The following is a 418679-nucleotide window of genomic DNA, read 5'->3' on the forward strand; positions in this document are numbered from 1 at the left end:
CAACTTTCTTAATGGAGTACTTTTTTTGTGTGCATTTGTGCGATCTGAAAATTTTGCAGCTTAAAATTTGAACGATGTCCTAACTTGTCTCCAAATTTCAAAGTGCACTTATGTGCACTTTTTGAGTTATGCCATTTTGAACATTTTGATTCATGCAAGGAAATTAATGATTTCGCGTATACGCTTGGTTAAAATCACATTATTTACCTGCGGAGGCAGAAATGACGTACCTGCTATGTATGTTTTGAAATTGATTTGATATTCATGACTTTGTTGGCACTTAGGTACGTTTAATAAAATTAGAAATTCCTATTCTAAGTATTTTACAGAAACGATTCGTCGAATATTTCGTATCAGTTCGTTGTTGTGTTCTTTTGAAAGTATGGATAATAATACCGTAGTGTCCCTGTACGATATAACGAAGCACTATTCTGAAAACGTGAGAACTGCTTTCGAGTATATTTGTAAGAATTACAACATTGCAGAACCATCACATGATCAACTCAGGGAAAACCACAACCAAAAACGTGGACGAGAATCCATACAATGTTCCATAAAATAAACCGTCTAAAATTCTAAAACACCGCAAAAATCAAATTTTAATTGGAGGGGGAGGGGGGGGGGAGGTGTCTTCAAAGAGAGGTGGATTTTAACTCAAGAAAAAGGGGAGGGAGATTGAACGTAAATAAGAAACTTTAACATAGCATAAACCGCCATTCCGTGCATCAAATAGACAGAGCAAGAATATTAAAATTCACCACTTTAATGCATGTGGCCTCAAATATATATATATGAAAAAATCGAAAATTAAATTTTTTTTTGGAAAAATATCAAATTTCATTTGTTTTCATTATACTAAGTACAAACAACACAAAAAAGTCACAAAAAAGCAAAAAAAAATATTTTTGGCCGCTCGCTTATATGGAAATACCCCATAGTGCGCTCTAGGTGAGCGGGGTGGAGAAGGGGTATGATTTTCAGTGTGCAAATATTTTGTGTGCAGTTATGATTTGCACACTCAAAAAAATGAGTTCGCGTAAACGTGAACAGCGTTCATGCCAACGGGAACCAGGAAGAAAACTGTTCAACTTTTATAGTGCATTGCACCATAAAAGTGAACAGTTTTCTTCCTGGTTCCCGTTGGCATGAACGCTGTTCACGTTTACGCGAACTCATTTTTTTGAGTGCACAGGGGGAGAATTTGATGCAAAGTGTGCAATAAAGATACTAAAATATCTGTTACATACAGAAATCTCAGTGCAAAAACTCTGGTTGATGTACTCCGTCAAAAGCATTTTTTTTACTTTTGTCTTCTTTGTGAAAAGTTTGGTTGAAATTTAGTTTTTTTTAAATATTTTGTTCATATCCAGCTTTTTAAGCGAAGATGGCGTTACAAATGGTGCACGCCCGAAATGTCAAAATCACACAGTGATACCAACATTACAAAAAAGTGTGCCATGACATGACAGCCACTTGTTTTTCTAATGTTGGTACAACTGCGCGATTTTGACATTTCGGGCGTGCACCATTTGTAACGCCATCTTCGCTTAAAAACCTGGATAATTTGACAGTTTAGATAGGGAAGGAGACTCTGAAAACATTTCAATGTGGAGTAACCTTAGGAAAAAAGGTAAGATTACTCCGGATTTAAATGAAAATTACGGTTATTTGAAGTATTTTTTTAATATTTGGCGAGACTGACAGGGTTTCCCGCTTAGCCTGGGCCTATACGAATAAGTGCATCAGCCAATCCTTCCTCATTCTACACAGGCTGGATATGTCTTCTTCCCAGGACGGAGATGCACTGATCTGCCCATCATCAGCACGCGGGTCGATATATCGGTAGCATCAAACTGCCACACAGAAGAGGAGAGGTCGGTCGGGATAATGGCACGATCTCGGCACGATATCTGGCTCCGGGGTCAAGTCGAGAGGTTTGAACTTTCGTTCTTCTTTGCGTTTGCGGGGAAAGGACATCCCACTATACTGCACACCATATGGAGACAATTAGACGCGTGATAATAATGCACTTTTTCAGCAAAGGGGAGAGAGCGAAAGGAGACTCCAATCAGAGGGAGACGTTTTCTCCAGCAAGTGTGGAGCTGCATGGTCGTTTGTCACTCGTCGACGAGGAGGTGTATTTTTAGAGGCATCAATATATTTTCTTCTCATTTTTTTTATCCCATTTCTAAACCGTTAACATTTTTTTTTCATACATCGCGTGATCGCCTCTCACAACTAGTCTGTCATTTTTCCTCTCCGTCTGTTGACAGGCCTGCGGTGGAGGCTTCTTCTACTTCTGCGTTTTTTTCTTTGTCACGCGAGTTTTCTTTTTTTCTTCACTGGTGGTAATTATAAATCGAGGAAAATGAGTTTCTCGCGCAGAGATCCTTCACTTGTTCCAATGTGCCTGTTGTGTTGTTATGTGTGTTCTACGCGAGTGGGGATATTTTTTTATGTATACTTGTGATGTTTTGTCATTCTTCACTAACTTTATGAGGTTTGAACTAATGGGCGAGTAAGTTACAGGTTTGAGACCCACGGACAGGTTTTTTTTGTTTTGGTTTATCGAAGGTTCAAACAAAGAGTTATTAGCCTGACAGCAAACCAGTTTGGGTTGTGCCTCCTGGAAATTTATTTTGGGAAATTTATGTTTGTATCCATTGCACTCATTTTACAGCCAAAAATTTAAATTTTCTCAAATATTCAAACACCTGATTGAAATGTAACATTTTGCTCAATACCACTTTTGAAAACGATTTTTCAATAAACTCAAATACCAACCAAAAAAAAAAAGTTTTACTGGTCAAATTTATTCAAAAATGCCGAAGTCAATTCAAGAATATTGATACAAAATTATTGATCATCCACAATCCCAAATATTCAAACTTCAAAAGAAACCTCCCTCAAAAAGTGCAGCCCAAACAAAGCCGGAAGTTCGCTGGTGTTGGCACACGACGGCCGGCTCGCGTGATACGACTGGCTGCCAAAAATCTGTCATGATTTTAAACAACACAAAAAACATCTAAATCATCGCATTTTCGAACACGCTTCTGTTGTGACACACACACACGCCACACACTTTTAGGCTGTTTTGGCATATTGAGCCATAAACAACAACTGCACCACAGTAGGCGGCGACGGGAAGGGGGAAAAAGAATTGAACAATAACAACAAGAAAGTCGCATCCAAGTGCCCCTGCACTTGTGAGATGCACTTTTTGCTAGTGCCTTTCACTTTTCTTTTTGTCTTCTTCTTCGCGGTTTTGGAATGTTTGCGCAAAGATGCACTCTTGTGACATGTGCGTAAATGTCTGTTTACAGTAAATATGGTTTCAGTGTGCTTTTTTTGCTGGTTGTTTTTTTAAGTTCATAAGCAAAAAATGCGTTTTTTCTGTTAATTTAAGTCAATCACATGCAGAAAATACTGCACAGATGGCGATCCTTGCAATCATGAGCATGGAGTGAGATCTGGCTCGTATCATTACACATTTAAGAACAGGAAAATATTTAAAAATTAAAGGATAAAAATCATATGGGGAAAATCATGTTTTTCCATCTGTAATCATTTGTTGACCCATCAGCACGTTGATGTTCAATTACATCCTCTAAACTGAAAACAGCAATAACTTAGATGAAAGAAATTTTCTGTCAAAAGCATTCGAAAAATATGTGAAGCTAGATATCCTTAATCTTCACCTTAGATATGAGCATAACTACTAGTAAGGCTATCAACTCTTGCTGAGCAAAAATCCGTATACTTGACCAATACGACACCGTTGTATAACAAAAAATGTCAAGGAATTATTTAGATAAATTTGGAATTTGGTAATTAAGAATATTTTTGAAAAGCGTTTAAAAGTTTACGAAATGTCAAGTTTGCTTTTACGAATAACATCGTTGTCAGTGTTTTCACGAAAATATTTCTACAGTTTTTATTGAAAAGGTCCTATAAATAAAAGCACAACATAAGGTTTTCACAAGATTTAGAAAGCTTTTGGATCTTTTATTTGATAAATATGTTTTGTAAGGAAAACCCGGAAAATTGTGCAAGTTATCCCTCTATAATCAAACTGACAGTTAAATAAAAATGTCTAATGAGCAAAACCTTTGGCCCAATCAAAAAAGGAATTAATTTTTTTTAAAGAATTTAAAATTCCGTGCAAATCCGTATTATGCGAAAAATTCCGTACGAAAATTCCGGCCTGTGTAAAAACCGGGGAGAGGGTCGAAAATCCGTACGGTAAGGAAAAAATCCGTACAGTTGTGTAGCCTTAACTACTAGTAATAAATAGTAAGCTAGTTGTATGGAGAACTAAGACGCATACAATCGCACTAATTTTCCATTAAAACCTAATCTGATGCCTGCATTAATTTTGCTGAAATTTCAGCCACCGTTTTATTATAAGTAGAATGTATGGAATTTCCAAATTGATTTCCAAAACATTGTAAGAGTTTTAATATGATTAAATGTTGCATACTTTTTAAACAATTTTTATTTAGGTTTGAAATTTTATTTCATGAGGAAGATGAATTCTTACAGCAAAATAAATACATAAATCGCACTTGTTTTTGATACTTTTCTATAATGATTTATATTACATTTCATTCGAATTTAACTTAGTCAAGAGTATTGTTTTAGATTCAGGCAAAAGAATAAAATAAGAATTTTGATTATCAATGTTTCAAATTTAGATTTTTTCAGTAACCAGCTATTTCAAGAAAATGCTGTTTTGATACTTGTGCTACATTCAGGACATCTCACTCTTTCTCTCTCACTCTCCTTCTCTAAGCATAACATATTTCACTCTAGCAAACAATTCTTTCATATCGGCAATTTTCCTCTCGGCTTTTCCACGTCCAAAGCATGGAGCAGGGAAAATCAACAGTAGCAACTCCATGCTCACTACACAGAGAGGAGTGAGTGAGAGAGAGTGTCAACCGCGACCGTCGAGATTCAAACTAAGCAAGATGCCGCACATGTGCGTTCTAATAAAGCAAAAAGATCTTCAAACCCCGTCACACGACACGATCCTTCCCGCCGGCACAAGCGATCTTGTTGGTTTTATTTGGTGTCACTCGTTACGCGACGCCCGGCCCGACAGGACGTGCTTCCCGCTTAGTCATCCGAATCTCTGCGAAGAAGTCTTGGGAGCAGCAGAGGTGCTTAGCTAGATTTTCTCGAGCGCGCGCGATCAGTTTCGTTTCAAGTGTTTCACGTGGGTGATGTTCTAGTGTGTGCGGTTTTTGAAGATGTTCGTTGGTCAAGTGGTTAACGGTAGCCAAGGTGTCGAACAGTTTGATTTGGGTGTGCCGATCGTGAACTTTAGCAACATGTCCTTGCTGACCCCGACGACGCCGGGCATGGTGAAGGATCCGGTGTATTACGGGGAGAGTTGTCCCAGTGCAAAGATGTTCTACGGGGAAGCTCCGAAGATTGAGTGCGCCTTTTCGCCGGGTTCGACCTCGAGTCAGTCGTCGTACGAAGATAACAACGCGATGGTGACGGGAGTCGCGCCGTCTTGTGAAATATACTCCGGCGGTGCTGGATACCAACAGCAGCAACAGCATCCACCGTCTTGCATGATGATGCAGCAAAAGTCGGAAGATCTTTACTTCAAGTTCGATCCGGAGTACATCGAAAGGATGCAGTCATCGGTGTGTCTTTCGCCAGCCACCACGATCGCGACTCCGTTGACGTGCAACAGCGTGGTGACCTGTCAGTCCGACTACTTCAACTTCAACGAGGTCAACTGCCAGTCCAAGAACCAAAGTCCCTGCTCGTCACCACCACTCGACCCGTGGATCACCTCATCCCTCGCGATGAACTTCCCAAACATGCCACCAACGACGGTCGTCGCACCCCCATCCGACTCCCCAAAACACGACAACGTCGATCAGCAGCAGGTCGTCCAACCGCTGCCCTCGATCAAGTCCGCGTTCGGCAACTCGATCCAATTCGACGACGGCACCAAAACTGGCTGCTACTCCCAGACCAGCAACTATCTGATCGACTACTTCGACACGAGCTTTCTGGACCAGTTCAACCAGAACGTCGACATCGGTTCCAACTCAAACACCAGCAACGCCGACGCCTACCAACATCCCGAGGTCAACTACAACACCGCCGAAGCCGCGGTAGAAAAGCCCAACCGCGAGTTCAAGGACATCTGGCAGCAGAACCCAGAAACCACCCCCATGCCCATCATCAAGCAAGAATCGATCGAGGATGAAAACGAGGAAGTGTCGGGTGATGAAGATCCGGACGAAGAGATGCTCGAATGTCTGTGGACGGATTGTAATCTGCGGTTTCCGAGCCAGGGCACGCTGGTGGCGCACATTGAAAAGTATCACGTCGAGGTGAAGAAGGGCGAGGAGTTTGCGTGCCACTGGTTGGAGTGTCCGCGGCGGTACCGGCCGTTCAATGCGCGGTACAAGCTGTTGATTCATATGAGGGTGCACTCGGGCGAGAAGCCGAATAAGTGTCCGGTGAGTAGATGGGTTGGGATGTTATCTAACTATTTTTAATTTTGCCCTTCTAAAGGGTTGATAAATTGGATTCTTATCATCATAGAGCTGCTTTTTGCAGGTTTGAATATCAAATTAATAATTTTATAACCAAAAAATAAATTTAGGTCGCTTGATCTTATTTTTTAAATCAAATTAAAGATGTCTCTGCAAATTCATTTATTTGTAAAGTTGAACACAACAGATAATTATTCAAAACATACCAGTAAAAATCTCATACTATATATTCGTAATCAAACATATGACGAAGGCTCATGAAGTCACCATTAAAACGTAAATTTGGTAGTTTCAATATGGCCATTTTCTGCTTTTAATGATTTGAAAAATTGAGACACTTTGTTTAAATATAGAAAAAATAACTTTTATGATTTGGCATCAGAAACAACAATCTGACTTTTCGATACAGCTCAAAGATTCTTTATTACTCAAAATCAATTCAATGCAGTAATTTTGTAACTCTGTTCCAAAAATTAATGTTTTATTTCATAAAATGTTATATTTGAGTAATACTTTGCAGAGTTGGAGAAATATTAAAACTGTTTGATAAAATTTTGTTACAGTTTTCTGGATCAAACTTTAAAAAAGTCTTGAAATATTTAATTCTTAGTTTATACATTATGTTCATAACTAGAAAAAATACACATCTTCAATTCCAAGAAATCTGTCTAAAATATAGGGTTTAGAGGTGGGCAAAGCCGCTCTTTATCAGGAGCCACTCATTTTCGTTCGGTCATTAGAAAGAGCCGCTCTTATGAACGGCTCTTTCGCTCTTTTTCAAAATTTGGATGAAAAGCTTTTTTTAAGAATCGTGTGATTTTATAATTTATTTTACACTGGACTTTTATAAATTATTTGATAAAAAAAATAAAACTGAAAACGAGAAGATGCCCTTGAAAACCATAGGTCTTGGTGGCTCTATGTCAAGATTTCTACTCGAACCTAAACATCTAAACATCCTAAACATCATCTAGGATGCTGGACAAATTGATATTAATTTTAAAAATGCGTTTATTTCTGCAAGAATTGAACTAATGCTAATATTTATTTGGAGAAAGTATGATGTGAACTCTTTTCTAAATTCTGATTTAATCGATAAAGTCTATAAACGCTTAAGTTTAATCGGACAAATGGATTTTTTTTCCAAAATCTCTAAACTGTTCAGTAGATTTTTGGTAGTTTTTTTTTTAAATTATGCAATTTGAAATGCTGAAATTTGTGTTCCGGGTATACACCAGGAATTATTTGGGATTATTTTTTATAAGGATTGAAATATTTCAAACTGCATTTTCAATTCTCAAAACCAAATTCAAGACTACAATTTTTTTGAAGTTCGATAAATTATATTTATAACAAAAATCATGCCATCTTGAAACGGTTCTTTCAAAAAACCAGAGTTTAAAAAAGAACCACGGTTCTTTTTTTGTGAGCCACGGTTCGTTCGCTCTTTTCAGTGAACCGGCTCTTTGAGCAGCTCGCTCTTTTTTTGCTCACCTCTAAAGGGTTTCAAACACAATTTGTGACTTTTGATTATTTCGGGATTCTGGAAAATAAGCTTAAAATGTATATTTCTCTGAATGCATATTTATTTTTTTATCAAAGACTCATGGCTTATCTACAGTCACTTAGCTTAGAATAGCTAAGTAAAATAAAAAAAAAGTTATTTAGAAAAAGTACACAACTCACGACCGTCATCTACAATCAACTTAGAAAACTGGCTTGCTGGGCCGATATACATTGCTATATGGTTGTTTGTTTACCTTTGATATGGAAACATCAACTTAACATAGATTTTGAAATTTTCCAAACCATACGTCAAATTTCTAATTTAATTACTGAAATTTTCCAAACCATACGTCAAGTTTCTATTTTTTTTTTTTGAAAAACTTCTGATGATAATGGTATATAATATGCTAAAGCATTCTATTTTATAATGCAGCGAAATACCTTTTTCAAATGTTTTCAGTTAACTGAAAATATGTAGGAGAGAGTGATAGGCAAAACAAACTAAAAATGTCAAATGTCAAACCCAATTTTTATTTTTTGAGCAAAATTGTTTTATACATTGTATCAGTCAGGTTACCGTTCGAATCTTTCAAAATAACAATAAATTAATCAAGATATTGTTTGCCTAAAGTGATACGTCTATTTTGATGAGCTGTTTCAAAATTTAAAATTTAAATATTTAGCAATTTTTTGTTGATCTCTGATTTTTCGGGAAATTTTTAAATTTTACAAATTGTGGATTTTGATATGTGATTTTTTTTTGAAAATTAAATTCAGGATAGCATTGACATTTGGGAAAAGTAAAAAAGGAAAAAAATCAATCAAAATTTTGAACTTAAAAACATCTGATACCGGATTGTTTTGAAATCTAGTTTGAAGTGGTTTAAAACATGTCTCAAATCATGTTTTCAGATTTCCGCAACATTTGTAAATTTCCGGATAGTTGCTTCCTTGACTTGATATATAGTTCACACTGACAAGTTGCCGTATCCAATAAAACAACAAATTACAAATTACAAATTACAAATCTTATCAAAGAATTGATAAAAGCTTAAAAGGTTTGAGGCAACATAAATTAGAAACAAAATTTAACAAGAGTAATAAATTATTAATGATTTTTTGTTATTTGAAAAATTTAACACTCTAGCAAAAAAATAATCAAATCGAATCGGCAAATTCATCATAATGCTTCGAAGAAGCAAATTTATCATATTTTTTATACACTTTTTGCTTATTTCCAGGATTTGAAATCAAGCCGGAAGTTGAACCTTGAATATGTTTAAAACATTTCGTATTTCAAAAGGGCTTCAGAGTCTGGAGCTCAAACTTAAAAGCCAATCAAGCCAACATGTGTTCACGATAACTTTGCGCTCAATTTACGACCAATGTCCCCACCAAATGCTAATGACCCGCGCTCATGTTTTCTTCCTCATTCTAGTTCTCCGGCTGCGAGAAAGCATTCTCCCGACTGGAAAACCTCAAGATTCACCAGCGTTCCCACACGGGCGAGCGGCCCTACAATTGCACGTACCTCGGCTGCACGAAGGCCTTCAGCAACAGCTCGGACCGGGCCAAGCATCAGCGAACCCATTACGATACGGTAAGTTGTTAATCGCCTTTCAATTTTGAGTTTTTTAAATTAGTCTTTAATTTCTTTCCAGAAACCGTACGCCTGTCAACTGCCGGGATGCAACAAGCGCTACACGGATCCGTCCAGCTTGCGGAAGCACGTAAAGAACCACGCCTGTAGGACGGAGGGAGGCCAAGGAAGTGGTCGTCGCAAGTCGCACAAGGAAGCGGCGACCAACATCCTCGCGAATCCACTGGCGTCCATTCGACGGCACTCGGAATCGTCTGTTCTGAGCCAACAGGAGGTCGTGTTGACGCAGCAGGATTCTGCGATTCCGGTTGGTGGCACCGGGGATGGGGACAGTGTCGAGTTTGAGTTTGACGAGGTGTTTGAGGATGTTCCACAGGCGACCAACGGAGTCGTAACCGTCGTGGATTACAACGGATCAAGCTTGAACGAAGTGAACTCCTGCTTTGGACGGATGATGCAGCCGGAGGACAGTTCGATGGCGACAGCCGAGGGAAAGACCTGCCAGGACGAGTACATTTCGTACGAGTGTGTGAAGAACTTTTTGTCCGCCGAGGAGACCGGCTACCTGGGGGAGTACGCAATGGAACAGTCTTCCGCAACGGATCACACTCCGAAGGAGATTCCCCCGTTCGAGTACGATTTCTTCAACGGAGTAGTTTAGTTAAAATCCATCATTTTCAACCACTTTTATCTTAGCTAAATGTTAGTCGATTGTAAGATATAGAGAGAGCCACGTGCGAGACAAACCCCGTACTTAAGGTAGCTTTAAAATTAATTGTCGTATCGAATCTTCCAAACAAACTGAAAGTTTACAAATTTTGCTTTATTTAGTGCGTAAGTTAAACGAAAAATACCAAATATTTTTCTCACTCTCTCTGCAACCAGTGCCAATCCAAAGGACATTGCCAGTGTTTTAGCGTGTAAAGTTTACTTTCTAGAAAGGATATCAATGTATACCAAAGCGTTTCTTTTTAATTATTTTGTGTAAACACTGTTATGAGATTATGAAGATTTTTATGAAAAAACAAACACGGAAAAATTATATACCAAACAAAAACCAAAGAAAGACACCAAAACTTCTGTTACATGAGTTACGAAAGTTCAAAAAGCGTTTGTGATTATGGTTGATTGACTTTTTTTAGTCTTCCAAAGTTGGAAAACGTCAAAAGTTTTATTTTGAACAGTTTCAAGAAAAAATAGTAGATACTGATGCTAGTAGTTTATATGTATATATTTTTGAAGCTCATTCTATTTTCGCCCCAATTTAGGTTGGATCTCGTTAGGTTAAGACTAGTGTAAGTAATGATTACAGTTCGGTAAATAAAATAATCGAAATTCAATTAAAGATGTCTTTTATTTTGATTACAGAGTCCAGCTTTGTTTCTGCCGTTCTACGCATAGTTGTCCCATGTTATATTTTTTATGATTTTTTTTTTCACTAAATGTTTTGGTTTGGTGTTTATTTTCAGAAAACCATGTGGAGGAAGATCTGGAAAGTGTTTGAGAGCCTCAGTAGAGTTGGATAGCAGCAGCCCAGGACCAGGTTCGTTGACAGCTCATGACCTGAGGGTTGTCGAGCAGTAAATGTAAAGTAAGTAGCTCGGCTAAGACCACCCAAATCGCCAAACAAAACAATACGAATCATATTATTTTAGCCAAGCAACTTCCATGCCAAATTTGAGCCGAATCGGAGCACTTTTGTTTTGGATCATGCTGGTTTAACGTGGAATCGCTGTATTACAAGGATTTGTAATTTACTGTAATTTAGGATTACGTAATCCTCAATAACATCTTCGATTGAAATTGGTTACTACATCTGTGTAACTCTACCGAGTTGCGGCTGAGGACAAAACGCAAAGGCCAGAAGAGCCAACCAAGACCCCTACACAATCCCCCTTCCCTTCCCACGCCTTGTCTTTAACATCAATCCCTTCCCTACTAACCCCGAGTAGGCCGCGGGTAATCGGCTCCCCTCCCACTAACATTTACACACAAGATCCTCTGTAATTATTAAGTTTTTTGTAATTACAAAAGCCGACTCGGTCCTAACCAGGTCCCAGTACCGAAAAGGACCTAATAAAAATAATTTTATTAAAAAAAAAAAATCTGTGTAACTCTGAATGGAGCACCGGATTCGAGTGGTAGAAATGACAGTTCTCCCATAAGGAATACATTGTAGAAAAAAGCAAAAACTGCTCGAATGGAAATGCTCCATTAAAAATTGTAAATCTTTAAAATTTGCGATTCCGTCTCCAAACAATTGTTGCACTGCCATATTTCCTTGTAACGATTTTCAAGCACACTCGAATTACTGAATTATTTTGAGCCATATTTATTTTGAGTGAGCTTCTTATTTTTCTTGCGTTTTTCACTTACTCACGCAAAACAAAACAATAAATTTTTAAATTAGAAGTCTTTACCAAAAATTTCTGCCGATTTGGTCTAGATTTGGTCTCGTCTGGTCTAGTCTCGTGATATCGGGGCACCTTTAAGTAGTGTTTTCCGAAAAAAAGTGTTGCCATTTTGACAGTCGGCATTCGCGTGGCAGATTTTCAAACTTTGATCAAGTTATGCCCAAGATATAAAACAATGGAGCACCGGATTCGAGCATTAGAAAAGACAGTTCTCCCATAAGAAATACATACTAGAAAAAAGCAAAAACTGCTCGAATGGAAGTGCACACAACTTTTGTAAACAATGGTGTATCCCTCTCACACAGCAATGGAATAATCATCATCAAAAGAAAATCATTGGACGTTCATCAAGAGAAAAAAATCAAAAGGGAACATGGCTCTCTTCTCTCGCGTACGAAAGATCGGTAAAAGAAATCTAAAAAATAATCATCTTGATTATTCGGCAGAACATCTTTTTCACTACTAAACTTGCAAGTGGAACGTCACACGTCAAAAAACGACCTGTCACATTTTGTAGATGGGCAATGTGTGTAAACAAAGTGAAATAAATACTTTTAAGTGGTGCTGATAGGGAAATTCACAAAAAATCATCAGCAGATTGATTTTCTTGAAGAATTTCGGGAGCGATTTTCTTTTGCGTGATTTGCCTCCTCTCTCTTTCGCGGGTGAAGAAAGTTCGCTAGCGAAATTGATTTTTTTCGATTATTCCATCCCTGACACCTTATGCAAACTGTCATTTGAGTGAAAGGGATACACTATTGTTTACAAAAGTTTCGTGCCCTTTTGAAATGTTAGGCTCCAATTGGGTACTAAAGCCCTATGTCAATTTTTATGTACAACGGTAAAAAACAAGATTAAAAACAATTTCTGATCACTTTTTTTCATTTTAATGCAAAAAAAAAAATTGACAAGACAAATTTTTTTTTGATGGATCAACTATGGTCCCCTTGGAACGAGCTGTCAAGTAGGAACTTTTCTGTCAAGAAGAACCGCGAGGTTAATTTTTTCAAATTGATTTAAAAATCCATTTTAAACTCTTTGTGGTCGTATAAGGGTCATTGTACTCAGAAAAATAAGCTTTATCGCTGTAAACAGTAATATCAGCAATCTAAGCTTCTTTTTAGGACCCAATTAATCATATGAGCCGGAATGGAGCACCGGATTCGAGTGGCAGAAATGCAAGTTCTCCCAAAAGAAATTCATTGTAGAAATAAGCAAAAACTGATCGAATGGAAATGCTCCATTAATCAGTTTTATTTAAAAAAATATCTGGATAAGAAATTAAAAATTAAAAAAATAATTTTGATCAAATGTGATATTCTTCTAAAAAAATTTAAACAGTTAAATAAGTTACTCTTTTGTTTTTATTAGAATCGAAAAATTATTCTATTTTTAATTCAATTAGCTAATCAAAACTTACATGCTATCGGTTTTTAATAAAATGAACGAAAATGTATTTAAAAATGCAACAATGTTAAGTAAAATCACTCGAACGACTTCTCATCCTCTGTGCGCCCACGTGTCGTCCCGTACAGCTCAAAATAAAGTCAGTTCATTTTAAAAGATCAACACGCATTTTTTAAAATTTTAAAATTTAATTTAATTCTACTGTTAAAGATCCACAATCCCGGTAATCACAGTCCGCACAGTCCGTCCATCCGTCACATCGCCAACAATCTCCGACTCGACGATAACCTTCGACTGCCGGTTGCGGCGCTTCATTCGCTCGAGAATTTCGTACATTTCCCGGAGGGCCGGATTCTGGGCGGCCAGTTGGCCGTAATTTGGCGGCTGTTGACTCTGTCGACTGCCCGTGGACGATTTCGTGGAACTGGCGGCACTCTCCAACTCGCTTAGCACGTTCGGTTTTCGGCGGCGCAACGTTACGCGGCCACTCTTGATGTCGGCTATGACCGAGTCTAGACCTGAGGGGGAGAGAGAAGTTTGAGAGTTTGTTTTTGTGAGTTGTTGCAGCAGGGTTTGTGGTTTGTGTCTCGGCTAAAGAGAAAGGAAGAAAAATGTTGCAATACATGCTGGAAAGAGCTTTTCCCAAGTCAAACAAAAAATGGCTAAGTATTAGTGAGAAGAGAATCATTTTGAGAGTGTGTGGAAAACTTGTTGACATGCTTTTTGAAGAGCGGGAAAAGAATCTTCCTCATTTACGCTTCCTTTTGACCGGCACTTTCACTTCCCTTGAAAGGGGGATGATAATGAAAATAGATTGATGTAAATATAACTCAACCGGCAGGGGGCTAATTTAAAGGTGTTGGTCTCTACTTTTGTCTATCAAGAAATGATTTCAGAATGTTTGAACAATTTAATAACCATACGTCTCCATCAAATAGTTTTAGACAGAGCAGAGCAGAGCAGTCCAGTGGAGACTCGTGGTTCTTTTTACAGAATTTTGATTAAATTTGCACGATAATAGTTACCGTTCAAATTTATCATCTTCTCCAGTTTCAAACTCCCTCAGTCCCGATTATTCCGTCTGGCACCCCCGACTACAATTTCCCCCCACTTTAGATCAGATTGCTGAAGAAAACACACTCACAATTGCTCCCCCGTCGAAAGCAAAAGGACGACGATACAAACGGCGTGTAATTGACAGCAAATGACCACACAGCAATAGCCTATAACTTTTGCGCTGTTCAGCTGTGGAAAGGCCAACGTTGCTGGTCGGGACCTAAAGTGTGGCGAAAGATACCTACAGGATGGCTTCTGGTCGAATCTTCCCACTTTTACAGTTGCGTTTTCGTGATGTACGGTTTTGAAAAGAATTATCAACTTTTCATTTATCCTTCTAATGCCCAATTTTATTTTGATTTTTTTTGTGTTCTGGTAACTCTGAGCAACTTTTTGTCTACAACATTTTTACTTCTCTTGATTTACGTTTTTCTTGTTTCATTTTAAGAATTTTAATTTGCATTTATTTTGTTGTCTCTGATAGTATTTGGCTTATCCTTACACCTCCTATTAAAATAAACATAAGTGTGCAGTGTTTTTATGCCCCAGACTATGCCGCTACGTATTTTCTAGTAAAATAATAAAAAAAAAAAATATATAAAACATTGACTGTAAAAATATGAAAAAAGGCATAGAGGCATAGTCTGGGACATACAAAGTTTTCAAAAAGCCGTAAGAGCCACCGTGACCTACGACACTAATTTTCGTTTTTCTCCAAATTGATACAATATACAATATTCATTTATTTTTAGATTAGGGCACTTGAAGGATGTGTAGATGAACAATCTGAAGCATTTCTGAAATTGGTTTTTCGAAGGTATAGGTCTAATACCGATGAAAAAAGGGCTTTGTTTACCAATGGCTCTTACGTCCTTTAGAAAACTAATCCGATAATGCATTTTTTTAAACTACTCTAAAATGACTCAGAAATTTTAAATCCAAGATGGCGATGATAACATATTGAAACAATGCATTTTTTAATTTAAAATGCATATTGCGCAATTCTCACTAACTTCGACTTCGCACTAAATTGAATTGAATTTGAACTTATTTACTTTTTTTAAGGCAGGAAAAGCCACCAAAGCAGTGGCACCAAAAACCTACTTCTTTTTGTAAACACATAATACAAAACATAAATACATGAGTATTGATCGCACTATTGCTATTTGTCAAACTGGCTTGGAAAATTAAAAATTTCTTCAAAAATGATCGATGAGAGCCGAGGTTTATCGCTTGTTTTTAGCTGTCACTCGCAATTTCGAAGTGCGAAAGTTCAGTTTGGTGGAAACTGCGACTGGAAATGTAAATAAACAACAAGTGGTTGCCTAGATTTTTGAATTTTTGCTGTCAAAAGTGCGAGAGAAAAGTGCGGGCAAAATCCAAGTTACAGTGCAAATATTCAAATTTGACTAAAATGGGGTCGCAGCACTCAAATTTCATGTTAAAAGCAAGAAAATACAAAAAACGGGAAAAAAAATTTGGTTGTGATTCAATTAACCGAAGTCCCACACAAACCTTCGAATTAGCGAATTTCGAATAATCGAAACTTCGGATAATCGAGTCTTGACTGTACTAAAGACACAGCTGAAATGATTCTCCAAAATTCTTTAATGAATTTAGAAAAACAATTTGTAGTCGATAAACTTATGAAATAAACCGATTTAAATTAAATCTAACGTTTCCAATTAACAGTTATAAAAAGAAGAAAAATTGTCTGCTTCCCTGCCGTTATACGGCGATATGATGTATACGCCATTTTGGACATTTTCAATTTTTTTAATACTGTTAGAATGTTGATTTGAGGTTTTGGGACCAAATCAAGACTGGGCAATATTTTATTACATTAATTCGATTTAATTCTTAAGGGGACGTACATTAGGCGTCATCCATAAAGTACGTCACGTTCTGAGGGAAGAGGGGGGTTTTGAGCGAGCGTGACATTGCGTGTTAAAAGCATAGGGAAATCGTGACAAAGGGGGGTGGAGTAAATTTTGGCTGATTTTAATGTGACGTACTTAATGGATGACACCTTATCCACATCCACGTAGACACATTTTTGAAAATTCAAGACCCACCCACCTCCCTTGCGGACAATTGTTCATGCGAAAAATGTGTTTGTGGAGCGTAGACAATCGCTAAGGGAGCGTTCTTTTATTACGTAACGCAAAAAATCGGATTTTTATACCCTCCACGGCCTCCGACCCCCCTTCCCCCAACTGCGTTACGTAATAAAATAAAGCTCCTTTAATACCCTCCCCCCCCCTCCTCTTAAAGTGTCCACGTGGACAATACATTAAGGGATCCGCTCAGCTGTCAAAATAGCTGGCACAAAAAATATAGCCTGCTTTGATCGAGCAATGTATACAGACATCATTGGGAAGGAAAAGTAGTGATTTTTTATTGCAATTTTTTCGGCCAAATGATGTTTGTGGTTTAAAATCGTAGAGAATAGGAAAAAACAAGAAATTCTGTAGGGGCCACATTTTTATTGTACTTTTTAACAGTTTCTACAGAGCAGACCTTAAATTAGTCATTTTAAATTGAAAAAATGAACAAAAACAGAAAATCGTGTCTACAGCAAAATCACTTAAATGGCGTATACATCATATCGCCGTAAAACGGCAGTTCCGTCCTGCGGTATGAAATTAAAAAAATGTGGATCAAGTTGTTACAAGATTGAATGATAAATTTAATAAAATAATTTTATGCAAGTTTTAATTGATTTTACAATGTTTTTCAACGAAATATTTTTTTTTAATAAATTTTAAAATTTGGAAATAAATTTCAATTGGGTACTAAAGCCCTATGTAAATTTTTATGTACAACGGTTAAAAACACGATTAAAAACCATTTCTGATCACTTTTTTTCATTTTAATGCAAAATTATTTTTTGACAAGACAACATTTTTTCGATGGATCAACTATGGTCCCCTTGGAACGAGCTGTCAAGTAGGAGCTTTTCTGTCAAGAAGGATCGCGAGGTTAATTTTTCAAAATTGATTTAAAAATCCATTTTAAACTCTTTGTGGTCGTACAAAGGGTCATTGTACTCAGAAAAATAAGCTTTATCGCTGTAAACAATAATATTAGCAATCTAAGCTTCATTTTAGGACCCAATTGAAACCATTTGGAAATATTGAAATACAGCCATCACTTCGTCGCTTGACTGTGCTCGACCAGCCTTTACCCTCAAAACCCTGAACCCGGAAACTCTCGGTGGTTGTTGTTCCGCGCTGTTTGGTTCCAGATACAACCAGCTCAGTAGTGGTCCAGCCGTGGCGCGATGCAGACGCGTCGTTCTTCTTTCCGTTCAATTCCGTTTAATATTTACGCGCGCACACAATCGGGTGTTTATTTCGAAATTTCGTTAAAGCCAAAGGTTAAGTGCAGCAATTTGAGTGTTTTAAAGTGATTTTGTATGCGACCTTCACTTTTTTTGGGGTGAGAAAATCAAATTTTCCTCCAACGGGAGTGACCGACACGAGCCTGGACGAGGGGTCAGTGTGCGGAGAGGAAAATGGGACAAAAATGAAAGTCAAACTCGATTAGTGTGGCTCCCTGCGTGTTTCGCAGCAGCATCCTCGGTTAGTGCCGGGACACCGGAAGGGGGTGGGAAACCTTGGCTTGATGGGTGGTGGTGGGGGTAGTGCAATCTGCTGACAAATATACAATGGCAGGTGATTTACATGATTATTTATGATTTTGCTTGAACGCTGTTGGTGGATGAGGAGGGGTGGTGAAGGAAAATTCGAAAATTCGAAGCAACTAGCAAAATGTGATTCAGAGCTGAAATTCAATTCTCCGATAAAATTAAAGTGTTCGTAGAGTGTTGTGTTTGGAAGGAATCAACAGGTGGATCCATAAAAGATACCATAAATGTGTGTGTTGTGACATCGCGTGATGCAGTTTTAATTAGCAAATGTTGGTCATCTAAAGCCATTCGAGTTCTAATTATATCTTCTACCCGACCCAATAGGGGCAATGGTAGCGGAAAACTCTCATTACATGTGTCCACTACATTCCAGGATAATAACCATAACCGCAACGTTGCTCCAACCAGTGACCTCACATTTATGGATGTTTAATTGGTAAATAGAAGGCATTCTTGGAAGCAACACAATGCAGACGGTTGAATTCAACAATTTTACCACAATTTGATTTTTATTCACCAATTTCATTGGATTTTACAGAACAAGCAATAGTAATGCACCCGAAGGAGAATGATGAGAGAAATGGAGTGAAATTGATGCAAATACAATTGAAAATGTCTGCATCGTCGATGTTGCTCTGTCTCAGAGGAAAATCAAATTAGGAGGCTTTCCATTTCTTTGCAATTAAATTTGAGACTTATGCCTGTCAGAGATGGGGTTGGGCAGTTGGTTGACAATAAAAAAAATCGGCATTAGACATATCCTCTGACTTGATTCCTTAGGCAAAAATAAGCATCTGTGCCAATTTTGAGCCAAATCGGTTAAGGTTTAAGGGCAGTGGAGTTAGTTTAATAATGCTTATAGAACGAGAAAAATGCAAATTGAAAAAAATACACTTACGTTTTCTGATGAGAAAACATATAAAAAAATTATGTCTTCTAGCAGAATGCATTAATTTGAATACAAAGAGACGTTGATCCTTTTAATTCCGCTAAATATTTTAATATCTTGACAGATACGTTTTGATTTCGTATTTACAAACAAGTTTAGATAGGTACGTATCACTGTTCTCACGCCGGTAATCATGATTATTTTGTTTTTTGATTAAGTTTTTCTTTTCGGCGATTTTGATTCAACTTAACAAGTAAAAATACGCTCTATTGAAAAGTTAATTGCAAAAATGTTTGTTCATGTACAACAGATTTTCAAATTGATTTATGTATTATCAAGCATGAATTCTTTTGAAGGATAACACAATAAAAAATCCACCTGGAGTCCAGATTTGTTCAAATTATTATAATGCCAGAACTAATTATTGCCTGACTCTTTTGAACGTTTTATTAACAATATTAAGTAATGTTTATAAGCCTGTCGTTTTAGAGTAAATGCTTGAAAATTTTAACAAATTCTTAAAAGAAATTTTCTTTCTTTTCCAATAATTAAAATTTTATAAGATTAAAAGGCTAATGTTTAAGTTTAACTGATGAACTGATACTTTATATAATCCATAGCATTATGCAAATGTGTTTTATCTGATGAAATGTGATTTTGGAAAAAAATATCTAAAAATTATTTTTTATGTCCGATCTGTGTCCAAAATTTAATCTTAGGGACAGTACGCAGCTCCAAAAAAAAGGGTCAAGAAAAAGCATTACGAACAGCAGAACAAGAGTGAGAGGGATTGATTTCTTGAGGGTTTACTTCACCCTCTCTGGCTTGCTTTCTCTACCGCTGCGACTGATTTGTTTCTTGAGCAGTATCTTATCAAGTGCATACCCTACATTAGCAAAAAAACACCTTAAAGTTTCTCGTTTGGTTAAAAATACAAAAAAATACTTTTATAATTTACAATTTATTCTAAATAATTTAAAGTTAATCAAACAAGTTTTTTCAATGAGTTTTTTCAGCAATAAATTTTTTGGGAAATTTTGGAAAATTTGCATTGGGTTGTTGTTACAAATGATTATTTTGAATAAATATATTGGGAACGCTTAAAAAAAATTAAATCTCATGAAATCATGATATCCAGCTTTTTAAGCGAAAATAGCGTTCGAATGGTGAACGCCCGAAATGTCAAAATCACGCAGTGGTACCAACATTACGAAAAAAGTGTGCCATGGCATGACAGCCGCATTTTTTTTTCTAATGTTGGTGCTCTTGCGCGATTTTGACATTTCGGACGTTCAACATTCGAACGCCATCTTCGCTTAAAAACCTGGATTGATGTGATAAAATTCTAAGCATATTGTGAAATTTGCGAATTATGAATTTGGGAAAATTTGCATTGGTCTTGTTTTTACAAATAATAATTTTGAATATACATATATTGGAAACGCTTAAAAAAAATAAATCTCATGAAATCATAATATTGTTGTGATAAAATTCTAAGCATATTGTGAAAATTTTCGCTTAAAATTAATCAATCTTATGAAATTAAGGTAGATTAAACGATTCAAAATTTTAAGCGAAAAAAAAGCTTTAATATAATTTTTGGAAATTTTTAGAAGTATTAAAAATTGGATTTGGTTTGGAACTGTTTGAAATTTAGTAATTTAAACTGATTGAAGGCTTAGTCCATCCAATTATGCGGAAATTTGAATTACAGCAGAATTTTAGTGAAAGCAATTTTAAATTCTGCAAAGCTTTCAACGTAAAATTCGGTAAAATGTTTTCCCCGAATCCATTTCGTCCACTAAATGGACCCGTTTTAAAGTGATCCCTTAGCCCGATCCATGAAGAGAAAACTAAATTAGCTCGCTACAACGTTAAAACTAGTTCAAAAGGCTACAAGTGCCATCCTTTTGCCAGAGTCTAGCCTCCCGAATGTATAGACATATATGTGCCGTAGATAAACTAGCACCAAGTTCAACCCTCTCCAGCTCCCAGCTTGATTGTTGCTAGTAACCTCTACTCTACGTGCGTGTTAGTGTGTGTGCCTCACTTCCGGTCGCAGAAGCTGCTCACACGTGTTTTTTGTTGTTGTGTTTGTTAGAAGCCCCGCAAACCGATCGATAAAATCTCCCGCGGTCCTACCTGTTGCTTGCTGCTTGCTATTTACAGTGTTGATTCCGACGTGATTTAATTTTTGCGTCGAAATGGCCTCGCTCAAGCCGAGTGACGTCGACGATCCTGCAGCAAGCGCCGGCGGTGGGGGTGGCGGAGGTGGTGGAGGTGGGAGTGGAGGAGGAGGAGGAGGTGCGGCGGCAGAAGCTGTGTTACTGATGCCGGACGTTAGCGAATCGTTGTCCCCGCCAAGCTCGTGCAGGCTCAATTTGTCCAGATCTAGTTGGGAGTAGAATTGCTGGTTTTGGTGCAGCTGGCTGGCACGGAGCAGGGTTCGCAACTCCCGGGCTTCCTCCTCGGCACGTTCGGCCCGGTCCAGCGTTTCGGCCAGATCTTGCTTTAACCGGTCCACCTCGAGCTGCAGCGACACGACCCGTTCGTCCGTTTGGCGCAAAAGCTCCTGCTCCATTTGTTGTTTCTAAAGCACGCGCGTGTCGTTTTTTTATGGGGTTGTGATTTACGTTAGACATTTAGTGGGAACTCTTGTTTTGTTTGTTAAATGTGCGCAACCAAACTAAAACCGCATAAACCATGCTTGATTTTGTACACAAAAATTGAGGTTATGTCACACTCCAAATCCAAAAAAGCTACGCAATTTAGTCCAAAAATTAGTTCGGTTATACGATTTGTGTTTGTTAGCAATTTTTTTTAAAAGTGTTTGAAAATTTAATAAATAAATCCTACTCACATATTCGATAAACTGCGCTTCGAACGTTTTGCGCTTCAGCTCCATCTCGGAGCGTATCTTCTGGATCTCTTCGGTGGGGTCGGTCCGCGAGTCGACCGAGTCGCGGTTCTGGCGCGCGAGGTTGTCTCGCTCGCGTCGTACCTGGATGTACGAGGTTTCGAGGCTGAAAGGTAAAGCAAACCAGTTTAAAGTATTATGAAAGGTATTTACAATATCAAATCTCTATTTCATTATTTTATATTCTTTTGTCAAACTTGAAGTTCTAGATAAAATCTAGATAAATTTAAATTAATAAATAAAATGTTAGAGAATTTTGTGAAAAACAATCGAAAATATTCAAATTAGCAATGAACTACTGAAATTTAATTTTTTCTTTCATTAATTTTTACGATTAAAAAGACTTTATTTGGAATTTAAAAGATTTCCGCTTCGCTTCGCTAGGAGACGGTGATTTTAGCGGATTGCAGACTGGATTTTTGCCATGTGATGTGATGAACAATGAATTTTACAAAAAATTTCAATAAAAGTTTCAATTATAGTCAATACTTATTTTTATTGCCCTCTGATTTTTGGGGAAATATTGAAAGAGGGGCAAAAACTTGAAATTAATATTGGAAATGGCCTTATTTGTAAAAATACAAATCTTCTTCTTCTATATATATAAATAATTTCAACGGTTTTGTTCGAACGCGAATCAGTACAATACGGAGCGTCGGATCGAGGTGCTTTTTGTTGTGTTGGGTTCGTGTAAGCCCAAGGAAGGTTCTTACGCTAACTAATTGACAATTTGGCCACTCTGGAACCGATTCTTGAAAATCTTCAGATTGTATGGGAAAAGTTACGTAAAATCAAATTTTGATCACAGGAGGCTGAATAAGCAAAACAGTTAAAAACGTCAACAAACGAAAAAAGGCAGAACGAAGTTTGTCGGGTGAGGCTTGTTTAAAATAAATAAATTTGTACAATCATTTGTAGACTTTTAAGAATTCTTGGCATAATTTTTATGTAAAATGAAATTGGATAGCCTTTAATATTTACATTTTTTTTATTTTGGGAGCGCATCGAAAAAAAAAACATAAAACTTACAACAGTTTGTGATATTTTTTGCTTAAAAATATTGAAAATGTTATTTGAAATGTAAATTTTCTTTTCCCCCTCCCTCCTTGAAAATTTTTTAATAGCCAAATTATAACAACATTAGCAAAATTTTACAGAAGGTTTGATTATAAATCATTTTTAGATGCTCCCAAGTGGCGAAATTGCACGATTGGTTTGCCAAATTTTCAAAGTTTATGACCCAAGTTCTTTCGAATCACAATCTATCGATGCACAGAAAGAAAATTTCTTCGAAATTCAAGACATACAATTAGAGCGTCCAATTTCCCAGGGCTACAACATTCCCGAAAAACGGGAAATTTCCCGGAAATTCCACTCAAAGTATTCAAATATTTGAAACGAGTTTTTGAAATATGTTTGAATTTTTTTTGGACCATTTTTATAATACGAAGTAGTGTTTTAATTATTTTTTAGTGATTTAATTTAATTGTGAATGCTTCAAAAATTAATACCATCTGAAATAAACCTTGACATGACATTTTAAGACAATAAATAAAGAAATAGGGGAAGGTGGGGCAAGACGACCATATGGGGCAAGAGGAACAATAGCTCGTACGGCCGTAATTTTTACAATTTTGATTATTTCCAGTATGAGGAATTGTTGCTAGCAATGCAATTAGCTGATTCTACTACCACATAACCGCCAAAACGACGTAAACGCCACGGGACATAAGATTTAATGAAGTTTTTTTCAAAACCTTTGTTTTCTTATAATATTTGGAAAGTACAAAATAAAGCTTAGGGTTCTTTTTAAGGCTCATTTTATCAAAATGCTATTTTTCCTAGATCAGTAGTGTCCCTACCAATGACATGCACCTATTACAAAGTATGATTTAACTTTTGGTTATTTTTGTAGAGAGCTTTTAAAAAATCTTGTTCATGTGGATTTTTAGTATGGAAAAAAATACGAATTGCTGCAACAACATATTTTATTGGGAAATAAATACATGAAAGTACTTAAAAACTGATAAACAATTGTTTAAAAAAGTTGTCCATACAAAATATAGTAATATTATGAAAATTTACTATTTATCATCTAAGTAATATTTTTTTTCGTAAAAAAGATATTTTTTTTAGTAAAATATTATTATTTAATCTAAAAATGGAAGCAACCTTTCAAATACATTCTAATCTGATGTATCTAAGTGATAACAGTTCAATTGTTAGCAAATTAACATGTTTTTTCATGCATTGTTCCTCTTGCCCCAACGGGTTGTTCGTCTTGCCCTAATAGTTGAGTAGAACGTACGGAAAATCAAACAAATTAAAATCATTAAAAACAGGATTTTTTAAAAACTTGTTCTAACAAAGTCTTAGTCAAGACCTAGAATAAGATGATTATAATAACATCCGACAGATTTTTTTGCTTTTTAATGGGTTATAAAGAGCTTTTCCTTAGCTTGTTACACTTGCCCCACTTTCTCCTAAACCTTGACATGACATTTTTAGCACATAGGTGGAACTCCATACAACCTGATAGCTCAAAAAGTGGGACGATTGTTAAGTTCTGTCACTGGTATAGTGGAAATTCGTCCACGCTTGTCACAGCCTACTCAGCATCAACAACTGTAAAATTTGAATCTATTATACCTCTTGCAAATTGACAGAACAAAATATGTATACCACTTGTATGTTGACAGAAGCTTCAAGCATTCGTTCGTTAAATGAAGGAGTTTATGTTGCTTTGGTAACGCGATTTCTTTGCTAATGATTCAATTTTTATGCTCTTCCTCAACAATTAAAGCTCTCCCTCGTGATTTCTTGATGGACGATGGGTTAATGACGTCGTTGATTTGAAAATTGAGAGGAACAGATTTAAGAGCTGCGAATCTCCTCCTCTATCCATATTTTTGTTCGATGTCAAAGAATTCAAGCCATGTACTACCTAAATACCTGTTTGCAATCGAATAAAATGATGAGCCATGATCTGAAAGTGCAGTTTTAAATGCATAGTTTTTTCCGGCATTTTGGAGCAGGAAAAGAAAAAGAATCGCAAAAACAACGGCCACACGAGAGTCGCACGAGAGGCAAAACGAAAAATCAAATCATGGAGTGCTGCGATGTTGTTTACTTGAGGCAACTTTTCAGTATACCAGTTTTGATTGGACGAAGGGTCAATGCATATTTCATGTAGCCGGTGCATGTTTACGATTTAATTAAATTATCAACTACGATTTATCTTTGCTTCTAATCATTATTTTAAAAAAATGATCGAAAAAGGATAAAAATTGGAATATAAGAAAACTTGCTAGAAATTTGAAATTTGGTTGTGAGTGATACAAATACATATGACACATTCCGGCGTTGCAACGTCATGAAATTTTCCACTTTTTGCGAAATATGTCTCGTATGATATTAAAACCTGTTCCAAATATAAATATTATTATAGATTCGGATTGACAATTGAATTTTCTACAAGTAGTGACTATGGAAGACTTATTTTAAGTCGAACTTTTCGATCACTCTGTGGCGTTGCAACGGATACAAATTGATAAGGCATGTTTTAGTTATTTTAAACATTTATAATTGTTATTCCAGCTGCCATTGAAGATTGAACCAATAAAACAACGAACAAATAATTAAAATGATAGGCTGATAGGTCTTGAGCCAAAACGGGTCGTTTTGTCGCTAGAGAATGTGCCATATGCATGTACCATAATATTATGAAAAACATCTCGAACAATATTATGAAAAACAATCGAACAAATGCTATTTTGCGCTACTATAAGCGTTCTTAAGAGATTTGGCACAGATGAAAAAGAAAATAGAATTAGAATAAAATTGTGATCAACAAATGGGACTAGATTTAATTAAAATAAGGATTACTCACTAGCTACATCTACTGACAATAATTATTAGAATGTATAGAACAACGACAACATCAAGGGATGTGTGACAAATTGTCCAAGGCATTGTGCACATTAAAATTAATCATCGTAATCGGCTATGAAATTATTTGGCTGGCCTGAAACATTGTTTTCGAATGAGGCAAGTTTTGTAAAAAGAGTTCTGTTGAAAAAGCTGTTTAAGTTTAATTACACGCCGAAGTACTACTAAGCCAACATTATGTTCTCGATGGCAATAAATGTTGTTATCAATAATGTTCCACTTTTTTATAATTTTATGAAATTTAAAATATTCTAATTACATGCACTATGGACGACCCATCGATGCAAAACTGCCATAAAAACTTGTCGAAAAGTTGGAGCTCTCCACCGCTAGAGGCAGCACCGTGCATATCCTCGTTTTTGAACCTCAAGTTCCACGGATGTGTTTTTAGACAAACTGATAAGTTCAATAAAAACAGTATTATTAAAATAAAATTGAATTCTCTCATTATTTTTTTTGTAAATTAAAAAAATGAATACTTTTGCTTGAATTTTGGGAAATCCCAGGAAATCTCAGAAAACATTATTTTCAGGAATTCCCAGGATTTTTTCCCGTGAAGGGAAATTGGACGTTCTACAATACTATGATAATTTTACACAAGTACTCATTACTTTAGATAGGGTTGTCAGATCTTCGTTTCTTTTGATTATTATTTTTAGAGGAAAAAAATAATTATATTTTAGGGTTTTCTTGTTTTCACATCTATTGCGAAATAAGTGAATAAAAATTTATAACTTTCCGAGCAATTTATCACACATTCTTATTTTCAATAGAGTTTTTACAACGATAAAAAAAACATGCTTAAAACAATTTCTGATATTTTTTTTAAATGTAAATGATTTTATAATTAAGAGTCGAATTTTGCAATGAAAATATTGACATTAAAAATACAATATTTAACTAATTGAGGTTTAAAAATTTCAATGATTGCCACAATAGATTTCCAATTCGTTCAACACTGTAAAAGCTTTGCTTTAGCCAAGACACTCACCGTTTGCTGGTGTCGATCGACTCGAGTATGTTGGCCGACATGAGCCGCGCGATTTTGCTCAACTCGGCATTCTCCGCTCGCAGCTTCTCGCTCGTCTCTTCGTATTGTTGCTTCTACAAAGGGAATGTATGTTACAATATGTGTGGAAAATTATGTTGCATTCATGTTTTCGAGAGAGAGAGAGGGCGACTCTCCCATTTTTCTCTGTTATGCTACATCAGCCTCAACTTACGCTCTCTTGCAGCTCGGAAATCTTCTCGTTCGCTTCGTACAGTTGCAACTCGACGTTGTTCAAGTATGATTTGAGCTTTTCCATCTCGTTGAGCAGCGAGTCCAGCTCCGATTCTTTCTTGGTGGCTTCGACGGAATCCGCGGATTTTTCCTTCTTGTGCTCCTCCAAGGATTTTTCCGCCCCATCATCGTCATCACTGCAGCTGCTGACGGTCCCCGAAGGAACAATTTCCGCTAGCTTTTTCTTGAGCTTACGATTCTTGTCGACAAATTCGGACCGTTCCTTGCGCAGAGCGGCCACGTCGTTCTGGAGGGCTGTCACACTTTTCTTCAACAGCTGGTTTGTACTTTCGAGATTTTGATTGCGACGAGTTACTGGAAAGGGTTGAAATATTTATTTCAGATTACTCATTGCCTGATGATGATTTTACTATTAAACTATTTTTCTTATCTACTAAAAAGATTCAAGTGTTCAATTGAGGTTTGCCACTCAACACACATAACGATAAAGCATTCCAAACAATTTAGCATAAACTCGTCAACCCCAAAAATATCAATAAACCCAAATCACATCAGCCCGTTGATTCATGCCAACAATCAACACACTGATCTAAGTCGGTTAACACTTTAATATGGCCGTTGGCCGTCGACGAATCCACAGCCTGCTAAACGCGCCCGGGGCATAATTCCCACGTGGTGGTCGTTAAAGCTTCCATTCATTGATGAGTGCTCGCGCGTGTTTGGTCATCGAAAGCGGGACGTTTGCTTCCCTCATCTTGTAAGTTTAGTCATAAACCTGTTGGCGAAGAAAGGTTCGGATTATGATTGTTCGCCGGTATGCATCCAATTTGCGTGGTTTGATAATAAACTTTATTTTGAAGTTTGATTTTACATAATTTTTAATGTTCAATTGAGTTTTTACGTCACAAAAAAAATATTATTAAAATTATCACCACCAAAAGTTATCCTTTGTTCTATTTTAATTTTTATTTTTATGTATTTTTTGTGGAATCTTTAAAACTATGGGAACTGTCGATACGATATTGTTTTAGATTCAGCTCAAGAATTATTGTCTACAAAGGGATTTACTCTAAATTATAATTAATTATATTAAAAAAATGGGTTTACAGAGGAAAGGTGAATAACTCAACTTACCCTCCTCACACTTGTTGATCAACCGGTTGTGGTTCTCCCTCAGCTGCAGATAATCGCTAGAACTGACCCCTTCCACATTCGCACTCATCGCCGCCGCCGTCCTTCCTGGCACAAACATCGAGCTGTGCATGCCCATGGCCGTTGCCGACCGCGACGAGGAAGCCGAATGTGGATCCTCGTGGACGGATGACGCCGACGACGGTGACGGCGAAGACTGGGAGTTGTTTCCGAAGCTGTTGGCAATGTACAGGTGCAGGGAACTCTTGCGCTTTGGGATTGGGATGCTGCTTCGGCTGTTCCGGGAGGGTGACGTCGATTCCGGGGACCCCTGGGACACGTCCATTGTGATTGTTGATGTTCAGCTGCGACGGCGAGATCGGGACATTAGGGTCAGCAGCTGAGCAGCTGGGAGGGCCTGAGGGGAGAAATTACAATGCGATAATGGGGCGACCGTTAGCTTGGTTTGTGTAAATAAAAACTTCCAAACAGCTTGCAATAATTATAATCTGATTAGTCAGCACTCTGTTACTTGTACATGGAAAGTGTGCGGTTTTGTGGCGTGGTTGTGGATGGCGTATAAGATCGACACCATTTCGTCAAGATCTCTCAAGATCTTTGACATTCACAATCAAACTGTAACCATGGAATGGCGTCACTTGGCTTTAAACAATAAGCCAATTTAGCAAACGCTCGTTTAGCTCCGGACCAAAAAGCTCTCAATTATCGCTCTTGACCGTGCCAGCGAAAACGGCCGTGTGACGATCGTGGTTTAAGCTGGCCAACAACTCCGTCGACGACGACGACGGTGGCGGTGACGACTCCCACTCATTCCAATGACCATAGTTGGTTGGAGTCGCATTCTTCTCATTGCCGTGCACGGTCCAGTGTGGCACGGAACTTGAAACGGAGTTTTTGCTGATGGGAGGCCGTAGCCAAAACGATTTCAGTGGATACAAATTTCTTTGCAGCAGAAATAGATTGACTGCTGCGAAATGCCTTTCGATATTTCACGAAAGTCTAATGTCCAAATTCGGTGAAGGGGTTTGTTGTGGTCAGAAAGTAAACGAAAAAGTTGCCAACAATTAAAGGACGCCCGCGTGAAAATGTAATGCTTGCGAAGGCAAACATTATACATTTGTATGACGTCTATGAGTTTATCACGCCAAAAGCTTCGATTTATCGAACCATGGCTCACAAAAAAAGAACCGCGGTTCTTTTTCAACTTCAGGTCTTTTGAAAGAAACGTTCAAAGATGGAATAATTTTTAAACTTGTTATAAATATAGTTTATTAAATTTCCAACAAATTGTAGTGTTTAATTTGCTGTTGAGAATTTAAAATACAATTTCAGATATTTCAATGCTAGTTAAAAAAAATAATCCCAGCATTGTCTTTTGGTGTACTTTCTCATCATTATATCGTCGCCGTCGTGCTAACTTGTCGTACGTGCATTTTGGGCCAAATTGAGTTAAGAACGCCATTTTATGCAGCTCACAATGCTTCACCTTTGACCTTCACAGATCCCCAAAATTCGATTTCAATCCTGAGATATTCAATAAAAGCCAAAAAAGCTCCGCGGATTTTTGTCACTTTTCATATGAAAGAAGTTTCAATCTTGTCGTGCTATCTTGTCACTCCCTAAAAATTGATGTAAGTGCGACAATTGGCCAAAGGGATTTCAGGTCAGGATGCGTTTGACGCACGTACAAGTTAGACTACATGTAATTATAACTCGGGACTCCAGCAACCAAATACAACCAAACTTCGGGACAATGCACAGAATGGTCAACCAAACAAAACGTGTTTTTCATTGTTTACATTGCGTGCTCTCGTTTTTATTTATTCAAGGTCAAACATTAAAACGCGTTTTTCTCGGAACGTCACACCATTCCAAAAAATCCTTTTCATCTGTAATAAAGACATCATCCATATTTTGAAAAAGAGCGAATGAGCCGTTCAAAAGAGCGGCTGATTTTAATGAGCAACCGAAAATAAGCGGCTCCTAAAAAAGAGCGGTTTTGCCCACCTCTAACCAAGACATCATCGATTGAAAATTAAAAGCCGAATGGGAAACTATTTTTTCGTATTTTTTAGACATTATTTGAAAAAATAAATAACATTTTATTTCCTGAAATTTTAACCTAAAAATGTCTTTAACTCGAAAACGGTGCATTTTATTTAAAAAAAAATAAACAAGTACTTTTTGATACCAAGTTTCATTTTATATCCAAAAATGGGTATTAGAATTTTTCGGGAAAATTTTCAATACTTTTAAAAACCACTTTAAAAAAAACTATAACTTGGCGAAAAACAAAACATCCGTCATACCCTATTGCTCAAAAGTTTGCACTTTTTGTCCACTCAAACATATAAAAAATAAACAATCGATGGGAGGTAGGTTTGTCAAAATTGATTTTATGCGATAAAAGGTGAATGGTTTTTTTTGTGTGTCTATTTTTCCGAATAGTCCTAATCATAACCTACAACTTTGCCAAAGATACCAAATCGATCAAAAAATTCCTTCTCAAGATACAGATTTTGATTATTTGCATAGCACTTTTCTTGGACAGCTCCAAAATTTGTATTAAGACTTTAATCGAGAAATCAATTATTCGAAATGGCTTATTTGGACCTAAGGAATCGATAAACAATGTTTTATCTAAATAAAACAATATAATGTAAAGTCGATTTTCGAAAACGTCATTAATTGCTCACCTGGTTAACTTGGTTATTTCAAAAGTGAAAAAATCACTAATAACGCACGGGTCCCCCACAGACCGTTATTATCCAAAAAAAATTTCCACCCAAACCAATGATTGGACATGGTTCCTTTCCTGGGACCATTCTGCACCTCTGGGCCGAGTTTCAAAATATTTGCCGGCAGAAATTTCGAATACGGTCAGTTTTAGTGTTTTGAGTAGAAATTAAGGGGAAATCGCATGTAAAATACGTAGGAAAAGTTCAAAGCTTTGATGTTTTAACTCTGAAACGTTACTGGTCATAATTTTAAGTTGTTCTTACACGTAGCAGAATGATATAAAACGATTTACCGGACTGACTTAGCCGGATTAAGCCTAAGTTAAGTGACTTAAGTCTATAATTTACAAGTTTATACATGAATATCTAATAAAAACTCCTATATTAGGCAATTTCAAGTCAAGGAAAGCTAGATTGCACAAAACTAACATAAAATGGGGTGACTTTGAGCCAAGGGGTGACTTTGTAGCAACAAACGACTAAAGATTGTTTTGATAAACTTGAATTTTATGTTAATTAATATATACAAATTTAGTAGATGGATTAATTTGGTCTATTTATGTTCCCACATAAACAATTTGATGATATTGCTACACAAATCTGCTAATTCGATTTAAATAAGGCCTGTTGATTTAAAGTCACCTCGATTGAAGTGACAAATCTGAAAATCATGCGCAAATTTTTCTGAATCAATTCATACTGAATCTAAATAAAACAATCAAAATATTAGGGCAACAACTTTTGTAACGTAGCAAATTTGTGGTATTGCAAAATAAATTGTCCTTTTTTGTTTTGAAACTTTTACAAATTTGAAGCATACGAATGAAATCCAGAGAGTACTTCAGCTATCATTTAGCCCATACTTTTTTGTTGTCCTGTGTAATGATTATTATTAGAAAAAGTTCTATGTCACAGCTTCCTACAGGATTAATATTTCCAACCAATTATGAATTTCAAACATGTATATCATAATAAAATATTTTATCCTATAATTGAATAAAGTGTTGTTGATAAATTTTGATCATCGTTACAATTCATTGAAACATGTTATTGATCAGCAAGTACGTTTGCTGATAATATATTCAGCAAAACAAAACTTATTCTTTCTCCACGTGAAAACACAATCACTCATCTACTCTTTTAACAAGCTTGGCATATATTATGAAAATTTGAAAATAGTATAGTCAAATATATGTAAACTATTGGGCTTACAAATACTTACATACGATGGCCGATGCATGAATTGTATGTAAGTAGCTGTAGTTGTAGTTTGTGTTTTAAAACTCTTGTCGGGTTCAGGGTAAGGCTAATAACACTAAAGCGTTATCTTTTTTTATGTTTTTCGTGATTATCTAACTTTTTACGGCATTTTTGAAAATGTTGGGAGAGTGCAACATAAACTATGAACAATATTTGCAACGATTAAACCTTACAATTCAAGCCTATTGAGCTTGTAGTTAAGCTATATAGCTATTACGCAATCGTAAAGTTGGTAGAAAGTCACCCTTTTGGCTCAAAGTCACCCCATTTTATGTTAGTTTTGTGCAATCTAGCTTTCCTTGACTTGAAATTGCCTAATATAGGAGTTTTTATTAGATATTTATATATAAACTTGTAAATTATAGACTTAAGTCACTTAACTTAGGCTTAATCCGGCTATGTCAGTCCGGTAAATCGTTTTATATCATTCTGCTACGTGTAAGAACAACTTAAAACTATGACCAGTAACGTTTTAGAGTTAAAACATCGAAGCTTTGAACTTTTCCTACGTATTTTACATGCGATTTCCCCTTAATTTCTACTCAAAACACTAAAACTGACCGTATTCGAAATTTCTGCCGGCAAATATTTTGAAACTCGGCCCAGAGGTGCAGAATGGTCCCAGGAAAGGAACCATGTCCAATCATTGGTTTGGGTGGAAATTTTTTTTGGATAATAACGGTCTGTGGGGGACCCGTGAACGCTTATTCAAAATTTCAGAGCAAAAAATCGAGTAGGGGATATATAAAAAAAATCGACAAGCATATTGGGACCCGTATATATTTAAGAACTAAGAATAAAGTTTTTATAAGAAATAAAGTCAACATTTATATGAAAACTTGGACCAATTTGCAATGTTTTGCTTGATTTGCAATTTGGTCTGGTACTTTTTGGGATAATAATGTTATGCCTGCAAACTTTACCCACGAGAAGTTCAATTAACATTCCTTCACTCAAGGCCCAAACAAAGTCGGAATGGTAACTTCAACTCGCTGGAAGATTCTAGAATTTTGCAGAACTCGATTTGTTCAAATCTGTATTTTCTGCAATCAAAAACATCGTTCCAACGTTTTTGAGCGCATAAAATAAAATTAAATTAAAAAAATTACACAGGTGAAAATCATAGTTGTCCAATTAACCTTTGCTATTAAATAAAACATAAGTAATTTTGAAATGAAAAAAAAATACCTAATTGTTTTCTAAATTATCTCGATACATTAAGTACTGACCATATGGTCACCTCTTAGTCAGCCAGCCCTGTTAAATAAGAAACTATCTTACGTTGACATCACATTACTTAACGTCATCCGGAGAACGATAAAACTTAAAGCAAGATTCAAGCCACCGTTCCAAGTCGAGTTGCGCTGCCGACAACGCGCAAAATAAAGCACATCAACCTACGCAGCTGATCTGAATAGAAGTGCTGCGCTCCAACGTGGCAGGCTGGCGTCCAGTCAGAGTTCGAATCAGAGTCATGTAACTCATGCCTTTTGGTCGCCGCACTCTGCGATCGTGACTCAAAATGGAATTTTGTTCTGCGATCGGCGGCGTTCAACTAATTGTGTTGGAAGCAATTTTTTGGCAATGTTCGACGTTGACATTGAACAGTACCAGATTGTTACACGAGATAATGGACTTCCTATGTAATTAGATGTAGGCAACTTGTTTGGTTCTGTGTAGTTTTTGGTCTTCTAGTTGTGATTCATAACTTTTTTTCTCTCTGAGTCTCATGTCTTAAAATGGGTCAACCATCCTGAACAATGTAGTGTACAAAAGTAGAAATATGTGCAAGTGCAATTCGCCGACGCCGCCGATGCAGGTCATCAGTAAAAGCAGCATAACCTGTTGCTACCCATCACCGGAGTAGTTCCACTAGTCCAGTGCAAAAATTTCACTGCACCGGAACAACTTGCCAGCCAGCCAGTAAAATTGCATTGCATTGACCAAGTTCAGGTTCAGGTTTTCCCTTTTATCCCTTTTCGCTACATGTCCTCTCCTGTACATAGGGGCGCGGGACCCTTAGTGCCAATCACCGCCAGCGATATTGTTTCAACGCTGTACGAGTATACGGAAACCGAGGAAAGTTGAGTTGGGCCCGTAATTTCGTCGTGACCGGGCTTGGGGTTCGCCCGAGCTTTTCCTCTCACTTGGGCTTGATTTATGTATGAGCGGCGTGTGTTTAGCCGCCGGCCATGTGCCGTTCAAGGAATGGCGGTGGTCTCTTGGTCTTGGCCGTGTGAACAAGCCGTCCCAACGGAGTTCAGTGTTCAGGATTGTTTTTGTTTCCCCCTCCTCATGTCTGCCATCATAAGCTCACACGCAGCATCATTTCACTTTCGGATCGTAGAGCTATGCCAAGTTACTGAGGCGCTGGGTTGTTTTATGGTAGATCGGGGTGGCAAGGGTTGGCCATTTTTGGGTCAAGTGTTCCTGCTTGCGGCACGGTTAGGCGGCATAATTGCTTGACGAACGGATCAGGTACTGCAGGTAGGACCGCGTTGGACACATGGTTAACCACATGAATGTCGGTGTTTACGGGTTGATTATAGGTACATAGGTGTAATGGGTTAGGCTAACTTGACTTTTGGCCGAAAAACGCCTTAACAGTTTTAAATTAGCATTTATTGTCTTTAAAGACAAATGCTTTTTTTTCAAGTTGTTGTCTCCCTTCCTTTTTTCAGGGGACAAAAAATAGTTATTGCTTCAACATTTAAATTTTTATTGATAAAAATACTCGTAAAATTTATTAACTACCAAAAAAAAGTGAAACGTATATTAATGCATTCTTTACGAATTAAAGGATTTTTAATCTTTTTACAAATTTTGAATTTTGGGAACACAGATCGAACATGACGGTAAACCTTAAGAAATATTTTTTAAATAAATTCGCTGATATTTTGTAAATTTGGATTATATTTTATAATTTGTTCGACCCCACGGCAGTGATCAGAGCTGAGGACAAAAACTTCAAACTAAACTGATAATGCAATCAATATTTTTTTTATAAGAAAGATATGTTTTATTTATAAAACCACATAGAAAATTTAAAAAAAATGGAGGAGCTTCTATAAGAAACGATCTCTGAACAAAATTACAAGCCATAAGCAAATTCTGCAAACAATTCACCCCAAATGACGGTGTATTTTTTTCTGGGATGCTCCTAGCCTACAAATTTGCTAAACCCACCAAATCGATGCAAAAAATCTTTCTCGGCAAAGAAAATGTTTATACTCAACCTTCAAAATAGTTAAGAGGAATCCAAAGGAATAAACAAACAAATTGTATTGAAAGTTTAAAAAACTGAACTTAAAGCTTCTAGCATAATTAAAAAAATAAACAAAGAGCACCTTGAAAGATAAGCTTTTCTGTAGTGCGTCCATCCCGGGAATTTCCAAATCCGGGAATTCCCGAATCCCGGAAATTTTCAAAAATTTGTCCCGGGAATTCCCGAAATTATAAAAAAAAATCATTTTGGACTGGAAATTCAGATTTGGTTGTTGAAATAGATAAACAGTTGTATACAAAGTAATTGATACGAATTTTAAAGCATTAAAAATAGTATTCGGCATATATCAGCTTTAATTTCGGTTATTAGGAAAAATTAGTTCACAGATGCCTGACGCTTTAAATATTTTCTATGTTATTTTATTTATTTTTGAAAGCACTGGGTATTAAATTTATATTTAGGATCTTAAATTTGAAAAAATATCATCTTAAATTATTTTTCATCAAACACTGGAATCTGGGGCCAATCACGACAAATGTAACGAATAAAGACAGCTATTTAAGTCAATTTTTTACATCGTGTTTTGAATAACTTCGGTTAAAACAGGTACAGAACAAAACAAAACAATTAGTACACCGATTTCCAAATTTATTGCTCTGAAATCTCCTGTACCTTTTCAGGTTGTAGTACTGATTTTCCCCAGTTGCCGGTAGTAATTTAAAAATAATTAGTAAAATATTTTTTTATATGAAATAAGAACTTCAAAATCTACCTAAAATTTTAAATTGACTGGTATCATTTTATTTCTAGAGTTTTTTCATAACATTCATATGAAAAACAATAGCTTATAGGACCTTTTTTTTTAAAAAAAAAACTCTGGTTTTGTTGTCGCATATCGTTTTGTTGACATTTTTAAAGAAATTTTTCAAGCTTTTCTAGTTATAGCATATAAAAAAACATATAAAAGAAATATATTTATAAAACGCTTATTTAATTTGAATCACATTGAAATTGAAATTTGATATCCAAGGCATAGCAAAGAACACAAAAAAAAACATTTTTAATTTCTTTTCAGTTATTTAAAAACTGTCGTCCTTATTTAGATTGAAATGTAGATTGTCACCAATTATTATTATTGAGCTAATTATATGACTATAAGCTGGAAAGCATATCAATTAATATGAAAACGTAGATTTTATGACTGCTTCAAAAATTTCCCGGGATCCCGGGAATTCCCGGGATTACAAAAATATTTTCGTGTTTCCCGGGAAATTCACAACCCGGGAAAATTAGACGCCCTACTTTTCTGTAATGTCACAGGATATCGAATTTTCATCGTTTAATTCAGCAATGAATAGTTTTACTTCTGTTTTTTTATAGTTCAAAGAATGTGAAAAAAACTTATACAATTCATGGGTTCAAGAGTCTAAAATCTTAGTGACTTTGGAAGTATTTTCATGAACAATTTATCAAATTGATTTTCAGTAACTTTTATCATAAAATATTCAAATAAAAAAATCAAACTACTTGCAATGTCTGGCAAAACTACTTTATTTTGTAAAGTCAATTTTAATTCAAATATACAATGATTTTGGATAGACATTATAATCCTATTTGACTTTTTTTTTATTCATAATTTATTTCTATAAGGTCCTATAAGGTCGTGCGACAAGGTTAGGACCGAGATATTCCTATTTGACTTTATTTCTAAAACAAAATTTATTTTTCTTTTGAAAAAGGTATTTGATCAACAATAAAATAATTGTTTAATTATGCAGAAATTCCTTCCATGAATCAAAAATAATGTTATATTTAATTTGCCCAAATAAATATTGATCGTTCAGCAATTGGCAATAGGTCAATTTCTTCGCAGACCTTCTCAGTATTCGATTACGTGTGTCTCGTTTAGATATGAGCCAAGCCAAGTGGTCTACCAGCGCGTGTGTGACTGCAACTGGCCTGTTTGTGTTGTTGAGGTTGCTGTCTCTTATCGCGACTGACTATAGTGACTACACAGCGCGCATTCTAAGTAATATTTGCCAACACGCCAACGTCACACGCAAATTCGGTCATCAGCCACCATCCAAAACAAGAGAGCCCCGTTACAAGGTGTGAGTATGATTTAATCGGTGGTAACACCCCAGGTGGTGTGGTGCGTTGAACTTACGTCGTTAGAGCAAACTTCCGCCAAGAACTGCTGCACTCACTCAAGCTCTCGATCCGTGGAAGCGGCCAGAGTGGCTTAATCCCAATCCTCGGATGACTCACACTCAACCTCTCTTCGAACCACTTGTTTTGCCTGCCTTCTTGCCCTGTCTTGCTTCGTAATACAGGTAATAGCTGGATAGACCAAACACAAAGCATACACTCTGAACCACCACCAGCACCAGCACTTGCAGGAAATTCTGCTCCAACACTGCTGGCTTGTAACTTTTCACACACACCCTATTCTCCGCGAAATCTCTGGACAAACTCCAAACCCACCAGTGCACTGGAGACCCAACCAAATCCAACCCCTGACGAACACTGCTCGCGAAATCCACGACCGACCGGTTCAACGTATGCGACTCAACTAAAGCCGGAGAGTTGGTTAAAAGTGAATTAAGCCTCACGGACTCTACACAAGTGTGTGCACGGAAGAATCAACGCATACAAGTACAACAGGCTGGACAGAGTCGTCGTCGTCGTCGTCTGGTGTGTTGAGTTGAGTTGAGATGTTTGGGAAATAAAGCTGGCAGAAGTTCGTTCAGAGTTCAGCCAGCGAGTGAGAGTGCAAATTGGTATGGGTTTTGAACTTACTTTACTTGATATGCTTTTGGGCTCGTTTGGCTGGAGCAACAGAAGCAGTAGAAACAGCGACTTGTTGAGCCGTTGTTTACACTTTGCAGGGTGTTATTCATCCGGTATATGTAGATTCGGAGAAATTATTGAATCATAGGTTGCTCCATTGTTATCGGATTGATAAAAAGCTTTGTTGTAAACAATTAAAAATTGCAGCGATGTATCTGCTAGATAACTTTAAAAACATAACCAACAAAATGACTCATAAAAAATGCAAAAAACAAATAGACAGACATTTATAAATCACATTAAAACATCTAAGAGAAAAACTATTGTTTTCAAGGGTTATCACTTGACGGTTCTTATCTCGATATTCTTCTTAGCTCGATGATTTTTTCCCTCATTGGCCTTTTACATTTGATCCACCTTGATATCTACAAATACTCTCCGGTTGTCAATATTGTCTAATTCGCACGGCTTGCATAAAAAATTTTCTTTGTGAAATGAAGCTTTGAAGGGAGTTTGACATCCATTTATTTTCATCACAGACTCTCTCGTTGTCGACAGGGTTGCCAGGTTGCCTGATAAATCTGGGAATGCCAGATTTTTCAAGTGTCAGCCAGAAGAAAGATTCATCCTTCTCAGTGCCAGATATTGACAGATTTTGCCAGATTTTTCACTTTATGGCCATTTTGAACAACTTTTTGATTAAAATGAATGAATTTAAATGAAAATCGAAAAATTAAAAATGTGTTTTTCTAAAAGAAAATGGCAATTCACCAATTTTGTAGCCAAAAAATCAGTCAAACCATCTAAATTCTTCAAACTTTTTAATTAATCCATATATTCCTTTCCCTTTACCATTCAAAACTGTTAAATTTTCGTCTGCCAGATATTTTCCAGATTTTTTATCGATACTGCGCCAGATTTTTAAAATTTTGACCTGGTAACCCTGGTTGTCGATATTGAAAGGACCGTCGAGAGCGGGAGTTATCAAATTGTAGAACGAAAAATCAAAGCAATCTTTTCGAAGGGACTTAAAAAAAATATAGAAGATCGACAGCCAGAGAGTCCACTGTAGTTCGACGTTGCAGTTTTGACAGTTGTGGCGGTGTGGTTTTGCTGTGGGCAAATAAATGGATTGCTACACCGCCACTACTGTCAAAAATGGCAAATATTATGATCGAATTACTAGACGGATTACAATTCTTCATTTTGCATCGTTTCATATTGGCAACCAGAGAGTCGACTAAGAGTCGACAGTAGTCAATGTTAATTATGGCAAAAAGATTGAGAGAACCATATAGAAATTAAAATTTATTTTTTTAAATTTTCGTTATTGGGTCGTATACCTTAAGGGGAAACAAAGACATTTTTCCCGAAATTTCAAGATGTGCATGAAATTCACCATATCAACTTTTGCGTTTTGCTCAGATACATGTAAATTTGGAATTAGATTAAATTATTCTATTCTTTATTAACAAAACATATTCTTATTGCTTAATTTATTCATGAAGATTACAATTTAAAATGATTTTGAAGTTTAAAAAAAAATGAAAATGAAATTTACAAATAAAAAAATACATATTATAACTATGGTATTACATTATATATAACATTATTATATTAAAAACAACTATCTAAGTCTAACACACTTTAAATTTGTTCAGCTACAACCCTATCTGGAACTGCACTAATGCTGCCAATTTTACAAGCCCGCATGACACATAAAATAACCGTTTCAATGAGTTTTGCAGAGCATATTAAGGCTAGCTACCAATTTTCCAGTCCTTCCCTCTCGCTCTCTCTCAACGCTCGTCTAACGCTTGAGAGTCCAAACCAAAACCAATCCCATAAAAAGGTATTTAAAGTCACCAATTTTCATTGCGAAACCACTGGTCCCACTGTTGTTGACCCACAAACAAAAAAAAACAACATTCAACGTACTTTCAAAAAAAGAAAGGTTCAAAAAGCGTTTGAAATGCTCAGAGCTAATAGTACAAGTTGTGAGTGTTGTGTTCAAGTCACAAATCATTGCAAAGCCCAAGCTTGATGGGGAAGGGGGATTTGGTGGTCGCCTTCGCTGGCTGCGCAAGTTGAGATGACGAGGCTGTGGTCGTTGTCTGCCGGCAAACAGTTGGTGACAGATGACATTCAGGCTTTCAGTAGCTGTTTGAGGATCGGTGCTAATGATTGAAAATGACTTATAAAAGGTATAAAAAATCAATTCAATCTTAAAATGTTGAGAAAAAAATATAAATATTAAAAATACGATTGAAATTAATAAATTTACAGCATTTTCAAAATAATAAACAACTGCAAACTGAACATAAACAAACAAATCGACGACAATAACAAAATGCTTTACCGCAAACAGATCGCTGCATGCTTTGATGATTCAATCACAAACATGTGCACAAATAGAAGGAATAAGTTTAAAGTAGCAATCTGGCTTCAAGATAATTTTGTTCTTCAGGAATGTTCTTTGTTCGCAATTGATTACCAATAAATGTCTAGTTTTGATGTTCCTCTTGATGATCATTTGATCTAGTTCAAACTAAGAAACAATCTCAATTTCCTAAAATTGAAACGATCCCACTTTCAAGATTGAGAATGCACATTCCAAACTTGGCGGAATTGCAGTTCATGCTTCGTGATGCGTGAAGCACAACCACCCATTGGAGGTGCACTAAAATATGTACCATTTCGAAACAATCGGTTTTGCAGCCTCCAAATCCGATGCAAATGAGCATAGATTTGTGAAGAGCAAAACAAAACACAAAAAAAGAAGAAAAATACATGAATGAAAGAGAGACACCATGCGGGTAGAGAAACAACACATACACTGGAGAAGGCCACCAAACAAGTGAATACAAGCTACAGCATAAATGAGAGGGGTTTTGCTGTTCATTTATTCATTCAGCGGCTGTTCATTCAACTGTTTTGATTCTGCGTTCAACCGTCGGAGGTCGCTTGGTTGGTTCGTGTCTGGACTCGTAAATAACGTCTACTTGATCTACTGGAATGAATGTAACATTCAGATATACAGAGAAACCTCTTTTTACGCGGTGGCGTTACGCTTTTTATTTATTCGATTTCTCTAAAACCATACAATATTTTGCAAGCTTCAAAAAGCGTTTTGTAGATCTGAACAAAACCTACAAATTGCTTTTAAAAGATTGCAAAAATATTGCGTCGTTCCAGAGAAATCGAATATTACCTCTTTTTTTGAGTAATATTACATAAAAAATGTGAACCTGATGGATATTCATCAAAAACTGATGAAAATTCATCATTTTCTGGGGTAAAATTAATCATTTTTTTTTTTGGACACAAAATCTGTCACCATTTTCTGATGAATATTACCATCATTTTTTTTCTGTGATTTCTTACATTTAAACATGAAAAGTATTTTGTTGAAACTGTACATAGGGGAACTATACCCTTTTTCAGCCTATTTCTATTATCGGCCTATCAGCACTTTGATCATAAATTACAGCTTTCTTAAAGTGTTTTTGGCTGTTCCAAAGTAATAAATAGCTCAAGTAAAAGTGAGCAAGCAACTTTCCATTGTTGGTACATCTGAAAATATTGATTTAATAGCGGAAAACGGCAAAAGTGATTAGAATTGGTCGAACGGCTTAGAGTGATTAAAATGAGTATATTTCCCCTACTTATATAATCACAAGCCCTGAGGCATCGTGAAAGAAAATTTTATGAGCTTTTAAAAAATCTAATTAATTTTTAAAAATCTAAATAAAAAAAAAAGATAGCTGAATCAGTTGGCGAAAAATCTGTGAAATTTCATAAAACCGAGTTTGTTTTTGTACAATGAATAGAGCGTTCAATTTCCCGTCCCGGGAAAAAATTTCCCGAGATTTCCCAAAAAAAAATATTTCCCGTTTCCTGGGAAATTTGTAAATTTTCCGGGAATTCCTGAAATTCAAGCGGAAGTATACATTTGAAAATGAAAAATCTGGCAAAATCTGTCAATATCTGGCACAGATCATGATTCATCTTTATTCTGGCTGCCACTTGAAAAATCTGGCATTCCCTGGTTTATCTGGCAACCTGGCAACCCTGGTAAGAGGGTTAAATGTGTAAAAATAGAAGACTTTTTGTGGAATGATGTTAATTTATCGTATAATTTAAATTATGTTGCATAATAATACCAAAAAAAATCATTCAAAAATTACTTTCTATTGTTTAGTTTCAAAAAATGCAAAAATATTTTCAAAGCTTGCATCAAATATTTGAAAACATTCGGTTGTTTGGAGTAAAACCAACACTAAAAAGCTTCACCATTTGTTCAAGAGCTGAAACCAGTATATGTCATGAAAAACATAATTTCTGCATGTTTTTTTCTCATTTCAATAAACTGGTCACAGAGCCAAGTTTAAAATTTCTCATCAAAAAATACCAAAATACATTTTCTTGTAGTTTTATGATTTTTTACATGCAGTCAAGCTGTTAATTGATCTTCACACTTATTTAAACCATTAATGTTGGTATCCTATACAATTTTGTTGCATAATAATAATTAAAACCAAGATCATAACAATTTTCAATAAATTAAAAATTTCCTGGGAATTCCCGGGATTTCCTGGGAATTCCCGGGATTTCCCGGGAAATTAACTAAAAATTTCCCGTTTCCCGGGAAATTGGACGCTCTAACAATGAATATTTTTTTCAGGGTTTATATTTCGTATCTTGATTCTTGAACTACTGATAACGTTTTAATTTACTTACTTATACACAATTACTCAAAAAATGCAAATTGTTGTATTGTAGATTAATGCCTTAAAATTGCCGAGAAATTTATTTTTTTAAACCGTGAATTTTTTTGCTGGCCTAGACTATGTAACAGCCAATCAGCCACTAGAATATGATTAATTTGGGTAGCTGTACTCAATTTTGATATCAGAAGTAAGAAAACTAAATAAAAAACTATGTTCTTGATTTCCATTTTCATTAACACTTGTAAACGATTTATTGGAACTCATTTTCTTCCGTGTAGGTAGGTGTGAATTGAAATAATTTAAACAATGTAGATTGAGTCATTGTTGATTTTTATGTTTTAAAAATCATTAGTTTTTGTAAACATGCTAAATTGATTTGGAATTCAGATTTAAAGTATTGGTCAGATTATAATAAAATTTCTCAAGAAAACTAAGCGATGTTGAAGGGAAATCATTTAAAAGTCATTAATATAAACATAGTTTGCGAGAATCCAGCGAAGAACTTTAAATTCACTTTAACCAAGTCCCTTTCCCTTTTTTACCACCTGTCGTCACACGCATCCGCTCAATTCATAAAGTGCACTGGACTGCACAAGCCTGCAGCTCGATGACCTTTCCCTAGAAGAAAAATGTATTCGTCACCTACACAGAAGGTGGGTGGTCGTGTCACGTGTTCACCATCAACTGTGCAGAGGTGTTCTCTTTTATATGTGTATTCCCTCCTACACAACGAAAACAACCTACGAACCAGATTTTGATCGACAGGAAAAAGGGTTAATTAACTTTTCATTTCATTCTACACCTTTCCAAAAATGCCTATTGATTTTTTTTGCTGGATTCATTTTTGGTTGAATTTTAAGAATTCATCGAGAATAAACAATAATTCAAAATTTTCACTTCTTGACTTATACAAATTGATTCTGAATTGACCCGCATTTTTATTAAATTCAATATTTTTTTAAATTTTATACAACAATAGCTTTAAGAACCCTACTCCGTCATTGTTGATTGTAGGAGTTGTCTGTATTGTCATTGTCATTTCAAACGAACTCTTACTTTCATTTGTTTCGATTAAGCTGTACGAGCTTTACACTCTACATGCGTCTGTATTGGAACGGCGCAAAACGTGGTTTTGCACCTTTCAAATTAAATCTATAAGGAAAACCGTGTTGTGTGATGGCATTTGAGTGAGCCGAATCAAAGATGATATTGTTTTGAAATGTTGAAACTTACAATAATTTAAGCAATTTTTAACCAATATATCTCCTTCATGATTGAAATAAAAATAATTTTACAAGTTTGGGGAAAACATAAATATTTTCTAATAATTTTCAATTTGTAAAAAAATAGCTCAAGAATATCAAACTTCTATTTTAGATGAGCATGGAAATGCAGTAATTTATAAGATTGATTTTAAAGTAAATTTTCCCTCAAACAATCCCAAGTCTCCTAAGTAGGTCTCTATTGCTCGGTATAGCTGTTGGTAGAGCTTAATGTTCACGTGTGCAATCAACCTTCCCATTTTCATACACAAACAGCCCACGACGAACGACGATGCACACATGGCTGCTGCCGGTTCACGACCTATTAGCTGTGAAAACACAACAACTGCGACATAATTGCTACAAGCAAAAAAGAAAAAGAACAATAAAAACACACACACAGAGAAAAAAAACCCATTCCCATTCTGAAAGGCATGCGTGTTGCGTTGAATTGAGCAACACCCTTCCCCCCTCCCATTTCCACCCCTTTCCAACTCATTTGCATCACCAACTGTTATCTGTCCCCTACTACATTCCCCCCTTCTACGTGGTCATCCTTTTCCTTTGCTGGCGACGAAAAAGCTTTTTTGAATGAAACCATTTTCCTCCACGATTCTACGGAGAGAGCAAGAAAAGCAACAATGATAACGAACACACACACGCACACCGCAATCAGCCCCAACAAGTATGGCCAACATCAAAGGGGGGAGAAGATTGCTCGGGTTGGGTGTACAAAAGAGTGAGCGGGACAGCCGACTTATCACCAAAGGAAGAGGAAAAAGGCCTTTGTCGATGGTGGTGGCTGGGGAGGGAAATTTTTTGAGCTTTTCCCAAGGGGGAACTCAAACTCCTGGAATTATCTCACGAGAGAGTCGTTTGAATCTCTCTCACGCATTTTATCCTGGAGAAAATTTGCTCCTGTTGATGTAATGTTGATGGGACTGCTTCTCCCCTTCTTAATTATGATGGCAACACGTGCGCGAGGTGGAGATTTTTGTTAGACTTGTTGTTTGTTTGTTTGTTTGTTTAGAATAAACTAAATTTAAGGGTGAAATGATTTATTTGCCTCACTCCATTGAAAGAGAAAAGTATTTCATTCACACTTTTTTCATAAATGACACTTAAAATATGATAATTGGGTATTAATTAAAAAAAATCAATCTTCTAGCAAAGTCTAAGAAAGTAGTACAGTCGACTCTCTGGTTGTCAATATCCAAGGGACCGTCGAGGAAGAGAATCATCAGTCTACAGAACGATGCAAAATGAAGACTCGATTGAAAATATTTTTTTCCTGATTCCCAGCTATGGGAGAGAACCTGGGTGATGAATAGAGAGAATGCGTAACGTGATTTTCGAATGATCCCACTTTGTTTACATCTACAAACTAGGAGGCTGTTCAAGCACAATCATGACTTTATTCTTATTGGTAGATGCGCTGTTATATAATCAGTGGTATGCGTTTTATTTTGTCTAGTTTTCTACATTATTTTGCTGGAAAATTGTGTGTGTTTTCAAGTTTCGTTCGGTCAGAAAAGGTTTTTCTTTTTATACGGGTGACGAAGAACTGCGACGAGAGTGTCATTCTGCGATGTCGAAGATAAATACCTTGGCTTATTTTGGAATTCTGCAGCTCTTCCTGTCCAGCGAAAAATCATCACTAATTCTAGCAAAGCTGATCCAACAAACAGAAAAGATTTTCACTAAATCAGTAGGTTTGAAAACGGAATCAAACAATTAAGACAGCTTCTGGATGGTACAACCGCATCAACTCTATAAACAACTTCCATTCATAATTATAAAAAAAATTACGATCTCGCCTTCAATGTTCTTAAGAAATTACTTAACTTCAACTTCAGGTCCTCAAAAGCCAAAAAAAATCATTCTTGCAAAAAAAAAAACACAATTTTTGATCGATAACAAAGCTCTCCACTTTGGCGAACAGTAAATTGGTTCCACTTTGACAGTTCAAAATTGAGGCCGTTTTGCGAACCACTATTCAGCACCCAGGAGAGAACGATGGCAACGTAACTGAACAAAAACAAACAAATGTCAAACATTGAGGGGCTTCGATTCTCAAAGAAAAATGTCTATGCAAGCCATGAGAAAGTGAAATTATTGACAACTAGAAAGATTTTTAGAGTAAAATTAATTGAAGGGACCTTCAAGCAAGAGAAAATATCGAGGAATGAAGAGAATCGTAGTATGCAGTTTGAAGGGACTGAAAATTTCATCGGTAGATGGAGCAATAATGAAATCGGGAAGATCGACAGCCAGAGAGTCGACTGTATTATGATTTGAAACCAAATCTAAGATAAGTTCAATCAAAGCAAGCATCCTTATTTTATTCTTTCGATTTTAATTTACTTGGACACATTTCATCTTTAACAGCCTTTCAAATAATTTATGTTCTTATAATAAAAAGTTTTACAAACAAATGCAAGGCATACTAATTACCCTAAGACAGCTAAAATCAGTTGAAATAGCGTGGAGTTATGATTTTTTTTTTAAAGTGAATTATGCGATAATTGTCGAAAATTGCAATTTTTGGGACGACCAATAGCCAACCAAAAAATACGGCTCCAATTATTTTGGCCAAAAAAAACGGCAGATAAATTTTGAGTTCGCATTTTTCCAAAAAAAAAGCTCTGATAATGTCTATCTAATAATTGTGAAATGTAAGTATTTAAAAAAGGCATTTGGTGTTAATTTTAGGATTAAAAAAAACAACTCTAATAAAGTGAAAAAGTATACAACAATTCGCTTTGTTTGATATTCATATTGCATATTTTGAAAATTTGAGTATTTTCATAAAAAATCGGTATTTTGTGAAAATTTTATTTAATAACAAAAACACAGAAATGCATACAAAATATCGCTTCTTTTGATACCCATACTGCAAATTTTGAACATTTGATTTTTTCTATGTCGTGAAAATTAGTATTTTCTAAAAGAAACTATTAAAAGTGCAAAAGCATACAAAATTTCGCTTCTTTTGATACCCATATTGCAAAATATGAAAATTTGAGCACTTTCGAAAAATACGATATTTTGTGAACAATTTTGAGTATTTATAATTTGAAACTCATTTTCAAAAAATATATACTTAGTGAAAGCATTGAAAATTTAACATGATATGGTTGAATGAATTTGATTTAAGAAGGATTTTAAAAATGAGTTATCGTCCATTATCGGCGATATAATTTATCGAACTAACAAAAACGATAACCATTATCGTTATCGTTAGACGCTAATATTATCGACGATAATTTTATCGATTAACAACCTTGGTAAAAGTCTTTATTTGATTTTGAATGTATGAACAAGCTTATAAAGTATTCGGAATAGTTTTACAATGAAAATGTGTCCAGTAAGAAACTGAACGTACAATATCGAATCATGAACAATCATGAACTGTGATTCCATTTGAGTTCCTATTGAATTACCAAATGCATTTCCTCAATATTTCATCACCGCCATTTTGGCCGCCAACTTGAACTTAAAAGTTCTTTTTTTTTTTTTTAAGTGATTAAAATCACTTCCGAGCAGTTTATCAGGAGTTTTAGGACAATAAAAAATAAGACATCAAAATTTCTGTTCTCTTGATTTGACTATCTGATGCTATTTGTTTTTTTTTTTCCTGCGGATAATTGAGTCTGAACTGTACTGACAGGCTGCATTCATTTGTTTTGTATTTTGGGATTTTTTAGAAATAGTATTTTCATCGAAATGTTAAAGCTGAATCCGGATCAAACTTTCTACAAAATTAAGTCTGTATTTTACTATGCAATTAAAAAAAAACAAATATTTTTTCATCTAAAAAACATTAATTTTTTTCATAAAAAATCATCAAAATTCCACCGTTTCCCACCAATTTACAAGAATGCATCTTTTTACCAACACCAACACACCCACAAAACAACCCAAACTAAAACAGCAAAAGCATTCCAACACACAAGACTCCCTCATTACAACTCCCTCGTTGAGGCTTTGCGGTGGCCACCCCATACACTAGGGGGTGTTTTGAGAGAGCTTCTCTTCTCTGAGCGACTTCTCTCTCTCTCCCTCTCTCCGCTCTGGTGGGGAATCCTGGTGGAGCTTCGCTGGCACGCACGCACAACTCCACGGCCGCTGATCGCTTTCAAAGTTTCAGTCCGAGACGAGAATCCCTGGCGATAAGCAGCAGCAGCAGCAGACAGAAGCAGCAGGCAGGCCAGCAGCAGCTCCTTCGCGCAGAGCCGCCGGCAACTCTGCTTCTTTTTTTGCCCTGTTTGTGAGGCAAATATACTTGAAACGCAACAGTCGGTAGTGCAACTATTTCAAACAATTTTGGAAACATTTAAGGAGTTTTTTTTTTGCTGGAGGAGGCAGCTCATATTTGCAGCAAAGTCTGGGGGCGCCTAAATTGGGCAGCTTCATCATCGCAACGCTAATTGTACCAGTTTTGGATCTACTGGAATCTATTTTGGGCCTAGTCGGCCCCTTGGATGTTAGCGAGTTTGGGCACGGTGCAAAAATGGTTTAAAATTTGCGGAAACGTGTAAATTTTGGTGGTTTGGAGCGCACCATGGTCAACTCCCTCCTACAGTTTGACAACGATCTGATGGATTAACCCCAGTTGAGATGTGAACGAGTGACGAAGAAATTGCTGTTTTATTTTTAGTTTGATTATGATTTCCGTGAAAACCCTAGGATCCACCCTAGTGCAGTACTTAACCCAACTATAATAAATCTAGCTGTAGTGAAAAGAGAAAAAAATAGTAAAAATCTGTGATACGTCTATGAAATCATATGACAATAATTACGTGTGCAGTAGAGTGAATCAAAAAGTGTGTTTAGTGTGTAAAAGTTAGCTAGCCAAGAAGCCAAATAAAAGAAAAGAAGAAAAAAGTTCAATTATCAAAACCCCATTAGCGCAAGAAAGGAAAATTTTCCGCGCGCTCATCCAGCCCCAAACGTGATTCTGTCCGCCATTTTGAAAACGTAAGGATTTTTCACGGAACCAGTCAGCCAGCAAGCAGAACCTCGCGCTCTCCTGTTCTCTCTCGTGGTGGCGTTCTACCATCACCACCCCGTGGGGTTCGGAATTCCGAGCATAGAAAGAAGAAAACCCAAAAGTTTTGCCACAATGCACGGCAGGACCTCAAACCACCGCCACCAGGATGGTGGCCACGATGGCCGCAGCCCGAACCGGCCCCAGCTATGGCGCCCCCAGACAACGACGACACCGACGACGACGATTACTAATGTTGCACAAACCAGAGCCAGGGATATCGTCCTAGTGGGATTAGCGATGGCACTCCTACTAGCCGCGAACGGTGAGTAGAATTTGGGGGTTGTTTTTTTGGGGCATTTTTGTTAAAACATTGAGGGTGCTAAATTTGGCAAATTATGATTATTTTAAAATCAGTTAATTATATGGATTTCTTTCAAGTCTTAAAAAAGTGTACATATAGAACTCGATTTACAATTATTACTAACAAGTTATCGTACCCAATAAATCAACAAATTACAAATTACAAAAAAAAAATATTTGTGGTTTGATTTCAGTTAATAAAACACAAGATTTACAAAACGTTACTGAATAAAATTATTACCTTGTTTTTTATGATTGAAACTTCCTATACAAAAATTAAGTTATTTCTCAGAGTCTTGGTATTGTTTAAAATCCCATGTTACCTCAATAAAATTTCGTCGTCTGTTAATTTCCATTTCATTCAAGATTATAAAACCTATCTCGCAACTATAGGGGCAACTTTGGCTGTGTTTTTACTAACATTTCCTATATTTTAAGTAAAAATAAGTATGCAGTATTTTTTGTAGTGTCTTAGACTATGCCTCTACGCATTTTTTAACAATTTAAATGATAATAATGCCATAATTTAGCAAAAAGCAAAGTAGGGGAAGGTGGGGCAAGACGACCATATGGGGCAAGAGGAACAATCGCTCGTACGGCCGTAATTTTTACAATTTTGATTATTTCCAGTATGAGGAATTGTTGCTAGCAGTGCAATTAGCTGATTCTACTACCACATAACCGCCAAAACGACGTACACGCCACGGGGCTTAAGATTTAATGAAGTTTTTTTCAAAACCTTTGTTTTCTTATAATATTTGGAAAGTACAAAATAAAGCTTAGGGTTCGTTTTAAGGCTCATTTTATCAAGCTGCTCTTTTTCCTAGATCAGTAGTGTCCCTACCAATGACTTGCACCTATCATAAAGTATGATTTAACTTTTGGTTATTTTTTTGAGAGCTTTTAAAAAATCATGTTCAGGTGGGGCAAGTGTACCATATGGATTTTTAGTATGGAAAAAGTTACGAATTGCTGCAACAACATATTTTATTGGGAAATAAATACGTAAAAGTTCTTAAAAACTGATAAACAATTATTTAAAAAAAAATTCCATGCAAAATTAAGTGATATTATGAAAATTTACTATTAATCATCTAAGTAAATTTTTTTTTTCGTAAAAACGATCAAATTTTTAGTAAAATATTATTATTTAATCTAAAAATTAAAAAACATTTCAAATACATTCTAATCTGATGTTTCACAGTGATAGCAGTTCAATTGTTAGCAAATTAACATGTTGTTTCATGCATTGTTCCTCTTGCCCCAACGGGTTGTTCGTCTTGCCCCACTAGTTGAGTAGAACGTACGGAAAATGAAAATTTTTAAAATCAATTTTTAACATTAAAAAACAGGTTTTTTTTCAAAATTTGTTCTATCAAAGTCTTAGTCAAGACCTGAAATAAGATGATTATGAAAAAATCCGACAGATGTTTTAACGTTTTTAATGGGTTTTAACGAGCATTTCCTTAGCTTGTTACACTTGCCCCACTTTCCCCTAATCCACTTTAACGACCCCCGGGTCTTTTGTGGTCTCTGTTGCAAGTTTCTGCTCATTTCTAGGCGTCTTAAGGTTATGTGTGGTGAGTCACTCAAAACCACTTTTACGCTAATTTGAAAATTTCCCGGGAATTCCCGAAATTTAAGCGGAAGTATACATTTTCTTAAATTTTTGGACTATTTTTTGAAAATGCTCTGAAAAAATAATAAATGAACAAACTCAACATGATTTTGTTCAATTAAATGTATTGCTTGGTTTATATATAATTAATCTGATTATCAGAAATTATGATATCAGAATTATTTCTGATAATATAAATTTTTGAAGCAACTGGGAATAGATCTTGCTTAATGAGTTTTAAATTATTACAATTAGGTAACCTTTTAACAGATTGATGTTATTTCATCAAAACAATATTAACTCCTTACTTCCAAATTAAAATTGAGATTTTTTTACGTTTTTGTTTACCATGATCAAATGAGATGAAAATCGAATTTGTGCAAAAAGAATTAATTTAATTGGTTGAATACCTAGTACTAAAGAAATTACAATTTGAAATAAAAGAATTATGGAGCACTGGTGCAACTACAGGTGTTAGAGGGTTAAATGTGAAAAAATAGAAGACTTTCTGTGGAATGATGTTAATTTATCGTATAATTTAAATCATGTTGCATAATAATACAAAAAAAAACATTGAAAAATTACTTTCTACTGTTTGTTTTTTTTTCTCATTTCAATAAACTGGTCACAGAGGCAAGTTTAAAAATATTTCTCATCAAAAAATACCAAAATAAATTTTATTGTAGTTGAATGATTTTTTACATGCAGTCAAGCTGTTAATTGATCTTTACACTTATTTAAACCATAAATGTTGATGTCCTATACAATTTTGGTGCATATTATTAATTAAAACCAAATCATAATAATTTTCAATTAATTTAAAATTTCCCGGGAATTACCGGGATTTCCCGGGAAATTGGCTGAAAATTTCCCGTTTCCCGGGAAATTTGTAACCCCGGGAAATTTGACGCTCTAACTATGCCTCTACTCATTTTTTTACAGGTCAATTAATAATGCTAAAATTCAATAGAGAATATAAAAAGGCAAAAGGTAACGATAGGAGGTGGAAGAAAAACAAAAATACTATCAGAAACAAATATAAACTAAACAAGATTAATGCAAGAAAAAATTAAAATGGAACAAGAAAAACATAAACCAAGAGAAATAAAGTTTTTCTCAGAATGAATCTTGATGAAAAATGACCTCCTGAACACGAAAAAAAAATTTAAAAAAAATAAAAAAAGGTGGACCCTGGCTAATATGAGTTGAAGATAAATCAAGTACAAAACATGTCTAGAAACATTAGACTGGCTTGTCGTTAAATGGAAAATTTTAAAAATGATCACAACAAAAACCAAAAGAATTTGTTTTGGTGCCTTTTAGGCCTCAAAACAACCCCCAAAATTTTTAACCTATTGGTTGCGGCCACAATTAGTGCACTTCTTTTAAAATTTTGTATGGAAAATTGTATGCGAAATACAAAATTTTTTGAATCTGGATTTTTTTAAATTTTGGATTGAATTTTAAACCAACATTAAGCGTTAAAATTGAGAAAATTCCTAACAACTTTTCCGAAAAGAGTATGGTGCTATCTTGCTCCTATCAAAAGATACAGCGTCCTCCAAACTGGTCTAAACTTGTTTTTTTTTTGCTAGATATGGGTTTTAGACCAGTTTAAAGCACGCTGCATCTTTTGACAGGAGCAAGATCGCACAACATTTTCCTCGAGAAAGTTTTAGAGAATTTTCTCAGTTTTAATGCTGTGTTGATTGGAAAAAAATGTGTACAATAAAAATAATACAGAATGAAAACGAAATGGTCAAAGTGTGGACGCAACTAATCGCTCCCAAATTTTGTTTAGGAGCCTAAACTGCCCCATTCGCATAAATGTCCCATTTGCGTTTTCATCACTTTGGAGTTACTGGTGCAGCTTGGTTAAAAAACGTGTACTCTTTCAGAAAAACCCAATAATATTCAGTACTTTATTTGACAAATCAGGAGGGAATCCAGTTGTGCGCTATTTTTTTCTAATCCATGTACCTGCACAACAAGCTCAACTGACGTTTAGATCATTAAAAATATGACTCAGTTTACCTACACTGTAAGTTCTTTAGCTAATTCTATAATAAGGTGCAAAATCATTTAAGCACAGTCACGTGTTCAATCAACAAGCCCAACTCCTAACCGGATCTGTTCCGTGTTTTATTTTTTATTCTTTGATCATCACAACGTGCGGCGCGACGAGGTACAGAAGATCTTCTCGACATCTCGTCATGCCGATGATCCGGCGATCGGGTAATCGTGTCAAGGACACGGAACCGACCTGTGCAAAGAGAACTTGACGAAGGCAATTTATTCTTCAAGACTGCGTTGAGTCGGTGTTGTCAGTGCAAACTGTGCCGTTGAGGTGATCTGGACTGCTGCGATGACGAGCCACTTATACTGCCAGGGTTGCACTTTGAAGGCTGTTCGCGCTCGTGCACAAAGTGTTGTCGCTCAGCCAGATTGGACGCCGTCCAGGAAGAACCTCGCATTCTCTGCGGTTTAATTCGCGATTCTTGCGTTTGGCGACTTTATGATTACATAAAAATGCATAAAATTCCGGCAAGCCGGTTCGGGTCGGCGCGAGTGACAGGCTAATTTGCATAAATTTCCAATTTAAACGCAGAGATCTATAATAACCAATCTCTCACTGCTGGCTGGCACTGTGGCCAAAGTCGGTTCGCAGCCGGCTGTAGCTGGTAGAGCGAGATTCAATCTCGTCCCGAAGTTGTAAACCTTTGAAATGGTACAAAACTTTACGCGCCGCAAAAGTTCTGCGCACCCAAGCCAATCCCAACTGGTTTGCTGCGTGGAGCTCAGCGACCTGATTACGCAACTTACGGCCTGCTTGGCTTCGCGAGACCCCAACCCGGTATGACCGCATCGAGTTTTTCGCTTTCTTTCTTGCCATAGCCATTTTTTTACCGTCTCTAGACTTGGAGTGCAAGTAGGCGAGGTGGGTCCCCGGGTAAAAAGTGACAGTCAACGCGCGGTTCATGTCGCACACACTTTCTTTGGAGTTTGGAGCGCTTTTTTTGCGTCTTTTTAGGGCAGAAAAAAGGGCGCGGAATGAAGCATTTTGCGTCATATCTCTCTCTCCCTCGATGGGGGGTGTGACCAAGTGAATGGAGAAGCAATTTTAATTAAACTTTTGCTGCTGGAATGATACTTTTTTTTCGTTTTCACTCAAAGTTGAAATAAGATTACGAATTTCAAATGAAGAAGTGAGTTTTATGTTTTTTTTTTTCGTGGTAATTATTAAACCGAGTTTTTTTTAGAAAATGAAAAATATGAATTAAATAGTAAAATTGATTTAAAAATTGCACAAACAGCTAAAGCATTTACTCAATTCAACTGACAAAATCAGCTGATTTTCTCGGCTAAGAAACAGTATACCAATTGTAAGCAAAACATGTTTTACACAATTCCTCTTGTTTTACACAACCATCCGCTGTGGTGTTGGATGGCATGACAGGTGTCAAACTTACACACTGATGAAGTTGGTTGGCGGGAAAAAAGTGAAACCACCAGAAGAAATGAATAAAACAAAACAGAAGAGGGCAAGCGCGATTACCGTGAGAACTTCAAACCGATATCAAAATGTGTGATGTGGCCACAATTGTTTTCGCACAAGACGAAGGTATGCAATTTATGTCTTCGGAGTGAATAAAAAAAAGGGCTTCCAGCGATTATGTTGGTTACACAAGAGGAATGGGGACGTTGTAACTTATAATTTGCAACCTTGAAAGTTAATCGTGATGGTTGATTGTGTAACTTTTATGCGTAGAACGGGCTTTGTATGCTAATTTGTTTGCTATTGTACAGATTAGCTATTGTACAGATTAGATTCTTGAATTGCGAGTTAATTCTTTAGTTCTTGGTTCTAGGCAAACTTAAGAAGAAAGAAGATTTTTTTTCTGATGATATTTTGCGCTATTAATTAGCATTAGCATTTGGAGGACGCCCCACCACCGGAAGGCTCCACAACGCTTATCCCACTGTTTGGTGTGGTTGTATTAGACCCTCATCCGGAACAATAATCCAACACAGGAGATACCATGTCTTCATCTTTTGATGAGTGTGTAATACAACCCAGGGCATAAGGGGTCCAGGCCGGGTCCAAGCTATCCTCAGGGATGGGGAGGATCGTTAGTAAACACCTATCTAAAGTGCGCAAGGACCCCTACGTCACTTTAGTGGTATAGATGTTTGTAGGGAGGTTTTGGACTCAATGTTAGTGGGAGAGGTAGAACCCTAGGATACACCTCGAAAGGCATTGCGGGTTGGTTGCAACAGTATTCCTAATTCCAGTCTAGACTCACCAAGTCGCCATGGCCTAGTGGTTAGCATTTTTGCTTACCAATCCAAAGGACGGGGGTTCGAACCCCGCCTCCAGCAACTTTGATTTTTCGTTCATATTCAGCATTTCAAGTATTTCTATGTCCTTAACTTTCTCGATGGGAGCAGATGGGAATCGAACCCAGAACCATTCGCTTGCTAAGCGAACACCGTAACCAGTCAGCCACGGCCGCTCCTATATTTTGCGCTATTAAATAGAATTAATGCGTGTAATTAAAAAAAAACTCTGTGACCAGAGATTGTAATTCTAATTATAGATATCAAGTTATCAAGGAGGTATTAGACTATGACAAACAAACAAACTCGCACTTTTTCGTGTTTGACAGTTTGCCAAACACGCAAACTTGTTTGTAGCAAACTCGCAAAACAAGCAAAATTTATGCACGCTGACGTTTCTGCAAACAAATACAGGCGAACGAGGCAAACAATCAAAGCAGGCAAACAGTCAAACTCTCAAACTGTCAAAAAGTGCGAGTTTGTTTGTTTGTATGTCATAGTCTAATACAGGGGTGCCCAAAGTATGGCCCGCGGGCCAAACGTGGCCCGCGAGGTCAGTTTTTGTGGCCCGCGAACTCAATTTAAATGATTATGAAAAATGTCCCTTTGTCCATTTGTAAAGTGATCTTATGTTTTTTTTAAATGAGGGTTTATTTTTAATTTTTTTATGTTAATCTTTTTTATTTTTTTTTTTTGTTAACATAAAGCCATTGATTTATCCATATAATAATCCCATTATACGACACAAATATGTTGTTCCAATTTTTTTTCTAATTATTCGCTTTTTTATATAGATCTTGCATTTTTTTGAAATATTTTTTTACAAATTTGTACGGGTGTATAATGCATTTCCAACAATGTTTACATTGAAAGGTTTCAGAATTTCAATTCTGGCTTTTGATTACAGTTTTTATATTTTTTAAAATTTGTTTTCCCTCTCGACCATGCCCAGAATCAAAGGACAATAACTTTTTTTATGTTTGCAATGGCCTAGCTTTGAAAATTATTTTGCAACGACTTTTCATTTATAACACTTAATTTATAGATAGAATTACGCCGTTATATATTTTTTCAGAGTTCATGTCACCATTTTCAAAATATAAAAAATATCAAAGATAACACAAGTATATTCAACACAATACCATTTTATCAAATACTTTAAACAATAAAATCAACACTACTTTAAACTAATGAAAACTGAAATTTTCTGTTCTGAAAATGTTCAAAAAATATTACAAAATTTGCAGAAATCTCAAAAAACTTAAGGCGAAAGATGTTTTTTTTGTCTTTGAAATTAAAATAACGTAATTTATTTTCTTAATGAACGATTTTGTACATTTGGCCCGCAAGTTCATTTGAGCTTCAAATTTGGCCCGGCATCCAAAAACTTTGAGCACCCCTGTTCTAATACCTCCTTCAGCCACGTTTGGTTGCAATTTTCTCTTTTCTCTATAGCAAAATGATTTTTATATTGTTTAAGAGTTGAGAACTAATGAAGGTAAGAAGGATATTCAGATGAACAATTTTCAATATTGATAGTTGTGAAATTAAATAGAAAATGTTTCGCAAGAAGTTGGCCAACACACTGTTTATGCTGAAATCAAGCAAAAAATTAGCAGTAACATAAAAAGTGAATTCCCCATACCAAATCATATGAAATTGAAATGCTCGAGTTTTCGTCCAATTGAACTCATAATCGGGATTTAGGCCATATGCTTCAGCCCTGTTATGGACGGCGGAAAGTCAAATTTGAAACACCCTAAATCCAGATTAAGAGTTCAAGTGTCGTACGAAGCCAACGCACTATACCCAGCTATTAAAGTGCGCCTAAACGAAACGCCCCACCATCGATTGAAAGCTTTGTGTTGTTTGGGGACGCTTTTGCTGCCACACAACTCACTAGACATACGCTTTACTTTCACTTTTTACCGCCACTCCAATCAAAGTCTTTGCCAGTCTTCTCGCGCTAAAGCGCTGAGTAAGAGGTTGGCGCGAACCAAGCTCTGGAGCGATTTTGGAGCAACAGACTTAGACGCTTACGTAACACACGGTGAATTAGTGGCAGCAGCGATCTTGGCGGTATCGCGTGTTTGCGATCGAGATCGCAGCCATGTCGTTTCTTCGTGATCTTCGACACGTTGATTAGTACACGCCAATCTTAAGAGAAGGTGTTGAGAGCTGTCTGATCGACATCTGATCGCCTCGGGGGTGATGAGTTTGCATTATCTAGTTGGTTTAACTGATGTTTTGTAATTGAATTCAATGATCATTCGGAGATTTCCATTAGGGTGATACAATGATAGCGAAAAATTGCATAATTCAATACTCACCAACTCCACCTCGTAGGTCCAGTCAAAATTCAAAGCTCTGTGACCAACGGGATCAAACCCCATAAATAGCGAAATCCTGTCGGTTTCACGGCCCAATTTCTGACGGTGACCACTTACGTGCGGGGTTGCACCGAGACCGGTATCCAGAGGCGATGATGCGTGAACTTTATACATATACTTCCTGGCGGGGGAAGGGCTGGAAGAAAAACTCTATTAGGCCACGATGACGACGATGATTACGGCGATAAAGTATATCGTCCTTACTGCTTGGGTTTCAGAAGGGGAAAAGGAAAAAATCGTGCCTGGTCGGACGACAAGGGGATGATAACAAGCAAGGCCGAATCGATACACGCCGAGAGGGGAGTAATGTTTAATAACTAGATCTATAAATGATATTGCTGCTTCTTTAACTTTCCCCCTGCTCTGGGAGCAGCAGCGTTTTGTGCTGAGTCTTTTGTTGCTTTTTGATAAGGATTTGAAGAAAAAATGAGCCAAAATAGGGGAGGAAAGGATAAGCCGGCAAACAATAACAACAATGTTCAGGGAAAAGTGGGAAACACGGTTGGAGACGGTATTTATTCCATGTGAGTGAGGGTGGATTTTGCTTTACTACCTGATATCGGAGAACAGAGTTGAAGTAATGATACCACAAAATATTAAGTTTAAAATTTTCCAATGTATAAGTAATCTTCAAAATACTAAAATACTGGCAACACTGCTACTTTTGAAGCTAATAATAACTTTTATCTCCATCACAGTATCAACATCACAACACATCTAGCCAAATAGCCCGAAGGAAGATCGTCCAAATTTACGCCCAATTTTCAAGGGGTGAATCTCGACTCCACGTTGAGCGGAGATTTTTATTTATGGCTTAATTTGAATACGAACATGATTATTGGCAAACACGTGCCGTTCCGGAGGAGCTATCAGTTATTAACTATTTGCCATGTTTCACTTTGTACCGGCATGGCGAGGGAGTTCATAAAAAGTTATGAAAAATGAGGAATCACATAATAAAAACCGATGTTCCGGGGGAGATAGCAGCGACATTATTGTTTATTACCGTTTCTGTCTGGTCCTCTCTGTGTGTTTGTGTTTTATGTGCTGCCGAAGAGTTGATTCAACTTATCTGCTGTTTTTGGCACAGTGAAAAAGATTATTTTTAAATATTTCGTAACAAAATCATGTTAAAAACATTGTATTGCACTAAAGTTGATTATTTGAACAGTTTATAATAAAAAAAACATCAAATTCAAATTATTTCACAGTGCATTTTTCAACGCTACTGGTTGATGATTGTTATGGCGATTAAATTGTGCTGCGACCGACGACGGCGGAAAGCAAATTGATGAGCATGTAATGTACAGACACACCATCACTGCACTGATGGTAAAGTTGGTGCTCCGAAGAAGGTCCCTAAAGCGGGAGGAGTTTTGATTTATGGCGGGAGGGTATTGTTTAGAGAAGTGATTGGGGATGTAACAATTAGCGTAAGTAAAATATGGGCCCGGTGGGTGGGCCATGTTGAGAGAAGTGATGAAAATGTTATTTTGTGTGCTTTAAATTTAGTATTAGTTTTTTTTTTGCTTATAATTGATATTAAAATTGCAGTCCTATATTTCATTTTGTGTATTTTCTGTGAATTTATCTACAGTTATCTTTTTTAAATCAAGATTTTTCATACAAAAGGGAGCAAAAAAAACGCATTTAAAAAATCAGAATTCAGTTTTTAACTAGAGTTTATCACATTTCTTCAGAATCATTGAAAAGCAATGTTTTGCTCATGAGATAGTTTGTATGTTTTCAAATACTAAGCTTCGTACAGTGGACTCTCTCGTTGTCGATATTGAAGGGACCGTCGAGAGCGGGAGTTATCAAATCATAGAGCGAAAAATCAAAGCAATCTTCTTGAAGGGACTGAAAAAACAGCTGGAGCAATAGGGGAAGGTGGGGCAAGACGACCATATGGGGCAAGAGGAACAATCGCTCGTACGGCCGTAATTTTTACAATTTTGATTATTTCCAGTATGAGGAATTGTTGCTAGCAATGCAATTAGCATATTCTACTACCACATAACTGCCAAAACGACGTAAACGCCACGGGGCATGAGATTTAATGAAGTTTTTTTCAAAACCTTTGTTTTCTTATAATATTTGGAAAGTACAAAATAAGGCTTAGGGTTCGATTTAAGGCTCATTTTATCAAAATGCTTTTTTTCCTAGATCAGTAGTGTCCCTACCAATGACTTGCACCTATTATAAAGTATGATTTAACTTTTGGCTATTTTTGTTGAGAGCTTTTAAAAAACCTTGTCCAGGTGGGGCAAGTGTACCATATAGATTTTTATTATGGAAAAAATACGAATTGCTGCAACATCATATTTTATTGGGAAATAAATACATAAAAGTACTTAAAAACTGATAAACAACTGATAAAAAAAAAATTCGTACAAAATATAGTGATATTATGAAAATTTCCTTTTTTTCATCTAAGTAATAATTTATTTTTGTATAAACGATCAATTTTTTAGTAAAATATTATTAATTAATCTAAAAATTAAAGAAACGTTTCAAATACATTCTAATCTGATGTACCTAAGTGATAACAGTTCAATTGTTAGCAAATTAACATGTTATTTCATGCATTGTTCCTCTTGCCCCAACGGGTTGTTCGTCTTGCCCCACTAGTTGAGAAGAACGTACGGAAAATCAATTTTTTTAAAATCAATTTTTTACATTAAAAAACAGGATTTTTTAAAAACTTCTTCTATCAAAGTCTTAGTCAAGACCTGGAATAAGATGATTATAAAAAAATCCGACAGATTTTTAACGTTTTTGATGGGTTATAACGAGCATTTCCTTAGCTTGTTACACTTGCCCCACTTTCCCCTATTGATATCAAGAAGATCGCAGCCAGAGAGTCGACTGTATTATACTTTAAACATATTCGAATACGAAATTCAATTTTGCTGATGATTTTACCAGGACATTTTTTTGACACTTGCTGATAGACGACACATCGAAGTAAGCGAAAGAGGGTTATTATTTTCATTACTGCGGGTTTTTCGAAATTTAATTAGGCCAATTAATTTTGTTTTCTCTTCAATTATTTTCCTAAAAAATAAATAGTCGTTAGGCCGTTGCAAATATTTTTTGAAGTTTATGTCCCTCGACTCTGATCAAAGTCGAGGGAGGGGCAAAAAAATAAAAAATAAAGTTAAAAATTGAAATTACATGCCACGGAGTCAACATTTGCATGAAAAAAGTGTTTTAAAATGCATAATACACCTGTCCAGTTGTTTTGCAATCATTGATTTCCAAAATTTCTAAGTACTGACGAAAATTTTATTTTGACGAGAGAAAAAGTTTTTGCGGTGCTGTAGGTACATTGTAATTTCATAAAAGTTCAAAATATTTTTAAACGAGTCCAAACATGTTAAATATGATTATCAATGCAGAAAAATGCATTTTAGATTGTTCTCAGTTAATTAGACTTCTATTTCCATTGAATTTAGGTATTTTTTTTTTTTTTGAAAAAAATATTTGTTTGCCCCCTGATTTTTCGGACTCATTTTGAAGGGGGTGGGGGACATAAACTTTGAAAAATATTTGCAACGGCCTTATTATAAAAAAAAATCATAAAAAGAATCTTGTTAAATGCATATATGCATTATAAATTAAATAAAATCGTCGCTTGTGTGCTATTTGGTGACACGCCCTATCTTTTAACAGTAGACGTGTCACAAGGTAGCACACAAGTGACGAAATTTTGAATTGACCACCAGCGGTCGGAAATAGTCATTAAAATTTAGCAAACCATATTTTCACAAATTCATTGATTTTTTTGTTGTTGTAAATTTAAGACAGAAGCATTACTTTAAATAAAATTTGTATTAGCCTGATTAAAAGAAATCTACAGTATTTTTTCAAAAAAAAAACCTTGAGTGCTACTTCTTTATGCAGATAGGACCTTTTGAAAATGTATTCGAGAATTGATTCGACTCAAAACAATTTTATCTGAAAGACTGTTCTTCCGTCCCAAAGAAGGTACTCTTTAGTTTTATCATTGATGTTTGCGAAATTGATTTATGAAATCATTCATACCGTTTTTTTCTGGCTAATGCCGTTTTTTCCAACTTCTTTAAAGTTAAAATTATTTGGGACGCACAATCCACTCTTTGTTTTTTTTTAATCGACTTCTTCGTCGTATACGTCGAATAGTCGTCTAGCGGCAGAGACCTACTTTGATTGAAATTCATTAAATCATTAATTTTAATTTATCTCCAAAAACATAACCGTGTTTTTCTTTGCCAAAATTTTCACAACTTTTTTTGTAAAGTAATTCATTTTTGTAAATTTTTCCTTTTTTTAATTAATTGTTGATTTTATGACAATAATACTTTTTTTTTGGGAGCAGTTTCAACACGCAGAAAAATAAGGCATGTTGGAATCAACAAAACATTTTTATGATAAAAAAATCATCATTTTTGTTGAATCAACGCTTAACGTCAAAGCAACTTTTTTTAAACAATAAAAGACTGTTGTGGAATTGAGAAAATCAAGGTTTGCTTAAACGCAAAATTTGTGTTGATTATATTCAACAGAAAAAAATGTTAAAATAAACCTCGTACATTTTTCTAGATGAAAACCTAAAAATAAATATTTTCGCTCCAAAAATAGTAATTTTGATTGATGTATCAGAAATGAAATTAAATCTGTGTATATTACCTTAAAAATATGATTGGAAACTTCATATTTTGTAAGGCAGTTCCAATACACATAACAACAGAACCCACCTTAGTAATCAAGATAATTTTAAATTTCTCATTAGCTTTATTATGCTTTTTTGATTGAAATTTAAAATTAAAGACTGCACGGAACTCGTTTAAAAAGGTTGTGCAAACTAATCCAAACATTCTTGAAAAGGACATGTCCTACATTCTACCATTTAAAGCTCGGTACACAAACAAGCCCGATATCGACATCCGACACTTGACCAGCAGCACTTCTCTCCCCTCCCCGGTGACCGAAAAAAAACCCGGTGAAGAATCCCGTGACCCGATCAAATGTCTATAAATATTTGCCAAAGATCTTTCAACGTCATCACCATCGCGCTCTGTCTCTCCCCCGGGGTTGGGACCGGCTCGGCAACTGGTCCCAGTCAATGGCCTATACGCCGCCAAAGTCAACGCCGACGTGGAATTTCCGGGAAAATCAGGACCGACCCAGAGAGAAACTGCGTGTGGAAAGCAATATAAGCTGCACTTGGAGACTCTCTATCTCTCTCTCTCTCTGGAGGGTTGTTGATATTTGATCGATTGCTTTTTCATTTGATTTGGGACCATCCATAAACCACGTGGACACTTTAGGGGGTTTGGCGATTGTCCACGATCCATACAAATAAGTTTTTTTGTATGGACAATTGTCCACGATGGGGGTAAAAATTCCCAAAAAGTGTCCACGTGGTTTATGGATGGTCCCTTTGGCAGCAGATTTGAGGCGAATTTCGGAAGGGTGTGTGGGTGGGGAAAACGTACTACATTGAGGCTGGAAAAAAAGATGCAGGTTAAGAAGTCTGAGTCGATGCTTTTTGAAAGAGGAGATTCAAGCCAGTCTGTCAGTAGATCTGGAACGGATTATTGCTGGCCTGTGCAATTGTACTGATTGGTTTTCACGAGTCGGGACAAAAAGGATTTCCCAAATCAAGGAAAGGCAGCAGCAGCAACAAAAAAAAAGAGTGCAAAAATATTCCCCACAAAACCCGCCCAACCATGAACCATTAGTATACGTATGTGACAGTTTTTCTTCTCGTCCTTTGCCCAAAAAAAACGAATGTATTGCACAATCAACTTTTGCTTCACGGGATATTTATTACTTTCTGCTTCCTTGCAATCGGAGCTAGGGGGGTGGCTTTGGTTTGGCCTCGCCGGTCGTCGAGGGTCGTGACTTTTTACATCCCTAAGCCATTATTCCTGCCTTGCTGCTGCTGCAAGCGTCGAAAATATGACGTGCCACCAAACTAATAACTTTTAATGAAGTGTTTTCCGCAACAGGAAAATAGAGGTTCCGGTGATTTCTCTTCTTTACTCTCTCTCACTTTTTTTTTCGTTGAGAGATTCCCTCCTTTTTGGGGTTAGTAAACCACCAGTTCACGCCCTTTTCCGAGCAAGGGTCTTGTGTGCAGCACGATTCGAAGGGGAAGTGATTTTTGCTTTTAATGATCGTCGACACGAGCAGTGTCACTGGCTAATTGTATCGCATGGGAGTATGGTAAATTGAACCGGAAGTGTTATCTTGGTGAGAGAATCGGCGACACCTTTCACTGCTACTACTTTTTTACACAAATTTATGCAAAATAATATCTTAAACTTTCCGATTTCGATATTACTTTCTCGATTTTCTAGTCTATGCAAAATACAAATTATTGCTAAATAATTACCTCTTACGAAAAAAAAGTAGTATAGCAAGATAATTAAATTTTTAAAATATATGGAACCAGCTAAAACCATTAAAGTGGTCACATTTTCATCAAATTTGATGAAATTCATCATGTTTTGCTTGAAAAGTTATCTATGCAATGTAGGGGAAATTCTCGTATGTTTGGCAGGTTAAGCACTCGCTCCTAACTCCATCCAATTTGCTGATTTTTACTATTTAAACAACTAATTTTGCAAAACTTTTGATAGAAACTTGCTTGCTCACTTCCATTTGAGCTATTTTTCACTCGATTTCAGTTGAAAACGCTTTTAATGAGTTGTAATTGAATGTCAAAGTGCAGATAGAGCAACATTAGAGGCCTGCTGGAATTAGATGCTATTCCCCTAATGGGGGAATTTGGGTTAATATGGACAGTGGGGGTAATTTGGACACCCCTTTCAAAATCACCTTTTCTTCGGATATAAAGTGAAACGGCAATTTAAGTGATAGTGCTAATACTAGTAATGGCCTAGGAGTATGGACAAACCAAAAAAGTTGGAATAGGTTAAGTAGTTTTGGTATAATATATAAAAGTTTCCAAAGGCCGGTTGGCACTGCCTTAAGTTCTAATTTTTGAGGGTTGGGAAATAAGGTTTCGCAGGGATTATATGGCAAAAAAGTGGACAATTTTTGTTTAAGAGGGTTGTTTGGACGATGCCTGAGGTATGTACGTATAAATATTGTGCATTTTATACATTTTTATCATCAAAAATTGCCATTTTTGATAAAACATGCTACGGGGGTAATTTGGACATAGCTTGTGGGGTAATTTTGACATACCTGAAAGTCTACCTGTCAGGTAAACAAAAAGTATCTTTCATGGTTGGTTGAGTTTTTAAAGGGATTCAGATAAATTCAGAGGGATTTAAAATGTCAAAACACGGAAAAAGGAATGTGAGCAATGAGAACATTCACAAAACCCCTATTTTTTTCAATTTAGATAAATTTATTTCAATATTTGAATTGATGAAAATCTGATCACTGCACATTTGGGGTCCAACTAGACTCTAATGTTGATTGTTTTTAATTAATTTCTTTAACATTTCTAATTTCTGTATGCTGGTTTACAATAATATTTAAATTTGTAGGGCTACGGAATGTAAAATTAAAAAAATTATAGTTTCAGGTTAATTAGTTATAAAATTAGTAAAGATTGGTTTGGATAAGTCTATACGATACCTTAATCACTAAAAACTATACTTGTGCCTAGTCCAGAATCAATGTTTAAATCATTTCAGAATGATTGATTAAATTATGTATACTACACTCAACTATTTGTTATCTTCCTTTTGAATTATAGTTCTATCACAAAATCATTGTTTAAACCATTGATGAAATATTGTGAGCAAAAAAACACTTAAAAATATAAAGCAATTACAAAACCAGGTTGAAGGATAAAAAAAATGCTCAAAAAATGTTAAACTTATTCTTCAACATGTGTCCAAATTACCCAACAAGAGGTGTCCATATTACCCCACAAGGCATGTCCAAAATACCCCATAGGGGTGTTCATATTACCCCACACAACAATGTGGGGGTAATTTGGACACCTTTTAATTTTTGCGATAAAAATGGGTTTTTCATCAAAATTTATCGAAATAAATGACATTTTTCTATAAAATATGGTCTCTATTATCCTCTGGTGTCATCCACATCCCTTTAAAATATCCATACAGCCCGTGGCAGAGCAATTTCCTTAGGGTGTCCAAATTACCCCACACTCCCGTATGTGTGAAATATTCTTTGATTTATTTCACTTTTTTTTTGCAACTGTGAAAAATAATATTACAAAAAGTTTGCTTTAAGTCTAAAGTATGCCTTGGCGTTCAGATTTGTCAAAATATTCACAATTTGCTGGAACATTATTTTGAGATATTGATATTTCGAATATTGAGTATGTTTAAAAGAAGAGTGGATCTCCCTTAACTCTGAACAAAGTGGAAAGAGGGAGCAGAAAAAAAATATTTCACAAAAAAATCAAAATATTTTTTATCTATTCCATACATGCTAAATATTATTTAGAACGCAGGAAAATTCATTTTAAAATTGTTTTCAATTGATTACACACTAGGATGCCCAGAATATGGAACTTTTTTTCAAAACCTTGCTCCACAAGCTGAATATTGTTCCTTGACCTATTTTAGGACTCTGGGCCAAATATGAGCCAAATCGGTCATCATTTACCCATTGATACTCGGAGGTGAAGTTTGTATGGGAAAAATCGAAAAAATGTATGGAAAACCCAAGTTTCTTACGGTTTGGTCTGCACGGTGCGCAACTTCCATCCAAATATTCCAAAAAGTGAGATTCTTATTGAAAATTTTATGCTCTACAACTTTGTAGAACATACCAAAGCTGTAAAACTCGATCCTGAAAAGTTATTAGCAGTGTTGGTATTATCGCGCTCTCGCGAGAAAATTTTCTCTCTCTCGAGTTCTCGCCGCGAGTTTCGAGCTGCCGAGAGAAACTCACCGATTGCCCGTGCTCTCCTCCGCTCGCGAACGGGCTTTCTCGCGAGCCAGAATTGCCCGTTCGCGAGAAGTTGAACGTGTTAGAAATGAACAAAAAACAACACAGCGATTGAAGTTACATCTCTATACCATCGCCTTGCTAGCTTGGGACGAACGGCTAGCACGAGGCGCTCGCGAGCGCTCGCGATGAGAGCGAGAACGCGAACGAAAATGCGAGCGCGAGCGAGAAGAGAAAAGTACTACAAGTTCTCTCCCTCGTTCGCGAGCGCGAAATGCTTTCCTTCTTCTCGCTCGAATTCCAACAATGGTTATTAGCGATTTAAAAAAGTCATTTTTGTATAAAAAACATTTTTTTCACAAACTTTAGGCTCGCAATGTCGCTCAAAATTTACACAGATGCTTAAAATAACCCAAAAAACCGTTTTCCGCTTGTGGAGCAGGGGGTCATTTTTTCTGGGCACCCTATTACACACTTAGCTTTTTTACCGAATTCGTATTTTTTTATTTATTTGGTAAACTGAAAACTACCGAATTTGGAAAAATTTTATCATAATTCGGTAATGGAGTACATTATTGTTGCTACTGATTTTTGGTAAATTTTTGTACGTTTTGACAGACGGTTATCCGATTAAAACATTACTAATTTTTCATTTACCAAATTTGCTAAAGAATTTAAAGTGTGTAGACTCTTATTTCTATTGAAATTTTTAATTATTGAATCGATTTTGAAGGCAGAGGAGAGGTGACATAAGGTTTGAAACATATTTTCATCGACCTAATGCAATTTAAACAGCATTCTCTAGATTTGTACCTGGTGAAAATAATATCCAATCAACAGAATTAAAACGATACCAATAATCCATCAGAATTTTAAAAAAACACTTGGCGCCACTTACTACCACTTCTTACTTTTTAAAATCACCATGTAAATTGAGCCCCACATTTTTTCTATCGCTTCCCGTTAAAGCACTTGCCTGGAAATCCTCCTGTTGTTGAAAATATCACGACTCTGCAGGCACAGTTTCGATTGGTTCTTGAACCAAAGTGTCGATTTCAGCTCTCCAGTACGAATCGATCGATTTTCGCGCGTTCATATTTTTTTCTCTTCCTCTCTCGATTTCCATCAATCTGAAACCCGCCGATGTTGACATAATACCATACCGTATCTCGTCTGTGTTTGTAAGACTCGGGGGGGTTGGATTTTTCACCTGGGAAAATGTGGTCCGACCTTTGCGTGTATTTGCCTACGCGCCCGTCCTCTGTTTGTATTTGTTTGGCGTGAATCCTCTCCTCGTGCGAGCACTTTTCACCAAAAACCCAGCGTCGCGACGCTCGGCGAAATTTTTGTTTGTAAGTTGAGAGTTTCTCGGTTGGTTTTATTTATCTTTTTTTTTGCCTTCTTTTTGGGTGAAGAAAACTCGATAACAGCACGAAGTGAAAAGCCTTAAAGCGAGAGGACACAAAACGGGGACATCTTTTTTTCGAAGGGGGATTTCCCAAAAATAAGACCCCCAAAGACGACGACGACGACGCAAGATGATTTTAATGACGACGGTCTGATAACGATGATAATGGAAATGAGACGAAAATGGGTTCACGGGCGGCCGGATAAAATCCGATTACGTTGTCGGTTGGCGGAGGCAAAATTAGATCCGGGAACACGTGGTGAAAGCGAGCGGAAAGCAAAACGGAAGCGATCACGACGATGAGGTTTTATGGCTGTTTCCTTATCGTTTTTTTTTATGTCCGGACGAGGGATCTGAGAGGGACGGTTCAGTAGATTTTCTCAGGGGTTTCTTTTGAAAATCGGCTTAGAATCACGGGATCACTATTTAAATAAATGTTTTTCTTTGTACACATTGGTTTAACAAATTCATCTTACCAAAATTCGAATTAGCAAGTTCGCTCTGTATTTTTATTTATCATGTTTTGACTATGCACTAAATTTAACTATAAATTTGTTACTACTAAATGTTTAAAGCCAACATTAAAATTCATACGAAAAATACTTCTAAAATAACATACTAAATAAAAACAAAACCCATCATAAAAGCAACGTGCCACTAATTGACGCACATCAGAAACGTTTTTAGTCAGGACATTTCTTGATGCAACGTGAAACAGGCCCTTTGTGTGTTCTTTTCATTTCTAGGAACAGGAAGAGAAAACACTAAAACAATGCCAAATGAACGTAGTGTGGACGTCATAACGCGTCCATTCTAATCTATTTTGTTTCTTTCTTTTTCTACCCCGACATGCAGTTTTTCCCGCTTCCTCGTAATCGTTATAGTTGGAAAGCATTTTCAATCAAAGTCAATCATTTGAGTTGGTGAGAAAATGTGATGAAAAGGATATTTTATAGCTTAGCTTGTGTTTCATTTAGATTAATTTCAATTGAAAATTAGACAAAATGGTTTTAACTTTGAGAATAAACCTAGAATCCATTACCGTAACGTGATTATTAAAGCCATAGTTTTCTTCGAACCAAAGTTTTCAATTTCACAACGAGCACTGTGCAGTCGTGTATAAACCAGATAAAAAGTAAATTGTACTTGGAAAACTACAGACTAGTGCCCCTGAAAAGTTTCGGTAAACTAAATCGATGCACTTATTAACGTGTTTCTTCTTCTCTTTTCTCCTTTTTTCAGTGGAATCCAAAGCACCGGACCATTACTACGGACGCGAAATCGGACGAATCAACAGTTTTGGCCACGGGGTTCAGGTGAGTTAGTCAATATCGGAAATGATTTTCAAAGCCTTGAAAAAAGCGTTTTTACTATTAAGATTTACATAATCAAACGAAAATTTCGAATATTGTTCGCTAATTCGAATCATGTTAAGATTACATTCAGCTTTCAATCGACTGACAACTGTCAAACTAAAGCAGGTATTAGACTATGACAAACAAACAAACAAACTTTTTGACAGTTGACCGGTTTGTCTGCATTTGTTTGCAGAAACGCAACCAATCCATTTTGCCAAGGCTACTCGCCATCTTGCTTTGCATGAGTGTGAGTGCATGACTCCGTGCCACTAAAACCAAAACAATAACAAAAGAACCATGTACCGTGCCAGGAAAACCAAAACATAACCAAAGCCAGTGTCAGTGGAGTAAGAGTGTCAGAGATAGCGATTTTGACAACCGCACTACTACACACTCAATCGCGAGTACCTTAGGTAGAAAGTCATGCCATTTTGCCTTGTTTGCGAGTTATCCGCAAACAAGTTTTCGAATTTGACAAACTGTCAAACACGAAAAAAGCGAATTGTTGTTGTCATAGTCTAATACCTCCTTAAGGCAAGTTAAGAGAATTAAATATAGGTTAGCGTGGTTCACGTTTCTATGAAAAAGACAAAAGTTGTTATTTTGTCTTGCATCAACCGAAATTTCGTTCTTTTATGTCCCCAGAAGCACTCCTGAAAATTTGAGCCCATTTGGTAAGGTCTAGGAGCTCCAGTTTTAATTTGAAATTTATATGGGATTTTGATTTATTTTCCATGGGAAACTATCTTTTTTTACATTGTATTAGGATTTTTTTTTATAAATCGATGAAATGACTTGATTCTTATAGTAGGAGATAGGTTTTAAACTGGGGAACAACTTTGTAGAACATACCACCATGCTAGAAAGTGACCCTTTAAAGATACAGATACTTTTAGATGGTGGCTTTTGAAGTAAAGCCCCTTCAAAAGCCACCATCTAAAAGTATCTGTATTTTTAAAGGGTCACTTCCTAGCATGTTGGTATGTTCTACAAAGTTGTTCCCCAGTTCAATACCTATCTCCTACTATAAGAATCAAGTCATTTTATCGATTTATAAAAAAAAATCCTAATACAATGTAAAAAAAGATAGTTTCCCATGGAAAATAAATCAAAATCCCATATAAATTTCAAATTAAAACTGGAGCTCCTAGACCTTACCAAATGGGCTCAAATTTTCAGGAGTGCTTCTGGGGACATAAAAGAACGAAATACCGGTTGATGCAAGACAAAATAACAACTTTTGTCTTTTTCATAGAAACGTGAACCACGCTAATATAGGTGTTCAAAATTATTATTATTTATCTTTATTAATAAGAAAAAAGCAAGTTTAAATTATGTTATATTCAAAATCATTTCAAATAGCAAAAACATTCGAAATTGTTTATTATTTTAATATTTGCTTATACTTAAAATAATTTAAAAAAACATTTTTTATTCGCAGGGCCGGGTGTACGCCGTGGACGAGTCAACGCTGTTCGTGAAGGGCTTCGCGTACGACGGAAGCGCCCCGGACGCGTTCTTCTGGGTCGGTAACTCGCCCCGGCCGAGCCCCGAGGGCTACATCATCCCCTACCCGGAGGAGTACACCGGACGGTAAGTTTTCATTTAGGATTACAAGGCTCATGCAAAAAAAAAGCAAAGAAAAGCGACTCTTCAAGGGTTCGGATGACAGCGACGAGAACCTGTCAAAGATAATTTATTTATTTTGTTGGGAGTTCAATGAACAGGGGGGTGAAACACAGGGAGATGAATCTCTTAAGCTGACTTTATGTAAATAACCGTAGAGTTACGGCTACATCGTTGTCAACTGCTTTGGTGATCTCAATTAGAAAGTAAGGGGTAAAATAGGGTGCTTCGGTGTTGCCAACCATAACATAATTTTGAAAATATAGCCAAAAAACATATTGAGAATAATGTGGAGCAATTTTGACTAAAAACACAAATTTTCGAACTATCAAAAGATTTGTATTTATTGCTTTTCACTGCTCTGCTTTCCTTTGATTAGAGAAAAAAACAGATTAAAAATTAAGAATTAAGAAGATTTTTAAAGTTTCTGGCAACACTGTCTTCCCTCACCTTATTCGATCCGACTCTGTCTGAACTCGTTTGAAGTACGCATAAATTTCCCATAAATTTTCATTTTCACACCGCGTCCACCTCCGACGACTCCCACGTGTCCGTTCGGGGAAATCCCTTCGAGGAGGATTTCTGCAATATTTCCTACGCAGGGATGGAATAATCGCAAAAAAAATCAATTTCGCTAGCGAACTTTTTTCACCCGCGAAAAAGAGAGGAGGCAAATCACGCAAAAGAAAATCGCTCCCGAAATTCTTCAAAAAAATCAATCTGCGGATGATTTTTTGTGAATTTCCTTGTCAGCACCACTTAAAAATATTTATTTCACTTTGTTAACACACATTGCCCATCTACAAAATGTGACAGGTCATTTTTCGACGTGTGACGTTACACTTGCAAGTGTAGTAGCGAAAAAGATGTTCCGCCGAATAATCAAGATGATGATTTCTTTAGATTCCTTTTACCGATCTTTCGTGCGCGAGAGAGGAGAGCCAAGCTCCCTTCGGATTTTTTCTCTTGATGAACGTCCAATGATTTTCTTTTGATGATGATTATTCCATCGCTGTTCCTACGTTTTCCCCCTTTTCCGCCAGCCCGTGGCGACTCTCCGTCTGGCGTGGGCTTCGAGCAAAGATCCCCTCTCAGACAGTGCGGAGGAGGAAAACGACAATAAGAGAGCGAACTCCTGCGATGATTGCTCTACATCCGATCTAATCTATTTCATTTAAGGCTTTACTTCCTGCTGCTGCTTCTGGAACTACTTCTACTGTTGCTTGCTGAGCTGCTGATTACGAATTCGTAGGAAAAGTAATCGGTAAAAGGTCCTATGAGACATAATTTAAGCAAAAATCTCATAAATTCATAAAGGTTTTGATTCTTTTATCCGTTAGTTCTTTAAATTTAATTTCTTTAATTTTTTAGTTGAGTTTTTTTTTTTTGGTTTTATAAATTTTTCACTTAGGACATTTTTGCCACTTCCACCAAACAAAACTCCCTTCGCACTCGCAGCAAAACTGTTCCTCGCAGTCATTTACGGGGATTAGAGGCCCCTAATGTTACCACACTTACATTTTGTCACGTTTTTCCACCAGCCCCGGGGGAAAGCGCGCCCCGATGTCGTCGTGGAGGAATTAGACACCCTCGCCTCGGGTTTTTGCTCAACAGGGATATTTGCTGGTGATGATCATTACGATTTTTATAAGTTAATTAAATTGGACGAGGCAGGAGGGACCGAGCACTACGTACCTACACAGAAAAAAAAAATCCGGTAAATTTACATCATTTATGATGTACCAAAAGTGCACGTCATTAATGATGTGAATTTACATCAACTTCATTGTAAATTTAAATGCCTTCCGATGTAATCGTGCGGAACAAAATCGCCATGAAAACATGTAAATTTCCGATGAAATCTACGTAAATTTACCCAAGCCAAAAAATTTTTTTTTGCTCCGCCGAATTTGGAATCCGATGTAATTTTCATGGTTTTAGGTTTTCATGCTGTGCTTAAATGCTTAATAAATAGAAATGCTGTTTTGTTTTACTAATAAACAAAAAAACATTTCATCGAATAGCATTGAATAACAGAAGAAAATCAAATATTTTGAAAACAACACCAAACCCAAATCCAACAGAGCGTTATAGAGAAAAATTTCACACTAAACAAGAACCAAACTGAATAAATCGCTTTGAAAATAAAGATTCCAAACTTACTCGATCAAGAATTCAATGAATGTTGTCATCAGCAGACGTGACGCGTGGCCGTGAGGTTACCTTCCTAGTTGAATGTGCCCGACACCGTAGTTTGGTGGTCTTTGTGGGTCCTTTTGGCGTAGGTTACTTCCATTGGCATTCAGCAGCGTCGATCAGCTGTTTCTTCCCGTCGACGCCCTGCACCAGCATCATCTGGCTTGACTGATTGTCGCCCGAGCCATGCATTAGAAGCTGGTTGACATTGGCGCCCGTCGTTGAGATGTGATTGTCCAGCAGCATGATGGCCGTTCTCGTCCATACCCTTCTGCGAATATTGGCCATCGTCTTTCAATCCATCCTCTGCTGCTCCTCCTTCCTAAGCCACTTTTGTAGTTGGGTTTAACTTTTTCCGGGCGTAAGTATATTTAATATTCTGGAAAATGAAAGGAGAGATTGCAATCAAACATGAGTAATTCTGCAGCCACTCACTATCGTGCTAAAACTTACCACTTTATTGTCAACGCCTGCTGTTGTCTGCGTTAAGTCCTTGTCCTGCGCCAGCGTTGTTTCCGGCAACCAGGGTTCTGGTTCTCCGCCGTTGCCGCCACCTTTGTTCACCGATAAGTCAACCACAATCCTCCGGTGAATCCGGTAGTAGACACGTCCCGCGCAGCCTGATGGCAAGATTGTCAAATTGTATGTATGGGCCGCGATACTCACATTGGTTGGACCGTGGACCCCGCTATTTGGTCGCTTTACCCCTCTGACGCTAAATATAGGGTAAAAGAGCCAGCAAATGTGCAATTGAAAAAGTTTTTTTTTTTGTGAAAAAATATTTCAAATTGTGTTTTTGATGAATAATTTTAAATATGTTTTGTCGAAAAATAAATAACTAGAAAAAATAAAATATTATCCAGCCTTTTGAGGACGAAATCAATCGTTCACATTTTTTAATGCTAACTTTATAAACATATTTTAGTGTTAAATGAGATTAAATGTCAATATTCCAAGAAGATAATGTACAGCTTGTGACGATAAACTACCTTTCTTTTACTTAGAAATCGTATCCAGAAGGAAAACGATCACCAGCTATGTTGGTCCGCACCGGGTTCTGAACTCCCATTTGCGAGGCGGAAGCCTTACCGCATGGCTCGGTCTTAACAAAAAAAAATTAACTAGACAATAAATAACAATTTCAAATTACAAACCTAAATATTAAATAAACTTATTTTCAAATTTACTTATAAATGGCCTGTATACCCTATTTTGTGCAACCAGTTTATGGAGCATTCACCCTATATGGACTGTCAAAAGTGAGGTTCACTTTTTGACAAGCTTGCCACCAGTCTGGTCCCGCGCTATTTCTTCCGCCTCTAAATTACACTCCGATGCAGATCGATTTCGGTTCAAGATTTACCTCCTGCTGCTGGACAGCTGACAGCAGAACCCTCCGCAATCGTCAGATCGGTTGTTCCTCGTGGTTCTCCCGTTACCGTTTGTCCGGACATATTCGACAAAGTCGACGAAAATTAAATTTCAATCACTAAACCCGACCACAGGCGGTTCGCAGCGATCGCAGCAGGCGACACAGATGCGGTGCCCAAATGTTTATAAACAAAGGTTGACGTTTTGGCAGTCAATGAGGTTCGATATTAATAGACCGGTAAAACAAAATGCTGATTTTTTGTCGGAGTTCGATTTACCCAATTTGGGGTAACTCTAGATCCAAAACGTAATATTTCATGTCTAAAGGGATCAATAATTGTTCTCTATGTATCTATGTTGTATTGTTATTCTATGTTACTTCGTCATGCAATTTTTCTAAAAGTTTTATTTTGCAATAATGAAATTCAACTTTATGATTAAGCTGATAATTCAATAAATAAGCTGTTCCAGAATGTGTCACGTTTCCTAGGACTTAATCTTCAAAATGATTTTTGTTCATAAAAAATCTTAGTTCAGTCTCCTCGGCAAAAAAAAAAGAAAAAATGAGATTTTCTTTTAAGTTTACATTAACCAAATTTAAACCTTCGCTTTTCGGGTGTTTTTGATTACCCTGATTCACAAACAACCAAAAAGCAAAAAATAGAAATTGATTTCATGAATCTTTCGAAAAGAATTAATTTGATTATTTTACACAAATACATACATCTTCAGTTTTTTTCCAGGTTTCCATTCTAAAATATCATAGAATTTTCTAAAAAGATTGTTTGGTATTGCTGAAGAAAAAATAATGGGAAATACTTAAGAAATGAAGAATGAATTAAGCAAAAATTTTCTTTTAATCTCAAGCTCTCAAGTTGTACAATAAGTAAAGCAAATATCTAAGAATTTTGCCCTCTTTGCTAAATGTAGGGGAAGTTGAATAAACGGCTCTGGAACGACCCCGGGTTTGTGTATCCCGCTATGGGTGGCTAAAGCCAGTCAGATAGACCCCAGCGGAGATGTCATTGTCAGTTCGTCCTGTTAAATTTTTGTTAATCAAAAATTTTCTCAAGAATTCGCTCTATTTAGCAAAATGAAATATTTTTTTCCATTTTTATATAATATTCTAAGGATTATTTATGCAATGTTATACATGTATTTTTTATATTATAAAGGAAAAATAAAATAAAATTAAAGTTATAATAAATTATATATTACATAACATTAATACATAATTCGAGACATAATTACACACACAAAAAATCAAACCATCCACATTCACGACCCCCAGGCTTTTGTGGTCTTCTATTGCAAGTTTCTGCTCGAACCTAGGAGTCCGGAGGCTTGAATGGGGAGGGCACCCAAACCTCTTTCTACTCCAAGGAACCTTCCACCCCAGGGTTCGAACTGACGACCTTTGGATTGCGAGTCCAACCGCCGCCAGCCGTGCCACCAGAGCAGGTTTGGTTTGGTGTGTTGTTTGTACTTATATCAGGGAGACGACTCCCAAACCTGGAATGACTTAACGGCCTAATAACAACCAATGCCGGGACCGACGTTTTACTTCCCCATCCGATGCTCCGAGGCTGGAGCAGATGGGAATCGAACCCATGATCATCCGCTTACAAAGCGGACAGCTTAACCATTCGGCCAAGCCTGCTGCCCCATAATTACATATTTTTTAAAGAATCTTGTATACAAGATTGTAAATCAAACATAACCATGTTGTCGAAAATCCCTTGCAGAATATAGAAGAACATAAACTAAAATCTGGAGCACCATGTGAAACAGTTGGTAAGACATTGCTCTTACGGCCTTTCTTTCCATTTAAACGCGTTTAATGAAAGGCCGTAAGAGCAATGTCGTACCGCTTCTTTCAGAACTCTAGATCTAGAGCTATTGTCTTTCATATGTTTATAGGGTCTTTTTTTGAATAAAAATCTAAAATGAAAATAGCAGCACGGAATGTCTTTTACTCACATTTGAGTAGAGCTAAGTTCTGCAAATTAGAGTGAACGTTTTGTCGGAGTTGAATGTTTCTAAATTATCGGTATGCTAGAATAACCGTGTTTGTAACTCCGACAACTTTGACAATCAATTTTTTTTCAAAATATTGAGTTATCATTGAAAATTTCAGAAGACAGTTTGTAAATTGTGAATGCGCTTGAAAGTGTGAAATTTAGTTTTTTAATTGAAATTCGTGACAAAAATTAGGAAAACATGGTTTTAGAGAAAAACCAGTGTGAAAACCAGAAAAACCAGCTGACGCAGTGATCCGCCGGAAAAGGTTTCGCGCAAGCAGTTGGCAGAAAATTGCTGCCCTTAAAAGTGCCCCGTCGACCCGCTACCGGTGCCGTGAAGAAGTCCCTTCGACCCGGAATCCGTCGGTACCAGAATTCAAAGGAGTTCCTGATCGCAAGTTGTCGTTCCAGTCGAATACGCCCAGAACTTTCGCGCTCGTTAGCTATTAGGAAACTTACCTGTTCGGTCTATTTGAAGTTGCTAAATGTAGGGGAGGACATTCTAGCTAGTCTGTTGTAGAAAAGACAAAGCGTATGGTGGTTCCATGTTCCAGATTCTGTTCGCCCTTTTTGTCTTCCGGCTTCAATTTTGAACATTATTTCCTCCACAATTTTGCAGCGGAACCAGCCACAAGCGGTTTGACGATGAATGACTAAATGTTAGTGTCCTGAATAAGTTAATTACAATTTATTACCATGCTAGCGAACCAATTTTAAATACTTACACAATTTTTAAATGTTGAACCATCTCAACACTAAAACAACAAACATATGCCTCCCACGATTTATTCCAAGGTAACTCTAATCGGCTTCCATTGTTTTCCAATAGCCTCGCATTACTTGCATCCAGCATAACGTTTGTCACGGATTACAAATCCGTAAAATCGAGCACCGAATCCAAAATAGCGTTAAATTGATGCGCGCAAAACATTCAAAACAATGGACTGATTTTCGTCACTCGCTTGAGCTGTCATTTGATTTGATTTGAAAGGTTTGAATTAAATTTAAATGCTCTTTAAGTTTACATTGACGAAATTTTACATCAAAAACAACTTTACAAGCTTTTCAATGTTTCAAATTTAGGATTTCTCAGAATGAAAATTTCCATTTCAGTGAGATTCATGCATTACATTGAATCTCAATTTACGATAAGGTTGTTTAAGTGCAATACAACTTTTTACAACGAATTTCAAAATTACATTGAGCTTGTTTACGTTGAAAACACGGTTTCAGTGTTAGGTAAATTTACATTTTTTTTTCTGTGTAGCGGGTGTAAATTTGTCTGGATGAAGTTATGATCGTAAATCTAATTTGCATCTGAAGGTATCTTTTACAATTTCTTGATTTTTTTTCTCAATTTTAGAAAATTAAATTCAAGAATTGACAAAAATAGAAATCTATCAAAATGAGACTCCTTCCCCTTAAGGTTTCTTCTTCTCCGGCGTCCGAGTGTATTTCCGGTGCGGCTTAACGGATATCAGCCACGTTAGACGTTCACGCCAGCAATTCTATGCCCGTTCCGTCGATGGCACGTCTTCCTGCTAAACCATGAAGACCGGAAAATGAAACGCTCCCCCGCCTTCTAACTCTCCCTCGCCGAGGTGATAATAATTTTAAACGAATTTCCCTGCCGGCGACGACGTGCGACACGTGGCATCAACAATGAAGTGCATTAGGCGCAAATTCCTGGCTCAATTTTCCGAGTTTTCCTTCGGGGGGCCCGAAAAAAAACGAGGCGAATCTAGATCACCGTAGTAGGCGCCGCCGAGCAGTGACCATGGCAACAACGACGGTTCAAGCCAGCAGTCGGCATGGGCGCCGGTTTTCCTATTGCTTCACAGTCTGATGACAAAGTCTTTTTGATAGATATTGCGTGTTGGCCGCCCGGAAGAGGATTTGGCCGGGGTAGCCGACGACGCCGGTGAGTCTGGAAGTGTTGGGCAGGGTGATGACCCGGTAAAAATGTTTCAAAAATTGAAGTTTCTGCAAAAAAAAACTAAAGCAGATTTTCTTCAAATAAATTTTACACTTATTCAAAATAGTTGATGAAAAGGCAACCCTGAAGTGTACATCTCAGAAAAGGTCGTACCAACGCGTGGTCTGACGCACGATTGTCGCCTTTGATTCACAAATTTTAGTGAAGCGTATTCCATGAATGAATCATGGCCTGCTGCGAACCTGCTTTACGCTCCTGCTGCATTTCGGAACGTTTGTCGTATTTATCATATCGCAGCAAACGAACGATTTTGGCCATCATGGGGCTACGACAGAAGACAATAATGTCACAAAGTAGGCTGCTGTCGGTTGCGTTGGCAGCCATTCAACGTCACGGAACGGCAGCGCGCACACACGTGTCCATTATCAGGAATTGCCAGGTTGGACAGGGCGCTTTGAGCAAAGGGTGCTGGCGTTGGAACGTGAAGATCCATTTCCGGTGAATGGTGATTTCCTCGTGTTGCTTGGATGGGGGTTCTTTTGTTTGACACGTTCAATGAATTTTATGCGTTCATTCATGATTTGAGATACGTGACACGTTTATGATTATAAACTTGTTTTAAAATGTGACGGAAAACGGCAAAAATATATTTTTCAACGTCAAAATTTAAATTTCAAATCCATAACCGTCAGTTTCATCTCAATTGAATCGCCATCACGGTGATCAATTATAATTAACGGCATCATCGTTCAAATAAGCTCTGACAGGACTCTCCCTTCCTTCCTGTAACAATCTGCCCATGATCCACTTCATAACGACTCCCCCCCTCAGCAAAACCTTTAAAACCGTGTAATTATATTCATAAAATATATTCCGCCGCTCACACAAAAAGTCTGTTACGCAATGAATGCATTTACAAAACGATTCCCCTCCCCCGAAATTTTCCCACCACCCACTCAAATGAAAATTTCCATTCGTTTTCGGGTGGATACGCCTTTCAACCGCTCTCTCTCTCTCTCTCTCTCTCTCTCTCTCTCTCTCTCACACCCACCACCAAACTTTTCACGAGTTTTCCCCCCCCGAACTCTCCAACTCGTCAGCAGCAGCAGCAGCGTCCTCATCACCGTCATCATCTCGTAACGCTCGTTAACAAAATTAGATCAAAAAGTGCTAAATCCGGAAAAACGCACCCCTCTGTGCAATATCGATGCTACTGCTGCTACTGTTGTTGTTTTCGCATTTGTAAAAGGGAAAATTTATGAAAGAGAGTTGTTAGGGTAAGTTGACATAGCATTGGTTTTGGTGCTGAATTTGAGCAGCATCGCCTCAGTTCATCAAAACCGGTAGAGGTCGGAGTAAAAATCGCAAAATGCTAAAACACTTTTTAATTTTTTTTTTTTGCATTTTTTCAGTAAGAAAGCCTTCAACTATCCAAAATTACATCAAGGTTGACTTTTTGGCTGAAAAACTGCTGCTGTTTAATCAACTTACGATATGAAAAAAATATCCCCGAGTGTTAACAATTATTTTTATTTGAAATTTATTTTTCAGAACATAGTCCAGCCAATGAACGAGCTTCTGCAATAATTTGGCATTGATCGGATATGCCATGCAATTTTCGGACTGTTTCACTTTTTACCTTTCTTACTAGAGAATGGTATGGATCATTCAACGTGAACCAAGTACACTGGAGAAGAGAAAAGGGAAATCCCAAGTTTGATGCAATTTGTACAGAAAAAAAATGATGGTAATATTCATCTGGAAATGGTGACATATTTCGTGTAAAAAAAAATAATTTTACCCCAGAAAATGATGAATTTTCATCAGTTTTTGATGAATATTCTCAAGTTCACATTTTACACATTTTTGATGTAATATTACTCAAAAAAAGAGGTAATATTCAACCTACCAAATTTTCAACATTCCAAAATTCAACTTTTTTTCTGTGTGGACCATTCCTTCATTTTGAACCCCTTTTTTCCTTTTTTCAATCCAAGGGTTGCATTTTGTAGAGAATTGGTCAAAAAATTCGATAAAAATATGTTTCTAACTCTCAGATGAAACCGAGAATACTGACCAGAAAATCACAGTCGTTCTCCCTAGATCTTGATTACTTTGGGAAAAATCAAATAAAATTGATTCTTTGAATTGATTTTGCCTCCAAACAAGACAGAATTCATGGTTTAGTATAAATATTTCAAGTCATAAACATATCAAAAACTGGCCGAAAAGATTGATAAAAATTGTACTCACCCCGTATTCCCCGAATAATTTTAAATAAGAATCACTGCAAAAAAAACATCTAAAATGTTCCAAACTTCTAAAATGTATTTTGCGCTAGTTGCAAAAGCAAAGAATGCTAATCTCAGAAAGTAGGCTTTGAAAGCGATCTAGTATGGAAGGCTCAATCCCACCCAAGGAGAATCATTAATTTTTCTTACAAACTTGCAAGCATAAAAGAATTTCAGAATATGAGATGTTTCTATGCGAGTGTATAAAATCTTGAAAAAAAAATTATTTCTGGAAAGGTGAGCCAATTTCCTACAAGATTATGACATTTCTAAAACATCTCATTTTTTTTTTTTTTTTTTTTTGAAAAAAAGATAAGCTTTTCAAAAAATCTCACACGCAGAAAAATAAGGCATATTTGAATCAACAAAACATTTCGTTGATTTAAAAATCAAGATTTTTGTTAAATCAACGCTAAACGTCAAAGCAACTTTTTCAAAACAACAATAGACTTTTGTGGAATTGAGAAAATCAAGGTTTGTTTCAACGCAAAATTGGCGTTGATTATATTCATCAACATTTTTGTTGAATCAAACCTCGTACAGGCTGATCGTACAAAATATTTTTCTGCGTGCAAATACGTATGAATCAATAATTGAAAAGCTCAGCTCATTTTTAAAATTAGTTAAATTAAGGGGTTACATACATGTAGAAAATCAAAAAATGTCATATTACAGAAAATTTATGAAATCGGCAAAAAAATATGATTTTCAATCGCTCCTGAAAGTTTCATGAAGATATTTCATGATTGAACTGTGTTGCGTATAAACGCAGAGTGACGCGCCCCTCGGACACTGCTGCTGAAGATCTTTGTGTTCCGTTCTATTGTGTGCAGCCATGCCAGATATACAGATAAATCTGTATTTGACAGATTTTTCGATCTCAAAAATAACAAAAATCTGTATATACAGATTTTTAAAAAATGATCATATTTAAAAATTTCAACAATTTAGTAATTGAATTATACTTTAATTTGATTAAAAAGCTTAAACTCGCTGTTAAAAAATTAAAAAATTCTTCTATGGCTTTGAATTCGACATGATACAGATAAAATACAGATTTATTTTTAAGAAAATACAGATCCCTCATAAAATAATCTGGCATCGTTGATTGTGTGTGCTTGCAACTCTCGGTGCCCGTGCTACTGCTCAAAGTAGAATCAAATAAAAACAACAATTCGAAGCGAGCGGTAGTGCGGGCGCAGCTGATGGATTAATTATCCTGGCCTCAGCTGCGTAAAACACCGAAGTTGTAAGTAATTGTAATTTTGTGAATATATGTGTATTTTAATTGTAATAAATTTTACAGTTTCAACGTGCCTAAATTAAGGACTTTTTCTTTGGACCGTTTGAGAACCCGGTGCCCGGTTCTCCCGACTTTCGCCGTTCGCAACAAACTGAGTTACAGACGATTCATGCTCAAAACTTTGCCATGCGCAACGCGCACTGTCAAACTTTCTGAGCGTTTTTCTCGAAACACCGAGTTGATTTACGGGTGCCACGATATCTCGAGATAGGATGAACCAAATTGGCTGAAATTTGGGATGAAGACTCTCTAGACATATCCCGTGTGCATGACGAAGCCCGATTTTTAAATTTTGCTTTTTTTTAAGTACAAAAATCAAAAACTGTCGATTTTTTCTATGAAAAACACAAAAATATTTTTATCTTTTTTTTAAATAAACTTTTTGAAAATCGGCCTTCGTCATGCACACGGGATCGATTCAACGAGTATTCACCAAAATTTTGAGCCGATTTGGTTGAAGCAGTGTTAAGATATCGTGGCACCCGTTTTTGGTACCTGCTAACTTCATATAGCTATATCTTGGCAATGATACATTAGGGTGTAATATGGTTGTATGGAAAAAAATAAAGTTGTCCAAATTTAGCGAGCACAGCAATTTTTCAGTTCCTTTTGGGGTCCTAAACAACTCCCCAAAGTTTGGGAACGATTGGTTTAGTCCTCACTTTGCGCAAAGTGATTCAATTTTCCATATAAATTTGTATGAGAAAAACTATTTTTTTGGATTGTGATATTTATAAAATCCACGTTTCACGCTGTACTAAAACCGGATTCATATTCGGATGCTCTGGAAGGTGCTCTACAACTTTCCCGAAGAGAGTATGGTGCTAACTTGCTCCTAAAAAAAGATACAGCGTGTTCAAAACTCGTCTAAAACGTGTTTTTTGCTCGAAAATCACGTATTAGACGAGTTTTGAGGACGCTGTATCTTCTTTCAGGGACAAACTAGCACCATACTCTCTTCAGTTTATGAAATATCCGAAAATCCAAAAAATGGTTTTTCCCTCACAAATTTATATGGAAAAATGAATCGCTTTGCGCAAAGTGAGGACTAAACCAATCGTTCCCAAACTTTGGGGAGTTGTTTAGGACCCCAAAAGGAACTGAAAAATTGCTGTGTTGGAAAATCGATTTTGATATTACACCCTAATGATACATCCAAATGTCTTTAAATTTGTTTTGTTAATTGATGCAAATGTATATTTTTATGCCCTGAAAACAGATTTGAAGTGTGTGCTCATACCAACCTCTGACTTTTTCGCCGATTTACATGTATGTAACCCCTTAACCAAGCTAATAAGAACTAAAAATATTGATAATTAAAATTTTAGTACAACCAAGAACACCCGAAAATGTATTACAAAAATTAAACCGGCCAGCCATACTGCGTAGTGTTTACCGCAGAGAAGATTCTGAGAACGGATTAATTTTCACAAAATCTACAGGGGAAAAAGGATGCGTGGACATACCGTACCAACAACAAACACACACGCACACAAAAATGAAAAATAGGGGGGAAAACAAATAACGACGGCGAAACCTGCGGGGTGGTTTAGCCAAAAAATTAAATTTCGCTTGAATTTAAAATTCTGATAATGTCAACTATGTATCAAACTTCCCCTTTCCTAGTGAAGTTGCACGAATCCCAGTGGCTTTTCAGCTTTTCGTATGAGCTACAATCTATACAGAGGGGGGAAAAGCAGTTTTGCCATATCGTTTGAAGTAGTATGTTTTCCCGGCAGCTTCATTAAATTGATTTTATGTGATTTGATAAATTTAATAGAAATGCGATACGCTATGGGATAATAATTTGGCATTATTAGAAGCATATATTTGCCATTTTTGCGTATCGATTCGAGCGGCAAAAAAAAATCCCTTTGACTCCCAGTCCAAGGTATAATTATCGCTGATTCACAACACGTCCCGTTTCAATTATCCGGAGACATCGCGTGAAGACGCAAGAAGGACATCGATAAATACCGGGGCACGTTCGACCGATGAAAAAGGATAATAGCGTGATTATGCAATAATGATAATTGTTAATGACAGTGATAAAATAATGAGCTATTCCTGTTCTTTGGAGGAACTTCTATGCAACGGGGTGGCCTCGGATTGGCATCCTGCCCATAGTTGTCAACAATAATAGCCTGGCATGTCATGAATATTAATGGCGATTGTGCCGCTTGCTCGCTGGTGTTTGCTCTCCCCACCCGGAAAACTGCCCGAGAATGAGATCAACTTTTCTGAATGCGTTGGTAGATTCAGGAAAAAGCTCAGGTGGAAATAATTATGAAATTGCTATGAGCTTTCTACTTATTTGCGGTGCTTTTGATGTTGTGTTTACCAATCAATTTTGTGGAATTGTTTCCACAAATAGAAACCCCTTTCAAAGCGTTTTGCAATGAATTAAACTACATCATTCAAAATCAATACCGTCGAAGGCCATCGAACCTTCAATGATGGCAGCAGCTTGAACTGATTCACCATGTCAACGCACGTGTGCGGGTGTCGTCACCGTCGTTATGGCACCCAAATCGTTTCATCTTCAATCAGCTCATTCATTACGGGCGGTTTCGATGGCGATGAATGGAAGCGACCTCCATTCATCAACAGTTTTGCTTTTTCCATGGTAATTTTGGAATAGGTCAGAGTTCAGCAGTGATTTTATTCATGAAGTTGAAGCAATTTTTTTTCCAAATTGAAAAATGTTTCCAAAAAATCACTTTACAAGACTGCACTCAAATTTGTATCTGCGATCTTTCAGCTCGAATTGAAAATCCTTAGACATTCAGACAAACAAACAAACAAACTTTGATAACATCAAAAAGGTGGAACCTCCTGGAAAGCAAAACTTTTCCGCACCGTCCCGCGCCAAAGCCAATCTATCAACAGGTCCTCCCCCTCGTCTTCTTGGTCCATCACGTTAATCCGACTCCCAGTACTTATCGTTCCCCGAAGCTTCCAACCCCACTCGTGGCGGTGATTCCAACGAGCAGAACGGATCAATCTCTATAATGAACAGATTGTCGAGTATTACCGCTACTGCCGCCAAAGTAGTTCAGCCCCTCGGCCCTTTTGTACAGTGTTTTGAAGGATAGATCTCCCTTGTTCTCGCGAGGATGAAACTGCCAAATAATACAGAGGGGTTGATTGTGGAAGTGTTTTAGGGATCAAATAAAACTGACTAAATCCTCGTTTTCGTTGACAACTAAGAATTTCTTAGATTTTTAAAAAGGAGTTTGAATTTTTTTTAATCCTTTTTTTGATATAATACAAAATATACTAACTTCAAAAAAGTCTCCTAAAAATCAGTGCCTTTACCCTACTATCACTGTGCAACCAAATGGATTCGACACCCTTGTCAAGTTTTAAAATACTCGAATTTCCCCTTCGAAAACTGGAAACCATTGATAGCCATATGATAGCCACCGCCACCCTCGTGTGTTCTAGGCCATAGGGTAACCAACCTCATTGTGGCCAAAATACCAGCCAGCTTGCTGTGTTTTCCCCCGAACGACTCATGCCACATACCGTGACGGAACGCGGGAAGAATGTTTGCGGTGGTGTAGCGATTTTGATACACTCTCGAGAATTACTGAAACATTTTTGTTTGTTGCATTTGAGTGAAGGGTGTGATACAATCACGAATGAATTGACGAAATTGCATATTTTTATAAGTTGGTTTAAGTCAAATGACATATAAAACTGCTATTTTGAACTCAAACATAAAACAAAAGATACAACACAACCTTCCCCCTCAACTAAAAAAAAACCTCCCACCAAACTCACTTTCCCTGTTCCAAACATGCTGGTGGGGGTGGGGTGGTGTTTCGGTAATCTGTGCGGGAAAACAACCGGAACGAAGCTCCGAAATATCTATATCGGAGATTACACTTCATTAAATAATGATCGATTAGACCGACGTGCGAACGAAACAGGACAGAGGGCACGAAGCCTTGCGCCAAGGACAAATGTCACCGAGTTCAGAGGATGACACGGAATCGAGGTTAACTTTTGAAAATGACGTATTTGAATTTATTATTTTACTATTATGGTTTTGAATACAGATGCGAAGAATAATTTAAATTTATTATTAGAAAAAAATTGATTTCTTTCTGAAAGTTTTATATTCTTAAAATCATTGTTTGAAAATGTCTACATAACCATATCAGAAAAAAATTGAACATCCTCAGATCTTCAGGAGGGTCATAAAACGTTGAAGTTCGCAGCGGCGGTGATAATATTTATTGTGTAATCATCATAAACCTGCTGCTACAACAGAAAAAACTTCTATGCTATCAAATGTACACTTTCTGTTTTACTGATTCTGGGATTTCATCGATGACTCTTCTCAAGAAATGCTCATACGCATAAAAGTTTATTTCATCTTGGAAAGGAGGTATTAGACTTTGTAAAACAATCAAACAAACTCGCACTTTTTCGTGTTTGACAGTTTGCCAAAGTTTGACGTTTCTGCTAACAAATGCAGGCAAACAAACAAAGCAGGCAAACTGTCAAAAACTCGTCTCAGTCCAAAACTTCAAACACGATAAAAATTTTTACAAAAAGTAAATTTTTCAGTTCGTCCTCAAACAATCTCATGTTGGTAAACAATCGACGCCATATTAACTCTCGTGTGAGTTTTCAAAAAGCCGTAAGAGCCACCTTGACCTCTGACACTAATTTTCGTTTTTTTGGAAAATGAGACAAAATTTCATTTATTTTTAGTTTAAGGGAACTTGAAGGACGTGTAAATGAACAATCTCGAGCGTTTTTGATATTAGTTTTTCATAAGTAGGTCGAATACCGATGTAAAAAGGACTTTGTTTACCAATGGCTCTTACGGCTTTTTGAAAACTAATCCAAGAACTGTTGTTCGGCAGCTCATATCAGGCCATCACCGGGGCCCTGAACAAAAAGTGCGAGTTCGTTTGTTTGTTTGTCATAGTCGTATACCTTCCTAAGGAGCATCTGGAATTGGGGAAAACAATAACTTTATCCCAATTCTGGTTTTCCTGAATTTATTTCATATCGACGTCGTCATGCTATCTTGTCGCACCCGCCATTTTGACGTTCCGAGAAAAACGCGTTTTAATGTTTAACCTTGAATAAACAAAAACGATAGCATGCAATGTAAACAATAACAAACACGTTTTGTTTGGCTGACCATTCTGTGCATTGTCCCAAAGTTTGGTTGAAGTTGGTTGCTGGAGTCGAGTTATAATTACAAATGTTTACGGTAGTCTAGCTTGTACGTGCGACAAACGCATCCTGACTTTCCTGGCCTGAAATCCTTTGGCCTTTTGTCGCACTTACATCAATTTTCATGGAGTGACAAGATAGCACGACAAGATTGAAACTACTTTCATATGTAAAGTGACAAAAATGCACGGAGTTTTTTCGGTTTTTGTTGAATATCTCAGGATTGAAATCGAATTTTGGGGATCTGTGAAGGTCAAAAGGTGAGGCATTGTGAGCTGCACAAAATGGCGTTCTTAACTCAATTTGGCCCAAAATGCACGTACGACAAGTTAGCACGATGGCGACGATATAGAAACGTCAACACAACGTAGGTTTTGAAATATTCCAAATCTCGCGTCAGATAGTAATTTTCTATGTAGAAGATCAGATTCCTTTGGGACCATCCATAAACCACGTGGACACTTTAAGAGGGGGTAAGCGATTGTCCACGCTCCATACAAAAAGATTTTTGTATGGGCAATTGTCCACGAAAGGGGGGGGGGGTTGAGATTCCCAAAAAAGTGTCCACGTGGTTTATGGATAGTCCCTTTCGGGGGATTCAAATTTCTACGTTAAGAACAATTTTCTAAGTTATGTGATTGTAGACAGGCCATTAGACACACATTCACGCATCACAACATTCTCTATTTATCTTTAAAATCTAACTTCTAGTGTTTATTACTAGAAACATATTCTTTTAATAAAATCACAAAAATTAACATGAATTGCAATTTAAAAACTTGAGAAGACATTTTTAAAAATGCTGGCTAGTTCAATTAGAATGGTAAAGTCAATTAAATCAAAGTTCTTTTATTTTATCATTTTTTCAATTCATTTTCAAATCATTGCTGCCAAAAAGTGCCGCTAGAATTTCGAGCATCCCCGGGAAATGTTTGATTTTTTTCCGGAAACGGAAAACTTTGCAATTATATCTCAAACAAATTAAAAAAAAGTAATTCACATGGAACAAATCTGCAGAGAGAAGTGGAATCTACCTGAACTTGAATCACTAAACCCGAAAAACTCATCCAAATCGATTCACTCTTCAAATATAATCCCAAGATTACCCCAGAGGAATATAACCCACTTTAATGCTTCTGCTTCTTCTTATTCTTCTTCTATCCCTATCACTCTCAATCCCTCGGCGGGTGTCCTGGAAAATGCATTCACCTTAACATCTATAAAAACAGCACAGAGCCACAGCAGCAAAGAACCACACACAAGTAACCCACAAACATAATGCTGAATCTGAATCGGGCTGCACAGCACACATCACATCAAGCACTAAAATGCCCATGAATATAAACAGTTCCCAGTACTGTGGGTGGAACAAGAGGAGGAAAAAATGAAAAAAAAAGAATCATCCCTAATAGGGCGCAAAAAAGGGGTAAAAACCAATTGTCTAAAAAGCATATTCTCGGTCGTGTGGGTTTTTTCTTCTTCTTCTCTCTTCACTTCTCCTCAATTCACCACATATACACACACACTTGATGATGGAGCGTAACGGGTGGAAAATCAGACGGGAAAACCATTCGAGAGGAAAAACGAAGAGATGCTTAAAAAGCAAATGACGAACATTAAATTTTGCTTACTTTTTAAATGGTACCGAAAGGCCCTCCGGGCAGCACTTTACCGCTCCTTTTTTCCCCCTTTTAGCTTTCCTCTTGTGCAGAGTTGCCAACTAAACTAAGCTGATTTGTCTTCTTCCTTTTTCCCCGTTTTTGTGCTGCGCCTTTTGTTTCAACAAGTCACCGCGTCATCGATTTTGACATTTCCAAGTAATGGAACGGGATATTTAATGCGATAAATGTTGGTTTTTCATCAGTCAGTATTTTCACTGTTGTATCATTTCGAGATGTCTTTTCTGTAAAATTGATTTAAAAAAAATAATATTAGATTAAAAGTAAAAAAACGTTGAGAAATATTCATAAAATATCACATTTTCAACTCCAATCAGCAAGAAGTCCCAGCTGTCTCTCCAATCTTCTTAATAGATTTGGTCCCACGTGGTGGCACACAAAGTAAGACACCGCCACCCCCAACGCTGTGTCCAAATAAGTGACCAAGAAAAAAGCCACTGGGTGTTTAATTTTCCTTATTGCCACAAACGTCCCGCTGCCATTAGTACGATTTGGTCATTCTCATACTTTGCGATTTTTTTTGTGTCATTTCAGGGAACCACCAGCACTGGGAGCGCACGAGAACTCGGACATTATACTGAAATTGCCGATGGGCAAACGAATCCGGGACATCCGCTGGCTGTCGGTGTGGTGCAGGCGATTCACGGTGAGTTATTGGGGTTTGAAAGCGTTTTTTAAACTCATTATATTGCCATGATAAATTGAGATGGAAACTCAAATTTGCTTTAGCTAGTTTTAAATTTCTACATCGTCTATTCTTCATAACAAGACAGTAAAATTGTGTAAATTTCAAAGGTGTAATTTTGGAAGGTTGAATATTATGTTTTTCGCAATTCCGTCGTGAAACTACTTACTTTTCCTGTCATTCTTGAACGACGAAATAGCCTACTTTTCTGTACCAAAAATAAAAGAATCGAATAGCAACACTTTTCAAAATAAATGCTGAAAAGTTCTACTTTTCAGCGCTGAAATGGGTGCTGAAAAGTTAAACTTTTCAGCACTTGTTTCGAAAAGTAACACTTTTCAACATTTTTTTGATTTAAACGATTTATTGACAAAATACAAGAAAAATTGACTTAAAATTACACTCAATGGGTGTTTTTCGGAATTGCAAAAAATGTTGTATGGAACTCGTTGCAAAACTTGATTTTTTCAGCACTCGACGTATTTATCCAACTCGATTAACCCCGTTGAATAAATGTACGACTCGTGCTGAAAAAATCCTCTTTTTGCAACTTGTTGCATAAACTACTATTTCAAAACAAATGCTGAAAAGTTCTACTTTTTAGCACTTTTCAGCACTTGTTACGAAAAGTTATACTTTTCAACATTTTTTTTTTTGATTTAAACGAATCATTGACTCAATGCATGGATATTGGTCCTATAATTCTGTTCAAAGGGTGTTTTTCGGATTTGCAAAAAACGTTGTATAGAACTCGTAGCAAAACTTGATTTTTTCATTTTTTCTTTTTGCAACTTGTTACATAAACTACTACTTTATTATGTAATTTTACCCCAATTTAGACTGTGGTAGTGGTAAAATTATACATTTACATCAGAGGTAAAATTACACTTTTTTCTGACATAAAAGATTTACTCCTTCTCAGATGTAATATTACCATGATTTTTTTTAATGTGAAGCAACTAATTCATACTAAAATCATATTTGAAAAAAATAAACCAAATAATGTGTTGTTAAATAATTTAGATGTTGTTGAATCGACCTCTCAGCAATTATGCAATTACAGTGGACTCTCTCGTTGTCGATATTGAAGGGACCGTCGAGAGAGGGAGTTATCAAACCATAGAACGGAAAATCAAAGCAATCTTCTTGAAGGGACTGAAAATTTTATTGACAGCTGGAGCAATATTGTTATCGAGAAGATCGACAGCCAGAGAGTCCACTGTAATTCATTACAGCAAAAGCTCATTTTTTAATCGCAAAAAAATCTGTTTGTACTTTTTCCAGAACTCGCAAATATTGTTCAACTTAAAGTCTGGATCGAAATATATTTTATAAAAGATTTACTTTTGATATTGCTTAAAAAAATACTTTTATTAGTTTTCCCGGGGTTTTCGTCGCCATAAAAAAAATAAAAATTGAAAATACACGTCACTACCAAAAAAATACAAGCTATGGTTCCAACATTTGTTATAAAATTAATTTGACACCAGTCCAGATGTTTTGCAATCATTATCATTCAAAATATCCAAGTGTTGTCAAAAATTATTTTTTCTTAAAAAAAAACTTTTTCCAGTGGCGTCATCCATAAAACAAAAAAAAACGGCCAAAATTAACCCCCCCTCCCCCCTATGTCACACTTTGTCACACAAGATTGAACCCCCCTTTAAAAAGTACGTCACATTTTACATACCCCCCCCCCCCTTGTTTTCGATGGGATTTTTTATAGTTTTTATGTCTAAACTCTCATAATTTTGGTATTTTTGCCAATTTTCATATGAAAAAAAAAAATTGTCTAAGTATACATTTTGTACAATAAACATTATGAAACAAAAAACAGTTTTGTATCTTTTAAAAATTAGAAGACCTGGTATAAAATTCAAGACTTAAAAAATCTTGAAAAATGTTTTTCACAGCTTTGTATCTAATAAGTTCAAACCATTTATAGCAGTTTTCTTATGAACACCCTGCTTTCAAAGCATTTATTTTTATCAAGCAAGAATTTGCAAAATGTTGAAGTTCCAGCTGAAAAAAATGTGACTATATAATAAATTATAATGTGATACCGTCATCAGGGGTGACATTGGGTCTGGGGGTGAGGTTGGGTCATATAAAAATGCAGAAATTTGCAAACAAGCAAACAATTTTAGAAACGAGGATTTAATTTAATTGTGTACATTTCGAATTAATATTATGCAATCATAAAAAACAACCTAGCGTAACGTCACAGTCTCGCAAACCCCCCCCCTCCCCCCTTGGTCACATCTTGTCACACCTACGGTAACCAACCCCCCCTCCCCCCCTAAGAGCGTACGTACTTTATGGATGACGCCTATTGTAAATAGGAATTTTACAAAAAATATATATATTTTTGAACGAATCCAAAAATGCTAATATGATTATCAAAGTGAAAAAAGCCATTTCAAGTTGTTTTTAGTTGATTAGACTTCTATTGACATAGAAATTTGAAGCTTCTCGAAAAAATATTTTTATTATCACTTTTCCTGTCATTCTCGAGCGACGAAACAGCCTACTTTTCTCTCAAAAAAAAACCAAGTAGAAAATTAGTACTATCAATACTAATGCTGAAAAGATTAACTTTTCAGCACTGCAATGCTGAAAACTAGAACTTTTCAGCACTGGTATCGAAAAGTAACATTTTTCAATCATTTTCAGAGCCGTTCACGCAGAAATGATAATTTTTGGAAGGTGTTTTGGGATTTTTTCCCCAAATTTAATAAAGATCTTAGTTCCGAGAATTGGGAAGAAATTGATAGTCATTGCGCCTTCTACAGATAAAAACTGAAACATTTGCTTTTCTCGATACATTTTGGCGTTTTTCCCATACAAACTTCAAGGACTTAGGGGGAGGGCTTTAAATTTAATTTGAAATTTTATTTATTTCATTTAGCTTAAAAAAATAATGCAGAACTTCAATAAAGTTTCAGCTCTGTTTATACAATTCCAAATCTCAATGAAAATGTTTGTAAAAATTAACTTTTCTAAAAAATTCAACATCCCAACTTGAGGATTGCTAGCAGTTAAAATACATTTCAAAGGGGCCTAGCCAAGAAAATGGTTAATTCAAACGCAACCTTTTATATTTTATTCGCCTAAATGTAAGAAAGAAAACGGTATCTATAGAAAAGCTCCTGATAAAAAAAGTTTTGCTTGACTGAAAGTAGATCCTACATCAGAATATGTTAAGAATTTTTTTTATTTGAGTGAAGTGGTTTTTTACTGCTACTGTCCAGACTCGATTATCCGAAGGGAGAAATTTCATTTCGGATAATCAAATCTTTGAATAATTGAATCATGATTTTTTTTTCCTTGCAAAGGCAATAAAGATTTTGACCCCTAAAACTACTATACAAAATTGTTAAATCCAAGATGGCGGTGATGAAATATTGAAATAGTAGTTTATGCAACAAGTTGCAAAAAGAGGATTTTTTCAGCACGACTCGTACCTTTATCCAACGAGGTTCACCGAGTTGGATAAATACGACGAGTGCTGAAAAAATCAAGTTTTGCAACGAGTTCCATACAACATTTTTGCAATTTCAAAAAACACCCATTGAATGAAATTTTAAGTCGAATTTTCATGTATTTTGTCAATAAATCGTTTAAATCAATAAAATGTTGAAAAGTGTTACTTTTCGAAACAAGTGCTGAAAAGTTCAACTTTTCAGCACCCGAAAAAAAAACGAAGTTGACGTTATAGCTGTCGGCCACCATTGCTAGTACCAACCACTAGTGTCTTCCTTTTTATCTACAAGGACTTCGCCGCCCTGGGCTCCTAAGTGTATGAAAGTATGGCACGGAGCGACGGCGCCGAATACCCATATTTACACAAAGAATTTTAGAGCGCCCGCCGCGGGATTCGAACCGGCGACCTCTGGATTGTGAGTCCAGTGCGCGGTCCGATTGATCCACACGGGCGGGACTTCGACTTTTCAGCACCCATTTCAGTTTTTATTTTGAAAAGTGCTGCTATTCGATTCTGTTATTTTTGGTACAGAAAAGTAGGCTATTTCGTCGTTCAAGAATGACAGGAAAAGTAAGAAGTTTCACGACGGAATCGCAAAAAATGCATTTTGTTATTTAATAGGCTAGGCAATCAACCATTCAAATTCGACTGATATGCGGTCAAAGAACTGAATGATAAAAACAAGAAAATGAAAAAAATACGAAAAATATTTTTTTCATGATTCGATAATTTGATGTCCCATACAAACCTTCGGATAATCGAACTTCGGATAATCGTGTCTAGACTGTAGTCGAATTATACTTTAAGTTTTAATCCCCCGCAATATTTTTTTCTGCCCCCTAATTTTTGCAGATATTTTGAAGCAGGGAGAAAACGGGCGGTGTGGGAGACAAAAAATTTACATTTTACATTGGCCTCAATTGATATCAGGAAAACATTATATTGAACTTGATTGATTTTTATTAGTTTCACGCAAGTTAAAACTAATACCAAACATTGTTAAATCATTTCTTGGAAAAACTTTCACGTTCCAGCTAGCAGCTAGCAGTGCTCTTTTATTTTCGACACAAATCCACTGTTCCATTTTCATGTCCTCAAACTAAACCCAGGCAAACAAAGAACATGAGATTTTCCAGTCCTTTTACCCAACTTTCACCCCACAACCCCCCTCAAATCCCCAAAGTTCCTCCACAATATGGCACAGAAGATCTTTGTCCCCATAGCAGCAGCATCAGCAGCAGCAGCAAACTAGCAGCTCGACATAAAACGGAGAGCTTTATCAAAATTCCTGACGGCGAAATTTTCGGAGGGACAAAAAAAATCTGCACGGATTTTCGTCTCAGCGTGGTTTCTGCGGTCGTCCTTTTGGGGCCGCTCAAACAAACATAATCCTTCGTTGACCACCGACCGGCCATCCCTCCGCCCTCGCGCCATCCCAACCGTATTTTGGCCACAAAGGACACACAACACAACACGACAAAAAAAACAGGATAAAACACACGAATGGTGGAAAAACAGTGATAAACCTGGCTAATGTTTTGTAAGGGTCAAAAGCGCAAAAAAAAAGTTGGGTGCGGAAAAAAAACTTTTAGAAAGATGGTAAATTTTATATTATTAAATTTTATGTTACTTTAATGACCCTTGAATGTAAATTTTCACTTTAAGTCACCACCTGAAGATCTCTCACACTCGAAACAAAAATGCAACCAGATTATTAAAGCAGCTTCCAACGACGACGACGACGTCCTTCTTGGCGCGAGTGCCAACCTTGTTTTCCCACCTACCTTCAAAGAACCCACCCTTAAATAAACCCTCCAAAGCAAGGACACGGCCACCACAAGCAGCAGACAGCAACCAGAGCCAGTCCAGGTTGGTGGGTGTTGAAGTGAGTGAGAGCGCATGCGTCCAAAGGGGGGGGAGAGAAATGGTCCAAACCTATAGGGTTGTCCCTTTCACACCTCCCCCACACTCCCCCCACAAAGGAAAAGTGGAAATCAGCGAGAGAAAGAGAGTGAATTGTGTTATCACAAAGCGCCCTTTGCTTTTGGGGGGCTTTTTCTCCCCTCTCTCAAAAGAATGATAAAATTATCACATTTTCTCTCAGCAGTTTCATAAAAGGACGAAAAAGGGAACCAAATAATCGGAGAATGTTCTCTATTTTCTCTCAATTTATCAGTTGGGGGGGTACTCCCCCCCCCTCCCCATCCAGATTACACCGCATTCTGGAATGGACACTTAGGAATGAAACTAAAACACACGCACACACTAACAGCAACAAAACAAATGTGTACAAAATGGTTACAATCAAAAACTGTCTAAATTAAATAGGGAAAATGGATGGGTATTTTCGATGTTGGTGAGGTTAGATTAAATTAAATAAGATTGCTTGCTTGCTACATTAAACAATTTTTTTTATGAATATGATGTTTCCTAAATCCGTTTTTATCATTCCAATACTTTATCAACTTTCGGAAAGTTTAAAAACTAACTCGAGAAAATGAATATTAGAGTGTAACAAAAATTAGTTTTTGTCGGGCATTGAGTGGCTTGTTCCGGTGGAGGTACTGAGTACAAATCCTAAATATGTGCTTGATAATACGGGGTGACTTTGATAGCCGGGGTTGATAGGTTTGCGATTTTTCCGCAACATGAAGAGTACAATTAAAATACGTAAGGAATGGTTTAGAAACATACTGACCATGGTAGAGAAGTGTTCAAAGTAGCTCAAGAAGAACTTTTTATAAAATTTGAACAAGTTTAAAAAGTTAGTTAACTACAGTTAAGAAAATGTTGATGAAAGTCATTATTTTAAACTTCTCAAAGTGTCATGATTTTCTCAATGAACATGATTTTTAATCGGAAAACGGAATACATTTTCGGATTCTTAGGTCAATTTTCCACTAAGAGAGGTTAAAAAAGTTTGTAAATAATAAATAATATGTGTTTTTGAAACACAATTAAAAAAACATCTTCAAATTTATAGGCAATTTCAATTTAACAAATTCCAAGTAAAATGTCAAAAATTTGTGATTCGTGCATCGAATTCAGTATAAAATGCAATATAAATCGATAATTTTATAAACAAAAATAGTTTTAACAAATTTCAGGCAAAATTCCGACTTTTTTACAATTTTATCTAAAATTTATATGTATTTTGCTAAAAAGCTTATACACTTAGTTAACAAAATATAAACATTGATTTTTTTTTCTTAAAAACTATATCAGCTACTATAGTGATGGTACATTTAGCGTACAAATAAAGTTTGAACATCTTAAATATGATTTTAACTAGAAAAAATATGACTATCAAAGTCACCCCGGAATTCAAACTAAGAATTTTTAACGCAACTATTTTTCTAAACATTATTGAAAAAACTTTTTTTTCGAAATAGTGCATGAACTTTGTGTGGCCTACCCCAGTACATGTTTTAAAAATCATAATCTTGAGAAAAACCTTACCTGTTGGAAAATATTCTAAAAACAAATTGAAATCCTATCAAAGTCACCCTGGTTTACGGTACCAGGATTTGGCGCTTTGCATCTGAATTTAATATTAAAATTAACCCGTAACAATACATTTTTTCTAATATTTCAATTTTTGAGGCACTTTGGCCACTGAAGCGTTTACTTGACATCACTAGCGTATAATCCTGATCCTTGCGCAACTTTTGGTATATATAACATTTTTGTTTTTAGAACTCTGGAGCTCGGTACAAGCCTTTAAAGTTAGGATTTCTTTTCTTTTTTTTTTTTTTTTGAAAAATCGGCTCCAGCAAAAACGACATTTGAGTTTGCAACAAGCCCCAGAATGCCCGCCAGAATCTTAATTTTGTTACATCCTTATCAATTCCTGCGAAAACCTTTTAATTTATATTTATACGTGAAAACATATATTTTAAAGTACCATAAATCAAGGTGATATTGATAGGGGTGACTTTCAGAGTTTTGTAATTAAAAATACAAACGAGAGGTTTTTTGAAAAGGTCCTATAAGTTATTGTGTTTGTAATGTTTATAGAATCTTTTCAAATTAAATACGTAAAGAATAGTATGGAATCTAACTGACCGTGGTAGTTCAAAGTACATACTTCCAGAAGAAGTTTTCATAACATTTTAAAAGGTTTAAAAAGTTAGTTGAATATAATCAAGAAAATGTTGGTGAATAGTAATATTTCAACATTCGCCAAATGTCATGATTTTCTCAATAAAAAGTTCGTTCGAATCCGAAAACCGGATTTGGGAAATGTCCCACTAGGAGAAGATAAAATAAGTTTGTAAATATTGAATTGTGTGTCTTTTTGAAACACAGTTCGAAAACATCTTAAAATTTATAGGCATTTTCAGTAGAATAAATTTGTTACAAAATATGAAAACATTTGATTTGTGCTTAATATTCAGTTTAAAATGCAATATAAATCGATATTTTTTTAAACAAAACTTTTTTTAATTAGACAAAATTCTGACTATTTAACAATTTTGCCAAAAAATTCTATGACTGTAATTCTTTCACCTTGGAATTCAAAATACATAACAATTGAAGAATTGAACTAATGAAGAATTGAGAACTAATGAAAAATTTAGTTAATAGATTTGAAATAATACACAACCCTAATCACAATTTGTAAAAATATCTTAAAGCACTAGACAATACTGTTTAAATTTCAGACTTTTTGAAGAAAAAAACAAAAAAAAGACTTTTCCTTATATGTTGAGGATTTGGACGAATTCTAGATTTTTTTCCAAATGAGGGATTCCCTATTTCCGTTTTTTTCTGGGTGAGGGATTCCCTATTTCCGTCCAACTTGCAGATTGAAACATACTATTTTTTAAATGTGTTTCCCCACTTCAAAATTGAACCAAAAAACTTCAAAATTTTCATAAAATTCATAATTTTTGATAATTTTTGCATTTCTAATTGAATGCAACTCCGGCAACGCAAGAGTTTAAAATCATGTTTAAATTTTGGCATGTTTGGGCTCGTTTGGACATATTTTGATTTTTTGTGAAATTCCAATGTACAGTACCGTCTTCAGGGGTGACATTGGTTCTGGGGAGTGAGATTGGTTCATACAAATTTACAGAAATTAGTATGACCCAACTTCACCCCCAGACCCAATGTCATCCCTGAAGACGGTACCGCAACAAAATGTTTTACTTAGTTAGGCCGCTGCAAATATTTTTTGAAGTTTATGTCCCTCGACTCTGGCCAAAGTCGAGGGGGGCAAAAAATAAAAAAAGAACATATAAATTGCAAAGCATGGTATTAACATTTGCATGGAATTTTTATTTTAAATGCAGTTACACCTGCCCAGTTGTTTTGCAATCATTAGTTTTTAAAATATTCAAATATTGAAGAGATGTTTTTTTCGCTGAAAAAAAATCCTTTTGCGGTGATGTACTTTGGAATTACACAAAAATTGAAAATATTTTTGATCGATCCCACACATGCAATCCCAGGAAAATGCATTTCATATTGCTTTCAGTTGGTTAGACTTCTATTTTCTTTAAAAAAATAATATTCAATATTTAAAAAAAATCTTTAATGTTATCTGCAATAGGAAAAATACCAACAAAGCCCACCAAAACCGATACCATCACCCTATAAGCTGCATCGGTTCTGTTCGGTTCGGTTGCACAGTTTTCTCCGCTGGCTGGAGAGGCAAACTTTTCTTTTATGTTTACGCTTCATAATTACTCACAAAAGTTGCTCCTTGATGTGGAATATCTTTTCTCTTCATTGAAGTAGCCTGAACTCCGGGGCTTCCCGGGAAACATTTTTCTATGCCACTATTTATTCTAGCCGGTCATCATGGCCCGCCGGAAAAGATGTCGAGCAGCACCACTACTTGAATGGCATTATTGCAGAGCAAATTAGTCGTCCACTTTGTCGGAGGGGGGATTCTTCAAAAGATTTTTGCTTTTTACCCTGAAAAATACGATAGTGGGGTTTTCCAGAAAATGGCATCTGACGGCATAACTTTGATATTTAAAAAAACAGCTATTTTCTTTGAAATTATTTCAAAATTTAATTATGAGAGTCAACTCAAATTAGGTCTTTCAATTCGTTCGTTAAACGCCCTCAACGACCGTGTCACCCACAATTATCGCACAATGGCGTGCGACGCGCTGCGGCGTGCCACAAGAAAAATCTCAATGAATGTCAACCGCAGACTTTTACGTCACTTCTTATTGCAGGGAAGGGTTTTCCCGGCGCGAGCGTTTTCCCCTCTAAATTATAACTGTTGACCGGGGTCGATTTTTATTGTGCTGCTGTAAATAGGCCATGAATGACAACATAATTGGAAAAGTGTCAATTGCAGGTTTGAATAAGTTTTGAATTTTAGGAAGGTTTTTGAGAAGCTATAGTTATTCATTAAGAGTTCATGAGAAGAACCCCTTGTAATAATTGTTAGGATTATTTATACTACGAACCCAGAAGGTCCCGGTGGCAAATTTTGAGTCGAGATTTGTCTGATCACGCCTTCCGTCGGACGGGAAGTAAATGTTGGCCCCGGACTAACCTAAAAAAGGTTAGGTCGTTAGCTCAGTCCAGGTGCCGGAGTCGTCTCCCTGGGTCCTGCCTCGGTGGAGTCGCTGGTAGGCAGTTGGACTCACAATCCAAAGGTCGCCAGTTCGAATCCCGGGGTGGATGGAAGCTAAGGTGTAAAAAGAGGTTTGCAATTGCCTCAACAATCAAGCCTTCGGACACTTAGTTTCGAGTAGGAATCTCGCAATCGAGAACGCCAAGGCAAAGCTGTAGAGCGAATAATTTGATTTTGATTTATACTACACCCAAACGAAAAACCTGTGACATTCAATGCGACTACGGAATCATGACACTGATTTGTTGCCAAACTGACGTTTAGCATGTTCACGAGTATGACGCATGAAACAAGAATAATTTGGATCTACACGGAAAAAAATCAGTGCCCGAAATCATGAGAATGCGTTCATGAAATTGAGAACCACAAAAAAAGTGTTCAAATTTCATGATACGTTTTTCAAAAATCATCCGCGGAAAAAATACGCTTTTCGTATTTTTTATTTGTTTACAGCTTATCACTCGAAAATGGTTCCCAAAATCTAGCTTATTCATCGTTCGCCAAAAAGAGGACATTCTAGGGAAAAAACGGTTTCTCGAAAACATTGGAACTCCTTTCAAAATCCGACATACTCTGAAATTTATTTCCCTTTTCCTCCCATTTCAGGTCGACTTTGGCGAAATCTTCATTCCGCCAGGTCTAGAGGTTCCCAAGCCCCGAGTCCTACCAGAGTTCAAACGGCTTGCCCACGGGCTCCGCTCCAGCAACATCAGCATCTTGGACGCCAAGACGTTCTACATCCCGAACCTACACTACGACGGTGCCGGACCGGACGCGTACTTCTGGGTCGGCAACGGGTCCGAGCCGAACATCATGGGTATCAAAGTTCCTAACGAGATTGGCTCGCTGGAACCGCTGCGGGGCTACCAGGGCGAGGACATCGAGATCCAGCTGCCCGGGAACTTGACCATGTACGACATTGACTGGCTGGCGGTGTGGTGCGTCGAGTACCGGCACAACTTTGGCCACGTCTACATCCCGAAGGATCTGGATATTCCGCCGGCGCTTGGACAGACCAAGATCGCGGTAAGTAGGGGTGGGTTGTGGGTAGACACCCTAAGTATAGCTCTATCATGATCCTTTATGCCTTTCGCAAGCCGCCATGGTGGTACAAACCGGTAAGTGCTACTTGGAACGCTATGCTTGATGTTTGCTAACCCGTTGATTCTCTTTCCGTAGACCACATCGTCGACGGTGCCGACCGTCATAGCGCATGGGACGACGTCCAAACCCAAGGACGTCAACTGTCGGGAGTTGCTGCCGGGCAAGATGAACGTCAAGTGGGCCATCGTCGGCGAGTACGTGGAGATCGAGCTGAACGGTCGCATCTCGGAGGATCAGTACATGGCGTTCGGGATATCGGGCAAGAACGGTCAGCCCATGATGATCGGGTCGGACGTGGTGGTGGCGTTCTACGACAAGAAGCAGCGTCGGTTCCGCGCCGAGGATTATTACATTTCGGCGCTGTCCCAGTGCGACGGAAAGCACGGTGTTTGTCCGGACGAGCGGATAGGTGGCAAGAACGATGTGGAGTTTGGTAAGTTTGTGTGGTTTGGGTGCGATCATGGGTCTTTGAACTACAAGGAATGTTTTAACTTGCAGTTTTTGGTGATCGCAGTCACGGTGTGACCACCGTCAAGTATCGTCGTCTGCTGCAAACGAACGAACCGATCAACGATCAGGCCTACCCGTCGGATCGACAGATCTCGGTGATTGCGGCCGTTGGACCGCTGAACTCACAGGAGGAGGCCAACGCCCACAACTTCCGGGACGTGACCGCGGACGACATTCAGATCAACTTCTCCTCGAAGGACGATCATACCTGCAAGGACGCCCTGGACAGCATCCGCCAGGAGGGAGGGCCGGACGTTTGGCCAACGCGGGTCATCAACGGGGAACGCAACATTACGGCCAAAATTGGACCGACGGGTGGCAAGCGAGGCTACACTCCGCTGACCGGCCATCCGTCGTGGGGTATCGCGTGGTACCTGAACGACATGTTGATCCCCGAGGTTTACGTAGAGCGAGGCCAGACGTACACGTTCCTGATCGAAGGCGGAGATGACTCGACGCAACCGGCCAAGTAGAACTTGCGCGATGCTTGAAAGAGATGGAGTTGTACAGTTTTGTCCTCTTTTAGGTACCATCCGTTCTACATTACGGACTCCAGCGAAGGTGGATACGGTCAACTGACCGATGGGCAGCGAAGACGTGAGACGGTCTACGCCGGGGTCGATTTCGACAAGGACGGCTACCCCTTGCCAACGGCTGGTAAGTACTTCCCATAACTTGTCTACAACTCGAATACATGGTCCAAACTTTACAGCTGGTCGCTACTGCGAGTGGAAGCACCGCTCCGTGGACAGGTCGGACGAGATTGCCAAGTTCGAGGACTACATGAAGACGCTGTACCTGGCGTGTGACGAGACGGACTCGCCGCCCGTCTACCTGAACTGGACCGTCGCGGACGACACGCCAGACATGGTGTACTACCAGGTAAGACTTGACGACTCCAAGATATCCAACCCTGACTGATCTCCCCCATCAACAGTGCTACACCCACCGAAACCTGGGCTGGAAGATCCACGTGGTGAACCCGGGCATGACCGGCAAGTTCAACGGGTCGCATGGTTTGTTCGCCGTGAGTTCGCACAGTATAGCTCTGCTGGTGGCGGCCGTCGTCACCAGTCTGCTCATGGTCGCCTCCGGACGGCGCCAGTTCTGATAGTAACTACTGTCCATTTCGGGAAAGTTCCGAGCCTCGAACTCGGCAGTGCCAGCGCAAACGCCAACGGCGGCGGCGCCGGTGTAGGCTTAGTAGCGTAGCTAAAATTTAAACCAATTTCCGACGGACAGATGGCGCTCGCGTAACGCGTGCTCTGTGGCGGTTTGAGTCTTGGGAGCGATCGGTTACTATATATCAGGGGTGCCCAACCTTTTGGCCCTGCGGGCCAGATCTGATTTTTCTGAAGCAGTGGCGGGCCGGAACTAATATTTGATAAAAGTTGATAAATTAAACTCATTTTTTTCATTTTTTTATGATTAGGTTCTTTTTAAGTAAATAAATAAAAGAATAAGTGTTGCAAATAAGATTTATATATCTTGATTTTTAAATGAAAAACAAAAATAAATTTTAAAAAATGTGTTTATTTGACTTATTATAATTTTTGTTTGTTTAAAATTGTATAGTTATTGTTTTTGACGATTGCAATTAAATACCTTGATATAATTCTGTTATGAAAAAAAAAGTCAAATTTCAATGCTCTTCACTTTTTTTTTAGTTTGATTTCCTCAACACTACAAAAGAAAAAAAAACTATGAGACATGATAAAACTTATTCGAACAAAATATTTGCACCTTTATTCAAATATTTTAAAATGATTGTAAACACACACAAAATTTAAAATGTGTAAAAAATATATATTTAATCATTCTCAATTCGTTATTCTTCAAAATTTAAAATTAATGGAAAAAAATATTTTGCTCCACAATTTCTTGATTTACTTTTGAAATTTTTTATTGAAGTATTTGCAGCGATCTTTTCAGTATGAATAATTTGCTTTTTTAAGCTTTAAAAAAAACACTTTATCAGTGAAAAGTTGTTCTGGAAAAAAAACATTAGTTTTTGCTTACCTATTTATTTAAAAAATAGAAAAAAAAAACTTCAGTTTAAAGTAAAGACATTAAAAATGAAAGAAATTTAAATTTAGTGTCTTTTTGTACATATTTAGAAAACAATCAAAGCTTTTTCATAAATTTCATAATTTTACGAAATGGATAATTTTGTTTTCTTGCACCATTTTCAGTTTAAAAATATCAATATAGAAATTATAAGAATTAAACTCAAACATGAAGAATGTTTTTATAATATGTTAAAATTTGGTTTCAAGCTTATTTTTTTTTCAATTCAGACAATCAATTTATTTATTTAATACAAGCTCTTCCCGGCAAACTTCGTTCTGCCCTTGTTTGGTTTCCTGACGTTTCTTGCTTGTTTGCTAATTCAGCCTCCTGTGATCTATGTTTGAGTTTACGTAACTTTTCCCATACAATTCACAGATTTTCCGGAATCGGTTCCAGAGTGGCCAAAGTTGTAACTTTTTGGCGAAAGAACCTTCCTTGGGCTTATACGAACTCAACGCAACAAAAAGCGCCTCGATGCGACGTTCCGTGTTCAACTAATTCGCGTTCGAACAAAACCATCGAAATTTTTTATATATATAGATTTCATGAACAGCCTTAAGGGCCGGTCATAGAACTATTTCGAAAAGCCGTCGCGGGCCGGATAAAATGGCTTCACGGGCCGGATCCGGCCCGCGGGCCGGACGTTGGGCAGGCCTGCTATATATTGTTAACTGTTGTTTTTGATCAAGTTGAAGCTTTCAAATTTGTTTTAAACTCTGGAGAAATTGATTGTTGTTTGATCAAGTTGAATTGTTAATTTTGAAATTGTTTTCAACTAGCAAAACCACAAACAAAAAAAACCTATTTTTAAAGAATCAAATCTATATCCGTCCACTGTACGCTAGCACAGCGCAAGACAAGACTCGAACAATACAGTGTTGTGTTCCGTTAGCCGAGCTCGTCGCAGTCACAAACCGTCATGGAGGCGCACGCGGTACACGGCCAAACCGCGGAGCTATACTAGAGCGAACAAATTTACATTAAATTTAAAAACAAATCACACCGAACACAACCATGCGATATCGCTTGAAAAAACATATCTTCAGTGTATGAGTGAGAACGAGAGATGGATGCGAGAACAAGGCAGCGGGCAGAGCCACAGGATCGTGCAAATATCATTGCCAGGCATCGCACACGATCTGGATTTTACGGTATGATTGGGATAAAATTGGAGGAAAGCTAGGTGAAATTAGTTAAGCATTGTTTAGCGTTGTACTATTCACACACAAAAACAAAACATTCTACTAAGCGTTAATTTTCAGAGCCAAATTCAAAGTAGATCAGCTAAATTCATTGCAACCACAAACAATCAGATGTGAAAAAAACAAACTTGCAACGCCATCTGAGCTACATGAGTTGAATGCACCCACCACTAGATGGCGACACCGCCAGCAAGGAGACTTCACATCTGGCTGTTTGTGTCGAAAACTAAACAATACAAGAGACTATACACACAAAAAAAACTTAAGGTCTTAAGGTACATTTGAAGCAAACATCGAACGGTTATTGTTTATTTTTATATACAACATTGTTTTTACTTTACACAATGCACTCACACAATAACGGGTGAGTGTATAAGAGTGACAATAAACGAGCAAGTGTCAGAAACTGTGGTACATTTTGTTACGTTCTCGTATATGAAGGCAACTGTAAAATTTTGCAACTGTAAACTATTGTAGTAAAACTTGTGACAATAAGCAGAATGAAGAGAAAACTTAACATACCTGTAAAGGGCTTAGTTTACTGTGGAAAAGTTAAGCTAACCATAAAAGTAATTATCCTAAATGAGAACTAGATATAAACAATAGTTAAACTAAGTGACAATAAAAACAAACAAACTGTTTAAAATACAATATTCGTATTTTCGCGACAATAACAAGCAGAAAACATAACGACAATAAAATCACGTTTCAAATTTAAGTGTTTTTGGAATTTCTCAACTTAGATAGATTAAGAAATATTAAAACTAAGCGCCCATTTTGAACTGAAGTCCTACGAAACGAATTATTTTAGGGTATAGTTTCAAAACTCCGCACAATTAAAAAAAACTTGTTTAGTTTGAAACTTTGCAACATTTTAATTTTACTCTACACATCAAACACACTTTGTTAAAAGTGAGCAAGTTTAAGCTAATGAGAAAAATCACAAAAAAAGCAAAACCTGTAAATTTAATAAACGAAACTCAAACATAGGCTGGCGTAATGCAATTCATTCAATTTTACAAAAACTGAGAAAAAAAATGGAAACAAAAAACAAACTTCTTTGTACGCAGTGACAAACAAAATGCTGTAAATATTAATCATAATTATGTGTAAATGTAAATCCGTTGCGAAAGCTCTGCAGCAAAACAAAAAACTTAAAAAAATGCGGAGCTTGAAATCTTTTCCGAGGTTGACAATACCATAAAATAAACGTGACAATAACTAAAAAGCGAACACACAAAAGAAAACTTTGGCACACAAATCGTATTAAAAAACACACAGAAATTATTTGGTCAAAATGTGACGATAACTGTCAATTACTGACAAATAGGTGGCATTCCACCATAGTGAACACAACTGTCTATAGAGCTAGACAAAATCAAAACACAAGATAAACTGTGTCTAATTAAGGAAAACTAATAAAAAAAGCATTTTGTCAAAAAACAGCGTTGCAAATGGAAACAGATTTACAATTATTTACAGACATGGTGATCGAAAGAAGCTACTTTGAGGAAAGATTGAATGAGTTCAAGTCGTTCAAACTTCTCTCAAAGTTCGTACACATACAAGCAACCCTACTCTAAACAAATAAATTGAAGGAAAAAAACGAGACAATAACTCTGTAACATAAGCTTAAATCGAGCTGCTTGAGCAAGTTTTTTAAGTACCATCTTTAAACGTGATCATTTTAGACAGGCAACATGTGCAATGTACCACGAGAAAGCTGAATGTTGAATGATATATATATGCAGAAAATTACAAAAAAAATAAGCAGAAGTAAAGGTGTGGAACGACAATATCGCATTTACAAGTAAGCACTTTTGGTCACATCTTTAAAGCAACACATACTACTACACGTACTATCCTATTCATACTAGTTTAAACATTCAAATTATCAGTGAAAAAAATACTGCATTTAAATCACAAAATCAACCAACGTTTCTTTGGTTCACTTTTGGTTACCACCATATAGGATAACATTTCCAAAGTTTCGTACCAACCTAACACATAAAAGTAAATCATACCCTCTCAAAGAAGAATAAAATTGCACCTTACAAACTAATTAAACTTGCACCTAAACGACAATAACATGCACCCCAGTCTGATATGACGAAAATCGCAAACTGCACACAGCACGCACCCACAAACATCTTAAAAGGACAATAATATTGAAGGAAACGGGGCTCTCGGAGAGCAGGAGGAGAGGAACGAAACGACTTGATAAAAAGCATATATAGAAATAAACATAATGGTACAATCTAAGGTGGAGCAGTTTCCGATTACTTGTGATGACATAATCCAACTTTATTTCATGTTTTTTGATAAAATGAGTATTGAATTCTGATCATTCACTCAGTGTCGATTCAATCATCTGAATCACCTACCCAAATCGAATCGCTAGCGAATACGATTCCGAAAATTTAAAAGTGAGCACAAAAACAAAGTTTTTGTCACAACGGACACAACATATTATGGGATTTTTTTTAACAAATCGAAACAGGTTATTCCAGATTCAATCACATGTATTTAAATGAATTATGCAAATATTTAAACTAAATTTTGAATCCTGAAAAATGCATAGTGGAAAGTCGCCATTCCATCATAGTAGACAAAGACATTCAAGAGGACGGCACAAACACGTTGTGTCAACTTGAAGCCCGAAAAAAATGTGGAAATTTTCTTCCCGATCTGTGCAGCTTCTACGGTAACTCTAAAGTAACTGTTATTAAAGAAACAATCATATAACGAACTTCCCCCTAAAAACAGCTCACCCATCAGCCGCACCAAGCACACCCTTCCGGAACTCCCCTACGAATATGCCGCCCTAGAACCCACAATCTGCCGGGAAATCATGGAACTTCACCACCAGAAGCACCACGCCGGATACGTCAGCAATTTAAACACCGCCGAAGAACAACTCACAGAGGCCCTTGCCTCGAACCGCGTGACCGACGTGATCAAACTGGGCCCTTCTTTGAAATTCAACGGCGGTGGTCACCTCAACCATTCCCTCTTCTGGGAGAACCTAACCCCACTTTGTACGGCCCCCTCGAAGGCGCTGGAAGCCTCGTTGAAGCACAATTTCTACTCGATGGAGGACTTTAAGGCGTTGGTTCGCGGCGCGGCGTTGAACGTTCAGGGCTCCGGATGGGTTTGGCTCGGGTGGGACAAGGACCGGAAGCTACTGCGGATTGCCGCGTGCGCGAATCAAGACCCACTGGAGGCCACAACCGGGCTGATGCCCCTGTTGGGGATAGACGTGTGGGAACACGCGTACTATTTGCAGTATAAAAATGATCGAGCGCAGTACTTTGATGCCCTGTGGGAGATTATCAACTGGAAGGAGGTGTCGAAGCGGTACGAGAAACTGCGCTGTACGGTGAACAAGTGACGAGACAAATTGTATCGGAAACATAAATTGGGCAACGGAAATTAAAATTCTTTTGTTTATCAGCCTTTGCCGATTCTGAATAAAATATGTTTTAATAATAAATGTTTATTGAGAAATTATCCCAAAATCTAGAAAGAATCCTTTATTGTATACACCAGCGATTCTCAACGGGGGTACCGGGCCTACTTGATTTACATGGTAGGGGGTACCAGCCTAGAAGAAGGTTGAGAATCGCTGGTATACACTAAACCCCCGGTGGTTGGTCACTTTTTCGTTTGAAACTTTTTTAATTTGTACCCCGTTGGTTGGTCAAAGTCAAACTAAAAGTGACGAACTGTCACTTTTTACAAGGCGCTCACGCAAACTATCAAAACAAACGTTTGGTAGTGTGTGTGAACTCTGTGTAAAAAGGGTGTCAAACTAAAAAGTGACCCCGTTCGTTTGACAATAGTTAGTGTCAAACCATCGGGGTTTGAGTGTACAGAGAACAACATGGCTTACCTCTAAGATAAAAATCAATGGTACTTGCAGACACTTGAAAAGATCTTAAAAAAAAAATTCGTTGCACATGTATGCTTAAATTTACATAGGGCTTTATGACCCGAAAACGCTGATGAAATTGTAGGAGGGTACAAGATTGCCGTTGGCAGTGTTTACAAAATCGGAACGACACTGTAGGTTGATTTGTTTACAAACCGCCACCCGAAATCTTGCACGCTGAAGACAGACAAAACAAAATTAATGAAAAATTATTTAACGTGCACAAAACTGCTCGAATTCTTATGGTACGTTCGTTTGATGGCTAGTTCGGCACTGAGTGCCGCACTCAGAGCTGTCAAAGTGTTTTTTTGAAGAAACTCGCTCGAGTTCGGCACGAGTTTCACCGCCATCTTGGAACTGAAAGTGCGAGTGCCGCACTCGATTTATTTCTAGTTTCGTGCGAGTTTCTCGCACACCAACAAATGATGTTTGTAAACATTGAAATCAGCTGTTCATTCAAAACAAGCTGATTTCGTTTCTGTCATACGACTGCTGAGAAAGCTGATTTTGGTGAAGTGTTCGATTCCTTTGCAAGTGATTGGTGGACAAAAAAATGATTTTGGTAAGTTTTACACTACACCAGAACAATTCTGAGTTGTTTTATAATTTTAATTATTACTTTCAGGTGGCTAAGCGGAAATCATCCCGTAGAAGCAGCTGATCCCGTAGATTTTGCTGATTTACGTCACGAAGGAGTACCAGCGATGCCGTTTCCGGTAACGATTTCATCTGAACGGACGACGACCGGTCAAGATTAGCAGGAAGGACAGCTAAGCACTGCGATCGGTCGGCACTGCAACACTCCGAACTGGAACTTGGAGAACATGTGGATGCTGAACGGGACCCAGAACCAGCAGGGACTGCCGCTGAATTTGATGCTGGTACCAAAGTGGCACACTCCGACCTGGAACCTGATGGCGAACATGCTGCCAAGCTGGCCGATACGGAAACACGAGCTACGACGCACTCCAGACAGGATTGAAGAATAATTACGGACATTCTCGGCGATCCTAACGAACAGGTGAACCACCAGAAAAAGTGCACTTTGTTTATTTTTGTGAACTGTATTGTGTGATGTTAAATAAATAGAGAAATTAAGAAAATAAAATATTCTAATAGATACTTGAAATACTTTGCGATAATAAAGTCGACTTTCCCGCCGTGGACACAGTCGGGATGTACCAGCAAATTATGGTCCCGGGACAAAGCAGTATTATGTCTTAACTCGATTGAGCGAAGTATTCAAGTCAGTCTACCGTAGTAGTTCATAGCAAAACCATGCGCCGGGTCAAATAAATCTATAAAATTTGAGCAAAAATGCAGAAAATTACAAATATAAAAAAATATCCAAGCATAATCCAAAATTCCAATAGATTCAAAAATTCCGTAAATTTTTGAAAATCCCTAGGAAAATCTAAACATTTAAAAATTTCTGAAAAATCTAAATTCCAACATATTCCAGAAATTCTAAAATCCTAATTTACTATCAAAAATTACCTGCTAAAGCAATACTAAACATTCCTAAAATTCCGAATCCTCTTAAAAGTAAAAAGCGTACAAAATTTTAAAATTCTCAAATTTCTGTTTTTTTTTTATTTCAGATATTTATAAAATCTTTGAAATTCTTAATATTTCTCTGAATCCAAAAATATTCTGAAACTTATAAAAATGGCAGAAAAAAAGTCCTAAAATTTTTCGAATTCTTAACATTTCAAAGTTTTCCTAAAATCTCAATGAAATTATGTAACTTTAAAGATTTTTTTTAAACTTCCAATAAATTCAACAATTCTATAAATTTACGAAACTCCAAGAATAAAAAAAAAACTAAATTCCAGCATAATCCACAATTTTAAAAACGTAATTTATCATCAAAAATTACGTACTAAAACAAAAAAAAACTAAACATTCTAAAAATTCCTAATCCTCTAATAAAATTTCGGAATTAAATTTATAAAAAAAAATCTTCATAGTTCAAAATTCCAAAAATATCCTGAAACTTATAAAAAATGGTAAAAAAAATCCTAAACTTCTGCGAATTCCTAACATTCTAAAATATTCCAGAAATCAAAAAGAACTTATAAAACTCTTAAATTTTAAAAAATCCAAAAAAATTTGGAAAATTTTATAATTTCACGAAAGTTCTTATGATTGCTTAAACTGATATAATTCCGAAAATTGTAGAAATTTCAAAACAACAGAAATTCCTTAAATTGCCTTAAGTTTTAAACATTTTTTTTTTTTAATTTTGTAAATTAAAAAAATCATAAAATTCTTTTAACTCTCAAAACATCTCAAAATTCTTAACCTCTAAAACTCCTAAAATTCAAAGAATACCTTAAATTTCTAAATTAAAAAAAAATCTTATATTTTGTAAATTAAAAAAATCATAAAATTCTTTTAATTCTCAAAATATCTCAAAATCCTTAATCTCTGAAAACTCCTAAATTCAAAGAAAACCTTAAATTTCTTATTTAAAAAAAATCTTGAATTTCTAAATTTTCCAAAATTTATGATTTTTCTTAAAAAAAATATTTTCTAAAATAAAGAAAAACTTATTTTTTTTAAATACTCTAAACTTCCTAAAACTTTTAAAACTTCTAATTTAAGAAACAATCAAAACTCTCAATTTCTTTTCATTCTATAAATTTCCAAATTTCTAAAGATTGAAAAATCCAGGAATTTAAAAATTCTAAGATATTAGAATTGCAAAAAAAAATCACATATTCTTCAAATTTCCTAAATATTTTTAAAAAATTCGCTAAGTTCCTTGCTAAGTTCTTTATATTTCTTGAATTAAAAAAAACTAAAATCTTTGAAGTTCCTTAGCTCTTATTATTCCTTAAATTTCAGAAATAATAAAAGTTCTAAAATCCACAAATATCTATAAAAAAAATTTCGATGGTTTTGTTCGAACGCGAATCAGTTCAATACGGAGCGTCGGATCAAGGTGCTTTTTGTTGCGTTGGGTTCGTATAAGCCCAAGGAAGGTTTTCACGCTAATAAGTTGACACTTTGGCCACTCTGGAACCGATTCCGGAGCATCGGCAAATTGTATGGAAAAAGTTACGTAAAATCAAATTTTGATCACAGGATGCTGAATAGGCAAAAAGGAAAAAAACGTCAACAAACAAAAAAAAATGCAGAACGAAGTTTGTCGGGTAAGGCTTGTTTAATATAATTAAATTCTTTATTACAGAAATTAATAAAATTACAGAAAGATTTAAATTCATCAATTTTATAAATGTTGAAAGAAATTTATATAATTTTATATAATATTTATTATTCTTTAAAAAACATAATTTTATACTTTTTTAATTTTTTTATTAAAAAAAACTATAATAATTCTAAAAATTTCCAGAATTCAGAAGTTTTTGGTTTTTTTCGGAATTAGGAATTCTAGGAATTTATGGAAATTCAGGGATTCTAGGATATTCAGCAATTTGTGACGATAAGTAATGACAGTTTTTTTTTATTTCAGAATTTAAAGAAGATTAAGAATTTAAAAGATTTAAAGAATTTTATAAAAAAAAATAAAATTTCTGAAATATTATAATTTTCAATAATTTAGATTTATAAATATGGATTTTCTAAAATCTCAAATATCAAAAAAAAATTAATTTGAAGAGCTCTTGAAAACATAGTTTCAGAAATTTCTGGGTTTTTTTTTGGCTTTTAAAATATTTCAGGAATTCAAGAAAAACTGGACAATTCAAGGTTTTTTTCAATTATGGAATTTTAACTTCTGTATTAATTGGTGTTATAAGTGTTTTAGGAATTTCAGAGAATTTGTTGGAATTCATAAAATTTAAGAATTTTAAAATTTCTGTTTTTTTGTTGGAATTTTAAGTATCTTTAAAATTTCAGTAATTTTAGAAATTTCAGGAATTTGTGAAAAATTATAATCTAGAATTAATCCAGATTTTTTGGTATCTAAAATATTTTAAGAATTTTAAAAATAGGAAATTCAAGTTTTTAGATTTTTGAAACATCTTTCTATGTTTTTTTTTTTGAAATTCATGGAATTCTAGTTATCAGGGTGACCACTCAAATTCCATTTTCAAATTCCCGACTTTTTCTTGACTTTTTTCCAGACTTTTTCCAGAATGCTCAAATAATTGGCATTTCTTATCTAAAGAATGATTTCAAGCAAAAAACTTTCTAGAAGAAAAGTCAATATTAACCACCGAAAAAAAATCTCAATGAATTTAAAAAAAATCCAAATATAGGCATTTTTTGTAAATACAGAAACTAAACAACAAATAAAACAAAACTTCAAAAATGGAATTTCATTATTATGATTCAGAGTAGAAACACAAACTTCTTTGAAAAAATAATCGAAAGTTCAACAAAACTTATAACTTCCATGTTAATTTTTAAATTGGCAAACGTATAGTTTTTGATACTTCGTTTTAACTGGAAATGACAAAAAGTTAAAGATAACTGAACTTAAAATATCGTTTCTATTTTTTTTTTAAACTTCATCATCATTTTAATTCAAAGAATGATTAAAACATAATTGTTGATATTATTTATTCAAAGGATTTAGAAAAATGTCAAGGAATTCATAAAAAATGCTTTTGCCATGTTCCCTTTTTAATTTTGTAATTTTTGATATTGAATTTTATAATCAATGGTAATTTATTTAGTGGTCAGTGTTTAACTTTTTTTTCAATGAAAATTCAGTTTGATATGATTTTATGTTTTCCCACTTATTTTAAGCAAAATGTTTGAAAAGACAATTTTTTTAAACAATTTTGCAATAACTCAAAATTTCTTGGATTTTTTTTTTGCTATTTCAATATTTTCTTTATATTTTCAAAACGTAAAAAAGTTTTTCAATTTTGAATTTTAATATTTAAGTTTTAACATGAATTCGATATTTAAGTTTTAACAATTAAACCAACAAAAAAAAACATTGCCAAACTCAAGTTGGAATCTGTTTTCAAATATTCAATTGTGTGACAAAATGAAATAGAATTATAATTCTAAGCTGGCCATTAGGCTCTATTTTTATATTAGTTTTTCTTGTTTGATGAACACAAATTAATAGCAATCATTTGATTCATAAATTTTTTTATGAAAAACTGTGTCAAAGACTCCAATATTCGTTTGGATTTTGAATGTCTTAAATAGCTTCTTCATAGTCAAATATATTGACATAGTGAAAAGAACCTTAAAATTTAAGTAAGTTACTTAAGCATAAATTGTACAAAATATTACAAAATTATTCAAGAGTTAAAAAATAATTTTAAAACCAGTTTGCTCAGAATACCCGACTTTTCCCGACTTTTTGACAAAAAATCATAAATTCCCGACTTTTTCCCGATTTTTGGCGGATTTTGGCGAATTCCCGACTTTTTCCCGACTTTCCCGATTTCCAGACTTGAGTGGCCACCCTGCAGTTATATTAAGAATTTTAAGGAATTTAGATTTTTTTTCTATTCAGCGAAATCAGTTTGGCAAAAAGAAATGGTAATATTTATAAAAGCACTTGTGAAATTTTGGTAACATGTTATCAGGATTTTTAGTAGTACATTACGTATTTTACGCTTAATTTCTTCTCCTATTGTTGAAATGCATTTTTCACATTTTAAGTTTATTTACATGTAAATATTTTTCTTGAAGAGTAAAAAAAGTTTTGGAACATCCGAGCTGATTGATGGTCAGTCTTGAGGGAGTGGTTTGTTGGTGCGTCGTTGCCGACCAGGTACACCGTCAGATACACGTCGTTGAGTTAAGCCGGTCCAATCGGTTCCAAAAGAGGGGCGCGTCGTCCTAGGGGGTACTTGTTGACGAGGGATTTTTCACACGGTTGGTGCATGTTTCCCGCAACGAGCAGCCACCAATAATCGCCTCCGCGTGTGGCCCATATCGGCCTGATAGGTTGACCGTGATCGACTCCGGCGAAGACTAGACGACAGAACGTTGGCCACTGAAGGGGAAATCGCTGTTTTTGGAACCAACGGCGCCGGATCTCGTGGCCCAGAATTTGAAGGACGGTGGATTGCTTATTCCGACCTAGCCTGAGTTAAAGAAAAGCTAAATTTTAATCGGGTGAAAGTATTATTGCTTTTGATACTTACCTCTAGCTCGATGTTCAATTCACAACGATTCAATTTAAACTGACGTTTTAAGAACAAAAACAAAACACCACGCACGCACACAAGCATAAAAACTGAGAGCAAAACTAGACCGTTCGTTTGAACCAAAACTGGCACTCGACGAGTGCGGCACTCAGTGCCGCACTGGCTCTTCAAACGAACGTACCATTAGATTTATGAGTATTTTGACATTTCAAGTTTGGATCGATTTTCAACTTTTCTTGTTTTGTAAACTTTTCTCAGATATTGAACTAAAGTGAAGCAAATTCTGCAGTATTTCTCCAAAATCTTTACAATATTCAGTGAAAATGTATTCAATGCGATTCCATTCGTTTATCGCAATCAATTTTGAGTGATAGTTTTGGATAATCAGTAAAAGCCATCATTTTTAGTGGATTAAAAGAAGCTGCCCCTTAAAAGCACTGAAATTCGTACAAAAAAACTTATGCAAACATTAAACACCATGTCCACCTCAACAACGGACATGACGGCCTACTGCCGAGTCTGTATGGCCACACCGGAAGCTGGCTTCAGCAGTCTGTACGAATCGTCATCCTCATCCTCTGGCCAACCCAGTCTGCACGGCATGTTGAGCGTCATATGCGCGCCGATTTTCGCTAAACCAGCGCCGGAAGAGTCAACTCCCAAGTGGCCGGCCAATGCTTGCGAAACGTGCAAAAATGCCATCGTAGCCGCATTCAAACTGCACCAGCAGTGCATCGAAACGGACCGGCAACTGAATAAGATCTTTGCCGTGAAGCTGGAAGTCGAGGAAGAAGTGGTTGAGGAAGCGAAAGACAACATTGACGATCCGTTGGAAGAGATTAAGGTGGAACCGCTGGAAGTGATGATGGTCGAGCTGGACGAAAATGACGCCGCCGATGATGATAAGTCGGACGACGGAGGTGACAATAGCAGCGATTCTGACTGGGAGGAGGACGACACCGAAAAGAGAACCTGTAAAGTATGTTCCAAAGTGGTGGACAAGGTTTCACAGCTGGGCAAACACATGAAAAAGGAACATCCGGATCGACCACACGTGTGCCGGATTTGCAGCGAATCGTTCAAGTCGTACTCAGGATTGCAATACCACAAAGTGACGCATAAAGGGCCGGCAACATGCGATGAATGCGGAAAGACCTTTGTGACCAAGGGCAGCTTGAATAACCACCAGAAGTTGGGACATTGCCACGGTAAAAAGTATCCTTTCGCCGCCGAGGCAGGCAAGAAAAAGTCTTCAGCGCAGAGTGATCAATCGAAGACCTGTAAAGTATGTGGTGAAGTTCAGAAAAATGCTTACGCGCTGAACGTCCATGTCAAGAAACTGCACGCGGACTGTGTGCTCCACTGTGACCAGTGCAATTTGGTGTTCTTCAAACCGTACGGTCTCGAAAAGCACAAAAAGAGTCACGCTTCCGGCCAGTTTAGCGTTTGCAAAATTTGTAAAGAGGAGTTCCCGACGAGAGATGCAATGCGCTACCATATGCGAAATCACGACGGACCGTTCAACTGTACCGTGTGCGATAAATTGATTCACACTAAAACGGCCCTCACAACCCACATGAAGCGTCACTCTGGTCATAAACCATTCTCTTGCGAGATGTGCCCGATGAAGTTCTTCTCGCGGATGGAAAAGATTCAGCACATGGTCACGCACACAAAGGTTCGCGATCACGTTTGCGACCTCTGCGGATCCGGCTTTACCAAGTCGGACTCTTTGATCAAGCACAAGATTCGCGTTCATGAAAGTAAGCAAAGACGATGTGAGCATCTTTCTGTTTATTGTGAAGCATCTTCTCTTTTCCAGAACTTCGCCCATTCCCATGTACACTGTGCACGTTGAAGTTTGCCAACTCTCACCAGCTGCAGCGCCATATGCGTACCCACACAGGAGAAAAGCCATACAAATGCCATTACTGCGATCGCGCGTACTCGCAGAGCAACGATTTGGTCAAACATACGAAGATCCACGTGGGAGCTCATCCCTATGCCTGCGATCGCTGCGACGAAAGCTTCCGACTGCTGACCGAACTGCGCCAGCACTACCAGGTCCACGTGCAAGCCGGCGACGATCCAAAGCTGCCGGACGAGCTCTCGTTCACCAGTGTGGCCACGCTGAACCGACGATTCGACAAGGAACGGCAGCAGCAGAAAGTGGGGGAAGCGGCGAATGAGTCGTCGGCTTGAAATGATATTTTATACTCGGATTAACTTAATAAATTATCTATTCAGCAGTAGTGATGCATTGTGAGTGGTTTATGTTGTCCTAGAATGTATGAAAAATGAGCACTTCCATTCGAGCAGTTTTTGCTTTTTTCTACAATGTATTCCTTATGGGAGAACTGTCATTTCAAAACTCGAGTCGGGTACTGCATTGTTAATGTCCCACTGTTTTAAGAAGACAAGGGAAATTCTCCACGGTATCCTCAATTAAGAATCGGTTTTTTGGTAAGGTTAATGGCCAAGTTTAGCTTTTATTTCTTTTGTACAGGAAATTAAATTGATTTTATTTTTCTTTTACAACTCAACATTAAAATGAAACAGTTCCGGGTTTCTGTTAAAATTTGAGAACAAAAAAACTTGATCAAATCGACGAAGCAATTACAATATAACAATTAGGGGGAGAGGGGGTATTATGCACCCCCGGGGCAAAATGCACCCCCTGCTTTTCTCGGTATTTGGAAGAATTTTCCGGGGAAAAATCATAGAAATTGGAAGCTTAACATTGTAAAACCATGCTGGAAAAATTTGAGCATCGCAGTATAAAAACAGCTCAAGTTATTTGCAAAACCTTAAAATGTTGTGTTTTCATCTAATTTTCTTTGCACTTTCATTATGATTTTTGGACAATATAAAAAGCATTTATTGATATTGTAAGTGTTGAGGTAAATAGCTTTTGCCATAATCTTCATTATTCTGTAGATAGATGAGTCCAAAAACATCAGAAATGCATTTTTTATTAAATTTTCTGCAAAAAGCGTGGTCGGGGTAAAATGCACTGCTGTGAAGCTCCTTAGTAAAAACAGCGGTGTCATCTAGTGGTGACTAGTGAAAACTGATTTTACCCGGTGCATTTTGCCCCATGTTGTGGTGCATTTTGCCCCGTTGTTGTAGTGCATTTTGCCCCAATGTTGCGGTGCATATTGCCCCGCATGGTTGTTTGAAATGAATCAAAAATGTTTTTACAAATTTGATATTTTCGAACAATTTTGAGGTTTTTTAAGACTTTTTTCAAATGGATAACGAAGAATAATAGTTGTTTTAGTACATCGAAAAAAATTCTTCCACAGTAATGCTGTAATGGTTGAGAAATCGCAGTTTTCCCTTAGGGGGTGCATATTACCCCCTCTCCCTAATTTTACCTTTTCCACACCTACTCCATATCTGCACCTGCTTCTTCCGCTCGTTGCTTCTCGTCGCTGACTTCGCTCGAGTGGGTTCGCATGTGTTTTTGCTTGCCAGCAACCGTCCTGAATCGCATCGGGCACAGTTCACAGGCGTGCGGGTTTTCACCCGTATGTGTGTGTGACATGTGCACCTTGAGATGATATTTGCTGCTAAAGGCCCGCCCGCAAACGACGCATTTTACAGGTTTCATGTGCGTAAACTTATGCCTTTTCAGGGCTGCCAGCGTGGGGAAGCTAGTGTTGCAGGTTTGGCAAATATTGACCAATTTTTGGGCGTGCTTCTCCGTGTGTGCATCGAACTTTTGTTGGGTGGGGAAGTGAAGTTGGCAGGCGGCGCAATGGAAGATCTTGCCCAAATGTTTCGCTTTCATGTGCAGTTTAAGCTGTGGAATGGATGCTTGCACTTCTCCGCAGATTTTGCACTTTCCTCCCTTGGCGGATCGATTTTTTATGTTCTTGCAATATCTTTCCCTTACGTGAACATAAAAGGAATGAAAGTTTCTTAGCGTTCGACCACAATCCGTGCAATCGATGGGTCCCTGATGAGCCTCTCGACGATGTTTTCTGTATTCCACCATCGTTTCGAAGAGTTTCTTGCAAACCAAGCAGGTCCTCGCCATATCACCCAAACATATTCCCCTTGCGATGTGCGTCTCTAGATCAGCCTTGGATTTAAACAATTTTCTGCATTTGTCGCAATAGCCTCGATCGACGTGTTTGTTTTTGTGGTGCACCAAACCAACGACTGAAGTAAACGATTTCTCACACAGGTCACACGCAAATGGCTTTGGCGATTGTTCCGATTCTTGCAGACATCTTCCATCCTTCTTGTGCCCCTCCTCAGGGACAGCAATTTGCTCCGCTAGGATTTTGCTCTCCAATTCCGTCTCTGCGTCTTCGATTTCCGGTTCTTCAACTTTGATTTCGCTGGCCAACAGTGGATCTTCGCTCGTATCGTGTTCTTCCGGCTCCTGACTGGTGTCCACGTCCTGGGAGATGCTCGCTTTCATAACTTTACAACTTTTATTAGCGAGATGCCTCCGCAGATGAGTTTTGTATCGGAACGTTTGCACACACCTCGGGCAGGGGAAGCGCTCTCTGTGGGTGTACAAGTGGTACTGCATTCTGCTCAGTTTGTCGAAGGTCTTGCCACAAATTGTACACGGAAAGGTTGGCCTTTGCTGGCAATTTCCCTCTTGAATGTGCGTTCTTTGCGCTTTGCTCGACGTAAACGAAACGCCACACTCCTTGCATTGCATGTCGATTGCGGCATCTTCGTCCTGTTCTTGCACTTCCGCGCTGCTTGTCGGTTCCTCCTGGGACTTTTTACCCGGGCAGCGTTTACGGTTGATATGCACCAACAGACCACCTCGGTTGCGGAACGTTTCGTCACACCACTCGCAAGCCACGCGCTCCTTGTGGCTGTACATGTGGTACTGCAGTCTGGTTTGCTTGTCAAAGACCTTTCCACAAATTCTGCACGGATAAGTGTGCGTTCGACGACAATTTCCCTCTTGGGTGTGCTTCCGGTGAGCTATAAATGACGAGAACGATATGCCGCACTCACTGCATTTTTCGTCTCGGTTAAGCACTTCTTCCATCAGCAAGGAATCTGAATCGACCATTTCCTCTTTCTGAGTTTGTTCTTTTGACGTAGCCGGAAGTTCCGGTGCAGCACACGGTTCATCATACTTTGCTTGCTCGACACAATCGTCACCAATCTCATCACCTCCGGGACCCTGAAGTTCCCACATCAAAGCTATCAGCTCGCCTAGCCGACGGTCAGCTTCGATGCACTGCTGGTGCAGGTCGTAGGCCGCTACCGTTGCATTCCGGCACTCCAAGCACACCTTCGTCGGCATCATCTGCGGCATGACGACGACGTCTTCGGCTTCGGGCTTTGCAAACACCGGAGCGCAAATCGTCCGCAGCATCCCGTGCAAACTGGGCAGACCGAACGAGGCAGCATCGTACAGGTCCACAAAGTGTTCGTTCGCGCCCGCCATGCAAATCCGGCACAGCCTTTTCGGGTCCGCTGCAATATCTAGCTGCATTCTCGAAGTTTTTTTTTTTGTGTTTAGACTCTACATGATTCAAGGGTTAAGAAAAAAGATTTTTATAAAAACTGAGTTAACTAAAAAATGAGATTTAAAAACAAAACAGGAATATTTACCGTAGACTGTCTAAACTCTTTATAAACAAAATTTCAGGATTTTTTGCGTGAATAAAAAACAAATTCGGGTGGGGAATGACAGTTTGATCAATGCACGTTTAACAGAAAATAAACTTTGCCAAGTTGTATTTACCCTTTTTTCGAATGCTTTGTTCCACATATACGTGTAAAACTGCTCGATTTTCTCAGCGATGACCCGATAAAAAACTCGCGATCTCTGTTTTCAGTACTCGTTCAAACACCAGCACCGCCCAGTTCTAGCAGGATTCTAGCAGAGTTCTTACCGAGCTGGATATTCTTATAATATTTTAGTACAAATGTCCCACCGTTCCCGCAGGAATCTGGCAGAGCCAGCTCAAACAAAAACTGACAGGTCAAATCGCGAATAAGTTCTAAAGGTTCTAACAAAAAGCCTATGTTTTAGCCATTCTCTTACTTTCCTACATTGTTCTAAAAAAAAGCCTAAATTTTAGGCTTAATTCTGACATCCATGACATAACTTCAAAAAGAACTAAAAATAAGTCTTTTAAAACTAATGCTGGCTTTCCGTGTAGGGTTTTCGTCCTTCAAAATAAATAATGTAAACAATAAAAATATATTGACCGGGTAATAATAACCAGAGACAGACTATTCCTTACTGAAGCGTGTACTTGGTTTTTGACAGCGCATGAAAAGAGGCGCGTGTTTATGTTAACGCTGTGGACAGTTGAGAGTGAACGTTTGGCGCGGAAGTGTGAGTGTGATTGAATTGTGCTGGAACCGGTTGGCGGAATCCGGAGCAGGACACGACGGAAGCGGACATGAAGTCAGTGGGTGGTTGGGAGGTTAATGATCGGCAACGATGGTGCTGCTTCTGGAACGTCGTGTCTCAAAGAGTCCCGGTTGCGACTCTACACCTCGACTCGAGTTAGAGCTTAAATTTTCGGTGGGTTTGAATGCGACTGGAAGTTACAAACTCATCAATAATTTTGTATTCGTTTTAATAAACTAAGACAAAAACAGTTCCCTCACGCTCACTCTGCTGTGGCATTATTTTAATTTTTATTATGTTTAAATGTGAAAAAAAATGTGTAACAACTTATTCGAGATAGACAGCTTTTACTTATTTCATCTACAATCTGTAATTGAAAAATGCAAAAATTTATCATTCGATTTTTGAAAACACATTCAAAATACTGAATTACCTTCTGCAAATCTTGAACTTCCTACGTTCATTGCTGCTGCTTAACAATTTTTTATTGCATGTGTAGTTTGACGCAAATTTACTCTTTACATTTATTTTGTATCTTTTGGGTTTTGCTGAAAATAATAAACAAAATAATTTGATTTATTAAACACAGAAAAAAACTAATTAACCTCCTCCGAATATCCACCTTCTTTAACTCGTTGCTGCTGCTACTTTTGGGTGTGCATTCAGTATTCAAGTGTCCATGATTTGAGGTTCCTCCACTTTGATAATTTCCAACGCTTCTTCGTTCACCACGGTCTGGGAACTGCTTGCGCTATCGATTAAGCATCGTCTTGCTCTGATATGCGCATGCAGAATGTTTTTGTTTCTGAACAACTGATCGCAGTGCGGACAAGACACGCGCTTCTGGTGGTTGCGCCTGTGGTACAACATTCTTGTGTATGAATGGAAAATCTGACCACAAATTTTGCATGGAAACGTTGGCGTTTGCTGTCCTGCTTGGTTTTCACTTTGTTCCTGCGTCTGATTTTGTGAACATCGGGATTTCTTCAGGTGCCTCACCAGTGCTGATCTGTAACCAAACGTGGTACCACACTTTGAGCAAGCCTCGCGCTCCTTGTGGCTGTACATGTGGTAATGCATTCTGGTAAGTTTGTCAAAGACCATTCCACACTTTTTGCATGGATAAGTTATCTTCCGCTGGCAATTCCCGTCTTTGATGTGATTTTGATGTGCTCTGTTTGATGTGAACGCCACGCCACAATTGGCACATTGTATGTCACGTTCTACGTTCATCTTTGCGGTATTTTTTAGCGATGGTTGTATTTCTACCAGCAACGATTCGTTGGATTTTCCTTCAGCGATATTTACTTCTCCCTGCATTTGGTGCTGTTCCTCTGACTGTTCCTGCTCTTCAGCACTATTTTCTTCTTGGCGAATGGCTAGCGAAGTGTTGGTTTTATTCCCTGAACATCGATTACGTTTGTGATGTAACCGCAAACACATTCGGTTTTTGAACGTTAAATCGCACTTCGAGCAAGCCACACGCGCCTTATGATTACGCAGGTGGTACTTCAATCTTGTTGCATTATCGAATGTTTTTCCACATATTGAGCATGGAAATAGTTGTTTTCCCTGGCAATTACCTTCGAGCGTGTGCTTTCGATACGATGCGGTTGACGAGTACGATATGCCGCAATCGGTACATTTGAAGACACGCACTTCGTTGACCGCTTCTTCGTTTTCATCCGTCAGGTCTAGAGCTTCGACCTTTATCACATCCACTTGCTCGGTATTCAGCAACGGGATCTCCTCTCCTGCTGGAAGCTCCGCCTTGTCGGACTCTGCTTGCTCGGTGCCGTCGGTGCCCGCATGGATTTGACGATGTTTTCTCAACAACTTAACCGTCTTAAAAACTTGACAGCAGATCACACAGGTGCGCGCCATGGAGACATTCGGACCCTCACACCTGCCTTCATTTTTGTGTCTTTTCAAAGTCCACCCGGTTGCAAATGTTTTGCCACAACGCAAACAAGTTTTGTTTACATTGACTACTGGTTCGTCTTTTCGCACCTGGCCTTGTTCTCCTTGGCACGCGGCCTCGGAGGTGCTTGTCTCGATCCCCAAACAAAGTTTACGCGTGTGATGTATCCGCAGACAGTCTCTATTCTTGAATGTTTGATTACACAAATTACAAGCAAGCCGTTCCTTATGGTTACGTCTGTGGTACTGCATTCTTGTAAGTTTGTCGAAGGTTTTTCCACATTTTGTGCACGGAAATAGTTGTTTTTGCTGGCAACTTTTTTCCAGCATGTGATTTCGATACGATAGGTTTGAGGAGAATGATATACCGCAATTGGTGCATTTCATGCCACGCGCATCGACGACCTCTTCTTCGTTGTGACTTTGGCTTTCATCCATCATGTCTAACGCTTCGTCCTTTACCGAATCCACTTGCTCATTATTCAACACCGAACTCTCCTCGGCGGGCCTATCTCCTTCCGGAGTGTGTTCTTGAGTTGAAGCTGGAAGTTCCGGAGGACACGGTCTGCTATCATGCATTTGACGATGTCTTTTCAGCAATTGCACGGTCTTTAAAACCTTATTGCAGATATCACACGTGCGCATCATGGGGTCGTTCGTCTTATCACACCAACCTTCCCGTTTATGCCTGACCAAGGTCCATCGGCTTGAAAACGTCTTCCCACATTCCACACAAGTTTTGTCGTCAGCGTTTCCTCGCTGTGAACAACTTGGCTGCGCAGACTGATCCTTGATCTCAACGCTCTCAACCATTGTTTCCTTCGACATTGGTACCTCCTTGATACTGCTCTTGGGAGGATCTTCGGAAACCTCACCAATCTCATCGCTGCCGGGACCTTGGAGTTCCCACATCAAAGCTACCAACTCACCCAGCCGTCGATCGGTCTCGATGCACTGCTGGTGCAGGTTGTAGGCCGCCACGATTGCGTTCCGACACACCAGACAAACAATGGTCGGCATGTTCGGCACGATGGCTTCCGCTTCGGGTTTCGCAAACACCGGAGCGCAAATCGTCCGCAGCATGTCGTGCAAACTGGGCAGACCGAACGGGGACGCGTCATCGTACAGGTTCGCCGGATGTTCCACGACGGGTACCATGCAAATCCGGCACAGCATCTTCGTGTCCGCTACAATGCCGAGCTGCATTCTCGAAGTTTTTGTTTGTTTTTATTCCTACAACGAGCAGATGCATCAACTAATTACAACTAAGATGATTCTAGCTTATTCTTTGTTTTTCATATGCCAACAGAGCTGGAATATTTACCTTAAACTGCAAATCGAACTTCTTTTATACAATATAAGCAAATAACTTGGAAAATCGTCAAAATTTCTTGATATTTTGCGTGAAAACAGTTTTTATTTACGCACACAAATTCGAGTGGCAAAGTGACATTTCGTTTTATACACCCTAATCAAAAATCAAGATTTTCTGAGTTCAGTGTCCCTCTTTGAAGACGAATTTTTCAGTTCAACCCATATAACCATTTTTATGGTTTTGGTTACCTGAGCTCAAAAAAAGGTGCAGGTGGTTAAGGCTAGTATGCAGATCGGAAGGAAAGGGGTCAAGAAACAGCTTTACGAACGGCAAAACAAAGGAGAGGGAGCGATTTCTTGGGGCTTTTCTTCACCCTCTCTGACTTGCTTGCGCTGCCGCTGCTGTCCATTTGATTTTTTTCTTGACCGGTGCCTTCCGAAGTGCGTAAACCGCTTTATGTTCTACATGACCGATATGACAAAGAAAAAAAAATCATTCTATTTTTATTCATATTTTTTGATTCTTTGCCAATTTATTTAATCCTGAATAATTAATTCTAATTTGATGTTTTCAATCATTGCACCTCTGTGGAAATAAATTGCCAAAACAAGTAAGACTGGTTGCAACGCGGCTCTACTTTGTTCTAGCTGTTTCATTTTTCAAATAGAACTGAAACAGACCACCCGCAACGCGGAGTTGCAGTTTTATTTTTCGAGCAGTATTTTGAAACCGGAATAAAACTGCTCGACTAGTTTGTTTCAAACGTGAGACGATTTGGAACTGGAATAGAACTCAGTTTCAAAAAAAAATCAGATATATAGAGATATTCACGTATTCTTACACACACACTATGATGCTGTGTTGATAATCATACGCACACAATTAAAAGCATTTTTTTGAAACAACATTTAGATCAGCGCGTTGCGAGCACCGTGTTCTAGTTTCATTTCCGCCAGTTCTAAAAATTTAAAACTGCTCGCAATTTGAAACAATTGGAGCCAAACATTTCAAAAGGGCACAAAACTTTTGTAAACAATAGTGTATCACTCAAATGACAGTTTGCATAAGGTGTGAGAGGGATACACTCTTGTTTACAAAAGTTTTGTGCCCTAATGAAATGGAAAGCACGAATGGAGCATTTCCATTCGAGCAGTTTTTGCTTTTTTCTACAATGTATTCCTTATGGGAGAACTGTCATTTCTACCACTCGAATCGGGTGCTCCATTATAAAACTTCGCGCTGCAGACAGTCTAAGGTTCGGAAAATGTCAGTTTTATTTTTCGAGCAGTATTTTGAACCCGAAATGAAACTGCTCGACGATTTTGTTTCAAACGTGAGACGATTTGGAACTGGAATAGAACTCAGTTTCAAAAAAAAATGATATATAGAGATATCCATGTTTTCTTACACACACACTATGATGCTGTGTTGATAATCATACGCACACAATTAAAAGCATTTTTTTGAAACAACATTTAGATCAGCGCGTTGCGAGCATCGTGTTCTAGTTTTATTTCCGCCAGTTCTAAAAATTTAAAGCTGCTCGCAATTTGAAACAATTGGGTCCTAAAATGAAGCTTAGATTGTTGATATTATTGTTTATAGCGATAAAGCTGCTTTTTCTGAGTACAATGACCCTTTGTACGACCACAAAGAGTTTAAAATGGATTTTTAAATCAATTTTGAAAAATTATCCTCGCGGTCCTTCTTGACAGAAAAGCTCCTACTTGACAGCTCGTTGCAAGGGGACCATAGTTGATCCATCGAAAAAATGTTGTCTTGTAATTTTTTTTTTTTGCATAAAAATGAAAAAAAGTGATCAGAAATGGTTTTTAATCGTGTTTTTTACCGTTGTACATAAAAATTGACATAGGGCTTTAGTACCCAATTATAAAACTTCGCGCTGCAAATAGACTTACCCTAAGACTTACCGCAGACTTTTGCATGAATAAAACACAAATTCGAGTGGGGAATGACAGTTTGATCAATCGCGTTTTACGAAAAATTAACTTTGCCGAGTTGGATTTACCCTTTTTCGAATGCTTTGTTCCACATACACGTGTAAAACTGCTCAATTTTCCCAGGTGTTTTTTTCTCAGCGATGACCCGATAAAAAAATACGCGTTCTCTGTTTTCAGTACTCGATCCAAGTACAAAAGGCGGAGAGGCAGTGTTCTATCAACTTGATTCATTATTCATACCATCAGATTGGGTAGTCAGATCTTCATAATTCAGGACACTTGTGTGCTTATAACTTTTGATAGGGTTGTCAGATCTTCAATCTTTAGAACTCGTTGAAAAGGTCTTTTTATTACCTATTCAACGACAGGTCGCATGATAGATCCGGACAACGTTTTTGTCAAATTATTTGAGATTCGGCCTCTAAAAAGTTCATAAATAACACTTAAGTGCGTATAACTTTTGATAAGGTTGTCAGATCTTCAATCTCTTGAATTCGTTGAAAAAGTCTTTTGAATACCTTTCTAAACATGTATAACATGGCGGGGTTTCTTACAAAAACCACCATTTTTACAATCTTCCGAACTTTTTGTTAAAATCGTTTTTTAGCATAACTTTTGAAGTACTTAACTAAACTTTATAATTTTCAATAGCGATTTATGGGACCCCAAGAAGGATCGAATGAGAATCGGTTCAGCCAGTGACGAAATATTCCATTTTTTTTTTTTGATCAACATCCCACCACACACAAAGACATTTGCTCAGAATTTGATTCTGAGTCGATATGTATACATGAAGGTGGGTCTAGGAAGTTAAGAATATCGTTTTTCGAGTGATTTTATAGCCTTTCCTCAGTAAGGTGAGGAAGGCAAAAAATACTAGGTTTCAGGTAGAATTTGAAAATCTAGAACATAAGTTCAAAAAATACTAAAAATTAGGAATTTATACCTAATGTCCGTTTTGCGAGTAGGGTTTTCGTCCTTCAAAATAATGTAAACAATATAAATATATTGACCGGGTAATAATAACCAGAGACAGACTATTCCTTACTGAAGCGTGTACTAGGTTATGACAGCGCGTGTTTATGTTAACGCTGTGGACAGTTGAGAGTGAACGTTTGGCTCGGAAGTGTGATTGAATTGTGCTGGAACAGGTTGCCGGAATCCGGAGCAGGAAACGACGGAAGCGGACATGAAGTCAGTGGGTGGTTGGGAGGTTAATGATCGGCAGCGATGGTGCTGCGTCCGGAACGTCGTGTCTCAAGGAGTCCCGGTTGCAACTCTACACCTCGACTCGATTTGGCTCGAGTTAGAGCCAAAATCGACTCGAGGCTCGAGCCAAAATTTTCAGTGGGTTTGAATGCGACTGGAAATTACAAACTTATGAATAATTTTGTATTTGTTTTAATAAACCAAGACAAAAACAGTTCCCTCACGCTCACTCTGCTGTGGCATTATTTAATTTTAATTATGTTTAAATGTGAAAAAAATGTGTAACAACTTTATCGAGATAGACAGCTTTTACTTATCTACAAGCTGAAAAATAAAAAATTAATCATTCGATTTTTGAAAACACATTCAAAATACTGAATTACCTTCTCCAAATCTTGAACTTCCTGCGTTCATTGCTGCTGCTTAACAATTTTTTATTGCATGTGTAGTTTGACGCAAATTTACTCTTTACATTTATTTTGTATCTTTTGGGTTTTGCTGAAAGTAATAAACAAAATTAATTCGAATTACTAAACACAGAAAAAAAGGTAATTTACCTCCTTCCAATATCCACCTTCTTTAACTCGTTGCTGCTGCTTCCTTTGGGGTGTGCATTCTGTATTCAAGTGTCCATGATTTGAGGCTCCTCTACTTTGATAATTTCCAATGCTTCTTCCTTCACCACGGTCTGGGAACTACTTGCGCTGTCCATTAAGCATCGTCTTGCTCTGATATGCGCATGCAGAATGTTTTTGTTTCTGAACAACTGACCGCAGTGCGGACAAGACACGCGTTTCTGGTGGTTGCGCCTGTGGTACAACATTCTTGTGTATGAATGGAAAATCTGGCCACAAATTTTGCATGGAAACGTTGGCGTTTGCTGTCCTGCTTGGTTTTCCTGCATCTGATTTTTTGGACATCGGTTTTTCTTGAGGTGCCTCACCAGTCCAGATCTGTAACTGAACGTGACACCACACTTCGAGCAAGCCACGCGCTCCTTGTGGCTGAACATGTGGTAATTCAGTCTGGCAAGTTTGTCAAAGACTTTTCCACACTCTTTGCATGGATAAATTTTCATGCGCTGACAATTCCCGTCTTTGGTGTGATTTTGATGTGCTCTGTTTGAAGTGAGTTGCGATTCGTTCAATTCTTCTCTCTGCACCTGGTGTTGTTTCTCTGATTGTTCCTGCCCTTCAGCACTATTTTCTTCTTGGCGAATGGCTAGCGAAGTGTTGTTTTTATTCCCTGAACATCGATTACGTTTGTGATGTAACTGCAAACACATTCGGTTTTTGAACGTTAGATCACAGCCCGAGCAAGCAAAACGCGCTCTATGATTACGCAGGTGGTACTTCAAACATGTTTCTTTACCGAAGGTTTGTCCACATAATGAGCACGAAAATAGTTGTTTTCCCTGGCAATTGCCTTCGAGCGTGTGCTTTCGATACGATGCGATGGACGGGAACGATATTCCGCAATCGGTGCAGTTTAAGACACCCACTTCGTTGGCCGCTTCTTCATTTTCATTCACTTGCTCGGTATTCAGCAACGGGATCTTTTCTCCTGCTGGAAGCTCCACATCGTCGGACTCTGCTTGCTCAATGCCGTAGGTGCCCTCATGGATTTGACGATGTTTTCTCATCAACTTAACCGTATTAAAAACTTGACAGCAGATCACACAAGTGCGCGCCAAAGAGCCATTCGGACCATCACACCTGCCTTCATTTTTGTGTCTTTTCAAAGTCCAACCGGTTGCAAATGTTTTGCCACAACGCATACATGTTTTGTTTACATTGACTACTGGTTCGTCTTTTCGCACCTGACCTTGTTCTCCTTGGCACACCACCCCGGAGGTGCTTGTCTCGATCCCCAAACAAAATGTACGCTCTTGAGTTGAAGCTGGAAGTTCCGGATAATACAGTGGAGGACACGGTCTGCTATGCATTTGACGATGTCTTTTCAGCAATTGAACGGTCTTTAAAACCTTATTGCAGATATCACACGTGCGCATCATGGGGTCGTTCGTCTTATCACACCAACCTTCCCGTTTATGCCTAATCAAGGACCACCGGCTTGAAAACGTCTTCCCACATTCCACACAAGTTTTGTCGTCAGCGTTTCCTCGCTGTGAACAACCTTGCCTCGCAGACTGATCCTCGATCTCAACGCTCTCAACCGTTGTTTCCTTCGAGATTGGTACCTCCTTGATACTGCTCTTGGGAGGATCTTCGGAAACCTCACCAATCTCATCGCTGCCGGGACCTTGGAGTTCCCACATCAAAGCTACCAACTCACCCAGCCGTCGATCGGTCTCGATGCACTGCTGATGCAGGTTGTACGCCGCCACGATCGCGTTGCGACATACCAGACACACAATGGTCGGCATGTTCGGCACGATCGCTTCCGCTTCGGGTTTCGCAAACACCGGAGCGCAAATCGTCCGCAGCATGTCGTGCAAACTGGGCAGTCCGAACGGGGACGCGTCATCGTACAGGTTCGCCGGATGTTCCTCGACGGGTACCATGCAAACCCGGCACAGCATCTTCGTGTCCGCTACAATGCCGAGCTGCATTCTCGAAGTTTTTGTTTGTTTTTATTCCAACAACGGGCAGATGCATCAACTAACTACAACTAAGATAATTCTAGCTTATTCTTTGTATTTCATATGCCAACAGAGCTGGAATATTTACCTTAAACTGCAAATCGAACTTCTCTTTTACAATGCAATCAAAAAACTCCGAAAGTCTTAAAAATTTCTTGATATTTTGCATGAAAACAGTTTCTATTTATAAAAAAAACATATATGCCATCAAGTGACAGTTCGATTCGTACACCCTAAACAAAATTCGAGATTTTCTGAGTTCAATGTCCCTCTTTTAACACGAATTTTTCAGTTCAACCCATATAACCATTTTTATGGGTTTGGTTACCTGAACTCAAAAAAAGGTGCAGGTGGTTATGTTCTACTTGACCAATATGACAAAGAACTTTGTACAAAACTCTAATAAATCATTCTATTTTTATTTATATTTTTTAATTCTTTGCCAATTTATTTATACCTGAAAAATTAATTATAATTAAATGTGAGTGCAATGTGTTGACAAAGGCATAGTGATTTTTTTGTGATTTTCAAAGCCCTTCCTATATCATCGTTGATCAGAAGGCACGGCGTCGGGTGGATTGTGTTTAAATTTTTCGAATAAGGTTTTATTTTTTTTTTTTGCAGTGAAAAAGCCATTTCTATATAATGATCGAAAGACGCACTGACAATTTGAATCGTCGATTTAATAGTGGAGCAAAATAACTGTGAGTGAGTGATTTTGTGTGTTAACCAGAAAGACCTTCCAATAGCATCGTTGGTCGGAAGGCTCGCCGACGGGTCTGTTATGAAAGTCCTCCCCATAGCGTCGTAGCTCGGGAGGCATCGAAAAGCCAATACCTTATCCTACTTACCCAAAAAAATATTAATCACGCGATGCTTGAAGGGGATGCTGTGGATTCAACGGTCTGAAGCGGTATCAACAAGTATATAGCGAAAAACTATGTGCTTGATGAGTCTGCAACTTCAACTATCGGACTAACATTCCTCCCTTTCGTTGAACTGCAGGCTTCTTGGGAGGGCGCCGGCATTGACTAATAAAATAGGGATCTTCAGAGGTTAAACAGTGAACGGATGGTTGGCTCCCACTGATCATTTTTGATTCATTGTTTAACTTCAGCTGATCTGTCAATAACGGAGTAGCAGCTCATTGGCAGTCATCCATGCTCATGCTTAATAATTAATTCTAATTAAATGTTTTCAATCATTGGCACCTCTGCGGAAATAAATTGCCGAAATACGAAAATATTGCCAATACAAGTAAGGTTCGGAAAATGTCCCCCCTCCACCCAGAAAAAAAACGGCATCTGGAAATCATGGACCTTACACACCAAATTCCTTGCCAAATTCTGATGTTCGTTTTCAGTTAATATTTAGTGAAAACTGCACTACTGAAATTTTCAGTTAGTTTTTCGCTGAACTTCAGTTAAAATTTGTATGGAGCTGTCAAAGTTTGCTGAAATTTCAGTAAATTTTCATTTACTGAAATTTTCAGTAGTGCAGATTTCAGTAAATTTAACTGAATTCAGTAATGCGGTAACTGAACTATCGAAACGCCAATTTTCATGTCCAGTCTCAAAAACCATATTGCCCCAAATCGTATGGTTCGATAAATGTAGAACCTTCCCTCAGGGTAATGGCCACTCCGGGTGTGGCCAATCCTGTCAAAATTGCCAGTTTCATTATCAGTATCAAAAACAATCCTGTCATAAGCCATATAAATACCTAAATTTGAAATATTTTCAGAAAAAAAAAGTGAGGGATCCAAAATTACTAATATTTAGGTATAATCAAAGAGTAAAAAAAAATATGAATTCAAAAAAATATATATAAATATATTGACCGGGTAATAATAACCAGAGACAGACTTTTCCTTACCGAAGCGTGTACTTGGTTTTTGACAGCGCATAAAAAGAGGCGCGTGTTTATGTTAACGCTGTGGACAGTTGAGAGTGAACGTTTGGCGCGGAAGTGTGAGTGTGATTGAATTGTGCTGGAACCGGTTGGCGGAATCCGGAGCAGGACACGACGGAAGCGGACATGAAGTCAGTGGGTGGCTGGGAGGTTAATGATCGGCAGCGATGGTGCTGCGTCCGGAACGTCGTGTCTCAAGGAGTCCCGGTTGCAACTCTACAACTCGACTCGATTTGGCTCGAGCCAAAATTTTCTGTGGGTTTCAATGCGCCTGGAGATTACAAACTTATGAACAATTTTGTATTCGATATAATAATATTGATAATTCCGAATCTCACATCGAAAAATCTTTTAATTAAAAGGACGGATTTAGTTTTTTGCTCAAAATTAAGAAAACCACCCAGTCAGGAAATATTCTAGCAGAGCTGGTTCTGCCAGAATCCTGCTAGAATGGTGGAACACTTCTGCTAGAATGCTGTAAGAATATTCAGTCCTGTTAGAACACTGCTAGAATCCTGAGTCCTTCGAAAACTTAATGTTTTAAAATTTATGAAATTTCAGAATTTTTGTTTCCGGAATTTATTTGAAATTTCTCAACTCCTACAGTATTTAACTCTTTAATTTTTAAATAGATTAATTTCTTTATCAAAACATTTTGAGTTTTAATACTTTTTTTTTGTTTTTTTTTCTCCCAAGAACCTCCCAAGACCGCCTTCCTTCCTATCTCCGTTCTTAGCTTAAACCTAGACAAAAACAGTTCCCTCACGCTCACTCTGCTGTGCCATTATTTTATTTTTAATCATGTTTCAATGTGCAAAAAAAATGTGTAACAACTTATTCGAGATAGACAGCTGTTACTTATTTCATCTACAATCTGTAATTGAAAAATGCAAAAATTATTCATTCGATTTTTGAAAACACATTCAAAATACTGAATTACCTTCTCCAAATCTTGAACTTGCTGCAATCATTTTTATCGCATTTTGACGCAAATATTCTCTTTACATTTATTTTGTATCTTTTGAGTTTTGCTGAAAGTAATAAACAAAATTAATTCGATTTATTAAACACAGAAAAAAAAAATACTAATTTATCTCCTCCCAATATTCACCTTCTTTAACTCGTTGCTGCTGCTACTTTTGGGTGTGCGATTCTGTATTCAAGTGTCCATGATTTGAGGCTCCTCTACTTTGATAATTTCCAACGCTTCTTCGTTCACCACGGTCTGGGAACTGCTTGCGCTGTCGATTAGGCATCGTCTTGCTCTGATATGCGCATGCAGAATGGTTTTGTTCCTCAACAACTGACCGCAGTGCGGACAAGACACGCGTTTCTGGTGGTTGCGCCTGTGGTACAACATTCTTGTGTATGAATGGAAAATCTGACCACAAATGATGCATGGAAACGTTGGCGTTTGCTGTCCTGCTTGGTTTTCACTCTGTTCCTGCATCTGATATTTTCGACATCGATTTTTCCTCAGATGCCTCACCATTGCAGATTTGTTACTGAACGTGGCACCACACTTTGAACAAGCCGCGCGCTCCTTGTGGCTGAACATGTGGTAATTCAGTCTGGCAAGTTTGTCAAAGACTTTTCCACACTCTTCGCATGGATAAATTTTCATGCGCTGACAATTCCCGTCTTTGGTGTGATTTTGATGTGCTCTGTTTGACGTAAATTTCACACCGCAGTTAGCGCACTGTATGTCACGTTCTCCCTGCATCTGGTGTTGTTTCTCTGTCTGACTATTTTCTTCCTGGCGCATGGCTTGCAAAGTGCCCATCTTAATCCCAGAACATCGATTACTTTTCTGATGTGACCGCAAACACTTTCTGTTTTTGAACTCTAGATTACAGTTCGAGCAAGCTACACGCGCTCTATGTTTACGCATGTGACACTTCAAAAATATTTCTTTGTTGAAGGTTTGTCCACATAATGAGCATGAAAATAGTTGTTTTCCCTGGAAATCGACTTCTAACGTGTGCTTTTGATACGATGCGGTGGACGGGAACGATATGCCGTAATCGGTGCATTTGAAGACACCTACTTCGTTGGCCGCTTCTTCGTTTTCATCCGCTTCGACCTTTATCACATCCACTCGCAACTCTCCTGCTGGAAGCTCCGCGTCGATGGACTCTGCTTGCTCGGTGCCGTCGGTGCCCTCATGGATTTGACGATGTTTTCTCAACAACTTAACCGTCTTAAAAACTTGACAGCAGATCACACAGGTGCGCGCCATGGAGACATTCGGACCCTCACACCTGCCTTCATTTTTGTGTCGTTTCAAAGACCCCCCGGTTGTAAATGTTTTGCCACAATCCAAACAAGATTTTTTTACATTGATTATTGGTTTGTTTTCTCGCACTTGACCTTGTTCTTCTTGGCACACGGCCTCGGAGACGCCGCCGGGTCCTTGGAGTTCCCACATCAAAGCTACCAACTCACCCAGCCGTCGATCGGTCTCGATGCACTGCTGATGCAGGTTGTACGCCGCCACGATAGCGTTCCGACACACCAGACAAACAATGGTCGGCATGTTCGGCACGATCGCTTCCGCTTCGGGTTTCGCAAACACCGGAGCGCAAATTGTCCGCAGCATGTTGTGCAAACTGGGCAGACCGAACGGGGACGCGTCATCGTACAGGTTCGCCGGATGTTCCTCGACGGGTACCATGCAAACCCGGCACAGCATCTTCGTGTCCGCTACAATGCCGAGCTGCATTCTCGAAGTTTTTGTTTGTTTTTATTCCTACAACGAGCAGATGCATCAACTAATTACAACTAAGATGATTCTAGCTTATTCTTTGTTTTTCATATGCCAACAGAGCTGGAATATTTACCTTAAACTGCAAATAGAACTTCTCTTTTACAATGCAATCAAAAAACTCCGAAAATCTTCAAAATTTCTTGATATTTTGCGTGAAACAGTTTTTATTTATTTATGCCAAGTGACAGTTCGTTTCATACACGTTTACCAAATATTAAACTTTTCGCAAAAACAATATTTCTTTGACATAGCCGTGTAAAACTGCTCGATTTTTTTCCAGCTGTCGATGACCCGATAAAAAATTACGATGTATGTCAAAAGAGTCAAAACAAACAAACATCCCTGAGTTTAAGATGTTATGCAAAAATTAGGAACCCAAATAGATACTTCCACTCGAGACGTTGTACATTGCATTTCCAGAGTTTTTTTGATAAGGTCCTATAAACATATGAAAGACAATAGCTTATAGGTCCTTTTCAAAAAAAAAAACTCTAGATTTCATATACAGTAGTTGTTCGGTAACTGGGCGTTGTTTAGCTGGGCTGCTTTTTAACTGGGCGCTCGATAACTGGGCCGTAGCCCAGTTAAAAAGCAGACAAACGTCAAAAAACCGAAACAAACCGAAATCACCGCGGGGTTAATGGATGCAAAAATCATGGTCAACAAATAAAAAAACTTTGTTCAAACTTTTATGTAATTTCAAGTCACAATTAAAGAAATATGGAAAGTAATCATTGTAAACAAATTTGAGTAACTTTTATTTCTATATTTCATCAAATAAATATTATGCATCGGTAGTCCCCTCGTTAGTTTTCGTTCAGCCCAGTTACCGAACAATTACTGTATCTCATACATAGCAAGATGGGGTGAAGAAAAGCCTGAGCCATGTAGCCTGGTGGTAACGCTCCGCCTCGTAAGCGGTAGATTAGGGTTACATTACCGGATCGGATCGGAACACGAACTGGTGGTCGTTTCCCTTCTAGATTCGATTACTTCGTAAAGGGAAGATAGTGTATCATCACAGGCTGGACGTTATCGCGACACTTTAGGGAAGACGACCTATGGATTGGTCATGCTTTTTTCGAATGTACAAATAATGTGAAACTCAATAGAGATAAACAGATTTCATTTATTTCAGTTCATTTTTATGTCGGTTTTTTTCTGAAAATGTAAAACGAAGGTAATTAAATTCACTAAAATTAAAATGATTTATGCTTTACCTTCTTCGAATCGCCAACATTCTCAACTCGTATCTTGAAACTTTAATTTGATCCAGTTCGCCATAGTAAATTAAATGTGCATCTTCTGGGTTTTGCTGAAACTGTTAAACAACAAAATTAATTCGACTAATTAAACACCGTAAAATTACAGATTTACCTTCTCCTTCTTCTCCGCCTCCCAAACTCGTTGCTCTAGCTACTTCATAATTTCAGGCTCTTCTACTTTGATCGTGTCCAACGCATCGCCGCTCAACGGTGAGTTTTCAAGCATATTAGGGCAAGAACCACGCTTGATATGCATCCGCAGAGATGCCTTGTTTCTGAACAATAGACCACACTCCGAACAACTCACGCGCTGCCTATGATTGCGCCTGTGGTATCGCATTCTCGAGAGCTTGTCAAAGCTCTTTCCGCAGATCGTACACGGGTAAACTGGCCTGCGGTGACAGTTGCCTTCTTGGGTGTGCGCATCAAGTTTTCGGCTAGACAGGAATGTTGCACCGCAAACGGTACACTGGTTGTCAAGTCCTTCGGTCATCTCCGTATACGTTTCTGTAGCGGGGTCCTTAGGCCTCACCAGGCAAGAACCTTCACGTTTCAGATGCATCCGAAGACAAGCCTTGTTTCTGAACGTTTGACCACACTTTGAACAATTGACGCGCTGTATATGATTGCGTCTGTGGTACCGCATTCTTGTAAGCGTGTCAAACTTCTTTTCACAGATCGTGCACGGATAGACTGGCTTGCGTTGACAATTTCCTTTTTGGATGTGCGCTTCAAGCTTTCGGTCAGTATAAAATGCAACACGGCAAACAGGACATTCTTTGGTCACCTCCGTGTTCATTTGCTCCTGGGAAACACTCGCGAATCTGCCTAAACATCGTTTTAGTTTTATATGCACATGCAGAATGCCTCTGTTTCTGAACGACTGACCACACTGCGGGCAAACTACGCGCTCCTGATGGTTGCGCCTGTGGTACATCATTTTTGGGAATGTGTCGAAAATCTTACCACATACTTTGCACGGATAATTTGGTTTTTGCTGGAGATTTTCCGTTTGGGTCGCACCAGAATCGCCATCCGATGATGGCTTTTCAACGGCCAACGAGTCGTTCGTTTCTTCTTCCGTGTAGATTCCTTCTTTCTGCATCTGGGTTTTCCTCTCGTAATTTTCTGAACATCGGGTATATCTTATATGCTTCAACAGTGCAGCACTGTTGCCGAGCGTTTGACCACACTTCAAGCAAGCCACGCGCTCCTTGTGACTGTACAGATGGTATTGCAGTCTGGTAAGTTTGTCAAAGACTTTTCCACACTTTTTGCATGGATAAGTTATCTTTAGCTGACAGTTCCCGTCTTTGATGTGATTGTGATGTGCTCTGTTTGACGTAAATGTCACACCGCAGTTAGCGCACTGTATGTCGCGTTCAACAACCAACGGTTCTTCTTGCCCTTTGCCTAGATCTACTTCACTCTGCGGAACGCTTGTCTTGTTACCTGAACAACGCTTACGTTTGTGATGTAACTTCAGGCATGCTCGGTTCTTGAACGTTAGATCACACATTGGGCAAGCCACGCGCGCCCTGTGATTACGAGTGTGGTACTGCATTCTTGTAAGTTTGTCGAAAGTTTTTCCACATATGTAGCACGGAAATAGTTGTTTGCTCTGACAGTTTCCTTGCGACGTGTGATCTCGATACGCTCTGTTCGAGGAGAACGATATGTCGCAATTGGTGCATTTCAAGTGATCTGCTTCGTTGTCACTTAGGTTGTCATCCATCAGGTCTAATTCTTCGACCTTTATCACATCCACTTGGTCGATATTCAACGGAATCATCTCTGAGAGTCCACCTGCCGCGTCGTGTTCATGAGTTGAAGCTGGAAGTCCCGGAAGTGCCGATTCGTTAGACTCCGCTCCGTTGGTGCTCTCATGCATTTGACGATGTCTTTTCATCAATAGAGCCGTCCTAAAATATTTATTGCAGATTTCGCAGGTGCGCTGCGTGGGATCAATCGATGGATCACACCTGCCACTTTGTTTATGTCTTTTCAAAGACCACCCGGTTGAAAATGCTTTGCCACAATCCATGCAAGTTGTACTCCATTTGCCGTTTTGCTTTCCAATGTTGTTCTGCGAAGCTTTTTCCTTCATTCCCGAACAACTAGAACGTTTTTGATGTAACCGCAGACAGTCTCTGTTCTTGAACGTTTGATCACACATTGAGCAAGCCAATCGCTCTTTATGATTCCGAAGGTGGTACTGCATTCTTGTTTCTTTGTCAAAAATTTTCCCGCATACTGAACACGGAAACGTTTCTTGTCGCTCACAATTCCCTTCTTGTTTGTGATCTCGGTACGCTCTGTTCGACGAGAACGATATGCCGCAGTTGGTGCATTGCAAATCACGCTCTTCGTTGACCTCTTCTTCGTTATTGCTTTGGGTTTCATCCATCAGGTCTAGTGCTTCGACCTTTATCACATCCACTAGCTCGGTATTCAGCAACGGGATCTCCTCTCCTGCCGATGCGTGTTGTTGAGTTGTAGCTGGAGGTTCCGGATGTGCCGATGCTGCTTCATCTGATTTGGCTTGCTTTTTCCTGTCGATGTCATCATGCATATCACGATGTCTTTTAAGCAACTGAACCGTCTTTAAAACTTTGTTGCAGATATCACAAGTGCGCACCTTGGGGTCGGTCGTCAGAATACACCAGCCTTCTCGTTTATGTCTGACCAAGGTGTAACGGGTTGAAAATGTCTTCCCACAGTCCGTACAAGTGTTATCTTCAGTCTTTCCTGTAAACTGTAAACCACTTTGCTTTGGATGCTGTTCTTCGTTCTCGACGCCCCCAACCAATGTTTCCTCCGAAATTGGTACCTCCTTGATACTGCTCTTGGGAGGATCTTCGGAAACCTCACCAATCTCATCGCTACCGGGACCTTGGAGTTCCCACATCAAAGCTACCAACTCACCCAGCCGTCGATCGGTCTCGATGCACTGCTGGTGCAGATTGTACGCCGCCACGATTGCGTTCCGACACACCAGACAAACAATGGTCGGCATGTTCGGCACGATGGCTTCTGCTTCGGGTTTCGCAAATACCGGAGCACAAATCGTCCGCAGCATGTTGTGCAAACTTGGCAGTCCGAACGGGGATGCGTCGTCGTACAGGTTCGCCGGATGTTCCACGACGGGTACCATGCAAACCCGGCACAGCACCTTTGTATCCGCTACAATACCGAGCTGCATTCTCTTTGATTTGAAGCGGAGAGTTGGGTCTGAAATGGTTGAAAGTCGATCTACGTAAGACTGGTTGTCGGCCTGATGTAGGGCAATGTCGAGCCGAAAATTTGTTGGATTCGATTCCGACAACGGGCTGACAACATTGACCATGGAAGTTTCAACTTCTAGCAAAACAATGTTAAATGAGTGAAATATGATGGTATATAAAAGGTGCATCCCGCTCATAAATGGTTGTAAATAGCTGCAAAGCCTCACTTTCAGACCCGAAGATGTATTTAAAACCGATCTATAAAGTTAGCTCTTCGGTCATGTTTTATTGTTTTGCTAGACTTTGGTGTTTGAAGCACTTGAAAAACAATTTTGTATGCTGAGATGGAATATTTACCTCTGAATGCTGGATTTTCGCCTTTTTCTGGAGATTGGGAAGAGAACAAACCAAAATTTTAACGAAATCGCTGAGTTTTTCACAAAAAGATCTTTTTTGGTAAACAAAACGGCAACTTTTCACGATGTCAACACAGATTCGAGCAGATTTTACACTTTTAAAAGTTTGAATCAAATTGAGGACAAATTTGTTTCAGAGGGTGAGATACCTATTTTTGATTTGATTTGTAATCTTATTAGTAGAGATTTTCGTAATGTTTTTCCTAATTTCATCCCATTTACCTATATTTAATTAATTTTTCTTACAAAACTCGTTGTCTATAAAATATTTTCTGTTGTAAACGGTTTGTTCAAATATTACGTCCAGAGATTTTCGAGATTTCAGACCCCCCCCCCTCCCCCCTGTCACGCACTTTTCCTATACCTTTTAAATGGGCTGTCACAAACCTAAGACCCCCCTCCCCCTATTCATGGACGTAATTTTTTGACGAACCCTAAGCTGCTACTGAGCATCAATATGCTAGTGAGTTTTCTTCTAACATACATTATTTGAAAGGTACCGGTATTTAATGCTCTTTTCAACAAACCATTATTTGTGATATTAAAAATCAAATTCGTTGTACCTATTTCCTAGCCTGTGGAGGTATTTTTTTATTAGTTTCGCAAGTTCTAGGAATTTTTAACATTGGTTCACCTTCTTGCCCTCCTTTCTCATTTTCTCCGCCAGCCGTTCCAACGCCGCGAGGCTCGTCCACAGCAGCTCATCAACTTGCTCGCCGGAGGCCACGTGGGCAGGGCCGTAGTGGTCACGCAGCTCGCGCATCAATCGGAACGATTCGTCGCACCGATCGCATCCAAACGGACCCTGCACGTGGTTTTTGGCATGCTTCACAAGGTCGTTGGTCTGGTTGAAGCCCCGCTGGCAAAACGGACACTTGTAGGGCTTTTCGCCTGTGTGTGTCAGCCCGTGGCGCTTCAGCCGACCGGGGCAATTGAACCTAGGAAGGAAATATTCGTGATTTGTTTGAATCAACTTGTGGTACTAGTAGGTAGTTGAATGTACTCACTTCATTTCACACACCGTACAACCATAGCGTCGTTCTGATGTATGAACACGTTCGACATGCCGTGTTAACGTATCCGACTTGCCAAACTGAGATCCGCAGGTTTCGCAAACATAATTGCCTGGAAGAAGAAGGACATTGTATCATTTGTCCCCAAAACTATTTAAGAAGAACATATTACGCTGCTTAGTGTGAGTAATCCTGTGCTGGATGAGCTCGCCCTTGGTGATGAAACGATTTGAGCACAACGAACAAGCGAATCGCTTGATTCCGGCGTGTCTTGCCATATGAAGCTTGAAGCTTGAGAGAATGCTAAACGTTTTGCCACACGTTGGGCAGGGATACGGCCCGAAATGAGTGGTCCTGTGGCTCTTGGCTGTTTGACTATGGCGAAAGCGTTTATGACATATGTCGCATTCGTACTTTTTCCCTGTTATGTGCATTTCTTTGTGGCTCTCCAATTCAGCTTCACTCAAAAATATTATCTTACACGACTGGCAGACGAAGGCCACTCCTGGATGAGCACTCTTGCTATGCGCTACAAGGCCATCGCGGGTTCTGAATGCATCCGAACATAGCTTACAACGGTGTTTTCCCTTACATTTCCGGTTCGGCATGTTGAACAGTCTTGGTCCCGGTATTTTCTCACATTTCACATTTGGGTGGAACTTTTTCATGTGGTCCAGCATATCTCGTATTGTAGGGAAATCACCTGAACAAACCTTGCAGGTTCGCTTGGCATAGTAGTCCTCTTTCTGCCTTTTCTCGGGCTCCGCCGGTTTCTCCTCAACATTATCTTCCTCGGAGATTTCCTCATCGGACCGATCGAACGGGTCATCCAGCTTGGTCTGTTCCACAACCACTTCCTCTTTCACCTCGACAACGGCTTCTTCCGATTCTTCCTGTACAACCAACATTTCCGCCAGTTTCCGGTCGGACTCTATGCACAGTTTGTGAAGCTTGTAAGCCGCGATGGTGGCGTTTCGGCAAACGGCGCACACGTTGGTCGGCATTCCCGGGGAGTCCGGTTTGTCAAAAACCGGCGCGCAAACGGCCCGCAGCATGGTATGCAAGTTGGGTTGACCTCGGACGAACGTCGATGCGTCGTACAGGTTGGTGAGATGCCCCTCCTTGGCCAGGGAGCACACGCGGCAGAGGGGTCTAGAGTTCGGATTTAACAGTGTGTGATTGGTCTGAAACGAGGTTTAGGAACTTTTTTTTAGCTTTTAGTTTTACCTAAAACTTTGAGGGCAATGTATTTTTATTATCGTCAACATATTTATAGATCCGAGTTCCATTGTTCTTATTCTTGAGGATTGTTGATGATCTTCGGGAGGTCTGTTTTAAGGTCTTCCTTCCTTCACGCATTGTGATGTAGTTTGGTTGATTATTTTCCAGTCGATCTCTGAATGACTAAATATTTACCATTTTCTGAGAATTTCGGCATTTAGTTCTGCTGTGGATTTGATAAAATCTGCTTGTTTAATCAACAACTGGTTGTCATTTTACTAAAACTTTTAAAGAATATTCATGATATAAGATTATCAGCAATTTATTGTTTACGTTTCTATCAAAATCTGATGAGGCTGAAAAAAGAATCAAAACAAACATACTCTTATCGAGAGAAGCACAGAATAATCAAAAAGGACCAAAAACCCTGGGTGCTGAAAAGACAGAATGCGTAACGTGATTTTCGAATGCTCCCCACTACTCCTCACTAATACAACTGCACTACAGCTGTAAACATACACAAAGTAGAAGGCTATGTTCAAGCTCTAGCGTGACTTTTTTTTTGCTGCTGAAGTGACTTGTTTTGAAACATTTTGGATCTGTTGATGTTAGACTTTTCGCTGACAAAATTAAGTACTTCGCTCGTGTTTTGTTCATAGACTAAACGATGGGCGGTCAAAAGAGGCCTTTTTTGTTTTCCACGTGACGAAAAATTGCGTCAGAAGTGGGTGGAATTTAGTGAATCGTAAGAGCATCCAAATGGCACTTTTGAATGTATCAAAAGTTCGACGCCATCAACTTTTTTTTATTTCTGACAAAATAAATTATTGATCGATTACAATACTTGCTATTGTGAATACAGACAAAAATCAAATTTCGAGCGCATCTGCGAAGGCCACCACTTATCACTCGCGAAACAATTTAATGGGATCCCTTTTTGAGTGTAGAATTTTTGTGCTGTCATCTGTCACAAAAAAAGCAGCCGCAACAAAAACAAACGTGATTCTTGAAACAACATTTGGAATCTTTTTTTTTCAACAAAGGGTACGTTTCACAGTATTTTTGATAATTCGAGCTTAAATTTGTTACTAATACCATCAGTTTTTGTTCATTTCCAGAATATACAGTGCCGAGGAACAGCAGGAGATGGAGTACGACGATTATGAGGAGAAGGAATACCTCCGAGATCCCGTTGACATAGATTATGATCCGTTTGCAGACGAACGCGTCGATACCGAATCGACAGACTGCGGCAAAGACGGAAACGGAAGCGAAGATGACCGAGGAAAGGAAGTTCATGAAAAAGAAAAACCGTCGCAAAATCGATCCCAATTCTTAAGTTCTGAAAATCACCAGACCAGGCATCAAGGACCTTTCATTTGAACGCGTTTTTGCCAGCGTAATTAAAGAACCAGCGTTGGAAACAGCAGTCCAGTTGCAAGAGAACGATTTCAGTCAGCACCTGGCAACCCAGATTACGGACAGACGGAACGAACCACGAATGAATGCATCATTGTGATTTTATCACTCTTATTCTCGAAATAAACTTTGTTTAGTCGTATGTTTTATTTATCGCATCAATTATGGCAAAACAATCAAGCCGAACTTCTTCAGGTTCTTTCCCAAGCCCTTTTCCGATCACAGAAATTCTTGGCCCGGTCCAAGATTCAGACGGAATGAAATCCTCATTGATCTAATTGCTGCTCCAAATGTCTTGTACACCTGGTCCCGTTTCTTGCGATTAACACCGGCGGTTGAGTTGACAATTTTGAGCCATTCCCAGATCGCAGATTTAAGCCAGCCTGCGATGAACATTCTGCATTGTCTGATCCTAGTTAATAAAATGTTTTATTTGAGATTTCAACTAATTTTGAGTAAAAAACTTAACAACGTAGCGAAAATCCGAAGTCGAACAACCAAAACATTGCCGAGAAAAGTCAAATCTGATCGGCTACACGCTAACAGGGAAATACTCAAATTAAGTTTGACATTTCGACAGAGAAACTGCGCAACAGATTTTTTTGCGGAACAGATCTGTTGCGCACTTCGGTTTGGTGGAATAAAGACAATATTTCTTGGGAGCATTTTGCGAACAGTAAATTGGTTCCGCTTTGACAGTTCTAAATTGAGGCCGCTTTGCGAACGACTATTCAGCACCCAGCAAAAACCGAATAAATTTGGCAGCTACTCATAATCGTGTACAAAACTGCTCGACTTCTTGCACTTCTTGAAAACGGCTTGTTGTTTTGACATTTCTCTTGTTTTCATTTGCAAATAACAGTAAAATTAGATTTTGTTTCACGGTCTCGAAAAAGTGACCAATATTATCCGGTAGATTTTTTAATGGACCGTCCTCTTGGTTCTAGCTGATTCCGCAAGAATCCTGCTAGAATCGATTGCTGTGAGAATCTGGTAACGAATGACCCCGTTTCGGTTAAAGTCACCTTAATTAAATAAACAACAACAATCCGGGCTGGACTTGAATCCAACTCTTGCGTGTTTCTAAGGGCCCGCCATGAACCCTCCCGTACCGGACACGTCGACCATCTGCCGGGTGTGCATGACGATGGCCAAGGGCGACGGCCACGCGGTCGAGCTGGTCAACTTGTACACGCTATCGCCCTCGGTTCCGGAGCAGATCAGCCTGCACGAGATGCTGAAGGCGATCTGCGCTCCGGTGTTTGACAAACCGGCGTCCCCGGAAACGATGCCGGAGAATGCCTGTACGGGCTGTCGGAACGACATCATAGCGGCCTTCCGGTTGCACCAGCAGTGCGTCGAGACTGATCGGCTGCTCGGGGAGTTGCTGGCGATGAAGCAGGATTGTGGCGAAGAGGAGGAAGAAGATATGAAGGTGGATGGCGGGGATCCGCTGATGAGCTACGAGCGGCGCGAAGTTATCAAGGTTGAGATGCTGGACTTGCTCGAGAAGATGGATGAGGGAGAGAGTTCGGAGGAATCGGACTGCGAAACGCAGAAAGGTGCTAAGGGCAGTAAGAAGTGTAAGATTTGTTCAAAGATTTTCAACGACGTCTCCGAGTTGAGCTCGCACATGAAGGATGAACACCGCTTATATCTTTGCAAGGAGTGCGGTGAGATTTGCAAATCGGAACATTCTCTGGCCTATCACATTGTTAAGCACAAAGAGAAGGACATTTCCAGCTGCTCCGGTTGTGGGAAACAATTCGCGACCTCACATACCATGCAAAGGCACAAGAAAGGTGGTTTCTGTCCGGGAGAGGGCGAGAGGACGGAAAAGGTAGCCAAGCCTGAGCCGACGTTTAGGTGTGACCCGTGTAACGAAACGTTTCAAACGATAGGGTCATTTAATTACCACAAAACGAAGCATTGTGGTCCGACCGCTTGTGCGGGTTGCCACAAAAGCTTCGCGTCGCCGACAACGTTGAAGATCCACATCAGATCTGGTGTTTGCAGTGCAGTACAGGACGAACAACCTTCGACGTCCGGGGCTGGTTTGATGATAAAGTGCAACATTTGCGATTTACTGTTCAAAACGGAAAAGGCATTGAAAGACCACCGAATTAAGCATGCAACTCCAACGGTTTGCCCTGGATGCGACAAGACCTTTGCGTCAAAAATAAGTCTGGCTGCACACATACGAAAGGGATTATGTCCAACGGGGAAGGAAAAAATGGAACTGTTGAAGATAAAGGAAGGGCCGGTGTTTTGCGACAAGTGCGGCAAGCAGTTTTCGAAGCAATCGAAATTGCAGCTTCACATTAATCATGGCTTCTGTGAAAAAAGTGAGGCATCAGCCCAGGCTCGAACGTGTAAAATCTGCAAAGAGGAACAACAATCCATGTACAAGCTCGGCATCCACATGAAGGAGAAGCATCCAGAAAAGCTGTTTTCGTGCGACATTTGTGGAGCAGGTTCGACGACAGAACAAGGCCTGGAAAGGCACAAGAAAATCCACATCGAAGGCAAGTTGGCTTTTTGCTGTCCTGTCTGCCAAGAGGACTTTCCGACGAAACGAATGTTGCGCTCACATCGAATCGCACATGCCGGCCCGCAGAAATGTAACGTTTGCGATAAAGTCGTAACGTCCAAGGGCGCCATGAGGTCCCACATGCTGCGGCATACCGGCGAGAGGAAATTTTTCTGCGACCACTGCCCGATGCGGTTCTTCACAGCGGTCGAAAAAGCACAGCACCTTGTCACGCACACCAGAGAACAGAACTGGATTTGTGACACGTGCGGTTCCAGATTCACCAAGAAGACGTCGCTGCAAATCCACATCAAAGAGATTCACGAACGTTTGTACCTTAGACTTTAAACTTCCAAATCCTGCTTCTAATCAACCTCCCCAAATCTTTCAGGGCGGCGCGACCATGCCTGCACGCTGTGCAATTACGTCTGCGCGAAAACTTCCCAGCTAAAGCGTCACATGCTCACACACACGGGAGAAAAACCCTTCAAATGTACGCACTGCGAGCAGGCTTACGCGCAAAGCAACGATCTGACCAAGCACGTGGCTCGGGTCCACTCGGACGGGAAGGCTTACCCGTGCGATCGGTGCAACGAGTCGTTCCGGCTGTTGCTGGAGCTTAGGCAGCACTACCGGGTGCACGTGAAGGAAGGAGAGGATGACCCACAGGGTGGGACGGTCAGGTTTACCACCATGGCGGTGCTGAGCCGGCGGCTGGACGTGGAACGGCAACAGCAGCAGCAGCAGATGGAGGAGGGCGGTTCGAATTAATTTTTGGTTGGTTGAAGTTTTGTTAAAAACGTGCTTTTTATAATAAAAAAGCTTAACCCGACAAACTTCGTCTTGCCTTTTTCGTTTCTTGACGTTTTTAGCTTGTTTTCTTATTCAGCCTCCTGTGATCAAAATTTGATTTTACGTAACTTTTCCCATACAATCTGCAGATTTTCCGGAATCGGTTCCAGAGTGGCCAAATTTGTCACTTTTTGTCGTAAGAACCTTCCTTCAACTTATATTACTGCGGGCGTTAATAATTAGAGTTCACGCGCGGTGATACGACCGCAAGATAATGGTCGCATGACAGCCGCATGACAACCGCAGAGCAAATTTTTGGCTGTTGTCAAAGGTTGCCTTGAGTTTTCAGCTGACTTTTTGGAAAATATTCAAAACAAACCAAGTTGACAGCCAAATCAACGCAGAATTTCAGTTCAACTTGCTGATTTTTACACTGCGGTAGTTAGGCGGCAATAATCTCCTGTCACTCACAGCGATGGAGAAACGTGATTTTATCTTGCAATAAGCAATACGAACCCAACGCAACAAAGAGCTCCTCGATCCGACGCTCCGTATTGAATTGATTCGCGTTCGAACAAAACTGTCGATTTTTTTATATATCTGGAGTTTTTTTTTTAAAAAAAGGTCCAATAACCAAATTTTCAGTTTTGCTTTTTGGGTGTTTTTAATACCCCTGACTCAAAGCGGTTTCAAAATCACCCAAAAAGCAAAAACTGAAAAATTTGTTTATTGGACCTTTAAAAAAAAAACGTTACTTAATCCACCTTAAGGTGGTTGGTGCCTTCCTCGCATTCATGTTGTATTTTAGGTTGTATTTACAAATTAATTTAAGAGTTTTTTTTTTCATTTATTTTTTATTTACTTTTTACTTGAACAGCAATTTTCAATTCTTTTTTTTACCAACTCTCCAAAATAAAGGAGAAAAGTCTCATGAGTTATATATTCCAGTAAAAAGTTCGTGTAAATCTTTGTCGAGACAAAATGATGCAGCAACATAATTAATACAGATTTTTTCCAGAAGAGACGCAGACACTGCTTAAGCAATGTGGCAACCGGGCGATACGCATGCAAGGGGGTGTGGCTGCCAATCCCCCGCATGGTCAAACCAAAATTCCTACGCATGCTGCGCGACTCTCGCGCGTAAGCAAAAAGATCCGGCCTTTGAGGTTATGCAAAAATCACCCTTTTTTGTAGCTACAAAAAAACTTTTTCATGGCATAACTTTAAAAGTACTTCACTAAACAGAATAAAATTTAATAGGGTCTTAGGGGACCCCAAAACGAACAGAATAAGGCGGATCCGGCCAAAATCGGTTCAGCCAGTTCTGAGATAATCGTGTGGAAAAAAATCATGTCTACACACATCCCCACAGACATTTGTTCAGAATTTGATTCTGAATCGATAGGTATACGTGAAGGTATATCTAGGAGTTGTATTTAAGAAGTTCATTTTTCGAGTGATTTTATAGCCTTGCCTCAGTGAGGTGAGGAAGGCAAAAACTCCAGATAAAATAAGCCTGCGATAATTTTTGTAGTAATAACTTGTTAATCTATATGATTAACAAGTTATTACTACAAAAATTATCGCAGGCTTATTTTTTTCTATTTTGGCAAGAAATCACTTTATTATTGCACTATTCTGGGTTGCGAACAGTATTTTTTTAAGTTTTTTAGTCTCTTGAAAATATTACGGAAAATTTCTGTAGTTTTTTTTTTTAAAAAGGTCCTGTATAAATACTGTTGTCTTTCATATGTTTATAGGACCTATTAAAAAACTCTAGATTTCACTTGTTCAGGTTTAAAAATGTGATTTTTTCTTTGCCTTACTGAAAAATCTTATTCAAAAAGTGTTTTTTGAAATTTAAAAGTTCAACTTATTCAAAATTTGAAAAATGTTTTTTTTTCTTTCGTAAAATGCAAGGGGAAAACCACTCTGATCAAAGAGCCCTGGGCACCATCGGGCACGTTCTCGGCACCTTCAGGCACAAGCTCGGGCACCTTTCACTCTGACTTTGATATTTGAAAAAATCTTTTCAAAATATCAAAGTAATCAGGATTCAAACATTACAAATTATCCGAAGAACTGTCACTGGTTCAAGTGCATTTTGTTCAATTAAACTGATTTGTGAGCAATCAAATTTGAGTTTGTTGTGAAATCCTGTGTAGTGAAAATTAGTATTCTTCGAAAGAAGAAAATTCCATACAGATTTAAGATAAATTGCTAATGTGGACATTCTGTTTATAGGCCAAAGGAAAGTAATTTCTTAACCATGACTTTACACTTGTTAAACCCACCTTTGTTTTTTAGATGCAGGAAGAAAAACTCGTGCCTAAGGATGAGTTCGATTGAAGCAAAACTTCAAAATTCAAAATCCGGCTGCGGAAGAGCTTAATTTTTAATATTTTATAATGTATTTAAATTGTACAAAAATAAATATATCAATGGCAAGCTTCAGGTGTACCATTAACGAAAACTGAAAAAGAGTCAGACAAGGAGTCAGAACGAGGTTTATGGTTTTGAAACTGGCTTTGTCTGTGCGAATCGTTTCATAGTCCAGCAAATGATCATATCAAATCAAATTATTCGCTCTACAGCATTGCCTTGGCTATCTCGATTGCGAGATTCCTACTCTAAACTTGGCGTCCGATGGTTTGATTATTGAGGCAATTGCAAACCTCTTTTTACACCTAAGCTTCCATCCTCACCGGGATTTTAACTGACGATCTTTGGATTGTAAGTCAGACTGCCTACCAGCGATTCCATCGAGACGACTCCTACCTAGACTCCTACACCTGGACTGAGCTAAAATCATCTAACTTCCAGGTTAGACCGGGGCCAACATTTACTTCCCCGTCCGAAGGAAGGCGTGATCAGACAAATCTCGTCTCGAAATTTACCACCGGGACCTTCTGCGATCGAACCCAGACCGACTGGTTAAGAGGCAACCACGCTTACCCCTACACCACGGGTTTCAGTCAAAATGATCTTATATCGACTTCAAATTTTAAATTTGGGGATCGTCGATTTAATTACATTGTGTTGAATATGTTGAAATAGATGTAACCTTGTTGATCATTGGAATATTGCCATATATTGTAAAATCAGCCCTTTGATTCAAGTAAAATTTCAATATTCTTGTTGTTTCTAATAAACACGAGTTTTTTCTTAAAATTTTATTGATATGGTATCGATGATGGAGATTTTGTTTTTTTTTTCTTGGCACGTGTTCCAGGCCCAGCAGCCGTATCGTGGACACGTTGTCAATGTGGAACCAGGTGCAGACTCCGAATTCGGCGCAGTTCCTCGGTGATTTTCCACTTGTACACGATCACGGGTTTGATGAAGGCTGAGATTTTCTCGCTTTTAAAGTCCTGCAGGCTTTTGTACTGCTTGATGCCGAACTCGACCATGTCCAGGATCTGTCCAGGGCTTTTCGGCCACGTGGAACAGATCTGAAACCAGCTTTTGGTCATCACCGATATATTTAGTAAAAGGGTGAGCTGGCTGTGATCAGTTCTTAATAGTAGTAGAATGACTTGCTTCATTTTTTTTTCTGGAAAGACAAAGTTTCTGATCAAATAAATTCTTTAGCTTACATAATGCTTCTTACCAATAAAGAAATAAGAAATCTTTGCAATACTAGAATTATTCCAGTGAATTAAAACTGGAAATTAATTTAATCTAAGCCAAACCAATAACTCGAACACTGACAGGATTGACAAATTGTACAAACAAACATTTTAACACGGTTGCTAAGCTATGTTTTTTTTTATCTTGGCTTCATCGCTCAATCGGGCACCCTCGGGCACGTTTGGGCAATTTTTGGGCACAGCCTACCGGCGGGCAATGAGCAGAGTGGTTTTCCCCTTGGTAAAATGAGTAAAATCTAGTTAGACCTGTATAAAGAGCAGTTACCCACACGTTCAAACACAACTACTCGTTTTTTGCTCAAAAAACTTTTTTCGAGCACTTCGTTTGTTTTGCCTTCAAACGTCACAAAGCCGCACATCAACAAAGTTCATCACTTCAAAACAGAGTGCGCGTCTTTTTCGCCGGCAAAAGGTCAATAATTTCCCCGCAAATTTACTCCGCCACACGATGGTCTCGCCGAAGACGCAGGTCGAGGAGCTGCAGGAGTACTTCAAGACGCACAACAAAACGCGCGAAGCCACCAAAGCACACAGCGCCAAGGTTCACTCCGTCGGCTGGAACTGCGACGGGAAACGGCTTGCGTCCGGTTCCTTTGACAAGTCGGTGGTCATTTTCACGCTGGACCGGGAGCGGTTGGTAAGTTTTCGGCTTAGGTCGGTTGAAGGGTGTCTGCTAAACGATGTCTTTTCATTAGAACAAGGAGAGCACGTACCGTGGCCACACCGGTTCCGTGGATCAGCTGTGCTGGCACGCGTCCATGCCGGACCTGCTGAGTACGGCCAGCGGGGACAAGACGGTGCGGATATGGGACGCCCGCGTGGGCAAATGTGCCACCATCATCAACACCAAGGGGGAGAACATTAACATAACTTGGTCTCCGGACGGGAACACGATTGCCGTGGGCAACAAGGAAGATCTGGTGACGTTCATCGACGCCCGGATGCACAAGATTCTGGCCGAGGAGCAGTTTTCGTTCGAGGTGAATGAGATCGCCTGGAGCAACGGTAGCGACCTGTTCTTCCTGACGAATGGCCAAGGTTGCGTGCACATCTTGAACTACCCGGATCTGAACCTGCAACAGGTGCTAAAGGCCCATCCGAGCACGTGCATCTGCATTGAGTTCGACCCAACGGGGAAGTACTTTGCCACGGGTTCGGCTGACGCCTTGGTGTCCCTCTGGGACGCCGAAGAGTTGGCCTGCCTGCGAGTGTTCTCCAGACTGGATTGGCCCGTGCGAACCATTTCATTCAGCCATGACGGAAAGCTGCTTGCATCGGCCAGCGAAGATCTGATCATCGACATTGGAGACACCGAGACGGGCGAAAAAGTGGCGGACATTTCCGTTGACGCGGCCACCTTCACCGTCGCCTGGCACCCGAAGCAGTACATCTTGGCGTACGCTTGTGACGACAAAGACGCCAACGACCGACGCCGGGACGCGGGCAGCTTGAAAGTGTGGGGCTTCACCGAGTAAAGAAAAGCCTTTTGTATTACAATTAGTCTAAATAAAAAGCTCTTTCTATTGCCAAGTCTCTTCCTGATATCGCTCGCTCTTTTTCATTTCCTCAACATAAGCCGAATCTCCCAACGCTTCACCCAGTGCTTCGCAAACGGCTTCCGGCATGTTCTTGGAACTGCCCGACAGCAAAAACACTCCATTCCGCTCGACAAGCAGCTTTTTGAGCAGATCTCCCTGCTTCCGAATCAAGTGTTGTACGTACACTTTGTCCTCCTGGTCTCGCGAAAACGCACAAAATAGCGTCAACAGACCGGACCGTTCCATGCGTCGCAGATCTTCCTCGCAGTGAAAATCCGAATGGGCGTTACGGCAGCCGAAGAAAAGCACCAACGGACCGGTGGCGTCCACCGACAGCTCACGTTCCTCTAGAACCGCCCGGAAGGGCGCGAGTCCCGTGCCGGGACCGACCATAACGATTGGGGTGGTCTGAAAAAAATAAATTTTGAGTTATCTCATGCAAGCGTGTATATTTGACACTCAAGCTGTCATTCATACACGTTGATCGAAGATCAATAAAACTCACCACATCCTTCGGCAGCTGGAACGTGCCTTTCCTCGTCCACATCCTCAGCTTCGTCCCCACTTCGAGTCGCTTTAGCCAGTTCGAGCACAGCCCCCGCCGCGGTTCCTTCAGCTTCGTCCGGTACTCGATAACCGCCACCAAAATGCGCAACTTTCCGCTCGCGGCCGCCGAGGCGATCGAGAACGCCCGCGGTTTGATCGGCTGGAACAGCTCAAAGAGGGCGGCCAGCGTGAGCGAATCGCACGCATGGGGAAAGTCACGCAGCACCTCGAGAATGGTGCGTCGGGGCCGGTTCGCGTACGAGTACAGCTCTTCCTGGCCCTCGTAGCTGGCAAACTCGAGCAGCTTTTCGCGCTCCAGTTCGTTGGGGCAGGTTCGCGCCAGGACGGCGAAGGCACGTGCCCGGGGAATGGCGGTGAGGTCCCAGTACTGGGCGGCGAGGCGGCCCAGGGGGAGGGGTTTGGATAGGATGGGAGGGACGGGGAGTTCTGGAAGAAGAGGAATAAAAATTGCTTGAATTAGTCATAATATTGTATAAAGCCGTACAACGACGCTTGCTACAGAATCGATCGCTGAACAACACTATATTTTACACTAAACACATGCTACATACAAAATATAAAAATGTAATTAAGAGCGTTTGGTACGGTATGTCCACGTATCCTTCCTCCCCTGTAGATTCTGTGAAATGTGATCCGTTCTCAGAATCCTCTCTGCGGTAAACACAACGTAGTAGGGCTGGCCGATTTAATTTTTGCATTACATTTTCGGGTGTTCTCGGATGTACTGCAATTATTAATATTGACAAGAAAAGTGCTTGGGGCGTAATCTAATCACAAGACTTTCCAGCATGCTTTCATCGGACTGGCTGCGTTTGTGTAAGATAAGATTAGATTAGACAACGACGCTTGCTACAGAATCATTTTTGGTCAGTTTTCTGATTTTAATGCCAAATTCAAGAATTGATAAGAGGAAAAAGTATCGTTTCGCTTTGTTCTATTATTGCGTTTTGAAAATCACCATTTTAAACAAAATTCAATATGACCAACATTGCGATATAGTTAAAAACTGTTAAAATGCCTAACTGCATAAAATATGAATTGTTAATTTAGAGTAAAAACTAGTTTACGTGAGTTTACGCGCTTTCGTCAAAACGTTTCAGCGTGTACCTGCTCGAAACAAAATCTGCTCGATATCTACCGACTTGACAGCTCTCGCCAAATCAAAACACGTTTGTCAACAAAAGCATGCTGAAATTTTTGTGATCGCGCGTGTTCGTACGTAGTTAAATTTTCCAGTTTTTTGTAAAGTTTTCCACAAATAAAAGGCAAAATGCTGCGTCGCCAAGCGCGTCTCCGCCGGGAGTACCTGTTCCGGAAGGCGACCGAGGGCAAACACAAGGCGCTGCAGGACAAAAAGTCCAAAATCAAGAAAGCCCTCGAGGACCACACGCCGATCCACGGAGACCTGAAACGGGACGCGTTGAAGCTTCAGGACAAGCTCAAGTGGGACGATGCGGGACCGCAGCGAGCGGCCGAGATTGGAGGGATTAGCGGTGGGGCTAATACGGCCAATTCGCAGGACGACGAGTATCGGTTCGCGGGTTGCGAGGATCCAAAAATTATGATTACGACCTCGCGCGATCCGTCGGCCAAGTTGAAGCAGTTTGTGAAGGAGATCAGGTTGATCTTTCCGAACGCACAGCGCATGAACCGCGGTAACTTTGAGATGAAGCAGCTGATTCACGCCTGCCGGGCGAACAACGTGACGGATTTCATCGTGATTCACGAGCACCGGGGCGTTCCGGACAATCTGATCATTTGCCACCTGCCGTACGGGCCGACGGCGTGCTTCAACCTTTCGGGGGTGGTGATGCGTCACGACATTCCGGACATAGGGCCGATGAGCGAGCAGAAGCCGCACCTGATCTTCCACAACTTTAAAACGAAACTGGCCGAACGGACTATGTCGATCCTGAAGTACCTGTTTCCGGTGCCCAAGGAAGAGTCGAAGCGGGTGATGACCTTCGCCAACCACGACGACTACATCAGCTTCCGGCATCACACGTTCAAGACGGTTGAACGCGAGCTGGTCATGACCGAGGTGGGACCGCGCTTCCAGCTGAAGCTGTACCAGATCAAGCTGGGCACGCTGGACGAGCTGGAGGCGGCCGACACGGAGTGGGTCTACCGGCCGTACATGAACACCGCCGGCAAGAGACGGTTTTTGTCCGACGAAGACGGGTGGCAACAGGATGATGATGTTTGATGAATAAAGATTAACGTTAAATGCTTACCCGAATCGATCGCTTCCACCGTGATGACCGTGTCCTTGTGCAGATTTAGTCCATGTTCCTCGAACAACTCAAACAGTCGATCTACGTCCTCCGGTGAGTTGTGCGGCCTAACGTAGACCACGTCACCCGCAGTCCAATTCGCGTCTCTCCTCGGAAACGTAATCAATCGCACGTCCTGGAAGTGATCCTCCGGCGTGGTTCGTCGATTCTTCTCCACCTCCGAAACGAACACGTTGTCCACTTTGACGTCGGCGTACATGTCCACTTCTTCCTGTTCCACAACAGGTTCTTCCGACCGTCGTACCGTCCACCGGTACTCGCGAGGACTCTCATCCAACTTTTTCAACCCATCCGGAATCGGACTCAACTCCTCCAGTCGCTTCCAAAAGTCGTTGATCCACGGCATAAAGACGGCCCCATATCCGAGGTCATGCTGTTCATCGCACAGCCCTACCGGAAGCATAGCTTGCCCCCCGAGCTGGAGCAGCCTCTTGTGAAGTCGCTTCGCCACGTAGTTAAACTTGGGATAGCGCGAATCGCCCAACCCGAGCACTCCGAACCACATTCCACGCAGCGAATCCAGCGGCAAACTCTTCCGCAAAAGGAACCGCCAAAAACGCTTCATGTTGTCCGGTTCCTCGCCCTGGCCGTACGTCGAACAGACCAGCACCACGAACCGTTCCTCGATCAGCTGGCCGATGTCGTACTCATCCATGGCGGCCACGGAACCACGCAGGTGGTACAGCTTCGAGTCGCGCCAGATCTGCTCCGCGAGGTCCTGGGCCGTGCCGGACTGGCTGCCGTACAGGATGGTCAGCTTGCGAGGGGAGGACATTTCCGGGGGCCTAGCGGATTAGTGCGATTAGAAAGTTTGATGTTGCAAGCGAATTTTGTTACCTTTCGCGTTACAAATTGCCTCAAAAACGGTGTAGTTCTTCAGACACTAAAAACTGATAATAAGCCACTTTGAAACGGGGACAATAAACTGTCTTATCACGGTTTATCAGTCGCACAATGAGCGATGCAATCGCTTTGTTTTGCAATTTTGTTGCAAATCATAAAACAACAACACCAACAGCTGATCGAATCGAACTCAAATTAAGGTGTGCGTTTTGCGAGATGGACCAACTATGGTCTTAGCAGTCGTATGACAGAAACAAAAAAAAAAAAAAAAGGTGTGCGTTTTACAGCCAGAGTGTATCAATGAGAAAATTTCTCGCAGTTTTGGTAGACCAGTCACGACCAACTTGCATGCAACAAGCTGAAATCAATTTTCAAATGAACAAGTTTCATTTAACGTGTAGACGAACTGTGACAGTTTGAAGATCGGAAAGTGCGCGGGTAAAATCAAAACAGAAGTTAAACTTGCTAAACTAAACTTTTGTTCCGTGTTCCGTTCAAGTCTTTCAAAGAATGGCCCAGCAAGCGCAGAAACCGGCGAAGGAAAAGACCGCGGCCGCTGCGGCCCCAACGGTCGAGGAGGAGGAGGACGACTACGGTCCGATTCTGATCGGTAAACTAGAGGTTTGTGTTGACAGTTGACGAATCCAAAACAGGTTCTTTCATGATTTCTGTCCACTACTCACAGGGCAACGGAATCACCAGCGGTGACCTCAAGAAGCTCGGCGAGGCCGGATTTCACACGGTGGAGTCGGTGGCCTTCGCACCGAAAAAGCAACTCATCGCCATCAAGGGAATCTCCGAGGCGAAGGCGGACAAAATCATCCTCGAAGCGTCCAAGCTGGTTCCGCTGGGCTTCACGACTGCCACCGAGTACCACCAGAAGCGCTCGGAGATCATCCAACTGACCACCGGCTCGAAGGAGCTGGACAAGCTGCTTGGGGGAGGAATCGAAACCGGAAGCATCACCGAGCTGTTCGGAGAGTTCCGAACGGGTAAAACCCAGCTCTGTCACACGTTGGCCGTGACCTGCCAGCTGCCGGTCAGTCAAAACGGCGGAGAAGGCAAGTGTCTGTACATCGACACGGAAGGAACCTTCCGGCCGGAGCGACTGCTAGCCGTTGCCGACCGCTACAAACTGGTCGGTTCCGACGTCCTGGACAACGTGGCCTATGCCCGAGCTTACAACTCCGACCACCAGATGCAACTGCTCGTGCAGGCCTCCGCAATGATGGCCGAATCCCGTTACGCCCTGCTCATCGTGGACAGCGCAACCGCCCTCTTCCGAACCGATTACGCCGGCCGCGGAGAACTCAACGCGCGTCAAGTCAACCTCGGTAAATTTCTCCGGATGCTGCTCCGTCTCGCGGATGAATTCGGTGTGGCCGTCATCATCACGAACCAAGTTGTGGCCCAGGTGGACGCGTCCGCCATGTTTACGCCGGATCCGAAGAAGCCCATCGGAGGTCACATAATCGCGCACGCTTCGACGACGCGGCTTTACCTGCGCAAGGGTCGGGGTGAGACGCGAGTGTGCAAGATTTACGATTCGCCGTGCCTTCCGGAGAGTGAAGCCATGTACGCGATCAACGCGGACGGGATTGGCGATGCCAAGGAGTGACGAGGGAGGGAGGGTGATATTGTTATTAAGGGTTTCTTTTGCTTAGACTGTTTTTTCTTCTCTTATACTGCGATTTTGTTATATAAGCTAGTTTTATACTCAACTGAGAATTTCATTTGTTGTTCTATCACAGCCTGAATTTTACTGAATTCAAACTAAAAAAAAAATCTTTTCTTAAAACAAAACTTAATTCAATTAATTGTTAGATAAATGACACATCGAATCTGTCTGTATTTATTTCTGTTCGAATAAAATCATCGAAAAACTCAACTTTTTTTTTATCATTTCATTTACAAATTTAGTTTTTGTAGAAGGTCCTACATACATATAAATTTTTAAGTTAATTAGATTTCCAAATTTAAAAATTAGCTTCATTTAAAAATTTAAAAATTCATTACATTAAAATTTTCTAGGATTTTTTAATTATGGATTTATCTAAAAGTATTTTATTTGATTTTGTAATTTTGGAATTTTTGGAATCATAGGAATACATATTACAATTTTGGAATTTAGGAGTTTTCGAATTACTAATTAGGGTTTTTTTTGAAAATGCATTTTCCCTCATAGAGCACTCACCTAAACGTAGAAATATGTACCTCCGCTGCAATGGTTTCAGATCCTCAGATCCTGCAGCAGAACTGTTAAATTCTAATAAAACACTAAGGTTGGTACACATATTTTTAAATGTTTTTGTTATTAAATTTTTTATATTCCCCTCCGTGTACGCACGAGTACAAGCAGCAGTCAAGTGCTAAGTGCTCCATCGTTTTTCCGATTTTTTTTGCCGTAATTTACCGTGATTCGCCGCGAGTTTGCTCCACCAGCATGCCAAGGGCCGGCCGTGGCCGTGGCAGTTCGAGTGCGGCCTCGAAAAACCCGCGAAGTTCGTCTACCGGCCGTGTGCAAAAAGGTAAACAAACCAACGCCGCGTCGACCGCCATCGCGCCGGGGAGTGTGAGCGCCAAAGGATTCGACCCGAAGTTATTACACGCTAATTACCGCGTCCAGGATCGCAGCCCTATAAGGCTCCGTTCAGCTACTTCCGGCAATCCGTCGACCGATGGCGCTTCAACATCCGCCAACATTCCCACCAGTAACAAGTTCGCGAGGCTGAGTGACGATGAAAGCAGCTACAACAACACCGACGGTAGCACTACCGACGACGACGACGACGATGGTCGTGCACGGAAAAAAGTGCCGACGCCAAAAAAAGTAATTACTCCAAAGGAAAGACGACCACCACCAATTTTTGTTTAGGACACGTTGGCGGACGATGTTGACGAGCAGCTGGAAGGCCTCGTGTACTGCCTCAAAATAGGTAAAGCGTCAGTGCAAGTGTTCACATTTGACCAAAAGAACTTCGACCTGGTTGTGGAGAAATTGAAGCGTAAAACTTCAAGTTCTACACATTCGACCCCGTGCAGAAGACCGCTGTTAAGATCGTCTTGCAGGGTACCAAGACCGCCCGACCTCCGTCCTCAAGGAGCACCTCTCGGGTGTCGGAATAACGCCGCGAGACATAAAAGTCCTCTCGCGGAAGACAACCGTGACAGGTACACACACTGTACCTGTTGTACTTCGACCGCGGCACCGTTAAAATTCAAGACCTGCGGCGGACTAAGGCGTTGGACGGTTTTTGGTAAACTGGCGGTTTTACTCCAAAAATCCGACGGACGCAGCGCAATGTCACCGTTGCCAGAAATTCGGCCACGGCTCGCGGAACTGCAACCTCCCGCCCCGCTGCGTGAAGTGCGGTGAAACACATCTCTCGGAGGTGTGTGCACTGCCACGAAAAGCGGATCTTGGAGATGATGCAGAACAAACCAAGCCGCGTAAAGTGCGCGAACTGCGGCGGTAACCATACCGGTAATTACCGCGGATGCGTTGCGCGCAAGTCCTACCTCGAGGAGCAGGAAAAGAGGAAGAAGAAAGCAGCAGCGTCCCACCCTCCTCAGCGAAGTACGAGTGCAGCCGTTCCTGCAGCTGGCCAGCGTACGGTTCCAGCGGACAACCCAGCGGTCCCTCCTGGATGGGGGCGGTCGTTTGCAAGCGTGGTCGCTGCCGGAAGCGGCGATGCGGCCCAGCAAGGAGTCACCGGGGAAGATCTCTTCACCCTGCCGGAGTTCTTTGCTCTCGCGGGGGAGATGATGACGCGGTTTCGGACCTGCCGTAACAAGGCGGAGCAATTTCTGGCCCTCGGGGAGCTGATGATTAAGCACATCTACAAAGGATAAAATACTGTGATTTAGTTATAAGCTTTTTCTCTTTCTTTCCCCTTTCCTTTGCAATTTTAGCAAGTTTTTTTATTTTTTCTTGCTCTTGTTAGTGCCTTAGTTATAGAAATAATTGTTCCAAAATGGATTATGATTCAACACACAGCTGAAAGGAACTCCAAAACTCTGTTATGAATTGCAAAAGAACTTATTGTATCATGATTATTCACCAATAAAACCGAATTGAAATTGAAAATTGAAAATTTTTTATATTTATTTATGTTTTAGCTCCCATCGACCCCGTCCAGGGTCGAGGGACAAAAACTTTGAAAAATATTTGCATTGGCCTAATTGAATCAAAAGAATTGTAAAGCCTTAGAATTTTAGATATAGAAATTTAGAATTTAGGCATCTTAAAATTTTAGAATTACCTTTCATATCTTAAAATTTCAGTGTTTTGAATTTTTGAACAATAAAAAATTCTAAAATTTAAAAAATCAAAAATTTAAAAAATCAGACATTTTAAATTCTAAAATAAAAAATTTAAAAATTCTAAAATTTTATAAATCATAATAACAGTTAAAATTTCAGTATTTTTACATTTTAACAATTTCATTTCGAGTTGTATTTTTTTTTATTTTTGAACAATAAAAAAAATTTAGAATTAAAAATCCTTTAATTTCATAAATCATAATAAACAATTTAAAAAAAAAAATTTTTAAACATTTTAAAAGGGCGTAATATTGAAAGTTTGACCTTTTTGAAATGTTAGTCTTGATTTGAAAATTTTGGAAATATTGTTTTCGAAAAGATCGGAAAATTTCACAAATGTTTCATATTTTAACATTGAAAATCGGACCATTAGTTGCTGAGATATCGACATTGAAAAATGGAGGGCTGTTTGTGTGAGACTTAGAAAACATCAATTTTCCTGTTTTTAAACCTTTGCATTGCAATATCTCAGCAACTAAAGGTCGTATCATCAAAGTCCGAAGAAACAAAATAAAGAGAATTTTCTCAGCCTTTCAAAAATATTTTTTTCAAAAGTGGGCAAACATGTGCACTAATTTAAAAAAATGAAAAACTGCGACTATTTTCAAAAAAGTCACTTAAATATGGATTTAACTTGAAAACGGTAAACTTTATCAAAATTTCACTAAAGTACTTATTGATTGCAAATTTGATTTTACATCAAAAAATGAAGTTGAAAAATTTTTGCGACCAAAATTTCGATTTTTTGAAAAAATCAATGTTGATTAAAAAATTCATAACTCGGTCAATGATTTTTTGCACAACCTGGAAATTTCTGAAAAGTTGGCATTTTATGTCCTCTAAAACATATCAAAAAATAAAAAAAATTAAAAATAGTGTTTTTTGGCAAATCAAGTTTTAGTGATAAAAAGTTAAATAAAAAAATCAACAATTTTTTTTTACTGTGTATCATTTTTTTTCAGTGTAGTCCATATCCATACCTACAACTTTGCCGAAGACACCAAATCGATCAAAAAATTCCTTCAAAAGATACAGATTTTTGAATTTTCCACGGAATTTTCACATATCATTTTTGTATGGACAGCTGCCAAATTTGCATGGAAAATTATATGGACAAACTAATGATGCAAAATGGCTTCTTTGGGCATACCGAAGGCACCAAAAAAGTTTCAGTGGGATTAAAAAATACAAAAAAATCGAATGACCGAAATCCTAGAGAACTGCTCAACTGTAAACAATTTTGGATCATGTAATTTTATGGGAATTTTAATGTACTTTTCGATTCTTAATCGAAAAATTAAATATTTTGTTTTAAATGAAAAATGACCCTTCTGGGTTAATGCATATAAGGCCGTTGCAAATATTTTTTGAAGTTTATGTCCCTCGACTATGATAAAAAATAAATAAAAAAGCAATAAAAATTAAATTGCAGACCACGGTATCAACATTTGAATGAAAAAATTGTTTTAAAAAGCATTATTCCTGTCCAGTTGTTTTGCAACAATTAATTTCCAAGATTTCTAAGTATTGACGAAAATTTTATTTTTCCTAGAAAAAAAAGTTTTTGCGGTGCTGTACATTGTAATTCCACAAAAGTTCAAAATATTTTTAAACAAGCCCAAACTTGCTAAATATGATATTATCAATGCAGAAAAAGACATTTTAGATTGTTCTCAGTAGACTCCCCTGATTTTTCGGACCCATTTTTGTGGGGTGGGGGAGGGGGCGGACGGACATACACTTTGAAAAATATTTGTGCTTTAAATTAAATTTCCCTTAAAATGGCATGCCCCAAAAAGTTTACAGTTAAATTTTCAAGTGTTTTGAGATTCGGCCTTCTTGCAGATTGGCACTTCTGAGTTATCAATATTATTTTATTGTTTAAAAATTATTAAGTGTTTGTAATTTTCAGCCTTAGTAAAATAAGCAAATCCATTTTTTCTACAGTATGTAAAAAAAGTATTTACACCCCTTGGGCACTATGCACATTTTGTGATGAAACATGTAAACAATTTAATGTTGACATAAACCTAGTACTACGTTTTGTTTAGAAACTCATGCCGAACATTTTGCTGCAAAAAGCTCATGAAAAGATGTTTTCTTTAAAAAGTTATATAACAAATACTATTACAAAAATAAGAGAGGTGCAAAAAAAGTTTTTACACCTTTCGAAAAATTAACATAAATAAAGTTATTTGTTGACAAATCACCATTAATCCAGTCTCCCATCTCCAAATAGGCATCCTTGACTGATTAAAAAATAATTTGGATTGAATATATAGTTTACTAATTACTTAGTATAAAAGTTTATATAACTCTGGAAATTCTATATAAAACTTATCTAAACTTAATTTTGCAAACTTTCAATTTAACTAAATGTGAATATATTACCATAAAATTGCTAAATAAACATTCTGGAGTGGGTATAACTCCGTATCATCACCGAATTAAGAAACGTTTCTGTTCCTTTTCAGATGCGTACCGCTTAAGGAAATTTAGCGAGTTTATAGTTTGCAGTGATATCTCAATAATAAAACAAAGATGCATTTATGTTTATAACTAATGATTATATAAATTCTCTTTATTTCCTCTTTTGTATACGATAACCAAATTCTACACACTACTGATACATGCATTTGTAAATGTTTTTTTTTTCATTTTATTTTTTTCATCCTTTTTTATGCCTCTTACTAAAATGTTTGCTTATAAGGTAGATATTGATAGATTTCAATTTTCTTCTTCCAATGGCAATTGGGATCCGTACAGGGTACATTTGAGGTGTTTTAAAAGACTTAATAGTTTCTCAACGTAAAATGCTAATACAAATTTAAACAAAATGTGGTGGAAATGTACTTGATAGTTAGTTCTACAAAAAAATAAAATTTCTATTTTCTTACGCACCGCTATGGACAAGCTGAAATTACCACAACTTATTGGTTTGATGCATGAAGAACAAATATATGTCTAAAAAAAATCAAGCGAGACAGATTCTAATCGTTTGTACACATTTCGTTGGCTGATTTCATCTAAAAAAGAGGAAAGCTGTGTAGTAAATGCGCACCGGGTTTCACTCCACCTGATTTTCTTTTTCTCTCTTCAAATTGTGCACGTTTGTACAGCTGACCGGCCGTGAATGAGATTTTTTGGCCATACCTTCGCGTTATATTGTATATCTCTAATTTTCTTTCAGTTTTTTTTGTTATTACGTTACAAAAGAGAAATTTTGTAGAATTGAACCGACACCCAAATTAAACAAATGTGAAACTATTGCTGTAAACTTGTGGAACGCACTAAACTAAGCACAAACACACAAATTAATCGCTAAAATCTACTCTGGAGTTCCATAAACAACACAAATTAAATTATCTTGAAAAAACAATATGATTTAACAGTTACTTAACCACTAAAAGACTCTACTCGACCATTCTTTATTATCACGCGTACGCTTTTTGTGTTGTTTTTTTGTATTAGAAAGAAAAGTATACTTTTTGTATCAAGTTTCTGAGCATTTGATCAACTTCTTATTTTTCGCTGTGAAGATGTGATTTTCGCCTTTCAGAAATGATCGAGAAATGTGTTAAAAATTTACTAAAAAATAAATCAATCATTTACTCATCGCTGTGTTTGTTGGTTTCGAGAAATTTCGCTTAAATTATGTCAAAGTTTTATATGTGTTGCTTGAAAAATATATTTAGTTGTTTCGTAATGATTAAAAAAATAAAAGAAGAAATCATCTTAAAACGTGTCACACAATCAAATGAGATTATTCTGCAATATCTCATTGACCGGTATGGTCATCTCAAAGTCCTGCTCGTCCTCGTCGTCCACGTTGCGCAGCCGGCTGATGGCCATGGCCGGATCCAGCACGGCCAGCAGGTTGCTTGCCGCCGAATCGCCCGGACTCACCGGAGGACGAATCGCTTTCGGATCCAGCCCGTGCTGCTGGATGGCACGCCACAGCTCCAGATCGGACGCCGTCAGCAGACTCGGCGATACGGTCATCAGGAAGTCATCCCCTTGGGACGACGGTGGTGATGAAAGGCTCTGGCTGAGGGGTGGCGAGTCCGTGCGGACGGTCAAGGGGACGTCGGCGGCCAGCATAGGATTTGCTTGAAGGATTGAAACGTGGTCTCCGTTCTCCTCGTCGGTTACTGGGTAAGAAAATAATAAGAGAAAACATAAATTGGGTTAAAATCTTTATCTTGACTTAACTTCAAAGAATCGTGCAGTTTAACGACCACCTGTCAATTGTGCACGCATATCTGAGATGGTTCAAACATGAAACCATTCTCAGTTCTTCATACACGTTTATCCATAACTAAACATTTCGAAGTTCTTTTCAATCAGTCAAATGCAAACCTACGCGCTAAATTAAAATAACTCAATTTTCGTCAAAAGCCTCTTAGTTCAAAACCGAACCTACTCAGTAATGAGTTACTGGGGTCAGATTTGAGTGAATTTCACTATGAATGAAAAAAATTAAGAAAAATAGTGATTTAAATTGAGTGTGTATTCAGGAATGAATTAAAAAAAAAGATTATAAAAAAAGGAACTGAACTCTCCGAAAAGCAGCCCAAAATTGAAAAAAATCTTGCAAAGTACCGAACAAAATCAGGAAAAATCTGGCGGACGAAAGTTTACAATAATGATTAACACTGAAGGTGAGGGAGAATATAAATTAGTTCAAAATTTTTCAACAGATTTCGAATTCAGAAATTAATTGATTTTTCGACCTCAACAAGTTTGAAATTTTTAATAAAATAAATATTTTCACAAAAAAAGAAACAAAAAATTGTCCGAAATTGGTCGAAAATGGAAAATTTGGCAAGATCTGTGAAAATCTGGCACAGATAATAAATCATTTTCAATCCGGCTGTCACTTGAAAAATCTGACATTCCTAGATTTATCTGGCAACCCTGCTGAAAAGAGCCATTTTGACAGTATGTAAACGCGTTGCACGTTACTAGGAATATAGAAAGTGTGTAACTAAATGTCAATAAAATACTTACGCTCATCACGTTTCAGCATGATTTCTTGGCACGAGTTGTCATCTGCGATCAGAATTTCCGGCGGCGATTTGGGAATGTTTGTCTGTGAATGGACGAAAAAACGGTTAGTTGAAGGTTAAAATTATTTCAAATATTTCAATGATAAAAATCTATAAAAATGTTCGATGGTCCGAGCGAAGCTTCATCTGTTATTAGAATTCGACTTAAAAAATACTTGAATTAAATCTAATAATTAACCTTAGTCATAAAAAATTGTTATTTAAATATTTTGTTTTCTGATGCTATCATGATTTAGAGATTTGACTGATGAACCAAGACACCTTAAGTTTTAGTTTCATTTTCTTTCCAGCAAAACTTAATTTTGTGTACATTTTGAACTGGTAAATTTGTTTTTACCGTGCGTCTCCATTTTTATACGAAAAAAAAAGAAAATCAACAAGCGAAATCATTGACTCATTTTTATTATTGGATATAATCTACATATTTAAAAATTTGAGTGTATTTTTGACAGGTTATTACACGTTTCAAAAAGGTTACTTAAATTATAATCAAACTAGTCAATCATCAAATTTAGGGCAAACTGAATAATTTGTAAATCTTTTATGATTGATCTAAATTCAACAATGTTAGAACCCAATAATGTTTTAGGGAGCGTTTTTTTATTACGTAACGCGAAATTTTGGATTCTCAGACACCCTTTCCACCTCGTAGCAAATTTTCCATAAATAATAAAGAAACACATAAAGAAAATCAAAATATCTACAAACTGTTAAAAATTTTAAAAGATGCTCTTGAAAGTTTGACATGTTTTTACACGTTTGTGAGGAATGGCCTGAATTTGAATAAAATCAACTGTTTGTTCCAGATATGGTAAAATCCAGTTTTTGAAACTCGAACGATTCTTAAATATTTTAAAAATAATTGGGTTTTGTCATGCATCTTTGATCGATATTTCGACAACATTTCGTTGTTTACTTCCAATGCATTCTTTCGCTGTGTTCACACGGCAACAAAAGCCCCAACACTCGCCAAAATTTTCATTCTGAATTTCGCATCACGCGCTGATTTTTCCTTCGAAAATTTCCACGATTCCGCCCGCACCGCACCTTTCGGCGTCTGTTCGACCGACTGCAAAAAAAAAATCAAGCGTATTTTGGCGCTCATATTTCACGCGGGTATATTTTTTCTTTGCATAATCGCCGAAATAAATTTTCAAACAAAAACCCCGAATGACCACGCACTAGTGCCCCGCTTTTCGGCGGCATTTCTTCGCGAATAAAAACAATACGAAATTATTCTGCCAACGAACCGGGGGAGGACGGTTGACAGAACACGGTGTGTTTTTTAGAACAAGCTAATGATAAAAAATTCGGTATGTCTGATATTTGGCACCGTGAAAGAAGGGCTCTTTCCCGACATTTTGCGGGGTATACCGAAATATTTCGTCGGGGGGTCTAGTGCAACTTTTTTTTTTTGAAGATTATTTTTCGATTTTATGGGATATTTATTCGAAAAAGTCACAGAAATCGGTGCATTCATGTTGATATCACTTAAACTTCTTATGAATATGCCTTGGAGACTCTAACCAACTATATGTGACCAATATTTGACCTCCAAATAAAAAAAATCGAACCAAATTTACCAGATTTCTAGCTTTCTTTGAAATTACCCCAAAATCCAAGCTGGAAACCCCGATACGGCCGAAAGTAAATCTTTTCTTTGTACAATTTGTTATGAAATAACAGCAACACATTGCCCGGATACAAATTTGAGCATTAAACAATGCAAAACATAGATTATTTATTTAATAAGCTGTTTACTACCCAATAGATTCCGAAAATTATTTTTTCAATCCTCTACCACATAACACCATTACTTTTTAAAACATTTTAGAATCAATCACATTGTAGAAAACAGTTTTCTGAACAAGTTCCATAAAAAAGTATCACTTTTGGTTCAATATAAGCAGAGATATGCCCAATTTCCTGAAATAAATAGTGCCTTTCTTCAAAATTTTCTTAATTTAATTATCTTTCACACGATGGGCACTGCCTACTGAGTTTGTATTGAATGCTATAAATTTATTTTTCATAAATTTCGTCAAAACTTGTTGCATAATTTTTATGTTTTAATAACATATTATCTCATAAAAATATCTTGGTAGTGCCCATGTTGAAAGATAATTAAATGCTTAAGAACAGTCTAAGCATCCCAAAATGATAATTTCAGTAGATGGCATTAAATATGTTTGCATTTAATACTGTTGTACAGACTCGGTCATGTAATTTTGGAATAACTGATCAGTGGTTTCAGTCGTGGATTAAGTGAAGTTGATGCACCTCGTTTGTCAATGATCGTCTGCAATGAAAGAAATTTCCCCCGTGCTGAAATGTGCAATAAAAAGAAAGCTACCTTCAGAAACGATGGGAGATTTGTTCAAGTCACATGATGCGGCGAGGCAGAAGAAGATGGATGCTGCGTTACATAACACCCACGCTACTAACACACTGAATTAATTCTGATCAGATTTTGTGAGTGTGTGCTAGTTACCAATACCACCATCAGGGAATGCATGCAGCAAGAGATAAAGTGGAGTAAAATTTTACTCTCCTCCGCGGTTACTCCACTCGACACGGGAGGGCGTCGTCGGCGGGGAAGGGGAGAAAGTCGTGGGGATTGTTTTTCATCGCGTGCGCACTCACACTGAAACATATTTTGCTCTAATTTGAACGTTATTATTGAATTAAGACAACCATGTTTCTCCATGCTAAAATTGTTCATAGAAAAGCATGGTATCTTATTTTAAAATACACTTCAGTTTGGGCAAGCCATGGTTTTAACATTTCTATGTTTAAAAAATCAAATTTATTTATAGTTTTAAAAATATTTGAAACGGTCTAACTAACTGTTTCTAACACAATGTGTTGTATAGATACCATTTATATTTTTAAAAATGGTTCAATTGTTATAATTTGCAAAATGTATAGAATGGATTTTCTGCATTACGGTTTTCAACATCACCGTAATTTTCGAAAATACTTAATATTTCGTAATTTCGAACAAACATTGGATTTTCTTCACAATACATTCTTTTTGGAAAGTACTCAAAACATTTACGAAATACCATATTTTTCGAAAATACTAAAAAAATATAACTTGCAATATATGTTTCGAAAGACGCAACAAATTTAATGGATATTAATGCAGTTTTTGAGTAAAATACTGAAATATTCCGTATTTAATGAAAACAATAAAGAACCACAATAAAAATTTGCAATATGAATGTCGAAAGGAGAAAAATTTTGAATTAATTTTTATAACAATATTGTTTGAGTGTAAAATACTCCAATTTTTCGAAAATGATCAAATTTTAAAAATTTGCAATTTGGTTATCCAAAAAAATGCATGGATGAATGAAAAATACTCAAATTTCCATAATTTGCCATATTGATTTCGAAAATCCGCAAAATTTTGAATGGATTTGCATAAAATTATAGTTTTTGTTTGAAATATTAAATTTTGCATAAAGTACCGTATTTTTTTTAAATATTTAAATTATCATGCTTTGCAGTATGGGTGTCGAACGAAGCAAAATTTAGAGTAGATTTTCATAACATTGCAGTTTTTGTGTAAATTACTAAAATATTCACAAAATACAGGATTTTTCTAAAATACCTAAGTTTCCATAATTTGCAGTATGGGTGTAAGACGTACATTGTAGAAATATGTAAAATACTCAAATATTCACAAAACACCGTATTTATGAAAAAAAAAAACCTGAAATTTTCATAAATGCTTTATGGGTGTAAATTTTAAATGGAAATTCATAACATTGCAGTTTTTGTAAAAAAAACACTTTTAACGAAATACCGTATTTTTCAAACATACTCCAACTTTCACAATTAGGTTTTACAGCGTGACGTCACGAGCGCACACGCACACACATTTTCGCTGAGACACGCGTGCAAAAATTGTAAACAGTGCAGCCCAACTGTCAAATTTCTAACCTAAAAATCGGGTCGACACGATTTAGAGGTTAGAAAGGAGTGCACTGTTTACATGGACTTAGCACAGTTCAACGAGCTCGTCGATTTTGTTCGGGGAAAATCATCGACAATCGACGAAGACCATGTAAACAGTGCACACGAGCTGTCAAATGACGTCACGGTGTAAAACCTAATTTGCAATAATTGTGAATGGATTTTCATAACACTATAGTTTTTGGTGTAAAATAAATGTTCACAATGTATCGTACATTTGAAAAAAAAAAAAAACTCTCAGATCTTCAAAATTTGCAAAAAGGGTGTTGAACAAGCCAAAATTTGGTGTGGATTTTCATAACATTGCAGTTTTTGTGTAAAATTCTCAAATATTCACATTTAAAAAAAGCTCAAATTTACATAATTTGCATAACCCATGTTGGGTGTCGAAAAATATTTAAGTAATTTTTAATAACACTGCATTTTTTTTAATACTTTGAATTCACAAAAACCGTATTTTTCCAAAATACACAAATTTTCATAATTTGCAAAATGGTTGTCGAACGGAACAAGATTTTGAATGGATTTTCATAAAAATATAGTTTTTGTGTAAAATACAAAAAAATCACAAATATCGTATTTTTATAAACATTTTCATATGATGAAATACTCGATTTTGAAGAGTTTTCGTGAAAAAAAAACTATCATAATTTGCAATCTATCACCGAAGAAAAAAAGAATCGAATTTATCAGAAATTTGAATTTCCATTTAATGTTAAGCGTCGAAAACTATTTTGTGAACCACCCTAGTAAGGTTGATAAAAATCGAAAAAAAATAATAATAATATAGAATTGTAATTATTTGACAGTATTTGACATAATCCAAGAACAACCTTGAAATATCATACTTTTTTTTTGCAAGTAGGTCAAACAAAACATACCCAACCCTACTAAATCAGACAAAATTACAGAATTACACTGGTAGTAGTTAGTCGTGCAAAGCAATCACGTGAGACTTTGTCTACGGTGGAACCAATGACGTCACGTGGAAAATATCGATTACTGGACTCTCGCACCACATGTGACGCACAGCATCCCAACACAATTTTTTGCTCTCATAATGGACCAACAAATGGTGCGCTCCCAACGCTCAACTTGTTTGATCAAGCGACATCACGGGAGGGATGATGAATGGGCTTTGAACTGGGCCGGCAGATTTACGTTTTGTTTGTTTTATTGCTTTGGAGATGTTTTTTGTTTCTGCGGGGAGGTGGAGACGCATGGTATTTAATTGCAAAAGTTATGATTTTTTTGTGATATTTTCGTTTATCCTCAAAGTGTCTTGGTTCATCCTGTAAAGAAAACCTTGATTAGCATAGAAATACCGATTTGTTTTGTTTTCAACATTTTGGAGACTTTATTTTTCCGTTTAAGATATTCTTATTATCGATTTCTTTTTGTTCTGCTTCTCTGCTTTTGTGAGGATTTACACTCTAATTGTAGATAGAACTGCGTTTACCCTTTCTTTGACTGCTCATTCATGTCACACCTTTTTTCTCGTTTACATTACTTCCCTTCATTTATTGTATCATCATTATTTCCGCTTCGGTTTTTTTTTTCTAAAAGTTTAACAGTTCATTCGCAACTAATTGCATCGCTTTGCTTTCTCTGGTAGTGTTTATTTACTTCATATTAATTGTTTTGTTATGTTTTTTTGTTTGTATTTGCTTTGCTGACATTTCATAATTTCGATTCGTTTTGTTTAATCATTCGCCTCACTCCTCTTCTTTAAGATATTATTATTTTGCTGCACATTGAAATCTGTGTACTAAAGTTATGTATATATTTTAACTGTCTCTTTCTTTGTCTCATATTTTGTTTCTTATTTTGCTTTATTTGGTTTAAGGTTTCTTAACTGTGCTTTTCCTTCATATTTTGCTTTTTTTTCGCTTAAAATCTATCAGTAAAAGTCAAAAAACAACCGCGCACGGCTAGTCTTGTAACGTTCTCGTTCATTATTTTGCGTGTTTTAAATGCATTTTGCTGAACTTTTTCAACAAGTTCGAGTAATTTACTGATTTTCGAAAAGGGAGATGCAACGCGCCATTTGGGGAAAAAATATAATTCAAAAGCCGTTAAAAAAACAAAAAACTTGCTAAACTCTAGTCGATATATTCGCTTTTCTTCCACTTTCGATTAGTACCCATACGAAAACGTTTCTAGAGTTTTAGTACATAGTGTTGTTTGTTCGCTACAGGGGACGGCAAATTGATGTGTTTTTTTCTGTGTGTGTATTCAATATAATTGTCACTTAACAGGGGGAACATTATTAATAAATAGGGCACTGAAACAATTTCCGAAAGGGGTTTGTTTAAATTTTGATTGTTTTAGGTTTGCTTCCGATTAAGGGCATAATTTAACATTTCCGAAGGATCATTTTTGTTATTAAGGTAAAAACATTGTGCATGGTTTTTTTTTTGCACAATGCTTCTACTTAGTTCGGTGGTTTTATTTTTTATAGTTGAAGGATTTTTGCGCGAAAATAATATACTAATTAGATAAGCTTGATTTGGAACAAAAGAAAAAAAATACCTACAGTTTAAATTTGAATAAAAAATTTGAATCGAAATCGAATGCCTCCAAAAAATAAGTAAATAAAAAAACCAAGTTAATTTTACACCCTCATCCAAAAATAATCAAATTTACTCATAATTCAGTAACAAAATCGATTTTGAATCAGTAATTTTTTTAGAAAATGTGACTAGTTTTCATTTTAGATGGTGTATGAAATAAATAAAGCAAGAGCACACTCAATTTTGGATAAGAACTGATTTCGTCCAAAATTTGGGATATGTCAAGCCTAAACTGGGTAACCCCCAACTGTCAATCTGCGTAATTCCGATTTTTTTTCTGCGTCACGTTTCAAATAATCCTTCTTCGCTTGATTCTTTTCGCCACCTTCTGCCCAACAACTTACATATATGCACATATAAAACAACCTTAATATTTAATAATCAGTTCTTTGTTTTATTGATTTTCAACTCTCGTTCGCCACACCTTTCGTTTAGCGTTTTTCCCTTTTCTTCTTACTTTCATTTTTCGTGTATAACATTCAAATACGTAACTTCTTTTCTTAATTCTTTCAGCTTTTCCCTCTCAAAGCGTTGCTTTTTGACTTTCAGAATTTTCCAAGCTTGCCTCAGATATAACGAAGTGCACGTAGAGGTTCATTTTCGTTAGTGTGTGAGAGTTTTCGGTGTGTTTTAAACGTTCAATATCTCTTAGGTGTGTTGGCGTTAGTTTAGAGTAATGTCACCGTACACTCTCACTCAAAGTTAACCAGAATCGGGTGAAGTTTTCGCAAAATAAAAAAAAAACTCAGTTTTAAAACCGAACCTACTCAGAAATGAGTAGTTTGCCACATTAACTCATTTTCGAGTAGAATCGGTTTTGATGAAAACTGAGTAATCTAAATCTACTTTGAATTAGAGTGTACGCATTGTTTGTACACAAAATCTTCCATTAAACCAAAATTCAACCAAATTTAGGGTTAAAAAGTTAACAGCTCTTATTGTTGGTAAACATCTAGTCAACGAATTAAAGTAACTTGGAGCTAACAGCCTTTCTATGCTACGCGTTGTGGGGTTACGTTACTATTAAGTCGGCTCAGTCAATTATTAAACTTTCTTCGTTAAGATTTGGTTCAAACTATATGGTTTCGGGGGAAATATATTGACTCTGCTTTGTTGTACACGTTCGTTTCGATATTTCGTACTTTGTAACTATTTTCATGTTTTGTTTTGTGTTTATTTACTTTGTAAACATATACCTGGATGTCCCTTTTTGTGATTTTGTTTTACTGGTTCCATTTGTTTGTTTCGTTTTCGAGTAAAGTTTGAGGTTAGTTGTGGTAACAGAAAATGAGTACTTTTTAACCAAAATACACTCTCTGCGCTCAGCTTTATTTTATTCTTACTTTGTATCTTTCTACTTTTTGATTATGGTGTAAATAACATCAACGTTGGTGTATTTTTAATTATTCGTGTATTGTTAAGTGGGGGAGGACCTTACACGCTAATCTAATTCTAAACGACTAAAATTTTGATATTCATTTCTCATGTCTCTGGGCTTCCCTTAACTAGCTGTGTTTGTATATGTATATATTTTTTTCTGGGAGAAATAGGGAAGCGGCCGTGGCTGACTGGTTACGGTGTTCGCTTTGTAAGCGAATGGTTCTGGGTTCGATTCCCATCTGCTCCCAACGAGAAAGTTACGAACACAGAAATTTGAACTGATGAATATGAACGAAAAATCAAAGTCGCTCGAGGCGGGGTTCGATCCCCCGTCCTTTGGATTGGTAAGCAAAAATGCTAACCACTAGGCCATGACGACTTGGTGAGCGTGGACTGGAATTAGGAATACTATTACAGAGAGCGAGTTGTGGCGCTATAACCACGGCAAATAGTGTCCAGGGCATTCGTGGAAATACAATGTCCCATCCCAGAGGGTCCCGGAGTACCAAACCTTCTTAGCATGGTGCTCCCAACGAATACAACCAAATCTCGGAGCGTATGGTGGTGTGTCCCCACGCTTCTTCCTCCCTGTCGATTCAGGATTGTGTTGTTGTTCGAACACTCTGTGCTCAAACTCAACCCAATTACGAGTCATCTCTGCGATACGGCTTTACGCAGTAGGCCTGGCCGCTTTAACGCTTGTGATGTTTCAATGCATTCTAATGCAATGGCGCACTACAAATGTTAATAAATGACAAGAAGAGTGCTAGGCGTCATCTAACCTAAGGCACTCTCCAGGATCCCTTCGAAAGATTGGCTGCGCTAGGGTCTGATTAGATTAGATTAGATTAGATTAGTATATATTTTTTTCTGGGAGAAAGGGCCTTAACCACTACCTGGGATCTAAGAGAGAGATGAATAGAGAGAGAGGAAATGCTTCCAAAAAATATTCCATAAATTACGCAACGCAAATACTCTGAACTTACACGACTAGGAAAGGAGCGACTATTCAATTTGAATAACGGTTCCGTTCGATATTTCGACGAACTATTTACAAAACTTTGCTTGCAACAAACAATCGCACACTTTTGCTGTCCATTTTGCGAACATCGGTTTCCGCGCGTTTATGGTGTGAGTTTTTCAGTCCCTCTTTCGGTTTTATTTTGGTTTCATAAGCGAATCATTTTCCTCAATCTTTTTCGTTTTTCAATCTCTTGCTCGGTATCTTAGTCGCTAGTACACATAAGTATTTTTTTTGCCGCGTCCATTTTGACTTAAAGCTAGTTGGTTTTTTTTCGAGTGTTTTTTATTTTATTTTTCGACATTTAAACATGTTTTTTGAACACACAGCCAGGCAAACTTTTTTTTCGAAAGAAAATTTTAAAATGAAAACTTTTTCGTTAAAACGAGTTAACTGCAATATGCGTGCACAAGTGACAGATTGAACTGCCAGCAGGCGCGCTGATCATACACGCGTCTGATAAGTTTAATGTTTAGAACCTTCAAATAAATCGCGATCAGTTGATTTCGAAAACAATTTGAAAAAATATCAGCAACAAAAATCAAAGTCTGGCACTCTGCCCATTGATCTTGAACCGCACTTTTCCCCACCATCGTCGTTAATACACGTAGCTCAGCGCGCCTCCCTTCAAGGCCGTTGTTTAGGTCAGAACGTCAATAAACAGTTGCGAAATTTCGCCCGAAAACTATAAACAAAATGCTTTTTTTTTGCAAATAGCATCTGGAATGCGCTGCTGTGCGCGCACTGCCGGCATCGGAGTGAAAAACCGGTTCGCGAAAAACGAAACGACGCCATTCACGTGTTTTCATCGTTTGTGTATACACAACAACGATAAATCTATATCTCTAACGTGGTATAGGGTAGTGTGTTTGTGCCATTAGGAGTGATGTGCTTGAAAAATTGAAATTTGAACTTGAACTGAGTCACATTTGTGGCGGAAACTTGGCTCAAGTCACAAAAAAGGGTGTGTCACATCCTCAGCTTTTTACTACACTCTGAGTGAATTTGTTGCATTCACACTATTCTGACAAGTTGACACTATCGCACAAATCACATCGTCAGCGTGGTGCTGTAAATCACGTAACGTGATTTGAACACTCACCACTAGATGTCGCTAGTAGCAAGAAAAGCGAAACTATTGTTTCGTGATGCCTAACTTTAGGCGATTAAAGACTTTCAGCGCCATCTTTTAACTAAAAATATAAAAAAAAATCGCAATTTCAACAACATCCCTCAACTAGAACGTTGGTACAAGTATTTGTGCCGCCCTTCCACATGCAAATCAGCCCAACTTCCACTCGCACTCGCAAATTTAGCGTGCAAGTGATGATGAATTACTTGCAGTCCAGTCGACGCGACGCGACAGCGGAGCAATAAAACTAATAAAACACTATATATTCGAAAAGAAAAGAAAAAAAAAAAACGTTTGCCTGGCCTGCATTCACGTGTGCGCGATTTCCATATGATGATGTTTGTTGACATTCGCGCGTTTCTGGATGTGGGTGTGAGTTGTTCTGTCTGGCTGTGTAGGCGCGCGCGGTTGTCTTCCCTGAATATTTTTTGAATTATTTGAACGTCGCAAATGCTGTCTTCTAAAACGACTTTACTTGTTCAATTTCGGCTTGCTTTTTTTTTGTTTCGATTGCAACTTTTCCCTTTACTCCTTTCCTTAATTAGCGTGCACCTTTTAGGTATCTTAACCACTTTTCGGCAAACGAAGTCATCGTAATTGATTCTTTTATCTTATTTGTTTGAGGTAAATATAAACCTTAAATATGTGTACGATATCTTTTTCTCTCTTCACATGTAAGAATGAATGATGACGATAAAACGCGCACGCGATGACGATGTCGAATTCACGCTATCGATGAGTAGTTTTTGTAGCTTATTTGTTTTGATTATATGCCTTTGTTAGGAGAGTTTTGTCTACGTAGGTGTCTTGCAGGAAGGGTCGTATTTCATTGGATTTGAAAGGAGGTGAGCAGGTTCATTGTTAATGGTTTTACTGGAAATGTTCAAATTCAAAAAATTTACGCAAAATAAAAAAAAAGAAATGTTAATCCGATCGGTGTAATAAATCGAATTAAAAAAATGCATAAAATATGAATCTTGAGAAGAAAAACTAATATTTTTATATAACTCAGAAATGAGTTATTTTTATAGTGCTCAACTAGCTTCATTTCCAAATTTAAAAACGTCAAATTGACAAAACTGTCAGATGTGAAAATATTGGTCAAAATGAATTTGGCAGTGTTGCCAATCTTTTGAAGCCTGTGTGAAAAAGGCCATAGATCAATAACAAAATTTGTAATCGAAAAGTTCTTTCGAGATTTTTTTTCAAATTCAAGTAAATAGTGCAAGTAGCCCCTGAAAAAAAGTTTGTTTATTTTCAAGAAGTCATAAACAAGTTTCACCATTCCAGAAAATTGCTGTGCATGTATTTTTAGAGGCATTTACTTGGAAACGGCGCACAAAATTTAATTTAACATTTAAAAGGTTTTTTTTCACAATATTCTAAAATTATGTTTTTTAAATTGGCATCACTGCCAAATGAATTTTAACCAAATGTGGCACACCTCGGAAGATGGCAGTCTTATCATCTTAAACATGTCCAAAAATGAGAACTTTCGAAATTAATGTTATTGTGTGAGAAGGCGATAAAAAAAATATTTTTTTAGAATGTAACTTGCATTGCCCTCAACAATGCAGAATGGATTCGCAAATTCGTATGTAAGTGCATTCGAATGAGTGAATCCGAATTCGCTCATTAGAACGACTGACAGCTGTCAAAAGCTCAAAACTAAGTGTTCGGATATCGTCAAACAATGAGGTTAAAATGTCAACATCAGGTTGACAGCTGGTTTTGACGTTTGAGTGCTTTTAAATTCGAATACGTTGGAATTAGCGGATAATCAATTCGCTATAGAAGGTGTTCATGTTCCTCTTTTTAAATAAACAAGGGAAATTGGGTCCTAAAATATTGTTGATATTATTGTTTACAGCAATAAAGCTTATTTTTCTGAGTACAATGACCCTTTGTACGACCACAAATAGTTTAAAATGGATTTTTAAATCAATTTAGAAAAATTAACCTCGCGTTCCTTCTTGACAGAACAGTTCCTACTTGACAGCTCGTTCCAAGGAGACCATAGTTGACCCATCAAAAAAATGTTGTCTTGAAAATATTTTTTTTTTGCGTTAAAATGAAAAAAAGTGATCAGAAATGGTTTTTAATCGTGTTTTTTACCGTTGTACATAAAAATTGACATAGGGCTTTAGTACCCAATTCTCTACAGTTTTTGTTTGATACATTTTATGTAACACCAAATTTGAAACAAATGAGCATTCCTCCCAAGAATTAGCAAACTTTTCTAGATAGGACCTTTTGAAAATTTAATCAAGATTTCATCATTTGGATAAAACTTTGTGTGTACTATTTCTGTTATTTGTTCATAGCAAAATTAAACACAATGTTTCTTTCAATTAACTATATAAAAAGTCTTGGGAGAAATGCTGATTTGTTTCTTCTTTCTAGTTACATAACATCTAGAGCAACATTTGAAAGGGACGGTACGACATGGCCCTTACGTTCTTTCGTCCCATTTAAACGCGGGTAATGAAAGTCCGTAAGAGCAATGTCGTAGCGCCCCTTTCAAATGTTACTCCAGAGATGTGTCAAACAGAGACTGTGGAGAATTTCCCTTTATCCACTTTAAAAAATGAATATAAAAACTTTCTATAGCGAATTGATTTTGGAAATTGAAATTGATATTCTTTTTTTTAAACATATTAGTATTTTGAATTATTTAGAGATTAGATTTTAAACAGAAATGCTTGAGAAATGCCAATTTTGGATGAAATATCATTCTTCAGCGTCCACAACAAAGGGTTACATTCGTATATGGGTCGTTTTGAACTTTAAACTTTGTAAAAATGTCTCCAATTCAGTTTGTGACCACTTTTGTTTGTTTCAAATTGAAGTTTAGAAAGTATTCGATCAGTTTAATTAAAGTAACATTTCAGGAATCCCATTGGGCGACATTTCAAACTTCGTGAGGGACTGGATATCCTGAGACATCAAGAAAAAGAGTAAATAAACATTAACTGTTCTTTTTTAGTTTTAAGTATCTAGCGACTCCATGTCATATCAACAAGAAGATGGAGACGCCTGGTTTTTTATTCAATCGAAACATTATTTTTTCAGTAAATTTCCAGCACCCAAACAATAAACCTTCCCGCGCAGAAGCTCGAAATATGAACGCAAGCTCGAAAACTTGTCATCGTTTAGATTAGCAATTAAGGGGAGAGGGTCAAATAACGCAGCCAGCTCATCGAGTCGGTCTTAATCATCCCGAAGAGGTGAAACTTGAGAAGGGTTGAAAGTTTGTTCATCGCGACTACGAGTAGCTTTGGTGATAGTTAGTACCAGTACCTAGTAGTTTGTCAGTAGTAGTAGCAGGTTGTTAGAAGTTACTTTTTATTTTTAACCACTTTAACTTCGTCACCTTAACTTTTTTTACGACTCGATTTTGTACAAATCATCGCGCGAATGATGTTTCAATAATAATTTAGTATTTTTTGTTCTCTTACTTTGCATGTTAATAAGTTTTGCTTTGTACCTTCGGGGGGCTCAACGGCCAGCAAGTGCCACGTGGTCGCGTAACGCACGCTTAGCTGCTGTCCGTTTTGTTTTTTTTGTTTGTTCTTACACAATGACGAGATGTTTTAAGTTTGCTTGTTTTTTTAGTCGTCGTTTAGTTCTTTCTAGAATTTAATTTTGTACACCAGATTCTCGCGCCGTGAGGCGCCAACCGAAAGCAAAAGAATGCAATTTTTGTGTTTTTTTTGAGTCGTGTTGTTTTTCTCCAGAAGTTTAGAAATAATGATCAAAGAAGGCGTTTTTTTTTGGTTGTTTGAGGGAAAAATAAATAAAAACGATACGAGTGCAGTGCGAGCTGCTTTGTTTTTTTTATACGTCAACAATGTTTATTTTTGAGAAAAAAGTGTGTGATTTCGCAGTTTTTTTGTTTGTTTGTTTCGCAGTTTGCCCAATAATAATAATTGTCTCGCTCTCTCGATACTTACACACGTACTAAAATAAGAGGTTCAGCTTTAACGAGTTTAAAACAAAACATAACATACTTAATAGTGTGTGAGTGTGTCTGTGTGTGATTGTGTTTGTGTGTGTGAGTGGCTAAAATAATTTGCTTAACGACACTAACAATATAATGATGATGATGACTTTTTGCTTCAACGAGTTAAAACTATAATTATAACAACTATCACAGTAATGGTTTTGTCTCTCTCTTTACACCTAATTAGACATGATGGTACTCTTCTTAGCTCTCTGCCTGCTCCGTCTACACGCGAATCTACGAATATTGTGACCTTAACATTGGGGAAAGCTGACCGGTCTTCCTCCCTTGCGGATGCTGATGGTGATGATTGACGACGCGCACGAGATGAAGCTTCGCCGGGACCAACGTTTGCTGCTGCTAGGCCTTGGCCGCTTTGCTGTGCCGGGGAAAGCACCGGTAACCTGCACTTACGTCACATCCGCTCACGAGCAGGTTCATCAGAACCGAGTTGGACACCTGGTCGGCCTGCTTGCCCGCACCCACTCCCGCTGCTCCGGTGGGCCACCGATCCGACTGGTCCAGCTTGGACTTGGCTTTGGCCTTGGCCGGCACCGGCGACGGCGCCATCAGCTGCTGCAACAGCTGCGGCGAGGACGTCGTCGACGAGGAGTGCTGAACCGCGCCGGAACCACTAGATTTGACCCGTTTACTGGTGCCATCGGTCTCGGAAGACGCCAACGAACGCTTTGTAGAACTGCTACCGCTACTGCTTCCGCTGGCACTCTTCTTCGACACGATCACGTTCAGCTTGCTTCCGGTTGAGGTTGAGTTGGACGAGGTGCTCGTCGTTGACGCTGTCGTCGTTGATGAGTTGTTCTGGCTCACGCCATTCAGCAGCAGCTCATTTCCCATCGCCCATGCCTCGATCGTGTTGGGAGTTGCTGCATGTGAACCTAAAAGTGAGTCAAGAGGAGTTCATAAATAAATGCGATCATGGGTTTCGTTTCGGTTTCGTTCAATCACCCGACGGGTGTCGGGGACTTTGGGGGACTGTGGGAGGGAAAAATGCGTGGAACAGAGCTACACACACGTGAAATGGATGCTTCAGCTGAGATGCATGGAGCTCTAAAAATATACGGGATGATGGCTGCGGACAGGGATGGTGAAACTAGCCGCTCAAATCAAGCCTAAGGTGCGTAAATTGCAGAGGCAATCGTATGGCAAATATTCGTGGCTCTGCCACGATCAAATTATGGATCGCGGTATTAACAGACCCTATTTTTTATTGATAAGATTAATATAGAAATAAATAAGGAGCGGCCGTGGCTTTGTAAGCGAATGGTTCTGGGTTCGATGCCCATCTGCTCCCAACGAGAAAGTTAAGAACACATTAAATTCGAAATGATGAATGTGAACGAAAAATCAAAGTCGCTCGAGGCGGGGTTCGATCCTCCGTCCTTTGGATTGGTAAGCAAAAATGATAACCACTAGACCATGACGACTTTGTGAGCTTGGACTGGAATTAGGAATACTGTTACAGAGAGCGAGTTGTGGCGCTATAACCACGGCAATTAGTGTCCCGGGCATTCGTGGAAATACAATGTCCCATCCCAGAGGGCCCCGGAGTACCAAACCTTCTTAGCATAGGGACGTGGCGTTACATCGTGCTGCCACCTGGTTTTTTTAAGCGCAAGAGTGTAAAAGTGCTGAGTCATCGTCTAAAAATAGACGGCGTCCTATCTCGCCCAGCAAAATGAAGTCGATAAAGTAGTCGGTTTCGATGAGCAAAAGTGGAAAATGTGGTCTAAAAATAGCGACGCCATCCCCCTATGGTGCTCTCAACGAATACAACCAAATCTCGGATCGTATGGTGGTGTGTCCCCACGCTTCTTCCTCCCCTGTCGATTCAGAATTGTGTAGTTGTTCGAACACTCAGTGCTCAAACTCAACCCAATTACGAGTCATCTCTGCGATACGGCTTTACGCAGTAGGCCTGGCCGCTTTAACGCTTGTGATGTTTCAATGCATTCTAATGCAATGGCGCACTACAAATGTTAATAAATGACAAGAAGAGTGCTAGGCGTCATCTAACCTAAGGCACTCTCCAGGATCCCTTCGAAAGATTGGCTGCGCTAGGGTCTGATTAGATTAGGTTAGATTAGATAAGATTAATATAGAAATAACTAAAAAAACTTATTTTTATAGTTTGCAGAACGGTTGCCACATAAAATTTCAAATTTATTTTCACAAATATATAGTTTTGGAAAAGTATACTAAATAACTCAATTTACAAAGTACACAAACTTTTACAAAAAATCGCCATTTTCAAACAGTCTTCTGCACAAAATATTGAATTTCATACAAGATTTTTTGACTGGCCTGTTACATAGCCAAATAATAATGTTTAAAAACATTCAACGACGCCCATATTGGCCGCCATCTTGGATCTGGTAAAATTAAAAAAAAACAGACACAAATTTTCACAGCTTGAGCAAGAGGTAAAATGTAATGATTTTTTTAAAGTTATGGAATTGGTGAAATATACTCAAATAAAATTTAAGAAATATATGAGATTCTCAAAAATTCACAAAATACCGCAATTTTTATAATAAAAACAGAAGATTTTAAATTCTCAAATTTTTATAAGGTTCTGCATCTTGATCTTTGACGTTCTTCAAAAAACTACGGATAATCGAATCACGAATCTTCTTTTTTTTATATTTTTATATTTTTGAAGTCAAATTCGAGCTCAGCGATCCAAAAAAGGTGAATTGTTACATTACCAATATTGGCTGCTATCTTCAATCATTTATTTGAAGGCAAAAATAAGTTTTTTTTTTGAAAAAAAAAAAAATTATGTTCAGCTAATACTTATATTTTGCGTAGTTTGACATCAATTTATAAATCAATCATCAAATATTAAAATTTGAGTATTGAATAAAACAACGCTATGTGAATGTCTGAATATTCAGTATTTTATATCAAACCAAATTAACTTTGAGAAAATCCATTCAAATTTTCGTGTTGATTGCCAACAACGTGTATTTAAAATGTATGGAATTTCAACACACATTTCAAGCAACATTTTTGTAGCTCTCTTGGTAGCACAAGTCGCGTGTAAAGTGTGCAAATTGCAGAGGAAACCAAACGTCCAATTCCCAAATGTAAAATTTAAAATTTCTAACGCACTGTGCAACTCCATTCTGATCACAAATTAGGAGGTGCAAAAAAAAAAAAAGCAAACAAGAAATATCTCATCACTCGTGGTTCAAATTTCAACGGAAAACTCCCATCACTGTTTTTTTTTGCCGGGACAGTGTTGAGGAGGCCAGAATCACGTGGACGCATCGTCGCTCTCCTCTTCAGAGCTCAGAACATTTCTCGTTTGGATCGAACATTTTGGGCATCGGGCGACTATTTTTAGCCAATACATATTAAAACATAAAACGCTCGCTTTCGTTTTCACGTTTTTTTTTCTGTGTGTGAGATGAATTCTGGTCGCGCTAGCTGACAATAATAATCATTCGGTTCACCGACGACGGCGACGATCTTTTATCTGAAAAGTTGACTAGCAGGAGCAAGAAGGGTGTTGTTTTTAATTCTCGCGCCTCCTCGTGGGTGGTTTCGGCACAGATCACGAGGTTGCTTATTTCCCCTTTCCCGCAGTCAAAAACTGTTGTTTCGAGCGAGCGAGAATTCCTGGTGGGTTTGTCACATCGAGCGTTGCTGGGGCGGGAAAAACTTGGTAATCAATTGGCGACTGAAGATGAGAGTAGAGCAGGAGATGATTAATTTTGCGTCGGCTCTTGGGTAATTTGTGCTAATTTATTAAGGAGCCGAAAGTTTTTTGTTTCCTGATACTTGACGCGCTCGTTTTGGAGCAACAAAGGTTGGAGTGGATGGTTTCAACGGGAGTCGAAAAGTTGGTTAGAAAGGAAATTAGGTCTGCCGCAAGTAATAAATCTCGACACGAGATCAATTAATTTGCTGAGAGGAGCGCGGTGTGTGTATGTTTATTCTCAGCGGAATGAAGTATGTAATTACTGAGTTTTATGAAATGTTTCAAAGATGTTCTGGGTAGTGCGCAAATTGCGATGGCAATCCAACAGCGAATTTTCTTGACATTCTTTCTGAGTGTAATTAAAAAATGCAATCTTTCCTACACTGCATGGGCAAACGAACAGCAAAAGCCGCGCGTGAAGTGCGCAAATTGCGGTGGCAAACCAACAGCGAATTACCGTGGCTCCAAACGATAAAAATCTGACGTGTGAATTTGGTTTTCGGGGTAGGGATTTAGAATGTTCCACGCATTTCACCTCGCAAGTCTCCTTTTAAACTTACTGTTTTTATAACCATTCGAAATGACCACCATCGGGTGGTGCACCAAACTGATCTTTTTGTCGCCCAAAATTTCCCGCTGCTGCTGTTGCAGTTGTTGCTGCACGTCTGCGGCAATGATCGAATCTTGGGTCTGCTGGATCAGTATCTGTTGTCGGCTACAATTTTGCTGCTGCTGTTGTTGTTGCTGTTGGTGTGACGCCGGCTGCAGCTGGATCGTCGAGGTCTGTATGTTGATAACGTTGCCGCACAGCAGTGCTGCCAGACTGCAGTCGATGATTTTGTTGCCGATATTGCAGTTGTTTTCGATATTGTGGTTATTGCTTGTATTGCTATTGGTGGTCTGTTGCTGTTGGTCTGCCCGATGGGCTATGACATTGACCGTCGTGACCTGTGACTTGGCCGTCGTCGTGTCCTGTTGCTGCTGATGGACGAATTCGTCCTTGAGGTGATACTTGACCGAGGAGCCTTCGACGATCGAAACGGGGGCGGCTCCCCACATCAGGTCGTCGGACGTGAGCAGTGGCAGGTCGTCCACTTCGCTCATCGATATGTACGGGGCGCGCATCGACAGGTCCAAATCGTCGTCCATGTTGAGGGTCATAAATGCAAGCTCATCCTCCGGACAACCACCGGAACCGTTTGGACTGCACAGCGATGGTATACTGCTTCCCTCGGGGCTCTGCAAAAGGGAGAAGACCAGACGATGATGATTAATGATCTTTTAATCATGAATTATTATTGACACGAGACGGAAAGTTAAACAGTCAGCGAGATGTGAACGAAGAAGGGCTATAATTTGGTGGGCATTAAATAATCAAGATCGAAAGACACGCAATCAACGTCCCTGTCCGGTCCCCGGTCTTGTCTAGAACGGAGAAAGTTGCCCACTATCCTACATTCCGTGAGCGGAATATTCAATTCCGGCGGGCAGACTTTATTGGCATCATTTGTGATGAGTTTTCACTTTTTTCCCTCCAAGTTTTTCCTTATCGAGTTGGCAGCCACAACTCGGTTGAAAGGGAAAACTTTGGGCAGACCAGACCAGGTGGAAGAACATCGTAAAAATAGCTCTCTCTCTCTGGCAGTGGCACACGGAAAAGCAAAAGTGATATGGCTGTGGGGGGAACCATTAACATACAATCAGCTTGAATGGGCTCGGGACCCCCTCTGAAGACTCCCAGCTGGGAAAAATTGGGGAAGTTGGGGTGGGTCCGGAGTTGAGCAGTGTTGGCAGTTTTTAGTTATTCTAGCTTTTCGATAAAACTGATGGTGAGTCTGGATTTTTTTTTTTGACTGATTCCGAAAGTACCAACTTGGTCTCTCGAAGCTGTTTATTTACAGAATTAAATTTACTTGATTTTGTCGGAAATACATCAATTTAAAAATTTATATTAAGGGTGCATAGCAACCGTTGTTGTTTTCTTTTACCAAAATTCTCAAACTTACTAAAGAGTACTTTAGGGGTTGAATAAAAAATTATATCGATAGTCCCTCTAATCAATTTCTAAGCAGCCGGAGCTAGACAATTATCACACATACATGACGAAATCCAGTCTGCAACCCGCTAAGATCATTTTTTATTCACGCATCTCCATGCGTGAATAAAAAATTATATCGATAGTTCCCGTAGTTTTGAAGATACTAAAATGTTTGCATCCAAAATCCTGGTGCAAAAAGCTCTGTTGATGTGCACCGTTAAGGGTCCAGAAACGCAAGCAACACAGCTTCCAAATTGACACCATAACATCTTTCTCTTCAGCTATTTGTAAACAACCTGTTGAATCGCCGCCGAAACTTCCGATGATTAATTATTCACGACGCGGCCAATTCTCACTCGGCAACCAAAGCAACCGCGCACGATTTGACACCTTCAAGGTCCGGTGGCCCTCGGGGTCGGACAACCGGATCCACAAATCGAGGCCCTCCCCCATCAATTTGCATAATCAAGCGCGGCGACCACGCGACCGACCGCCATTTTGTACCACAAACGTCAAATGTTATCAAAGAACGAAGGGGGCGCTGCAGTGCTGCCAGCAACAACCGTGTTTGTGATAGATGCGATAATTATCTCTAATTTTTATGGCCACATCAATTAAAATTGATGGAGACATAACCACCGGAGCGATCCAGATCGGGGTCGAGAACCGGTAGCTTGGACACGCAAAACCGAAATTGTCACCCAACTTCAGTTAGGTTTCGTTGTGTTTCTCCTCTTACGATAATATATTCATTTTCATAATTAAATAAATGTAATTAGAGTAAATTGGCGGCTAATGGTCGCGCATGAAGTGCGCCAACCCCCGCGGGTTTGGCGAGCTGGTTCTGGTAAGATTGACGAATTTGCAGCTCTCGAAGGTTTCGCCACTCTCCGACAATTCTTGAGGGCGCTGTTATCATTAATCACGCTGACAAGATAATTGGCCGGGTCGTGCGCTAATGGGGTCCAGACACAGGTCACTGCGTTTGGATCGCAACACTGCTGTCAAACTGACGGGGTTGTTTGGCTTGTGTTCCCAAGCAACACCAAACACGACAAATCCGATTGTTTTGATCAATGAAGTTGCTCCGTTATCTTAAGGTCATTAAATTGTAAACAAACACTGTCTTATCTTATCCCAACCAAATATTCCAGGTCAGTGTGCGTTGGTCGTATCACCCTGCTGATAAGACAGCTGTCAAATCGCGACCGGCGGCGTCCGCCAGTCTATGATCGTAAATCTTAAATTGGGCTGTCGTTGGGCCGCGACGACGCTTTGTGTCCAAAATTAGCAAACGTGAGCATGTTTTTCGCCTTATCGGATGAGTGAATTATGGCACACGCGGCCGCAGAGTGACCGATACGGGAGGAAATCCTGGTATAATCCGGGTGAGCCACTTCAGGTTTCTCTGGTGGGGATTTATGAATGAAAGGTTTTTGCACTTTTGGTTAAAGCTGGTTCAATCTGTCAAATTTCTGACATTTGTGTTGTCAAAATTGTTAGCTGTCAAGTTACACGCTAAATTGAAGTATGGCATGTTGGGTTAGATTTTAGTTTGTGCAAATGTTTTGATTGAGAAAGAAATTGAACGCAATTTTAAGGCGATATTTCGATACATCCGATATCAAGTCAAGTGCCCGTAGTGACAACAAACTCACGTGTCGTTGCGTCCCGTGGCCACGCGAGCGAACCTTGACAGTTCTAATCAGCGGTGCAGTTTGCATCTAGCCGCGAGAGCAAAAAAAAACAGAGTAAATAAAGAAAACTGGGCTGCAATTAAGTCCGACACGAGGATATCTCGCTTATCGGGTGCAGGTTTGCACGCTGCTGTCAGTGCGAACAAAAACAATCACTTTGCGGTGTGTTTAGCTTGGTATTAGAGGCGTTAATTGTAGTACGAGCCGACCTCGTGTACCTCTGGGCGATGCTACAGTTGAACTTCAAACGTCGTTTAGAAAGCCAATTACGTAATGGCAAAAACTAAAACAAATTATCCTGGTTAAACTAGGTTAAGCTAATTTCTATTGACACTCCCCATAGTGTAAAACAAATTATCTCAGTATGGACACACCCTCGCAACCCTTAAAATTAAGGTACCAAAAGGGTTGTACTAGTTGCTCGCAGTAGCGCTGTTAGCGACGTATTGCAAATTGGAGCAAATTACTTCAAGGGGAAGTCAAAAGAAGGTGTCCTCCCTTTCCATGCGGTTGAACGGAAGCAGCTCAACGAGGGCAAATCACACAGGTAGCGCCCGATGATAGAACTCCGGTATCAAATTAGAACTTAAATAATGGCAAAACACCCAAAATGCGTGTCGAAAGGACATTATGCGAGTTCTGAAGGGTTCACTCAAATCGACTCAACAAGCTGGAATTGATTGAACCTGGAAGTGTGACTTCAAGAAGGTTATTGAGGTTTTGCAGCGCGCCTGTGTTTCAAATGTAGGTGGCGCCAAAATGAGGTTATTTGCCAAAAATCGTATTCCTTTCTGCTGGATTGAAGAACAAAATCGCTTATTTCTCATGGTTCCCTGCATCAATCTTAATGAAACTGGTTGCAAAAGACGAGAAAAATTGTTTGCTTTAAAATAATGAACATCAACTTTTGGGCGCGCAAAAATTTGTGACTTTTTTCTTTAAAAAACATGTTTTGGAACACGATAAAATGAGTTTCCCGTATATATCAATGAAATAAACAATTATATAGTTGATAACAGATTTGTTAACGTATATTCAACTTTTTTTTTGATTTTTGACAGACTTTCTTGCCAAATAGTCCAAATTACTATCTTTTTCTAAATTTACAGTTTTCACATAGACAAATCAAACAAATAATGGAAAGTTGTACACCAAATTGTTGGAAATAATTTTTCTCATCCGAATCCGGCATATAAAAATGTTGATTATGAAGGAAAAAACACATTTTTTCATAAAATCATAGGTTTACGCTATTTGTTCACAGGTGGCGACATGTGTCTTTTAGCTTTGCTGCAAATTTTTTATTCGCGATCAAAAGCTCAAAAATTCCGACAGATGGCGCAAAGCATCGAAGAATGACGATTCAGATTTTCGCTGTTCGGTTACATAGGAATGCAAACTTAAAATTGAATTTACAGCTCATAGAACAACTTTTGAGAAAAAATTCAGGTAGTACGATTGTTAACTCTTTGCCCTCTTTAAATTAACGCAATAAAACATAATTTAAAAAAAAAATAATTTTGAAAAAATAATATTGATTAAAATGATAGAGCATCAAAAGTTAACAAAGTATCAGCTCAAATTTTTGCTCAAAAGTTGTTTTGAACGCTGGAATTTAACAAAACAGAATTCGAATACATAACCTCAAAGGGCGGAAATTTCAATCGACATTCTTCGCTCTGTTCTGCTACTCAACACTAGGTGTCGCATGTCGTTTGGCTCTTGAACGGCAATTAGAGTAGGAAATTTGAATTTGAGACACAAAGAACTAAGGCGCCATCTGTTGACACCGATTTGATAATGACGCATCTGTTGATAACTAGCGTAAGCTTTTGACAATTTTGCAAGAGAAAGGTGCGCCACCTATTGACGACTAGCAAAACACCTCGCTGACTAGCACAAATCAAAGAAAATGCCTACCTTTGACAGTCCGGGTGACAGTAAATGCGGTGAGTGGCTGATTTCGCTGATCTCGTCGCGGTAGTTGATGAACGGATCATTGCTGCTGGCACCACTGGACTGACTGTTGTTGTTGTGATTGGAGCTGTTGGACGTCGTCGAGGATGTGCCGATGCCCGAACTGCTGGTTCCGGAGGAGGTCCCATTGGTCGCGGTCGACGACGAGGATAGTGACGAGGGGCTTGCCACGGAGCAGGACGACGGCGAGCAGGACGTGATCGACGAGGCGGATGACGACGAGAGGGAGCTATGGCTGGCGGTTTGATGGCTGATCGTACTGATCGTGGTTCCGTTGATCGTGATCGGAGAGGCTACCGAGGACACGGATATACTGAGCCGCTGGTCGGCACTGTCCAGCGAGTTTAGTTCGTCCTGAAGCAGTGAGGTGTAGCTCTCGGGGATCATAAAGTCGTCGAAGACGTCGTTGAAAAAGGGACCCGTTTCTTCCAGCGGGATGCACGCGTCGCCTGCCGTGGGAGCCAGATGAGTCAGGTCGTCCGGTTCATCCTTTAGCACTGTAACAATGTAGAGAAGGGATGGTTAGTTGTTTGAAGTTTGGCAAGGTGAGAGAAGAGCAAATGGCAGAAACTTGACTTGTACGACATCTATGAGGGACTAGCTCAAAATCCGACATCTCTTGGTGAATAACTTAAACTTAAAGCTTAGCAGCGACATCTGTTGGTGAGTAGCTAATGTTGCTTTCTCATCTGTACAAAACAGATTTCAATGATCGATAATGGTTGGGTTCGACCCAACTTCATCTTTTATTGCCTGCAATAACCCAAACAAAAGGACCGTCATTTCACCACTGACCCAAACAGATACCCAGAAAAAAAGCTATCCCGGATCCCACACGGGTAATTACGAACCTCCCAGAACCATTCCGGGGGTGAAATATGCGCCCAACCATCTTGACTACTAATGGCGCAAGCAGACGACGACGTCCTGAATTGCGTATATCCTGATGGGACTACGGGATGCAACCCCTTCTTCACATGTCTCGCGCACAAAAAGCGATGGGAAAAAGAAAACTCTCTCTTCCTGGAACCATTGAAGAGGATAAAGAAAAGAAGAAGCCGTCATGTGAGGCTTGTGTGTCGTTAGGTCCGGCCGACGTCTTTGTTCCCATCCCAGCAGTTCAAGTGTTGCCAGTAAGTTGATTTTGATGGGGTGTCAACTTCTTTTTTTCTCAACAATGATTGAGAAATTTTGACGGGATCCAATTAGCAAATTGCACAAGCAAAACTTTGCTTTTTCTTTTCTGTAAAACAAACCCCCCCCAAACTTCCTAATCTACTTTATTACAGTACATAAACTTTTGCCACCAACTTCGGCCCAAACCCACACACACATTCCGTCCCTAAATCCTAATCTACTCAAAAAGGATGAGCCTTCACTTGGCCGGAACGGCCGACGGCGAGGCCGCCGCCGGGGATGATGGCCGTCATGATGCCTGATGTTGACCACCACCACCAGCGTCGTCGACGACGACGACTACTGGGAGCCGAGTTTTATTGGGCAATCACACCCGGACCAGGCTCTGTACTCTCGAGCCTCAATTGGATAAGACTCGTCATTATTTCGGGCCTGTCGGTTACAGTCCCGCTGTGATCCGTCATTTGGAGATTTTACTTTACTGGGGTAGTGAAGCTCAAGTTGGACGCAGTTAGGACTGGACACGGTGGGTTTAAAAAACATTTTTGAAACAAAAAACCAAAATTTAAAAAAAATGGGCAACTTTGTCTAATCAGGTATGCCAGGAATGCTATGTTATTTATTTGGTGCTAGCGACGCCACGTGGACAATAGTTCAACTCTTGTATCAGCCTACTAGGTATTGACCGCCAGGTTCGCTGCAATCACAATGAGGTGTGATAAAAAATAAAGTAAACAGCATATTTCAAAACCCACCTTGACCGACACCATTTGAAATTTAGTGGAAAGATAAAACGATTCCGGGACCCACCCCTCTTGTAGGCTTTCCCCGTAGTAAACGTCTCATGTCGGTTGATTTTCCTTTTTCTTCCCTCCGTGTTGCGTGCGTTGAAGCGTTAACGCAAGGGGCATCACGATTGAAATTCCTACGCACAGGAAGTGTGATAAGGATTTCTGTTTTCCCAGGGTAAAGAAAATGGCAAAATGAATAAATTTCGGGAGAGGGTGCGGAAAATTTTCGTTCTCTGTGGAGACTAAATCTGGGCCAGTTCTTGGGTTTCATTTTTTTTTTCTACTTGCAGGAGAAAATCAATGAAAGTGAATTGAAAAGCTCTTGGAAATGTTTGGTATTCCGATCGGTGTGCGACGATTGAACGCAAATGAAAACTTTGCCAATTTGCCCAGGAGGTGTTGCGAATTTGTAGATTGTTTTTCGCAGATTAGATCATTTGATTTGGACGGTTGGGAATTCGTTTCCCGCATGGATTTCGTTGAACTGCCAGAACTGAGAAAATTCTGTAGATTGAGTTGGGATTTATAATCAGATATTCGATTACGAATTCTTGCTAGAATTAAGATTCGAATCGCTCAAATAGTTTCGTTACATTCAGCAACTGTCCAATTATCCATCATTAGGATAGACATCTGCGTCAGCTCGTGAAGCTCACCAGACCGGATGATGAGCGGTTCTCGGTCTAATGTATGCGCCTCCTAGTTTTGCGTGAGTTTTTGGTGGTGCCACAAAGTCTGCGATAACACATCAACCGTCGCGAAGACATCGTCGACGACGTTGGCAGACATAAACATCGTCAACATATATCGGCGAAAAGCTGACCGAAAACAGCACTAAAATTGTTGTTGTTGTTAAGGGTTAGCTGGAAACTATTGGAAGCAGATAACGGCTCTTATTCTTCTTCTTCAAAGCACTAAACAAAGTCACTAAATCTGCCTATCGGATTAATGTAGGGTAGGAGTTGGTAATTTGTACCTACTAAGATTACTTGAAATAATTTATTTAGATTTTTATAAAAAAATCTTAAAATTGAGGTTTTGCAGCGCGACTGCGTTTCAAATGTAGGTGGCACCAAAATGAGGTTACTTGCCTAAAGTCGTATGCCTTTCTGTCGATTAAAGAACAAAATCGCTTATTTCTCATGATTCCCTGCATCAATCTTCATGAAACTGGTTGCAAAAGACGAGAAAAATTTTTGCTTTAAAATAATGAACATCAACTTTTGGGCGCGCAAAAATTTGTGACCTTTTTCTTTAAAAACATGTTTTGGAACACGAAAAATGAGTTTCCCGTATATATCAATGAAATAAACAGTTATATAGTTGATAACAGATGTGTTAACGTATATTCAACAATTTGTATTGATTTTTGACAGACTTTCTTGCCAAATAGTCCAAATTACTATCTTTTCTAAATCTACAGTTTTCTCATAGAAAAATCAAACAAATATTGGAAAGTTATACACCAAATTGTTGGAAATAATTTTTCTCATCCGAATCCGGCATAAGTTTTATAAAAATGTTGATTAGGAAGGAAAAAACACATTTTTTCTAAAATTCATAGGTTTACGCTATTTGTTCATAGGTGGCGACACGCGTCTTTTAGCTTTGCTGCAAATTCTCTATTGAGGTTTTGCAGCGCGACTGTGTTTCAAATGTAGGTGGCGCCAAAATGAGGTTATTTGCCAAAAATCGTATTGAGGTTTTGCAGCACGACTGTGTTTCAAATGAAGGTGGCGCCAAAATGAGGTTACTTGCCAAAAATCGTATTCCTTTCTGCTGGATTTAAGGACAAAATCGCTTATTTCTCATGATTCCCTGCATCAATCTTAATGAAACTGGTTGCAAAAGACGAGAAAAAAATTTTGCTTTAAAATATTGCGCAATTCTCACTAACTTGGACTTTGCACTAAATTATTGCTATCGATCTCACTATTGCGACTTGTCAAACTGGCTTGGAAAATTTTAAATTTCCTCAAAATGATCAAAGAGAGCCAAGGTTTATCGCTTGTTTTACAGCTGTCACTCGCAATTTTGAATTGCGAAAGTTCAGTTTGGTGGAAACTGCGACTGGAAATGTAAATAAACAACGAATGGTTGCCTAGATTTTTGAGTTTTTGCTGTCAAAAGTGCGTGAGAAAAGTGCGGGCAGAATCCAAGTTACAGTGCAAGGATCAATAATGAACATCAATTTTTCGGCGCGCAAAAATTTGTGAACTTTTTCTTTAAAAACATGTTTTGGAACACGAAAAAATGAGTTTCCCCGTATATATCAATGAAATAACCAGTTATACAGTTGATAACAGATGTGTTAACGTATATTCAACAATTTCTATTGATTTTTGACAGACTTTCTTGCCAAATACTCCAAATTACTATCATTTTCTAAATTTACAGTTTTCTCATAGAAAAATCAAACAAATTTTGGAAAGTTGTACACCAAATTGTTGGAAATAATTTTTCTCATTTGAATCCGGCATAAGTTTTATAAAAATGTTGATTATGAAGGAAAATACACATTTTTTCAAAAAAATCATAGGTTTACGTTATTTGTTCATAGGTGGCGACATGTGTCTTTTAGCTTTGCTGCAAATCCTCTATTCCTTTCTGCTAGATAGAAGAACAAAATCGCTTATTTCTCATGATTTCCTGCATCAATCTTAATGAAACTGGTTGCAAAAGACGAGAAAAATTGTTTGCTTTAAAATAATGAACATCAATTTTTGGGCGCGCAAAAATTTGTGAACTTTTTCTTTAAAAAACATGTTTTGGAACACGAAAAAATTAGTTTCCCGATATATATCAATGAAATAAATAGTTATATAGTTGATAACAAATGTGTTAACGTATATTCAACAATTTTTATTGATTTTTGACAGACTTTCTTGCCAAATAGTTCAAATTACTATCTTTTACTAAATTTACAATTTTCTCATGGTAAAATCAAACAAATATTGGAAAGTTATACGCCAAACTGCTGGAAATTATTTTTCTCATCCGAATCCGGCATAAGTTTTGTAAAAATGTTGTATCTAAAGGAAAAAACACATTTTTTCTAAAAATCATAGGTTTACGCTATTTGTTCATAGGTGGCGACATGTGTCTTTTAGCTTTGCTGCAAATTCTCTATCGCACAAAAACGTAACCGTCCAGTAAAGTTCTCCTACTCCAATATAGACGGCACATCGAGCTTTCAGTTTTGCTTTTAACGCCAATGTGGGGCTCAGGGGTAAAACTTACCACTACACTACATTGAGGAAAACTGAACCTACTTAAGGCAGTTTTCACTAGTTCCCAAAAGAGGCGCTTCTGCTTATAAAGAGTTTTGTAAAATAGGTAATTTGGCTAAGTTTGATATTTTAAACTATTTTTTTTTAAATTTGAGGATTTGATACAAAAGTATAATTTTCAGAAAAATTTTATAAAGTTACAAGAACAGTCCTTTTCTCCTACCCAAAAGAAGGCTGTCAAGCCAGGTTGGTCAAATCAACAAAAAAGGAGACAAGAGAAGATGAACGACTCGGTAAATAAAAACGTCCGAACAAAAAAAAAAAAAAAAAAAACAGTCGACATTGGGGCAGACGAAACACGAAAATGTTTAATTCAATTAAAATGGTAATTTGGGGGGGTTGCTTCTGCTGCCTTTACTATGTGGAGGAGCCAAGATTAATCGAGTGCGACTTGGGCGGATTTGACGATGATTTGGACCTTAAATTCGAGGCCAGGTAAGATGGTGGGGAATCCTTTTGAGACATTAAGAAAGGGAAACGCAAGCATTGATGGGGATGGTTTTGAGGTTAGAATTAAAGTTGTGGAAGAAGATAAAATTGTGATCGAAGTCCCTAAACCATATGGATTAGAAATTTGAGTAGAGTCGTCCTAATCAGTCACTTTTGAGTAAACCACCGACTCAATCAGAACAAATTTATAAAATAATTAAAATTAGATTGAAAAACAACTAAATAACAATGAATCGTCCTAACTCAAATGAATAAGGACGATACAATATTTGTGCAGTCTGAGACGCATAGTTTCAACCTAACAAAAAATGTTTGATGCTTCATAAATGTGATGCAAATAAAATTTAAAAATTTGTTGAATTTGACCATCAAATGGCACGGTCCTTTGAGTCGTCCTAAGTCAACCAAATCCAAAGCTTTCCAAATCCTCTCCAGGGACCATTCAATAAGCATCGAAAAGCTTCCCGGAAGAAAGCACGAACCAATAAAAAATAATGAGATAATACAGAATAAACCTCCGACGCCAGAGTCGAACCAGAAAGCGAAAGTGCCGAAAACATGCCACTGGGTCGACTCACTAACGAGGGGTCTGGCAATATGGTGGAAATTTGCGTTTTGAAGTGCGGATCCGCGGAACCCTCTTGAAATTCGCGCAGCTTCTAATGGATTGTGCGGTGCTCTAGAGAGGAGGGAGATTCCAGGTCAAACCGCTTCGTCTTCATTAAATTTCAATAACCGCGCTCGCTGGGACGACACCGACATCGTAAATTGAGCGATGGCTCAAGTGTATTGATCTACTTTCGCTGGGACGGGAACGAAATTCGGTGGAAACTAGTAGTAGACTTTCACTTACTACCACTACAAGACCGGATTCCGTCTCGTCTGGGGTATCCTTTTTCAACCTTTTTTTTGTGTTCGAGTTTGAGCAAACATCGTCGTCGTCGCAGGATCAGATTCAACTCCATCCTTCTTCGGAGATTGCGTCACGGTGTGAGTGTAGTGTACATAGTTTGTTCCTCTTCTTTCTTTTCTGCTTGCTCCTTTATTTGTCCACGGAGAAACAAGAAGGATTACGACGGCGAAGAAGCTTCAGGGAATCACGTGCAAAAGGATTTGAGACGCTAGCGTTTGTAGACTGGCGAATTGAAGAATTTCGTGTTCAACTTGGGTTTCAAGTCTGCCAGACTGCAACCTAGTTGGTCACACTCGAGACAGCTTTCAGAATCGCACCGTGTGGAGCAAAATGTGGCCAACAAGAGGAATTTGTCGGTGTGTCGTTCTAACCAGACAATACTCCCCTACACGGAGAAAAATGAGTTCCGAAAATCGTGAACAAGCGTTCATGAAAATGAGAACCACGAACAAAGTGTTATGAAAAACGTACCTTGAAATTTGAACACTTTGTTCATTGTTTTCGATTTCGTGAACGCTTGTTCACGATTTTCGGAACTCTTTTTTCTCCGTGTAGCTCTGTCAATGTATGAACGCCGACGACGAAAAGGACGACAACGCGCTGGAATGAGGTGAGGTGTGACTTGGAATAAGGAGCGCTGGGGTTGGCATGTTGACGGAATGTCACACACATCGACCGACACTCGGAAGTGGCAAACGACAAATGAGTGGGATAAATCAGGTTGGGATTGCGAAGGGGTGGTTGTGGTCGCGAGGATCTACGAGGTGTTGTCCCACCAGTGTTATCGCAGGTTGATACCCTTGTTGGCCTATGGAGTTGGATTGAGGATTTAGGGTTTATTAAAGACGTATTGAAGATTCGGACTTCGATCATCTTGACTTGAAACTGCGTTGAGATGACTAATTAGGACGACAAGAGAAGGTTTCAAACATAAGTAAAGCCTAAACAATTCGGGATGATTCTGTAAATAGGACGACTCTAATCATACACAGAAAAAAATATGTGAATTTACTCGACACGGAAAAAATTAATCCCATGTAAACTCAGTTGATGTAAACTTGAGATTCGACGTAAACGGTTGAATCACACGTAAAATCATGTTTTTACGTATAATTTGTTGCAAATTTACATCAAATTACATTTAAATTTAAATGTTTAATGACGTGCAAAAGTGTTACATCATAAATGATGTAACATACAGAAATATAACTAGAAAGACGAACAATTGGCATTCATAAGCTAAACGACATGCGACATCTAGTGTTGAGTAGCAGAACAGAGCGGAGGATGTCGATTAAAATTTCCGCCCTTTGAGGTTATGTATGCGAATTCTGTTTTGTTAAATTCCAGCGTTCAAAACAACTTTTGAGCAAAAATTTGAGCTGATACTTTGTTAACTTTTGATGCTCTATCATTTTAAACAATATTATTTTTTCAAAATTATTTTTTTTTTCAATTTTTTTATTGTGTTAATTTTAAGAGGGCAAAAAGTTTACACTCGTACTACTTGAATTTTTTCTCAAAAGTTGTTCTAAGAGCTTTAAATTCAATTTTAAGTTTACATTCCTATGTAACCGAACAGCGAAAATTTGAATCGTCATTCTTCGATGCTTTGCGCCATCTGCCGGAATTATGGAGCTTTTAATCGCGAATTAGAACGGCAAAAAAACTTTTTGAACTGAGCTTTGGCGTAGTTGAGGTACGACACATTTTAAAACTAAGAATACGGATTAGGACGACTCCGATCAAGGAACTATAGTGAGGAAACTAGTTAGGACGACAAGGGAAAAAAGGCAATTAACACTACCAATTACTCTCTACTTTATTGGGTTAAAATACTGGATAGCGGTAGAGTATAAGGACTACCCATTTATAGTTGTCCTGTTACTGATTGGGGCGACCATTTTGATAACTGAAGAGTCGAGCAGTAAGACAACATTTGCATCGCTTCACTAGAAGACGGTGATTTTAGCGGGTTGCACACTGTATTTCACCATGTGATGTGATCATTATCTAAGCCTAAGATGCTCCACGTTTTTAAGGGGATTAGGGGAAATCTCCACGGCATCCTCAATTAAATGATTCCATTCAGTCAAATTTTTAGAATGTTCAATTAGTTGGTACATTCTTGCTTGAGCTGTCAAACTTCCCGAGTCGCCTCAAATCGTCGTATTGTGCCCCTTTAATAGCCGCAATTCATCAGAATATTGGCTTTTTTTTTGGCGAAACAACCAACAATACATCTCTTCGATGTCTTCTTATTCGCTGATGAAGCACTCCTTCGCGTTCGGTTCGCGAAGCACAGAGAGAAGGATGAAAAATCGATGAACTACTTTCATTCCCCAGAACCGCAGCCACTGTCTGACGGCTGGAGAAGGCAGCAGAATGCTTGGAATCCTCCTCCACCACTTCTTCGGCGCGAGGATCTTTTTCAACACGCAGTCTCTTGCCTCTCTTCTGATGATGTTTGACGATGATAAATAAAGCGCACTGCGGCCCGGAATATTCTCTCGAGGGCATTGTTTTGCATCATCGGAAAAGCTACCTCCGCCGAAACGACATTCCATGGACCATATTGGGAGTAGGTTCAGGTACTTTCACTGACTTCCTTCGGTCCTACTAATAAAAAATGAATGCGAACTACCTTTTGGCTTGTACGCCACTTTGACGTTCATCAACCCGGCAAGTAACAGATGATGAGAGTGCAAAATTTCCAACCTGGCTCGCACACGCGATGGCCGATGATTGAGTGCAAAGTGAAGTATTTTTCGAGGTCCCCGCAGAATTTCGTGGGAAAGCTTTAGATTGTGATAACGTCGAAAAGTTCTCGGAAAGACACCATGCGTCTCCATAAAGTGAGATAACTTTTGCCGACGAAAGCGCCATCACATCGGAAAAGGTTTAATAAATTTTATGGAGTTGCGAATTTCTGTTCCTACAGGTCGCAACCATAAACTTGGGGTAGCAACTTCAAACATTGTCACTTTCGGGTATAATCCCACCACCGGGAGCGGGAAATCTCATTAGGGTGGCGGCTTATTTTGGCGATAAATTACGGGCTTTGCTGCGAGCTGAGGAAAAAAACTCTTGAGAATGTGAGTTTTTCTTTCTTTGCCGTCTTCAACGAGCCTGCCCAAAGTCAACTTATTTTGGGACAGGACCCATTTTCTTTGGTGGTGCTGCCGGAGTTCCAGAAGTTTAATCTACCTCGACGAAAAGCGTCGTCGTTTGGGAAGCAAGCAGGCAAGTGTGTAGGTTGGAAATGTTGGAATTCGAATTTCTGGGAGTAAGGAAAATCGTTACATGTCGTTTTCTGTGGGGGGGTGGTTATAGCCATGTGGGAGGACCACCTATGGTTTGGTGGTGGAAGCAGTGGATAATCTGAATATTCAGATTTAATGGGTAGTGTTTTGCATGTAGAATGGCAGTTTCTGATCATGTTTGGTGAGTTAAGTGGGATTTTTAACAAGAAAATTAAGATTTCAGAAGCCTTAAGGCGGTATCACTTAACGAGTGTGTTTTAGGAGGTAATTCTAAAACGTTTACATTCGATTTTAATGAGCCTTCTTTAAAACCAAAAATGTCGGCCGATTTCGACAATATTTATTTTTTGTATTTTTTTTATTTGGTTTAAACATTGTTTGGTTCTTCTCTATGACCAAAGAAACCATTTTGTATCATTGGTTACCCATACAAGGCTTCATACTATTTTGGCAACTGTCCATACACAAATGGTACGTAAATATTCGAAAATCTGTAACTTATGGAGGAATTTTCTGATCGATTTGGTGCCTTGGGCAAAGTTGTAGGTTTTGATGAGGACGAATCAGAAAAAAAATTATAAGTCAAGATATCTTGAAAAAATTGCGTTTTTTGGAAAAAAATAAATTTAGTCAATTATTTTTTTACTTCAGTTTTTAATATAAAATAAAGTTCGAAATCAAAAAGTGCTTTTTTTGATAAAGTGCATCGTTTCAAGATATAGCCACTTAGAGTTTAATTTTAACCCAAATTTTTCGTTTTTCCAAAATAGTGTCCATGGTTGTCCATTCCTGAAAATATGTTGTTCGAAAAGTTCAGAAAATTTCCAATAAAATTGCCTAAAACCTAAGAGAAATTTAAGATTGGACCTCTGGTTCAAGTTTTTTAAGGGGTTACATACATGTATATCGGCAAAAAAAGTCAGAGGTTAGTATGAGCACTAGAGTGTAACAAAAATGACTTTTTGGCGGGCATTCAGGGGTTTGTTCCGGTGGGCATACTGAGCCCAAATCCCAAATATGAGCTCGATTGGACGTAACAGGAGCTGGCGCTCCGCCCTTCAATTTTAAATGGGATTTAACCCGTAAAAAAAGATTTTTCCAAAAATGACAATTTTTGAGGCATTTTGGCCACTGAAGCGTTTACCAAAAACATCACTGGCATGTAGGCCAGATCCTTGCGCATCTTTTGGTATATATAACATTGAAGTTTGGAGCACCCTGAAGCTCGGTACAGACCTTCAAAGTTTGGCATTTTTTCGAAAAATCGGTCCCAGCAAAATCAAATGGCGTCTCGGGCGTCGCGAGACGCGACGCATATCTTTTTTGCCGGGGCCGGTTTTTCGAAAAAATGCCAAACTTTGAAGGTCTGTACCGAGCTCCAGCGTGCTCCAAACTTCAATGTTATATGTACCAAAAGATGCGCAAGGATCTGGCCTACATGCCAGTGATGTTTTTGGTAAACGCTTCAGTGGCCAAAATGCCTCAAAAATTGACATTTTTGAAAAAAATCTTTTTTTACGGGTTAAATCCCATTTAAAATTGAAGGGCGGAGCGCCAGCTCCTGTTACGTCCAATCAAGCTCATATTTGGGATTTGGGCTCAGTATGCCCACCGGAACAAACCCCTGAATGCCCGCCAAAAAGTCATTTTTGTTACATCCTAATGAGCACACACTTCAACTTTTTTTAATTCTTTTTTCTGGGCATTAACATATATATTTTCACCTACTAACAAAACAAATTTGAAAATATTTGGTTGCATCATTGCCGAGATATAACAATTTCAAGTTAGCAGTTAAAAAAAACGGGTGCCACGATATCTCAACACTGTCTTGACCAAATCGGCTCAAAATGTTGGTGAAGACTACTCAAACCGATCGCGTGTGCATGACGAAGCCCGATTTTCAAAAAGTTTATTAAAAAAAAAAGAAAAAAAATATTTTTGTGGTTTTCATATAAAAAACCGTTGGTTTTAGATTTTTGTATTTTTTTAAAAAGCAAATTTTAAAAATTGGGCTTCGTCATGCACACGGGATACATCTTGAGAGTCTTCACCTCAAATTTCAGCCAATTTGGTCCATCCCATCTTGAGATATCGTGGCACCCGTAAATCAACTCGGGGTTTAGAGAAAAACGCCAACAAAGTTTGACAGCCCGCTTTTCGCATGGCAAAATTTTGAGCTTAAATCGTCTCTTACTCAGTTTAATCATGCAATATCTTCATGAAACTTTCAGGATTGATTGGAAATCATCTCTTAAAAGGACTTAAAAAATATTCGGAAATATGAAATTTTGAGATTTTTTACATGTATGTAACCACTTAAGACTCTTCCAAACTTTTCCACATTTTCTGATGTCAACATCTCAGCAACTAATGTCAAACTTTCAACGTTTGAAAATTTGTGGAATTTTATGATCTTCTCGAAAAAAATATTTTGAAATTTTTGGAATCAAGACTAACATTCAAATGGGCGTAATATTGAATGTTTGGCCCTTTAATTGAATTTCGAATAAAATTGCCTAAGAGACATTGAATGTTGGACCTCCCAAACAGCCCTCCATTTTTTAATGCCAATATCTCAGCAACTCATGAATGTTAAAAATGAAACATTTGTGAAATTTTCTGACCTTTTCGTAGAAATGTTTTGAAAATTTAAAAACAGGCATCATTTCAAAATATCGAATATTTGGCTCTTTTGAAATGTTGATTCCAAAATATTCAAAACATTTTTTTTCGAATAGATTAGAAAATTTCACAAAAGTTAAATTTTTTAACATTGAAAATTTGACCTTTAGTTGCTGATATATTGGCATTAAAAATAATCAGAAATTGTGAGGATTTTACAAGTATTATGAGTTGTTGATTTTTTTTAACTAGAATTTTCACAGAATTTCAACGAATTAAAAAAATATGTGGCTCAATTTTGGTTTGGAGAATTATTTTCTAATAATATTGATTTTTTTCTGGAAGGTTTAGGCCAAATGAAGGTGGTTCAGGAAATGCTTTGTTTAAAAAAAAAATGCAAAATATTTTTCTTGTATATTTTTGTGTATAAAATATTGAAATAAATCGATTAAGATATTATAATGCTCGATATTTTCAATTCAACCTGGCGTCTCCATCATATATAACCTAAGAATTTTTAGAATTTCAGATACTTCCCCACGTAAAAAGTATCAATTGTACATTAAAATTGTTATTTAAGGAACAAAAACATCTGTACTACACGGAGAAAAACCAGCTCCCAAAATCGTGAACAAGCGTTCATATTTTTTTTTTATTATAGAGACTTTACACTTACAGTATGTAAAAAAAGTATTTACACCCCTTGGGCACTATGCACATTTTGTGATGAAACATGTAAAAAATTTAAAGTTTGACAGGAACCTAGTACTACGTTTTGTTCAGAAACTCATGCCAAACATTTTGCTACAAAAAGCTCATGAAAGATGATTTCTATAAAAGTTATATAACAAATACTATTACGAAAATAAAGGTGCAAAAAGTTTGTACACCTTTCGAAAAATTAACATAAATAATGTTATTTGTTGACAAATCACCATAAATCCAGTCTCCCAACTCCAAATAGGCATCCTTGACTGATTAAAAATAATTTGGATTGAATATAAAGTTTACTAACTACTTAGTATAAAAGTTTATATAACTCTGAAATTCTATATAAAACTTATCTAAACTTAATTTTGCAAACTTTTAATTCAAATAAATGTCAATTAATTACCATAGAATTGCTAAATAAACATTTTGGAGTGGGTATAACACCGTTTTGGGGTATTTGTATCGATAGAATATATTTTCGTTGAATTTCGTACCAACCCGGAATTACGTCGTAGGAAAATCCGCCGGCATCGAACCGGTCCACGATTCACAAGTCAACCTATGTGGAATCGGAAAGGGCATAAAATTTCCGATCTTTGATACCCAAACATCTAGGTTTTCTTTAAAACCTACGTTTTTAAATACCTAAGCAAAAACGTTGTTATGGTTTCGTTTGAGCAACCTGCCAAAAATGTATGGAATTTCGTAATTTTTGTTCTCGTGGATCAAACTTACTTTTTGCCCAGGTATTTAAAAACGTAGGTTTTAAAGAAAACCTAGATGTATGGGTATCAAAAGATCGGAAATTTTATGCCCTTTCTGATTCCACATAGGTTGACTTGTGAATCGTGGACCGGTTCGGATGCCGGCGGATTTTCCTACGACGTAATTCCGGGTTGGTACGAAATTCCAACGAAAAATCTATTCTATCGATACAAATACCCCCAAAACGGTGTTATACCCACTCCAAAATGTTTATTTAGCAATTCTATGGTAATTAATTGACATTTATTTGAATTAAAAGTTTGCAAAATTAAGTTTAGATAAGTTTTATATAGAATTTCCAGAGTTATATAAACTTTTATACTAAGTAGTTAGTAAACTTTATATTCAATCCAAATTATTTTTTTAATCAGTCAAGGATGCCTATTTGGAGTTGGGAGACTGGATTTATGGTGATTTGTCAACAAATAACATTATTTATGTTAATTTTTCGAAAGGTGTACAAACTTTTTTTGCACCTTTTTTATTTTCGTAATAGTATTTGTTATATAACTTTTTATAGAAATCATCTTTTCATGAGCTTTTTGTAGCAAAATGTTTGGCATGAGTTTCTGAACAAAACGTAGTACTAGGTTCCTGTCAAACTTTAAATTTTTTACATGTTTCATCACAAAATGTGCATAGTGCCCAAGGGGTGTAAATACTTTTTTTACATACTGTACGTGCATTCGTCTCTTCATGAACGAGCGTTCGTGAATTTCGGAACCACGAACAAAGCTTTCAAACTGCTTGATACGTGACCGTTTTGTTCGCTTGTTGGTGATTTTTGGGAACTGTTTTTTTCCGTGTAAACTGGGATCAGCTGAATAAACTGAATTGAAAACAAAAATTCCAAAAAACCCTTTGAAAATTGTAAAATTTAAAAATTATGTCAATATTTCTGCCATTTGGTAATAATATTCAAAGAGAAAAAAAAAGTCGATCCCACTTACTTGTCAATCCGGGCTCCTCTTCCGAGAACATCAGGAATCCCTTGTTCATATCTTCCGTCCGGGGGGCGAAGATCTTTTCGGTGGCGTGTTTCGGTTTATTACAACCCCCGCCGGCTGCAGCAGCTGTCGGTTGCTGCGTAGGGTTAAGGGTCACAAACAGCTTCGCTGTGACCGATTGCGGTCCAACCACCGGCTTCGGCGAATCTTTCTTGGCCGCTGCACTGCTGAAGATCGAAGCCGTCACAGACACCGGACGTGACACTTTGTTGGTCGATGGCTTGTTTGCACTAGCAATAACCGAATTCGACAAGGGTTGAGGTGGTGGTGGTCCTTGTACTTTAACAACTTCCGGTTCTGGTTTTGGATTTTCCTTGCCAACTGGGACAATAACAACAACCGCTTCGGGTTTGGCTTCCGGAGGTTGGTCTCCGCCGCTGCTACAGCGGATGACGTTTTCTGCGAGCACTTTTGTAACACTGCAAGTCTTCTTAACTGGTTCAGCTACTGATGGTTCTGCTGCTGATGAAGCTGGTTCCGTAGCTGAACGTGCTTCCAGTTGAGCACACGAGTAAATTTCATCTTTGTTCTCCACACCACTGTAAAAAGATGGGCAAATTTCCCCGTTCAAAAACTGTCCACACGCGGCGCGGTCGCGATTCCCGAAAAAAAAACACGCGGGTTTTCCTCCGGATTTTCCGACCATCTTTTTCCATCCGCTTTCCACTGGGTCGGAAAATCAAAGGAAAACTAAATGGCCCGAATCGATGCACTTTGGCTTGGTCTTCTTCTTCGACAACAACGTCTTCCCTTTAATAATAATGTCCTGGGTTCTGGGGAGGCAAACAAGAAAGCGAATTATGCTCGGTTAACTTATGGTGGTGGTGGTTAATTTATTTCAGGCAGCTTTAACAATGTTTGTCATTCGCTGCCTTGGTTAACTTATGAGCCGTGCGAGTTTTAATAGGTTTTTAAGTAACTTTTGATCGATTTCCAGAGCGACTTGGAGGGTGGTCTGAGATCGTGCGGTGCGTTGAGGGTCTTCGACAAGTTGTTTGTGATGTCGAAATGAATGGGAAATAAAAAGGAGGAAAATATTTGCTGCTTGGGAGGGCAAAAAGAAACGCGCTGAGTTTTTAACTTCTACACCAGTTCGGGAAAAGGGGTAAATTTGGTTTAATTTGCTGTGCGATAAGATCGCGTAAAAGTAGAAAATTGTGTATGCTTTTTGAGTGATCGACGACGAAAGCAAAACTCTTTTTTATTCGAACCGTATATTTATGTAACTCTGATCGCGTTTTAGCATAATTCATTAACTTGAGCATGCCGTGCATTAAACTAGTATCAATACATGAATACCAAAAAAGTTTTCTAATCCGCCATAATGTGTTTATATACGAGTTTGTATTGAGAAATTTCCAAATTTGTTGGGCAGTGTTCCCAGATTATCAGATTATTTTGTCAGATTCATATATATCAATAAAAATATAAATAAATAAGACCATCTTTTGAGTGAATCCATGAACCAAACCTAAATAGAGATATCTCACGACAGGGTTGCCAGAATTGCAAAGTTTGTGATGACCCTAAAAAACATTACTTTTTAACAATTGGATAAGCTATATCTTGAGAAGACATTTTATGATCATTTTCGTTTTATGGACTAAGTTGAAGTTACACAGCAAAAATTGGTTATATTTTCAATTTCACTTTTATTAACAAAAACAAGATTTTTGAGCTATTTTTTCGGCTAGGTTATGTTTTTTAAAGTCCAAAACAGTGAAATATTTTTTAAATAACTAGGTTTCTTGAAATTATAACACTCGCTGCAATAAAAAATCAAAACACTCGAAAAAAATCAAACTTTATTTTTAAATAAAATTTATGACTGGCAATTCAAAAGGGACAAAAAACACATTTTTAGTCTAATAATTTTCTCTCTTCTAAAATTAATTATTTAAAATAATCTTTTTTGTAAAAATGAGCTTAACTAAAAAATCAAAACACTCAAATAAATCCACCCGGTATTTTTTTTATGTAAATATCACGAATAACAATTTTAAAGGGACAAATAACACGTTTTAAACTTTTTTGAAATGTTACTCGTAGTTTTGAAATCACCAACTTTTTTTTCAAATTCGGAATAACTTATTTCAAGGTTTGTTTTATAAAAGTTCCTATAAGCTTTAAAAACTGATGGACAAAGCTTTTCCCCAAATAAAAAAAAATAATGAAAAGTCAATTTGAAAAAACGTAGAGAATTGCTCGTTTACCTTGAAAATATTCGAAAATTCGTGTTTGTCTAATCAATTTGGTTTCTTCAAGAAAAAAATATTTCTTGATCAGGAAATCTTGATCACTCTTGATTCGATTTTCGTTTGAAACAATCCAATTTTTGGTGAAATTTTGTCAACAATTCAAATATTTTCTTTTAAATTCATTTCTTTTGACATGTTAGTAGTGACTAGTGATTGCACAGACTTTATCAAGTCAGTGATGAAAGTAATCCATTCATTGTGGAAAACTTTCGGCTTCCTTTGAAGCCCTGAAGGTGAAATTCGAAAGGTGGAAAAGCATGCTGATTGGATGCTGACAGGAGATTATGTTTGGCCAACATGCAACCCACTTGAGTAATCGCACTAATTGGAAACCAAAAAAAAAAAAAAAAAACAGTCGAGCATTGTGTTACTAAACAATCCAGATGTTCTTCGAAAATCTAATTGAATAAAACACATTTTTCTCTGGTTGCATTGTTGGGCCTTTCAAGAGGAGCTTCGTGGAATTTTTCAAACAGGCAACCCGATATTCAGAACACTTTTCCGAGTTTTTCCCTCCCACAGAGGCGAAACCCATCAACTGTAGCTCTCCACTTCCGTGGCATTACGATGTTTTTCCTCCCGTGGATTATTTTTAGCCCGCGATCGCTCTTCTATATTTCAATTTTATTTCCAACCACCACCATCGCACTAAAAAGAACCAAAAACCGCACGAAACATTCACGTTTCTGAGGTATTTTTCGTTGATTTACTCACGAACGATCGAGACGAGCCTCAACCGCGGTTATCAGGAGTGGTTCAAGTGCTCGTCAACAGATGGCAGCGCGAGCGAGCGGCGGTCATTAGAACGATCGGTAAACGACCGCGTGATAACCACCGGAACAGCTGCTGCTGCTGGTGATTACCCCCGAGCGAGCGCACGCCTCGAGATCGTGAACGCATTTTTTTGAATTTTGAGTTATGAGTGACACTGTAAAAAAGAAGCGCTCCGCGCTGGATTCGGACCCAGGTGCGATGATTGCGGCTGCGCGCGTATGCCTCCTCGGCCACGAGCGTGCTTTGTTGGATTAGGGTTAATTCCCTCCAGGTAGTTAAATTCGTTGCGTTCATTCAGAATTGAAATTTTTTTTTAACAGTGCCGCAGACACTTGTCACCGCGGAAAAGAAGAAGCTGCCCCCGCGTGCGCATCAATCCCAGGGGTTGTCACTCTCGGGACAGCAAACATTCCACGGTGGGTGAAATTTGGCCGAACAAAAAGAAACTCCGCGCAATCGTTCCTTAACTTTGTGTCTTTTTTTAAAACACGCTGTGTTTTATTTTTAATCAGCGCTGCCCGAGAGTGTTGCGAGACAAACAAAAAAGAAAATAAACCACGCTCTGTAAATGATCGTGTTTTTCTCTGCTTGAGACGAGACTGACATTTTTTTAATTGAACTGAGTTGAACCGCGACGGATTTGGGGTTTGTTCGTACGTTTGTACGGTTTCTGGATCCGTGACGTCCTAATTACGGTTCGTTTTTTATGTTGAGGTTGACCCCGGTGTGAGGTTATCGATCAGCGATGTTGTCTATTTCGTCAAGCGCCATGTTTGAAAACATGACACCCATTACACTATCAGTGAGGAGAGTGTTTTGGGTTAGATAGTAGCTAAAACTTCAACAAAGATCCTCTTAACAGGATTGTTATTTCCAGATGAACTTTTTTTTTCTTCTGAAAACAAACAAATCATCGCATTAGATCTATTCTGGAGGCTCGTGATACAATTCAGAATGGATTCTACAACGACAACGCGACACACAGCCACCGCCGATGACGGCAAAGCTCGCTAAATGAAGTAAATTGAAAACAATTAAGTTCATTATGTAACTGAGACACGCAGACAGACACAGAGCCAAGAGGCATACAGTGCTGCAGCGGCCACGAATCGCTGACAGTTTGAACGCTCACAGCAGAATCGTGGCATTTAGGGTAAAGTGGTGTTATTTTGACGATTTTTTGGCCAAAAATTAAATGGGTCCAAAATAGGTACATATAGGTCGAGAATAGGTGCAAATAGGTCGAAAGTCTATCCAACTGCTAAAAAATTGCTTGATTTTTCTTAAGTCCAACTAAGGTACCTTTCCACCAATAGAAAAATTCTTGCCACGCGAATTCGCAGCGCAAAGTGATGGCTGCAGGCAAACAAAAAATGAAAGCAACAAAAAAATCGCCCCAAGTTCGACGTAAACAAGCGATAAAATCCGCAAAATATTAAATACTCGCGCTATAACTTGATTCTAGAACAGGTGGAGGAGCAGCAGCGGTGAGGTTTAGCCAGTAATCGTGACTTGGATTGCTCACAGAGACCTTACACACTAATCAAATCAGCGGCGAATACCGGTTCGAACGGACGGATATCGAATGTCTAGCGCACGAGACACGACTACGGCAACCTGGTTTTGTTTACAGGAGCCGGTTCTAGGTGGTGGTGTTGGCCAGCGGAGGCAGCTTACCGTGAAATTGGCACCGCCATAAATCAAATTTGGCAGATTTGCGCGACACGATTACGATGCTGCTACCGTTTTTGGAGGTTGGGCCATTTCACCGAAAACGGTTTAAAGCTATTATGTCGGCTTTGTTTTGATAAAATTGTATGGTTATGCTCGAGTTACTTGATGTTTTATCATTTGAACAAGATATTAGACAAAACAAAACGTATGGTAGTGGTGAAAAGGCATTTTAGCTTGGGCCATTTCACCTAAAACGTTTGGAATCGATTAGATCGGGTTTATTTCGATTGAATTTTATGGTAGTGCTCGAGAACATGATATTTCTGCATTTGAGCGAAATATTGAACAAAACGAAACGTTTGGTTAAGTGGGAAAAGCATTTTTTCAACCGAAAACCCACTAAAATTACCTTTATATTCCGTCAAGGCTGCAAATTTCATTGATTTAACGAGTTTGCGGATTGAAAAGCACTTTAGGGCAGGCAAAAAAAATGTAACCATTAGCGCGGTGATGAGCATCAGCGGCGGCGACGTGCATTAACGTCATTCTGCTGCGGCGGTCACGATTCGGTGGGTTTTCACAGTAGTGTGGCATACTAAAATTGAGGGGAGTGGGATTTTTTTCTAACCACATCAGTTTTTTTCTGAAGTAGTGATTCAGTATTTAGATTGAAATTTATTTATTTTTTTTCACCAAAATTCGAAATGGTTCAATGTTCTATATAAATCAACAATAACTCATTCTGGCATACTAAACTACATCCAAAATTGGTCAAACTGGCTCGCCCTTGAATTCCTAGATGTTTGTCACAGAACGAATCTCAAAAGAATCAGCAAGTCACGCAATTTGACAGTTTCACGCCACCACCTTACGTCAGAACTCTCTTGAGAGAGGGGGGAACGACGACTATTTTGTTCCATTATGCAAGAATAAAACTGCACGCCAATTCTTGGTCGCTATTAACTGATTGAGCAAGAGTTCTTCTTCCAGCGTTTTTCTACTTCTTTTCTGCCTTGTCATAATGCACATAATTCAATTTACTGGCCGTCCCGGGCTCGCTTCCCGAATACGGCAATCATTTCGCAGACTCGCACTCACACACGTGAATGTTCAACTTTAGGTGGTGGATGTATGCTCTTGGTAATTGCAGGATCGGCGTATGTTAGGGTGACCAAAACTGTCAAATTTGACATTTGAAATGACATTCTATTGTGACGTTTCCACTCAGTTCAATGACATCGAATCGCTGCGCGATCTTCGGCAAACTTCAAACTCTCATCTTGGGATCACCCTAACGGCAACAAACTTGCAGGTTCGCTGGATCGGTCCAACTCCGCCTCGAAGTCGTCGTTCTCAGTTCGTTAATTTAATCAAAATCTCGGACACTAAAGGAACCGCACACACACACACATGTCCAAACACTAGCAATTTGGCCCCCCTACGGGTGTGTGTGTGTGTTGAGCGCATCAACCATCATCATCAGCTTGGTCGCGTCCAAAGTGAGTGCGAGAGGACCAATTTAAAGTAATCTACGGAACGAACCGACGGATGGTTGGACCGGCAATCTCTCGTCACCGCGCGTTGATAACTCCAAAGTCGTCGTCGTCGGTTGGACCCCAAATGATGAGTTTTCTTGGAATCTTCTTACGACCGTTTTTTCGACTTATTTGTTTTTTTTTCTTCAACGAGCTCGAAGATAAGACAGGAGAATTTCAGAGGAGGGCCGCGGCGGGGATTCGCAACACACGGCTGAGAGACAACAAACGAAAGCGAAAAGAAATGAGGAATCATGAGAGGCAATAAAATTCAACTTAAACTTGTGGCATTTAAGACGAGAAAAAAATTGCGAAAAAAGCGCGATTGGACGTGGTCGATAAAGTGAGCTTTGAAAGTGCTCGTTTCTTTAAATATAAATAAATATTTTGGCCATATTTGCTTGGACAAGTTTGACGATTGGGATGGTGACAGCAGGGTAGGCAGGACAGTGAATATCAATTAATTTTAATGGATGAATGGGGGAAACTTTGAAGTTTGTCTCGCTGAAAGACCGTTGAGATGAAATAATTGGCCAACAAAAGAAAATTTAATAGTTTTATGTTTGCAAGTTGAAGAAAGGGGTCTATTTATCAAATTCATATGTATTCACTTTAATCCCATTTAACAGTTTCAAAAATAATTAATAAGAATTTTTTTTAACATTTTGTTGAAGAGGGATGCAATATTTATTTAAACATGAGCTTCCATATTAGTTTATTTAATTTTCTTCTATAGTAAAGAAATATAATTTATTTACAATTTCTAGACAATTTCTGAACTTATGATCAATTTAATTTTTTTAAATTTTATTCAATTTATCTCAAAATCAATTTTTCAATTTTCGGGACATCCAAAATAGAGAATTGTTGCGATTTGGTAGAGTCAGCATCGCTATTTTTTAAGCAAATCAGTTCGACTTTAGTTGGCGATTTTCTCAACCAAGTTCAAATGAACGACATTTTCATTTTTTGCTTTTTGGGTTTTATTAAACCGTCTTGAGTCAGGGGTATTCAAAAACACCCAAAATGAAAAAAAAGAAAAAAAAATATTTATTAGACCTTTTTCTTTTTACTTAATCCTCAAAAAAAAAAAAATGCAACGGCATTTTTGGATGGTACCTATTTGAAAATAAATTATTACTTAAGCTGTAAAATAGCAATTCTTGAACAAAATATTTTGTGGTTTTGTGCAAGATGACGAAAAATGCCATCATCTGAGCGTATGTCATTGTCGGTCAAAATTTATATAACAGTATTTTAAAAAAAATATGAATATTTCATATGGTTTTTTAATGTTCCTAATTTTTTTTGGTTACTTAAACAAAAAACTCATTTTAATATTTCAGCCGTTTTAGACATATTAAATTTTATTCAAAGTTTTTGATTTGCCACCTGTCGTGACGAATAAATTTTGTTACGTTTATTTTTCCATTTTTGAACAAAGTAATTGTGAAGTCTTCCTTTAAATCAACATCCTTCCTTTAAACCAACATCTAACTTGGAATGAAAAAAAATTGCTAAAAATTGTAAAAATATTCTAAATCACAAACATCTTCTGCATTGATTTGTTTATCAACCAAAAAATATTATTTCCTTTATTAAAAATATTTAAAAATAGCAACACGGACAGTTTTTAAATCGAAAATTTAGTGCAACAATGATGGAAATTGAAAAATAGTCTCCCCTGAAAAAAAAGAGTTTTCGAAATTTTAATTCAAACACTTATTCTTCACTTCAAACTCACTTATTCTTTGTTTTAGTTGTTTTTTCTTCTTTAAATTTAAGTATTTCACCATGCACTTATTTTGTTAATTTCTTATTTTTAATTTTTCATCTCTAATCTATCTTTATTTTTTTCCAGTTAAATGTACCTATTTGAGTTTAAAAGTAATTAAAAAAAACTGAAAAATAAGAATTCTTCTAACTAATGTGAATACAAAGAGACGAGTTGTTCCTTTTAATTAAAAGGAACAACTCGTCTCTTTGTATTCACAGTAATGCATTCTGCTAAAACGCTCAACCAAACCACAATTCTAACTAATGCTTTTTGGAGAACTAAAATTGATTGAAAATTCTAGCTTCATGCGATTTTTTAGATTTGACCCATCTAAAATGTTATCACAGTTCATATTTCCAACTGAATCATCTGAAGGTCTTACTATTTTATCCACATTAACTATTGTGGCATGAATTTTTCTAAACACACTAAACTACTAAAAGTGTCAAGCAATGATTACTTCATAATGACTTTGGATTTTCATGAAATTTTCCTATATTATTTCGCTATGCGTTGACAAAAATTCCTCACCCATCATAATGATTGATAAAAAGTCCGTCAGCATAAGAGTCAAAAAAAAAAATTCTGCTACTTCACACCAAGCGTTTACGACATGCTCACGCTGGCAATCACCACCACCAATCAGCGTTACACTGCATTACCTCATGCAAGCCTGATAAGGTAAACGAAATTGCAGTTTCCACCCCGATACCGAGAGATAGCGATAAGATAACGAACTTTACAACCACCACAAGCCACACGGTGGCGGACGACATCGCCCTTTCGCCTGATTGATTCGTGAAATCCCGGCGAACTGCAACAAAATTCTGGTTGAATCTCAGTGGAAAAAAAAGACACCAACCGAGCTGCCCGACAAACCGACAGACCCATTGACTGAGCTCTTCGAAAAAACGGTGGAGAAGGAGCGCAAAAAGAGAGCTCCAACGTCAACCGAAGTCGACGTTGTCGACGCAGAGGAGCTGCAGCGGAACGCCGGAGTCCCGGCATCGTCTTCTACGCGGTTCTACACCTTGCTCGAGCTTCGGAGCTGTTCAGGGATGCCAGATTTCGGGAGTTTCGCTGAGCAACGCCTACTTGGATGGAGTTGTGGGTTGTTCATGAAGTTGGTTGTTTCAATGTCCGAAGTGTACTTGGATTTTGGTCTTAGAACTTGCTTCTGGACACAACATTCCGGCATCCCTGCCGCAACCCTGCATCGCAGTTCATTTCGGGGGTGGATGCTGTGAAGAGAGTGCAACGCGCGGTAGCCCGACTTGGCATGCACCACTGCACTACTACTTCGTGTGCAGTAGAACCAATATCACACACCACCGTACCTGCTCTCTGACACACTGACTGACTGACTGATTGTCGAAGTTATGTAAAGTAGGACCGATTCTCGACGACTGGCTGGGGGTAGAAGATTCTTGCGTCGAGTCCCTCCCAACTTCACCGGATCTCTTCGCCTCGCACTCCACGACGCGATGTTTTCAGAATTTGCACAACGCGACTGTTTATGTAAGGGCGACTTTGTCTTCTTCGTCGTCCGCTTCTCCACACCGCGATGTATTAAAATCTTATATAATCACGATTAAATCTGTTTGTTCTACCGGAGAAGGGAGGCGATCGCAGCACCCAGCTGAATCTGGTACCGGATAGCTGGAAGAGGAGCAGGACTTGCCAGCTGGTCTCCCTCCTTACACACTTTGCTTCTTCTCTTCCGTTGAATCGTGCTTCCTGAACTCGCACAGTAGGCTTTGCCTCTGAACACCTTCTTCCCAACTCGACTCTTGATGCAATGTCTCAAGGCACACTCGGACCAGGAACTTACACTTTGAGAGGATTCTTGTTGCGCTAACACTTTAGCATGGCCAACTATATAGTGGCAGGACTGCAGCGGTAAACACACGGAGGGGATATTTGTTAACTTGAGGAGATGGTCGTCGTAGCAGTCTTAACAGGTAGATAGTTCAAAACAACAAAAAAAAAGAACAGAGGGGAAGGAAAAAAACACAACACAACAACGGGTGTCCACAGTTGTAAAGAAGGGGGGAGGGGCTCTTCCGTTCCGAATTTGCGCTTCCCGAGCGGAGACGTTACACAGGTCCGGACCGTTTTGGACTTGCTTTGACTACGTCGCGATTTGAACTGAGTTTTTCGTCCGCGAGTCGTCGGATCTCGCCTCTTGCGACAAATCGGCGCGATGTTGTGCGGAAAAGTGTTGCGTCACGCCGGAGTTGAGAGGGAGAGCACGGCTGAGAGAGTTTGAAAGAGTGTGAGTGGGATTGTCGCGTGGACATTGGATGTTGTACGCGTGGAGCTCCGTATTCAATGGAGGTATGGATATGGGTAATAGTGTTAAGCTTAAGTTAAGTTTAAAAAAAAATTATTTCAATTTACATTGTGACAACTGATGATACCATTTCATTCATATTTTAATCATAGCTCAATAATAAATAAAAGTCTTTAAAAACACCCCACTGTGCAAAATCTACACACAATCTCCCATTCACATCCCAATGGAAAATACCAATCAAACCCAATTCACACACTCTTCGCTCAAACCGAAACCACCCAAACATCCAAACGTGTTTGTGTTTCATTGACAATTTACTCTCAAAACAATTACGCCGCACGCCACATCAACGAGAATAAACCAGAGAGAGAGTGCATCATGTCACGCGACGATGCACGCAACATCGCGTAGCGCAACATCTCTCTTGCGGGCGCGACATCCCAAGCGCTACAAAACAAACCAGTTTTTCCTCGCGTCCTGGACTCCGGAACTCCCACTTCCCACTTCTCGCCGCCTGGATACGTCAGCTGCTCACAGAATGTTTCCGTTGGCAGATTCACCAATACCACTTTACAGAAGCATCCGAGCAAGCGACTCCCATCTGACGTAGCCTGCCTACGCGGCGTTCCGTTCTCTCTCTCTCAAACTTTTTTTCTTCCATGATTCAATGTAACGATGGTGGCGGAATTTCGCCACTTCCACCGAATTTTGCCCACCCCGCGGGAGTTGTCCAGTCTTGCACGTTGCAATCTTCCTCTAGCCCGGTCGTAATTCCGCACAACCTCACTCACACTCTCTCGTCTCTCTTTCATTACTTCTTTTTTTTTTGACACATCTCAGCCTGCCATGAGCCGCGCCGAAGTTGGGGTGGTTCCCACAGCTCCAGTGACTCACGGTAAAACGGTGTGCAAAACCTGTTTCTTGTTTCGCCAGGGAAGTTTCGCGGTTCGAATCCCGCACTGGAAGCGGCGGCGGCGGCGGCGCCGCGTTTTTTTGCTTGTCACTCTGTTCGGAGTTGCTCTTCTTGGTTGATTTGGGGAGTTTGGGAACCCAATACCGCCGCGCGGCCGCCGGTCATGCCACGCGGATAATTGCATCATGCTGGCGAAATTGGATAGGACTGGAGTAGTACCACGGTGTGAGTCGGACGCACGACAACGCATTCATTTATGGGCTCGACTGAGGTTTTTTTGTGAGTGTGTGTAATTTCGCGAATTTGAATGTTTGAGTGGATGACGGAGTCTTTTTTTTGGATCTTTTTGTAAGTTGCGTGTTGGTTGATCATGGAATGCATGGACAATATAGAGCACTGCTAGTTGGATCAGGTTTTTTTCTGGTTGGTTTGGGATTGTAATTTTGAATGGAGTTACGGGCTTGGGAAATGCCCGGAGAAGTAGATTTAATGATAGGGTTAACAATGACAATTTGTCGGGTTTTGAAACGAAATTTGTTTGAAAATAGCACGCAATAGTAAAATTTACGCATCCAAATCAGCTGTTTCAATTTGTTGAAGACAAAGTGTTTGTTGGATTAGCCAACATTTTATGTAAAATTTAGGACCCACTGTTGGTAAAAATACTTTTGCTGACAACAACTTACTTCCTTAATCTGACATATTGATTAAATCCTGTTTTTTTTTTAACTTAGCTCAAATGATAAATTACCTCGAAATGATAGCATCAGAATTTGCTTGTCAGACCAGGCTTAACATAAATTGTGAGGTAACTCCTTGTTTATTAAATTGAAAAAATCGCAAAAATCGATGACATTTTTTAAAAATTGTTGATAAATCGAAAGCAATGGCGAGCTAAATAACAATGAATCATATCTGTGGTTAACTTTACGTCAGTAGGGCTGGCCAGCGAAAAAAAAATTGGGATTAAGTTTTTTGAAAGGTTGATAGGGTAGGGTTAGATTCAATTAGATGATAAAAAATGAAAAATAGCGAAATTTTCTTTTTGTCTGTTTTTAGAACCACCCTGAAAATAGCCCAACATTGCACAATATCCAATCACATCTTCATACACGAAACTTGCAATCTTCCCAATCATCCCAGCAAATCTTGCAAGTTCTCTCAGTTTTTTTCCTCTCACAGAAAATCCGGGACCCCCCTGGGTAGGAAAATCCTTTCCCTCTCGTCAGTTCCAGCTGCTCCAGACACCACCCCGGGCATTTTTCCACCCAACACCATCGTATAAGCTCTCGGTTCGCCAGGATTTTCCCGATTTTTCGCTTTTCATTCACGTTTTCCCTCTCGACCAGCTCAAGGCTGGCTGCTAGTCGTTCCAGCTGGCTCTTGGAAAATTCACTTTCCGCTTTCCAATTTTGGTGCTGTCTAGTGGGTTGTGCGGGAAATGTACTACAAAAATACAGAAACGCACACACATGAGCCGAGCAATTTTCGAGTTGATTTTTCTTTTGGGCCATTTGGGTTTTATTCCTTTTGCCGCGCCGCGGCGATGGCCCTGACAGTGATGATGAATTTTAATTTATGGACTTTAAATTTTTGAATGGTAAAACTGGGGTGGACTCTGTCGGGTGAGAGTCAAAATTTTTATACACTTTCTGCTTATTTTTGGCTGAAAATAACCACCGCTGCCAACCAACAATATGCGGCTTTGGGTGGTATTTTGACAAAGTATAAAATATGGGAAAAGAGTATATTTTGCTGGGAGCGAATCTTAAAGGTAAAGGTGCGAAAAAATCACGTCGAAACAACATTTTGGATCTAGGTCCCCGAAGGGAAAAATGCCATGTCGACAAACTTCCACCAGATTAAACATCATCAAATGGGTGAAGAAATGGCGGCGGCGAATTATAAAAAAAAAAATTGCCGAGAATTTTAAGCATCTCATAAAACTAAAACATAAATTAGGACCGAGTTGGTCGTGCACGGTAAAGTGAGGTTGTGCAATTTCTGTCAATTTTCATCTGAAGCGAGACTTTAGTTTGATTGTTATAAATAGACGCCCAAAACGCCCTGATTGATATTTCATCAAATGTGTGACCGAGAACAACAAAGTGTGTAGCCAAGAATTTGATTCCCCATCGCTCCGAGTTCGAGTTGATTGGTTCGACGGTTGTGTTTTTGTTTTACTATTCTGTTTTGTATTCATGCTGTGTGATCGCACAGTGTCAGGTGACACTTATTTTTCGAAATTTTCTTGAATGGCCCGCCGCCAGTCGTCGTCGGCTGGGGCAATAACTTATAGACCTCTTCGTACGAGTATGCGGCAATTCATAGAAGTGAAAAAGTCACGTAAATTAAGGGGGCCGGGACCACCCCAAAAATCGCAAGTCACGTGGTGTTGCCACTAAAATTGGTTTCAACAGAAAATATCTTGTTTTATCGTGGCTGTTGCGAGCATAAAAATACTTCCCAATGAATTTTTTGACGAATATTCAAGTTTACGTTTCGGCTTTCTGATGGTGTGTCATCTTAAGGGTACCACATTGTGTGGTATTTACGTCAAACCGCTTTCGATATTGATCGGTGTGACGTCACACAATCTTGTCGCATTCTGATATTTTGTTTTGCGACAAATCCAGTTTGACAGAACTCCCCTCTTTCAGACGTCAAACCACTTTAATTGGAGTGACGTATGCGCCAGACATGTTCAGATCGGCAACAACCAGCTGGCCATTTGAGCCAGACAACTCTCCGCAGGCAAGATCCACGAGCGGAGATCAAATCGGAAGTATCGAGGGAGAGAGAGAGAGGAGGGTTTGCAAACAAAATCGTTATTGCGCAATTTGATTTGAATAGCTCCGATCCTCTGCAACAGTCTCGGCAGAGCCGATCGCGCAAAGTCTGAATAGGGGAGCTTATTTTAGCAAAAAAAGGTGAGGTAGCGCACACGTGGTTGGAGGTGGGTGGACAACGGATACTTCGCAGCTGTGAATACCTGGGAACGGCACTAGGGTGCCCAGGTGTGGGAATTTTTCGAAAGTGTCAATTCTTGATGTCGCAATACATTCATGATGCAACATTTATTTTGTAACAAGTTGTATGAACTATGTTTCAAAACAACCTCCTTGTGACGCTCGACAATAACAAAAACAACAACAAAATTGAAACCAATTTGTTCGCAAACCGCGCATTCCGAGTGCCTCACTTCTTCTGTTAGAATTAGTAAACACAGATGAAGGTAGTGCTACTCACTGGCACTATACTGCCCATGTTCGCATAAATGTCCCATATGCAAAAACAGCAAACTGAGAAAAACGCATTTGAAGTTTGTCCCACACATAAGGCTACGTGTTAAGTTTTCACGAAAAAACTGGATTTTCTCCTGATTTCTAGAACAAAGTACTGGATGTTATATGCTCTTTTGAAAGAGCACACAATTTTGAACCAAACTGCATCAATAACTCAAAAGTGATGAAAATGCATATGGGACATTTATGCGATCATGGGCAGTATAGTTAGTGGCCACTTGTTGTCACACTAATGGCAAAATAAACGCGCAGTTCGTTGAAAACGTGAGCTGCCATCTCGCAGATGAGCTATGCAATCGGTATGGGAGAGTAATGTCGGTTAAGTGACAGTAAAACCTGAAAATGGTACGGAAAATATATTTTCAAAAATTTTCAGTTTTCTTCAAAATTGCACCACCTACTCAGAAATAAGTTTTGAGGCAATACGTTTGGTCTGGGTCAATTTTACTTAATTTCGTAAAAACAAACTTACTTAGTTACAGTTGGCTAAATGTCACCCAGTTTAAATGTAATTTACCCAAATCTGACGCATTGCCTACAAAGTTATTCTGGCGTAGGTAGAGTTTTTAGAAAATCGAGTTAAATTAACCCAAAATCTGAAAAATGGCACAAAAAAATAAGTCTGAATAGGGTATAATTTACCCAAAACTGACGGATGGCTCTCAAAGCTAAACTGATTTTTGAGTAAGTTTGATTTTTTTAAGATTTTAAGTTAAATTTAACCAACATCAGAAGTATAGCTAAATGATAGAAACTAAGTAAAATCTACCCGAATCTGACGGATGGTTTAGTTTTTGAGAATTTGAGTTAAATTTACCCAAAATCTGAAGAATTGCCAAACAAGAGAAACTAAGTAAAATTCACCTAAATCTTATTCCTGAATCGGTTTAGTTGTACTAAATTATTATAAATTTGCCCAAATTGACAACAAAACTTATGTTTAAGCACTAGTTTCGATTTTTAAGACAATGAGTGCAATAAACCCCGATCTGCTTTATGGTAATGATACCCAATCTTGAGTAGATTTTTTTTTGCGTAACTGAGTGAATTTTACCCAAATCTGAGAAACAGCCTTAAAACTTATTTCAGAGTAAGTACGGTTGTTACGAAATTGTGTAAAATTGATTGACCTTGACCAAACGATTGATTTTTGTTGAGCTCGTTCCGGATCTCAACGAAATAAATAAGTCGATCTCTCGGAAGTCCAGCTGTACTCCGCGAACCCACTTTTATTACACCTGTGAATCTGACAAAGCTAAAGTTTATTGTGCGTTGATGGACGCGCGGACGCATGACTAACCCGACAACTCTCCGATTACGGCCTGTCTTGTAACGCGCGGCGTTTCTTCGAAATTTAACCACCGACCAGACGCTCTATCCAAGGTATACGTGCCGTTGGTCATGTGACCCACACCATACTATAGCGAAAGTGCCGGGCGACGATCTACTTTGGGCTGGTTGGATCGTGGTCGGGGTGGTTTAGTGGAGATTTTCGCAAAGTATGCAAATTTCGACGCGCTCAAAGTGACGCAGGCCAAGTCACGAGAGCGATTTGGGCAAAATGTGTACTTAATTATCGCGGGATTTAGACGCCATCACGACGGTCACGTAGCCGGTGTTCGTCGATGCATGGCCAGCTGTTCTTGAAATCGATTGGAGCTCGAGATCCCAAAACAATTTCAGGAAGAAATTAAAGCTGAATAACTCATTCCCAAAACCGAATCACGGCGAACCACTCCGGTAAAACTGCATAACGATCAATCTCGTAAATCAGGGGGAAAACAATCAGTGCTAATGTGGCCAATTTGTAGGCACATTTCGATTGATTTTATGCGCTATTTGGGCCGGAAGCAACATAACAAACATACCACATCTCCCTTCCCCTACACAAAATAAAATAAAAACCAACTGTTCAAACATGGCTGTTTGCCCTGCCAGGCCATAAACGTCAACTTTCACTGCAATTAACCTTTCGGCTCGCCGGATAAATCCGAGGATATTATTTAGTACACCTTCCCTTCAGGAAAAATCCTCTGGATGGGAGGCGGCACTGCGAAGGTGGCAATGGTCCATTAAAAGTACACAAAATAACTCGCCGAAACTGGACCCCTCCCGGCTTTCCGAGCTCGGTGTGAATTCCTCGAGGAAAGCAAAAACGCCAGTCGTAATAGATTATGACCTTATAAGTTATGGCCGATCTGCATAATTTGGACAGCGGAAGGTGGATGCCAAATGTGTTTTTCTCCGGTGGCAAAGTGCTACGCTCGGTTTAACGTGTAAATCAATTTTTGTGAGGCATTTTTTGAGATTTGGGATTTTTAGTTTGTCTTGTTTTTCTTCAAATCCACATCCAACGCTTCTCTCAATATCAATAAATTACTCAAACAAAAAATTGAATCATTGAATCATTCCCCTTCCAACGCAGAACCCACCATCGATCATCGTCACCAACACCGCACCGCACCAACCAGAGTTAATAAATGTAAATTTTATTACACTTTAGAAACAGAACCGGTGCAGCGAAAAAAAGGAGTCTCGTGGAAAATCACGTTTGGCGTTGGTGGAAAAAAGTGGTTGCTCCCTACCCCGGGCGGGATGGTTGAAAATATTTACATCGAAATCGGTTCTCTTTCGGGGAGGTTTGTTTTTTTTTTGTTTCGGTACTCTCAACCAATTGCCTTAGGTGCGCACAGATAAGTGGTTCCATTCTTAGCATCGTAGCTCGGGTGGCACGTTGCCGAATAAATACAAAAACAAGCCCAGAATGAAATTCAAACTGTAGTTTTGGTCAATTTCATAGCAGCGTAGCTCGAATGGCACGTCGACAGATAATAGAGAAATAAATCTTAAAACTTAGTTTAGGAGAAAATAAAAAAAAAACAATGTTAAGCACATATTGCAATGGATTTTCATCTTTTCCTTAGCATTGCGCCTTGGCTGGCATGTCGACGAAAAAGAGAGGAAATTTGATAATTTTTTTAAATATATAACAAAGATTGATAATAACTTGTGTAGCTTATTTTGCATTGTCAATGTCTTCTTTCCTTAGCATTGCACAGTGGTCCAGATCGCAAAATTAAGTGGAAAATGGATTTTTCGAAAAATGGTTAAGTTTTGGAGCTTTGGTGTCTTCAGAAGAGTTGTTGCAAATAGAAAGGGGCAACTTTTGGTTTGGTTGAAAATTAGGGTGGTTCACGATTAGGGTGATTTTGAAATCTAACTTTACAGGAATATTTTGGGAATTTTTTGTCTTCTAGAAAGTTGTTGGGCTTGATATTTCAAGCAACTTTGTCGAAGACACCAAAATTTTATCTCGTAATCTACGCCTTCTATGACCAAATTTATAGAAAGCATCTGAGCAAACCTTCAAAATCAGTTTTTGAACGTGGCAATTCAGGGTTAAGTTTTAGAAACTGATGTTCTGAGCACTTTTAGAGCTCTAAAAACGAACATTTTATTTGTTGACATGCCAATTTGGACTTAAGGGTCAAAAGTTACAGCCATTTTAAAAAGATGCAAATTTAAAACTTAAATATCTCGAAATGGCGCAAACCAAATTTTAAGCACTAGGTTGCATTTGAAAGAGGAGATCTAGCACTACAAACGCTGAAAATATCTCAGAGGTGTTTTTCTTTAAACTCGAGATATCTTCATTTGAAAAAGTCTAATTTTCAAGGGAAAATCATATGGGACCACCCTAACGAAATTCGAAAAATGTCCAAATATATGTTTTTCCATGTAATTTTGCCCGCTGAATCCGAATCTGCCCTCAGAATTGAGCCAAAGTATCGAAAATCGAGTTTTGGTCATAATTTGGTCATAAATTATAATTTTACATGGAAACCCAAAAATGACCAAAACTCGATTTTTCGATACTTTGGCTCAATTCTGAGGGCAGATTCGGATTCAGCGGGCAAAATTACATGGAAAACATATATTTGGACATTTTTCGAATTTCGTTAGGTGGTCCCATATGATTTTCCTTGAAAATTAGACTTTTCAAATGAAGATATCTCGAGTTTAAAGAAAAACACCTCTGAGATTTTTTCAGCGTTTGTAGTGCTAGATCTCCTCTTTCAAATGCAACCTAGTGCTTAAAATTTGGCTTGCGCCATTTCGAGATATTTAAGTTTTGAATTTGCATCTTTTTTACCTTAAAATGACTGTAACTTTTGACCCTTAAGTCCAAATTGGCATGTCAACAAATAAAAATGTTCGTTTTTTAGAGCTCTAAAAGTGCTCAGAACATCAGTTTTCTCTAAAACTTAACCCTGAATTGCCACGTTCAAAAAACTGATTTTTGAAGGTTTGCTCAGATGCTTTCTATAAATTTGGTCATAGAAGGCGAAGATTACGAGATAAAATTTTGGTGTCTTCGACAAAGTTGCTTGAAATATCAAGCCCAACAACTTTCTAGAAGACAAAAAAATTCCCAAAAATATTCCTGTAAAGTTAGATTTCCAAAATCACCCTAATCGTGAACCACCCTAATTTTCAACCAAACCAAAAGTTGCCCCTTTCTATTTGCAACAACTCTTCTGAAGACACCAAAGCTCCAAAACTTAACCATTTTTCGAAAAATCCATTTTCCACTTAATTTTGCGATCTGGACCACTGTGCATTGTGGCTCGGTTGGCACGTCGACAAATAAATAAGAAAATTTGAGAAAAAATCTTAAAAAATGAAAATTTAAAACAAAAACGACAACTACTTGTCTGTGCCCGCTCGAAAAAAAGATATAAACCCCGTTCGATGATACCACCTCTTTCTCGCCATGGTTTTGGGCTATTTTGACGAGAGCGAACTTCTTCAATCTCCAGTTGCAGCTCGTGCGGGTCAGCCCTGCACACACACTTGTTTTTCCAGCACGATTTGCCAAATTAAATAAAGCGAAATGGAGCTGCTGCTGCCAACATTCGAGCGCGCTCTGTGTTCGTTGATCCTTCGAGGTTTTCGGCCTGACAACGACGACGGCCATGGAAAGCTCATTTAGCTCAAATTAAAAATATGCTAATTCGATGCACTGCTCCTGCCTTCCCCAATCGGGTTTATTTTTTGCCAACGCTAACTGTTAAGTACACTGATATAAAAGGATTACGAGGATCCAATTTGGCAGCTTTGTTTCGCATCATGACCATCGACGACGCCCATCGGTATTGGTAGTTTCGTTTTCAATTAAGTACTGATTGAAAGTTAAGCGCACTTTAGAGTGAATCGTTCGTCTGGATGGATTCCTCAACCGTAACCTTAATTAATCTCGCTAATTAATTGTACATATTAGATTAATTAGCTGCTGATGTATCCGTGAGGGTGGAGGTTGCACAAAAAATTATAAAACTCAATTACCGGATTGCGTTCTGGGTACAACATCCGGTGGCCGGTCACGTAAGGATGCAAATTTTTACGGTACCAAAGGACACTAGACTCCCTTCCACGGGTGAGGTCCGATGGACATGCTCCCAAAAGGTAAGTGTAATTAACAGTGAGGTTAATGCTTCAAGACGAATCATAACCTCAAAAGTCAATTGAAAAAAATATGTGACTTTTGGGGCGCGATTTTCAATCACACGAAAAAAGTTCGGAAATCGTGAATGGCGCGATTTTTACGGCATAAATTTTAAACTAAAGAAAATTTTAAAATAGGAATCGTAAATAAATTGTCATTTTGATCTATTTGCTTAGCATCGTTAATCGGGTGGCACGTCGACGAAAAAAAATTAAACCCATAATGAAAGATTGAAATTGTAGTTTATGGTCCATTTCATAATATCGTAGCTCGATTGGCACGTGGACGAATAAGAAAGAAAAAATTGAGAAAAATGTTATTTGCATAAAGTGTCATGATTGTTCATGATTTCAGGAGTTTTGTTTAACAAATATTCAGCGTAACAACTTAAAGAACTGAAATTCACAATTTCTGGAATACTTTTTTTCAGTGCATAACGAATTGAAAAACGGATTTAGATAAACTTTCTCTTAAGAGGCAGTATTTGTAAATATTGCTCGGTTTGTTCTAGAGGTCGTATCGAGGTGCTCCGATTTGGATGAAACTTTCAGCGTTTGTTTGTCTATACATGAGATGAACTCATGCCAAATATGAGCCCTCTACGACAAAGGGAAGTGGGGTAAAACGGGCTTTGAAGTTTGAGGTCCAAAAAACCTAAAAAATCTTAAAATTGCTCGCATTTCCGTAAAACTTCATCAATTCCAACTCTCTTAGATGCATTCGTAAGGTCTTTTGAAGCACTTCAAAATGTGCCATAGACATCCAGGATTGGTTCGACTTTTTCTCATAGCTTTTGCAAATTTCTGTCAAAAATGGATTTTTTAAAACCTTAATATCTTTTGCAACAGCCTTCAACACCCATACTCCCTTAGGTCAAAAGATAGGTAATTACATGGACTATAAGCCTACGGTGTTAACTTTTGGCCAATCGCAGTTTTCTCATAGTTTTCGATTTTTCTAGAACAAACATTTTACAACGTTAGTTTTTGCCCTGTAGGCCGCCATAGCGGCACTTTTTGGTCTCAATTTTGTCATATTCGGAATCCTCGGACAATTTCACGTATGTTAGAAGTATTGGAGTTGTAAATTTGATTTAAAAAATAATTAAACAAAACATTTTTGAAAAAAGAAATAGATCTTATTTACCCTGTGAAAAATACGTCAAATGCTGTATCAAGTAGGCGAAAACCTGATTTACCCCTAATCCAACAAATTCTTAAAAAATATTTTAATTCATTCAAAATGGCATTTTTTCCCATCAAATTTTCAACTCCAATACTTCTAACTTACGTGAAATTGTCCGAGGATTCCGAATATGACAAAATTGAGACCAAAAAGTGCCGCTATGGCGGCCTACAGGGCAAAAACTAACGTTGTAAAATGTTTGTTCTAGAACTATCGAAAAACTATGAGAAAACCTGCGATTGGCCAAAAAGTTAACACCGTAGGCTTATAGTCCATGTAATTACCTATCTTTTGACCTAAGGGAGTATGGGTGTTGAAGGCTGTTGCAAAAAGATATTAAGGTTTTAAAAAAATCCATTTTTGACAGAAATTTGCAAAAGCTATGAGAAAAAGTCGAACCAATCCTGGATGTCTATGGCACATTTTGAAGTGCTTCAAAAGACCTTACGAATGCATCTAAGAGAGTTGGAATTGATGAAGTTTTACGGAAATGCGAGCAATTTTAAGATTTTTTAGGTTTTTTGGACCTCAAACTTCAAAGCCCGTTTTACCCCACTTCCCTTTGTCGTAGAGGGCTCATATTTGGCATGAGTTCATCTCATGTATAGACAAACAAACGCTGAAAGTTTCATCCAAATCGGAGCACCTCGATACGACCTGTTACACATTCGCATTCGCATTCGCATTCGCATTCGCATGGAGATGGTGATCTTAGCGGGTTGCAGACTGGATTTCGTCATGTATGTGTGATGATTGTCCAGCTCAGGTTGCATAGAAATTGATTAAGGGGAATTAAAACCAATTCTACCCGAACAGGACAGGCAGCACCATGAAAGCCATCCATTGCCGGCCGCTCCCATCTCCACCATACACCGGGACAGGAATAAGGATTAGGAGCACGGGAAGTGTTGATGCTAAACTTACTTAGAAAAAGGTAGCGAAACCGCAGGCTCTTTTTCCCAACCCTATTGTGGAACTCGATCAAACTGACCGCTTGACCAAATTTGATCGAATTTAAACAACAAGGCTGCGTAGGCATCGCGTGGAGTTGGTAGTTGTACAAGGTAATGGTCTGGGAGTCGCCCTAAGCAAGCGATACGACCGTTGGCATAAGTGAGGTTAAAGGTTGGTTAATTTTATTCTCAAGGCAGACTATCGGAAGCTGCTGTCGAGACTGTTCCCGTTTAAATTTAATAAAAATTAGTATTTTAATAGGATTGAAAAATTTATTCTCAAGGCAAACAATCGGATGCTGCTGTTGAGACACTTTTTTTTATTTAGTTTTTGTTATGTTTGAATATTTTATCCCGACGCGAATCATTGTTTAAGATTCAATATTAGACAGCCGGCTGTGGAAATAATGAACCCGATAGGTAAATTCAACTCTGTTGTTTTGAACATACAAACAATTCTATCGAGCTACTCAACTAGAAACACTTGTAGAAAAACTTATTTTGATTACAAACGAATCACGAAGTACATCTGAACAGCAGTTAATTTAAATCTAATCCTGAACTCATCAAAACATACAACCGCGTTCTTTTGTTCTGCTTTTTGATTCATTAATAGTTCAAAGCCAACAACAATCAACACGCGCGCGCGTCTCAAAACCAGTTGCAGCAGAAATAAAACTCTTTTATCTAAAAACCTGGCAACCCTGTCCACTCCTATAATCAAAATAAGTAGTTTTTTGAATGGGCGATATCGAGCTTAGAAAGCCTAATACATGCTCCCAGACGCCAAAGTGTTTGCTCAACATGGAGCGAACTCACCGGAAATATTTACAGCATACACACCAACACACCGACGTTATCGGTCCGACAGCCTATAAACGCTGCCAGAGACGGATGATGAATCATCATCATGATCCACCTCGATACGACCTGTTACACATTGGTGAAAAACTCGCTCTTAAACTAGAAAGAATTTCCTGATTTTTGTTGTTTTTTTGTACATCACAGTTGAGTTGCCTCCAATTCCAGCTCAAATTATCATTCTTTAATTCGTTCCTATCACTCAATTTCCTTCACACAAAACAACCCATCCACAACATACCCACACTCTCCCCGCCGATCTTTTGTCTTTTTGTCTCGTTTCGCATCGCATCGCTGCCTTCTCCCGACCACACCATTAAATTCTCCCCCCTTTGCAAGTAGCGATTACTTGCCAATTTCCGTATGACGCGACGACACGAAGCCTCTCGCGTTTGCGATTTTTTTTACCTTCTTTCCTTTTTCGCAAGTGATCTTCTTTTTGGCGATCGGTTTTGTTGTTTTGTATCTTTTTTGTTTTTGTTGTCTTTTGATTTAGGGTTTTACTCTTTTGTGCTCAAGAAAACAGAATTGAAAAAAAATCATAGCAAAAATAACAGTAAAAATATGGAAGGTTGAAAATTTACCTCAATTTTATGTAATTTTACATAATTTCAAGAGTACTTTTCCAAAAGACCTATCCACAATGTATTATGAATAGAGTAACATATAAAACTATATAAGTTTTAGTTCACAAGAGTGAATCCACAGTTATTGAGAAAGTGCCTGTTTGAATGATTTTGTATCAGGAAAAAAGTAGTATTACATTAAAAATGTTACTTAATCCACCTTTAGGTGGTTGGTGCCTTCCTCGCATATTTTTATTAAAATATCTGAGATCCGGCCTAAAAAAAAGTTTATTAAAAACACTAAAGTACTTACAACTTTTGATAGGGTTGTAAGATTTTCAAACTTTTGGGCTTGTTGGAAAGGTCTTTTGATTACCTATCCAAAGATGGGTCGCATGATAGATCCGGACAACTTTTTCATCAAAATATTTGAGACCCGGCCTCAAAAAAGAGTATAAATAACACTTAAGTGCTTATAACTTTTGATGGGGTTGTCAGATCTTCAATCTTTTGAATGCGTTGGAAAGGTATTTCGAATACCTTTCTAACAATATATAGCATGACGGGGTTTCTTACAAAAACCACCCTTTTTACAATCTTCTGAAGTTTAGCTAAAATCGTTTTTTTAGCATAACTTTTGAAGTACTTTTCTAAACTTCATAATATTAACTAGGGTCTTGTGGGACCCCAAGACGAATCGAATGAGACCAAAACGGTCCAAATCGGTCCAGCCAGTCCGGAGATAATCGTGTGCATATTTTTCGGTGCACGGACTCACATCCAGACACACGCACAGACATTTGTTCAGAATTTGATTCTGAGTCGATAGGTATACGTGAAGGTGGGTCTACGAGGTCAAATAAAGAAGTTCATTTTTCGAGTGATTTTATAGCCTTTCCTCATTGAGGTGAGGAAGGCAAAACCTTGTAAAATTTAATCAGCGAGCTGATATTTAAATTTTTTTGTAACTTTGTTTCAGACGTAAATTTCGGTATAATTACATTTCAAAGGTAGATTTATACCATAAAATTGTCATCTTTTGACATCAAAACTATTCTTACTGTGTTGAGTTTTTTGATAAATTGAAAACTTAAAAAAATCACACTGCTACCTGAATCACTCCCAATCATTTAGCTTCCATTTTCGCCACTTCCTTCGCCCAAGCAATTTCGCGATACTGCGTTGCTAGGGCGGGAATCTTTCTCGGTGGACTACACACACACACAACCCGGGAGAGGGGAAGAGTTCATTAAAAAGTAACCAACTCACGGAGGGAAACAATACTCCGCGTGGTTTGGTGCAAGAAGAAAGCACTCACCGAACAAAAAAAAATCGGCGATATTTACGGTCTCGCGACGGTGTCGCCGAATTTCGGTCACATACATACGTTCAGCTGTGTTTTCGGTTAAAGGAAAGAACCGGTTGTTGAGGCCTCTTGCAAGACAGTGGAATGCACTTTTTTGTACTTTCTCAGTTGTCTGATGGATGGATTGGAACTTGCTAATGAAGAGTTTTGTTGTCAGGGGTGGAAAAACTCGCTTCGCGAGAAGATTGAAAAGAAAAATCACAGATTGTTGATCAATTAGCAGACTTAGTAGGCTTTGCTCGATGAACTTCGTATGAGGCATTTTTTTCCACCTCTGGTTCTTGAGAAGAGTGAAGAAAGATTGACGAGAGCGCTTCCGGGATGCACTTTCCGGGCACAGATGGTGCAGTTTATGCCTCCGGAAGGAGGTCGAAGGTAGTAATAGGGGAGTTGTGTTTCAGAAGATCAGATCCATTAGCAAACGCATAATGCCGCTTTCTTCAAATTTCTATATTCGGCCCGAGCTACAACAGTTGGCACTAAAACGTGCTGAGTAGCTCGTCAATAATGACTCAATCTTCAAAGATAAAAATCTAGCCGAGGAGCATCGACTTTGATCCACCATATCGCCGTTGGCTGTTAATTATAGCCACAAAGTAATCCTCGGCAGCGGCTTAGACTAAGATGTTTCTATAAGAGCTGTAAACATCAAGCCTGGTGAACGAGGGGAGTGAGGGGTTGTCCACCACCAAAACACTCCACTCCGACGAAGAATAAAAGTGAAAACCGTTCTATTCCCGCGCCGCGCAGATCTTCGTACGCGATCGTACGAGCAGTAATCCGGGGGTGACAACGGGGCCTCGCGCCAACGTTGGTAAACATCGATCGCGGGACCAAGTGGGGCAAAGCGGGTCACAACGAGCAGGAGGAGGAGCGAGACGCCGAGCGATTGTTTTTTCCTTGATCGATTGCTAATTATAGCCGAGGGTGTCGCGTTGAATCTTCCGCGATGGTGGACCAACTCAGAGAACCACACTCTCGATGGTATTTCCGGGCGGCACGAGAGGCCGCCCAGGGTCAGGCCACCTGTCTCTCGGCGACAGTCGCGCAAATCTAGGACGAAGGATTTCCCAACGGCCGAGGCCGCGGTACGGCACGTGTACGCAATAAAAGTCTCGGACTCGGATTGCGATGATGATTCTACACATGTCACTACGTTGACTTCGTCGTCGGCTTGGATATCGATCGGAACAACGCCGAATCCGACGACAAGGCCACGCCACTGTTTGAAATTACGCCAGCCAGGCGAGACGACCAGACGCGGCGGTGGAGTTTCACGCGATTCCGGGGAACTGGTGCGGCCGCGTAATTGGTTTTGGGCTATTATACCATGTATATTCGACGAATTGGAACACTTTGGAGTTGCTGTTGGTTCAATGACTGTTGATTTCCGCCCCAGCGTAGCACGCGTACTAAACGGCGATTCTTACTTCAAATTTTGCCCGAATATAGAAAGAGATGAACTAAGTGAAGTCCCCCATCCCACATAAATCCCGTAACCTTTGATAATGAAAAAAAAATCCTTTGGCTAATGGTAATCTAATTAATGGACGCTAATTTTATTATTATTTTCCTCGGCAAGCTCCACCTCGTTGAGGATCTTGGAATCTCGAGTAAGGGACGAAGAGAAGCCGTAAATAATATCTCAACGAGATAATCTTCTTGCTTTTGAGAGCATACTTCTGGTTAAAAAGCAACTCATTTATTATTTTTGTTTGAACTTTTCCTGTGTTTAAATTGTTAAACATTATTAGTATAGTTATTAACTAAAAACTAATCTCTCTTATAGCAAGACTCTGAGACTTCCGTAAATAATGAATTTGTTTTGAATTTGGATTTTAATTCATTCATTTTTTTATTTATTCATTTATTCATTTATTCATTTATTCATTTATTCATTTATTCTATCATTCATTTATTCATTTATTCATTTATTCATTTATTCATTTATTCATTTATTCATTTATTCATTTATTCATTTATTCATTTATTCATTTATTCATTTATTCATTTATTCATTTATTCATTTATTCATTTATTCATTTATTCATTTATTCATTTATTCATTTATTCATTTATACATTTATTCATTTATTCATTTATTCATTTATTCATTTATTCATTTATTCATTTATTCATTTATTCATTTATTCATTTATTCATTTATTCATTTATTCATTTATTCATTTATTCATTTATTCATTTATTCATTTATTCATTTATTCATTTATTCATTTATTCATTTATTCATTTATTCATTTATTCATTTATTCATTTATTCATTTATTCATTTATTCATTTATTCATTTATTCATTTATTCATTTATTCATTTATTCATTTATTCATTTATTCATTTATTCATTTATTCATTTATTCATTTATTCATTTATTCATTTATTCATTTATTCATTTATTCATTTATTCATTTATTCATTTATTCATTTATTCATTTATTCATTTATTCATTTATTCATTTATTCATTTATTCATTTATTCATTTATTCATTTATTCATTTATTCATTTATTCATTTATTCATTTATTCATTTATTCATTTATTCATTTATTCATTTATTCATTTATTCATTTATTCATTCATTCATTCATTCATTTATTCATTTACGTACATATTTTTTTCTTATAGTTTTATTTATTTTGGTCTATAAAGTGCCCTATGAATAAAATACAAAAAAAAACGTGTTACAATGTATTTTAAAAAGTTTTCAATCAATTATACAAGTTTTTTCAATGAAAATTAAAATTTTGAACAATATTTTGTTGAGGAAATTTTTAATAGAGGGGTAATTCTCCGCCAACTCACACAGCTGTTGCCCCGACCCCTCTTCGATTTGCGTGAAACTTTGTCCTAAGGAGTAACTTTTGTCCCTGATCACGAATCCAAGGTCCGTTTTTTGATATCTCGTGACGGAGGGGCGGTACGACCCCTTCCATTTTTGAACATGCGAAAAAGAGGTGTTTTTCAATAATTTGCAGCCTGAAACGGTGATGAGATAGAAATTTGGTGTCAAAGGGACTTTTATGTAAAATTAGACGCCCGATTTGATGGCGTACTCAGAATTGCGAAAAAAAGTATTTTTCATTGAAAAAAACACTAAAAAAGTTTTAAAAATTCTCCCATTTTTCGTTACTTGACTGTAAAATTTGTTTGAACATGTCATTTTATGGGAAATTTAATGTACTTTTCGAATCTACATTGACCCAGAAGGGTCATTTTTTCATTTAGAACAAAATTTTTCATTTTAAAATTTCGTGTTTTTTCTAACTTTACAGGGTTATTTTTTAGAATGTAATAATGTTCTACAAAGTTGTAGAGCAGACAATTACAAAAATTTTGATATATAGACATCAGGGGTTTGCTTATAAACATCACGAGTTATCGCGATTTTACAAAAAAAAAATTGAAAAAGTTGGTCGTCATCGATCATGGCCGTTCATGGTCACCCGCGACAGACACGGACGACGAAACAAAGAGGAACGCAAAAAGTAACTTTTTCAAAACTTTTTTTTTGAAAAACGCGATAACTCGTGATGTTTATAAGCAAACCCCTGATGTCTATATATCAAAATTTTTGTAATTGTCTGCTCTACAACTTTGTAGAACATTATTACACTCTAAAAAATAACCCGGCAAAGTTAGAAAAACACGAAATTTTAAAATGAAAAATTTTGTTCTAAATGAAAAAAATGACCCTTCTGGGTCAATGTAGATTCGAAAAGTACATTAAATTTCCCATAAAATGACATTTTCCAAAAAATTTTACAGTCAGGAAACGGAAAATGGGAGAATTTTTAAAACTTTTTTAGTGTTTTTTTTTTTATGAAAAATACGTTTTTTCGGAATTCTGAGTACGCCATCAAATCGGGCGTCTAATTTTACATAAAAGTCCCTCTGACACCAAATTTCTATCTCATCACCGTTTCAGGCTGCAAATTATTGAAAAACACTTCTTTTTCGCATGTTCAAAAATGGAAGGCGATTTCGTGTGAGTTGGTAGAGAATTACCCAGAGGATTTGTTGAAACTTTACATTTCAATTTCTTAATCCAACCATGTCCAAGTCCTCCTGAAAACCTTGATTGGGAAAACATTTTTATGGTTCCAACTTTCAAGTTCGATTCCTCTCCAGAGTGAGTGTGGTATGAATTCTAGTAAAACAATGCAAAAGGGCCGTTGTGGATTTGTAAACAAAGGGTGTGTCCCTTTCATGCCAGATGTAAACATCATCTAGCGTGAGCAAGACACACACTTTGTTTACAAACCCACAACGGCCCTTTTGCATTGTTTTGCTAGAATTTGACATGAGCGATGACAGTGAACCCAGGGTTGATACTCTTGCAATGTTGTATACCATAACTCCTGAGCTGGCTTGCTCCGGGTGGGAAAGAAAACACAACAACTTCTCGAATTTAACCAGGATCAACATGGTGCTGCTGCAGCTTTTCAGGAATGTTCGCCTCCGGGACTGAGTTTGTTATCGTAGGATTAAGCTCAACGCGGGTGCACCCCAAACTCAGTCAAAACAATCAACGAAATGGACGTGTTTTGGAGCACTTTTTTTGTTTTGTGTAATTAAAAGTTTGAGACACCTACCGCGCGTGGCGCGATGGATGTATTTCCGAACATAACCTCAATCAATTTCGCTGTGGCAGGCGATTAAATGAATTCTTCGAACCAAAATGATGGAAAAGTCAGTGGTCTCCGGGATTTCGCCGCCAGCAAGACAACAGCAAAAAACTACATGGCTAAATTTAGAGCTCGTAAAAAGGTACATCAACATCAAACCGACCGTGGAGAGGAAAATGCAGCTTGTTCTGCTCATCATTTTTTTTATACACGTCCCCTCAAGGGAGAGGGGGTGGCGAATCTTATTGGGTGGGGGACCGCTAACCGAAAGCTTGTCACTTAATGCAATTATGCTGCACCATCCTCCTCCTCCCGTTGCAGAAGCCAAACGACGTTGTTCTTGGGACATGATGTTCAGCGTAATGGGCGCAAAGGAAACCGATATGTTGCGAGCAGTGATGGGAATTTTGAAAACTCTTATCGAGCATGTTTAAAACAAGAATCATGCAACACAAGTAACTTGCATGCAACAATATTGCAAATTGCATTAAAGTTGCAAAACATGTTTCAATTTTGATTGATCCAAAAAGTCGAAGTTTTCCCTCACTGCCCTTTAATGACGTGTCTCTGGTGCAGTCAGGTGGAACGATAATGCGTTTTCCCCCTCAACTTTTGGAACTGCCAAACCGGGCTCGTGCCCTGACCCCGGCTAATGGTTCAGGGGGGTAGTAACGTTCGATGTTTCCGCTCATTGACCATCCAAAGTGCATCCCTTTTGCTCAACCTTTGAAAAAAAAAGGAGCAGCAGAAGGATAATACGGTTTAATGTTTATTTACTTTTTATCAGCTCCGAGCCACATATAAACAATTTTTGCACTCAACCTTACCGCAGCAGTAAACGAGCACGAACAAGACCAGGTCCTCACAACCCTGGGGGGAACCTAGCTGACAACTACTAGTTGCATCGTCGAAAGGGACGAAATATTATTTCAGCAGCTTCGTTTTCGTCTTCGTCGCTGGAGCATCATCGGTTGATCTCACGTAATAACGATGATCCTTTATGCGCACGTAACAATAACAAAGTGATGTTTGTTATCGAAATTAATATATTTTTCTCGTTTCGGAGAGGGTGGAGAACCAGGTGATTGACTAGGGGTCCTGTCGACGTGACGAGTCGTTGTCCTAAAGGATGAGCGATGGCATGACTTTGAAACAGTTGGGGAATGCAATTTTGACAGGTTTTTGTCATTTGGGTTATGTCTGTAACATAACAACCTGCAGCTTTAGGCCTAAATAAATTTTTATGATAAAATAATAATATCAACACAAGTTTCGATTCAAATGTATTTCAAAGTCACCCCACTTGGCGGTGGCATCGCTCAACTCTTTTCGAAGCCCGTCATCAAACACATTTTTCGATTATCTGCCATCAACAAAAAATGGTTCATTTTCTTTTACAACAGTAGCTGCAACCATCCAAGATGATCCGTGGTTGACAGTCCCAAAACCGCAACCACCAACCAAAGTTGGGACTGCACCCGGGAAGATAACACTGCTCCGATGCACAAAGAAGCTAGTTGTTGAACTTCCTCGCGGGCCTCGGTCTGCCTTCGCAGAAGGTGACTTTCCGGAGAGCGAGGACACAAAGGGCGGTCACAGGTCCTCCGAGTCCTGGGATATTACTTGGGGAGAAGTTTTTTTCCGCAGCTAGATAAACACATCACTTTTGCTGCAAAGCTTGAAATGGCTCACCACCGCACTATGGGCCATCTCCATACAAACAGGCGGCCAAATATTTTTTTTTGCTTTTTAAATGTTTTTTCATGCAAATTTGGGTAATTGTATGGTATTGAAATGATATACGTCGATTGTTATGACTTTTCATGTTTTTCAATAGTTGATTGTTTATAATAAATAGTCTTTTCATATATTTGCAAGTGCAACAGAATTGCGTATATATTGTATTGCAAGTTTATATTATTAAATTATGGATAAGCTAATACATCCCCACTTTAAGGACACAACCCCTCCTTCCTCTTTCTTTCACCCCCTCCCCTCCTCCCATCCATTAAAGTTTTGTTAAGCGTAATAAATTCATTTTAAGTCAAATATTTATTATTTACTGCTGTGTGTTTCTTTTTGTGAGTCCATGCCATATAACTTGAGACCCCCCCCCCACCCTTACGGGCATAAATTTCGAAAATTTTAATTGTTAAATCAAATAACAGAAAAAATAATTTTATTCAAAATATTAATTATGAAGTAAAACGATAAAATACAAAACATCTTCTTACTAATCCTAATGTTCTTGTTCATGAAAGTTCATTTGATTATCCAGATTTTTAAGCGAAGATGGCGTTCGAATGGTGAACGCCCGAAATGTCAAAATCACGAAGTACTAACTTTGTACTAACCAACATAGAACTTAAATGTGGATCAGTTTCATGGATTGATCGCAGAAATTCATCATGCTAAGTCAATATTTTGCTGAATACTTGTTTCGGTATCAAACTGAGATTCTCCAGTTTCGCTTGAGAACTTCGGTACGAATACCTTATTTTGACTATGGTACTCAATTTTAAATGTAGGCAACAGAAAATTCCAATAAAGTCATTTCGAACTTCTTGAAACTAGGTATTGATTTTTGAAGCGACGATGCCCACGAAGTAGGTAGCAAAGCAAGTGAAATAAACGGGCGCATATGTAGATTGCAGCAAATTTTGATAAAACGTAAATGTTCCAAATGGCATATCTCCGAAAACGCAAAAAATCGCAGGCTGGAAATTTCAGCAATGTTAGATTATGATCCAATCTTTCAAGTGATCTTAGTTTCATGTTTAGCATCGGTTAACAAAAAAATAAGTTTTGTTAAAAAATTGCTCCAGTTATTCGATGAAAACTTCAGTTTTTTGTTTGGAAACAATATTTTATCTATTAATAGTTTCAAAGCTTATCTCATTACCTTTCCAACGATGTATAATTGTCCTAATAAAATATTTAAAATGGCTGAGCTATCTTAAAATTAAACAATCAGCCTTTTTTACGAAACACGCTAGATTTTTACTCCATTTTTTGACTTTCAGCTTGCGTTTCTCCGTAATGAACAAACTTAGAGCTTTGAAAATTTGGATTTTTCTTTGTTAGAATTTTTACTTTCGAGAAAAAAATACCAAAAAATATTTGGAGAAGGTCACTTTTTTGAAACTTGGCCACCCAATGTACCATAGTGCACCGGTGGGAACTGAAAGTCTGCGTTTTAAAATAATAACCGCAAAAATAATCAAATTCGTACACCCTCATTAATATTGCAAGCTGCTCTCGGCGAAGCCGAGCGTAGGGATTGCCCCCCAAGTTGAAGAACCTGACATTTTGGGCGAGTCCGGATTGGTTGATGAACTCGCTCGAATTCTACGACTGCGGTGCTGCTCCCCACTAATTCTGCCAGGTTTAGCGAAATGTTATTCTAACTCTCGACTTCAACCTTCGAAAGCGCTCGCGAAAGCTTTGTGGTATTTCATCGGAATGGGAATAATTACTGGCTGCTAGTAGGGGGGGAGGTTAGCACTACAAGTCATACTACAAGTGGTCGTAATTTGATTATTGATTCTCGATACTCAAACCGGATTATTGCACTGCATTTTATTGGCAAACTTGGGGTAGGTTGGAAAACTTGATCCGATCATAGAAACCGTTGAGTTTCTCAACAGGGTGTCTCAACTGACAGAAGCGCTGAACTTCACAACTTTATTTTTAAAAACCCCTTTTTGGAACTTTTGTAACGTGAGCCACTTTGCAAACCCACCAAAACACGCGATGCAGATTTGCGAGCTGGAAGACGAGCTGGAGCAGGGCGGCTCGGCGACGTCGGTTCCCCAGCGCTGCATCAGTTACGTGGCCATGCAAGCCCTGTACGAGATGCGGCTCAGCAACACGCTGTGCGACGCCACGATCCACCAGGACGAGTTTACGTTCCGGGTGCACCGGGCGATTCTGAGCTCGTGCAGCGACTACTTCCGGACGCTGTTCACGACGTCGGTGCCGAGCGAGAAGGACACGATCACGATCGCGGGCATTCGGGGCGCGATCATGGAGCGGATCATCAAGTACGCGTACCTGAGGGAGTGCGATGTTAGGGAGGAGGACATGTTTGAGATGTACGCCGCGGCGGATTATCTGGGCATGGCGAGTCTGCAGGAGCGATGTATCCAGTACATCAAGAAGGTTCTGCGGCCGAGCAACGCCGTGGTGATCATGCTGTACGCACGCCAGCGCATGTGTCCACAGCTGTACGCGTACACGAGGGCGTACATCATGCGGCATTTTGTGGAGATTTCTAGAAGGTGTGCGGATTTGATGAACCTGGAGCTGGACGATCTGTACGAGCTGCTGAGCGACGAAACGCTCAACGTCAAGGACGAAGAGATGGTGTGGCAGTGTTGCGTGCGGTGGATCAAGCACGATCCTGGTAGCAGGGCTCAACACGTCGCGAAGCTCATGAAGGCCGTACGGCTGGGGCTGCTGCGGACGCAGTTCTTCATGGACGAGGTGAAGGAGAACCCGTTCGTGACGGCTTGCGACGCGACGAAGCCGATCGTCATCGAGGCGTTGACGTTTCTGTACGATCTGGACATGGTAAATTCTACGCAGAACAAAGTATGATCCGGGTACCCTCGTATCAGTAAGATATTGAAAGAACTCTTCCCTCGTAGATTAAAACACCATCGATAGCGATGCCACGACTTCCGCACGACGTGATCTTCACGTTCGGAGGCTGGAGCGAAGGTCTGCCGCAAAGTGTGATCGAGACGTACGATACGAGGGCGGATCGGTGGGTCAAGATCGACGCCGGCAACCGGACGGAAGTTCGGGCGTATTACGGTGCGGCTACGATCGGGCCAATGGTTTACTGCATCGGTGGGTACGATGGGGTCGAACACTTCAACACCTGTCGCCGGTTCGATGCGGTGGAGAAAGTCTGGACGGAGATCGCGCCGATGCACAGTCGGAGGTGTTATGTGAGTGTGGTGGAGTTGAGCGGGTTGATCTACGCCATGGGAGGGTACGATGGACACAACCGGCAGAACACGGCCGAGGTGTACAATCCCCGGACGAATCAGTGGACCATGATCAACCCAATGAACCACCTACGATCGGACGCCGATGCGTGCACGCTTGAGGGGAAGATCTACATCGTGGGTGGTTTCAACGGGCAGGAATGTCTGAGCACGGCCGAGGTGTATGACCCACGGGAAAACGCCTGGACGCTGCTGCCGAACATGCACAACCGGCGATCGGGAGTCTCGTGCATTGCTCACAAAGGCACGATCAACGTGATCGGCGGGTTCAACGGGATCGCTAGGATGAGCAGCTGCGAGCGGTACGATCCGTGCACCAATCGGTGGCGCGAGTTCAAGGACATGTACCACCAGCGAAGCAACTTTGGGATCGAGGTGATCGACGACATGATTTTCGCCATCGGTGGATACGACGGGGTAAAAACGAGTCCAACGACCTCGTGATCACTTCTAACGACCTCAACCTAATTCTAGGCCGTCGCAATCTCCCAGACCGAGTGCTACGTCGCGGAAACGAACGAGTGGCTCGAGGCCACCGACCTGAACCAGATGCGGTCGGCGTTCAAGGCGGTGATCGTGTCGGGGCTGCCGAACGTGCGCGACTACATCCACAAGGACCGCGAGAGCCTGATCACCGAGCGGCGCCAAAAGATCCACGTGGCCGAGCAGGAGGGCGACTTTATCGCGTCCCTGTCGGCGAGCACCATCAACGACGTTGACTGAGCGGAGAAGATCAAGATCGAGCGGAAGGGCTTGCAACTCAAAATTGTAACCATGTGTGTAAAATCGTAAATTGCAACAATGTGAGAGTGCGTGAAATGAGACCAATTAATTGACTCAAGCTGGCGGCGTATGATTTCAAGGTTTGTCGCTCGTTGTTTCCGCACTTGACTCGGGTGTCGGCGTCGTCGGATCGGATTACGAACTCTCGACCAGGTATGGCAATGAAACTGAACTCGGTTCGGTTTCATATCGGGCACAGCCCGGTGGTCACCTGGAATGTTTGCTCGCCTCTCCTCTGATAAATTCACCTGTGCTACGGGGAGGGGACAAACAAGTAAATATTGGTCCTGGGTTCGATTATGTTTTATTGATGATTGGATTCCACTTCCGATGGTGGAGCGTGGGATTTGGGAATTATGTTATACAAACAACCCGACTAGGATGTTTGTCTTCACCCCTTCCAAACTACGGTATGTTCCACAATTCGGGAGGCTGCCACGTTTTACGACTTTCGTCTCATGCGTGGAAATCCCTCGAGCGTGACCGTTTTTCTTCCGCGTCGTCAAACGATGATTGATCAAGGACGCAGCCAACTTTAAGGTTCGTTCGAAGGGATGGCCGTGGCCCAGATTAGCCACTCGACGCTAATCACGTTTTCTCGCCGATGTAATCGGTTTGCTAATCGCTCAAGTGGCTCATGTCCGCAAATCGCTCTAATCTGATAAAGCGCGCGCTTCTCTGGCTCTTTGGAGTGCAGTGAAAATATTTTTCCGATTGTAATCTGCTGGCCTAGGGCGTCCATCCGCAGGGCGCTTATCAAATGGAGAGGGCAATAAAAAACAAGCCGAGAAAAAAAGAATATCAAAATAAATACGTTTATGGGGCAGTTCAAGGCGGATCAGTGGCGCGCGAAATGTTTTCATAACAACAGGGATTCAGGCCTCGAGACGACGTCAATCCGCCGGTGCCATAACATAAATCCCGGAGTCACGGAGCCGGCAGGCTGGATTTTATGATATGCCAACATCGCGTACAGACGCCGAGCACGTGACCCATCGTGGAAGCGTTCAATATTTGGTAATTTTATTGGAAGAAATTTCAGTTTGATTGAATTTTCCAACGCCGGGTGACAATCCCTGCCCGAAAAGGGTCGTTTAAACCGCCTTTTCATATCGTAATGACGTGGTTCGATTATTGATCCACCTGATGTTGGAAATATCTCCGAAATTGGATGTGCCACGGCGTGGCAGGTAGGCATTACAATTGATTTTCCTTCGTTTTCACTTTTCCTTCGGAGATTTCCTTTTCAAATTTTTAGAGGGGATTTGATAGCGTTTTGTTGCTTTTGAATTCACACAAAGTTGGCTTTATGTAAACCCGCACAGACAACAACCATTTGAGTACTATTTAGCTTATATGGATAATTCTTCGCCAACTCACACAGCAGTTGCCCCGACCCCTCTTCGATTTGCGTGAAACTTTGTCCTAAGAATTCCCTGCAATAACCCTGCAAAGTTAGAAAAAACACGAAATTTTAAAATGAAAAAATTTGTTCTAAATGAAAAAATGACCCTTCTGGATCAATGTAGATTCGAAAAGTACATTAAATTTCCCATAAAATGACATGTTCCAAAAAAAATTTACAGTCGAGTAACGGATAATGAGAGAATTTTTAAAACTTTTTTAGTGTTTTTTTCGATGAAAAATACGTTTTTTCGGAATTCTGAGTACGCCATCAAATCGGGCGTCTAATTTTACATAAAAGTCCCTTTGACACCAAATTTCTATCTCATCACCGTTTCAGGCTGCTAATTATTGAAAAACACCTCTTTTTTCGCATGTTCAAAAATGGAAGGGGTCGTACCGCCCCTCCGTCACGAGATAACAAAAAACGGACCTCGGATTCGTGATCAGGAACAAAAGTTACCCCTTAGGACAAAGTTTCACGCAAATCGAAGAGGGGTCGGGGCAACTTTTCCCAATTTCGTGTGAGTTGGTAGAGAATTACCCATATAATTTTAACTCTAAATAAATTAGTTACTACCTGTTTTCATCAGGTATGACTTTTGTTTCAAAAATATGTATAAAATAATTGGTATTAGTATCTTTACTCAAATGGGCTTACCATTTGTTCTATGGTTGGTAAGGTAATCCTTAAACTATTTGTCATATAGTAACCTTAAAACAAAGAGCTCTAAATAGTTATTTGAATACTCAAATTTCATTTTGTAGAAAAACAAATGAAACGCAAATCGTAATTATTGTTTGAATTGTCTTTTTATGGTCTGGTATGGTTATCAAATAGTTATTGTTTATTCGGGTACTGACACAGATCTGCGTTGGATTTTTGATTTTTTTTTGTCCTCTTCTAAACTGACGACAACAACGCACAACTCAAGAAACGCATGCTCTTACTATCAACGCAACGACCTCCTCCCATGAGGAGCCCCAGCTGCGTGCACGTTGTTATCATCCGGAACGCAATCCCGACGACGATGCAAAACGTGAACGTGTCGTACGATTCGCCCTACTGTTTTGCCACAACACAGACTTCGAGGCCATCTCGAGTGCTGCAGAAAAACAACCACAAATCATAAATAATCATAATGATTAGCAACGATTCGCTAACCAAGCAACACTTCATCCACTATTATAGTCAGCAGATTCAGCGCGACAGCGCGGAGAAGCCACATACTAATCAGCAGCAGGATCGGACGTGGAATCGGCCCTCAGTGTGGCCTGTGGCCTCCATGTTGGAGCCCCGTGTGATAAGGACTCCGGGAGGGCATTTCTTCATGGTAACTGGCTGTGATGAAAGTATGATTTGGGGATTCGAGGTAGATTGAAAGGAAAGTCTAGGGTGACTTTAAATGTTAATTTCAAGTTCTAAAATTAAGCTCAAACGAAGTTAAGTTCAATCTAATTTAAAGTCGAAGCAATGTTCTTATTCATATTACGTTAAAGTTCAAGTCATCTTTTAGTCCAAGTCTTGTTTGGAAATACTTCTAATCCAAGTCAAGTTCAACTCAAAAAGAGATCAATCTTCGAACCACCCTAATAAATTTATTTATTTCCATTTTTCGTTGGCGTTTCCATCATTCCATCAGATGATTATACTTTCAAATCCACCTCTTCTTGCTGAGTGCGATTCCCTGGTGTGACCAAAGTCACGTGTCAAGACAACCAGCCTCTATAAGTGTGATGGCGTGCGTCGGGGTAGGCCGACTCTACCAACACAGATGTACCCACTCCTAGAACTCGAGAGTTCGCGACTTTGCACTATTTCGCGCGCGAGAGCGCTTGTTTACAATTGCAACCAGTTGCATAATGCTGCAAGTGTTGCATCTCGCGCGGTGCAACAAATGTTGCACTACATGCACTCATACCTTAACAGCCTTTCGATAGACCTATTTTAAAGGGCGTCGTGAAGGGGTTTTAGGGAAGAGGTTGAGCGGAAAAACTAGTTTTCAGTTTCATTCTACAATTTCATTCTTAAATTTGCAGAGCCGCCGTCGCCGGTTGGTCGTAGTCTGGCTGCAGACTAGACAAGGCAGGACTGGTCCCCGGTGCAGTGGCCACACCAAGGGAGAAGGGTTATTACGGGGTGGTCACGTTCCTTCGCTGTAGACCTGCGACTCGGTCGGCTTGGTAGACTTCATTCTTCTGTAGTAAATCGTGCAGGATGGTGTGATTTAAGGGCAATTAAGACGTAGCTATTTCAGTGATGCTTTTTGTTTGTCATATTATTTTTTTTTTGAGAATTTGCACGTTACAGAATTACACGTGAAATGTAGAGATATTTTTTTTAAGCTTCCTTATTTCCAAACAAAGATCTACACGGAGAAAAATCAGTTCCCAAAGTTATGAACAGGCGTTCATGAAATTCGGAACTACGAACAAAGTGTTCTAATTCCATGATACGTTTTCAAAAAAAAAAAAAAACTTACCATGCAATTCGAACATTTTTATCGTCATTTGTAGGCTTAGTGATTTTTCACGCTCAAAAATTGAAAATTTCACGGGGACCCTAATTTCAAAACACCAAATTTCACGGAAATTTCACGGAACATGAAAATTTTCAAAATAACCTTGAAAAGTTAATCTTAAAATTTCTTAAACTACTTTTCATGCTTCATTATATATTATATTTCAATAATAATTTCAATAAACTATTAATTTGCTTTACCAGTTTTGAACGCGAGCAAATCTTTATTCAATTTCTTTGCTTTTGTTAGTCACGTAAGATTGTTGACATCAAAAAATGTAGAGCTAGAGTATTCTTATTAATTTAATTGTTGTTACTTTTTCAAAATATTCGACTCATAAACCTAAAGGTTTTTTTTTCGATTTGCTTCTATTTTATGTTTTTTTATATGGATATCGATACAAGTTTTAAGTCTTGTTTAGCCAAAATGATTAAAATAACTTGAATTTTCTGCAAATTTTTGCCCGCTGCAAGGATTTTTAAAAGTTGTCAAAAGGTCAAAAAATAACAAAATAACTGTTAAAATAAAATAATCTGTACCATTTTTTCAAAAAAAATCAGAATCGGAAAAGAAACTACAAAATTAGCTGAACAAATTTTCAATATTTAATTTTTTTATAAATATTGTGCTAGAAAGACCTGATTTTAGGGGCCAATAATAAATTTTTAAATTCTGTTAAAATTCTATCTTACTGTCAGTACATTTAGGGATAACTTGATGATTCACAAATTTTTTTAACTGATTTTTGTTTACATAATTTAAGTAGTCATAGCATTCCTTTCTTTATAAATGTTGTACCAATTTTATCTTGACGTAAGTTTCGTTATCTTAACGATTCCTAAATGGTTCATATCACAATTTAAAACTAATAAAATTTAAATAAAAAGGTTTTTTCATATTTTACCAATGCGAAATTTCACGGGATTTCGCGGAAATCATCAAATTTCACGAATTTCACGCTTTCCGCGAAATCGTGAAAATTCACTAACCCTAGTCATTTGTATTTCATGAACGCTTGTTCAAGATTTTGGGAATTGATTTTTCTTCGTGTACCTACAAGTATCACATTTATGGCGTTATTTGACCCACCAACACCAACTTCAACCTGTCACTTTCCTCCACGATGGACCATCCTCATCATCAGTCACACCCCCTCTTGGAATGTGTGAAAGGACACACTTCTACGCGATACTGACATTGACACCAAGCCCGCGCGCCCGCAAGGCATCTTTTGTCACACGTGATTCCAGCGCAAGTTGGGGCCACGTGGACATCATGATGTTGCCTACCTTCGGGCGATGTGTCCGGTCGATCCAAGTTCTCTCTCTCCCACTCGGTGTCGCGAAAAAGGAATGCTTGTTACGTGACGAATTTGTGCGTTTGTGCGAAAGGACATTTTCCGGCAATTGGCCAGTTCTTGAGGACGGTTGTGACAATCAGGAAGTCCATTCACATCATCTTCACATCTCCGTAGGCCCCTCAACGGGAAGGTACGTGCGAAGACCTCAAGAGCGGAAATATTAATGAGAGGATGGAAGGGAAAGAGTCACCGCAGGGTTGAAACTGCCCACGAAAGAAATAACCCCGCGCTGCGAAGCGAAGGAAGAAGAAATTAATTAAATTCGCTTGTTCCCTCAATTAATCTGTGCGAAGATTTCACCCGGCAAAAATTGGTTCATATTTCGTCCAATTGGCGGCCGACACACAAACAACTGGGCGTGCTGAAATTAAACATCCTTTTGCTCTCCTTTTCCCGGGGAAACCTTTCCCTTGAATCTCGACAGGCTCAATTTCCTCCCTTTTCTGAGGCGATTCTATTCAAGTTCTCACACACAAAACTGGTTATCTGATGCTTTGGGTGTGCGGTTCTGTTCCAGAAGGCCACCATTGGGAGTGCGATTCTTGAAGGCAGAGATTATAATTTCTGAGTAACAAATGTTAAGGAACCATGCATCTCCATGAGTCAGTAAATGGTTTGAAAATTTAGGTTCAAATTGTAGGTTTAACACCTAAACTCCCAAGCTCAAGAAAAAGGGAGAATTTCCATATAAATTCCCCCTTTTTCTCGAGCTTGGGAGTTTAGGTGTTAAAGTTGAATACATCACATGGAAAATTATGACAATTTTATGAGCTAAATTTAAAAAAAATATAAGAAATGATAATTTTTTGATTTGGTTGATGCACGACCACTAATAAATAACCTGAAGGCTTTGCGTTTTAGGTTTTGCCCATTAAGGTGAAACGAATCGCAATATTTTTTTAAATCCTCGAAAATAATTTGTACCGTATTGAGGTTGGTTATTACAAAAAAAATCAGGCAATCAACAAATTACGAAATTGCATACAAAACAGGATTTTTTTAAAAGAGCTTAGAGTCCCGTTTCACCTTAACCATGTTTCATTCGAAACTAATTTTGTGAGCCTTAGAGTTAGAGTACTTTGTCAAGTTTATTTTGGATCCTTTGTAATTTTCCTATTTCCTAAAGTGTCTTCCTTGACCTGATCAAAAGTGTTAACTAACAAGTTATCGTACCCAATAAATCAACAAATTACAAATTACAAATTACAAATATTATCCTGTTTTTGCGGGATCAAATTGTAGTGCTATCAGAGGCGACTCGTGCCCAAATGAAGTACCTGTTCAATGTTAAAAAATGTTTTTAAAGCTTTTTTTTTCAATGGCTTTTATTTTTACGCTTTATTATTTTTATACTATTATAATGTTATAATCTGATTATGCAAATAATTAATTAAAATTATGATTCAGACTTTTTTTTATCTCGTTAAAATGTATTTTTAAGACTTAATCATTAGCGTGGGGAATGTGGAAAAATAGAGCAATCGCTCTGCCATCCTTATCGAAATTCAAGGGAAGTTATTAAATATTATACTGAATTTTAAAACTATTCATCAGGATGTTAGAAAAAAATACCACATCCGTAACAAAAGAAAACTGTTTGTTGGGCTTTTTTAAGCCCAACTAATATTGAGCTAACTTGGTTACTATTCAAAAAAACATTTCATTGACATTTTACTCTATACTTTTTAGAACCAGGTCGTATCGCTTTTGATCCTTTAAAAAATGTTTAGAGAATTGAATTGAAGGGCTTTTGTTGTTAAAAACAAAACTATATTGACATGAATCCGAGATAATTAAAATATTTGTTTTTAGCATCAGTGAAAAAAAGTTTTCAGAACAAATTCATGCTACAATATATGGATAATAATATATTCAACTAGAGTGAACCGGGACTATAGTCTGAATAAACACAGTCGTTTTTTGAGCATTTAATGGCACCAAATCTTAAACTTTTTTAGGACTGCATCCGCTTTAAATAGAACCATCCGAAAAATAAAATAACGATCATGGTTGAATCTACTGTCATAATTCTTCTCATGTGTCCCGATTCTGGAAAAAGCACAGTACTTTTTTGTTTCAATTGTTTCAATTCAATCTATCAATCACACTATCTTAACTTAACATTACATCACTTTCGAGTAGAGCAAGAATCCACTACACTGAAATAAAAAAAGGACCAAAGTAACCAAAAGATCGAAAAGGTTCAACGCGCGCAGTTGAACATTCCAGTTTTGAAACAAGCCATCACCAGTCTGCGCAAAACAGCCTGATGCCTAAAAGTGCGCCAAATATAGAGCAATATCTGTGGTGCTCTCACGCTCTCTCATTTATTAATGCTCTCAACGTGCTGTCAACGCGCTGGCTTGTTTACCTTTTGCATGCAGCTCTCTGGAGAGCTGAGCGAGCTAAGTCGGCTGGGGCCTGGGGTGGCTTTCGCTCCCTCCCAAAAATGCTGTCAGTTCACGCTCTCAGATTGAACCTGATTTACCAACACATCGATACTGCCGCTGCGTATGAATAGGAAGCTCTTTACATGTGTTGATTTTTTTTCTGTATGGAGATTTTTTCCCCGACGTTCAGGGGGTCGGTGTTGAACGCGACGAGCATTTGCGCGTGGCCCGCTAGGCTGGCTCGCTTTAGTATTGGTGGGTTGTAAAGAGAGGTAAAGAGTAAAGGGTGGCGGGCCAGTCTAGATGGATCACAAACGGCCTTAGACGTCAACTGACACCGCAAAGGAAAAAAAAAAGGGTGGCGGGCCAAAGCTTGTTTGGTGCATGCAGCGCTGCTGAACATATGGCGTTGATTTTGTCAACGTATATTCAAACAAAAATTGTAATAAACAATTATTGTATGTTGCTGGTTTAAAAAGTACCGTGGTACTTAAATAAAAAAAATATCCGCTTGAAATCGGCTACCTGTTCAATGAACAGGTTGAACAGGTGGACGAGTCGCCTCTGAGTGCTATAATAAATTATAAATAAACAAGCTCTTCCCGGCAAACTTCGTCTTGCCCTTTTTTCGTCTTGACGTTTCTTGCTTGTTTGCATTTTCAGCCTCCTGTGATCAAAATATGTTTTTACGCAACTTTCTTCATACAATTTGCCGATGCTCCGGAATCGGTTCCAGATTGGCCAAAGTGTAAATTAGTTAGCGTAAAAACCTTCCTTGGGCTTATACGAACCCAACGCAACAAAAAGCACTTCGATCCGGCGCTCCGTATTGAACTGATTCGCGTTCGAACAAAACCGTCGAAATTTTTTATATATATAGAAGATAGATAATCTTCATAGAGGTTACATGATGATCACCATGAAACAAATTCAAGAAGTTTTTAACCATTCGACGTCATAATAACACCTTGAGGCCTTTTTGTATTGTATTTCACAACTCTGACGCAATCTCAAACCAAACCATCTTCGATACAATAGACCAGCCCCAAATATTCACGTCAGCCTTCAACCGAGCCCATCTCTTCGAGATTGTCCTGATTGATCAAAATGGGAACGTTACTCGTGGGCAGCCTCTCGGAAAAGCTGTTTTACGGAAGAAACCAAAAAAGGAAATGTTCTTTTTCGGTGAAGGTCCGTATCGGATCCTGGCCCAGCTGGGAATTGACAAGTGCCAAACGCAGAGTGGTTTTAATCGATTTTTTTGCAGACTTTTTTGAGATGAGGAAAAAGTCAAATTAAATAAGGAAATTGAACAGTGTCATCATCGTTGAATAAAGTTCAAAATTTTGCATTTCGTAAATCCAAAATTACTATCATATTACCACAAATATCGTAAACGACCAACTTGTCATATTTCATAGCAATTGTAATCATGCTAAATGGTGCCCTTACTTGACACATATCCATAAACACGTGTGAGCAGCAGACAATTTGGTCCTTCAGCCTCCGGGAATTGTCGTTCTTTTCCGGGTCCGAGAGTGTTACTCCAAAGAAAGATGACAAAAAATGATGCCATTTTGTCCCCAGTCCATGGTGAGCGAGGGTCCCTTTACGATTATTTTAATGGTGCAATTTATTCGAGCCCATCGTACCTACACGGCTTCATTACTTTGCATGTGTGTGGCTTGAACAGCTTCCGGCTTGCCGGAATTGACATTTTCATCTCACTTTTTTTTGGGTGTGAATCATACGAAACCCACAGTTTTTCCTTTTTGCGGTTTCCCCTCCCGAATAATAATCAGAGGGCCCCGACAAAATTTGGTGAAAATTTATTCGCACACAATAAAGGAATCGTTAGGCAAACATTCATTTCCGAGAGAGGGGAAAATTTCATCTCGCAACATAACAGTATTGCCAGCAGCCCCCCAAATGCTAATGGGTTCTGTGGGTACAGAGGTTAACGGTCACAAACTTTGTCGGGGAAAAGAACAAACAGCGCGACGCGTGTCGTCCTTCTTTCCGAGGGATCGCATAAATATCCATAAATCCATTCTAAAATGGATGGATCTTTTTTTTTGTCGGGTGGTGGTGGTAAATGTTTTTAGTTCTGGAATCTGGGACAGTCGCCGGCTGAAAAAACGCCCGGCGTCTCCGGGGAACCGCAGTTTATGAAATTGCTTTACGACTGTGGGACAATAATTTCGAGATGGCGACGAAAGATTGAGCCCTTTTTGTGAGATTTGAAATGAATCTGTAGTGCTGGATTGGAGATAAATAATAGCGTTTTACAAGCATTTTTTGGTTTGATCCAATTATATCTTGAATGCAAGGCCCTCTGATTATCAAACCGCACAAAAAGTGCGCAAATTGCTATGGGAATCACACAACCAATTTTAGGTGTTCCCACGGTCCAATCTAATGCCACTTTCCGAAATCTATTCTACGCAAGTGTATCACATGCGTCACCCCGTAAATCATCGCTTCACCTTAACCTATAAAAAATCAATTAACTGCCAGTACTATTACCGTCCAACAGACAGTCATGCAGCAGTCGATGTCCTTTCACGTGACCATACGTGTCTATTCTGTGCGGCCAGGTCGTCGGTCACGCTCGGCATTATGTCATCCAATACTCACTCAGTCTAGCCTGGACTGAACGAGTAGCATTCACCAGGGGTCGTTACACCTCGCTCAAAGGGGGCCTGTCACCGGCACGCTATTGATCTATGGAGAACCCCGTCGTCGTCGTATCGTCCCCCTATTTTCAGAACTAGTCGAGAGGTTAAAAACTGCATCAAACTGCAGTCGCCGCCCCCCGGAGCAGTAGCATTGGGGTCAGATCGTTATCCTCTAATAGTGCGAGCACAAAACACCAACTCGTTACGCTTATTAAATCGAGTTGCGAAAAGTGTGAGTTTTGCGAGAATGCGAACTTCTCGCAGTGAGTCGGGCGATTTGGAGGCGTACCCGGGAAGACAATTACCATTTGATGACCATATAAAATCATAGAATGTGATTTTGCGCAATAGTGAACATTTGTAAAATGGTTATTCTATTATTTTTTTTTCAACTATAAAAAAAAAAAAACTGACTGTTTATTTTAAGGTAACTGTTGATCCTATAGTTCAAGGACTGTTCATCAACCATAAAACAAAATGTTATAATATAACAAATAGACATAGATTTTGGTAAATAGTAGTACCAATTTGTTGTATTGTTCAATAACCATAAGCTAAATAGTACTCCAGTGGTTGTTGTCCTTGCGGGCACCCTTCTGGTCGAAACATATGATAGAACGGTGAGCTGTCCGCGCGGTTGTCAAAACGCCGACGTGGCCTAAGGGTAAAACAGGTCAGGCCGTAAATTTTGCGCGTTGACAAGCTGCGAAAAGCTGCACTACATACGAGAAGGGGGAGGTGGGTTTTACACTAATCAATTTAGCATATCGCTGCTCAAAAGAGAGGGTGTAAATCGTATCAACACTCCGAAGCTCTGTACTCTTGCCAGGTGCTTGTACTCATGACTGCAAGGACAATCCTAAAGTGTCGTAAAAACACTTTTACCTTGCCGGACTTTTTTGTTTGTTTCTCAATCTAGAAAGGATCTGCTCGCAAGGGGTTGGCACCATAAAAAGGCGTCACATATAAAATGCAAATGAGATCGTTACTGAGGGAGCAAACATACTCTTTTCAGCAGTAGTAGTAGTCAACAGTGTGGCCAATAAAGGTCTCCCCCACCTCACCCTAGGGAGCATGCTAGTTTCGAACAGTACTCGAAAGTGGTCACAATGAATATCCGATTGAGCGTCAACGGAGCCATAAACGAGAGCGAGCTGGAACGAGTTAACTTTTTTACGATCCAGCTCGGAAAATGGGAGGATATCCGGTCCCAAGGCACTGCTGCTGGCCAATCTTTACTACAAAAGGGTAATTACACGGACTGCTCCATTTTGATGGTCATCTAGTAATTTAGGGCAAGTAGTTTAACAGCATTCGAGTCCAGTTAAAGAATTCTTAAACGGTTTTTAATCCTTGCATCCTAGAGAGCGAAATCTAATTTGAGAGAAAATGCTCTCAAATTGTGAATTAACGATACGAGCTCTCAGAGCAGTCCTTATTAAAATTTACCCATGAAAATTACGCAGAAGATAACGCATAAAACAGCGTAATCCTAAACAAGAGGAAACTACTGTTGAATCATGAGTTAAACTGTACATAGCACTTAGATCGAGAGCATTTTTCTCTCTATCTGAGAGTGATAACTCTCAATTCGAGAGCATTTTTCTCTAATTTTTTTTTTCTGCTTGTTAGGCAAAATATTAAGTGAATATATTCTAGTTTTAATATAAAAATAATGTCTTCTCAGCGAAAATTCTACCGCAAGACACTTTTGCATAATGTCATCCCCCAATAATTCAAACTCTCCCCCTCGAGCGCCATCCGATTAACCCTCGATGATGCCGATTTATTGAATTTTCCCCGACTGTCTGTGGAATCGGAAGCGGAAAACGCACGCAAAAAACGATTAACGACAGGTCTCCGTGCTACCCGGAAGGGAAAATCCCACAAAAAAAAAAAAACATTTTCAAGGGATGGTTTCTTGAAACGACATTAATCGAGCGCGATAAAAGTGATGAACATGGATTCAATTTTCAGGAGATCAATCGGCCGATTTTTTTTCTGTCAGAAAAAGGGGAATTTTCAAATTCAACCTTCTACGTAAGAAAAAATAACAAGACAGGTAGGTCGTTACTTGTCGCGTTTTTCTTGCTTAAAAATGAAAATTGCTTCGGGAAACGCAAGTTCCATAGACCGTGGATTTAATTATGATACACCCACGTGCGCCTTCTGCTGGTCCCCCTGGAAAAAGAAGGAACAAAAGTGCCAAGGAAAGCACAATTTAAAATTGTCCTCGTTTTTTCACAGATTGCGAAACATGAGGGTTCTTTTTGGGGTATCGGGACTGTGGAAATCACAAAATTAGAATTATTAATTAATATTATTCATGTTCAAACATGTTTTTCAGGTAGCTACGGTGCCATACAATCTCCGTACTAGGCTGGACACTATTAATCGATTAATTTCATTTGTTTAAAGAATCGACCTAAAAGCCAGGCATGACTTAAAAATTTACGAAACATGTACTCGAAGTGTCTTAAATCTTCTCGACGTGCCATCCGAGCAGCAATGCTAAGTGGTGGACTGCATTCCATTTTTTTCGATTAGCATTGAATTTTTCCAACACAATTTTCACATCTCTGCTCACGCCCCAAAAATGAAAACTCCCAGGAAGTGTACGCAATTGTATACGCAATTTGCATACAATTTTCCCTGTCCCGAAAGCCCACCTCCTCGCGCCGCCGTCACACTTGGTTTGTCGTGACGAACCCACGGGCTCGGGGATGAATGTTCGAGGAAGTGTCAAGAATGATTCTTGCCGGTTGTTTGTGCTGAGTTGTTGAGGCCCCAAGAGGAATACACAAAATCTGGTGCGTTGCGGATGTACATTTTTTTCTGGATGAAAAAGAACATGAAGCTTTTTGGAGGACGCCAAAGTTGAAGGCGTTTTACCCTGGATTAAGGTGACGCTTGGTTGAAAATAAATCAAGGAAATGGGCTGTGTCGGTCAGATTTGCCACCTTAAAGTGGATATTTTGCAATATCAGCACGTCATTTGGAGTAGATGAAAAATTATGTGATTTTCCGGTGAATGCAAATAAGATAAATCAGTCTTTTTAAACTTTCCCAAGTTTATTGCCAACAGTTTTAAACTTGCTCCGCAGTGTCTGCTTTAATATTCGTCGATAACTTTTCGTCTCATTTGAGTCCGCAAGTGTTTAAATTTTTATTGTCACAATTTTAAACAGACTTTCCGAAAACACTTTTATGATTATGAACCCGCCACCACCGTCAAAGTAATCGGCGACAAAGGCAACGAAGATAGTCTGTCTGCAGTAAGAGGGCAAGTTTTTATTCTCTGACAGCACACGAAAGAAAGAACTCGTTACACGCCAATGAAGCATGGCAAACATAAATAACAAAATTTCTTCTGTTGCCAACTCTGTGATGTGGCGGTATATTTTTTTACATTTGCTGTTTTGTCTAAGTATCGTTGCTGATCAGGGATGAGAATCCAATTTTCATTAATTTCGTCTAAATTTAGGAAATTATAAAAAATATCAAACTCCTTTATAGCATCATTGCTCGGAAGGCACGTCGACGGGTGTTTGAAACAGTCTTAGAGTTCATTTTTTCTAGTATCAAGTTCAATTTGACATACATTAACAATTGTTCAGCGAAAAGTTAACATGAACAAATCATCAATAAAAAGTCCACCTTAGCAGCGTACCTCGGTTGGCACCGTCGAAACTTAAATAAACTTTAAATTTCTCATGACAACCCGAATAAAAGAACTTCAAACTATTCCCGTCAATGTCCCACCTTTATCAGCCTGGAAATTTCGCTTCCTTAACTAACGTTTTACAGCAACGTTTTGGAATGTAATTACTGTTCAGGACTAACTCGAGGAGGGGAAAACGGTGAAAGCTCGGCTCATTAGGCGCCCAATATTCTACTAATTAGCCGAACAGAATGTCGAGTAAGTGTTTTGCGTTTGTCAACGCGCGTCGCGGCACAGTTTCGGTTTAATTGAAATTAAAATTCACCAAATGGCCACCCGGTGAGGAGTTTTGTGGTGTTTTGTGCTGTGTAAAGTGGAGATGATTTATGGTTTAGGCTGGGAGAGGGGAAAATGAGGGAAGGTTTTCTGGTTTGTTGTGTTTCGCCGGGGGTGACAGCTCGACAATGTCGAGTGTCGAAAGCGATGGCTTTATGAGTTTTAAATCATGGCTAGGAATGTGTCTAGTCATTCTAAGACATCCCGGATAAACGAGGACAGTTTTCTTACCATACGAGATTTTACAATTAGGGAAAAAGAACCCATTTATGAATTAGTAATTTCATTGCTCAAAAGTATAATTTTACCTTTTTTTTAATTGTTACTAGACTCACGTTAAATTCGAAAACCTTAAGGTTAATGGTAAGCATATGGTTATTGTCTTTGCGGGATGCAACAATTTTTAACACAACTTTTACATTATAGAACACAAATTAAAGAGTTTAATTTAAAGATTTCTGTTCAACAAAGCAAATTTGGTGAATCCAGAGAGGATACCAGGTTGGTCTGAATACAAAATAACACATTCAAACTGATTCCTCGAACAAAATTTTCTGGAGACCCCCGCAAAAAGGCTCCTTCCCGGAATCCGGAATCCCCTCAACAAGAAAATGATGTTTTCCATTCACGCAGAAAATGCTCTCGATTGTCAGGTTGGGTCTCCTCCCACGCACGGTTTGGTTTGCAAAATTCGCTGGTAATGATGATGTGCCTGTTCGAGCCAGAAATAATCACAATGAAGTGTATCGCGACAGGTTTTTGACATTCCACCTCCGTCGTCCTGTTTGAGGTAAACTGGATGATAAATTTAATAGTATGTAATTTCAGAACGCAACGAATTATTCATCGATTTCACTCCAGTTAACCGTTTATCACGTGCTGGAAATCAGATTTCGGTGAAACTCTGCGTCGGGACGAGGCTTCCCAAAAGTAGGTCATCCAGCTTTATCGTCCCCGTTGATACGGGGAATGTGTGGCATATAATTAGAGGCTATAAATTTAGGGCTTGTATGGAAATGGGATACCATTTCAGGGTGGGACGACCAACTAGAATACCGAAATGGAAAATAGAACTTCAGAAGTTTAGGCAAAGGACGAGCCCTTATCGGTGGAATCGTTCAACCTCGGAGAAGCTGTCCACCGCACAAAGAGAGGAAATCCACTCTGAAAAAGTTCGTCAGGTGAAATTAATTACTGCGCTAATTGGATTTTGGGATTTTGTGCTTAAATTCGTCGCCGCGTCCGAACCAGACACCGGTTACGTAACCGCAATGTCCGAAAAAAGGGCTCGAAAGTAAATTTATGATCAGGTCGGCCTAAGTGGTCCGAATTTGCGTAACATAAGGGGATACAAGGGGGTTGCCCCGGAGATTTGTTCGCGATGATGGTCGGAACATGTGTTTCGAAAGGTCATGCCGTGACTACTGTTTGCCGTGTTGTTTGTACAGGCAAATTACCTGCTGTTACGCGGTGTGGCCGTAATTTCGGGAAAATCGATACGGCCGTCTGCAGTTGGTAATGACTGCAGATGACAGTTTACGGGGTTTTCAAGGATGCAAACAACGTCACTTGGCGCGAGTAAAGTGCGCAAACTGCAATGGGAACTGCAATGCTAACTATCGCGACTGTTTCGCGCGAAGACCCGTTTTTTTCATTTTCGACGAAAATTGGTGGCTCCAGAGATGACAAACTGTTCGGCCAGACACCTTAACTGCGTTTAATTCAAATATCATAAAACAAGAGACACAAACCGAGCAATTTCCTCACCGTTTCAATCTCGACTTTTATTCCCCATCCTGGGACAGTAAACCTGCGACTTTTGGGCCTCTCTGGTCGTCCCTTTTGACGTTCCTATAAAATGTTTGAATTTCTTTCTTCCACAAAAGCACCCACTCACAAAAGAAATGCCAACGATTGCAACCGAACCGTGCTGCCAAAACAGGTCACAAGACATCCGGAATGTCGTCGCCGGGAATGCCCATAACCTCCAGCGCGGAGCAGTTCCATTTCGCTGAATAGGTACTTCTACACGTTGATCAAAGGCAGACCAAACCCCGACTGAGGTTTGGTGAGGTGGGTGGGGAAACCTTTAAGCATTTTCCAGCTCCTTTTCGGGTATCGTTGCTCGATTTTCAAAGAACTACACACTCACACACAGAAAGAAGCGAGTCCCAAAACGTGAGCATGCGGCCTTGCTGGGACCTTGAACTGGTGCTGCTGCTGGTTTGTGGCCGTAAAAAACAGCCAACATGGAACGTGACGACTTTCCCTTTTTTCTCAAAACCACTTCAAGTGGTGGCGGCGGTGGCGAAGGCTCCAAAATATTTTCATAATTCAGTTAGGGGGGAACAAAGGCAGGCACAGTTCTTCCTCGCCCACTCACATGAGGAAATTCGATTTTCACACCTTCGCGGTTGGCACGGAAGGGAACATGAGTTTGACAGGGTATCCCTTCGGGAGGGAAAATGATGAATTCTAATGGATTTTTTTTTTCAAGTGAAAGCTGTCAATTGAGATATCGAAACTGACGTCCTCGAAAAATGGTGAAGAAATATAAGAATCGAACCTTTTTCTTCAGAGTGATATCTTGAACTTCCATAATCGCTTATATATTGTCGATTATCGGTCCGAAAATGGGCCCAACAAACCCTCGAAAAACGGAGATTTTATTCACTATACCCCTAAACGATTGCTGAGCGGATAAGAATCTATTCTCGTCTGCAGCAACTTTCAAAAAGGCATCCATCATGTAGCAAAGGCACTAGCGAAAGTCGACTTTATTGCGGGGGTTTTCGTGTTTTTGCGTCCTTACGATAGGGTACAAGTGCCAAGTGATATCTTGTTTGAACCAAAATGACTTTTGATTTTAAAGTCAAACAAAGACTTCAGAGAATAGTTCGATGCGTAGAATAATTTACTATTAAAAATTGATTTGAAACCATGATACCTAAAGCTTTTTTTTTTAAAAAAAAAAAGAACCAAAAAGCAAAATTTTCATTTTTTTACTTTTTGGGTGTTTTGAATCCGTCTTGAATCAGAGTTATTTAAAAACACCCAAAAAGAACAAAATAAAAATTTTGTTTATTGGACATTTAAAAAAAAAACTTCCCGTTTCATCTTAACTTCATTTAACACGAAATTCCCATTTAACCTTACACTTTCAACTCACCTGAATTTCCCCTTAAACTCCCATTTTATCTTAACTCTTCAGAATTTCACCTTAAACTCCCATTTCTTCAATAAACTCCGATTTTACCTTAACGTTCTATTTCACCTTAAACTGCTATTTCACCTTAACGTCACTCCCCACTGAGAATTTTGGCTCGAACCTCGACTCGATTCAGGCTCGATCTTGAGCCAGATCGAATCGAGACTCGAGCCAAAATTCTCAATGGGTCCCGATTGTCAAAACAAACTTAAGGTGAAACGGGAGTTTAAGGTGAAATTGCAGTTAAGGTGAAATTGGAGTTAAGGTGAAATTGGAGTTAAGGTGAAATAAGATTTTAAGGTAAAATTGGAGTTTGAGATGAACCTTGGGTTTAAGGCGAATTGAGTGTTTAAGGTGAAATGTGAGTTTAAGGTGTAATTGGAGTTCAAATTAAATCGGAATTTTAATGTAAAACGAAAATTTAAGATGAAAAGACGTTTAAAGAAAATTGAAACGATTTGAATTGACTTTGTAAAGCATGGAAATTTTCACAGATTTCAATGTTTTTCAACATTTTTTCGTCAACCAACGTTCCCTTCCCGGGCAGAAAGTTGCATCTTGGAAAAATCTACTCATGTTCGTAAAAACACGAACAAGTCAAGTTCACCCCAGGGTATGGTTAAGAGATAACCGAACATGGCCACGAACATAAATTGTTCGAGGCGTATCTGCGAAAAATCTTGTTGAGTTTATTTGACCAACAATGCCACATCAAGTTGAGTTTATAGTAGCAAACAACTGAAATCTTCCAAAATCATATCAAGTTCATAAAGTAGATTTTGATCCCAAAAATAATTTTATTGGTTTTTAATGCACCCCGCCACAATTCAGACCCCCTCTTCTTCCTCTTCACAAATATGAGTAATATTGCAGGAATATATGCACTCACATCAAAACAAGATTTTACAATGTTGAAAAATTATTTTACTTTAAAAACTCATTAAAAAATTGTGGAGAAAGCGTTGAATTGCCAAAATGTCACAATAATTTTCCAAATCACGAAAAATCCAAAGTCTCTATATTCCATTTTGTTTAAATTAAAAATAAAAGTTTATGAAAATATTCCTAAAATTGCATAAGTCCAAAATCCACAGTGCCGGAACAATTTTTGTAGGGGTATATCAATAATTATTAAACACCGACTTTCGAATTTCAAAATTTCAATGAAGACGTTTTTTTAGGGATATTATTTTAGGAACAAACTGATGTTTTTTCAAAAATCGGACTAACATTTCCTGTAATTTCGACGAATTTTCCGAAATTTTGGTTCAAAGCAAAAATAAACATCAAAATATTTTATCATGTTTCCAAATTCCCAAAAAATTTCTAAGTCCCAATTTTTTTTCGGTTTCCTCATCTCGAAAAATTTCTAAGTGTTGAAAATATTTTACTAGCCGAAAGCCAAAATTTTGCTAAGTCCAAAAAATCAAATAAATTCTACCAAAAATCTTGTCGTGATACGGATCCCGTAAATTTTCTAAGTGCCGGAACGATTTTTGTAGGGGGTATATCAATAATTATTAAAACCAACTTTCGAATTTCAAAATTTCAATGAAGACGTTTTGTTAGGGACATTATTTTAGGAACAAACTGATGTTTTTGTAAAATCGGACGAAAATTTCCTGCAATTTCGACGATTTTTCCGAAATTTTGGTTCAAAGCAAAAATAAACATCAACATAATTTATCATGTTTCCAAACTCCCAAAAATTTTCTAAGTCCCAAAAAAATGCTTTTTCTGTAAAAGTAAAGAATTGAAAAATATACGCAAAAATTTCAAAGTCCAGCATAAATAAAATCAAACTTTAAAATATCAGCTCATGAAAATTATTCTAAGTGTCGGGAATTGAAAATTATGTCAGTGACTGCTAATTTTTCTAAGTCCAGCATAAATTTGAAATAAAGTCAAATAATCATTTCATGATGTTCGGGTAGAATTTTGGAAAAATAAAATTTTCGAAATTTTTGCTAAGTCTAAAAAAACTACCACTAACAGCTCAATATCAACTGTAGAAAATGCAGTATGATCATGGAATATACTTTCCATGATACGCAATCGGTTTCAAAAGTCGTCATAACTCGAGGAGTTTACAGCAAGATGCGAATAAACAAGCCAAGATAGTTCGAAGTTATATCCACCAACTCACTTTCCGCCCGGGTTTACCCTACACCAACACCATCCGTATACGTACGAGTGGTGCTTTGTTTATTCTTTTATTTCACCGGAAAACCACCACGTACGCCGAGAAACCAGCACCAAAACAAAATCTCGTGAATAAAGATATCGCACCGAAATGGGAAAAGTTTTTGATTTATTTTCCTGGTTATTGCACGGCTCTCGGTGGCTGATTTCGGCGAATTCTCCTCAAACTGTGTGTGTGAGTTTTTCGCAGTGTGCGTGAGGCGTGAAGCCAACTTTTTGTTTCTTCTAGTAGCGGAAGCGGAATTATCCCTCGGAGTTCTGGGAATTGTTTTCCGATCTTCCCAGACGAACAACGTTCGGATCAGTAATTCGTTTTGTGATGTCCAATTGATTTTGGAGCCTAATGAAGGATGACATGAGGTTGAGGCGAAAAGTTGTCTCTTTTCCACCTGACGGCGATTGAGGAAAAATAGCTTTAAGCACACTTGAATTTGGTGGCTCCAGAGAGGACAAATGCGTCTAATTCTGTTTCACACTCTTAACAATGTAAATTTTTCGTCGAAACTCTTACTTTTCACGTCTTCTCCACCAGGATCAGGATGGAACAAATTATTGCAGGCCGTAAATCACTTTGATGGGATACCGACACAAAATTCCTCCACGCATCTCCACGCTCGAAAGTTCATTATACTGAGGCGGCAGCGCGCGTGATATGGATTCACAAAAAAACATTTTATAACATGAGGAAGGGAATTTTCCCACCCCCACCCCAAAAGATTTTCATTAAACTTCGAAAGCGTGCAAGGAGAGGCTGAAGCAATTATCAAGTGTCGTAAATCAAAGCCGGGAACAAGATTTCGAACAACAAACCAGAAGGGGGGAAAGGGGAAGTTTGTTACCAATTTTCCGGACGAACCAACTTCACCATAGTGATTAGAGCCCGGCTCGGCGATAAGCAGGTTGTGCGGTTTCGATCCGTGAAATTGTGATTCTCGTCCCGATGATGGGCCTATCATTCACTAGCAAGTGTGTGCGGTTTCAATTAACCTTGAGGTCTAACCAATCTGTGTCAAACTTTCTTTCAATTAGTTCTCACATGCGAGAGAGAAAACCACAAGGTATCGTATTCCCTTCCTTCCGGAAAGGTCGTCAAACCCCGACCACCGAGTCGCCATGAATAAACCATGCAGGAAGCTTCTCGCGTTCGTGTTATCTAACATTTCTTTCCCTGTCAAAATGTAATTACTTTAAGCCGATTTGCGTGTACTGCCACCAGGCTTGCCCGCCTAGCTTCTGAACTTTCCCTTTCGACCAGGACGACGTCGTCTGGCGAGGCAATAGAACGTTGGGAAGGTATATAAAAAGTAGTAGTTATAGTACAGGGGATTGACTTTCTGGCTACAACCTTGCATGATCGTAAAGTGTTTTCTATTCTGTCCTAGCGGCAAAGGAAGTGCATAAATCATAATTCTTACACTTTGAGCACTCTGGGATGTGAAAATCACATTAAATTAGATATTAAGGTGGTATTCCAATGCGGGAAACATGCTTGCAAACTTTACATGACTTACTCCTTTGCATTTTTTTTTACTGGAATAAGTTCAATGTATTACCAAGCTTAAAACAAAATTTCTCGAATTACGGTAATAATTTTCTGAACAACTTACATCACTGTTCCTCACCTTTCGAAATAGCTAATCCAAACAATCCATATTGCTTTCTAATCGAAACTTCCGGCCGAGAGTGTCGAACGCGATTCACCACAAAACTCTTAACTACGAAAAAAAAAAGAATCCCTTTCCTTTACCTCCAGTAGGGAAGAAAAAAATCCTCCTATCGTGACTACTGGAAATAACCCATTCCTTCTCTTGTATTAATTTTGTGGGTGGAAACGAAAGTCTCGGCGCACTTCCTTCCTTCCAGGCTACTGGGCTGTCCGGCGAGGCGCCTGCAACTTTACGACCTGGTCGCACGTAAAGGCCACCGCCTCCCCGAGCGCAGTCCCGTGAAATCTAGTCGTGTGGCTGTCAAAACATGACTTTTTGATCAATGTGGGCACGTCATAGGTTGGGGTGTTTCATATTTTGTTATTACTTGTTTTTGATTCCGGAAAAGCTCCGGCAATTCAATTGGTCACCCTATTAAAAATAAAGTGTTTATTTTTTTAATACCATATTTTAAAAGTTTGCCTTAAAACTTGATCAAGGCTAATGACTAATTTAAAAAGTACTTTCTAGTAAACAATAAAATATCAAAGAACTGGCAACCCTGTCTGAGTATAGGAATACTTAATAATAATTTAGCCATAACTTTGAATCGAATATCGTCAATTTTGAAGTAATAGACTCCGAAAATTGCCATAGATATTTGGAAGGCATATTCAACGAGTCTTACAATTTGAAGATCTGGCAACCCTGTCGAAAGTAGTGCAAACTTTACTCAAAATTTCACATCCAAATATAGTGAATTTTCGATAGATTGAAATTGACAGTGCTTTCCTATACGAAGAAACTAGCTTAGGCAAACTCAACAATCGAAAGGTTGATTTTCGTCCTGACTAAAATTCTTGTTGATTTTGCTAAAAAATTATTTGGCTTGCAAAAATTGCAGAAAAAAAACCTTTCAGTTGAAAAGATCAACTTTTAGTTAATCCAAGTAAATTATTAGTCAGGACGACAAATACCATATCTATTGTTGCTAATCCTATATTGTGTTATTTGTAAATTTTGAGAATATGGCAACACTGTCATGAAATATCGCTACCTACACCTTATAAGTTAGATGTATTTGGAAAAGTGAAAAAAAAACAATCTGGAAACACCGACAGAAATCAAAGCTTTTGAATAAACTAATTGTTTTTAAGTAATGCAAAGAAAATCTGATTTCCAAAGTAAGAATCGTTTTCAGTTTGAGGCCTCATGGCACACCTTTCTAGCAGAAAAACGAAAAGGAAACAGCAAATACATCCAAAATATAATTTGATAAGGTTTATCGGATATCCGTTGAGACGATTGGGAGAGAATCAAGCGGACCAATCTCCCTCAGGCAATATTTGTTCGCAGGAAGTAACACATCCATCAACTTCGTTCTATTTCTGTAAACATCCGAACCAGTTAATCAGAATATTTCTGATGAAATTTATTCTATTTCTCCAGACAAAAACGGGGTCCAAACAAATTTATTAATTTATTTAGACCCCGTGGCTGTTAATCTCTTACTACAATCAACTTAAAATAAGTCACTTTTACCTCCACACAAATTTCCCATCAAATTAAATTTCCCGAAACTTCACGATTTCGCCATCGTTCTTCTGACAATTGTCGGTATTTGCATACATCGTCTTTGCCATCCTGCCACCAGGTCATGATTTCAACCCCCCTCTCAGTTTTGGGGTAATCCTGATTGAGCATCGACTCGCTCCGCTGAATAGTTGATTAGCACGAACACGGGAAGCAGAGGACCTTGGGGGTGGGTTGGCACCCACAAGATGGAGCCGCCAAGTTGCTCGTTGCTTTATTTGAGCTTTATCGTGCTTAAATTTAGCATTTACGGGGTTGTAACAGTGAGAAATGTTTGCAAATTTGTCGTTTGACACATTTTTATTAAATTCAGAGAAAGAAGTCATTACAAAAAATACATTATAAAGTTCTTCGAAATACTTTAAGTTACGAGCACTTAAACGCCTACCTTTTAAAGTCAAATTAAGCTTCCCTGCCAACTGTGCATAATGCTAATTTTACGCGCTGCTGAAGATAGTAAATTCCACCCCCACGATGGAATGTTCTTTCATCGCTTGAAAGTCTTCGCCGTCGTTCCACTTACGCGGGCGGCGTGTGTTTGCAATTCATGACGGCAGTTTTTTTTTAGAATTTAAGATTTCCCTTCCAGAAAACCTTAAGCATCATCAACCCAGCGAAAGAGAAAGTCGTCGAAGCAAAAGTTTAAACCGTTGCGTTCTCTTTGAGAATGATGGCAGGTGTGGTGAAGAGCTTACCGTTTCCTTTCGCATACTTTTTTCTTGTTTTATTTTCCAAGGGGGGGGGGTGGTTGATGGGAAACGGTCGGAAAAGCAAACGCCGCTTCTTCCACCCACCAACACCACCAAAAAAGGAGAAAAAACTTTTGCATTACCATTTTTAAGTGGGTGAAAGTTTATTGATCACTTTCTTCCCAAGCAGTATAAAGCCTCTCCACTTGTAAGTTTGCTCGGCGAAAACGATGACAGAAATCGCCTCCCCCCTCCCACAGTAATGGTGCTTTGCCAAGTAATTTTCCTGTTTTGCTTCTGGGTAATTTAAATTCGGCCTCTCTCTTAAAAGTTGCCCAATTAGGGTGGAAAACTTTGCGCTTCATTGCAAGTTTATGAGGCAGCAGCACTCTGTGAAATTTTGCCCAAACAAGAATTTTTTCCAGGGAAGATAATCGAGTCCTCCCTTTATTGATCTGTTTAATGGAATTCCATTCGTAAAAAAGGGATATTCTCGACCGTCACGAAACCACACACTATCGATCCCCTCCATTTTTGCTTCAGGTTGCTGTCCGGCCAAGTGAAAATTATGTCACGTTATGACCATCATAGGACGCTCCAGCAGCAATCCCAAAAAATCGACCCAAAAAAAGTTTCCTTCTTGTCCCAATGTGATTATTAGTTATGGCTGAATGACACTCCCGAAAAAGTTAAGGGTATGGCTGTCTTCTTATTTTTATTTTTTCGGGGAACCCCATTTTAATTTGATTCGATGAAGGAGGAAATCGATTTTTACAGCCTGGGCTACGATAATTTGGGGTTCATTTTAATTATGTTGAGATGGGACGATGACATTTTCTTCCTGCTTTAGTCTTGTTAAGACACACTGAGTCTGAAGCAATAATAATCGATTTTTTTTCGGTTTATGGTAGACGCTTTTTAGATGAATAAATCCAAAATGTCCATAGAAATAAACCCCTGGTTAATGTTGCAAATGAAATATTACAATTCATGACAGTTAAGTTTTGACAACATTTTGAAAAATCATCATTCACGATGTAATGATTTGATTCCCATAATAGTTAATGGCAGGGTTTCCAGTTCTTCAATACGTATTACATATCGAAAAAAATCTTTTAAATACTTATCGCACAATGAAAATAAAATAACTTTTCTGTAATCTATTTTCAAACTCCAAAAAATCTTTTAAAAGTTCCGAAAGCATTCGAAAGGGTTGCCAGACCTCAATGATTTAGAATATTTTGAAGGACTTAAAAAAAACCCATTCAAACACCTTTGAAAAATTGGTCGCTCAAAAAAGTTTAAAAAAAGTTAAGTTATCAAGCCTTGAAAAGTTCATTAGGTGCGCAATTATCATGACAGGGCTGCCAAATCTTTAAAATTATTGGCTCATAATGAAGGTCTTATTATTTGCTATCAAACGATGTGCAAAATGACCTTTCCGCGAAAGAAACGAAATCTCACGACAAGGCTATCAGACCTACTTTTTATCTGTTAGGATAGTTTACCAAATACTTGTCTGGACGATTTAATATTTTTTTAACAAAATAAAAAAAATACCGTGTTGACTCTGACTTTGCATTGGTTACATCTCACGACAGAGTTGCCAGATCACAAATTGTTTATAGCTCATCGGAAAGTTCTTTCAAAAAATCATAATTTTTCTTTTAAAAGGCTACCAACTGTACGGATTTTTTCCTTACCGTACGGATTTTCGACCTTCTCCGCGGATTTTTAACAGGCCGGAATTTTTGTACGGAATTTTTCGCATAATACGGATTTGTAACTTTTTAAAAATTTCATTGCTTCTTTGATTGGGCCAAAGCTTTCTCTAATTAGATATTTTTATTTAACTGTCAGTTTGATTTTAAAGGGATAATTTTCCGGGTTTTCCTCAGTTCAAACATGATTGTCAATGATTGTTTTTTTTTTTAATCCTTACAAAACTTATTTATTAAATAAAAGATCAAATTTTGGCTTGTGAAAACCTTGTGTTGTGCTTGTATTTATAGGACCTTTCCAATATCAGATCAAATTTTGGCTTATGAAAACCTTGTGTTGTGCTTGTATTTATAGGACCTCTAGAAATGTTTTCGTGAAAACACTTGCAACGATATTATTCGTAAAAGCAAACTTGATATTTCGTAAACTTTTAAACGTTTAACAAAAATATTTTTAATTCCCAAATTCCAAACTTATCTAAATAATTCCTTGACAGTTTTTATTATACCATGGTGTCATATCGGCAAAGTATACGGATTTTGGCTCAGCAAGAGTTGGTAGCCTTATTCATAATGAATTAAAAAAAAAAAGGAAACCCGGCCTCTATTTTTTTTTTTCAAATTTGAACTTTGAAAAGTTGAAAAATACAAACCATTATCTTAACAGTTCCGGAGTTGTGACCATCATCTAACCTTGAAAAGCTTATGAAGAAGTACTGATAGCTATTGACAGGGTTTCCAGATCATGGCTCAACAGTTAGAAGTTCTAACTTAGAACTTCTACACACCCGATATCAAGCTTCATAAAATTGATATTTTATTTCCTTTGACATCACGATAGTTTGAAAAATCATGCATAAGTTGCGAAACCACACGACAGTGTTGCCAAATCATCATGGTTTGTGATTATTGAAATATTTTTTAATAATAAACGGTGTTGCTACATTTTCTCTGCAAATTAAACTAAAGTCAATTTAGTAGTGAAAATGTATGTAATGGTTGGACATTTCATTGCTTTAAATAAATACATTTAAGTAATCATAACTTCAAACAGGGTTGCCAGAACTTCAATTTGTTCTTTTTTTTATTGGTTGGGTTTGTCTCAGAAAACAAAAAATAAACTTTCCAAACCACTTTAAGATCTCTTTTTAAAGCCACCTCACTTCCTTCGCAAAACTCGACGAGTTTTCATCCCATTTTGCCCTCCTCCTACACAAGCCTAACCTCATTAGAGACTTAATTTAGGCATTCTTCGTCTCTTCGTGCGCTTTTCCCTCTCAACTAAACGAGTGCAGAAGAAAATACGCGAAACTTTGGATATAGCTTGGCACTTCTATATTGTAATTAATATACACGTCCCACAGCACAGCAAGGGGAGCTCTTACCCAACCGGTTCAAGGCGGTGGGAACACCTTTGTCGTACAATTTATACGAACAATTAACGTCAAGATAACGAATTCCGGACGTCCTCTCGGTCTCGCGAGGAAGCACTTTTGGAGGTTTTCTGGAAGGGGAGATACGGAAATACACCATGCGTCTCCATCAAGCAGTCATCAGTCGGTGGAGTCACATGGTGACTTCAACGCAAGCTGAACAACCAAGCGTCTCCATCAAACGTCAACACCAACTCAACGCGACAAACAAAAACACAATTCCACCCCAACGTACCGGTATTGCAGGGCGCAACTGCATTCCAGGCGACGTTACGTCACTTTACCGTCGTCACGAAGTGTCAAACCTTTCTCGCGGCTCTAATTTAATTACAATTAATCGTCTCACTTGGCGTACTCCCCGAAAAAAATGGTTTCAAATTTCCGACACTACCGCGAGCGAACGACGTAATACGTGACACTTCTTGGCGTGTTCTTCTTCTTTTGCCTCCAGAACGCCAGAACGAGACGGCCTTTGTTATTGCCGAGAACGACGACGACGAGCAGGATCAATATTTTGCTTCCTCGTCCAAACCCCGCGCAGAGCAGATTCCGTACCTTTTGTTTGCTAGACGTTCCGTCGACTGTCTACTACGCCGCCGAAAATGCCGGCCAACTCGCCGGAAAGTTACGTAACCCCTTTACCCGGTCCGGTTCTCCGCGACCTGTACAACACTCGTGGGTCGTAGACACTCCGAAGTCTCGTAATCCACTTCAATTTTTAACTCTTCAGAAACTCCACTTGGCTACATTTTCGAAACAAAATCGACTTGGAAGCTTCACCACTAGGACACTAGTTTGAGGGCTGGTGGAACCGTCACACTGCCTAAATCCGTCTTGGCTAGAACAGGACTGCGCTGCAGCCCAACCCAAACATCGTACACGCACTCGAATTTCTCCCCTGCTAATGTGGAGGAACCGTCTCCGGAAGTGGCCAGGCAGTGAGAGGTGTCCACAGATGGCAGCGGGCGAAGGCTGAGCTTTCAGGTCTAACCTCACAAAGTTTCGCGGCAGCGGGGGATGGAAATTAAAGCAAAAGCACAGAGTCGGCAATAGTTTGTGTGTTATTGTTGGTGGGAAAATCGCCCCTTTTTTCTGGTGAGGAAAAGGTGGCTCGTGAAGTGAAGTAGGGCAGAGGTGCAGATTTTACTATACACACGAGAGCGAGTTTTCCATCGAAAGGGAAAGGGAGTGTAGTTGTGATGAGCTTGGAAAAGGTTTGTCACAAATACTAGCAACCGGGGCTTGTACTGATCAGCTGAGAAGGACCTGAGCCTTGGTCTTTTTTGAGCATGAGATGTTGTTGTTTTTGTTGGTACTTTGGAGGGATTTGTTTGCTGTCTGTGGATGGTAGGGTGACCCTTAGATAAATATTGTCTACATATTAAAAATGAAAGCATCACCTTTTTCTGTTTAGCTTAAAACAAATCGGTAGATACTAATGGAGGCCAAATTACTTTCATAAAAAAATTAAACGGCTGTTTAATGTTATTGTTGCAGATTTTGTATCAGTTTCAACAAAATAGTGATTGTATCTACACAGAAAAAAAATCATGGTAATATCACATCTGGGAAGGAGTACATCGTTTATGTCAGAAAAAAATGTGTAATTTTACCTCTGAAAATGTGTAATTTTACCACTATTCTGGTGTAATGTCACTTTTTCAGTCTTTATTTAGGTAAAATTACATCATAAAAAAGGTAATATTCAACCTTCTAAAATTACGCCTTCCAAAATTATACTATGTATTTTTTGTTGTGTGATTGTACCCACATAGTAAAAAAATCATGGTAATACTACATCTGGGAATGCGTACATCTTTAATGTCAGAATAATGTGTAATTTTACCTCTATAAATGTGTAATTTCACCACATTTTTTGTGTTATGTCACTTGTTCAGTCTAAATTAAGGTAAAATTACATTATTAAAGAGGGAATGAACACATTTTTTTACTGTGAAAATTATTAATTTCTACAAAGTTATTAATATTATTTTGTTCTACATAGCATTTTTATTTGTAAATTTGGAATGTGTTAAGTTTGAAGGTATAATATTACCTTTTTTAAAGATTTAGATCAATTACATCAATATAGAATGAATAATTGACATTACAACGAAATAGTGGTAAATTTACACTGTTTTAGAGGTAAAATTACACATTTTTCTGACAGATCCAGATGTAATATTACGAATTTCTGAAATAAATTAAACCAACTTTCACTGGTGTCGCATAAAAATGTTGAAATTATATCCTTCGTCCTAACCACCAGATAATTGCTCCAAATAAATTACTTCATTGATGACACCCTGACTTCAACCAAAACCAAAACATTATCCCCTTCGATAGTGTTAGTAATCATTTGCTACCGTCTGCCATGTTGGCCGTTCCACCGCTTTCAATGTATTTGTGTGGGCTCCAAGTTGTGGAAAACTCTTCACTCTTCAAGAGAGCGAGCTTCCAGTTCTGAGCGTGCGTCAATTTTCCTTTCGTTCGCTTCACAAAAAAGCTCACCACCATCAGCGAGAGTTTCGCTTTCCAACATCCTTGAGACTCATTTTCTCTCTGTATTGGTGGAAAATTCCTTTCCTAGTATTTGTGAACCGGTGGCACCTCTCACGTGGTCTCCCCTCAACCCCACTCCCCCTCTCCCCCTCGTACACTTTCGATTTCATTTTCAAGGTGGAAAAGCTTCTCTCTCCCGCGAGAGAGAGAAAAGAGGAAAATTTTCCTTTCAAAAGGCCTCCAGACGCACGGTTTTCACTCTCGAAAGCTTGCTTCGTCCCTTTCTCTCTTTCGGGGCAGACGTTACCTTTCCCTACGTCAAACTAATTGAAGCATACCTGGTGGGCATCCTTTTTTGTCGGTACGACTACCAAGAAAGGAAAGGAAAAAAAACGGTGCCTCTTGCTGGGGATGTGGAGCAATTTTCACTGGCATTTTTCCAGCTGGGTTAAGCTGTCGTGTGTGCGTGTTTGTGTGCGTTCCGATGTGGCGACATAAGTCTATTTTTGGTTTGTGATGCTTCAACTTTTTAGATTCGAAGTTTTTTTCTTTTTTTTTTTTTTGGTAGGGGAACAGTTTGGTAACGTGTCTTTTCTGGCCCTCCAGGACAAGGGTATGACAGGATTTGGATCGAGATTCAACGATTTTGTAGGGGGAGGCGACGTGTTCTTATTTTGCTCGGTCAAAATTGGTTAGGAAAGTTTTGTAAATGGAATAGTAATTGTGGAAAAGTTTACCTGTTCATAGATTGAGTTGGGATTAGATTAGGCACATTTCCTGGATAAGTTTTTAAGTTTAAGTAGCCAATTCACATACGTATAATATTTTCACCAGAAAAAAAAAAATAACCCATGGATCATAATAATGGTACTAATGGCATTTTTATTTCCAATAATTTCTGAATTTAATCCTGAAAAAAAAATAACTTTAAAAACGACTTTCAACGATTTTCAACTAACAAATAACCCAATGGTCAATATTTTGAATTATTTATTGTGTTACGTCAAAATACAGTGTTGCCAAATTATCAAACATTATGACTTATCGGAAAGGAAAATGAAATTTCTATCCAATGATGCAAGGAAAGTTAGTTCGAAAGTCAATTCTCTACTATAAATTTCACTCCAAGTCGTGATATCTTAGGACAGTGTTGCCAGAAAGTTTAATTTTATTAGTCATCGGGAAGAAAGTTCTTCTTTTATTAAAAATAGTATTGAGAGTTATTTTAAAAAAAAAACTTAAATTCATCCTTTAAAATATCTATAAATTCTACTTAATTGCTCATAACATTTTACAGTGTTGCCAAATGTTCAACATCATTATATTCAAAAAATTAATTTGAAATTGTATATTTATGAAGATAGCTTTTCTGTATCTTTTGGACTTCACCCAAATTCAAATTCATAACTTTTGGCAGTGATACCAGTTTTTCAATATCCAGAGCAAATTTTTGTTCAGCATAGTTTTTCAAGCAAAAGTCGATACGTGAAGATGGGTCTGTGGGTTTGAATTAAGAAAATTTTCTAGTTTATAACAGCCCTGTCCAGAAATTGTGCCTCGTAAGCGGTAGATCGGGGTTCAAATCCCGGCTCGGACCAACACAACTGGTGATCTTTTCCCTTCTGGATTTGATTGCTTAGTAAAGGGAAGGTAGTGTATCGTCACAAACTGGACCTTATCACGACACCTTAGGGAGGCGACCTATGGAATGTTAACATTAACCTAAACAAGTTAACATTAGTTGAGTGAAAAACTGCCACTGAATCCGCTTTGTAAATGCCGGCCCCGATACTCTTCACGGGTGTTCCCCTCAGGAACTGGGAAAGATTTACTTTTTTACTGTCCAGAAATTAAGAATTCATTTATGAAAAATTTGCTTATTCTGAGCAGAGTTCCTTCTTTTTTCTCAGAAATTGAATTTCAGGTCAACCTTCCAACCTTTCAGATCCGTCAACATTCGTGGAACACAACCAGATTTTTTATCGTCACCATTAAACCCATATCTCGAAAGGTTCTTTTTCTCTAGTTTCGTTCCTTTTCCTTTTTCCCATTCAAGCACCCCCAAAAACTGCTTCGCAAATGCGTGCGCTGCGTGGGCTTCATTTTTCGCACAAAGAAATGGCACCACCAAGCCAAACTAGGTGAAAAAGGACCGGGAAGTTTTCCCTTCTAACAAGGAACGAGGCTTCTTCTTCCTTTATCGAGCTAGAGAGATACACCGGAAATTGAAATGTCGGCTTCGTAGTATTTGGGAAGTTTCCTTTCTGCGAATCGAGCTCCAGTTTGGGTGTATATCGTGGGCGTCCGGAAGGTAGGCAGCCCGTGAAAGTGAATGAAGCCTAAATTTTCGACAACTTTCGCTATTATCTGGGTGGAAAACGCTAGACTTTTTTGCTTTGTTATAAATTCAACTAAGAAGAAGTCCTGCGATTTGCTTGATTCAGTGACCGCATAAATTGTGAGTTTTGTTTGAAGAAAATATTCCGTTGGATTCCAATTAAAATTCAACGCCAGTTGAGAGCTGCTAGTTCTGGGAAATGGTCTAATCCAACTCACCAAACATCACGAGCAAATTAATTCATGCCGGCATTCGCAGCGGATTCCTGCGGTAGCTTAATCAAATACTCTCCATTTTTGGAGCTTAAACTGCTATTTTCTTTGTGAGGACTTGGCAATCCCACCCTAAGTAGGGACGCTCACTTTCATTCCCAGAAATCGAAATCGCTCAAATTTTACCAGAAAATTATTATCCTTACTGATTCTTCCAAAACCCGTCTAGAAAAGCGGAATTCCAAACTGCTTAAGCGAGCTCAGTCGTGCGGCAAATCCATAAATCAATAAATATTGATGCCAATGCCTTAGCTGGCGGCACAGTCCAATAGAACGAGAGACGGAAAAAGTTCCAACGAAAACATGTAGCATTAATTTATTTGTTGGCCCCTCTGAAAATGAACCAGAGGAAAACTGCTGAAGTGCTGGAATTTTCTGGGAGGAGGGCGACCCAATTTTCTAGCACGAAGATCCTTCCATTCTCGCATTTTCTCTCCCACACAATGTAAGTAAAGTTTCTTGTTCTTTAGCAAAATTTTGGGTTCGGAAAAGTTTTTTTTTTCATCCTCCCTTGCTCCAAAAGATGCGGGGCGACCTTTTTGAAAATTTAATGTCAACACAGATTTTTAGAGCGGCGACGTGCTGTTTTCAGGCTGAGATTTGTCAATTTAGTGTAGTCCACATCAGACAAATAAAATCCAGATTTTTAGGAAGGAACTAAGGTGAAACTAGAACAAAACTTAAAAATTTCAAATAATTTCGAACTCTGAAATTATTTGAACGTCCACTTGAAATCCGAAATGAACTTCTACATTTTGCGTGCGTAGTTTAAAAAATATTGCAAAGGGACCCGATTCCCCTTAACATGAACTATGTTAAGGGGAATCGGTATCCTTTGCAAGTTTTGGTTTTTCTAAAAAGTTGATTTCCAGATAAAAAATGTGAAGAATCTTGAAAGTTAAGCCATTTTACTCGGTTTTCAGACAAATCTAATATTCAGTACTTATGTACTAAGTAGCATTTAGAGTTCAATTCAATTCCGCCAACGTTGCAACGTACACAATAACCCGGTAGAGGCCTCGTTTCCGGGTAGACCCGTCACAAGATGTTTATCTACCGGTTGTAATCTCTTTTTTATTGGCAACCATAAAACCGACACGACAAAATTGCCAGATTTCGAAGGCCCAACTTCCGCTTCCCTCGCAGAGGTTAAGGTTCCGCTATTTCCGGGGACAATTTTCTAATCAAATAGCAAAGGTGAACCAAAAAAAATCTAATATAATTTCAGCGTATGTGGGAGATTCAGGTAGCTGAGGAAGCAGGATTGTTTCGTCCGACTTGCGCCGGTTTTTTTTTCGGCGTACGAAAGTAAGAAATTAATTGGGACCATAAATTAACCTGCAAATAAAGCGCGCGCCGCCACCGCCACTGAGGCCGGTAGGACCCAAGATCAAAGATATACGGCTTGGGAAGCAAATGAAACGGAAAAACGACTGGGGCGGCACAATTTAGAGAGGTCGAACGGAAGAAAACGCGAGGCTAAGGATCATGCTGATTTTGATAAACGTACGCAAATATATGCGAACGAAGCCGGAGCGGATGCGGGATGGGAAAGCTTCAAGACGTTGGGGATTTGGTCCGTCGTATCGATTTTCCGATCGAATTGTAGTGAAGAGTGGAGATAATTTAAATTAAAGATGTTGTGGTCCATTTTGCGACATTTTTATAATTTCACTGCCGGCCTACCGATATTTCACTAAATAATTTATACACGGAGAGACCGTGCCCAGAAATTTTAACAATTAAAATTGTTGATTTTACTTTCGTTAATTTTAACAAAAACGTACTTGTTACTGCCAATATTCCGCTAGAATAACTAAAGTTTAGTATTAATTTAATTACCTGTTTGTTGAAAATGCTAGAGGCAAAAAGCTAACAGATTTCCCGAACTCGAATGAACGTGCTCGACTGTTAGCTTTGGTTTTAGGAAAATCAAAAATTTTGTTGGTTGAATATAATTTACATTTGGTTGAATATTTAAAAGATGAACTTGGGTTTGTTTACGTCTGTCATTTGAAGTCAGGATTCGAACGAGAGCGGTCGATTTGTTGAGTTTGTGTTGTTAATTATGAAGTGAGAGGATGTGAAAGGTGAAACTTACACTATTTAGCTAATGTTGAAGTGGCACATCAAAGTGTTGCAACTGGGGAGGTGGAATTGGTGAGTAGGTTTGTTGATGATTTCTTTGCAGGTGATAAACTATGAAGAGCAAGAGGACGATTCGCCATGAGGACCTCCAATGCGAGTGAGTTGAACATGTTAGAAGAATGTTTGATGGAACGAGAGGGCAATAGAAGGGAAATGCGGGCCGACTCTTCACGGATAGAGCAGCCCGGGCAAATTTAACAAAATGTTGGTTAATCCAAGTTAGTATGGGTTTATTTTTGCACAATAATTTATCTAATGTGATTCTTATTAGAAAACTGAATCATTAAAAAGCTTCGTGCTTACGACGGATAAAATCTTAATGAACCATTATTTTTTTACCAGAATCATCAATTATAAAATACATAGAAATGCCATGTGTAAGCAACATAAACAACATAAAAAATAGAAATGAAGTAAAATATAAAAAAAATAAATAAAAATATATAAAAGAAGATAATTATTATCTTGAAAGTTTTGTTGCAATACGACTGCTCAATAAACTGGTAAGTAAAACTCAAAATATTTTTTTCAGGAATCGAAGTACGTTGAATAAATTGAATCAAATGCAATGAAAGTTTGTTGCCAAAAGTAATTGTTAAATGAATGCAACTTTGGTAAGTAGCATTATTGATATTTCTTCTTTCCTCAATATAATTTCATTTATTTACGTTCCTTTTTTCAGTTTAGGCCGATGCAAATATTTAAAAAAGTTTTTGTCCCTCGGCCCTGGCCGAGGTCAAGGGGGGGGCAAAAAATAAAAAAAATATAAAAATTCATATAACAAGCCATAGTCTTCACATTTAAATGAAAAAAGTGTTTTAAAATGCATTTTACACTAGTTCAGTTGTTTTGCAATCATTAGTTTTCAAAAAATCTAAGATCTGACAAAAACAAAAAAAATATCGAAAAAAAAGATTTTGCATCGAAAATTTTCAAAAAATCTTAAGATTTTTTAATAAACCCAAACATGCTAAAAATGATTTTAAACGCAGGAGAATGTATTTTAATTTGATTTCAGCTGGTTGCACTTGAATTTTCATTGAAATTTTTAAGTTTATTGTAAAAATATTTTTTTTGCCCCCTGATTTTTCGGGCCAATTTTGAAGGGGGGGGTGACAAAAACTTTTAAAAATATTTGTACCAGCCTTATAGCCGAAATTAAGAATTTTGTATTAAATTACTAATACATTTCACATGTCTATTTGCAGCAAAAGGTTCACTTTAGTGAAAATTCTGTTTCCAACCACAAGAAAAATAACTAAACCTGAGACCATTGTAGATGATGATGACTTATCGGATGATTTCACAGGGATGGTAAGTGGATACAACACTTAATTTTATACAACATAATAAAAATATAAGCTTAAAACTTGGTGAAAATTTTGCTCGATTTCTATTTTTCAGGAATTCATGTTAAATTAAACATCTTTTTTAAATATGTTTAACAAAATTTGTAATATGCTTTTTCATTATTTTTAGTTTAATGCAACGTAATTTTTTAAAACATTAATCAAACTTTACATGTTTTATAACAACAGTTAAAAAAGTTTTGTTTTGATGCTTTTAACAGTAACTTAACAACTTCATGCAAAAAAAAAACAAATTAGTACAAAACGTTAAATTTTTAGGCAGAATAAATGCGAAAATAAAAACACTCAGCATTAATTTGTGAGGCATTATTACAAAATTAACTGCAAATTCAATAAAAATATCGCTAACAACTGCTAGTTATTGACTACATGTACGAATATTTTTCTGAATTCAAGTAAGACAATAGTTAAAATATAGCTAGAAATTCGGCCCAGCCTATATCGTTAGATAATTAAAGATAATATATATCAACACTTACATAAATTATGTCTAATTAAGAAATGTTTTGTTATAAAATACTAATAATTTGCTGCATGCAAAAATATTTCGGTTGATACAACGAAAAAAAATTGTTGAAAAAAAGTTGAAAAACATTTCCCAGCCAGTCTTCAACAAAATATTCCACAATATTTCAGCTGAAAACAAGAAATTTTTAGTTAATTTTCTGAAAAAAATATTCTAGCAGTCGACTGCTAGAATTTTTTTCGGCCATTTAACCAACAAAAATGGCAATTCCAAGTATTTTTTTAGTTAATTTTAATTATCGGTGGTCAGCAATTTCGGGTTAACAAAATCAACAATCGATTGTTGAAAAAAAGCTGTGTAAAAAATTAACCCATACTTTTAGTTAAATTAACCAAGATTTTCTTAGATTTTCCCCGGCCGGTCTCTCCGTGTACATTATTATTATTTCATAGTTTCTTAGCCGGCCTACAGAGAACAAATGTATTGAACGTACAGAAAAAGGGTAGATAATTTGAATCAAAGAAATGGCTATCCTTCTTGAAAGATTCTTAGAGGCAAACTAGAAACCAAAACCATTCTGCTCTAATGAGGTTGAAATGCCGGGTTGCTGCGGTTGAGTTCTTAAAGTAATTTAAGGGATTCTATTACGAAGGGGCGTTTCCATCTCAAGCCGAACCTCTTGAGGACTTCAAAGAGCCGTAAAATTTGTTTTACAGTTTAATTGAGTTCGATATTAGGCACCCTCTAACCACAGAAAAGATTGTCCAACCCCTTCAAATATCCATTTCTTCCGGAAGTTTACCAGACAAGATAGTCCTGTGGCAATCTGTCAGCCCTAATCCCGGCCCAAATTATCATTCAATCCTGCTGGACCCTTGCAAAGGTCCGGGAATCCCACAATCTTTTAATCAAATTATTATCCTCAACTTTTTACGCACACAATCCCTTACGAACTGCCACTTCCGGTTCAACACTTGCGCCCAATGTCACCGACGGCGGATTTGCATGATTTTACCTCTCGGGCGAATCACTACTTTTGGCAGGGTCCCTTTTTTCCCGGGGACGCCGTCAAAAGTTAGTCGACGCACCCGGAAAAGCGGACTATTTCTAGAAAAGAAAGTGCAGAGTGAGATTGTTGGAACTCCTATTGAGAATTTTCGAACATATTAACTCTTTCAACTGTTGTGCAATCGCTGTGAAACATTTATGCAACATTCGACAAATGTCAATTTGCTAAAAAAAATGATTGCTTACAAATTTAACAAAATGATTGCCTCGAAAGCCGAGGAAAAAGTTTTGTTCAAGTTTTCCAAACATGCACTAAATTTCAAACAGGAAATATGTTGCACAGCAATTACAAACGACACGATTATCAAGAAAAAATGTTTTACAAAATGCTAGATTAAACTTATTACATGTTGCATATATGTTGCACTTCAAGGCACAACATGTTGCACTGTATTAATAACCATTGCTCAACAAGAAAATGCCAGCAAACTGTTACAAAAAAAAAAGTTTAACATATTTGCTAGTTGAATCCTATTTTCAAACAGGTTGCACAGATGTTACATAGCAGTTGCAGGCAATCAAATTTGGTCTTAAATCGTCCAAAATCTTCCAATTCACGATGCTCAACGTGTAACCTGGAAGGAGACATTGTTATCTATTAATTTACCACTTGGATTTTGTTACAAACATGTTGCACAGATGTTACAAAGCAGTTGCAGACGGTTAAATTTGGTATTCGAGAGTCCAGAATCATCCAATTCACGATTCTCAACGTGGAAGGAGACATTCATATCTACTTATTTACCAGTTGGAACTTGGTTACAAACATGTTGCACAATTGTTGCAGGATTTCAAATTTAGCTTCCGAACGTTCAAAATCTTCCAACCCACGGTGCCGAACGAGCATCCTGGAAGGAAACATTCTTATCACCAGGCACTGCTTTGCATACGCACCATTAGGGAGCTCCAAAGAAGGAAGAAGGTGCTCGTAGAGGGTGGTTTATTTGAATGTTTATGCTTTTGTTTTGCCACCCTTCCGGAAGACGTTCCGTAGCCTTGACTCGACTGGCTGGCCCGGGAAAAAGTTTTCCCGACAAAATTGCCGGCTTGTTTCGGCTTTTTTTTCTGGGACGAAGGATCCCCGCCGAGTAGGTCACATTTTTCTACGGAAATTCTTGTGGGCTTTTGTCGTGCAGAAAAAAAATCTTGTGTGCGCCACCGATGGTCGTTTGTAAAATTATGTTAATAAGATTTATAATTTGGCCTCTATTCATAACCTCTTTTTTGCGTCTTCAATGTCTTGGGAACCTTCTTTCAGATGGAAAGAGAGGAGTTCTGGAAGCACGAAGCAGTAAGATGGAAACCCTTGTTTCAGAGTTTTTCCTCTCGTTTGCGGTTCTCCGGAAGCGACTGTCGGAAGAGGATCCTTATTGGTCTGGGAGATAAAGCGAGAGATAAGCAGCTTATGGAAGTAAATTGGTTTTGGGATGCGTGGTTTTATTGAGTTTGCCATTATTGATGAGTTATTGGTACGGTTTGATTGGCGGTGAAGCCGCCCGCGGAATGTAAAGTTTCACAATTGACAGCACATGAATATTTTAAATTGTTGTAATTTGTCGAAGGTATACAAAGAAAAAAAAATCAATTTTCCAACAAGCTGTCGCCGCTGATTTGGCTCAGTGCGCCTCGCTGAACAACCTGTTAAGTGCGGCAGATAAAATGAATTTGTCACGAAACATTACTCCGACCATTGTGAACCATCCATCAAAAAGTTGGCGTCACTTTGCGTCCCTATAGTCGACGAGCACACGGTGGGCTAGGGGTGGTCAAAATTTTGGTAAAAATCTAAAATCAGCTAACGCAACTTGTGTTGTGACATTTTTACACATTTGTAACATATTTGTTGCATTTATGTTGCAAATGTGCTGCATTTGTTACAAAGCTTCGCTTCGCTTGTAGAAGGTGATTTTAGCGGATTGCAGACTGGACTTCGCCATGTATAAATGATGATTCTCCAAAACAGGTTGCCTAGAAATTTACAACTTGGAATAAAACCATTTTTTTCCTCCCATCTCCACCGCGACTCAGGGACAAGGAAAGGAAAGACGGGAAATTTTGATGCTTCGCTTTTTCCATATTTGCAATTTTGCTGTATTTGTTACAAAGCGTCACAAACAAGTTACATTAGTTTCAACCCAAAATTTTCTCACCGTGCTGCTGACATCTGCAAATGTGCGTGAAAATCTGTGCCGTCAAGCAGTTTTTTTTTCCTTCTCGCAGCCAGTCATTAATTTTCCGATCCTGCGCCAGCTCGGCTCGGCTCTCGGGCTCAATTTAGCAACTGTTATTATTATTTTCGCAGGGATAATCCCTCTCAATGGGATCGCCGCGTCTTCTTGTATCCACGTATTAACGCCCCAAAGCAAAGAAGAGGACGACGACGACGAAGAAGAAGTCAACTCAGCAGCTTAATCTACTTTCCCAAGAGGGTGGTAGGTGGGTGGTTACGTGAGGGTTTCAGCAACGTGCACGGGGAAAAAATGACACATTTTGCTCATATCCTCGAATACCCTGTTTTTTTTTTTGCCTCGTCTTATCGCTGACAATGCTGACAAAAGTGAAGGCTCTCTTCTGCCAACGAATTAGTACAAAGGGACCAGCCGATCGTTGTCATATTTTAACGTTGACGTTTTATTAACTCCCAGGGCACGTTAAAAGGGACTGTCAAAGTGGGTTTGACTTTTTTTATGTGACGTGGGTTCCACATAATGGAAAAGAAATAAATCTGTTACAAATTCGTTTTCTTCAAAAAAAAATCAAGACACCATACACTGATATTCAATCTATCACTTTCGAATTATTAATGATTTGTATGGTGTAAAATCCTCCGAAAAGCCCCTCCAATCCCTTCGAAACATCAACCCGTCAAGTAGACCCAAACCCCAAAAAGTTCCGAATGACAAAAGAACTCCGAAAATCCAGCCAAGTGGAAGCACTCTCGTGCAAACAACTCTTCCACTTCTCTTGTCAGAAAACCATCCGCCCCACAGAGAGAATGTGTGTCACTTGCTGCTGCTGCTGCTGCTGTCACAGTTCCCAGGGAATCGTAAAGTCAAACACTCATTTGTATTCTGAAGAGGGGCGCCCTAGCAATACTTACGGGGGCGGATTTAAAGTTTGGCAGCACAGTTTGTGCCACTGTTCTAGAGCTAGAGTTCGGTTGATGACGACGATTTCGGGGGGGGGGAAAACTTTAACATTGCGAGCAAATCTCGATGATTAAATTTTATTCGAGCTGTTATTGGCTATTTTGAAATTGATATTTTTTTTCTTCTTTTTCGCAGAAGCGAAAAAATGAAAAGTCTTTTGTTAGGAAAAGTTCTTCATTGCGTGCCGTAATTTCATGGAAGTCCGCATCGCTTGTTCCATCACTTCAATTATATCTAGTCGCACCAGTTCAAGTTTGGCCATGAAAATGGCTCAATTCTGTTTCAGATTGCTACTCTAGCAGATGCAGGGTTGTAGTTACCCACGAATGATTCGTTTCAAACGGACTTTTTCTAACTAATTTGGAACAAAACACCCCTTTTTAAATAAAATTAACGAAACATCAAGAGCTTTCTTAGGCATATGAGCAATTCTCTACCAAAACCGGAAATGGATTTTATTTGTATTTTTTGATTTGGCTCAAACTTTGTGGGGGCCTTCCCTATGACCAAAGAAGCCATTTTGCATCATTAGTTTGTCCATATAAATTTCCATACAAATTTGGCAGCTGTTCATACACAAAATGGTACGTATATATTCGAAAATCTGTAACTTTTGAAGGAATTTTTGATCAATTTGGTGTCTTCGGCAAAGTTTTAGGTATTGTTAAGGACTATTTAGAAAAAATAGGTACACGGAAAAAAATTTCCCGATTTTTTATTAACTTTTTCACAAAACTCAAATTCCCAAAATACGTATTTTTTGATTTTCGAGATTTTTTGATATGTTTTAGGGGACAAAAATCCGCAACTTTTGAGCTATAGAGAAACATGGTCAAAAAACCTGCCGCCGAGTTATGATTTTTTGAAAAACTGGTGATTTTTGGAAAAAATCGAAATTTCATACATAAAATTTTTTTGACCTCATTTTTTTATGCAAAATTGAATTTGAAATCGAAAAGTACTTTACAGACTTTTTGATAAAGGGCCCCGTTTTCAAGATATAGCCACCGAAAGTTTGATTTCAGCGAAATATTTGCAGTTTTTCGATTTTTAAAAATAGTGACCATGAGTGACCATTTCTAAAAATATTTTTTTTGAAAAGTTCAGAAAATTTGCTATAAAATTGTCTAAGAGACATTGAAGATTGGACATCTGGTTGCTGAGATACAGCGGCTTAAAGAAAAAGAAACACGAAAATTGAAGTTTTCTAAGTCTCACCCAAACAGCCCACCATTTTCTAATGACGATATCTCAGCAATTAATGGTCCGATTTTTAATGTTAATACATGAAACATTCGTGAAATTTTCCGATCTTTTCGAAAAAAATATTTTGAAAAAAATTAAATCAATACTAGCATTTTTAATGGGCATAATATTCAAAGTTTGGCCCTTTTAAAATGTTACTCTTGATTTAATTTTTTTCAAAATATTTTTTTCGAAAAGATCGGAAAATTTCACGAATGTTTCATGTATTAACATTGAAAATCGGACCATTAATTGCTGAGATATCGTCATTAGAAAATGGTGGGCTGTTTGGGTGAGACTTAGAAAACTTCAATTTTCGTTTTTTTCTTAAGCCGCTGTATCTCAGCAACCAGAGGTCCAATCTTCAATGTCTCTTAGACAATTTTATAGCAAATTTTCTGAACTTTTCAAAAATATTTTTAGAAATGGTCACTCATGGTCACTATTTTTAAAATTGAAAACTGCAAATATTTCGCTAAAATCAAACGGTGGCTTTATCTTGAAAACGGAGCCCTTTATCAAAAATCTGTAAAGTACTTTTCGATTGCAAATTCAATTTTGCATTAAAAATGAGGCCAACAAAATTTTATGTATGAAATTTCGATTTTTCCAAAATCACCAGTTTTTCAAAAATCATAACTCGGCGGCAGATTTTGACCATGTTTTCTATAGCTCAAAAGTTGCGGATTTTGTCCCTAAAACATATCAAAAATCTCGAAAATCAAAAATACGTATTTTGGGAATTTGAGTTTTTGAAAAAAGTTAATAAAAATCGGGAAATTTTTTTCCGTGTACCTATTTTTTCTAAATAGTCCTTAACAATATCTACAACATTGCCGAAGACACCAAATTGATCAAAAAATTCCTTCAAAAGTTACAGATTTTCGAATATATACGTACCATTTTTGTATGAACAGCTGCCAAATTTGTATGGAAATTTATATGGACAAACTAATGATGCAAAATGGCTTCTTTGGTCATAGGGAAGGCCCCCACAAAGTTTGAGCCAAATCAAAAAATACAAAAAATAAAAATGGTCGAAATCGGCCGGTTTTGTAGAGAATTACTCATATGTCAAATAGAAGGGGCGCATTGAAAAATTCATTCCAAATCTTTGAAACGCCCTTTTGAAACTTGTTGTTTTGATCAGATACGCCCTTTTTGTAATGCATCTGGCGCAGAAAAAGGATTGATAAACTCGCGTCGATCACATCATCTTATATAGAATCAAAACGTTTTCTTCAAAAAAAAATCTACTCTCAAAACGCCCTTCGAAGGGCACATCAGGCACAAAAAAAGATGTCTGTATCTGAAATAATTTTTGAGGGGCGTATTCGGAATAATTTTCTGAAAACCTTGAAGCGCCCCTTTGATTTATTTTAAAGAATTCATCTTCTAGTACACCCCTTTTATGGCGCATTTGACACATACATCAGTAGATTAACATAATTTTAATGAGAGAGCAGCATAACATTTTATCAAGCTGCTTGCTAATATTAAAACGCCCTTTTGAAATAAATTTTTAGTACCCCTCCTAGATTTTTGAGCTTATATAATGCGGGAAGGCATGCAGAGCGTGCCCAAAATAGTTTTGCTGAAAACTTTTGACACAGTCTTATGAAAATTGGTTGAAACTTTTAAACGATCGGCAACGCCCCTTTAAAAAGTTATTCTGACAGAAATAGAATATTTCACTAAGTCAATGTTTTCAATATGCTAAACGTCCTTTTTGAATTTGGTTATCTCCACTAAACGCCCCTTTCAGAATGCATCCAAAAAAAAAAAAAAAAACGAGGGCGTTTTTGGAGCAACTTTTTACCCAAATTTTTCGGCTTCAACCCGGAACATTTTTACGGCGAAAACCCGTGTCCAATTCAAGTCGCACTTTTCCGCGCGTTCTTTCAACCATCGCACCGTCGTAATTGCAAACACAATCTGTGCCGTCACTGCTGCCAGGGTGTAACTTGATAGATCAAAAATCAAATTTAATATTTTCTTCCCTCCCAATTTCGTTTTCCCGCCCCAAAAGAAATCTTCCCAAGTGCTGCTTGAAGCGCCCCTCCGGCTGACGAAAAATGAAAGATGAAACTTTTCGCCCCAAAAGGCGCAATATTTCGACGTCGTCGACGACGATGATAGTCGCTGGTGCTTGCCGGGGGGATTTATAATGTAAATTAAATAATAAGTAATCTTATCTGCCGAGCGAAATCCTACACTTGGCCCGCTGATCCAGAACCGGGAAGGCCCTTGGAGAGCTTTGACGCAAGACTGCCGACAGTTTAAAGTGTTTGACAATGCCGTTAATTATGGTGCGAATTGGGCTGGGGAGCGCGATTTAATTAATTTTGTGAGAAAGTTTTGCTTGCTGAAGAAACTTGTTCATTGATTTCCAAGAATACTAAGCTGGTGGCGCCCCGGAAGAGAAATTGTTTGTGACACGACAAGGACTCTTTACTTTTTTTTCTCTCTCCCCTCATCCATTTGTCAATAGCTTTCTGATTAATGTTTTATGATTCTTATCGCTCGAGAGTATTGCTTAGCCCATGTCCCCACCGTCAGCACAATCAATATTTGTAAAATACGTTGTATTTACGTAGGTACTTGCGAAGAAGTTGCTCGGCAATCAAACCGAGAACATCTCACGTTGAGTGATAATTATGGAAACGTTTATTGGTAGCGTGATCTTCCGTCCAACTCAGCGCGGTCCGCGTGAAGACAACATGCGATTCGCACTGCTGAACTTGGCGGCCATAGACAAAGGGATGCAACATATTTTCTAGGTGTCAATTATTGTTGCACAACAAGTAGAACGCTTATGTAACATTCAAAAAACATTTGCAACAAATTTTAAAATATGGTTTCACATTTATAAAGGTTTGAAACCTCTGTAAAACCCTTATTTAACCACTGTGAAACAACTATCATTAAGTGAGACGGAAGGAATCTTAACAACGTACATGAAAAAATTATAATTCAAAAATTCTCATAGTCACTTTTTAAGCTTCACCAGCGTGAAACGCTTGTGTAACCTCTATGAAACAACTTTTTCCAAAAAAAGACATTCGAAATCCGCTTATCTATGTCACCACTGTAACACGCAGATTTCGCCGCAATTCGGGCCAGTAGGTAGAGCCCTGTGAAACTTTAATTTTCGGTACAGAATCGACGACGTTCGTGGGGACACAATTACCCAAATTGGTACTATATAACTTTAATTGCGTCGCTCCGGCGTCGTCGTTGTTCAACCCTTTACCCGTGGCGCGCAAAGGTGGTATCATAAACATAACACAACCCGGCGTTTCACGAGACACACAGCCAAAGAAAACAATGATCGGGCTCTGACTAATTTTAGTATCGCCCCAAACCCGTCATCATTGCGGATTGAAAGGACCTGAAGGTGGGAAATTCGCAGAAATTCCTTTTTATTATTAAACAAAAAAACATCTCTACAAATACAAATACTAATTATCATATAATGACAAATTTTTGTGAATTCATGAATTTTATTCATAAATTCATGACAAACATTAATAGAATGACTAGCATTTTTTACGTTTTTTTGAATAAAATCATTGAAAATTTCCAAAAAAATTAAGCGTCTTGAATAAATTAATAAATTTTTGAATCTTTATTCACAATTTCATGATTTTTTCATGAATTCGTGAATTTCATTCATAAATTCATGAAAAAATTCGTAGAATGAATATCAATTTTTGCGATTTGCTGAACAAAATCTTTGAAAATTGCTAAACAATTGAACGTATTGAATAAAAATCATAAATTCATGAATTTGTATTCACGATTTCATGAATTAATATGATTCATGAAACTATTAAAATTATCATCGAAACGCGTTTTTTTTTTGACAGAATAGATCAAAATGGTAAGATTTCACCTCCTTAATACAGGCCCCTTAACCGCGAACGACGAATGGTTGTGTTCTGGAATCGAATTTCCCGAAATTGTCGCGACGGCCACGTCCCCCCGAACTCGGGTCAGATCGTAAATAAATTAAAAAATAATAACTGCCCCCTCTTCAATCAGCGTGCACGCGATGGTGCGTGTTTGCGTGTTGTGGCTTGTTTTTTTGGTTTCTGTGCTGATAGAGTTGAACTTTTGTTTCGTTTCGAGCGTGACGTTTTTTAGGGACGTCACATGACTGTTTTTCCAATGTTTTTTTGATTTTGTAATTTTTTCGTTTGAGTGTATGATGTAAATTTAGCTTACATCAAATGTGATGGAATTTTTCAGACAAACAAATTTTAACCGGTTCTGAAATCTCTCACCCTAATCAAGATTATCACCCAATAATAAACAGAAGCCAATAATGTGCCATGTATTAATAACCGTTTGTTTATTTTTCCATTCACTCCAACTAACGTTTCTATTTGTTTAGTAATCTCGCAATGGAAGACACCTCTCCTCTCCCCACATACGGCCAAAGAAGAAAAAGTAGATGACGATGATGACGTTAATGTGGTCCGGCCGCCACCGGATCGGTATTTGTTTTGGAGCCGCGCGACCGGCAAAATCACGTGTTCCGATGAGGGGCCATTCATTTCAAAGACTCAACATATATTTTAAAATCCAAAACTGAACAAATACTAAATTACTCATTGAATGTACCATGAGATATATCAACGTGGAAAATATATTGAAGATCTGGCAACCCTGCCAATAATTATTTTTTTTTTTTTTTTTATTATTATTATAGAGACTTTACACCATTGTGCATTCATCTCTTCAAGGTGGATAGTGAAAGAGGAAAGATTACAGAGTTTAAAATCACTTCAATAATTATTACCATGCCTTTTTTCTAACGATTTCTGTCTATGTTTCAAATATTTAGCGGAATATTTAAAGAATGAATTATCAAGTTCTTCAAGTTTTTCTTCGTCCTCTTCTTCCAGGGATTTAGAAGTTATCTCACAACATTTTTTCTTATAATATTTTGCCTTTATGACATCTTCATCTTGGTGTGTCCTTTGATTGGAGCTTAGCGCGTTTTTGACGGTGTTTTTTTCTAACTTTCGCCGACGGCCATGGCGGCGGCCGCGACGGCGGAGAGTGAGTGGACGGAGCACAGGACTGAGGATGGAAGGCCGTTCTACTGGAACGCGGCCATGAAGAAAAGTGTGTGGGAGAAACCGGACGGTTTCCAACCCAAAACGCAGGCGGCGACGGGCATGGAGGTGGAAGACTCCGAAGGAGGAGGAGAGGACGGGGGCGAATTTCGTCCCGTGATCAAGGTTCGGCGCAGGAAGGCTAAGGAGGAGATCAACGACGGCAATGGCCAGGAAGTGGAGAAACTGCTCAGCAACAACAAGTTCAGCCCGCTAGCGGAGAAGAGCAACAACAACAACAACAATGCGAACCCAGCAGCAGAAAAAAACCACCCCCGTGGTTCCAGCACCCGGCAAGTCGGCCGGGGGAGAAGAAGCAGCCGCCGCTGGTGGTGAAAGACACGAGCTTCGCCAGCCTTGCGAAGGTGATGTCGTCATGTGATGTCCAGCCGGAACACAAACTGACGCGGTACGGCACCAAAATTACGTGCTTCTCGAGCGATGACTTTGACACGGTGCAAGCCCACCTGATGAAGAACAAGGTGCAGTTCTACACGCACGGAAAGCGCAGTGCGAGACCGCACCGGGTAGTGTTGCGAGGTCTCCCGAACGCGGAACCGGATTACGTCAAGGAGCTGCTCAAGACGGAACATCAGCTGGATGTTTTGGCAGTACACGCCATCAGGCGGAAGCAGCAGCTTCCCCGCCATCGATGAGACGCCTTTCATCGTGCTCTTCCCCAAGGGGCACACCAGTCTGAAGGAGTTGAGTAGCAAGGTAAAGAAAGTGGGACCAGTCGTCGTCCGGTGGGTGGCCTACCGGAACAAAGAACCGCACGTGACCCAGTGCAAGAACTGCTTGCAGTTCGGTCACGGAACCAGTAACTGCCATCTTAAGCCTAGATGCAGCAGCTGTGGAGGTGCCCACAGCACGGAAAAGTGCAAAGCAGAAGAAACGGAAGCCAAGAAGTGTGTCAACTGCTCTGGATCCCACGAGGGTCTGGATCGCAGCTGTCCCAAACGTGCGCAGTTCATCCAGTCGAGGCAGCAGGCGTCCACGACGAAGCCGCCAGCATGGAAGAAGGACAAACGGACTCCGGCAGGAGCCACGTTCACCGCGGCGGATTTTCCTCCGCTACCTGGGGCGGTGCCGTCCGTTGAACCGGGAAATAAACATCCTCGTCCCGCAGGAAGAAGTCGAGAAGATACTGGCGCCGGCGCCGGTGCAAACCCGAAGGCGGATCAAGGCGAACCGAAGCTGTACAGCGAGTCGGAGCTGTGGTCCATTTACAAAGATTACAGAGGTCGCTTGAGGCAGTGCAAGACTCCCGAGGAACAGATTGACGTGATCGCACACTTGCTGACACATGGCACGAGAAAATGATAATCTAGATCAGTTCCGGTTTTTTATTTTTTATTTTTCTTTTATTATTTTTTGTATTTTTGATCCTCGGTCCTAACCTGGTCACAGCACCTAAAAGGACCTAATAAAAATAAGTTATGAAAAAAAAAAAAAAAAAAAGACATCTTCATCTTCTTCATCTGTTTCTTCTGCAGCCATCTCTCTTCGTTTTTTTGTTAGCTCGTCTTCCGCGTCCAAATATGCCTGTAAGCGCTTTCGGCGGCGGGTGTGCTTAGAAAGCACGGTCTCGAATCCATCGTTGTCTTCGTCGTCAATTTCACTTGTTTCCATTGCATTTTGTTCTGGTTTACTGTTGTTGCTTTTACTGCTGCTGCTGCTTGGCTCGGGTTCAATCGGTTGTGTACTGCTTTTTTGGCCCACCTTTTTACTCGAATCCGCACATTTTTTGTTCTTTGCTTTGAGTTTGCAAAGCGATTTTTTGCCTATAATCGTCACTGTTGCAGCAGCATTGTTTACAGTGATTGATTTCGGCGTTGGCTGTTTCAGCAACATCCGCAGGGTCCGAACTCCATTTGGGATTCCTGGGAAGAAGTTAATCCAGCGGTCGTTGGTGATGGTCAAAACTTCGCCGTATTTACTCATCACTTTGACTACGTCATCATTGCTTATGCCTAGAGGTAGGTCAAGCACACGAACTTCCGTAGCGTTGTTGTCCAGGTAAATCGGGATTTTGCAACCCTGATAAACCAGAGGTTTGTCGATGATGGACGAGGCCATTGCTGAGTCGGCGAACTGCAACACGGCTATTTTTCTTCTATTGCATAATTGCAATGCTCGCAAGTTTTCTTGGTTTACTTGAAGGTCTGCGAGAAATTTTTTTACAAGCTTTGGGCTTGGTTGGTTTTGGAGTTGACAAAAATCCAGAACCACACTGTTTTTGTCTACGGTGCACATTTTAAAAAAAGCGGCGACGCGCACACAAACTGCGGACTGGCGTTGAGAATGCGACTTGTAAGGTCGGCGGTTACTTTGCAACTGCCAATAATTATTGATTCTTAAGCAATTTTGGTGTTACTTATAAATACTGATATTTTAAATTAATAATTTTGAAAATCTGGCAGCCCTGGTGAAATTAACTACTTATGTTGAAAATATAGAACTTTTGAAGGCCAGATGTTGTAAAGTTCTAATTCGACAATAACGTTTTTTAACAAAGATTTTCGGTAGAAGGATATTTGAAAAACTTTATTATGTTCTGGCAACACTGCCAAGATATACCGCAATGAAGTCTTATGTATATCAGAAAGACACGGACATTTTATTTTTTTAGGTTGTGTATTTATAAAATTCAAGAGTGAAATTAATAAAAAAAACACGTCATTTTCGAACAACCCCCAACCGTTGATATTTCCTCGTAGCAATAAATATTCTAAGGTTCAAAGTTCCGTGCGCCGAATGGGCAAAAATCAATCAAGATCTCCCCGATCTGCGCTAATCTCGCCAACTTGACTTTGTAAGCATCAACGGTTGAGCTAGGTTGAGGTTATCAAATACGTTACAGGTTCAGCTGGCAGTGATGCAATGCTAAGCAGTTTCGATACGAGCTGAAGCATCACCACATGCTCGATGCTTTCATTCCGAAGATTCACCTGAATCTGTCAATCATTCGTCAGATGCCGTAATTGAACTAAAACACATTTCGTTGTTTTGCTAACTCCCAACACGCCACGCGAGCGATTTTCCCGACATTTTCTAGCCTCAATGGAGCAGCCTGGTGGTCCTCACGCTTGGCGCACGCTTCAAAAACCATTATGCTTTCTCCAAATATTTATCTTCCTCCTCCGCAACCAGGCACCAACCGGCACTGATTTATGGGTCATTCTTTGGGGACGCACAGCTGCTTTTCGGGAGAAGTGAGAAGGAAGGCGATTAGAGTCAAGAATAGCTCCTTGAACGCCGCCTCGGCTTTTAAGGTCGTCCTTTTTAGCGCGGGGAATGAAAAGAAAAGGTGGAACTTATCAGGTGACATTTGCATGACAATATCTCTCGTACAAACAGCATGAATATTTCATGAAGATGTTTACTCACGAAGCGGGAGGTCGGAGGTTGGAACCGTTTTCGCACAGTTTCGGAACGACGCGACGCGTCGTGGGAGTCTGTCGTTACGCTGAGATATTACAGGTCTTCAGGAGGAATTACAGCGTACAGGTATGAAGTACACAGTAGAAAAATTTACAGTGATGCATTGAATCATGTCTTTGCATGATTTAACACAATCAAGTGATAGCGGTGGGGACGCATGGTGTCTCAAGTCCATAAATTGAACAATCATATTATATTTTCAACAGTGTTTCTAACTTCTACTAAACATGTTAATCCACTGTGTCTTTTATATATGGAATCTCAATAACTCTTGCGTATACGCAGCACCCGTTTATTCCGGATCCATACAGGCCCCGTCAATTTCAGATTCCTCAACGAAGCCCATCCGAAAAAAATCTCACTTATTTTCCGCCATGAAAATGTGCGTTCATCACATTAACACAGGAGCCATATCCTCCTGCTCCTTCCCCCTCACACACACACGTGGAAAATGTCTTACTTTTTATGTCAGCCAGACAGGCTCGCAAAAGCTCGCGCGCGCCATGTAATCAAGTTGTGCAAGATGATGATTTAGGGCACACGTGTCTCGCTCTTCCCCGGTAATGGGATGTGTCAGCTTGAGTTCGGATTTCTTGAAAATTTAATCCACTGCGGAGCCGAGCCGAGTGATTGAGGGGTGCTGGTTGAGATTTCAGGAATGACGGAGGGTTTACTCCCTAAATCGATTGAATTTTTTTAAAGCATCTTAAGAAATCTTAGACATCAAAAATAGAATAATTTCCGAAAAAGAAACAAAATAACTATAAAGGCTCAATTTATTCTGATTGATTAAAAAACTAATCATTTCGCAATATGTTGAGCATTCGAGAATACCATAGTTGAATGAATTCAAAAATGGTATTCAAACCGTCGCCATCGTGCTAACTTGTCGTACGTGCATTTTGGGCCAAATTGAGTTAAGAACGCCATTTTGTGCAGCCCACAATGCCTCACCTCTTGACCTTCACAGATCCCCGAAAATTCGTTTCAATCCTGAGATATTCAACAAAAACCGAAAAAACTCCGTGCATTTTTGTCACTTTACATATGAAAGTAGTTTCAATCTTGTCGTGCTATCTTGTCACTCCATGAAAATTGATGTAAGTGCGACAAAAGACCAAAGGGATTTAAGGCCAGGAAAGTCAGGATGCGTTTGTCGCACGTACAAGCTAGACTACCGTAAACATTTGTAATTATAACTCGGGACTCCAGCGACCAACTTCAACCAAACTTTGGGACAATGCACAGAATGGTCAGCCAAACAAAACGTGTTTGTTATTGTTTACATTGCGTGCTCTCGTTTTTGTATATTCAAGGTCAAACATTAAAACGCGTTTTTCTCGGAACGTCAAAATGGCGGGTGCGACAAGATAGCACGACGACATCGAAATGCTACGTTCATTTTTGTAACCCAATGGCAGTATTGCCAATTTTTCAAACAAAAAATTAAAAGTAAGAAAAAGCAGAAAAACATTTTGACGTTAAAAAGTACTTTATATAATTGTCGATGTCGTGCACCGTTTTCGAGTTATAAACTATTTTTTTTTTGTCGAAAAAATGGCAACACTGCCAAATGAATTTTGACCAACTTGTGCTATAGCTCCTTTTACATGAATAGATGCCAATATGTCATAAAAAGTCTGAATCGCCAAATATAAATTGGCAAATATAGGTCAAAAGAGCACGAAGTGACAAACAAATAAATAAAAAAAATAAGCTCTCGAAAGTTCCAAAAAAAGAAACAATGAGTACAATTTCGTCAAACTTTGAGCAAGTCAATTTCTGTGTGTAAACAGTACAAAGTAGCTCAACTGTTATTTTTTACTGAGAGTTACTTTATTTCATGTACGGTGACGTTAATCAAGTCTGTTTTACGATCAGCCACCAAAAAGTGCATTTCTTGGCGTAATTTTTGGTGCGTTAATGACGTGGGGATCCTTTTACGAGCCAATTTTATTAAACCAAGTCGACGACGTTGTCAACAAAGCCCCAGTAATTGGGGGGGTTGTCGTCAGGAAGCTGTGTGGGATTTATTTTTATGAAATTTCATTTTTTTTATGGACAGTAAAATTGTTTGTGGAGCTCAACTAATTGTCATATCTTTGCTTTTGTTAATTTATTTTTGGTTCAATATGGTTCGTAGAATAATGCCCATATATTTTTCATATTAGTCACAAAAAAGTGCATAAAACATTTGATGTCAACATGATTTTTAACGACTAAAAACCTAACATTTTCAAGATTCTTAAGCTTCAGCACAAAAATTCCGACGCGTGTCTTCAACGTCACCCGAAAAAGTCCAAACTCTCACTCTCGTTACAAAGTTAAACGGCAGCCTAGCAGCAGCAGCAGTGAATGGACCCCTCAAGACTCACGACGACATGAAGGCTGGCAAAAGTTTGCACGACGATGCCCATTCATTCTCATCAACGTGCGAAAATGGTTCGGATAATTTGGCCAAACGGAAGAAGAAAAGTTACGTTTCTTTCTGCCTTTTTGAGCTTCGACGTTGAGAAAAGCTGGCATTGGAAGAGCAGTTGGGGCAGGGTGACAACCCAAATATACTTAGAAATTTAAACTATTTATTTTTTTCAAATTTCTCCGAATAGCTAATAAATATAAATATTATTAGATTGAAACATTGTTGAAAACAAAAAAAAATCGAGCAGTCAAGACAAAAAATATTAAGTTGACACCCTACCTAAGACGTCACTTCACTTTCTTCCACAGCTTCTTCCTTCGCCAGCAGAGGCAGTAACAATTTCCCTTCCGAATTGTGCCATTCGGTGAGGGTGGGAAAATAAATAGTGACAAGGGTGCGCCCGGCAAACAACACTTTTCGTGACGTCGTTTCTTTCCTCCCCCCGTTTGGAGAGGAGGTGGGTGCAAGAAGAGAAATGTGTTTGTTTTTTTTTCTGCTCACTTCTACCATGATTTTCTTTGCCCCCTTCACAGTGTACGACTTTTGTTCCTGGCAAATGTTTCGCGCGATATGACTTGCCATTTCCGGCTTCCGGAAATGTGGGTTTTGAAGCCAGGTCAGAGACGCCAACGACGCAATTGAATTAGTAAATTTGATATTTTAGGATAAAGGGACAGAAGGAAGGTGGAACAATTTGTGGGATTGAAACAATTTAAACGGAATTGGTTAGTTATTTTCAAGATCTTCTATTTGAGAACTCAATCTCACAGCTTGAAAAAAGTTACGACAACTCCATTAACAAAGAAAATTAGTAGGACAATAAAAATGATTGATAGGCCCTTCTAGCAGCAAAATGGCCTTTCTTCACTTCAACAAAAAAAAATCCCAACGATGTAATCTGTCACCACCACATTCTGTAAATACATGTAACCCCCCCATCAAAAGATTTCTGTTCGACAGACCGACAAAAAAAAAAGTTAAACCTTCTTCTCGTCCGTTGGACAGCAAAAACTTGTCAAACTAATTTGTGCGCTTTATCTGTCGGGGCAAAATCCGCCCAAACAAAAGGAAAGGTATTATCGACGACAGTAAAAAGTCATTTTTCATTGCCCGAATCTGAAACTAAAACTTTAAGCAGACAGGTGGCCCAACCCAAAATAAGACCCCCGCGCCGAAAAACTGTCCCCAAGGATGTCAGCCGGGGCGGTTTAATTTACTCACATTGACGTGAATGGGTAGTTGACAAAACTAATCAAAACCGGTTTATCTTGGTTTGGGGGTTGAAGCGCTACTACTATTTGGCCAACTGCCACAATTTGGTAGGTTCTACACGGTTGAGCTGTACTACGCGATTGTTTGTAATAATTCTCACTATCTCTGCTGGCCAGCGTCCAACTGCGTAGTAAGTGTCGACTTAATCAAATTACTTTACGACCGTTATGAACGCAGAATTGATGAAGGTTTTTGAGTTCCCTTTTTCGGTACTACACAGTAAAAAAACTAAGGAAAAAAATGAAAAGAGATGCAAATTAAAACTTTTATCAACATTTTAAAAATTATTCATTCTTAAAATAATCAATAAATTCGGAGGAGATTTCCTTACCAATCAATTGCCACCAAGGTTAATCACTTTAACGTGTTACATAATCAACACTTCTCAACCGAATAAAATTCTCAAAACGTGCCGCCTCGCGACCAATTCACCCAATTTGGCGTGCGTTTGAGGGGGACAGAGATAGAAACATAAACATTTTTCTTATTGACCGTTATCAATTTGTTTACGCAGTGGACGGCAACTAGCATGACGATTGAATGCCGAAAAGTGACTTAGAATGATTGTGAAGTTTGAGACAATAAGCTGAATTTAATGAAAGAAAAATAAGAAAATTTTGCAGACAAAAAAAATGGAGATGTATGTAAAATGTAAAGAGTATACATTTGTTTTTAAACTAGCATTAAAATATATAAGGTTATTTTTAAAGACTTTCTAGTTTATCAAATTTTTAATTTTGGGATCACAAATCGGTCGTTGATATTTTGCAAATTGTTGATGGTAGCATAATAATTTAATAAAAGAAAAATAAGAATATTTGGCCAACAAAAAAATTGGAAATGTAAAGAGTTTACATTTGTCTTAAAACTAACATTAAAACATGTAAGCTTATTTTTAAAGACTTTCTATTTCATCAAATTCTTTATTTTAGGATCACAAATCGGTCGTTGATATTTTGCAAATTGTTGATGGTAACATGATATAAAACAAAATCTGCAGTTTTAGTTTCGAAATTTCAACAATGAGATTTGAAATTTCACATTTTTTTTTTTTTGCTCAAAGAAGTTGATAATAGTTTAATAGTAGTTTATGCAACAAGTTGCAAAAAGAGGATTTTTTCAGCACGAGTCGTACATTTATTCAACGAGGTTCACCGAGTTGGATAAATACGACGAGTCTGAAAAAAATAAGTTTTGCAACGAGTTCCATAAAACATTTTTTGCAATCCCGAAAAACCCATTGAGTGAAATTTCAAGTCAAATTTTCAAGTATTTTGTCGATAAATCGTTTAAATCAAAAAAATGTTGAAAAGTGTTACTTTTCGAAACAAGTGCTGAAAAGTTCAACTTTTCAGCACCCATTTCAGTGCTGAAAAGTAGAACTTTTCAGCATTTATTTTGAAAAGTGTTGCTATTCGATTCTGTTATTTTTGGTACAGAAAAGTAGGCTGTTTTGTCGTTCAAGAATGACAGGAAAAGTAAGTTGTTTCGCGACGGAATTGCAAAAATAAAATTTTAAAAACATATAATTATTCTTATACTGACCACTGCCATAAAATTAACTTCTTCATTTATCCAGTCTAGAGAGTTAAACGGAAACTTAAAAGTTGAACCCTCTACCATCAAATTTTGTTCGGTAATTTCTATTTTTACAGTATCCAGCCAGGAGGTCATTTTGCATTTTCTCCCATATATATGTCAAAGAAAATGAGAATAAAGCGTTTAAATTTATTTTTTTCATCCAAGTATTATTAACATAAATGCATACTTAACGTCCCACTAGATAAAATGCATGCAATGGGACATTTATGCAATTATATCCTTTTTATTCATATTCGTCTTTTTGGCCTGAATATCTCAAAAAAAAATACAGTCTACAGAACAAAGGCTCGATTCTGACAGGTTTAACATTTCACATGGGACAATTATGCATTAATGGCCAGTTCTTTATTCTTCAAAAAACTTAAACGTTTCTATCTGGGAACTTTGAAGATTTTAATTTTATTTTTCACATTTTTTAAACATCATAGAGTTCTTCTTCCCTTTTTTCAATCAAACATCTATTGGATAAAGGTTTTTTTTTTAATTTCCAAATCTTATCCTGTCTAGAGGTTGCGCTGTAGACGGTTAAGACAGTAAAGTTTAAACTCCGATGGCGATTGCGCGCGCCTCCAGAATGGCGCGCAGTCACGATAATGGAGTGCGACAAACAATTACCACTCGCCACGGGAGGTCAAGTTCAACTGACACTTGCCGCCACAGCTCCGTGGCAACACAGCTGGAGATGTGGACCAGAATAAATGTTTTTTATTTCATACTCTTGTTGAGACATGAATTTTATAAAGTTGCTGACTTGCCAAGTTGAATAAATATGGCGAATGCTGATAAAATCGAATTCAGCACCGATTTGCAAACGAAATTTTTTCAGCTCAGAAAATTTAGAGTGATGAGTGTGGAAATGCAAAATTTTCAATTCTGTTTAGAAAAAGTTCTGAAAAGAAGTAGCACTCAACACTCTTAAGAGTTCCGTACTGAATTTTGCAAAAATCTTATGTAAATGAAAAGTAGACCGTTCAACAATTCGTGAAAGTTTCCACAGCATATCATTGTTGCGAAATCGGTTCATGATTCGATATAGGAATCTAAATACAGAAATCATCATAAATCTCGAAGTACACATATCAAATAACTAGAACAAATGTTTAATGATACTTTTAATGATCCCACGCGCAACATAAAAGTCAATGTTCTAAAATTGGCACCATGACTTGCAAAAAACTTCAAACAAATGACAGTCAGCTGTTGTATTTCGGTACGATCATAGACCATCTTCTCTCGTATGGCAACAACATTTTAATGAATGAATTTTCAACGGCGGCTTCGGTGCTAGAGATCCATCTTAAATGTGTTGTGTTGTGTGTTCTTAGTTGGCAAACAAAATCGGGCGGAGAGCTATGATAGTCACATGACGGCGAATATCTCACCATTTCAACGAGCTTGTTTATTATCGTAACTTGACTAGGATTTGAATGTGAGAAATTGGGAGAGGAATGTGGCGAGGGGTAGAACCAAACATAATGCTTTCGATTTGATCCATCATCACACATTTTCGTCCCTTCCCACATCTACAAATCAAAAGTGCTCAAGCTCACAGTAAAAATTTAAAAAGTTTAAATTTAAATTCAAATTATCACAACCAAAACGTAAAACCATCTACAGTGGCAAATCAAGCACCTTTAAAATCTCAACAACCACCGCGACGCAGCGGCTGTCAGTCGGTTGGCGTTTCACTCTCACTTAAAATTGTTCACCCATCTCGGAATGATTTACGTATTTTTGTGTGTTTTCCACCGCAGTTTTCCTATTTTTTGCTGAGCAGAGGGGTAAACTGCTGTGTGTGTTAATCAACTGTGGTAATCGAAATGTGCCATCGAGAGCGGGGAATTTCAATAAATTTGATGCAAAATGATCTGTGTAAGGAAAGTTACAACAATGTCTTGAGAATATTGCTCTCGATAAGTCCAACTTAAACAAACATCGAAACACGACAGGGGAAATTTAAATTGCAAATATTTATTCAATCGACCTCAGCGATCGCGTTCTTATTTCTTGTGAAAACAATTTGATCCCATTTTCTACATAAATAAAACAACTTTTCAAATTATTACAGACAATACTTAACAAACATAAATTGCTTCCAAGTTACAACCCTTTACCCTACATTTTATTATGTCTGTCTGAGTTAAGTTCGAACTGGTACAACCCTGTTAAAAAAAACACTTTCTCGCACAAAAAATCTTGTTTTCACCTCGCAGCAACAACAAAATAACTGCCAAGTGAATCAGCATGATTTTTGCGCGATTTTTTTATGTGTGCCACTGCTTTCTTGCTTCTTGCAGCCACACCAAAATCATTAAACAAAGATTAGCGAGCGGATTTTTCCACTCGGTTTTAACCGCCTCGGGCCGACACGATTATGACAGAACGCGAGTGGTAAAAGCTGCGGGAAAATTCGTATGGTTTAGGGGTGAGAGTGGGGGAGCCATCAATAAACCATATGCCAGTCAGTAAAACATGTGACATGGTTATTTCGCTTTATTTTTTGGGGAAATTCTGATGGGATTACACGGTGGTGCAAAAATATCTATCGATTAAAAAATTTGTGTTTTGAGTAAGAAATTTTGAATTATTTTCTCAAATTAACATTCACTGCAAATTTGATGTATTGTTCTTTGCTTGTTTTCAAATAAAAAAAAATAAGGGGTTACATACATGTAAATCATCAAAAATGTCAGAGGTTGGTATGCGCACACACTTAAACTTTTTTATAATCTTTTTGCAGGGCATTAAAATGTACATTTTCATCTATTTACAAAATAAATATGAAGACATTTGGATGTACCATTGCCGAGATAGAGCTATTTTATGTTTGCAGTTTCAAAAAACGGGTGCCACGATATCTCAACACTGCTTTGACCAAATCGGCTCTAAATTTTGGTGAAGACTCGTTAAACTAATCCTGTGTGCATGACGAAGGCCGATTTTCAAAAACTTAATTAAAAAAAACGATAAAAGTATTTTTATATTTTTCATATAAAAAATTCTCAGCTTTTGATTTTTTTAAAAATCGTAATTTCAAAATCGAGCTTCGTCATGCACACGGGATATGTCTTGGGAGTCTTCACCCCAAATTTCAGCCAATTTGGTCCTATCTCGAGATATCGTGGCACCCGTAAAACAACTCCGTGTTTAAAGCAAAACGCTCAGAAAGTTTGACAGTCCGCTTTGCGTATGGCAAAGTTGTGAACTTAAATCGTCTCTTACTCAGTTAAGTCACGAAATACCCTCATAAAACTTTCAGGAGTGATGGAAAATCATCTGATTAGTGAATTTTCTGTAACATGAAATTTTGGAATTTTCTACATGTATGTAACCCCTTAATACAGTCCAGACTCGATTATCCGAAGGCTTTGGGCAAAATTTCACTTCGGAAAGAAAAAAAACATTTTTTTTCGATGTCTTGTTTTTTTATTGTGGAGCTTTAGTATGACCCCTTGATTACTCTTAGGTGATTTAGAATTTTTAAATCCAAGATGGCGGCCAAAATGGCGGTTATGAAATATTGAAAAAATGCTATTTTTAATTCAATAAGCAATCAACCATTCAAATATGACTAAAATTGGGTTGCAGAACTCTAATTTGATGTTAAAAGTAAGAAAATAAAATAATAGAATAATAGAGAAAGTATTATTTAAAAAATGACAAAATAATCGTCAGTATCCGATCCGCAATAAAATAAACAAAAGAGTAACCCATTCTGACAAAAATGGGTTTTCTACGTTTCTAAATAGAAATTCCAACAGGCTTAGTACCAGAGAACACACGGGCATTGAAATGCTATGAAACCATTTTAGCAAACCAAGCGCCTCCATTGAATTTACATGGCTAAGTTTGAATCCATGGAGGCGAATGGTTTAAAAAAAAACGATTTCATTGCATTTACAACCAAAATTTATGCTTAATAAACAATTTATTGTAGAGATATATGTTATTCTTGCAGGAAGTGACCCTAAACTTAAATTTTTCGATTAGAACAGTTTAGAAGCCATTCAAAAAATTATCGGTTTTTGACAATCATTTGCAAAATGTTGCTGTGTAATTTTCAAACTGTAAATTATCAAAAGTTTCTAAGTAAAATTAGTTTGAAAACTTCAATTTTGTAATTTTGAACGATTCATTTTTGTTAAAATTTCGTTTACACAATGTTAAATTACCACATCCACAAATAAATCCGCCCCTCATTGTTGTTAAACTCCTTGCGCTTAGCCGGATGACATGTTTATTGGAACAACTGCTCGCGCCCACCCAAGAAATGGTGGTCAACACGAATGGTGGTTGTTAACCTGAGACTAAAAGATCTGTTATTTTAAGCGGACCCACCCACGCGTATTTTTAGCACTTTGTAACGAAAATATACACATGCAAAGTTTGTGTGGCTTCTAGCGGGGGATTTGCTGCCTAATCCTGGCCCCCGTCGCATTCGATAGATTTATTTGGCTTTTTATTTACTCCTCTCACTCGCAGTGACAGTACGAAATGGAAAGTTACCAAATTGTGGGCTCCAATAAATATCTTATTTACCGCATTTTCTGCAGGTTAACTTTCGGTGAGGAACTTCTGCACGTATGTGACGCTCTGACCCTTGTCAGCCCTTCTCCAGAGGTTCGAGGTTCTCACTCCAAATCGAACTGGATTTTGCCTTTTTATGGCCCGGTGAAACTTCTCGCCAAAAAATCTTGGCTTTCCTTTGGCGAGGAGGAGAAGGGTCTCATCAAATAAATAAAACAGGACAGGTCGACCCTTGTACCGTCTTCTTAAGGGGACAGATTAGTTGTGGCCAAGACCTTCAGGTCAGGTGAGAAAGATCAGGTCAAATTTGAATAAGGTGGAGTTGGTTCTTGATGAACGACCATGCTTCTCCACGACTTTCACTGAACATATTCTGGGGTTGTGGTAACTGCAAAACCGCTACCAATAAATTAGATTAGGATGAAGGAAATCAACTGGCCATAAACATTCGTAACATTCTTCAAGAATCTGCAAAATGGCTGCAAATAATCGTAAAGTTTGTCTTCCCTTAGCAACAAAGGGATCTTTTTTCTGGAGTTGCTTAGCAAAAGCAAAGCCTTCTGCCAACGTTGAAAGAGGTGTTGATTTTATGAGCAGCTTTCACGGTGTAACGATTTGGAAGAATAAAACAGAATGGGCAGTTTACAAACTACGTATTCTGTGTAAATTATTGTATTATTGTGACAAACATAACTCTAAATATTTGAAGTCATTTTTTGTGTTGAAAGTCTAAGATTTACCAAACAGTTTTGTAATCAACTTCTAGTTCTAGTGAACAAGCGTTCATGAAATTGGGAACCACGAACAAACTGTTCAAATTCCATGATACGTTTACACAGTAAAAAATTGTGTAAATTTGGAAGGTGTTATTTTGGAAGGTTGAATATTACCTCTTTTATGATGTAATTTTACCTCAATTTAGACTGAAAACGTGACATTACAACAGAAAAGTGATAAAATTACACATTTTCAGGGGTAAAATTACGATTTTGAGGACAAATTTTTCTCCGTGTAAACTCAATTGAATTTAGCACTTATTTTCTAAGGCATTCGAAATTCTGAATAGTTTATGAAAGTCCCATTTCAAAAGCAAGCTGCCCGCACTGACAAAGAGCAGTATCATTTAAACTGGGTAATTTGGACGATTTTTTCTACGTCCAAACCCAACCCCGCAGCAGAGTGCAAGCTTTTTGGGGTGGTAATTTTACAACCTAGTAGCGCACAAAAAAAAGAAGAAATCTCAACTGGCAGCCGGGAACAAAACGGAAACTATTCCCATTGTCACAGTTCAATTCCCTTCTCATCTTGAATTTTTTGGTGGATGGGAAAAGTATATTTTGGTGCATTCGTTTGGAACGAATGCGAAATTGAAGAAAAATTTACTCAAGATGAAAAGTTTGACTTTAAAGTTGTCACGAACGCAGACAATATGTAGAAAACGATCAAGTTGGCAACCCTGCCGCAATCCAAATTGAAAACGCAGTTCATTCGCCCTCTTTCACGAAAGTGCACAACATTGAAACGAAAATGAAATAAAGTGGCAGAAGCTCCCTAGCACTATTGCATGGAGTAAAAGTGCAGCATAAATGACAATTTTCGACAAAAATAGTGCAGAACACTGAAAGCAGACGTTCAAGTTGCACTGCAGAGAGTCTACTTTCGGGCGTGTTTCTTTCGACTAGCTGCCAATAGATGGCGGCAGTGTTACTTTTTTTCTAACGTTATCGTCTGTTATCTGTGGATTCGTTACATTTCTCCTAAGCGCTTCCAGCGAAGGTTGGCGACAATAAAAAGGTCGAAGTTTTGCTTTTTCCCCCTCGCCCCCTGTCCGGGGATCTACTCTGAAGGAGCGCACTCGACATTTGTTCCGGAGCTTAGATATAATTGCCCGGTATTGTATGTCATAACTGCTTTTGGCCAAAGCTGGTAAGAGCATCATATTCAAAAGTCGTTTCAACAAAAGTAGTCATTATTTCTGGGATTCGAAGGTCTTCGTCCGCGGGGTTTACCAACCTCATTCAACTTTAGTTTTGGACGGGAAAATTAATGTTCCGTACGATTTAAAGCTGCCCTCATCAAGCACGATAAGGATCACATCACAGGTTGACCCATTTCAACGCACGTCATGCCAGGATTCGCAACCTACACGTGAACGCAATTAGCTCTTTAAACAATTCAAGAAGCGTTCAGCACGATTGGGCCACGCAGTCACGTGATTGCCTCATCCCTTTTCGAAGTCGTAAAACACAACAAATCACGACGGTGGACCACTTTCTGGGAGGTGCCAAATCCCCAGGTTGGTCTAAACGGCTTTAAATCCGATTTTCCGCTTTTATAACCCCGTCTCTGTGCTGTGGCAGATCTCCGAGATGATGATGCTCAATGATTTATTCGTGCTCGTTCCCGGGGATTGACACTCGCACACGTGTGCGTACACGCATATAAATAGACACCTTAAACGTAACCGATTTAGCTTTTAGCTCTCAGAACCTGGACAGAGAAAAGTCGTTGTTTCTAGAATAGGACCAAAGACTCAACGTCGCCGCAGTAGGCCAATAAATCACAGCCAAAAAAACACTATTTTGGGGCCATTTTGACAGAACGTACGGAACGTGTGACGTCGCTTGTGATATCAAACCGTTTTTTTTTTGTTTTGACAGGAGAAAGACAGAACAACTGGAGCACGAATCCACCTACCTGATGACGTAGTTGACGCACACGATGCTGTGGGGCTTTTGCTTATCGTAGATAAGGGTGGCTTGCGTCACGACCCAGGCGTAACCCCCGGTACGGGCCAGGAACCGGTACCGGGCTGTTTCGCTCTGGCCCTTGCTGATTACTGTTGGGGGGAAGAAAGAGGAAAAGAAAAGAAAGGATACATTATCATAGGGGAAGGCACGTGTCATGTTTGGGAATGATGTACAAGTGTGAGTCGTGAGGTCGTTTCCTTCAACATTCTGTATAATTGGATGATGAGCGCGTCAAGTGACTAGAAATTGCTGCAATCTTAAGTAACTTAATTTTAGGTAATCTGAATATCATTTTTAATGATAAAGTGAACTATATTTATATTTGAATTGAATGACATTGAATGTTTTGCACAAGTTCCTTGGACATTTATAAGATTTCATTAGGGATTGGGAATCAATAAAAATACCAGGGAGAATTTCTACAATATTTATTTCTCAGTTCCGTTCCTCCAGAATGATCGGACACCCACTGACGAGTCGCGTTAGGATCGTAGACTTGACATTGATTCTCTCCAACGTGAGCGATGTTTTAATACGATACCTTCTTAGCACGTGAACAATGAAGATCTTCATCGAAAGCCAGGCATAGCGTATCCCGATACAGTTTCGAATTCCTCCACCAAAGGGTAAAAATGCGTACGGATGTCTTTGGGTGCAATTCTCCGGCAGGAAGCGATCTGGATCAAATTTGTCCGCATCTGGACCCCAAATTGAGGGATTACGATGCAGATATTTTAAATTTATCAAAACATCTGCTTTAGCGGGGATGGTGAACTTATCTGAAATTCAAAAGCAATAATAAAAAGATAAATACCATGGTAATTCCACTTCCACCGTTCAGTAATTCCACCTCACCGTTCAGTTTAATGTCCTGCGTCGCATTTCGACCAATAAAAGCTATGACGGGATAGAGCCTCAAAGATTCCTTACAAACCATTTCCGTGTACGACAAAGTACTGACGTCCTCAACCGACACAAACTGTTTATTCTCGGGACATGCCTGAGAAATCTCATCGAACACACGATCCTGTACATCCTGATGGATCGCTAGCATCAGCATTACAATTTGAAGAGTTGTTGCGGTGGTGTCTGTACCAGATATGAAGATCGTGATCAAATTGTCAACTATATCTTTCTTTGTAAAGTTCACCGTTTTTTGTGCCAAATCAAGCAAACTATCCAGAAATATCAGCGGTTTCTTGGCGTTTACGATGTCTTCTTCTAGCAGTTTACTCTCAACATGCAGCTTACCAGCTTGGAACTTTGTCTCAAGCACTCTCATTGATAAGTCACGCAGAAATTGAAGCTTATCTTGGTACTCTTTATGATCCTTGGTCAATCTGTAGACGATGTCAAGATACAGAAGAGGTGACATACCCCGCTTCGAAGCAAGATCAACCATATCTTCTTCAATTTTAACAATTTCATCTCCTTCAGGAGTTCGCTGTAAGTCGAAGTTTATACCAAGTGCAGTGGCTAGAAAAAAAAAATCAAAAATACATTCCAGTACAGTCTTAAAATCTTAAGTGTCCGACCATTACTTACAAAAAATAGTATCCAGAGTACTCTTGGTAATATCGTTGGAAATATCCGTCTCCCCCTGGCCGACATATTTTGCTAAATTTTCTACTAAAATTTCGACTTTTTTGTTGAAGATACCCGCAAAACTATTCAAAATAGCAGTTCCAAAAGAATTCTTCAAGTTTTTGCGTAATCCCTTCCACTCATCGCCTAGAACAAAAATAAATCAACTTTCATTTCAAAACACAATTGTAATAACATTACCTGGATCAGTGAATAGTCCCTTAGCACACAAAAATCTGTACTGAGTCGACTTATCCAAAAAGTGTGGTGAATTGAGCACTGTCTGAGCGTGATCGGGATAGGCCAGCAACACTTGAACCATTGGGCCAAAATGCAAACATATTGGATATCGGTAGAGACTTCCAATGTTGGTTAAGTAGTAAAAGAAGGCACCTTAAAGATTAAAGAAACCAATTTTTTTACTACCTTATGTGTTAACAATATCCCAATATACCTTTCGAGCAGTATTTGAATGCCAATAACAAATGTCCAATCAGCGGTAGCACAGGTGGTCCGTTCATTTGGGACACCGCCGCCAAGGTCTTCCTCCTGGACCATTGATAGGATATCACAGCAAGTGCCAAAATGACAACCAAACACACCGTAAACATTTCTTACAATCAATAATTATTTTTTCACTGCGCAACTTCCTTGCTTAAACTGCACTGCCTCCGAAGTGAACGAGTTGACCAAATTTATATCGTTTTTGTTTTTAAATTAAATTGGGCCAATGTCAGTGAAAGGGACATACTCGATGAACCTGATATTCCAGTTGGTAGTAGACAAAATCTTCGTCTGGATGCAATGCCGTTCTATGCACCGTTGTCCTATGTTTGTAGGGATACTCCATGTGACTTGGGACAAGTATGTATGGAGCGGCGGTCTAGTAGAGATATGAATGTATTTGTATGTATTGACGTAGACTTACGTCTTTGTCGAAGGTACTGGGGTGTCATTCCAAAAAACCCGGGCCGAAGGCCCTGGATTACTGCGTCATCCGTCAAACGCTTATATCTTCCTTCCCTCTAATCGAATCGACACGATTTATGTGCCATTCGATTCGAAAATTATTTAGCAATTTGCTATAAAACTTTCATTGTTGGCAAAATAGTTTAACTATTGAAACAATTGAATGTTTTAAAATGTTTTCAAAATGCAGAGATTTTGCAAGCAAAATGAGCGCTTCCCACTCACGGACGGGAATGTCAAGTACCTATTTTGAGGGGAAAATCATCCGAGCAACGCGACCGAGTGTCGGTCGCGAAAAAGGAAGGGAAGTAGCGGGCCGAATCATATATAAGAAAGTGCGCCAGTTTTCATTCCAACATTCACGTCTCGGCAGCAGCAGCAGCAGGAAAGCTCAGCCCAGAGCCGCAGCAGCAGGAGAGAGACCAGAGCAGCAGCAGCAGGAGAGAGAGGGACCAGAATTGGAAAAGAAGCGCGCATCGCCTTCTCGTCGTCACCGTCAGCCAGTTGCCTCTCGATGGCCGGACCGTTAGGATCTTTCGTGGTTGCCGTGCTTCGGAGTTGCCTCACTCCCCGTCCCTCAACCCACCCGGGACGAGGCATCAACAAGATGAGGCGCGCGCCTGCTGCCTTCCGCCGAAAAGCCTCTCGTGGGTCAAGCCGTGGTTGTGAAACAATCAGGACATCCAACTAGCTCGTCGCATTCGCGGCGAGCGCTTCTGAAAGATTTACGTCTCATCAAATTCTAAAGTGTTGAAAGAGTTGCCCTCGTCGTTTAAATTTCAGGAACAAATTTTGGTCTTCGGGGGCGACGGAATGCACAGCTTTCTAAGGCTGCTCTCGCCCCCAACCCCTCTGACCCTCCCCCATTCTGCTCTTAGCATTCTTGCAAAAATTCATCCAATAAACGCAATCAATTCCCAATTGTTAGTGCTTGTGCCCTCAGGGCATCTGCAACTCTGGAGTGCAAATCAAATTTTGCATCCCGCTTAAGAATACCGAGATCAAATTTGCCACCTTGAAAAAACTCCGTCATCACCACTGAAACAAGCCCACCGGGGGGCAAATATGGGTTTTATCATCTTTTGCTCTCGTTTTCCTTCAAAATCAATAATTATGTATTGATTCATGCCAAGAAATGCTAAAAATTTATTAATCTTTTTAATCCTATTGAAAATTTCTAAGAACTTCATTTTTTCGAAAGTGTCGAAAGTTAAACATTTTGCTACCCGATTTGATTCTCACCAAACCCACACATCTAAACTTTACGTAGTCTACGCCATTCCGGTTATGTCTGTGACATAACCACTTTGACTTTTTTTAGTATTTTAGTATTTTAGTATTTTAGTATTTTAGGTATTTTAGTATTTTAGTATTTTAGTATTTTAGTATTTTAGTATTTTAGTATTTTAGTATTTTAGTATTTTAGTATTTTAGTATTTTAGTATTTTAGTATTTTAGTATTTTAGTATTTTAGTATTTTAGTATTTTAGTATTTTAGTATTTTAGTATTTTAGTATTTTAGCATTTTAGTATTTTAGCATTTTAGCATTTTAGTATTTTAGCATTTTAGTATTTTAATATTTTAGTATTTTAGCATTTTAGCATTTTAGCATTTTAGCATCTTTTAATTTTAGCATTTTAGCATTTTAGTATTTTAGTATTTTAGTATTTTAGTATTTTAGTATTTTAGTATTTTAGTATTTTAGTATTTTAGTATTTTAGTATTTTAGTATTTTAGTATTTTAGTATTTTAGTATTTTAGTATTTTAGTATTTTAGTATTTTAGTACTTTAGTATTTTAGTATTTTAGTATTTTAGTATTTTAGAAATTTAATTCAAAAAAATAAAAAAATATGCAATATTTTCGGCAGATCAAAGCTTGTGCAATTTTCTCATAAAGCCAAGGTGCATCATTTTTTTGCGAAAAACTCTTTGGGTAATAATCATGAAATCCTTGTAACGACTTCATTCACCTTTTCACTTTGCCTCCTCCGAAAACATTTAAATAGCAATTTATGGCCTCGGGAAACCCCATCGGCAATAGAAGTAGCATTTCGCGAAAACGCCCTTTCCACATTATGTTTCCCTCACTAATGCACAAAAGTGGACTAGGGGTGTATAATTTCTGTTCGATTAAGCTGCTCTAAAAGGAAGCATAAATTCCACTCTGTATAGTGGAGAGTGCAGCGCCACCCCGCTGTGGGCGGCAACGTGACAATAAAACCGGAGAAGCTTTTAGGAATTTAGTTTTTTTTTTTAATGATTTCTTGAACTTTTGTTCGACAAGTGCAAAAATTGAGAGCGATTTTGATCAACTTGTAAGTTGATCGTTGAACTATACTACAAGTTTGAAGACAAGCCAGTAAAACTTGCACACAAGTTTTTTACAGTGCTCCCAGTAATTCTGACCACGACCCTTAAGGGAAAACTACGAGGGTGTTCCTGGCGGGGACGGCATATTGTCCTCGTGGGCTCACACACACGTGTGGCACCTTAAGTCAGCAGAGTACATCGCAATACAGAACGTAGGTAGTTCTCGATGATGGTGTAACAGTTGGTACGCTTTGGCAAGACGACACAAGAAGAAGCAAAGATCCCGATGATAGTCGTCTATTGTGAGTTTTATTGAGCAGTGCCCGTTAAATTCGATGCATGCCAACATTCGGTAGCAGATTTTACGTGCCGTTTGCAATGAACCCTGGGGCTTTATCCTCTCCACCTTTAAGCGAAGAGGAGGAGGAGGAGGAGGGTTTACACGGTACAAGGCACTTTTCTTTGTTTTCCGAAGAAAATTATTTCTCAGCGAAAAATATTATGCCAGCAACAACACAAAGTGCGGTGGAGTCATGTTTTTCCAAATGTAACCAAAACAAAAGCATCTTCCCACTTTTTTCTTCTTTTTGTTAAGGTTGGAAATTGAAACCGAAATGAAACTCTAAATAAGCTTATTAAGTCCCTGGCAGAGGAAGATTTATTACGGGCAGGGGCCATAATTGAATTCCACTGCTGGTCGGAACTCCGGATGAGTCCTTGGAGAGGGGAAATTTAGAAAAATTGTGCTGCAGCGCTGCATCACGAAAACGACTTAATGCAGTCCACAAATGTCTGCCACTCGCTCTCTCTGGGGGGATTTATAGTGGATATCATAAATTTTGCCCCAATGGGGAATTTGCTTTGGTAATCCAAAAGCTGATCAACTTGTTTGGGGATTTTTTGTTTTCGTTCAAGAAATAGTAAAAGTCACTTAATATTTATGACCACTGTTTCAGTGGATTCGTTTGAAGTGATCCATTAGAGCAGGAAAAACTAAACTTGTGTTAGAGAAACGTCAACAAAAGCATAAAAGAAAAACTTGCATGCAAGTTTCAATTTCAGAACAACGACATCTAGTGGTTAATAGGGAAATCTGACTCTGAGCTGACCTGCCACAGTTTTGACCTTACTCCACAAAGAAACATCTTCCAAATAATTTTGCTACGATCTCCGCAAAACTTTTGTTGATCTTCCTGCGCAATTTGTAACAAGTTCTCGGTTACACGCCACGCGTGTGACCTCGGAGACCTGCAGCAACCTAATCAGGGAATTGAGTCCCGCCTTTCCCTCTTTATTCGTCCTTGGTCCAGAGGTGATTTTTCTTATCCGTTTCGCCTAAACCGTTCACCTTCTTGTCCTAGGACACGTTTCCCGCCGGATTTTCGGGAGGGAAACTTTAATTTTTCCCGCAACTTTTTTCATTAACTAAATTAGACTCCCCAAACACACTCTCTGTGGGAGAGTAAATTTTTGCGCTGGAAGCTGCCCCGAGGTTCGTGAAAATCGGGGTGGAAACTCTCTCTCTGTCTTTCGCTAATAGCCCTAATACCGGGCACGAATGCACTGCAGCTGAAGTCAAGATTTTAATTCAATTCCAGAAAGCGAGCCAAAAATTCTGCGGTGAAAATAGTTTGTGGCAGCGCAAGAGCTTTTTTTTCCTTCGAGGTGTACTTGGAAAGACCAAAGAAAAACAGACTTTTGTGAAGAAAAAAAAAAGATGTTCAACAATGCTTTTCGCTTTCACGCTCCAGGGGAAATGATTCGAACGGGGTTCAATTAGTGCGGTGCATACACCGAAAATGCATTCCTTTGATGGTGGAAAAACTCCCCGAAGGGAAATTTGAACATCGGATGTAATTAGCGAGGAGGACTCGCTACAGAACTTGTACCTTAGCTAATTACCGAAAAGTTGTTACAGTTTTCTTTTAGCCTTTTTATATCCTAAAGATCGAGCACAAATTTATCAATTTCCCTTTCCCAAAATCTTTAACCTTCTGCTTCGTCGCAATGACACCGCGAGGTGCACTCAACCGTAGGAATAAACAAAATTCCCTCTAATTGAAACACTAATTTCCCATGCAGATCACATCCCCAAGGAAGATAGCTGATGTGCAGAAGCAACTATAATCATCTGGTTTCCCTTTGATGTAGGGAAGATTTGCTCTGAAACATTTGCCCAAAGCGGTGGCGCGTCATGATAAATGTATCTTCCCTATATTTGAATTATTATTTGTCAGTACTATTTTTATGTGTTAAATGAAAAAAAACATGAACACACAACACTGTATAACATCGCTGCTCGCATGGCACATCGTCGACGTAACCAGAGTTACTCCAAATCTTCAGATTTTGTTTATGGACCTCAACATTTTCATGAGCTATTTTTTCAACACATACGCAGTGCAGTGTCAAGCCCACTGCATAACATCGCAGCTCGCGTGGCACGTCGTCGAACTATCAAGATTCGCTTCGAAATTGCTTGCTTCATTTTTTCATGATCATTTTGAAGCGCCAAATTAAAAAATCTTGAACAAAGCATAGGTTGAAGTTCACTGCATAACATCACTACTTGCGTGGCACGTCGTCGACTTTTGACAGTTTTGAAAGCTCAGTCGCAGATTAGCTTGCGAGCGCATTTTTACCTAATTTGTTTGGGTATGATACTAACTTTGAAAATGTTGTAGCATTTTAGTTTAAGAAATCGAATTCCAAAAATAATTTTATAGTCTCAAAAATAGGTGCATTTATCCTGATTGCCTTAAAATCAGTATCCTGGCAATTAATTCCCAGCTGGTGTAACTATTGCACGTGGAAAATATCACCTTCAGAAACTAAAACTTACAGAAAAGGTCCCCGCTCGGAGTCCCTTACTCCACAAGCTGTCATCGTTCGCATCGAAAATTCAATTAAATTTATGGCTGGATGATAAATTATACGATTCTGGCGACGACGACCAACTCAAGCGGGAAACCTTCCTCCACGTGTGCCCTCCAAGGACACAAAGCAAGTGACATGGCGAGAGCGGAGCAACTCGAAACACAACCAACAACCCCCTGAAGCCAAAACGAGAAGTCGCAGCACATGATGCATTCTATTTAATAAATGGTTCGTGATTAAAATAATAAAATATTAAAATTGGTAAAGGGGGGATTACGGCAAGGGTTGGAGGAACATCTACCACCGCTAAGGACACTACACATTTTCTTTTTATCAATTTGTGTTACATTTGGGGTCGTCCCCGCGGAACGATACGTTTCTTCCTTGCGATGAAACGGTGACGGGAATGATTTACCGTAAAATTACACGGTGGGTTGGAATTAAACTTTATTAAATTTTTATTAATCTTTCTACTAGTTTTCATTAAAGTTTAAATATTCATTGCTATCTCCAACAATATTTTTCTTTTCTAAATTTTCATTTTCTTTCTTCTTTCTTCTTCTTTTTTAACATTTCCTTCTTTCTCCATATCTCTTTTCTCCAATGTTCTTCTCATATTACTATGTTCATTAGTATTTCCCAACATTCTATCATTCTATTATTCTATTATTCTATTATTCGTGCTCCCCAATAAAGTTTTTTTTGCAAAACATTCACGACAGTTGGCAGTGCGTTTACCATAGCATTTGGCGCACATCACGCGCACTAAGCTTTATTTTTTGTAGATTTTTCGTTTCGTTTAATTTTTTCAAACAAAATTCCACGAAAGCAGCACCGCCGAGCAACTGCATGTTGATAGAATAATGCACTCGTAAAATTATGGCACAGCCACCAACCAACCGCCACACTGATAAGGGCGCGAGACAGAGCGATGCATTAAATTTTAAAACCATCCCCGATTCGTCCTCGCCAGCAAGGACACCCGGTGCAATGATTTTGTAAGCACCGTTGCAGCTGCTGCCGCTGTGGTTTCCCCGGAAAAAGGGCGACGACTTTCTCGACGAAGCGTTGACTGACGAGCTTAATCTCAAAACCATTTCGGTTTTAATAATTTATTAGCCAAATTTGTGCAATCAATTTAACATATATTCAATTTGATGGATTTTGCTGCAAAGTTTGCACGGAGATGATGGCAACAAGAAGGCAGCGAATCTGCAAACAAAATTAAGTTTTTTATCATCTATAAACAGAAATTTTGCTGCTGGTTGGTGCTCAACCGTGCAGTCGGGCTTTGGCCTTGGCTGGTTTATGGCTGAAAACATATGAGATCTCGACGCTGGCCGCACAGGACATCAGCCTGGGAAATTTACATACTTTCTTACGACCATGGTGACAGAATGCCGTTAAAGCTTGGAACGCCACTTTAAAGCCTAACTTGAGACGTTTAATGCACTGTTTTGGAGAATTTCGCGAAGCCATGCAGTAAAATGTTATATGGAAGGTGTAAAATTGTTGGTGTAAACTTACCTATATTTGTGTGTAATTTTACATAACTTTTTGTGGAATAAATAAAATTGCACATAAAAAGACGTAACAGTACACATTTTAAGACGGTATGAAAACTTGTTTTTTGACTATCTATAATCCCAAATGAAATATATAAGAATGATTTTTTTACCGTGCACGGTAAAACATATAATATAGGAGGTGTAAATTTACATGTTTTTTTTTTTTTTAATTCAACCAGCTCTCTGATGTAGATTTACACATATTAAAGGTAAAATTCCACATTTAAAAAAATCTGATTGCTGCAAATGATTTTTTTTTTTTTTTCATAAAATTGTTTTTATTAGGTCCTTTTCGGTACTGGGACCTGGTTAGGACCGAGTCGGCTTTTGTAATTACATTTGACTTAATAATTACAGAGGATCTTGTGTGTAAATGTTAGTGGGAGGGGAGCCGATTACCCGCGGCCTACTTGGGGTTAGTAGGAAAGGGATTGATGTTAGAAGACAAGTCGTGGGAAGGGAAGGGGGATTGATTGTGTAGGGGTCTTGGTTGGCTCTGCTGGCCTTTGCTTTTGTCCTCAGCCGCAACTCGGTGTCCATCATTGCTGCAAATGATGCAAGAGGTAAATTTACATCTCAAATTTCAAACCGACTTTTTTTAACTGTGCCTTTTTTACACGAAATCCATGAAAAGACGTTAAAAGTCACGAAGTCACAGCTCACCAACGTGGAAAATCGTCGAAAATTGAGATGAATTGCACAGCTAATCGAAACTGTCGTAAAACTCAACACGTTGGAGTTCCCATTCCACGTGGAGTCTTGACCTGGGGAGCTCACCCGTGTAGGCATATAAGAAGGTATCAAATCCTGTGTGAATCTATTATTCAACTGGTACCCTGGAAAAGCTCATCAATCATTCGATACATCAGCCCACTGCCACCATCTTCGACGAAGATTTTTTTTTTCATCGGTGTAATCTACCACCAGTCAATAGTCAGTACTACGGGCAGGATGAGCTGTCGAAGAAGACTAACTTGACAGGGAAAGGGCAGGTTCTTGGCACCTTGCTGAGCAAACGAAACGCAACCAAAAAAAACATGTCAGAGACTCTACTCTGACAAAAAAAAACTGTAACATGTGCTATTAAGAACGTGATAAAATAGTGGCAAAACATTCCAGAACTTTTTGTTTCGGTGCTCTTCTTTGTGGAAAGAGTACATAAAATTAAACGATTTTTGATGGGTTGCCAACAGATGGAGACAACTTTTTGAGAATTCCACGTGCGCGATGGCAGCAAATGCAGTTTTATGGAGGTGACTGGATGGATGCGTCAACTGCATCGCTAATCGCGAGGTGAAAGTTGGGGATTTCTCAAAATCTAACATTTGTTTTGAAAATGTAAAGAGTACAAACACAGAGAACAGATGTACATCTAGACTCTAACTTGTGTGTAAACAGTGTGGCACTAAAAAAATGCGTTGCATACAATCTTGCATCAAATAAATCAGAGTGTGCATGATACGCTTGGCGGCGCCACCGTCGCGGCTGAGAATGCTTGACTTAACAATGAAAAAGGCTCAATAATTAAAAATGTTATCCTCGTTTAATTATAAAATTCACTTCTGTATAATTCCAGTTCACTAAAAATAATGCAAAAATGCATTAACATTAACAAAAACATAACAGAAAATTCATTCAAAAATGATTTTTCAAGCGACAACTTAAAATAGTCCCTTTACACATGTTATGTCCGATTTCGTTTTGTTTACCTTCTTTGGCGCGTAAAATTGCAACCCTCTGATGAAGGACAGTCAGACATTGGTCTGATGTCGTTCGTACGGAATGTTTTATGCAGTGATTAGATGGTCCAACGTTCTGCTATGTAGGCCATCATGATTTTGGAAGTGGCGCTATCTAGGCGGATGGTGCACACCCTAGCTCTTTTCAACGTATTTTAGTTTGAATTTTTACACACGTTTTTCAATGCTGTTTGTTCAATGATATACATCTGTTCTCTGTGGTACAAAGTTAAGAGTAAAGTTCAAAAGTCGCAATAAAATTCTTCAACCCCTCCGAAAGCCTTTCACCCGAAGATCCAACACCTAATTATTCCAAAACAATAATTCGTTTTAATCGTACATAAACCCGACTTAAGTGAGCACTTCGATAACGATTCTTAATTACATGGCGCTGCTTCCACTTAATTACATCCTGTCCTGTCTCGAAAAGGAAACCAAATTGTCACAACAGCTTGCCCCTGTCCCATTGTGGTGCAGCGAAATTTTCTAGGAAAAACGACCCCTCTTTCAAACGAATTGTAATTTTCCCCGACCAATGCACTTTTGATGAATTGAAGAGGAAAACTCTCAAACAACAAAGGTATGCTAATCGAAATCGACAAAATTATAGTAATTATCACTCACTTTATTTATGCAGTTTTACTTTTATTACACTCTAAAAGAATACTACACAAAAAGTTATTTAAAAAACTAATATTGAAATAAAAAAGAAAAATATGTCCTTGAGGAAGACCATGGCAATGTAAACCGAAACGTCAATAATTAAAAAAAAAATTTCTTTGTTCCCAAAATTCCCAAAAAATGCAGTATTGTACATCTCAACTAGCAGGGTACAACCACTATCAATTCAGAGTGTGTTGTACCTCTTCAAGGACACCGGTTTCGTCCTTGAAGCTTCAAAGCCAAAACAAAATGAACAGAGCTGCTGAAAAAGGTTCCGTTTCGTGCAGTGAATTTGTTCGTTCGTGACTGCACGATGGTGATGATGATGATATCCTTCCCCCTCAAAACCGTAAATTGAACGATGAGAATTGACGGGGAGGAACAAATGAAATTAAATGGCAGTCGTCCCCTCTCGAATCCTGCCCCGAAGGGCAAAAGAAGTTGTGGTCAGTTTGCGTTCCGAACAGGACGCTCATAATGATGCATTTTTAATGCTAACTACCCACCTTTCGAAAGGAATAGGGATATTTACCTTTCCCATTTTCGGAAATATCAATTTATTTCCCAAAACTAACTTTACGTCATAAATGACTCAACGAACCGACTCGCGGAGAACCATTTTGGAAAGGGAAATCCCAGCTGGTGCAGAGTGCATTTTCGACAATGTTCACCTGGCTAAAGTGCAGCTTTCGTCGTCGTACCTACTTTGGTAACAAGGCACTTCTTATGCAAATGCAGTCCTATTCTCTGAAGCTTTGTTTGAACAACCCACGACCTAAAGCCACACGAGGGGGACGACTCTGTAGAATTTGATCAGGGGTGGAAAATTTGTCAAAATTTTCTTCTGTTTGATTTTATTTATTATTTTCGTTAACGCTGAACATTAATAAATTTTCATATCACATGTACAATATTTGTAATTTTATTTCAATAATAATTTTGAAGGATATTGCCATCACTGGCCAAAATTTCCTTCTACAAAACACTATTGACTAGCTTAGTTGCTACTGCGCCTCGGCAAAGGAAAAGCCACGGCCCAGAGCTCTCAGCACACGACCAGCAGTGGAAAGTGCAACAACCAGGTTCAAATGAAACCTTCCTCTCTCCCCTGAACACAATTTGATGCCATGCCAAAAATGTTCCCAAAGATGACGTTGACGATTCACGACGACGACGATGGAAAACGGGCTGTTTATGAGGCTGTTCAACTCTGATGTCGATACTGAAGAAAATTTCTCTCAACTCTTTAGTCTTTAGTCTTTACTCTTTACTCTTTACTCTTTACTCTTTACTCTTTACTCTTTACTCTTTACTCTTTACTCTTTACTCTTTACTCTTTACTCTTTACTCTTTACTCTTTACTCTTTACTCTTTACTCTTTACTCTTTACTCTTTACTCTTTACTCTTTACTCTTTACTTTACTCTTTACTCTTTACTTTACTCTTTACTCTTTACTCTTTACTCTTTACTCTTTACTCTTTACTCTTTACTCTTTACTCTTTACTCTTTACTCTTTACTCTTTACTCTTTACTCTTTACTCTTTACTCTTTACTCTTTACTTTCTATTCCTGAAAAAAAACAACGTAAAAAGCAGCCATAAGAAGTACTTGTTGAAAAATGAAAATATTAACGGTATGATCTCATTTGTTGTAATTTTACATACATTTAATATCAACATTAATTTATTTATTTATTCTTTACTCTCGATTCTACAACAAATCTTAAAAAGCATCGAAAAGAATTTTTCTTTTCAAAATATAAAGGTAAAATCGCATTGGTTGTAATTTCACATAAAATTAAGAGCAAAATTTTAATTTACTACCAAAATGATGTACATATACAGCTCGTTTTTTATCTTACTTCAAAGTATGTTAAAAAGTGGATTTACATACGGAACCATGTAAATTTACATATTCTTAAAAGTAAAATTGCACATGTTTTCTAACATAAAAGATTTACCTACTTTTAAATGTAATATCACCGTACATTTTTAAATTTTCGATTATGATTTTAAATTAGGCAATCTCACTTTTTTTAATACATCAAAAGCGATGAAATTTTACCTTGAAACTTTTAACTCGTAAATTTAAATCAAAATTTCAGAAGGAAAATTTCATTTTCATATTGTATATTATATTTCATATTGCATTGTGGTTTCATTTTTTTTTTATTTTACGTAAAATCGACTGGGGCACGTAAAACTGCATCCCCTTCCAAGAAAAAAGATCTAATAAAAAACCAACCGGCATCAAAACCTAACCCAAAAGTGCAACGAAACGAAACGAGCAAAAAGGGGGGTTGGTTAAATTTCATTGGCGTGAATTAACATTTCGAATTCAATTGATTTAATTTTCTGCCCGGCACGTTCGCTCTCCCTCGCGCTGGGATATGCCCTTCGGGTGAGGGGCCCTACCCAAGAAGGATTTGCTGCTGGGTTTTGGCCAAATTTGGACACAGTTGAATTTTTTTTTTTTTTTAATTTCATGTTTCATGTTTTTTTTTTCTCGAGATAATAATAAAATCGAATTAAAAAAATTAAAATCAACTCCTAAAATTTCAACTGTTCCCTTTCAGTTCATCGAAGCGGACATTTGCTGCTTGCTGGTGGCAGGTTTTGGCTTTCGGGGTGATTTTCCCGGTGCTCTGTACAGCCAGCAAATAAAGTACAATCACACTTTCTTTGTTCCGACGACGAAGGCGAACGGTTTTTTCCCCGACCATGCCCTATCTTTGATCTATTGATCCTGGCCTCCACATCTTCTTGGCTTCAACCAGAGAATCAACCAGATTTGACATCAGAAGCAGCAAGCCAAAATTGACTGACGTAAGCTGTCTTTTTTGGGTTTTTTTGTGTTAGGAACAAAGGCGATTGTGCATCTTGCACAACTGCTAAGCAGAAAATTGCTGATTGACGTGTACAAATTTTTGCCCTTTCGACAACTCTGACCCCTTCGGGAAAATTTCGGGAAAAGGATTCGATTTCCTAAACCGTTTTTAGATATGAATCTGCAAGCTGTCGTTCGTCGCTCGACAAAGAAAGAGAGCAATTCGAATTCCCAACCCAAGGTTTTGGTACAAGTTATTTTGAGCTACAAATGTCTACCAATATTCGCGAAAATGTTTCAATATAATATTTTGTCAAACACGCGTTCAGTTTGGCGTTTTTCAAAGCTGAGCAAAATTTAACGAAAACCAACTGTTGAGCGAAATCGTCCCTCATAACGCACATCAATCATGATCTGCAAGACGACGCCTGCAGTGCTGTGAAAACCTTCCATTTTGAGATGAAATTCACCAATTTGAAAATCAAAAATTTCCATCACTGATCACCCACCAAAGCGAAAAACATGACTCCCTAGAGAATTTCGAATAAAAAAAAAATTGCACAGAAACAGCAACTCTGGCTGCTAAAATGATGCGATGCGATCGGATTGAAAATAGATTTCACAGCATTTTCAAGGTTTTTTCGTGACAGCTGTCAGACCGCACGACAGTTGCAGCAGCTGCGTTAGTTCGCATTGTGGACAATGAACTTGATCTTGACACGAGTCAAACTTCAGAGGAAAATTAACCGACGTTGATCGAGCGTTTATTTTTTGTGTGTGGTGTTGCTGTAAACATTATTAAAATTTAACTAAAAATCAAAACTTTAAAATGCACCAAAACATGACACCTCATTTTCATAGTTCGAGCACGAACCGCCAATAACATGTCCCAGCGGGTGAGAATTTAGTTAGAGAGCACAGCAAAAACTCAACCAAGCAAAAAAAAAATGGAAAGGACAAAGCATAAATGCAACCACAGGTGATACTCTCCCAGCACACATTGCAACAAAGATATACATTTGACAGCTGCAAGGACAAGTTTCAAACTATTATAGAGGCGAGGAGCAATGGACCTGGTCCTCCACCAGCGTTCATTTACTGATTTTGCACAAAAGCATAAACTCTGGTTGTGGTGTGTTACTATCCACAACACTTCCAACTGTACCAATTTCCATTGGACTGAACGGAGCAACCATGGCATGGGGTAAAAATAACGAGGAGTACACCGTAAAAAAAGCAAAAAAAAAAGGGAGAGTTAAGATTATTTAACTATACACCCAAACGAAAAATATATCTCAAAATCTGCAACAGTGGATTTGCTGCAGAAAATGTTATATTTTATTACATTTTTTGCAGCAAGCCCATCGATCATTTTTGCCCGCGTGTAAACACGTCAGCGATCTGCATTTCTCACCAACACATAGAATGCTAGCATGTCCCCGAGCAACACTCTAGAGAGAACATTATGTTCGCGCTCTGTCCCTCACCATTCATCAAGCGTCCATGGCGCGGTGGTAGCGTGTCGGATCAGCATACTAGAAGTTGATGGTTCAATCCTCATTCTGTTAAGATTTTTTTCTATAATACAATCAATCTACCGTCGGTAATGTCGATAATTGTCGGTAACGGGCAAAAATGTCATACCCCTATATCGCAAAAAATGCATGAGGACAGATTTCATGCAGATTCTGATATACTTTCATGCCGCCATGTATCACAATCATGCGACCGCCAGTTGGGTGTAATCTAAAGCAAACCAAAAGTCAAACACAAAGGTACAAAACTTAACTAATTAAATGAATGTCTGATAAAGCCTCGAGAAATGTCTAAATTTACATCATATTATTTGTAATTTCACTGATTCCACAAAAATTGATGTAAAATTACATTGAAAAGGAGGTAATTTGCAACCATAACTATTTTCAATCTTTTCAAAACTGAATTTCATTTTAAATTTCAAGTCCAACTTTCAAAAATTTGAAACATAAAGTACAGTCCAGACTCGCTTATCCGAAATCTTTTTTTTTATTTTCTTCTTCAATTTTAGTCAAATTTGAATATTTTATTGCACTTTAAATAAAAAAATATATTTTTTTCAATATTTAAGCACCGCCATTTTGACTGCCATGTTGGATTCAAAAATTCCAGATTATTTTAGAGTAGTTTATGGTTCATACTTAAGCTCGACAACAAAAAATATGACCACGAAAAAAATATGTTTTTCGAGCTTTGATTATCCGAAGATTCGATTATCCGAATTTTTTTCGAGGCCTTCGGATAATCGAGTCTGGACTATATCACAAAATGCTTTCTACATTATTACTGTTATGATACTACCGCAAAATTTCTAAATGTCAATGAATTAATGACAAAAAATTCTCCTAGTTTTATTTCTTTTTACGATCTGTGAAGCCAGATTTTTTTTTTGCCAAATGTCACCCTATTTGATTAAAAATGCAAAAAAAAACGTGCATACAATGTACTTTAAAAAGTTTAGGCCACTGCAAATATTGCTTCAATTTGCAATCCATTGCAAAACTTGTAATTTTCAAAATAATAGAGAAAAAACGCCATAAAAAGTTTTACAATAGGCTACCATAAAATTACGGATCAGAGAAAACAATACTTAATGCATCAAGTTGCATAATGATGACTTTTTCAGCACGAGTCAGATAAATACGATGAGTGCTGAAAAAATCGAGTTTTGCTACATTTTGTGCAATTCCGAAGAACACTTCGCCATAAACCAAAATACTGTCGAAAAATATTACTTTTTTTTTGAAAAAGTTGAACTTTTTGGCACTCAAATAAATGCGTTAAAGAAATTTTCCACTCTGTTGTTTTTTTGATGATAAGTAAGCCATTTAATCACGGTAGAATGACAGGAAATAGTAAGTTATTGCAACAAATTCATCCTTGTGGCCATGTTGGTAAGCACATCTAATCAAATCAAGTTGCAAAATGATTATTCAACGAGGTTCACCGAGTTGTATAAATACGATGAGTGCTGAAAAAATCAAGTTTTGCAACGAGTTCCATGCAACTTTTTTTTAACTCCGAAAAACACCCTTTGAATGGAATTTTAAGTCAAGTGTTCTTTTGTTTAGCAAATTCACTGTTAAATCAAAACAATATTAAAAAGAAATTATTTTGATACAAGTACTAAAAACTTCAACTTTTCAGCACCAAGTTCAGTGCTTAAACGTTGAACTTTTCAGCCCTTGTATCAAAAAGTAAAACTTTTCGATTTAGTTATTTTAAGTAGTGAAAAGGCCGTTTTTTTTTCATTCAAGAAAGACAGGAAAAGTGAGTAGTTTTACAACGGAACTGCAAAAAGTAAGCATTTTCAAAACGAATTTGCAAAAAAAAAAATCAAAAATTTCATCACTTTGAAATTGGAAACAAATGCAGATGTGATGCTTTATTTGACAACATTTAGATTTTTATTGAATTATTTAATGTTATTCCTCCAGTACATTTTTTTCGAGTCAATTTTTATTTTTTGTAATTCCTTATTTTTCAAACTTTAAGTCCTAAGTAAAAAAAAAACTAAACTAAAATAGTAGTTTATGCAACAAGTTGCAAAAAGAGGATTTTTTCAGCACAAGTCGTACATTTATCCAACGAGGTTCACCGAGTTGGATAAATACGGAGAGTGCTGAAAAAAACAAGTTTTGCAACGAGTTCCATACAACATTTTTTGCAATTCCGAAAAACACCCATTGAGTGAAATTTTAAGTTAAATTTTCATGTATTTTGTCAATAAATCGTTTTAATAAAAAAAAAATTGAAAAGTGTTACTTTTCGAAACAAGTGCTGAAAAGTTCAACTTTTCAGCACCCTTTTCAGTGCTGAAAAGTAGAACTTTTCAGCATTTATTTTGAAAAGTGTTGCTATTCGATTCTGTTATTTTTGGTACAGAAAAGTAGGCTATTTCGTCGTTCAAGAATGACAGGAAAAGTAAGTAGTTTCACGACGGAATTGCAAAAATATTATTTTCAAAACGGATTTGCAAAAAAAAATCTGAAAACTTCATCACTTTGAAATCGGAAACAAATTCTGATTTGATGCTTTATTTGATAACATTGAGATTTTTATTGAATTATTTAACGTTATTCCTCTGTTTTTTTTTTTTCAAGTCGTTTTTATTTTATTTTTTGAAATCCCTTATTTTTTGAACTTTAAGGCCTAGGTTTAAAAAAAACTAATCTAAAAAGTAATTTTCATGAATAATGAAATCTGAAAATAGATAAAATACTGGCATAACATTATTTTCAAAATTTTTAGAGTGTTGGTTACCAAAATATCTCAAATTATCTAATATTTTTTAAAAATTTGTTTGTAAAGTTGTTGACTTTATCCTTTAAGTTGCTATTTAAGTTGCTTTTCTTGAAAAAATGTGTTTTTTAGGTTTTTTCCAATTTCATTCTACAAATTGATATTTTCCACAACTTCTGATAACATCGCTGATGTTTTTTTTTTTTTTGCTGTTATTATTCCGTTCAACCATGCCAGCTTGCTCCTCACACTGGCAAGAAGTGGGAAAACGGCGTTACGACTAAAAGATAACAGAGGCAGCTAGCAGCAGCAGCTATGATGCCAAAAACCCAACAACCTCAACAAACAAGTAGAGTATAGTTGAACCGCAAAAAAAGAAACAAAAAAAAATCAGCACGACAACCGCCCCTGACCAACGCCAATATGATTTAGATATTGACGGGTCAGTTTTCGTTCTACACAACACAAAACAGCACGGAACGTCGTCGAGTTGTGCCCGGGTATTACACGGCACTCCTCGAATAGTTGAAATAACAACAACAGCAACAAACTTAAAGTGTGGAGAATCGACGAACGTCAGCAAGAGTGGGATTACACTTTTTTTTCTTCTTAAATATTGACTCGAGAAGATGGAATTATAAAATTTCAAACTAAAAAGCTCTTTTTGACGTTTCGGTCCACTTGATGCTTGGACTTCTTCAGGGAAGCTTGAAATTTCTTTTCATAAATCGACATTTTCATCAAATTTGTGAGTTAACAGAAAATATCGACGTTTCGACTCACTTCCCATATGAATATCTTGAGGGTAGCTAACAGCAAAATTAAAAAAAAAAAAACATTTGACATTTCCACATCATCGGGAGTTCCCCAATGAAATTGCAGAGAAAAGGTCAGGTCCGTAACGAGAGGGACCTCCCTCATGGGGAGCGGGGAAGGGTGTTTAGAATGGCGTTCACTTTAATAAAAGTTGGCAAATAGTGCACCCTCTGCGAACACACACACACACACACTCATACAATCACGAAGCAAACAACACGTCAACAACACACTTTACTACACTGAAAGAGGGGCAAAAAAGGGCAGCTTTCAAATATTGATGAATAAAATTAGCAAACCCAAACCTGGATGTAGAGAGAGGATATGGTCAGCTTGATTTTGAGCGATAACAAAGTTTTTTTTTTTAATTTTTATTCAATTGATTTAAAGAAAGTCTAATTTTATTACACATTCCATTATAATGAGTTATCTAATTACATTTATTTTCTATTAATTATGCAAAAAAGTGTTTGTAGTTTTTCTTATTTTGTTTATCTTTTCAACAACAGTTATTTTTCAACATTATTTTGTTGTTTTTTTCAATATTTTCCTCTTTGCATCTCCAACCTAACCAAAACCAGATGCATTCCATTCGCTGGATGTTGCCAAATTTTACGATGCCGTTGATATCTCTTTTTTGCTCTGGTCGTCGTCCCATCATGTTTACATTTTTGTCCACATTTTCCTCCCGGTGACGAAGGCAAAAGTAAATTCTGCTTACTTCTAAAGAGCTTTCTGCATAGAACGACGTTGTGTGTGACAACCCAAAGTGCAGTGAAAATATTTGAATAAAAAAGTTGATTTCACTTGCGGTGGCTTTCATCTCATCTCATCTGAGGCAACTACCGAACAAAAAAATGCCAAAATTTTCTTTCGGGAAGAGCCGGCGAAGGTGGTCGCCCGATATACAAATCATGCTTCTTTACTGGCGCACAGTTCAACAGTCATGGATGGTGTTGGGACAAGATTGGAGAAAAGATTTCTGATTTTTTTTTTCGAGCGAGCAAGTTTAGGGCAAACAGAGATTGCGCTACTGTGTGTTCACTTTACTTGATTATGCCAACACGGAGGGTAAATAGGAACGGAACGTGATTTTTTACACCAACTTTTGGGGGTTTGACGTTCGCAGATCCTCAACAGGTCGACGAAAACATTCAGTAATTGGGTGCACACGTGACCAGCATCCAATTAATGTGCCAACATTGTACGGACCGCTTGGAGTTATTTATCTGATAGCAATCTGCGCGACATTGCGTACGCAGGTCATGCAAGTCGGCCCACAAATGCGATACCAAACGCGTCGAGAGTCATTCATCATACAAATGACCTGCGCTGCACGACATGATCGGTTTGTGAACGGTTTGGTCACTTACGCGGGGAGTTGCTCCCGGGATTTTGCTTGGAAGAATTGCCGGAATAGCAAGCGAACTGCTTATGCAGCGGGTGAAATGCGCCAACTGCAAGGGGAAACGAGCAGCTAACTATCACGTCTGTAAAGCTCAGACAAAACTTCCGTGTTAGCAAGCGAACTGCTTATGCAGCGTATAAAGTGCGCACACTGCAAGGGGAAGCGCGCAGCTAATTTTCGCGACTCCAATACAAAAGCAGCTTATTTTAATCACCGAATCCGGGATTCTCAATTTCCCGGCTCAAATTGCAAAAAATTAAGCCTCTCAGCGAAAAACCAAATCCTGCGTGCCGCCTGCAAGTGCGCGCACTCGACCAAATTACCATAAAGTTTTGCCGCAGTATTGACAACCTATCCACCATTATCGGTCATAAATCTTTCCTCCCAGGTGCGCTCGAGGAGACACTCTAACCTTAATCAGCGTGGATCTCGCGCCACAAAATCCAATCTCGCGAACCAGTTTTGCACGCAGCGCATATTTTGATTTAATGTGAATTATTATTGAAGCTGAATTGATACTTTGATTAAATCGCTAAATTAACGTCGCGACTTGGTCTCGGGCGCATTGATGAAATTCGATGGTTCGATCAATATACGTTGCACACACCACGCATAAAAGATCGGAGATCGGACGTTGGCCGCACCGAAATTAATTGCGGCTGTCGGCTTGAAATGTCGAATTAGACCAGCTGGTCTTGCCGGGGTGACAAGATTGATTAGTGTGGACGTAAGGACGAGGGTGGCGAGTTGATATTTCACTTTTGCGCGCGCGCCCGCGATCATGTGCGCAAATTATGTGATAATGGTAATATATTGGAAAGTAAATGGTACCTGCTCGAAGGGGTGACCTGGAAAAGGGCTTTATCGATAATGGCGGTGTTATGAAACAAATAAGCGGACTTGAAATGTTTAGCTTGAAGATTAAAATAGAAATCTTGAATAATTCAGTCAAAGTAGTCAAACAATTTTTAATCTGAAATTTTCTCTTGAATTTTCATGATACAGTCCCAAATCTGTAAATTATTATCGTGTTTTGAGCAATTATTTTTCTATCATTTTATTTATTATTGTCTTTTTTTGCAGCGTTAGATAGCAGTATTTAAGGGTACACAGCAACCAAGGAAGTTGTTGTCTTCTTATTCCAAAATTGTTGAACTTACGGACCCAATACTGACACACTGAGATTATAAAAATTGACAAATGTTGTTGTAAATCTTTATGGAAATAGTAGCTTAGGGGATGAATAAAAAAATGTATCGAAAGTTCCCGTAGTTTTGAAGATACAAAAATCTAGGTGCAAAAGTTCTGGTTGATGTGCACCGTTAAGACGATTTTTTTTAAGAATAAAATGAAAGCCGATTAACCTGATGGCTGGCAGAGAAATTATGGGTAAGTATAACTTGTATCAAACTTGAATTGTGCTGATATGGCTTCGCTCTACAAAGAGTTTTACGTTTTTTTTTTTTTATTGAATAATAATTTCCTAAATTTCGGACTGAATCGCTAATCTTAATATTTTTTCTATATTTTTAACTTTCTATATTTTTAACTATCAGATGGGGGACACATATGGTCCACTTTTACCGGAGATATTCCGGATTCCGTTGGGGTACCTAGGCCCTCCTATTTGGGATTTTGGTCAATAGAACAAAAACCATTTAACAGAACAATGCCGGAAATGATGCAAAACTTCAAGGCATCATTCTTATACCAACAAAATCCAACAATCCAACAAAAATAATTGACAAGGTTAAGTCCTACGGGCCACCGGAGCCGGTTCCATTTGTGCACCAATCGACATCAGCTCAGTGAACCGTATCCAGTTGGAACCTGTTCCGGTGCCGGAAGGTCTTGACCATGTCATGTATCTATGCAGGATGATGTATTAGAATGATGCCTTGAAGTTTTGAATCATTTCCGGCATTGTTCTGTGAAATGGTTTTTGTTCTATTGACTAAAACCCCATATAGGAGGGCCGAGGTACCCCAACGGAATCCGGAATATCTCCGGTAAAAGTGGACCATATTTGTCCCCCATCTGACAGTTAAAAATATAGACAAATCTGGATGTTTTGCAACCGGAAGCATCCAAATTGGTCTATTCTACCAAAAGTTATGAGATTTTTAGAAAAAAAAAATAGGGGTCAAATGACTACCCGAGCGTTTGAGTGTTAAAGGAAGCTAAAGTGTGCAAATCGTAAAGGGAAAAGAACAGTTAATAAGCGCAGCCTAACTGCAAAAAGGCTTAGTATAATCCATTATTTTTGCTTTTTTATGCATATATTCTGCTTTTTATTACAAGCTTTTGTTCAGGAGATTTCACCATGAAAGCGATCTTTTATGGGGTTTTCTTACCAGTGCAAGCGCCCCTAGCGGTGATTGAGAGAATCACTTCAAACAATCCTAAAATCTCTAACCAATGTTTTTATTCTCTTTTTAGAACTTATATTTTGAAAACCATAATTATTTTTTAATAAACTTTATAATTTGATGGTAGTTTCACTCAAAAACATGCAAAAAACACAAAAATATATTAATAAACTATTTAAAAATACAAAGACACGTGCTAGGGCACTCCCAAAATCGGCCAGCTATTTTCGGAGTCAGCTGGTCTACCCACCAAGCTACTCATTGTCCAAAATTGACCTAAAACCGGCCCACTGCTGATCACGTTCCTTCGGTTTCACCAAGGAGCTTTCTAAAGCGGTCCGAATTGTATTGTTTGCAAATTTGTTGTACATCAAATTTCCCAAACAACAACAAAAAAAGAAGTAAAATTACGCAACCGTCAATTGTTTCAATTAGCATAAAACAATTTGGCAAAGCTCGCGAAATTGGATCCTCATTAGTACGCTAATGGTGCCGTTACGATCGTATGAGCTCTTGTGTGGAGGGGAAAGGGAGGTGGAGATTCGATTAATAGATAAAATTCAAATCAGGTCCCCGTGGCGCGCGGGTAGAGGTTACAAACCACCAAGTGTTATGAGCTTGTTTTTATCGAGCCTAATATTCGTATGCGTTACATTGAGGTTTATGGCGAAATTATTCCGGTTTCGGGGACAAAGTGCGCCCGATGTTGCTGGAGAAAATTATTAAATTTGAAATCTGGTTGTCAGTTTTCAATCATTTCATTTGTTAAAGCTTAAAGTTTATGAAATTTTTTTTTAAATAAATCATACAATAAAGTAATTTAATTTCATATAAAACTGTAAAACGTTACTCACGACGCAGGACGTGATTGATTGGGTGTGAGTGTCGGTGCCTCTTGTTTTACGACCCTATTTGGGACGATCTGTTTGGCCAGGATGGTTTATAGCTCAAGCTAGATGGTGCCGGCACACCTTTAAATCCAGCAGCTTCACCCCCCACAACAAATCTGTCTAGAACGAGCCCAATAGCTGACCATGCTCAATGCAAAAGGCAAGCAGATTTTATTTTATTGTTTTTGTGCTGTTTTATTATGTTGGGGAAGGCAACGCCATCGCTCAAGCCGTTTAGATCCCGAATCGAGCTTTAATAGGGTAGTCTTACAACATTTTCGTAGAGTATCCCAAAAAAAAACGAAAACAAAAACAACCCCCAATCATAACGCCTCCCCCCAAAAACAAACGGAACAATGAAGTTTTGTTTTATCTCTCCAACTGCCATAAAGTTGACCTGAAAGGGTTTCTCCCTTCTCCTCGCCTAATCAGCCTAAGTGAAGAACGTGGTGCCGTTCCGCCCGTCTTATCGGTCCGGCTCGTCATTCGTGAACGACCCCCATAAAGAAGTGTTTGCATGCTGCACCACCACAATAATATAAATTTTATTTTATATTTCGCCAATGGAAGTTGAGCTTTTTTTTCGCTTCTCCTCATTTTTATAGGGACGTTCAACTTTCACTTCGATACAGTTTCTTTTTTTCCTCCAAAAGGGGGGTGTGGAAATGCAGTTCGTGCAAATGTATGAGCCTGGTTGCAATTGGTATACGGACAGGGGAAAAATCCAACCCAGCAATGTGCCGTTTTGTTGGGGCCAACACATGCTCCTCGGAATAGTGCGGCCATAACTTTACCCTGGATGGTAGCGATATAATGACGATGAATTGTACAACCAGATCGTGATGGAAAATTGAATGTTGGAAGCGCGAAGGTTCTCAACATGATAGAATATTTTACGAATGTTCAAAATACTCCATTCTACAAGTAAATGAAGAACAAAAATTCTGGCATTCTTGTTTTAAAAAATATGAGTTTTGAAACGAAATTTATTCTTAACGAGTGAAAGTTAAAATAGCGATAAAAAAATCTTCTTATAAGCAAAATATCTTTGACTGTTTTCCTATGTATCAATGCCAAACTTTCAAAAAATAATCACCAGAAAATTACCATAACTAATTACCTGTACTTTAAATTTTATCAAAATGTCATAGAAGAACTGTATGATCAACATTTCGATTTTTCTTCAACATTATTTTCGGATTTTTATTTCTGTATCATTAAAATTTTGAAAAATGATCCAACCTAATGTAACCTTACCTAATTTAATCTTTTCTAATCTTATCTAGTCTAATCTTATCGAATAGGAAAGTGCATTAGCAATAAGCCAATCCATTGCGCCATTACATTGCATTGAAACATCACAATCATTCAAGTGGCCAGGCCTACTGCGTTAAGTTAACCGCAAAGATTATTCGTTGAAATGGATTGAGTTTGAGCAAGAATGTGTAAAAAAATATTCCAATAATCCATTTTGAAAAAAACCCTGATATTTCCAAAATTGATTGTTCATTTTATCTTCAATCCAAAAAATATAACTTATTTGTCTTCTAAATGATTGTTATGTTTTTAGAGAAAAGAGATTTTTGCAGTGGGTAAATTATTTTTCTTTTTTTTATGTGTATTTTTTTATGAATCGATTCGATCTCATCCTACAACTCTGCCTAAGATACCAGATTTATAAAAACATCATTTTTATTGTATTTTCATAGTACTTTGGACAGTCATCAAAGTTATATGGAGATGTGTCTAAAGGAATTAATAATGAAAATTGGCTTGTTTGGATATAATTGTAGCTTTCTATGTTTACAACTGAAAATAAAATGAATAAGATGATTTTTCTTTGGATTTTTTAGGTTTATTTCTTCACCCAGGTGGCTAAACATATTTTTTTTTCAAGACTTCAAAGTTTGGATAGAAATAGACATTGATAGTAATTTTTGGCCTGATTGAACAATTTAAAAAATATTTGGATTTTTTGTGAAACTAGTTTTTTTGGCAAAAAATCTTCAAAACTAGTAATTTAAAAAAAAACTAATGATTGAAAAACAACTGTAATAAAAAAAAAAGTTTATTGAGTGAAATGTTGAATCCCTGGCTTCCCATTCCAATTTTTTTTTTGTTTGTAAACTTTTTCCATGCATTCGCAATGTCAGAAGAAGAAATTTAGCATAATTAGTTTTTTCTCATAAAAGGCTTCATACAATTTGGCGGGCTGGTCATACAAAATGGGCATGGGAATATTCGAAAATCTGTATCTTGAGATGAGATTTGCCGATCGATTTGGTGTCTTCAGCTAAATTGTGGGTTATTATTAGGAATTTGTAGAAAAAAATGGGGAGTGTAAAAAAACTATTTATAATGTTTGCAATGTTAAAAAATAAATCTTTGTGAAATTCTCTGCTCTTTTCTGTAAACAAAAAAAAATGATTTTTAAGAATCAAGAGTAATATTTTTAAAGAGCTTCAAACACATATTTTGTAATTTTTTTAACGATTGGCAATTTAAAAAGTATGTATTTTTTTGGACAGAGCAGAAAAATTAAAATCTACAAATTGTGAAAAATTAAAAATGATACAAGGTGAAAAATTATTGCTAATTAAGTGACACTGAGAAAAACACACTTTTCACAAAATTAAAACTTTAAGAGGCTGCAGCATGTTTCTCAGCAACCAGCTGTCCGATCAACAAAGTCAAAAAATTAAAAATGTAAGCTAATTTTCCCAGCTTTAAGATAATATTTTCTGCCGGGTTGGTTTTCCTCCACAAAGCATTGTTTTAATTGCAAAAAAATAAATATTTTTCTTTCAAATCGCCTTTAAATGCCTATAACATGAAAACGTTGAAGTTTAAAAAAAAAATCTCTAAAGTCATTTTGATTGCATATTTGGTTGTTGTTAGCCTTGCCAACTGATCGGGACTTTTTGATATTTTGGACAATGTTAGAACATGTTGTTAGAAAGTCATAACAACATAAAGGACACCAAAAGTGTCTTGTTGATGACTACTCTATATCTAAACTATTTTATTTTAATTTATGCTGGTTAAAATCTAATGTTTATGTTTCTACGTCCAATCAAACTGGATTATGTAATTTGGGACCTCAAACCGGATTTTATGCAATATTTTTAGAAGTATTATACAACAACTGAAAACTTAAACTGGTTTCTGAAAAAAATCGATCAAAAAAATAGAAATGGAACAGACAATATAAAAGTTAGAATAAACACAATTTTTAAAAAAACACATCCTAATATCTCTGAATGCAATTGAATCAATTGCCGGAAATTTCCTCTAAACAAACGAAGAAAAACGAATCAACTTATTTGAATACATTACCCTAAAACAAAGCAAAGAACAAGTGCTTTTCCAAAACCAAACCAAACCCAACACCAACAAAACCACCCCCGCATTTTCCTGCGCTGAATCGACGACAGTGGCGAACCAATTATGCACGCATTTTCATAAAGAAAGAACGATGAGACCGTCTCAGAGACGCTTGCCAAAAACCAGAACCAGAGGGTTGGTTGCTGCCGAAAAGCTTAGCGCGAATGTTTTCCTTCCTGCTAGCGCTCTTCCCCCCACTCCTCACATTTTCTTTTTAACGACGCGACGCACATTACGCGCGTTTTTTCCATAAAAGTTTACAAGCTGAATTTAATTTCGAAATTATACGTGATTTGCGATTGAAGCCCTGGAAAGTTCCTAACGCCTTAATGGGTGAGGAACATACTTCCGGGAGGGAACGACCACAATGTCAGGGAGGTTGGAGGGTTGTAATGTACTCTTACCGTTCTTGAAGGTGCCCATCAAGTGCTCCGAATCGATGCCGTGGTGACACTCGTACAGCGGTTTGCCCAACAGATCGGCCGGGTTGTACCCGAGCAGGGCGAACATTCTGCAATTTTAGATTTTTGTTAGAAAATACTGCTTATTTAAGAATTACAGCTAGAACTTACTTATCGTCAACGTAGCTAAACTTCATGTCCAGCGAGTGCTTGCTTAGGAAGGTGCTAGCGTCGAGCGGCACCTCGATGTTGGACGGGTGCGGCAAAGGGCGCGCAACGGCCACCAGCTGGCGCTGACCGTCCTCCTTGCACGCGATGTGACCCGTCACGTGGATCACCTTGTACGAGGCGCTCTTGATGTTGACCGAACGGCCGCGGCTCGTCAGAGTGCACTTCAGCCGGAGGAAGAAATCGCGCGTTTCCTGCGGCTTGCAATCGCTGTTGGCCACCCCTTTGACCAGCTCCGACGGGCTATGGTGACGGCCGTTCAGCGCCTCACGCAACTCTTCGTGGTCACACTGGTGCGAGTAGTCCCAGATCGGTTGACCCATCATGTCAATCTGGAAAAAACAAGAAAATCCATCATCAATTCGCTCCAAACTCCAACCCAACTCGTTCAACCAACCTGCGCAATGCCCAAAAACTCGCCAACGTTCTCCGAGACGTACGTCACATCACCGTCCGCGGACAGAACCAGCAAGAATCCGTCCAACGTTTGCAGCGCAAGCTGCTCCTGTTCAATCATCAACTCGCTGAGCGCAGCCTTCGAGTCCTGGTCAACATCTTCGCCGTCCTTTTCTTGCTCGGCAGCCACCTTCTTCCCAATGTCCGGAACTGTGAGTTCAAAAAAGAAAATAAAACGAAGCTTTCGTTAGCAAAGCTGGTGTCGCCACCTCGGTGTCAGTTTGGGAAGCACAACGAGCAAAGCTCGCCGCCCACCCTTAACCGACCAAAATTGTAATTTAACTCACAAAGTTCGAGCATGTCGCGGACGCGCAGGAACGCAATCGACAGCCGCATCACGCTGGCCTTGTCCAGATGCTCGACGTCCTCCTGGGGCATCGGCAACAGGCCGGCCAGCTCCTGGAAGATTTCCGTTTCGCGAGACCGGCGACATCGGGCGGCGTCGCGAGATTTTTCCTTGCGCTTTTCGTTGTTCCTGGGGGAGGAGAGACGGGGACAAAAAGTGGAATTAGAAAATGATTGGTGAAGCGACTTCCAGAAAAATTTGGGTTCATATAAAAACAATACAAAAAGTTTTTAAAAAAATGTATGGAAAAAACGACGGTAGGGGAGATGGACTAAAAACGTCATATCAATTAAAAACTGGATATCTAGAGTTTTTGTTTTTTTTTTAAATGTCGTATAAATATCTGAAACACAATACCTTAAATTAAAAAAAACTCAAGAATATAAAATAACAAAACAGAAATATATAATTCTTCATTTCTAGAGTTTTTTTTATTTTTGAAAAGGTCCTATAAACAAAATACCAAATTTTGCTTTTTGGGAGTTTTTGAATACCCTTGACTCAAGGCATCCATACATTTTGCTTGCTGATTATACAAAATATACTTATGAAACTTCGGATTCTCTGATCTGACAAGACACCAATCTTAGGTAAAAGGGGCCGGTTACGGTGGTCCAAAAATTGATAATTTTATTAAATTTTCCTAAAAACCATTTTTTCCAAAATTGCAAAATTTGGTACCATACGAAATCTTTAAATTCATTTTAAGATACACAATAAAACTTTTTTTTTTTTTTTGGGAGGGTGGTCCAGCCGCACATCGTTGATGTTTAAACCTCTAAACTGGGCCCTCGTCCTGTCACGTCCGTCAGTAGTCTTGTCGTACATTACAACTAGAATCAGATCTGCCAATGAATTAGTACACTTCGACCAAATAAACACTGACGCTGTATGGATCTGACTCTAGAATAAATGCACAGTTGTGTGTTATTCATAAGTCCAACTTATTCAATTATTCATTTAAGTCCAAATATTCATTTGCTAACTACTTTGGATTGAAAATCTAAGATCCTCTAAACTAAATGTTCAAAACTAAACGTTCCTTTAACTGTTGTAGTACTACTTCTATCAAAAAACAATAAAAAATTGTGAATTGATACACAAATAGGATAGAAATCGCGATTTGAAAAATAAATGATCCGTAGTTCCTCGATTCGCAACAATGGTCAATACAACCATAATCCGAAAACCGTTAGTTCAACAGATCAACGAATTTTGTCCGATATCATTACATTATTGATTGATCGAGACTCTATGGACAATTTGACATAAAAGAATGCCTAGTATTCTACATCAATCAAAGTTTATTGACAGCATTACTCTAACTTAACAATTGCAACTAAATTTATCATCAAATAGATTTGGAAAGCATACAGATTTATTTTAAATGCTAGTGCTAAGCAACAAATCAATTGTACTATCCTGAAGTCCCACCTAAATCCCACATTGTGATAGTGAAAAAGTCACAGAAGCAGCGGTGTCTTGTGCAATTGTGATATTTTCACTATCGGAGAACTACCTAGTTCACGAAGACAGCTTATCGGTCAACGCTTAAGCCCTGGGGCTGCGACAAAGCGAGTTCTCGTAGCATGAAGTGGTGTCCATAGTGCTTATAAAAAAGAATGTATACCCAAATTTTAACTAATACACTAGGATCAAATCATGCCCCTTGACTTTACAGGGCCCAGGGATTTTAAGATACACAATAAAACTTCAATCGAAAACGAGTTTACAACTTTTTTGAGGGCCAAAATGTAAAGTTATGAACTGCCGTTATACGTATAATTGTCCCATTTTCGAAAAATGTTGCATTGGGCAATTATGCGTAGGGTAGGGTAGTCATCAATGAGACACTTTTAGTTTTTTAACTTTCAACGATTTTTATATTTTTTTCATCAGCATGTTTTAATGAGCTTTTTGTTGCATTTTCCTTTTTTTAATGTGTTCTAACATTGACCAAAATATGAGACCAATCCGACCCACAGTGGGCGAAATGGAATCCAAAATCGGACTTAATTGAACGCGGCTGGTTCCCTGGTATGAAAAATAGTGTTTCTTATGTAAAAAAATCCGGGGAATCGATTGTTGATGGTTTCATCTACCGCACGAAACAGCAAAGGGTCCATTTTGCCCAAATTCCCCATTTTTTTAATTTTTTTTCTTGAAAATCGGTCTGTATTTAGAGCGGAGTCTTTATGCGGCCATCCAAAATGCACTTAACTTATGTGGAAATGTCCCAGGAATCCAGTAAAAATAACCACTTGCACCGCAAAAATCATCTAGGGTCCATTTAAGCCCAATTCCGCTATAAAAGCATTTTTGGCCATTTTCAAATGTTTGGTCAGATTTTACAAATCTGAAAATATTTTTATCGTTAAGATCAGACAATTTTACATAAGAATGACAATTTACACTTGATATTTAACACATTTATGTTTTTTTGAAAAACTAATATTTGTATTAATGGCAGCCTATGAGCAAAAATGTAATTTTCAGGCATAATTTACTTTTACACCCCAAAATCAAGCATTTATGAATAACTTTGCAAGGGAGCGTCCATAACCAAAGCCACTATAATGGCAGACGTATATCCAGTAGACACACCTTTCCCCAAAATATGAGCCTGATTGGTTGAAACTACGACTTGTGAGAGCCATTTTATTATTGTTCCCCGTGTCTCATTGATGACTACTCTACCCTAGAAGTTTAACTATGGAATAAACAGACTTGATGTTGTTCTAATTAGTTTTCGAACAAAGAACTAGCTTTATGTTTTGTTTGATGCAAGTATACTAAAAATTATCCAAAAATTAAAATTCTATAGAGTACTTATTAAAAACACTGAACCACAAAACGTCATTTTTGTTACAATCTACTAATTATATGTTTTTAAGATTTCTGAACTTTTGCCGATACAAATATTGTTAAAAGTTTTTGTCCCTCGGCTCTGACCGGAAAAAATGAAATAACAAGCCAAAGTCTCAACATTTGAATGAAAAAAATGTTTTAAAATGCATTTGAGACTAGTCCAGCCAAAATTGATTGCAAATTACAAGGAATTCGTGTTTTAGAAATCGATTACGTTTTTCTGTAAACCATTTTTTATGCAAATGTTTTCAAAATCGTCTACATTGTTCAATTTTTTCACTTGCATAAACAAAATAAACTAAGAATGCGTTTTCAGTCGCAATAACGATTCGTGATTATATAAAACATTACAAATTACAAATAAAAAATATTCTAAAAGTAACTTCCACAATTTTATGATATATAAAAAAACATGAATCAATCCTAGTAAAAATGGCTTGTTTATTTATAATCATGTTCTCAACATTCCCACAGAATAAGTGATTTTTACAACCTTTACTATCAAATACCACTGAATTAGCTAGCCCTTCATATTCTCCCTCCCAGCTTATCAGTACCAAACATAAACCGTAATCTCTACGTGCTCCTGTGGCAATTGATAGGGGCCAATAATTCGAACGATTATGATGACACCAGGTTGTGTATCCGAGTGAGGCTTCTTCAAATCGGCAATAATTTGACCAAATTGACAATTCACGAGCCACCGAAGTTGCTCCCGGACTATCTGTTTATTTTATGACATCCATTGGATCGGTTGGCGATGATACTGCGTGGCCAACGACTGACCTTCGCCAAAAAAAAAGTTGGACATGGAAAAAAGTGGGATGATCCACCGAGTTCGGTGCAGTTTGTCAACCTTTCTTTGTCCAACTCCCGGCGGCATCGTGGCGACCCGCACCGGTATCGCAAAAAGATGATCTGTCACCCCGGTAATTGTGGGCGTCAGTTTGCCGGCCGATGACTACCTGTTGGCAGCTACTGGATGAAAGGTTTTACCGACCCCTGTTACTCCAAATTAGCGGCTATCAAGATCCGGATAAGGGGCGCCGCCGCCACCTTCTAAGACATTTTATGGCAGCAAGTGATAGAAAAAAAAACCATGCGCCAATCAAATATGCGACCATATTTCCAACAAAAGCTAAAAAAAACGGTTCAATCTGGACTCGAATCGAATGGGCCAATAAATCATTCGATGGCTTCGCCGGGGGGAGAACAATGTGACAGCTGGCGCACTTTCAGATTTGACAAATTTGGTGATTGTGCGTTTGCGGTTAAGAGATAATGAGGGAGAGGTACTTGAGATATTTGCATTTGACCGATTGGGATAATCCTTATTTAATTAATCACCAAGAGTAGGCAGCAAGAGATTTAAAGTTTGTGTACGTGACGATCTTCATAGACTTAGCTGTGTCTACTACTAGTGGATGTTCTGTTTCTCCCCCACCGATTCGTAAATAAGGTCACGCGCAAGATTTAAGTGTCTTGTGAGTGCCTCTAGTACACGCTATTACGCTACTCAGTGAAAGTACCGCAACTGAGTCTATCTTCGATCTGTTTATTCTTTACTCATTTGCATTCCTAGCACCTTAAACCTTTCAGGCCTGATAAGTCATATATGACCCAAAAATGAAAATTTGAAAAACTACACAGTAAAAAATAATGTAAATTTGGAAGCTGTAATTTTGGAAGGTTTAATATTACCTCATTTATGATGTAATTTTACCTCAATTTAGACTGAAATAGTTACATTACACCAGAAAAGTGGTAAAATTACACATTTCCAGAGGTAAAATTACACCTTTTTTCTTACATTAAAGATGTACCCCTTCCCAGATGTAATTTTACCATGATTTTTTTTCTGTGTAGCCTATAATTTTCGTATGGTCCTAAGAATCATTTTCCCATCATCAACTAAATAATATTTTTTTGAAAATTCAGGCTTGAAAGGGTTAAAGGCTGTCGTTTCTGGACAACCCCAGACCAAATTTTAAACAAATGTTGGAGAATAGTGGACAGCTGCCCCATCTCCCCCACCCTGCGCTAGTGTTTTCACTGCGGCTATCATTTTTTTTTTTTTGTTAATAAAAAACAAATTTCAAATTCCAATCCTTTTTCACCAAAAATATACAAATGGTAAAAAATATGACTTTTGTTTTAATTAAGCCTTGTTATGATATAACTTTATTAATTAAAATGTATTTACAATAAATTTTGGAGTTCTAGTCGGGGCATTAAAAAAAACTTTATTCAAAATTATTATAGTTATCCTCCAACCAAAATTTGCCAAAATAAGTATTTACCTCATGGTAATGGTAAAACAAAATTATTTGTTTAGTGAAATTTTTAATGCAAACATTGCAGCATATTTTGAAATTTGTGGTTTGGGTCACCAAATTTATAAAAAAAGGTAGGTACACGGAAAAAATACTATTTAATCAAATTTTCGAAATTGTTTGAGTTGTTTTAGAGGATTAAAATAGGCAAATCTGCTAGAGTTGGTGCAAGATCTAATACAGATTTTTTTTTAGATTTACCTAAGAAACAAATCATATTTAGAAACAAAATTAAATTTTCAAAAAGACTTCAACTTTCTCATAACCTCCACCGCTTTCAAGTTCACGAAAACCGAAAAAAGGTTTCATTTTTTTTTTTTTTTTTTTTATTTGACAAAACATATTTTGCATCATCGGTTTGCTCATACAAGTCTCTGTACAATTTTGGCAGCTATCCATACAAAATTGTTACGTTTTAGGCAAAGTTGTAGGTATTGATGAGGACAATTAAGAAAAAATAGGTACACGGAAAAAATGCCGGTTTCAAATTAACATTTTTCACACAAAAAACAGTTTCTCAAAATCCGTATTTTTTTATTTTTTGATTTTTTAATGTGATTTAGCATAAACTTTTGAACCATAAAGAAGTACGGCAAAAAAAAACAGCCCGTATTCGAAATATGGTAACATAAAATGTAAAATTAACTAAACATTTTTCGAATTTTTAAATGGTGGCACAGGTGGTCATGAGTGACAATAACTTAATTTTTTTTTTTTCAGATGGTTTAGAAAGTTTCCCGTAACTTCGTCTTAAAAACATTCAGAATTAAACATTGGTGAAATTTTCTGATCCCTTCTAAAAAAAAATATTTGGAAAATTTTGGGATTAAGACCAGTACTTCAAAAGTGTTCAATATTAGATATTGAGCCTTTTTGAAATGTTAGTTGAAATTAAAAAAAACTTCGTGGTTTGTGGATGGCCCCTTTGAAATAATTTTAATTATTTATTAGTAGAATTAGGACCTTATCATATACACATTTTGATAAGCTTATAAAAAGTTTACGAAATAATTATGATCAAGTTCTGGTGGAACCAAAAAGAGGACAGGACAACATTATGAAATAATCATTTTTGCCCAACTCAGAACTCATATTTCAATCTTACATTTTATACATTTAAAGTCGGTAAACGCTATTTCGAGAGGACTTCGCTTTTACTGTGATTAAATAATTTAATAAGGTTTAATAAAAGAATAACAACAAAATAGTGAATATCAAAAAAGCTATATCCACCCTTCCTTAAACCACCAATTCGTGTACACGGTACGTGGTTTGGCACTTGGCGGGAAAATCTAGCGAAATGAATCACATGCTGCAGCTTCGACTCTCAGTTCATTACATTTAGCCGGCTGTACCCCCAAGCCCGCGTGGATGGCGGAACAGCATGTGACGATCCGACCAGATTCAACTTGCTTCGCTATGCGATGATCAACAGGTTGTGTTTAAGGGGAAAGGGCTGAAGGATTGGCAGAGGGGAGGTGATTTTAGATTTTACATACAGCGTGGTCGCGTGGTTCTTTATGTTATGAAAATGTTGTTGCATCATGTGGATTAATTAGCGGAATGTCGAATTTGTTCATGCCTTATAAAACTTGTTCTGAATTTTCCCTCAGCTCGACAAGAGTAGTATCTACTGAAAAATGCTTCTTGTTTTTATCGCACTCTTGATTACTGCCTGAGGCAAACACACGATAAACTAGCTACTATTTGCAGCAATAAATGTTTCGCTGTCGATGTCGGGAAAACAACACAAGGCCAGCACCAATGCGGATTCTTAGCTTTAGAATAGAATGCTTCAGATATAAATGGGGTTTGTTATGTCCTATCCAAATTATGATCACGTGTCTGTCTGATATATAAAACAGGAAAAAACATGAAAAATTCTGGAGATTCTTTCTTTTGAGTAACTCTTTAAATGCGTGACCTTCACAATCTTTAGAGATAACATCCAACCAATAACAAAGCTAATCCAGGTCTTCTGATTGGACCCAGGTCGAACCAATCAACGACTTCCTCACTTACATAAAATCCTCCATATCGACCACATCCACGTACGGGCAGGGTGCCTCTCCGTAAAATCCGTAACAATATCCATAGTTCCACGGACCACCGGGAGGTCCCTGACAGGGTGGCACATTCGGCAGCGGATAAGGCTGTTCCAGGTAGGCATGATTCACCTGTGGCGCCGCCGCCGAATACGCCACCGGTTGATAAGCCTGTTGCTGCTGCTGTTGAAACGCGGGCACTACTCCGTTGTTACCAACCGGAAGATTCGGATAGCCCGGTTGCGGAACCGTCCCAAACTGTTGCGACTGTCCGTAACTTTGGCACTGTTTCTCCGGATAGTAGAAACTCCCGTTCTGGGGCGGTCCGTAAAACGAAGCACTATCATTCCCGTACATTTCACCGGGACCATTCCAAGTCTGCATCATTTTGAACGATAGCAAAGTTTCTTCCCAACCGCGTTATCAGCTTCCTCGGACAGGAAGTTTCATCACCACGCGCGCGCGACTTTAAACAAGACACGAACCGAATTACCGACGAACAAGCAGAGACGTCCACCTTGGACAGCCGAATATCCGCGAATGATTAACGACCCTTCAGAGGCAGGAGGATTCCCGTCCTAATCAGCTGAATGGCCAATTCATGTTGTACAACCCGAGTGTGGTGTTATCATTCCAAAAGTGTGAGAGAGAGCGCGCCGTGATAAACTCGTTGAGGTGTCTTATCTATACCGTCGGAGAGATCTTCGTGACGGAGGGGCCACCAAAAATAGGTATCAAGTCTATGAAGAAGTGAATCCTTCAGCCGGAATCCACGGCATTATCAGAGATAAGCCGTATTGACAGCTGGTTGTAAAACCGCAGAAAGGAGACATCTAGTGGAAATTAAGTAAAGTTTGAGCGGCCAAACTTAAATTGAGCAAACAAAATTATTTTAATATTTTTTCGAGTGATAATATTTATATACTATTCTAAACAATGAAAATGTATACAAATAATCAATGAATCTGAGAGTCATTTGCCACGAAAATCTCATTCCATCAAATGTTTGGCAAAAAAAGACTAAAATATCACCTAACTGGCCATAGCTTGACACAGGGTTGCCAGATCAACAATCTTAAGGACTCGTTACCTGTTCAAAGATCGGTCGGATGGTGAACAAAGTACACATAAGTGAGATCCAACTTCAAAACAATACTTAAATATCAGTGGCCATAGCTTGAGGCAGGGTTGCCAGATTATTAGACCTTTTTTGAAGCCCTTTTTGAATAGAGATTTTTGGACAGATCCTGAGTCGATATGTATACGTGAAGGTGGGTCTAGGAGGTTAAATTAAGAATTCATTTTTCGTGTGACCAAAGCATGGCCCGCGGGCCAAACGTGGCCCGCAAAGTAATTTTTTGTGGCCCGCGGACCCATTTTGAATAATTATGTAAAATGGCCCGTTAATCAAATGTAGAGAGATTTAATACTTCTTAAAATGAAGATTTATTTCAAACTGTTTTACGTTCATCTTTTTTTTTTTTTTTTGTTAATATAAATCCGATGAATTATCCATATTTCCCATGTTACGACATGAATATATTGTTCAAAAATCTTTTTAATTCAATTCAATTAACTAAGTAAGTATCAAAATTTTCATTAAATATTATTGATTTAGTTAGAAAACTGTGATAAAAGCAAAAAAATATATTACATATTAATTTAAAAAGTTATAATGACCCTTTTCATGAACTGTGCCTCAGACTTTCTGTGCACTAAGAAATCTTTCACCTCGGGATTCGATCTCATGACAGTTGGATAACGAATCTGATTTACTACCTGCTCATTCAGACAGACAAAATTTACAAATTTTAATCGAAAATTAAGTGCAGTCAGCTGAAATCAATTTTAAATGCGTTTATCTGCGTTTAGAATCACCTTGAGCATGCTCGGGGTTTTTTTTTTTTTCAAAAAATATTTTTGATTTTAGCGAATTTTTGATGATCATATCCGCAAAAAGTGTGTTTTTGCTAAAATGTTAGTTTTCGTCGAATCTTAGATTTTTTGAAAATAATGATTGCAGGTGTATTATACAGGTTTTAACTATTTTTGCGTTCAAATGTTGACATTCTTGCTTGGAATTTAATTTTTTTTCTCCCCTCTCCAGATTCAAGAGACAACTTTTTTTTATATTTGCGTCAACCTAATTGTTGGAAAATAATTTCATTTGTACCAGCCTTAAGTGGTACAAATATTTTTAAAAGTTTTTGTCACCCCACCCCCCCCCCCCCCTTCAAAATTGGCCCGAAAAATCAGGGGGCAAAAACAATATTTTTACAATAAACTTCAAAATTTCAATGAAAATTCAAGTGCAACCAGCTGAAATCAAATTAAAATACATTCTCCTGCGTTTAAAATCATTTTTAGCATGTTTGGGTTTATTAAAAAATCTTAAGATTTTTTGAAAATTTTCGATGCAAAATCTTTTTTCGATACAATTTTTGTTTTTGTCAGATCTTAGATTTTTGAAAACTAATGATTGCAAAACAACTGAACTAGTGTAAAATGCATTTTAAAACACTTTTTCATTAAAATGTGAAGACTATGGCTTGTTATTTAAATTTTTATATTTTTTGCCCCCTTGACCTCGGCCAGGGCCGAGGACAAAAACTTTTTAAATATTTGCATCGGCCTAATTAAAAGATAAAATTACGCCTTTCAATAAATTGTTCAGATTTCATGTCACCATTTTCCAAATTGAAAAAAATAACTAAAAAAAAATCAATGACAACACAAGTTACATTCAATTGAAAACCTTTCTTGAAATAGCTTTAAAAATCAAATCAACAAAACTGATGGAAAACTGTCATTTTCTATTTTCTTCTATTTTTTTATAACGAAAATGTTAAAAAAAATTACAGAAATTTCTATAAACTTTAAGTGAAAGGTATATTTTTCAGTATTTTAAATGAAAATAACGTAATTTAATTTGTTTATTTTTGGCCCGCAAGCTCAGTTCAGTATGAAATTTGGCCCGGCATCCAAAAACTTTAAGCAACCTTGTTTTATAGCCTTTCCTCAATAAGACGAGAAAGGCAAAAGTAGGTTTTTTTATGCAAAATTGCGTTTAGCGTGTGTGTGTGTGTGTGTGTGCAACCAACCAAACGGGACCACGCGGCCGCTTCTTACAAATTGAGTTGTTTTCATGTATTTTTCAGATCTACATTATATACATGCAAATAACTCGCATAGGCATTTGGAAGGTGTTAGCTCTGCCGAGCTTCGGTGACCCATTTCTACGCTGGCTAGCCAAGCGCGAGGTACCTCAGCTTTTATCGACAAGCCCCGCCCTGAAGAACGTTTACACCAATCGGGTTCAAACGTTATTTAGAACATCCGAACCCTTGTCAAATGGACAAGGACCCAGCGCGTATATAGTTGGTAGTAACAGTATTCCTAATTCCAGTCATAGCTCACCAAGTCGCGATGGCCTAGTGGTTAGCATTTTTGTTTACCAATCCAAAGGACGGGGGATCGAACCCCGACTCGAGCGACTTTGATTTTTCGTTCATGTTCAGAGTTTCAAGATTTATATTTCCTATACATTCTCGTTGGGAGCAAATGGGAATCGAACCCAGGACCATTCGCTTACAAAGCGAACACCGGAACCAGTCAGCCACGGCCGCTCCTTTTTATGCAAAATTGCGTTTAGCGACCCCAAATAAGTAAGATCATTTTTAAAGTTATATTGAGCTCAACGTCGACAAAAAACGTTGAACTATTTCGAAGCCGACCTCGAAATAGTTCACGACTTCTAGCTTGCTTTAAAACTGCATTCTGCTGTAACCAATGTTCGGGAAGCGAAAACGATCCATGATCAACAAGAGGAAAAAAAGTGAATGGCCCTCATTTTCGACACCACACGCATAATGGTTCAGTTCCACCTCCGAACTTCCGAACAAAACGAAAATGACGAACGAATCCAGAGCAGCAGCTATTCAAAACTTCAATATTCATTCATATCAGCAGTCAACTCTCGTCGTCGTCGTCGAACTTCGATGTCGAAACTGCCCGTCGCGACGTCGTTTTCAATATGTTGAATGTGTTTTGGTGCGATCGTCGTGTTCGGTTTTGCTTTTGTTTCGATGGTTAAATTTTTATTTTGTGTGTGAAAACTCAAGTTCATACTATACGTAAAGTTGTGGTAGTAGCTACTGTCGTAGGAGTAGCTTTCGTTGTCTTTGTTGATGTTTTCCGATTTGATGGGTCAAATTACAAGCCGAACGCGCGAGGAGTCTGGTGCTGAGACAGTGGAAGAATTCAAGTCGGCTCAGCGCACGCGAGCCAGAAACGTGAGATGGGTTGACAAAAAATATGATGTTTTGCCGTTGCAATGTAAGCAACATTATTATGTTTAATTGTGTGCTTGCTTTTTAATTAGAGGGTTTTTCTTGCTCGTGAATTTTGAATTAAAAAAAAATAACAAAACATACTAAAATACTAAAATACTAAAATACTAAAATACTAAAATACTAAAATACTAAAATACTAAAATACTAAAATACTAAAATACTAAAATACTAAAATACTAAAATACTAAAATACTAAAATACTAAAATACTAAAATACTAAAATACTAAAATACTAAAATACTAAAATACTAAAATACTAAAATACTAAAATACTAAAATACTAAAATACTAAAATACTAAAATACTAAAATACTAAAATACTAAAATACTAAAATACTAAAATACTAAAATACTAAAATACTAAAATACTAAAATACTAAAATACTAAAATACTAAAATACTAAAATACTAAAATACTAAAATACTAAAATACAAACATACAAAAACAGTCAAACATTTATCTCACAAAAATGACAAATTGAGACAGATATTATACAATTCCGCCATTCCGACTTCGCAACTATTATCTCCTGCTGCAATCTACGCCATTCCGCGCTGACAACGCAGGGCAATTTATCGCTATGAAGTTTCGTTTTCTCCGGTCCAATATTGCCTCAGACTTCCATCGTCGACAAATCGCCGCGCCGCGAGAATCGAACTCGCGCGGGAGGAAGTTCGTGCCGGGAATGCAATTGGCCACCACACGGAATGACGCAGTCAAATTGGCTGACCAAAAGCTGTGAGCGCCAAAGGATGTGGTTTTGCACTAATTTGTACTAAATAGGAGGTTCAAATTTTATTGATGGGGCTTTGTTTACGAACGTGATCAAGGTGCGTAATTTTTGGCGATTTAAAGATTCAAAAACTCTTAATAGTCGACCTCCTCTAAGACCATGGAGTACGTGCATAATCCAGCTAGTATAATGGCGCTAGTACACTCCATTTAGTAGCCATTAGATGTGCACTTGTTACCAAACGACAACGAATGAGCTGCAACAAGCAGATCGTCGCAGAGTAGACAAACCTGTTTCCAATTTCGCGCCAGCGCGTAACTGTTCCGTTCAAGTTTCAAGTTTAGATTTTAACTACCGCGCGGTTTGCAATTTTTACGCGGTGCAGAATTCCTGCCAAGGTTGCAGTTTTGTGGACGGATGTGGCCTCTCCACTTCGGGGGTGACACCAACACAGTTCAGCAAAGTTGATTAACTGTTGTTTGGTAGGTCGTAACAGATCTGATTTTGTGAAATTTGTTGGAAGTCATTATTTGCCGGAAGACCTTTTTTTTATTTTTGCAAAACAACTGACAACGGATGTCAATAGCTTGTTTATCACGAAATGTCAGAAAAATTTGGTTTGGGTGTAGACTGAAATTAATAAATGTAGTAAATATCTTGCTAATTTCGATCTCTCGCAGACCTTTGAGTGTACAAATTTGAGCACTTATGAAACACTAAGCTGCAGCTTTCCACGTGCCAGCGTCAGCTTCTGAGAAGTCCACAATCTGCTCTGTGTGTTCGTGTGGTTACGCGATAAGTTGAGAATAATGTAGGTCATTATAAAAGTGATCTATACAAAAACCGGTACTCCTCTTACATTCCCGTTTCACCGCAGTCGGAACGCGATGATGATAACAACAGCGAAATAATTGCTCCTCGAACACGATCGACGGCGTCCTGAAGATCGCCCAGAAATCAGCAGCAGCAGGCGGCGCCATTCGAAGGACTCTCTCCTCCTCTGATTTAATTGTGAAGTTGGTCGTTTATCATAAAATTGACTTTATGGGTCGGACGATTTAAGGCCAACCGCGTATCCGAGAGGAATCTCGCCGGTGTGCTACCTTAATTTATGAATTAGGGTGACTATAGGACTTTAGGGAACTGGAATTTTCACCTTATGATAAGCGTAAGTGCCACAAAGAACCAAATTGGTTTACATTTACTCTTTAGTACTCAAACTTGATTTTGTCATACAAAAATAATCGTTTTCAAAATTTAAAAACTGATATAATTTCAGCCAAGGCATCGCCAAAAATACTATTTGATACGATTATATTTAAAAAAAACTAATTCAGTGAAAGCACTTCTATATCGTTTTTTTTCAAATGTGCCACCCTATTATGCGTTCGATGCATTTTATTCAAAAGGACGGGTGTGATTCGCAAGGAAAACTGCATTAATTGTGATTTATCGACTCGCCAGAGGCAAAATTCATGATCTTGGAGATGGGTTGAATAAAAGTGAGAAATTTAGTTTTTTTGGAAACAACAACGTTGAACTCCCAGGAATAAAATGTGTATGCAAACAATTTTATTTCACACTAATTACTTTTAATGAAATTATTCAATTGTTTACCAAATTAAATGAAGAAGCATTCCACAAATCACGTGGAATGTTGTTTAGAAATGCAAAAGATTTTCCTCGGCCATAACAAAATATATATATACACTAGGGTGCCCAGAAAAAATGACCCCCTGCTCCACAAGCGGAAAACGATTTTTTGGGTTATTTTAAGCATCTGTGTAAATTTTGAGCGAAATTGGATGAGATTAACCCATTGATACCCGAGCCTAAAGTTGGTGAAAAAAATGTTTTTCATACAAAAATGACTTTTTTAAATCGCTAATAATTTTTCAGGATCGAGTTTTACAGCTTTGGTATGTTCTACAAAGTTGTAGAGCATTAAATTTTCAATAAGAATCTCACTTTTGAGAATATTTGGATGAAAGTAGCGCACCGTGCAGACCAAACCGTAAGAAACTAGGGTTTTCCATACATTTTTTCGATATTTCCCATACAAACTTCACCTCCGAGTATCAATGGGTAAATGATGACCGATTTTGCTCATATTTGGTCCAGAGTCCTAAAATAGGTCATGGAACAATATTCAGCTTGTGGAGCGAGGTTTTGAAAAAAAAGTCCCATATTCTGGGCACCCTAATATACACTCAAACCCCGATGGTTTGACACCAACTGTTGTCAAACGAACGGGGTCACTTTTTAGTTTGACACCCCTTTTACACGGAGTTCACACACACTATAAAACGTTTGTTTTGATAGTGTGCGTGAGCGCCGTGTAAAATGTGACAGTTCGTCACTTTTTAGTTTGACTTTGACCAACCAACGGGGTACAAACTAAAAAAGTGTCAAACGAAAAAGTGACCAACCACCGGGGTTGAGTGTATTCCATATCCCTTTCCAATTCCTTTCCTTAATCCTACCATTCTCCCATACCACACAACATCATAACTGATGGGAAGCGTTTGGTGCGGTATGTCCCCGCATCCTTCCTACCCTGTAGATTCTGTGGAATGTGATCCGTTCCGTGAATCCTCTCTGCGGTTATTGCAACGCAGTAGGCCTGGCCGCTTCAATGAGTGGAATACAGATCGGGGATGCTAAAATTTACAGAATCGAATAGCAACACTTTTCAAAATAAATGCTGGAAAGTTCTACTTTTCAGCACAGAAATGGGTGCTGAAAACTTGAACTTTTCAGCACTTGTTTCGAAAAGTAACACTTTTCAACATTTTTTTTTGATTTAAACGATTTATTGACAAAATACATGAAAATTTGACTTAATACTTCACTCAATGAGTGTTTTTCGGAATTGCAAAAAATGTTGTATGGAACTCGTTGCAAAACTTGATTTTTTTCAGCACTCTTCGTATTTATCCAACTCGGTGAACCTCGTTGGATAAATGTACGACTCGTGCTGAAAAATACTCTTTTTGCAACTTGTTGCATAAACTACTATTTTAGGCAGTATTTTGCTTTCTTGTAATGCAATTCGCAATTCGGACTTTTATGGACGGATAAATAATGTTTAACGGGTGTTTTGGTATTATTAAAATTTTTTGACTTATTTAACTTTAAATAATTTTGAGACTATAGTAACTTAGCCACCGAACAGCTTTAACAGGGTGGTTCAGATTTCAAGAGTTTTTTTTTTTTTTTTTTTGAATAGGTCCTATAATCATATGAAAGACAATAGCTTATAGGACCTTTTCAAAAAAGTACTATAGATTTCGATTTTTAACTTTCCCACTTTTTCCGTTTTTACAGAATTTCTGTTTTTTTTAATAGCTTTCAAGAGGTTAAAGTAGTTATAAAGCTTAGATCGTTTTAGTTTACCCAAACACAAGTAAATAAAACACTTCATTTTGTTTTAGAGAATTGGGTCCTAAAATGAAGCTTAGATTGCTGATATTATTGTTCACAGCGATAAAGCTTATTTTTCTGCGTACAATGACCCTTTGTACGACCACAAAGAGTTTAAAATGGATTTTTAAATCACTTTTGAAAAATTAACCTCGCGGTCCTTCTTGACAGAAAAGCTCCTACTTGACAGCTCGTTCCAAGGGGACCATAGTTGATCCATCAAAAAATGTTGTCTTGTCATTTTTTTTGCATTAAGGCCGTTGCAAATATTTATCGAAGTTTATGTCGCCCCCCCTTCAAAATTGGTCTGAAAAATCAGGGGGCAAAAAAAATATTTTTCCAAAAAACTTCAAAATTTCCATGAAAATAGAAGTCTAATCAACTGAAAACAAACTAAAATGCATTTTTCTGCATTGATAATCATATTTAGCATGTTTGAGTTTGTTTAAAAATGTTTTGAACTATTATGAAATTCCAATGTACAGCACCGCAAAAATTTTATTTTTCGCAAAAAATATTTTTTTCGTGAATACTTAGAAATATTGGAAACTAATGATGGCAAAACAACTGGACAGGTGTATAATGCATTTTTTTTTTTTTTTCATTAAAATGTTGAAACCATGGCTTGTAATTTAAATTTTTATACTTTTTTTTATTATTTTGCCCCCCCCCCTCGACTTTGGTCAGAGTCGAGGGACATAAACTTCAAAAAATATTTGCAACGGCCTAAGGGTGCAATGAAAAAAAGTGATCAGAAATGGGTTTTGATCGTGTTTTTTACCGTTGTAGATAAAAATTGATATAGGGCTTTAGTACCCAATTCAAAAAATATTACAGGAAACAAGGGATGGGCCCGGACAAGCTGGCGGCCTGTCTACACCGGCTGATAGTCAAGGTCTGGGACACAGAAAAGCTACCGGAGGAGTGGAAAGAGGGAGTAATATGCCCGATCTACAAGAAGGGGGACAAGTTGGAATGTGCTGTCTCAGGTCATCTTCTGTCGTCTGTCGGAGCGAGCAAAGGATTTCGTTGGGACGTACCAAGCCGGTTTCGTGGAGGGGAAATCGACGACGGACCAAATCTTTTTGCTACGCCAAATCCTCCAAAAATGTCGCGAGTACCAGATCCCGACGCACCACCTGTTCATCGATTTCAAAGCCGCGTACGACTCGGTCGATCGCGAAGAGCTATGGAAGATCATGTACGAGAACGGCTTTCCCGGGAAGCTGATCAGACTGGTGAAATCAACGATGGACGGGGCACGGTGCAGCGTGAAGATTTCGGGAGCGATGTCCGACCCGATCGAATCGCGCAAGGGACTGCGACAAGGCGACGGTATCTCCGGCCTCTGTTTCAACATTGGGCTTGAAGGTGTTATGAGGCGGGCGGGCTTCAACATGCGGGGCACGATCATCAACCGGTCCAACCAGTTCATCTGCTACGCCGACGACATGGACATTGTCGGCAGGACGTTCGAGGAGGTGGCCAGGAGGTACACCGAATTGAAGCGGGAAGCAGAAAAGGTTGGATTGAAGGTGAATGTGGCGAAGACGAAATATCTGCTGGCAGGAGGAACCGAGTCCCTTAGGGCTCGCATAGGACCGAGCGTGACGATCGACGGCGACGAGTTCGAGGTCGTGGAGGAGTTTGTGTACCTCGGATCGTTGGTTACGTCGGACAACAACTGCAGCAGAGAAATTCGGAGGCGCATCATCACCGGTAGTCGTGCCTACTACGGACTCCACAAGACCTTACGGTCTGGTCACCTTTCCCGGCGTACAAAGTGTACCATGTACGAAACGCTGATAAGACCCGTCGTCCTCTACGGGCACGAGACGTGGACGATGCTCGAGGAGGACCTGCAAGCGCTTGAAGTTTTCGAACGGCGAGTGCTTAGGACGATCTTTGGCGGCGTGCGTGTGAACACTGTATGGAGGAGAAGGATGAACCACGAGCTGGTGCAACTCTACGGCAAGCCAAGTATTCGGAAGGTCGCCAAGGCTGGCCGAATCCGGTGGGCCGGACACGTCGCAAGAATGCCGGACGCGCTGGATGCGCGCCAACCGAACCAGACTATCAATCCGGTGAAGTTGGTGTTCAATTCGGAGCCGGTTGGAACGCGGCGGAGGGGGGCGCAACGTGCGAGGTGGTTAGACCAAGTGGAGGAAGATCTGAGAAGTGTGGGAGTTCCGAGTCGGAATTGGAGAGTAGCAGCCCAAGACCGAGTTCAGTGGCAGCGCATCTGGAGACAGCTCATGACCCGGAGGTTGTACGAGCAGTAAAAGTAAAGTAAGTAAGGAAACAAGGTCAACATACCCATAGGAAGTACAATACAAAATCATTCCCACAAACTTATCACCCCATCACGAGCTAATCATTCGCGACCAGCACGGCATAAACATCGTCGTTACATAAACGCATCGTCAACTTCGGAAACGCATCTTTGAGAGCCGAGAAGAAGCAATACCCTCCAAACAGCAACACGAATGTGAAGTAGCAGCAAAACAACTCAACCCAGCTGACCACCGCACCACCCCAACAACAAGCATTAATTGTCCTGGCCAACTTGCTTTGCCAGCCAGCCAGCCAGAGCAGTTCGAGAACAATAATTTCCAACAACACACATCCAAATGGGGCTGGCTGGTTGGTACCTCCACGCCACATGGACATCACAAACACAGCGACGCGAGCCGAGTGTAGTCTGCGAACAACTCACCTTCGTTTCTCTTTTTCTGGTTTAGGTTTCGCTGGTGCAGCTCTCGTCATTTTTGCTGGAGTTCAGGATTAATCCTCGCGATTCGGCTTAGAGTTGATCTCGATCGAGCGGTAATCCCAATGCAGCAGCTTCTTGGAACGAATCTTTTTGTTGAGATTGTTGAATCTACTTTGAACACACACACTCGCGCGCGTACGAACTTAGTCTTCACGGTGTTTCTTGTATTACGAAATCCTTGTTGAAATTTCCTGCTCTCACTCCACACACTTCTTTGGGGGATTAGTTGATTAGTTTCCACAAATAGCACACACTTTTACGCACCAAAACACTTTTAGCTGGAGAGGGATAGCTTCTGGCGTATGCCCTTTTCCAAAGTTGCTTCCGAATCAATTCACGAGAGCGCTCTCCTACACTTAGCTCAACTCACTAGGCTTAGGCCCTTGGCCGCGCAATCTAGCTCACACCGAAGGTCGGCCCAAATATCCCAAATCTGCACTCCGGTCGGCACCTCCAGGCCAACTCCACGGATCGCATTCGCAGCCCAATTCCACCACAAAGTTACAACCTTGGCTAGCCGTAGACCGTAGACCAATCTCCTTCTGTGTTATTACGCAGACAAGTTGGTGCTGGCTGCTGCCTTCGATAAGGCCTGCCCCTCTCGCGACGATGACGACGGGAAATTTTTGCCTCCGCGACGACGACGGCGACCTCCAGACGACGACGGCACACGCGACTTGTTTATTCGACGACACTCGCGACACGGCGACACCGGAATCCGGATCGGACCAAAGGTTCCACCAGCGGTTTCTACATAAACTCGACGACCGAGAAGACACGGGAGCTGTTGCTTTTCCGCAGAGAGCAGTTCATTTCTCGAGTTTTTTTTGATTAGGTCCTATAAACATATGAAAGACAATGGTTTATTGGTCCTTTTCAAAAAAAACTCTGGATTTCCTTTCACACCAAAATATGAACTGGGTTGTTGGTCTGCGCTGAACTGTCAGATGTTGGTGTGTTTGTGTTTGTCTGACGGGTTGTTTTGACGTTGGTTCTGTTTTTCTTTCTCTGTCAACTCAACAAAAACCGCACTGGTTGTTCAAGATGATGTTTCTGAAGGGTTTTAGTCGCGGCGGTTTCCAGCTGACTGATTGATAATGTTTTCAACAGTGCCACTTTGCAACGGAGTTTTGTTTATGAGGTTCCTAAAAGAAAGAAGAAAAAACGCAATTTAAAAAAAATGGTTTCAGCGGAAAAAGAAACATAAATAAAATAATGATTTGAATTTGTCTAGAAAGCATTTTTTATATCAAGTTATTCATCAAAGCAGCAAACATTGTAACAAGTCATACAATCAATCTTTTAATTCATTTCAGATATGCTCAAATTTTTTACTTTTCTCTCCCTTTTCTATTTCTTATTTTTTATCTTTCCTTCTCTCTCTTCATCTCTCTCTGCTCCAAACTCTCCTCTCCAAGTTCTAACATCTATTTCTGTCCAAGTTCCAATCCCTTCTTTCTCTCCATCAATGACGCTTTGCCTTGTGCTGGAGAAGGTGAGCCTTCAGCTTGTATCGATTGTTACACATGTCGCAGTTGAACATCCAAAAATGGCGCTGTTGGTGCCTGTTCTGGGCCGCTCGAATCGAAAACCTTTGGTTGCACACCCTGCACGCAAAGGGCTTTACTTTCAGGTGCACGCTGTTCATATGACCTTCCAGGTTCTGCTTCGAGGTGTAACGTTTCCGGCAGAGGTCGCACACAAATCCGAGCTGGACTTTCTGGTCTTTCTTCGTCTTCGGCACCACATGATCAAGCACGTCGTCCAGCACGACTCGTGGTCGAGCAACGGCACTTCTGCGATTAGCGCCCGCCGCTTTTATCCTTCCAGAGACGGTTGGCGTTGCCGCTTCCGGATCTTGTCCCACGGAGATCTTCTCCTCAACGACACACGACTCTTCCACAGCCAGTTCCACGTTCGACATCGCGTGACCTCCAGCTGCTGAAGTTTCCATGAACGAGCGCAGTCTCTGCAGCGAATCGCTTCCCTGCTCGGCCAGCTTCGTCAGCAGATTCTCCAGCGGCGGCGTTCGTGGACAATCCGCGACTTGTACAACGAGCTGCTTGTACGCTTCAAGCTGTGCTAGAATGGTGTTGAGGAGTACCGCTACGGAATCTGCTGCCGAAGAGTCCTCCTCCTTGAGTACCAACGGCTTCGGCACCTGATTTGGTACGTTCTCGCTCCGGCTGGCACTTTGGATGTCGGCCAGCAGTGCCTCCCAGCAGGGCACGACCTGACTTACGGCATCGATAATCCGATCGACCTCCGAAAGCGGAAGGTGTAGCTGGTTTAGCTGCGTTTCGGGAAGAAGTTTTGTTGCTCAAAATCGATTGACAATGTCCCCAATTCTTACCTCAGTCGCCATTTCTTGCAGTAGCTGAATTGCGTACCCGATTAGTTCGATTGAAACTGTACTTTCACGGTTTTCCATCGTGCTTTCTTTAGCGCAAATTACTGACCCTTGGCGGAAGCTGAATTTTGGCGCAATTTTTTGACCGCTTGTAAAATTTGACGTTTCGTTTCTCGCACGCTTATTTAAAGAAACTTCATTTCTGAGTTATTTTCACACAATTCGTCACTCAGAAATTGGTTTAGGATGTTTTCTGCACTGTAACTGAAAATCGCACTTTGCTGAGTTCGTTTTCGCACTTTTTCCACTTTTTCATACGATTTTTTCAGTTCAACTGCGATATTTTGTTCTCTCATTTCTGCACGCACGTTTCAAATCACTCAGTTTTCGTCAAAACCGAACCTACTCAGAAATGAGTAAAGGGGAAATCTGTCAGATTTGAGTGACTTTCACTAAGAATTCCACGAAAACTGAGTGATATTCACCCAGATCTGAGTGAAATTCACTCATATATGACAGATGCCCCCTTTACTCATTTCTGAGTAGGTTCGGTTTTGACGAAAACTGAGTGATTTGAAACGTGCGTGTGGATAAATGCTACCCGGGCATTAAATTATCCCAACTATTGTCTTTATTCCACCAAACCGAAGTGCGCAACAGATCTGTTCCGCAAAAAAATCTGTTGCGCAGTTTCTCTGTCGAAATGTCAAACTTAATTTGAGTATTTCCCTGTTAGCGTGTAGCCGATCAGATTTGACTTTTCTCGGCAATGTTTTTGTTGTTCGACTTTGGATTTTCGCTACGTTAATATGTTTTTTTTTTTACTTTAAAATAGTTGAAATCTAAAAAAAAACATGTTATTAATTAGGACAATGCAGAATGTTTATCGCAGGCTGACTTAAATCTGCGATCTGGGACCGGCTCTAAAAGTTCAACTCAACCGGCGGTGTTAATCGCAAGAAACGGGACCAGGTGTAAAAGACGTTTGGAGCAACAATTAGATCAATGAGGATTTCATTCCGTCTGGATTTTGGACCGGGCCAAGAATTTCTGTGATCGGAAAAGGGCTTGGGAAGGAACCTGAAGAAGTTCGGCTCGATTGTTTTGCCATAATTGATGCGATAAATAAAAATACGACTAAACTAAGTTTATTTCGAGAATAAGAGTGATAAAATCACAATGAAGCAATCATTCGTGGTTCGTTCCGTCTGTCCGTAACTTGGGTTGCCATGTGCTGACTGAAATCGTTCTCTTGCAACTGGACTGCTGTTTCCAACGCTGGTTCTTTAATTACGCTGGCAGAAAACGCGTTCAAATGAAAGGTCCTTGATGCCTGGTCTGGTGTTTTCCAGAACTTGGGATCGTTTTGCGCCGGTTCTCCTTTTTCATGAACTTCCTTTCCTCGGTCATCCTCGCTTCCGTTTCCGTCTTTGCCGCAGTGGGTCTCGGTCGATTCGGTATCGACACGTTCATTTGCAAACGGATCAAAATCTATGTCAACGGGATCCCGGAGGTATTCCTTCTCCTCATAATCGTCGTGCTCCATCTCTCGCTGTTTCTCGGCACTGTCTATTCTGGAAATGAACAAAGACTGATGGTATTAGTAACAAATTTAAGCTCGAATTATCAAAAATACTGTGAAACGTACTCTTTGTTGAAAAAAAAAAAAGATTCCAAATGTTGTTTCAAGAATCACGTTTGTTTTTGTTGCGGCTGTTTTTTTTTTTTGTGACAGATGACAGCACCAAAATTCTACACTCAAAAAGGGATCCCATTAAATTGTTTCGCGAGTGTTAAGTGATGGCCTTGGCAGATGCGCTCGAAATTTGATTTTTGTCTGTATTCACAATATCAGTAACTGTTTTAGTATTCACTCATCAAACTATCCGTTTTTCGAAGAGTGGGTGAAGCGTTTAAACAGAGAGAATAAGTACTTTGAGGCTTTTGCACATTTTGTATTTTGGGACCACACTTCGGAAATAAAAACGTAAAACTTATTTTTTTATTAGTTGGCGTGTTGCAAGAAAAAATGCAAATTTGTAAATCACCATCTCCGATTCTGCTTAAATTTGGCAGATCTGTTGAGACTATCAAAACATGCAAAAATCCCGAATTTCATCCAAATCAGGCCACCCCCTCCATTTTTGTACCCTCCCAAAAAAGCGACTTGTTGGCGATTTTTGAGCGAAACCCCTATTTTCAAACGACGATAACTCAGGAACCACAAATCTTAAAGGGTCGGTCTTAGACTCAATTTTGAAGAAAATTGGACGTAGAATCCATTTCCGTGATCAAAATTAAGATTAAAATATGTTTTCTACCTGTATTGCGCAATTGAAAACTTTGAATGGCCGTATCTCAAAACAGCCCTATTTATTTTTTAAATTTGACCTCACCATCGTATTCCCCGTGCGATTTTACATAAGAATCACTTATCGACAGAAAGGAATATTTTTCGTTCCAGAGATATCGAATTTTAAAGTTTTAAGTATTTGAGATTTCCTGTATTGGCTTTATTTGCCGCATCTGCTAGAAGCACTCGGGCGCGCTGATCAATAACTGCTACCTGGTTATTTATTGAAATAAGATTTCATCCCAAATAATCATTAGCAAATTAGAAAAAAAAAGAATGTACACCACTGTAGGGAACTGCTGTATAATCTTAAATTAAAAAAAATAGTATACGGTGAACTTGTGTGCTAGCCCACAGGACAGAGCAAGAACGACACGCAATACAGGGCAGAATGGAATTCCCGCAGAGCTAGCAGGAAATTGCAATTGATCTTGTAAGTAACACTTTAGAAAAAGTGTACGATACATTATCGTGTTAAAACTTATGAATCAACATGAATAAAACTCTCGTGAAGCATGATTAAGGAGGAGGATTTCTGGAATGTATTATACAAAGTACCAAATTTTATGTGTTTTTCTTAAAGTACACGTCAAACTAAACTTAAAAATGTTATAAAGTCAAAATCGTCCGAAACTGACATGGGACAATTATGCGTAGAACGGCAGTATAAAACTGAAAAATGTAAGAAAATCACCAAGATTAATCTGATTTATTACCTGATGAAGATCAAATTCAGTTGTGTTGATTTCGACACCGTCCAAACAATAATCTTTTTTTTTTGTTTGTCAACCATTTCGAAATCTTGGAAGACGATACAGCTGCTGTCCACATGTATCAGAATTATATTGTTTTGTTTTTGAAATTAAGTGTACCAGAATTGAAAAAAAAAATCATCAATTATTCAGATGAAACTGGCTCACAATATAAAAATCGGTTTAATATGATCAATCTTTCAAACCGTATGGCAGATTTTGGGGTTTTTGCTGAATGGCACTATTTCGCTACCGTGCATGGCAAAAGTTCTAGAACCCATGAGAATTATTTCATCTACTACAGCCAGCTCTACATTTGTTCTCGCTTCAAATAAAAGAAATAATTTGATAAAGTGGGAAGGAATGAGTAATTAGGAAAAATATGAAAACAATAGAAATTTTTTTTTTTAAACAATTGTAAAAACGTTGTAGCATTTGCAAATAAATATTAAAGTTCAAATTTTACTTAATATTGTTCAATGGAACTGTGATCAGGAAAAAACAGTGCATTAAAAATTACCCAATAAATAATCCTTAAACAAAAAAATAGATTGTTCAAGGTATTGATTATCTCAAAATCGTATAAAATCATAAAAATAATTTATCTTTCAGAACACCAGGTAGTACATATTGATCAGCACGACTGAGTGCTTCTAGCATATGCGGCGAGTGTAGCTAATTTAGGTAATCTCAAATACTTAAAACTTTAAAATTCGATATCTCTGGAACGAAACATATTCCTTTCTGTCGATAAGTGATTCTTATGTAAAATCGGACGGGGAATACGATGGTGAGGTCAAATTTATTAAATAAATAGGGCTGTTTTGAGATACGGCCATTTAAAGTTTTCAATTGCGCAATACAGGTAGAAAATATATTTTAATCAAAATTTTGATCGCGGAGATGGATTCTACGTCCAATTTTCTTCAAAATTGAGTCTAAGACCGACCCTCTAAGATTTGTAGTTCCTGAGTTATCGTCGTTTGAAAATAGGGGTTTCGCTCAAAAATCGCCAAAAAGTTGATTTTTTGGGAGGGTACAAAAATGGAAAGGGTGGTCCGATTTGGATGAAATTCGGGATTTTTGCATGTTTTGATAGTCTCAACAGCTCTGCCAAATTTGAGCAGAATCGGAGATGGTAATTTTCAAATGCTGTTCCGCTTCAGATGGAATGACCCATATACTTTTGCTATACTTGTTGCTTAAATTTTTTTTCAATTGGGCCAGGAATTGAATTTCAGTTTTATTGTAAAAACAACGAGAGAGACGAAATTTAAGGTAATTTTATTGTTAAGAATTTTGAATTTTGTAAATTAAGAGTTTTAGAACATTGAAACTAAAGAATTAGAGATTATTATATTAACATTTTTAAGTTTTTAGAACTAAAAAAAAATATTTTGAAATTTTAGGATTTGTGAATTTTGAAATTTTATAGCTTTATAATATTTGAGTATTTAAATTGAAATATTTATGAATTTTGGATTTTTATAATTTAAGAATTTTAGAATTTTGAGATTGATTTTTTTTTGGATTTAAAAAATTGTAATTTAAGAGCATGAAAATGTTTAAATTCAGAATTTTGGATTTTTATAATTTAAGAATTTTAAAATTTCGAGATTGTTTTTTTTTTGGATTTCAAAAATTGTAATTTTAGAGCATGAAAATTCTGGAGTTTTTTTAAAGGTTCAATAAACCAAATTTCCAGTTTTTGCTTTTTGAGTGTTTTTGAAACCGTCTTGAGTCAGGGGTATTATAAAACAACCAAAAAGCAAAAACTGAAAATTTTGTTTATTGGATCTTTTAAGAGTTACAAAATTTTTAGATTTTTAGAATTTTTATTATATTTACAATTTAAGATTTTGTAACTTTTTGGAACTTTTACGAATTTAAAATTTTTTGAAATCTTAAGAATTTTTAAGATTTTAGAATGTTATAATATTTTAATTAAAATATTTAAAAAAAATAAGAAGTTTAACATTTTTGGAAATTTTCAATTTAGGAGTTACAGGATTATATAATTTTAGATATCTAGAATTATAGAATTTAAAAACTTCATAATTTTTCAATTCGGAGATTTAAAATTTTGAGACTTTTCAGAATTTTATAGCTTTAGAATTCAAGACCTTAACATTTTAAATGTTTAGAATTTAAGACCATCAAAACTTAATTTTTTTAAATTTATTGTTTTTTTTTAAGAATTACAAGCTCAAGCACAGTCGGGTTTTTTTTAAATGTTTAGAATTTAAGACCTTCAAAACTTTATTTTTTTTAATTTATTGTTTTTTCAAGAATTATAAGCTCAAGCACAGTCGGGTTTTTTTTTTTTTTTTTTTTTTTGTTTTTGGGTAAATATGTACGAAAATTGAGGGTAAGAAATTTATAAGAATTTTTGAATGTTATAATATTTTGATTAAAATATTAAAATAAAATAAGAAGTTTAACATTTTTAGAAATTTTTAATTTAGGAATTACAGGATTATATAATTTTAGATATCTAGAATTTTAGAATTTAAAAACTTCATAATTTTTCAATTCGGAGATTTAAAATTTTGAGTCTTTTCAAAATTTTATAGCTTTAGAATTCAAGACCTTAACATTTTAAATGTTTAGAATTTAAGACCATCAAAACTTAATTTTTTTAAATTTATTGTTTTTCTTTAAGAATTACAAGCTCAAGCACAGTCGGGTTTTTTTAAATGTTTAGAATTTAAGACCTTCAAAACTTTATTTTTTTTAATTTATTGTTTTTTCAAGAATTATAAGCTCAAGCACAGTCGGGTTTTTTTTATTTTTTTTGTTTTTGGGTAAATATGTACGAAAATTGAGGGCAAGAATTTTTTTAAATTTTTTTGAAATCTTAAGAATTTCTAAGAATTTTAGAATGTTATAATATTTTAATTAAAAAATTAAAATAAAATAAGAAGTTTAACATTTTTAGAAATTTTTTATTTAGGAATTACAGGATTATATAATTTTAGATATCTAGAATTATAGATTTTAAAAACTTCATAATTTTTCAATTCGGAGATTTAAAATTTTGAGACATTTCAGAATTTTATAGCTTTAGAATTCAAGACCTTAACATTTTAAATGTTAGAATTTAAGACCTTCAAAACTTTATTTTTTTTTATTTGTTTTTTTAAAGAATTACAAGCTCAAGCACAGTCGGTTTTTTTTATTTTTTTTTTGTTTTTGGGTAAATATGTACGAAAATTGGGGGTAAGAAAATTCCAAAGTTTGAGTTATGCAAAAAAATGATAGTCTCAAATCAAATTTCTATGATATTTTATCATGAAAATCTTAGCAATAAAATTCCTGTTGTTAAATCTACCTTTTTATCGAAACAAGTTTTTCGAGGAACGTGACATAATCATCTTTAGATTTTTCTAGACTAAGATCATGGAAAGTTCGGACAAATTCATTAGTACTCGATAGTGTAGAATTACTTTACTAAATAATTGTTTTATAAATAGATAAACTCATCCAACAGGATTCCGTTTGCTTTGCTCAAAACACTGTATAAAGATATAATTTCCAATCAAAAACGAAAATCACTCACTTCAATTCCACCCACCTCAGTGATGCCGAATGCCAATCTCCCGCTCAAACTGCTCCGCCTTCAACGTCCCGTCGATCGCCTTGAAGTCCTCGTTGAACACGCTGTACGCCGAGACCTCGCCGGCGGCCTTGGGGCCGGTTCGCGTGTTCACGTAGATGGCCACCAGCGCCGACAGCATCAGGAACACGACGCCGAACCGCAGCTCGATGGCGATCGCGTAAAGTGTGACCCAAAAGAGAAAGTACACCAGATAGGTCACGTAGTACAGGTAGGAACGGGGCGGTTTGGGGGTAGTGGATGCTGGCAGGTCTTCCGGGTGCTGGTCCGCCGAGGAGGAACTCGCTATGGATAGGATTGATTCGGTTTCCGAGAGTGTGCGTGGTTTGTGCTGCGGCTTGTGGACGGGAGTTATTTTGTCCTGCTTTTTCGGGTGAGGGTCGACCTGGAGGGGGGAGAAGAGACGGGAAGGTTAATTTGGAATGCTACGTACTTAAACCCGGGAGGACAACTCACATCCGCTTCGACAATGACGTGGGTGGACTTTTCTCCGTCCACTTTGACCTGCTGGAAGGAGACCATATTGTAGAGACGATCTTTGAACGAATTCAGCAGCGCCTGGCGGCGTTTCGTTGAGCGGTACGAGGCGAGTTTTGCGTCCATATGAGGCGCAGATGCCAGCGGAGCGACTCTGTGTTCTAATTAGCGGGGTTTTGTTGGCGGAATTAATTAGCGAAATTAAACGGAACGAAAATAGACGATTCGCGAGATCTTTTTCGAAAGTGTTGCTCTGTTTATTCCGGGTTTGTTTTGATTTGCGATTGCGACACGACGCGTCATCATCATCAGCTGTCAAATTTGCCAAAGAACACACTCATTTGAAATGGTTGAAACTGGGTAAAATATTTTTCCGTGTTTTTCTGTGTATTTCGTGGATTTTTACCATTTTTTGTGTATGATGTTCGAATGAAATTATGAAATGAATATAAATAAAATTTAATAAATTACAATTTTGAGTTTCTTAGGATAAATTTGTATGAAATTCAACAAGTTAATGAAATAAATAAAACTTGCAATTTTTACTCAAGCGTGCACATCTCGCGACGTTTGGCAACCTTGGCAACCCTTCTCCACAGTAGCTGTCAAAAGCCAAAACTGTCACGAAAGCAAAACGCCAGCAAAATCGAACGGCGATTTTTGAGGCAGCGTAAAAAAGTGTTTAATTCGCACAATTTCGGTCCCGAACCCGGCACGGTTCCATCGCGCGTCGCGAGTGCTCCCCCCTGCGCCGTGGGCCACCAACCGATCGTGCACACGGTAGTGGCCAGCCATCGCCTGCTGCGCGCCCTTCCCGATTTCTTCCCAGTTGAAGGCCACCCTTGAAGAAGAGATTGAAAAAAGCAAAAAAAAAAGTTCCACATCAAAAAGTCGCTTCCATCAGCACATCAGATTGCGTGTCACCATGTCCAACGAGAACGATTCCGGCGAGGGTGGGTTCTGGGCGCCGGCGGCTACTTCGCCACCGCAGCCTCAACAAGCCCCTTCCAGCAGTTTCTTCCCGCTGGGGCAAGCGGCGGCGGCCGCGGCATCCGGACACCACCATTACGGACTTCCGGCGCCGGGGAATAACTTTACGGTGCTTTCCGACGCGTTTGGGAACTTTTACAAGGTGTACCACCAGCCGAATGCGGCCGCGGCCGAGCAGGCCGACGTGGCGCTGAACAACGGCGGCGGAAGTTCCGTTGAGAGTCCGCCGATCAAGTGCGAGTACGAACTGTTTTCCAGCAGCAACAACAGCAGCTTCATTCGCCCGGTGCAGGGCTTTGGCTTCCTTTTCCACCAGCAACAACAACAGCAGCAGCAACAGCAACCAGCTCAGCAAACTGTCACGGCCTCGGCTCCGGAATCGGCGGGTGGAACCGGTTCCGGCACGAGCATGCTCATCAACCAGCTGGTCGGTAACTGGGCGCCGACCATTTCCGGAACATACTCGCCCTTTGGCAGTGGCGCGCCCTCGCTGCTCGCCGAAGGTTTGCCCAGATCTTCCGAAACGTACGCAACGGAACCGACTCCACCGATGGTGCTGGCCCAGGCCCCGCCGGTGCAGCAGTCTCCCGTGCGTCAACCGGTGGTCACGGCTCCGCCAACTCCGGAGCACAAACCAGCTACACCTGCCGTGAGCTACGACCAGCTGAACGATGAAAAGAGCGCCAAGCTGAACGCCAACGTCCGCAAGCAGCGAATCGTGGCCGAGGTCAAACCGATGCGCATGTCGTACTCGGACGTGCTCAGCAAGAATGCGGCGGCGGCCGCGGCGACAACCACTGCGACCTCCGGCACTGCAACCAGTGGAAATGGGGCGACCAAAGTGACGACAGCTGCGACGCAGCACAAATCCGCCAAGGTCATTCCGAAAAAGGGTGCCGAGTTTGGCAAGAAGATTGATCGACCGGCGCAGAAGAAGCCCACGCAGGTTGCGGGCCTAAACGTGGCTTCCAGCCAACCGGAAGCTACCTTCAAGCCGGTCGTCATCCAGAATGGTGGCGGTTCTGCGGACAAAATCTCCGCAACGAAAAAGAACGACAAGTTGAATGGAAACAAAGCCAACTCCAACAAGTCGAGCGGCAACGCTGGACGCGGCAAGAATCGTCTGCGCAACTTTAGTGACGCGTACTCCGTGCAGGATGTCCACGGTCCGTCCGGCAAGGAGGCTTCCAACGACGAGGAGGAGGAAGAGGACGATGACGACGGTGAGACCAACTCGGACGACGATTACGACCAGGAAGAGGAACAGCAAAACTCGCAACAGCAACAGGTCTACAACGTCAAGAAGAACAACGCACCGAACGATACTCACATCGAGAAGATTTCCGCGTCGCGATCGACCGGTTTCAAGCGCGCAGGCGGCAATCGGGGCGCGTCCCGGGCCAAGCAGGACAAATCCTACCAATCGTCCTCATCGACGCTCAACTCTTCCGGCAAACGTGGCAACCAGCGACCTCGCAAGAACCAAAAGTACGTCATCGTTCAGAAGATCCTGAACGCCTGGATCGAGTACACCGTACTGGCCGTCCTCTGGCTCTGGTCCCTCGTAAGCGACGTGGTCTACCTTAGCCTGCGACTCTGCTGGGACTATCTCGTCGCGGCGTTCCAATACTGCGAGCAAAACTTCACCAGCTGGCGTCGCGAACTCCAACAGGACCATCCCGGCACTTGGTTGCGCAACGCGTGGAAATCGTTCGACTCGCGCTTCGCCAAGGACTCCAAGTGGGCCTTCTGGCGGGGCAAGAAAAAGGCCGAAGATCCGTCAAGCTCCAACGCCACGAACGGTACCAAGAACTACTACAAAGACGGCCGCCTCCCGTCCACTGCCGACGAAGCCATGTCCTCGCTGCTGAACTGCAAAGGCAAGGACGCGTACGCGATCCTCGGCGTCAGTCCCGACTGCTCGCAGGAGCAGATCCGCAAGCACTACAAAAAGATCGCCGTGCTCGTACACCCCGACAAGAACAAGCAACCGGGCGCGGAAGAGGCGTTCAAGGTGCTGCAGCGATCGTTCGAACTGATCGGCGAACCCGAGAATCGGAAGGCGTACGACCAGAGTCTGGCCGAGGCGCTGAACGCCGAGAAGGCCTGGTCCGAGATCAACGACCTGCTGACGCAGCTGCACACCAAGATCTCCGAGGCGGCCAACACGATTCGGTAAGTTTGTCTCTTTTTTTTGTATTATTAGCTTTGTATTGATTAATTTCGCTCCTTCTTATGTACTTTTTTCATATGTGCTGTTAAAATATCCTTGCGGTTGAAAACCCTGCTACAAATCGCGCAAGGAAACTGATCAAAGTGGGCTCTGTAATGTCTGATCATGGCCTGCTTTTCACCAAATCGCTTGCCACAGCCTTTAAACTTACAGGAATGTGGCTTGTCAGTCTTGCCCGTGTGTTTGTTGAGGATGTGAAGTTTAAGGTTATAGCTTGTTGACAAGATTTGTTTACAACGCCGGCATTGGATTCCTGGAAGAAGAAAAAAAAACTGAATGTCAAACTGAATTGCAAAATTGAGGTCATTTTATTGTGTACTGCAATTGGGTACTAAAGCCCTATGTAAATTTTTATGTACAACGGTAAAAAACACGATCAAAAACCATTTCTGATCACTTTTTTTTTCATTTTAATGCAAAAAAAATAATGACAAGACAACATTTTTTGATGGATCAACTATGGTCCCCTTGGAACGAGCTGTCAAGTAGGTGCATTTCTGTCAAGAAGGACCGCGAGGTAAATTTTTCAAATTTGATTTAAAAATCCATTTTAAACTCTTTGTGGTCGTACAAAAGGGTCATTGTAGAGAGCCTGGATCTTATTAGAGAACGGACATCTCAAACCAAAAGTACCAATCGAAGCACGAGAACTGTCAAACGGAGGTACCAATCGAGCATAAGACAAAGAATTTTGCTCGATTGGTACCTCCGTTTGACAGTTCTCGTGCTTCGATTGGTACTTTTGGTTTGAGATGTCCGTTCTCTAATAAGATCCAGGCTCTCTAGGTCATTGTACTCAGAAAAATAAGCTTTATCGCTGTAAACAATAATATCAGCAATCTAAGCTTCATTTTAGGACCCAATTAAAAAAATAACGTATCGCTCAAGAGGTATGTTTCACTGTAATTTTAAAAGGGAGCTCAAACGCTTCAACATTGTTTGGTAGAATGTCAAACGGCAAAAATAGTCAATAAGCTGAATATGGGAAATATACCCATTTTTATCACACTAAGCCGTTCGACCAATTCTCATCACTTTTGCCGTTTCCGCTATTAAATCAACATTTTCAGATGTATCAACAAAGATTAGTTGCTTGCTCACTTTTATTTGAGCTATTTATTACTTTGGAGCAGTCAAAAACACTTTATTTAAGCTGTAATTCATGATCAAAGTGCTGATAGGCCGATAATAGAAATAGGCTGAGAAAGGGTATAGTTCCCCTTTACCCATTTTAAGCCTAGAACTCCGCCGAGAGCAGGCAAGAGTGTCAGACGCGTTGTCGCGGTGATCTAGGGGAACAGCATCTAATTCCAGCGTGCCTCTAATGTTGGCAGGTCAGAACTTTGACATTCAATTAAAGCTAATTAAAAGCGTTTTCAACTGAAATCGAGTAATAAATAGCTCAATTAGAAGTGAGCAAGCAAGTTTCTATTAAAAATTTTGCAAAAATAGTTGTTTAAATAGTGAAAATCAGCAAATTGGATGGAGTTAGGAGCGAGTGCTTAACCTGCCAAAAATACGAGAATTTCCCCTACTTGAATTATGTTTTTACGCGTGAAAACTTCGGGATTTCGGTTGGAAATTGGTATTAATCGTTTCGTGTTGGTGTGCTCCTTTGAAAGATTATGAAGTTACGCAATAATTTTGCTGTTCTTTGCTAGTTTTCAAGTGTTTTATCCGTGATTCCTTCTTCAGAAAACGCGTGAACACAAAAGGGAGCATCGAAAAGAGCGAAGTGTCAGTTTGCGCGAAAGAGAAAGTGGAAAAAATGAGAACAAGAGAAGAGAATTGTGCGAGTGTCAAGAGCGGCGCGTTTTCGATGGTGAGGGGAAGACGGGAGAAGTAGTGCTGAGCCTGCTGTTGCTGCTTCTGCTGTTGTCCTGAATAAGAGAGGGACCGTTTCAAGAGCGGTGACTTTCTCGTGTGCTGCGGTTCGGGCCGTCGTGCTGAGGACGAGGAATCTGGTCGGCGTGCAAGCAAGAGAGAGTGCATCGGCAATCAACCACTGGCAAGCACTGCAGATAAAAAAGAGACTGGTTTGTTCTCGAGTAAGAGAACATGAAATCGATGAATCAAGTTGTCGTCGAATATGCCGAAGGGAGGGATGTTCATGCAGTCAAATATCCTTTTCCAAAACTAAATGTTCAATGTTTAATCAATACCTTTTTTTCAGCATGTTTTCAAGGTAACTTAACATAACAAATATCATAATCATAATCATTAATATTTCCATTTATAACATAATGCATATAAAACTACAAACAGGAGCGTTTGGTACGGTATGTCCACGCATCCTTCCTCCCCTGTAGATTCTGTGAAATGTGATCCGTTCTCAGAATCCTCTCTGCGGTAAACACAACGCAGTAGGGCTGGCCGCTTTAATTTTTGTAATACATTTTCGGGTGTTCTCGGATGTACTGCAATTTTTAATAATGACAAGAAAAGTGCTTGGGGCGTAATCTTATCACAAGACTTTCCAGCATGCTGTCATCGGACTGGCTGCGTTTGTGTTAGATTAGATTAGATTAGATTAGTTCCCCTTTACCCATTTTAAGCCTAATAAGCGGTCGTGTTTGAATGATGCTAGATAATCTGGAGTGTCCCTTGAAATTTACTAAAACCAAGTACACCAACGAGTAGAGCTACTTTTTGAGAACATTTCTATTTATTTTCACCTTTACTAAAAGTTATTCCATTCCTTTTACAAGCATTTGAAAAAAAAAATCCCAAATGCATTCTAATCAGTCGAGAATGTAGTGGGCCACGCCCATTTTCCTATTTTCAGCTTAGTTCTTTTTTTTTTTGTTCCAGCGATCTTTTGGGTCTGCTTAGTGCTGCCAAAATTGATGAAATTGTAACACGAACACTCACGAAAAGTTGCATTTATAGAGAAAATTTCCTGGCATCACTCCAACAGGCGCTGCACCAGCATGTTGGTGGTGTTGGTGGCCACCTTTTGTTCTAATTTTGCCATCGCTTCTCGCTCGGTTTTCTTCAGCCTTCGATTGGAATGGGTCGTCAAACGTCAAAAGACTTGGCGCGTTTGTTTTTTTTTGATGGCGCTTGCTAATTATTTACATGTTTCGGAATTATCTTTCAAGTGACTGGCTATCTAATGTGCAAAAGAACATGTTGCCGGTGGTTGGAAGCAATTTCATGTCTTAAGCGCTTTGAAATCGTTAGCGCAAGTGAAAAGATATTGATGGCGACTTTCGTTAAGCCAAAATGATGAAGAATGGTCTCGCAAAATAAAAATTATGATCAAAAGTGCATTAAAATTGATCTTTTTGACCAGTACTGCCGTTCTAAGCATAATTGTCCCATGTTCAAAAAAGTGCAACTGAGAAAAACGCGATTGAAATTTTACGACCGATTTCTGCGTTTCTACGCATAATTGTCCCGTGGGTTCCTATTCGCCCTATGTGTCCCTAATCGCCCCAGTTAGCAGTTTATCACCCTTAAGCCTGGTCTACAATAGGAAACTCGCAGGATCGCAGATGCAAGCGCAAGTTTTAAACTCATGCAAATCAATCTGATCTTCTACAATGACAATGCTGCGGTGCTGCGATTCTGTACTAAAATCGCAGACCGCAGGTCGCATGTTCTAAATTTTGAAATAAATGAAAATTTTCGCAGGATTTCTGCGTTGACAGTTCCAAATGGGAAATCACAGCAACCAACGCAGCTCATTGTAGATACTCGCAGGAAAGTCTGCGTATTTAGAACGAAAACTTTTCACATCTGTCATCGTGGCGCAGCGTAGGATCGCAGCAGTTTCCCGATGTAGATCAGGCTTTATTTGTGATTCTCTTGCTATACAACAGGTAACGAAGACATAATGCTTCGTAAAACTAATGATTCCGTGTAAGAAAATACTTGGTGGGACAATTATGCGTAGAAGTTTAACGATGGGACAAACAGACTTCTGGAGCAACACGAGAAAAGGGCGGATAAGCATTTTGACATCTAGAACTATTTTGCAAATTCCGAGCCAACATGTAACTTTTTCACAAAACTCGATGTGCTAAACAATAGCTGGCCTTCTCAGCTACCATCTAACGTAGCGAGTTTTGTTAAATAGTTACCTGTTGTTTCGGAATTTGCAAAATAGTTCTAGCTGTCAAAATGCTTATGCGCCCTTTTCAAATGTTGCTCCAGACTTGATGTTATTTTTAATGAGTTTCCGAATAAAGTACCAGATTTTATGTGTTTTTCTTAAAGTACACATCAAACTAAACTTAAAAATGTCATAAACTCAAAATCGTCCAAAACTGACATGGGACAATTATGCGTAGAACGGCAGAGTAAGTGGCATAAATTTGCGTGCTTACTTGAGGCGGTGTTGTTGCTGGTAAGTTTATAGCCTAAACAGTATTTTTGGAGCTTTAATCGAGCATCAAACTCTCCAAAAAACCGCGCCGTCCCCAAAACCCAATCCACGCGAAATCCGCGCCATATAAAAAAAATTGGCGACAAACATAGAAGAGAGTAACATAATGAATGTAATTTTAAACGAAAAAAGAATAATACAGAAAGCATTTGGATCAGTACCGTTGATCAGTTGTGGTTTCATATCCCATCTGCACCAAGTGGAACCTTTTTTGCCATTTCTGAAGCAATATTAGCATTTTTTGTAACACTTTAAATATCGTTGCTTTAAAAAATAAATTCAGGAAAAAATTTAAATTCAAAAATTAAAAAAATTAAAACCATAAAATAAATCATCAAATTATAAAATCTAAGGATTTTGTAATAGATAATTCTCGCCAAAATTTTACTCTGGAAATCGAAACACAAAATGTCTATTATTTTCTTCTCTAAATTTCTCTAAACTAAAATATGACTCCAAAAATGATCCGAACTAAGAAAATGGCAAAAAAATATAATTTAATAATTTAATAATTCAATAATTTAATAATTTAAAAATTTAATAATTTAATAATATAATTATTTAACAATATAATAATTTAATAATTTAATAATATAATGATTTATTAATTTACTAATTTACTAATTTAATAATATAATAATTTAATAATTTAAAAATTTTATAATTCAATAATTTGATAATTTAATAATTTAATGATTGAATAATTTAATATTTTAATAATTTAATAATTTGATAATTTAATAATTAAAAGATTTAATAATTTAATATTTAAAAAATGTAATAATTTTATAATTTAATAATTTTATAATATAGTAATTTAATAATTTTATAATTAAATAATTTGATAACTTAAGAATAAATAAAAAAAATCTATTGTAATATTTTCGTAATTTTTCAATTTAATAATTCGTACTTTTTTACGTTTTTTGAGTCTGTAAGTTTTGGCAATTTCAAATTATGAATTCTTTTTTTTTATTATTTGAATATGTAAATTCTGAAATTTCAAATTGTTGAATTCCAGATTTCTTATTTTTTTTAATTTTAACATTACATTTCGCTTTTAGACGGAGATTTTAGCAGATTGCTAAATGGATTTCGTCATGTTGTGATAATTGGGAGTAGAATCAATTCAACCTGAATCAGAGTGGCAACAGAATTTTTATTTTTTTCAATAAACCAAATTTTAAAAATTTAAATTTTTATATTGAAAAAACTTTAAAACTTTAAAAAGGGTCATAGCTATAAATTTTTGGAATCCTGTAACTTTTCGAATTTTGTTATTTTGATTTTAATAAAATTGCAGGCCAAGGGCGAATGATACTGATAATACCTTTTCAGTTGACGCTTAGGCGAGGAACATCCTGGAAGGAGCGTCACTGACTACGTCCGTAGTCCTGTTAGATCATTTTTGATCAGGACAGTATAGCTCTGGTTCCTTGCAAGTGTCCTATTTTCTTACCTCCACGTTGGCTTGGTTTTCATGATGACCTAGCTGGTGGCCTGTGGAAACGACTCGTAAACCTTTGACCACCGCGGGTCAGAGTCGAGACGGCTAAAAGAAAGGGGCGCGACAATGTGGGAAAGGGAAGTAATTTGTGATTGTAGACGGTATTGTTTTGATTCGCAGTATGTTGAGTCAACTGCTGTGGATGTACCTGAGCATCGCAGAACGGGGTTTCTCTCCTTTCCATTTCCAGCTAACATCTTCTATCTTCTGTTTATTTTGTTTCACTGATTTTCTAAAACGGCTTCTGTTTACTATCCTCCATTTGATTTCGATTTTACTTATTTGATTCTCTTATTTCTCAACGCTTTTCCACTCTATTTTACCAGCTGATGCTGCTGTAACAAACTGTCTGCTTTCTTTAAAGTTGGCAGCGATGTCAATTTTGTTTATTATGTGCCTTTTCTTTATTTATCTATTTGAATAATTTCTCATCTTCCCTGTAAATTGCCCTCAATACAATCTAAACTTGTTTGTTACCTCTATTTATTAACTATTGTTAATTTCTTTATCTGCTTCATAAATTACTATCTTTCTTTTACTATTGATTCTTTACATAGTATATTTCCTTCACTGTCCATTGTTTTGAAACTTCACCTTTTTCTTAAGCAAGTGAGGTTCGAGCCCTTACTCAATTTATGGAATGATTAAAAGATTAACACAAATATTACTATTGTACTTTTGAAAAACTTTTCTAAAATGCTTAGGACCAAAATATTGTAACAAAACACCGCGACAAAAGAAATAGCAACAGATAAACACGACTCAACACTAGGAAAGATTTCAGGAGAAAACAAAACACAGTAAATAACAATTTGTTTTTGAATTCAAACTAGAAATATAACAGTTTTTGCTTAAATGAAAGTTGATAGGCACACTATAAATGGTTAGGCGCTTATACTTACATCAAACCCTACGTAATGTACCACCCCCGGCCGAGTTAAAATGCGTAACCGGAAAAGAAGGTGTGCATGCCTGGCACGAACACTCAAAGCGTGTTCTAGCGTGTTGCTCGTACTGACTCAGAGCAAGGGTGAGATGTAGGTGTAAGGGCAGTGCGTGTTCGTCGGGAACCTGGTGCATAAGATCGGTCAAGGCCCGTTCTTACACTGAAAATTGCGAATTGCGAATTTCGCTTTTAGACGGAGATTTTAGCAGATTGCTAAATGGATTTCGTCATGTTGTGATAAATGGGAGTAGAATCAATTCAACCTGAATCAGAGTGGCAACAGAATTTTTATTTTTTTCAATAAACCAAAAATCTAAAAAATTAAATTTTTATATTGAAAAAACTTAAAAAATCTAAAAAGGGTCATAGCTTCAATTTTTTTAAATTCTGTAACTTTTGGAATTTTGTTATTTTGATTTTAATAAAATTGTTATTAATATGAATTGTTAGGCAGATGTTTCAAAATAATGAGTTGTAATGTTATGTTAAATTTATATAACAAATCTCAATACATTTAAAAAAAGTGGCAAATGGGCAGTATTCATGATTGCTGAGAGTCGCAGGACTCTCGCCCTTTGCTATTAGTAAGTATCCAGCAAAGCAAAGGGTATAGCATGCATTTGATACTGTCAACTCCCATTCGGCTGTGTTCTCGTCGCTGTCATGTTGTAAACTGGAGCCGAGGGGGTCCTGTTGTGAATTCTAGTTGGAGGTGGTCCGAAGATCATTGAAGAAGGTAGAATTCGCCATCACCCAAGACACGAAGGCACGAAGGATAGACCATGTCTTGGGGGGTGAAAGGATGATAGGATTTAGTGATAATACCACAATTTAATATTGGTCTTTCTCTCTTTTTTCAGACAAAATGTCTGGTCCGAATCCAAGCTGTTGCAGAAATCTTCCACTATACAAAATGGGGTCTTCCTTCTATCATTTCCTGTATTTTGAAAAAGGTGATGCGCCGAATGTCGACATATAGTTTATCACACCTACTCCATACGGTGTGAGCGTGAAATGCTGTATGTTTGCAATTGGTGCATTGGCTATTTTCAAAACAGGCTAGATTTTTCCTATTATTTTAAGATAAAATTTAGTAAAATCTATCCATCTATTTATTTTGCTATTGCTATAACTTGTCCCTTATCTCACAAACTTTAACTACTCTATTCTTAAATCTTGGAATCGCAATACATTATTGTAGAAATGTAACTGCTGAAAAATTTGGTAAGAAATTTGGGCATAACTGTTATTAATATGATTAAAGGTACGTTCAATCTGTTTTACTATATATATTAACTATTCTAGTTTGTTTGTCCTGTCCCATATTTCACAACTTCAGTTGTTATCTTGTAAACTTCTCGTTACAAGTTGGTAGTTCTGTCTAGTTGCAAAATAAGGTTTCTTTATTCTTTCTTTATGTGTTAGTCTGTTATTCAATGTTCGATTTTATTTTACATTGTACTTATCCCATTTTTTCTCTTTTTCTCTTTCATGTACCTTGCGAGCATACGATGACCAAAAAAGTCATTGTATAAGCCAACACACGTGTATTTTTCACAAAGCCGCGAAACAGAACAAGTATTTTTATAAGTGCGTGAATAACAATCGGTCGTTGAAGCTCAAAAAATGTGAGAACAATATCGCGCCGTGGTTCAGTGATAATAAGGCGAAGAAAGAAGACGACGATTCCGCATGAAGAATATAGCGGAAATTATGTGTTAATTGCACAATGGATGAAGGTTTGAAGTTGACACTATCAAAAGAGAATGGTAAGATGCAATAGTAATATTGCTAGGTTTGATAGTGTCAAAAGGTAAGATCAAGGAATAGGGATTATATGAAACTATATTGTCATAATTATTGTATTCACTGAAATATCTATCCGCTTTCTACCCCCAATGTGTCCTGCACTGGGGGTGCCTGGGGTAACTTCGAGTTGACCTGGGCCGCCCGAGGAATTATGTCGTAGGTGGTTCGTGTACTTCTCACTCACCTCTCCTCGCGGCAAGGTTTTCCGTAGGTCTACACTCGAACATGCAACATGGGACAGCATGAATCTTCAGCTGAAGCCGGACGAATGTATTCCGAAATTACAGAATTACAGAATTACAGAAATCTCAATACATTTAAAAAAAATCGCTCCTTGAAGATTATTTCCAAGTTTCGTATTAAGAAAAAAAACAATCAATAATTTTTAGAAGAAAACTTTTTTCCAAGCTTCCCTGCACCGTGCGGTACACGCGGTACGCTTGTTCCTCGGGTTTGCTTTGCGCCTGCTTTGTTCGGTTTACACCCGTACCCGACTCACACGAACCGAGGGTATTTTGGTTCATCGTACCAGCGCACCACGACACTCTCAGTTCGCCGCGTCGGTTTTGTGTCTGGCACTCACCCATGGCATGAACCCGGTATATGAGCCAAGGTGCTTCACTCGTTACGAGCCGAGGTACGTGTCGTGGTACGCGCTGGCGGTACAAAACGGGTTCAATACCACGACACGTACCACGGCACGCTGGGTTCATGCCATGGGTGAGTGCCAGACACAAAACCGATGGGGCGAGCCGAGAGTGTCGTGGTGCGCTGGTACGATGTACCAAGATACCAATACATAAATGGGTTCAGGCACGTACCGAAGCTAGAAAACCAAACCCGCGGTGTGCGTTGGCACTGGCGCATGGGAAGCTTGCTTTTTTCATTAAGAGCGAGTCCACGGGGCATACCCCTTTGTATGGAACGTCGTTTGGACCTCACCAATCTGCCTGAAATTTTCAGGGGTTGTTTGTACATATGAAACTAGCATCTGGCCAAAATATGAGCACTCTAGGTCAACGGGAAGTGGGGTAAATCGGGACAGAATGTTTTAAGGTTCAAAAACTTCAGGCAAAATTCAATTTAATTTCAAAATTCAAAATGCATCTGAAAGGGCTTGAAAAATGCAACAAAATGCAGGGTAGAGCATTCCAATTGGTTAAATCTAAAGGGAGTTATTGGCATTTTAGTGAAAAAAATAGCATAATTTTCAAACTCAAATAAAAAAGTGTTCCATCCAGATATCAACTCGGTTCGACCTGCAGCTTGTAGGGGACATCAGGGACTACAACCTGAGACTGAGAACGCTTTGGGTAAGGCAGTTTAACATATTAAATAGACACTTTTACTTTAAGTGAATTTTTTGGTTGTAAATTTTTGCTCGGGGGACCAAGGGGTTAAGGAGATCAAATTTTCCGGTGATAATTTTGTCATATTCGTGTTCCTGAGACAATTGCGACGATGCGAGATGGGTATGCTTTGCTCGTGGACTCGCTCTTAACAACTTCTTAGAAATTGATGTTTTTGCACTCAACGAAAATGATTGAATTTATTTATTCCTAATAATATTTTCCTTTGTAATTTGAAAGATATTCTATCCAGCTTTTTAAGCGAAAATGGCGTTCGAATGGTAAACGCCCGAAATGTCAAAATCACGCAGTGGTACCAACATTACGAAAAAAGTGTGCCATGGCATGACAGCCACATTTTTTTTTCTAATGTTGGTGCTACTGCGCGATTTTGACATTTCGGACGTTCAACATTCGAACGCCATTTTCGCTTAAAAACCTGGATTGTTCTCAATTGGGTACTAAAGCCCTATGTAAATTTTTATGTACAACGGTAAAAAACACGATTAAAAACCATTTCTGATCACATTTTTTCATTTTAATGCAATTTTTTTTTGACAAGACAACATTTTTTCGATGGATCAACTATGGTCCCCTTGGAACGAGCTGTCAAATAGGAGCTTTTCTGTCAAGAAGGACCGCGAGGTTAATTTGGGTCCTAAAATGAAGCTTAGATTGCTGATATTATTGATTACAGCGATAAAGCTTATTTTTCTGAGTACAATGACCCTTTGTACGACCACAAAGAGTTTAAAATGGATTTTTAAATCAATTTTGAAAAATTAACCTCGCGGTCATGCTTGATAGAAAAGCTCCTACTTGACAGCTCGTTCCAAGGGGACCATAGTTGGTCCATTGAAAAAATGATGTCTAGCAAAAAAAAAATGCGTTAAAATGAAAAAAAGTGATCAGAAATGGTTTTCAATCGTGTTTTTTACCGTTGTACATGAAAATTTACATAGGGCTTTTTTAGTACCCAATTATTTTGTTTATCAAAATTGCTATCCGCGCGAAATCCGCGCCTGAGCAAAATTAGCCAGCAAATCCGGGCCAGATCCGCGCGATTCGCGCCGTCCGTAACAACCCTGATCCGCAACCTGGCAACGCCACGTTGATCAACGATCAACAGATCGTAGTAACCTTGTGATAGTTTCAACTAAACTTTTTCATTCCCTTTCAAGACCTAGTTAAATAAAGATCGTTCTTTGAAGAAGCTCCGTCTTTCAGGTTTCGGGCCCAGATTACGTTCAAGAAGATTAAAGTTTTCTAACTCAGACAAATACATGATCATTGATTTTGTTTTATTCTAGGTTTCCTTACCTTTCCCTGTGCCGTCAACAGATCCTGGCGATTTCCCTCCACTCTGAGCCTTTTTTGGCGGAGTTGCCTCCTCTTCGGATGAGGACGATTCCGACTCCGATTCCGATTTTAGCGTCAACGGCTTCGGCATCACTGGTTCTGCTTCCGGTTTGTTCTTTCCAAGTTTCAACTTCGGCAGTAAAACCGCCGGCACCCTTTGTTGCGAAATCGCTGCCGGTGGCTGATCCCGAACGTCGTCGTTGTGCCGGCCGGCGATGTCGGTCAGCAGGGTCACAACCTGGCTCATTGCATTAACCCTCCGTCCAATTTCCACGAGTGGCAGGTTTTGCTGCGTTTGAAGGGCATTTGTGATTCTGCGGAAAATCGGTACTAAATCAATCTTACCTCAGCGGCCATTCCGTCAAGCAGCTGCTTTGCGCGACCGACCAGCTCGGCCAGGAACACATTTCCGGAGTTTTCCATCGTGCGGAGCTTGGTTGGCTCTTGAGTTGACAGAAAAAAAAACTGACAGAAACTGCACGGGAATGCGCAAGTTCTGAGCAGCGTGCACAATTGAATTTTGACGTTTTGTTTCGCGCGCGCTCGACTTGTTTGTTTTTGTTGTTTTTGTTATACACGAAGATGAAGAATTCTAGAAAGCTAAAGTAAAAAATAAATATTTCGAAAAGTTCAGATTAAGAGGAAATGCATAAAGTTTATGCATTTTCAACTTTAATGCGCGAGTTCTTGAGAACGACGGTAGAACTCGTTAAAACCGAGATCAAAACCCAAATAATGTAGTTTTTTTTTATCTTAAATGCAATTTTAATCTTGAATGAAAGATTTTCTCAGATGTTTTTTAATATTTCCCTATTTGTAAAACCTCTTACAGGTGCAGCAGCTGCTGCCTGAGACATCCGCGGAAGCCCACCGGACGACCCCACTACGCTGCCAGGGAGTGCAGCTCGTGCAAGATTCGACACTCGGCGCGGGAGGTAAGTCACAATCCCCAAATAGTGTTGATCCAACGCGGAGTTGAACTAATGTGTCGTTCGTTTCCAGGGTGACATCTGGGCCGAAACGAGCTGCTTCGGGCTGCGCTGGAAGTACCTCGCGATGATGGAGGGCAACGTGTACGACATTACGGACTGGGCCAACTGCCAAAAGGGCGCCCTCTCGCACCTCCAGCCCAACTCGCACATTGTCCAGTACGTACATGATCTCCGAGATGGTTTGAGACTCTTCAAGATATTCAATGACTTTTGTGTCTTTTTTAAAGGTATCGCATCGTCCTCGGCGGAAACTCGCAGCAAGGCCAGCAACAGCAGCAGCAGCAAAACCAACAGGGTGGCCAGCAGCAGCAGCACGTCGGAGGAGGTGGCGGCGGTGCCGCAGGATCGCAGTCGGACAAGGACGCCGGACGGGGACGGAAGGAAGGGTGGGTTTCCGAAGAGTCCTCAAATAGTTCAGATTGTTAAATTCGCATCATTTCAACTTTCAGTGAGCCCAACCTGGACGACTTTCTGAACAACATTTACGGTGGCCAGAACCAGCAGCAGCAGCAGCAATCGCAGGGCGGTTCCCGGCGGCGTCATCGCAGGAACTAGACTTCCCCCGTATAGAAAGAGAGAGATTAACTATTAGAGCTAGATTGCCCCACCCTCCCAACAACCCTCATACATTATATCCAACCAGTGTTTAGAGAAAGAGCTTAGAGATTAACTAAGCGATAGACAGGCAGATGCTGTCGCGTCAAAAAGTTTGTTTTTTTTTCGTTCACGTTGCCGTGTCGCCGAAGATCAACCAGACTCAGCAAGACCACCACCAGCAGCAGCAGCAGCCACCAACAACAGTCAGCCAACTCAGTACAAACGATCCTACCACGCAGCAGCAGCAGCCAGCAGGCTCACTCGGAACCGAATCTTCGCATGACTTCGACGCGACACGGTAGTTTTTTGAGTATAATCAATATCCAACATGTTTAGTACCAGTAGAAAAGCAGATTTGCTAGAGAGAATACTAAATGCCGAAAAAGAATAAATCTGTAAGGCGTTCGTTGAAGCATATTTCAGTAATAAACGCTGAAACACATTGATGTATTTTTTTTTCTTTTTTTTTCGAAGAAAGTTCAACGAAACTTGCCAATATCGATTAAAACACTCACAAATTAAAAAATGCTGAAATAAATCAATAAAAACACAAATTTCAAGCAATTCAAATTCCATGAATAAATAAAAATCCAAAAATAAAAGATTCTTAAATTAATAATTTCCAAAATTCTAAAACTCTTCAATCATAAATCTGTGCTTAAATGTTTAAATTCTTAACGTCTTAAATTCTTAAGTTCTTGCCTTTCTTGCCGCCATCTACAATTTCAGAAAATCCAATAACTTTGGAGCATTTTTGGAGTCATATTTTAGATTAAATCTTAATTTTGATAATGATTAAAATGTTGTGATTCAATTTATATCCGGAGTCATCTGAAGTCCTCGTCAAAATTACAACGAGGACTTCAGATAATCGAGTATTGTTTTTAAATATGCTTTTATTTTACCTCTTTTAATTTTTTTTTGTTTTTTGATTGGTTAAATTTTCAAATTTAAAATTTTTTAAACTTCGAATATTAAAAAAATATTGAAGAATTCTTTTTGTTCTTTCATTCCAACAGAACTGAATATTTCACATTTTTAATATCTGAAATTTCATATTTTTGAATATCTAAATGTTTGAATTTTACTAGTTTGAGAATTTTAGAATTTAAATTTGCGATTGCTGAATATTTTTTAAGTTTTAGTTTAGATTTATGGTTTTATTTTATTTATTTTTTTGTTAACATTTGATTTGTTTCTAATTTTTATAATTCATATTATATTCTATTTATTAAATGCAATATCCTTCCTACTCCACCCCATCTACCATGTCCTTAATCCAAATTCTACCCCCCCCCCCCCCCTCCTCCTTCTTCCCCTCCTTGAATAATAATAATTACTTGCCAAATTTACACTTACACACCCAACCACAACTCATTCGGAGCGTTTGGTACGGTATGTCCACGCATCCTTCCTCCCTGTTGATTCTGTGAAATGTGATCCGTTCTCAGAATCTGTCTCTGCGGTTAATGCAACGCAGTAGGCCTGGCCGCTTTAATTTTTGCAATACATGTTCGGGGTTACTCGGATGTAATGCAATCATTAATATTGACAAGAAAGGACTTGGGACGTAATCTAACCAAAAGTTCTTCCAGGATGCTTTCTTCGGACTGGCTGCGCTTGTGTTCGATTAGATTAGATTAGACATTTGATTTGTTTCTAATTTTTGAATATTTGTATTTTTGAATTATAAGGTTTCTAATTTCTTTTTTTCAAAAAAGCTTAATAAATACACCACATTACACTAACACACTAACACTAACTAACACAATACACTAACCTATAATTTTTTTTACAAAAATAACGTCAAACGCCACTTTCCGATTTCTGTTCCCTTTCAGCTGCGTACCACTTGAGAAAAATCAATTCGTGACCCTTTCCATGGCCGTTTCTTGACCGGAGTTATGGAGTTTTGCGTTCCTTCCGATCTTCCGAGCTATTACACTATGGCAAACACACCAACAAACTCGCACTTTTTTACGCGTTTGACAACGAGACAAAATGTATGCAAGCTGACGTTTCTGCAGACAAATTTTGGGCGAACAAACTGTCAAAATGTGCGAGTTTGTTTGTTTGTTTGCCGTAGTCTAATACCTCCTTTACCCGAATTTGTACTGATTTTGCCTGATTTTTTTTTGAGTATCCTTTTTTGAGGATAAAAGGGTAGAAAGTATCCTTTTGAGGGATAGTTCTGATTTTGAGTGTAGACATTTTGACTAAATTCTGTTTTCAGTGTATTTCAAGAAGGCCCACAAACAAAACAAACGCGAAACGTTTCTTCCTTTCCGGCCGAAATATAAAAAAATGGACAGCAGCGGCAAAATCTTCCTCAATGACCTGATTGCCCGGGCGGAAGCCCTGCTCGCGGCCATGTCCGCGGAGGTAAGCGATTAAGCAACATGGGGGAGCAAAACCTTTTAACATTTTCTCCACCTCCAGCTCAACAAATCCAACCTTCCCCTTCCGGTGATTGTCCGGATGATCAACTCGGTGCACCAGATCGTGGCCACCTGGGAGGCAATCCTAGCAGATATTCGACCGACGGTTGGCCGAAACGGCGCTGACGGTGAAGAGGAGGAGGAGGAGGATAGGAATCCCCTTCTGGACGCGACGCTCCCGACTGCGAACGACTCACGGCAGGAGGGCGTTGGGGAGATGGAGAAATCTTCGCCGGTGTTTGAAGCGCCGGAGGTGCCGTTGGAACGATGTAAGGGAAAAAGAATGATTTTGGGAAACTATTTTCAAAATTCAATTGATTTCAGACGACCTCGGCCAAACCGGAACCGGTCACATCACGTGCGTTTGCTCGTCCACCTCGGATGACGAGTTCTACATGATTGATCAGACCGCCAAGGGATTGCAGCTGGCGGAGGTGCTCAAAACGCTGCAGAATCTGGACGAACGCCTGGACGTCGTTCCGGAATCGGCGACGGTGGTTTTCGGGGTGCGGTTCGAGGGAACCATCATGAGGGCCATTCGAAATAAGGTGGACGGTGAAGGTGAGCCGTGCTTTATTCAGCTGCTGGACACGGGCGAGATTGTTCCGCTGGACACGTCCATGGAGCTGTATGAAGTGCCACCCTTTTACGCCCGATTGGCGCCGTTTGCCGTTCCGTGTCGCTTGGAGGGCTTCGAGAATAGTGCGTTCAAGGCCGGTGATAAGCGAGCCTTTCTGGGTGCCAGCCTGTACGAGACCAAGTGGTTCCAGGTGGTGCAAGTTGGTCGATCGCGATTGATCGTCCGGCTGGGTCCACCGGGCGATACCAAGCAGATTGTCCAGAAAGAGGCAGCGATGCCGGAACCGAGTTACAAGATCTCGATGGACACGCTGAGCCCGGACCAGGTCGAGGAACTTAACGAGGAGCCGCTGAATACGACCAACGTGATGAAGGCCGTGTTGGGTTACGTTCCGCAGGACGATCGGCGAATCTGTCCGTTCTACGATCCGGCCATCGAAGGCTGCTTCAAGGGATCTGGCTGCCGGCTGGAACATGTGGCCAAGCTTGAGGATGGTTGGACCCGGGATAAAGTGCCGCACAAGATCAAAATCCGCGCCGAAATGGAACAGCCACGTGTAGGATCGGAAATGGTCCTCATCCCGACGTTTGTGGTCAACGTGAATGAATTCTACGCGCACATTTGTCTGCAAAAGCTGAGCGATTCGTTGATTGATATGCAGAGCAAGCTCAACGATCCGGAGTACACGCGTGACTTTAAGCTGCTGAACCACGAGCCGCACTTTTGCGAGCTGGTCTTTGCAAAGTACGCCGTCGATGGCCGCTGGTACCGGGCGGAAGTGGTTGAGTTCTTCTCCCTCGACCGCATCTCCGTATTTTACGTCGACTACGGCAATCGGGACACGTTGAAGATCGATCAGCTGCGCTACTGGGACGACCGGTTCGACTATCTGCCGTTCCAGGCGGTCCATTGCCGGGTCGCAAACATCAAACCGCTCAAGCAGAACCACCCGGAAGCGACCGATCAGTTTCGCCGGGCGGTGCTGGACCGCGGCGTGAAGATCCACGTGCTCGACAATCAAACGCCGTGGGAAGTGCTGATCTACGACGAGGACGGGGAAGATATTGGCGAGATTATGGTGATGACCAAGCTGGCCGCACGCCGGCAGCCCCTCGTGATGGACCACGCGGGCGCGATTCCGGCTTGATTTTATTTCGTGACTTTTCTTTTGTTGACTAAAGTATAAATATTAAATACTTCCGTTTTCATGATCTTATTTAAAAACTGAGAGCCTTTTATGTTTCAATAAGTGCATCTCCAGCGCGGGTAGCAAACATCGAAGCAAATCAAATTTGCACCCGACGTCAACCCCACTGCGGTACCTGTCGCGGTAGCAAATTTGCTCTCAGTTCTTCGGGATTTCTCTTTGCTACCCGCTATGCCGCTGGTTTGCTACTGTGGGAAATGGAATAATGCACGGAAAAAACATTTTTTTGATTTGTTTTTTTTATGTAAAAAAATATAAAAAATAAAATAATAAAAAAATTAAAACAATTTTTAGAAAAATAAAAATAATTTTAAAAAAATTGAAGAAAAATATAAGAAAATAAAAAAAATGAAAAAAAAACCTTTTTTAATTAAAAAAAATTAAAACAAAAAATTTAAAAATTAAAAAAACATTTAAAAAAATAATAAAAAATTTAAAAAAAAAACTAAAGTATAATAAAAAATCAAAAACAAAAAAAATGTTTTTTTAAATGAAAAAAAAAATAAAAAAGAATCTAAAAAATCAAAAATAAATTATAAGCTTTTAAAACGCATTTTTGAGTTTTTGAACTTTGAATTTTGGAATTTTTGAATTTTTTAATTTTAAAATTTTTAAATTTTACACAAGAGCAGACATACAAAAATCTCCGAAACACGCATTCAAAACTTTGCCCCCGGCTTGCCGGTACTTGTCGGGTATCAGAAAATGAGTGCCCGACAGGTACCGACACATATTTTTCTTCTACAGATGAACTTGAGATCAATTTTGATACCTGCTTTGCTACGCGCGGTGCACAGTGGAAAAATTCGGAGCAAAAAACGGACTTAAGGGGTTACATACATGTAAATCGGCAAAAATGTCAGAGGTCGGTTTGAGCACATAATTAAACTTTTTTCAAAATCTGTTTTCAGGGCATTGAAATAAACATTTTCATCTATTAACAAAACAAATTTGAAGACATTTGGTTGTATCATTGCCGAGATATAGCTATTTGAAGTTAGGAGTTTTAGAAAACGGGTGCCACGATATCTCAACATTGCTTCGACCAAATCGGCTCAAAATTTTGGTGAAGACTCGTTAAACCGCTCCCGTGTGCATGACGAAGCCCGATTTTCAAAAAGTTTATTTGAAAAAAAAGATAAAAATATTTCTGTGGTTTTCATACAAAGAATCGCCAGTTTTTGATTTTTGTATTTTTTGAAAATTCAAAATTTCAAAATCGGGCTTCGTCATGCACACGGGTCATGTCTTGGAAGTCTTCACCCAAATTTCAGCCAATTTGGTCCATCCCATCTCGAGATATCGTGGCACCCGTAAATCAACTTGGTGTTCAGAGAAAAACGCTCAGAAAGTTAGGCAGTTGGCTTGCGCATGGCAAAATTCTGAGCTTAAATCGTCTCTAACTCAGTTAAATCATGCAATATCTTCATGAAACTTTCAGGAGTGATTGAAAATCATATTTCAAGTGGATTTAATAAATTTTCTGTAATATGAAATTTTGAGATTTTCTACATGTATGTAACCCCTTAATTGATGCCGGTCAATTAGAACTTTCAACCAAGACCAGGGTAGGTAAACCATCACCATCGCACTATCATTGATGCATATTTCGGTGCGTTCCTCGTCTCTTAAAATTTCTCTTCTCTTTCGCAGCCGAGTGATGGTCGGCTTGCTATCGCGAATATCGAAAGCCCAACGAACCGACGAGAAATACCGTATCGCTGGCTCCGATGGAACTATCGTTCCAACCGGAGAGACACGCACACGAAATTGCTGTATACGTACACTGGAGCTCACGCACACAAATGAACTCATTTCTACAGCGCTTACGGGCGAGAGAATTTCACGATTGCTCTTTCTCTTGCTTTTTGAGCGAGGGGACTGGCCGTGTGAGAGATTTTTTTCCGTCTTACGCATCGGTTTGTTCGTTGCTCGCTATTTCATCGGCGTCGTTTTCGCTTCGCTCTCTTGATGCAGTTTTGGGAGAACGCCGAAAATTTGATGATTTGAGCGAGGGACGATATTTGAAAGCCCTCGCCATCGGCGAGGAAACGAGAAAATACCATCCCTGACCAAGACTTCTCTTATCTGAAAATTTCCGAGGAATTGATAGGTGATCCCAGTCACGAAATATTCTAGCAGAGCTGGTTCTGCCAGAATCCTGCTAGAACGATGGAACATTTCTGCTAGAATGCTGTAAGAATATCCAGCTCTGTGAGAACTCTGCTAGAATCCTGCTAGAACGTCGTGACTGGGATGGTGAGAACCCGCGGAAATTTGCGTAAGGCCCGTTTAAGGCCGATTTATCCTGTTTTTTTGTTTTTATTAGTATTAAATATGTTGCTAAAATGTTCAATATTTTGACATTCCTTTTTTTAAGTGAAAAATTCCTAAGAATTGATTGGTGATAGTGAGAACCCGTGGAAAATTCCGATGTATCCATTATTTTTTTGCTGTTTTAATCTGTTTTACATATTTTGCTGAAATGTTCAATCCTTCCCAGTCACGAAATATTCTGGCAGAGCTGGTTCTGCCAGAATCCTGCTAGAACGGTGGAACATTTTTGCTAGAATGCTGTAAGAATATCCAGCTCTGTGAGAACTCTGCTAGAATCCTACTAGAACATCTTGACTGGGTTTGACATAACTCTGTCTAACGTAAAAATCCGAGGAATCAATTAGTGATGATGAGAACCCGCAAAATGTACCTGAAACTCATTATGATGGAGTAGAGAAGAGAAAAGAAAAAGTTATGTCAAAACATTGAACATTTCAGCAACATATTTAAAACTAATAAAAATACCAAAAACAGGGTAAATCGGCCTTAAACGGGCCTTACGCAGATTTCCGCGGGTTCTCACCATCACCAATCTATTCCTCGGAAATTTTCACATAAGAAAAGTCTCGGTTGAAAGTTCTAATTGACCGGCATCAATTAAGTCCGTTTTTTGCTCCGAATTTTCCCACTGTGCAGCGCTGGAGATGCCCTAATTAAACAGAAACCGCACCTCCGATTCTTATTAGCTTTTCAGTAAAGAGTTTTTTTTAGGACGTGCAGATCAAAGCATTTTTGAATTTGATATCAAAAACGTTACTTAATCCACCTTAAGGTGGTTGGTGCCTTCCTCGCATTCATGTTGTATTTTAGGTTGTATTTACAAATTAGTTTAAGAGTTTTTTTTTTATTTTTTTTCATTTATTTTTCATAATTATTGGTTTTACTTGAACAGCAATTTTCAATTCTTTTTTTTACCAACTCTCCAAAATAAAGGAGAAAAGTCCCATGAGTTATATATTTCAGTAAAAAGTTCGTGTAAATCTTTGTCGAGACAAAATGATGCAGCAACATAATTGATACAGATTTTTTCCAGAAGAGACGCAGACACTGCTTAAGCAATGTGGCAACCGGGCGATACGCATGCAAGGGGGTGTGGCTGCCAATCCCCCGCGTGGTCAAACCAAAATCCCTACGCATGCTGCGCGACTCTCGCGCGTAAGCAAAAAGATCCGGCCTTTGAGGTTATGCAAAAATCACCCTTTTTTGCAGCTACAAAAAAAAACTTTTTCTTGGCATAACTTTAAAAGTACTTCATTAAACAGAATAAAATTTAATAGGGTCAAACCAAACAGAATAAGGCGGATCCGGCCAAAATCGGTTCAGCCAGTTCTGAGATAATCGTGTGGAAAAAAATCATGTCTACACACATCCCCACAGACATTTGTTCAGAATTTGATTCTGAGTCGATAGGTATACGTGAAGGTATCGAGAAATTAAAAAGAGAGATGTGAGCCGGTAACATGGAGTGAAACTTTCGCAAGTGTCATGGAAAACTTTACAGCAGCTTGACAGAAAGTTTAACTCCATGTTGCACTTTTAATTTCTCGATATCTAGGAGTCGTATTTAAGAAGTTCATTTTTCGAGTGATTTTATAGCCTTGCCTCAGTGAGGTGAGGAAGGCAAAAATCATGATTTTTGGTAAAGCGGTATACGCACTTCGGAAGGAATCGGTCAAGAAAAATTTCAAATGGGCAACAGCGGCAGAGTAAGCAAGCCAGAGAGGGTGAAGAAAAGCCCCAAGAAATCGCTCCCTCTCCTTTGTTCTGCTGTTCGTAAAGCTGTTTCTTGACCCCTTTCCTTCCGATCAGCGTACTAGCCTTAAGGGTGAATGAGGGTGTGGACAAAATTTTTTATGCAGATATTTCGAAGCTGAAAAGAAATGTCAGATTTGGCAACCCCAGCCTGCTTTCAAACGTCAAACTCTGGGGTCAAACTCAACTCGCGAGTCAGTTTTGTTTGTTTTGAATGCATCCAAACAGCTGCCGTCAGGGGGAAAGTTCTACGTGACTTTTCGAAGCAAAAAGCAAATCTGCTGGCTCTGAAAATGCAAGTGTAAGTAGGAAATCGTCCCAATCTGCATTCTCCGTACTAAATTACGCCACTCCTTCCCCACAGTCCCAGCAGCAACCCGACGGAATACTGCCGGCTTTGTTTTTCCCAACACTCGCTGCAAAATGTGCTTGAAAAGTTCGATCCCAGCAAGTTGCTGCTGACTCAGATGCAAAACTGTCTCGGCCTGTGGCTTGCGCCGGAACAAGATTTTCCCTGTGCCGTGTGCCGTTTATGCGCTTCGGCGCTCGACACATTTCAGGCGTTTCGGGAGCGGACGGGCGAGTGCGACCAGGTGATCAAACAGCTCCGGAAGGTGGGAGAAGTGCTTGCCCCGGTGGAATCGATCAAGGTGGAGATTTTGGACGATGAGGGCGGGAGTGACGCGGAGGAAGGTGCACTTGTGATTGACGAGCCGGAACCGGTGAATGAGGAGGATTCCGAGGTGGAGACTCAGCCGACTGTGCTGCCGGAGCCGGTTTGGGTTCCGGTGGAGAATGCCAAACCGAGGCGGTCGGCCCGGTACGTTTGTATGGAGTGTGAAAACACGTTCAGCTGCAGCCAAGCATTGGCAAGACACCAGCGGGAAATCCACGGCGATGAGGAAACTCCGCCCAGCCCTCGGAGGAAGAAGGGCAAAACCCGGCACTATTCGTGCGGGCAGTGCAGTGCCGTATTCTACGGTTACGGAGCAGCTCTGACCCATTTGGCTCAGGCACACAAGACTACCGGGGAGGAAGCGGTGGCCGAAATGATCACCGGGGATGTTGAGCAGCAGGTGGCGCCGTCGAGTAATACGCCAACGCCACCGCCCAAGAAAGCGAAGCCAAAGAAGACGCTCAAGTGCCACAACTGTCCGAAAATGTTCCTCTGCATGCGGACGCTCGACGTGCACATGAGGACGGCCTGTAAGGTCCAGATGACGCAGACGAGCGATTCGATCGTGTCGATATCGCCGAAGGAGCTGCGCAAGCAGTTGTTTGGAAGCGCGCCACGAGGGACACATCGTCCGACCAACAGCACGGGCAGCTGCTTCCGGTGTGGAATCTGCAACGAGGTCATCGTTGGTTCGTCGGCGTTTCTCGCGCATCGCCGTAACGTCCACGGAGGGACAACGACGGGCGAATCGCCGGCCAAGAAGAGTGCGACCGAGGGGACTGAGGCGTAGATCGTTTGACCTTTTTTTTTACTTTTTTGAGTATTTTTGATCAGCAAAAAGTGTATTTAATTTATCCTAACTGACATGAAATAAATTTGTTTCCATTATTTTTGAAAATTCATGAAAGTTTTTCTTTAAAGAAAACTAATAAAAGACTTTACTTAACAATGTTTATTCAGGTCATTTAATTCGAATGTCAAGGAACTTAAAAAATAAATCGCAGATTTTGAAATTTCACTTATTTGGTTACAGCTTCTTTGGATTAGTCAATCAGGAATGTTTTTGTGATGTTCGTAAGCTTTAGCGCGCGTAAAATAAATAAACTTAAAATCTAACCGGTTCTCACTACGGTTGCTGCTGCCGCTGTCCGCCAATCGTCTTGCGGCGTAAATTGTACCGCGAGGTCCGCGATACGCTCGACTCGGACCGCACGGAACGGCTCACCGAGCGTCGCTCGTTCGAGCTGTTCTCCTTGTCGTAGTCCGGTTCGTCCTCCTCAACCACGACCACGTGCGTCCTGTCGGGGGCGGGCGGAATCTTCCGCAGGGTGCGTTCCGAACCGACCTCGGAATCTGCCGTCGTCGTTTTGGTGGCCGTGGTGAAGAAGCTGGAGCGGTCATTTTGCGCTGCGGCGGCCAGTTTGAGGCGCAGGATGCTGTCCATGATTTGGCGGTTTTGCTCCTTGATTTCGTTGAGCAGCTTGGTGTTGGCGTCCTGGTAGCGATAGGACTGATAGAAGAAGAGAAGGACGCCGGTAGCTAGGAAGAGCTTCCGGAAGGTCCACAGCAGCTGATCTCGCTGAATGGCGTCTAGCGAGGGAAACAACTTCAGTAGGGTCAACTCGACAAGAAGACTTGCGAGCAAATTAAGCAGGAGTATCGTACGACAATGCTGGGTCCGTTTCGTCGATGTCGCGACCATAATGGCCAACAAAAAGCTAAGATAGAAGATGGTCCGATCTACGAACGCGTAACGGCCAACGATCCAGCCGTGCAGCAGATAAAACTCCCTAAACAACTCATCCAGCACGGTTTGATGTTCCGCAGTAGAATTCCGCAAATCCTCAGTCAGCTTATCCAGCATTCCTTGGGAACCATTCAGAGTAGCGGCCAACCCGGTTCCCATCGCCAACATTTCTCCCTGCAACCGCAACCCCTCCTTCTGATGTTCCAGCACCGCCCGCTGAACCTCGCCCGCCACCTGCATCCGCTCGCTAACCTCCCGCGAGCTCACGCTAAGCCGGTCAATGGTCCGGTCGGTTTCCGACTGCCACCGTTGGGCCTGCAGGAAGAAACACATGTTCTGGGTTTGCGTGAAGAACTCCGTGTACACGGCAAACGCCCGGTCGCTCATTTCGCTCATGCAGAGCCGCTTCAGCGCTTCCGTCCGCTCCGACACGCAGTCCAACCGGTCCTGGCCGGACATTTCCATGAAGCAGTTGGTGAGATGAAGCGCCAAATCGACCTGGATCGAATCGGTGAGGGTGCGGCAACCGTCGCGCAAATGATCCAGCGCCTGCAGCCAACAGTCGCCGTACCGCGGGAGGTGACTCTTCTGCTCGAGCTCCTAAAAAGAAAATATTTTTTACTACTAACAAATAAAAAAACCAGTTTGACCTTACACTTAGCTGTTTCTTCCCCTTTTCCACCAGCGACTGGGAAAATTCATCGTCAAATGGGCGATCGTGGGCCTTTGCCGGAACAAGCACGAGAAACAACACCAAAAAACACTCCAAACTCCTCATTTCTAGCTCGGCATTTGTAGAAAAATATCACTTTATTACGATTTCTGAATACCTTCAGAAAAAAAAATTTAATCACTTTTTGCGTTGTTTACGGCGCAGCTGATGCCGAATCGTTTTGATGTTGTTGTTTACAAGGATGAGCATTGTTGCCAATCGAGACAAGTTTTCCGCAAAAGTGTTGCAAACTTGGTTGCAAATGGTTTGCAGACATCTACGAGCGCATGGAGCGCATGTTATGCGTGCACCCCAGTCACGAAATATCTGTACCGAATCTAGCTAAAATGGGGGGATTGTTAACATTTCTGCTAGAATGCTGTTAGAACTCTGCTAGAATCATGTTAGAACGGCGTGTTGGATGAGTTCTTGGTTCCATTCTTTTTATTGAATGTAGCAATGGTGGCTTGTCACTTATTTGTTTGATTTTTTTTATTTATTTAACAAACAAAAAAACTGAAATTTCATGAGTAATCTAGAAAATTATGAACTCAAAAGTTCAACAGTTAAAATTTTCAAAATTTCAAAAATTTAAGATATTAACATTGTAAACTTAAAAACTACGAGGCAAAAAGGCATTTTAGCATGTTCTCAGTTGATTAGACTTCTATTTCCATTAAAATTTTGATATTTTTTTGAAAAAATATTTATTTGCCCCCCGATTTTTCGGACCAATTTTGAAGGGGGGGCGACATAAACTTTGAAAAATATTTGCAACGGCCTTATTGAATTAAAAAAATTCAAAATCGCAACAAAAATGTCAAAAATTTTAACCGTTAAGAATACAAAGAAAACACAAAATTTAAATTAATCATGAACCTTCTTGTGGGATGTCAACGAATCCGCTCATCGAAGCACTCCTCCGTCAACAACTGTGATATTAGTTTTTAAGCCAAACATAGATCTTGGTTTTTTTTTCTCATAATTTATTTTCCCTAAAAGAGCACTCAGCTAGCAAAATGCCCTGCCATCGAGAGCAGAGGCTGGCGGTGTGCGGTCCGCGGAATTTGAATTATTTAGTCGGTAGTTTTTATAGTAAACCGCGTGAAAAGTAGTGAAAAGATTATACAATGTGTAGATTTCATGTGGAAAGTGAAGATTTCTTGCAATTTTGGGAATTTGGACAGTTTTTTCGCGATTTTTGTTTTCTACGCCGCTTGGTCAAGGGTTTGACAGTTCATCGCGGCGGCTTCGCTCTTGCAGTAGTATTAGTGTGATGTGGGCTAGCTCGTTCTAAGGGTGGTATTCAACTAGTTAAAAAATCAAATAGTGCGAAAGAAATAAAAGCAGTTTGCCAAGGAATATTTTCGGAAGTGTCATCAAGCAGCGCTCAAACGGCCTAAATATGGGACAACTCCCGTGTGCTTAGGACTACCAGAAATCAGAAACTTGGTGAGATCTATCCAAACTGAAATTTTCACATTTTGCCTACTTTTCAACAATCATTAAATACGCGCTGATCCCTGTTTTGCCTGATGGGATTGGAAGTTTAAAGATAGGTCGAGGACCCGTCTGGTTCTTGTACTATGTTTAGGCGGGGCCAGACAATGCCCAATGACCTCGGAATTGGGCCGCTAGGATCTCTGCCATTCTGAAATGGGTCATTGGAAGCAGCGCGAGGGCTGTCACCACCTAATACCCGGGACTGAGATAAGCTGTATCAGCTCAACCCAAGTCTGATACAAACTATACTTTCCCATAATTTCGCTGCCGGCCAGCGGGTATTGGATTGGACCACACACACACACACAAGAGCACTCAGCTAGCAAAATCTAAACTTAGAAACATGTACCCTCCCTGTAAAGGCTTATGAATTGATCTCAGTTGAAAGGTTCTCCAAATCTCTGAATTGCAAATGTAACATCCTGGAGCAGAACTGTTAAATTCTAATAAACACTAATTGAATTGGCTACTAAAGCCCTATGTCATTTTTTATGTACAACGGTAAAAAACACGATTAAAAACCATTTCACTTTTTTTCATTTTAATGCAAAAAAAAATTACAAGACAACATTTTTTCGATGGATCAACTATGGTCCCCTTGGAACGAGCTGTCAAGTAGGAGCTTTTCTGTCAAGAAGGACCGCGAGGTTAATTTTTCAAAATTGATTTAAAAATCCATTTTAAACTCTTTGTGGTCGTACAAAGGGTCATTGTACTCAGAAAATAAGCTTTATCGTTGTAAACAATAATATCAGCAATCTAAGCTTAATTTTAGGACCCAAAAAAAAAATCAAACAATCCACATTAACGACCCCCGGGTCTTTTGTGGTCTCTATTGCAAGTTTCTGCTCGAACCAAGGAGTCCGAAGGCTTGAATGGGGAGAGCACCCAAACCTCTTTCTACTCCAAGGAACCTTCCACCCCAGTGTTTGAACTGACGACCTTCGGATTGCGAGTTCAACCGCCGCCAGCGATTCCACCGGAGTAGGCTTGGTTTGGTGTGTTGTTTGTACTTATGGCATGGAGACGACTCCTACACCTGGAATGACTTAACGGCCTAACAACCAAGGCCGGGACCGACATTTTACTTCCTCATACGATGGAAGGTTGGAGCAGATGGGAATCGAACCCAGAATCATCCGCTTACAAAGCGGACAGCGTAACCATTCGGCCACGCACTTTAGGACCCAATTGAATTGAAATAAATAATCACAATATTAAAAGTATTTGTTAGAGCCGTTGCTAGGCTACTAAAAGACAGTTAGGTTGTAGCGAAATAACTGTTTATTACATCCGACTTGCTTGGTGGTCGGGATTGAACTGACTTGCATCAGCTGTGCAGGTCAAGGCCTGCTACATCTCCCCCTTAAGAGATGTCGTACAAATTCAGCCACCGTGGAATACTGGAAGGTCGAATGGGACGTCGTGGACCAACAGGAAGTATCGGTGTCGGCGGCTTCGGCGGCGTTATGGGCTTGTCGGCGGGTACGGCATCTTCTTCAGGCAGCACAAAGTGGTTTGTGCCAGATCCACCTTCCAGTGGATCTTCGGTTCCAGGCAGGGCCGGTGGTGCGGGACTGTCCGGAACAGGAATGTCGATCTCGATGGGAGCTTCAGGTTCTTCCTGGTCGGCTAGCAGCATCGGTCGAGCTTCTTCGATCAGGATCTCCCACGGTAAACGTGGGTACACCGACAAAAACGTTTGCAAGTGCTCCAGTGTGGGCGAGCCTTCGCCGCAAAATCGCGTTCTTCAAGTCCGGATCGGTCATCTTGATGACTTCTTGAGGGTTTGAGAGCTTCGAGAATTTTCCGAGATTTTTTTTTCTCCTCGTCGCCAATTGTTAGAGCCGTTGCTAGGCTACTAAAAGACAGTTAGGTTGTAGCGAAATAACTGTTTATTACATCCAACTTGCTTGGTGGTCGGGATTGAACTGACTTGCATCAGCTGTGCAGGTCAAGGCCTGCTACAGTATTGAATAAATTAATCATGATTTTCGAAATCAAAAGCTGTATTGTTTTAAGGACCTTGAATCCAAAAATAATAATTCAAGACAAAAATCAAAAATTCTAAGTTCAAAATTCAAAGCTTCAAAATTCAGAAATTTTAAATTTGAGAAATTTCAAACTCCAATGTTTTAAACTTCAATGATTGAAAATTATAAGAGTATTTAATAGTATGTATTTGTTTTAATTATTTTTTGACAGCATAGTCAATATTATACCGATATTAAAATATTTGCCTTTATATTTTACAAAAAGCAACTGTTTAAGAAAAAATCAGATGACTAACCATGATTAAATTTAATGGGCTCCAGGCAATCGAGTAAACATATTGGTATTCTTCCAAATCACTCAAATTCCGCCCAACCCGAAAATACTCAAGAACGAGCTGTGAGTCAATATTTTAGATTCTTGTAAAAAAAATCAACTCATTGCTTCAAAATCCAAATAGACTGCGTTTCAAATTGACAATAATTTCTCAAATCGTTGAAAGAATGTTCCAGAGCAGTAAGATCATTATGAATGGTTAGGCCGCTCGTATGCATGTAGTAGACTGATTCAGCTTAAATCAATAACTTAACGATGGATATTCCCAGTCGTCACCGCACTTCTGTTTGTTCAACTGGAGATTGTTTTTCGTTAGCTATGAAACTCGTTCTTTGTTTGTTTGTGCTACATAAAAACCGAATATTTGGAGGGTTTCGGAAGAAAATTTAGTTCATCCGAATACTTCACGTCGAAAACATGTAAGTCGTATGCACTAATTATTTATTTTTGAGTTTTTTTTTTTTTTTTTCAAAGTAATGCATTTTTGTGTCATTTAAAGGTTCCCAGTGCGACCCAGCCCCAACGCCGGTGGGGCAGTTCCTTCCGATATACCGCCGGAGCCCGTCAACTGTACGATCGGAATGGTATCGCCCCAGATTGCCAGGCAGATTGCTGCGGCTGCAGCTGCCGCTTCTGCCTCAAAGTCGGCAAACGTTCCGGACGGAAGCGATCTGGCCTACGCCAAGCAGAAGCCTGCCTCTTAATGGAAAATAAAATTGTGATACGGAAAATAAAGTTGATTTTTCAGTGCAATTTGTTTTTCTTTTTTGTATTTGCTTTATGTTTACAGATGTCTCTAGCTGTTTGCAGACTAATCGTCATCGCTTAAGAAGATCTGGCAACAACTGCTCGAATTTTATAAACACGCCCCTTTTCTTCTAAAAATAGATTTGAGGTAGCACCTCGTAGCAAAAAACGTTTCACCCCATCCGTGACAGTGTTTTGTACACTGCCGTGACCAGGATTCGAACCTGGGTTACTACGGCCACAACGTAGGGTCCTAACCACTAGACGATCACGGCTACGGAGTGAGTTGAATAAGTAGGGAGTGTTTGGTCGTACAAATTGATGGACATTTGACAAAAATTTACTTGAACTTCCGTTTTTAAACTAATGAAAAATAACATTTATTTATTCTATTTTTTCAACAACCGTTTCAACAATTCCACCGTCCTGGCCATGTCCGCCTTCTGCTCGGTCAGCTTGGCAATGTCCCCAGCCAACGCGTACAGCATCTTGTCCTTTCCGCTGCGATACTTCTCCACCACTTTTGGGTTCCGCTGGATCACGTCCCGACAGAGTTGTTCGATTTTGGCCTCGTCCGTAATCATCAGCCAGTCCCGGTCGGCGGCAATTTGGGACGGGCTCTGTCCGGAGGATCCCTGCTCCAACGCCTCCTGCAGGATCAGCCGGGCCAGATATTGATTGATACGGTTCGTCTCCAGCATGTCGACAATCTCTGCCAGATGGCTGGACGGAATGTGACACTCCTCCAGGTCCAGCTTGTTCTTGTTGAGAATCGTCAACAGCTCGTTGATGAGGAAGTTGGCCACCACCTTTGGGGAACGGGTTTTCCCCGGTTCGTCCAGAATGGACCGGAAGTGGCCGTGAAGGGTGATGTCATTCTGCAAGGAAGGATGTTGGTTTTGAGTCGGTTCTTTTCTAAGTTTGACCAGAACTTACCACAAGAATGATGGCCATTTCCGGTGTCAGGTGGTGCGTCTCCACAATGCTCTTCCTCGTTTCTTCCGGTAGTTCCGGCAGGTCAGTCCTAATCTTCACAGCACTCACAACATCGTCACCCTCGCTGTAGTCCCCCTCCACGTGCACGTGCAACGGCGGTAGATTCGGCTCCGGCATGAACCGATAGTCCTGCACGACCTCCTTGTCGCGCATGGCGATGGTTTTCCGCTCGACGGCGTCCCAGTTACGCGTTTCGTTGAATATCCGTCCACCCCCGTCCAGCACGTCGATTTGTCGCGCAATCTCGTACTCGATGGCCTGCGCCACGGCCCGCACCGAACCGATGTTCTTCACCTCGGTCCGCGTCCCCAGCGGGGTGTTTTCCCGGTGTACGGAAATGTTGGCGTCAACGCGGAGTGCGCCCTCTTCAGGGGATAATGCGAAAAAAAGGAAGATGAGAGACGACAAAAAAAAGTTAGTCTCACCGTGACAGTGTTATTATTGCACACTGCCGTGACCAGGATTCGAACCTGGGTTACTACGGCCACAACGTAGGGTCCTAACCACTAGACGATCACGGCTACTGAGACATGCATAAATGTGTTTTCAAAGCACTTCAAAAACCGAAGCTTCAGACTAGAGTTGATTACATCATAATCGAGCAGTTTTTGTTAGTCATTAAAACTTCGATGTATCTGTGCTCTCCTGTATTACTAAGCTTGCTGAGATTTCTAGTTAGCATAAGAGAGCACAGAGGCATCGACTTGTTGAAGAACATCAAGTTGAACATGTTTTCAACAAATTGTACATCTGCTAGAAAACTTAATTTTCATGGAAATCTTTCGAATAGAGCCAGAAAAAATGTTTATTTTTCTCACAACTGAGTCAAGCCAAAAAAGATCCTGCGTCGGCCGGGAATCGAACCCGGATCAACTGCTTGGAAGGCAACTATGCTGACCATTACACCACCGACGCCTACGATTAAGAGCGTCAAAAGGGTCGACTAGTTCTCCAGGGCTTTTCAACTCCGGAAAAGGTTCCTATTTCCTATGCGCATGTCAAATACTGAAAATCTCACCTCCGTGAGAGTATTATTAAATGAGCAAAAGAGAATCCCGCCAAGAGAATCCGTGAACTTTTAAAATGAGCAAAAGAGAATCCCGCTCTCCGTGGTCTGATGCAGCAGCAAAAAAGAATCCTGCGTCGGCCGGGAATCGAACCCGGATCAACTGCTTGGAAGGCAACTATGCTGACCATTACACCACCGACGCCATGCACACCAAGCGCCCGGAAGCTTCCCATCAGCGGTCGGGGTCCGTTAATCCGTTACCTTCCATCCGGCAGGAACAGCTCTCAAGTCGGGTCAGAATCAGGATCAGCTCTTTAACCAGAGCAGCAGCTTCCTCACCGGTTTCCAAATCCGGCTCAAACACCAGTTCCATCAACGGAACGCCTGCTCGATTGAGGTCGACCAAACTCCTAAAAACAGTACAAAGAGAAAATAAATGTATATCCGGAAATTCTAACTAGACTTCAAATTACTTTCTCTCCACCGGGTCGTGCAGCGACTTGCCACTGTCCTGCTCCAGCTGCAGCTGGTGCAACCGGGCCGACTTGTAGTACGGCTTCTTCGTGACGCCCGGCACAAACACCGGAAACGTCAGCAGACCTCCCCGGGCCAGCGGAGCCCGCTGTTGTGTAATCTGGTAGCCGGCCGGTAAATCCGCGTAAAAGTAGTGCTTCCGGTCAAACGCGGACACCGGTGCGACTTCACAGCCCAGCGCCAGAGCCGTCCGGACGCCCAGCTCGACACATCGCCGGTTCAGCACCGGAAGTGTGCCAGGGATCGAGGCGTCCACGAGCGCGACGCACGCATTGATCGGAGCACCGAAGGAAACTTCCGCCCCGGAGAAAAGCTTCGACTCGGACTGGATTTGGGCGTGCACTTCCAGACCGATCACGCTGCGCCACCGGTTGGGACTGCCGGAAGTGGAAGGGTTTTTCAAACGGTTTGTTTACATTTTTTTGCATGTTCAAAGAGACTTACCGCGCGACAGGATTTGCAGCCTTTTTGGTGGCGAAACTTCGATGGCGAACGTTGAAAATGAAAAGATTTCTCCTAACTAACACGTTCCACGACATTTTTCAGTTAAAACTTTCCTATTTTTCACGATTTTTGTGAAGAAAAAAATCCTTTGCAGCGCACGGTTCTGTTTTGCTGTTAATTCGAGCAGACATTTGACAGCCTATTTTTGGTTTGTTTTGCAGGCACCTCCTGAATCCACCCCTGGTAACATTCGAGTTGTCGAGAAAAGTCGAGCAGTTATTCGTTTCGGTGGTCGAGTGAACATTGTGCAAAATTTAGCTCCAAAAAACGTGTAAATTTAACAAGTTTTGCCTAATATTAACGTTGAATAGTAATTCAGATAGGTTAAACATAGTGTACAGAATGTATTTAAGTAACATTGTATAAAAGAAACCCTCAAACTTAAGGAAAACTTGGTTAAGTCCGTTGGAGCTACTAAACACGAAGAATTAACAAGTTGGAGCATTTTAGTCTAGTTTAATCAAAGAAAACCTACAAGTTTATTGTTATTCAAGCTATTTTCAACAATTTCGATAATTTTCAAACAATGAAGTGAGAAAAAATCACTATTTTCATTCATGATCACGACAATCAAGTGCGGGTCGGTGTTTTTGTTTTGAAAACGGTTGCCTACCAAACGGCGCCTAAAGTGCTCGACCAGGACGGGTATGGTGGTGGTGTGTGCGCGAAAGAGATGGAGGGAAAATGAGGGGGTGAGTTTTACTTCTCCAAAAACAACCCCTCTTCCACGTGAGATTCCGAGCAACAGAAGATTGCAGATGCTTCGGTAAGTAAAAAAAGGTACAAAAGCCCTATGTGAATTTTTATGTATTATTGTTAACGGTAGAAAAAAACACGATTAAATCACGATTCAGATCACTTTTTTTTTCATTTGAATGCAAAAAAAAATGTACAAGACAACATTTTTTCGATAGATCAACTATGGTCCCCTTGGAACGAGCTGTCAAGTCGGATCTTTTCTGTCAAGAAGGGTCGCGAAGTTATTTTTCTTTAATTAGTCCATTTTAAATACTGTGCGGTCGTACAAAGGGTCATTGTACTCAGAAAAATGAGAAAAATAAGCGTTATCGTCGTGAACAATAAATTCAAATTTAATTTCAAGCGCAATTTTACATAACATATTTTCGTGCTTTCCATTTGTGTATAAAACGCACATAAGCATTTTTTTGACATAAGCTCACAACTTTAATTTCCAGAGTAAAGATTTGATATTAATCTAAAAAAATGTCAAGATAATTAACATATTTTAAAGTTCAAAAAAATGTTAAAACTGCATTTCTCTCAAACGCTAGTCCCCAAAATAGTGAACTGTCTGACATGTGGCATCACGCGGTGTTCGTCAAGATATCATCATCATAGCAAGCTAGGAAAAATGCAATGCCTTTCAGGGGAATGTCGTTGATTCCGCCGAAGCCGGTAGTGCATGTCATCAAACGGAAAGAAAAGTTCACCGTGGACGAAACTCCGTACACTGTCGTCTTCCCCAAGGGATTCACCAATCTGAAGAAGCTTTCTGTAATGAACGTTGCAGCAAGCACTATCATCCGGTGGGAGGCTTACCGGAACAAACAACCCAAAGTGACCCAGTGTAAGAATTGTCTGAATTAGGGACACGGGGCCAGAACTGTCACCCCAAGGGCAGGTGCAACAACTGCGGAGGTTCCCACGCCATAGGCAAATGTAAAGCCGAAGAAACACAAGCCAAACGGTGCGCCAATTGCTCTGGTACTCACTCCGCTGTTGGGACAGGTTCCGTAAAAGCCGATGGATGGACATTATTAATCCACACAAACCACAGCAGATGCAGGTGGAAGCCAAAAAAAAATGGCTCATCTTCGTTGTGGTCCAGTTGCTTGGGCACGATGTTGTTCTGCTTCGGGTAAATACCACGGGCGACGGTTTTGTGAGAATGCGAGTTACGCTAATTTAACTAAATGGTTATTTTGGAATCTACGTTAATCGGATAGAGAGTAACTATGTCAACTTGGGATAACGAGTCCACAATGCAATTTTGGGTGGTCTCCTACGAGCCCTTCAACTTAATTCTGTGATCATGGTGAACTGGACACGCCCATACGAGACAGTCCATCCTTCAAGACAACTCAACTGTTTCGGTACACCAAAGACTAATGCTTTATTCGTTAAAATTATAATTATAGTTATACTCTGTTCATCATACGTGTGGGGGTTAGTTTAGTTCTACAATATATAAATCTGTAGTAATATATAGCATTTAATGGTGTGGGTGTTTGTGGGTGTGGTTGTGTGCTCGTGTCACTTCCAGCTGGTTCTCTAGACCCATCTAGAGCCGTTCCGCCATGGCACGGCCAACGATCTTCTCGCAGTAGCTCGTCTGGTGCCTATTGGAAGAAAAATCGATTTGAAGACTATTTTGATAAACTTAATTTTACCATCCACCAACCTCTTAAGGTCCAGAATCCGGTCAAACTCCTTCCCGCAGTAATTGCACCGTTTTTCCTTTTTGCGCATCTCCCGGTGGACCCGGTACATGTGGTTCCGATGGACGCTTCCGGACGAGAAGGAAACGTTGCAAATCGTGCAGAGAAAGGGACGCTCCCCGGTATGGTAACGCAGGTGATCCTCCAGGGTGCGTTTGCTCTTGAACTGGCGAACCGGATCGGTGCACACCTGGCACTGATAGCTCCGGATGTTTTGGTGAACCGTTTTGATGTGATTCTGTTGTACGTACTTTGTTTTGAATTGCGAAAGGCAAATGTGACACTGAAAGGGCCGCTCGGCCGCATGAACCTGTTGAAATTAAAGATGTAAAAGACTGTCAAGGGGGAAAACAATCCGGTACAAACCGTAAGATGGTTTATCCAGGCTTCTCGCGACGAGAACTTTTCGCCGCAAACCATGCATCGGTTTTCCTCCAGCGAACTGGCCAGCGTTCCTGCCGCCGCCGTTGTCGTCGACTTGGAACCACTCGAGCCTGACGTGGTGCGCATCTTGAAAATGGCACTAAGGCTGGGAAACTGCAGTTGTTGTTGCTGCTGCTGCAGCTGCAACTGGAAGAAATCTTCCTCGCGGGATTCATCCGCCGTCAGCGTGCTGCTGCTGCTGCCGATTTCGTGTTCCTCGTCCTCGACCTCGTCTTCGGTTTGGGTTTCCTCCTCCTTCTGTTGTCGCTCGTGCTCCGCTTGCTGATCTGCCAGGTACTGCCGCCGGACACTCTCGAGCGTGTCATCTTCCAGCGGTTCCTGCTTCACAATCAGCACTTCCGGCTCAATCCGAAGTGCCATCGCTTTTGCCCGGATAAGCCGGTCATACTCTTTGGTCCGCTGGCGGAAGTGGTAGAATTCCTGCAGCACTTGCAGACAGTTCTGGCACGCCGACGACGGAAAGTCCCGCTCCGCCGTCAGCTGGATGTCGGTACACTCGACGATTATGTCCAGCAGTTGCCGATTGACGGGTTCCACCGTTGTCGGGTGAAATATCGGCACCAGCTCCGTCTCCCGGAAGCAAAACCGACAGTACGATCCGGGGGTCTCATTTGGTCTGGTCGGAGGAAAAAAAAGAAAATGGAAAAAATATCACACCGTCGACAATACGCCCGACTTTCCACGTGCAAAGCCACGTTCGAAACTCACACATCGCTGTAGATTGTCAGGTCCATCGGGGCGAACAAGATTACGCCGGATTTGGTCCACCGGGGGCCACTTTTAACGCGGAAATGGCCGTTTTACGTTCCGGGACAGCACAAATTTTCTCTTCTGGCAACGGTTTGTTTACATTACTGACTGACAACCAAAATGGGGGCGGGGATGCTCAACTTCATTTTTCTTTCCTTCTCTCCCTCTGAGGTGTAGCGCAATCTGTCAGAGTGGCCGAAACGTCAAAGTTGTTTGTTTCGTGCATATTTTTGTACGCTAGTTTGTTTCTTTGTATGGGTTTTCGATCTACATTGCCGATATACTGCTGTATAATGATTATTTATTAAATTCGAGTAGTACTTCATCTTTTTCTACAATGTATTTTATAAAATCTATGAAATTCATCAAAATACGACATCAACTCGATCCTAACAAGGCAATCACAAGATCCACAAGAATTACTCTTAGCTTTAAGAAAAGTACCGAAAAAGACCTAATAAAAATAAGTTATTGAAGAACATATTTCTTCGGGGACAAAAGAAGAAAGCACTACCCGGTGGAACGTGACAAATGTCTAAAAAACCACAGACGGAAAAAAATAAAAAAAGCTAATCCTCAGGTTCTACCGAGATTTGAACTCGGATCGTTGGATTCAGAGTCCAAAGTGCTAACCATTACACCATAGAACCGGTTGATGAGAGGGGAGAAAATAGTCGCAGTGGTCATTTCTTTCTCGACTGTAAGTGCACGCGGGCTCGGTTTTCATCGGATCGGATGGAAATCGATTCGAGCTGGCAAATCGTCAACGTGGTCAATGCATGAATGAAAAGGAAGTTAGAATGAATGCGTGTTTGAAATTCTCAATGAGGATATATTTGATATTAATGCGATTCGAACAACAATAATTGTTTTATTAGTAAAACTCAAAAAAATTAACATAATTCTTGAAACGATCCTTTCTCGAAGTGGCCCTGCATCGAATCTGCAACACTTGTCGAAGAAAGCTCCGCAGCAATCAATGATGATTGAAGGCAGTCCACCTTCTCCGATAACCTTTCACTCGCTGCGATCTACTCAGTACTCTGCCCGTTGTTTCCCCCTCGACTTCGATGGCGTGGCTGTTGTTCTCTGCACGCTTCACCGGCTCGGCTGTGGCGCGTGTGATATTGGGTCCACGGTATTGACGTTGATGACCCTCTATCAGGGCACTTCCGATAATTAAACCTCGCGGTATTGATGCGAATCCCGTTTGAGTTGATTGAAAACATGGTTTTGGGTTTGATTTATTGTTTTATTTATTTAATTTGTACTTATCGGGTGGACACAATGGCTGTATCGAAGGTTTATACACTTTGTCACCGTTGTAAATTGTTAACAAATGTTGTTTTACTGTATTTACACATGTTTTTCTTTAGAGTTGCTTTGTTGCCCAGCAACAAGGTACTATCATTTCTACAGGAGCTCCCCTAGTTGATAAGTAGTGCAAATATATTTTTCTTCTTATAACATTATTCACTTAACGGAATCCGGATCCTAATCCTAAGTCACACACACACTCGCATTCACTCACAGCATTCGACAAGTCTATGACTTCTCTCTCCATATAAGATTACATGTAGAAAATGTGGAAACCTAAAACAACTCAACGATTCGTCCTTATCAGTGAACCGGTGCCGCTGCACGTGGCATGGTCCGTGCGGTTCTCCGTTGGCGTTTGTGGAGGAAACTTTTAACGGAATTGAACGGCAATTGGAAGTGGTAGTAGGCACAGTAGGGAAGTGGGTCCCAGTACACGAACAGTGCCTCCCGCTTGTCGATGACCGTTCCGATCAGCTGCTGGACCGCTTCGACGCTGGGTCGCCGGATGGTGTTCATGACGGTTTCGTGCATCCAGTAGCGGCCACCGTCCTGCACCAGCGGGCCCGAGTTTTGACGGTTAAAGTGGGGACACGGCTTGCAGATGACCCGCGAGTGGACGCCGGTGTAGCAGATGTAGGGCAGGGACACCCCGACGCGGATTCCGAGGGGAAGAATCTCGCCGGAAGATTTGCACCGTGCCAACCGGAAGCTGATGTGACCGTTGAGTGGACGTTGGAGGCGAATCTTGCGGAAGAACTCCTTCAGCCAGACCTCGATCTCGGCGTTTTCCTCCGGGATCAGACTGCGGGTGTCGTTCTGGATGACACACGTCACATTGGCCACAACTTGGGAGTCCTTGACGGTGGTGCAAGTTACGAAATGTGTTCCAATAACGTCCCGAATGACGACCCATTTGTGGGACTCGCTGATCTCGTAGTTGAGTTTCAGGTCGCGACGGTTCGATGGTAGAACGTATTTAGCTCGCTCCAAGATGCCCAGCAGTCCGGATGAGAGCATTACGTTGCGGTATCCGGACAGCCAACCGTTGTCGTACAGCCGATGAAGCTCTTCCTTTGACGCTATAACTTGATGTGGGGGAAGTGCAATCTGGTTCAGTTCACACTTTTTCATCACCATCAGAATGTCGTCAAGAACGGAAGTCTCTTGTGTTCCGGGGATGAAGCTGGAGCAGCCGCGTAGCTCTAGATGTGGCTTGGCCAAGGAGTCGTAATAGGCGGCACTGGTCGCACAAACCGGGATATAATGCGTCGGTTGTTCCTTCTCTACGATCTCGCATAGCGCGGCAATGTACTCGTTGGCCGTTTCCGGAGTTGGGCGCTGGATCGTGTAGAACTTGCTAACGGCCGTCGAGAATCTAGCCAAACCGAATAGTCCTTCAAACTCAAACACCACAACACGAGCTCCGGACTTGTAAAAATTTCTCGCCAGATGAAGCGCCTGAATAGTACTTCCACAGCTGATCAGGACCGTCCTCTTCTTGCGGTTCCGTTCATGGGCCGGAGTATGCAGCGCAACAAGGACCCACTTCAAACAAGCCAACGGCAATGCCACAATCTTCCAAAACATCCACAAACAAGCCGAAAGCCAAAATGCTGGAGCTGCGATCAGGAACGGACGCCACGACAGATGCATCAGGAAGGCCAGGCACCGCTGGGCGATCGCGATCAGCAGCAGCGGCCACCACAAAATCAAACGAAGAATAATCCGACAGTTGGAGATGCGATACTTGGTTGCTGAACTTCTCGACGGCTGTACGGAAACAGCGGGTTCAACGGACACCTGATCGACGGCACGATCTTCCGGAATCAACATGAACGTGCTGGAGTAGTTTCGACGCAGCGTTGACGGCGGTGAAGAGGACAACGGCGAACTCGGCATCGGAGGCGAGTTGTGCCGCGAAGCGACCGGTGTCCAGCGTGGGCTCGTCGGCGCCGTTCGCGCGTACAGCTTAACCAGATTATCCGCGTTGTTGTTGTTCGACAGGTACATACTTCCACTGCTGTCGCTCCGACTCCACGGACCGAACATCTTGTCCTTGTTGGCGGAAGGCATCTTGTTCTTCTTGTTGTGGTTTGCCTTTAGCACATCACACACGGATGATCACGACACGCTCGCGCGGGATCTCGAACTCGAACCTTGCTGTCCGGACGATCGACCAAGCTGGACTAAGTGAGCTGCCGGCCGGTGGCTGCCTATTTAAAATCTTGGCTCCGCACGGCGATAAGGGCCGAGATCGACGACGACGGCGCGAACTTTGGACTTTTGACGGCTTATCGCTATCTGGTGCTGCTGCAGCTCGTCGGAAAATGGCCCCAGGATCCCGTCCCTTTCAGGTAGAAACTGTGTCACTGTCGATATGGAGCCTCCTCCGCATGACTCACCGGTGCGCGGGTAGATTCCGGGAAGGTCATACCCGCCAGATCACGATCATCGGGCGTGATTTGGTGGGTGCTCTTGAACTTGAATTCAGTGGAGCTCCGTTGTATATTTTGAATTCGTGTGGGAAGGGGTCACTCGCTGGCGCTGATAAGATGGTGTAAACGGTACCTTCGCGGATCAGGGAGTGACCGGCGATGCAGCGGCCTGTCGAAATACATCGATGAACAGACAGAAATGTTTGACGAGTGCTGATCAGGCCGTGCCTGAGCGGGCCGGATTATCAAATATTTTGACGAAATGTTCGCTTGTTTATTGAATTATTTGTGGTTTTATTTGCGCGCTGATGCGGCAGTGGCATCCCGCGTGCAAAAACTATTTTTATACGGATGACTTTTATGGTCCGGGAAGCGTCCTCCGGGGGTGCTCCAGATAGTAGTAACCCAGCGGAATCGAAAGAATTTCAATCGATACCGAGTAAAGCATTATAAGGCATGCAATCAATCCGCTCACCGAACTAGTAGCGGTTTCCCTAAACTGGTTTTATTGAAAATGTTTCAGTATTTCTTTCATAATCTGTGTGAAACTTGTGGAATTCTCTTGAAAATCCTTTGAACAGTATTCAAGGGTACGGGGCCTGAACCTTATTAAAAGTAAAAAAAAAATACACACGAGATAATCGAATTAAAATGAAAATTAGTTTCCTGACTTATTTTGGAGGGGTTTCCACTGTTGAAATATGACCCCAAAGTGTTCAAAGAATAGTTGGAGACCTTCGAATTAATGAGACTTGACTGTTCTCAAATTATTCTTATTTTTTTATTGGATTGATTTTTTAAGTTTCTTCCAAAATGCTTAACCGTTTGCCGTACAAAGAAATTGTTCGTGCCTAACAAAAGCCAGCAACAACATTCTTTCGTCGACCTACCTTTCCTTGGATGTCTGCCGCACGACCTCGATTGTGATCAAAATGTGTGCTAACCGTGCACTGAGCAGGAACATTATGGATATGGGACACCCCACACAAATTCACTTTGTTATTTATGAGCTTCGAACAGGTTTGTTTATTTTATGGCTATTTATCTTCTCTATCAAGTATGTAGTGTTTTTTTTTTCTTTTTTTTATGATTTTTTTTTTTTAAACATGGATAAATGAAAATATCTTTATTTTTCCATCACGACTCGAAATAACCAAATTGAAAATGCATTGTACAAATAAATCATGCGCATATTTACATGATTTCTTCCGTTTGTAATGTTCTTTGGAAGGCGGTATTTTTATTGCCAAATTGCGTGCATCAACTTTCGTTGGGTATATTGAACTCCTATCGATATTATTCAGGGCCCCGGCGATGGCCTGATATGAGCTACCGAACAACATTGGCAATATGGCGTCGTTTGTTTACAAACATAAGATTGATTGTGGACGAACCGAAAAAAATCCTTTTTTTGTTAAAAAGAAATCTATAATTATTGTGCAATAACATAAGTCTTACAAAACAAACAACATTTTGTTAAATTCTAGACCAGAATTCGCTTTATTATTATTTTTCAATTTTAACCTCTTTTATCGCGATTCTGATCAAAATTGCACAGCAAATCATCGTGCCTTTAGTGTATCTTTAGTTTCCACATCAATTCGCTGTAGATTCGTGTTTAAATTTTGAAATTTAACATAAATTAAAATAAGTTGCAAAATTCCCAACTTCAGCCATGTGCAACAATTTCCACATCACCCGTGCAGGAAACCGATAATGGGGTAATTCATGCGTTCCAAACTGTCAAAATTCCAAAACGTCATTGCCAATCTTCGGTTCGCTGCTTTTGTTCGTGTTTGAAGTTTCGGGCCGAGACTCTGATATTATTGCTGGCAAAAAAGGAAAACTTCAATGAACTTTTTGTTTGGTAGTAGGCTTTGGAGAAGATGGAGTAAACAACACACATGCTTTTGATGATTTTTTTTCTAATCTAATTGTGTTTAGAAGATGGTCCAAAGTCTGTCAGAAAGTTGTTTACGCGTTGTAGATTAATGACGGAAAACTTTTTTATAAGAATAGTTATTAATGTTTATAAAAGTTCGAGCGTTTTTTTTATTACGGACGCCCAAATTTGGTGCTGTCAACCTGTCAATCTGTCAACTTGTCAACATGTCAATCTGTCAATGTCTATCAAAACAGTTCAGTTTTCAAAGTACTCCTAACAGCATTGATATCTGGTCCCATGAGTTCGCAGAGGGCAAATCTGGTCCGAATAACAATCGAAAATAGATTTGTTGTTCAAAAAAAACCTCACCTGCAATCTATATTTACGGAACACAAACGACAGCGTGTAAACAACATAAATTATTCGCGGACGATCCCATTTTGTTTTCATAATTTTGTTGTTCCTTCCATTAAAAACCACAATAGCTGATGCCGGCATGTTTACGGAATCAACCGCTGATAAGCGCTCCCCTCCTCCTATTATGGTACAGCATTGCTGACTGCTCGACTTATGATTGGCAACGTGAGTTCCACACTACTAATAAACACCAGACTCGACTTGGGAAGGATCAACCGGCGAGAAGGGGGCAATGTCCACCACCGACTGGCCAACACCAACCGTATGACGACGGCAGGCCGCGGTTGCTGACCCGCTTAGTCGCGCACCGGCTTAACTGGAACAAGCATGATTATGCTGTACTGTATCAAGCCTGACGTCGCAAGTGACTAAGCAGCTTAAGCGGGGTTGAAATTCGCAGTGCATCTTGATAAGCGGGATTCAGCGGTGGAGGTGGATTCTGCAAATTTACCGAAAATTGCTTTACACGCTGGAAATATCGATTTTAGTTAGTGAAGGCTGTTTTCAAACATGTGCAACGATGTAACATGTCAATGTTATCTGCTGAATCATCATCGGAACCAAGGTTACACCTTCAGTGCAGAATTCCTGGACTTAATATGAAGTTCTGTCGGTATGAGGGGTCTTCCAATGGTAATTGCAACAATTTTTGCTGTTTTGTAATTTTCAAACTTGTCATTTTTAAGATATTTCTTGACACGAAAATGGACAGCTTTAGATTTTCAAAACATAAAAAATTCCATCGATGGACCCCTCGGCCACCGTAACATTTCTAATCTTTTTTCAATTAATCATTACGGCGCCCACGCTCGACTGTCTGACAATAGTGCATTATGCTAAATATAACTTTTCACACCTCGTCGGAGGGACAAAATCCTTGGACTTTCACCGGAACTGCTCGCAGTTCCGAGTTGTCCTTCGAGGCGGTCGCTTAAAATTACGTTCCGTAAAAAATATAGTTCAAACATTCCATCGTGGTGCAGCAAAAGTTTTCAAGAATCCTTAAGGCTGGTGACCGACCGCCGAGCACGTGACACACTTTTTGACCCGGATCGTGTCCTCCCAAAAAAACCCGTGGGAAAAGTTTCAAAATTGTTTTCGCTCCCGGAGAAAGTTTTAAATTACTTTCAAGAAGACCCCCCCCCCTTCGCAATGGCGGAACCTTCGTGGGAGCACGTGGTCGCCGGATTCGGGCCCCGTTCCCGCCGTGCCGTTCATTACACCGAAAGCCTCGACGGTGGCAGTGTTGCCAGCGCGAATGTTCGCACGAGGTGCCCCCGGTTGACGATGGCCGCCCGGTCGCTGGATCTGCTGAGGCACTTTGTCGCCCAGGAACGGCGCATGTCGGCCAACCGAAGGCTCGCAGGAGTTCCGGGGGGCACGGAAGGGGACGAGGTGAAGGTGGTGTTCATCGAAATAAGTGAGCTTTGCTGCGCTACCAAGGTGAACGATAAACAAATTATCTTCTGCAACAACTTCCAACGGGTCGACGACGGTGGCCAAACCCAGGCAGTTCCTCGTCGTTTGTCAACCGGTGCGGACGTCGGTTCTGGTTCTGGCTCTGGGGGCAGTCTTCGGATAGTGGCAGCGGTCGCGGTCGATAGTAGCCATCTGCTGGATTACCTGCTGATTGATGCTGATCACGGTTCCGATCCGGAAGCCATTAGCGGTGCTGGTCGTCTAGCGGATCTTCCGGCCATTGGTGCTGGGTCGCGTTCGGGGGCCGTCTGGGGTGGAAACGGGCGTGCCGGAAGTGACAGTGAGACGGTGCGGCTAGTGCTGGGAAGGGACGGATCGAGTCGTGGTGGTGGTGGAACCAAGGGAAAAGGATTACTTCGGGAAACTTACAAACGAGCTTCGGCCGGCAGTGACTATTTTGAGCAGTTTTGTGTCAAGTGCCGGATCTATTTGTTGGAGAATTTTCAAAAGTTTCGCAACAACTTCAGCGTCATGTCACGTGTAAGTACACAGCAAAAAATAATGTAAATTTGGAAGCTGTAATTTTGGAAGGTTGAATATTACCTCTTTTAAGATGTAATTTTACCTCAATTTAGACTGAAAAAGTGACATTACATCAAAAAAGTGGTAAAATTACACATTTTCAGTGGTAAAATTACAGCTTTTTTCTGACATAAAAGATGTACCCCTTCCCAGATGTAATATTACCATGATTTTTTTTTCTGTGTAGGGTGGAAGAGTCCTGAATTGAAAATTCTTAGATCGTGGAATATTTCGAGATACTTTACCAAAACTGGTTCACAAATATTTGCAATTTTGGAGTGAAGTAACCCTTTTCTTTTCATACCAGAATAGAACAGAGTACTATATTTTTGTGGTTTATTGCTGAAAGGTCGCATGGTAGATTCCTTTTTGCCTTCTTCACCTTACTGAGGAAAGGATTTAACATCACTCGAAAAATAAACTTAATTCGAGCTCGTAGACCCTCCTTCACGTACATCTATCGACTCAGAATCAAATACTGAACAAATGTCTGTGCGTTTGTGGATGTGAGTCTGTGCACCGAAAAAAATGCACTCGATTATCTCCGAATTGGCTGATTCAATTTGGACCGTCATTCGGTCCGTCTTGGGGTCCAATAAGACCCTAGTTAATATAATGAAGTTTAGCAAAGTACTTTAAAATTTTTGCTAAAAAAACGATTTTGGCTGAGGTTCGGAAGATTGTAGAAAAGGTGTTTTTTGTAAGAAATATATATTATATATCTTTTGAAAGGTATTTGAAAGACCTTTCAAATGAGCCTAAAACATAAAAGATCTGACAACCCTTTCAAAAGTAAAAATAGATAATAGAATAAAATAGATACAAATGATGTCCGGGTTTATCGTGTGACTCGTTAGTTAGATATCTAATTGAAAGACCTTTCAAATCAGCATAAAAAATTGAAGATCTGATTTATACACTTTTTTCAGCCGGATCTCGATGGAAACGATGTCCGGATCATGCGACCTATCGTTGGATGCGTAATCGAAAGACCTATCCAACGAGTCAGCTCGTATGATTCCATATTGTCCATATTTTATTCGTGTTTTATTCAATTTGCATAACAATATCTTTAAACAGTCAAAATCCCTTAAATAAAGCTATAACTCAAGGCTAAAGTACTGATAGGACGAACATTTAAATCTGAATGGAATATACATATTTCTCCAAGATAGGGGAAATATACCCTTTCTAATCAAACACCTATCTGTGCCATATGGAGAGTTTGATGCTCGATTAAAGCTCCAAAAATACTATTTAGGCTATAAACATACCAGCAACAGTACCGCCTCGATCACGCAAATTTAAGCCATTTACTGTTCAAAAAGTTCAAATTTAATGCACTTTTGATCATAATTTCTATTTTGCGAGGCCATTTCTCATCATTTCGGTGGCACACACATCTACATGCAAGATGAGAGCTTAACTGCTTAACGAAAGTCGCCATCAATATCTTTTCACTTGCGCTATCGTTTTCAAAGCGCTTAAAATATAAAATTGCTTCCAACTACCGGCAACACGCTCTTCTGAACATTAGTTAGTCACTCACTTGAAAAATAATCCAGAAACAAGTAAACAATTAGCAAGCGCCATCAAAAAAACAAACGCGCCAAGTCTTTTGACGTTTTCATTTTGACGACCCATTCCGATCGAAGGCTGAAGAAAACCGAGCGAGAAAAAAAATCATCAATTTGGGCAGCACTAAGCAGACCCAAAAGGGGGCTGGAAAAAAAAAATGAACTGAAAATAGGAAAATGGGCGTTGCCCAATGCACTCGACTGATTAGAATACATTTTAGAAATATTTTTTTTAAGGGTTGTAAAAGGAATAGAATAACTTTTAGCAAAAGTGAAAATAAACAGAAATGTTTACAAAAACTTGCTCTACTCGTTGGTGTACTTGGTTTTAGTAAATTTCAAGGAACACTCCAGATTATCCAGCTTCATTCAAACACGACCGCTTATTTGGCTTAAAATGGGTGTAATTCCCCTAAAGAGTTATCAAAGCATTAAAATTGATTAGCAAACAACACAAAGTAATACAGTGGACTCTCCCGTTGCCGATTTTGATGGGACCGTCGAGAGCGGAAGTTATCAAATTATAGAACAAATTTACCAAGTATTGTGATCATGATGGAGGCATAAATTTTGTGTGACCTTCTCTTAATTCTGATGAAATTTTAGCAAATGTTACTTTCAACTCTTTATCAACCGTGGAATGGTATTTATAATGTTATTCATTTGTAGGTACTTAGTGTAAAGTATTTCATCATCCTTTGCTGGGCAAATCAAACTGATTAAATGGTGGAACTGCAAGTTTCCGAATTCTTTTTTCTTAAACGACTAGGACTGCTTGTCGGGCCCGGTAGGTTGACCAAAGTCCAAACTTTAGGTTCGCAAAGCACTTAAATTTAATACCTGCAATTTACAGAAACGTGTTTTAAAATAGAAATTAAGTGAAAGTAAACGTTGAAGCTAAGATTTGTAATCTTTTCAACGAATGCTTCCTGGTTCATCCAGAGATCACATGCATTCTAATCTATGCGATCACGTTTACAAAAGTGATTCTGAATTGAGCGCAGACGGATGCCTTTATGACCTTCCTTATTTTGTGTTATGAAATTTTTAAAACATTTAAGATTTTAAGGTAGAGTAGGCCATTTTATTCCATCAGAGTATATTTTCCTTCTTAGTCTCACAACTTTAATCAAAGATGGCTGTGCAAAAATCTCCATGTGTAACCCGGACCACTTCGTGGGTCATCTCTCACCGCAGTCTGGCCGGATTGGTTGAATTCAATCGCAAACTGTAAACATTATGGCAAGTGCAACACAAAAAAAATGCTCACAATAATTTATTATGACTTTGGAAGGCAAACAACCCGTGACGGGACTCTGAGTCGAGACGGCGTTGCAGTTCCGTTATCATAGCATGCGGCGGAGGAGTGATTAGAAAAAGGAAGCTTTCGCCCGCTCGCGGGATCTGTCATTCTGCCATAATGGACGCCCGTTCGCCATAAATAGTTTGGCAGGTGCGTGATCGAACAAACACACGCGTGAATCGAATCGAGGACGAATGTTTACGACCTCGTGTGGGCAAATATTACTGTTTACTGACTCACTGACTGCAAAATATGCGGGTGCAAAAACATTGACTGAATAAATCACTATTCGCGGGCGCCCTAGTTACAGCGCGGTTGCTAAAAAATAATAAAACTTGCCCACGTTTTCCCCTCCTGTAGGTATGATGCGCCTACTCTGTGAATGTGTACTAAAGAGCTCGCGTGACCGTAGGGCACATGTCATGGGATCGGGCCTACTTCGATGATAGGCCCCGAAATAAGCACACAAAAATGTCTTTCTTGAAGATTTGGATTGCCAGGGTTGTCCAAAACTGCTTTCTTTTTTGTAATGAAGCAAATGTTTCACAAAATCAGAGTCACGGTCAAAAACTTTAGCAAAAGTCATTAATCCCATACCAGAGTGACTTCAGTGGCCTACTGTCTCTATTCCATGTAATGAAAGTTTTGTGTAAATGTTTTCTCCCCTTTCCACCGCCAAAAGATCATAATTTGCGTAACAAATTTAATAATCCGGAAGGAAGGAAGCTACTAAATTTCCGGGGCTCGTCCCTTTTTTCAGGTTTAAGGGGGTGTGTGTGTTTTTATGTGCGCCCTCCAATGAAGGGACAGAAACTATCAACCAAAACAAATCGTTTAAGGGGAGGTATGGTAGAGAGACCATCAGTTGTCAACGGAGTTCCCTGCTCTGTGCAGGGTTGTTACGGACGGCGCGGATCGCGCGGATGGCGCGGATGGCGCGAATCGCGCGGATCTGGCGCGGATTTGCTGGCTAATTTTGCTCAGGCGCGGATTTCGCGCGGATAGCAATTTTGATAAACAAAATAATTGCGAACGATATAATTTCTTTCAATTTACAAAGGAAAATAATATAAAGAATTACATAAATTCAATCTATTTCGTAGAGTGCAAAAACATCAATTTCTAAAAAGTTGTTAATGAAGAAAGTTTTCTTCTAAAAATTATTGATTTTTTTTCTTAATACGAAACATCGAAATAATCTTCAAGGAGCGATTTTTTAATGTATCTAGATTTGTTATATAAATTTAACATAACATTACAACTCATTATTTTTTAATCATCTGCTTAACAATTCATATTAATAACAATCTTATTAAAATCAAAATAACAAAATTCGAAAAATTACAGAATTTCGATAATTTGAAGCTATGAAACTTTTTAGATTTTCTAAGTTTTTTCTATATAAAAATTGAATTTTTTGAATTTTTGGCTTATTGAAAAAATTAAAAATTCTGTTGCCACTCTGATTCAGGTAGAATTTATTCTACTCCCAATTATCACAACATGACGAAATTACATTAAGCAATCTGATAAAATCTGGAATTCAACAATTAAAAATTTAAGAATTTACATATTCAAATAATAAATAAAATAGAATTCATAATTTGAAAAAAAAAGTCAAAAGTACGAATTATTTAATTGAAAAGTTGCTAAATTTTACAATTGATTTTTTTATTTTTTAAGAAAGTTTATAAGTTATGAAATAATGAAATTACTAAATGATTAAATGATTATATTATTAAATTATTAAATTATTAATTTATTCAATTATTAAATTATTAAATTATTAAATTATTAAATTATTAAATTATTAAATTATTAAATTAGTAAATTATTAAATTATTAAACCATTAAATTATTAAATTTTTAAATTATTAAATTATTAAATAATTAAATTATTAAATTATTAAATTATTAAATTATTAAATTATTTAATAATTAAATTATTAAATTATTAAATTATTAAATTATTAAATTATTAAATTATTAAATTATTAAATTATTAAATTATTAAATTATTAAATTATTAAATTATTAAATTATTAAATTATTAAATTATTAAATTATTAAATTATTAAATTATTAAATTATTAAATTATTAAATTATTAAATTATTAAATTATTAAATTATTAAATTATTAAATTATTAAATTATTAAATTATTAAATTATTAAATTATTAAATTATTAAATTATTAAATTATTAAATTATTAAATTATTAAATTATTAAATTATTAAATTATTAAATTATTAAATTATTAAATTATTAAATTATTAAATTATTAAATTATTAAATTATTAAATTATTAAATTATTAAATTATTAAATTATAAAATTATAAAATTATAAAATTATAAAATTATTAAATTATTAAATTATTAAATTATTAAATTATTAAATTATTAAATTATTAAATTATTAAATTATTAAATTATTAAATTATTAAATTATTAAATTATTAAATTATTAAATTATTAAATTATTAAATTATTAAATTATTAAATTATTAAATTATTAAATTATTAAATTATTAAATTATTAAATTATTAAATTATTAAATTATTAAATTATTAAATTATTAAATTATTAAATTATTAAATTATTAAATTATTAAATTATTAAATTATTAAATTATTAAATTATTAAATTATTAAATTATTAAATTATTAAATTATTAAATTATTAAATTATTAAATTATTAAATTATTAAATTATTAAATTATTAAATTATTAAATTATTAAATTATTAAATTATTAAATTATTAAATTATTAAATTATTAAATTATTAAATTATTAAATTATTAAATTATTAAATTATTAAATTATTAAATTATTAAATTATTAAATTATTAAATTATTAAATTATTAAATTATTACATTATTAAATTATTAAATTATTAAATTATTAAATTATTAAATTATTAAATTATTAAATTATTAAATTATTAAATTATTAAATTATTAAATTATTAAATTATTAAATTATTAAATTATTAAATTATTAAATTATTAAATTATTAAATTATTAAATTATTAAATTATTAAATTATTAAATTATTAAATTATTAAATTATTAAATTATTAAATTATTAAATTATTAAATTATTAAATTATTAAATTATTAAATTATTAAATTATTAAATTATTAAATTATTAAATTATTAAATTATTAAATTATTAAATTATTAAATTATTAAATTATTAAATTATTAAATTATTAAATTATTAAATTATTAAATTATTAAATTATTAAATTATTAAATTATTAAATTATTAAATTATTAAATTATTAAATTATTAAATTATTAAATTATTAAATTATTAAATTATTAAATTATTAAATTATTAAATTATTAAATTATTAAATTATTAAATTATTAAATTATTAAATTATTAAATTATTAAATTATTAAATTATTAAATTATTAAATTATTAAATTATTAAATTATTAAATTATTAAATTATTAAATTATTAAATTATTCTAGGGGGTGGTCAGATCGGTTAACACGTTATCAGTACATTAAAATAGTTGGTCAGTTTATTTACTTTTCGTCAATATATTGACGAAACCCCACCTTTTAATTTTCACCGTTTTAACCTCAGTTTTAACTAACCTTGGTTTCCCACCCTACCTCATTGAACGTGTTAGAAAAAAATCGTGTTGACGCCATTTTTTCATTGCCTTGGTTGCGTTCGGTCGATGAAGGTTCGTTTTCGAAGTGCTCGGTTTTGAAGAAAATTTGATTCGAATTTGCTGAATCTGAAAAGATGGTAAGTAGGTTATCCTGCGCGTTTGTGATTATTGCAAGAAGGGGCCGAAAAAACAGGCTGGATGAGCGACTGAAGTCCACTGGAAATTGAAATCAAAACTTAGCAAATTGCTTGCCATTTGTTACTGGTTAATACTGGTTTTTTATTATTTTTCCCCCCTGCAGGGGTCTTGAAAAAGACTAGGCTGGCTGTCCAGTGCCCCGACGATGCTGGTTACGATAGAGGACGATGATTATTATTTGGAGGAAGCGGTTTCTTCCGAGCAAATCGTGATTCTGACGGCCAGCAAAGAAATCTCACGCACTTGCACATAACCCCGCCGAAGGAGAGCTTTTCGTTTCAACGGCGAACGTTGGCCGGAAGATGTGGCAAACCCTGACCAATGCGTCCAGAAACAGTTCGTCGGGGAGAGGAGCAGGAGAAAAAAATACCTGCAAACGATTATAAGAAGTTGGAATAGGAAGCACAAGTGCCGCCGCACCTCAACCGACCCCGGATGTTGTCAACCCCCTTCGGTCCTTTTTGGTATCGCCTCTGTAAAAACTAAATTCAGCAATGATCTCATAAAGTGTTATATTTCTTCAGTTATTAGTTTTTTTGTGAATAAAATGCTATTTCCTTTTTTGTTTTACTCCCCGCTACCAACCTTAATCAGGCTGGAAGGGGGAAAGCTTTCATAAAGATGGCCACCTCGATAGCTGATGCACGGCCTCCGTAGTCCCCGGAACCGGCTCGAAATTTATTCGTGGGGAATTCCGGGGGTAATCTTCATTCTGGCAGAATTCGGATGTAGGAGAGAAGGGCACGATTGCGGCTGGAAAAATAAACATGATTTGTAATCTAAGTCTCATCTTTTACTTACCCAAAATACTTTCCGTTCCAAGCACCTTTCGGTTGCAGATGTCCAAAGACCCGTGACATTTTTCATCAAAATCACCGAACTGTCCGTTCCTGAACTGGTTCCGTTCCTAGACAACAGTGCTTTGCCATAAAACTAAGCTGTCCCTCTAGGTTCCATCGGCGTTCTTTCCGCGTACTTGCTGGTCGCACCCGTAACAAATACCCCACCAGCGGAATGTCTTCCGGACAATCTTTTCCATTCTTCCTTCTACAATCAACACTGGAAAAAGCTGCTGAGCTGCTCGAATTTCTCTTATTCCAATGCTGTAGACCGGTACCCATCGCCAGCAGGTTCACATGCCCTCGGAACGGATTTCCATGTCCAACAATTTTTCTCCCGTTTCACCGAAAAGGTGCCGGTTTCTTTCATCGTTGCAAAAATGTTTTTTTGATTTTTAATCATCTGTCAAACACGATCGATATATATGGTGGGAACGTTCGAACGAATTTTTCGTCAAAGTATTAACTAGTATATCGATAACAACGTCAATATATCAACGGATGGTAAAAACTTTTACTCTGTCTAGCCCCTAGAAATTATTAAATTATTAAATTATTAAATTATTAAATTATTAAATTATTAAATTATTAAATTATTAAATTATTAAATTATTAAATTATTAAATTATTAAATTATTAAATTATTAAATTATTAAATTATTAAATTATTAAATTATTAAATTATTAAATTATTAAATTATTAAATTATTAAATTATTAAATTATTAAATTATTAAATTATAAAATTATAAAATTATAAAATTATAAAATTATAAAATTATAAAATTATTAAATTATTAAATTATTAAATTATTAAATTATGAAATTATTAAATTATTAAATTATTAAATTATTAAATTATTAAATTATTAAATTATTAAATTATTAAATTATTAAATTATTAAATTATTAAATATTATTTTTTGTATTTTTCGTAGTTCGGATTATTTTCGGAGCCATATTTAAGTTTAGAGAAATTACGAGAAGAAAATAATAGAAATTTCGTGTTTCGATTTCCCAGAGTAAAATTTTGGCGAGAATTATCAAGAACAAAATCGCTAGATTTTATAATTTGGTAATTTATTTTATGGTTTTAAATTTTTAAATTTTTGAAATTAATTTTTTTTCCTGAATTTGTTTTCAAAGCAACGATATTTAAAGTGCTACAAAAAATGCTAATATTGTTTCAGAAATGGCAAAAAAGGTTCCACTTGGTGCAGGTGGGATATGAATCCACATCTGATCAACGGTACTGATCCTAATGCTTTCTGTATTATTCTTTTTTCGTTTGAAATTTCATTCATTATGTTACCCTCTTCTATGTTTGTCGCGATTTTTTTTTATATGGCGCGGATTTCGCGCGGATTGGGTTTTGGGGTCGGCGCGGATCTGGCGCGGATTTTTTTTCGACTTTTCCGTAACAACCCTGTCTGTGTCACGACGTCCAAAATTAGGAACTCGCGCTTTTGTGACGCTGCTGGTGCATGCGAATGTGACTGTTTACAACAGTCACAATTTCTGGGGGGGGGCCTGGAAATGATTTATGGAGCCAGCAAAGACGAATGAACGCTGGAAACGGAAGCTTTTTCGCAAATGGATTCGGTGCGAGTTCAAGTTATTGGACTTTTTGGTGTTTTTTTTCTGTTTGGGGTGGGAACGAGGGCAATATTTAATCGATCTGGGTGATTGTTGGATTTTTTACAGTTTAATTTCTGATCTTTTTTTTTTTGTTCTGGGTTTTCACTTCCAGCATATTTTTAATTTTACCAGTCAGATTTAACGTTGATGTAGGGATGGTGCTTAAACCACGTGTGGCCTTCATTTGGTTTTGGTCATTCTAGTTTGTTAGCAACTGAAAGTACTCGAACTCCTTAGATGAAACTGTTTTGTTTGCCAACTTTTAGATTTGTTTGTTATGCACCTATAACTACTTTATATATCATGGGCCATCGTGCTTTTTCAATGCAAGTAATGTTTGTAAAATATTTAGCTTCGGATCACGTTTAAAACCATTTCACGTGATCAGCTTTTGAAAAGTGCTGTGGCAATATATGATCGCTCTTAATCGTCATTTGAAACAGTCCACGAGTCAGACTCATCACCCAGCCCCTTTCGGTCAGTTTCAACCGGATTCGGTGAACTTTGATACTCGACAGAATCCTTGAAGCCGGTAGAACCGACGCCTACTTCGGCACGTAGATTTTATTCGCTCGCGGTATAGTCAAAGTTCAATACGGCAGTGCGCGCACACGTTAGACAGCGCGTGATCACAGCAGGCTCTGACTGTCCGTCAAAGTCCACACAGCAAGCTGTGTTATCAGGACCCTTTTAGAACTATGTTGGGGCTGTTGTACGAGAACGCTTTTCAAAATTATTCAATAAAAGCAATCAAATTCAAGCCAAACCTCAAAAGCCAATGCGCACCAAACACTAAAGAGACCACAGCGGTCCTTTCCCCGCCCTACGAAACGTCAAAGCGATGATAGCAAGTGCACGAACCGGAAGATACCAATCTGCACCGGAAGGAAGGGGGGCGGACGCCGATTGTTGTTTGTCTGAAAAGTTTTCCCTTTTCAAATTCCGCTAAACACCGATATCTAGCCGCGGCCAAAGCGTTACATGTTGTTGTCTTTTCCGCAAACATGCAATCCCCCACTCCCCTGAGTTTTAAAATTTTCACACCCCTCGGTGAAAATGACGTTTTGGTGGGGGGTCGGTCTCAACCCCAATCGATTACTTTAGGTGGGGGGGGGTCTCGTTTGCATGTGGAAAATTGCTTTATTATTTGCTCCACGTGGTTTGCAAAAGTTGCCAACGTGTAAACACTTGGACCAATCAGCGAGGGCGGGATCGCCTCTCTCTGACATCATCGCAGTAGGCCTGCTCCACCGGCGATGATGGGTTGCCGAGGGGCGATTAAATTGGCTTATCGTTTGCGGTTAACCGCGCGGTTTTTTTTTTAGGTGGGGAGCCGTTTTAAAATATGCTATCGCTAATGGGAATTGAAAGGATTCGCGTGATTCGCAGTTTGTTGGAAAATGGGGAGCCCGAGCTTTTAACTTTAAAACACGAGGGGAAACCAAACTAGACGCGAAATTATGGCTGTCAAAAATGTTTCCATTTTCGACAGGACGAACGCAACAAGTTGCTGTTGGGGCTGGAAAGTGCATAGCAGTATGCTATCAGACTGCTGGTCGATTGAAGGTGCAAAGTTCAACATTTATAAATTATTATTGCAACAGAAACATGATTAGCAGGCGGCGGCGCCTACAACCGATTGGTCACGTAATCGCAGTTGGCAGTCGGATTGAACATTGATCAAGGCTGACACGAGGACGAACAGGAAACAGTAGGTCTTATCAAACTTAGTAGACGGATGGATTTATGTTTACTTTAGTGTTTTATTTAATAAAGTAACACAAGTTAACAACAATTTCATACAACCAAAAGAAAAAAATGAGCCTTCTCTTAGGTTTCAATTAACCTGAGGGGGTAAAATTGATTTACCATGGAGAATCGATTAACTTCGCTGTCGTTAACTGTCTCACTGGATTTCCATTAGGGTAGGGTAGTCATCAGTGAGACACTTTTGGTTTTCAACTTTCAATAATTTTTCAAATTTTTTCATCAGAATGTTTTAATGAGCTTTTGGTTACATTTTCTTTCTTTTAATGTGTTCTAACATTGACCAAAATATGAGATCGAGCCGACATCTACAGCCAGAGTTATTCAACTGTCTCATTGTAGACGCACATGGCAGGAACAATGAGACAGCTGGGGAACAATGAGACACACTACGAAAATCAAGATTTTTCTAGTAAAACATCATGTTTTTGTATTGTTCCATTGCAGGTAACTTGCCTTGAACATTTTAGAGCAATTTTGCCAACATGAAACTTTAATTTACAAAAGTTATTTTTGGTTAAATGAAGTTAAAACTCAATAAATATGCCAAAAATCACTTTTAATTCATGTTTTGAAAGATTTCCATAGATTTTGAAAAGTTTAATGAAGAAAAATCAAAGTGTCTCATTGTTACCCATGGGCTGAAATGAGTGGGGAACAATGAGACTGTTCGGTACAACCGAAGGCTGAAACCCCGCCGCGTTTCCGACCCGAAGACCCACCGTGTTACGCCAATCTGCTTGACCGACGAGCGAGAAACGTCACTCATTGCGAGAGGCCAAACAAGTCCACGTCCAACCTTCGATCGAGAAGGACACACAGCAGCAACAAAAACAGTTTTTTTAGAGTAGCAGGAGGAGGAAGAGGAAAGTGGGAAAAATAAAGTTAGAAAATTAAGATCTACGGTGTTTTTTCCTCCTGCGTGCCTACGCTCCATACAGTCCAACACTCCCATGTCGGCCAGGCCCGAACATGGTCTCATCGAACCGGAATTGAACCCCGCCCAAGCCTCCAAAAGTGAAATCACTGGATTCAACCGGGACTAGTCCAGCCGTTTCGGAAGCGACCGGAATACGTCTATCAAGCACTCCTGTACAAGTTCCCCACCCGCTGCCCCATCGCAGCTCGACGTTTCCGAGCGACTGTCCAGCCGTGGAAGTCATCGGAAGTCGGATTCCCGGAAGTGAACTCGCGCGGATGCACAAAGCCGGCGAGTTGTTCCTGCCCAAGTTCCCCCCTGCTGCTCCATCGCAGCTTGACCGGTTTCGAGCGACTGTCCCACCGCGGAAGTTGCCTGAATTCGGATTCCCGGAAGTGTCCACCCTAGGAACTTCCTCCAAGCAGTTCACCCGACGAACTGCTCTCGCGCGGATGTACAAAGCCGTTGCGTCATCCCACTCCAAGCATTCCCGGAACAACCCATTCCGAGCCGAAACCGCGTACAAACTAGCTTGCGCGTGTGTGTATGTGTGTCTCCGCCAAAAAGTGTCGTCGTCCAGCCGAGGAGGCGAACTTTCCCCGACCAAACAGCAGCCACTGTCCGACCGATAACAGGTGCCTCGACGTTGACTTCCTTAGACCAAAGGGAAGTAGCCATGGACTCCACAACAAAGCAGAAGCTGACGGATGCGTTCCGGCAGCGCTACCGAACGGAACGGAAAGTAATTTTCGTTCAAGAACTGCTGCTTGGTCTGTACGAACCGACGCTGGCACAGTTGACGGTGCTATACGAGTTTTTGGTGAAAACGTACCGAGAGCAGAGCCGACATCACCTGCAAGTCATCGGACTTATTCCGGACGAATGTCTCGCCGCGCAAGAAGCCGAATTCGAGAAGTACGACGCGCTGTTCTTCGAAGTTGCTACAGCGCTAGCAGAGTTGCAAATTGAAGCCGAACGAACCGTACCAAGTGTAACCACGCCGATCGCCGCCAACAGACAGCGCCTGCAAGCAAAAGCATGGCTGAAGCAGATGCTTAAAGCCTGGGAG

At 38.8% G+C, this 418679-nt stretch overlaps 25 protein-coding genes, 1 long non-coding RNA gene and 6 other non-coding genes across 37 annotated transcripts; 12 read left to right on the forward strand and 20 right to left on the reverse strand.

Moving 5' to 3' along the window:
* The first annotated feature begins 4973 nt into the window (after positions 1 to 4973).
* Positions 4974 to 10655, forward strand: LOC6035212. The gene is made up of 3 exons (XM_001845389.2): positions 4974 to 6488; positions 9469 to 9630; positions 9692 to 10655. The coding sequence occupies exons 1-3, from the start codon at positions 5253 to 5255 to the stop codon at positions 10289 to 10291; spliced, it is 1998 nt and encodes a 665-aa protein (XP_001845441.2). The 5' UTR covers positions 4974 to 5252; the 3' UTR covers positions 10292 to 10655.
* Positions 10656 to 13390: 2735 nt separating this feature from the next.
* On the reverse strand, positions 13391 to 38161 carry LOC6035214 (shootin-1). Its single transcript, XM_038248098.1, has 7 exons — positions 37700 to 38161; positions 28291 to 28705; positions 27137 to 27510; positions 26905 to 27017; positions 21909 to 22071; positions 21191 to 21638; positions 13391 to 13969 (listed from the first exon to the last, which is right to left on the reverse strand). Exons 2-7 carry the CDS (start codon positions 28631 to 28633, stop codon positions 13656 to 13658), a joined length of 1755 nt encoding a protein of 584 aa, XP_038104026.1. The 5' UTR covers positions 28634 to 28705; positions 37700 to 38161; the 3' UTR covers positions 13391 to 13655.
* Positions 38162 to 48453: 10292 nt separating this feature from the next.
* On the forward strand, positions 48454 to 103103 carry LOC6035215 (protein Skeletor, isoforms B/C). Of its 2 annotated transcripts, XM_038261428.1 has the most exons (11): positions 48454 to 49629; positions 69553 to 69626; positions 71110 to 71261; positions 89825 to 89936; positions 100667 to 101086; positions 101158 to 101178; positions 101240 to 101597; positions 101663 to 102143; positions 102201 to 102331; positions 102387 to 102556; positions 102612 to 103103. In XM_038261428.1, the coding sequence occupies exons 1-11, from the start codon at positions 49440 to 49442 to the stop codon at positions 102783 to 102785; spliced, it is 2283 nt and encodes a 760-aa protein (XP_038117356.1). In that variant the 5' UTR covers positions 48454 to 49439; the 3' UTR covers positions 102786 to 103103. The 2 variants fall into 2 exon arrangements, with proteins under 2 accessions (XP_038117356.1, XP_038117361.1); XM_038261433.1 differs by lacking the exon at positions 101158 to 101178.
* On the reverse strand, positions 76449 to 76527 carry Trnat-ugu. The gene has a single exon. It is a non-coding gene; the product is annotated as a tRNA-Thr (tRNA).
* A 1560-nt stretch (positions 103104 to 104663) lies between the features above and the next one.
* LOC6035216 (superoxide dismutase [Mn], mitochondrial) lies at positions 104664 to 108364 on the forward strand. The gene is made up of 2 exons (XM_038267059.1): positions 104664 to 104678; positions 107678 to 108364. Exons 1-2 carry the CDS (start codon positions 104664 to 104666, stop codon positions 108335 to 108337), a joined length of 675 nt encoding a protein of 224 aa, XP_038122987.1. The 3' UTR covers positions 108338 to 108364.
* Positions 108365 to 115196: 6832 nt separating this feature from the next.
* On the forward strand, positions 115197 to 117219 carry LOC6035217 (zinc finger protein 883). Its single transcript, XM_001845394.2, has 2 exons — positions 115197 to 116726; positions 116786 to 117219. The coding sequence occupies exons 1-2, from the start codon at positions 115424 to 115426 to the stop codon at positions 117163 to 117165; spliced, it is 1683 nt and encodes a 560-aa protein (XP_001845446.2). The 5' UTR covers positions 115197 to 115423; the 3' UTR covers positions 117166 to 117219.
* A 203-nt stretch (positions 117220 to 117422) lies between these two features.
* Positions 117423 to 120672, reverse strand: LOC6035218 (zinc finger protein 26). Of its 2 annotated transcripts, XM_038266906.1 has the most exons (3): positions 120559 to 120672; positions 118341 to 120469; positions 117423 to 117532 (listed from the first exon to the last, which is right to left on the reverse strand). In XM_038266906.1, exon 2 carries the CDS (start codon positions 120437 to 120439, stop codon positions 118352 to 118354), a length of 2088 nt encoding a protein of 695 aa, XP_038122834.1. In that variant the 5' UTR covers positions 120440 to 120469; positions 120559 to 120672; the 3' UTR covers positions 117423 to 117532; positions 118341 to 118351. The 2 variants fall into 2 exon arrangements, with proteins under 2 accessions (XP_038122834.1, XP_038122832.1); XM_038266904.1 differs by lacking the exon at positions 117423 to 117532 and having other exon boundaries at positions 118208 to 120469.
* An 893-nt stretch (positions 120673 to 121565) lies between these two features.
* On the reverse strand, positions 121566 to 124698 carry LOC119765314 (oocyte zinc finger protein XlCOF6-like). Of its 3 annotated transcripts, none has more exons than XM_038248952.1 (4): positions 124554 to 124698; positions 121932 to 124462; positions 121743 to 121857; positions 121566 to 121676 (listed from the first exon to the last, which is right to left on the reverse strand). In XM_038248952.1, the coding sequence occupies exon 2, from the start codon at positions 124433 to 124435 to the stop codon at positions 121979 to 121981; it is 2457 nt and encodes an 818-aa protein (XP_038104880.1). In that variant the 5' UTR covers positions 124436 to 124462; positions 124554 to 124698; the 3' UTR covers positions 121566 to 121676; positions 121743 to 121857; positions 121932 to 121978. The 3 variants fall into 3 exon arrangements, with proteins under 3 accessions (XP_038104880.1, XP_038104866.1, XP_038104872.1); XM_038248938.1 differs by having other exon boundaries at positions 121915 to 124462; XM_038248944.1 differs by having other exon boundaries at positions 121915 to 124484; positions 124554 to 124690.
* Positions 124699 to 132927: 8229 nt separating this feature from the next.
* Positions 132928 to 139977, reverse strand: LOC119765310 (oocyte zinc finger protein XlCOF6-like). 2 transcript variants are annotated; one of them, XM_038248935.1, is made up of 5 exons: positions 139841 to 139977; positions 137609 to 139490; positions 133339 to 133906; positions 133168 to 133258; positions 132928 to 133101 (listed from the first exon to the last, which is right to left on the reverse strand). In XM_038248935.1, the coding sequence occupies exons 2-3, from the start codon at positions 139459 to 139461 to the stop codon at positions 133387 to 133389; spliced, it is 2373 nt and encodes a 790-aa protein (XP_038104863.1). In that variant the 5' UTR covers positions 139462 to 139490; positions 139841 to 139977; the 3' UTR covers positions 132928 to 133101; positions 133168 to 133258; positions 133339 to 133386. The 2 variants fall into 2 exon arrangements, with proteins under 2 accessions (XP_038104863.1, XP_038104860.1); XM_038248932.1 differs by lacking the exons at positions 132928 to 133101; positions 133168 to 133258; positions 133339 to 133906 and adding exons at positions 136104 to 136155; positions 136215 to 136315 and having other exon boundaries at positions 136372 to 139490.
* Positions 139978 to 140475: 498 nt separating this feature from the next.
* Positions 140476 to 142502, reverse strand: LOC6035221 (zinc finger protein OZF). The gene is made up of 4 exons (XM_038249343.1): positions 142329 to 142502; positions 141085 to 142096; positions 140907 to 141024; positions 140476 to 140837 (listed from the first exon to the last, which is right to left on the reverse strand). Exons 1-4 carry the CDS (start codon positions 142329 to 142331, stop codon positions 140519 to 140521), a joined length of 1452 nt encoding a protein of 483 aa, XP_038105271.1. The 5' UTR covers positions 142332 to 142502; the 3' UTR covers positions 140476 to 140518.
* A 1178-nt stretch (positions 142503 to 143680) lies between these two features.
* LOC119765211 lies at positions 143681 to 144167 on the reverse strand. Its single transcript, XR_005276571.1, has 2 exons — positions 144022 to 144167; positions 143681 to 143964 (listed from the first exon to the last, which is right to left on the reverse strand). It is a non-coding gene; the product is annotated as an uncharacterized LOC119765211 (long non-coding RNA).
* Positions 144168 to 144367: 200 nt separating this feature from the next.
* Positions 144368 to 146912, forward strand: LOC6035223 (oocyte zinc finger protein XlCOF6). Its single transcript, XM_001845400.2, has 2 exons — positions 144368 to 146410; positions 146474 to 146912. Exons 1-2 carry the CDS (start codon positions 144649 to 144651, stop codon positions 146851 to 146853), a joined length of 2142 nt encoding a protein of 713 aa, XP_001845452.2. The 5' UTR covers positions 144368 to 144648; the 3' UTR covers positions 146854 to 146912.
* A 3954-nt stretch (positions 146913 to 150866) lies between these two features.
* LOC6035226 (THO complex subunit 3) lies at positions 150867 to 152068 on the forward strand. Its single transcript, XM_001845403.2, has 2 exons — positions 150867 to 151161; positions 151220 to 152068. Exons 1-2 carry the CDS (start codon positions 150973 to 150975, stop codon positions 151997 to 151999), a joined length of 969 nt encoding a protein of 322 aa, XP_001845455.1. The 5' UTR covers positions 150867 to 150972; the 3' UTR covers positions 152000 to 152068.
* Positions 152021 to 155981, reverse strand: LOC6035227 (NADPH-dependent diflavin oxidoreductase 1). Its single transcript, XM_038266658.1, has 4 exons — positions 155761 to 155981; positions 154864 to 155708; positions 152568 to 153055; positions 152021 to 152470 (listed from the first exon to the last, which is right to left on the reverse strand). Exons 2-4 carry the CDS (start codon positions 155696 to 155698, stop codon positions 152045 to 152047), a joined length of 1749 nt encoding a protein of 582 aa, XP_038122586.1. The 5' UTR covers positions 155699 to 155708; positions 155761 to 155981; the 3' UTR covers positions 152021 to 152044.
* On the forward strand, positions 153805 to 154862 carry LOC6035229 (U3 small nucleolar ribonucleoprotein protein IMP4). Its single transcript, XM_001845404.2, has one exon. It carries the CDS (start codon positions 153900 to 153902, stop codon positions 154833 to 154835), a length of 936 nt encoding a protein of 311 aa, XP_001845456.2. The 5' UTR covers positions 153805 to 153899; the 3' UTR covers positions 154836 to 154862.
* Positions 155982 to 156194: 213 nt separating the features above from the next.
* LOC6035228 (DNA repair protein RAD51 homolog 1) lies at positions 156195 to 157487 on the forward strand. The gene is made up of 2 exons (XM_001845406.2): positions 156195 to 156387; positions 156452 to 157487. The coding sequence occupies exons 1-2, from the start codon at positions 156277 to 156279 to the stop codon at positions 157382 to 157384; spliced, it is 1044 nt and encodes a 347-aa protein (XP_001845458.2). The 5' UTR covers positions 156195 to 156276; the 3' UTR covers positions 157385 to 157487.
* A 5148-nt stretch (positions 157488 to 162635) lies between these two features.
* On the reverse strand, positions 162636 to 349447 carry LOC6035230 (protein similar). The gene is made up of 12 exons (XM_038248399.1): positions 349176 to 349447; positions 330646 to 330833; positions 330300 to 330508; positions 329846 to 330234; positions 329678 to 329784; positions 301536 to 301677; positions 203580 to 204175; positions 188628 to 189181; positions 183533 to 184211; positions 179663 to 180144; positions 165100 to 165181; positions 162636 to 164240 (listed from the first exon to the last, which is right to left on the reverse strand). The coding sequence occupies exons 1-12, from the start codon at positions 349223 to 349225 to the stop codon at positions 163843 to 163845; spliced, it is 3876 nt and encodes a 1291-aa protein (XP_038104327.1). The 5' UTR covers positions 349226 to 349447; the 3' UTR covers positions 162636 to 163842.
* LOC6035231 (kelch-like protein 10) lies at positions 236950 to 238987 on the forward strand. Its single transcript, XM_001845408.2, has 3 exons — positions 236950 to 237842; positions 237899 to 238681; positions 238739 to 238987. Exons 1-3 carry the CDS (start codon positions 237003 to 237005, stop codon positions 238985 to 238987), a joined length of 1872 nt encoding a protein of 623 aa, XP_001845460.2. The 5' UTR covers positions 236950 to 237002.
* A 1250-nt stretch (positions 349448 to 350697) lies between the features above and the next one.
* On the reverse strand, positions 350698 to 351663 carry LOC6032711 (zinc finger protein 394). The gene is made up of 2 exons (XM_001843211.2): positions 351586 to 351663; positions 350698 to 351525 (listed from the first exon to the last, which is right to left on the reverse strand). Exons 1-2 carry the CDS (start codon positions 351661 to 351663, stop codon positions 350698 to 350700), a joined length of 906 nt encoding a protein of 301 aa, XP_001843263.2.
* Positions 351664 to 358121: 6458 nt separating this feature from the next.
* LOC6032710 (SAYSvFN domain-containing protein 1) lies at positions 358122 to 359082 on the reverse strand. The gene is made up of 2 exons (XM_001843210.2): positions 358760 to 359082; positions 358122 to 358688 (listed from the first exon to the last, which is right to left on the reverse strand). The coding sequence occupies exons 1-2, from the start codon at positions 358904 to 358906 to the stop codon at positions 358263 to 358265; spliced, it is 573 nt and encodes a 190-aa protein (XP_001843262.2). The 5' UTR covers positions 358907 to 359082; the 3' UTR covers positions 358122 to 358262.
* Positions 359083 to 359380: 298 nt separating this feature from the next.
* LOC6032709 lies at positions 359381 to 375395 on the forward strand. Its single transcript, XM_038260071.1, has 5 exons — positions 359381 to 361945; positions 374196 to 374298; positions 374366 to 374511; positions 374583 to 374741; positions 374805 to 375395. Exons 1-5 carry the CDS (start codon positions 359706 to 359708, stop codon positions 374908 to 374910), a joined length of 2754 nt encoding a protein of 917 aa, XP_038115999.1. The 5' UTR covers positions 359381 to 359705; the 3' UTR covers positions 374911 to 375395.
* A 1780-nt stretch (positions 375396 to 377175) lies between these two features.
* LOC6032708 lies at positions 377176 to 379163 on the forward strand. Its single transcript, XM_001843208.2, has 3 exons — positions 377176 to 377334; positions 377392 to 377659; positions 377715 to 379163. The coding sequence occupies exons 1-3, from the start codon at positions 377257 to 377259 to the stop codon at positions 379115 to 379117; spliced, it is 1749 nt and encodes a 582-aa protein (XP_001843260.2). The 5' UTR covers positions 377176 to 377256; the 3' UTR covers positions 379118 to 379163.
* A 4286-nt stretch (positions 379164 to 383449) lies between these two features.
* On the forward strand, positions 383450 to 384891 carry LOC6032707 (zinc finger protein 628). The gene is made up of 2 exons (XM_001843207.2): positions 383450 to 383567; positions 383631 to 384891. Exons 1-2 carry the CDS (start codon positions 383560 to 383562, stop codon positions 384730 to 384732), a joined length of 1110 nt encoding a protein of 369 aa, XP_001843259.2. The 5' UTR covers positions 383450 to 383559; the 3' UTR covers positions 384733 to 384891.
* Positions 384880 to 386588, reverse strand: LOC6032706. Its single transcript, XM_001843206.2, has 2 exons — positions 386345 to 386588; positions 384880 to 386289 (listed from the first exon to the last, which is right to left on the reverse strand). Exons 1-2 carry the CDS (start codon positions 386465 to 386467, stop codon positions 385069 to 385071), a joined length of 1344 nt encoding a protein of 447 aa, XP_001843258.2. The 5' UTR covers positions 386468 to 386588; the 3' UTR covers positions 384880 to 385068.
* A 4589-nt stretch (positions 386589 to 391177) lies between these two features.
* On the reverse strand, positions 391178 to 394140 carry LOC6032701 (glutamyl-tRNA(Gln) amidotransferase subunit B, mitochondrial). The gene is made up of 5 exons (XM_001843205.2): positions 393963 to 394140; positions 393458 to 393895; positions 393246 to 393394; positions 391916 to 392340; positions 391178 to 391857 (listed from the first exon to the last, which is right to left on the reverse strand). Exons 1-5 carry the CDS (start codon positions 394055 to 394057, stop codon positions 391369 to 391371), a joined length of 1596 nt encoding a protein of 531 aa, XP_001843257.2. The 5' UTR covers positions 394058 to 394140; the 3' UTR covers positions 391178 to 391368.
* Trnah-gug lies at positions 391183 to 391254 on the reverse strand. The gene has a single exon. It is a non-coding gene; the product is annotated as a tRNA-His (tRNA).
* On the reverse strand, positions 392425 to 392496 carry Trnah-gug. Its single transcript has one exon. It is a non-coding gene; the product is annotated as a tRNA-His (tRNA).
* Trnag-ucc lies at positions 392819 to 392890 on the reverse strand. The gene has a single exon. It is a non-coding gene; the product is annotated as a tRNA-Gly (tRNA).
* Positions 393115 to 393186, reverse strand: Trnag-ucc. Its single transcript has one exon. It is a non-coding gene; the product is annotated as a tRNA-Gly (tRNA).
* A 1991-nt stretch (positions 394141 to 396131) lies between the features above and the next one.
* On the reverse strand, positions 396132 to 397852 carry LOC6032700 (zinc finger protein 616). Its single transcript, XM_038249250.1, has 4 exons — positions 397634 to 397852; positions 396848 to 397541; positions 396445 to 396791; positions 396132 to 396382 (listed from the first exon to the last, which is right to left on the reverse strand). Exons 1-4 carry the CDS (start codon positions 397657 to 397659, stop codon positions 396325 to 396327), a joined length of 1125 nt encoding a protein of 374 aa, XP_038105178.1. The 5' UTR covers positions 397660 to 397852; the 3' UTR covers positions 396132 to 396324.
* Positions 397853 to 398253: 401 nt separating this feature from the next.
* Positions 398254 to 398325, reverse strand: Trnaq-cug. The gene has a single exon. It is a non-coding gene; the product is annotated as a tRNA-Gln (tRNA).
* Positions 398326 to 398906: 581 nt separating this feature from the next.
* On the reverse strand, positions 398907 to 401199 carry LOC6032697. The gene has a single exon (XM_001843203.2). The coding sequence runs from the start codon at positions 401066 to 401068 to the stop codon at positions 399296 to 399298; it is 1773 nt and encodes a 590-aa protein (XP_001843255.1). The 5' UTR covers positions 401069 to 401199; the 3' UTR covers positions 398907 to 399295.
* Positions 401200 to 418679: the final 17480 nt, after the last annotated feature.

Source organism: Culex quinquefasciatus, chromosome 1 (assembly GCF_015732765.1).
Source record: "Culex quinquefasciatus strain JHB chromosome 1, VPISU_Cqui_1.0_pri_paternal, whole genome shotgun sequence".
NCBI classification, from domain to species: Eukaryota; Metazoa; Arthropoda; class Insecta; order Diptera; family Culicidae; genus Culex; species Culex quinquefasciatus.

What these genes read in the sequence shown, in the direction of transcription:
- LOC6035212 (XM_001845389.2), top strand. Translation starts at nt 5,253, where the DNA reads ATGTTCGTTGGTCAAGTGGTTAACGGTAGCCAAGGTGTCGAACAGTTT. An exon ending in AGAAGCCGAATAAGTGTCCG is followed by an intron (nt 6,489 to 9,468) that starts GTGAGTAGATGG and finishes TCCTCATTCTAG; the next exon opens with TTCTCCGGCTGCGAGAAAGC. An exon ending in AGCGAACCCATTACGATACG is followed by an intron (nt 9,631 to 9,691) that starts GTAAGTTGTTAA and finishes ATTTCTTTCCAG; the next exon opens with AAACCGTACGCCTGTCAACT.
- LOC6035214 (XM_038248098.1), bottom strand. Translation starts at nt 28,633, where the DNA reads ATGGACGTGTCCCAGGGGTCCCCGGAATCGACGTCACCCTCCCGGAAC. An exon ending in GATCAACAAGTGTGAGGAGG is followed by an intron (nt 27,511 to 28,290) that starts GTAAGTTGAGTT and finishes AACCCTTTCCAG; the next exon opens with TAACTCGTCGCAATCAAAAT. An exon ending in TTTCCGAGCTGCAAGAGAGC is followed by an intron (nt 27,018 to 27,136) that starts GTAAGTTGAGGC and finishes TTCCCTTTGTAG; the next exon opens with AAGCAACAATACGAAGAGAC.
- LOC6035215 (XM_038261428.1), top strand. Translation starts at nt 49,440, where the DNA reads ATGCACGGCAGGACCTCAAACCACCGCCACCAGGATGGTGGCCACGAT. An exon ending in CGCCATGGTGGTACAAACCG is followed by an intron (nt 101,179 to 101,239) that starts GTAAGTGCTACT and finishes CTCTTTCCGTAG; the next exon opens with ACCACATCGTCGACGGTGCC. An exon ending in CAGACATGGTGTACTACCAG is followed by an intron (nt 102,557 to 102,611) that starts GTAAGACTTGAC and finishes CCCCATCAACAG; the next exon opens with TGCTACACCCACCGAAACCT.
- LOC6035217 (XM_001845394.2), top strand. Translation starts at nt 115,424, where the DNA reads ATGCAAACATTAAACACCATGTCCACCTCAACAACGGACATGACGGCC. An exon ending in CAAGATTCGCGTTCATGAAA is followed by an intron (nt 116,727 to 116,785) that starts GTAAGCAAAGAC and finishes TCTCTTTTCCAG; the next exon opens with AACTTCGCCCATTCCCATGT.
- LOC6035218 (XM_038266906.1), bottom strand. Translation starts at nt 120,439, where the DNA reads ATGCAGCTAGATATTGCAGCGGACCCGAAAAGGCTGTGCCGGATTTGC.
- LOC119765314 (XM_038248952.1), bottom strand. Translation starts at nt 124,435, where the DNA reads ATGCAGCTCGGCATTGTAGCGGACACGAAGATGCTGTGCCGGATTTGC.
- LOC119765310 (XM_038248932.1), bottom strand. Translation starts at nt 139,461, where the DNA reads ATGCAGCTCGGTATTGTAGCGGATACAAAGGTGCTGTGCCGGGTTTGC.
- LOC6035221 (XM_038249343.1), bottom strand. An exon ending in GATTACTCACACTAAGCAGC is followed by an intron (nt 141,025 to 141,084) that starts GTAATATGTTCT and finishes TTCTTCTTCCAG; the next exon opens with GCAATTATGTTTGCGAAACC. An exon ending in TGTACGGTGTGTGAAATGAA is followed by an intron (nt 140,838 to 140,906) that starts GTGAGTACATTC and finishes TTTCCTTCCTAG; the next exon opens with GTTCAATTGCCCCGGTCGGC.
- LOC6035223 (XM_001845400.2), top strand. Translation starts at nt 144,649, where the DNA reads ATGAACCCTCCCGTACCGGACACGTCGACCATCTGCCGGGTGTGCATG. An exon ending in CATCAAAGAGATTCACGAAC is followed by an intron (nt 146,411 to 146,473) that starts GTTTGTACCTTA and finishes CAAATCTTTCAG; the next exon opens with GGCGGCGCGACCATGCCTGC.
- LOC6035226 (XM_001845403.2), top strand. Translation starts at nt 150,973, where the DNA reads ATGGTCTCGCCGAAGACGCAGGTCGAGGAGCTGCAGGAGTACTTCAAG. An exon ending in CGCTGGACCGGGAGCGGTTG is followed by an intron (nt 151,162 to 151,219) that starts GTAAGTTTTCGG and finishes TCTTTTCATTAG; the next exon opens with AACAAGGAGAGCACGTACCG.
- LOC6035229 (XM_001845404.2), top strand. Translation starts at nt 153,900, where the DNA reads ATGCTGCGTCGCCAAGCGCGTCTCCGCCGGGAGTACCTGTTCCGGAAG.
- LOC6035227 (XM_038266658.1), bottom strand. Translation starts at nt 155,698, where the DNA reads ATGTCCTCCCCTCGCAAGCTGACCATCCTGTACGGCAGCCAGTCCGGC. An exon ending in GGTGGAAGCGATCGATTCGG is followed by an intron (nt 153,056 to 154,863) that starts GTAAGCATTTAA and finishes CTCTTCTTCCAG; the next exon opens with AACTCCCCGTCCCTCCCATC. An exon ending in TCCAGCTGCCGAAGGATGTG is followed by an intron (nt 152,471 to 152,567) that starts GTGAGTTTTATT and finishes TATTTTTTTCAG; the next exon opens with ACCACCCCAATCGTTATGGT.
- LOC6035228 (XM_001845406.2), top strand. Translation starts at nt 156,277, where the DNA reads ATGGCCCAGCAAGCGCAGAAACCGGCGAAGGAAAAGACCGCGGCCGCT. An exon ending in TTCTGATCGGTAAACTAGAG is followed by an intron (nt 156,388 to 156,451) that starts GTTTGTGTTGAC and finishes CACTACTCACAG; the next exon opens with GGCAACGGAATCACCAGCGG.
- LOC6035231 (XM_001845408.2), top strand. Translation starts at nt 237,003, where the DNA reads ATGCAGATTTGCGAGCTGGAAGACGAGCTGGAGCAGGGCGGCTCGGCG. An exon ending in TAAATTCTACGCAGAACAAA is followed by an intron (nt 237,843 to 237,898) that starts GTATGATCCGGG and finishes CTTCCCTCGTAG; the next exon opens with ATTAAAACACCATCGATAGC. An exon ending in CCATCGGTGGATACGACGGG is followed by an intron (nt 238,682 to 238,738) that starts GTAAAAACGAGT and finishes ACCTAATTCTAG; the next exon opens with GCCGTCGCAATCTCCCAGAC.
- LOC6035230 (XM_038248399.1), bottom strand. Translation starts at nt 349,225, where the DNA reads ATGACGAGAGCTGCACCAGCGAAACCTAAACCAGAAAAAGAGAAACGA. An exon ending in AGTTTTTGGGCATTGCGCAG is followed by an intron (nt 330,235 to 330,299) that starts GTTGGTTGAACG and finishes TGTTTTTTCCAG; the next exon opens with ATTGACATGATGGGTCAACC. An exon ending in TTCGAATGGTTATAAAAACA is followed by an intron (nt 180,145 to 183,532) that starts GTAAGTTTAAAA and finishes ACTCACTTTTAG; the next exon opens with GTTCACATGCAGCAACTCCC.
- LOC6032711 (XM_001843211.2), bottom strand. Translation starts at nt 351,663, where the DNA reads ATGGAAAACCGTGAAAGTACAGTTTCAATCGAACTAATCGGGTACGCA. An exon ending in TGCAAGAAATGGCGACTGAG is followed by an intron (nt 351,526 to 351,585) that starts GTAAGAATTGGG and finishes CCCGAAACGCAG; the next exon opens with CTAAACCAGCTACACCTTCC.
- LOC6032710 (XM_001843210.2), bottom strand. Translation starts at nt 358,906, where the DNA reads ATGGACGCAAAACTCGCCTCGTACCGCTCAACGAAACGCCGCCAGGCG. An exon ending in ACGTCATTGTCGAAGCGGAT is followed by an intron (nt 358,689 to 358,759) that starts GTGAGTTGTCCT and finishes TCCCCCCTCCAG; the next exon opens with GTCGACCCTCACCCGAAAAA.
- LOC6032709 (XM_038260071.1), top strand. Translation starts at nt 359,706, where the DNA reads ATGTCCAACGAGAACGATTCCGGCGAGGGTGGGTTCTGGGCGCCGGCG. An exon ending in GAGGCGGCCAACACGATTCG is followed by an intron (nt 361,946 to 374,195) that starts GTAAGTTTGTCT and finishes AACCTCTTACAG; the next exon opens with GTGCAGCAGCTGCTGCCTGA. An exon ending in GGACGGGGACGGAAGGAAGG is followed by an intron (nt 374,742 to 374,804) that starts GTGGGTTTCCGA and finishes TTCAACTTTCAG; the next exon opens with TGAGCCCAACCTGGACGACT.
- LOC6032708 (XM_001843208.2), top strand. Translation starts at nt 377,257, where the DNA reads ATGGACAGCAGCGGCAAAATCTTCCTCAATGACCTGATTGCCCGGGCG. An exon ending in TCGCGGCCATGTCCGCGGAG is followed by an intron (nt 377,335 to 377,391) that starts GTAAGCGATTAA and finishes CTCCACCTCCAG; the next exon opens with CTCAACAAATCCAACCTTCC. An exon ending in GGAGGTGCCGTTGGAACGAT is followed by an intron (nt 377,660 to 377,714) that starts GTAAGGGAAAAA and finishes AATTGATTTCAG; the next exon opens with ACGACCTCGGCCAAACCGGA.
- LOC6032706 (XM_001843206.2), bottom strand. Translation starts at nt 386,467, where the DNA reads ATGAGGAGTTTGGAGTGTTTTTTGGTGTTGTTTCTCGTGCTTGTTCCG. An exon ending in AGGGGAAGAAACAGCTAAGT is followed by an intron (nt 386,290 to 386,344) that starts GTAAGGTCAAAC and finishes TTTTCTTTTTAG; the next exon opens with GAGCTCGAGCAGAAGAGTCA.
- LOC6032701 (XM_001843205.2), bottom strand. Translation starts at nt 394,057, where the DNA reads ATGTCGTGGAACGTGTTAGTTAGGAGAAATCTTTTCATTTTCAACGTT. An exon ending in CACGACCCGGTGGAGAGAAA is followed by an intron (nt 393,395 to 393,457) that starts GTAATTTGAAGT and finishes TACTGTTTTTAG; the next exon opens with GAGTTTGGTCGACCTCAATC. An exon ending in AAATGGCCATCATTCTTGTG is followed by an intron (nt 391,858 to 391,915) that starts GTAAGTTCTGGT and finishes CCTTCCTTGCAG; the next exon opens with AATGACATCACCCTTCACGG.
- LOC6032700 (XM_038249250.1), bottom strand. Translation starts at nt 397,659, where the DNA reads ATGGACCTGACAATCTACAGCGATGT. An exon ending in CTGACAATCTACAGCGATGT is followed by an intron (nt 397,542 to 397,633) that starts GTGAGTTTCGAA and finishes TCCTCCGACCAG; the next exon opens with ACCAAATGAGACCCCCGGAT. An exon ending in CGGATTCTGGACCTTAAGAG is followed by an intron (nt 396,383 to 396,444) that starts GTTGGTGGATGG and finishes TTCTTCCAATAG; the next exon opens with GCACCAGACGAGCTACTGCG.
- LOC6032697 (XM_001843203.2), bottom strand. Translation starts at nt 401,068, where the DNA reads ATGCCTTCCGCCAACAAGGACAAGATGTTCGGTCCGTGGAGTCGGAGC.